This window comes from Arvicola amphibius, chromosome 9, assembly GCF_903992535.2.
Source record: "Arvicola amphibius chromosome 9, mArvAmp1.2, whole genome shotgun sequence".
In the NCBI taxonomy this organism is placed as follows: Eukaryota; Metazoa; Chordata; class Mammalia; order Rodentia; family Cricetidae; genus Arvicola; species Arvicola amphibius.
The window spans coordinates 24310660-24887375 of NC_052055.2; the positions used below are offsets into that span (position 1 = coordinate 24310660).

Sequence of the window (576716 nt, forward strand, 5' to 3'; positions counted from 1 at the left end):
CACCTAGGAGGCAGACATTGAGTCAATCTGGCTGCTTCCTTCTGAAACTGGGGCTTAGGTTCTCCCTTACTTGCCCTCTAGAGTTGAAGAGAAGATGCTGTTGTTGAAGACACCACACCTTTCAGATACAGAACTTGGAGGAACTGAACTGAAACTGACCTGGAAGCTATCTCCTGAGGATTCTCTCTCATAGCATGTGAAGGTGTTAGTCAGGTCACCAAGGAAGGAAAACATCATTAGCCTCACCCAGCTGTAAAATCTTCAACCGTCAATAATCATCATCATGCCAAGATATGTTCAAGGATGCATTAGTTGCATTTATATCTTTGGGACAACTAACAACCTTCTAAATAGACAATATCTTCTCAATAGTAGGGAATTCATGCCTGTTACAATAAACCTAGCCAACACCCCATGGCTGATGAGGTCATGGACCCTAAAGAGAAACCTACAGCTGCCACTCTCCTAAACCAGCAAGACTCCTATCCATATTCTAAATCCTTATCCTTTTACTCCCAACTGATTGTCGCTCTCGTCCTCCTAAAAGAAGCCTCTTTCTTCAGCACAATCTGCATGATTTTGAATGAGCATGGTCCCCATGGGCTCATAGAGTCCCATGCTTAGTCCCCAGTTGATAAACTGGGAAAGATTAGCAGTGTGGCCTTGTGGGGTAGGTGTAACATTTTGGAAGAGGTGTGTAGCTAGGGTGGACTTTGAAGTTTCAAAAGCCTACACCAGGCCCAGTTTCCCTCTCTTTCTTTATCTGCTGCCTGTGTGTTCTGATGTAAAACTCTCATCTATTTGTCTAGCCCCGGGGCTGCCTGCACGCCACCATGTATCCCACCATGATCATAATGGACTAATCCTCTGAAACTGTAAGCAAGCCCCAATTACATCCTCTCTTTTATAAGAGCTGCCTCGACCATGATGTCTCTTCACAAGAATAGAATACTGACTAAGTCAGGGACCATCATAGAAATCTGCAACTGGTCAAAATGCAGAGAATTATTGACCATGGAAGACCCACCCACAGTTGATATGTCTATAAAATTAGCCCCACACCTGAAGGTCAGGGAACACTGTGGAAGAAGCAATGGGAAAATTCTAAGAGCCAAAGAGAAGGAAGGGCTGCTGCGAGATTGTGTCTCCAAGATAGGACTGGGAGCTGTACTCATGAAATCTCAAAACTAGACTCAACCTAAACAAGACTACACACTGACAACACAAGTTGGCTTTGCAGTGTGGACGGGGAAAAGGCCCTAACCACACATGGAAAACTATAGACAACAGATGGGGCTGAGAGGACAATCAGTCTTCTACAGGGACACACCCCTAACAAGTTATCAAATTCCAAGTGGTCAGTCTTAAGCATACATGCTTACACGCAACACGAAATGAACTCAGCAGACTATATTCATGTATACATATGTGGGAATGTATACAACAATAATGCAAGAAGAGTTCATGAATTTGACAGGGAGCGCTGAATACGGAGGCATTCCAGCAGGAAGAGAGGGTAAGTACTGACATATAAAAACTCTCAAGAAAATTTAAATGTAAAATCAAAAGAAAATTTGGGGACCTCTACTGTTGCTGGCTTTCAGGTAATGGAAGTAACTGAAGGACCCTAGTTTGTTTTCTGCTGCTGTGATAAGTACCATGACCAGAGGTAAATTGGGGACCAAAGGATTTATTTCAGCTCACATTCCCAGGTCACAGCCCATCTTTGAAGAAGTCAGGAAGGCTCTCCAGCCAAGAACTTGGAGGCAAGAACCCTAGAGAAACGTTGATTACTGGCTTGCTCATTCCTCCGTGTTCAATTGCATTTCTTCTATAGTCCAAGTCCACCTGTGTAAGAATGGTGCCTCCCACAGTTGCTGGGCCCTTCCATTTCCATTATCAGTGAAGAGAATATTTCACAGAAATGGCTGCAGGCCAACCTGATCTTGGTCATCCCCAATTGAGACAGCCTCAGGGACCTCCGGGCTGTGTCAAGTTGACAGCTGGAGATCAATAGGACACCAGGGGACCCAAATAGATGAAGTTAAACTGTGGCAGGGTCGGCTGAACTGAAAATGAGAATTGATAAAAGTTTTACAAGATGAGTGTCTTAGTTAAGGTTTCCTTTGCTGTGAAGAGACACCATGACCACAGCAACTCTTATAAAGGAGAACATTTAATTGGGGGTAGCCTACAGTTTCACAGGCTTAGTTCATGATCTTCACGACAGGACATGGCAGCTCACAGGCAGACACGGTGCTGGGCAAAGAGCTGAAAGATCTACATCTTGATCCAGAAGCAACAGAAAGAACTGTGACACTAGGTGTAGCTTGAGCATAGTAGACCTCAAAGCCCACCCCCACAGTGACACACTTCCTCCAACAAGGCCACACCTACTTCAACAAGGCCACACCTCCTAATAGTGCCACTCTCTTTGGGGTCATTTTCTTTCAAACCACCACAATGAGAAAGACTAAAATATTTTAATTGCTCTGCATAAGGTTTAAGAAGGAAGGTGGTTATGGAATATTGGGCCTTGGTGGACTAGCTACTTTTGAAAATAAAAATTTTTTCACATGGGCACAGATAACAAACAAATAACTGCATCCATATACATAAAATGACCACACGTGGAAATCACATGAGTACATTTAACCAACCTCGGAGAGAGGCAAAATAATGACACCCAGATCCCGCAGGCAGCATAGACATTTGTTAAGTAAGAGTTTTCCTGTAAAGGGAAGGTGCAGCTGAAAGCCAGTTTGACCAGTTATCTCCCCACCCTACCCTGCCTGCCCCTGCACCTTTGGCTGAGAGCTGCTTGGCAGGAGTGCAGGAAGCCTGCTGGTGGGCGGGGGAGGGGAGCTTTGAGTTTCAGTCTTCAGGTGTGGCACCCAGAGTGAGATGGGTAAGTGAGAAAGGTGTGGCTGAAGGCTCTTTGGCAGACTAGAGAAGCAGTTTGTAATTCTGTGAACACAGATTAGCTTTTTAGCCTTTTAACAGTGGGGGAGGAGAGAGAGAAGGGAGGAGAGAGGGAAGAGGGGAAGAGAGAGAGAGAGAGAGAAGAAAGAAAGAAAATGTAATTCCGGTTTGAGACAGCTGTGGGGTGCTATAAGAATGGATACAAGTCGCCGGGCGGTGGTGGCGCACGCCTTTAATCCTAGCACTCGGGAGGCAGAGGCAGAGGGATCTCTGTGAGTTCGAGGCCAGCCTGGTCTACAAGAGCTAGTTCCAGGACAGGCTCCAAAGCCACAGAGAAACTCTGTCTCGAAAAACCAAAAAAAAAAAAAAAAAAGAATGGATATGGATACAAGTCAGCAAGATCAGGAGGGGTAGAGACCGACCTGACATTTTAGAAGGGCTGAGAGTTCACACCTGCATTGATCTAGTCTGTCAAAAAAGGACTGTAGGTGGAAGCATTCAGGGTAGAAAGAGCAATGGCTGGTTCCAGGGTTAGAGACAGACATGCACTTGGTGCCCATATGAAGGGTAAAGGCTAAGCGGGCAGTGTTAACGTGTCTCCTCACCCCACAGTTGGATGGGGGAAGCAGGGAGGAGTGGAGAGTTTTTCAATACCCGTGAGTCACCACGTGGATCAGGACGAGGAAAAGTCATAGGTTGAGATGCTGGCCGTTGCCATCCTGGAGAAGAGAGAAATGGAGCAAGGGGTGTGTGTGACTAGGGAAGCGAGCTGAAGCAGCACTACCTCACTCAGAAGGAGTTGAACTGTCCAGTTAACCAGAAAGGACCTTTTGGATACAGCAGTGGCAGAATTGGAACCCCTTGGCCCAAGATCCTAAGGAGTCCCACGTGCCCAGAGCTGAATTGCGCAGGCGCAGTGACCTCGGTATCCGGTGGGAGGTCAGACCGGTGACACCTACCAGTCACGGCTCTGGCTGCCCCAGGTGCGCAAGCTGAGGGCCTTGTCCCACTCCTTAGGTCCCTCCCTGTCCTACTTTCCTGGCCCCTATGGCCTTGGACACCGGTTCAGCCTACCTCTTCCCTCTGAACCCTCACTTGGGCTGACCCCTGACCCTTAGGCTATGTCTGCTTCCTTGCAGAGTGTCGCCATTGTCCTGTGCTAGGGGTCCACATTCCACTCTTTCTCTTTCTTCTGGGTCCCAGGAGCATGACGCTGGAGGACCAAGCCATTTTCGCCTTACTGAGACCCTGCTGCCACAGAAATATTAAAAATTATCATTTAATACTTTGTGGTAAAGATATACTAATATCTTGCCAGATAGTGGTGATGCACACCTTTAACCCCAGCATTCAGGGAGGCAGACGCAGGCTGATTTCCAGATTCAAGGCTAGCCTGCTCTACAAAGTGAATTCCAGGCAAGCCTGGGCTACACAGAGAAACCCTGTCTCGAAAAATGAAACACCTAATTTTATTTATTTAGTTAGTTAGTTAGTTAGTTAGTTAGTTAGTTAGTATTGAGACATACGTACGCTTAAAAGGTTCTATTTCCCTCCTTCGTATTTTAAAACAAATTCAGATACTTTTCAGAATCCCTAACATAACTGTGGGTGCCTAAACACTGCCCCAAAGAGGATGTGGACCTGGCACCTCCTACGGTCACCAGAGCTGTATGCAAATGCTCTCTTCGCTAGCTCCCAGCTGCCCTAGTTCATTTTCTCTTCCCCACCTGCAGCCCAAGGCTCATCCTAAAATCGACACCCAGCACAAATGCTACAAACCGGTGGATCCCGGAGCCCACTGCAGGGAGGCGCTGACTTCACCAAGTGCAGAGAAAGATGATCAGCCGCCGCTGGAGCTCAGAAAGGAAACCGACCCTCACCCTAAACCCTTCCGCACCGGAAGCTGTACAAGCACTGTGAAGGCAAGAAGGATTCCTGCTCCCTTCTCAAGCCAACCCCTCCCTCTTTGCCCACACCTGGGTCCCCGCTGCCTCTGGGAAAGAAAGTGGGGCCAGATTGCAGAGAGCTACAGTCTGTGGACCTATGCTAGATGCTGAAGGTCTTTACGGTTAACTGGGTCCTCACAGAGATGCTTTGGAGGAGGCATTTTCTAAACGTGACTGAACCACCTCATTACAAGGCATAGAGGGATTCAGTAGCATTTCCAAAACAAAACAAAAAAAAAAAAAACAAAAAACAAAAAAAAAAAAAAAAAAAAAAAAAAAAAAAAACAGCCCTGTAGCCCAGAGAAGTGAGCCTATGGCCTTGAACTTCTCAGACTCCAGTGGTGTCCACTGGGGTGACCTGAAGGGTGTTTGTAGCCAGCTGTGGCTTCTACTCTAAGACCAGAGTTGGAAAGCCAGCTCTGGACGAGGTGTGACTCAGGCAGCCAGCCTGGGATTCCAGGCTTCGCTCCTCTGTTTCCCGTTGGCAGCTGGCACTGAGCCCCCCACCCCCCAGTCAGCCCTGGGTGATAACGTCCCTTGCTTCTCAAGGAGCAATGTCAGCCTTGTTCTTGAGGACTACAAAGAACCTGGTGAAAGAGCTGGGCAGGAAGGGCGAGCTGGTGCCTGTGGACAGCCTGAGCAGATCGCCTCGCCTGCGCCCCTTCTGTCTGGTGAGGAAGAAGCACAAGCGTTACCTCTGGCCGTGGGACACGCCCCTCATCCCCACAGACTTCTCCCTCCTGGACATTCTGGAGCCTGGCTGCCCCGACCCAGGTATATCCTGTGAGGAGGCTGCTGCAGAGCAGAGTGGGAATCCCAAGGGAGGCCGATGAATGTGCTGAGAAAAATAAACAGGTCTCTACCCTGGTGCCCAAAGACGCCTGGGCGAGGCTGGCAGAAGCGGAGCCCCACAGCCATGTCACTGTGGCCGTTCGTATCAGAGAAAGGCTCATTTCCTCCTGCCTTCCTCCCTGGGAAATGAGTCATAGCAAATAATCATTATTTGTTTTTATTCATTTTTTAAGTTAGTGTACAAAACAGTGGGTTTGGTTATGGCATTTTCTGTTTAACAGATTTTTTTAAATTACATTTATTTACTCTGTGGGAGGTGTCGTGTGGTGGGCATATGTGTCCACAGCACCCGCGTGCAGGTCAGAGGGCAACTTGCAGGGGTCCATTCTCTCCTACCAGCACGTGGGTCCCAGGATCAAACCCAGGTAGTCAGGCTTGTGCCCCAAGCACCTGTCGTGCCATTTCACACACGTATGTTAATTTGTCTGTGTTTGTGAACCTTATTCCCCTCCTCTCTGGTTCTCTTCCTCCCAGACAGTGCTCCCTTCTGCTTCCATGTCACAGAGGTACCCTTACTCCCACGCTCCCCTTCTGATCTACTTCCATGCCATGTATGTGTGCACACCACACACATACTCGTTTTAGAACAATTATTTCATTTTATTTAAAATTTAATTTATATCTCTCTCTCTGTGTGTGTGTGTGTGTGTGTGTGTATCATACGAGTGCAGGTGCCTTGAGAGGCCAAAAGAGGGTGTAGATCCCCCTGGAGCAACAAATGACTATGAGCAGGCGAACATGGGTGCTGGGAACCGAATCAGGTCCTCTGGAGTCAAGCATTCTCACTGCCGAGCCATCTCTCCAGCCCCAACAGACACCCAGTCCACTATAAAGGCTACCATAGAGTCCAGGCTTCATATGCCAAAGACCACACTAGCAAATCCACCGTTAATCCTTAAATTCCCCTCGGAAGAACCCATGCTGCTCTTCCTTCCCAGCCGACAGATGGGGAAACTGAGGCTCCAAGAGCTCGGTGGCTTGCTGCCTGGCACACGCAATGCAGAAGCGCTCACAGCAATTTTTTGACCCGACTGAGGTCACTGCACCCTGGGCCACCCTGCAACCTGTCTCCTTCCCTGGCCAGGCACCTGTAGCTTGGGCTTCTTTCTCTCCAGAGGTGGATCACAGCAGCCCCATCAACATCTGGGAGAAGGCGGCTGGAGGGCTAACAGGGGCCGTGAGCCTGGGCGCTGGGCTGCAGGGCCAGGTGACGGGAAGCAGCAGTTCCACCTGCATCTCTGCCTTGGCGGTGCGGACTCTCTGGATTTCCCCTTGTACCTGGGAGATGCTGCTTGAGAAGAGGTAAGAGCCAGGGAAGGTTCGTTGGCAGATGGCCTCCCAGCCGGGGTCAATGGGCACAGGTGTGAGGAAGAAGCTCAGGTTGCTGCCAGCCTGCGCCCTGTCAAGACGTATGGCACAGTAGGCTAGGGTGCAGGAGCCCACCATGGGAGTGAGCCCTAGGTCCATGAGGAGGCTCAGACGTTTCAGGCCACATACATACATCCGGGGCCAGGAAAGGAAACAGAACTATAGGAGTGTAAGGCGACAGGGATTATGGGAAACTGGAGACACCTGCGTGAGCCTGGTAGCTCTACCGTTAGCTGCCAGGTTTCCCAGGTTAAGTAATCTGGGTCTTTTTCATCAATTTTAATATTATCTCCAAAACTTTAAACCTCGTTTTGGTCTGTGTGGGTATTTGTAACCTTGAAGAGGACTGTTCCAAGCTTCCCTCAGTTTCCCCTCTCGGGCCACCCACGCTCACTTTAGACAAGCCGTCCTCTCACCCATTCACCGCCACCCGCCACAAGGCCGGCACATTATTTCCACAAGCTGCTGAGATCAGTGCAAACACCAGCAAGGCAGGAAAGGCCTTGGACTCCCCAGCTAGATAGCTAGATCCCCCCTCACACATCTCTGCTCTTCTCTGCTTCCCACACCGTCCAGGAAACTGCGGTCTCCTAGGCCCTTCTTCCTCCAGGAACTTCAGAGCCGGAAGGAGAGGGAGAGCCTGTACGTGGTGACGGAGGCTGTGGAGACCCTGCAAGAGGCTGTTCTTCAGAGCCAGGGCCAAACGCTAGGAGCCGGGCAGCTGTCCCTCCTACAGCTGGGCCACGTTCAGGTGTGCAATGTACTGGAGTAGGGACATGGTGGGCAGTGAGTTTAGAATACTGAATATCATTGGCCTCAAGAAGGCCTGGAAGCCTTCTCACCCTGAAGGGGAATGCAGTCCTTGGAGGCTGACATGGTCTCAGCTCTGTTTTGTTGCGTTTCCTATGCCCTTCCCTCGCTATCTCCTCTTTCCTTCTGTTTTGAATCAGGGTCTTAGTACACCGCCCAATCTGGACTCAGGTTATCTCTACTCTCCAGGTACCTACTGCTACAGATGTGGCAGCAGCATGGGCGTCTCCTCAAGTTATCATGTGGCTGAAATAGCGCACAAGCTGTGGTTTAGTTTGAGTTTTTCCAGATGACCCCTGTATGTGTATAGTGATATGCGGCGGGCCGGCCTGCTTTTTATCCTGCCTGGCTCCAGCATGGTTAGCTTTATACCCGAAATAACAATACACAAATTGTATTCTTTTAAACACTGCCTGGCCCATTATTTTCAGCCTTTTTCTCACATCTTGACTAACCCATATCTAATAATCTATGTAACACCATGAATGGTGTCTTACCCGGAAAGATTCAGCATGTCTGGCCTGGTGGCTGGCTTCATCGCATCTCTCTCTCTCTCTCTCTCTGAGGAGAGGCACAGCAGTCTGCCTAACTTAGGAGAGCCGTGGCATCTGACTGAGCCACCTCACTTCCTTCTTCCTGTTCTGTCTACTCCACCCACCTATGGGCGGGCCAAGGCAGTTTCTTTATTAGCGAATGAAATCAACATAAAGCAGAACACTGTCCCACATCATATGTGTCCTTCACAGTAGAGGAGTTGCACATCTGGTTACAAACGTCTATTCTTAAGTCATTTGTTTCAGCCGCTCTTACCGTCACACAGAAAGGCTGGCTTCACACAAGCATTCTAGGTCTCTGGGGCTGTCTCCTACATATTAACTGTGGGCAAAGGTAGCCAGTCCCCTAAGCATGTCCACAAATGCAAATGCCGACAGGTAGGGACCACTTTTAAGGAAAAACCTCTCTTCCATGATGGAGTATTGCCTGTTGCCATTCAGCAGGCCTTATCCATTCCGCTGGATGATTCCAGAAGGTATGTCTACTGTGTCAGCTTCTTTATCTGAGGAAACCAGAGCACAGAGAAGTCCCTTGCTGAGGACCATACTGCCAGTAAGTACTGCGGTTCAAGTTCAAGTATGATCTATGTGTTCAACACACATTTGGTGGAGCCAGTTGAACAGCAGCACCGTCTGCAAATGCAGATGGCTGGCATTCTGCCCGTTCGTTCCCCAGCAGATGTGACAATCTACTGGCAATGGAGAGAAGATTAACAAATAATATTGACTCAAAAGAAGAAAAGCGGCCGGGCGGTGGTGGCGCATGCCTTTAATCCCAGCACTCGGGAGGCAGAGGCAGGTGGATCTCTGAGTTCGAGGCCAGCCTGGTCTACAAGAGCTAGATCCAGGATAGGCTCTAGAAACTACAGGGAAACCCTGTCTCGAAACCCCCCCCCCAAAAAAAAGAAGAAGAAAAGCATTTTCCCGTGACACAAGAGTCCAGACAGGAGCCAAAGAGCCCCAGCAGTAGACTGCAGTTTTCAGGGATCTGGTCTTCCTATTTCTCAATTCTGTCACCCCAGTGTATGGTTCTCACTTCATGTGTTAATATGGCTATGGTTTCTACAGTTATCACATCCATCCCAGACTACAGAACAGGGGCGAGGGAGCAATACTCCCCACAACTTGCACATACCACCACTCTGTGTTTGTCCTGTCAGCCAAAACTTGGCTCTGTGGCCACATCTTGCTACAAGGTGGTAACCTGTATCCAGGACAACCACGTTGCCTGTTGAAGATGGATGAATTTTATTACTATGGCTTGTAAGTAGCTCTTTCCTGTAGAAATAGGCAGATATGGCTGTGCCAATAGGCTATCATGGAAGTCCAGCTTCCAGGGCCAATGCCTTCCTTTCTAAGCCTTGGTTTTCATGTGTAAAATGGGAAAAAAAGGACTTGGTGGCTATGTGTAGTCTAGACAGACTAGCTATGCCCCAGTGCCTGTACCTCAGCATTTTCCAAGTGAATGTCCCAAAGGCAGTGTAACATGTTTAAGGGGACAAAACCCACTGGCATCTTTGTTGTGTGGCTTCTTAAAACTTGACCAAGCCAGGTGCATTGTTTAAGTCCAGAATGACTTGGGTTATTTTCTGGAAATATCTTTTATGCAAGCATAGTTTTTGTTATTGCCTCCACTAGGGGTCTGTCTGGCTCCCACCTTCACCTACCCATTGCCCACCCTCCAGGAATCTTGGCATCAAGACTCTGATAGTCTTCCCATCTGCCTCCAATACCCATTCTTGAAACTTCTGGAGGCTGAAGAGTTGTTGTCCTTTTCTCCCTGCCTCTCTCACAGGTCCAGGTTCAGAGCCACATGGACACAGAGAAAGTGGTTAGCATCCCACAGGGCAGTATACTGGCTTACAGGGTTCTGCAGCTGGTGCTGGAGGAGGACGGCTGGGGTAAGCCTATTCATCCCTGCTCTCTACCCCACCCACTCCCTGCCAGCAGTCAAATACCAGGGAGCAGTGAGGAGCAAAAGGAGGGAAGGAAGTCCCAGGGCTCCCCATTGGCTGAGCAGCGTGCTGGTTGGACCACCTAAAAAGACTTGATTTTTGTAGAAGCTGCTGAGGTCAGATGTTGAGGAGGCTTAAGCCCAGTCTGGCCCTGCTTGCCTTGGGATGGGGTTGAATTCTACCAGGGAAGAGCCTTTATTGCCTAATTGGAACCAAGCCTCACTGCATGGCTGTAGTTAGAAACTGAGACACAGTGGGTCTTGCTGCCCCCATCCTTGTCCTAAACCAGAGACACATCTAGAAACTGCCTAGAAACCAGCTCTGGGAACTCAATCCAGCCACTGGATTTCTAGGCTTGGCCTTGGAATGGGAAAAGAAGGCAAATGGAGACGGCTCCTTTGTCCCCATGGAAGGGAAAAGCATGAGTTCTGGAGCCAAGCATTGCCACTTGTGGCCCTGGTCATGCCCCTGTCACTCTCTAGTAGGGCTTGGGTTGCTTTAGAATCCCATGTGGTAAACCCTGCAAAGTCCCACCCCTGCTGTCCATCACGGGAAATGCAACCTCCCTGACCATATCCTGCTTCTTTGGGTTTGTTTGTGTTTTCCCTGCTCTGCCACATGCAGCTGTCCTTTACTTCCCTGAAAGAAAGCTCTGCAGGGACACCAGGAGAGGTGAGTGACTCCCCTGGCATGGTTCTGTGGCCCCTTCCCAGTGCTATGTGGTGACCCTAGGACTCTGTGGTGGGTGACTCTACCTGATAAGGTAAAGTGAACCAGAACTGCCAAGAGGAATGAGTGGCAGAACTGCCCCGTTGGAGACTCCTAACTGTCCCAACCCTGGTTCCCTCTCCTGCACACGGAGGATGACACTTTTCTCTCCAGCCTAGAGGATCAGATCTAGAACCTCAGAGGCTGGGTGTAAACAGACTGCACTTCCATTTCCCTGCCACCCAGACCCGAATCATCACATAGAAACTATATTAATTACAACACTGTTTGGTCGATGACTCAAGTATATTTCTGCTCTTAAATTAGCCCATTTCTATTAATCTGTGTATCACAACAAGGCTGTGGCTTGCTGGAAAGGTTCTGGCACCTTTCTCCTTCCGCAGCTACATGGCATCTGGCTGGCTCCACCTTCTTTCCTCCTCTATCTCTGCTTGCATGTCTTCCCTTGCTACATTGTGCACTGCCATAAGCCAAAGCAGTTTCTTTATTAACCACTGGTAATAAAACATATTCCCAGCATACAGAGGACCCGAGTCACCCAGCTTGACCTCCCACAATCAGAGAGGCCTAGAAGCCCTGGAAGAGAAAGCTAGGTCAGATTTCGTTCTGAAGCATTGTGAAGGGGGAAGAAATACTAGGAAGGTGGTAAGGTGATAGGAAGGCGGGCTAAGACCTGTGAATGCCTGGTGTGGGGAGCAAAACACCCTGCAAATGTCTAGTGAAGGTGCAGAGGAGAGAATGAGCTGAATACAAATGGCACATGTGTACTTTTGTGTGAGGGAGCCGCACAGGGCCACTCCTGGGACACTGGATCTCCTGTGGGAGGCTGGGAGCAAAAGGACCCCTGAACAGGCAACTGGGCACATGACTAAGTGACTGACCACCTGATCTTTACAGGCATAGCAGTCAGCCCAGACTCAGAGGAGGAGTCCAACTTCCAGAGCTTGCAGGACCAAGCGGATGGCCAGTTGCAGGACCTGGCCACACTGTCCTCAGAGCTACGGGACACATTGCTGGGTGCCCTCCAGGAGCTGCTACAAGACCGCCAGGCACTCCAGGAGCTGGAAGACAAGGTGATGGGCTGATGGACCCAAGGGCCAGGCTTGACAAAGGCCCCAGATCCAGGGAGATAGACCGAGAATGGGCAGAAGGGGCAGGAACAGAGTGTGGTGGCTGACAGGGCTTCCTTGGGGGTCTCATGCACACTGCTGGGAATGTGAGGCAGGCCGTGTATAGACTGGCATGCCTTAGTGCCAGCTACTACACCAGACACTGAAGCCTAGACTCCCATTGGCCCACCCAGTTAGGAGGAACCTGGTTCAGCCAAGCTCAAGTCCAAACCAAGTTCCTTTTTTTTTTTTTTTTTTTTTTTTTGGTTTTTCGAGACAGGGTTTCCCTGTAGTTTCTAGAGCCTGTCCTGGAACTAGCTCTTGTAGACCAGGCTGGCCTCGAACTCAGAGATCCGCCTGCCTCTGCCTCCCGAGTGCTGGGATTAAAGGCGTGCGCCACCACCGCCCGGCGTAACCAAGTTCTTATACCCAGAGGCAGGAATGACTTCTTGAATGGGCAGGGACACTGAATGCACAAACAGGGACCTCGTGTTCCCACCCTTACCCTGCAGTTGGAGGAGACTCTGGACACTGGCTTGCTGACACAACTGGAAGGCCCTGGGGGCTTTGTCTTAAGCATCCTCCAAGACCCCGCAGGCAACTTGTTGTGCTCAAGAGGCAGGGCTATCCTCTACATTCTTGGAGCCCTAGCAGGTAAGGGGCTCAGGGATCTACAGGATATCCTAATGGGTGAACAAGAGTGAGGACCTCATGCCAAAGCTTGGGCAGCTCGGGTATGGGCTTCCTGACCTGAGTTTCTGGCCCTAGGTCTGCACTAATAATAGGAGTAGCCTTGGCCAAGTCTTGCCAGACCCTGGTTCACCACTGTTGCTCCAGGTCAATCAGTGGAACAGGCTGAACATGTGAAAATCCTTGGTGTCAGACGTCCATTGCCAGTCCTTGATAGACTGTTCCGGGGTGACAGTTTTTACCTTTTAGATTCTCTTGGGAAAGATGGCTCCAGTGGTGTCAGAATTAGCAGAGCTTCTCCTCACCTAAGAACCCCCGAGGTGCAGCCCTTCCTCCATCAAAGTCCACAGAGTCCACAGAATACAGAGCACCTGGGACCTCTTCTACCTGGTAACCTCCTCCCTATTTCTTGAAGCACTGAGTGAACCCCAGCATTGCCTGTTGGCCCAGTCCATAGAGAGACGAATCCTAGCTGAGGAACTGGAACTGGTGAGAGCCTCAAAGGTGGTGGTGATGGGATTCCCGGAGGTGCAGGGAGAGATGTGGGGAGTAGATGGAGATGTTCTAAAGGAAGATCTGACCTTCATTCCTCGAGAGCCTGTCTGCAGTTCATTTGTGTAGCCCCTGCTCAGAAGGAGCAGGCTCTGGGTCTGGCTTTGCAGCCTCCAACTCTAGGCAGCCTCTTGCTGGGGATCCCAGTTTCTCCTGCATCCTGAAATGCTCTATGCATCCATATCATTTATGTTCTCTGTCAAGCCCAAAAATGTGAAGGGAAAGAGGATATCCCACCCAACTACTTCTTCCTGTTGATGTTGGATGGCATTAGGATGAGCTCGTATGGGCACTTTCTGGTGGAGACAACTCTTGAAGTCCATAAGCTAGAGAGGTGGGCGGGCAACCTGGCAGAAGAGCAATTCTGGCGCATGCTAGGGATGCTTTTCTCTATGCAGCAGCAGTCAGTGGGAGTGTGCACAGGAGTAGAAATAGGGCTGTGTGATCTCCAGGACCAAATGCATAACTGCGCAAACCCCAAAGCCACAGCTTGGTTGTGAACAGGGAGCAGAGGCACCTGGTTGCTGCTTGGGGGTGGGTGCCATCACCCAAAGCCTAGGTGGTCCCTGTGTTCCTTCTGAGTAGTTTATTGCAGGTGGCGAGCATCTTGGAGCACAACTGGAATCAGAGGGAGGAAACGACCTGTCCTCTCCCATCAGGAGTCTTCTGTGCTCTCAAGAATGAGGATGTGGTCCTCATTATAAGCCTGGTGCAGAGCTGTGGGCTGCAGCTGGAGCAGGCCAGCTGCCAGCTCACCTGGGATCCCTCAGTGATGCCTCAGCTCTCTGCTCTCTATGGGTGCCTCACAGGGCTGCAGCTACTGGCTGACCTAAGCCTTGGGCTTTCTACGACAGTGCCTCCAGAGGGAACACTGATATGTCCCTAGTGACACATCCAACCTGACTCCTGCCAGCCCATGATGTCCCTGACCCTCCTGTGGTCACAGCTGATGGCAGGCTTCCACCAGGCCAGGCTCCACTCAGGACTGGTTTCAGGCATCAGAAACGCCCATTCAGAACAAGGAAGGCCAGGGCCATTTAGGCTAGCTGCAGAAGAGTTTGACTCTGTACCCTGCTTGGCCACCACTCCCAGCTGTGTAGCTTAGACAGCACAGTCCCCTCTGTGCTCAGGTGAAATCAGTCATTGTAAAAGGAGATTTGTGATAATTCCTCAAGCACAAGATGGCAGTGAAAACTTTCAAAATTATACGTGACATGCTTACAAGAGTGCTGCTATTGTATGGTGCAAAGTGAACGAGGCCACACAGGGAAGACGTTATGCAGAGTAACACAGGACTTAGGCTGTCCTGCCTTGCATTTCCTGGAGCTTTCTTAAGCACCAACCCCCGCCCCGCACCCCATAACATGGGTCACACTGGTCAGATTCCAGCCAACTGCAACTGTTGGTGCATGCAACAGTCAAGAGAGGAGTCTTCAATGAAAAAAGAAAAATTAAAATGGACCCTTCCTTGATATAGACCAGGCTCTTTCTAGTCTTAATTGTGCAAGTGGCTGGGTCTCTCTCAGCATCTCCCTAGATGTGGGTTTCTTCTGTGATAGACTGTTTTTGGTAAAACCTACATTTGCCAGTGAGAGGTTCCCACCCTTCATGTGTATGTGTAAGAGAGAAAGAGAGAGACTTACAGATCTGGAGGATGAAACTCAGGGAAATCACAGATCAGAGCAGGAAGGAGCTAGAACCTGTACTATAGTGCCTCCTTTACTTGGATCATCCACCTGTCCTTTCTGCTTGCCTCCTGCTTCTCCCTGGGCCCTCTCATGTCCCTGCTGAATATAACTTCCCCAACCTATTTTCCACTTCAACATATCCTTCCAGGCATTCGGGAGGAAAGCTGTTTATTCTCCACGTTGTCCCTCTCTGCCAGTGTACTGAGGAAGCTTAAGCTACCACCTTCAAATCACATCCTAAACTTGGTCATTTCTCACACACCAGTTGCCAACTCGCCAGGAGTTTTTGCCTTGATACTATCAACTGCTTAACTGACCCCTGCTTCTGTTTCCTCAGTCTCTTCTTGGGATAGCTGGAATGAAGTCTTTCAAATAGATACCATTTTCTTCCTCTGAGCCTTCTGAAGCCCTAGGGGCAGTCAGTCGCAAATGGCCTCAAAGGCTTTCTGTTCTGCTCCATTCATTTGGCTGCACTTCCCTCTCCCCTCTCAGCTTTATACCCACTGCTCCTCTGTTCTCTGCTGTTGGCTGCCTTCCCCAGGTTCCTTCACCACTGAGGTTTTCTTCCTGTTTTGGCTCACAAGATACCTTCTTTAATGAGCCCCATCCCTGTTAACTATAAGTTGCAAACTGCTCTCTCTATAGTCTTGAGCTTTCCTCCAGCTCTTGGCATCTTGCATAGATAGTAACATAGACCCTAATGAACTGATGTCAAAGCTCTGGGAAGACTGCAGTGCAGACCAGTTCTTAAGAGAATGGAGGAAGTAGGTATTGAGCAAGACTAACACATCACTTCCTTAACTGTGCTGGATAAGAGTTTGCCAGAAGCTGGTGACAGAAGAAACAGCATTCTGGGAGATGAATAACCCCTGCTTCTCTAGGACTAGAGGGTGGGGTTATCTCAGATCAGAACACTTTATTTAAAGGTCTCAGAATCCTCAACTGGACTATGCAGAGAGCTCTGTGATTAAGAGCACTGGCAGCTCTTGCAGAGAACCTGGGTTCGGTTCCCAGCACCCACACGGTGGCTCTCAATCGTCTGTAGCTGCAGTTTCATGGGATCTGATGCCCCATCGGGGAGTACTGCATATACTTGGTACATTTCCAGGCAGGCAAAACATTCAGGTACAACACCACTTCTTCACAGTGACAGTGACTTGACCTTCAGGTGTGAAGACTGCACCTTGGTATGGTGTGCGCCTCAGGAGGCTGTGCAACAGAAACACTACTGTGGCACCAACCCATGAGATACTCATGAACACCACGCTACTTACGGCAAAGGATATGACAGCTTCAGTGACTTAAAGTGGCTCTAAGGACACACAGGCAGCTACAGGTGGCCCAGGCCCACTTGACTTACAAAAAGTTATACTATTTCTCCTACACTATGGGTAAATCTTTAGCACTTCTTAGAAAACAGTTTCAAGATACTGGTATTTTGTGTAAATAGACAACCAGAATAGATACAGACAATATATGCCAATATGTGCTATCACTCTTGAGACTTCCTCAGTTCAACCTAGAATGCCCTCCCTATACATGGAGGAAACTCAATGTCATCCTAGTACACAGGCTGCGGCTACCTATTCACTAGATGGTCTGTCAACACTCTCCCTGAACTCACCGGGGCTTGCCATTTAAAAGCATTTGCAGGGACTGGGCAAGTAGCACAGTGGTACTTACTTGGCCTGTGAATGATCCTGGACTCCACACCCAAGAACTGCAAAATGTTAAATTTTTAAAAAATGATTTTTTTTTTTAGAGATCTGGAAGAAGAGCTTACTGGTGACGAGCACATACTGCTCTTACAGAGGACCTATGCTGGGCAGTTAGTTCACAACTACATATAACTCCAGTTCTAGGGGATCCAATGCCATCTTTAGGCTTCCTCAGACACTCACACTTGTGTCTACATATGCACAAAGACACATAATTAAAAATCTTTAAAAACTGTTTTAGTCTCAGGCCAATTACCTGCTATTCAGAAAACTGCTATCATGCACAATATTTCCATCTAGCCATTACAAGGTCTATCATCGGTTTATTCAATTATACAGGTCTAGCACCTTCACTAAGCACTGAGAACAGTTGTGTTCTCTAGAATGGAAAACCTACATTACTACACAGCATACCAGTAGTATACTGTAAAGCTATGATGGTCAAAATACTAACACTGAGCATCCCTTGCCTGCAAATGTCGCAGGCATTGACCAGCTGGTTTATTGAGGCCCTCTCTAAAGACATCCCAGTGTTTGCTGTTTGGGGACAGAATATTTAAGCGAAGTCACACCAAATTAAAGGAAGCTGAATATACTCAAGCTCACTGACTAAACTTTGTTTTAACTTATATTATTAATGCCTTGCTGACAGGACATGAGACATCCTGGTGCTATAGGGATCAGTCAATTATCCCTCTCTACTGATGAGGAAGAGAGCTCCTGCACAGTGGTGCTGCTTAGGTGTCAGGGCTCTGAATCCACTTGTCTTCCATTCTTAGTTGATGGGCTATTCCTTTAAAAATTTCTGGCATGGCAGTTACTACAGTCTCAAAAGGAACCAGAATGGCATTTCAAACTCAAAAAGTATTTCAACTCAAAAACTTAAATTTAAGCACAACAGATGCCAGTTATCCTTGTAAGTCTAAAATATCTTCAGTAACCTTAAGAGATCCAGAATGCTAAATCTAAATCTTTCAACAGAGGTTGAAAACGCCACACATCTACTAGCACTGAAGAGGATAGTGGAGAGAGCCTTGGGTGTGCATTGGTAGAAGAGATGACATCATAGCTTACCCTACTGTTTCGAACCAGAGACACATGGGTCAAAACCAGGCTGAGGCATTTGCTGATAGAGACATACTTTAGAAAACCACAAGGGGCAAAAGGTGGCAAGCTTCAGGGTTAGATTTACCACCAGCAGAGCAGGGCCAACCTCTATCCAGTGGATAAGCAGACCCTTTGCTTGGTCTGTGCTATGCCCAGCCCCAGAATCCTTGAATCTGAAGGAAGTTTCCTGAGCAGTATAATGCCAACACCATCAGAGGCAGCGTCCCTGTCATTCTATGATGTCAAATAAACCTGCTCTTCCTTCTAACCAAAGCATGGACTGGCAAATTCTGTATGGGTCCAGTACATACTTTAGCCTCTGATGGCAGTATGATCTTTGCAACAATTCTGCTGCTACAATAAGCAAAATAGCCATAAATAATATACATATATATATACAAATGAAGAGGCTATGTTCAATAAAATTTTATTTATGAACACTGGAGTTTGAATTTCATATACTTTCTCATGCTACAAAATATTTTTTCAACTTTTAAAAAAACATTTGTTATCCTTTATTCCCAACCTTTTAAAAATCATTCTTTAATTCACAGGCTGTATAGGTACAGAAGAAGGTGGATTGGCCCAGAGCCTGGGCTACTGACCCCAGGGCTAAAGTTAAAAGTTTTTTAGCCCACTTAATCTTCAACATGCAGGGCGTGAACCATGTTACCTGGAAAGGCCACAGAAGTATCACTACATTTATTTCATTTATTTGTACTCATTCACTTCATTCAAGCACTAACTTGGTAGCTATCCATATTTAGGTACTGTGCAAGATCCTTCCTTGGGACACTGGAGGAATATGACATGGCTCTTCTCTCACGTTCTCAGTCTTCACAGCACCTTAATACTATAATTTCTCAAGAGTAAAAAGATCCCAAAGCGTGAAGTACTAGAGTTGTTTTTGTGATAAGAGTTGTATTCAGTGCTTTCGTTGACTATAACAAATTACCACAAACTACGTGGCTTAGAATAGAAATTTATTTTTTCACCATGATAGAAGATAGAAGTCTGAAATAAAAACAGCCAACAGGGTTGGGTTCCTCCTGGAGGCTCTGATGAAAACTGTTCCATGATGTTGTTCTAGCTTCTGTAGCTCAGAATTTCAAGGCATGATGTCTGTTCGCCTTTGCCTCACTCCTCCCAGGAGTTCCACTGTGTCTTGTCTCCCCTTCTTTTCTCTTACAAGGGCTTGTCAATGGAGTTAGGGTCTACCTTAATGTAGGCTGACGTCATCCACAGGTCCTTAACATTCACCTGAAAATGCCCCTCTTCCAAGTAAAGCCATATGTTCAGGTTCCTGACAGACGTTACCTTTTGCAAAGTGCACTATTAAACCCATTATAATACTGTTAAAGGACTCCTAGAAAACATGGCCAGGATCATCCAAACGATTTTCAGGAGGAAGTAAAAGAAGCTGATTTCTAAAAGATGAAAGCTGGTGTTGGTTACAGTCATGAGGAAGAAAAGGGAGATCAGATTCAGGTTGTGCCAGATCAGAGTCACGAAGCAACACCACATGGAACAATCTGTAAACAGCAAGTAGTTACGCTTGGCTGGAGAACAGGGTACGAAGAGGGACAGGAGTGAGCCGGAAGCCAGAGAAGTCAACAGGAACTTTATCAACAAGTGCTGTGTGCTCTGACGGAGACCCCAAGGGAAGCCTGTGATCCTCTTCCGTGGTCAACCACTTTAACTGTACCACACCTCACGCCACCCTGTCATAAAGCCCTGACAGGACAATCAGACAACCTTCTGGCAGCCTCTCTCTCAAGCACGATAGATTTGACAACTTGGGTGTTAGGGTTTTAAACTGAAACCCACAGTAGCTTTCTAGCCCTAGTGAGATGGAGTCTTTCGTTTCCTCTGGGAAGTATTCTTATTGCTCACTGTCCTCCAATGTCAAGGCTCATCCTGCTTCTGAAACACCCTGTGCTTCCTGCTGCTGCCCTTCCACTCTTGAAACTGAGAGCTGAGAAAGTGTGGTTTTCCTTCTACGACTACACTCACACAAGGTTAAATCAAAAACAGAAGTCAAGTTAATGACACAATCACTGGTCATCTTATATACAACAGTTCTAAAAGCAGTTAAAGTTATGTACATAGACAAAAGTAAAGAAAGATACAACTGAAAAAGACATAGCTATCCCCTAAGAGAAAGAAAAATTATGTAATGTGTCTATGCATTCCACAGAAATTTATACAGGGAGAACTTCCAGACATCTCAGTAAATCAAGCCACACTTAGAAAAAGGAAGCTGATTTTTATTTTATCAACAGCCATTCTTAAACATGAACATGCATACGTAATGTTCTACGCACACATCACAGTTTTTAAAGTTAGTTAATAAAGGTTAAACACACAACATACATCCTTACAAAAAAAAAAGTCAAAATGCAAACTTAAAACTTTCAACAAAAGTCTTACTAATTTAAAAAAGGTTTGTGTTGGGTACCATTTGTACAACACAGTTAATTTAAACATTTTGGCTGGACATGAAAAAGCGGCAGTAGAAAATAAATTCATGAGGGTTTTAAATAGCAGAATAGGCAGTTTTGCCATGCAGGAGAAGCAATATTAAATATTAGTTTTCAAAAAAAATCCACATTTAAAAATATTTAGTTCAAGTCACAGAACTTTTCTCAGTAGAGACCTCAATGCAATGCATAATTAGCTGCCTTAGATGGCCTGTTTTGAAAGGACAAAATCCCTTTCAAAGTATAACTTTACTGATTTTGGCACAGAAAAGAAGTCTTAAGAACAAGAACATGATTAAAAAAGTGGGAAGAGGAACAGAGGAAAGAAACCGAAGCGAGAGTGAGGAGATTTAATGGCAATCACTAGAGACTGCATTCTCAGTCACTGAAGAAGACTGCTCCATCTGCAGCAGGGCTCGCTCCACAGCTCTCACTGCAGCATGGACCTAATCTGCTTGGAGGTAGTCTCATCATTCAAATGTTTCGTTGTGTACCTGTGAGAAACAGTGATCAGTGTTAGGGCATGGATATCAGGATGGGCTTTGTAACATGGCAAGACGAGCAGCTAGACGATCAATCTCACAAACTCACACCTTAGGAAGGCAATTTGAATCCTGATCAGCCTCGCTCTGCTTCTCTCCCCTACCCAATAAGCAGCCTGTTGCTGGTCACCTTGCTGAAATGATCAGCTGAAGTAAACAATTAGCTACTGTACTGCTCTTGGATAAAATTACAGCTCCATCCCAGGTGTTGGCAAATTATGGCCCCTGAACCAAATGCATTCCACCACCTATTTTTGCATGGCATGTGAGTTAAGTACATATACTTTTTTTAGATTTTGGATCACTGAGGTAGAAAAATAAATGAACAAAACATAGGCAATACTCGGTGTTTGCATACAAAATTGAAATTTTACTGTTCACACACGAAAGGAGGAATAGTCATAACCAAATACATTGAACACATGTATAAAATTGTCAAATAAAAGCATACTTTAAAAAGTTGCACTGGAAAATATCAAGTTGATTAATGCATGTATTATCTGAGGTTACCTTCTTGGCACAGTGGACGATTTAAGTAGCTACTCTAGAAAACAGCCTTCAAAGTCTAAAATATTCCTCACACTCTGGCCCCCTTACAGTCTCACTCTACATTGTATAAAAACATTGCCCTGCCAGGCAGTGGTGGCACACACCTTTAATCCCAGCACTCAGGAGACAGAGGCAGGTAGATCTCTGTGAGTTTGAGGCCAGCCTGGTCTACAGAATAAGTTCCTGCACAACTAAAGGTGCACAGAGAAACCCTATCTTGAAAAACCAAAAGTGCCCTAAAATATCTACATTCTCTAAGTCCTTTATTTCTTGGTAAGTGCATTTTGAACAAGTATACAAATCCAAAATAAAAATCAACTAAAAAATTAATAAAATTAAAATACTGCCAAGAGTAGCTATTTTAAGATTAAACACTGGATCCCTGTAAATAATACACCACCAGTTAGCAAGTCTACAAAGTCTTCCAGGAGTTCCTATCTGAGGAAAACCAGGCACTAATCTTACAGAAGGCCTGAGAACAGAGCTTAAGAAAGGCTGCGAGTGGGAAACAGCTCAGGAGAGCATAGGAAAGAAACCAGAGTGCAGGATCTGGAGGTCAAGGCAGCAAATGCCTTTAAGGAGTGACACAATGCTGAATGAGTGCTGGAGCAGCTACAGGATGTTCACCTGAGGAGTAAAGGAGATGTCTAGAATTTGGACCTGATTAGCAGCATCAGGAATACAGGTTTCCAATGCTTCAGTGAGGAATGAATGTATTCAGAAGATAATTCAAACAGGTTGATCTGGCTTATAAGCATTTTACATAATTTTCAAAGACTAGATCACTTTAAGTAGGTATACAATCTATGTTAAAGAAATGTAAACAACTGTTAAGTTTGCTCCAAACACTCTTTAAAAGTGAAGATGCTATCCAAATTCTTTGTTAAAGGTGAAGAGACTGACGTGTTTCTCACACATCCACTATGAACTACACTCTATTCCTCAGCAGTCACCTTCCAAACTGTTCTCATGACAAGACACTGGAGTGCGCCATACATGATGGGTGGATAGAAGGAAGGCTATGAGGCTGGAAAGAAAAGTCCACAGAGCAGTGGTTCTCACCTTTCTAACATTATGACCCTTAAATATGATTCCTTATGTGTGGTAACCCCCAACCATAAAGTTATCTTTGTTGCTACTTTATAACTGTAGTCTTGTGATATATAAATATTTTTGGAGATAGAGGTTTGCCAAAGGGGTCACAATCCACAGCTTGAGAATTGTTCCCATGGGAGAATATTTAGTGAAATGTTAGTAATAGGACAAAGATTTAACTGTTTTATTTTATTTAGATCGACATAGCATATATGGCCACACATCACCCACTCGATATGAAGTAGATGCCATCCATCTACATGGCGTTTTTTCTCCCTGCTCCTTTACTAAAAATAGCTAAAGAACAGGAACAGTTAAGTCTATATGATATAATAGTTAGCAATGTTTACATTTCCTGGAACTGTGTCTGAGGGATGTGGTTGTGCTCCTGGCAGACCAGGTATTCTTATACCTACCCTGGAAGGCCAGGCCAGAGGTGCTACATTACCATTCTTAATTACAAATGCAACAGCACTGATTGTGTAGAGAAAAGCATACAAGATATATGGATTTATTTTCATTTGCACAAAAAGTCCAAGTCCTACTTTAAGCACACATAGCTTCTCAACTAGAAAACAATGGCTGGCTACCTTTACCCTCAAATTCAAGCTCAGTAAAGAAGCAAGCAGTATTAGCACTAAACCTGAATTTACAACTCTAGCTCCCTCTCATGACTAAAAAGATTTGGTTCCAGTTCTCAACAAACAAACAAAACAAAAAAACACCTAATGTACACATGACTCATTGCTTTCTCTTTTTGCATAGTATAAGTTGGAGGCACTATATAAATATTTCAAAATATATGCACAATTATAATTCTATTCAAAATATTTTTATAATTTCGCACAGTTTTTGTTTTGGTTGCTATGAGAAAGCGTAGTTTCAGCAGTGTTTTAAAAAGTATTCGCTAGGGTAAATATTTAAAATGAGTGAACCCTGGTCTCAACTCAGATCCAAGTTGAGATCTGAGGAAAGGTACTGGGGGAGGGGGGACCTGGAACTCTGCATGTTTTGCAATCATTTACTCTCAAGTATACCCGAGTATACTTCAGCACACTGTGAACCAAAGACTGGAGTATCATAAAGCACATTCAATTTGAAGAATGAAACTCTGTATCATTTCTGGTTCCTCAGAACCTGGACCACCTGCACAGTTCATGTGATAAAAATGCAGATGTAGCAAATGCCCACAACCCCATACCACCCACAGCTCTGGTAAGAAGGCGGCTCACAGTCAAGACCATACTGGAAATATGTGGTGACATGAAATGACACAAGTCCCTTCTATGAACCATCTAAGGACAATGACTCGTATACAACTCCCCGGATAAAAAACAAAACAAAACAAACAAACAAACAAACAAAAAACCCACTGAGAGCCAGACACAGGACTTTGTTTACTATGAACAAATCAGTTCACAAGTTTTCTTTACAACTTAAACTAGTAGGACACTTTGCTGTCCTCAGCACAGAGTCCTGCGTATACTCCACTTCAGTCTTGTACTCAACACTACTGCCCTTTCTGCTCTGACAAGAAGGAAAAGGGGCTGTGCTAATCGCCACCTGTAAGTTCTAAAAGCAACAACACACTGCAGTACCTAGCTAACCTTTTAGCATGCTTCCTTTAAGGTAACAAAACAAGCACTAGAACCCTCAGCCTCCTCTACCTCTATGTTTGTTTTTGTTTTGTGAGGCGGCTCTCACTAAGTAAACTATGCTGGCCTCTAGGATCTAAAGGTATGGACCACCATGACCAACTATTGATTCCTAAATTTTAACAATACATTTCATACAGATTTCCTGACACCAGTTGACTGAAGCAACTGACAGACCCTTTAGGAAAAACAGATTAGAAGATAAAAAATCAAGCTGAATGAGACACAGATACTATACAGACAGGAAGTAAAGAGGCCCCATATCCTACATAGCTAAAATTAAAATGTAGTTTGCGCTACAAAACTAAAAAAAAAAAAAGTTATTAACACCAGGTGTGCAGCCTGATAGTATATAGATTGAATTAAACTAGATCTTAATTAAACTAAATTTTTCATTCTAATATTCATTTAAAGTAGCTCTCCTGTATTCAGGCAGAAACTGCTTATAGGCACTTTCCATAATAAAGACATATAAAGGTTTCCCTTAGCCAAAATGAGTTGACATTTGCTTTCTGATATAAATCATACACAAATATTTCTGATTTCATACTATTTTTTGCCTAAGCCTCACATACTAAAGTATAGAAAATTAATTTCTAGGTTGTTTAAGTTGACTCTGTGCACTAAAATGTCCACTTACAAAGATGTCATGCAGCACAGAAGCTTCAGTAACTAAATCAACAATGATTCCTCAGAACAAAGATACCAAGGTACCACGGACACAGAAATGCCACTAAGCTACTTAAGAGGAAAGGAACTCTCACAGAACTTTATATTGCTGTATCAACAGGCTAACAATTATATTGATCTATGACCTCTACATGCATAAGAAAAAGCCAACTAGAAAGTTACAAGCACATGGTAAGATCACATGTTTTTTTCTTTAAATTTCCCCATGTTTGTAAATCAGCATACATTAAAGTTAGAAGAAGCAATCCTGCTTCAAAGGGGCAAACAGCAGAGCAAAATTTTGAGCCAAGAAATGAAGCTGGTTTCTCATTTGTTTACTACACACAGCCCTCATTATATAATATTGTACCACTATTCAGAAGCAACATTACCAATAAGCAAAACTTCCAGCTTGAACTTTACTGACATATCTTTAGATGGTATTCAAACGTTTAACACACATTTTTCTGTCACGCTTAAGTATATACACATACCTGAGAGCATTGAGAAGACCTTCTACACTATTAGGAGGTTGGTCCTTAAGAACTTTGATACAACCTTTCATCTGAGGAGAAAAGAAAAATTAAATATGTTTCTTAATATAACATTCATTTTAAAAAATACCTATGGAAATGTATAACCAAAGACTGCATGTTTGTTTCCTGGCTACCCAGACCCGAATAATCACATAGAAACTACATTAGTTACATCATTGTTTGACTGATGACGCTGGTGTATTTCTAGCTAGCTCTTTAATCTGAAATTAACCCATTTTATATTTTACCACGAGGCTCGTGGTTTGTTACCTCTTGCTTCTTGGGCAGCTACATGACATCTCCCTGACTCCGCCTTCTTTCTCTCTATATGTCTTTTCGAATTTCCCACCTGGCTTTACTGTGCTAAGCTATTAGCCAAAACAGTTTCTTTATTAACCAATGATAATAAAACACATTCATAGCATACAGAGGGGAATCCCACATCAGAACTGAAGAGACCATATACTATGAATATAGAATTATTCACTCTTGGTGGTGGGAGCAGTAGCAAATGCTTTTATTTTCAGTCTCTCAGTGAGACAAAGCTTTCTGAAAATGCGATCAGTCAAAACGAAGTTCCACTCAGACTGATGAACTAAGGGAGGACAGCCTGAAAAAGACACCGTACAGTAACTGCAAGAAAAGGCAGCCTGTGACAAGCTGAGGACAGACAGGAATCCTGTAGCACAGAGAAGGAAGCTAGAGAATCCAGATGATTCAGGTAGGACTAACTGACAGGCAATCAGCAGGGACTTCTACGGGATACTCATAGGGAGACAAACTCAATAAAGATGATAGGTATTTCAAGATCAGCCTGGTTGTCCTGAAGAGCATGGCCACAAAGACTGGAAAGAAGAGATGTGGGTTTAGCCTCATTCTACCACTTCCTAGCAATTCTATTAATCTCCTACAGTGAAGCTGCTCGAGTGAAGGGGAAATTCTAGAACAATGTTCACAGGCACAGGGGAACAATGTAAATTCTGGGACATAGTTACCACACAAGTAGCTAATTCTAACTCATCTTTCTTTATAAAAAACAGATGCATATAAAAGCTAGCAATCCATAATTCAAATCTAAATTGCTAAGAGCTTGAAGTAGTAATAACAGGGGGGAACTATCAGATAATCCCCACCAAACCTAGTTAGAATGCTGATGTTCAGGAGTGACCAGAAAAACCACAGGTAGAGAAATGAGAAAAACATTTCATTTTTAATAGGAACTTCCAGGCAGATACAGAAAGTAGAAACCAGACACAAACTATGATGAATGGGAAAAGGAAAAACACAGAACCTTCCAGTTTTCTTAAAAAGGTATCAATGCTGATTTTTAATATATATTCCAAAATAAACCTTATTTTTGGTTATTGGCCAGAGGATACGATTAGAAAATATATGTAATTACTAGAGATATGACAAAAAATACTAAAAATTATCATTCAGTCACCTATCAGTAACATTATCATTCAATCATCTAGCACACCTGCATATTAACTAGCAACCAGAAATGCAGGACAGTGAAGAAGGAATTCCAACTGTATAACAAACTATGGTTGGAGACTGTCAGTCCAGCCTGCAACTCTTTAAATAAAACCTTATCATTTCCATGCATGAAAACAATTCGCAATCATATCAAACAATATGCAACTTACATCAATTTTGGAAGTTTTGGCAAATGCTCCCACTGGATGAACGTGGTCATAGAGTATTATGACACCCACCATTACCCTCAAGCAGAATGATACTGTCTCTTCATTGGTAAATCTGCTTCTGTATTCCCTGGAGGGCAGAAGATTTGTATGGATGAGGCATATCATAAACTATACAATGAACAGTTATACCTGCACGCAATCCTGACTACTTTAATCTCTGAAGAGACACCAATATTACCCCTTCTCCACAAGTGAGAGGAAATGGATGTGGTAAAGACTTTCTACCCACATATTGTGGTCCCCACATTTGCACCACCAGGGAATTTATATTACTTCTTCTACAATTTTAGAGAAAGCCAAAGTAGCCCTAAAGTAAGAGTTCAGGGACTGGTGCTTAAGTTGCTAGTTCAACGGAGCACGTAAGTTTGCTATTTTATGGGTATCTTGATTTAAACACACTATTACAGGATTCAATCATATTCTCTAATTTAGAAAAAAGGTAGCAGGAGACCAGACTCAGAATGGGAACACTGTGATCCAGCAGGGGGTCGGTAGGTATGATGTACCCCTTCATTTCCTGGACCCCATTCCCTTACACGGGAGGAAAGTGTGGGAGGTGTCTGTCCTCCTGCTCCATGAGTCCATCACTAACACAGTGTAAAGAAGAGCACTTTGGGAAATGAGTGCTGCAAAAAACAAAAGTTCCCTGGTAAAAACCGTATCTTATTCAAGAATCCAAGATACATTCTTTCTGGTGCGGATAGGAAAACTATATGTATCACAAATGCCATCAGGTAATTCAGGTTTGTGAGGGAACAAGGACAAACGGATTTAGTCTATGAACATGTGGAAAATAGAATATAAATACAGTCCTCTGAAAGGGACACTTCCCTGCCCCTAACCCGAAATCAGGATATTCAGTTCTGACAAGAATAAACTTATTGTGGTACTCAGAGTCCAAATCTATGCTTCAAAAAGAAATGCATTAAACTGCCAGTTTATTTAACTTTGTACGCTCATTCAACATTTTAAGGTTAGGTTAAAATTCATTTCTTTCCACACAGAAATGTTTGTGTTTGGATGTGTTTTGAAATACCAGGCACTTCATCACTGTTGCCAAAGTGAAAAAGATCAGCTAATACTCACGGTGTCTCCAGCATGACTCTGCATACACTTGCCATGGTGCTTAGACAATCTGTGGTATTTTCTATTGGTAAATTTTTATTCTATAAAGTGTACAGAGAACAAAAGAAATAAATAAAGGTGAAAAACTTTTCATTTAGTGATTTAAAAATTAATAGAATCTCCCAAACAAGCAAATGATCTGGCTCCTGTTTCTAATTTCCTAAGCCAATGACGGTGATTCTAATCACTGATCCATGATCAGGGGATAGAGCCATGCACAATACAGCCAAGACCCTGCTGCCCTCAAAAAAGAGTAAGCATAACCTTGTAAACACAGGAGATGGGGGAACTAGGATATCGAGTTTAATCTGAAGGTACTGGGAAGTTTATTTCATTAATTTTATATATGGTATGTGGGTACTCTCTTGTGCATGTGTGGAGATCAAGAGAAACCATGCTAGTCTTTTCTCTCCTACTATTCAAGGAAACAAATTCAAATCATCAGGCTTGACGGCAGGCCATCTCTCCAGGCCATGGAAAACACTTTAAACAGAAAAAAAGGGACTAGAGTGGAATAAGAGCAGAGACAAGAGTGGGTAAGAGGGTGGCAGTCAGATCTGGTCTGTAGCAGGGTTAAGTTTTCACAAACATGATGAACTTTAGAGGATCCAGCAGAGTGATCTGTGGGACAGATGAAAGCAGTGCACCCTGAGACTCTGACTTGTACCAGTGCCATTATTAACTGAGAAAGACAGGAGAAAGGGGAGAGTTAGAAAAGGCAATGCCATGGTGGCAATGCTCAAAGTACCTCCAGAGTGACTGCAAGCAAGTGGGCAGTTGTGCCCAAGCAGGTCTCATAGGTGCCAGTCTAAGGATGGTATTTGAATCACAGCACTGCTGAGGTCATCGCATCTGCAGTGAGTGGAACAGCATCAATGCACAGAGAGGTCTGCAGCAACTCACCTCTGATACAAATTTTGTTGTTGCATCACTTAAGGTTTTCAGCATTGGCGTGGCCTCAGCATAAAACAAAGACATTCGATTTGCCAATTCATTATTTACTTCATTTTCTCCTTCTGCCTGTGTGGAAATCACTTGACATTAATTCCCAAATTATTTATTTATTTTTTTGGTTTTTTCGAGACAGAGTTTCCCTGTAGTTTCTAGAGCCTGTCCTGGAACTAGCTCTTGTAGACCAGGCTGGCCTCGAACTCAGAGATCCGCCTGCTTCTGCCTCCCGAGTGCTGGGATTAAAGGCGTGCGCCACCGTCTGGCCCTAATTCCCAAATTATTAAATGTGATGACATATATAAAAGGTCCAAGAATATCTGCTTTATTAAACCAATATAATAAATACCTTTAAATTTAAGTTCAGACATTCATATGCAAATACTACTTAAATACTCTTTAAAATAAATAGACTGCAAATAATAATATTAAGCAATTTTTTAAAAAAACAACTATCCACTAAAGTACATTAAGTGGTATTATGGAATTGTAAAAACTGGATGGGACACCTTACTACACACAAGAGACTGTTCAAAGGCTCTTGAAGACAAAAGGATAGTTATGAAATTATATCCTGGTTTCACTACAAACATAAAAGGACCCACACAATACCATGATAAAAAATGGACAGCAGCAGAAGGAAAGGGACCTCAGACCAGAAGAAAAAGGGGAGGACTGATGAAGACTTGGGCTTTTACAAGTGACAATGTGTGTGTATGCATATATGCACATATACACACACACATTGTATACACATACACACACATAAGATATTTCTATTGGAGAGGGAAAATACATTTTTAATTGACTTAAAGCACATTCTGATATATTCAGTGTAATAGAAGGCAGCAACTAGTGGAAATTAGTAGAAGCAGGGACTGTAGAGGACCTTAAATGCTACTTTAAATTAGCATTTTTCTTAGAAATAGGAAGCCATTTCAAGTATAAAAAGGAGTAGCAAGTAAATGTCTTAAAAAAAAAAAAATCAACCCACAATAGTAGGCAGACAGTTCCAAAAGGCCAGAAAAGAAATGCTGCTAGCCGGGCGGTGGTGGCGCACGCCTTTAACCACAGCACTTGGGAGGCAGAGGCAGGCGGATCTCTGTGAGTTCGAGGCCAGCCTGGTCTACAAGAGTTAGTTCCAGGATAGGCTCCAAAAGCTACAGAGAAATGCTGCCCTCAAACCCCCACCCCAAAATTATGTTGTTACAAAGTAACTGAAAGAGAGAGGGGGATGAGTTATGAAGTGAAGAGAAAAAGGAGGAGAAAAAAAGCAAGATGGGCAAGACTCTGAGAGATCGCACCCAGAACTACTGGCTTTGTACCTAATTATTCAGAGTGTAAGCCAGCTGAAGATCTCTCTACTGTCCATGGCCTCTTGAGTAGTGAACTAGAAGGTAACTAGAAGGTAAAAGACTGAGTGCTGTTTTGATTTACAGAGTGATTATTAAAAACAGACACTGTGATCTGCTTCTCACTAGGCAGTCTGTATAAATCCCAACTGTTGTAAAAAACAGAGAAACCCTTTAGTGCTGGCCTGGTGCCTATTTTACAACAACTACTTCATAGAAGTTTTGCAGTATCAATAAATACACAAATCACCACAATCTGGGTCCCCTAAATACGACGCAGTATTTTTCTTCATGTGTAATTTACTGAAAGTAGAAAAAAGTACTAAACAGTTTGGGAGGAAAGGAAGAGATTAGCAGCTTAAGAGAGGAATTATGCTGCCAAGGCAAAGGCCCAGAAATGACTTCCTCATCAGTAGGAAGCAGATGTGCTAATAATGGTCCATGATCTCAAGTACCCCTCTTGCAACTGGCAGTTAGTTTCTTCATTTCATATCAATCTTCCTCAGGATTCATCCTTCTAACCATTAAGGTTTATGTAAAAATTTCTTTTCAGCTAAATAAGAATATACAAAGAGATTTAAAGTACCACTGTTATAAAAGAAAACAAATAAATAATAAAATAACAAATAAATAATAATAAAATAAATAAAAGAAAAGGAAATTAAAGGCAGTAGAAAAAAGAATGCATACTATATGGTTTGCTATAGTTTGAGCTCTTCACTCACAGCTATGGTTACTGATGATGACCAGCTTTAATACAAGCTTTAACAATCTGAATAAGGTGGGCATGGTGGCACACACCTTTAATCCCACCACTTGGGAGGCAGAGGCTGGTAGATTTCGGTGGGTTCTAGGACAGCCAGTGCTAAGTAGAGACCCTAACTGAAGCAAACAAACAAACAACCATCTGGTGAGTGTATGGATGAATCAACAAAGGGAAGAATAAAATCAGGTTATTCTTACCGCCACTAAACCTAATTCAAAACATAATCTTACCGGGACATTATTAATTCTCATTCGACTCAACGTTCTTCTATAGTAGCTGAAGTCATTCTGTATGGCAGGATTTGTCATCTAAAGAGGGAGGACATGTATGAAAGAACACTCATATATGAAAGATGACTGTTATATACTAAATGCTAATGGAAACTAAGTGACCTGGTAGCTTAACATTCCTATATAATTTTAACAACTATCTGGTACACTAAAGAAAGTGTGAAGCATTTATTGAATTCTTCAATGTGTTTTTTCCTTTAAGACAAGGCCTTAGTAGGTATTCCATGCTGACCTGGAATGAAGAGAGTCCTTCAGGCCTCTTACTCCCCAAGTGCTGAGACTAAAGGTGTATGCCACCACACACAGCAGCATTCTTGCTAATCATAAAACCATATTTTTTGCTAACCACAGACTATTTTTTAATTGTAAAGGCATTATTATTCCTCCTTTTCAATAATCTTAGGTAATATCTTAAATGCCTGTTTATCAAAAATACTGATACTACAAACAAAAAAGTGAACGTAAGGATGCTTGTTCTGAATAATACAGGGCATTTCTCCAACAGACTAAATATTTATATGCAAATCCTTTGTGTCCAAAGTATTAATAGTAGAGAATTAACAGTTGTTTATAATATAATATGAAATAACACAGTTGGAAACATAACTCTTCCATTTTCTAGAAAAGGTACTCAAGGTCTTGAATAACCAAAGGTCTCATAATTTGAACTCAGGGCTCCACGCAAAAAAATACAGTGCTGTTTTTAAGATTTGCCCTGTATAGCAACATGGGATTTATGCATATAAATCCTACAAAGAGGGAGAGGACAAGAGTGAAGGGGAAAAGCGGCAGGGAAGGGAGAAAAAAATTAAGTTTTGAATTAAAAAATAAAAAGGTAAACTAGACAAAGAGGAAAAAGAAACCATCAGAGAAGCAGCTGGGATTCCTTGCTGTTCTTTACGAAGAACAATGACTCCTGGATACTTTATTGGACGCCAAGAGCTACTACTATTCAGCTCTCCAATTGGGCAGAAATCACGTAAACACAAGTTAACAGGGCTTCTCTCACTATTACTCACTGAAAACCATAAAAACTGCTCTACCTTGAGTTCATCAAACCGGAGTGTGAAGTGAAGAATCTCTGCAAACTGTTTAGCAAGAGCCTGCTCTCGCTCTAGATGCTGGGTGGGGGAGTATGGCGTACTAGTCAAGGCTCCCAGGAGGCCTCTTAATGCTGCTTCTAATGAAAAGAAGATAAAGATGTTAAGTTACCAGGGAGTTCAATTCCCAACCAACATTCAGATACAACACACTCTCCCTCTCTCCTTCTATAACCAAGACAAATCTATACCTTGTCATTGCTAATACTGCATACACTCAAACTGTCTATTACAGTTTAATGAAAACCTTACAAGAACTAATTCAACAAACTCAGATTCAAAATGATGCATAGTATCAACCTGAACTACACACCAAGAGCACAGGGTGAACAGTACTGTGTCTCTTGTCTGCAGCTGTAGCATCCTGAGCATCCTGAAGTTAACCCTGAAGCCCGATCAAATGTGGGCAAATACTAATTATTTTCTTTAACATTCTGTCACAGCAAATTTTCATGGTTTTCTTCTGTTCTAAAGGCTTCCACACTTTGCTGTCTAGTGACAGTAACATATATGTGGAAAAGTAAAGGAAAACCAAATGTCCCCACTCAAACTGACTCCACATCCACTTTTGTACCTTGTAAGGCACATATAACCTTACATTCCAGTCTTTACACTGCAGAGAAGGTAGGGCTTTAACATGGTAATCCGATGATGTCATAATCCAGCTTGAAAAGCTGTCTAGCTAGAGCAAGAAGGGGACAATATGACCACAAGAGGAAGCCCCTGCAAAGAGTTTTCCTTTTGGAGACAGCTGTCACTGACTCCTACCAAAGGTCATCTTACCATTCTCAAACACCAGACCTAGAGTTATCAGAAGAAAACCCAAAAAATATGACTGGTGGGTAAGAGGGCCATAGACATAACAAGGTCAGCACATAGGAACACAATTACTGTAAATGCTTTAGCTTTTCAATCTTTAATTTTTTTTTAATCAATACAGCAAGCTGGTGGTGTAACTCAGTTTTGATAGTGCTTGCCTAGTAGGTATGAGGCCATTGGTTCAATTCCCAGTACCACATACACCTGGCATGCTTGCTTGCCTTAGCACTGAGGAAGTAGAAACAGGAAAATCACAGGTCCAAGAGCACAGTGAGGGCTTGGGGGTGGGGAGCACACAATTCTCTGGAGGCAAAGACAGGCAGCTATCTATGAGTTCAAGGTTAGTCTGGTTTACATAGTGAAAACATAACTCTTCCACTCCCATCAAGGTCAAAGCCAAGAGACCAAGACAGCTGCTGTAGAATGTGAGCATCTCAACTTCAAAGGAGGCTAAATACTAACAGCATAAGAAGGAGTCTAATTATGTAGTAGTCAAAATAACTAAGATGAAAAGACCTAAGGTGACAAAGGTTACAGAGGGTGCAAAAACTACAGATTGCAGAGATACTCTGACTAAAAGGCAAATAACTGAAAGAGAACTAACTGTCATGCTTGGGAAAATAAACTATAACTAAAACTTATAGTAAGAAATATTCAGTGCACAAAAATGATTCAGATATCCAGATCCTATGGAAAAGTCAAGCATGGTGGCTGGCATATGCCTGTAACTCCAGTGCTGGGGTAGATACAGGCTGATCCCTGGAGTTTCTTGGCCAACCAGTTTAGCCTAAAGGATAAGCTTCTAGTTCAGTAAGCGACCATGTCTCAAAAAATAAGATGCAAAAGCAATCAGTAAAAGTCAGTCCAACAACCTTTGGCCTCCAAACACATGTGTGCACTTGTGCATGCACACACAGTTTCAAAAAAGATTTACTATACAAATATTTCTCCAATTCTTGTCTCTTTTTTATCAGATGTTTATCCTAAGAGTTAGGAAATCTCACAGTGACAAGCACTTGTCTACCAAACACCAGGCTCTAGGTTCTACCCTAATATGAGGAACAGGGCTCGTATTAGTCTGTCATCAGACTCCTGGATTATTTTAGTCTGTGTTTTAGAATTACCTGGGAAAGGATTTTCTATAGGTATAGAGACCAGTTCATCCATGTGGTTTCTTATACTGAGACCCTTATCATGCAAAGCAATCAGATTTCCTTCTACAAATCACAACTTGCTGAGGAAAACGGTCTAAACAATTCAAAGATCTGGGGCTAAGGACATTAGAAATACATTAGCACATGCTTATATACATTCTGCCTTACCTGCACAACAGATACACAGCCAAATTCAGTACTGTGATCACAAAATCTTCTAAAAAAAATTCTGGACCTAATAAACACATTTTATAGATTAACATTTTTAATAACAAAGTAAACGTTACAAGGTTTTAAACTTACCTAGCCTCTGAGAAAATTCATAAAATTTCTTTAATTTGCCTACTAATGGCACAACAGCACCCCACGCCTTCTCTTGCAACTTTTCATCTGCTGGATGCTGGATTGCCTTCAAATCCAAGAAATAAATGTTAAGATTTGTAAAATCATAATAGTCTTTCTTATATTAAGGCAAAGTTTTACCAAATAAAGGAGATCCTGATATTTAAAATATAGATATAATGACAGATCCAGGAATTAAGTTTGGACTTTCTCAACTCCCAAAGTTTTTCCCCAATAGATGCAATATAATAATAAAATAAACACTACTTGTTAACATATTACTTCTTGGTGTCATTTAGATCCACAGAAGGAAAATATTTTATACTATTTCCTCTATTGCAGAGATACTCTTGGTATGTCTTCAAAAAGGAACAAAGTTAAGACAATAAATGAAGACACCAATCCTGGAAAAGGGCCAAGAAGTCGTAACTCAAATTGCACAGTCCACACCAGTTCTAAGAGACCTGGCCAACATGAACCCGAATCAACCCGAAAAATGCAACTTAGAAATACTGCAAATACTAATTGTTTAGAAATAAGATTATTTTCTGGATTACAAGTTTTCTAAGGCTTCCTGCCTGAGTAAGAGGACAGACAAGGCAGCTTCAGCTCTGAAGGGGAGGAAATCAAAACAGAGCTAGGGAGGGACCCCAAATACACAAACGTCTGTCAACACTAGTCCTTCAAATCATTATACAGTTTCTTCTTAGGATAGAGTATTCCTGTGGAATGAATTTTTTGACTTTTACCTTTCTTTTGCTTACAGATGCTTTCTTAATCCTTTACAAAACTCAATGCGGCTTTCCCTAACAACTTGCTTTGCCTTCTCTAACACTTTAAATAACCCAAATTCACTACCTGAAAGAAAAACATCTCTAACTATGGCAGGAGCTGCCTATAGGGTCACCAGAAGTGACAAGTTTTGTTTTCCACAAGGCACTAGTACTGAATATATCCACACAAAAACAAAAATCAAGAAAGCAAAATAAAAATAAACTCAGATTTTAAAATGTTGTGAATAAATTGAGTGCAAATAAATAAATGGGCTGTGTCTTAAGTAACTCGCTAATAAACACTGCTTTAGCATTTTCAATTTCAAGGTCCTATTATGTAGTCCAGACTGCCCAAGATCATCTTGGTGCTTTCTTTTAATTTCTTCCAGAAAGTTTAGGAGTTGAAAACTAGACTGGGAGAAGCCAGAAAGTCCTCTTCTTTTCTACAAGAGGAAAGCATAAATATTTCCCAAGGGAAAACATTTTCATGTGTGACCTTAACAAACAGAGATGGGCAGCCAGCACTTCCCTTTTATAATACCCTTCTGCCCATGGATCACTGCAACCACTTTTGAAATAAAGCCAACTGGTTTTTCAAATATAATACTTTCCATGACAAACAAGTCCAGAAAAATGATAAAGAGTAAGCCAAGGTGACACCCAGTCAATTCACCTTTACTGAAAAGTGCCTGTAATAATTGTAAACTTTACCTCTCGTATTTCGTGGCCAGCTCCTCTGTATGACTGCAAGTCCTCCAAGATGCCTTCTGCATCTTTTAATACTACATTCACCTGATTATATATTTCCTTTTCAGACTCTGTGGGCTGGGCATCTAAACAGCATGAAAGTACAAGAAAATTTACAGTGGCATAAATACTTTAGTACATGTATTAACTACAACAACCTAATTAACAACCAAAATTTCCAAAGATGAGTTACATTTTATGCAATGTTAATTTTGCACTTTTTAGAAGACAAAGTTAAGCTAATTTAAACTTATACAAATTATACAGAAGCAAGAGAAAAACAAATGTTACTACATAATATTTAGTTTAAGTTACAAATTATAACTTGGTACAATAAGCAAATCTGAGAATTTAAATTTAAATTGATATTACTTATAGTTTTGGTTTTTGTATATAGTCTTACTATATAGCACAGATTGGCTTTTACATATACCAGGCTGCCCTCAGACTTATAAATCTTCTGCGTCAGTCTGAGTGCTGGAATTATAAAAATGCACGAGCACGCCCAGCATCTGATATGCTTAATAATTACTTTTTGTGCTGCCTGCCTCACTGTCACTAACGATAGCAAATGAATGACCACTATTCTATTTTAATGCAGTAGAAAGGAAGCCTACCTACTAACGTCTACAGTTTAAAGGCTAACATTACCTTATTTTCCTATACAGATCATTTTACTTTCAACAACTGAGGACTGCTAGGGACCATTTGAAACTATCTGAACAACTGTGATCGTGTGAGGATGGAGAGCAGGCACTATGCTTAGGCCCGAGCTGTGGCAGTGTCGCTGACCTCTGCTGAGGAGTATGAAGGTCACGATTCCTGCACAGGAGTTTACACTACAGCACACTACAGAACTCCCAGGCAGCTGAGCTACAACATCAGCCTGAGCTGAGCTATAAGATCAGTGCTCAAATTCTGAAATGCCAAATCAAATACCTAGGACTGAGGAGGAAGAAAATGAAGGAATAATTAGTTATAAAAATCATACCAGGGATACAAAAATATGGGCACCTTTGCCATCAGTGGTGCTAACCAGAAAACATATGTTGATAAGAGACAAAATCTGGATTTCTCTCTGTCAGACAAAAGGTAACAGAAATCCCATTTTTATAGTATGGTCATTTGTTTCCTCTAAGGTCAAATCTTTTAAATATACTCCTTTCTATTTTGAGACAAAACTGCTCAAGCAGTTTTTCATAAGCCTTTTCAGCTAGATCACATTCAATCCTACAAATAAAATACATAAGACAAGGCTGTAAACTATGCTGGCAGAATTCCTCCATGCTAACATACTACTTGTGGGAGGAGGGAAACCACTCCAAATTTAAAAGATAAATTCAGACACTATTTACCAGTAATATGAAACTGGTCACTAGGTTTTGTATCTATTTATTCCTTTACTTAGAAAATTAAAAAGAAAAACTTCACACATGAGACTAAACGTAAAGACATCTTAAAATTTATCTTTATTTTATGCCTGGGGCGAGTAATGATTCAGTTCCCTCTGTTACCTGTCAACTCGTCAATAATACATAACACTTTTAAAATTAACAATCACAGTACCCAAGCTTGAATTCAATGGACATAAGACAGCACTAAAGAAGCAGTAAAGAAACATTCATGTGGAAAGTCAACTTTAAAAATGTGTTTGGATTTCATTCACTTATTTTAATTACTTTTAAAAAATAAAAATATAATTATTAAAAGGAGATTAAAATATTAAAACTGTGTCCAAAGCTACAGAAGTCCTAAAAGTAAATACTAAATTATAGATAAATGTCTGAAGTTTTTTTTTTTTAAAAAATCAGTTTGACATTTTAAGCAGTAATATTTTCACTTATAGCTAGACCATATTTTTCAAAGCAATAATTAGGCACAATACTTTTTAAAAAAAAAGCACAACATTGCCTTTATACTTACACCAGATACAGCATTGAGAAATACTTTGTACATGCAAAAATGAAAGTTCAGTACTTTCTCATGTGAATGTGGAAATTCAGACACAACATCAATAGACACATAGTTTGAAGTTATGAGGTGGGAATTCATGACAAAGGATAGTATTTTATGTATTACATATCAAAGGCATTTGTATCATTTGAAGACTAAAATATGTATTTTTGGTGTGGTCACTAGGCTAGTAACATAAAAATGTGACACTGAATTTACAGACAAATGAAACATTATCAAGTAGATTTAAATAGACCTTGTAAGTAGTTAATGACTAGCAAAGGTTTAATAAGTATCAAGCAATTTACAATAAAGGAGAAGATTCAAGTTTCCCTAAGAGGGGAAAACACCCAGCACCACACTGATCAAACATTTTTTAGACTGTCACAGGCAAGTCACACTTATAATTTTGAAAGCTGCTGAAGACTGCTGTAGAAATGGAGACGGACAGAAAAGAGCAGACAAGAGAAGCACTACTTTACTGAAAGCAAACCATGCAAAGGGTGAAATACTAGGAAGGGACAAAAAAATTGCAAAATAAAGCATTTCCTTTTTAAAAAAAAATGGCATTATATATAATGCGACCAAGACTTGTCACTTTGATTTTTCATAGCTTTACTTATCCAAGAATAAACACACTACATAGCCTGCTAACAAAACAATAACCATTTGAATGCAAAACAATGTACCTACTGAGGGAAGACATATTTATTACTCATCAGGCTTAAATGTATATCCTGCTATGTGGAAATTAAGGCATGTTCCAACTGTTCTTATTGTCTGAAGACAAAATTAAATATTTTAGTAATATCATACCAATTTCCTACTGGGTAGAGGAAGAATTCCCTAGAAGACTAGCAAAGAATCACTGAAAGTAATAACTAAATTTGGAGATAGTAGTTTTTTTAAAAAAAAAAAAAAAAAGAATCAAAAACTGAGCTATGAAAGGAGAAAGGTGTTAACACAATAATTACAATTGTGATAAAGAGCTTTCTGCTCCAACCCTAAGCTTATTCACTCAAGTAAATACCTCAACTCTATCTCCTTAAGTTCCATCAAGTTAGGGACCAAAATGTACACTGCACCCCATTGCACAGTATGTAAGCATAATCATAAATGAGTCTCCAGCTCTTAATTAAAGGAGGCCATTTAACATTTGGCCACAGATTAGTCTTCAATTTTTTTTAAATGCCACCAGAATAAAGATATTTCCTAGAATAAGGCAGAGCTACTGAAAATATGCAAGAGGTAACTGGAAAAAAATAACATTAGCCTTAAGAGTACCAAAAATTTTAAATAAGGAAGACAGGCAACACAAAAAGATGTGAAAAGTGTATGATTCAATGGGAAGGCACTAATGACAAGCAGAAAAAGTAGATTCCATTTCTCACAAATGACCATTTCTGCAAAAACTCTATTTTGATTTACCTTGATACATTTCTCACAAATGACCATTTCTGCAAAAACTCTATTTTGATTTACCTTGATACATAAGTCAAATTTAACAAATACTGAAAATCTAGATTGGGAATGGGCACAAAACCAAAAAGTCCCTTTTCTCCCACAAATCAGAATTTAGTGAAGCACTGACATAATGGTGCTAAAGATTCACTCTTAGCATGAGCTATAATAATAACCTTAGCAGTAGGTTACGCTAGGAACCACAAGCTATACAATGCTTCCACTTTTGTTTTCTTACTTTTAAATATGCTGTCATTAGCATATCTGCTGTCAAATATTGTGGAGCAATTCTGGGATTATTATCTTATAGAGCTCAAGAGGAATTCCTATATCTAAAGAATACGATGCTTCACTGAGCACAAATGGCATCTGTCTTAAAACCACTGTGCATGCTGCTGCTTCTTTCCACTGTCCTTCCCAAAGAAGCTGTAAATATTGGAATTCACCCTTTAACACCTAACTCCAACATCATCACCAGAAGTCTTCAAAAGTGGTGCCAAATTTACCAAATCTCACCTTCTGACCTACACTTGAGCATAAATTATGTAAATGAATGAAGCTGTGATTCTTCACTTTTATCTAAGTACTAGATAGACTAAGATCACCATGGAAGTGGTAAAAAAGTAACTTCTGCATACCTAGTACCTATTGACTGGTATACAAGAGGCTAGCTCCAAGTATACATGGACTGAAGTGTAAACCTGTAAAGGGGGTACAGGTTAAGGGAATAAACGACTTCACACAGTCTTCATTTGTATAGTAAATTATTACATATCACAAAATTATGTTTAAAATGCATGGGAATATATAACTTGATACATTCTGATGCCCAAAGCCAGACACACAATGGCATCCATTAACACCACTGTGAATATTGCTACTTTTTCCAGTGTCCTCACTAACTGAGAAGATATGTAAAATGACTGTTGTACAGTCCAACTCTGCAGATGTGTGGGGTTGGGTCCAACCACGAAGGATGACAGGAATATTAGACCTAAACTACTGCGGTGACCTGAATATTATTCCATATATAGAAAAAAAAAATGAAGCCTGGGACCAGAGAGATTGCTCAGAGGTTAAGAGCACTGGCTGCTCTTCCAGAGGTCCTGAGTTCAATTCCCATCTACTATATGGTGGCTCACAACCATCTATAATGAGATCTGGTGCCCTCTTCTGGCATACATGCAAACAGAACACTACACATAATAAAATCTTTGAAAGAAATAAAAACAATAATAAAAAGATAGCCCCAATTACTTATCAAATGTGACTTTATTAAAATAACAATGAGAACTGGCAAATCAACTATGTTTGACAACCTTGATTCTGGCATCTAATAGTTTAAAAGAGGAACCATCTAATGGATTAAGGATTCTATAGTAGATTAATGATAAAGTTCCCATGCTCAAAATCGCATATTTCTTTAAAAAGAAAATGGAGGAAAAAATGGGCAAAAACTTAAGAGATAAAATTAATAGCCCACAAGTGTCAGAAGTCAATAAAAATGCACCCGGGCATCTGAATTAGAAGTTGGGAGGAAATTCTAGTCTGTTACAGTGAGTGAGTCTTCATTGACCTTCTTTTACAGTATACCAGCAAATAGCAACCCAAAACTTCTATACTGGCTGTTAGAAGCAATGAACATTATATAAAATGTTCTAAGCTGGAGAGTTGACTCAGTGGTTAAGAACACTTACTGCTCTTCCAAAGGACCCAGGTTCAATTCCCAGCACCCACAAGGCGGCTCATAGCTATCTACAACTCCATTTCTGAAGGGAGGGGGCTGATGCCCTCTTCTTGTCCACACAGGCACTGCACACATGTGCACACACATAATGAAGGCAAAACACCCATGTGTAATACTAGCATTCTTAAATGTTTACTTTTACTTTTAAAGGGTCACACCACATAGTTTTATACTGATTATTTTGTTGTGACTTGAACCTTTCCTAGCGCTAAATTAGGTATTTATGTTTAAAATGTAAAGATAATGATGCAACCCCTGACCCCCACAAGTCAAGACCAAGTTCTTTTCAAGTTCTTCATTTAAATTCATGATTCACACTTTAACAAAACAGGATGCTAGCTTTATAAAAAGATCAAGTGCCAAGTCTTGAACAAGATCTTGACTAGATCAAAGCCAAGATTCTGCAAAACATTTGAGACAAAGGAAAAAAAAGACAGAAGAGTGGAAAAATAAAGAGAACAAAGTTTCAAACAGAGCAAATAAACTAATATAGCTTTAATGTAAGTTGCCTCATCTGGAAAAACAATCTATAAGTCAGCAGTCTGCTCAACATCCCCAAGCTGATTAAAATCCATGCTAAACATGCACTTAAAACAGCACTGTTAAATTGTTGAGAAGGGTCAAGAAAACTAATGTTCATCTAATGTATTTTCCTAAAATCCCAACAGTTTAATGGTCTTGATTTTGGCCTTCCTCCTTTACTAGCCTGTACAAAGTACCCAGACTGTAGCAGATTTTTGCGGAAACGTACTAAAAATAGAAAAATATCAGACTACAAAGTATTCTACAAAATGAAGATATGCTAGAAATCGGCATGTTCATATAAAGTAAACTGACTTAAAAGGATAGATGTGCTATGTGGGTCCATAAAATAGAATGAACTATATAAAAACTAAATTGAAGGTGAAAAATGACTCTCTTTCAAATGATCTGCTTTTCAAATCTTAAATTTTAAGTACTTAAAACCTGTTCAAATTTAAAGAATCACATGATTTAGTTATCTCTTCACCCTTTCCTAACAATTTTCTAATTATCAGTTAAAATAGCAAATTCACATTAAAACACCAATTTAAAGTCATTTTTCTCAATTTTATAGTCAGACAAGCTGAAGCAATAGCAACAGCCAAAAGCCAAAGCAGAGCATGCACAGAGCTCAATGACACTTACCTGCCACTCTTAGACCACATTACAGTAAGTCATGCAATACAGGACAGGACAGATACAAGGCAAATTACTTAAAGGTTTGTGAACCTATTATTTTTCTTTTTACTTAAATCAGAATAAAATTAATTCCTGAAATACACAAAATCATTTTAATGTCTTAAATTATTTGTAAAGACTAAATTTAGGTTCACACTTACCTTTTAATATTATGCCCATATCAGTGAATTCTGAATAGCCTTCATGAACAGATCCATGTTTATAATACTTTAAATATGCATATGGAGCAAACGAAATCATTTTTTCAACTGTAATACAATTTTTCTTCAAATACCGTTTTTATTAGTAGATATTAAGATAGCAGTTTTTTCCTTTTCAATTTTTTTCATAGTGTTTTCATTATCATATGCATTAAATAATAACATAACAGCTAATTGAGACAAAATCTTTTACGAAATTCAAATAGTTACTTTATTACTGTAATTTACTTTATGAAATCTGGTTCAGTTCTAGAAGGCATCAGAAGTTGAAGTCAAACAATTCACAGCTTGGTCATGCAAAGCAGTTAAAAAGATGGCAAAGTGGAAACAGTCATTAGTGCAAGACAAACGCAGTCTACTGCAGGCAAAGAGAAATAGATATAAAATCATCTTCTCACTTTCAAAATCAAGGAAAAAATTTGGCCCCTGCTCAAGGTCTGTGCATGTCAAAACTTTAAGAAGATTCCCCATGTTAAGGTACCTGTCAAGACAAGAATGAGAAAAGAGAAAATATCCCTTTATAAAAAAGAACAACTGAAATTGACTTAAAGAAAAATAGTAACAGGGAAAATGTTCATTAGGCCATGAATTCATCCTTCAGGTTACCCAGACTGTGCTCTGGCAGACAGCAAACCGGGTTCTCAAGGTGTTGATGTGTAGGACCTAGAGGTGAAATGTGGTTTTTTCCTGTACATAATGGCACAACTGTTGCTCTAATTCTTCTCAAATTTCTCCCAAGACAAGTTTCATTAATGGCCTTATAATGAAAAATTCTTTAAGTATTCCAATAGTGCTAATATTCTGAAAAAGAAATTTCCAATCAAAAATTATTTACAAATCACTAAGTATAGCAATGAAACAATTTATTTCAAGGCCAAATATTAGGAGGTTTGGCCAAAGCTCACCTTCACATCTCATTTTAAAATGTAAAACTTAACTTCCTGCGTTCCTAACCAAATTTGATTTGTAAAATTTGTGGAAGCTATTTAAAGTATTCATTTTAGATATGCAGCACAGATTTTATTTCTTAAAGCAAATTATTATAGGGTAAGTGAATAGACTTTGGCATAGTCACTAAAGCATACTATTAGAATATTCATCATAAGGCTACTTGTTTCATGGACTAATGAAAGGACAGCACTGGCTACAGACTCAACATGATTTTAGCAAATGAGAAACTAAAGAATTAAACATATGATGGTGATGTTTGCCTATAATTAAGGGGAAAAAAATCATGCAACCTTTGTTTGATCCCCGTGTTTAATTAACAAATATTCTGGCTGGCCTTCACTGTGGTGTGAGTATAATTAATCTTCCACCTTTACCATTATGCACCAGCTGTGAAGGGCTAAGGAGACTTACTTTCAAAGTCCAAGAAAAAATGTGCTGCATTGTGGTCTATGTCCCTGGTTAGCACCTTAATGAGATTACCCATGCCAGCAAACCTAAAAATAAAAATGGCAACATCATTTAGTTCCAGTAAAAGGCTGAAGCAGAGGCCTGGGGTTCAGCAAGGCTGGCTTGCTCATAGCTGCCAACAGGTGCAGGTTTACATGGTTCTCACACTGATAAGTTTATAGTTCCTGTCCCCCTGGTCCCACATATAAAAAAAGCAAAATGGGGAAAAGATATTTTTACAAATAACTTGCAATATTTGTACTTGATTAATATCTATGCTGATGCTCTTTTTAAAAACTTGAGGTACATATTCTAAATTTGAATTAACAGCAAAACTAGCTCTTTTTTACAAATATGTAACTATCCAGACAATTATTTTTAAATTAGTGAAGGTTTTGTCCTTCAAGTTGAATTAAATTCTACCGTAAATACAAAGAAGACAGTATTCATGAATAAACCACATTTAACCATTAAATTATAGAAGGCTATCAATTAATTTATCCCTTAAAATGACTGTGTAAATCACAACTTTATTATTGACTCTTAACTGAACATTAGGTTATATGCATGATATGTGACTGAAAGTTAACCCAGCAAACACCACATACATAACTAGCAATTGTTCCCACTTAGTAAATATGCAGACAAATTTTAGCAATAAAACACTGGCATAAATCTTGCCCAAGGATTTGCTATGGCTCTGTAAAGGTGAAAAGTGGTGTCAGGAAACCAGGCACCAACCTGGAAGCTAGAGTAAACAGGGACGGCAAACAGACAGCACTGTCAGACCACTCAGACCCCTACTCCTTCCCCTCCACTCAACTGCACAGACAGTACTTACATGAAACAAAAATGAAAAGTAGTGACATGTTTTTAGCAGGAAAGAAGACACCTTATTACTAACTCCCATTAAAACCACTAAGAACTGGAACTTTAATGCCTAACCTGACTCTTACCTACTCTCAACACTGGTTTGTGTCCCCGTCAGCTTCTCAGGAAGGAAACAGACAAATGTAACAGTTTCTTATTAGAGGTCAAAATCAGTAAGAACAAAACAAATTTTGTATAAAATGCTAAAATATACTACGTACTAAACTAGGTTGGTGTAGGCGGTCCTTCTGTCTATGTGTTGCTTTCATTAGTTAATAAAGGAACTGCTTTGGGCCTATAACAGAGCTATAGGGGAACACAGCTAGGGGGGTAAACTAAATGGAATGCTGGGAAGAAAGTGGGGAAGCCATGGATCTTCCACCTGAGACAGACGCCACTTAGAATCTTTGCCGGTAAGCCACTGCCACATGGCGATATACAAATTAATAAAAATGGGTTAAATTAATATAAGATTTAGCCAATAAGAAGCTAGAGCTAATGGGCCAATCAGTGTTTTAATTAATACAACTTCTGTGTGATTATTTTGGTTCTGGGCACCTGGGACAAACAAGCAGGCCCTCCTCCAACACTAGGTTTTATTTCTTTCAAATAACATTTCTTCCAAATCATCTTCAATAATGTTTGTGTGTATGCATGTGTGCTTGTCTGTGCGCGCACACACACACACACACACACACACACACACACACACACGCCCACGAAGGTCAAAGGTTGGTGCTGAGTGTCTTCTTCAATGGCTCTCTACCTTTTGGTATGTTGAGACTGGGTCTTTCACTGAACCCAGAGCTCCCTATTCAGTAAGGCTGGCTGGCCAATAAGCTCCACAGACCTACCTATTCCTATCTCCCCAGTATAGAAACTCCAGATGCATACTTTTGCAGCCAGCTTTTATGTGAATGCCAGGGTTCAAACTCACCTTTAAAAGGCAAGCATTTTTACCAAATGAACCATATCCCCAGCTCTATTCTTTAATTTATACTACTATTTCTATTACACTGAACTTCCTATTCAATAATGTTCAGCTTTCTGATTTTGCATTGTTTCATGCAAATGGATTCAGTGAATTAGAAGAAAACATTTAATAGTAATTATCTTATACACTGTAAAAAGTTTAAGACCAAACTGTTTGCTTTTGAGAGAAAATCTCACTATGTAGTCCTGGCTGCCTCAAATTTACTATGTAGACCAGGATAGCCTTACATTCTAATACCAAGTATATCCAAGAAAAGGGTAAGCATTTTTCCTAAATCATCAAATCCAAATTACCTCAAACTGGTCGAGAGGAAGAGGTGGGAGAAGAAGAAAAAGAAGGGGTAAAAAGTGGCTCTGTTCCTTTTGACACAAAAGAGCAGTGGTGGTTTAATTGAGAATGTCCCCAAAAGGCTTAGATATTTGAATACTTACTTGTTCCCTGTTGGTGATGCTTTCAGGATAGGTTTAGGAAATACACCCTTACAAGAAGTATGTCAATGATGGTGGACTTTGAAGTATGAAAAGTCAAACACCATTCCCAGTTTGCTGTCTCTGCTTCCTACTTCCAATCCTAACTAATACAAAGTTCTTCAAGTTATCAAGGGATTTCAAAAGTTTTAAGTAGAAAAAAGCCCATCTCTAGCACTCTTGCCAAGAATGTTGTCAAATGCCATTTTAACATCGGTTTTTCTGACACACCACCATTATAGAACCGGAGAGGGAAAGAAGGAAGCAATTCAGTTTCATTACTTTTATTGTACATGTATACCATGACATCTGCAGGGAAAATGTTTTCCTGTGTCCTCTTCTATAAATCTGATCGTTTCCAGCCACCACACCCTAATGTGGGCATATACTCTTCACCATTGCTATAAATCGGGTCTTGACCTACTCATTCCCAGTATAATGAGGAATATGGTCCTTTCATCTCAATAGAAATGCTTACTTTAAAAAAAAATGACTGCTTATCTGGTATGGTGGTCCTCAACCTTGGTAATACTTGGATGAGTTTTCTTTAGTTAATGAGGACATTTAGTAAATGTGAGGCCATCTCACACTTTTGCATCTTTAACAACATCCCACTAGAAAACAGTAGCAAAGTAAATGCTCACAAACACACAATGTGGTGATCAAAACTGCCCCCCCCCCATATCTTCTCAGAGCAAAATTATCTCTGGGAAAGAATAACTGATTTATTAGCACATGCTGCCTGCCCAATGCCCATTCACTGTGGATGGCTAAGGCTGTTTCCAAATAGTGACAAGTGTTTCTCAGGAAGCAAAAGTACTGCTGGTTGACAACTGCAGCTTTCAATATATAATTATAAACACCAAATTGTCCTCAGAATACCTATCCCCAAGGGACTACTCCACATATTTTGACAAAAACAAAACAAAAACAAAAAACACTCCTAAAACATCTGACCCATTCTTTCATGCAAGAAATGACCTTACTGAAACTCATTGAGTCACCTGTGGGGGCTAGCCATGTTAAGCTAAGTATGGGCAGGTCACCCAAAAGAAATTCTTTACTTCCAATCATTATCTCCTGGGACTCTGGTCATCAATGAAAAGAAATTAAATGGACGCCTGAGTCTCAGTAGTTTACCCTGAGGCAATGTCTGGCTGCAGGAGGAACCACAAACTGAGATTACCGACCTCCACCCAAGAACAGACCATTCAAAGGAAATGCCTGGTATTCCAACGGCTGTAGATAAGAACACCTGCCAGAACACACTCAACAGGACATCCTAGACAAATGTTAGCCAATCAGGGGTTTTAAAACCTCAGAAACCCCTCACCCCCGCCTTTACTATATAAAGCCTTATTTTAATTGAGCTCAAAGCTCTCCAGTTATTCCAATACATTGGACATGCGGAGAGACTGAGTTTGCAAACTTGATTAAAATAAAGGCTCCTTGCTTTTTTTTTTAAAAAAAGAAATGACCTTACTCTATTTTTCACATACAAAATGCAAATGTCTCCTGCCCATTATTGAAGGGGTGGAGCCAGTGGATCCCAGGAGTTTGATGGCCAAACAGAGTAAGAAGAATGGTAAACTATATAGGATTCCCATGAGAAACTTTGTCAAAAACTAAGTAGGAGAGAGATAAGGGAAGACACCCAATGTCTCCCTGTTTTTCCCATGTGCGCACACAGGTATTCCCACCTCTGCACACACACCTGAATACACACCACACTTTGTGATATCACAAATATTAACAATAAGTATCCTTAGCTTAAATTTCTAGCCTTTCTTCCCAGTACAGCTATGCTTTAAGGGAATAACTTCTAAAATGAGGCAAAGCTATCCAAGTCCACTTGCTTTATTTGAAACCTCAGGCTCCTCCCTTTGCACCTACTCCTTCTGAAGACTGGCTCTGCACAGCTCAGCACATTCTGTCTGCTCCAGTGCTGCACAGCGCTTCACTTCCTGTCATCTTCACAACTTGGTTGGTAAGTACACTGTCTGCCATCAGCCTTCTCTACTTTTTCAACTCCCAATCTTCCAATCGATTCCTATCTGCCTCTTACACCTACCATTACATCAAAGCTGTCTCTATCAGAAGCAGCTGTCATAATGACACTATCAATACACTTTTTGTCACTAGTTTAATGGGTATTAGGCTTGCTGCTCCTTTATCCTGGTCCTTGACACTACTGCTTCTTACTAGGATTATTTCAAAGAGACTATGTGGCCACCCTGCTTTTACTCTTTTCTCCTCTGACAATTTCTGATTATAAGATAAACTGGTCTTTTAAAACACATCTAAATCAGACTGTGGTCTTTCTCTTTATAAAAACCACACAATCGCTTCCTGTCATAATATAAAATCTAAACCCTTATCAAGTCCTATAGAACACTGTGATGGAAGCTATAGTGATGTATCAGTGGTTAAGAACACTGATTTCTCTTTCAGAGTGCCCAGGTTCAATTCACAGCACCTGGCAGCTTACAACAAAGTACTAAGTGTCCATTGTAAAAGAGTAATCTCTCACCCTGAATTATCAGCACATGCCAAGATCAAAAAATTTAAAATTTTAGTATAGTAAAAGTTGAGTTTTAGTATGGAGAAAGCTGAATTTTTATCCCGAGACTCTCACAATATGTGACTCATTTCAAGTGAGTTTACTGGTAAAACTGCACCTCCACTGTTTAAGCTACAGGACACGTGCTACATTTCTACTATGATGACATCTTTCAACTTTAAATTTTAAAACGAAGACACTTAATTCAACTATATAAATTTACTCATAACGATATGAAGTCATGTATAAGAAATATAATAAACTGAGAGATAAGTGCATGGAAATAGAAGTGACCCACAACCATGATATATCGATTTTCATAGCATTTGAGTTTGACTGGACAGGCCTTCAGCCATTCCAGCTAACAAAGAACATGGAGGTAAGCATATGAGGTTATTCAGAATGCTGTGTCAGATTCCTCCTGAAAACCATAATATTCAGAATTCACTTTCTTAAACTTAACACTTTCTGAAATTCCTAACAGTAATAATTACATTAACTAAATTTCTTTTCATGAACTCAAAAGGGTGGTTAATTTATTACTACTCATATCATGAATAATATTCTGTCCTATGTAAGAATGAAAATGTCACCCTTGATTTTCTTTAAGTATTTTGCTTTGAATTATGGTTTCCTTCATATACTGTGTTGTAAAATAAATACACGCCAATAGTTTTAATGATGATTAATCTGGAAACACGCTATTTTAAGATAATTTTATTCTAGTATATATTCCAAAATTTTCTACACTGATGTAAAGACAAAAGAGCAATGGAAATGCTGCTGATGGACGTGTAAACTGGGATGGCTATTTTGAGAAAGAGTTTGGTGCTCAATATAAAAGTTCATGTGTTATATGTACCCAGAGAATTATAATACAGCACAAATAAACTAACTCTAGCTACAAACTTCTTACTTAGATGAATGAGAAACAACACCATGGAAAATTGATCAGTTAACTCCATGTGACAATATTAATAGATATGACATACAGTACCTGTTTGCGGGGATAAACATAACACTAGACAACTCAAAAGGTTCCAATAACGTTCTAGTTCCTCAATTATTGGTAGATTCAGGGATCTCTTATTTTTAGATTTATAATACACAAATAATGTATTTTTTGTATTTGCAAATAACTAAAAACATTTTAGAATATGGTCAGTCATTACAGGGCACACAGGTTTCATTCCTGTATGCTTAACTAAAAAGCTTAGATTAGAATTCAGGCACCAACCCAATTCTCAACATTTATTTAACAAATAATACATGATTTATTTTAATGATTTAGCATTATGCAAAGACCCAAATGGTTCTATATGTAGTGGTGCATAATGTCTATTAGTGATGGTGACTAATTAAAATCTAGTACTGAGGAATTCAAGAGACAAATAGAGATAGCAGACTGACTGTGAATTGAATAAAGGATCTAGTCCAGTCTCAGTAAGGATGATTTAAGACTACCCAGAGAGAATAAGTTTTAATTCTTTGTTATTTATTTCAACTGAGAAGTAACTGGAAAAAATACAGTAATATTCATATACTCTACCACCCAGATTAAAACTGTAACATAACTTGCATTTTACTATTAAAAGTATGTACCTTCCAAAAACAAAAAACAAACCAGGTGGTGGTGGTACACTCCTTTAATCCTAGCACTCAGGAGGCAGAGGCAGGTAGATCTCTGTAAGTGAGGCCAGCCTGGTCTACAAGAGCTAGTTCCAGGACAGATAGGGCTACACAGAGAAATCCTGCCTTAAAACCTCCTCCCCAAATTTAAGAACAAAACAAAACAAAACTGTGCCTCTTTTTGTATTTACAGGCCATCCATCTGTACTAATGGGGCTGAGAATTACACGCTGTACTGCCTCTATGGCTTTTTTTAATCACCAGTGTTGACAATCTGTGTCAACACTAGTCAAATCCCTCCTAGCCCAGTTTCTGCTAAGTTATGCCAATGGAAAGCAATGGTGAATAAAGAGAAGACGGGGGGGGGGGGGGGGAAGTGCCCAGTTGGGTCAGGTTAGCAATTGCTCAATAGTGTGAATAGGATGATGGCAGCAGACTGTCTTTAAGTTTTCCTTTTTCTGTAGGCTGAAGCAATAATGAAGACTTAACCTACAGCTTTGTGTATGCTAGGCAAAATCTCTACCATTGAGTTTTCTCCCTAGTGCTCTTGTTATCTGGGTGAGAAAGGGTGTCATTAATTTGCCAAACCTGGTCTTGAACTTGTGATCCCCCTGCCTTGGCTTCCTAAATAGCTGGGATTAAAGGCCTGCACCACCAGGCTTGGCTTTCTTTTCTTTTTTTTTTTTCACTACTCGTATTTCATGTCTTTCTTAGACTCTTCCAGTACTTCTAATACTTTTGGAATCATTCATGTATGTATGTATATACATATATGTATGTTTTCCAGGTTGATCTGATTTTCTTAACTCAATGCTAACTGGTCTACCGCCATCTTTCTCTCCAATTGAAGTTTTAAAATTCTAAATATGGAGTTCTGCAATATTAGTTTTTGATGCATACATTCAAGGGAAATCTTCCTCATTTAGTCTAACTTTTCTCAACTTTGTTTATAGTAACTGCTCAATTTATCACCTTTTCTTTGTGCTCAGTGCTTATTATTTAAGTAGTATCTCTTCAGAATTACCTCAACTATTTTTGACCTTTAATTCTCCATGTGACTGTCAAATTCTATAAAAATTCTGAAATGGGCTGGGGAGATATCAGTCAATGAAGTGCTTGCCACACAAGCATAAGGACCTCAGTTTGAACCTGTAGTTGTTTGAATAAGAATGGACACTATACACTCTTACATTTTAATGCTTAGGAAGTAGCATTAGGAGGTGTGGCCTTGTTGGAAGAAGTATGCCACTGGTGGTGGGCTTTCCAGTGTTACTCGCTCTGTTCTTGCTATCTGGATGTAGAGGTCTCAGCTACCTCTCCAGCACTATGCCTGCGTGCTGCCATACTTCCCATTACCATGATGATAATGGAAACCTCTGAAAGTAAGTAATCCCCAGTTAAATGTTCTGTTGCTTTTATTTTTTTTTAAGTAAGAGTTGCCATAGACATGGCAACTTCTCACAGCACTAGGACACTGACTAGGACAGATCCCCAGAAACCATGTACAAAAGCTGGGCACAGTAGAGAAAGGCAGATCTGTGGGACTCTGCCAGTACAGCCTGTATCAAGTTTCAGGCCAATAAGATTCTGTTCTAAAATTCAAAGTGGATGGTATCTGAAGATGAACTCTGGCCTCTGTGTATACCTATATGAACATGCATCAATACTTACTGACAAAGTCATCCCTTCATCCTTTCTATTTCCACCCCTACAAACTTCTAGATACTGTGATTATATTCAATATACTTCAGTGAGGCAGTACTGTCATCTTACAATGTTAACCACACTGTCACCTAATCTATGGCTATAGTAAATTCATTTTCTACTGCTACACCGTTTTTAATTCTCCAGGAAAAAACTATTTTTAAAGTGTCTATGGTGTATGCTTAGATTCAGTAAACATTTTTTGTTCTTTGATATATTCTGCTTGCTGAGACAGGGTCTCTAGATAGAAAAGCTGGCCTCTAACTCAGCATACTCCTCCTCTAGTCTCCTGAAGGATGAGATTACAAGTGTGAATTATCATGCCTGGCTCTAGATTTGGCTTACTAATATTCTACTTTAGATTGAAAGTAAGATTGGTCTATAATTTCTCTCTCTGCATTTGAATAGCATTTTAATCAAGGCTATTTTATATAAAAGTTCTCTGTACTCTTTAGAGTAGATTATAAAGTATAAAACCTGTTAGTTCTTCAACATGATTCACAGCAAATTTGGCCACAACTGTACAAGTGTTCACCCTTTTCATGTTTCAAGCAACTATATAGCAGACATACTCTTACAGTCAATTTCAATAAATATTTTTGAATTCATGAACTTTTTGATGAGTATGTCAAGAAAACTTAATCATCAAGAAAGCAAATACCTAAATGATGGTCATCCCATAAAACAAAGTACAAATTTATAAGTTAGGGGATAAGTTTATTGACTGTATTACCTATGAAATTATAATTCCAAAATAAACACCACAAAGATTAATGAAATCAAGAGTGAGGCTGGAAGGCAAATCTTTATTGCTAAGATACTAAGCTGACACAGACTGCAACATTTTCCCATGAAACTCTTTACCATCATGAACACATCTTCTTCAATGATGCTCATTGTTTGTAAACATGTTAGAGCAAGGGCTAAAATCCTCAAGACCAACATTATCAAAAATAGCATTATGTTTTAGTTTTTGCACGGAGACTAAGGTCTACAGAGAATTACAATTCTACACTATACTCTAAGATTTCTTTGGAAAAAGGAGGGAGGAGCTAGGAATCTGTCAAAATTTCCTAAGCAGGAATGAAAGTCCAGTGCTAGTGATCTCACTAGGACTGAAACACTGACTTTGAAACTTGAGCTTCCACTGTCTTCTCTTAATTTCAGTTAAAGATAAAGTACTCTCCTAACTCAGCTGTCCCTTCTTTTCTATGTAGACTGAGGGCTCTTGCTTTAATGTTCCTGTAAAAAGTAAGACATCATGTCAAATAGTTTTACATTAATTTGATTACCAATAAATACGAAAATCTTATACCAGGGAAGAAACCATCCAGGCTAAAATGGAAAGATCACTGCTACTTTTACCGTAGTCTGAATTTCCCCTATAATATTCAAGTAGATATCCAGCTAAACCTAAATTTTCGATTTTAGACAATTTTTAGGGGAAAAAATATAGCCATTCACTGAATACACAATATGATATAAATGCTGGCCTCAGGAATCCCAGAATCTGTATACTGAACTTAAATCCCTCATGTGTTAATTTCACTCCAATTGTTCCAAATCTATAACCAAATATAAACAATCCTCATAACTACTGAACAGCCCTTTAAGTATCTTCAAATATGTGAAATGGAAGTTGAAAGACTGTTATCCATTAGATTATTACACATATATTCACAGGGGTAAAACTTATAGATATCTCCTAACTAGTAATTATGATGGTTGGCTTTTTAAAGAGCAAAGCTTGTATGTTTAGAAGACACTTACCATAAAGAGCTTCTTTACCACTGTAGACTAAAGGAACAATGGCAGGCAATCTTTCCATGGTGTGACTATTAATTGTTTTACCCAATGTGTCCTTTAGATGACACAGGTACTTTATCTACTAAATGCAGGTATAATGAAAGAAATTCAAAACTAATTAAAAAAACCCTTCAGCAGGAAGATGTTTTGCAAAAATGACTGTCACAGGACATAGGAACTAGAAAGTCCTTACCTAGTACTCAGAGATCTTTCCTAGGTCTGGCATAATCAAGGAAGTTAGCACAGTGAAATGGTTTCCCCTGTTGTTACACCTAAAGCTTAAAAATCATTCTCCAACATATAACTCCTCCAGGCTCATCATAATCAAACAAAATACAAAAACAAAAAGCATTTTTTCTCTGCTCAGGAATATAATCTTTAAGATATGTACCTGAATAATCTTCTACACTTATGCATCATTACCTTTTATAATGCCAATAAGACTCTGACAGAGGCCATTCATTATATTTTGCCAAGAAGGTGGTAATACAAAAAATGCATTTTTAAAACTGTATCTTCTTAAAAAAATACTGTTTTACTTCATTTGAAGAGTATAAACAAACGCCTGGGTAAATTTTATTTTATTTGAGGCAGGATTCAATATGTAGCCCAGATGAGCCTCAAACTCCAAAGCATTTAAAGTAACAATGTAAATTTACTGGTGGTTTAGTTTGTCTTTTTTAAAGGCAGATTTATTTACACACAATTTTTTTTTTTTTTGGTTTTTCGAGACAGGGTTTCTCTGTGGTTTGGAGCCTGTCCTGGAACTAGCTCTTGTAGACCAGGCTGGTCTCGAACACACAATTTTTTTTTTAAAAAAGTATTTGCCTTTTTTTCCCCTCGAAATAGGGTTTCTCTGTAGCTTTGGAGCCTGTCCTGGAACCCGCTCTGTAGACCAGGCTGGCCTTGAACTCACAGAGATCCACCTGCCTTTGCCTCCCAAGTACTGGGATTAAAAGCATGTGCCACCACCACCCAGCAAAAAAGTATTTCCTTAGTAAAATAAAATTTTAAATGGTCTAAAGCCATTACAAGATCAAATGTATTAAGCATACATCATAAAAACTTAACAAAGATTGCTATTACAGATTATATAGCTTTTAAAATTTCATAAGCATAAGTGAGAAATATTTATATAAGCCAAAATTGAACTCACTTATTGCTTTAATATTTCTACCATTATGTCAAAAGTTGCTGGTAGGGATAAAAGAGAAAAGAACACAAATGAGAAAGGATAAAAAACATGCACACAAAGGGTGTGTGAAATGATGAGGAAAAACTCAACTCCTGAATCTTATGAAAGGGAACTAAGAACTATAGAAATTCAGTGATTTAGGCCAAACCAACAATTTGTGGAACAGTAACGTTTCCTTTAAAAAACCTGAAACTGCAGTTTGGGGGAACATCTTTAAAATGGAGTACTAAGGCCAGAGCACACTTATAAAAAGAACTCAGTATCTCCACAACACAAATAAAGTCAAATACCCAATCCTGGCCCCTTCAAAACCAATGCCGGTGGTGCTTTTGTAATCAAGCAAACTGCCATAGACCTGCCATTCCCTTAAATGCCTACCAAATGCTCTTTTCCAGAAATTACTGTTTCTGTTGTTACTTTTAACATTTTAAAAACATGTTTACTTAATCATCACTATTTATTTAGTATGTATGTGTACATGTACATATGCATGTTTGAATGTATACCTTAAAGTCAGAAGACAACTTGACGCAATCAGTCGTCTGCTTCCCCTACCAGGTTCTGGGACTCCAACTCATGGGAAGTATTTTCTTTCACCTGCTGTGCCATCTCACTAAAATCTTTCAACACTTTTTTTTAAAGGACTAAAACTAACAAGACAGAATTCTTATTTAAGATAATGTATAAAAGCATCCTCCTTTCTAGTTCCCAGTACAGAGGTACTTCTATCCATCAATTTTACAGCTTACAGATAAACAACAGAGAAAGGAATCCGAAGAAAAACATACATCTCTCCTACTAGAGTTGTAAGTAAAAGTTTTTAATAGTTCACATGTTCACCATTACTCCCTATTCTAAGCCAGAAATCATAGTATTATCTAAACACACTTTTAGTAATTCAGTATAAAAAGAATTTCCCTAAATTAAATTTATTCAATATAGTTTATATTTAAATAATTTTCACTTATGTTTCAATAATCATTTCTTCCAAAGACATATTTACCTTCAGCCAGTGCTGGTGATTCTGTCCTTGTCCTTCTATCTGTTTAAAGAAAAAAAGGGAAGAGAGTCTAAAACATCATTTTACTTTCAAATAAGTCACTACAGCTAACTTCAACCATAAGTACCCCGAGTTCCCCACACCCACATAAAGAGTGGAGCATGGCAGTACATCCCTTATCACCCAGAATAAGAAGAGAGGGAACACAGAGACACATTCCCCCAAGATCACCAGCCAGCCTACACAAAATAGACCCGCTCTCTCACCCCCCCACATACACACACACACACACACACACACACACACACACCCCACACAAAGTGAAGGCTAAGGAAAATATCCAACTTTGACCTCTGGCCTTCACATATGAACACACAACCAGCTACACAAACAAGCACATATATTACATATATACACCACACCCTCACAAATGCTGTTTATACATGTATTTCCTTAGATGAATCTAAAAACTCTTTATGAAGGACCTACCTCGAGTAAAATATCATATTAGCCCTACAAGAACACCAACAAATGGTAAAACAACAAGGATGCAGAATTCAAGACATTCAGAAACAAACAGTAACCCAAGAAGATGACTCATCGCTGCGTAAGAAAAGGTTAACAAGAGAAAGACAATTGGCAATTTTCTGTATCCTTATCACAGGGGCCGAAGGGATCTATTTCTATCTTCTTACCAAGGCTGAAGTTCACCTGGTGACAAAATCTTCAATGCCAGTCTTATGTGAGGTGCTAAAACTCACATTCTATGGTAACAGCCCATCATTTGCTACTGGCAGATTTGAGAAAACCAAAGTAAGCCACAGAGTGCTTTTCAACACGGGTTCTACTAGTTCCAAATGACTTAGTTATCATTTTGTGACTAAGAACACCTTTAAGATAACCATTGCAGCCGGGCGGTGGTGGCGCACGCCTTTAATCCCAGCACTCGGGAGGCAGAGGCAGGCGGATCTCTGTGAGTTCGAGGCCAGCCCGGTCTACAAGAGCTAGTTCCAGGACAGGCTCTAAAAAAAAAAAAAAAAAAAAAACTACAGAGAAACCCTGTCTTGAAAAAACCAAAAAAAAAAAAAAAAAAAAAGAAAAAAAAAAAGATAACCATTGCAACTAAACAGCTCACATATAAAATTATCTGACTAATAGAACTACTCACTTTTATGTGAAAATTTCTTTCCTTAATTATTTATTCTGTAACTCAGGAGTCCTGGGTTAAACAAACACAATTTCCATGTATTAATACTGGGTAGCACCTTGGCACTTATTTTCCCAGATGGCAAATGATCTTATGCTTAACACTGTCCTCCAAAGGCTGAAATGTGTCTCTGACATTTTATTTTCATGAGTCAATAAACAGAAGCAATAAAGTCCATTCATCCAAATCCTCCAGATCAGTTTTGTTTGCCCCCACTTTTTTTTAAGGGCAGGGGTAGGAAAGAGAAGGTCTTCTCCAAGGAACACAGGAGAGCTCTGCAGAACTCTAAGCATTAACCGTTTTCTGGCTACTTTCAACTCCCTACTCTGAAACAGTGTGTTAACATGGATAGAAGAGTGAGAGGATGGGCAAGAAACTAACCCTAACAACCATAAGACCCTATGGATGCTATGTGCAAACAAGAGGGCAGTTACTGCAACAAAAGGAAAAATCAACTAAAGGCATCGAACTTGGAGTAAGAAGGCCAGGTCACCCAGAAAAAAAGCTTACTGAGGTACTACTAGCTAAAAGAAGACCAAGAAAGCGGGGATGAGCCTCTTTTTACAGACTCCTGCTAGCCATCCCATAACCCTGTATCACAGGGATTGTGAGCAGCACCAGCAGACAACACAGGACATCTCTTGTGCACTCACACTCTCACTCCAGGGAAATCTCAGCTGCGTTCTCTGGCTCACTGTCTGCTGTGGGAATCTGCCTAAAAGATGCCCATAGAACTCTGAATGCACAGACAGAAAATGTAAAACTTAAGTGTTAACATTATGGTCAATTTTTGACCAACAGGACAGGAGAGCTGGTGGATGAATACTCTCCTTGGTTCCTATTTGAATGTGGTTTTCCTGTCTTCTCAAAGAACTTCCTTAAGAACCATTCAGTTGCTCACAAAGGTGACCTGCTCAATAAGCTTTCTTTGAAAGGCCTTTGCTCCCATTTCACTTCCCCACCTCCCACCTATTTGTCAGTGACACAGCCCAACCCTAACCCTAACCCTCCACAGTAAGAGACTTCACAAAAACCTGTCTTAGGCTCTTTCTGGGAATGAAACCAGTTTATTTGTCTTCTAAGTCATCCAACGCCAATCAACAGTCCTTTTCAATCTCCTTTCTTAAGGGCCTCTTTCCTCAAACTCCTGAAATTGACATGCCCATGGCAGTCCTAGGTCCTTTGCTCCCTTCAGGATTGCATTCTGTCTCACAGCTTTATTGAACAGCTACATAGCTCAAGCTTTCACATCCGGCCTTCCTAACTTGATGCTCACACAGTTACGTCTACTCAATTTCTCCAAGGGATACTCAAACTTCACGTGTCCCAAACTGAACTCTTCATTTCTACTACTCAAATCTCATTTACTTGAAGCAATCTCCATCTCATATGACACTTCTACCTTTCCAGGTTAAACACCTTGGATTCTTCCATTTCTTTCTCTACACTCTATGTTCTACTCTAAAAGCCTCACCCCATTAGCTGTTTTAAATCTACAAACTCTTTAGGTTCCACCTAAGTCACATACAGAACTGGGACCACCTTAGGTAGAAGTGATAATTAGGGCAAGCATGTGTGTGTTTTATCCAAAGAGGCCACTGCTGCTAACAAAGTGTCAGATATTCACACCTAAAAAATGTTTGCAGCAACCAAACAGAATACTCTGCAGACTACATTTAGTTATTAATCCATTGATTTGAAACTTGTCTTAGAACTTCACACAATCTAAATTTATTAGAGTATTAATCCTAAATTATTCACTTCCACCTACATATATGAGTCATTCATGATCAGAGCCTAACATCACTGTGGCTTATCTCTAGTGAAAAATGAGAAAGAATTCATTTTCATATAAAAATTTGCATTAAAATCAGAATAAGGAACAGATCTAAAGTTGTATAAAATGTTATGGACAAAGCCATGATGAGAAGGCCATGTTCATTACCAGGAACAGAGGCTATAATGACAGCAAATGACTGACATTCGTTAATAGATTCTTCCAAATTCACATAAATACTAAAGATATTTCTAAGCAAAATCCCAAAATAATTTTTGGTAGAGCTTAATATTCTGAAATCTATATAAAAAAAGCAAAATTTAAGAGCAATCAAAATGTCCAAGGAATGAAGTATGTCAGCTTGCCCAAACAGATTTCATGATATAAAATAAGCTACCTCATGGTACTGGTACAAAGACAAATTGGCATAAAAAACACACACTACTGAGAAACAGGATACCCAGCCCAATAACAAGCACACATACATACAAAGTAGGATGGAAGCGTGTGCTTCCATGTGCAGCCCACTGAAGGAAGAACGCTGCACAAATAGATAGGGTGGGCTAATTATTCACATAAGAAAAAAATCTCTATACTATATCATAAATAAAAATAAGTTCCTGTGGGATTTAATCCTATAGAAAAAAATTTACAACTTTTAGAATGAAATACAGAATGCTTTTTTATGGCCCCAAAGAAGAAACAAGCAAAGTGCTCACGAAAATGATAAAAAAAAAAAAAAATAGCACTACCCATCAGTGAAAACACTAATAAATTTGATCAAACTAGTATCAAGAACTTTTAAGACTAACATGGTAGTCCACAGCCAGAGCCTAAGGCTAAGGACTGAGTTTAAAACAAGCCTGGAATACAAGGTTGAAACCTTGTCTCAAAACAAACAAAAAGAACTCTTTCACAGAACACTTTAAAGAAACCAAATAGTAAATCACTGAGCTATACTAATAACACATAAACCAGAGGAAGGATTAGTACCTAACATAGTATCAAAAAAAAAAATCCTGCTAATTTGGTAGGACAATTTGATTTTCAAAATGAGCCACAGCTGTAAAAATGTTTCAAACATTTATACTCACAAAAATAAACAAATAGGAAAACTATCTGTGGTCTTGACACTTTACAGGCATCAGACTGAATGAATAATTAAGAAATCTGACACTATTAGTGGTTGAGTGCATTTAACTGCTCTTCCATAAGATGCAAGTTTAGTTCCCAGCATCCACATCAGACTTCCTGTAAGGGCAGTTCCAAATAATTCACTGCCTTCCTCTGTCCTCCGTAGGCACCTGCACTTGGAGACATTAGCAACTAAGAAATCTGACAATCAAATAACACCCAGCTACTGCAAACTGTCACTACAGAAAACATGCCAATGTCTTATTAATTAAAAACACTGCACATCTTATGACAAGTTTATGCTCAGCTACATACCTCAGGCTTCAAGTGTTTATAACCTTGCCCCACTTCTGGTTCATTCCGTTTTCCTGATGTGCCAACAAAACGTGATCACCAGCTTCCTATTTCAACCATCTGCTGTCCCCATTATGGACTCTATTCCTCTAAACTATAAACTGAAACTTTCTTCTGTAAGTTGCTTTTGGTTTGGTATTTTATCATAGTAACAAAAAGTAACTACTAGGGTGGCTGTTAGGAGCCTAGATAGGGCAGATGGATTCTGAAGAGATGCAACTAATTTTTTTGATGAGTAATAGATGTCTATCACTATAATTGCAGTGACAGTATCATGGAGTGGTTACTGATGGTAACACAGTAAGGCACAGTACATTCTGTGCTTTATATACTGTTTAGTCTATCAACAAATTATTCATGAACTAAATAATCTAAATCTGCTTATAATATCAATTCTGAAACTCACCACAATCAAATTCTACAACTTGTTTCTAAGGATCTGCATTTTCCAAGATCAAGTGACTATAATATACACTAGTGTTTATAGTCTAGAACACTGGTTCTTAACATGCAAGTCTCAACCCCTTTGGGGGCTGAGGTTGCCTAAGACCATCGGAAAACTGCATTATGATTCATAACAGTAGAAAAATTAGAGTGATGAAGTAGCAATGAAAATTATTTTATAGTTGGGGTCAGCACAGCACAGCATTAAAGGGTCACAGCATTAGGAAGACTGGGAAGCACTGCTCTAGAAGACCTCACTCCAGAGGCTGGCAAAGCCATCTCTAACAGCAGAAGCCACTGCAAGCCTGGAATCTCATGGAAAGGAGCACCTTTCTTCTTAAACATTTCTGTCCTTAGACGTCTCACTTACAACTACTCCCAATTTCAAAAGGCCTTGCTCTTGGACTCCAACCACCAGAAACTGAAATCTCTCTAATTCCCAGGCACTCTCACCCGTGTTTCATGGTTCACCTAGTTACTACATTTGCTACTTTTTTTGTCACTGCTATTTACTTGAGCAAGACCCCACTTACTCAAGACCCACTTACTCTGACTTTCCTTCTCATTGTAACAAAATACCTTGTAGAAGGAACGCTGTGGGCTGTGTCCCGCCACGCGGCTAGCTTTACCCAAAATAATTACATGGAAACTGTATTCATTTAAATACTGCCTGGCCCGTTATCTGTAGCTTCTTATTGGTTGATTCTCATATCTTGCTTTAACCCATATTTAGTAATCTGTGTAGCACCACGAGGGGTGGCTTACCAGGAGAGATCTTAACCTGCGTCCATCTCGGAGAGAAGCATGGCGACTGCATATCGCGACTGCCTGGAGCGTCTCCCCACTGCCTGCTACCCAGCATTCTGTTCTGTCTACTCCACCTACCTAATTTTCTGTTCTCTTAAAGGGCCAAGGCAACTAAACAGATGCAACTAAAGGGAGGAATGTTTCACTCAGTCTTAAATGATGCAATCCTTCATGGCAGGAAGTACATGGTGGCAAGAGTGGCTCTGTCCTTGGCATGGGTGCTCATGGCAGTCAGAACTTGGCTGACAAGCCTCAGTCCTCAACCCTGCCGTGACCCACCTCCACCAGCCTGGCTCCTCAAGACTCCGTCACCTCTGTAAGAACACCACTAACCTGGGACCAGTGTTCAATCTGTGGACATTTCACATTCAAAGCCCAACAGTCATGTTACTGAAGGAAAACAAATTCATGAAAATTATTTAAATTTTGTTTTTCAAAAGAGCACAAATCTACTTTTATTTATTTACTTTCTACTAGTTTAAATCCTTACAGGGTGCATCATCCTATGGCTTCTGTGTCCCATGGCAGTAGAAAGGATGCTTGAGAACTGTGCACCATTTATGCTACTGTTTCTATAAGCCCAGGTTACAGGTCCCAGGATTATTCTTCTTTAGTCTGGGAAATGCTGTATGTAGCCTTGAGCTTCAGAGACCCCTTAGTCAAGCAAAAATGGCTTTATGCCACTGCCTCCTAGACATAGTTGCTAGTAGGAATCCACAGGACTCAAATGACAAAAAGAGCTTTTTTACTTTCAAATATTTTGTACCCTACTCAATATTTAGTACTTGTGTTTCAATGAAGTGAAACAGCGTCACATAAAGTTGGAACGTGTTTGATCTAAACTTTGAAGCTTGTTAGAATGCAGTCTCAGTTCTTTGCAGTGCTAAGGCTCAAACCCTGGGCTTCAAAAGTACCAGGGAAGTTCTCTATCCCTGAGCTACAGCCCTAACTCAGACTGAATTTTAGACAACTGCTACCTGTAACACAGGGTCATACAACCCTCAAACACTGATTTTCTGATTTGGAAAATGGAGTTAACAGCTTCCCTACAGCACTGTGCTGTGTCAATTAGGATTTATGAATATTTGGTAAAAATGCATTTTTTAGTATTTAGCAAAAATACAAAGTAAACATTTAATGAATTGGTACTATTAGTAATACTCATTAAACGTCTACTTTTTTGCAGCTACAGTAGCAGCTTCCAGAAACACACAGCTCAAAAATATTTTAACCCTAAAAAGTTAATGTTGAAATAACATTTATTTATACTAAAAGTATTGAGTTCATAATAATCTATCAATACTAGTGTGGTGGTTTGATTATAAATGGCTCCCACAGGCTCAAAGATATGAATACTTGGTCATTACTTAGCAGGGATTAGGAGGTGTGGCCTTGTTAGAGGAAGTGTGTCACTAAGGGTGGGCTTTGGGTTTTTGAGTACTCAAGTCAGTCTCAATGTTTATCTCTTTTCCTGATACCTGCAGATCTCAGCAACTCTCCAGCACCATGTCTATCTGCATGCCACCATGGTTCCTACCATGAAGACAACGGACTAAACCCTCTTAACCTGTAAGCCAGCCCCAATTAAATGCTTTCCTTTATAAGAATTGCTATAGTCATGGTATCTATCTCTTCACAGCAACAGAACTTTGATTAAAACATCTAGATTAATGGACCAGACTAGAGTTATAACAAATTTAGAAAGCAGGCAGTGCTAAAGTAGAGTTAAAAGTATATTCCAAGTATAGGCTGAGGATTCACCATTAAATCAATCATGAAAACATCTGGCACCTTCTGTTGACAGATGTTAGAATCAGAGTCCATTTACTGTTACTCCATTCTCTGAAACACAGTGATACACTGCAGACTCCAGTGTGTGCATATACTCTAAATGAATGACAAGCAAACATGATAGAAGAGACTGGAAGAAATGCAACTTATCTATGCTTAAGGCCACAAAGACTGATCATTCTGCTAAAAAGATTTGGGTAGAAAAATGATATATCAACATATACACATCAGATAACTGACAACATTTGGACAAACAAGTAATTTCTATTACTGATTAATATAACGCAAAGAACTTTAAATAAAATTGTCAGAAGTGTCCATAATAGCTTTATAGGTGCTGGTTTTTCCAGACTGCCAAAATAACTCACTGCCACAAACTATCACTTTGGAGAAATACCACAGTATGTTAGGGTTAGGGTTAGGTTGTGTCTTGCTAGCAATCAAATGTTTTAAAAACTGTTTGAAATGCCATGTCTCAAGAGATATTCTAAAGATGCTGTGTGATCAGTCCACAGGTAAGCCAAGGTAAGAAGACAGAACGAATTCAGAAAAGTAAATGAATAAAAATAAAATAAAATGCCTTGTCACTTAGTCTAAAGACAAACTACTCAAACTTCAACAAAGATCAATATAGGTAGACTCTGCCCTCCAACACACCAGATGCAAGGCATAGTCAAATTGCTGAGTAAAAAGACCTCAAGATGCTCACTGTCTATGACATGACAGGTAAGCAGATTGCTATGATACAGTGTAAGTAAATAAAATGCCACACTAGAGCTCTGTGGTTAAACTGCTATGGCAAGACTGAGAAGTAGTTTAATTATGTCTAGAGGAGAGTGTCAGAGAAAGCTAGAGCAGTCGAGTTTGCCTGTGTGTTTAAAAATCACCAGCATTAACAACTTCCAAAGAGATTTTTCATATCTTCAAGTTTGGTTTAAAAAGGTTTTGTATTGGCATATCTGCTAAGCTGAAAAAGGAAAATATTCTTCCCCTAAAGCAGGCATTTTAAACACTATTCATCTGATTGGTAACAAAAGAATACATGATGAAATGAAATTTAAATCCTTAAAAAGGCTTCCCTAATCTAGGGCAACAAAGAATTGAAAGAACAATGGAGGTTTTTCAGTATCACTGAAAAGTACAAAACCACACGAATTCCTCCCAGCTTCTCCAGCAGTAATTCTCATTTGCTGCACATGCTTAAGCCTTCTATTTGCCCTTTTATTTTTACGTACTCTTAAGAAGTAAGCAGCCTAATTTCACATTTTGACTACTTAAGCCTGAACTTGTAAATCAGATTAGGAGGAGACACATTCAAATATAGCTATGCACTATATAAGACCAGGACTACAAGCCTGTAAACCTAACCCTAGGGAGGCTGAGGCAGGATGATTCAGTTCAAAATCACTTGGGTTACACAATGGACTGTAGTTTTTTTTTAAAAAAAAAAAACAAAAAAACATAATAGGTACATAGGTACAAAAACTCTAAATATGGAGGAAAATGGTGAAGGACAAAGATCAATGGTTAACAATCCAATTTTTTTAAATTATAGCTTTGAGTATTAGTGTTTTGTCTACATATACATTTGTGCACTAAGTGTGATCCTGGGGTCCACAGAAGCTAGAAGATACTGGATTCCCCTGGAACCAAAATTATTGAAGGTTGAGAGCTGCCATGTGGGTGTTGGAAATAAAACTAGGTCCTCTGGAAGAGCAGCCCATGCTCATCACTGATAAGCATCTCTCTAACCCTCAATCAATATTTATAAACTACTATAAATTATCCATTATATATGCCCAATCCCTTCTCAATATCTTTTGAAGACAACAGTAATCTTTCTCCTCTCTCTTCCTCTCCCTTCCCCCTCCCTCTCCCCCTCTCTCCCTCCCTCTCTCTCTTGTTTTTCGAGACATGATTTCTTGATAACCAATAGCTGCTATTCAGATAAACATTAGTTGGCATTTTTAGAGTGCCTGTCCTCTACTCTGGGTCCCAGGGTTTGGGAAAACAACACAGGCTCTGAAAGTACTATCATAGTGGAAGACCTTTAAGGAGAGACAGATCGAAGGTACATCGTGAGAGAGAACTTCAAACAAGCACATTCCTCAAGAAGAGCTGCAACAATATGGAAATTAAATAACTAAAACATTCAAGGGAAGGGGGAAAACACACAGCAATTACTTTCTAAAATATCCAAAAGAAGTTTAAGACATCCCAGGAAGAAGGGAGGAAGAGAGGAAGGCAGAAAGGCAGGCAGGCAGAAGAAAGAGTAATCCCACCAAAAGCAGTTACTGTTAAGACTTCATTTTGTACAAATTTATCATGGGAAAACTTAATTTCAACTTTAAAACAGCATACAAAGCTGGGTACATAACTCAGTGGTAGAAGTCTTGTCCACTGTAGGTAAGACTCTGGGTGGGTTTGAGACTCAACAAAAACTAAGTACAAAAAATATTTCACTTATATGATCTTATTAAGTAACCCAGTTTCTCAATTAATTTAAATTTAAGTACATCTTTTCAAAATTAAAATTTCTACCAAATCAATGTGATAGCAGTTTTTAACCTGCCTAGTTTCATCATTCTCCAATCTAGTAAAAAGCTACCATTTACCAGATTAAATTACCTTTTATAATACTAAGAATAGTTTCTGCAGTCTTTTATAATGGTTTCATCGATAAACATGATTTTTAAACCAGGTGTTCATTATACTAAACACTATGTAAGGAAAATGTAAATGCCAGGGAAGTTTCTAATAGCAGGATCTGACCTTTCCTGGCTATCCAGTCATAGTTCCTCTGCTTCTGACTATATCTTGAACTATGTCAGGGCTAAGGGATTAACTCACAAAGTACAAAACAGCAAAAGTTGCCATTCCTTTATTAGCATGGTAATAATACAAGCTGAGTGTGCTCTGGAAAACTGTTCTCGTGATAACAAAGAGAACACTCTACTTCTACACATGTATTGACTTTCTGGTCCTAAACTTATTGTTCCCAAATGCGCCCCCCCCCCGAAAAAGTTTATACAGTATTAAAATGCATTATTTTTAAAAACCTATGTTTGCAACTGGACTTGGGGATTAGCTTTGTTCACATTCCACACAGAACATTATTCATGCAATAAATATTTGAACATTTGTTTTAAAGTCATCTTCCCCAAAGTAAAATAAGTAAATGCTTTCATTACAAAAAAAAATCCATAGTTGCTTGTCTCTGAATAAGTAAAAATCTCAAATTACAAAACTGCCTAAGAAAAACAGTTCTCTCTTAAAGCTTCTAGTAAGTATACTAACAGACAAACAGGAAGATGGAGTGTGGGCAAATACTGTGTCCTGTGTCCAATGTGAAGAATGTGTAGGTACTTGTGTCATGACTAGGTCTGTTCAGATGCCTGGAAAAATGCTCACCAAGAGATAACCAACATGGTGGCTTTAGTTTTCTATATTATTTTAATAAATTCAAGCATATATTTTGACAAGAAGAAAGTTATTGCCTGGTCTAGTGCAAGTTTATTATCCCAGCCATCCATGTGCCTAGAGCAGGACTGTCTAGAAAACTCTTTGAAAAAAAAAGTAAAAAGAGCAAAGGTCTGATCTCCAAAATATATAAAGAACTCAACCAGCTGGAAGTAGCCTGGAATACTATGCCCACATTCCCCCAAAATGTACTATGGATATTTTCCTTTGTTTTTTTTTTTTAAAGGGGGAAGTGGTGCGGGGAGAATTGTCTGTATTCTGTCAATCATGTTTTAAATAAATGCTGATTGGCCAGGCAGGAGGTAAAGGTGGAAAAAAACAGGAAATAGAAATGATACAATGAGAACAGGAGAATTCTGGGAAGGAGGAAGCTGATTGCTCCCATTCTCCTGCCCAGACCACTGAAGCAGCAGGATGTGATCTGCAACCACTGAAAAAGGTACTGAGCCACATGGCTAACATAGATCAGAAAAATGGGTTAATCAAGATGTGAGAGTTAGCCAGTAAGAGGCTAGAGCTAATGGGCCAATCAGCATTATAACTTATAGAGATCTCTATGTTATTTCTTTGGGGTTTGCCGGCTGTGGGGTACTGGGTGGGACAGAAACCCAAACAAGCAGGCCTGGCCCCATTCAATGTTACAGAACTCACAGAGATTCATCCACTTGTCTTGGCCTCCTAAATGCTGGGATTATAGACATGCACCACCACCACCCAGCTCTGGAGTGAATCTAAGAGCCTACTGTCAGGCACAAACTTCTTAGACCTGCTACTAAAAGTACTTGTTTGTTGTTTGCCTTGTTATAGGCAGGGTCTTAGCCACCCAGGCTGGCCTTGAACTTGCTGCACAACTGAGTATCTGGGGCTTATCCCAGACTCCTGATCCTCCTAATTCCACCTCTGATATGCAGCCAAAAGCACTATTCCTTCTTTTTTTTAAAAAAAAAAAAAAAATCTTGTGAAAATGTTTCGCTAGCATGTTAATTAAATATAATGTACATTTCCCTAGATGTATTAATTATTTTAATCATATTTACCCCTGCTACTCTTCTCCTGCTTTTACCCCAGTCCGATCCCTTCCTCTTTCTAAACTGGTCACCCTGCTTCTATTTGTTTTATTTTTGGTGATCTAATGGTTTCATTGGGGGTTTATAAGCACACTGCTGAGGATTTACCTACAGGAATATAGGCACCTTATCAGTGGCTACAGCACTAGACTAAATGTTTCTCCCTCCCCATCAACCATTAATTGCACACATATCCCTGTGAGCCTCCTTTCTGTTGTTATGACAAATCACCAAGTCTTATAAAAGAAACTTATAAAACTTTTATAAAAGAAAGCATTTAATTGGTTGATGGTGTCAGTGTTAGAGTCCATGACGGTGGCAAAAAGCATGGCAACACAACTGAGCACTTACATGTGGATCCACAAGTAAGAGGCAAAAGGTACCCTGGAATGGTATTAGTCTTTAGAAACCTCAAAGCTCATCCCCAATGACACACCTCCTCAAACAAGGCTACACCTCCTGAAACTTTTCCATAAACTGGGGACCACAGGTTCAAACAGGAGACCACAGGAGTCACTCTCATGCTAACTACCAAATACCTCAAAATATATCACTTGCAGGGTAGAGTGAGCACACCTTCAATCCCAACACTCGGGAAGCAGTGGCAGGTGGATCTCTGTGAATTGGAGGCCAGCCTGGTCTACAGATTCAGTTCCAAAACAGGCTCCAAAGCAACACAGAGAAACCCTGTCTCAAAAACAAACAAACAAAAAACAAAAACAAAAAAAAATGGGGCTGGAGAGATGACTCAGTGGTTAAGAGCACTGGCTGCTCTGATGCCCTCTTCTGGAATACCAGCATACAGGCAGACAGAACATTCATACCCCCACCCCAAAACAGATATCACTAAAAAAATTAAAAAGCCACAAATTGAGAGGAAATACTTGGAAATAATGTAGCTAGTAAAGAGCTTAGATCCAGAATATATAAAGAGCTATTAAAACTCAACTGGAATACAAATAGTTCATGAACAAAGTATATCTCAATGAAACTGCTCTTAAAAAAAAAACCAAGGCTGATCATTCACTACAATTCTTAATAAAGATACCTACCAATGCTAACAGACCCTTAAGAATCCACACCACATACCAAAGACAGAAGACAACACTGGCCAGTTGTTGTCAAAACCACTCATACCACAGTGAACAGGCACATCCACTTTAAAGAGTGCCAACCCTAGACTATGTGAACTTGTTCTACACACTATTCTATAAATACAAAGGGAAAAATTTAACTATATCCACATTTTAATATGGAAGTCCCAACTATCAAAGAAATAGTTAAATTCTAAAATGCTTTAATCCTTCATTTTTGAGGTACCTACATTTCCCACTAGCAATTTACAACCAGTTCTTACAACCAACATAACTAGACTGGCAATCCCAAGTATCTAAATAAATAAATTCACACTCTGATTTAAAAGGAAAAAGTGAAGTTGACTACTTTTGAAAAAATAGTGATAAATATAATTATGAAGCACTGTAAGATATTCAAAGATAATAATCTTCACTAAGTTAACTTGTTTACAATTAAGCATGGTGGCTCACATGTGTAATTCCAAGACTTGGGAAGCTGAAAAAAAGAGGATCACTGTAACTGTAACATTTGGGACCAACCTAAGCTATGCACTGAGTATCAGTCAGCCTGGGCTACAAAACCTCTATGTCCAAAAAAAAAGGAGTGAACAAACTGTACAAAAAATAACTGTAAAAGATGATGAGCTTATTAAGTACTAAAAGAGTCCTAGTCTGTTTTAAAAAAAAAAAATCAAAGAAAAATTCCAAGTATAAACTTCTTCTAGCTACCTGTGTTAGGTGTTCTTCTAACCCAAAATCTATACTGTCACTCAAAGGACTTCAACTGAGAGTTTCATGAAATAAAATCAAAGGAGTCTTAAATCTTGCACACATGGCAGCTTCCCGTATTTCACTTCACCACCCCGAAAGACCACATATAGTGAATTTCAGATCGAAAGATATCCTGAGTATGTCAGGAAATGCTATTGAGTAAATGTTATTGAGCTATAGATTTACCAGAGAAAATTAATTATAACTCTATCAAGGTCATTATTTACAGGTTGGTATGTATCAAGAAAATGAATAACTAGGATTGTATAGATGGCTCAGTTCCTAAAGGCACTTGCTTGCTCTTTCAAAAGACCAAAGTTTGGTTCCAGGATCCAAAAAACAGCTCACAACTACCTGGAACTTCAGTGCCAGGAGATCTGACATCCTCTTCTGACCTCCACATGTACCAGGCATACACATAAAGGCAAACCACTCACACAATAAAATAAAAATAAATAAACCTCAAAAGAAAATGAACTTCAATCACAGTGTGTACTGTGTTCTTCTATGCCAGGAACCTCTTTAAAAAGCAGACGTACCAAGATAATTTACATAAGAAAATAACATTCTGCAGCTATCTCTTTTGCATGTAGAGAGGAGGTACCAGCTGTCCTCTGCTCTACTATCTAAGATTTCTATACAGTGAGCAGCCATGAAAAATAAAAATCCTGTCCCCTTCCACAAGGAAACAGGCATGCTTCAGTGCCTTGTAAAAAAGAAAATGTATCCCTCCAGAACAAAACAAGCTCTAATGGCAGAACTTCACTACAATATTAGTACACTGTGTTTCCTAGCATTAGTATTACCTAGCACCCTTACTCTTACTCTGCATGGTAAAGTTGATATATTGTATTCAATGTTGACATTCTGGTTATCACTACTTACTACAGAGGATATAGTGCCCCCCATTTCTGATACAATAATTTTGTGTCTTCTATCAGCATCCATAAAAATGTGAATGGGAAATTTATATGCTTACAATAGGATTAATCTCAGACTAATGAGTCTTAATAGTTTTGGCCTTGCAACTACAATGTTGCCAATAGCCATGACTTTCTAAGAGAAAGGATAAAGTCCTGTGGACTGAGTTAAGACAGCATCCTGAAAACCAAGAGTGACTGGTAGTTTGTGGGGAGACTATAAAACACTTCTCCATTCCCCTACCCATACCACTGTCCTACTTATTAATCCACAGCAGATGAATCAACATTTTGTGACAACACAAACGTGAAATGGAAATCAGTGACACAAATGGTGGCTTGGCTACCTTCTCTTACCTGCACTGATAGAGAGAAGGGTATATGATGAAAATGGGTCAAAAGCCCTGGCAAGCTGGCAGGTCACACCAATGAATCTCCTAAGCTAAAATAGGTGGTGTAAGTAATAACAGCCTTGCTGTCATCTACACAAGTGAACCAAAAGCATTAAAAACTCCTTTGGTTAGCAGAGAAGGAATCCTGTGAGTGAACAGTCTTAACTACACTTGTGCATTTACTCCTGCACACCCTACTCCCAACCCCCATTCTTTGACTCCCTGTTTGCAACTCCAAACTTTAAGGAGAGACATGATTAGGAATATGATTGATGAAGGCTCCCTGACTCTTCCTAGAAACACACCTACTACTACTACTACCCTAACTTCACAATTCTCTTGGACGCAAGCAATCTGACCACCACCCTATTTGGTTATGTGAAAAGAAGAGACATTCAGATTCAGCTTTTTAGGAATTCTTTTTAGGATTCAGGCAGGGTTTCCAGGGGGTGAAGAAAGCAAATGCCTATGGGTGGGGTTGAGTTAATTCAACTTGCTGCTATCATTTCTACATCTTATACTGGAGGAGAAATTAATGTGATATGTACTTATACTTTATGGTAGTTTGAATGAAAGTAGTCCTATAGACTTATGTTCGGCTACTTGGTCCCCAGTTGGTAGAACTGTTTCAGAAAGATTGGGAGCTGCAGCCTTATTGGAAGAGGTGTGTCACTGGGAGTGGGCTAAACCCATGCCATTCCCAGTGTACTCTCTGCCTCCTGGTGCTTGTGAATACAGACAGGACTGACATCTCAGCTGTTCCTGACACCATGGATTTTACCCTCTGAAACTGTACACCCAATTAAGTACTTCTTTGGTAAGTTGCCGCAGTCATAATATTCTGTCACAGTAACAGAAAACTAACTAAGATCCTACCAGAGAGGGTTCTTCTTCATCCAGAGAGGGTTTTTACAGAAAAGTGCTAGGGTGTGGGGGGGGAAGAGGGAGAGGGAAAGAGGTGGGGAGGAAGGGAGGGGAATCATTATAACCATTTTGCCCTATCGGTCTCTGTAACTTGATTTTACCGACTGAGCTGACAGCAATGGGAAACAGCTTTCACTTGGGGTAACCCTTAGGCTTTGGACTTTGCCCCCTTTATATAGCTAAGAGGTATAAATCTTTTGGAAACCATTTATAAGCTTGCTTCTGGGTTCATGCAATTGAATGCTGGCTAGGGGAAGTTTCCTGACTTTCTAGCCTGATATGATGATTTTTGGGTGGGTCAAGCTCATACTCAATGACGAACAATGGTATAAGTCAAAGGAATCATGATGACTTAAATAGCCCCGAGGAAGCAGCATCTCAGCATTAAGTCATGTTTTGTGTCCACATATACTGTTTTTTAATCACATAAAAGCACTACATACAATTTTATAATGAAAAGAATCTCTAAAATTAAATTTAAAAAACACACCACACACAGAAATGTTCTTCAAGGGACTAAGAATGAAGCTCAGTAGTACAGCATATACAGAAGCACGTGTAAGGCTCTGGTTTTAATCGCAAGCAGGGAAGGTGGGGGTGATTACTCAAGACCTAGTTAAATCTCAAATTTCATTTACATTAGTGTATTCAATTCTCTATTACCCTTACCAAAAAGAACAGGATGGAACAAGTAATCCTAATAAAAAAATTCAGAAATGTCATAATTCTTTTCCTTAGCAACCATTTCCAAAAGTGCTTATTCTGATCTAGTATTCAATATCATCTGAACTGCCTGAAAGCATGGCAACTGATGACTGGAAGAACTGGTGACAGAGAAAAATCCGTGTCAGTCCAGGATTTAACACACACCATACGATGCACTGGGCAGGATCCACCAAGCAGAAATGACTGAAGGGGAGAAAAGAACTCCAAGTGTTGAGAACTTCAGTGTCCCACACAATACACACTACTGAATCTTTCCCCCAAGGAGTATGCACGTCCACCTTTTCAACACAATCACAAAATTATGGCTTTGCATTAGATCTAAACAAAAGACCTCAAGAGAGTTATCTTTGCAATCAGTCATTCTCACCCATGACTGTATTATTCAGATGTGACAAAGAGACAAGAAATGTATATGTTGTGCTTGTGTCTGTGTGTGTGTGTGTGTGTGTGTGTGTGTGTGTACAGAGAGAAAGAATCAAAAGTTTAACTGTGATTTCGTTGTTTGAAGAGTTTTATAAATGTTACTAATTTGCATTCCATTTACTTTCTTGAGTTGAAAGGGAAGGAGCTGTGACCAGTGAGCAGGATATTATCCACTCTGTGGTGTCTTAAAAGTTCTGAGATTTCTTGCCTGAAGAATACCTTCTAAATATTTCATGTAAAATATAAGACCTCAAACTAGTACCTTGAAATAAAAATTCATTTAATGATCATGAGTCAAAAAGGTCATCCATCCAGAAGCCATTTGGACAAGTAACCAAAGCTCTTTGGGCTTTACTTTCCCAGGTTTTCATCAAGTAAATTTAATGGGTATAAAACCGCTGAGGTAGAGCAGCTGTTCAACATCACATCCTAGCACCAGGGTGCTGTTCTCAAAGTTCCTCAGCCTGGTTCCCCACCTATCAGACAACAGTACAAGCTTTTCTCTAAAAAGCCTGTTTGAAAATTAAACCACATCTTAGAGCACTGCCTTGACCTAAAGAGACAGCTCAATGCTAGCTACTGGTATCATCATCAGCATGACTGCTCCAAAACTGAGTCACCACTCAACTGCTGGATTCTGCATTCTGGCTGGGGGGGGGGGGGGGGGTTCTTTGAATAAATTAATATACTTTAGTGAACAAATATAGGATGAGCTCGCATGACCAAAAAATTTATGCTAACTTTCGGATAACTTAATGAAGTGCATGGGAGATTTTCTAAATTGCCTATTGTTCATGACTGCTGGAAAAATATAAGTATTGAATATTTTGTTTACTCTTGGTAAACAAAGCCAGCGTGAGCTGGAACATAACACAAATGGTGTATCTGTCTCCTATATCCCCTAAAGATCTCAAAATAACTTAAGTAACCCAACACAGCAAATTCAAAATATGCAGGACACTTGAGAATTGGCAGCTTAGCACAACAAACATCTTTCTCTAAAACTTTTGTCACAGAGTTACAACAGTTCAAAAGTGCTGTTATAGTCCAGGATGCTCAACATATTAACAGTTCATACACTATACAACAGGCAGAGGGCTGTGCTAAGCTGTGCTGTAAAAGAAACGGGGAACCAAAAATAATAGGAGAAATTAAAACAACACAATTAGGTGTTTTCAAATATTATAGTCCTGTTTTCCTTAAATGGGGAAAGAGAAAATTACAGGCTTTCACAACTGAACATTAATACTTAATAAAAATGATGATAATCTAGGGTTTTCCCTAAGGAGACTGGGAGTAAAATGAAATGACTACACTCTACTTCCCCATCAATTACTATTTACTAAGTGAAGATAAATGGGCACTTCAAATGTTAGTCAAACAATCTTGAGCATGGTACCACTACACGTGAACTATTTTTAACCTATTTATTTTCAGAAAGCTCAGAGAAATGAATTTTTAAACTCCATTAAGTATCACTTACATATAAAAAGAAAACAGCCCTAAACAGCCCTCACTTAGTTTCTCTGCATCTCAGCTCACATTGTCGCTGGGGCTACCAGAGGCAAGTTATTAGCACAGCTTCCCTTGATCAAATGGTCACTTTCTTAGGAAAACAAAGAAAAAATACGCTCTGTTCAATTACATGCAACATTACAGAACCACCAGCATTTTTCGAAGCAAGGGTTTCCTCTGAGGAAAACCTCACTACTAAAGTTGTAAGGGATTTTTAAAATTATCTAGCAAAACCACTCTGAAAAAAAAACAATGAGCAATCAATCCTATTGCTAGGGCAGAGTGAGATGGCTCAAGCCTGGCCACCTTGGTTCAATCCCTGAATCCCATGGTGGAAGGAGAAAACCAACTCCACAGAAACATCCTCTGACCACACACAGGCTCCTGCACTCATGCACCAATTAAAAAAAAATTAAGCAACCTGTTAAGTGGCTATTTAAACTCTAAAGCGAAGCAAAACAAGCAAACAACCTAAGAACAACAACAAAACCTTAGTTGCTCAGGAAAAGAAAAGTACTAGAAAGTGCTAGAAAATGCTGCTGTCACTATGCCAGAGTGGCATCACTGCAGGGATACGTGGTACGTGTGCTCTGATAGGACCTGGAGTCCACCATGACAGACTGTGAAAGTCACAAGGCGGAAAGTGCTGTCATGTCACTTTACAGATGCCGACTCGGCAGTTTCAGTTTTACTTTACAGCAGACGACCAAATGTGCTCCAATTATGGTCATTCTGGGCACTAAGCTTCTATTTCCAGTATAAAACATAATTAAGGATGTAAAAGAATCTGTGTGTTTTTCTTGGGATACATTATTCTAAAATTATGTGCAAGGAGGTACCAAACACCCAAGTGACAAGAATTCCTCCCACCTTAGGCAAACTCTCACGTGGAACATCTACAAAATTGATTGACACACATTTCTCACGCAGCAGAGTTCAAAGTGTCACACTCCAAACACTTAGAGGAGAAGAGGGAAAGTGGCAACGAACCAGAACACTTTGCTTTACCCAGAATGGCATTCTGTGGTTCGGCAAGGGTTCAGGCATTCCAGCAGTAGTTGGATGCAGCAAGGGAGAACAGAAGGGGACGAGGAGTGTCTGTAAATGTTGACAGATGAGACAAGACAAAGTCCCAGGAACAGTACAAACAGGTGATGCTGCACCGCGGACATGGAGTCACAGAAAAGAGCAGACTTTCTGACAAACGTTACACTCAAGAGAAAATTGGTGGATCAAATACGAGGGAGGCGGTGTAGCTCCCCAAAGCCACGAGGTTCCACACACACCCTGATGGCCACTCTCACGAGACTTTGACAGACATAGATTTGGGTAATTATAGTAAAAACTGAGTGTGTTGGAAGCACACTGAGACCACACCCTAAGATTGAGCATCTCGACTTTAAACCCGGGGAATTAAAAGTTGAAAGGTCTGGTCTCACAGGTGAAAAAACGGAGCGATGGGAGCAAAGGCACACGAACCCGCCGTGGGCTCAAGGTGTCCCGGGAAAGCACAGCGTGGCTCGAGGACAGGGGTGAGGGCCCGGGGAAGAGCTGGCCCGGAGAGCAGAGGCATCGGGGTATGGAGGAGCCGCCGGGGCGTAGGGGAGCACGGGAGCAGGGAGGCAGGGAAGCGGGGAGGCAGAGAAGAAGAAAAGCAGGGAAGCGCCGGCTCCCGCACACGCCACGGCCCGGGCGGAAGAGCGGACGCCGAGAATGAATGGGCGGAGGCCGGGCCCAGGCCGGGCCGGGAGCGCGCAGGGCAGCCGCGCGGCCCTCCGCGGCGCAAGGGGCGTGAGGCGACGACTGTCCGGTCACTCACCCGCCGCGAGATCGATCGGGCACTCCGCCGCGCTCCTCTCAGCCGCCGGCGGCTCCTCACGGCGCTAGGGGGAGCCCCGGGCCCGGGGCGGGCGGCGGCGGCCGGACCGGGAGCCCCTCCGCACCTGCCCCTCTGGCGGAGTCGCGAAGAGCCAGGAGACGGCGGCGACGGCGGCTTGGAGCGGGGAGGGCAAGAGACCCGGATGTTCAGGGTAACGGCGAAGGGGGAGGGGGAGTGCCAGGAAGTGAGGGCTCCGCGGACCTGTCCGGACGTGCGCATGCGCCGCCCGGCCGCCGCGCAAGGTAAAGCTTCGACCGGAGTCCTCTCCGCCCTCCTCCCCCACCCCTCGGGAAAGGGGCGGGGCCCGGCCGGAGACAGGTGGTCCGGCGCGCGCCGCGCGGAAAGCCAGGGGGCGCGGCCACGCCACACGAGGCCACGCCCTCCCTTAAAGAGGCAGCGCCTCCGCGGCACGCAGCGTCGGGGTGGTTTGGGGTCTTACAGTGGCGGTGACCGACCACAGGTCAACAACCTCGGAAAGAGACTGAGGCTCTAGGCTAAACCCGGGGAACCGCTGCATTCCAGCATCCCGCACCTGAAGAGGCTCGGCTCCTGGCAGCAAGCCTTTCCCCTCGGGCCAGGTACTGAGCCTCTCTCGGGTTTCCAGACTCGCTCTGGCGCTAAGCAGGCTCCCCAGGGCCTAGAGAGAAGCACCGTTATCGCCTGAGATGCTATCGCGGAGACGCCCTTGGGAGGTGTTAAATGATCAGTCTGGGAACAGAAATGAGATTCCACTTGACAGCACGGCTTGCCACGCACAGCACTTTCAGATAAATCAGACCCTTGTTCTGGGGTCGACTCGGCAGAATGTCGAGTGGGGCTGAGAATCTGGATGTGATGTAGGGTGAAGCGATCTAATTACTTCTCTAATCCCACTGCCACTCTTGGAAGATAAACGTTCCCTTCCTTTATCCACACATAAAAACGTCTCACTCACTAGCTCGCCCGATTTGAATCCTCTGGTAAAACTCCAGTTTTGCATTAGCACTGAAGTATAGCCAATTAACATGGTTACCTCTCCTAGGACTACTTACCTTTTGCTGAGCACAGCACTAACATGGAAGTAAAGGGTTTTGGACATTTTGGGGTGAAGAGCCCTGTTGAGAAATCACATTAAAGCATGGACTTTCTATCCAGGTGGATGTATATATAAATACAAATATGCATATAATTTTCGACTTACAAACTTAGTGACAGTATCTCGAAACCCTAGACAAAAGCCCACCCTCCACTCCTCAAACATGGACCACTTGAGAACCACTGGCCTTGATAAATACAGCCAGTTAAATCAATCTGGTGTCTTAATCCAGTAGGGAGGCCATGGTCTTGGTCAGTCTGTCGGCCTCCTGACAAGATGGTATGCAATACAGTAAGGACAGCCATGGGAGACGAAGTGGCATACAGTCAGGGAAAGCATCCCACATCTACCAGGTTTTCATCAATTCTGATTAAACCGAGATACAGAACTGTCTTCACCATCCAATGAGGTTGGTCCATTTACCTGACACACACTGGCATTCACTGGCCTGTGAATACACACCCTGTATCTGACTGGTCCTTCAGATAGACACCCGTACCAAGCAACTACCCATGGGAGATCTCCCTCCCGTGAATATCCAGTTTAGCTGGAACATCTCCATCCATGAGGAGCACAGCACTGCAATTATCAGCTTCTTGGCTGAGGAAGCTCAGATTTTACACTGAGTAGAAGATGTCTCATACCCCCCGCAATCTTCATCCACGAGCCTTAACGTTACCTTTGGGGATCAAAATAGGACACGGGCCTGAGGCGCTTACACTCCCAAAGAGTCGGCTGATGAGTAATAATGAAATCGGACAAGTCCTGCACAGAACACAGAATGCTCTCAGAGGCAGCTTCCCTGTCATCGGTCCAGGATCCACTTCTGGACTTGGTGAGAAGCAAAGCAAGCTTTACCACACTACCCATGTGGAGAAGCACGAATAGTTAAATTTATTCTTCCCTAGTTCTTTCTCCATTGTCCTGCCTGACCCTGATCACGTTTCAGCGGAGGCCAAAGGTTTAGAAGTTTTAAATTACACAAGCAAGCAAAAGGACACCAAAAAGATGTTTACACAAAAGGAATGACCAGTCAGCGATGCTGTAGTCACTGCAGCCCGACATACGTCTGGAACCCTTACACTGCTTACACTGCACCAAGCACTGTGCTCAGCCTTTGACGTGCGTTTCCTCCTTTGCTTTGCATAGACATCCCATATGGTTCTGTTTTCATGTCCGCTCTGTAAAGGAGGAATGTGGGGTTTGGCATGTGACAGATCCTGGATTCAAGCGCAATCTATTTCTCCACGCAAGTGTCACTCTGTCTACTTTCTCAAATTTCAGAAGACCCCACTGCTGTAAGTGCTGTTTTCTTTGATTTTTATTATTAAATCAGTTTTAAGGCAGGATGATGATGATGATAGAGCTAGAGACACTCAGCAGTTAAGAACATTTAACTATTCTTTTTAATATTTATTTATTATGTATACAATATTCTGTCTGTGTGTATGCCTGCAGGCCAGAAGAGGGCACCAGACCCCATTACAGATGGTTGTGAGCCACCATGTGGTTGCTGGGAATTGAACTCAGGACCTTTGAAAGAGCAGGCAATGCTTTTAACCTCTGAGCCATCTCTCCAGCCCACATTTAACTATTCTTACAGAGGACCGGGGTTCCAGTCTCCTTCATCCACATCAAGCCACTCATAACTGCCTGCCATTCCAGTTCTAGGAGATCTGATGCCCTCAGGCCTTTACAAGTACCTATAAATTTGTAGAGGTGTACACACACACACACACACACACACACACACACACACGAAATCTAACAAATCTTTATAATGTTAAGATACATAAACTCTGTACTATCCCCTCTATTACATCCCAGGCATCATGGGAGGGTCGGAGGTAGAGGACACATGGTCCCTGCTTTGAGGTCTCTGGGGACTCTGTAAGAGAGCAAGGGTTGTAACTTGGTAACTGTAACAGAGAATGGTTATGTTGTAAGAAGACAGGAGCCGTCTCTGCTTGGAGCAGTTCTGAAGGTTTTGCCAAAGCCGGGACCTTTGGGATTCGCCTGGAAAAGATTAGAGGTTAGAGGAAAGGACAAGAACAAGGGAACCACGATGGAGGAAGAAAACTCTGGGAGACACTAGGGGTAAGAAGGTAGATGATCAGACACCAAAGCCACCTCAAATTTTAACACAGCGACAGGCAAAAGGATATTTGTAACCAAGGGAGAAACAGAATCGGATTTATTTCCTATCAAGACCATTTGGAACACAGTGTCCAAAGGGCCAGGAGGCCAGCTGAGAGGACCTGGAGGGGTCTGATGATAATAACAGCCTGGAGCTAGACGGCAGCTTAGTGGCAAGGCGCTTGGCTAGCATCTCAAGGTCCTGGAGCTTATCACTGCGCTGGCCAAGGAAAGAAGAAGTACTAAAATTAAGATAAGTACTCAGGATGTTCCTGAGTTTATGACTGATTAAAATTGGGGTATAAGGAAGCAGGAGCTGTGGGGGACTGGCCCTGAGGTTCTCAGCTGAGAACATTAACTGGCTGGTGACACAATCGGACCCCAATTCCCTTTACCCAGTTTTCACGCCTGTCCTGCAACCTATTGTAAACGCACACTGCTATCTTGAGATGAGTGTAACTATTTCTCAAGCCCTTTTCCTGTTTCACCACAGACGCATTTAGCATTTAATAGCTGTACAATATTTCATCACACCGAAATAGCTCAGTTTCCTTCCATGACTCTATGGGTCCACAACCAAGAAGCTAGCTGACCCAAGACCTGCTCACCAATGGGCATTTTGCAAGGGCAGGCTAAGCCAGTAGAAAGAGCCTGTAGGCAAAGGGTCTTTGGAAAAGTGCAGCCTCAGGGCCAGCAAACTACAACTCTCCCTGGAGAGGCCCGTGCAACGGTACTGCACGTAGAAGCTGCAGAGCTCTGAGAAAAACCTACCATTCCGGAGCCTCCTGATGGCTCATTCTCCACAGAAGCTGCTATTAATATTCGGACCCATTCAATCATTCTTTCACTCATTCCTTCACCCCACATGCATTCTTGGAGAGCACAAGGTAACAGCAGAACCAAAGCTACTTCAAAACTCTGGATCGTGTGGCCTGGTCAGGTTCAATACCTGCTCTAGGACTTGCACAAGCAAAACCTCTTGCAGCTCCGGTTAATCAACAATGTCTAACAGTTAACTTCCCTTCCTTTCTGGTAACTTCTTGGTGCCTGCCACTGCAGCCTACATTTCGAGGCAAACCCATCAGGGCAAGGAAGTATGCACCAGAGTCCAGAGCCTGAGTGTACCAGTGAACTAGGGCCACTGTTCAATTTCCCCAACCTCCCACATCCTACCTGGCCAATGGGGATAAGAATCTACCTACGTCTCGGAATGGCATGGAGGTCTCCTAAATACTGTATGGGAAAACACTTTCTGGCCCCAAAGAGTTGTCCAAATAGCTGTTACTGCAGCCAGATAAGTTCTCTGGATTATAAATAGAAGGTCAAAGAATCTGAACACGTTTATGGTCTTTGACCTCCATCGCCTAGTTGCCTTACAGAGGACTCTCAATGCCTCCTGCCAACCTCGCCTCATGTGCACACCCAAGAGGTATAAGTACGTAGAGAACAGCTTTGCTTGCCTTTCCGTCTAGTCTTCTGCCTGACATTCAGGGACTGGGCTCATTCTTCCCACACTGCACTCTTGTACAGTGCTGGCTAACAGTAGAGCCAAGGCCACCTCACAACACTGAATGCAGTCTGGCCAGAATTCAAAACCTGCTCTCTAATTTCTCCTTTCCTCTTCCCGGGATGAGCAAAACAGGGAATCTTCAAGGCCAGAGGCTCCTTCCAATCATCTCCTCCACAACCAGGGGTTCCAAACCAACAACTAAGACTCCACAGTCCCCTCGTGAATGAGGAGCCAATGCGTACAAGATGAGAGCAGGAAGGGGCTGGGAGCCCCTTGGATAGGGCTGGAAGCTCACTACACACTGAAAGAAGACAGCAGAACTGTCATTTCAAAAGAACCAAAGATAAAGCCCCCAAATCAACCCCAAGACCTTCCTGCTATTTAACCGAAACATTAACCAATCCACAGAAGCCACAGAATCATCCTCATGGCCAAACTCCCCCTAAGTTAAAAGGTCTGTATATGAGTTCAGGTCACATTTCCAAAGGAACATATTTCTCACAGGGAAAGCGGTCGGAGGGCTCTTTTTTCCAGGCATTTTAGTGACCTGCAGCAAGGAGAAAGGACCTCACTGTCCTGCATCAGCTGTGACATCTCAGAACCCCAACGTTTTCTCTTCCCACGGCTGTCTTCACGCCAGCTGCAAAGGCTCTTGCCATCCTCCTTCCTAAAGACAAACTCCCACTGTCCTTCACTCACCTTCAGAGCACTTAACTTTCACAAACTGTTATTTATTCTTAATGTTTCTTAACTTAAAAAAAAGTAGACTCTGCCAGGCTGAGGCTATACTGAGCACTGCAATCCCCGCTACCCTACCCAACTCCTAGGAGACCCGCCACAGATACACAGAATGCTTCACAGGAGAGCCTGGGCAGTCGTTGAGATGCTGTGGCCCCTCTATACCCATTTTTAATTTTATTTTCCCATTCTATGTGAGTAATATGTTGACTGAAGCAAAAATCTGAAAATACATATGAGCAAAAAGAAAAATACATAAACACTCATGATCCAACCACCCACACCATGTGGATACCCTTCCAAATGTTATTATGTATCTATATAAAGATAGGATATTTTTGGAAGAATGGTTCATAGCAGAATACTGATCTGCTGCGCTCTACCTCATGGCATCTCCCAGCTCCCCCTCCTCAATAAAGGTACCATACTCACGTCACTGTTAGAGGCTATATAATACTCCACCACATACTCACAATATCAACTAGGTAACCAACTGAGTCTGAGCTAAGCTAAACAGGGCTTCCTTCAATGTCAAGGAAGGCAAAAGGCCTTATCACAGCACCTACCTCCTGACAGCCTTCCTCCCACCCCCTGTGTTTGCATTGCTTCTGTGCTGTATTTCCACAGAGCTGGGCTCCCTGCCGCCCATTCACCACCTGGAGTTATTAGCGGTCCCATCACCCAAAGAAGCAAACTGTTTGTAACTGGAAAAGCTGAAAACAGGAGGAAGCGGGGACGATGCCTCAGAGTTCAGCCTGGGAATCTGCTGCTGAGCCAGGCGACAGGAATGACAAGCATGTTCTTGTGCCAAGATTTTAATTGGAAAAAGAAGGGAAGATCTTCTGTATACACTGTCCCTTTTCCTTGTAAGCCTGCCCCAAGGCAAAGTTTTTCACATGACGGGTGGGCTGGTGCAGGAGCTGCAGAGACGGCACAGGCTTGGGGTGGTCACCTTTAGGAAGGGACAAGACAACATGAAATCTGGCATAGCACGATAACATAGCAACGGGAAAGGAAAATGTCCAGGTGGGCTGTTTATCTCGGAGCTTCACGCCACTGTCACCCCAAACCCTAGTCTCTGCTGTCATATGCACCCACCTTTACAGCACACCCTCTGTGTTAGAAACAACAGCTTTGGGCTGGTGAGATGGCTCAGTGGAGAAAGGGTACCAGGCCTGACAACCCAAGTTCAATTCCTGAGACCCACAAGGTGGAAAAAGAGAACCAACTCCTGGCAGCTTGTCTTCTGACTACCACATGCACTCCACAACACCAACACACACACACACACACACACACACACAGGCACACACACAGTAAAAAAAATAAAGCATAGCTTTCCCTATAAACAAAGAAAATCCCTAATTATAGACAAAGTTACCTATTTATCAATTCCATTTTCAAAGATTTTTAATGCCTTTTTCAGTAACATCACACTTTCAAAAAAGAGGAAAATAGTCTGGTTTGACATACAGTGACAGAAGGACCAACCATTGCCACTAGATTCTGCTGCCTTAAACAGAAAGACTGACACTCACTTAGCATCCAAGCCTCCCCGCACCACCGTGAGAGTTTTTACTTCTGCTTCTCTTCAGATGAAGAAACTGAGGGACAGAGGGTTCAAGTATCTTCAGGAAGGTCATAGAACCACCGAGAAGCAGGGGTGGCATGCTACCCCAGGCCACAACAGCTGCTAGCCCAGACAATGCTCGCCACCTTCCCCTTTCATCTTTTTTTATCTAGATTAATTAAATCCTCCAGTGTCCCACTCCATTTCAAACCCTAACCTTCACCCTAACAATAATCACCATGCTATTCTGATGACTGGACAAAATAACAGGAACAAATAAAAGTGTCAGGATTCAAACTGTCTTTAGCTTTTGTAAAAAGAACAGCAATTACATACACTTAAAACTTACCAGAGCTTAAATGTCTGGCAAGATCTTAAAGGAATGTAATGGTTCATCTTCACTCTCAGCCTGAAGGGGTTTAGAATCACTGTAGAAACACACTTTGGGGTATGTCTATGATGGTATCCCCTTTCTCTAAGGAGGTGGTACCATCTCATGGACCAGGGTCTCATACTGAATAAAAAGGAGAAACCGCACACTGAGCTTCAGCGCTCATCTCTGCTCCCTGACTGTGGCTGCAATACGGCTAACGACCTCCTGCAGCCGCGACCTCCTCACCGTGATGCCCTGTGCCCTCAATCTGTGGGTCAAAATAAACCCGCCCTTCTTAGTCAGGTATTTTGTTAGAGCATGAGAAAAGTAGCTCATACCGATGGGTTCTGACATTGCTATCTTCACGCTCAGACTTGGAAGGTTGTTGATGACGCATGCACGTAGGCTGTGACTCAGCCTGGGCTCCGGCAGACCTGCGTGCAGAGCCCTTGTTTTTCTCACCTGAAAAGAGAGGAATGGGCAGATACGGGCTGCCAGAAATGTAGTACAGTACCTGGCAAAGCTAAGAACTCAATAAATAACACCCTTTCCTAGTCTTCTCATTATTTGTGAACTCGTTCTTTTCACTCAGGTGGCATCTGTATGAAGTCGCCCACTGCAGCATTATTTACAATAAGATCCAGCTGATAAAAATAAACTTCCGGCAGTAGGCAAACAGCACACCAGGGTTCTAAAAGAAGCTTTAGCATGAATGAAAACCGTCTTCACTACCAGGTCTTGAGCAAGCCATTTCTTTTCTCTGAATGTTTGCTCATCTCTGAATAAAGGGTTTGTCCTCAGTGACTCACACGCTCCCTGTACATTCATAGCCCGGACATTCCAAACACACTACAGTGCACCGACAGCAAAGATCACAAACGGTTACTAAGAACACAGGAACGGGAGAAAATACTTTGCAATTCTTCTTCAGACATACTGTCTTTCCCCCGTGTTGCTACTACCTCACACAGCAGATAGAGTATTTGCTGTCTCTCTCCACGAACTAGACCTAGTCTGGCTTGTTCCCAGTCCCTAAAACAATGCCTAACACATAGTAGGACTGCATTTGCTGATTTAAAATTTCTCAATATTGGGGCTGGAAAGATGGCTCAGTGGTTAAGGGCTCTGGCAGAGAACGCAGGTTCCGTTCTCATCACCCACATGGAGGATTTCAACTGTCCATAACTCCACTTCCAAGGGATCTGTGGTGGTTTGAATGGTGGCAGCACGGACCTTGAAACGCCATAGAGTTGTGGCAATAAACATGGCTCCGGCCAGTACCTCTGCCATGAGGCTAGACTCTCAGGAAGCTAAGGAAGGGGCTGGATCCAGTCGTCAAAGCCGCGGCTTTAATCCTAGCCATATTGCTTAGCAAATTAGAGACTCACATGGTCAGAAAAAGAGAGATATACAGTGAAGGTAGATTCAGATGAAGAAAATCTCTAAATGGTTGACGGTGTGTTTAAAATATATGTAGGCTTGGAAAGAAAAAAAAAAAACGAATAAAGTCCTTAAAAGAAAAAAAGAGTATCCAGTTGTGGTGGTGCAGGCTGGTAGGATTCACTGAAGGAGGCAGAGGCAGACAGATCTCTGTGAGCTCAAGGCGTGGTGGCTCACACCTTTAATCCCAGCACTTGGGAGGCAGGTGATCTCTGTGAGTTCAAGGACAGCCTGGTCTGCAGAGGGAGTTTCAGAACAGTCAAAGATACACAGAGAAACCCTGTCTCAAAAAGCCAAAATTTCAAAGTAAAAATTAAAAAAAAAATTTAAGTAAAGCCACATAAAGATGGAAAATACACAGAGAGTCTGGATACTGTATATTACGTTGTCTTTGAATTGCTTGACAGCTGAGGAAGGAGCAACAGCTGCTAAAAGATATTTAAATATAAATGCTGCTGGATTAATAAAACATAAATATTTTGTAAATGCCATGACTTCAAAATTGAAATCAAAAGATATGGTACTTTGGAGAAGAGGTTTTGCTTTTGTTTTCACGGAAAATGAGAGGCTATGGATTTATTCTGGGCTAAGAAAAATAAGGTTATATCAAGGAAGACAACCCCCACCCCTGGGAAATGTCCAATAACAGTGGATGGCCCAGATATTTGAGTTCTACATCCAGAGCTGCCTCAAGACTGCTGGCTGAGATGATCAAGCCTCACAGTCACAACTTGATCATAATTCTAAATTTTCTTTAGGTCCCCATAAGATTATCAGTGTCCCAATTCAACAGGAAGTAATCTGGAAAACTATGACCACATTCCCCAAAATGAACTATGGATATTTTCCTTTGTTTAGAACATTGGTTACAAGTTGTTATGGATAATGATTAGGAAAAAAGCTAAACAAAGGATATTAGATTCAGAGTTCTTGTTCTTTAAAAAATGGGGGGGGGGGTTGCTGTGAGACAATGGTTTTACCCTGTAAACATTTGTTTCTTGTACTTGTTTAATAAAATGCTGATTGACTGATAGCCAGGCAGGAAGTACAGGCAGAGCGGACCATGCAGGAAGTAGAGGTAGGGCAATGAGTACAGGAGAATTCTGGGAAGAGGATTCTGCAGTCGGCAGTCACGACCCAGCCACAGAGGAAGCAAGATGTGACTGCCTCACTGAAAAAGGTACTGAGCCACATGGCTAACTCAGACAAGAATCATGGGCTAATGTAAGTTATAAGAATCAGTAAATAAGAAGCCTGAGCTAATGGACCAATCAGTTTATAACTAATGTCGACCTCTGTGTGATTCTTTGGGACTTAACAGCTATAGGACCACGCAGGACAGAAAACCTCAGTCAACAGGCCCCAAAGACTCATGTGCTTGATGGCTTGGCCCACAGGGAATGGTACTATTAGGATGTGTGGCCTTGTTGGAGGAAGTGTGTCACCGTAAATTCAGGCTTTGAGATCTCATATATGTTCAAGTCATGCACAATGTGGCAGTCTCTCCTTCTGCTTTGCCTGTGGATCAAGATGTAGAACTCTCAGTTCCTTCTCCAGCACCACGTCTGCCAGCATGCTACCAAGTCTTGCCATGATGATAATGGACTGAACCTCTGAAACTGTAAGCCAGCCCCAATCAAATGTTTTCCTTAAGAGTTGCCATGGTCATGGTGTCTCTTCACAGCAATAGAAACCCTAGGACAGGATCCGACACTTTCTTCTCATCTCTATGGCACATATATGGTATATATACATACAGTCAAAACATTCACACACACATCAGTTATTTTTTAAAAATCTTTCAAAATGTTTTTTTTTTAAGTTTTATGGTTATTGGGAGCTGGGAAAATAACTCCTTTGCTAAAATACTTGTTTAGCATGCATGAAGCCTTGGTTTCAATCCCCAGTTCCACATAAACTGGACATGGTGGGACAAGCTTGTCTACTCCTAGCACTAGGGAGGCAGAGGCAGGACAATCAGAAGTTCAAGCTAGTATATACTGAGTTCACATCCAACTGAACTACATGAGATCCCGCCTCAAAACAAAAACAAATAAAAATATGACTATTATGTTAAAAGATTAAAGTACAAAATATCTATATAAGGATATATATATATATATATATATATATATATACATTACATGATTATGTATCCCTGTAAGAAAAAGTAGAAGGATAGGGATGTTAAAGTTAGTTGTTAACAGGGTGGGAGTAGAGATGAGTATTTTAATGTCTTCAAAGATCTGTTGTTCAAAAGGATGGCGACTAAAATGGGAAGGCTTCAGGCGGGACAAATGCAGATGTGGCCAAGGGATAAGGAAAAGACCTGGAAGGAGGCATAGGCATGGAAGAGAGTCAGCGCAATGCGGTGGCTGGTAATCTATTAATGGAAACACGATCACAGGGGAAGAAAGAAAAGTAGGTAATATGACACCAATGAAGAAAAGTCAATTTACCTGGAAGTTTTAATTACAAGCTAATAGCTATGAAATTATTCCCAGGTGCACACAACTCCCCCCCTTAATTGCCTTGATCAACAGAGGCTTCAGTGAATCTATGCACAAACAGGCACTTGGGGCTGTCCTATGCTACTGTCTGAGTCCCTACATGCTTTGTGAACGACTGCTGTAGGTGACATTGACTTGAGTCCCCCAGACAGAAGCTCACTGGTGTGCCGCAGATATTCCATTAGACATGTAGCCGACACAGTCCAGCCTGCGTCACACACCGCTAGGGGACACACCCAGTGTTACATGAAATGGCCTTCATGTAACACACTCTTTGACTTCAGGACAAAGTCTTGCAACTGACAAATTACACAGATCAGTGATTCTCACTCAACCTGTGGGAGGGGAAACCCCTTTGAGGGAATTAAACAACCCCTTCAAATAGCAGATATTCTGCATTATCAGATATTTACATTATGATTCATAACAGTAGCAACGTTACAGCTAAGAAGCAGCAATGAAAATAATTTTACCATTGGGGGTCATTACAACAACCCGAGAAACTGCACTGAAGGGTCATAGCATTAGGAAGGCTGAGAACCACTGATATAGATGATACATCCTGTAAACTTACAAAGTAGAAAATGTTCCTTCAGCTTCAAGAAGTCAGGGGAGGAAAGGCAAGTAGATGAGGCAGGAAGTCCCTGTCCTGAGATTCCTCAAATTATAGGAACCCTCATGCTATCCACATGCTGCGTCTTGATGCTTCCTCTAGTGTCCCCTTACACGTGGGACTACAGGCCGCCTTCAGCGTCTCCAGTCCCCACCTGCTTGACTGGGCTCTTCGCCATGTCCAGCAATTTACCACACTGAGCAAACCAGGTCAGACCCCCTACTGTGAGTCCTCTTAGCAGTTTGTGGTTCTTGTTGATAGCATTTGGCCACTGTGATGGTATGGCTTCCGGAACACCGGGGGCTTCCCACACACAAAGGCCAAGCCATTTTGCTAACCCTGTACTCCTGAGCCAGCACTGCGCCTGGTAAAAAACCTGACACAGAGCATGGCCCTGGTACACAGCCGCAGCCAGCTTGTCGGAGCATCCACGGCCAATAGTACTGACTATTCCAGTGCTGGAATAGCATCTGCAACTAAGAGTTATTTAAGCAGCACAGAGGAGTGAATTGAGCAGCACTCACAAGGTGCCTAAATGATTAAGTCACTAGCTATAGACACTAATATTTGAAACTCAGAGCTTTAAACAGAACAACAGGATAAGTCATACGTGAGCGAAATGTGTGAATGAACTTAGCTTTTAACCCCTCAGGAGGCAAAGTCCAAGGCTTGCCTCAGCCATGAATTTAGAGAAAAGGGCTTTTGTATCCATTTCAGTACTTAGCATTTCCATGTAACAGGTCACTCCTTTTGTATGTGCCTTGTCTCAGCTTCCTTTCTGGTTGCTGCAATAAAACGCACTGACAAAACCAACTTAGGGGTCAAAGGGTTTATCTTAGCTCACAGGTCCAGGTTACTGTCCATCAAGAAAGGAAATCAAGGTCCCAGGAACTTGGAATGGTCACATGATAGCAATGAAGTAATGCAGGCTCTCTCGGCTCTTACAGGGCCCAGGATCTCCTGCCTAGAGAATGGAGCCACTCACAGTGGGTGGGTCTTCCCTCTTCAACCAATGGAGTCAAGATAATCACCTATACACATGCCCACAAGTCAATTTGATCTAAACAATCCAGACAAGCCTTCACACAAACTTCATCAGGGATTAACAATGTATCAAGCAGACAAAACGAACCACGGCAGCCTGCAGAGTTTCCAATGAACCGCCTAATTTTAGAAGGAAAGAACTTTGCAAGTCATCTTCAGTCTAATATTTTACATTAAAAAAAAATGGAGGACCCAGGGTGTCAAGGGTCTACCAGTCCACAGCTGGATATGGGAGCACAATTAAAACCATGCACCCCACCAGACCTGGGATGTAGGCCATGAAGCTCACAGAGGTTTATGTCTACACTGCCAGCGAACAACTGAGTCCATCTTCAAAGGTCAGCCTGACTCCCTGAGACATGGACAAGAATCCTCTATCTCTCTCTTTTTAAATAATTGCTCCCAATAAGCAATGTGCAAACTTTGGTACGATTTTCAGGGCAGATGGGGGTCGTCAATAAAGTTATACTTATCTAGCCCTTCATCACCCAAATGTCTTCCAACACTGAAATAAATTTAAAAAAAAAAAAAAAGGTCAGGAGACGTATTTGTGGCACGACGAAAAACACAAGTAGAAATGCCCATTTGATGCACACGTCCAGTCTCTCAAGATAGCGGGATGGTGCCATTCATTGCTGCTGAACTTCTAAGCTGACCGTAGCGCTCCTGTCGATGGCATTCTCTGCCACTATGCCTTCACCCAGTCCTTCCACTCTCCCAAGAATACCTTCCCTAGCATCCCCCACCTCCCAGCAGAAGTCTTACACCAAAGCGCCAGCCAGAAATCTCTACACACATTCGGTATGCCTGGCTCCTCTTTTTTTATTTTATGGTAATCCACAGCCTTATTTATGCCTCCCATCCTCCTGGGAGGTATCAAATACGCTCACAATGTTATAAGGTTTGCAGAGCACCACGCACTGAGAAATGTGCTGCAAAAACACAAGACAATGTTTTGTAATCAGTTTAATCCAGTTTCTTGAGACACATACAGTGGTTTTTCATGGAAGAATCAACCAAGCCAAGATTAATAGCCTGGTTTACTGTACTCTTTTTTTTTTTTTCTCCTTCCAAACCACAAGTCAAGATAAACTCTCCCTTAATGTACAACTTCGCAAAATACGGTTTTGAATATTGACTCCTGGATCCACTGTGGTTATGAAAAGGACGGCTGTATCCACGAGGATGTGGACAGGGTAGACTGTGGTAACAACAACCAGAGAAACCTCAATCTCAGACGAAAGACAACCACAGTGGTCTCTCAGGGGCGAGCGAGATAAGCTTCGTGGCCTCCTCTTTCTGGTCTTTACCTGCCAATCTGAGTCAGCAAAGTCTAGGGAGACCAGTCTGAGGCTACAGCCTTTCCCGTTCTTCTCCAGCCTCCCAGATGGCGCAGGGAGGACCTGTGGGAACATCTGTATCAGTAGATGGCCTGGTCCAGATACGCCAGCCAGTAAATGCCAGTGGCCATTACCGTTGTCCCCACCACAGTTCCATTCCTCTCCAGACCATGATCACGCTACAGCTGTCACACGATACTGGTGCAGAACGGGCTGGCAATGGGAATCGGAATCACCTGAAGAGCTGATAAAACTGCTGACTGTGGCACAGGAAATGGCTCGGTCAGTCAAAGTGTTGCCGTACAAACACGAGTACCAGAGTTCGATCCTCAGCACCAACATTACAAAGGAAGTCTGGTGTGGTGTATGTGCCCTTGTCATCTCAGCAATAAAGAGAGGTGGCTCAACCTGCCAGCCTAGCTTCACTGGCAAGCTCCACGCCAGGTGAGAGACTGTACCAAAGAGGATCAAGAAAGATAGCATCGGAAGAGGAATAGCACCCAAGGTTGAGCTCCACAGATGCACACACACATGTACACACACACACACACACACACACACACACACACACACACGTTTACATCGATTCCATTCCCAGAGTCTATAAATTAAATCTGCTAGTATGTTGTCTATGACTTTGAATTTTAAAAGCCCTATAGGTAATTTTACTCTGCAGACAAATCTGGAAACCATGGTCACAGAGGCAGCAAGATTTATATCCACGTACATATTTATTAGCATGTACACGCACATGCAAGATGGCCCCTCCCATGTGCCATCAATCCCGTTCTCTATATATACAGAGGCTATAACCACTGGTGTATCTGAATAAAGCCAGGTTGTGCTGTAGTAAGGCACTCTCAATTTCACACCTAATGACAGCCATCAAAGCCATCCTCTAGGATCACAACAAGCTGCAACGACCCGTTTTTATCTGACATTTAAGCCTAAGCCTTTTATCCACAAGCATTTTTCATATCCTACTTTACTTCACGCCTTTCCAGGCTCAACTGAACCACTGTCCAGCATAATCAGAATCCCAAAATTATACGGATGGGAATGGACGGGAGTAAATCGGGGAGAGTAAGTCCACCGAAGGCTATTTGTTAGGAATAGAAGCTGAGCTTTGAACTTTTCTTTGTCTGTGACCCAGAACAGTAAGCAGAGAACTTAAGGGAAATCTGGATGAGTAAAGCACCATTTAGTAATGAACTGGGAAGTGGGCAAACAGACACAAGACTCACAAAAAAAGAGAGCACCTAAGTTACTGCTGTTGTCTTTGTAACTTAGCACAAACTTAGACACACCTTCTCCGAGAAGAAGGAATCCCAGCTGAGAACTTGCTCCGTTCGGACTGGTCTATAGAAGTAGTTTTCAATCTGTGGGTCACAACCCCTTTGGAGATCAAATGACCCTTTCACAGAGGTGGCATATCAGATATCCTGCATATCAGATATTTACACTGCGATTCCTAAGAGCAGCAAAATTACAGCTATGAAGAGCAACGAAAATAATTTTATGGTTGGAGGTCAGCACAACACGAGGGACTGTACTAAAGACCCTCAGCACTAACGAACATTGAGAATCACCGGCCTATGGGCATGCCTATGAGGCACCCCCTTAATTGTTAGTCAATGCAGGAAGGCCCAGTCCACTAACAACCATCCCATCCCTGAGCAGGTGGGTCTGGGCAGTATAAGGAAGGTACAAGCCAGGGAAAGTGAGCCGGTAAGCAAGACTCCCACAGTCTCTACTGCACTGCAGTTCCTGCCTTGGTTTCCCAGATGATGGACAGACTGGGATGCAATCTGGAAGCCAAATAAACCTCTCCTCCCCCAGCTTGCTTTAGGTCACAGTGTTTACCACAGCAAGAGAAACCGAACTAGGGCCCTTGAAAAACCTCGTTTGTCAGTCAGACACCAGCTAGCATTTGGATCTCCCCTTTTTTATTTCATTTCTCTTGGGGCAAATGTGTTTAGCAGAGTGGAAGAGAGGGGAGGGGGCTTATGACCAAGCAGGTGCCCTCTCACCTGGGCACTATGTTCGGGGGCCACCTGCCAGGCCCAGGGCACAGCAGCACACCCTACACCAGCACGAAATTATCTCAGCCACGTCGCCACCTCGCGTCCCACCCTCCCACCCTGCGGGACGTTGTCTCTGCAGTGTCTGGAGAAAACCAGAAAGCCCAGCTTGTTTGCCATTGCTTTGGCAGTTTAATTTAGGACTCCCACTAGGCTTTATGTAAACTCTTTGCCAACATGAAAAGACATTCTGCATTGTTGGAGGCACAGTTAACTTGGGCCTAAGGGAAGGAGGCATTGTATAGATTACATAATGGTTACTCTATTGCTTAAAAAAAACAAAACAAAACAAAACAAAAAAACAAATGGCAGCCTCAGGCAGAAAGTTAAAAGAAGAGAAAACTCATTTTTGTAAAAGTATTTGAAGCGACCATGTCTTCTGAGGCACTGAGAGTCAACAATGGTTCTGCTTTACTCCGGGGCTCATTCAATTATCTGTTACTTCCCTGAGCCCAGGGAAAAGAGACATCCTCCCACATTGTTGCCTAGCGGAAAAAGGCAGGCAGGCTTCTCCTAATAAAAGCTGGAAATGAAAAGCCGTAACTACTCCCAAGGCCCTGCTTATTGTGAAGAATCATCAGAAACCCCCTTTTAGGACCTCTATTAAGAATCTATTTTCTCTACAAACTATCCCAAAAGGGAAACAGAGTGGGATCCACAAGCCCAGACACATATGGTTGGCTTCCTATGGCCTGACCACTAGCAGAAACCTAACCTCCCTACAGTGGTTTCCTCATCTATGAAATGGAAATAATTACCCATGACAGGCATATGATGAGAAGCCACTATGGAAATGTGTAAAATATTGAGCGTTCAAAAAACTATCAGTCTCCATTTGTTCTAAGGTGAATTTGTTATGAGAAGAGTGACCACCGCCCTGACACATCTTTGTCTTTCCATCCTTGCCTAGAGGTCACTTGGAGATGGTCACTGCCTCCTGGTAGCATCTCTTCCACTCCTCCCGCATCAGGAGCCATGCAGGCAGACCTGTCTGCAGTTCCTCAGGAGGGTCCTGAATGGTCCAAGACACTGCTATCCCCTCTGCTGCCATGATTGGTCTGAAATGCACGCAGGTCCTGAGAGGATCCAACCAGAGAGAAGGGAGGAAATGTTGTTCAAGGACTCCACAGAGAGATGGCAGCTCTCTTCTCTAAGCTATTGTGAAGAATGGGAACCTGAGAACAGACAAAGCCAGGAGCCGGAAGTGCAGAGCCCAGAGATCACCAAGAAACAAAGCCAGGGTCTGGATTAGAGTGTGCGTGAAACCCATCCTATTTTCTGCATGCGTCAATCACTTAACTGCTTCTGCCAGCTACCCCACAGGAACGGGGAGCTCTGGAGCTTGTGGCTCTATCCTGACTTATCCGCTACACACGGATGAAGCAGGGATGTAAGCACATTCCCGATGCTTGCACTCAGGTTCTCTCAGGACACACATAGGTCCAGGTTACCCTGGATCTTAGAACTTTATAGCTTCTCTATACGTACGCCCTCAAACAATTATTTTTTTCCAGATAAATGAAGGGAATGAAACTGTCAAGTAAGCTGGAGTTTCAGAGGCATCGGAGCATTTAAAGCCCCAGGTTCTAGCTGGTGCATAAAAAGGAATCCCCAGGTGTGGAGCAGCATCTGGGCCTGAGATCAAATCATAGGCACAGCCAAGTCCCAGCCCCCTGCTCTGTTCTGCACAATGGGGTAATTATACTTGTCTCCCCGGGGTTAAAGAAGCCATGACAAGGACCAGGAGAGCCATACTCACACGGTATGTAATTTCCCTTCTTTTGTGCCATCGGCCTTGTTGCATACTATGGGTTCTGCTCTGGGGTTCAGAAACCAAGGTTATCATAGGGCCCAATGATAGGCTGCACAGATAGTCCCAAAAAACTGAGAAGAGAGAAGGCATGCCTCGAGCCTCCCATCCCACCATATACACATATACACGCACACATGCACGCACATGCTCTCTCTCTGTCTCTCTGTCTCTGTCTCTGTCTCTCTCTCTCTCTCTCTCTCACACACACACATACACACACACACAAAAACATTTATGTTAGAAGCAGCACCCACATGAGTATATACATTACACAAAGTCACCCAGCTATCAGCTATGCTCTCTGCCTGCAGAGCAGAGGCCGCACATTAGTGTGGCTGTCCAGATCACATGCTCCCAGGGGGTTGACTGACACCCAGAAAGCATGTGGAACTCACCTAAACTGAAACTCCAGGGAAGCATGGGCTTGTCTCAGTCACTGGGACCCCAAAATAATTCCTTGGGCACTTGATTAGGTACCCAAATGAGTGGACATGCAGAAGGCAATGAAACCAACATTCTAAGGGGGATCTTAAGAAAACCCTGACGTATAGAGTGCAGCCTGCCAGGCAGACAGCAGCCATGCCTGGCAGAAGACAGAACTCTGATCCCATCAATGCCCACGCCTCTGAAGTTCTCGAAGACAGTTTCGTTTCCTGACAAACACAAATTATCAAAATGAAATTAAGGCCTAGGTATGCTTTAATTCCAGTACTCAGAAGGCCAAGACAGGAGGAATGCGGAGAATTCAAAGGCTACGCAACCAAACTCACTCTCAAAATGAACAAGCATGCAAACACAGAAGTTTCCAGACGCAACAGAACTAGAGGGAAAGAAAAGGGTGAAAGACATATCAAAATATTAATTACAATTAGTCCTAGATAGTAAAGTTAGTAAGACTTTCAGGGTATGGGGGGGGTTGAATGAGGAGGCCAGAGAACAAGTTGGTTCTCTCCTTCTACCTGTGGGCAGAACGCATGTCATTTGGCTTGGAACCAAGTACCTTTGCCTCGGAGACATCAGGCTGGCCCGTTTGGGAATTTTTCTATAGTCAACACAAACTGATTTTCTAACAAAAATTAAGAGTCTATCCCAGCACCCAAGATACAGAGTAGGGACCCAACCACAGCCCCCGCCCTGTCGATGTCCTTCAGACACCGAGACACAGCTATCACATGTCTGTCTTTCTCATGTTTCTTGTTAAATATTTCAGCTAATCTAATGGCTGGATTTCAAGGCTCTATCCTCTTTCTTTGCAAAGCTCCATCTGCTAAACCCACGGCAAATACTGTCCAACCAGCTCCCCGCCCTCTCACACCTCTGCTCATTCCTCCGTTCATTCACTCATCAAGAAAACACTAACCAGAAACCTATCACAATGTAGCATCCTTTGCTCTTGCCTATCCATCATTAAGAAACAGTTTCCAGACTGCTTTAGGGAATGAGCACCTGGACTCGTTCTCTGTCCCTGTGCCCAAATGGACAGACAGACCCCAGCCTAACTTCTCCTAGGGGCAGACATTTGGCCTAGAATGGCCAGAGTACTGAGAAAACTTGGCAACACAGACTGTTTGGGGGATGTGTGTGTTATCCTCAGACAGTAGGATCAATGCTGAGTCTTTCTGCTGGGTTATTAGGAAGGTGACCTTGCTAAACCTACCAGAACTGCTAACTGCTATCTGATGCCACAATGTGGAAAGGAAACGTATCTCATCAAGAGATGGAAAACTGTCTAGATTGACAAGATTTTAAGCTTTGGATTTTATGCCTCAAATTCTATCTTTAAACTTTTCAAGCCAGCTCAAGCTGGAGCAGTTTGGAAATGGGAAGAACCCTGACAAGAGGGATCTGAACTTCTGTGAGTACATGAAGCAAGGGGACCCATGCCACCTTTCCAGGCTCACAGTCTGGCACGGAGACAGCCATGTTCCCTTTCCTATAGCTACGGAAAGCCAATAGGGTAACAGCCGAATTAAATTCCACACAGTGCAACATGAGCCTGAAAGGGGGCATCAGGAAAGGGTCTCCCAGGGCAACAGGACTTAAACCTGCTTCCCATCTCCACGCAGGCAATGAAGACACAATAACTGTCTGAGGGAGTCAGGTAACACTGCTGACTTGCATCCATCTTCCAGTAAACCAAAACCCCCAAGTCCCAGCTTGCAGACTGGGCAACGATATGCCAAGCGCTTAATGGAACTTTCAATGAGCCCCCAAAACACTGCCTTGAGAGCTATGAAAGATGGCATGGCCAAATAACCATCACTTGGGAACATGTGGCGGAGGATGTGATAATCTTGATACCAAGGTTGGGTTCGTGCCATGTCCTCTGTAAGCTGAAGTTGCCACCACCATCTCCTGACTCTAAACTGGTTGCCTTTCCCATATCCTAACCTATTTATGACACAGGCAGTGTCATAAAACCTTTCAAGATGGATAACCCACTTAGGGAACTGATTTCCAAACTGTACCAAGGGAGTGTCAAGGGGAGAAACCTCTGGTCCTATAAAACCGCTCAGGAGTTCGACATGTGGCCAACCGCGGCCAACAACAACAACAATGAAAGCTCCTCTGGGAACATCTATTTTGCTAAGAAAGGCCATAAATGTTCTTCGTCAGTGAACAGAAGCCAGTGTTTTTGGGGCCTTTGATGATACATCATGTACAGGCAGTGGGCAGATCAATAGGTCTAAAAACAGATGACACAGGGGGACAAATTCTCACCTTCGTCGCTTGCTCAACACATCAGGGATTCATTTGTTCCAGAAACAAGAGTTCTGACTTTCCAGAACAAACAGGCTTTAAGTTGAGACAATTATTACTGACAGAATCCCTCCATGTAACCCAGGGGATGGGGGTTGGGGCAGGAGGCTGCCAGGGATTAATGGCAGATGGCAGGGAAGCAGCATGGGGGTCCTTCTGAATCCCTGGGATGACTAAGCGGTGACTGCGTAAAGTTGTTTATAAAACCCATCTATCTAACACCACCAAACTCCCTCTATTGCATGCCAGGACTTGACACAAGTCTCTGTCTCTGTCTCTCTGTGTGTGCCACGCACGCGCGCGCGCACGCGCGCACACACACACACGCACACACACCTTGGAAATGAGATTCACAGATATTTATCATGTATTTACTGGATCGCTTCAGACTCTAGGCAGAGTCAATGGGGAAATCTACAATGGCATGTGAATGAACTAGATCAGATAGCACAGGGCCTAGTTAGCACTTAGCCCCGGCTTCCCATTGGAGACTAAGTCCCTCTAAAAATGGGAAGGGCTCTCATGTGCAGGGCTCCCCACGCAGTTTCCTTTTGCCCCGTGGTGGGATTCCTTTCTACAGCCCAGTCTGGTCTTTCACTCGGCCCGCTCTCCAAGCACTGGGATCACCAGCATTCGCCTCCACACCTAGCCCTAAGTCGTCTTTCAACCACAACTGATTCTTCATCAAAAAGCAGTATGTGACCAAACATGGCCCACAACTCTCATAATCCCACGACTCGTCTGTCTGAGGGAGGAGGAACACAAGTTCTAGGCTGTTCTGGGATAGAAAGCTAAGTTATAAATTAGCCTGGGATAAAATACGACTGTCTATAAACAATAATAATTTTCAAACTTCCAACGCCTATGGAAGGACAGGCAGTCGGGTGTCATCTATCCGTTGCCAGTTTCCAGCTGTGCATGTGCACTTAGCAGAGGCAAGCAAGGATGCATGTTGTGTATGAAGGCAGACATGTATAAACATTCATGCTCCCCTCTTCGATGCATACATGAATGCCGACCACATATACTTTCCACACACATTGCTTTTCTTACAACTCAAAAATATATCCTGGCTACCTCATGAGCTGTTGGTCGGCAGAGCCCCAAACAATACAGACTCTTGCTTTTCAGTGACCCCACTGAAACTAGATTGTGACCCCTTCATGCTGAAGATACCATCTACCTTGGTCGCAAGATAGAGAAGCCAGGCTGGAAGTGAGCAGGACGCTCCCTTCCCTGCTCTCTAGGTTCCATGGTGAAAAGTGCTGTGTGGGCTCCTGGGAAAGGAAAGGGAGCAGCAGCCTTTCTCGGCTGCGAACCACACAAATTATGACATCCGTTGGCCACACAAGATGTTCCTACACCTGCAACGGGGCACAATCGTTATGGGGCACCTCCACAATTAGATTTGAGACCATATGACAACATCATCTGACTGCTCCACACAACAGAGTTCGTATCTGACACTGTAAATCCCATCAAAAACCCATCGCCCGGAGGTCATCAACCCTGGCAGGGTGGGGACCTAACACTGGCGTTTAGCTAAATTGACACGGTATCCAACTCTCTCCTAAACCTGCATGTTCAAAAACCCATCGCCCGGAGGTCATCAACCCTGGCAGGGTGGGGACCTAACACTGGCGTTTAGCTAAATTGACACGGTATCCAACTCTCTCCTGAACCTGCATGTTCATATCCAGACACGTGCCTACTCTCAACCCTCATCCGAGAAGCTTCTCTCTGCAATGAATGAATGGCAGTGAATGCAGACGTAAGGCTATTCGAGGTTCTGAGCAAAAGGGATGGCTGAATGTTCATCTCTCAAGAAGACACCGATAGCCCCCCTTCTAACACTCAGGGAACATTACGGAAGAGAGAGTAGAAAGAACGTGAGAGCCAGAGGGTGTGGAAGGGCTACAAAATGCTGCCTCCTGGACCTGACACAGCAGCTACAGGTGCCTGAACTGCGTCCACAGAGAACTGGTTCCGTCGAGTCAGTCATGGGTGATCGGGGAACACATGGGACTTGTCCCTCCTATTGGCTATTGGTGGATTCTGAGGGAGAGGAGTCAACGTTCTCAGTTGTCACAGAACAAATCTAATTAACAAGAATATACCTGGGGACCCCTTTCTTCTTAGCATATAGGCTTACTAGTTCTGAACAGCAGCATGGACGACATCTTAGTTTAGGGACATGCACTCAGTCCATCTCTTAATGACATCTATCTAAGTTGCTCCCGGGGGTCTTGCTATGACAGTTAAATAAAGCACTTAGGGAACTGAGACAGGAGGATCATAAATTAGAGACCAGCCTGGGTTACACAGTAAATTCCAGGGATACTTAGGTTTCATAATGAGAAACTGCCATAGAACAAAACATAACAAAACCAAATCCTGAAATGGAACTGCAGAGTCAGAGAGCCTGCTCACTCGAACACTCAATAGCTACCGCCGGGCTGCTCTAGAAAGACACAATCATTTTCCCTCCAACCAGCAGGGCAGGGACCAGGCCAGGCCTCTGTCCACACTCACAAAAGGCTGCTTTCCTGTTTTAAGTACAGAGGGAATAAAGACGGGCTGAGCTCTGCTCCTGTTCCATTGTCTCTTCTTGCCCCTATGAATCACCCGTGACACAACGACTTCCTGGAAATTCCACTCCTAGGTGCATAACCCAGAAGCGGAGCTTGAAATAGCACGAGCACATGAGCCAATGGTGCGCTGGAGCCAGCTCACGTTGTTTCAGGAGAACCTGAGCACGTTCACAGCTTCTCAACTCCGAGTTCAGAGACGTCGTGCGGCCTGCCAGAAACTGGTCATCATGTGAATGTTTATACCACAGGAATCGGGTACAGGGCTAGAGTGTGGCTCGGTGGTTAAGAACACTGGCTGCTCTTCCGGAGAACCTGGGATCCACAGCCAGCACCCACATGGTCGGCTCACAACCATTTCTAACTCCAGTTCCAGAGGATTCGATGCCCTCTTCTGGTCTCCATGGGTGCTGCACACATGTGATGCACAGACAGACAGACAGGAAAAACACCATACCCATCAAAAGTAAAATTAAAAAAATAAAAATTAATCCAAAAAAAGTAATCACCAAAGGCTACAAACCAGTTTTTCTTTCCCTAGACAGACTGCTGTAAACATTTATTGGCACATCAGTAATATACCACAGTGGAACCCGAGGCTCTGACACCCTTCGCTAGTGTCTTACCCTGGATGCTGACCTGCTCACAGATTCTTAGAATTCAAAGAATACAGGAAATCTCAAAGGACATCTAATTCTCGTTTTCTTCCTTGGCTTTTCGCTTAGTCCCACCATATGACGAGAAGCAGTATTCTCTATGACTCATTACTATTCTTTCATATTTACAATCCTTTTACCACATGGTGGTTATTCTTGTTAATTCTGGCTGGGGTCGAATCCCAGCTCTGCCCCTCACCCAAGCCAAGTGTGCACCCATGAGTGACAGGATTTGGCTACATTAGTTTTCTCATCTACAAAACAGAGGAGACAACTGGACGTGATTGTGGGGAGCCCAGCTCCAATGGACATATCTGCAGAACAGGCCCTCCCTGCACCTATGGCTCAGGGCTCACTGCCGAACAGGGAGACTGTTGTGTGACTTACAAAGGGCTGCATCAGTAAGACCGGAACAATGACAATATCAATAGACGTGCTAACAAGGGGGACAATCTCAGAGATCCCACCCTAGGTAACGAACTACAGGGACCTAAAGACGAGAGAGAGAGAGAGAGAGAGAGAGAGAGAGAGAGAGAGAGAGAGAGAGAGAGAGAGAGAGAGAGAGAGAGAGAGAGAGAGAATATATTAGCCCCTCCCAGGTTTGAGCCCCTGGTTGGTTATCCAAGACAAGTAGTCAGCACTGAAACCGTATACAAACAAAAAGCAAAACTGGACTCAGCAGGTTATATTTAGATACTTGTCCATGTTTGTAACAATAATAAAGAAAAGGCTATCAAGTTGAGAGTAGGGAGAGCATCAGAGGGGCTGAAGGGAGGAAAGGGTAAGGAAGAAATTATGGAATTATACTGCAATTAGAACTGTAAGATAAATAAAGTACAGATGACCATTAATAATGCTCCCTCACAATTTTGTCCTGAGGGCTAAGTGAGTTAACGTAAGTACTCAGAACGGCGTCTGGCATACACTTGACAAAAGACAATATTAATACTGTCCTGTAGCTCATGTATTCTCTCTCTATAGCTAAGCATTCTTTTAGCCCTGCTGTTACATTTTAAATAAAATGACTCTCATTTCATTTTGGCTGGTTTTCAAATCTTTCTTCTTTCGTTTCTCGCTTTACCTTTCTAACATCATTGTTCTCCCTCGTTTTAGATATACTATTTCATCGTCTCATTGAAAGGTTAAATTTACCAGCATCTTGGAATAGCTTGCTCCTGAGTAGTTCACAGGTCTTAACTGGGACTGCTGTAGAGAGAATCTCTGCCGTTTTAAGGGAGCCCTGTCAGGTTTGCATTGATGAAATACCCTTAAGGCCTGAGTTCGTCTTTGTGGTACGGGTTAGACCAATTCTCATCCTAACTGTTCAGGTTGAAGGATATCATATCGTAAGTGATAAAAATACTGACTCCACAAACGTGTGTGTGTGTATGTATGTATGTATGTATGTATGTATGTATATATAGTACAATACCAAGTTTTTTTATTTCTTGTGGATAATATTATTTCAATTCAAGGTAAACTTTCAGACAGTGAGGTTTTCTGGTCCCGTTTTCATAAAGAAATCAGACCTGCCAGGCTCCTGGCTATTAACTCCACCTTCTATGAGGCCTCCCTTCTAGATCCACTATAGAATTAAACCCCCAGCCACTGCAATCTTGGGCTACAAAGTCCCATGTAAGTCATAGTTTTGCTCACACATACCCACTGGCTTACACATCTCTCTGAATTTCTGGGTGATTCTGGAATATGTGCTCCTAAAGACTCCCCAAGAAGCAATGCTTTTATTTCCATCAACTCTGCATTAGTACTGGGAAGTATTTGTGCAAATCAGCTTGGTATATTGCACCAAGCAGAGATGTCCAGGTCACCAAATCCAATAAAACCACTCTTTCATGCTTCAGTTCAATCTGGCATTAAAATTACAGCCTACAGGCTGCCAACACACGGCTCAGTAAGTGAAGGCACTTACCATACAAGCCTGGGGAACCTGAGTCAATCCCCAGAACCCACAAAGATGTGAATGGAGAGAGCAGACTCAAAACTTGTCTCCTGATCTCGACATGTGCATGCATGCTGTCTCCTCCCCACTCCATAATAAACATAAACTGTTCATAAAATGCAGCTGACTCCAGGTTTTGCATCTAATGTCAGCATGTAACATAAAAACTGAAAACCCCAAAGTGGATCAAACATCCCGTAAGGCCTCACACACTGAAGACTAGCAGACTATCTTTTATGACATACCACTCAGTCTTTCTTGTAACACTGGACTGAGTGTCTTGATCTGAGCACCCATATGAAAGTTGAATCAGGGGTTCATATTCAAATCTAGAAATATAGGAGAAACACGATGGCACCAGATGCTCAAACCCCTGAGGCCCCCAGACCTAAGACTAACAGAAAGAATCCATTCCTCCCATCCCTCCTCACCTAACACAGATGCCACCCCCAGGTGAAAGGACATGGTCACCTGTACTATTTAAAGTGTCTTTGCCTTCCGTGTGCTTTGTTGAACAATTGTGTCTACATCTGTGGACATTCAAAACAAGAACACAGCAAAGACCAGCAGAGTGTCTGTTACTCAGGTACTACTAAGGGGGGTCCTGGAAGGATGCGAACTCTGAGTCTCCCGATTGGTGGCAGTTAAACTGGGTGTGATAGAAAACATTCGTCCAGCCGCGAGATTAAGATCTGGGTTTTACCTCGTGCATGGTAAAGCCATTAAAAGAAACATCAAGGGCGCGCCTGAGCAGAGGCTGCCGTGGACGCTGCAGTAAGGGTTCCATGCAATGGTGAAGCCTCACTGTAAGTTGGCCAGCTACACGGAAGAGGATGAGTAGACCAAGAGACCCAAGAAAAGGAGAGAGAAGCGTCCTGCTGGCTAGGGGGCGCTTGAGCTCAAAGCGAATGATTTTCTCACAGGTGCCCTCAGAGGGTGACAAAATTACATAGGCTGACAGCTCCGGCTTGCAAGCCAGGTGAATACTGACTCTGCCCCCAGTAACAGAGGGACTGGGGCAAAGCACTTCCTTCCTATGACCTTCAGCTTTGCGAAACTGCTGTGAGAGCCGACTGTGGTGGTGGCTGCACACAGTCTATGTTCCAAAGTCTCTACCACCACGGTTACCCAGGACAGGAAGCACGGCGGTGTCGCCATGGCTCCAAAATTAGCTATTTAAATCACCAATCTGACTCAACAGCCTGCAGATTCTCCACCCTCACCGGCAAAAGGAAAGAAACAATGCGTTATGTACTGAAACTCCAACAGGGCAGAATGCTTTCGCCGAAGTGAAAGCCACCTCCGGGCCATGGCTGCCCACTCTGCCGTTTCTCCAGAGTCACAGTGAGGAAGGCGGGATCTAGAGACAGGTGGCTCGCGTCCCATGCCAACTCTGCTACTTACCAATGCGGTCACCTTGAAGGAATTACTCCAGCTCCAGGACTCAGTTTCTTCTCCTGTAAAAGAGGGACAGCAAGGCGTAAGCAAGCTCCAGCAGACCTCAGCACTCTAAAAGCCCTGGATTCCCGGCCTTCGCTATTACTTTGTCCCCTCCCAATGCCTGTGACATGGTCTGAGGAGAAGAGTCTCAACTACCATTTATATGGACCACAGCAAAGCATCCAATCATTTGGCTGGGGCTGTAACACGGTATTGTCATCTACAGAAACCATGCTCAAGAACTATGTGCATGCTGGGCATTAGAGGAGCACACCTTCAATCCCGGAATGTGTATGGGAGGCAGAGGCAGGAGGATCTCTTGTGAGTTCAAGGCCAACCTGGCCTGCATAGCAAGTTCCAGGACAGCCATGGTTTGGGGTGTTTTGTTTTTGAGCCCTGTCTCAAAAAAAAACCTAAACAACACAACAACAAAAAAACTTAAGTCATCAAGTTACAAACACAAAAATCATAGATGGAAATGGAGAGGTGGATAAGTGGTTAAGCGTGTCTGCTGCTCTTGCAGAGGACCAGGGTCCGGTTCCCATCACCCACATCAGGCGATTCACAACCTCCTGTCGCTCCAGTTCTAGGGGATCTGACACCCTCTTCTGGTCTCCACAGGCACCTGCGCATATGTGGCACACATAAACTCAAGCAGGCAGAAGGGCAGAGGCAAGTGGACCTCTGTGAGCTCAAGGCCAGCAGCCAGATCTACTAGTGAGTTCCAGACATCAAGAGCTAGAGCGAGACCCTATCTCAGAAAGAAAAATAAATAAACAAAACGAGACCTTTTAAAATGTTGCGTTTAAAGTACGTTTGCAATTTTGTGTTAGGAGACACTGAAAGCTATCCTTAGCTACATGCAGCCATGGCACATGGCAGGGGCGCTTCTCCAATGCTTCTCTCACTTAGCGCTTAAAATAGCCCTAGCCATCACAAAAGAAAGAGGAGGAGGGAGAGGAGGGGGGAGGGGAAGAGGATAAGGGATATGTGGATGGGGAAGGAGGAGCTGACTCTGAGCAGTAATTTGCTGATGGTTGCACACAGCAAGGGCAGAGCCCCAAACATCTATAACCCAGGATCATTCGGGCTGGATTCCAAGGTCCCAGAGGCAGAGGATGGGGCCATGTTGCCCTCTGAGATTCCAAATTCTAAGTCAAAGGATCCTGGGATTTGGGGTTGCTGCAGAAGTCCTGGTCCCAGAAATATGCTCAGCTCAACTTGAGTCTGGACTAGTCTCAGTCATTCTGCCCCTGAGCCATATCCTGTCTGGGGTTTCTATTCTGCACCGCGAAGGAAGCAAACAGGTGCTGTGCCCTCAGAGTTCTCACTCTCGGAAATCGCTTAGAGCAAAAGCTTGTGAATAAATCAAAGAGAGCTTTCGGAAAGCCAGAGTTCAACAGCATCCCTCTTAATGTGTGGCCAGCATACGGCGTGAAAATGGAGGCTGAGGTGCGTCTAGCCACGCTCACTTCCAGATGGAGGCGGGAGAGAATGCCGCCTTTTCCGACCCGGCCTTCAGCGGCCTTGGTGTTTTCACTGAGTTTTACATTGAGCTCTTAAACTACCGGAAACCACTTAACCCACTTCATTCTATTCACAAAAGGCGTGGGGCCGGGACTCATTGTCACTGCTGCCACCACCACGGTGCCTTTGCCAGCTCTGCCTCTGTTCCCGGGACAGGTGCCCTCCCCTTGTTCCTGGTGGATGCTTTAACATTTGTTTTAAACTCATCACAAGTGGCATAGAGAAAGGCAAGACTCGACTGAAAGGCTGTCTAGCCCATGCTCACAGTCATATCCTCAAATGTGTGTACACACATGTACATAAACCATGAGTACACGCCATACCATAACACACATAGATGCACATCATATACAAGTGTAATCACACCACAAATACTACACATATCATATACCTATATGTACCACACTTCACATATACAACATACACAAAACACATCACATGCCATAACATACCACACATGTACAAATGAAACATACACCACACACCTATAAACCATATATGTACATGTATGTCACACACCACACATACCATGAATACACATCACACATATTCCACTTAAACACATACAACATACATCGCACACAATGTGACCATATATCACACACATGCACATTATGTATGCACATACGACATCCAAGCATCATACTAAATACATGAATCACACATACAATTCATATACCCTGTATAGGTGTATCACACAACAGATACACATCATGAATAAACCATACATGCATACATATGCCACACACCTATCCTCACACAGGTCATAGCAAACCATACATGCATATACACCATTGGTATATTATAAAAGCATATGAGTGTTACACACAGAGACACACGACTGCCCCTTCTCCCATCTCTCCTTGCTCTAATTCTTAGACCAGATTTTTAGAACAGAAAATGGGGGCAAGTTGTTCACTTGGGAAACTTTCTAAGACCTTGTGCAAATGAAAAACAAGAAAAGGGTAGGAACTCTCATGAAACTCTTGGTTTGGTTTTTAAGAGCACCAGGGAAGCTGGCCACTGCAAACCCCACACACAGTATCTGTAGCAGAAAGAAGGTGGAATCTGAAGACAGATGACAATCTCTCACTCCCAAGTATCCTGCAGAGAGAACCAAAGGCCAGCAGCAGACTCACCACGGGCTCCAGAGTCACCTGACTTGGGCCAAGTCCCCTCTGAGTTCCAGCAGCCTTTGCTACAGTACAGATGCATGAGTCTCTCAGGCACCCATGGCCCACGCACTGTGGCCCCAGAGTGAGTTCACACACTGAGCTTTCCAGCCACCCAGGAACAAGTAGAGAAGAGAAGCAATTATAATTAAGAAGGGGAAGATGGCCAGAGGGGATGAGGACTGGTGTGGGCGAGCAATGCTATTCCATTGGCTCAGCCGGATAAAAGTAGGAACCAACGAGCAGGGCTTCCTAAAGAGGCCCTGTCCACAGTGACAGCTACAAGCTGCAGTGGTCCAGAGGCAGAAGCCTATCCAAGCAGTAACAGCCCAGGTAAGTCAGACCTGTCTAGACCAAACATAAGCTGAGACTAGATAGAGAGGAGGAAAGTAGCTTACCAGAGGAGCCTGCCTGGCCCAGGTCCAGGATGACCCCAGCCAGTCCTGGATCTCATTGGCCATCCAGCCTGACTTATTTGGGAAGCTACGGGCCAGTGAAAGACACTGTCTCAAAAAACAAGGTAGAAGAGTGATAAGGGTATAAAGATGGCTGAGTGCGTCAGGATGCTCGCTGCCAACCCTGATGATTTATGTTTGATGTCAGGAGTCCCGTGGTAGAAGGAGAAGACTGACTCCCACAGGTTGTCCTCTGACCTCCCCACACATGTGTCACAGGCAAAAACCAAAGGGCAACAAAATGGTCCAAGGGAAAAGGTATTTGGCACACAAGGCTGAAGATCTGAGCTCCGTCTTTAGAGCCCGCATAAAGGTAGGAGACCTAACTTGATGACAAAGTTGTCCTATGGCTTCCACACTTGCACCAAGGCATATGCTGGCACATGTGTGTGAGACGTGTGTGCATGTGCACACACTAATAAGAAAGAGGGCCAGTGAGAAGGTTTCAGTGGGTTAAGGTGCTTGCCACCAAGCCTGACGATCTGAGTTCCGTCCCCAGGACCTTGATGGTGTGGGGAGAAAACTGCTACAAATTATTCTCCGGCCCCCTCCCCACACATGTGCATGACTCAGCCCATACATGCGCAGCCTCTTAGTATGCAAATCGCCTGCAGGATGCTGCTGATCCACACAGACGAGGCAAAGTCAGACTATAAATTACACTGGGAAATTCTGGAGCGGAGACATTTTGGGGTAACGTTTTTTGCTTAGTCTGCTTCGTTCCATAATTACCCTGACGCTCCCCACCCCACTCAATGGGAGAGAGACAAAGGAAAGCAGGTGTCGCGTGAATTCCACAGAGCACCACATACGCGGCTGCCGAACTTCACGACGGTAGCTTAACAGTAAGAAATTCGAGGCCGCAGTTTTGGCACGCCGCTGCTGGATGTCACCCAGGCACAGGTAAACAGGATCCCAGAAGAGGAAACAGCAGCACCAGATGGCCCTGCGGCTCCCTAGGTGATCTCCATGAGCAGCTGGGCCTGAGAAACACCAGGCAGGCTAACTCATTAGCCCAGGGAAGCCCCTGGGAAATCTTATCTGCAAGTGAAGAATTCTTTGTAATTAAATAAAATAGCAGATGTAAAAGTACCCAGCAGTGCCTGTTACCCAGAAGACAATAAATGTTAATTAAACAAGCAAATATAATTCAAATAATTACTCCTTCCCCTCTGCGAATTCATCCTGGAACTTTATTGACGTGTTTATCACTTGCTTTTTTTTTTTCTGGTGACCAAGATTCATTCTACATCTGATAATAAAATTATAAACTTACACCCATAATCCTATTCCATTCCAAGAGCCGGGCAAGAGTCCTTGCAAACCTCAATCATTTTACTCAGCTGGTAAAACTTTCCCCAAGAACAGGGCTAATAAATAGTATCTATGCAATAAACATTCGCTGCTTAGAATGAGACTTCAGATCTATTATCACGTGGAATTCGCCATCATTTTCCCAAATGAGGCTGAAACACACTCCACAGGATTAGGAGGGTTTAGCAATAAAGGAGCAATGATGTGGGAAAAGAGACAAAAAGAGCCACTATGCAAATTAATTATTTTTGCAATTTTGGAGAGGAGGAATCTCAAAGCCATGGACACACAGACATTGGTCCATTCAAGGGCTGTGCAGAATAGAACCCTGTTAACGTAAGACTGTTCTTGGAGTCACCTGCAAACAATAACACCGCAAGTACCTACAAACCGCCCCTCGTTCTATAACTTCTCCTTGCACCCTCCAGAGGTTTGAATGGCTCTTAGCGTTCAGGTTTGAGAAGCCAAGGAAATGTCTTTTAAAAACAAAACAACCAAACCAAAAAAAAAAAAAAAAACTAGAAGGCAATTTCTGAGTCTGAAGGAGGTTCCACTACAAAGAGACCATTTCCAGAAGTCTGGCTGCCCTGATGGACTGGATTACTCCCAGCCAGTGTGCCAAGCAGACAGGACCACCTTTCTCCAGGTCCACTGACCCTTGCCTCACATCCCTTCCTCGCACCTTCCCCTCCAAAATGATCTTAAATTCACAAGACTCAAAAGCCCCATCCAAGCATAGGGGATCATATATGAGGACATTGCCCACCACACAGGGGTCTCACGCCCAGGGGAACAAACCCACTGGCTACAACACTACAGGGTGACCATGGCTCTGCAAAGCTGTAGGCAGGATCACAGAAGCAACACGAATAGTTGCCCTCAATGAGAGTGAAATAAGAACCGTTGTAGGCAACGGTAACATTTAAAGGTTCTCTCAGCCCTAGTCAGCCACTTCACCCCTAATCTTACTGCCATTTTCTATTAGCCCCTAGTACCCATCCTGACACTTTTAATTAGATCAAAAGCACCCTCAGGGCAACAGCTTATATGAGCAGTCACAGAAGGATTCATTTTAATTTTGATAATATCAGTGCGCTATATAGCTCAACGCACGAATTATCTGAATATAGACCTTCTAACTCATGTTTCATTTGCTCTTGTGGGCAGCCAAGGACTAAATTGCTAGTATGGGCTGGCTGTGGAGGGGCTCACATAAGGGATTCCAATTTGTCTTGGCTGCTTCGAGATTTTGCATCAGAGGCTGAGGAGATGGTTCAGTCAGGAAAGTGCTTGCCACGCAAGCATGAGGACCAGAGTGTGATCTCTAGTACACCCACATAAGAAGCTGGGCACAGCAATGGACACCTAGAATACCTGGGCTGCGATGGAGGGCTGGCAGCTGGCTCTCAGGTGCATGCTGGCCAGCCAGTCTAGCTTCCGGCCCAATGAAGGAGCCTGCCTCAGAAAGTAAGGTGCAGGGAGACTGAGATAAACGCTTTATGCCAACTTCTGTTCATGTGTGAGCATGCACACATATGAACACACACACACACGGTCATCTGAGGTCTCTTCACATTTAATATTCCCTGACATTGTAATCTTGTCCACTGAAGACCCTTAGACAAAAGTGTCCTTTGCAAGGGTAAGAAAAGCCCCAACATCAACTCTCAGAGCCAAGGGAAGTGGTGGCAGGACACTTGGCAGATCTTGTTCAAAGACACACGCACCAACAGGGTCCCTTAGCTATGTTTTCCCCTTTTCTTTTCTTTCAGGCACTTGCAAGACCCAACCTTGAATTTACATCCCTCCCCCCCCCCCGCCCCGAGTGAGGCATGGCAGTACAGACAGCTCTCTGTGAGTTGGAGGCCAGCTAGATCTACATAAGCAAGTTCCAGGACAGCAATTAAACAGTAGATACTTAACATGCTGGTAAGTGTTAAAAATAAATACTTGGATGCCTTAAGCCAACCATCTGCTTAACCTAATCACATTGATAATAACTGGATGCCTTTGAAGATCAGTCACTGCTAACCTAAGAGGTGGGGTAATACTGCATCTGGGAACCTGGTCTAGAGATGAGGGGCCCTGCGGGCTCCATACTGGCTGCCATGTTTCCTGGCTCAGTGGCTCTCGCTTCCAAGTCCCTCCACCTAAGCTTCCCGGGTTTGGGGTCTCCATGCCCTCCAGATGGGCGAGCACCTAGGGTGTGGTCACGTCACTGGATCTGGCATGAGTAGAGAGCACAGTCCTTTTTGACCCTAGCTCTAAGAATAGCGAGAAGGGGGCATCAACATGGGAACTGGGTAGTGAACCGAGAGACCAAGTTGTCACAGACCTTCCCAGCTTTGGCCATGCAAGTCTCAATCAGGACAGAGGGTCACTTCTGCAGTGGGCAGCCACAGGATTCCACAGCCTGCTCGAGCCTCTCATCATCTCCACACACCCTCCCATTCACAGAGCTGGCTCTGACCTGGCACATGGCTTCTGAGGTCAGCGGTGTCCAGCAGAACTTGACACCAGGATGGCCTGTGTGGTTAGGGCCACTGGAATACTGTCCAGTCGAGGAAGAGGATTTTAAATTCTATTCCGCGATAATCAGTATAATCTTAACCAACCCCATCGGCAGGTAGCTACCTGGTCTGGGCACATGAAATATGGCCTTGAGTAGCCAATCACTGCACACAGAAAGGACCACTGGCATCGGGGACACCTGGGTCCAGTGCGTGATCTGCTTAGCACAGCGCTCTCGGCGTCTCAAAGAAACTTGTTTCTGCATCTGCCATTCTTCGGACGCACCTTACACGATTTTCAGAAACTCACGGGGCCATAGGAGAACCTCTCAACATAGGATTTCTCAGCAGGCAGCTGGAAAAAAATTCATGAAAAATGAAAAAAAAAATCTTACACTGAACACAGAAAGCCATCATGTGAGTATCAGGTGGGTCAGAGTTCCAAATCCCTGTCCGTTTTCAACGGAGTCTCAGTGGCCAGAGCTGACTTCTGGGTTCACACTTTGCTTTCCTTATCCTCAGGCCTTCATTTCACTGTGGCTGAGTTTCCTCAGAAGACACCTGGTCATCACCACCGTGTCCCTAATAAATGTGACTACATCTAAACTCATTAAGATGTGTAAGTTAAATATGGGCAATTTATGTATACCAGGTTCACATACCTTAATAAAACTATTTAAAAAATACCCTACTAAATAAAACTGAACAGGACTCCAGATGGGGCAGATACTAACAGGTGGTAAGTACATCAGGGCCCCTTAACCTCAATCCCAGCGGTTGACTAAAACCTCAGATGGTTCGGAATCTTCTATACACCGTTTCTCCTTCTACGTATATACACAGCCATGACTAAGTCTAGAAAACAGGCACAGTTAAGGACTGGGAATGACAAACTAACGACAGACTCTAACAATGAATGTGACCTCCCTAGCTTTCTTTCTGTGTGTCACAGTTGCCACGAGGCAGGTAGCACATACCGCATGGAAACGCTGGGTGAAGGGATGCTATGCCTCCCGGGCAGAGCACACGGGGTGCTGGAAACTTCCATTATACTACTTAAAGCTCACAAACTGCTCGCTCCTCAAATCTCCACCAGCATTTTCAGATATGGTAACTGAAATGGCGCCTCTCCTCCAAGGCTCACTAAGCGAAACAGTCCTCATGGCCTACTCTGTGTTCTGGAGTCTGGCCACACCAAGGCCTGTTTTCTCCTGTGCCTCATCTTTCTCTCCTCCCACCACCCATGAAGCTGACCCCTGCCACTCTCCTAGCACTTCTCCTGGGTGCCTAGTGCCACCACTGGCAATGACGACCAACCATATGGCCGGAAGCATCTCATATCCCCCCTCCAGCCCCCAGTGCCCGGAACTAATGAGAAATCACCATTTTCATTCTCTGGTCAAGGGTTTCATAATTAATGTCAAATATTTGTTCATTATCCAAAGCCCATAGAACTGAACTGGGCAGGGCAAAGAGGGTGGAGAGACACGCTCACAATGGCTGGCTAAGGTGGCCTGGCATCTCCTGAGAGAGGGACAAAGCAGATGCCCACTGAGAGCCTGAGGAAGCAAGTGCTCCCAGAGCAGCTGCCACCCCACCCTTCAGGACCTCTACAACCCACCAGAGCTCCAGAAGGTCCATTGTTGTTGGGTTTGTTTTGTTTTGTTTTGTTTCTCACTCAGCTCCCAAATAAATACACAGAGACTTGTTCTTACTTAGGAATGCCTGGCCTTCGCTTGGCTTGTTTCTAACCAGCTTTCCCTAAATTTTTCTGTCTACCTTTTGCCACTGGGCTTTTACTTCTCTCTATTCTATATTCCTTTCTCTCCTTCTAACTCCTTCTCCTTTTCTCGTTCCTCACCTTTCTCTGTTCTCTCGAGCCTAGATTTCTCCTCCTATATATTCTCTCCACTTGGCGGGCCTGCCTATTCCTCTCCTGCCCAGCTACTGGCCGTTCAGCTCTTTATTAGACCAATCAGGTGTTTTAGACAGGCAAAGTAACACAGCTTCACAGAGTTAAACAAATGCAACATAATTTTGCATCATTAAACAAATATTCCACTGCACAAATGAATGCAATGCATCTTAAGCCAATATTCCACAAGGGCTCAGTCTGCAGAAGGCCCTTGGACGTCCTAGTGAGTTCACGGTACTGTGTAGGAGAGGGAAAGGCATTTTCCTCCCAGGCTCATGGTGCTTTCTAACGAGCAGCAGGAAGCACCACCCTTAGCGGCTCACTGGCCTGCTTCCAGACCAGCTGGGAAGGAAGCAGGGCCTGGGGAGCCCTCCCCACTTGCCCAGGTGCCCTCACACTTCCCAGCATCCAGCAAGGAAAAAAACCACACAGGGAGCTGCTCTCTCTCCCTGTCCCTGTCCCCGTCCCCCTCCCCTTCTCCCTCTCTCCTGCAATAGAGCAGGTAGTGCCTGCAGCAGGGCTATGCAGACAAGAGAACTGATGCCCATCACAGGGGCGGTGTTGACCTTCCTGAAGGCCATCACTCCTGGGCACAAATGAGAGAAGTGGCATGAGGAAACACAAAAGAGCACAAGGAGGCCTTAGAAAAGGTGGAAAATAAAAGAGAAGGAAAGGAGAGAGAAAGAAAAAAGATGGTGGATTCATGTAGTATTGAACCCCACGGGCATGCCATGGAATAAGCCACACCTCCCTCTCTCCCTCCTTCCCTCCCTCCCTCCCTCCCTCTTTCCCTCTCCATACTCACTCAGGTACAGATCACCAATGGAGCAGAAACCTCAGTGGCCAGGAATAGGAAAAGGGCCATGCCCTGCATGCACAGCTGTTGCTTTACGTGACAGTCCCAGGCCCCTCTGGGGATGCACTTATGTTCCCATGGGGCATCTTAACTATCCTTCCATGTGTTCCAGGGGTGGCATGTAACCTAAGCGAATACTGTCAAAGCATGGAACCTTCCAGAAGCAGTGGGTGGTCCAAGAATGGACCTGAGATTCTAGATGGGTTGTAATTACTGTCCCTATATTTGACTCAAGCTGCTGGGAGGGAGGTGCCTTTGTTCCAATAGTTTGTGTTCAAGTTGCGGTAACCTCTTGCCACCAGGAAGGAAGACATGGCCTGGGAGACAGGAGACCCACCTCAACAAACAGACCACTGGGCAGCTCCACACAATCGGATCACTGCCTGACACCCAATTCTCTTTAATTCAGTGACTCGGGCTAGATGAGGTAGAGACAGTGCCATCTGCAATCCTAAAAGCAACTGCTTCAGTGTTCAGTAAGTGACAGGCTGTCGCTGCCACCCGTCCCCACTTCCTGTCCTGGCCCAGTGTCAGGTCTGAATTGTGGCTTGCAAGGAAGTGGAGCCGTGAACATCCGTCTCTCGTTATGGACCCCACTTAGGTCTTGCTCTCTGTGCTCCTTCTGCCATCTTATCTCATGGTAAACCCTGCAAGGGCTGGCAGCTGCTTACAGAAAGGCTGGGGGGGCCTCTATCGCAGCCTGCAAAGCCACCATGGAGCTCTTCCTGCTCAACTCAGGCTCACAGACCAAACGTTCTCTGAGCCTGGGAGGTCCTTCTACTTCCAGGCATGTCATGTGTCACCTGAAGGAACAGGGTTTAAGATCCTCATTGGCAGCATAAGTCCTTTGTGGACAACAGTGACCCTCTCGCATTCTACCTCTCTCTTAAAAGTTCTCTCGGTTAAAAGCCCCAGGTTCTCACAGGGCTGAAGTCCACTTTGTAAGGGCCTGCTAGACCCAGTCTGTCCCTCTGTGAGCCTGAGGACTGCCAAAGCTTTCCAACCCCTGCCTCACTTGGAAAGCCTCTAGGTTCAACAAGCCTTGGTTATTTAAATAACAGCAAAAAAGGGTTTAGTGTTGTAAGTGAAAAGTCTGAAGTTTACATTTTGGTTGAAATAAAACTTCTCTTGACACTGAACAGGGACAATGCCGACACTGCAATGTCCCAGGAGTTAACTCACCCCTCCCTGTTATTGTTTTAAGTCAGGGTTTCATGTACCCCAGACTGTCATACCTAAGGATGACCTTGTACTTCTGAACCCCACCCCCACCCCCACCCCCGACTGCCGGAGTTATGGGTGGACACAACCACAGCCAGTTTATACAGATGCTAGAGACGGATAGGACCTTGCTGTACACGCTAGGCAAGCATTCTCCTGAGCCACATCCTTGGCCCCAAACTCTCCCACTTAACAGAGGTCAAAGCTGAAATGCCAAGCAGTGACGCCACCTCTGACATCATCACATCCACAGGCTGAAGCCCCACGCTGCCTTTCCCTCTGACACCTCGAAAAGGCTGTATCTTCATTTCAGCATGTTTAAACTTCAACGCTAACACTTACTTAAAACTGTAAGGCACACACTGAAGTCCTCCAGTCTTCTCTTTGCACTCACTCTCGTGGGGCTCTGAGACCTGGCATCTGTTTCCTGGGGAGGGATGCTAACCTGCCAGGCACTGGGCCTCATGTGGTTTCACACTCTCTGCCTTATGGGTAAACAGCCCTGACATGGGCAACTGTGGGGGTGTTCTGTAAAACTCCCAGACCCAGCAAGTTGCCACATTCTGGGTCATTACATCTTCTTAATGTCTCACCATCAAACCCAAGAACATCTGGCAAGGTCAAAGTGGCCCTAGGCACAGCCCAAAGTCTGAATTTCCATTGCTCCTTCACTGGCACACAGAGGCCTCACAGAAGTGGCCAGCAAACCCAAGGCCATTACCTGGGTGACTGAGGATGAACCTGCCCACTGCAGGGGTAGGGACTTACACAAAAGAGAACCGTCTCACCAATAAGATACAGATAATAACGTGGAGGAGCCCTCAAAACATACTCAGTTAAAAAAAAGTCCACCCGGGCATGGTGGTTTACACCTGTAATCCCAGCATTCAGGAGACAGAGGCAGGAAGATTAGGATCAGAACCATCCTAGCTATACAGCAAGTTCGAGGCCAGCCTGGGCTACCTGAGACTTTATCTCAAAATAAAGACTGCCCATTATTATTTGATGTCTATGAAATGCCCAAGAGTGAGTTGAGAGAAGCCCACGGTAGATGAATGGTGGTTCTCTGGTTACCTCGGGCTGAGGGAAAAGGTAAGAAGAGGAACTGTGGCGTGGGAGGTCCTTCTGTCCGTGTGTTGCTTTTATTGATTAATGAATAAAGAAACTGCTTTGAACCTACGGCAGAGAAAAACAGAACTAGGCAGGGAAAACTAAGTTGAATTCTGGGAGGAAGAAGGGCAGAGTCAGAGAGACACCATGCAGCTGCCACCAGAGTCAGACACGCCAGAACTTTAGCTGGTAAGCCACAGCCAAGTGGCAATACACAGATTAATAGAAATGGGTTAAATGAATATGTAAGAGTTAGTCAATAAGAAGCTAGAGCTAATAGGCCAAGCAGTGATTTAATGAATACAGTTTCTGTGTGATTATTTTGGGTCTAAGCTGGCCAGGCGGCCAGGAAGAATGAGCAGCCTCCCACTACGGAACTGAGTATAAATGACAGTGGGCTGAGAAGGACATTCTGAAATCGTATAATGGGTCTGCTGCATCAATTATAAAGGACAGATTATCACTGAATTGTTCTCTTGGAATGGGCAGGCTCTGCTAGGCAACACATACCTTCCTAAAGCTGCTGTAGCCAGTTAGCAGAGATTGTTACTTCACTTAGCTGAAATCAAAATGTCAACAGACGACAGTCTTTAGAGCTGGGTATAGGGGAGAGCCTCTCCCAGGCCTCTTCTAGCCTCTGGCAGGTCGCAGCAGGTCGCAGCAGTTAGCTCCTGCGGCTCCCGGAGGCCCAGCATGCTTGGCTCTCTCCACCCTGGCCTCTGGCTACATCTGCACATGCTCAGGCCTCCATCTTCCAGAACTTTGTGGTTATCAAGGTCTCCAGGAAAATAGGACCACCGTCCTCCTAAGAGTCCCTCCCTCAGTCACACCTGTAGCCATGTAAGCAACCAAATTCACTGATCCAGGGGATGAAGACAAGGACAACTTAGGAGCCATCATTCGATCTAACATCCAGCACAGTAAAGCTACCATAAAACATAAAGCCACGAGGAATGCAGTCAGCAGACAGCTCAGGTACAGCGTCTGTGTGGATCCCACCACCAAGGAAGCCTAGGGTAGAGGTCCGCCCTAGGGTTGAGGGACCCAAGGTCAGCCTCCTCACTTGGGCTTCTAAATCAAGGGAAGATGGGGAGATGACTGACACCAGGAGAACCTGGGGACCAGGTGCTGGGCAGTCAGCTAGGGAGGAGGGGGAGAGAGGAAGGGGTTGGAGTCCTCACTAATTTCAAATCCCTCCTCACACACACACACACACACACACACACACCTCAGCTCTAAAAAAAGAGAAAAAAGTTTTAGGCTCACTCGGATATAGATCTCGCGGTTTGAAATTTCCACCTCACTGGTTACTTGAAAGAACCCAAACTAAGTGAGTCCAGAGACAACATGATTTTGGTAAACACCTAAATCAATAGGTAAGGAACTTTTGGAAAGCAGCAGGTCTGGACCAGTTGCCTCATCAAGGCAGGAGAGAGAGAGAAAACAAAACAAAATAAAAACAGAACTCACTCCCTGTCTCAATGGCATCTTCTGAAGGGAGTGATGCCAGGCCAAGAGCTGCTGCCTCGTGAAGCACTTGCTTCTGTAGGTTACACCCCACTAGTGCCCGACACAAAGAGGCACCAAGGAGGGGACCCACCAACACATGTCCCAAGATTCTGTGTATGTTCAAAGATGTATCGTGCATATTTCACAAAATAAATGGGATTTGTATTGTTGTGTTTGTTTAAAAACAGGATCTCACTGTGTCTCTGGCTGGCCTGGAACTCTCTTTATAGACAAAGGTGGCCTTCAACTCACAGCGTCAGCCTGCCTCCACCTTCCCAGGGCTGGGATTAAAGGTGTGTGACCCCATGTCCAGTTACATACAATTACAATACACACAACATATGACTAAGTCCATGAGTGCACAAATAGCACAGAACACATTACATGCATAAGACGGTGCATGCATGTAATCTCAGCACTAGGAAGGCAGGGCCAAGTGCAAGCTCAAAGTCAGACTGGTCTACATAGAAAGTTCCAGGACAGTCAGGGCTATAAAAAAGGACCAAGCTAAGCCGGGCGGTGGTGGCGCACGCTTTTAATCCCAGCACTCGGGAGGCAGAGGCAGGCGGATCTCTGAGTTCGAGGCCAGCCTGGTCTACAAGAGCTAGTTCCAGGACAGGCTCTAGAAACTACAGGGAAACTCTGTCTCGAAAAACCAAAAAAGACCAAGCTAGGGAGGTGGAATGAAAACTCCAAGGGACAAACAGTGTCCGTAAGCTTTAGCCTGTGCTCAATAAACAGCTGTGATGCGGGATTCCCCTCTGTATGCCGTGAATACCATTGGTTAATAAAGAACACTGCCTTGGGCCTGCACAGGGAATATAGGTAGGCGGGGAAAACTAAGCTGAATGCTGGGAGAAAGGAGGTGGAGTCAGAGAAGCCATGGAGCCCCCACCAGACAGACTCCAGAACTTTTCCAGGTAAGTCACAGCTCGTGGCGATACACAGATTAATAGAAATGAGTTAAATTAACATGTAAGAGTTAGCCAATAAGAAGCCAGAGCTAATGGGCCAAGCAGTGATTTAAATAATATAGTTTCTGTGTGATTATTTCGGGTCTGAGCTGCCGAACAGCCGGGAACCAACAAGAGGTCTCCCGGCAACACAGCTGTCACTCAGGAGGTGGCGGGAGAATCAGACATTCAAGATTTTTTTCAGCTGCATAGGGAGTTCAAAGTCAGCCTGACATACATGAAAATCTATCTTTAAAAAAAAAAAATTAAAAGACTTGACCTGCAAGAAAGCCTAGCAGAAAGAGAGGAAGGAAATGGGGAGAGAAGCAGAGAGACAAATTTAATGTCAGGCAGAGGCTAGCGAGCAGGGTACAGCAGGCAGCGGTGGGCTACAGCCCATGAGGAAAAGCAGATGCAAGTGAGCACCGAGGAAGGCAGGCTGGCCCGGGATCTTGGAGTCGGCTTGGCTTTCTTTAATGGTAGCAGGGAGCTACTGAGGGCTTTAGGCCACGGCAAAGCAAGCTGACTGGTCTTTTTAAAAAGATCTGAAGAAAGACAGGAGAGATGGCTCAGCAGTTGGAGGATTGGCTGCTCATCCACAGTGCCTGGGTTCACATCCTGGAACCCACCTGTGGCTCGCAACCACGTGAGACTCCATCCCCCAGGGATCTGACTGCCTCTCCTGGCCTCCCAGGGCACCAGGAATGCATGTGGTGCACATTCACAGAAGCAGGCAAAACACACACAACAGGAAATAAAGGGCACGTTGGCACAGGCGTGCACGCCTTTAATCCTAGCCCAGAGGAGGCTAAGGCAGGCGGATTTCCAAGTTCAAGGCTAATAATCTAATCTAAACAGTAAATTCCAGGCCAGCAACGGTGAGGTGTGAAATCACTCGCCAAAAACAAGCTGGTGAAACACTCGGAAGGCAGAGGCAGGCAGATCTCTGAGTTCAAGGCCAGCCTGATCTACAGAGTGAGTTCCAAGACAGTCAGGGCTACAGAGAAACTCTGGACTGAAAAACAAACGAACAAAAAAAAAAACAAACAAACAAAAACCAATGACAAATAAAAGACCTGATGAAATCTGACGAATGAGTTGACTACAGGAAATGTTCCCTGGGCATCAGAGTTAGACTCCCCTTTCCATCCTCCGGTGTATAAAAGCAGTAGTCACCAAGACTGGATGTCGCTGGCTCATTCCATCTGTCAAAGCTATGTCATAGATGCAATATTCTCAACCAAGTGCTTTGAGAAATGCAGGAGGCAGAGACAAGGACACCCAGGCCTGTCCTTCTACTTCCAAGGTCAGCCAGCTGGGCCCAGACAAGAGGCAGGGAACTTGAGCAACCAACCCTCTGCAAAGCAGGCAGTGCTTGGAGCCTCTGGCCGCTCGCCCCGCCCACTAGCCCTATGTCCACCTCTCTTTATCATCACTGTTTATGTCTTTCCTCCAAAACAAATTCGGAGCAGTTTATAAGAAAGCACTCCTGAGGATTACACACCGAAATGTCAGTGGAGCAAACGGGAAGAAAACAGACAGAACCTGGGAGCTGCCAACTGCTGCCGCGACTGAGTCCAGACGGGACCCTGAGTGTCCTGAAAGCCACGGCCAAAAGAGATGCAGGGTATGAAGAAAGAGCAAACGCAGCCGGGCGGTGGTGGCGCACGCCTTTAATCCCAGCACTCAGGAGGCACAGGCAGGCAGATCTCTGTGAGTTCGAGACCAGCCTGGTCTACAAGAGCTAGTTCCAGGACAGGCTCTAAAGCCACAGAGAAACCCTGTCTCGAAAAACAAAAAAAAAAAAAAAAAAAAAAAAAAAAAAAAGAAAGAGCAAACGCCTCCGTGGACATGGCATCCCCTGGCCACTGCAAATGATGAAATCGAATCTGCTCTGGGCAAGCCTGACTGCAGAACACATTCGGGTAGATGGGTCCCTCAATTCATTCCACCCACTGAGAGCACAGTATCTTTCCCACCAAAGCGCCCTGTACCTGGTTCCAGATGTCTTCAGAGTCCCTCTGAACCCATCAGAACCAGAAGTTCTGATGACCGCAGGTCTCCCCCCATCATAGTTCGTGTGGATGGACTTCCCTTCCAAGCGTAACTTTGCTGTCTTACTACAAGCCACAAACGGTTGGTCTACCTCCCTGTAACCTAACACTCACATTGTTGCAAAGGTGGTGTTTTTCTAGAGTTTGTGAACCTGATGGGATCAGTGTCCTGTGCACAATCCTGCCCCGAGCAATCCTGTTCCACCCTCTTCCACGGGCAGGCAGCCATATGCAGATTCAAGAGTGACTGGCATATCCCTTAGCTCCTGTGTGGTCCTGACCTGCGGATGAGCTGTTTAAGAAAGAGAGAACCCAGTCCGAAACCAATCAGCATAAAGTATTCTCATTCACCAGGCTCAGGCGTAAACTTCACCGAGTTGGTCCAGGAGAATGAAAAGAAACGGATCCAAAGCTGCAAAGCTGCTGTAGCCGTTCATCACTATGAAGGCAGGCAGCCTGAAGATGAAGCGTGCACAAGAGGGCAGAGCTGAGAAACCAGCAGAGAAACAAAACAGACCCACATCAAACCGACGGCAGCCCCTCAGAGCCAAGCCATGTCCACTGAGGATGTCCACTCTTCCCTAGCCTGAGTTCCTAACACAAGCCACCCGGCACACCGTGAGGGTGAGCAAGAGTGAGGCTCATGGACCAAATCAGACCCGGCATCTACCTGAATAAACAGTTGTGAGAGGCAGTCACACCCATGCCAATACAGAACATGCTCTGGTCTATCTCAGCTGTCTGCTGATGCAGCAAGATTCATACATAGACACATGTACCCCCAAATACAGAAAGTGTTCCTAAGACACCCAATCCCCCAAACTTAAAGTCAGTGGACACAGACCCATGAGTCCCAGGTCACAGCTGACAGGGAAGGGGTATAAGAATGAGACCTCTGCGTGTCTACACCACTCAGAGCCCAGTGTTGACAGAGGAAGTATTTCTCTACGGCTCACCACAGAGACCAAGCATGAAGCCGAATTTGAAGCACTGGCTATTTCAAAACAGCTCGCATGGTGTGGAAAGGTCACTTCCAGAAAGAGCCTCCCTCACGACTTCCAAACCATTCAAGGGCAGCTACTTTCTGGAGAGCTTCACTGCCACTCCCTGCAATGCATTCCTGCATGCATTCATTCATCCTCTCCTTCATTCTGAAGATGATGTGGATGGATTCGGCTCCCTTGCTGGAGACTAGCGTTTCAAAGAACTTGGTGTCATGCTCTACCTCCTGCCTTTGAATGGCTTCAGAAGGGCTAAGAAGGTTTCCTTTGGGTGGGGGGAATGGCGATTGTAATTAGAGGCTGTCACCCCACTTTTCTGCACTCACATCCCAGTGAGTTACCTCCTTAGCAATCACTAGCCCTAGGACCATGGTCCTAAAGACAAGGTTAGGTGGCTGTATAGAAGACCCTCATAGGAAGGACTGGTGACTGGGCAGCCTGTGTGCCCGAGCTGGGCATCCTGAGGCAGAGGGTGTCCCAGTACCCAGTGTACTAGACTCTGGGCAGACCCTGGTCCTGGCATCGGCTGGTCCTCAAGAAATGAGATGCAGCATGTGTGTGGTATGTCCACAGCCATCCACATACTGCCATGGCACCTCACCTTCCTGCCTATAAAATACTGCAGCTACTTTTGCCTCCATCTCTGAGGCACTTAGCTAAGGTTGCTTAAAGCTAGAAACAGATGATATTGTCCTGGTGCTGCTAACACCTTGCAGGAAGTCCTCCTTAATAACACCCCCTTTATCTCTGGGCCAAGCGCCCTGCCTGGGTAGAAGATCCCTACCATTGGCCCCAGTCTTGCCATCTAAGCATCCTGGACACTGCTGGATTTCCAGGGCCTAACGCGGTAGCACAGGCACAATGGGAAGCACACGGGGGTCATGAGAATCACAAGCCAAGTGGGAAAGAACAACTGACTCTGGAGGGGCAGCCCTGGGGCTTCTGCTTCCTCCCTCCCTGCGTTTACAGAACAGGAAATGTACGTCTCAGCTTAGATGGCTTGCACAAGATGTTTCTGTAAGCAAAACGGTTGAGGCTCTGATCTTGCTCTCCAGGTCAACTCTCCTTCTAGCCAGCAATGAGCATCCCTTCTCCCAGGGATCAAAGCAAGTCCGTCTCTTCTCTGAGATCAATTTACTGCTGGGGACAAATGCATCCTGCACCCCATCCCCGGAATGCTTTTTAATGATATCCTGCATATGTGTGTGTGTGTGTATGCATGTATACATATGTTTTTACATTTATTTTAGTGTGTGTGTGTGTGTGTATTGTTTCTGCAAGCTCATATCTAAATATATTTAAATGGTGCCGAGTTTGGTGGCATTCCTATTATCCTAGCATTGGGAAACTGAGGCAGAAGGATCGTAAGTTTGGGTTTTGATTCCTGGAATCCACATGTGGAGAGAACTAACTCCCATGGGTTGTCTTCCAACCTCCACAGGCATGAGTATGCATATACAACACACACACAATGACTATGTAATAAATGAAAATCAGAAACAAAGGTTAAAAAATATTTTAAGTGCATAGGGGAGACAAAGGAAATGAAGAGGAAGGAGAAGGCAAAAACGGGGAAGGCACGGGGATCCGAGTGATGGAAAGACAATATATGCTTGTGTTAAAACTTGGTAAATTGGGTCACGGAGAGAGCTCAGCAGGTAAAGGGGCTTGTACAAGCCTGGCCCTTGACTTTGATGCTGGAACCAAGGTGGTGGAAGGCAGAAGGAAAGAAATGACGCCACAAAACAGTTATCTTGTCTTCCACGTACATTCTGTGGCACGTTCCCTCCTCTAAACGATGTACCCACATATACACATATTATAGTAAAAAAGTTTAAGCTTTCAAAAATCAGTGCCAATGAGCAAATGCATGGGGTCAGGTACCTGGCCAGTGAATTACTCAGGGTGAAGCTTCAGCGAACACACAGCCTGTGGGGAAAGGAGACCACACCTCCTTTGCTCCAGTCAACCAGAATTCCCATTGCAGGTGGGGCTCCTGCCCTGTCTCTCCTGCTGTCAAGAGTCACAGAAGAGGAGAAACGGTGCCAACTTCCTTTCTGGCTGCCGCGGGCTTCCTAATTAAAGTTTGGGATGTGTGTTTATTCAGGGTTGATAAACACAGACCCACAAAAAAAAAAAAAGTTTTTATGAGAAAGCACATGAAATGTAGGGCAGGACTAGCTAATAAAATCAGGGATGCTATGAATTTTCAGTTGTGACAGACAAAACTTGCAAGAGGCCGAGGCCCAGAAGTGAGCACGGTGCCATGTTGCCAGGGGAAGATGCAAACCATCACTTCCTGCAAATTAATTGCTCCCTGGCAGGAGATGTGTGCAAAGTTCCCCCCCACCACCCCGCTCTGGGCCAGGGGAAGGGGAGAAGGATGCAGCCAATGCGGCTTCCTCCTCCTGCCCACCTACCACCAGGTGGTCCCCCAGCAAGCCAAAGCAGCATTCCAAACTCCTATAGATCTGCCCAGGGAGGAAGAACTCTTGTTAGGACCCCTCAAGGATGAAGTCAAGGGGAGAGTCCAGAAGCTGAAGCCACCTCATCTCTGGGGACCTCAGTCTCTCCAAAGGGCCCCTCTCCTAGGTACCAGCTGAGGTCCTTCACAGAGACTCTTTCCCACGCCCTGGGTTCTGGGCAGCATGGAGCAGAGGAGAGCCGCCGTCCTGACACATGCAAATGTGGCCTAGATTGGAATGAACAGCTAAGAAGTCGTCCAGGAGCCAGGAGGCTGAAGGATTCCCCAAGGGCAGGGATGGCTTCCCAGACATCAAAAGGAGCCTGGGAGGGGTGGCGCCCAGGGCCAGCCTTAATGAAACCATAATGAACAAGTTTCCACAAATAAAGACAACAATGGGAGGGCAAGCAGAAGGCCCAGAAAACAGTCAATGCCTTTGATTAAGCACTGATGAAATTCCCCATCAGGGCTTTCATCCCCCTCCCGAGGGCTTTCCTTGCTTGGCTCAGCAATGTTTTCAAAGAAAACCATCTTGAATATACATTACTCCCCAAGCTACTGAACACAGGGCTTGGCCCTGCTGCTGCCTCCCAGCCCCAGGCCAGGCAGCAGTGTCCCAGATGGCCTCTCATGTCAGACAATAGCCACCCCAAGATGTTCAATGAGGCATGCTGCCTCTCTTCTGCACAAGACCATCTTTCCCATTAGCCTGCTCCGCACTAGCCCAACTCTTCCGGTGCCGCTATACACTTCAAGGAACTTTCCGACCATTGTCTGGGGTTTAATCCCACACTGAAGTAGCTCCCTACCAATCTAAGCCAATCTGGCTTCTAGTCAAGGAACTACTGACGAGAGCCACAGACAAGGGCCACCTGTAACTCATCAAGCGGCATCCTGCCTTCTCTGCTCACATCTGCCGATCTCTGTCCATGAAATGCTATTCCCAGCACTGACCGTCAAACTAAGCCCTTTCTTTATGACTGCCTCCCTAAATCCTCCAGGTAGTTTGGTTCCACAGTTCCTGAGTGACCCTGGCAAGCCCCGGGCATGGCTAGAAGTACATGCAGGCGGCGGTTCATCTGTATCTGGCGACATACCCTCACAGGCAGTTCCCAGATGAGATCCTGCCCACGGCTCTACTTTGACATGTTTACTGCACACTATAAAGACATACAAAAGTCATGCATAAGAACGCCATCTCTTACATCCACTGCCAGCTTACATAAGAAAATACAACGGACTGGTTCCCAGGTAGCCAAGCCACAGCCCTCTCTCCACGTCTCCCCTCCATGTAGCGTCTACCGTGTCCTGCACCTCTTCTTAGTTGGGCACGAGCAAGGGTTTGGGATGAAGCTGTTGGTGGAGTTCCTGCCTAGCATGCATGAAACCCTGGGTCCAATCCCTGAGACTACATAAACCAAGCATGCTGGTTACATACCCAGTTGCCAGGATAACATAGCCTGATGAAAGCCTCTTGAGGGACTGTTTAATTTGGCTCAAGGTGTACGTGTTCAGTCCATCATGGCAGGCAGCAAAGTCACAACGGCGGCGGCGGGGGAGTGTGAAGCTGGTCACGTGGCTCATGCGGTCAGGACGCAGACAGTAATATACGATGGTGGGGCAGTCTTCCAGGCCCCGAGCCTAGGGGATGACGCTGCCTACTTTCTGGGAAGGTCTTCCCACTTCAATTAACCTAACCAAGATGACCTGTCAGATGTGCCTAAAGCAGTCGTTTCCAACCTGTGGGCCACAGCCCCTGGGGAGGTCAAATGAACCCTTCCCAATATTAGGAAGGTTGAGAACCACTGGCCTAAAGACTTATAGTCACCATTAAGCATTACAGTAGGCACGGCGTCCCAGAGAATCCGAAGTTCGTTACCCTTAGTGACATAGTGAGTTTATTATAGAGTCAACCTGGAACAAGATCCAGGAGGAAAAGGATGACCATGACGACGAAGACGTAAAGTACGCTGCTTTCTGTTTGGAAAAGGATGACCACGAAGACGTAAAGTACGCTGCTTTCTGTTTGGGAAAAGGATGACGACGAAGACGTAAAGTACGCTGCTTTCTGTTTGGGAAAAGGATGACGACGAAGACGTAAAGTACGCTGCTTTCGGTTTCAAGTCGCTCACCGTTTTAGCACTTTTACACGTGTCGACGACAATCTGCTCTGAAGTCTGGGACCATCTGAGGACAACACGTGTCTCCTGTGATTAATAACTGTATCCTTGGCCCCAACTCAAGTTTGGGCATCATTCACACTGTTCATACTCACGAACACGGAAAAACAGAGAGCACGGAGTACAGGCTCACCCCCACAGCACAGGCTTACCCTACCTGGGACGTGGATTTATCCCCAGGGCATACAACATTCCTAAGATCTAAGAAAGGAGAGGAAGAAGAGAACATGGGGACCTCCACCAGAAGATCTCCTTCCTTCTGAATGTCTCATTCTGTCCTAGGATGCTGAGAATTTCCAGGTCCCGAGTGCAACACCACTGAGAGCCCACCCAAGGACCAGGCATTTACCCTGGCACTCGCGGCACCTGGCAAGGGTTCGTTTACCTGTCAGACCGTTTCTATAAGGGGGTGCGGACGCAGAGGGCAGAGAAGTCTTCACTCAGCAAGGACATAGGCCTATTTCCGCCCCACCCAGCCTTCACTTGCAGCTCACTGAACAGTATAACTCTGTGTGGCTTCTAGGATCTTGGGAAGAATCCCAGGGTCACACAAAGAAGGGAATGCTCAAGCATACAAGGAACGGTCGGTCGGAGAGGCGTGGGGAAGGCCTATAGCCACCATGAGCAGGGGCCAATTTTGAGTACAAGGGGTCCCACCAGACTTCGGAGTAAATGGAGGAATGCCCCTGCCTCCCTCCTTAATGCTCTTTTTACTAAGCTGTGGCTTTTACTTTAACCTTCAAATTCTGCACCCGCCTGTGGCTCACACGTGTGGACCTTGACAAGAGCCAGGGCTAAGGAAATAAAATCCCCACTCTGGAACAGACCAGCCACACGGCTTCCAACAAATCTTCCAACCTCTCTGGGTTTCCATTTTCTTAAAAGCTTCCATGAGTACTCCTGAAGCTTGGCCTCCTGTGAACTCAGCCTGAAGTCCTGAGCTCAGCGGTGTTTACTAGAGCGGAGCCAAAACACAAGCACAAACTGGATGTGAGGCGCTCTATGATGCTTCGTTTAAGCCACTTTTGGACTCCTTGCTTCCTTCCTTCCGTTTTTAAGCTGCGGGACTCAGTGCTTGGTCACCACCGAGGAGGACACAGGCCAGGAAGCTCATTTTCAATGCCGTGTTGACAACACTCAGCTCAGCTCAAACCTGGCACACCGCAGTCTTCGGGTGCATCTATCCACAGATGCCTGTTCCTAGAGCGAGCTCTTAGTCCTTCACTCTGCAGAGCGTGTCCCATGGGTGAGACCTGTGTGTGGTGAGGACACAACAGAAATAGCCACAGCATCCTTGGGTATGGCTCGGTATACAGGAGGGGCCGGTGATCATGGGCCTCTGGTGGGGAAGACACACTTCACTCCATCCCCATCAAGACACAACCTCCAGAACCAACGAGGCAGCAGATGACAGAGTGTGCTCAGGTGTGCCCAGCATCCTTAGAGACAAGGAGACCCAATCAGCAGTTAAGCCCAGCTCGGTGCTGCCTCTGCATCACAGGCCCCTGCTCCAGAGGACCAAGCCCTGCATGCAATTGCTTCCCAGCAGATGGGCGGCCAGCAGGGGTTTGCTGAGCTCATGGAATTCTCCAGTGGGTGTGGGTAGGGACGCAGGGAGCTGCTGAACGCCCACAGTGCACTCTATCATCCGAGTTTTCCTTCCACCTTTCCACATCTTCCTTGAAGAATGAGGAGCTTGCATAACTTAGCTTGGAGAGTCCTGGGAGGGTGAGTATTTCCTCATTCATCTCAACAGTCAGGGAACCCAGGGACATCTCACTTCCTCTCCAAGGCGCTGACAGCAGGGAGCACAAGGCCAGGAGAGAATAGCAAGCAGGGAGTTTAACTACTATGTATCTCCTTGCTGTGACAGAACACCCAGTAAATCGACTTGAGGAAGGAGGGGCTTATTCTGAATCCCAGTTTGTTGGACTTGAGGAAGGAGGGGCTTATTCTGAGTCCCAGTTTGATGGTTCAGTACAAGTTCAGTGGGTGGGAGCAGGAGGGAGCTGGTCACAAACCCAATCAGGAAGAACAGAAGTAAATGCTGGAGGTCAGGTCTTGTTCTTTTCCGGTTTTCTTACTCTAGGGCCTCGACCCACAAAACAGTGCCCTCCACGTTCAGGGGAGGTCCTCTCCCTTCCCTGGAAAAGGCTTCAAAGGACATGCCCAGAGGCTTGTTTTCTAGGCATCAAATGTCAAGTTGACAATACTAACCATCCAAGGGCAAAACAGGGACTTTTCTGGACATTCCATAACTAAATACCTCCTTGAGGTGCTAACACTGATGCCTTTCTACCAAAAAAAGTACATACACGTAAAAACAATAAACCTATGAGCCGAGATGTAACTCAGTGGTAGAGCGCTTACCTACCATGTGCAAGGTCCTATCTATACCACGGGGAAAACATAAAATCAAAAGGCTGCGTGTGGTATTAAGAAGCCACAATAGGCTTCTCTGGGCCCCATCCACTACCAGGCCTAAGTTTCAGTTTCTGTTTGCAAACAGGGAACAGTCAATCAACAAAACCATCCCAAGGGAGCCCAGGGAGATAGTACACACCAGGCTGAGTCATCCCCTACAGTACAAATCCTGTAAGCCACACCCCCAATGCCTGTCCCCCTCTCCCCCACACATGCCCCCAGCCAATCAGAAACATATTAATGTAACTGCTACTTGCTCAGCCAATTAGGTTTGTTGGAGATGACCGAACTGTCCCTGAAATTCCCCTAGCTGTGTATAAAAGGAACCTGTGAGCTTCTCTGGGGGCCACCACCATTTTATTGTATGGCTGACCCCAGCTTGCTGGGATTTGTTCTCAAGAAATAAGCACCCCACTCGGGAGGCAGAGGCAGGCGGATCTCTGAGTTCGAGGCCAGCCTGGTCTACAAGAGCTAGTTCCAGGACAGGCTCTAGAAACTACAGGGAAACCCTGTCTCGAAAAACCCCAAAAAAAAAAAAGAAGAAAGAAAGAAATAAGCACCCTTGCTTTTGCAGAGGTGAGTGGTGGTCTTTCTAGGGACGATCTGCGGATTACAGTGTCCCACACTTTAATCCCAGCACAGAGGATGCCCGTACATCGAGGAGGGAGAACTCGAGGTCCGTGACATGATAAACGCCAGGCCAACCTGATCTACACAGTGAATCTCAAAACGAAGATAAAGAGGGGAAAAAAGAAGGGAATGAAGAGAGACGGAGGGAGGGAAGAAAGATTTCAAGGGAGGGTGAGATAAATATCTTCAAAGACATCGATTTGAATTGTCCACTCAAAGGAGAATGTAATTGGTTCACTTACTCATCAGACATAAATCAGGAACCTAGAACCTTGGTTGCTATGAACCCTTCCTTTAAGAACTCTGAAAACAAGGCCCTGTGTTCAGTCTTCAATACTGAAAAACCCAAGATGGCTGAAGCGTTTTAACTCAGCTCCCCGCCTGCAACACGGGCAAAGATGACAAGGGGGCAGCACGACAGACACCGAACTTGGGGAGAAGATGGCATTTTAATACCATGGAGTGTCTGCGAATCTGCAATTCCACAGTCAGCACAGCGTGACCCCCTATGGCGGCACCTTCAGCTGTCTGCTCCTTCTGGGCTGCTCAGAAAGGCAGGCATTCACATCCCTGTGCACCCCAGAGAGGCACCTGAAGGCCTGAGGTCACCAACTTCCTCTTCACCCTGGCACTTACAGACAACACCCAGAAAGAAAACCTTCCGCTACCGACAGTCAGTAGCTGTCACTCATTCTTGTTAGAAAACAGTTTCTACATGATTTTAAGGCCGTTACTGGATTGGGCACCTCTAGATTCCCTCAATCTAACATGCACCCCCCCCCCCAGCTGCTCACTAGGAAGATGCAAAATGATTCTAGACAAGTCTCTTGGCCCCTTTCATGAAATGGAACTATCAATGACTTCTGGACAGACCTAGAAGAGGTTGGCCCAGGGTGACGATCATTCAAAATGGATCAGCTGTCTGCTCAGACTGTCACCAAACCTGCTGCTGTGTTAACTCAAGGGGGCCTAAGTTTTATTAATTAATTGGCTGCAAGAGAGAGAGCAAAGATGCTTGCCACTAAGTCTGACAACCTGAGTTCAATCCCCAGGACACACATGGTAAGCAAACCAATTCCTGAGTCGTCCTCAGGCATCTACATTTGTGTTGTGATACACACATGCGCTCACACACACACTGTGTTGTGGCACACACATACACATACAGAGACAAATAAATACATAAATGCAGTAATTCTTTATTGATGGGCTGAACGTATCTCAGTTATTAAATGCTCTCATTTGGTGTTCTTCCTTTACCCTGTGTGGTAGTTTGAATGTAACTGTTGCTGATAACCTCATCGGCACTATTAGGATGTGTGGCTTTCTGGAGTGTGCATGGCCTTGTATGAGGAAATGTGTCACTGTGGGGGTGGGCTTTGAGGTTTCCTATGCTCAGGATACCTCTGGGTGTCTCGGTTGACTTCCTGTTGCTTGCAAGATGCAGCAGTCTCAGCTCCAGCCCCACATCTGCCTGCATGCTGCCATGCTCCCTGTCAGGAAGACAATGGACTGAACCTCGGAAACCGTAAGAGAGTTCCCCCCCCCCCCCGCCCAATTAAATGCTTTCTTGGTAAGAGTTGCCATGGTCATGGTGTCTCCTCGTAGGCACCCTGGAAATGGTCAAGTGCTGGGATTCATAGAAAAAGAAAGTAGGGACAGGGAGGGGAGGGAGAGAAGGAAAGGGGAAGGGAAAATGAGAACAGGATGTAATCACGTGACAGAAAATATGCAAAAATGTGCCATATTCCCCATCATGAAGGCAGAGACAATTGGGGACATTTGAAATCACACCGACAGCATGACTCTGTCCTGAGGGGAGGTCAGAAGGCAAGCCAGAAGCATACAGACGGTCCCCACTTCAACATTCCCCACTGTAACTCTGAGAAGCTGCAGAGTTTTGCTGTGTTTTGTGGGAACCTTGAGGACCAACCACAAGCACCCCTTATGTCGGTACTCCCAGATCAACTCCGAAAGGGGATGAGAACAAGCACAAAGGGGCGAAACCACACTCACTGCGTGGTCAAGGGACTCTCTTTCACTCAAAAATACAAAGTCAGGCCCTGTCCAGTCCAGAAAGCTCGCTCTTCTTGTCTGCTAGTGTCCCGCACCAAATAGCCAGAACCCCTAAAACCTTCCTGAAAGGCCATAACACTTGATCAGAGACCTTGGTGTGACAGATGGCAGGCACACCAAACCTGCACAACCCACCCTGTTATCAGCAGAACTCCCTGGCATACTGAATACGTCCCTCTGTGTCACAATAGACAAGCCTTGCTCACCTAAGCCGGATTCAACTACACTCAAAGATTAATTTTTTTTCAATTGTTTCTATTCATTAAAAAAAAACTTATGGGGTGAGGGTTGTGATGTGGCTCAGCAAGAAGACTAAAGGCCTATTACAACCAAAGCCCTGAGTTCCACCACCCAAGAAACTGAGTCTGAAATTCCAACACCCAGGGGATGTAAGCAGGGAGATTTCCAGGTTAAGGTCATCCTTACTACACAGGGACTTAAGAGGCCAGCCTGGGCTACATGGGACCCTGCTACAGAAAAACGGGTTGACGATTTAGCTCGGTGGGAGAGAACTTACCCAGGAAGGTCCCAAGTTCAACCCCCAACACCAGAAGAGAAAATAAAGAAGCCATAAATGCGCACTGTGACTGCTGCACAGTAGTAGGGCACCTGCACAAAGAACACCCCTGCTGGCCTGGGTTCCAGCCCAGCACCTCAAAGTAAAGAAATAAATATGAGCAAATACCAGTACAAGTGAGGCTGTAAGTATCGTAGACATGGATTCTTGTGCTCATTGTCAAACTCATCTCTATCTGCTTCTTTTATTCACGCTTGGTGCTGCTGCTGCGTGTGCGTGTGACTGTGTCTATGTGTGTGTATGTATGACTATATGTCTGTCTGTGTCTCTGTACATCTCTGCATGTGATGTCTCCGTGTGTGCGTATGTGTCTGTGTGTCTATGTGCACTGTGTACATCTCTGCATGTGATGTCTCCCTGTGTGCGTATGTGTCTGTCTGTCTATGTGCACTGTGTACATCTCTGCATGTGATGTCTCCCTGTGTGCATATGTGTCTGTGTGTCTATGTGCACTGTGTACATCTCTGCATGTGATGATGTCTCCCTGTGTGCATATGTGTCTGTGTGTCTATGTGCACTGTGTACATCTCTGCATGTGATGTCTCCCTGTGTGCATATGTGTCTGTCTGTCTTTGTGCACTGTGTACATCTCTGCGTGTGATGTCTCCCTGTGTGCACATGTGTCTGTCTGTCTTTGTGCACCGTGTACATCTCTGCATGTGATGTCTCCCTGTGTGCATATGTGTCTGTGTGTCTATGTGCACTGTGTACATCTCTGCGTGTGATGTCTCCCTGTGTGCACATGTGTCTGTGTGTCTATGTGCACTGTGTACATCTCTGCATGTGATGTCTCTGTGTGTGCATATGTGTCTGTGTGTCTATGTGCACTGTGTACATCTCTGCATGTGATGTCTCCGTGTGTATGTGTCTGTGTGTCTATGTGCACTGTGTACATCTCTGCATGTGATGTCTCCATGTGTGTGTATGTGTCTGTGTGTCTATGTGCACAGAGAAAGACACCAGCTCTCCTGCTGTATCACACACAACCCTCTTCCTCCCAAGTCGGGGTCTCTCAGGGAACCTTAGGTTAGTTGCCGCCAGCCCCAGTGATCCCTCCTGTTGCCCACAGTCCTAGGGTGATGGGTGGGCACCAGGTCACACCCAGCTTTTCACAGGGGACTCAAACACACACGGCAGTGTTCTTCCTTCCTCGCTGTCCGTGAGTCTACACCATCTACTACAGTTCTGTCTGTACATCTGAGTGTCGACCTGACCACGCGGCATCGGGACGCAGTCTGGTGTATGGAGCACTGCCCTTTGGGGCAGGGCTCGGCCAGCAATCATCAGCTCTGTGAAACTGTGCCTGCCGGGCTGACTTCCACTCTTCAGTGGTCAGCCAGGTCTCCTCTTCCTCAGTATTCTGGGTCTTGAGCAAGGGCTGTCGGTCAGAGACTATTAGAAAACCAGCCTGTCTCAATCGACAACAGGAAACCAATTCTCCAGGCTGATGGGCACACACAAGAACCAGCAACTTCATACCCCTCCTCCCCAGGACACTCCAGCCAAGAGAATTAGTTCTCCCTGTGGCCACGCACTAGCTGCATGACTCTTGGCAGCGCTTTGGCACCCACACCCTCCAGCCTGGTAACTCATTCATGGGTTTCTAGCTCTTGTGTGACACTGGGAAAGTCACATCACCTCTCTGGGCCACGGTGGTACATCTAAAGCGATACCACTGTGGAGGGGAGTCACCAAGAGGGATGGGGCTACACTGTGCCAGGTCACTGACCTCAACACCGGTGCAAAAGGGCCCCAGGGTCAGTCTACTCCCAAGGGGACTTGCTTCCTCTTTCACTGTCTGGCCCATGGCTCAAAACTTACTCATCCCATTTCCTCTGTGGGCCACGGCCTGAGAAGTGTTAGGGACACAACCTGGTGACCTTCAGGGTTTTTCCTATCTCACGCCAGCTGCCCAACCCCCAGCCATACAGAATCTGAGACATCTGTAAAGGGTGATGGGTTGGTCCAAATTATCACACTTGAATGCGGCAGCAAGGACCAGGCTTCGGGAATCTCTTGAGAGTGCTCCTTGAAATAGGGATTTAACACCTGGAGACATGGCCCATGCTTTTAATTCAAGCACTCAGGAAGCAGAGGCCAATGAATCTCTTTGAATTTGAGGCCAGTCTATTCTACACAGTCATTTCCAAGCCATACAGGGCTATACTGTGAGACCCTGTCTCAAAAAGAAAAAAAAATTTAAGTGGGGATTCTGAATTTGGGGTGTGACTCGGTTGGTAGAGGACTCAGTTGGTGGATCCCTAGGTTTTAATGCCAATCACCCCATAAAGTGAGCGTGGTGGCACATGCCTGTGACCCCAACAGTTGGGAGCGACAGGAAGATCAGGAGTTTAAAGTCATCTTCAGTTATAAAGTTTGAAGTCACCCGGGGAATAGATGAGGCTGCCTTTAAAACAAAAACAAAACACTTAAGCGGATGTGGGAGGGTGGCTCAGACAGTAACTGCCTGCCACAGGACCGGAATCTGGACCCCAGCTCCTAGATAGACCAGGCTCAGTGGTGCATCTGTGAGCCAGCCCTGGATGAGCAGAGACAGGCAGGTCCCTGCAGTTCACTGGCCAGCAAGAAGTCGAGCCATTTAGTGAGCTCCAGGGCCAGCGAGAGACTGTCCCAAAACATAAAGTGGAAAAGTGGAACTGAAAACGTGCGCGCGCACACACACACGGGGGGGGGGGGGGGGGGGGGGCTTTCACATGTACATATACCCAGATGAACACAGACATGTTACACAGTATTCTGGCCTCTCCCCCGGCAGGCATACCTCAGACATGAGCAAGGATAGAACCGCTACAGATGAGACATTCACAGAGACAATTCTGCCAAGCCCTCATACTGAAGAGGTGAGGAACAAGGGCACAGAGGGATGCGGGTTCGAATCTCAGAACCACCTTCTGATCTCAGTGTACAAACCCCACACTCTTCCACTCAAATTCACACACAGACACACACACACACAGACACACACACACACATACACACCGGAAACACGAGCCTCCAGCCCCTCTTCCCCTGCCCATCTCATCTCCCAAGGGTGCCTGTCACCGGCAGAGAAGTGCCATGCTACAATTAGAAATCCCACCAAAGCCACTCGGTGTCAAGAGGAACCTTAGGGGCCAGGGATGGCTTAGTGGGTAAAGAACCTAAGTTTGATTCCCAGAATCCACATTTAGGAAAAGGGTGTGGTAGTTTAACAAGGTTAGGGAGGCAGAGACAGGCAGATCACTGGGGCTCACTGGCCAACCACTATAGCTAAAGTGGTTAGCCCTAGGCCAGATAAAAGGTTAGCCTAGATAAAAGACTTTATCTTCAAAAAAAAAAAAAGGTACCTGTGGAATGTCACCCAAGGTTGTCCATAGATACACATACATGTACACACACACACACACACACACACACACACACACACAGAGTTTCAAGAAGTCTTATTACTATGGTCAATTTCCCACCAACTTTACCAAAAATTTCTACACAGAGCGTAGCCTAGCAATAAGGAACCCAGAGCTGACTGGTGAGTCACCCGGAGTCATGTGCTATCCTACAGAGAGCTCTGGGGCCAGCGAGCCCCTGGGATGCTGGGAGAAACCCTCCCAGAGAGTCCAGCCAGAAAGCCTCTACTCCAGGCGGGGCATCGTTCACAGGTCCCTGGGAAGAGGCTGGAGAGAAGTGGGCACTAAAGGTGATGTGAAATGCTTGAATTCCCACTCTGCTTCTTATTGGTCGCGATTTTCTCAGCTACAACCAGCCTCACCAACTGCCTGGGAGACAGGCTACCCAAAAACTCAGAACTACTCTGTGGGAGAGAGAGCTTTCGCCTGGAGCTTAACCTCCTGCACTCACCCAGTGCTCCTCTGCCTTGAGCCAGGTCCCTGCCCTGTCTTCCTGATTCCTGAATGAATGAAGAAAACTGGGGTCAGAGAGAGGCTAGCCTCAGGTCAGCCAGGAGAAACAAACCCAAACTCCCTCCAGCTCCACACTGCTCAGGTCCCCTAGGGATTTGTGTGAGTGGCCTCCAGACACTGCTGTGCCCCATGGGGCTGCCTCACAGGCCTGCAGTACAGCAGCCGCTTGCTTTATTACTTTGTTGAATGGCAGGAGAGATCCCATGCCTCCATCATGAACTAAGAACTAAGAAACTAGGGAACACGTGTTTAGGAATGACTGTAAGACCCATTTCAGAAGACATAGGACGGCCATTTGGGGCATCCCTTCACAAGCCTGTTAGCTCGATCTGCGTGTGTTCCAAGCTGGACTCTGGAGCCCAAGGCTACAGAGCAGAGCAGAAGACCTGGCTTCAGGAGAGTGGAGCAGACACTGGGGGACGCGGCTGCCCAAGTTTCACTTCCATGCTGTCTTCTGTGTCCCGCTTCACTGTTTTGAACAAAGCCAGGTCTGGCGAAGACACTAGCAGTACTGACCTTCCCCGGCCCAAGGCTCCCCATCTCAGAGTCCTAGACTTCGGGACACTGTACAGACCAGGGACTCAAGGGACAGAGCAGCCTCTGGATGCCCAAACCCAAGCAAAACTCACGGAAACATTTTCAAAGAGGCACGACAGGCTGAGAAATAGGCACTGAGAGGCCAGCAAGGTCATACAACCTGCAAGCGAATTCAGTCACTAAAGCGGGGCCCGCAGACATCCTGGGCACAGTGCACCAAGGGAGAAGCTGAGCTCTGGAGCCAGGTCTTGAGCCACAGTCCTGATTCTGTCTTGCGTGCATGTCTTTTGTCCCTGGGTCCCCATGGCCTTGTCAGGTTAAAGGAGAGGACAGCGTGCTTCAGGCTGGGACTCTAGGCATGAAGGTAGTACTCAGGCCTACAGTCAGGCCCTGTGGGAAGAGCTGTCTGATCGTGCTCTCTCCACCCCATCCCCTGTATCATCTCCAGACCTTTGGGGCTCACCTGAGCTCAGAAGACACTTGCCAACAGGCAACAGAGGGCTTCCTTCTTCACCATCTGCAACCAGCCCATGACTGGCCTAAGGTCTATTCTGGGCTACCATCATTTAACGACACAATTCAATATGCCTGCCTCTACCACTAGCTGCCTAGGGAACCTACAGGGGCAGAACTCAGATTTGCATCTCTGTGGTCTGTCTTCCTGGTCCAGGCCAGTGAGGCGGTATGATCTCCAAGTACACCTCACTGAATGTGTGGCTCACAGACCAGCAGCATCACCGCCTGTGGGACATGGAGACGCTCAGGCCACCCAGAACTGACTCAGGCTGTGGGTGAAGCCCTAGTGACTGGGCACACACTCAAGCTTGGGAAGCACTCCTCCCAAGAGACCACCTGATGCCTGTCAAACTGGGAGCCTGAGAAGAACTCACTCCGGCCTATTATTAACCAAAAGAGTCTGGCCTAGAGGACACCACAGAAGAGAGGGCCGAGGGAACGTAAAGAGCGTGTGGATGGGATGGGGAGCTGGCTTCTGGGCATGGCATGGCCACTGCACCACACACCCACAACAGCTGTGATGACCTGCGCACAACTGGGCCACCAACAACCTGTCACGAAAGGGGACAAGCTCATACGGCCCCACCCCTCTCTGAAGAGGCCGAAACTATAGGTAGTTAAAGATTGCTGGAAGGGAAGAGGGCCCGTTCCCTAGTACACAACCTCAGTTAAGTGTGCCGTGTCACCAAAACAAACGAAAGGACTAGAAAGTACACACACACACGTACACACACACACGTACACACACACACACACACGAAGATTTCATATGAAACCCATTATCATGTGTAATTAATATGTAGGGTTTTTTATTTTATTTTAAAAAGATTGGTCTTAGGAACCTTCAAGAACCTTCCGTGGAAGACAATATGGGACAGAAATGTATATGCCCCAGAAGGCACCAGGCATGGCTTACTTCAGTCCTCTTGAGTCTCAAGGATGCCCAGAAAGTGCTCATAATCTAGCTGTGACAGCTGGCATTAGTCCTTGTCCCTTGACTCCAGCTATCCTCACCCTTACCCCACAAACAGGCTGACACACGGTGGCTGCCCACTGACTCCTCACAGGTCCTTCACCCACATCCCCAGGATGCCCTTCCCTCACTCCGGTGGTGAAAGGGAGCCTTTCTGAGCACGATTCCGGTGTTTTAATAAGCCCTGCAATTCCCTTAATGGCCTCAGATCATCTGAAATACAAAAATCACTCTCAGCCACACTTCTTCCAGCAGATCTCCTCAGCTTCAATTATTTATATATTTATGAACGATGTTCACGGAGCAGATGGCAGCTAGTAAGCCTTCGACGAGTGGGGGGAAAAAATCAATGGGACAGAATGTAAACTGGATGACTCGCCCATTTAGGCTTCCCGACGAGCTCGGAGGGAATCATCTCCCATCCCGTGGAAGCCCATACAACAGCCGGTCAACAATTGGATGAAAATAGCACGCTTGGACTCCACAGTGCTTGCAGCCTCCAGAGCTCTTCTAGGAATAGCCAGCCCAGGGCTGCTTCCCAAGCAGAACTGAGAGGGGATGGGGTGGGGATGGGGGACAGAATCAGGTAAAGACAAGGAGAGCCTCATAGAGGAGAAGCAATAGACATTTATGGAGCACCGAGAGTGTGCACCAACCGCTGTGTTGACCCCAATGCCATTTCCAGATAGCCAGAAACACTGCCCATATCACAGATAAAGTAGGTCCGACGAGAGAGGAAGGACGTTGCCCAAGGTAACATTGCCTATAAGCAGCGAATGTGGGCAATCTGAGCCCCAACCCCACACCCTCAGTGCTGCTGGCAATAGAAAAGGATGAGGGGAGTGAATTGTTCCTCACTGTATCCTTAACTACAAAGTCATCTTTCAGCCCGAGGCCAGCCAATCTTCAGACTGTGTGAAGAGTAAGCGCTCAAAGTTCAACTGAAACAATTTGAACCTGGTTCACCTGAGACCCAGGGGAAGTGAAAAACAGGAACAAGATATAAAGGTTCTAGAAGATAAGGGATGGGTGTCACAAGCACGTGGAGGGTGAATGAGGTGAGAGAGAAAGAGGTGGGGGGAGCTCACACTGCCAAGCCTCTCTACCTGGAGTTACAGATAGACAAGAGCACACTTACAGTCTTCAGCAACCTATGGAAAACCACACCCCCTCTCCAGGAAGTCAGTAGTCCTCCCTCCCTGGCCCCTCCTGCTTTCTCTCTGGAAGTTTCTCATCAGTTAAAACTGAGAGGAGTTCCCGCAGTAGCTTCGTCTGTGTTCTGACAGGCAAGATCGCCATTACTATTGCCATAATTGTACTGCACCCGGGGCTTACGTCACATAACCGTGATGAAAATACAACCAACCCCATGACTTACCTGCCCATTTTACAGATATGAACAACACCGCACAGAAACCTGGGCATGCACGTGTAAGCAAGAAAGAAATGGTTTCAATGCAGATCCTACTCTCTTATCTGGATACCCTGGGCAATGGGCATGGGCCAGAACTATTTCACCTGCTTGCGGTCAGGAAAAGAGGGCTTCAAAGCGGTACTGACCTAAGACTACTGGCTGACCACACAGATGATCCCATGTTTTGTTGTTAGGGGTATGTGTCTGTTTCAGGCAGTGGCTCGCTACATTAACACAGGATGGTCTTGAACCAGTGATCTTCCTGGCTCAGTAATCCTAGGGTTACAATTACAGGTAGGCACCCACACACCCAGCTCAAGTAACATCAATTTTAAATCTACACAGCTCAATCTCAGATGGTTTTGCTAAAGATAGCCAAGTCCCACACCACCAAAGTCACTGGAATGGTGGTCTCTCCAACTAGAGAGATGGCAGAGATACCGAACATGAGGTCACAACCTCTTGGCACCAGTGTCTCTTAGGAGCTCTTTCTGCACACCAGTCTCCGGATTCTTATGCAAGGCCTGCCAGGGACCAGGATCCATGACTTCACTTCAAGGAGAACCACCAGAGGACAAGGACAAGGTCACTCAGAGGCCAGATGCTGACCTTGAGATGCAGACAGAATGTGTTTATAAAGAATGGGGGGGGGGGACTTTTGTACACATCCTGTCAGAAAGTGGGTGCATCGCTCCCAGTATAAGGCAGGCGGCCTGCCAGGTATTAAGAGACACAAAGACATTCAGAATGCGGCAGGGCAACCAGAACCCCCATGAGCCTTACAGCCCAAAGGCGTAGCTGATGACCCTGCCCCTGCCTCTCACGGGTGAGTTTTGGGAAGCCCTGGCCTCTCTCCAAGTCTGTGTGAACTGAGAAGGTCTCTCTTGTCACACAGGTAACCGTGGCCACTGTGAAGACGGGCAGCAATGTCACGGCATGGAGGAGCTTGCTTGCCTCTTTAAATGAATGGAAAGTGAGCCGGACAGGGGGACCCACACTTGTAGTCTCAACACTCAGGAAGCAGAGGCCACGGCATTTACCACAAGTTCCGGGACAGCCTGTGCTACATCATGAGATCCTGTCTCAATAACTTCAAAAACAAACAAAACAGATTAACAGTAGCTCTCAGACGTATCCCCTGCACTTCCTCCCAGGTCTTCAGAGAGGTGCTCAGTGAACTTCAGACATGAAAACGGACAGGGATGGCTACCAGAGAAAGCCACACTTCTTTAACATTTCCCAAAGTGCACAAACACAGCTTAGGCTTTAACCCAAAGCCATTTCTATGTATCCCTCTCTAACACCCTTCAATCAACACACACACACTGACACACATACATACTCACCAACTTCAACCAACACTCACACACATACTCTCTCTCACACACAATCACACATACACACTCACCAACTTCAACCAACACACACACACTCATACACTCACACATACATATTCACCAACTTCAACCAACACACACTCTCACACACATACACACACACACACACACACACACACACACTCCTCATAATCCACAGCATGCGTCTCCCCAGGAAGAAAGCCTAGGCAGCTGACCCGTTCTGCATGCCCCACCACAGGAGAAAAACCCACCGATCCAGCCTCCTTCCCAGTGACATGGAGCCCAGACCCTGGGAAACCATCCCAGCTGGCTACCCTGCCAGCCACCTCTGCTGTCATCTGGCCATAGCAAAGAAAAGAAAAGATGCTTCCTTTTTATGCACACTGAATACAACCCTCCAAGGATAGGAAGAGTCGCATAGTCGGAGTGGAAGCATCCTCACAGGGAATCACTATTTCCTCCAGGACTCAGTGGATTTCTGGAGGCTGGGGTAGCAAAATATGGCTCTGGTGATTATGGGATGGAAATTAAGGGCAAAGGAAGCAAAATGCGGAAGCATATGGGTTCACTTCTCAAAAATCTACCATCCACCAATTCATTTCACAACTATCCATGGGGGGAGGGGGGAGGCTGCCTGTGCTCCAGGCACGTGTCTTAGGGGATGGAGACATTAAAGGTGAAGTGACAGTCCCATCCCCTACGTCAAGGCCAGGAAACCTATTCTCATTTGCAAAGCAGCCCATTTCACAGACGAAGAGCTCAAGACCCAGAGACAGCAGACAAAACTTGCCCAAGGTCACAAAGCTCTTGTGCAGCAGGACCGGGAATTAGACAGAGGTGCACGATCCACGTGACTCTCCCCTGCTGCGCCACCTTCACACTCAAGCCCTCCCCCACCCTCCATTTCTAGCAGCAGGGTGGGGATCAAAGACAACCCCCCTAGGGCTCTGCCGGCAAAGGAAGTCCCAGTTCCTCTTTCCTCCCACCCCCAGACACAAGACCCACATTCGGAGGACACACGGGTTCCTTCCAGACCTACTGTGCACGGACGGCCCCCGGAAAGCCCTGCTGGCTGCAAAAGCATCAACCTCTGAACACTGAACTTACATTTAAAAAAAAAAGATGATGATGATGATAACGAGGATTATGATGAAAACATAACGGGCAAAGAGGAAGTACTGTTTAAACGCCGGCGGGGGTCGGCGCAGGAGGAAGTCGGGCCAGTGGGAGTCTATTCGCCCTTTTGGTTCCTCAATTCGGCCGCCTGGCCTGGGAAAAAAAAAAACCCGATGAAGTTAGCCGGAGGGCAGCACGGCGCTGGGGGTCAGGCCCCGCGAGCGCTCACCTGGCCTGCGAGAGGGGTGTGCCCGGGGACGGCCACTCGGACCCCGCGCCCCTGCCTCGGGAAGCACGCCGCCCCAGGCGCTCGCTCCCTCCCCGCAGCCGCCTGGATCAGGGCGGCGACGCCGCAACGGGCTCCCCGCGGGCCCTGCACGTACCTGGCAGCCCGACGGGCGGGCGGGCGGGCGGCGGGAGCCTGCGGTGCACACACGCCGCTTCCGGGTCGGCGGCTCGCGCGTCCCCGCCGCAGGTTCGCGAGCGGCCCCGCCGCGGCGGCAGCAGCAGCAACAGCAGCGCCCCGGCCCCGGCGCGGCCAGAAATCGCTATAAAAGGAAGAGGCGGCGAGGAGGAAGAGGAAGCGCTGTTTACCTTCGCAGCCCAGCCCGGCGCCGCACAAAAGGAGGACGCGGCGACGCGCCGCCCCCCGCGCCCCGGCCCCGCCGCACCACGGGCCCCGCGTCACCGCGCCCGGGACCGCCCCGCGCCGCCCCCGCCCCAACCCGCCGGGTGACCTTGGACGAGTCCCCGGCGCCTAGGTCCGACCCCCAGGGCGCCGGGCATCCGCGACCCCTCCCTCACCTGGGATGAGAGGTCTAGATGCGCGTGTCCCTGGCCCTGCCACCTGCCTGGCTGCTCCAGGCCTGGGGCTGCCGCGGGAGCCAGGCAGAAACACCTCAGTCTCCCCTGTGCAAGCCCACGGGGACCAATAAATCAGAGGCGGTGCGAGGTGGGGGTCTGGGCTACCCACAAGGTCATCCCAGGACTTGTAATTTAGTGGGGGGAACTCCCCAATTAATATCTTCATGCTGCCATTCCCATTTCTGGTTTTGTGGAAAACCTTATCTAGGGCATGATTAAGAGGCATCTTTGCTTTCCTTTACTCCCCTACCCTCAACCCTGTGTCATCGTTATCTTGATATTAAACCAGATTTTTTTTTCAGGAATATTTAGTGTTATGTAAAATAGATTTTTTTCTTCCCTGACCTCTCACATGATATCAAAAGGGTTACACCCACATCCTCCTCCTCCTCTCTTCATTCTTTCCACCCCTCCAGCCCTGCTGGGGGTTTTGCCGTGTGCCCAAACAGCATCAGGGAATGATTTACCTGGTCCATTTGGCGTGGGAGGGAGTTTCAAGACAGGGTATCTCTGTGTAGCACGGCTGTCCTGCAACTTGCTCTATAGACCAGGCTGGCCACAAACTCAAAGAGATCAGCCTTTCTCTGCTTCCCAAGTGCTGGGATTAAAGGTGTCGGCCACCAGCACCTAGGTGGTTTATTTTATCGTTAATAAAGGTGTGCCCTGACTTCCTTAACCTGGGCCAGTTCAGAGAGCTGGTGGGGGGGGGGGGGGGCGTTGAACGGACTCCAGAAAGGCTCTCAATGACTTTTGGTTGGGAGGGAACCCTGGAGAGCCACACCTCTGATGATAGATTGCTTGCCTTGGGACTAGCAAGAAAAGGTGTGTGACTCACCTGGAGGCGCAAACCCAAGGAGAGGGCAGAAGTCCTTTCCAAAAGTTTCAGGAGAGATTTAGGCTAAGGGAGGAAAAGAAATTGCCTGAGAGGCCAAGGGCGTGAGTTCAAATCCTCCCTCACCACTGCATTTCATGGCCCTGGGACAACCCCAAAGCCTGCCAGGCCATCAGCAGCCCTTGGCTGTGAAGGAGGGGAGCCGATGCCATCTTACAGCGTGAAAAGTAGTCTGAATAATGGATCAGCGATCAGCTCTAAACCAGTAGAGAGCCGGGCGGTGGTGGGGGAAGCCTTTAATCTCAGCACTCAGGAGGCAGAGGCAGCTGGATCCCTGTGAGTTCGAGGCCAGCCTCATCTACAGAGTGAGTTCAAGGACAGCCCGGGCAGTAACACAGAGAAACCCTGGTCTCAAAAAACCAAACAAACAAAAACTTGAAGAGAAACAGTTACAGGGCTTGATCCTGGGAGAGCATAGTAGAGCCACCTGGGAACAGGCCTTAATTCTGGACGTTCACAAAGTGAACGAGGTAGCAAAGGCTCCTAACTGTCCACCTCAGCCCCCACCAGAGTCCATGACGCAACCTGCCCAGAGTTATGTATGAAGAGGCTGAAGCTGGGACAGTTGGCATCAGCCTGAGGTCATACCTATCACATACCAGCCGAGCCAGGCATGCACCCATGTTTTCTTACTGAAGCCCAAGAACTTGCCCAATGTGGGTGTCATTGTGAAACGGGGCAGTAATGAATCCATGCGCAGAACCTAGGAGGGCTCTTCCCGTTGTTGCTGTTTCTATTAGAATAATTGTTAAAGATATAAGGACCTAGAAACCTGAAGTTTTCTAGGAAGCTCATGGCAAGGGTCTTCAAACAACTTAGGACAGTTGGAGGCTTGGGTACAGGCAGGAGACAAGGAAGGACAGGGGAGGATGAGGGCGTGGTCAGGGGGACCATGCTTAGCCTGCATGCCCTGAGTTCAGCTCTTGCTAGGATGGAGCCCTATGGTCATACCAGTGTACCTCAGATGGGGAAGTCTCTGCTCACTCATGGTCCCCCGTGAGACTTGCTTGTTCAACCAGACTTTGGTATGCTTGACAGACTCAAGCAAATGGAGAGCTGGAAACAGTGTATACAGAGCCTTTGACAAGTCTGTGGTGGCCTGGACTATCAACCCTGACAGTGAATTCCAATATCCTTCAGGAATACCACCTGCCATTTCAGCGATGCGCGAGCACATGAACGTCCTGTTCCCCTGACTCTAACTCGTCCACCTATAAATGGGACTGATAATGTCATCTTCTGGTATAGGAAGGACTTACTATATGAGATAATGAATTTTACATTATTTGTCAACTGGGACATGATCTTTTTATCTTAATATTAAAACTAGATCTCAGGGTGTCTTTCAAGCAAAATCTTTGCGTGTGTAAAAACCCTTCAAAAAGATGCCACTAAAATACGTCTTGCATGAGTGTGAGATCAGATGCATTCTGTGTAAAAAGCAACAGAAGGTGGAAGTCAGGTGACTTGGATACTTCCTTGTGTCCTGCTGGGTTACCAGTTTGCAAGTAAACAGATTCTACATCCCAGAGCCTGCCCAAAGCAAACTCGAAGGCCTCTTACCTGATTGCCTGGCTTCCAGCCCCTCTGGCCATTCAGATCCCAGAGATGATGCAGAAGAAGCTAACCTAGCTGGAGCCCACAAATGCTGCATGGGGACACACCAGGGCACGTGGAAGATGCCTGCAGATGGCTCACCAGCACCTCAGGCCGGGCATCGCCCTCAGTGAAATAGAGTGCCCTGCTGTAGTGTGAAGCTAAAGCTGGGGGTGGTGGAAACTGAGCCTTCCAAAGCTAGCTCACCAATGCCCATTCAGGAATCAGAGGCCTGAGGCCAACTGGGCCAGAGAGTGAGGCTTTGTCTCAAAAACAAAATCTGCAGGGTCCGGTGTCCCACGCCTTTAATCCCAAACTCAGGAGGCAGAGGCAGGCAGGTCTCTGTGAGTTTGACAGTCTGGTCTACATAGTGAGTTCTGGGCAGCCAAGGCTAATTCTCACATCTTGCTTTAACCCATATTTAGTAATCTGTGTAGCACCACGAAGTGGTGGCTTACCGGGAAGGATCTTAACCTGCATCTGTCTCAGAGAGGAGAGTCATGGCGACTGACTCACTGTCTTATTCCTCCCAGCATTCTGTTCTGTCTACTCTGCCTACCCAATTTTCTGTCCTATTAAAGGGACAAGGCAGTTTCTTTATTAACCAATGAAAATAACACATAGACAGATGACCCTCCTCCATCACTTAAGCTATCGGCCAAATATTGCAATTAATTCATATTTCTGTGTGATTATTTCAGGAGTCTGGGTGGCCGGGAAACAAACAAACAGCCTCCCCCAACACACTCTAGATCCATTTTCCACAGGATTGTGTTTCACAAGCTAAGCACTTTCATGCATTGTATAGCAAATGTCTCCAGTGACCTCATTCAACAGCCCAAGATGGCAATGCAGCAGGGCATGGTGACAGCATTTGCCTGTAAGGAAAAGGAAGCACAGAAACATTGAGTGTCTTGTGGAAGGTCACAGAACAAGTTAGAAGCTAATTTTGGACTAAAGGTCAGCTTTTTCGATGCCCATTCATCACTTAAGAGGCCCGTTATTATTCCCATTGTGCAGATAAGAAAATAAGTTTGATTATGACATGAAAACATTGGAGAGCCTTTCAAAGATATGGATCCGCAGGCCCTGCATCCATATTCTGTAGGTCTGAATGGGCCCTGGAATCTGCATCTCCACAGTTCTAGGTATTAAACCCTGGGTCCTGAACATGACAGACCCCTATGTTACCATGGAGCTGCATCCAGTTGTCTCTCGGAGAGAGGGTATTGCTATGTAGTCTAGGCAAGCCTTGAACTGCCAATCTTCTCGCCTCCTCCTCCTCCTGAGCACCGAATTACAAGCACATACCACCATGCTTGGGCTGGGGGAGGGGTCTGCAAGTTAATGAGTCTTGCAGAGAAGTTCATATTCACCAGTAAATTCAGCATATACCCTCCGCCCTGTGGCTTTCATGACGATGTATCTACAGCTGGCAACTGTTAACAAGGGACCTTGCCCAGCTATATGGAAGATGTCTACTAGAAGGAAGGCAGGGCTTGCCCATATTACTCAAATTTGAATGTATGTGACAGTTACTTTAAAGCTAAATCATATTGTGACAATGGCAGAAACCCCTGACCTGACCCAACCAACATAGTCCCATTGGGGGAAATTGCACTTCCGACCTGAATCCTGGGGGTCATGATCAACCCACATGACTTAGTAACCAGGATCACAACAGTAGGGAGTCAGTAGAAGCAGATTTGTGCGGGACAAGGGTGTATTTCTGGCTAAGATGGTCTAAGCAATAGATAGATTTATTCTCTAGCTTTAAGTAAATGGGGAAAAAACCCTCAAGAACAAGGCATCATGGTGGTACACACCTGTCATCCCAGCTCCAGAAGCAGAGGCTGGAGGAACACTGCCAAGTTTAAGGCTGACCTTATCTACTTAATGTGTTGTTATACAATAAGACTGTCTCTTAAAACCCATACCAACAAACAGCAAAGAAAACAACTCCTAGCCAAATTTATATATAAGTGTGTGTGTGTCTCTGCATGTGTATGTGTCTGTATTTATCTGTATGTTTGTCTCTCTCTGTGTGTATGTGTGTGTATCTATCTCTCTGTCTCTATGTGCAGGTATGTCTGTTCTGTTTGTCTCTGTCTGTGTGTCTGCCTGTCTGTCTGTGTGTGTCTTTGTCTCTGTGTATGTGTGTGTATCTCTCTCTGTGTCTGTCTGTCTGTTTCTCTGTGTGTGTATGTCTGTGACTCTGTGTGTGTGTGTGTCTGTCTCTGTCTCTCTCTTTCTCTCTGTGTCTGTGACTGTGTTTATCTGTGTCTGTCTATCTCTGTCTCTGTCTCTCTGTGAACACGTGTCTGTCTGTCTCTCTCTCTCTCTCTCTCTCTCTCTCTGTGTGTGTGTGTGTGAGAGAGAGAGAGAGAGAGAGAGAGAGAGAGAGAGAGAGAGCGCATTGCCATGGGCAAAACCATCAGTGCTGTGGATGATGGGACAGGAAGACTTATCATCCCCAACTTTGGAGGGAGGCCAACCACACTGCAATCACAGGAGACCTTATCAAAGGAAGATAAGGGGGTCAGGGTGACATCAAAAGAGGATTTAACCATGAAACAAGAAGTCAGTGTCATGCTTGGAAGTTAGAAAAAAAAAATGGATCTCAAGCCAAGAAATGCAAGAAGCTCCAAGAAGATAGAAAAATCTTGAAGAACCAATCCCTGACACCTTGATTTTAGACTTCTAACTCCCATAGCCACGAGAAATGTGCTAATATAAACTATTGGGTCTGTTTGTTCTAGCGGCCATTGGAAGCCAGGCCTGAGCCTCTGGGTCTGCCCTGTATGGACGAGCCAGCCTGCAGCCTGCAGCCAATGAGGGGTACTCAGCAAGGTTAGAACACTGCCTGGCACCCAGGATGCCCTTACCAGGCCTCTCAGTCTCCTTGAACCCAGACACATGAAAGATCAGGCAGGGCTGCATCTGGGGTCCAGTTGTTTTCAGAGGGTTTACAAGCCCTGGTCTCCCTCGCCCCTGGGTCTCTCTCTCTCAGTTGTACCCAAGCCTTGGTGGTTCCAGGTCAGCCTGGAGCACACAGCAGCACACGGCTCTGTTTCTGCAGGGCATGAGGAAGGGCAGACAGCTGATGGGGTCTCTTCAGCAGGAGGAGTGCGAGCCCCCAACTTCACTGCTTTGATTAAGTTCGAATGAACAGCCAGGAAAGAGAACTGAGAGCTCCTTCTGCCCTCCTCCTCCTCCAAGGCAGGGTGAAAGAAAGGCTCATCACTTTTGGTAGAACAGCAGTTTACCCCTGCCCAAAGCTTGCACCCACGTAGACACAGGTGCCAAGACACGCAGAGTGTGCCATCTGCATGTTCAGGTACAGAGGGTAGAGCTGGGAGAGCAAAAGGCTTGCTCAAGGCCAGGCAGCTGTCTAGGTCCCCGGGAAGGGTCAGATCCAGGCTCGACTTCCCCTCAACCCAGCATTTCAGGATGGTGGTTCCACACTTGGGCCCCCTTTCTAGGGCTGTCCTTGATGCACCGTCTCAACCTTCCTTCCTTTCTAATGGGGCACAACAAGTGGAATTAGTTTTATTCTGTTTACGCTCTGTTTTGTTGAAACTTTAACTCTGGCCAGCCTCACACTCACTACCAGACTTCAGGAAAGCCTTCTGTCTCAGCTCCCTCGGGGCTAGGCTTCCAGTTATTTCTACCAAGGCCAACCAACGCCAACTGGACTGGAGTTTTAGAACACACTGCTGGGCCACCAGGAAAGATTTACTTCTCCAAGGTTCTTCTATATGGTTATGGTGGGCTCAGTGGCCCCCACCTACCTGAAGATGTCAGCTGAAGCCTCCCCCTGGGCTGGTTGAGGCAGGAGCATGAGGTGTGTGTGGCTCTTTTAGGAGCTTGCTGACTGGCTAGTGGTCTGAACCCATAGTTCACTGAGGAGATGAGGAAGCCTAGAGAGAACACTAAGAGGGTAGGGCAAAGGCATGGCCTGCAGACACCTCATGGCGGGGACGCGCTGGGGAGGGCTGTGTGTGACCTGACTGTGTGGGCCCCAGAGGATCTGGAAAGGCCAGAGTGCAGGCACCGGCCACTTCCAGCTACTTCTCTTTTCACTCGGATCGCGCCATGTTTTGAATAAGTTTTTTTTCTTTTTTAAGTGTGAATGTTACCTTACAAAGAATAATTGTGACCATGTACTGAGAAGGCCCCTGGGAGGGTGTGAGAAGCAGGAACTCTCACTGACTCAGCAGGCTTCCTCCATCTACCTGGAGACTCAGAAGGCACGGGGTTTGCATCTCCTGGGTCGCCATGTCAGGTTAGGTACTGGACCAGTACACTCAAATGGACAGTCTAACATATTGCTTGGCAGGGGTGAAAAGTGCCTCATCTTGGCTCTGAGCCTGACTCCTCTGTGCCATCTCTGGAGCCTTTGCCCTGTTGGAGGTGTGTGGGCAGAGGCGTCCTGCCTGCAAGGATATTCTCTGAGCAGAGATGATGAGCCGCCCAGACACCAGCACTTCCGCCTTGATACCACCGCTCTGAAACTGACTCAGAGTGGGGAGGGAGCTTACCACCAGGGGCCCAGGAGCAAAGAAGAGGAACTTCACCGTGGTTTCATTTTTACTATTAAACCCACAGCCAAGTCTTAGGAGGACATGCCTGTAGCTGATGGATCAACTTGTTACGGGAAGTCAGCTTCTGAACCTCCAGAAGGACTCTAGGACTGGAGTCCTACCCCTTCCTTGAGACCCCAACACTCTACCCAGGGTGCTCTGTGACCTGACTTAGGAAGCAGAATACAGCTGTGCATCACAAGCATGGTAGTCCAGGTTACAAGGTACTGGTGCACAGGATATACAGGCTGGGAACCCTCGAAAAGTGTGGTGACGGATGCTGGAGAGAGACTAAGAAACCATTGCTTGGGGTCAGAAGGTCATTTCCCCTGGCTAGGAAAAACAAATGGGTGACTGTCCTTTGGTGTCAGGGGACAGAAACCCTCATAGACACAAGGGGTGAAGACTACTGTGACTCTTAATTTAATAAAACAGGAAAATGAAAAAGTATGGTATATCTCCCCATTGCCACCGGCCTGTCTGCCGCCGTCCCCCCACCCCTACCCGGACCCCACCACTGTGAGAGATCACGTTCAAGTTTCTCCTACTAAAGCTGGTATGTCCTGCACGGACAGGGTATGAGACTAAGGGGCTGTGCCAGGCTTTTGCACAAAGGCGTCTAAGAGAGAGAGAGAGAGAGAGAGAGAGAGAGAGAGAGAGAGAGAGGAGAACAGATTCTTACTGAGCCTCAAGCTTACACCATAACAGATGTACATCTATATTTTAAAGTGTAGGTAAAGAGGCGGGAGAGTTGACTTAGTAACTGAATTCAGGTCCCCAGCGCATGGTCACAGGCAGCCGCAACCCCTAGTTGCTGACAGGTGGCTTCTTAGAGCTCGCTAAGCAGTCAGTCCAGCCAGTCAGAGAGCTTCAGGTGCAGTGACCCTCTGTCTCAAAAATTAAGATGGAAGATGGGCTTGGTACACACTTTCAATCCCAGAGCTCGGAAGGCAGAAGCAAGTTATCTCTGTGAATTGGAGGCCAGCCTGATCTACATGCTGACTTCCAGGTCAGCCAGGGCTACAGAGTGAGACTTGGTCTCAAACAAGAAAAAAAGAAATAAAAATCTGAGGGTAGAAAGCAATAGAGGGAGGCACTTCTTAATCTCTGTCCTCACACTCATGTACACACACATGTACATGTGAATACACATGTTGTTGAAATGTACACATAGTTAAAACCACATAGAAAGGCCCACTCTGTCTCTTTCATTCTGTGTTGTGTTTCCCCCAAGGTCTTGCTAGGTAGTTATGGCTGGCCTGGAACTCACTGTGTAGATCAGGCTAGCCTTGAAATTTTGGCAATCCTCCTGCCTCCTACCACCCAGTTTAGAAGCACTTTAAGTTGCCTGTTCCATGTGCATCCTGGGAGGCCAGCAGTAGCTGCTGCATTTCATCTGTAAGCAGACTCAGGCCTCAGGAGAGTCAGGTAAGTTGCCCGTTCCTGCTCAGCTTTGAAGGGGAGAGAGCCATTTGGCAGTCACGTCTAGAAACTCAATCCTCTGATTCATGTTAGTGGCATTTGAAGGCAGGCCCTGTGGGAGATGTGGTGGCGAGCGGCTGCCTGCATAAACGGATTAATGAGTTACTGAGGAAGTGGCTTCTTACTACCTTCCTGGTACTCAGTGTGTCTCAACATGGGGCACCCTCCATTCTGTTAGAAGGCAGGAAGTAGTCCCATCATCTGCCGAGCAGATACGGCCTCATGCAACTGGACTTCCAAGAACAAATCAATGCTTTCTCTCTATAAATAACCTGGCCTCGGGCATTCACTGACAGCAACAGGAAAAGAACCAGCACACCATCCAAAGGCAGGTTCATGCAAATCCAAAGCCCACACCAGACCAAACACAGAATTCGTTACATGAGGGAAACTAAGGGCCTCTACACATGTTCCAGATGACCCTCCCAGCCTCTGAAGGCTTTAAAGTGTGTGCATCTTTTTGAAGAGGGAATCAGTGATCCAAAGAGAGCAAGAAAAATGCAGTCTATAAATGGCAGGAAAGTACCTGCCAATCTTACGGGTTGGTAAGGACATCTATCTAGACTATAAGAACAGCAAAGCTAGACAGGCTGTCGTCACAGCCCTTGAAAAGCTAAGTCAGGAGGAGCTTCATGACTTCGAGACGAGGCAAGGTTACACAGTCCTGTCTCAAAAAGCCAAAAAAACCAAACCTCCAGAAACCAAAAATCAAACGAGAAAAATGCAACACCCCCACCAAACCAAAATAAAACCAATCAACAATACAGCTCGAAAATTTCAAGATGGGCAAAGGACCTGAAAACGCCTTCCTTCGAAGCTCGGCAAATGTCTTCAGCATCATGAGCCTTCAGGGAAATGCAAATCAAAAGCACCGTGAGAGATCACGGTGCCCGTTTTAGGAGGGCTGCTATAAAAATAGAAAAGCAGTGTGGGTGTGGGGGAGAGCACGAGAAACGGGAAGTCTCCGGCATTGCTGCTCGAATGGAAAGCAGAGGGGCTGCTTTGGGAGATCTTCTGGGAGGCCCTCCGAAGGCCTCACGTAGAAATACCCCATGACCCAGCAATTCCTTAGACACGAACACAAGAAACAAAGAAACAAGCCCATCTAAAGCATCACACGAGTATCCCCAGCAACACGGTCCATCACAACCCATCACTGTGCTCAGAAGAAACGGAGGGCAGTCCCAAGGTGGAAGATTATTTGACAATATAAAGAAAGCTGGAAGCGACACTATGCTTTGGTCATCCCGGGACTTGGGAGGTCAGATGGCGGCGCTGGGTCCCTTAGAACCCAAATTATAGATGGTTGTGAGCTACCAAGTGTGTGCTAGGAATTGGATCCAGGTCCTCTATAAGAGCAACAAGTACTCTTGGCCACCGAACCATCTCTCTAGCCCCAGACTGTTAAGCAAGATGTTTGCTGAGGTACACCTGATGGCCTTCTGGAGCTGGCTTAATGCAACTTTTGACTAAGGGCATTATGCTTATTTTGTATTAGCTATTTACCAATATTTCTATATGTAAATTGCATAAAATAATGGTTTGATTGTGACATTTTCACACACACACATGACCCACCTCCAACATATTCTTGCCTTTACCCTGTCTTCCCCTACCTCCCCTAGTCGTCTTTCTGGTCTCTAAATGCCTTAGGAAGGAATGTTTTCTCCATTCCTAGCCTGCTGTTCAGAGGCATACATTGGTAGCTTGTCACATCTACAGCAGAAATGAAGATGCCACAGAAAATGGCATGACCACAAATAAGGGTTTCTTTCAAGCACTGCTTTGTCTTTTTCGGTAGGGTCTCGTTATTTAGCTGTTTCTGGCCTTGAACTTGAGATCCTTTTGCCTCAGTCTCCCAAGTTCTGGGGGTCACCTGTGTGTCACCAAACCTAGCTTAAAATTGTTCTAAAATTAAATTTACTTTGTAGAATTTCATATACCTGGGTTGTATGTCTATCATTTTCCCTTCCCTTTCCTCCCTCCAACCTCTTCCATGTCTCCCTGCTTCCTCTCAAATTCATAGTCTTTTAAAAGTTATTATCACTACATATAATGACCTTATATGAAATAAATTAAATCTATAAATGAATAAATACACAAATACAACCTTCAAGAGCTAGTTAGACGTTTACCAGCATGCCGTAGAGAGTACCATAGGATGGATAAGAAAGTACAAGAAGCTTAAACAAGCACCCACAACTGGCACCTACAAAAACAGATTAGTGTTTGTGCCCCAAGCCCTGACCCCCAGGGCCCCCTCCAATGGTTATCCCATTCTGACACATAACCATGGATCTTGTAGATCATCCACACCAGCCATTCTTAAAAACTTAATTCTTTTGAGTCTGATTTCGTGGACTTAGCAGTCATTCGCTAGTTTCAGCACGTGGTTGTGGACTGACTTTCTTCTTCTGTGTGTACATGTGTGTGCTTGTGTGTGTGAGTGTGGCTGTGTGCCACGGTGGAAGTCATGTGGAAGTCAGAGGACCTCGGGTGTCAGTGCAAACTGTCTACCTTGAGACAGGATCCTCTTATTTACTGCTTTCCATTTTGGTCTAGCTGCCCTATGAACTTCTGGTTCCACAATCTCTCATTACCAGCTCCCTGTAGGCGTATCCTGGGACTGTAGATATGCACACCACTGCATCCAGCTTTTACAGGGGCCCTGGGTGGTCAGGTCGCTGTGACAGATGCTTTACCCACTGCAGCCTCTGTCTAGTCTAGAATGTTTTTATCCTCACTACTGAATACATCCCACAGACACTAGCATCTTCTACCGTGGTACAGACAAGGGTGGGTGGAGAGGAAAGCTAAGCCTACAGAGAGAGGTTGGGAAGAGCTAGCCTGGGTATATCTGCTGGTTCTTTCTTAGACTGGCATAGCCATGAAAAAAGCATCAGAGAGCAGCAGTTGACTGGTGTTTGGAGGGTGAGTCCTAGTAGCTGAAGTGTGTGTGTGTTGCCCAGGCTGGTCTCGAACTCAAGGGCTTCCTGTCTGAGCCTCCCTGGTAGCTGGGATGACAGGCCTATGCCACTGTGCTGCCTGTGGCCTAAGTGACTTCAGCTGAGCAGGAACTAGGCTAGCACATTCAGACAATGTGCCCTTTGCATCTTTGTTCTGCAGCTTAGGGCTCCATAAGAGGTTCATTGTCTGGCTGCCTGCTTCTGGGTGGGAGTCAGCAGTATGCAGCCTGAGTGTGCAGAGCCAACTGCAGCAGGGTTCCCTGGCATTGACCTTTCTGGGGGTGAGAGGGCTCCACAGGCTTCTGAAAAGGGGAGAAGCTATGTGCCTCTCCTTCACCCCCTTTAGAAAAGAGTGGCCTCGAAAGATCCTGAAATGTACATACAGGTCTTTCTCCTGCTTCCTGGCACACAGGGCTCCACAGGCTTCTGAAATGGGGAGAAGCTATGTGCCTCTCCTTCACCCCCTTTAGAAAAGAGTGGCCCCGAAAGATCCTGAAATGTACGTACAGGTCTTTCTCCTGCTTCCTGGCACACAACTTCTGAATTCCTTGGAGGCTCAGGAGTGACAGTGTCATTTGTATGCTGATGCCGGGCTGGTGGTTGCTGGCTCTGAAGGTGGACTATTGGAAAGACCAAGGCAAGAGGATAGGGTTCTAATTTGTTAGTCCTAGCCAGCCAGGAGGACAGAGGTCTGAAGGTGAAGGTGAGCCTTCGGAACCAACCTGTCCACAGAACAAAGCCTCCCCCAAACCCCAATGGGATAGAGCTTCTAGGAGGGAAACTAGTCCCTGGTAGTTCCTGGAGGGTGGGTTAGAAGCCCTGCTTCCTAGCCTCCTGCCTTTCTACACATATCTCCTGCTCATTTCTGTGCAATGTCCTCTATTAAAACCAGGTCCTCTATTAAAACCAGGCACAACTTTAGTTTAGAGAGGCAGAAGCAGGGGGATCTATGTGAGTTCGAGGCCAGCCTGGCCTATAAAGCGAGTTCCAGGACAGCCACAGCTACAAAAAGAAACCCTATGCAAAACAAACAAACAAACACAAATAAAACCAAACCAAACCTGGTAAATGACTTTGAGTTCTGTGATCATCCTAGCAAGTTAATTCAAGTGGAGTCTATGGGAAGCCCAATTGCTAGTCAGTGTCAAGGTTGTGACTCATGCATGAACAGTTGGGGACTTGGGACAAACAAGTCCTCCCCTGAGGGCTCTGCAGACATCTTTAGCTAGAGAAGGCAGCAGGACAGAGCTGGATCAGCACACGCGAGAGTCTAACTGAGTGTTCTCAGCATTGTTGCAGGATCCCTTCTAGCTACTGACCGTACCATGTGCTCTGTCATTTGAGGGCTGCCAAGTGACCACCAACTGCATGTCCAGCACTCATTAGATTCTTTTCCCTAATTTCTCACTTGTCACCGAGGATGGTGAGGAAAATTCTTCCCATTTCCTGTGTTCATTTGGGAAACATAGTTCAGTTCTAAAGCCACTTACTGTTCTGTTTGTACTTAGAAGCTTAGAGAGGTTAAGAATCAGTAAGGATCAGAGCTCAAGGTGGTTTTTATTTGTTTGCTTTCTTGTATTTTTGTTTGTTTGTTTTTGTTTTGGATTCCCAGGACTTGTAACCCTTGAACTCAGGAGGGAAGGGTGGGTGATCACCAGAAGTTTGTGATCAGCCAGGTTTACATAGTGAGTTCCAGGTTAGCCCTGTCTCAAACAGCCTCTCCCCATAAAAATGGAAACACTAAAACAAAAGCCAGAGAGGGAACCCTGAACCTCCGGATTCCGACCCTTCAGGGCCTAAGTGGCAACATTACAAATGGTCCATCCAGGCCATAAACTGCCACAGTGGGGCTGGCCGGAAGATGCCCTGCAGGTGACAGGGAGTCCCAGGGCTTTTCCTGACTAAAAGGGGACAGAGGCTGCCAGTGGGTAGCTCTGGACAGCATCCTTCCAGCTTCTCTGAGCTGGGTACTTAGCTGCAAGCCAGGAAACACTACATAGTAATCAAAGGAAACCTGAGGCTCCCAGAGGCTTCAGCAACTTCTGTTGGCTTCTCAGTAATGTCTGTTGGCACATTTGCGGGTATGTGGCAGAGGCTGGGATCAATTGGGTCTGCCAAACATGATGTCTACATCCTTTTCTGTGCACCTGACTATGGAGCAAGTCACAGCCACAAGCAGGTCCCTGTCAGAGCCTTGTATAGGACTCCAGACCACCTCCCTTTTGGGGACAGTTCCAGAGTGTCCAGGAATGATGATGTCTGCTGCTAGTACGTGGACCTCACCCGATGTTTGGATTTAAAATGCTGGTTTCTGGCTCCCTCCTGGGACTGAGTTTCCAGGAAGCTATTTCTCTTTTGAGGAGACCAAAGAGAGCAGAGTCCAGCCCTAGTGTAATGTTATGGTGTAGGTTGCACATTTGTCCTGCTCAGAACTGTAAGGTGGCATTTGAACCCCAGCAAAGGCATCTCCCTTGGCTGAAGCAGAAAGCCTTCACAGTGTCCGGCTAAGGTTTGTGGTGTGGTAAGACTTGTGCAAACAGCTGTGTTTGTCTGAGCTTTAACTCCTGTTTTCGGGCGCTTACACGTTTCAGGGTCTCATGCAGCTGCTCAGTGCTCCCCTGCCTCCTTGTTTCTTTTCTGCGTTTCAGGACTCGGGTGTGTATTACCCAAGAACTGTCTGTAGGGCCCTTCTGGCAAATATGATTGCTGCCCTGAAATGGAAACTCCCTAGTTCACACTTCCCTGGTTCACACTCCCCTGGTGGCTAGCTGGTAGACGGCTAGGGCATGCTTGTTTTTACTCAGCTTCTTACTTCTGACCAGGAGTAAAAGTTCCCTAGGTTGAAATCTGGCCTCCAGCACCAGAAATGGCCTTTTTGTTGTTGTTGTTGTTGTTCTCTTATTTTTAAAAAGAAAACAAACTATATCTTTTCATTATATATACCAATCTAAGTTCCCACCCTCTCCCCTCCTCCCCTCCACATACCCTTCCTACCTCACCCTCCACCCATTCCTCAGAGAGGGTAAGGCACATTGCTTTAGGGAAGGTCCAAGACCATCCCTACTATATTTAGGCTGAGTAAGGCATCCATCCAAAGAGAATGAATCCCAAAAAGCCAGTACAAGCAGTAGGGGTAAATCCTGGTGCTACTGCCAGTGGCCCCACAGTCTACCCCAGCCATAAAACTGTCACCCACATTAAGAAGGACTAGTTTGGTCCTATGCTTGTTCCTTTCCAGTCCGGCTGGAGTTGGTGAGCTCCCTTTAGCTCAGGTAAACTGTTTCAGTGGGTGAACCCATCATGGTCTTGACCTCTTTGCTCATATTCTCACTCCTCCTGCTCTTCAACTGGACTTTGGGAGCTCAGTCCAGTGCTCCAATGCAGGTCTCTGTCTGTTTCCATCAGTTGCTGGATCTATGATGATATTTAAGGTATTCATCAGTATGACTACAGGGCAAGGCAAGTTCGGGCACCTTGGCCTCTACTGCTTAGGGTCTTAGCCAGGGTCATCCTTGTGGGTCCCTAGGAATTTCTCTAGAGCCAGGTTTCTTGATAACCCCATAATGGCTCCCTCTTTTATAAAAGTTTAACCTGGGAACACTAGTGCCATCTGCAAATGGAGAAGACAGTTCCCTTTACGGTACTGAGAACTCAGCCTCACAACACAGCTCCTTTGCACCGGGCCCACCCAGCACCAAGCTGCAACACAGGCCAGTTGGCAGAACGGGGTCCTCCTGCAAGAGAAGGCAGGGCTTGGGAGCGGGTATTCCACTCTCTGTAACAGCAAAGATGACCCTGGAGTCACCCTGTCTGTCTCTGACCTGTAGTTGCTGCTCTTAAACCCTGAAGCCTCTTGAGTTGAACCCCGTCAAGGCCTTTAGAATGGGCCACCTCCTTATGGCCAGTCCCCTTGTACCTGAGCCTACAACGTCATTTACCCGAATTCTTCGTGGCCTGTGAGTGTTGCAGGGAGAACATGGAACTGTCATTGCACCCATAGGTCTTATGAATGGCGGTGAATGGGCACAGGCTTAGAGCAGAAAAAGACAAGGGCAGGCCGGGAGGGACATTACTGTTAAGGTCGCGGGCACTGCTATTCATCATGCTATGTGCCCAGGAGGTGATCACTCCAGCTGTGCCTAATGAAGCTCACCTTGAAGGCTGTGCATGTGCAAAGGAATATGGGCTATCTGTATGAAGCACTCAGTGAATCAGGGTGTGACCCCAGTGACCCTCCAGTTTCTACACCATTCTTTCAGACATGGCTGGCTGCTCTCCAGAGGTCAGATGTTAAGTTTGTGTGTCACAGGACTGAAGCCACACACAACCAATGGGGGACTGTATCAATCACCAGAAAAGCTGGCTGTCCTTGATCCTGGAGTGTGCAGGTTACTGTTTTTCTTTTCTGAAAACATCCCAATGGAAAAACCACAGCCTTCCCTGACGGAGCTGTTATCCTTGGGCTCATGACATTTGTCTTGCTTTGTGACAGACAAGAAAGGACACTGTGGTATCTTTCTGCTGAGGCTTTACTGTGCTCCCAGCAGTGTCTCCAACTGTGTCATGAAGCCTCCTGACTACAGGAAATCTTTAGACCAGCCTCAGAGCCAGAACCACTTGTGTGGACTCCCGACGCCTTGTATTTTTCCAGCCACAAATCTCCAACCCTGTATGCATTTCCCTGCACCCCATTTCCAGACCCCTTGGGCTCATACAGGCCACAGTAGATGCTGCAGAGAGCATCTGTTTGGTCTCCACAACTGTCTGTCTGCATCAGGTGTTACAGTCAAGCAAGACAGGCAGATGCAGCACTCAGCACATTAATGTATGGTCCTACCCACAGAAAAAGGGACAGAGTGAAGGAATGGTGTATCATAGGCATGCCATGTTGGTTGCCTTGAATGTTCAACAGTTGTGACTACCTGTAAGGACAACCACAGGCGACCCTTTGCATTCATCATAGAGGAGGATGAAGGACTCACAAGGTCCCTCCCCTCCCTGACAGAAGGCGCTACAGTTCTTAGCAGTGCAGCTGCCCAAGTCTCCCATGTTCCTGGAAGTAATCCCTCACAGAAACTCCTGTAAGTGGCTCCAATTAAACACACTGATTCATCAAGCTCGATGTGGAGGAACTGTTTGGTCGGCCATTAGTGCCGTATCTAGGGTGAACAGATGTTTGTCTTCCCATAAAAAGTTCACACGAGGTGGGAGTGGGAGGGGACTCAAGTGAGCCTGGAAGGTTACATGCTATCATGCACCTAGAGTGAGCCGTGGCCCAGGAAGACGTATGCTACCCATCTCCACCCACAAACCAGATAATTTTGTTCCCAGTCAATAAAGTAGTGGACAACTCACAAAATGGCCTGATTTCAGATGCTTGGGATCAACTGAGAATATGTTTATTTAAAAGCAATTTTAAATATTAAAAAAGTAGAAATTAACACATACAGTACTGAGAAACTCTCACATTAAATACATGTGAAATGAAAAGTGTACTGACGCTTGGTGGTGGATCCCAGGTAAGAATGTGGGATTTAACTAGAGGCAGGCACGGCAGGGCTCCTATATACCATGTCCAAATTGTAGGCAATAAAAAAAATAAATAACAATTGCTGTCCAACAGGAAAATAAGACACACTGTTTGCAGACATAATTTTCCTTTCTAGGGGGAAAAAAAGGAATGAATTTGCTTTCTTTCTTACGGTTCCATACCTTCAAAATATTATGTCATGTACAAAATTGCAGATAGTGGCTCATCAAGGTTCCAGAACAAGGTCAGATTTAAACTTAACAAGATTGCCAAAAGAATGTCTACCTAGTTTTCCTATGTCCCACAGCACAACAGAGTAGATAGAACTCAAAATCCTGATGGGAAACAAACAAAAACCAGAAAAGAAACATACATTTGTGTGAGTTCCTGTAGCAGAAGAGGACGTCATTAACTCTCTGGCATTTTAGAGACAAAGCTTGTTTAAAAACCAGCTTATGTTCAAGTCAGCAGAAAACCGCTTAGACCTTCTAAATGCAACTTCAAATGCATCTTAAGAATGACGAACAAACTGGGGCACTGGGCAACCGCCACATTCCTAAAACCATTATGGCCTCTAAAACAAGGTTGGTGACGTTGCTGGCTGCACACTAGCATGCTGACTGGCACCTTCTGCTCTTGGTTTGATGTGGGGATGCACAGGTGCCCAGACACCATGGAAGCAACTGCTTAAGGTCAGTTTCCAGTGACAGCTGGTAGAGTGTTTTGAAGGTTTGTCATGCAAGGTTTGATTTATTTCTTGGGTGGTTATTCAGAGTTCTCACGGTAACCATTTAAGCTGAACTAAATTAGTATTTACTGAGCACTGTGGCTACGAGAGGGCTCTTCCCACAAGCTTCATGGGAACCGTGCTTCTGTGAAATCAATGTTTCTCATTCACTGCTGAGATTATCTGCTAAAAAGTATTTGTCTTCTGTGCCGTGGTCAGAACAGCAACTCAAGCAAACATAAGTCCAGAGGGACAACACACCTTGGAATCAGAATAGTCCTGGACCCAGGAGGACAAACCACCACTACATTCTCACCCCAAATCCAGACTGAAGCCGGAGATGGAAATGCAACGTGATGAATGGGCTGAGGGGAAAAAAAACGAAACAAAGGAAAACACAAGCAACAAGAGACCAGAGACAGACAGACAGATAGCCAGACAGACAGAGATGGCTTGCAGAGAGCTTTATCACAGTGCAATTCATAGCAGTGTCCCACAGCTCGGTTATAAACTGACTTGAAGGGCACATGTCTACTGGGTAAGTTTAAGATGAGAAAATTAACCTGTAACTGGAGTTTAGAGACGAGAATTGGAAGGAGGAGAAAAAGGGAAGCTTGGTGTCAGCACCTGGATTCTGCATTAGAAAACTCAAAGACCGACTTGACAATTTTTCATCTTGAATAGTAAAGGTTTAATCAAGAACAAAATGAAGAAAATCATTTCAAACTGACACTTTGGACGCTTCAAAACGGTTGAGGGGTGCTGCGCCAACGCGATGTGCAAACACTCTGGAGAAGGCCAAATGAGTGACCAGAAACAAGTATTGTTGCAATCTTGTAACTTCTGCTTTAATGGCAATCAAGTTTAAAAATGTACAGTTCACTTCTTCATACTGTTTGTTCCTTTATAAAAGGCAGAATTCGGGTAAGCTTCTAGATGCATGCATAACGTAGAGGTGGATATTTTCTGGCAGTCCTTGGTTCCTGAAAGTTGAACTTCATCAGACGTGGTTTTAAGCTTTTGTCAAAATAGTCATGAAGGATATGTTATTTTTGCATAATGAGGTAATATCTCAGGGGTGGGCACTCGCCATAAGATGTACACATCCACTCACCTAAACTTGCACGAGGCTGCGTACACTGTAAAATGCTGCAGAGGACTTTGTGTCAGTGACTATTTGCTGAAGGAGTAACACATTTAACTGAGCACTTTTCTGTAATAAATACCAAAGTATGTCTTTGTAGCTGTAAACTGTGTACACAGATAACTACAGGCTGCAGGCCAGGGGGCTAACTTAAAGTTCCGCCTGGAGAACAGACCCCACCTCTGCTAATGTTGCATGATCAGTAACGCCATTGAGAATACTGCACTGTCAGGAGTCAGTTCTGCACCCTTCAGCAGCTGCTGGAGACTCTTCACCTGGAAAACCAGCAGTTCCTATACTCCTGCTTTTTGTTTGCTCATAAACAGCACAGAGAGAGAGAGAGAGATGTAAGTGCTAGATGCCAACGATGGCTTTGGCAAACCAGTAAGGCGCACCAGTTCCTGAGGCTACCCTAATACTGGTGAAGGCCGATGACCACAGGATATTTACAATACATACTATATTCCCCTCCTGAGTGGCCCTTCCATGAGTTCTTGGTCTGTAACAGCAGCTATATACACGTTGTATACAAGATTACATGGAGGCAGCGGTCTGGCATGAAGGGTGTGGACGGACTGAAGGTTCTGCTTTTTGCTAGTCAGACAGGATGTGAACGAAGGACACTGGAAAGACACCCTTCCTTTCAGGCTGTCCTTCGATGTGCCCAATCTGTAGGGAGAAAGGAGTAGTTAGACAGGAGGTGGCAGCAAGCTCACCCCTCCACTCTTTGGTGAACCACACAGTGCTGATTATATAACACAGCGAGGCAACAGCCCTGAAAGAGCAAGGGCCAGCCTTGCAGTGGTCAGCACTTCTGCAAGGGTCGGGTTCTATGTCTATGCTTGATGCTATGATGAGTAGACACGCCATGACAAGCCCCTTTCTTACTTACAAAATTTGGTAAAAGAAAAAATTTGGTAAAACAAAAAAAGACTTGTATAATTAAGATTAAAAAAAGGACTGGACCCAGAAGAGCTTCTGGCTACTACAGATGTGTCAGTGTTGAGACGGACAGTGGCCTATGGCAGTTTACCATTTGCAGCACAGACCTGCAAGCCATGGTTACAAAACTTCCCTTATTACCTCAATGAGATCAATGTTAATTGCACTGAAAAGCGTCCTGCTGTGGGCTCTGCACAGAAGTAAGAGCAAGAGCATGTGCACTGGCTGTAGAAGCCCACCTCATCCAGAGAAGGGTGCACTAGTGAGCTAGGCAGAAGCAGCTGGACAGGCCACCTTTCTTGGTCCTTCCCTCGAGTACCTGTAGGAGTGTGCTGTGGCCAAGGCTCCATGATACCAGTCTCCTCTGAGAAGTACGGTCTACCTCTTTCTGTGCTCAGAAGCGTTGCATGAATTACATACCAGTATTAGAATTTTAACCTCTTTACTGGAATGCGTGTTGGGTTGGTGGCTCATAAAATTTCCCTGGGCATGCTACTGAAATATCATAAAAACGTTCCTTTATTCCCAGGAGTCTTGGTTGGAATCACTGGTTTCTTAGCAGTGAGTATAATCACCTCCGGACTCTATGTGGTAGCAGTAACAGACAACACGGTGAGATCTAGACAGTCTTGTAAAGTAGGACTCCGTCCTGATCTGTTTCCCTCAGAGGAAACAGGTCTACAGATGGGATGAGCCTGATTCAAGTCCACAGGGCTAGTGACTGACACCACTAGGGGACTTCAGACTCAAAGTCACTGTCCTACTCTGGTGGCACACATGGGGTGCAGGCCTTGCTCTGCTAACAAAGCCACTGACTCAGGAAGCACCTTTAAGTACCCCCTGCCCCCCGCCCCCGCTCACCCTGCCCAAGAGAAGCACTCCAGTCATGGGTGCCTGGCCCATTTTCAAAATAAGTTTGCCTTTTTATAGCACAGCCTTAGTGACAGAAGGGCACTGTGAACGGCCATGGGGTGACTTATGTACCTAGCAGGACCCTCACACCCGCCTATGGAATGCAGAGTGGAGGAATGGACGAAGAGACAGGCAGACACGGGTACATACCCACCACTCCTGGTCCTCTTCCCCCGTGACAATGATCACCTCTCCCTCGATGAATGTGAGCTCGTCGTCGTTGTCTGCCTGGCAGTCATAAATGGTCTTCACGCGCCTCACTTTATTTTTTCCCTGGAATAAAGAAAGCAGGTTTGAACGGGGAACAAATGAAGAAGGGAGAAACAGAACAACCTCTCACATGGTGGGCGAACCCAGGCAGGTGATTTTTCTTTGCCCAGACTTGACTTTCTCAAGTGTTGGTATTTCTCATGTGAGCGCATGCATGCACGTGTGTAGAAGATTGACATGCTTCCTGGGCACTGTGCATTCTCAGGAATGGCAGTTCCTCCTCCGGCAAGCATCAGCAGGGAGCTTTTGGCAGAGGGCAACCAATGCAGGCAGTGATCACAATTCAGCTTTCCCAAAATGCATGAAGAGATCTGTCCGTCCTCTGCTGTGCCCCACCCCACAGCATCAGCTTGCAGAGAAATGACAGCAGAAGCTGTAGAATGCCTAAGATGTGCATTTTCTGCACGCAGAATGTGCAGCACAGATGGATTTCCTAGGGGTCTCATGCAAAATGGGTCAGGACACATCAGGGAAACCCAGGGAACAGCTTGAGTCTAAACAGTTGTGGTTCTGACCAGGACTTTTATTGGCTGGACTTCAGTTCTCTGAAGACAGGAAGGTGTAAATAGCACCCTCTAAGGAATACTTTAAGCACCCAGTTAATCAGATTACTAGCAACAGAAACAGAAAACTACCTTTTTATTTTATTTCATGCCCATTGTGTTTTGCCTGTATTTACGTCTGTGTGAAAGTATTGGATCCTTGGAGTTCCAGGCAGTCATGAGCTGCCATGTGGGTGCTGGGAACTGAACCTGGATCTTCTGGAAGAACAGCCAGGGCTCCCAACCACCAAGCCATGGCTCTGGCCCTGGCCCTGGCAAGTTATCTCTTTAAGTGCTCTGGGCCTCATGTCTTTCCCTCTGTCCCTTGCTTCTTTCTGGCTTTCCTGAAGATCCCAGTTCCCTCCTGAGCTCCTGGGGGAGTGGCTGGTACATGTGCTGGTGAGGTGGGAAGGCTGACCAGACCCATAGCAGCAGATTGTTATCACAGCTCAGAAACTGAGAAGCCTGTAATGTGTTAACTTATAATGTGAGGAATAAGTGAGATATTATCACTAAGGCAGGCAGCGGGCACATAAAGAGACCAGTGAATCTGTCCATAGAGCTGAGGAAGGCTGGAAGCAGGGCACACAGACAATGGTGGGCTCAAATCCATGGGAGGAAGGGTCACTTTTACCTTTAGTGTTGACATACAGCACCAGAAATAGCAGATACAGTAGAAAGAGTTTTGGTTCTCTACCTTAATCTGGGGTGTATGGGTACTGTGTTACACCTTTTATTTTTGAGTGTTACACTTACATAAAGATTGGGGCGTCTTGAAAAAGACACTTTTATATAAGCTAAAGTTGGGACACATTGCATGAAATGATGGAAGGGCAAGATCACTACAAAACCCCCTCTGCGAGGCTTTCCTGGGCCTTCCCTCTGGTTCTGGCTGGAAGATATAGTGAGAAGGGATGGAGACTGATCCTAGGGTAGTGAAGTTCAACCCTCACTGCTTCTGAATCAGAGACACGGTAGCTGTGGGCTTGTGATGTGTCCACTGTGTCCTACTCACGGGTCACTGTACTGGTGCCCCTGAGCCCAGTACCATATGAGGTCTTCTTGCACCCCAGGAATCAGGCTCAGAGAAGGCAAGTTCACTGCTAGCTGGCAGGCGCATCAGGCACTGAAGTCAGGTACCACAGCATGCCAGTTGGGATCCAAAGGCAGTGTCTGAGGTCATCAGGCTCCATACCTCCACAAAGGCTTCAATGTGTGGGAGAGAGAGTATGGGCCACGGCTCTCTTACTAAGTACAGCAGTACAGCTGTGCATACTTCTTTTTTAAAAAATATTTGTTTATTATGTATACAATATTCTGTCTGTGTGTATGTCTGCAGGCCAGAAGAGGGTACCAGACCGCATTACAGATGATTGTGAGCCACCATGTGGTTGCTGGGAATTGAACTCAGGACCTTTGGAAGAGCAGGCAGTGCTCTTAACCACTGAGCCATCTCTCCAGCCCCTGTGCATACTTCTTATCACCACCTTCCGGAACTGCGGCAGTCTGCAGACGCTGCTTAGTGGAAGAGTACAGAGCACACACACACAGCTCTAGGTCATGCTCCCAGCACCATAAAAGGAAGAGCGCAATGGGCCTCACCAGAGGAGGAGGCCACTGCTTTTCACCCACCGTATTGATTTTTCTCGGCAGTGGTACAGGTGTCTCCGGCAGCGTAGGGGTGAGGTCATTGGAGTCCTCAGATGCCTGCTTCTGGATGGCATCTCTGGTCTGCATGTTTGGGGAGAGATCTCCCGTGTGTGACTTCTGTGTGACCTCTGAGGGTGGCTGCACCTTGGATGAGACTTCGCTAGCCTGGGACTTTGCCAGCAGGTCTCCCAGCTGTGGCTTGGGGGGCAGATCCTTCATCTGTGGTTTGGGAGGTAAGTCTGAAAGCTGTGGCTTAGGGGGAAGGTCACCTAATTGGGGCTTGGGGGGCAGTTCTCCAGGCTTAGGTGGCAATTCTCCAATTTGGGGTTTAGGGGCCAGTTCCATGGGCTTCGGGGGTAGGTCTCCAGGTGGTGGCTTTTGGGGTAACTCTGCCAACTGTGATGATTTCTGAAAAACCTCAGGTGGAATGTTGGCTTTGTCGAGGGAGAGATGATGGCTGGTTTCTGTCTTCCTTAGTGCCACTGTGGGGAAGGACAACGAGAGGAGGTCACGGCACAGACGGAATAAAGGTGGAAGGTGTCACAGTCATGGAAAAAGGCCAAACACTAACTGGAGCACTGCCCTGGCTGAGTGATGGTGGTTTACTCCTTTAATCCCAACACTCAAGAGGCAGAGGCTGGCTGGTCTACAGAGCTAGTTCCAGGACAGCCAGGGCTACACAGAGAAACCTTGTCTTGGGTCTTGGCAAAAGCAAGAAAAGGCATTGCCCTGCCGTGAGAACTGGTGATGAGCAAGCCCAAAGCTGGCCAAAGTCTCACTCACACAAGGATAAAGTTGGAAGCCAGGAAAGCATTTACAATGCAACTTACAGCTCTGGGCTTCCATTGAGTCAGTGCAAAATGACCATATCAATCCAGAATTCTAAGAACATACAATATGATTTTACAAAAAGAGAAAACTTTCCTGGATGTCAATCTACCACAAAACTTAGCCATTTAAATATTTTTACACATTTTTCTCCTAGATGTTTCTATAGGTATAACTTTTTAAATATGCTATTTTAGCAAAACCATTTACCATGTTATGTACAAGTATATTAGAAGTACAAAATCACTTTTGAAGGGACAGTCCAATCAATTCAACAGCCTGACTCATTGCCCCTCATTTTACAGGACTCACTCAGTGCCGGCAAGAGGTTCTTCTGTTGCCCACCTACCATCATGGCACCCTGTTAAAATCTGGCAACACATACATTGACTGATGAACATGTCACAACACACACAAACTACTGTATCATGCTTTGTCTAAAATAGCTCACTTAATATGCTTGAGAGTCTCTACATCAGTCCTCCTATTCTCTAAGAACTGCACTCTACTCCAAATCAGGAACATGCCCCTGCCTATAGAGCCATCCATAATGATGCATGAGCTTCAAGTATAGCATGTGCGACACTCTTGCTCACCCACCTACCGTGTGTGGTGGTCTCAATGAGGACAGCCCCCACATGCTCATATGTTAGAATGCTTGGTCCCCAGTTATTGGAACTGTTTAAGAAGGTTTAGGAGTTGTGGCCTTGTTGGAGGAGGTGTGCCACTGGGGGTGGGCTTTTCAGTTTCAAAAGCCCACACTAGGCTCACTTTTACCTTCTCTGCCTGCTGCCTGGGAATCAGGATGTATATAGCTCTCAGCTATTACTCCAGAGCCATTACCCCAGCACCAGGCCTGTCTGCTTCCTGCTACGATGATTATGGGCTAACCCTCTAAAACTGTAACCAAGGTCCCAATTGTTTTCTTTTACATGAGTTGCCTTGGTCATGGCGTCTCTTCAAGAGCAATAGAACAATAACTAACACACCATGTCACTGTGTGACCTTGGCCAAATTGTACAGCCTCCCTGAATTTCAACTTCCTCACCACTAAAGCTCTTATCTCAAAGGGCGCTCATGAGGACGACACAACTTAGTTGATGCAAACATTTACCGTGAGGACACTGCGGCCCTCAGTGTCCCCAGCAGGGACATCACTGTTGTTATCACGCGGGCTCCTTGAGGCCTGGCAGGAGCTCTAGTTTGACAACTCTGGCTCTTATCTTGGTAGGGGAGCTGAGTACTTAGTGTGTGCTCCTGAAGCCACACTGAGAAAGCGGTGGCAATGCCTTGAGAAAAGCATCCTCAGAGGAGAGGGGCAAGGAGAAAGCAAGCTTTTTTACTGAAACTTTATATATTGACCAAGATAGAATTTGGTCAGGCCCACTCTCGCAAACTTTTCAGCTGACTGGCTCCAAGACACGTGTGGTCTTATATGGACAGAGCCCGTAGGCCACCATACTTTCCTATGAGGCTTTCTTGTTATTTTTCAAAAAAATACAACTCCAAGAATCCCAGGAAGTTACCTGGTCCTGGGGTGGGGTGGGAAAGGGGTGATGTACAGGTTAACTTGGGATCTAACAGTCTCCCTGAAATTGTATCTTGGGTCGAATCCTTGACTCAATGATGGGTACCGGTTTATATTTAGATCAATAAACCATCAGTTTAATGGTACTCAGATAGGCATTATCATTTAGTTATTGTATCAATGATGTAAGAGCCAATAGTAATTAACAGGAAGCAGACGGGTCAAAGGCCCTGCAGTGGATATAACTCTTAGTTCTGCATAAAGCAAGGCAAGTGTCCTATCATTTTGTAGATCTAATAGTTAATGAATCTACCTGAAAATCGAAGTCCATTTTCCTGGTATATCAATTGGCATTATAGGTAGCCATTTGTCCCCTATGTCAGTCTTTTCTTTTCTTTTCTGAACAGTGAAGGGTTAACTGGGACAATGACACATGTGAGGAGCACTCAGTGGCTGCTACTCTGAGACCCTGCAGGCCCTGCCTTGCAGCCAGGGTACATACTACATCAGTTACTGCACACAGTGCAGTAGGGAGAGCTTTTCCTGTTGGACTATCAGTGTCAGGAGGATGGCGAAGGTGTGAAAGAGACATGGACAGCGGCAGCAGCCACAGGTGAACTAGGACTAAAAATTCTTTGTGTCTGAATCCACTGGAAGTAAGCTGAGAGACAGGCAGAAGGATTCAGTGGTAATATACGAGAAGCAGAGAGCAGAATCTGGGCAGAGTTTGAAAATCACCACCACGGGCTGGAGAGATGGCTCAGAGGTTAAGAGCACTGGCTGCACTTCCGGAGGTCCTGAGTTCAATTCCCAGCAACCACATGGTGGCTCACAACCATCTGTACTGAGATCTGGCACCCCCCTCTGGCATGTGGTCATACATAGAGGCAGAATGTTGTATACATAATAAATAAATCTAAAAAAATGTTTAAAAAAATAAACTTTAAAAAAAAAAAAAAAGAAAATCACCACCACTTCGCCCCAGACAGACTGACCGGGTGGGCCAGCCTTTCTACTCCATAGTCAGTAGCCTCGTGGGACTCTGTTATCTAAGCAGGAGTCCAGTCTCATCCCAAAGGATACCACTTGACAGCAGAGCTCAACAGAGCGGTACAACCTGATGTCCCTGCACTAACCTCTGGTTTGCCTTCTATTCAAGCAGGCCTTGGAGCACTGGGCTGGGACATGGGGTTCTACTGTCAACACTGACCACGGGCACTGATAACCTGGAGCAATCAGAGCTCCTCTGAGCATGTACCCAGATCTGACACAGGCTGCAGGCTGGAGGCTTTCACAAGGACCTAATGAAGCAGGAGCTTCAGAAGGGGCTTCATGACTCGCAAGCAGAGCTGTCTCTGTGCACTGGTTTGTGTGGTAGAAGAGGCCGAAAGTTTCATTTTATAAATGAAAAGCATGGTCAGGATTTGAGAAGGTTGGTCAAAGAGCCAAGTGTCTGCTTGGCAAAGCAGCAGCACTGTAGACACTGGTTTCCTGTGCTTCCCAGGCACAGGTGTCCCTGCTCTGCATGACAGATGCTATCCCGGGAAAGGCTGCCTTTGCTACCGCCTTGTGAGGGGCCATCTGAAGCATGACTTCACCCTGTCCTCACACAACCTCACCACTACAGATGAGGACTCTATGCGGGTAAAGTTAATGAGTCATTTGCCCAAAGGTCTCACGACTCGTGAATGAACAGCTGTGGTGGTTCCTCAGCGTCCATGGTCAGGTTTCTGATCGGGAGGATGATACCTGGGGGTTAGCAATGTGTCTTCTGAAAAAGGGTCATTGCCTTAAGGAAACTATAGTATTTGCTATATAGACAGATTTAGACTTTGTTCTCTTCATTTAACAAATATTTGTCAGGCACCTACTCTCTACTATTCTAGATACCTGGGACAGATCAGTGAACCAAAGGGACCACTCTCTGTCCCCAGGACAGACAGTGACACTTCTATAACATGTGGGTATAAAGAGGAGGAACCTTACCTTTCTGAGGTAGTTTAGGAAGCACTCTTGGGCCAAGGGCCGTCTTAGCAGAACTGGTGCTGATTAACAAATAACAGTGGTTTAGCATCTAAAAGAGCCATCATTTCAACAGTGATCTATGATTCACACTAATCAAAGGCATTTCATAGTTACCTTAAGGATCTTTTCTTTCTTTTTTGGAGACAGGTGTCACTATATTGTCATGTCTGGACTGGAACTCACTATGTAGACCAGGCTACCCTCAAATTCATAGATTTACCTTCCTATGCCCCTTTAGTGCTGGGATTAAAGGTATGTGCCACTTTGCCCAGACTCCAATTTCTTTCCTAGAGCTAGAGAGCTGACTCAGAGAATAAATGTATGTCCAGGTAAATGCAGCATCCTGTGTTAGATCTCCAGATCCCACAGAGGTAGGAGGAAAGAACTGACTCCACAAAACTTGTGATCTGACTTCTACAAGCCCTGCTGTACCATGCTGCTCCTCCATCACACACACACACACACACACACACACACACACACACACACACACACACACACACACGCACAACCACTAATCCTCCTAAAAGATAATTTAATAAAAGAGTATAGTATACTTTCTATTTTTTGGCTGGCCCAGATGGATAAGACCTTGGAAAAGTGAGGCAAAGCCCCTTGTTTTAAAACTTTGTTTGGAGGTGATCATGTGTGAAAGCTATTGGCACTCTGTACACTGTGATCCTGATGCCCTACACAGAACTTCGGCTAATGTCATCCTACAAGCAGCCCTCATCTCCCCCGCCTTTCCCGAGATGCAGACTGAAGTGTGAGTATCATAATCTGGTACGTCCCCAGTCCTCTCCTGATCATGGCCTCCTTAGAGGACATGCAAATGAGTAGGGGAAGAAACACCTAAGTCCCTGGAACAAGTCTGCACCACGTTGTTTGAATAAGCAAATTTGACATCTGCTAGCTGGAAGCCACTACTTCCCTTTCACAAGAGTGAAATGCTCCTCAGAGGACCTGAAAGACACCTTGTATTCAAGGAGCAAGAGCAGCCAAGCGCCTGGGCTGTACCTGTGAGAACTCCTTTTGGACCCCAGACCCCTTTTCCCTGTCCTCTGACGTTGCAAGAACTGGTTGACCTTTCGTTGTTCTGTCCACCTGACCACCACACATAGGGAGTCAAAGAAAGAGGATGTGCATGGGTTCCCCTTTTTGTCTGGCTCTTAGATATCCTGCTCTCTCCAGCTCTTGGGCAATTCAACCTCCCATCCTGGGGGGAGGGAAATAGCCATGTTCGGAGGAAGCCACTGGAGTACAAGCAACAGTGAGTAGGAGAGGACTCAATGTCCATCCCTGGCTGTTTTTCTTGTGTTCTGCCTTAGCATCTTGGGGAGGCACAGCTTCCCATTACTCGTTAGTTACTCCTGCTCATGGGTAAAGCCCAAGTCTAAAGGATCCGAGAGTCCTTTCAGAACGCTCCTGGGCCTGTGCTGCAGTGCCTGGGCATCTTCTGGTGTGCTGTGGGTGAGTGAGAATGGGGAGAACTTGATGAACGGCCAAATGGGTCAGGTTCACAGCAACCTGACTCTGTTTATGAACACGTTAGGTGAGCACTCTCCTTATGTCACTCTGCCCTCTCCACAGAGAGCCTGTCCAATAGCAGCTAAAGGACGAAGAATAAGAAGGAAGTCAGGCCGAAGGTAAGTGAAGGAATGCAGAGCCACTCTGACGCTGCTCCACCATTTCAGCGCTCTGAAATAGGACCACGGTAACAGGCTGTCTCCCTGGGGTAAAGAGACTAAAACTGACAGTTCTGAAAGAAATGAGTTTGTTTGTTTATTTATATTTTTAATACAAATTCAGCTGATTCTTCCCCAGGGGTGGAGGTGGCTCTTGCTTCCTTACTAATCTCTAGAGTAAAGAGAGGTCAACTTTCCGTCCTTAGGCAAGTTCCCAAGTACCTACCTCAAAGCAAGGATGTGGAGACGGGAACACTGCTTTAAGCCTAAACAGACACCAAACAAACAGACAAAAAAACCCTTTTCCCTTCAACACACACACACACACACACACACACACACACACACACACACACACACACACACACACCAGTCTCATTCTTATTTTAAAAAATCTTTAGATCTAAAAAAATTGTGCAGTTAAAAGGTCAGAAACAGGCCAGGCAAAGTGGTGCACAAATTTAATCTCAGCATTAGGAAGGCAGAGAGGTAGGTGGATCTCTCTGAGTTGGAGGTCAGCCTGGTCTATATAGCAAGGCCTGTTCCAGGCAAGGGCACCCCACTGGGGCCCAGCAGGGAGGTACCATGTAGAACTGAGCAAAGATGTCCAAGTTATCTTCCTAACTGGTGCTGCCAGGTGACTACACTGAATAGCAAAGCCCAAGTCTATTAAGTCTGCCCACAGCAACTACGAGCACAACAGGAGAGGAAGGCAGGGGCGGTGGCTCACCTTGCTTGCTGAGAAAGCCCCTCAAATTTGTTTGTTGTCTTACTTGAAGATGATGGGCCCACATCATTACCTACAAGAGAGACAAAAGTTACATCGTCAGACATGGACATGAGAGAGACTCCGGCAAATGGGCCGGAATCCCACAGGTTCTGGAAAGCACTAGAAGACCTCAGTCAGAAGAGCATGTACTTCCTGTGTTAAAACAAAACCAAGCAGGGGTTGGGACTCATATTTTTATTGCTAGTCAAAGACTATGCCAGTGAGCGGCCTGCCTCCCAGTAGGTTTCTAAGACCACAGGAACTTGCTGATGTCCAGAGGCTAAGGATCTGAAAAATCAATAAAACATTATGTTCATTTAAGAGGCTAGTTACCAACCAGACAGGGACGACACACTCAACCCACTAGTGAGGGCCCATGTGTGGGTGTGTTTCTGACAACCAGCCATTACACTCTGGCCACCTGCATAGTCAATATCCACTCAGTATTAACATGGTTTAGCACCTACTATGCACAAGACAGGGATGTAGAACAAGAAGAATAAAAGGCAAGAACATGTCACTGCTTTCACGGAGTTTAGGATTTGCTCAGCGGACTTACATAAAGGAATGTTTTAGTACTGTATGATGAGACAGAGTCAGGCTGGGTGATATAAAAATGAAGGAACAGTATCCAAATATTAAGCTGGTGAGAGAGGATATGGCATCTTGCAGAGGCAGAATTTCTAGTGGGGCAGTGTCCAAACAAGAAGAGCTCAGGAGTATTTGTGCAGGTGGGCAACGGACAGGCAGAAAGTGAGTGGGACTTTCTGTGACTGCTATATGGTATGCGGCAGAGCTGGGCCTCAGGGTTCCTATAGGAGTTAGGGGATGAGAAAGTAACTTAACTCTTTCCCACCCCATGATCAGTCTCATGTCACAGCACAGCACTCTGAAATGTGCTCTTTCCTGCCAGCTGTCATTCTGCACCACACGAGACTGGCATTTTTACCCTCTTTTAGAGATAAGAAAATGAGAGGCTAAGTTTATGTATTGCTACAGGTTCCATAGCTACAGTGAAGCCAAGAATCCTGACCACAGAGCTGTGTGCTCTATACAACCCCCTAGGATACTATGATAGTAACACAAATAACACCACCTACCATTAATTGAGTACTTAACACAAGCATGTTATTTGCCAAGTATCTGTAGGTAATCATATCCATGAGAAAAGACACAATTATCTCTTCCAATCTACACATAAAGAAAAAACAAAGGTGTAAAGGGGGAAGCAACAGGTGAAGGATCAGCACTGAGATACACAGCCAGGGGCCCTCTCCAGAGCCTGTACTCTGAACCACCCACTATCCTGCCAGTTTAGACAAAAACTGTTCCGTCAAGAGAGGCTGGCAGAGCTGAAACTCGACCTCTTGGGCAGAATGTTCTGTAATCAGGACATGAGGCAAGAAGAAGCAAACTATACTGGTTTTGACAACACCACTACCTTTCAAACTGATTGCTGCTTAATGGTGACTGGATACTCTTTAACCTTTGATGTGTTTCCAGCAGCACATGGGCTAAAACTGAGAAAACTGAGGACGTCCCTGGCACCTCTCAAATAACTCTCAGTGGTGATCTTCAAGGCAAGCATTTCTTTAGCACCATATTTCATGCTGAGCCTCCAGTCCTGGACACCACACCTTGTGCTTCCACATGTTCTGTGTGCCACAACAATGTTTGGGGGATAAGATGTTCCCACTAGTTCCCTTTCTACACAAAAACACTTATAGAAAATGACTATTTAACGCAGTTATGCAGAAGGGAACTTGACAATATCAAGAGAAGGTCCCTGGCTCTCCTGTGGTCATTCTCTGCTATTACACAGGTGAGTATCAGGGTAGGTTGGCGGTGGCCTGTGCCTACAGGCCTGGATGTTCAGAGTTCTCATTTAGTGTTCCTCTTTGGCCAAAGTTACTTGCTGTTCTCCAAAGAAAATGTTTGTAGGCCTCTGCAACTTTGCCTCTCTTGTTTCACCTGTCTCTTCCCACACTCGAGTCAATTCTTGCCCATCTAAAGAACATCTCCCTGGCTGATGTGATTCCCGCATCCCCTTCTGGGAAGAGTACAGATTTTGGAGCCATACAGTCTAGTTTGGAATTTCAGGTGGGCCGGTGATGTGGACTGAGCCTGGAGGACGCTTCTTATTCTGTTAAGCCTCTATCTCCTTGCCCACATAATCAGAGTGACAGCTGTGCCCACTACAAGATAAGCTATGGTTGTGAGCACAGTCCTGGTCTGCAGGAAGCCTGACACAGATGGAAATCATTCTCCACAGGCTCCAATGAAGTGTGTGGGAACTTTGCTGATATAGCCAACAAAGTGGTACCCCAGTGACGGTAGTTCTTTCCATGCCTTGGTCATCCTACCTCCCACACAGTGCCTGGAACAGAATAATCGATGACCCTTGCTGCAGAAAGAGGCCAGCAGGCTAACTATCTCTTCAACTTTAGTCACAGTGTGATTTCTCAGACCCAATTGGGAAGCCATCTGTGGTGGATTGACAAGAATCCTGTGATTCATATAGCTAGGCAAAGGATGGCTAATGTGCAGGTAGGAGAAATAAGGCTTAGGACAAATCCCCAACGACAGTACTAAAAAAGAAGAGAAGGTTCAAGAATACAGAAGCAGCTTATTCCTTTCCTCTCCTGCTACACAACTTGAATTTGTAGCTCGCACAAGTTCTAGGTATGTCAGAGAGGCAGTAAGAAGGCTGGAGTCAGAAGCTGGGCAGTCAATGGGAGAAACCACGGTTGATTCTCTGGTTTACTCACCATCCGGCTGAGAAGCCATGGGCTGAGATTTTGCGGAAAGAGCAGAGAATATTAGCTAGTCATGAGCAGCATGAGATTGCAGGAATCTTTTGGAACAGTGAACCAGGATGTGGGTCATTAATTCAGAAATGAGTTCAAATGCCACTTCTGAGGTTATCAATCTGTGATCTTATGCAAGTGATTTAACACCTCTGCCTCAATTTCCTTGCCTATGAACTGAGGGTGATGCCCTCCTATCTTATGGGATGAATGTGAAAGCTCAGTCCAAAAAGTACTGAAAAAATTATGTTTTAGATGTAAAAACATTTCCAGGAGAAAAACAATTTAACCCATTTTATTATTTATTTATTTTTTGTGGGAGGTCTTTTGACTGCAGGATGTAAAAAAAAGTACATGGGTTTTAGGTCTCAGTGGCCAGAGGGGATTCCTGGAGGCCACTAAGGCAGATTCTGTCCTTAATTTTATATGTGTGTATTAAAATACACATTAGTTTGTTTTAAAGTAAGTAATTTAAAAAGGGGGAAACTTAATGAAACGCAGCTTCCAAGGTCATGAGATTAGGCAGCTTCCAAAGTCATGGGATTCCCACACATCCTGCCCTTGCCTACTAGCCCCTCTGCTTTCTCAACACAAGCCTGCCTGAGACGTCTCATGAGACAGATGGCTGAATTCAACACCCAAGCAGGACTTTTAGTCACGTGATGCCCAGGCTATTCTTGGTACTGTGGACACTGTAGTTCTGGCAGGAAAAAAGCCTGGAAGGGTTCTTCTTGCTTGGACCAGGCTAGAACCACACAGTGAAGGGTGCTGCTACAGGGTACAAAGAGACAAACATGGCGAGTAGGCACGGCCAGTGAGTAGGGGCATGTGCTGGACTGTGTTACTTCTGCCGAAGACAAGCACAGCGAGGAGGCACATCGAGAGACTTATGCTCTGCCCTTCTCCACCCCATGCAAGAGAAGGCAGTGTATGGACAGGGTGAGGAGTGCAGGCTCTCATCTGCACTGGTTCCCTACATGTCAGCTATAAGAACCAGGGCAAGTCCTCAACCTTTCTAGTCTAGAAGCCTGAAAGCCCAAGAAACAGTATGTTCTGTCCCAGAGACTGTGGGCAAGAGTCATCTACGCTACTGACTGCAAAGTCTAAGATGGACAGAGCATCTGCCAGGAAGCTAGTGAGCCCTTCTGTGAAGCAGATGCATTACAGGTCAAACTCTTTGTACTCTTTCTTGCAGGCATGCCAGTAGTAGCTATGTGACTAGCTGAATTGTTTTCTTTTGCTCCATCCTGTGAGACTGCCACAATCAAATCTATAGTCTATTTTCAGCCACAGGTTATAATCTGACACTCAGGATTCTGAGGAGCTTACTCTATTCCATTCACCTTCCAAGGCCAAACTCAAGCTCTGTCTTTTCCTTAAACTGCCTGCTCCCTCTGCGAAGGCCATTGTGGAAGACTGCAAATACAGCCTGAGCAGGAGTCATCACGAACATCAGCGAAGGCAAGTCCTTCAGCCATAGCCGTCTACTAATGAGCTGAATGGCAAAGGTTCCGAGTCCGGGAACATGATGGAAACACTGAGTATTAACTGAGTGGGACAGGCAGCCTGGTGTGGTGGCACATGCCTATAATCCCGGCATTGGGAGGATGTGACTGGAATTTTCCTGGTTTAGGCTAGCCTGTGTAACATAGTGAGAGCCTATTTCAAAACAAACCCCAGGAAGAATCAAACAAACAAAACCCAAGAAACCCTGCCCTGAAAACTGCAGCAAAAACAACAAAAGACAAAACCAAATCAAAGAAAAGGGAAAAAGCTGTCATACTACGATCAAGTCACAGGTCTGATTAGACTGCTGGCTACATGGCTGAGTAGCATATTCTCTAAGATCTAAAAGGACAAGAGCCATGATAGAGGCGGACTTGGTGGGGGTGAGGGAAGGTGTTATTGTGAATGCATTCTGGATGTGGAATGGATGTGAATCTTTGAATACCAAGGAATAGGCTAGGAGCAATTATAAATCCAGGCTGGGAAGATAGCTCAGCCTGTAAAGTGTTTGCTGGGCAAGAATAAGGGTCTCAGTTCAATCCCTAAAACCCATATAAAAACCAGGTGTGGTAGTACACTAGTAATTACAGTGCTGGGGTGAGGGAGGGAAGGAGAGAGGGAGAGACAGAGACAGAGACTCGTCCCTGGGGCTTGTTAAGCTTACCTAGTTGGTAAGCTCCAGGCTAGAGACACACGCACATAACCACACGGACATACACATACTCTCCTGTGTGCACATGAGGATCCTAAAACAGCCAAGGGACAACTGGCAGTTGGTGCGGGAGAATTGTCTGTTTTCTGTCAATCATGTTTTAAATGAATGCTGATTGGCCAGGCAGGAGGTATAGGTGGGTCAACCAGACAGGAAGTAGAGCAGGGGGCAATGAGAATAGGAGAATTCTGGGAAGCAGGAAGCTCTCTCTGCAGTTCTGCCCAGATCACCAAAGAAGGAAGATGTGAGCTTCCCCGCTGAGAAAGGTACTGAGCCATGTGGCTAACACAGATAAGAATAATGGGTAAGGGCTGGCAAGATGGCTCAGCAGTTAGGAGCACTGACTGCTCTTCCAGAGGTCCTGAGTTCAATTCCCAGCAACCACATGGTGGCTCACAGCCATCTGTAATGAGATCTGGTGCCCCCTTCTGGTGTGCAAGTGTACATGGAAGGAATGTTGTATATATAATAAATAAATAAATCTTTAAAAAAAGAATAATGGGTTAATATAAGTGATAAGAGCTAATGGGCCAATCAATTTATAATTAATGCAGACTCTCTGTGTGATTTTCTCTGGGACTAACCTGCTGGGGGACCAGGTGGGACAGAAACCCCAAGCAGCCCGGCCCTCATGTCAAGCCTGGCCCTTCATGAGTTATTTCAGGGCTAAGCTAGCCAGGCGGCCAGGGCAACAAGCAGGCCCTCATGGTACAGGCAGTCACCAGAAATGGAGAGAAGCAAGGAACAGAATCCTTCTCTAGACCCCTAGGAGAGGACATGATTCTACTGGATGTCAGTCTTGCAACTTCTACAGTGCTTCTTAACCTTCCTAATGCTGTAACCCTTTAATATAGTTCCTTATGTTGTGGTGACCCCAACCATAAAATTATTTTTGTTGTTACTTCATAATTGTAATTTCCCTACTGTTATGAATTGCAATGAATATATCTGATATGGAACCCCTGTGAAAAGGTCATTTGATCCCAAGGGATCCAGACCCACAGGTTGAGAACCTCTGTTTTAGAACTATGAGAATAGGTGTTGATTGCCTTAAGAGTCCAAGTTTGTGGCATGAATTACAGTAGCCAAGGACACATACAGCACCACGACACACATATGGGAGTCTAAGAACTATGCATCCGGCAAAATGCCAGGCTGAGAGAGTTACAAACAGTAGGTAACATTTGTTCAATACTTTCTAAGTCACATAACCTTTATGAGAATTCCATGCATAACACATGACTAGCACCAGTTCTTATTTTATTGTTAGAGAAACTGAAGAGTTGAACAATGACAAATACGTGTTAAAAGCCACATGTGGTAGCTCAAACCTATAATGCCATGAAGGCCGAGACATGATTGCCATGGGTTCAAAGGTCAGCCTGAAGTATAGAGATTGACTGTTTCAAAAAAACAAAAGCAAAAACCATGTGGAGAATATGACACTAGGGTTTACATTAGGGACTCTACAGAGATGGTGTTCTGAGGGCGCAGACAAGGAGGCATTGGGACCTCTACCCCCCCGCAGAGGCAAACAGTGTGGTCTTTGAAACAAGCCCCAGGATCACTAAGGATCCCAGGATCAATGTAGCCCAATACAGGGAAAGACACTGTAGACACCGTGAGAGTCTGACATGACCAAGGCCCACTGGAGAGTGGAAGAGGAGAGAATGTGGACTGGGAAGGACACAAGTCCTGCTCCAGAGTAGATGGTGAGCGGCTGCTACTCAGATTTCCTCGGCTGTGTCTACCAGGGACGCCATCTCCACGGGCTTAGGGGAAAAGGGAGGTCTAGAGGAAAGCTAGGGCAGCTGCAGCACCAGGGAGACGCTGCCCAGAAGCTGACCAGTCCGACCCCTGCCTTAGCCTTGTGGAACACAGCATCAGCAAGAGATGGGACAGGGCCACTAAGCAGTGATTACGCAGCAGAGTGCACACAACAGGAGTGCAAGTTTCTCCTATGATCAGGAGTCTACTGTGTACTTGCAGGGTTGACAATGCTACTAACAAAAATCTGTCTCCTGTATGTAGATATCCATCACCTACAAACAAGCCTTGAATCAACACTCCAGAAGTTGTCTGAGCATCTACCACAGTCCTGCCATATGGAACAGTGCCACTTTTGCTGAGGGTAGATTTTAATTTCTGTTCCTTAGGGCTGATTGGCAGGCAGTAACTTCTTCACCTACCCCCCTTTTTTTGGTTTCCTGAGACAGGGTTTTTTTTGTGTAGCCCTGAAACTCCCTTTGTGGACCAGGCTATTCTTACACTGAGAAACTTTCCTGCCTCTGCCTCCCAAGTGCTGGGATTAAAGTTGTGTGCCACCAATCTGGCTGACAGTAACTTTTTTTTTTTCTGATACCAGGTTTCTCTGTAGCTTTGGAGCCTGTCCTGGAACTCACTCTTGTAGACCAGGCTGGCCTCGAACTTACAGAGATCCACTTGCCTCTGCCTCCCAAGTGCTGAGATTAAAGACATGCGCCACCGCCACCCGGTGATAGTAACTTTTATAATTAGGTAACAACTGAGTTTCTATGGGAAGAGGCCTGATCCCCACCAATATTGTGATAAAAAGAAAAGCCAGGTGCTAGAGAGCTGGAAAATAGAAATGCAATGAATTGATTTGAGGGCTGTTTCTGTTTCTATATAAGGAACACAGTAAAGCACACAGGAAGCAAGCAGAGGATCAAAGCTCAGTGAAGTCTGCGAAGAATCTTCACTGTGGGATGAAGTCCACAGAAAGCCTGTGGGGTCTGGGGGATGTTATCTGGCAAAGTCTGTTTTTTTTTTTTTTTTTTTTTTTTTAAACAGACCTGGGACTCTTGGAAGCCTTGGAATGCAGTATCATGTGTTCCTTCAATCGTTTTGCCTTGATTATTTCTGATCATGCAGATCCATTTCAAAGGTGTCCTGAGTTGACTTCTTTATGTATTCTCACACTCCATTTTCCGGCATGCCCATATGCACTTTGATACGACAGTAATTATACTATGCATACTCCTCTGAACCCTCATAATACCATGAGCTCCTTGGGCACAAGGAACTGAGACAGCTCAAGCAACAGAAATGACAGGTATCCTGGGTAGGTCTGCTGACTCAGATGAGTGGCTACAACACACACACACACACACACACACACACACACACACACACACACACACACTGCACTCTGTGGTATTTGGGACAAGACTGTGATAGTCTTAAAGTGTATATTCTGGCTTTTCTTCAAAAACAAAACAAATCAAAACAATTCAGCTAGGCTTTTGAAAAATTCATATGTCCATTACGCTGAATTACTTATCACGTGTTAAGCACAATTTATAAAAAGGGAGAGAAAGCCACAATGGAATCGTTTGGTGGGAACAGGTGAGACACAGACCAGTGTGCTCATCTGGCAGAGCTCATGTGTGTGGGTCAGGCTGTGCTGGGCCACTGGATGATGGTGACCTATGGTGCCGCAGCCAGGACAGCAGGCAAGGTGAAGATATTGCTGTTGGTGTTGCTGGAAGTACTGTTTTGTAGACAAGATAAGTCCATGCAGCCAGTGTTCATCTCACTCTGGCTAAGGCTACTCATTCTTAAAGAGATTCCTGAATATCCTGCTTGTGCCACGCGGGATTCCTCACAAGTGAGAACAGACAGACAAAGATGATTCTCTCATGGAACTCTCATTTTTAGCAGGGTGGGCAAAACATGCAAAGAATTTAACTCTGATAGTGTTCTGGAAGAAAACAGAAAGGAGCCAAGGAGGCAGACTGGACAGAATGCCAGAAAGGATGAGGGCCTTGGATAGAGCACATGATGAGACTAGGAGGTGAAGGGTCCAGGACAGAGTAGAGACCCTCCTGCACAGTGCTTTGACATAAGAAGCCAGTTCTTGTCTGAAGCTCAGCAGAAAGTCATTAAAGGTGAAGAAGAAAGTCTAAGATAGATTTCAGTTTTACAAGAAAACTATTCTGGTTATCACAAAGGAGTTGATTGTTTTGTTTCTTTTTTTTTTTTTTTCTTTTTCTGATACTGGGATTGAACCTAGGGCCTTGTGCAAATTAGACAAGCACTCTAGTTAGCATGAAGACAGTCCCTAACCTTAGCCCACTATTTCACTGTTCTGAGTTCTATGAGAGCCATAATTCCCACTTCAAACAGTTGCTCTTCTCGCTGAGACTTAGGATATGCTCAGTTCCTGTTAGTATAATATTTGGCCCTTTACATTTGTGGGAGGAAAAAACTATGTACTGAACATGGACCCCTTTTCTGTTTTCTTTAACCTCACATTTACACTCCATTAGACATGCTGTCTAGAGAGGGTTTAAAGCGTATATGTTCAGGTTATAGAAACACTATGCCACAGTATGTAAGAGGGACTGGGGCATCTGCAGATTTTGGTGTCTTGCGGAGTGTGTTGTAGAACCAGCTCCCTGATGATATCAGAGAACACTGTATTTATTACTATAGTTTTGAGTGCCCCCAAACTTTTCAAAATGTTTCCTGGCCTTAGAAGGCAGGTATAATCATATTCACCTCGGTCAGGGTATGTGCACTTTGGACGGTTTTCCTATCATGCAAACTGTCCAGTGACCAGTAGAGTCCCCCCGAATATCGGGCTCTGGGCAGCTTCAACCCTGACTTTAGGAAAACTTACCCCAAGGAATTGCGCCTTTGTTTGGGGGCCCGTGAGGTAGTGGGCTGGGAGGGTCGGACAGGGTTCTCTTGTGTCCGGGTGGTGGGGGAGGAGGCCTCTTCTTGGACAGGGTGGAGCTGCCACTAGAGGTCTGCGTGCTTAGAGGGAGTGTAGAAGGTGGGCCAGTAGGACCTAGAAAGGAAATTGAACGGGGGCAGGAGGGTTAATCCCAGTCTCACAGACACAGAACAGTAAGTATGTAATTACTCATCAAAATGTGGTATAACATGGGAGTCCATCAGCCCACTGATTCGCAAATGGATTTAGATCTGTTGGTTAGTGGAATGTTTAGCCCTAACCAGAACATCTGTATCACATCCTCTCCTCCCAAGACTCAACCACCTTTGTGGGATAAGTATAAAGGCCACAAGTGGCGAAGGAGCACAAGGAAACAGTTTCCTGAACACAGCAGAAGGCTGCACGTATGCATTCACAGCAGGTGAGGTAGCACTCAAAAGACCTGTGCAAGTTGAAGCTGGGTAAGATTCCAGCACGGAGAGGGCAAGTGGGCACCAAGTCCTGCCCCTAGCTAAAGAGCCAGTGGTAGGTGATAGCTGCTGGGACAGAGAGTCACTTTTCCTTAAAGGTGTGGTCCAAGGTGGATTGTGACCAGCATTCAATGAAGGCCATACATCCTAGAAATAAATGTGTAGCACAGATTATACTTCATGGGTTTAAAAAAAACGGGGAGGTGGGGGTTGGGGGACAAAGTTAATGGCTAGGGAAGGAGATGGATCTGAGAGAAATGAGCCAGCGGTGAATATGATCAAAACACACCGTGTGAAGTTGTTGGGAACTAAAGAGAAAGAGCACAGTAAGAATTCAAGTGATAAATAGATAGTGAGGAAAAAAAAAAACTTGGTTAAAAAAAATTACAAGAAAAGAAAAGAGTAAGTATTTCTAAGGAACAAAATCCCAGGCAAGCCAGGTACAGTTGGTACAAGCCTATGATCCCAACCTCTTGGGAGGTTAAGGCGGGGGGGGGGGGGGGGGGGGGGGGGGGGGGGGGGCGGGGAAGGAAGAGGGATCAAGGAGTTCAAGAATCACACATTCAGTCGGAAATGAGATGAGAGCTCATTTAAAAAGCAAGGCAAAGCAAAAACCCAGCAGTGGTAACAAATGCTAATCAACACAGAGGGCTCAAGGATTCTGTCCCTCAGACAGATACAATGGTAAAAAGAAAGCACACACACATTTCAGCCAGTAACTCACTCACTGGAAATCGCAAAATCTACTTAAGAGGAAGGCATACTCCACTGCCACCACGACCAAGAGGGACAGAGAGTGCTGTGAACTCACGAGTCAGTGGCCCACAGGCTGAGGGATTAGAGTGTTCAGTTAGCAGAGTTTTTAATTCTACTACAGCTTTCCGTAGAGTCAGCAAACAAGTTTTCCTTAAAAAACTTCCCCTAAATAACGAAGGATCTAAACTGACCTAGAAAAAAGAACTTGGAAAACTTTTTGTTCTAATATTGTATTATTCTGGAAATCCCAAACATATGTCGTACTGAAAGTCTGAACGGCAGCTAATGAAGCTGGTTCTGCAGCAGGGAGGGGGATCGATACACATTGTTGACGTGAGCGTGAATGCCAGGCACTGTGTTGGGCACTGGCATGGGTATTTCTCTAGAAAACACAGCTATGGGCCTGCTTTAACCATGTCCACAAATAAACATTTAGGAAAAAAAAGTGAAGCCAAACAGGAGGGGAAGAAAGCTAAGAATACTGTCACACCAAATGCTTGACTCGGGCAGGAGACACTTGGTAATCCAGAAATGTTCCAAAGAAGTTTTTTACATTCTGTATGAAAAGAAAATCTTAATTACTGCTGGCCTTCTTCCTGGGTAAACTTAAGGTAGTTTTAATTATTAATTAATAGTTAGTACTAATGGTGATTAAGTCAAAAGTTCTCAAAGATAGCCTAATTGTGGCAGTAAACACTGCTCATCTCAGTAAAGCAGCAGTCTGCATTAGGATTAAATGACCATAGTAACAGAACAGATTCTGATTAGCTGATGTGACACACCATGGCATTTTATGGTTACTTTAGACCAATGCCTAGTCACACTATTAGTTACTCAAGTTTTAGAAACCATTTTCAAAATAAGGAGACACCTTATTTACTACATTTACTTATTTACTTATTTACTATTACTACAGCCTGACACCTGTGCAATGCTTTGCCATCTTCAACTGTGGTGTCTGCATATTATTCTTTTGACTGTTAATATAACTCTATGAGATAGGTCTGATGATGGCTATCATGCATCCAAGAAAAGAGGTTTGGCATGGCAGATCCCACCGGACAGGAACAAAGCAGGTCCAGGAATGGGAGAGGCACTTGTCCTAGCAATCAGTGCTATTAGATCCTCCGGTCCAGGGCAGCACTTTCTGCATGGCTCATGAGAAATATGACAATGTTCAGTAATGGAAATAAATTCAAAATAGATAACAGACAATGGTGAGTTTCTCTTGTACTTTAATTTTTATTGCCATCTAGAGACTATCTGGTGAAGTGCATCTTATGAAAGGTTACGTGATACTACAGCAAATTTTGTCCAGTACTAAATACTGAAGCAAGATGCTATGTGTATGTGACTTCAGGAATAATTGCATGCAATAGTCACCTAGTCACTACCAACCAAGCAGAATCCAGATCCAAAGATCTAGGGAGTTGGTCAAAGAATACATGAAGCTACAACTCAGTGAACTATGATCTGATTCTGGCCCAGGCGTTCAGCCCTGAAAACAGCTTGCTTCTTTGACCACACTAAGCCTTTCTGTATAGAATCCTTAGACACACAATGGGGATCTTTTATACCTCTTACCCTCATCTTAAAATGAAAAAAAAAACCACAAAATTTTTATTAATTCTTTGAGAATTTCATACAATGCACTTTGTTGCCCTCCTTTAAAAAGGGGATTCAGATGTAACCTTATCCAGAATTTTTCTTTACTACCTCCTTTTTCTCTGGAGTGAATGTCTGGACTTCAACAAGGCTTCCAGGAACTAGAATGTCCCCTGCTTTGCACCATAGCAACTGCTCTTTTTCTTTCCCTACCTGCACACTTCCACAGGGGAGAAGAACTGCCTATCTATCTTCCAGGGCTGGTGCCTGCCATAGCCTGGACACTCAATGCACATCCATGCAAAAAATTCCTGGTGCAAGCCAGCAGGATGATTTTCCTGTATGTTGTGCATTTGGGTTTCAATAAAGTAGAAAACTCAGGTCTTCTACTTCAAGACCAACTACAAGTGAAACTTTCAAATTTCACAGAAAATGACTTGAAAAATTATCTAGACAGGTTTTCGAAAAGCTCATCTGTAGAGCTGTAATTTACACATCCTAACATGCCCTACAGAAGACTTAATGACTAAAGTTATATTTAAGTAACTCTGGTACTACTGATAAAAGTTCTATTTTTCTAATGGTTTTCCTTTTACATTTTTTATTCAATAAGTTGCCTATGTTCACTGGGCACACCACATTGATTTGAAACACGCACACATTGTAGAATGGTTCAACTGGCGAATTAACATTCATCACCTCGTATACTTACTGTAGTGAGAACACTCAATCTACCACTCTTAGCAATTTCCAAGACTACAATTATTATTTGTTATAAAACATGCTCTACAAACATCTCTTAAATTTATATGGCTTATCCTCCTATATAACTAATCCAATTTTTTAGTAGTATGGTAAAGGTCTGGGAAGTGTTTATTAATCACTGTAACAAGCAGTCTATAAAGGCAGGCACTGTATAATTACACGGAGAAGGACTCTGGAAGGAAGGAGCTGTCAGAGTGACAAGTTGTTGTGTTGATTTCTCTGCCTTAGCTTTTCATCCTGCCCTCAGTCTCTTTCCGATAAAAGCAGCAGAGTCAAGGGGCTTACGGTTGGTTCTGTAACCATCATGCACGCACGCCACCACCCCTCCCCAAGCAAGAGAAATCAGGCGTTCCTCTTCTTTCTTTTCCATACCCACAAGTCAGGTTGACTTGGCCAAAGAGCCTGAGTCAGTGCTCCCTATTGAAGACAAAGCTCTTGGTTAGCCCAAGGTGTTTCACGTGAGGTGTTTAAGCAAGAAATCTGGTACATCACAGCTTCCATTCTGAACGCCTTTTTCCTTTTTGGTGTGTGTGGGGGTTTGAGACAGAGTTTCTTCTTAGCTTTGGAGCCTGTCCTGGAACTAGCTCTTGTAGACCAGGCTGGCCTCAAACTCACAGAGATCCGCCTGCTTCTGCCTCCCGAGTGCTGGGATTAAAGGTGTGCGCCACCACTGTCTGGCCCTGAACATTTATTTTAACTGTAAGGTCTGGTTGGTTTAGGTGTGTAAAGTTTCTATTCATTTGCAAGTTTTTTTTAAATAATAAGACTTTAACAATTATTAAAATAATAATAAAAGGGAATGTGAGAAATTTTATAAAGGTCATCAAAACAACAAAAACCATAAAGCCCAAGCTAAATACAAATCCATTGTGACTGAAAGGCAAAGTCCATGAGTTGTTATATGAAGCTACTCACAGGGCTGTCCCAGAAGATATAGTCCCAGAAATGACAAAGCATCAGGTGATGAGAACTGCTGCTGAAAATGCTTCCCAGGTTTGTCTGACTCAGCCAGTGGTGCCTTTCCTGATGGCAAGCCACGGCAGTAAGCCGAGTGGTCTGTGCCTCTGCACTTGTCTCTGACTTCTACCACCGACCTCTGAGAAGGAGATGCTGTGCATAAAATGTTTGCACAGCTGTATTTAGTCAAACTGTTACAACATTTTATACAGGGCTCTTCAGCAAGTGAACTGTCACCTCCCTAGCACATGTGGTTTAGTTTTGTGTGTGCCTACTCCTTACTTTAGCTATATATTTTTGGGGTATACTTTAACTGATTCTTATAAATAGCCCCTGACACAGATGAACACCATTCTCTTACAATGTGCTAAGAAAACCTATACACAGGCCCTGTCTTAGAGGAGTTTTAACTGGGAAAGGATGAAATGCAAATCTTGTCCCTCAAAGCAGCAAGCTTAGCTCTCCTCTTGCATCGCCCCCTACTGACCCGATGGTGCATTTCATGCTTGCTTTCTTACTACTCTGTGAGCTCACAAAGACATTCTTCACCGTCCTGTATCTCTGGCTCCTGAAGTAGGTGCTGCATGAGCACACTCTGGGGGAACTGTGCAGACTCATTTGCTTGCCACTTCACTGTGTATGCTCAAAGCAGTGACTCAGCAAGGCAAATGCCAAATCCTTCCTTCTGGATAAAGATCCTGAAACTCAGCAGGGTCAACTAAATACAGGATTAGAGACACACGGGGCTAGACTGGCCTTTAAGGAGAAGGAATCCTGGGGGCTTGGTGAGCAGAGGAAAGGGAGCTTCCTGGAGAGGGAAGGAAGTTGGAAAGGCTTCCTAGGATCTGAGTCTGCCCAAGTAGCTGAGGTCTGGCCTCACACAGATGGAGCCATCTGAAGGTTTTTAACTCTCAAACCATATTCCTTGATTAATGAAGGTGGTTAGTCTTGCTACCTAAACCGATGGCAAGGGTAGCACCTGGCTCAGTATTTGTGGCACCAGGCTATCATCAGCAGCATCTACTGTGCCTTGCAGTACTAGGTATGGCGCCGCTTTTGCACAAGTTGCTCCTGTAGCAAACTGGGGTTAGAGCCTATGTGAGGTAGGAGGTCTCCATCATAGCATGCATGAGGTTCAGGGTTCATATTCTCAAGTATCCACGTGCTGTTTAGGGCAGTAACAATTCTGGATTCCAGCAGTAGTTGTTCCTGTTCCTAAAAGCTTAAAAATTTAGTTCTTCAAAGCAACTACTGCTCACTGAGATTAATCATTCCTTACTTTATAAGGTTTCTTTCAGTTAAGAAGCCAGTATGTGTCAGGTCTTGCTATGTTACATGCTAATTTAGTCAATGGATGACTTCACTCTAGTCCCCTGAAGTTCTGCTATAGTTCCCTGAAGACTGCTTTCCTCTCCTTTTTTCTTTTCTCTCCCCCCCCCCCCCCACAGGGTTTCTCTGTGTAGTTCTGGATGTCTTGGAAATCTCTTTGTAGACCAGGCTGGTCCCAAACTCACAGAAATCCACCTGCCTCTGCCTCCTGAGTGTGGGGATTAAAGGTGCACATCATTATGCCCAGCTGAAAACTCCTTTCTTAAAAGAGGCAGTGGCCAAGAGAGGTACAAAGCTAGGCAGAGGAACAACCCGATGGATCATATGGTGCCTGGTATTGTACCAAGAGTTTCCTACAGTTCTCAATTATCTCTACCAATCTAGTGAGAGGCAATGATTCCACGCTGGGTTTAAATTTATGCCAGTGACACACAAAAGGCCTGAAGGTGAACATGGCAGACAGCCATGGTTCTAAACCCTAGAATTACTGTAAAATAGTTAAGTCAACCGAACATAAGAAAGCAATATATACCTGCACGTTCTCATTCTGTGGGATGGGCTGTGCAGCTCTGCTGTGCCCCACGTTCTGCCACTCCAGAAGCAGCTGCGGCCACAGCCCAGCAGACCTAAAAGGAGTGCCTCGGAGCAGTGCGCATTTCACATGTTCCAAAATGATCTCTCCATACATACTGAGGACTACTCCATGTAAGGAAAAGACAGCGGGTTTCACTTGACAAGAAGACATCTGAGGTGACAAGCTGTAGACTTATTTAACTTTCTCCTACTTCAGCACTGTATGATCTGCAGAGAATTCTTTAACTTTTCCAGGGCTCAGTTTCTTTGTCTGTGTAACAGGATACAGGCAGTGTTCATCCTTCAGGATTCTCTTAGCTTTAATATAAAAAACTAAGTTCTATGTTAGCATTTAAATAGTGTTGGGTAGGGGCTGCTGATTATGAGGAATATCTACACACTTAGCTGCTGAGTTTTGAGACTCACTAGGGTGCTACTCAAGTACAGGAGGCGTTGGCTGACAGCAATTTAGATCAAACTTCCTGAATTCTAATGAAGCAGCTGGAGGGCTTTGAAAATATTCCTGAGCTGGGTTCAGAAGAATTCTCTCTCTTGCTGCCTTTTGTACTCCTCTTATTTGTGGGGACTTTGTCAGTGGTATCTCTTCTGACACAGGAAGCCATTATCCAGAGGTTCCTAAATTTGGGTCTGTGGGGACAGCTTCTACTATAGTCAAGGACCAGGGCTTTCCATGCTGTGAAGAGAAAGCAATTCTAATCCCAAGGATGACTGATTGAAGACAGCTTTGTTCTCACGCAGATGGTTCTGCCAGTTAGCTGGATGGATTGGGAAAAACACAGGGACTACGACACCCAAGTACCTCTGCACAGGGTGTCAGCTGGCTTTTTAACAGTGGCCTCTAAGAATTCCAGCCTAAACACTACAAGTTCTCCACATGTGAGAGCATGGGAGCCCAGCTGGCTAAGGGCAGCTATGGTTCAGTGCCTGGTAACTGTCATTAGAGACTGTCTGTCTGTGTCAGCATTAGACAGTCCAATGTTGGGAATCTGATGTCCCAGAGGGAGTGCCAACAGTCAGCAGAGCAAGTTTCATTTTCAAGCATGGGCTTTATTTGTAAAGGGAAGGGGTAGGGGGGCTATCTCCTCAGTTAACTGTGGTTGCTATCGCCAAATCTCTAAGCCTGTTTCAGCAGCTGACCCATTAAATAAACGTAGTCTTTGTTTTCTGGGTCTTTGGTAAAGAGCTAGTTAGAATTTATTCAATGCAGGCCAGTGATGCCTGGCACTAAGCCAGATAGAGCACTTTATGGTTTTCTACGTCCCAGTGAGATAAAATTACAGGAGGAGGTTGCAGGAGGTGGGGGTGGGGTGTGTTGGTTCTTGGGTCCTGGTGTCAGGGAAGACTCTCTGAACAGGTGCAGGCTCTGCCTGTCAAGACAGCCCATGAAATCATTCCGAGTCCATTTTTCCATCATATAATCAGGCTTGGAGGCTCCTCTCTGTCTTGTTGTTAGAAGTGTGATTTGCTGGGGTACAGGTTGTGTAGAGCCAGAACAGCACAGGGCTCACACAGCATGGATTTGCAGCTGTATTTGTTAGTGGTCTTTAAAAGTGTGTTCTAGTAGACTGCAGAATGGTAGAAACTCTTGGCTTCCACGCGCTTTACTGTTAAGGCCACTTGTTGTCTTTGATGAGAACTGCTCATGCCAAAGTCTTATTGTAACGTTCCCTATTATTTTATGATCTACAAGGCCATTTGGGGTCTCTCTAAGAACACAGCTCCCATTTATAACACGATTTCAATGGAGAATAAGCTGTGAAAAAAACAGTTTTGAATAAAGCTCACATTTGCCAGAAAACAGCACCAGTGTGATTCAAATAGGCCTGGCATTGTATACCAGGAGGCGCGGCAAACCTGTGTTGATTTGGGAGAATCCCGCATTTGAACTCTGGCAGCTACAGCTTTGAGCACCTCATAGTTGTAGCCCTGGGTGTAATAACCCTTGATGCTATTAGCATTTCTGCACTTTACTTGACCCTCTACACTGACTGGAAGAAGACAAAGGGCAAGTGTTTTGTGGTAACAGAGCAGGAACCATCTCCACTGGCCTGAGATGCAAGGCTGGTGGTGAAGGTATCTGTAACATACAGAGTAACAATAGCCTAGGCAAGCCTCCCCAAGTCTCTGGGAAAACAACATCATCCAGGGTATAAGATTGTGGGTTCTGTTCATACAGGATCAGGCTAAGGATTCTGGGTAGATGAGAACCTTAGGCAGTTAGTCACTCAGCATTTGTGAGCTCTAATCCCTAATTTGCTAGACACCAATAACCGTAGCACCAACCTCATTTGGAATCCTTAAGATGAGGAAAAGCTTGGTGTATGACTTCTCATGAGGCAAGTGTCTCATAAATACTACCTACCACTATGACAACTCCCACCCCACTTTTGATCCAGGGTCTCAAGAAATCAAGGGTGTTCTCAAACTTGCTATAAACTCAGTCAATAATGATCATGAATTAATGGTCATTTCGTTGTTTCCTATACCAGCCAATTAAGTAGGGCTATTATAGCTATGGATATTGCTATGGTAGTGCAGCTTTTTTAAAATCAATAGTAGTAATTCATTTGACTAGGAATCCTGTAAGTAGTAGGGGCAGCAAGTGAAAGAAGGATTATAAAGGAAACTAATAGTATGGTAGGTATTTCATATTTTAGAGTGGAAAGCGATAAAAGAAAAGGGAAATGGATATTGAAGTTGTAAAAAGAATATAAATAATTTGGTTAAGAAGCATGAAGGTAGTTGGGCGGTGCTGGTGCACACCTTTAATCTCAGCACTTGTGAGGCCAAGGCAGGTATATCTCTGAGTTAGAGGCCAGCCTGGACTACAGAGCTAGTTCCAGGACGGCCAGGGCTACATAAAGAAAGCCTGTCTCAAAAAACAAAACAAAACAACACATGAAGTTCAGGTTATATGGAAGAATATCAATTATGCAATTGCTACATACAATTTTACGTAGTTCTGGGGATCAGACCCAGGGCTTCGTACACAAAAGACAAGCTTTCTACCAACTGAGCTACCTCTTCAGTCCAGCAAGTCACATGTTTAACAGAGGCATCTCAGTAGAGAGAAAAGCAGCCTTTCAAAGACTCAAGAGTACAGTCCTACTACAAAAAGCACAGGCCATGTGGTAGGCAGACTGGAGCTCAAGTATTGGCTGTGTGACACTGAAAAGCCTCTTTATCTCTTTTAATCTTAGTTTCCTTTTTTGTAGGATGGGCACACGTAATCCACAGGTGCTTACTGCAAGATAACAAACCAAGAATACCCATGATACTACCTTTGGCACCAGTGGTGCTTGAGAAACAAGTCTCAATTTCAAGCTATCCCTGACAGTACGTTCCATATTCTGCCACTTAAAGCAGACTAGCAGCCATGAGGTCAAATCCACAAGCATTCATTGAGCCCATACCTTTCCCGGCATTCCTGGGTGGCAAAGGGGGAGCCTCAGTGGTGGGTGATGTGGGTGAGTCTGTAGAGGCGAAGATCTGGTTGGTGAAGGCTCCATAGGAGAGCCGCTGCTTGTCCCGTGGAGTGCTGAATCCTGGCAGTGCCAGCTTGTCCTGTGGTGAGATGCTGGAGGAGTGGCAGAAGCTCTGGGGTCTGGGTGAGCGCTCCTTTTTGATGGGGCTTGGCTAGTACAGGAAACAACAGATGAGATGAGACTCAAGGACTGTCCCTGAGGTGTCCAGAAGAAGATCCTCGCAGAGTGGATTAAGGGTCACCTGGTTCCTGTGGCTCTCTGTGGGTATGCCAGCCATCAACACAGCTTCACAGCAGTGACACAGAGAAGGGAAGACTTTATACCTCCTACATCTTCATCACTAACAGTCCCACCAATGAGTGTCAGTCAGGGATCAATAGGGCATACCAGAGTTACAGGGCAGGTCATGGTTATATTTAGCCTTCAACAAACACCTCCCTGCAAAGGATGTGCCTGCCTCGTTTGAACATCATTTCCAGTAACCTATGATCTGTTACACAAGGTTCTTTGCCCTGTACAAACCTTTTACCGTCACCCGTCTTCCACACTTGGCTTTGAGGTGCTACCCACATGCCAATGGCTCGGATCTCTAAATCCCACCCTACATTATTGGGCTGCAAACCATTTCCAATCGCCCACGCAGTGATTCACCAGCACCATTCAAATATAACTGTGGCAATTACACATCACCTGGATCTCCATGGAGACCTAAGATAGACCCTCTTAACTCATTCCCAGCATGCGATCTTTCCCCGCCTCTCACTGTATATACTGAAGCAAAGGCTGGTGGGAAACCGAGTTCAGCTAATAAGCCTTTGCTGGTTTCTGACTACTTAAGGCTACTTAAAAAACCACTCCTGACCTTGCAGGGCACCTCCTCCCCTTCCCCCTGGGGATGTTTCTCACTCACAGCAAGAGTTGATTATCTTCCCCACTTTCCTCTGGCCAACATCCACTTCTCTCAGAAACCTGTGTCTAGTGTTGCTTCCTTGATGAGATGGTCAGGGCTCACCAAGGCTGCAGATCTAGAGCTCAGGAATCCCCCAAACTCTGTGACAGGTACATTATCATCTGAATTATCAAGTGTCTCCTTTTGAAATGGGAGCTTTAGGACCTCTGCATCTGAACATTCCTTACTTTCTGCTTGGCACACAGGAAATGCCTGGCACACACATGATAAACATGGCTGAACTTTTGGAGGTACTTCAACACCATCAATGAGAGTCACTGGGACCTGGGCTTTAATCCTAGTGATGGTCTCTGTCACTAGAAAGCTTCAGAGAAGATGTCAAGTCCTCTTTGTGTCTAAGTTTTCTCTGGGAACAATAACCACATTCCTGTGAGTTTCAGAAAAGACAGAGTTGCCAGAAAAATATTTAGTTCAACTTAGACCACATGTAAGTTCTTCATAAGTGACATGAGTATTAGTTAGCTGTTTATAAGGCTAATTCTATAACTTAACTAGGCTACAATGGTCTAGTTAAACATCCGTTTAGATGTAGATCCCTTCCCCCAGTTTTTCTATGTAGCCTTGGCTGTCCTGGAACTCACTCTGTAGATCAGGCTGGCCTTGAACTCAAAGAGACCCACCTGCCTCTACCTCCCAAGTGCTGCAATTAAAGGTGTGCGCCACCAACGCCTGTCAGATGTAGCTTTTAAAGGTAATTACAACTTAAATCAGTAGGATTTGGACTACCCTCCAAAATGTCAGTGAGCCTCATCTAGTCAGTTGAAGAGCTGAAGAAAAAGTGACCACAGGTCCTTAAAGAGCAAGGAATTTGGCTTTCAGAACCCCTTCAGCCTTAAGTCTGTCACATCACTACTGCTGGACTTGCAGCCTGCTCGCTGGGCGGTCCCTCAATTGCTTGTACCACTTCCTACAAATGACTGTTTATTTCTCATCTTTCCATAGGTTCTGCTGTCTGGCTGTAAAGTGGCACCCAGCAGGGATCAAGTCAATGCATTCCATAGACAGCGGCTCAGACGCTCTGGAAGGGTGCAGCTCGCAGGCATGCACCTTCGCACCAATGCATTCCATAGACAGCGGCTCAGACGCTCTGGAAGGGCGCAGCTCGCAGGCATGCACCTTCGCATCAATGCATTCCATAGACAGCGGCTCAGACGCTCTGGAAGGGCGCAGCTCGCAGGCATGCACCTTCGCATCAATGCATTCCATAGACAGCGGCTCAGACGCTCTGGAAGGGCGCAGCTCGCAGGCATGCACCCCCGCACTTACTTTGTCATCCAGATCATCATCGCTTTCGTCCATTTCGTCTTGCCGAAGATTCCACTCATACTCCACGTGGACATGTGGGTTGAACTTTCCGGATTTAGCCTGGGAAAGCTGGAAGGAACAGCAAATGCACACCAGTTAATGTAAATGCTCAACTACTCCAATACACAAGCACCCCCTCACTTGTTCCCAAAGGATCAATGACACGGCCCAGTGGGCCCCACTCTAACCAGACAAGTTGGGAGGTTGCATGACTGGCTCTGGGACTGTGAAGACCTATCCACTGCTGGAATCTTTCTGAGTCTGACTGCATGATTTTCTCCAAAAGCAAACGTTTCCTTACTGCAAAGATCCTCAGAACTTCAGATTCTGGATTGGGAAATAAAATCAAGAGGCATCAGGTTTATGAGAAAGATTTGGAAGTATGAGCCAATCTGTGGTTCTCCTCTAGTTCATGAAGTGTGGGTAGAGAAGGCGGTCTCAAAGGAGCTGTACGAAATACAGGTGGAGAAATGGCTCCTGCTGTGCCTGCAGATAACCCAGGTTTGGGTCTCAGCACCACAACGGCCTGTAATTCTAGTTCTAGATGATCCAACGCCCTCTTGTGGTCGCTACAGCACCAGGCACACAAGTGGTACTTAGACTTACATGTAGGAAAAACACTCACACACATAAATTAAAAATAAATAATCTTATGGGATAATAAGAATACAAAATACAGCCAGTGAGTGAGGAGCAAAGCCTGGCACTAGGGAGACTGAGGAAGGAAGACTAGAAGTTTGAAGCTATCCTCCTCATCTTCATTTCCTTTCTCCTTTCCACTGCAGTCTCCCACAATGACTCAACCAAACAAAACAAGAAAGAAACAAAAGTATCAAAAACAAAAACAAAAAAAAACTACAACTGCCAGGCCTGGAATCTGACACTCTGAAGAAATTTAAATTCAGTGGAATTTAATTTCTTTTCCTACCCTTTCTTTCCTATGTGCTAGGGCTGTAGCATCTGAAATGCAATTATTTTTCTTATTACAATGCTGTGCTATAAAGCTCAGGTTTGTCTTAAACTTGTGAGCTTCCTATTTAAGCCTCCTAAGTGCCTGGATTATAGGCACACACCACTATTCCCAGTCCATTGAGATAAACTTAATTTTCACCTAAAGTCTTAAAAGGGTGGAAACTTGGGTATGGTTCTGAGAGGCAGGGCATTTGGGAGGTGATGGGGATTAGTTAAGTTTATCAGGAAAGAGCCACTGATGTTGGTGACTTTAGAAGAGGGACAAAGATCAGGCATTACAGGTACTCCCATGTCTCTCATGTATGATTAACTGTGAGAGGAAAAAGGCCACCACAGATGCATCCCCTCTGCTCTGAACCATGGGTCCAAATAAACCTGTTTTCTTTATAGTTTGTCCAGTCTGTGATTTATGCTGCCAGCAACAGAGAGCAGCCGTTATATAGCATGGTTAAGAGAACCATGCTTATGTGGAGGCAAAGAGTATTAGTCAAGAACTAGTGGGGTGAAAAAGCTGAATGTGTACAGAAGGCGGGGAAGCAGGAGGGAGGATGGTGCTCAACATGCAGAGAACCATTACACTCAATAGTCTACTTGTCTAGTTTTTGAAACTGACTAAGTAATTCTTTACCCTTAGCTGCAAAGCAGCAGGCATCCTGGCAAATACAAAGCCTGGTCCTAACCCTTAGCCCCACCAAGGCTGTTCACCTCCAGTGTGACAACTGCAGTCAGGAGACAAATCTATGGCTTCTCCACCCTTCCAAGTGCACCTCAGTAGGTGCCTGTATTTTTTTTTACCTAACATTCAGAAATAAAAGAATTTGCTTCATTGTTTTCCAATTTCAGTCTTCCAGAGTAACATTTTAAAGGCTACTGATGTCTCACAAAGGTCCCATCTTAGTTTTGCTTACCAGATCTTCACACTGCGTAGCCTTGAGTCTCTTTGCTATATCCAAGGCAGTTTCTCCATTTTGGTTAACTGAAACAGTGAAAGAATAAAGTCAGTTAATTATCTTAGGATACCATCTAAGAAGCAAGGAACATTAAGTATGATGTATGTGCAGTCTCCGTCCTGGGGAACATCTGAGAACGGCCACACTCACCAATGTCCACGGTAGGCTTGCTCCTAAGCAGCAGCTTCAGACACTCCGGCTTGCCATACATGCTGCAGTAGTGCAGAACTGTATTCCCCACAGATGTCTGCTTATCCAGGTTCCCACTGAAAGAGTGCAATATTATTAGAAAAAGAGAGCTACTCAAACTGAAAAGAGTGTGAGCATCGGTCTCTCATCTGTGAGGTGTATGCATGTTTAAAAGCACAAATGGTTCTAAACTCTGTTTCCTGTTTTTTCCCCTAAACCTAGCAGATCATACATATACCTATGGACACACTATAAAGCAGGTCTCATAAGAGAGTAATCATAATAATACGATGGAGTAATAAAGTACTACAGTGAAAGCTATTTAAGATGTATGAATTGTTTTTCTGGGATTTTCCGTTTACTTCTATAGCTCAATGTGTGATTATGGGTAACAGAAACCTCAGAAAGGGGAACTGCATATAGACACAGATATACTCTAACACCTCTCTCCTTTTTTCCCTCTAAGACAAGGTCTCACAACGCTGAGACTAACTTTCAACGCCTATGTGGCTCAGGGTGGTTTAAACTTCCGATGCTCCTGCTGTACCTGTATGTTGAAATGGTAAATATGCACTATCATACTTGGCTTCTTCACACCTCTCCCCTTCCACCCACCTCCGGTACCTAAGGCCTTGTGCACACCAGGCAGGCACTGTCAATTGAGCCATATCCTCAGCTATACCAGCATTTAGATATTTCATGTTAGTGTGTGTATGAAGGTCAGAAGAAAATTTGTGGGAATTGGTTCTCTCCTTCTACCATATAGATCCTGGGGGAATGTCTATGGGACAGTTTCTTGATTAATGATTGGTGTGGGAAGGCCAAGTCCACTTTGGGCAGTGCCACCCCTGGGCAGGTGAGTTTTATAAGAAGGTAAGCTGAGGCCAGGCATTGGTGGTACACACCTTTTATCCCAGCACTTGGGAGGCAGAGGCAGGTGGATCTTTGTGAGTTCGAGACCAGCCTGGTCTACAAGAGCTAGTTCCAGGACAGGCTCCAAAGCTACAAAGAAACCCTGTCTTGAAACCGCCCTTCCCCCCCAAAAAAGAAGGCAAGCTGAGCAAGCCATGAAAAGCAAGCCATTAAGACGCATTTCTCTGTGGTTCCTGCCTCTGCTCCTGCTTGACTTCCTGTCCTGGCTTCCCTGGTGATGAGCTGTGATCAGGAAGTGTAGGCTAAATAAGTACGTTCCTCCCAAGTTACTTTTAGTAATGGCGTTTATCACAGCAACAGAGAGCACACTAGGACATGTTGAGAGGTTATTTTGGCTGTTGTTATTTTTTGTTTTGTTTTTTTCCAGACAGGGTATCTTTATACATTCCTGCCCGTCCTGGAACTAGCTCTTGTAGACCAGGCCAACTTCAAACTCAGAGATCAGCCTGCCTCTGCCTCCCAAGTGCTGGGATTAAAGGTGAGCGCCACCACTTCCTGGCTAAATAAATATATTTATGTAAAACTCTGTGCTGGCACATGGCACCAAACACCTGACAGCATGGTGATATCCTTACTCTGAAGGCTTGCCTCTGCCTTGGTGTCTGAGGGTAACCGGAAGCTGTTGGACATTCTGGACTCTGCACCACCTGCCCACTCTGTGGATGGCGCTGTGAGAGCCTTCTTTAAGAGACTATCATGTCATCAGGCTTGATGGCTGCTGTGTCATCATCTTTCCAGCACTAATCATTTATTTCTTAATCTTTTTATTTTTCCCCCTTTCAAGTCAGGGTCAAATATGGCCCTGTGTACTCCAGGCTGGCCTTAAACTTGTGGTTCTCTTGTTTTTGTCTCCCAAGGAGCTGGACTCCAGCTATGTGTCACTGAGCTTAACCTTATAACCATGTATTCCTGTGTGCTAATACTAAACTTAAAGACCACACAAACAGACCATCTGTGATGTTTCTAACATTACATCGAATCTGTAAGATACAAACTGACAGTAACAGCACTGACTGTCTACTGTGGGACGGACACTGTCTACTGTGGGACAGACACTGGTGACTGTTGCTTAGTTTTGCTTTTTTTCTTTTCTTTTGTTTTTTTCTCTCTCCCTCCCTCCCTCCCTCCCTCCCTCCCTCCCTCCCTCCCTCCCTCCCTCCCTCCCCCCTCCCGCTCCCTCCCTCCCCCCCTTGAGACAGGATTTCACTGTGTAGTCCTGGCTGTCTGGAACTCACTATATAAACTGGCTGGCCTTAAATGCAGAGATCTGCCTGTCTCTGCCTCCATGCCCAGTCTTCACTTAGCTTTTATACGTAGTGCCTCATTTAGTCTTCACACCCACCTCACAAGGGACTATCAGAGAGTAGCGTCTACCTTACAGATGAACAGTATAAGGCAAGGAGAGGCCGCGTTGCTCCCTTACCCAGCTTTACAGAACAGGGGCTGCGGCAGGCAGTCTCTGGAGACAATACTCTTAGCCACCATGCTGTGTTAGCTCTTAAAAGGAAAGCTAGGCCTTTACCCAGTTAGGCCGTGTCCATGTGCTATTCTTCCTACAAGAGTCCAGCTTTCCTATCTGACTGCTGCTTTCGGGATAAGTTCTGCTGCTTACAGAACAGGCCAGTAAGGGTTGGGCAGGGACAAACCTCCAGTGTACTTCACTTGAACTGGCCACGGCAGCTTTATATCAACCAAAGACAATGAAAACTCCTAAGTACGACTGACCTAAGCTGCTAAGTACTTTCTACTGATTAAGGCCACGGGTTGGCAGCATGCCATATGTGGCTTATATCCTCTTTATATAAGTAAAGATTTACTAATATACAGTTCCATTAACTGTAAATTGTGGTTTATGGTTGCTCTGACTGCAATGGCACAGATAAAGGGCTGAAATTGAGCTCTCGTGTCCTGTAGAAGGTGTTTTAACAAGCTAACCACAAAGAACTCTTATGAGCTCTGGTATAGGTCCCACACAGGACTGGTTTGTGCTAGTAAATCATTCTCAGTTCATTTAGATAAGAAAACAAAAGCCATACCAGTTTTGTACAAGAAAATCAACCAGATGGAGAGATGTCTGGTCTGCGGTCCTGACGGCAAGGTGAAGGGCTGTCTCCCCGAGCTCCTGAGAAGGGAGGGTGGAGAGAAATGCAGTTAGCAGGCCTCTAGCAGCTTCACTGTCAAGGAACCCCAGGCAATTATCAAGAGCATTTCCATTCTCCAACTCTCTTAGACATGGTCAGCTAATGCACACGCATCTCATTAAAGATTACCAGAAAAGTATGATCCCCCATTTAAACTCATTTCTTTTTTCTTCTTTTCACTGTTTTGAGGAAGGATCTCAGCTGTGCAGCCCAGGGTGGGTCTCAAACTTGTTTTACTCTCCCTGCTACTTCATCCCAGTGCCGAGATGAGAGGAGCATGTCACTACGGCATGCTCATTTTCTATTTTTTAATCCTTGGGCTTCCCTGAGGCCTTACCTGCCCAGGTTCCAGCAGCGGCTCCATTAGCTCCACCCCCTCTGCATAGACCTGGATTAGTGCAAGTAAGTCTCTGGACTTGATGGCCTCAAGCAATTCGTTCAGCTTTGCTGAGGAAGAGGCACAGGTCTTCCTGGAGAACCGGTGATCAACATACTTTGCAGTGATATATTCTTTTCGTACAGTCCTAAGAAAAACAAACGCTCAGAGCATTTCTGCTTCAGAAGAGCTGAAAAACAGTTCTCCTCCCCCTTCCCTTAATTAGATGTGCTTCTTCTCAAACAACAAACCAGGCTTTAGACCAAGTCCAGCAAAGACAGAACAAGGAAACGGATATCGCGTATGTGTAGGTAATGCATAGTGACAAAATTAATGGCACAAAGACCATGGCTGATTCCCACGCAGAAAACATGCTATGACTGTTTCCCATTAACAACATATGTGGACAGATTTTAAAAGTTGAGACAAAAGTTCACAGAGCTTCATGAAAAAGATTTTATTTTTCTGATCTAACCCCTATCTCTTAGGTGAGAAAACTGAAGTTCAGAAAGGTTGCCATTCAACCAACCCCACAAGCAAACATGGGAGTGGTACAAGGGCAAGGACGAGTTGACTTCCCTGCAGAGGTTTCCTTTGGGAGTTGGAGCTGGGGACACCAGGCCTGAAGTCTGAGTGGCCATGTGATATCTATCCTTTGTGTGTCCATGGAGACTAAAGCAATCCTGGGAGACTGGGCTACCTCCCAACCCCAAGGCTGACAACAGAGCCTCAATGGCCTACAAAGGAAGACTGAAATGGAAGTCCACTCACAGGAAAACAGATGAGAGCCAAGTAGAAAGAACTAGGGTGACATTGCCTGAAACCCCAGAAGCCTTCTGTCAATCCCTTGAGTGTCCCAATTATACAAGCTAATTAGTAAAAAGGAGAGATGAAGTTTGGGTTCAAATGCTGCCTTCTAGAGTGTACCAGCTGTGTGTATTTAAACTTTATGAGCTTCAGGTTTTTATCATTTGAAATGGAGACATCTACTCACTGGCACATTAAAGATCTACATGCTGATTTTGAATTTACACGTATGCCTGAGTTTATATGCATCATGTGCTTGCATGCAGGTTTCTGAGGATAGAAGAGGGGTACTGGATCTCCTGGAAATGGAGTTCCACGCAGCTATTAGCAGCTTGCTGTGGGCACTCAGAACTGAACGTCTGTGCCACACTTGACACAACTGTGATTCGTTAACCACCCACTGGGCAGTGTCTGCCTTCTGGTACTGAGGGCGAGGCTATATGCAGTTTGCTTTCCTGTCTCCTCAGCACAAAATGAGCACACCGTAAGCATATGCAGAATTCAACAAAAGACCGCTGCTGCCAAGAGGCCTTCTGGGAGACTTAACTTCATGATTTCAGACTGAATGTGCCCTGTAAAAATTTTAATACTTGTGTGAATTTGGTATCCATGGAAGCTTTGGTCAAATATTTAGACTGGTGTTCTTTCTTCCTTCATAGAACCTCCCCAACCAGTAAGCAAGATTAATCTGTCTTCCTAGTTATCCACAGCACTCATGGGCTGAGGTAGAGTCTTCAGCATGTATAAGGCTCTGGATTCAATCCTGAGAACTCTCTTTTTTTCAAGTCCCGGGAATGGAATCTGGTGTCTTCTAGGCAAATGCTTTGTCACCGAGCTCATAATTCCTAGTTCCTAGTTCTTCTCTACCTATTAAATAAGTCCCATTTTTAAAATAAATTTATTTATGTGGTTCAAAAGTAAAGTGAAAGTGTTATCAGAAAGTGTTTATCAAGAAGTCTCACATGCCTGCTCCTATGCCAGACTACACACTCAAGTTCGTTATGCAAACATGAATTCCAATGAATGTGTTGTTATGGTTTGGATCTGAAAAGGTTCCCTTCTGGTTCATGTGTTGAAAGCTTGGTCTCGAGTCAGTGACAGTAACAGCTACTGACCAGGCCATGAGGGCACTGACCTGACGGGTGGATGCACCTGTGGGCTCATGGTAGGATGAACTATTAGAAGGGCTAGCTGGAGGTAGTGGTGGCTGTAGTATGTTATCTGTGAAGGGTATGGCTTCTGGGCCACTTCCTGCTCGCTCTGCTTTCTGGCTGCTGTGAGGTAAGCACTTCCCCCCACCACCTCCTGCTGCTGTGCTGCTTCTGCCTTACCACCCTTGGCCACAGCACTGTTGCCAGCTGACTATGGACAGAAACACCTGCAACCTTTCCCCCTTAAAGTCTTTTTAATAAGGCATGCACTATGCTCACACAGAACTTTGTATACAAATGTATTTGGTTTCTGAGTAGACAGTGGAGTAATGAGAGGGATTTAATCACCAAATTTAGCCACAAATCGGTTTTCCGATTTTGACAGTGGGTATAGGTCCAGATTTCCCACTTCCTCCTTTCCCAAAAGACAGTCTATTTTGGACTATGCTTTTCTGTTCAAAATTTACCAACATTCTTGGAAATCACTTAAACCAGGGCATGGGACTTAAAGTTTTTTTCACATCCGTATAGTGTTTTTCATCGCCTGGTAGTCATAGATTCCCTTTCTCCTGATTTTTTTTTTTTTGGTTTTTCGAGACAGGGTTTCCCTGTAGTTTCTAGAGCCTGTCCTGGAACTAGCTCTTGTAGACCAGGCTGGTCTTGAACTCAGAGATCCGCCTGCCTCTGCCTCCCGAGTGCTGGGATTAAAGGCGTGCGCCACCACTGCCCGGCTCTCCTGATATTTTTTCTATCACACAATAGATACTAGTTTCAAGAAGTGGAAGAATTGAGTTCTGGGTACAGAGATTTTAATCCTGGTAAGGAAAGCCAGCTTGTTTTATTGTACTCTTGTCATTTTGTACTCCCATTGAAACATATCAGACGAAATGTCAGCCTCCCCAGACTTGCTGAGTGGGTTGTTCAGCGTCTGCATTTTCGACAGTATGACAGTCCTCTCTGGCCACTGCCTTGACAGGTCTACAACCATAGCACACTGACTAGACATCACTCTCCCTGAGGATCTGCTCTATGGAGCTGGTATTCAGTAGCAGCTCCCAGGAAGGGTACTGCTAAGAAGATGCTTGCTACTCCAGAGACATGCTTCAAAATACCTTCATAGCTTTTTCTTGATAATGGGGAAGATACTGTAATCATTAACTAGTTCTTTCTTTTCTTTTTTGGTGGCGGAGGGGAGAAGGATAGAATGGTGAAGAATTCATATATTCAAAATACTTACATATCACTTGAAGGGGTGGGCTTTGGTGAAGGGCTGGGTAAATTTGCTTCCATAATATCGTTAAAACTATTGTTTCCTACATTCTTGGCCAGCTGTAATATAAACAAACAGAACATAGTAAACTCTCTACCACTGGTTAATAGACTCCTACTATTTGCTTTCCACATTTTTTGTCTATGTGTTTTTCTTCATCTGACTCTGAGTATACAAAACTATCCCTTTTTCTGATTAGCAGAAATTTCCTGAGAACCTGTCACATGCCAGGCACTTATTCTCAGAGGTGTTCAGAATCTAGTGGGGTCAAGATAATCAACAATGTCTACAGATATTATGTGATGGATGTCCGAAGGGAACAAGACTTAATCCCCCACATAAAGTTTCTGAGATCAGACAGACCTCCGCATGGGAGCCTAAACTTATGAACAATAGCTTTTCACACAATACAGAAAAGTAAGTACATTATTCCCTTCCTGGGTAGAGATTAGGGTGTTGTGGGTACCCACAAGACATTTTGCTACCAGACTCAGGATTGTTCCAAGAAAATGTTTGTGTCCTTTAGAAGGGCCTTTTGTCATATCCACAGTTCTGAGATCCATGCAAAGCTCAAGAGACATCCCTACAAATAGTCTTTGGGTAGAAAAGTCTTGGGTTTCTTGTTCAGTGAGTATTTAACACTTGGACTTTCTCATCTCTGGTGGAAGATTAGCTCTTACGTCTGTAAGCAAAGGGCTGTCATGGCACCGTTCCATAGCCTTCATATTTTTCAAGTTATAAAGCAATTTATTCCCTCAGTAGCTATGTAAGTTAGGCTAAGGAGTAGTTGGCTTTGTGACACTAGGTAACAGGTCATATGTAACTTTACAAATATGCAGTAGCAAAGATTAAACTGGGAAAAGCTTTTGTTGTTAGTTTTAATAATATAAGCCACTAAGTATTCTGCACACATGCTTTAATTGCCATTGTAGTGAACTGTATGAAAACTAATCCCTAACGGGAGAAAGCAGCTTGGGAGAAGCCTTTCCTGAGGGGATAAGTCCAGCATAGACTACTTTTTTTTCTTAAAAAGGAAACAGAAATAAACAGTAAACATTATATATCACAAAAATTAAATCCTAAGTGTTCAGGCAAATCCATTACATTTGATAATTATTTGTAACCATTAGAAAAAACACCCTTAAGAGGAGTATGTTAATATGTTTTAGACAATGAACTTTTCTTCTAAAGTACAAGGCAGAACTTACCAAGAGTTCAGAAGTTCCTAATTTGTCTAGTTCCAAAGACTGAATGCGAGAAATGTGAACCCCCATTTCTCTATGGATTCCGGAACATTCTATACAGGTCAAAATACCCAAGTTGGTTGAAAGCCATGTGGGTTCTGTGGAAAACATTTAATGAAACAAGACATGTCATTCAGAGTGCTGGCTGCGGAGGAACTCACAGCATCAACCTTGGGAAGAATTAGCACAAGGGAAAGGTTAAATGTGGGGATCTGGTACCTTGTGTTTTAGTTCAGGAGCTCTTGGTATCCCTACCACGTGGTAGTAAAAACCAAAATGAAGCATTTATCCTTGTAAAAATTTGCTTCAATCCTTTCCCTAGAGATCCTATGGAACATTCCCAGGCCTTGTGTCAGTGTTCCTTTCTTGCCCCAGTCACTCACACCAGGTGATGGTGCTGCAAGCCTGTTAAGTAGTGAATTCTACAGCCATAGTCAACAGTTAGGATACAAGTAGCTCTGACCCATCTTTCCAGCTTAGTCCTCAGCAGCACCAGGTTTACATTTTCACCTTAAGCAAATCACTTTCATGCCCACATGGGGTCTCATCTTTCAGAGGAAGCCACTAGTACCTCACTGACACATGCTCTGTGAGGACAGTGTGGTAGAAAACGCGGAATACCCAGCAAATCCTTAGTACACTGTGCTCTCTTGCCAATGCCGTTTTCTGAAAACAGGAGCCCAAGGAGTGGGGATGCCTCCTTGGTACAGAGATCAGGAGAGGCTTCATAGGGGATGGGGAAGCCTGTATCACATGCCAGGAGATTTCAAGCAGAGTTTTATCAAGTGAGTATCGAGGGAGGGCTTTCCTGATCCCAGCCTGCAGGTAAGACCAAGAATGACCTTGCATTAAACACTGTTGTGGCTGGAGTGGTAGACTTGGGACTTAGAACATGAACACCATGTTCTGTCCTCATTTATTTAGTGACCATGAGGCACATGTATGGAGAACAATGGTGGTAACCATCTTGGTGAACAGGTTGGGAATTATCCCTGTAGGGAACCTGTGCTGTGTGTGTGGCTAAGTTGGCCTACAAACTGTAAGGAATTCGAGCAACCGCCTCAATAAAGACTACACAGAAAGAGAAAGGATGCTGAACCAGGGAGTCTGTGCACAGGACAATACCTGATGAGCCGCAATCACAGCAAATGTCATTCCCAGGGAGCCGCTGTACATCTTCAATGATGGCTTTGGTCAGATCCTCCAGACTGTTCTCCCCTGTGCTCTGCTCACCACGGAAGGCCATGGTTAGGGCCTCTTCTTTGCTATTCGTCAGTACTGATATCCACCTGTGGTCAAGATACCAGAGGAAGGTAACCTTCATAAGGGCACGGCCACCACTGTCTTTCTCCACTGAAAACCTACCTTCAAGGGGCCCTTTCACACCCCTTCCCTCAAACAAGACAGCAATAAAGTGAGAAGAAATGGAAAACTAAATTGGAAGAAAACGATTGTTGGGATTGTTTGAGCACATGTGAGGTCCTAGATTCAATCATAAAACCACAAAATTCAAATCACAAAAATTAAGCACAAGTGGCTGGCTCAGAGGTTAAACACATTGGCTGTTCTTCCAGAGGTCCTGAGTTCAATTCCCAGCAATCACACGGTGGCTCACAACCATCTATAATGAGATCTGGTGCCCTCTTCTGGTGTGCAGACATGCTGACAGTCAGAACACTGTACACATAATAAAAAAAAAACCTAAAAAATTAATACAACAGCAAGAGATTTAAAAGCTTCACCAGGCGGCTAGGTGATATGCTTGCAAGTCATGCACTTGGCTCTAGGTGGCGCTCAACTTCAATTTGTTTTGAGAATTATCCCCAGAATTTTATTTCTATGATGACACAGAAAGCAAGCTTGGGAGTGGGTGGGGTATCCAATACACTTTAAATTACTTAGCATTTGTTCTTTTAGTTCTATTAATCTCAAGTTAGAAACCAGAGATTTGCATTTAAAAAAATCAGAAAATTATTTTAAATTTGTGTGTGCACAAGCACGTGCAGGTGCCTAAGGAGGTCAGAGGCATCAGATCCCCTGGATCTGGAGTGACAGGTGGTTTTGAGCCACAAAATGTGCTGTGGACTGCACTGTAGTCCTCTGGAAGAGCAGTGCGTGCTCATAAACCCTGAGCCACTTTTCTAGCCCAATTCAAGAAACCTGTTTCAGCAGGTCGATGGCAGCCCTTCACTCTGGACCCCTACTAGATCCTCACTCTGAACACAGGCTCGGTTTTGCATTCCTCGCTGTGACACCTGGATACTCGATGTGGATCAGTATCTCTTAGGCACTTGATTCGCAGGTTTTAAAAACAGAATCCTCCCAGAGCCTCTACCTTACAGGTTAAAATACGTCAAGGCCAGGAAGCCAGAGAATTTGTGACTTATCCAAGGTCTTAAGTTGGACTGGGTCACAACATAATCTACACTTTCAGAGTACCCATTAGGCCATGCATGTCTCTTTACCATGGACTCATGATTTTTTTTAAAAAAGTTTGTCCTGATAATCAGAAAATGTGAATTTAAGGACAATTAATTAGTTTTCAAAATAAATAATTCAAATTTGGTAGAACAGAATGGAATAGCTCCATTTCACAAGGGCCACGAATCTAATGACGGTGTGTGACATGGTCTCACGTGTCCCAGGCTGACCTCAAAGTAGCCAAGGATGACTTTGAACTTTTGATCCTCCTGCTTCCATCTCCCAAACTGATCACAGGCATGCACCAGAAGGTCTGTCTATGCCATGCTGGGGTCGAAGCCTGGGCTCTGTGAATGCTGGGCGAGCCCTTCACCAACTGAGCTGCATTCCCAGCCCATGACAAAGCAGTGGCTCTCAACATTCCCAATGCTGTGACCCTTTAATACAGTTTCTCATGCTGTAGTGACCCTCAATCATAAAATTATTTTTGTTTATACTTCATAATTGTAATTTTGCTACTGTTATGAATTGTAATGCAAATATCTGATATGCAGGATATTTGATATGTGGCCCTGAAAAAGGGTCATTTGGCACACCCATAGGTTGAGAGCCACTGTTTTACCAGGCAAACCAAAAACAAAAAAAAGTAATAAATGATACAAGCTACAAAACTTAGTTTGAGATTTTAAGCTAAAAAACAAACTGCCACGTGCCAGCAGGGCTGTATGTTTTATTTCACTCTCCAAGTGTTGTGATGTATATAACCCCTACCTACTCAGCTGCCTCTGGGCGAGAAACTTAGGCCAGATCGTATGTCTGAAGAACCAAAGCCACTTAGACAGCAGAGTCTGGACTAGCATCCAGGTTGTCAGACTTCAAATGCGCACCTGCTGTTACCTGTCCCTTCCCCAGTGAGAAGAAATCTTTAATTTCACCGGACAGTTCACATGAGAAAGGAAGTCAGTGTTGCTATTTAAACCTGGAGGTAAATGAAGAGGGGAAAGAAAGCCCATCTTCCCTTCCAGAATATCCAAGAAGATTCAAAGTATAAAATAGCCAGTAACATCAAGATGGACTGAAGGGTCAAGTGGAGGTAGTACATGCTTTTAATCCCAGGGCTCAGGTGGCAGAGGCAGAGGCAGAGAGACCTCGGATGGTCTACAGAATGAGTTTCAGACAGGGCTTTACAGAGAAACCCTGTCTCAAAACAAACAAACAAACAACAAAAACCCAAAGACTGATGGGAACCTTTTACTCTGAGTTCCACACCCCACAGGCAGGAAACCTGCACCTAACAAGACCTAAGATATGGAAGGTTTGCGGTCGAGCTAAGAGAACAGGATAAAGGAGGAAAGAGGTTCCTTCCCTCTTCAGGGTTCTCATTTGTCTTCCGCTTAGGGCTTTGAGGACCAGGGAAGAGAGAATTAGGAAAAAGTAAGTCTGGGGACTGTCTGGTTAAAATGCTCACTTCCTGGGACTGTGAACATGGGCACTGGACCACTGTGTACAAGGTACCTCAGCATCTCTCTGAATCTGGAGTGGGTTGGGGGACAGCTTTCCTGGCATTTTCCTTTCTCATTCCTGTCCCTCCAGCTAGGCAGCTCTATGCCACAATATCAAGCCATCGGTTCCCTCCAGAGGGAAGGCAGAAAAACACTTTTGTAGCTTTCCTGGCTCAGGCCAGGGTTACCTGTCTGTAGAAAGTCATCTTTCAGCAGTGCCCTAAGAATCCAAGGTGAGTGCAGTCTGGATGCCCCCAGTACATGGGCCTCTTCTTAGTCCCTGAGCTGAGAGCCAGCACCATGTTTTGTGGCCTGTCTCATCCCTAGGGCAGGGCTCTGTCTGTTTTAATATCATATTCTCATAATTCTTGGCAGCTGGCTGGCCTTCATGAGCTCCTCTGTTCTTTCTCCCAACTTGTCCTACTTCTGGTCCATTTCTTGTTCTCTTTCAGATTCCTTTATCACTGTCTGAGATGGGGAAAAGTAAAATACTCCAGAGAAAAGAAGCATGGGAGGAGGAGAGGTAAGTGAAACAAATGGATCTAAACAGAACTCTGTGGCTCCATGGAGTTAAGGAAGGAAAATAACAATGACTGTGTCACTGATAAGACAATGAGTTTTGGTAGTTCATGAAACTTGGTTTAAATTACTAATAAGAAATAAAGTTGTAAACACTTCAAAAATGGCTTAATTGACTGCTTTCACACCAACGGAAATAGCTGAGAACACAACAAACTGCCATTTGAACTCCAGGCAGGCTAGCAGAGGGGAAAAGGAATGAAACTGACTCAGCGTGTAGCCAGGCGGTATGTGATACCCAACTCTTCCCACTGCACCAGGTTCCCTCTGACTGTGCCATGCTCGTCCATCAAGAGGACACTGCCAGTGTCTTCCATTAGGGCCAGCCTCTTCTGCTTCTCTCACAAGAACAGCTGAGCATACCATTACCCAAAAACATCTCAAATGGCTCCCATTTGTGACCAAACATCAAGCAAGACACCTAATGTGGGATGAGCAAGGCTTGCTCTCAAAGAGCTCAGGGACCTATCTCTAAATGGCTGTGCACGGATGTGGACCAGAGAGAAATCATGTGAAGAAGCAAGAGGCAGAGAGAAGGGAGCAACAATCTTAGTGGAACTGAGGCTGGGGCTGAATATCCCTGGTGGGCAGGACAGATGGAGAGAAGAGGAAAGTGTGAAGGTCCAAAGGCAGCAAAGAAGTGGAACACGTCACCAGGGTAGTTAATAACTCTTTAACTTCAAACCATTGCACTGTCATTTTGGAAGTACTTACGCTACATAATCCTGCTCATCTTCTGCCTGAAAGTGGTATGTTCTATTATCTAAAACACAAAAACGTAACATCTCAGAAAGTAGAATATTGGCAAGCATGCATAATGGAGTTTTAAAGTTCCTGCAAAAATATAAACTAAGAACTTAGTATTATTTTATACCATTAAGTATTAGTAGCTTAACAATTCACTTTACTAATATTATTTTCCTTTAAGTACAACGGACTCAAATACCAAGCACACAGTAGGCTTTTTTTTTCAAACAGTCTTGCATTTGCTTTCTTGACTAAGTCTCATTTGTGCTGAAACTGCAGGCATGGCTAAGCACACCTTGCTGAGATGCTTCTTTGAAAGACAAATTGAAGATGGGACAGGTCCTATCTGACCCATAGGGGTTTCAGTGGCAAACGGACACAAGATGGTACTTCTGCAAGAAAGGATTCCCCGCTCCCCGATAGTCCAAACGCTACAGGAACTTAAGTTGCACTCTTGGCCCTGAATGGGATGCTCTCTAGCTGAATCAGGATCCACGGGAGACGGGTTCGACCTCTGCCTTTCAGGAAGGTCTAACATATACAGTAGACAAGGAAGACCATTTTAAAAACGTAGGACAGTTCTAGTGCTTCAACATATTTCACTCAAGCAACACAGAACACTTCCTTATGTGACTGCTCCAGGCAGGTACTCCCAATCAGAACCCTTAGAGAACAAAGTGCACTTGAGAGTGTCCTCCCTATTGTTGGGTGACCTGGCCCAAGTCACCTAGCTTTTCTTCCCTGTAAAATGGGAAACTGATGATCTTTTGTGGAAATTAATAATATTATATACCTGACAGATTTAGACAATAATTGATACCTATTAATAACCAAGTCATATAGTAATTGCCACCAATTATCCAAGTAATCACAGAAATCATAGGGAATCTGAATTTCATAGAGATGCTGCAGGAGACTTAGCCTCCAGCTGAAGATCCTCACAAAGGATTCAATCATAGGACCTCGCCAGAGAGTTTCAAGAGCAGGACTGTGCATCCATGCTTCTACACAAGTCATCTGGCTCAATGCCTGTCGTGCTGGGCTTTAAGCTGGTGTTGCAGTATTTCAGGATAAAAAGAGTGGTTCTGGTCTACCCTAGTTATCTGTTTGGTTTTGAGGTGCTGGGAATGGAAGTGAGCATGAGCCAGACAAGTGCTCTCCCTTGAGTTATACACCCCCAGCTGAGTCCCACTGTTCTGTAGAGCAGTGTAGAGTAGAAGGACTCCCTTCAGCTGCACAGTGTGTCAGTCAGTGCAGGCTACCACGCCAACTGCTGAACACAGAGAACACAGGACACAGGCAGAGAGCGGGTGGTTCGTCTTGCTCCCTCATCAAGGAGAAAACAAGTCCCATGCAGTGACAAAGTGAGGGGTGTGATGACAACAATTCAATGAGTTTCAAAGAAACTGTTGGAAGCAAGGGAGCTGAGTTTTCCTTGAAGAGCCTGATTTTTGCAAGGATGCAATGGACAAATCAGATGTGTTGCAACAGTGGTGTACCTACACGTCTGCGTCTACACCAGTGCTCCTTAACCAACAGGTAAAAGCTGGAATTGCCTATCACTGTAGTGTCTGGGCTTCACATCAAGATGCATATCATTGCAGACTAATGAGTGACATAGTAATATAATTAGAAAACTTGTCTGAGGGGACATTAGAAACAGTTTAATGCATAACCTTAGAGTCTTACTCTTTTTTTCTGAGACATGGTCTCACTTTGCAGCCCTGACTGCCCTGAACTTGACAGGTACAACAGGCTGGCCTCCAACTTACAGCTCTACCTACCCCTGCCTAAAGTATGCAGACCGCACACCCAGTCATTCATTCACATTCTAAACGCATTCACGCAGGACTTGCTAGGCCTTCACAGTGCAAACTGAGGCCCAGGTGTTGCAAATCTATAGATGCAGAGACTAGAGAAGCTGAGGTAGGATTGTTCCAATTCAAGGTTAGTTTTGGGGACAGAATAAGATTCTGCCTCAAACAAGGAAGTGAGCAAACAAAAAGGGTGCCAGGGGTCCCCCTGAACAAGCTGGGGGTTAACTTTGAGGAACCCCATTTTGAAAAGTTTTGGTGCTTAAATACCTAGACCCGTAGCTGTCAAAACCACAGTGACCAAACAGGTATTAAAAACAGGACTCACGTGATATCAGGTCAAAAGACTTCTTGTCCTCCGCATTTGGTTTCACCTGGCAGGTGAGAAGGTTTAGCTTAGCCGGCTGCCTGTTAGACTGTAGAAGAGAAAGCAGAGGTTATAAAAGCAGTACTCCCCTCCGTTGTCAGTGCAGCATGTGCTCAGAAGGCCTGCTGGGTGACAGAAGGACGCAGTTTTAGTAAGTGAGAAAACAGATATCCGAGTTCACGACAACACCAGACCTTTTAAGTTTTGCCCTCACCTGTGAGCTGGTAGGTCGTCTTTGTAGATCCCATTAAAATCTGACCCCAGTAAGGAGGGAAAAACAAACTAGTTGCCCTACTCAATGTCTCTTCACCGTACACAAGCTTTCTGCAAGTTAGCCAGAATGGAATAATGATGTGGGAGAGTCTTCTGTTTGAGTTGATTTCATTGGCTAATAAAGAAACTGCCTGACCCATTTGATAAACCGCCCCTTAGGTGGGTGGAATAGACAGAACAGGAAGAAGGAAGTGAGGTAGATGGCTCAGTCAGCTGCTACGCCTCTCCTAAGTTAGACAGACTGCCATGCCTCTCCTCAGAGAGAAGCCAGACACGATGAAGCTCCAGCCCAAGATGGACATACGCTAGAAACTTCTTGGTAAGGCACCACTTCGTGGTGCTACACAAATTATTAGATATGGGTTAATCAAGATGGGAATAAGAGGCTGAAAATAATGGGCCAGGCAGTGTTTAAAAGAATACAATCTGTGTGTTGTTATTTTGGGTAAAGCTAGCTGGGCAGCCAGGAGCCGGGCAGCGGGAAGCCGGCCCGCAGCCCCTCCACTACAGAATGGCGCCCACGTGGATAACCAAATCCGCAGAAAGCTTGAGAAAGCTTGGGAAAGAATAGAGTAAAGCTCTATTTTTCAGGTCTGGCAAGCAAGCACTCTCATCTAAGAAAGGCTTCCTTACTCAGCTTCAGCTGCAAAACATTGCAGCTCTTTTAAGAGGTTCGGCTACGAAACACTTAAATGCTGTTGATGAAAATCAACTGCATGCTTTACGGTTTTCAGCCGTAGCAGGAAAAAAGCTGTGTCGTTTTAAAATGCCATCTTTCTGGGCCGTTCTGCCAGGGCAAACTCTGACTCTTTCAAGCAGCCGGTCCTGACTATGGAGCTTTTGAGTGTTGTTTAACACTGTTGCAGCTTGCTTGCTGGCAGGGACCTTGAACCGCCAAAGAGTTGTGGTACCTCTGCCATGAGGCTGGAAAGCTAGGGAATGGGCTGGATCTAGCCGTCAAAGTCACAGCTTTAATCCTACTGATATTGTTTGGTAAAGTAAAGACTCATGTAGTCAGAAAGAGAGATATACAGTAAAAGAAAAATTCAAAGTCAAAGAAAATGTCTAAGTGGTTTACACTGTGTTAAAAATATATGCAGGCTAAAGGTTAAAGTTCTTAAAAGTAAAAAAAAGAAAAAAAAAGGAAGTAGTTTGTTGTGGTGGTACACACCTTTAATCCCAACACTTGGGAAGCTGAGGTAGATTGACCTCTGTGACTTCAAGGTGTGGCAGCACACACCTTTAATCCCAATACCTGGGAGGCAGAGACAGACAGATCTCTGTGATTTCTAGGTGTGGTGGCATACGCCTTTAATCCCAGCACTTGGGTTGCAAAGGCAAGTGGATCTCTGAGAGTTCAAGGACAGCCTGGTCTGCAGAGTTATTCCAGGACAAAGATACACAGAGAACTTGTCAAAAAATAAAAAAATAAAAGTAAAAATAAACGAAATAGAGGTTAAAATAAAGCCGTACAAAGATGGAAAATATACGGAGAATCTTGATACTGTATACTATTATAATCTCTTTGAATTGTTTGAATGCTGAGGAAGAAGCAATAGCTGCTAAAAGATATTTGTTTACAAATGCTGCTGAACTAATCCAAGATAGATATTTTGAAAATACCTTGACTTCAGAATTTGGATCTCAGGATATGATGCTTTGGAAAGGAGTTTCTTTTGTTTTTACAGAAGATGAGACCGTGTGGATTGCTTCTATCCCAATATGGTATGATAGACCACGCCCTCCTGAAAGGTTGCTGTGAACACCTTCAGAAAATTACTTCACCCAACTGATGACTGAGATGAACCTGGCACACAGGTTACACCATGAAAGACCTAATTAACAGCGTCCCCATTCAGCAGGAAGCAGTTTGGAGAGAAATAACTGCGCCCATTTTCCCAAATATTGTTTATAAATGTTCTTTTACATTTAAAGGGGGATATGATATAGATATGAATAATTTGTATTGGTATAGATTTTAAGGTCAATTTTGTTATATGTATATTATTTCTGCTCTTGATTAAGGTATTGTGATTGTGTAATTCATTTAAAAATGTAATGTATAATTAGGAAATATAGGTTGTTAATGAATAATCATTGATAATAGTAAAACTTGTAGTCATGTTAGTTAGATTTTCTAGATATACAGAGATATATTTCAGTTAGATAGGCATACTTCATATCTTTCAAAGACTGCAAAATATGGCATTTAATGTTTTAATAACTTAGGACTTTTCATGACAATGAGACATGTCTGCTCCTGGCAGCACCAATCTACTTCAAAAGGAAGATGGGCATCAAAGAGGATCCTTATTGAGTTTGATAGCCATTTGGGCAAGAAACTGCTCTTGCCTGGACTATTGCATAAACTGGACATAGAGAACCCTCAGAGAGAGGACTGCTGAACTTGCCTAAAAGTGAGATGATCTTTCGGGATTCCTGATTCATGAAAGAGTCTGCAAGACATTCTGCAGGACACAGCAGAAAGTGTCTGAATTGTCTTTGAAATTTCTTGCTTTATGGAAATGTCTGCTGGAAACTATGGGCCTGAAGGCCGAAAATGGATGCCCCAACGGTACAGAGGAACTTTGGGTGACTGTCCAGGCAGCGAGATGTCTCTGTCATTTCTAGAGTTTTGTAAGTTGCTTACTTCTTATTTACTTAGGTAATATTATATCCTTCTGGAGTCTTTGATGGAGTTGAAGAATGGATAGATAGTTAAAGTTTTCCTTTGTTATGATAAAAGATAAAATGAATATAAGTATTGTAACTAATTCTTACTTGATAACTATTTTGTTATATGTAATTTTACTATGTTAAAGTTAAAGCCTTTCTTTTATTGTTTAAACAGAAAAAGGGGAAATGATGTGGGAGAGTCTTCTGTTTGAGTTGATTTCATTGGCTAATAAAGAAACTGCCTGACCCATTTGATAAACCGCCCCTTAGGTGGGTGGAATAGACAGAACAGGAAGAAGGAAGTGAGGTAGATGGCTCAGTCAGCTGCTACGCCTCTCCTAAGTTAGACAGACTGCCATGCCTCTCCTCAGAGAGAAGCCAGACACGATGAAGCTCCAGCCCAAGATGGACATACGCTAGAAACTTCTTGGTAAGGCACCACTTCGTGGTGCTACACAAATTATTAGATATGGGTTAATCAAGATGGGAATAAGAGGCTGAAAATAATGGGCCAGGCAGTGTTTAAAAGAATACAATCTGTGTGTTGTTATTTTGGGTAAAGCTAGCTGGGCAGCCAGGAGCCGGGCAGCGGGAAGCCGGCCCGCAGCTCCACACTACAGAATAAAGAAGAGTATGCCTCACTTCTAGTGAAGACTGGGCAGAAGCCACAAAAACACAGTTTTCTAGAACTTGGACATCCTCAGGCACAAAGCTGGCACTCTTAAACCTGTTTTCATTCATTAATACAGGATGACCCCTGCATCAGTTACCCCAACACTGACATCCCAGGCATTGGTGAATACTGGTTGCAACACAAAAATTGCAAAATATCCAAAGCACAAGGATAATTACCATCTTACAGGCTTTCTGTAATGAGTCCTAATATCTGAAGAGAGCAAAACCATGGTAAGGATTCATAAAACTTATTAGTAAATTCTCTGTCAGATATATAAAACAGACCCAATAAGCACTTAGAAAGTAGCTTAGGGGGTACAGTACACAATCATTCTCGCCCTCCTGCCTGAACTTGCCTAGGTCCCCTGCTTCCTGCAGTTACAACCAAAGAAAGAATGTCTGAGGTCAGCTGTACTTTGACGTGAGAAGTCTGTGGAACTTGCTGGTCAGACCTGCATGCCTACTTCATATGACAGTCATGACTTCAAAAATGACCCAACTGTTGCTCAGGAATTTCATTTTTTAAAAGGAATTGGAGAGGGCAGAGAGGTCACACTGTAAACCACTCAGAGATCTAAGCAACATGGATGGTGTTGAGCAAGAAGTTTCAACACATACTGCATCTCTCCTAAGCAACAGGCCCTAGTTGCTCATCATCTCCGTGTGCACTCACTCCCTTGCTCCCTCAGCAATCTGACCTTCCCCTCAGGATCTCAGTGGGATCAGTGCAGATGATGCCCCTCATCCCACATCTAGCTGCTTCACAGCAAGAAGCCTGGGAGCAGAGCGAGGACCTGGGGAGGTGACAATCACTGCATGCACCTTTGACTGACAACTGGAAACAAGTGCAGGAGAGTAACAGCCAGGAGAAAACGGTGATTTCCACGCTGCAGTATCATCAGCTGGGCCCTGTGTTTCTTAGATAGAACTGAGTTTGTCTTGCTAACTGCCTACAAACTGGGCCCCATCTGCTGTTAGTCCTACATCGCATCTTTCTGGATGTGGATAATGTTACCCATTTCCTGTATGAATGACTGGGACACATGGGAAGGGTGGAAAGGAAGGAAGTGACTTTAGCTAATGGTGAGCCTTGGAATATTATGTTCTGCTTGGAATCAGAACTTAAGGAGAACTGTAGAAAAGCTTAGGGGAAATCAAGAAATGATTAAAGGGATAGGAAATGGAAACTCTGAAGATAGGATAAAGGCATCAGTCACTTAGCCCAGAGGAAGAAGACTGGGGCGACCTTACCTCTGGGAGCACATAAAGGTTGTCGTTGGGAAGGCTGAGCAGCTGTTTTCCATTTGTACAAATGAAAAGAAATGCACTCGAACCATAAAAGATTTGGGCCAGACATAAGGAAGAACTTCCCAAGCTTAAACTGATTAGGCATAATAAGAGGTTTCAGGCTTCCATTAAAAAAATCTTTTAAACCAATGTTTAGGATTCTTAAGTAGAGAAATCTGTTCTTTAAAGTTTAAGATGCATTATATACTATTCATATTGAACATGCAGAAAGCTAACACAGTAATTTCTTCTTTCCAAATCTAGCATTCCTAGGTGCTTCTTAATATCAGACACACCCAGCAATAGACACAAAATCTTAAAGAACCAGTGAGTTCAGTATTAGGGCACACAGGCAGGACAAACAGCACAACCCACGTCTCATTCCCTAGTTCAGAGTATCTGCTGGACAGCGTCCCATTAAGGGCCTCACACGGTTTACTCCATGACTGACCGACAATTCCATTAGCAATAACATGTGGGTGTCTATCCCACAGAACTGTCAAGTTGACTTCTTGCCACATCAACATGCACAAGTGACAGGGGCACATCTTGCCGATACCTCACGTTTATTTACCCCAGGCTGAGCTGCAATAAGAAGTAGCCAAAGCAGCTGATACAACCAATGCAGAGTGGAGGAACATTGGGAAAGGCCTTGGGAGTGGGGGTAGGGAACGCTCCACTCAAAGTTCAAAGAGCATATAGCAGAAGCACAGAAATCACTATGTAATAATGGTAATTCCAGATGTTTGTATAACTTAGAAAATTTCAAAAACACTTTCTTAACATTTAGGCTAAATTATAGGCATACTGATGAAAGGAGACATAATCATTCCACAGATTAAGATCAGAGCAAAACTAAACATCTTGGCCTGGCTTCATCATGGTGGGACAATTCAGGAAGTGCCTTTACACTGTCCCCCATTCTTCTAGGTCTTATTTTCCAGTGTCTAGAGGTCCTGGTTTGGAACCAACCGTCTCCTCATACATACCCCCTCTGGCTCTCATCACTGTTTGTCTCTTGTCTTTCTAGTAATGGCATGCTTTCTGCTCACTGAACTATGCCATGTATACAGCAAGAACTAAAATATCAATCAAATGACCACATTCCAGGAACCTCACATGCACCCCTTGTACTCCCTAAGAAATGCTTTTAGTTTCTTTTATTAGATGAAGTGAGAGAGGAAGAGAGATATTATCTAATGTTCCTAAGATGCTCTCCTCTACTCCACTGTGTAGGCCAGCATGGAAAGGCAGAAATGATGGCAGACCTCAGGGGACAGCTGTACATCTGATTCTCATCCAAATTCTTAATTCGTATTAAAAAAGACATTTTAGAATGTGAAATAGTTTCCCATTCATTGGACAGTTATTAAAGTCTCTTCCACGCCTTTAAGCACACGTGAGAAGCACCGCTGTCCACCAGCTCTAGGAAAAGCCGACTAGATCAAGAGCACACCTGCTGCTCAGGAGTGCTGGCTCTGATCCTGGGGTGTGCAGTGAGGGCCCAGGAAAAGTTGAGTGTGAACAAGCCAGACGAGTTGTGGAGGGTAACGAGAAGCAGGTGCAAAGGCCCGGGGCATAAAGGGGGACAAATGACATGAGGTCATACTGAGCAGAAAAGCAGAAAGGACTGGACTGTGAGGTCAAGGTATCTACACTCTGGGAGTTCCAGCATGCTAGTGAAGAAGTTATTCAGAACAGTGGCCATGGAGAGCTGCATTCAAATGGATGGTGGAGGTCGAGGGTAACAGAGATGAGCAAGGACAAGATCTGAGTTATAGGCATGGTAGAGGCTAGAGACTCCAGATACAGCTGACAGAGACTTCAAGTACATTATTCAAAAATAAGCTTTCCATCTAGGACCTGGATGATGAGTGGGGCAAAGGCTGGTGTTCCTGAGGGTGCTGTCAAGGTGGACCTCGCTCAAGAGCCCCTGCTCCAAATGCAGCTGCCATACTGGTCAGAACTGAAGACTTTACAGCTCAGTGATCCCCAACTCCCAGATTTAGCCTTTCACAGATTTTACCTTTTGTTAAAATAATAAAAGTCACTGAAGAAAATCTAGGAGACACTGCAAAGGAACTGGACCTTATTATTATACCCACTGCTATTATTCTGATTTTAACAAGATTTCTCTGAACAGCCTGGTTTTTATTTTGAAACATGCACTGTTTCAACTTGTATACATTGTTTTGAAAACTGCTTCCCCCCGCCCCAATTGACAGTATACTCCTCTAAGACAAATATATTCAAGTTTCTGATATGAGGAATGTTTCAACTGGGGAATCCCTGAATACATTCCAAGAAACAGAGGGGCCAGGAATGTCTCTGCCTGACACACCATTCAGCTAGATGAAAGTGGACATGCATACAGAACAGCACAATCAGCTCCATCAGGCTTTTCCTCTGGAAAACAAGCAAACCTCACTCATTCGTCCTGAGGCAGCTCAGTGTGCACCACAGTGCTGCATTGATGGAGCTCCAGAGTTACCGGCGCTGGCCTGTTTCTCTGTCAGAACACAGCTGCTGTTCAGAAACAAAATTACATCCCCAATCATCCTGCTGAACTGCTCTGCATCACAAACAAGACGAGAACGCAATTAATTACTTTGGAAATGAGTTGGACCCCACTAGGCTGAGGTAAAAATAAAATAAATTTCTTTGTACTTCCTAAGCCAGTGCTTGGAAACAGAGATGCTCGGACTGTTAATCACTTCAAAATTTTCATTCAGTTAGATGCCTACTGTCTCTAGGGGAACATAAATACTCGACATGTGCTCAATAATGGCAATAACCCCTGGCCAGAAATCAGGTCCATGCCAAACACCTGCCACAGGGAGAGCTACAACACTATTGCAGCAGATGAAATCTCCAGCCTTTGAAAGGTATTTTGGTTTAGTGCAAGAAAAAAAATTCTTTATGATCTCTCAAATGGTAGGTATTTACTCTCATATAGTTCTTGAACAACTCCATGAGTTAGCCATGTAGGAGAAAATGCAGGCACAACCTGGTGGTCAGCCTACTTGGCACAATATGCTTCTAAGAAGCATGGCACAGCAAGTTCCTGAGTATTCCCTGAAGTCAGAACACTAAACTGTGAAGTATCACAAGTAGCTGGCGGCTAGCGCATTGACAAGTCTGTAGTCTCCAAGTCTCCTTTTATGTGCTTAAGAGTGCTCACTGTCCAATCCAAAGTAACGTGCTAACCAATCACAGTTGACAGGCTCCCACTATCTGCAATACAGCAGACGCTGGTCCTTGAAACCATCTCTCGAGAGGTTCTTCTCCATACCCTTTACCAACAGTGTGATCCACCGCAGCAATGACAGCCTAGGCTCTTACTGTTCCTAAGCCCAGTCACAGGCAAGGAAATCAGGGGTCAGGAAGGCGAGGCACACTGACCCCTTTTTTACAGAAAGATACAAAGAGAGAGCAGAAGTTATTATCTCCCCCCTACTACAATGTCTCCTTGTCAGGGTCAGACTTGGAAAGCTTGCCAACTATCTTTCGTGGTTCTCCTTTTTTGGTTCTTTCTGGCCTTAAGGGGCCAGCTTTTTCATTTCTCCTTCTCATCATGCAGTGCATCTGCTGAGAAATGCCACCATTCCTAACATGTTTCGGATCCTGAATTGCTACTCTGGTCACAATTGAGTCCCTCCCTTCAGTGGTCCTTCCCACAGCAGGGAGCAAACACTGGCTAACAGCTGAAGTTCCTCATTCTGCACTTGGTGACTCTGGAGGTCCTGACTCTCCCAGCTACTGTAACCACTGGACTAATTTCCACTGGACAGGAGGATACATAAGAGAGAAATACCTAAAGGGAGGTTTTCTCTGTTTTTTTTTTCTTTTCTTTTCTTTTTTTTTTCCCTCCTCCTCTTCATTTTTTTTTTTTTTAAAGCTTTTCGAGACAGGGTTTCTCCACGTAGCCCTGACTGTCCTGGAACTCACTCTGTAACCCAGGCTGGCCTCAAACTCAGAGATCCACCTGTCTCTGCCTTTCCAGAGCTGGGATTACAGGCGTGCACCACCACACTCAGCTTAAAGATTCATTTTCAAAAAAATCTGTATTGAAGAAAGAAACTTTCACCTTATTTTGGAGAGTATGCTCTACTCTAGGATCAATATCAAATAATGTAAAAGTACTGTAATGGGGGAAAAAGCTTATCAGGTTCCGAATAAGGAAGTGTTCGTGTTACTATTATCTGATGAGGGTGTTTCACTCTTCAGTGTGTCACTATTTTTAAGTCATTTACACAAGCAATTAACGACTCTGCTATTTGCACTGTATAGAGTGTAACAAGCTGGAAGCAGGTCAATGAGATTTTTTTTTTTTTTTTTTTTTTTTTTGAGACAGGATTTCTCTATATAGCCCTGGCTGTCCTGGACTCATTTTGTAGACTAGGCTGGCCTCAAACAGAGATCCACCTGCCTAAAAAAAAAAATTTAAATTAACATTTCCTGTGTAGCCATTTCAATCCATGTCTTCTTGTCCGTCAATGTATAAAACCCCACACCTTCCAGACTCATAGTATTTGTATGAAGTGTATTTGATGATGAAACAGCTGAGGTACCAACCTAGAATTTATGGTGCTGTCTTCTAATTTGTTGGAGAAAAGGAAATAAGTTCTCTTCTCCCAAGAACAATGGGGACAAATGGAAGCAGCGGGGAGTCCAGAACAGGCTTTAAAAAAATGCCACAAAGGCCTGTCACAGAAACAAGTTATTAAATACATTGCACCAAAAGCATCAATCCTCTGGCAGGCCTTTCTGTGCTTCCTCAGTGCAAGTGGTAAAGCCCTGGCTGGAGAATGTTGTTGTTAGAGTTTTGGACCAGTCTGAAAGACAACAGTCCTTGGGAACATCAACTGCTTCAGAAAGTCCAAGGACAATTAGAGAGGCACCTGATTCTTCCTTCAGTGAAGTGCTCTGAGAAGACACACTACTGACAACCCCCACCAGGCAGACATTTAACTTCTATGGGTAAAAAGCTATGGCTCAAACTGTCTTATGCCTAGAAGTCAGGGGAGCGGCAATACAGGATTCCTGTGAACTACAGTCTAACACCACGGAGGCGGCAATACATTAGGAAGATAAAAGAGCACTGACAGCAGCAGCTGACATTTACTGAGCACTAATTTTGCCCCATATCCTGTCCTAATTACTCATAATCAATGAACTCATTTAATCTTTACAACCACCTACAAATCAGGCACTATTAATGGCTCTAATTTATACAAAAAACTCACTAGAGATCCAATGTCAGAGAGGATTCATCCAGGAGGTCCAGCTCCATGGCTGTAGATAGTACAGTCCCACCTCAGATCGCAGAGATGATAATGACCACCAAGTTTAAGGAATGCTTACTGTAATTCAGACTTAGTCAACTGCCCAGCACTGCTTCCAGGACATTGTACAGGTGAGGATGGGTGAAGAAGCACGAACACTCGAAGGACCTGAAACTCATTTAATTGCAGCAGAATTCACAGGGTTTTACGCTTCTCTTCTTGTCATCTGTTGTACTTTTGTGGATCTCCTGCATGTGTTCTAACAATAAGGAATCCTTCGACACCAAGCCATACTCTTAATCTCCCTCAGTTACAAACAGTGGGCACACACATGACCTTCAGTCACTTCAGTGGTCTAGAGTCCTGACCTTTCCTAGCAAAGGCCAAACCTTCTTGGTAGAATTCCGGGTGACAGCAAGGCAACTTTCGAGCTGTCTGAAGAAAAAGGGCAACTATCAACTTAATAGCTGTTCCAGTGCTACTCATAAGGGAACCTAGAGGTATTTTTAAAAAATGTAAAATATTATGCTCACAATTTTCAGTTTCAAATAGAACTTCCTAAAACTCTTGTAATATTTTGAACCTCCCATCCCCCACCAACACACAACTGCTCTTCCTAGAAGATCTCAGAGTATTCCCTACCCTGACACTATGGTGATCCAGTGATGAAGCACAATGTCTCATTCAAAGAGCCCTGCTTACAGAACTGCCAGAGACCCAGCAACAAGCTGGCACCTTAGGGAAGGTCTGTGTTTGATGAAAAGAGCAGAGTTGCACGTTTGGAAGTTACAAACTGTATAGAGTTAGGCATGGGGTGTAGTCTCTCTGAACCTTATCCACAAAATGAGGTTTAATTTAAAAACATTCACTGAAGCAAATGTGGGAACACACACATGTAATCCCAGCTCTTAGAAGCACGAGTCAGCACTGTAAACCAAGGTCAACACGGGCTACATAACAAGACCTGTCCACAAAGAAAAGATATGCATTCACTTCACGTATGCAAACCGCAGTGCTAGCTCCTGGGAACCCAAAAATGGGCAAACAGGGCGACTTCCTGCTTCTCACCTCTTGCCTAGTGAGAGCTGAAGACAAGAGCTCCTGCTCTGTGGGCATCCTGACGACTAGGTGAGGCCGCACTCTACAAGTGGTGGCTCTTCTTTGAGCCCACGTGAGCAGGTCCATTGTCTGTGTCCCTTTCCTCTGCAGAATCCCATGAACTGTTGGTTTTGGCTTTCATCCAAATTCTATGTGATCAATGGTATCTTTCTGTGGGGGCAGGAATGTGGTGCAGCTGCCAGCAGAAATGTCTGGACTAGAGAAAAGTGGGAAACACAGTAACAACTTGGAGGGAAGGAAGGAGAATCAGGGAAGGGCCTCAGTTCTCCTTTACCCAGCTCCTTGCCAGCAGACTTCAGCAAGGCCACTGATGAGCTAACAGTAACAGCAGTACCCTGTCACCCTCAAAGCACGCCCACCCCCTTTATCTTTTATTCCTCGTGAGATCTGTGAGCTGAACACTATTCTCAAGGTCAGAGAGTAAACAACAAACTGGGATTCAGATCCAATCTGACAGATGCCACTGTCTATTCTCTTAGCCACCAAACAGTGTGGCCAATGTGTTATTTGTTATTAATTAGAACACATGGAAACAGTTGGCTAGCCACTGTACTGTCTTTTGGCAGGAAACAGAAAGTAGGGGACAGAACTGAGCTTTCATCTTTAGCAAATTGTCCAAGGTCAAATAACTAAGTAAGCAATACACCGATGCCCTCATCACCCACATGGTCTCCCACCAGGAAGCCCTTCTCTAGTGGCAAAACAGAGCACAGGAAAGCCAATGTGAAGAGCATCAAGTGACACCTGAGGTGGTGATGACAGGAAGAGTTCTCCCGTAGAAGGTACATGTCAAGTCAACCTGTTACAGAAACATGCAGCTAGTATACACATTTGCTGATGTGTGGACTAGCAGTGTATCCAAACAATCTGATTTTCTCCCTCTAGCTCTGATGCCGAGGTCAGCACAGGAAGAACGGTAGAATGGAGGTTGAATAAGTTAACAGTGTCTGGACAGTGTATTAGCGACTTTCCTTGTTTCTGTGACAAAATAATCTGACTCAAGGGAACTCAGGGCAAAAGGGATTTTCCTTCGTTCCTGAGTTAAGGAGAAACAGTCCATCAGGGCAGGGAGGCACGGCCGTGGGAATGCAGAGCAGCTAGTCCACCGCAAAAGCAGTGATGAAGCAGAGAGAGAGTGGGAGTCTGGATGCAATCGGCCCCCATAAGCTCATAGAGTGACACTTGCAGGAGGTGTGGCTTTGTTGCAATAGGTATGGCCTTGTTTACGGAAGTGTGTCACTGTGGGGGCAGGCTTTGAGGTCTCATATGCTCAAGACCTGCCCAGTGTCCCAGACCACATTCTGTTGCCTGAGGGTCAAGATGTAGAACTCTCAGCTCCTTCTCCAGCATCACGTTTGCCTCCATGTTCCAACCATGATGATGATGGACTGAACCTCTGAACTGTAAGCCACCCAATTAAATGCTTTCCTTTATAAGAGCTGCCATGGTCCTGGTGTCTAGTCACCTCAATAGAAACCCTAAGACATACTGGCTCACTTGAATTCTTCATTTCTCTTTATTCATTCGCTCTGGGACCCCTGCCTATATGATGGTGTCACCCATGCTTAGGGTGGGCATTTCTTTCTCAGTTAAACCTCTCTAGGAACACATTCAAAGATGTAAGCAGAGAGGTATATCTTATAGGTGATTATAAATCCACTCATGTTGACAATGAACTTTAACATTAGAGACAACCTCAAAGTAACTACTAACTGGCCCGAGGATTTCAAGTATCAGGTGGGTAGGCTGGTTACAACCGGCATGACATTAAAAAATTTAGCAAGGTTGTCTGAGGAAGACCTAAGGTAAATGACACAATTCTGCAGGGATAAGGGACACAAATGATGTAACTGCTTAAAGATGAATGCGATAATCTTAAAAGAGTTTGCCAGGAACCTTCCGGATGGCAAGGTGATGATGGCGAGATGGGCAGGACCAGAAAGACAAGAGGTTCTGCAGAGTGAGTTTAGCAGGGCAAAGCCCCACAGGCCTCCATTTGTTTTCCCACTTTGGCGGTTAACAGCCAAGCTATAGCTCTCTTGGTGGTACCTCAGGTTCTTCATCTATGAAAGTAAAGTTAGGACACCATGGGCTATCGGGATGACTGAGTGAAATATATTTTACGGAGGAGCTGCACTTCTTTTAGTTCTCAACTGTAATGAACTAGTAATATAATGCACATCCACCTCTCATTTTGACTATCCTATTTGTAATTGACTGCATGCCTTAGCTTGTCAGGGACATCACTTAACCCAGGATTACTGAAATTTAACTCATTTTTCTCTAAGCAGAAGTTACTGGGTTAAATTGCACATATATTTTAAAAACTCTTGGTATACCCTTTGCAATTTCCATTATGGCCTTTATTCTCTTAGAAAATTTAAAAGATTTTTTTTTAAAGTTTTTAAGTTAGAAATGCCCTGTTTTTACTGTACACTCTAGCAACATGTTTGAAGATTTTACAAGCATTGTTCTGCTTTCTCTATTACTTTGTCAAGCAAAGAAAATCCTCCATTATCTTTGTAATTCACAGGCTCTTCAGGGTAACAATCAATTCTTTTTTCCTCAAAGTAAGATTATAAAATCAAGCCCTACCTAACATAGGCTGAGAGAGGGAAAAGAACAACAAACAAACAAACAAACAAACAAACAAACACATTCCTGCCAGAGATGCAGAGGCAGGCAGGTCACAATGGGACAATAGAAACCAGTAATTCTGAAGGATCGTCCTGAATGACATGTTCAGATTCACAAAGTAGAGGTATTTCATCTGTGCTGGCTAATTTTATGTCAATTTATACAAGCTAGAGTCACCTGAGAGGAGAGAATTCCAGCTGACAAAATGCCTCCATAAGACTGGGTATTAATCAGTGATGGGGCAGACCCCAGCCCATTGTGGGTGGGTGGTCCTGGGTTCTATAAGAAAACAGGCTGAAAAAGCCATGTGGAGCAAACTGGTAAGCAGCACCCCTCCCTAGTTTCTGTATCAGCTCCTGTCTCCCAGATTTCTGCCTTGTTTGAGTTCTTGCCTAGACTTCCTTTGATGAACTGTGATATGGAATCATAAGCAAAATAAACCCTTTCCTTCCCAAGTTGCTTTTGGTCCTGGTGTTTCATCACAGCAACAGGAACCTTAACCAAGGTGTCATCAAAAGTGCAGGCTTGTTCCCGCAGCTCATTTGGCCTCTAGTTGAGGAGGTTAGAAAACATGAGGACAGGTAGGAAAGTCTTGTGTACACTTACAGTTGCATGTGAGATGGTCAGGATCCCATTCTTTACTGCACACTTTCTTCTCTGCCACACCTTCCGGATCCTAGGGAACAAGTCAAACACAACTGGATATGGCACATGATTCACTGTGGGCTGTACAATCACACAGCCAGAGGCAAAACAGTAATTATGAAAAGCTGTCCCCAAATAAAACCAGCTTCCTTCCCCAAACCACACAAAACAGAATATCCTGGATGTTTGTTATTATACCAGATGCAAAGAAATTTAGATAGGCAAGCAGGTACAGATATGCTCATGGTAGACTGTTTCTGACAGTGACAATGGGAAAGAGAAGAAATTCCAGTGGCAGAAGTTCCCTTCTCTGGGATGGGGGTCCAGAGCTCTATTAGGGGACAGAGCTAGTAAGGATTCTTAACACATCTGTGAATCTTTTCTAAGAAGGCTCTGCTAGTATATTACTTCCATAATTAATAAACAATGGAACTTTAAAACTTAAAGACATCTACTATGCAAAGAACTGTCAGAGCTGCCTCAGGACATAGAGAAAAAAGGTTTGCATACTTTTCTTTGAGGGATGCTAGAGTCCTCCTAGAGACATTTCTTTGATTCTTCTGGGAAATTAAACTGTGTTAAAAACAGATGTGACATACTTTGAATATTTTGATCTGATGGTAGTAAAGGATAAAAAAAGAATCCAAACAGCTCCTATCAGCACATTTTCACATAGCCCTGGGCGTAGGCATAAGGCTGGACATGAGTAGACCTGCACACACGCACGCACACACACACACACACACAATGCAGCTGCCCTGGGACCACAGCCAGCAGCTCCACAGAAACAGGGACACCCCAGGCAAGGAAAGGAGTCAGGCCTTCTGTTGCCATAGAAGTAACAGCATCAGAGGCCACTAAAGGTTTTTTAGGCCTATAAACAGTATTCTGTTGTGCCTCCTCCCATTTCTTAAGTCAATCTTGTAAGAAGATTGCCACAAAACCAATTAAAACACTGTGATCATGTGCTTATTTAACTACTACAAGTAGTTTGCGCTTAACAGAGGGAAGGGAAAACCTACACCATTGGATCAGATGTAAATGGAACATATGCACAAAACGCTAGACTGCTTGGAAGGGCAAAAGAATCATTAACTGAGAAACTGTCCTCTAATTACAGCCAAATGACATCATTCTTCTCCAAGTACTAACTAGGGGCATGCCTGATCAGAGGAAGCATCTGTCAGTCATACCTGCATTTGGTTTATGTCATCAGCTCTGTGCAAGCGGTCCTGCATCTCATCTTACCCTTACAGGAACCTATTAAGACACCCCTTGCCTAGCCAACACCACCCACAGCCCTCCCTACCAATGACAAACTGCTGACTGGGAGGGAGGGATCAGTTCCTACTAGATTCATTTATTTTACTTAAAATTTTATTAGCTAGCTTTTCTTATGTATATACATTAAAGAAATACAATATAAAACAAATTCCAATTATTTTCAGGCACAGCTAATAAAACTGAGAAAATTAACAAAAAAGTACTCATCTTTCTGGCTGAGCTGCCTAATGAAGTGCTTCCTGGTCCCAAGACACCCCCCGCACAGGTGAGGGCAGCTGAATCCCACCTTTGTGAACACTTCCTCTTCAGCCCCCAGGAAAGTGAGCTCATACAACTAAATAAGTATTAGTGTTGACGCTGTTGACTACTGAGGCTACTATCGTGACCCCTTAGAGACCCTCTCAATCTGTATCATGAAAGTATCTGGGAATATTCTGAAAAAATAAGTAAAACAATTGCTCCTTTGTCTCTTAGTAAATGCCTGTGAGGCATACACTTTAAAAGTTATTAAAAATTAATTTTCCCCAAATTTTATAACATTTTTTAAATAATGAGTATTTCAATAATTGGGTCAAAATTACTCACATAGTGACCCTTGTATGAAAATGAAAATCATACAATATACCAGTGCTGTTAACAAAGAGGTCTTCAGAAGGATTTCAGTACTGTTATCTTTTCTAGAAATCACCCAAAGCAACTCTGAATTATTAGTACTCATCTCTCTGCCTGTGGGGCTATGGAGGATGGATATGCCTTCTTTTTTTCTAACTCTAAGATAAAATAGCTCTTTCTCCTCTGTTCCCTTCCTTCCCTGCTCTTTCTGGTACTAAACTGAACACAGGGCCTCGCCCATGCTGCCACTGAACCATATCTTCTCTTTCTTCATGTCTTGCCAACAGAAAGCGGGCTGCACGGGAGCCAAGGCAGAGTTCCCCTAAGCCTTTACCTTCTAGCATCTAGCAGTCTGCTTCAGATGCTAGAATATTTGATGTGTGTGTGGAGAAAAAAATGTTTGAAGGGGGAACAGAAAGAAAGAAGGGAAGACTCAGGACAAATGACTTTATGAATACAAAGGGGAGACACCTGCCATTCAGTCAGAACACCCAGGATGAAGTTTGGGCTCTCACTTCTTGTCAGTACAGTCCCAAGGGGTGCAGAGATGAGGAAGAGGTGCAGCAACACAGAACAGACGCTAACAGAGATGACTTCTAGGTTCAATTAAATAATATATATGAAAAAGACATCTACTCTTCCTGCAGTGTGTGGATGTTAAGCACTCGCCATGGTCAAGGGCACCTTTGTGATTTCAGGCGAAGAGTGACGTAAGTGGGAATGCTCTCCAGTTCTGCGGTGGAGGATGTGGCTAACAAGAGAACACTGATGTTTCTTGAAGACTAAAGGTCAGCGTCTTTCCGAGAGATGTCCCTTACATGGGGACAGGAAAAGAATGAGGCTTTAGCCTGGAGCCTTTTCTGCAACACATATGGGACTCAGTGATCTTCACACACTCGATCCGCAACTTGTGTTAGAATTTGGTCACTGTCAGCTGAAAACAGGAGCCAACCTAAAGTTGTGTCTTTGGGAGCTGGCATTTCCAGCCAATTGGCTGAGTGTTCAGCGAGCCAGGCACCGTGTCATTTGTGAGGATGCCTCTCTTTCTTCACACCTCATCAGCATACCCAAGTGACCCTGCTTTCACGGTTCAGAGCGTGGCTTTCACCACCTCTAGTGCTGTTATTATCTCCTTGTAGGCTTCCTGAGCAGCCTGTCTGGTTCCCTGTGTTGCTGCAGCCAGGAAGAATGTTTTAAAATGTCAGATTGGGATATTCCTCTGCTCAAAGATCTCCAATGACTCCTCTTTGCACCCGGGAGCTTCTGAAGGCCCTCCTGGATTGACTGCTCACCCCTTATGTCTTGTGACACACTTGTCTGCATCTATGCTAAACTCCTAGGTATTTGCCACAACTAGTAACATGTTCCAGGCTCCCCGCCCCTCCTCCGGGCTATCTGTAAAGGTTGTACCCCTCACACTTTCAGGGTTTTGCTCAAACATCACCTTAGTAAAGGCTTCCCTAACCTCCAGTGTGACAGCAAGAATACTGGCAGCCCCCATAGTCCCTGTACCTGTCTTGTGTTCTTTCTCACACAACACTGAGGTTATCTTCTGACCTAGCCGTCCTTACCCCCTCTTCTGTTTCCTTCCTTAGAGTATAAACTCTGGAAGGATGAGCACTTCCTTTTACTCAATGCTCTATATCCAGAGTCTTGATGAATGAGAGGATATGGAGGATTCCCAAAAGATATTTACTGGATGCATGAACAGGATGATGGGCAAAAAACAGTGATCCTAGACTTTTTAAAGATACTTACATTTTCAATAAATCAAAATAAAAACATATATACCTAAGATGAACCCAAGGGAAAGTAGTCAGAGAGCAAGCAGCTTTTCTTTTGAAAACAACAATTGGTAAAAGGGAATCACCCAGATTTTCCTTAGGTATTTACTTGAAGTAGACCAATTTAAGCAACTGAAATGGCGAAGGCAGGACTAGAGAGAAAGAATGGTACAGAGGAAGTGCAATGGCTGGCTGGGAAAGTGCTGTCTGCTAAGGGGACCCTAAAGCGCTTCAACGAGAAACAGAAATTCACTCAATTGCCCAGGCTGGTCTTAAACTTTTGATCCTCCTGCCTCAGTTTCCTGAATATTGTGATTACATGTGTGCCACCACATTCAGACCTGCTTCACAGTTCTGACAAGAGCACTGAGTGCTCTGTAGAAGTGAGACAGAGGGTGTTATGATCTGTTGGCCTGGTCTGTCACCTGGGTAGCCCCGCCCTCTACCACCAACCCCTCCTGCTTGCACCAGCCTTTGTTCTCTCTTTCTGTCTCTCTCAAGAGGTAACTTCTGCGCTCGCTCTCTCTCTCTCTCTCTCTCCTCTCTCTCTCTCTCTCTCTCTCTCTCTCTCTCTCTCTCTCTCTCTCTCTCTCTCCTTCCCCATTCTCCCCTTCCCTTTCCCTTCCATAACCCACTAAATAAACTATACCCACTTTCTCTACAAGGCATCTATCCATCTCTCACAAGCTGTGGCTCCTCATGGGAGCGGCTGCCCCGCCGAATCACCCCAGGTCTCTCACCTGTGGCCTCCCACAGTCTGTGGGTCCCACCTGCCTGGGAACTGCGGGGCAACTTTTACCTAAACCTTTACAGAAGGAGCCGTGTTGAATGACAACTACTTAGGCTGCTACAACAGTCTGATGAGAGCAGGTCATCCTGGAGTAGAAGCAGCTGAGATGGCAAGAGGCATATTATTTTTAGTTAGAAGAGGAAGGGGATATGATAGATTGGTTGTGACAGAGACAATGTCTGGGGTTACCACCAAGGTTAGGGTTTGGGCAGCCAAGTGCCATCTCAAGTAGAGAACATGACAATGATAAAGCAGAGCCGAGTTTCTCCTTTCTCAGTTTCCTAATCTTGCAGATTGTAAGACAATCACTGCTACTTTTAAAGACATGGGCTAGGTCAACTGTCTGAAGAGAACCAGCTCATAAAGCTTTAAGGTGCTTTCCCAGCAAAAGGCTGGACAAGATCCCAGTGGAGCACCTAGCAAGCATGCTGACCCCGTACTGGGCTAGCCAGGGCTGGACACATACCCATCACTCTTCTTCAGCAGGTACCCCTTCTTTTCACTGCCGTACTCCTTATTGCCCTGGAGCTGATGCATGCTGTATCCGCCTTGCCGGCTCTGAGAGTCCTGGAAAACAGAACCACAGACTAGCAAATGCTGGAGACTGCTCTGTTCAGACACTGAGCCTCTGCCTGTTGGTCTGTGTCTAAGAGAATTAAGGACATTTGGTAGTTGTTAAGTCCTCCCTTTTATTTTAGCAGAGGAAACAGGACATGTCAACATGTGCCAGACTCATAAAGAAAGACCTAGGCAGACCCAGGTCCAGGTTTATCTAGTTCAGTACCAGTTCAAACACACAAGAGACAGTACTATGTTTCAGCCCAGTTTCCACTCACAGCAGGAAGCAACGGGAAGGGTTAAGTGGAATCAGAAAGCAGGGACTGTGCAAGCTGGAAGCAAGTGCTCTTTCCTCAGGCTGTACCTGTTCTCCCTTATGTATGTGCTAGAATCCTCTAAATAAAAGGATAATCTCATTAAAAGGTTTCTGAGCAGGGTATGATAATTAGAATACAATTTTTCTATGTAACTAACTATACATTGAGCATGTATAATAAAAATATCTAAATTCTTAAAACTTTGATTACTGAAATATACAAAACAATCCTGTATTTGGGAGCATTTTTTTTATCTTTTGAGTTTTGTAACAGGGACTCACAGTTGGTAAACCATGCACACATTCCAGAATCCGAAAGACACATCCAAAAGTTTCTGGTTTCAAGCATTCAGGTAAGGAATACTTTGCCTACAGCACTCTGTGAAACAGACCTATGCCAACACGTTTAGTCTGAAATCAGCATTCTACAGCACGAGAAGTGTATGATATGGTAAAGAGCATGCACACGCCAGTAACAGACACAAACAAGCCTGGCTTCACTTTGACCTTCCACTGGTGCCTAACCACGGATTCTAAGAACAGACAGACTAGAAACAATGATAATACTATGACAATCCAAGAAGTAAAAGACAAAAGACAAACGAACAAACATCAACCAAAAACATGAAGTTGAACTGCGGCATGAGAACAAAGGTCTCTAGACACACAGTAGTACAACACATTCTCACAAAATATATTAACTTACTCTCCTAGACTTCGATCAGGAAGGGCAACGCAACACAGAAAGAAAGGCAGAACATTTGAAAATAGTTAATTGTGTTAAAAATTTTATCAGCCATAACTTAAGCAGTTTGTAAAATACACAGAGAAAATATCATTATAAAGATAAACCAGAGAATACACCCATGAACATTTAGAATTATAATAAACTTTGGATAACAGAACAGTAAAATAGTTACACTCCAATCAAGTTTTATGTATTTTAGTTCATGTGCAGTGAGAAGATAAACACAGCCAAGATGATGATGATGAGGTTAGGTGTACATTTCTCAGATAAATAAATGTTGACAACCCTCAAAATGTGGGAGCACAGGGAACCAAAGCCTCAGAGAAACCACAAAGAACTGAATACTTAGAAAATCTGAGCGCCACATATTGTGAAATCTTTATTCCTGTTTCCAAATTGAAAAGAAGTGTGTGTTGTATCTATGTACCTGCACCCACATGTGTATGTGTGTCCCTGCATGCCTGTATGCATGTATCTACACATATAGGCACCTATGTGTGTGGATGGAGGCTAGAAACCACGGTTAGGTGGCTTCCTACTCTTGTATTTTTTGAACAGAGTCTCTCACTAACCCTAGAAGCCATCACCAATGGGCTTGGTTATCTGGCCAGTAAGCCCTAGGGATTTTTCTGTCTCTATATGTCCACGGCTGGGATTATGGGGATACTCCTTTTGTTTGCTTTTTATGTGGGAGCTGGGGTTCAAACTCAGGTCTTCATAACTTTGTAGCAAGTGTTTTATGCCCCTCCCCACGCAATCATCTTTCCAGTCCCTAAAGAGAGGAGAATAATGTGTCCAGTTACAAAAAGTAACTGAAATTTAATGGTACAGAAGGATAACAGCCACCTTAGCCTTTGGTTATTACTCATGACTTGTTCCCAGCACATGTTTGAAGGTCAGGAGCTTCTCTTGACATTCAAGATTCTTTTAGGTCAAACTGTGTGCTCAGTGATGCAAATGGTTATTAGGAATGGTTAGAGAAAAACTGCCAGGACAATATACCTTTGTAAAACTATCCTATAGGTGATTAAACTGTGCTTAAAACCAGGCTCCAAATGGCTCCTTGGGCCAGGAGAGATTTGGGATCCCTGAAATAAGACTCGGGGAGGAAGGGGGAGTGCTCACACTCTAACCATTCACTGCCCTGCTCTCACAGTGGGTTTTACCAGGTAGTCTAACTTCTATGAAAGAGGTTGCAAGTGATAATCTTTTTTTTTCTGACTATCTTCCTTTCTTTTATTTTATTAACATTTGTTTTATTTGTAGGAGTGTTTTGACTACCATGTAAGTCTGTGTACCAAATGAATGCATAATTCAGAATCAGATCCCCTGAAACTGGAGTTATGAGTGGCCATGAGCCATCATATGGGTGCTGGGAACTGAACCCGGGACTTCTGCTAGAGAAGCAAGAGTTCTCAACTGCTGACTCATCTCTCTAGCCCTTCTTCCTTAATCTAAAGAACTTCATTTTCAATAGACCATACTTCTTCCATAAAATTGGATAAATCAGATTATCTGGGGTAGAGGTGTGGTACAGAATGACATCTAGCGATGACTTGCAAAATTTACTAATTTTAACTTTTTAAAACTTCCTTTTACATGTGTTTATGTATTCATTTAGATATTTATTTAGTGTGTGAGTCTGTGTGGGCCACGGAAGAGGGTAACTCCCACGAGTCAGTTCTCTCCCGCCATCATGTGGGTACCAGGAACTGAACTTAGGTCACAGTCTTGGTGGCAAGCACCTTCACCTAGCGAGCAATCTTGCCAACTTCTAGTTTCCTTTTAGAACCATGGTCTTGGTCAGCACAGTAATGTGGCTACTAAATCCTCCCAACTCTATATTTTGACATTCTGTATAAATTCAGAATTTGCTAATTAATAAGCTTCATGGGTAAATAAAAGCATATAAATTATTATTGCTGCATTGAGAAATAATGCCATTCAGCTTTCTTAGTAGAAGTATTATCAATAAATGAAAAGATGAATTTAATTTTGAAAAAGCAGATTCTGGAAATTATCAGCATGACTCATAAGTTAACACATACAACTGAAGAATGAAATAGGTGTTGAGTTCTTTGATGGCAATGACAGAAATCAACCAAGTATTCAGGAGAGAAAAATGCAAATCCCAAACTCATTTAGGCAAAGATTCCTAACATTGAAATAAACAATGAACTTGAAACCTTTAGGCAATTTTATGCTATGAGCTAAGAAATGTATCTTCCCTACTGATTTTTAATTCAACCTCTTACACCTAGTAGAGATAGAGAAACCACTTTATTTGAAGCCACACTGACATGTAAAATGCACCATTAATCTGTAAAAACTTCATCTCTCTGAGCTGAATGCAATTCCCAGTCACTGATTTAATGGGCTTGGGAAAGCTTTTAGTATTCAACTGAAAACAAAACCACCACAGAACTTCAGATTCACGGCAACAGGTGTGGTTGTTGAGTAAGAATCCCGTCTACTCTGTGAATAAACTTTGGGTAGTGTTTGGCATACCGAGGAGAGTGAGGAACAACACGTGGAGTCCATCAGCTTGCATCCACACCGTGAAGGACTGGCTACTCAGGGCCCATTAGCTTTTAAATACTTCTGTGTTACAAACACCCCACGTGTAAATCACTGTTAGACACAGAAGAGTTACAGCCCTAGAAGTGCATGAGCAGTGCGCAGTCTTTCAGGAAGTTAAACCATTAGAAAAGTGAAGATAAGTCATCTCACTGAACACTTTCCAAAAGACAACAAAAGTATGGTTTGTATGAGAAAAAGAATAAGCTTTCCAAGTATCTGGGAGCCTGTTTGGGGCTGTAATTCTTTTTCTTCTTTTGCATCTGTTTATTTGTGAGTGTTCCTGTGTGCTGAGGGCAAAGGACAACTTGTAGAAGTTGGCTCTCTCCACCACTGGGATCCAGGAATCAAACGCAGGTCATCAGTCTTAGTGGTATCTTGCTGGGCCATCTATCAAGCCTCCTAAAATTCTTGAAATTTCTTTTTCATTTTCAACTTGACATAATCTAGAACTACCTGGAAAGGGAGTCTCAAGGAGGGATTGGTTAAATCAGGTTGGCTTCTGGGTGAGTTTGTAAAGGCTTATCTTGTTTTAACTGAGATGGAAAGACCCACCCACCCTGGATGGTACCTAGGCAGAGGATCCCGGATTGTGTTAAGAGGAGAGAAAGTGGTCTTGAGCACTAGCATGCATTCATTAATTCATGGCTTTCTGCTCTTTAACTGCTTTAAGTTTCTGCGCCTTGACATCCCTGTAATCACAGGCCTGAAACTGTGAGCCAAATAACCCCCTTTTTTCTTTTTTTTTTTTTAAAGATTTTTATTTATTTATTTATTATGTATACAACATTCTGCCTCCATGTGTGCCTGCAGGCCAGAAGAAGATGCCAGATCTCATTACAGATGGTTGTGAGCCACCATGTGGTTGCTGGGAATTGAACTCAGGTCCTCTGGAAGAACAGTTAATGCTCTTAACCACTGAGCCATCTCTCCAGCCCCCCCCCCCCCTTTTCTCTTAAGTTGCTGTATTTTATCGCAGCAACAGGAACCAAACCAAGACAGCTTCCTCTAACTGAGCCATGTTAGAAACTGGAAAGCCTAAGTAGGTCAGGTGACTTGCAGGGTGCTTTAATTCCTCATATAATCTTTCTGTTACTTTGCACTCTTCTCAAAAACTAAGGGGAGGACAAGAGCTCTCTGGTGGATGCTGTCCTTCACATGTACTCCCTGGTGGACAGTTTCTATTACCTCAAAGTCACTAAAAATCATTACCTGCTAAGTTAGTCTGCAACAAGAGGTAATAGCGTTAGACAAGGATGGGTGGCGATGCTGCGAAGGGTCAATTTTTTGCTGTAAAAATACTTGGGAGGTGCTGATGAAAACCCACTAATCAACCTGGGGTAGAATTAAATATCAATCACGTCGTGCTCATTTCATCACAGAGATACTCCTTTCATTATGAAACTTTGCTTTTTACCTAGCCTGAGCAGAATTCATCAATACCTATGGAAAACAAAGTGACTTTGTTTTTTTTTTTTTTTCCTGAGACAATGTCTATCTACAGGAACCCCAGGTAACAAAACAAAGGTAGGAAGTGGCTATGTGCAAACCAGCAGAGAAAAGTAATCACCAGTTTCTCGAGAGTCTACCCTTGTCTCCTTCCATTTGGGTCTTCTACTGCACATACACTGAGAAATCCTTCAAGGAGAGTATTACTCGTAGGGTTACATGTCGGTAGAGAGTACGCGTGCTTCAGTTTCTAATAGAGAAATTTTCCTGAGGCAGTCTGAGGCCTCTGACCACAGGCACAGTCATGGCCTTGGACTGTCTGAGGAGAGGTTTTGCCTCAATGCAAATGTTCCTGGGAATCAGGCCTGTTCTGACAGGAGAGCAGGAGAGTATCTACCATTAAAGGACACCAGACTTATCGCACTTTGCCAAACCTTCAAACATTTGTAAACCTTAACTTGGAGAAGAGGCTAAAAATTATTTTTAAATGATTACACATATTAGGTATATGGAGCCTTAGTGAAAAGGCTACAGGAAAGGGCTGGAGCAGGTTTTCATTGTGTCTTTCCAGGGCAGCAGTGAACAGAGGAATTTTTTCCTCTTTATTTAGGAATTTAAAAACAGTGAGACTGTCACTGTTGTAAGATATCACAAGGACCTGACAAAACAAATACATCTCTTAGGCAACCATTAAGCACTGTATTTAAAAACTGCACAAACAGGCACATTTGACTTTCTTCCATGCAACAATGCTATTTACCCCTTACAAGGAAGTCATGTCCCTTAGCACAACATCCAATATATTTCATAATAATCAAGCCTGGATTTTTTTATCTTAGAATCTCATTTTTTACTTCTCTACCCCTTCTCCTCTCAAAATTTGTACTCCCTAGAAAACAGAGAGCTTTCCAGTTTTCCCCGGCTGCAGTGTATCTCAAACAGGAGGGAGGACACTTAGGCATGACTTCATGCTGCTGATTTGTTCTACAAGCTCCTAAAAGGGACCTAAGCTTAGTATGTAAACTAGAACTAGACCCATAGCATATATCAGTGCCTGGAAAAAGGACATTTGTAACTAAGGCTCAGAGCTGCGTTCTTCTAAATCCACCATGTATTCAACTTCTACAGTTTCAACATCCTGGGGCCATCTCAACTGGGTTGTCCTAACTCTGGGGCCAAACTTCTAAAGGACTGTAACAAAACATTTCCTTAATTCTCTGGTAAAAGGAAAGACCATTTCTGACTTCCCAGAATAATGGGCATGGTCTTAACATAAAGAAAAATCCAAGGCTATAAAGTACTAGAATCCAGGGTACTATTTATTTATGCAGAGGTGAAGGAACATAATTTCTTTTAGAGACATGGTCTTACTATGTAGACCAGGCTGGCTCTGTGGTCACAGAGCTTTACCTGCCTCTTCCTCTCAGTGGTAAGGATTAAAGGCCTGTGCCACCTTACCTGGTGGGAGCACAATTTCTACATTGGGAATCACTATAGATTCACACACCTGTCTTTCATCTCATCTGTCCCCACAACCACCCCAGTAGGAAGCTATCAATGTGCCTGTTTCACAGACGGAGAAACAAAAAGAAATCACAAGCAGCCTCACTTACACTGTTAGCCCTGCTGGGAACATATAAACCACCTACTTCTTTCGGATCAAGCTGCAGAGAGGACTTTATTAGGTCTCGGAGTGCAGTTAGCTGTTTCTTTTCTTCATCTTGGGTTTGCTTTATCTAGGAATAAAGTCATACCCGATATTTATCATTTGTTTTTAAGAACAAAGCTTAATTATCCAAATATACCACTCATCAACAACTCAATTTCACAGTTGTAAGAGTAAGTTTCTTATTAAAGTATTCATACTGCCTTGCTTTTAATATAAGAGGCAGAGGCTAATCCTGAGAAAGTACCAGGGTTTAGAACTAGCAAATCATGTATGGACCAGGCTTTCTTACTAAACCATGGCGACCCCCCCCAACCCTAAAACCCTATATTAAACAAGGCTAAGAAATAATGCTAAGATCATTTATTTCTGGTATTTGAAAGGATGGGTAGAAAGGACAATATGATAGTAAATTTAAATGGACCAGAAGAAAATTATATAAATGAATGAGAAACCAAAGGCTAGAGCATAAACCACAAGGACCAGGATTGCTACTTTTTATTCTTGGGATTTAACTGTCATGGATCTATATTCACTAATGAAAAAAATAGACAAAACAGGGATATTTGTTAAAAGGTTACACTAAGAATTAGGCTGACCATTCATGATCTGAAATGCCTGGAAGCAGTACCGCTTCATATTTTCTTGTATTTTGGAATATTGCATATATACATATATATGCAATATATATGCAATATATATATATATATATATATATAGAGAGAGAGAGAGAGAGAGAGAGAGCTCTCAAGGGTGGGACCGAAGTCTAAATATGTAATTGAATTGTTTCACATAACCTTAAAAAAACAGGCTAAAAACAATATCCTACTACATATAGTTTCTGACATGTTTGCACTCTATTTTGATTACAATGCGTTCATATGTGGGATTTTCTTTTTACACTGTTATGCTGTTGGTCCTCAGAGTTTCAGATTTTAGAGCACTTTTCATCAGGAAAGCCTAATTTGTTACTTGTAACTCTAAAACCTTTTCTAAAAGTATATACTCATATTCCTAATATATTTTCTTTTTTAATATTTATCAGCCAAGTTACTTATAAGTAATAATTATGCCATCTCTATGTAGACATTCCTCTCCCCTTTGGAGAAATTTAATTTTTGATTTCTTAAATGTTCCTTCCCATTCTTCACAGCCTTCAAATGTTCACTGCTAAAACTAAGGCTTGCTTGTTGGTTTATACTGCTTAATACCCATCTGATACATATTTCAAATGTCCTGACGCTTATAACAAGTTAAATGTGCATGCTACATAGAGAACTTACATTGTATAAGTCAGCAGCCAGCTTTTCTATGTACTGTTTCAGTTTATCAGCTGTTTTCAAGCCATCCTGAAAGAAACTACAATGGAAAACGACAGTGACTTTACCAGTACTGAAAAGAAGGAACAGAATTGTGTGCATGCCCACACCCTCTCCCAGTAGTTTATATAAAATCAACATAAAACTAAGTTCAGCACTTACATAAAGATGTACCAACAAACAAATTATGGCTACTATTTGAAGTCTATTAGGAGAGATCACAGTCTGTACAAATGACCTTGCAGTCCTAACTGATTTCACATGTATTCTCGTCCACAAACAGATCACTTCCTTGTAGCTGGGCCATGCTTGAGTCAAAGAGAGAAAGACAAATTAGGCCCTGGCATAACAGAAGTCCAACTGGACGCTAGAGGTCCAGGCAGAAGGCAACATGTGCTAATCCCACAGGGTTTCAGTTACCAAGGGGTTGGAAAGCTGAATTCTATACCACAGAAATGTCAAGGGTGTGTTACTTGTCACTTTCCCCAAGGATAACAGAGCTGACAACTGAAGAGCCTTTACTACAAGCCAAGCAATTCACAAGTTCCGTTGGCTCAATTCTCAGGCATCAAGCATTTCAGCTTCCTCTGCATTCTGTACAAAGTGCACAGCAAAGATTATAACTTATGCTGTACACACAGTGGTGGGATTCAGATCCAGGACTGCCTGATACTTTATTCTCACAGCTAGCAATGAAGTAAGTCTTCTTCTTTCTTTTTTAATCCATCTATTTATTTTACATCCCAGCTGCAGCTCCCCCATCCTCCTCTCCCAGTCATCCACCTTGCTCGTACTCTCCCAATCCACTAGTCTTCTGTCTCCATCCAGGGAAGGACAGGTCTCCCATGAGCATCAATAAAACATGGCATATCAAGCCACAGTAAAGCTAAGCACCCGCCCATCTTTTAAAGCTGGGTGACTCAGTATGACGAGTAGGGTCCCAAAAGCCAGTAAAGGAGTTGGAGACAGCCTGTTTCCACTGTTAGAAATCCCACAAGTGGATCAAGCTACACAACTGTAACATATATGCAGAATGCTGAGGTCAGTCCCATGCAGGCTCCCTGGTTTTTAGCTCAGTCTCTGCGAGTCCTTAGGTTAGGGGGTTATGTGAGCCTTCCTATGGTATCCTTAACCCTGCTGGCTCCTACACTCCTTTCTCCTCCTCCAAAGGATTCCCGAACTCTGCCTAATGTTTGGCTGTGGGTCTCTGCACCTGATTCTATCTGTTGCTGGATGACACCTCTCCAACGACAATTGGGCCAGGCACCAATCTGGTCACAGGAGATGGCGAGTTCAAGGCTACTTATCAGTCTAAGCTGAAGTCCTCCCCATAGACTCCTTGGAGATTCCCAAGCCAGACTTCTGCCTGATCCTGAAATGTGCCCACTCCCCCACATCCTGACTGCGTATGTTCTCATCCCTACCCTCCCTCAGTCCACTCACGAAATCTCTTCTATTTCTTTTTCCCAGGGAGATCTGGGTGTCCCCCACATGAATCCTCTTTACCTAGTCTCTCTGGTCTGTGGATTGATTTTCAGTTAATAACCACTTATGAATGAGTACATAGCATCATACCATACCATGTTTGATGTTCTTATCTTGGGCAAGTGAAGTTACCTCTGTGTGGTGTGTGTGTGGTGTGTGTGTGTGTGTGTGTGTGTGTGAGAGAGAGAGAGAGAGAGAGAGAGAGAGAGAGAGAGAGAGAGAGAGAGATATTCCTCAGGATCCTCACCTGCAGCTCAGTTTATAAAAATAAACCATAGTGCACTGGTGTTTGGAATCGACATGCTCCGCTGCCCTGTCTCTAAGTCGTGCCTACCCACAGTGGATTGCTTACCCACACACTTTATCTGCCTTGTCTCTCCAATATGATGAGGATCATCTTCCTGCCACACCGCAGTGCTCCTAGAGCAATGCAAAGCCCAGTAGCCAAGAAAGGAATTTTAGTCTACTTTGGGATCCACACAAAGTCTCTCAAAGTCTGGTTTCCCAGGCCTCTATTCCTTGCATCCTAGCTAATGGGCTGACCTTTTCCTCCCCTTGGTTTCTGTGGCTATCAAGTCTATACTGATACTGGTCATATCTGAATTAAAATGTCCTGACTCTATGACGCAGAAGAGAAATCACATGTGCAAACTGGCGAGTCCACACGCCAGGGCTGTTACTCTGCAGTAGAATGGGTGTGATGACATAGAGTAGTGTGTGTGACTGCTCTTGCCTCACAAATCACAATACATCTGTGGTAGAAGGAGTGGGCGGTTTGTTTGGAAAGTAGGATGTTATTGGCAATGTTCATGTGTGAGCAACAGTGTGAGTGAGCTGGAACAGGTAGAGAGAGTTTGTTTCTGCTCTCTTTCCAATGCAAACACCGGATCCACACTGAGGTGCTACAATTCCACAGATATCACACAGCAAACTCCTTGGTGAGCACTGGCCGAGTCTAGGAAAACCATCTGGTAACGAGTGAGTGCTCAGAAAAAAAACTTTTAAATAAAAATATGAGTAGAGAATGTTTTATAGGACAACAACATGCATATTAAGGCCTTGAAGGGAATGACTGAGATAGAAGGAAGAATCTTGAAAGAAACTTCCCCAGCTTGGAGTTCCTGGGTCCAAAAACAGGACAACTTAGAGATAAGCCCTGCTCTCAGTCAGTCCTTCCACCTGACGTCTCAGAACCTCACTCCCACCCACCCCCAAGGAGCTTGTGCTGTGGGTCTGTCCTCCCGCTGATCTCTCTCTGATTAGGGGAAGACTGCTACCAGATCACAAAGGCCAAAGTTCAGCCGCCTTCCAAAGCCCACCAAGAAACAGTGGGTGGGAATGAACGTAAAAGTGACCGGGAAAATGACAAGAAAGGTGTGTGGGGAGGGGCAGTGTCAACAGAACGGTCTTGGTGACAAGGGCTTACGCACAAGCTGTGGGGACGACATCGCTTCAGACTAATCAAATATTTATCTATTGTGAGCTATGATTTTATATAAAATGCTGAGGAGGTAAGACAATGATACTGTTTCTCCTCTATTCAGTTGAGGAAAATAACTGTCTCACTATCGATAGTTACTAAATGAAAGGAAATTGAGAGAAGAGCAGTGAATCGAAGGGGCCCCCTGTTAAGTAATGCCACACTTACTTGCACTGTGCGTGATAATACTTGATAAGGTTCTGCAGCAGGTCCACACCCTTTTTGGTCTTGATTTCATTAACTTTAATGAGATACTGTTGAACAGAAAGCAAAATTTTATGTTGGTAACTCCAGACGTGGCTCTCAGGTTCACGAGGGAGAACACCACTCTCAAACCTGCACAAGTATGTGAGCTTTGTTTAGGGAAGGCTGCTGGGTGGGACACAGTGCGCACAAACGCAATTAGTGTTGGCGTTTGCAAAGATCTTACGATTAGTTTACTAGACAAGCAAGAAAGAGACGCGGCACAATGCCACTCCATAAAAACTGATTGCTTCCCCTTGGTGCGGTGGATCTCAAACTTCTATTGACACAGTCCTGAGAGAGGGACTGTTCTCTGCACAAAACAGGTGGGGCAGCAGTCTCTTCAAGAATGTTCCACAAGATATGGAAAACTTTAAACAAGGAGTTAACACAGAGGAGAAATGTCTATTAAAAAAAGAAGCAAGTACAAGAAAACAATAAAAATGAGTAGGTTGTAGTTAACCACACAGCACTGGCTTTGATTTTATCACTGGACAAAATTCTCTATTTCACACTATGCTTCTATCTCACTCGTTATAATGTAAGTAAAGATTCTAAATGGAAAAGGTCAAGGAGCCAAAGGTTTATGGGGAAGAAATAAAAGGAAGGAGGGCGGGGGGAAGGAAACTCAGGAGAAAAATTTAAGTTACACATTCTCCATTAGTATTCTGAAAGCTGGAAAGCATCTCCATCGCTCAAATTGCTTTATGAGTGTTCAAGTCAAGGGATACAGGTTTTGGTTGGGAATTAAGTTTGAGAACCACAGCTCTAAGTTAAAGGCAGCATGCTTTTTACTGCATTTTTCCATGAGCTCAGACTTCCTTACTGAATAGCTTCATTTAAACTTTCACTCAAGCTGGATCCATGCTTTGAGAAAACCACATGCTCCAAAGTTGTAATACTGCACCAGTATTACCTCCCGCTAGGACTCCCTCCCCCAGTCACTCACAAGCAACGTTGAAGTTCTCACCAATGAATCCTGTTTTGGCTTAAAGAGGTCCATAGGACCAAGGCTCAAAACATGAGACAACAGTGCAATGGCGGATCCCAAAGGGCTTGGAGAGAAAGGGAGATTAGAATCCTTAGGAAACAGTCCCTCTTCCAAGCATCAAACCTAGTCTGACTTGCAGGACAAGAGGCCAGGGTTAGGAAGGTCTGTTCTTACTTCACACATTTGGAGCTGAAAGAGGCGCCGTTCCTTTTCCATTTCTTCTTGCAATCTCTGCTCCGGTTATCTCTGTGCGTATCATTCCATGCTGTTTTGCATGCTCTCTTTTCTTCCTTCTTCATCTTGGTACTGCAGTAAAAACAGATGCCTCTTTAAAAAGATACCATTGCATGACCCCAAGTGTGAACCTAAGTGCAAACTTAACCCTGGATGATGATGTGCCAATGTGGGTCCGTTAGATGTATCACAAGTACCCTATTGGGAGTGGGGTGGGCTGTGATTATGGGGCAGTTGTGAATGGGTATGTGCAGAGAATAAATTGGAACTTTCATTATCTTCCATTCAAAAACACTGATTCTGAACTGGGGATGTAGCTTGGGGTAGAGTGTAAGACCTTGGGTTCAATCCTAATGAAGCAATGCAGTTTTTTTTTTTTTTTTTTTAAATAAATCTTTCCTTTAAACCAAACCACTGAGAGTTTAACTGCTAGTTAAGAGGCAATAGCTCTTACAGTGACAGAATTCAATCAGCAGAGGAAACAAACATCATGTGTACCTTATCTAGGAAGCTTCTCATACTTTCACTTGGATCTCAGATGTGTGATGGACAACACAGTTCTATGTTCTTGTTGACATGAGTAACTAAACAGTTACTTTTTCTAAGTTAAACAACTTTTTGATGAAAAAGAAGCAGAAAGTTAGAGACCTCAGAATTATTTAAAGATAAAATCCAAATGGCTTTTGTTTACTATGCTTAAAAACTGGTCAAAGATAATTTTTGATGTTGTCATATTTCCGTAGCATAGTTTAATTATTTTGCATCTTGTCATGATATTGTATAGGACAGGGCTGGGAGAAATCCATATGTCTGATTTTGGATTTTCAGCAAGGAGGGAAGGTCCTGTAAGTGAGGAAGAGAAGGGAGACTTAACCCTACACAAATTGACCCAGCAGTAGTAGCTGAGGGCAGTGATGATTGCTGTTTGGTACACAGTCTCTTCCAATAAATCTACTTTACTTGAAATGGACTTCAAATTTCAGAAATAGCCTTGATTTCCCAACTATGACTGCAAAAACAGACTGACATAACCTTTAAATTGTAGGGGTTGTAGAATGGGAAGCCAGCCTCCAGAGTGATAATTGTGTGTGCCACTTTAACTAGATCAGCACACCTACTTCTCAGCCCTTAAGAAGACGAACTAGATACCACTGCTAGTATCTTAGTTTATTGGTGCTCGGCCCTGTTTTCAACTTACTTCTCATGAAACTCACGACAACGACAATAAAACAAACAACAATCAGAACAAAGCATGACTTACAACTTCGTCTCATAATCTTTCCAGGCTTTGTCAAATGGCTTCTTGAGATCCTTTGGAAAGAGAAAACAAGAAAATGAAAACCGTCATTCATCTTTCCTCAATAAATAACTGAAAAAAAATCTGAACAAAATCAATTTTCTTTATGGAGATCTGAAACTACACTTGTATGGTTTACAGGCATGAAGTACGAGAGAGGCGTGCGGAAGGCGGGGCACTGCTGGTCCCATCAAAGAAGCAGGACCTTAAGATTCTGAGAGCCTGGCCCATGAAAATCACACAGGTAGAGGCCAGATTGGGAAGCAGCTTCTCTCCCACGCACTGAGGAGCTGACGCACTGAGTCAAAGCTGCCGTGTGAAACGGCGCATGTTCTCTAATGGCCATTTAGGGTTTTCAAGTTAAAGAACTACTATGCTTGTAAAGGTGGAAGGAAAAACCCCAAACAAACCCAGTCTTTTCAACTAAGACAGTGAAAATAACAATTTCTGACCACTTACTCCTTTGACTCCCTTCAGGTCTCCTTTAACAAGGAACTCCAAGGTGAAGATCACATTGTGGCTCAAACCCTGGAGCTGAAAAATCAAAATAAAGATGAGAGATGGTTAAAAAAAAATAATGCACAATGCACAGCGAAAGCTCATCCTGTTGGCTCCCCTAGCCAGGCTCAGTGAAGAGCTGTAGTTGTACTGTGTGTCTGCTGTGTGTACATGCCCCCTTCACTAGTGTGGGCCCCACACTGCAGCTGTAGGAACGAGGATGGAAGAGTGGCTGCAGATCACAGCGGAGACAGTGCTGTAGCACATACACACGGGCACAAACGACTTATTTCAGCACTTCCAGTGCAATGTCTACCAAGACTATGGAGGGAAGTGTGTAACTGGCTTTTACTATTTCTTTTTTTTGGGTTCTTACAGTACACACTGTATTTGCAATTATATTTATCCTGTCTCTCTCATGGATGAGATTAGATGCTTACTGATGACAGGAACCTTGACTGTGAGCTGTTCTGCTCACAGCTGTAGTCTGCTATTTATTATCATCATCATCATCATCATCATCATCATCATCATCATCATCATCATCGACAGGTCTGGCTATGTATTCCAAGCTGGCACTGAATTCAAATCTTTCTCCCTTGGCTTCCTGTGTGCTAGGATTATATTTCCCAGACATGCGCCACAACACTTAGCTAACACACATCCATATCTTCAAAGGTTTGGGGGACAGGTTTTCTACTGCTCTGAGGCAGTGTTCTGGACTTTAACAGAGGAGCATAAAGTAGAGTACAACACAGTATAAAGGAGAGTATAAGAGAAGAGTATAAAGTATACAGCTGGACAGAAGCAGCAGAGGAGAAAAAGGACGGTTTAAATGTAGCCAGCGTGACCCTGGTGATTGACTAGGAGACCCAAGCTTGCGAAGCTCTGCAAAACCAAAGCTAGATACATTCTGGGGTCTCCCCCTTTAGGGAAGCTTTTCTCTCCCCTATAAGCATGTGCATTTGTCAGCTTTTCACCCAGGCACCCAGGTTTCACTGAAAAATAATAATGCAGTGAGCCACACGTTATGCAGGCAGGACAAGATGAGCAGCCCACTACTGCTGCTCCTAGTGGGGTTCCTTTCTACACTGGCAGCAGACATGCAGGAAGGCTAAAGACTAGGGGATGTGAGGACAGCTAATGCTGCCCGATGGCCTGGGCCTGACCAGAGTGGAGGGACTGTGTCCTACTTACTGCCAGCAGCTGAAGATAGAGTGAAGCCAACACACACAACATTCAGATACCTGGTGAGTACTGAAAATGTGTTTGTTTGTTTTAATGCTAGGACACCAACTATGAATCAGGCAGTAAGGGGTGGCAGGGCAGGAAGAGAATGGCCTGTCCTTTGGCTTCTGCCTTCTCCCAGAGCTTCTCTATTGCTCACACCTGAGATTCTCATCAGCTCTATGTCATGCAACATCTTTCTTTGCCGTCTTTATTCTTTCATCTGAGGAAGGTTTTCCAGAGTGTACCACCAGAGGGCGCAGGATTCCTGCCAAGGCAATTCTGTCTGAGTGACTTTGCTATCAGCAGTACAGATACAATTCAGCTTAGCAAGCAGGCCAGACTGCAACACTCTGACACTGTTTATGAGAATCCACAATATAGTTTGGGAAGTAGGGGCAAAAAGACCCACTTAGAATGTAATGATTGTTAGCCCCCTTGGCCAAGGTCATCCATGACAACTGGGGCATCGTGAAGGACTCATGACCACAGTCCATGCCATCACTGCCACCCAGAAGACTGTGGATGGCCCCTCTGGGAAGCTGTGGCGAGACGGCCGTGGCGCTGCCCAGAACATCATCCCTGCATCCACTGGCGCTGCCAAGGCTATGGGCAAAGTCATCCCAGAGCTGAACGGGAAGCTCACGGGCATGGCCTTCTGTGTTCCTACCCCCAATGTATCTGCTGTGGAAATGAATTGCTGCCTGGAGAAGCTGCCAAGTATGAAGACATCAAGAAGGTAGTGAAACAGACATCTGAGGGTCCACTAAAGGGCATCCTGGGCTACACTAAAAACCAGGTTGTCTCCTGTGACTTCAACAGTGACGCCCACTCTTCCACCTTTGATGCTGGGGCTGGCATTGCTCTCAAAGACAACTTCTAAAGCTCATTTCCTGGTATGACAATGAGTTCGGCTACAGCAACAGAGTGGTCATGGCCCACATGACCTCCAAGGAATAAGAAGCCCACCCTGGACCACCCATCCAGCAAGGACACAGCAAGAGAGAGGCCCTCGGCTGCTGAGCAGTCCCTGTCCTAACTCAGCCCTTGACACTGAGCATCTCCCTCAGTTTCCATCCCAGAACCCCAGAATAACAGGAGGGGCTTAGGGAGCCCTACTCTCTTGAGTACTATCAATAAAGTTCACTGCACCCATTTAAAAAAATGTATGATTGTGGTCCTCAAAAAGAAAAAAAGGTTGAAAACCACAGGCCTTGGGCATGGCAGGGAGAAAATGAAGACTCACAGCCCTTTGCCTTAGACAAGAAACTGAAAAGATAGTTTGTTCGTAGCTTTCAATTTCATTCTGGAAGTACAAGCCCCCGGTACCCTCTTGTCCTAAGGCTCTAATGAGATACTGTGGATGATGTGGGGCCAACTTCATTCTTCACTAATCAAGCCAGCATCTACCTTTATGTTGTGAGCAACCCTGGCACCAACTTTACTCTTCAAGAAATTACCATCCTCCGCCACTTGTGTGGATGCCATTTGTTTACTGTCGTCTCCCCAGTGTACACACCAGCCTCTTGACAGTGGGGTCTGTGTGTCTATGGTTAAATCCCCCCAAATGTGAACACTGTACCATACTGAAATGCTGCTTCCAGCAGGACTTGCAGAAGGTATGAAATGCACCCAGCACTGTGTGTACAAGGCTCTCCTCCTACAGGGCTGCTCCTACGGATGGAAAGTGCCCAACAACAGGAGCTGGCTCAGGAAATTAGAGCACTAAAGAGAATCTACTTATCTGATATATTGGGGAATTAAAAAGTACTTACAGTGGACAAGTTTTAGTTTTGAAAAGATGGGGCAAATGTTGTATGTGTATATTACTTCTTTTTTAAAAGATTTATTTATTTTATGTATACCAGTGCTCTATCTGCATGCATGCCTTTATGACAGAAGAGGGCACCAGATCTTACTGCAGATGGGAATTAAACTCAGGACCTCTGGAAAAGCAGCTAATGCTCCTATCCTCTGAGCCATCTCTCCAGCCCGTGTGTGTGTGTGTGTGTGTGTGTGTGTGTGTGCGTGTGCGCGTGCCCGCACGCGCGCGCGCATAAATAAAACAAACAGCAATTTGCTGTTAGCAGTGCTCTGAAGGACACTGGAGTGGGGGAAATGCAGGAGAAAATGATTTTCTTCACTGACATTATTATTATTGTTGTTGTTGTTGTTATCTGTAGGACTGGGGAGATAGCTCAGTTGGTAAACGCTTCCCTCGCAAGCATGACGTTCTCCTGAGTTAGATGCTAGAAGCATCTAAAAGCGTCAAAAAACGGCACATCTATCTGTAGCACACACTTGGAATCCTAGTGCTGGGAAGTAGGAGACAGGAGACTCCCTGGAACTCTGACCACCAGCTGGACCTACTTGGTGAGCCCTGGGCTAATGAGATAGTTCCAACCTCAACAAACAAGACAGCATTTGAGGAACACCAGCTGAGATTGTGCACAGGTATGTATAGGCAAACATTTGCATACATACTTGAACATCTTTTAAAAATAAGTAATGTATCGTTTGCTCAAAAACCCCAATATTGAAACAAGGTGAAAGACAGTGATTAGAAGCACATTTCAACGTTCAGCCCTAAATTATAGTTTTCAGCACTATCGTCAATCCTTTGTGAATGAAGCAAGAATGCAAGCCTACTGCTACCTCGACATGAAGGCTGTATTACAAAACACAGGAATTATGAAATCTGTGGTTGGTGCTAAAGGTGAAGGTTCTTCTGAAGATTAAGTCTCTCCAAAATCTATGCACTAACCACACTGAGTAACCAATGTCATCACTGTGGTTAAGCACTGGGTTGAGGCATGCACTGATGGAAAACCCCAAGAATTTAGAATTTCATTGTGGTCATCTACACACGTATTCTTGGGGCAGAGTAAGAAACCAAGCACACAATACATTATATATTAGAAATCTGGATTTCCCCGAGTAATTAAATTTGGGAAAAAGCCTGAGGAAAAAATAGTCAAATTTACCAACTCTTTCCAGCTTGCTTTCCCAGGAAAAGGTTTCTTCCCTTAGTGACAAGCAACTGGGAACTACCTGAGTGGCACCAGGAAGACAGCAGAGAAGTGCGGAACTTAGAAACACGCACTGAATGGTAGACTGTTTTTTTCTCTCTTGGAACTCTCAATAAAGTGAACATTTGCTCCACCAAATATTTCAGTGTGTTGCTTTTTGACAGCGGCAAATTGCATGAGTTTAATCTTAGGATTCTGGAGTCTCTGAGTATTTTTATTTTCTTACTATTTCAGAAATTTTCACAACCCAATAAAGTTCTGGCAAATAAGTATTGTCCCGACAGGCACAGGTAGTGTAATTAACAGAGAATCACAGGACTTTGGGAGGACAGCCTTCCTGTCGTCACTCATTAGATTTTAATGATGGTTTATGAAAAACGTAAAAACAAATTATAGATCACTTTGATCACACTTTACTAAAATTCTATTAATTATTTTTTATTAATTTTCCCAACTTTGAAACAAGTTTTTCTGTAGTAATCAAATCAATTAGAGTGCTTGGACATAATTCAAGAAACAGAATACTTCTGTTGAATGGTCTTTTCTGAGGCAAGAAGTCAGTGTGAGCTACACAGCAAGACCCAGTCTCAAATATCCATAACCCCACAGAAAATCCAAAACTATATTTCCATATTATTAAAAAAATAATGTGTTACACACCATTTCAGGAATGATGGTAGATTGGTGTTCCTAACAAATGACTATTCCTTACAAAAGGGCAGTCCTCTGCCAGGCCACATATCAAAACCTACCCCAAATTTGGCAGAAATTAGACAAGGAGGTGGGAATGTATCCTTCCATTATGCAAAAGGGATTTATTAAACATATAATTGTAATTAATACAGGCTTTGACAAAGTAACCACTCATGACTCACAAACTGCTGATGCTGACAGTCATTATAGCTATGGTCCGTCACAATCCCACCTAAAGGTGACACACATAAAAACAACCTCTCCTGTGTGCACAAAGACATATATTGTTTGACTTTTTACCCCTTCATAGTTTTCCAGAAGACACCATCTTATCTGTCTACTGACATATTACGTATCCCCTCTCAGAGGGTACACTTCTGAGGGAGAGGCACCCTTGGGATGGCCACAACAGGTGTATAGGAGCAGCACAGGCCACACTGCCCAACCCAAAGCCCTGCTGAACTTACAGCTGTGCCTAGGGAGCCCTGGGGTGCTGTCCCCTGGAAAAGGCCATCAGTGTCTCTTCCCCCTGCCTTGGAGGGGAAGGCAGCCTAGCTCTACGAATGGTCCTTCCTACACGTACATGAGGCTGTGTTAATTAACGAGGACATAATTTGCTTGCTTTGTCATCTCAAGCTAATTCTGACAGGCTCTTTCCCCTGCCCCTTGGTTCTCTTTCCTCCTCTGCAGAAAGAAACAGTTTCTCTCAAAGCAAAGCTAATGCAAATCTGCTGACTTGCTCAACACTTTGGAAAATCCAATTAAAATAATGAGCCAGCTCCCGCAGTTAAATCGGCAATTCCCTGGTATAAATTAGGTTTTCTGTCTAGAGTGTTAACTCCTTCACACCCTAGGCAGTAACCAAATATCTTAAAGTTATTTGAAAGGGGTGCCTGGAAATCATCATGCTAAACTAAAAAGGTCAGCCTTGGAAAGACAAATATTGTGTGTTCTTTCACACGTCAACTTTAGATTTAAATTCTCTCTCCTCTCTCTCTCTCTCTCTCTCTCTCTCTCTTCTCTCTCTCTCCTCTCTCTCCCTCTCCTCCTCTCTCTCTTCTCTCCTCTCTCTTTCCTCTCTCTCTTCTCTCCCTCCTCCTCTCCCGACTCTCTCTCTCCTCTCTCTCTCTCTCTCCCTCTCTTCTCTCTTTCTCTCTCTCTCTCTCTCTCACACACACACACACACGACTTCCAAGTACCTTTCTAAGGAAAAGGAGGCTGTAGGAAGAAAGAAAGCACTAAAAGGAGAGAAGACAATATATGTGACATGGAAGAAACCATTTGAGGAGAGAAAAGGGACCAATGAAGAGGGGCACCGGGTAGGGTGGTAGGAGGATGCAAAGGAAAACAAAACATAATGATACACATGTGTGAAATGCTCTAAAATCGTGCTGGTTAGGTCCTGCACCACATGCTCTCTACTGGTAAACCCCATGGTTTGGTTTGTCTGGTCATCCATCTGGCCGTCTCTTAAAGTAACACTGCATCCATTACGCTATGTTTCATCTGGCAGCACGGCCTGAATGTGATTAAAATGACAGAGGGCACTACGATAGCCTCTGTTACCTAAAGTTACCGGGGTCGAGAGAACTCTATAAAATGGGTCTCAGTCTCACTAGATTAATGAGGATACAAGCTCAGAGAGGTTAAGTAACTTGACCAAGACCAAAGCATGAAGAAAACAGATGGCTGGGTTATTATGAAGGCTTGCTTTACTCCAAAGGCTATTCTTATTTCCTCTGTCACGTTATAGGTCAGATCACTTTCCTAACTGAAACCCATTCCTGCTAACTAGTCAAATCCAAACTCCCAAGTTTACATCTGGCCCCACCAACCTTTTTCCTTGTCCCCATACCACCCAGTTCAGCAGCAACTTCCCTGTCAGAAAAAGGTTTTTACAAGTTGCTGAGCATTAACTCCTGTATTGGATATAGAGAATTCTCAAGTCATGAGCAACCTTTTCAGCTTCCTGTCCACTGACCTCTCTCCTTCTTTGAAACATACTTAATGATCTACAGGGGAGGTCCTTTGGTTGGCCACTGAAAAGGAACCTTCTGGGTTCCCAGGTGCTATCAGGGAGGCCTTGCCTACCTTCCCATCTGGTCTCCGATTGGCAAGAAGGCGAATGCTCAGCTCTGTACTCACAATACCTGTTTGTTCCTAGAGCAAAGCTTCTGGGAGGCAAGGGTTGGGCCTGCTTTACACCTGTGCATCAAGCTCTCTGTGCACTCAAGCTTCTAGCACAGCTGACTGAGTAAATAAACAAATAAACACATTCATCTCCAAAGCAGGTAGACAGTGCTGAGTCCTGAGCACTACAGAGTAGGAGCTCAGCTCTGGTTTGTGTGGAGTGTTCAGTATCAAAATGGCCAGGGAGGCCATGGGATATGCAGACTGCTCCTAGAATATGGCTGGAGGGGACAGACAGAAGAAGGGGCCCCTCTACCCAGAGGCTGTTAGCCTTTGTCTGACAATTGTGATTATGGAGGTCACTTTCCATCTCTGGCAATGCTGTAGTGAGCAATCTCTTCCATGTAGTTAATATCCTCTGCCTGACAAGAGTTACTGAGATACAAGTAGATACAGTAGGGGAAAAAAACCCTCAGACCCAATGGGCCACAACAATGGATGATGGAGCACATTACAAAGAGGTAAGTCTGGGCCGTTTCCTAACAAAGTGATACAAGAACAACTACCCTGTAGGTTGTCACTAGCCTAGAAGAGGCAGACGGCTGAATCATAAGTCCCATCAAAATTCTCGACTTTCTGTTAAGATTTCTATGAGCTACAAAACTTTGGGTACTGAGCAACGTACTCTTCTTAAAGAGCCTAAGCTATCTCAGGGATAGTGGCTTTCTTATGTTTTAAAAAAAATATTTTTATTAACTATTTGAGAATTTCATATGATGAATTTTAATTATATTCTTTCCCAAATCTTCCCTGTAAATGGTCCTGGATCCACTCCAACCTTCAACTTTCTGTCTCTTCCTTCTTTTTTTTTAAATGACTTTAATTTGTGCTGACTTTCAATCTGTACTGTCCATAAACTTTAGGTTATGAAGCCATCCACTGGAGCATGGTTGACTTACCAGAAGCCAAACAGCCTTAAAGAAAACTGACTCTCTCTCCTATAGAAGACACCAACTATTGTTAGCTCTCAGTCAAGGATGGTGGTTCAGGAACCCCTTCAACGTGGGTTTCTTAATTTGATCAGAGCAAGCAAGTAACCCACTAGGACAGCCAGGGCTTTGGGATGCATGCACTTTACTTCTTAACTGGTTCAACAAAAGTTATAGATGAAGACCAAGATAAAAGCAAGATAGAATCACAGACTACACAGAATTTTCAAATATTCTATTCTAGAGAGCAAACCAATAGAAAGTTCAAAATAGGAAATTAAGTGAATTATAGTAGAAATGTAAGACAGGAATGCCACAGCTATGAGAAGCAAATTTGAGGGCAGTGCCTCTGCATCCTGAAAATGATGGTAATAGAACAGTGCCCAGTTGCCTGCTGGCCGCATCCAGGTCTCCTCAGTTAGAAGGCTATAGACAGCTAGTTTCAGTATATAAAATAAAAAAACATTTTCAAAATGCGTAAGTGAAAACTCAGGTTATGAAACACAGCATTATGAACCTGACGTTGTTTTAAAAAGTTATTAATTTAAATTTATACATGAAAAAAAATGTCTGAATAAAAACGTTTACTGGTGACTTTTATCTTCATCTTGTCTCTTCTATTTTCCAAGTTTGCAACAATGAATGGTTATTTTTTTCTAAGAGAGTTAATAAGAAATGTACTACGGAAGCACAGAGGGCAGCCCCTTCACCAGTGCTTACATATTTATGGTGCTAAGGGCTGAAACCAAGGCTTTATTAATGCTATGCACAAAATATTCTCTAGCCCTCCTTTTACATTTTTTTTTTTTTTTTAAAAACAGAGTCCCGATATGGAGTTGAACCTAAATCCCCATGCGTCAACTTCCTGAGTAATTGTATTGCAGGCCTGTGTGGCCAGGAAAACGTTTGATCATTAATGCAAATTACAAATGAAATCAGTGTATAAAAGCAAAAACAATATGGTAATGAGTTTGAAGCAAAAAAGTTCAGCTTTCCCCTACATTAGGAAATTCCTAACTGGTGCAGGTGGCTCCCCAAGTATGTCCTGGACTAGCATTCTCAGTGCTGCTTAGAAACACCTCAGAACTGAAATCCCACATCTAATTAACCAGAACCTTTTGAGGATGGAGCCCAACAGCCCAAATCTTAGTAAGTTCTTGAAGTGAAATGAATTAAAGTATGAGAGCCACTGTCTGAGACAGGGCTGTCCACAGTAGACAATCCAAATTCCTGTCAAAGAGGAAACACCTCCAGTAAGAGAGGAAATCAACTTGTCTACTGTCTCAGGTGCAACTGTCATGAAGATGGAACAGACGTCAGAGACTGAAAAACCCAAGGTACACCATATGATTCTGACATCGTACAAGACTGAATTCAAAAGGGATTCCAATTTCCCTGGAAACATTACACAAAGAAAAAGTGTAGTGTGGGAGTAGAAGGGAATATGAAAATTCTTAAAACAATGCAAGTATATCATGTCTAATTTAAGTAAACAATGGGTTAATTTAATATCCCCTCCACAGAGAGAAAACAATGCACTGTTTCCTTTGCATCTCACCCAACTGGAGGACAACTACTCAGCTGGAAAGAAAAGGAAATCTCTAACAGTAAGCCAGAAAAGAAAGCAGAAGACCACAGCCATATACAGGGGTCTCGTCTTGGAAAGATAACCAGTTCTTGGCCAACCTTTGGACTTTAAATTTCATCTCATGCATATCATTTATAATTTTCCATGTGTGAATTACAACAAAAACATTCTGTGACATCGGGTAACATTTTTCTCGCCTCCTGTGGATGTCTCTATCACATATCTTATGCGTGTTTTGTAACAACTGATTCTGGAAAGACTTTAACACAACTTAAGATATCTGTAACAATCCAAATATAGGGGCACACCCAGGCTTAGTAGGATCAGGAGGAACAGTGATGCCCCCATGTAAACCTTACACCTTCAGTCACTTGATCAGAACCAGAGCCAAATGCTCCACTGAATGTTCTGCCCCTGAATGTTCTAAAGCGCTGCATTTGATCTTCATGGAAATGGTCAGAATTCAAAAAATCACCTCAAGGGTGAGTGTGATGAAGGCCAACCATGCATGAGAGGAATCTTAGGTTTACATCTGGGATACCAGTTGCTTCCAAGAAGCCAAAGAAGTCTCCCCTAGTCATGGAACCCCCAAAGCAGGGGCTCTGTAAAATTATGTCCCTATGGCTATCTTTACCTTTCTCTTTAAAATCAAAGTTTTCTTTAGAATGAGCTATCAAAATGTTTCATGCAACCATTCTCAAACAGAAAGGGACAGTCATGCCTACCACAGAGCCTGGCATATAGTGGGCATCTGGTAAAAGTCGCTAGGTTGAGGAACACTTTAGAAAGCCTGTATTCTTAGTACTGACTTCAATTTACATTCTGACCTCAATGTAGTATGCAATGCAAACCACTGCTGAATGCTATTTAGTGCCTCTTTTAAGGGAAACAGTTTCCACCAGCAGAAAAAAAAATGCTCTCATAAATACCCACCAAATTATTTGTACCTCAAGACAAGGGTTCCACTAGTGTGAAGCTGAGACACCCCTATTCTCTGGATGGGTGAGTGAGAAAATGGGTGACCTGCCTCTGCTGACCCAGGCTGTGACGCTGCAGAACAGAGATCTGAACTGCTATGTCCACCTTTGAAGTTACACTGTTTCTGCCAACTCTCGGTCCTGCCTGCCTTTCACTCTCAGCACAGCGGGAGCGATGAGGCAGCGGAAAGGCTACTTTCCTCTAGCGGCAGATTACCAAGACTGTCTGAAGCCTGGGTGAGCGGGACATTTCTTCACGTATCATAAGGGACCAAAGGAACAAAGGGCATCGTCTAAAACAAAAGGAGAGTATTACAACCAACTGGCTGGAAAACAATCATGATTATATAGTAAATATAATTACAAATGAATTCCAGAAGGGGAGAAGCAGGATGGAATTAAGAATAAACACAACTAAAGACATGGACCACCTGATCTAACAATATTTCTAAGTTAGCATTTCTCAAAGTGGTTCATTGGGAAGTTGGTATGTGTCTTGTATGTCAAAGTCGGTGATCAAGGAAGTTCAGAAGCAACGAATTGGTTAAGAATCTTCAGTATCACGTGTCTAAGCGTCCATCATACAAATGTGCATTGCAAGTCTCCTTGAGAAATATCTTCTTGGAGCAGAATTCTCACCAAAGAACAAGGCATGGAGTTAAGTTTTCCATTTCACTCACTTCGACTCTCCTGTTCCTAGACAGGAGCAGCAGATACAATGGACATGGCCAATGTCGAAAGTTGGGTAGCGTATACACAGCCCAAAGCACTGACCTTGTACACACAAGTGGAGCATGAACTAACTAGCCATGCTCCCCTTGATTATCTGTGCCCAGTGCTGTTGACATCAGCCCACAGGAAGAGGCCCTGACTTGACTGTATTCTCAAGTAGTTTGTTAGGTGTGAAGCGGGCGCCAGCCCTGTCTGAGGTCACTGGTATGTGCTGAGTAACGAAAGACTGAGCAACATTCCCCAGAAGAATCCAAAATAAGATTAAATCTGAAGCAGTTAGGGAGAATGAGAAAACCTAGGTAAGAGTTCATTCCTGGGATGAAAAGTGGGAAAGAAAGATAGGGTAAAAGGTCAAAGGCGTGACTGCCAGCCAGAGCTTCAAGGAATTCTCAGAGCCAAGGGAAACATCTGCATTTGCTTTACACAATGCACCTACAGATCAGGGCTAGGAAAAAGAACTCCAGAGTCTTCCAGGATTAAGAGCCACAAACAGAAAGTTAATTATCTTGGTGTCTGTCTTCTCCTTGCAACATCTGTGCTACTGCTTTAATTGTTTTAAAATCAGTACGACTTTTAACTTAATGGTAAATCTATGGCAGTAAGAGCACAGCATCCATATTTTCGGAGGTGGTGCAGTGTGCTGTAGAGGACACTCTGGGTTTGAAGAGCTCTTACAATTACTTGAGGTGGGATTCTATTTTCTTTGCAGCTACCAAGGATTGATCTAGGGAGTCAGTGAGGCAGAGACAATGGCAAAAAGCAATGCTCACCAAGTACTAACCAAGCAATCCTTTCCTTAGTTTTCTGGTCTGCCAGAGCAAGGAGAGCTAAAAACATCTGGAGCATTGTGAAAGTCTTCATAAGCCTACCTGGTTTCCTTTCTCCTGCATACCAAACCCTGTTGAAGAGCTGCTGTGTGCCTAATTCTCTGATTTATTCTTATTATGCGAACCAGATCCCTTCAGAAGACATGTGACAAGAGGAAACTAAATTACTATACTCACTCACAGCTGTGGCCAATACTCACTAACCCGTTCCAATACAATGTAAAGTGCTTTAATTACTGCATAGCACATAGCTAGCACACTATAAATACAAACTATAGTTACCTATCTCTATTTGGATAAGCAAAAGTTAACCATAAAATAAAAGCAATGTTACTGGCTTAGAGGCTCTGAGGATGAGACCAGATTAATTAGTTAATCAATTATGTAATTAATTTAAAGACAGTATCTCTTTACATTGTCCAGAGCGGCTAGTATTAAATGCTAACTGGTGACTAGGTTCTATCCCTTTCTTCCTTCCTCTTGTGTGGACCCACAGCTGTAATGCACGTCTTTCCCAGTTACAAATGCTGTTTTGTGTGTATACTTGAAGTTGAAGATCAGCTCACAACCACATACAGCATGGACACACTCCTGATAAAAGTGTGACCTGCCACATGAAAATTTTACAGGCTGAAAATCAATCCTAAGTCAGGTTAAAATCAATGATGGTGAAGTACAACCATTAGCTGAATTTCTATTTGAAGTCTTTTTTAATGTACAATAGCTTGTACTAATTTAAAACTCAGCCGGGACTATGCACAACTTCTGTACACTGGATATATTTATTATACAGAAACTCTGTACTAATGAGAAAAACTACAAGTCATTAGTTATGGATGGTCTGGCTACATAAGATATACTATGTAGCCTATGAAAATAACTGGCCAGTTTTATTTGTATGTCACAGAGTGCTAACAAGCTTCTAAAACAACTGAACAACAAAAAAGTACTAAGAGCTTCTGAAATAAATACACGATGCACATTTTTGTTGGTACCCAACCCCATCATGACAGACTGCATTTCACTGATGAGCTCTGACTGGGAGTGGGACTCAAGGCAGTCTTTGATTCACTTCATTTCAGCCTGGCGTGCACTGTCTCACTGCAGAGGGAACACTGTTCAATGATAAGCTTCAGCTGGAGGAGCCTTGGAGGCATTACAGGGTACATGGCACCTACATACACTGTCACCCATCTAAAACACAAACCCTCAATCTCCAGATTATCCAACTCTAAGGAATTTGGACAACATAAAATATTTATAATATACATTTGTAATATTATGTAAGCCATTAGTATCAATCTAAATGTCTAAGATTGTTCAAAAGGAATATTACATTAAAATGTCAGACACTAAAGTTATCTAGTAATATTTTTTATCTTTTCCCATATTCCCATTTATGTGATAGTAAACACATGTAACTATCATAATAAAAAAAGAAAAACACCTCAAATCCTTTCCCCTTGCTCATCAGTCCCCACCCGATGGACAGATTTCACTAACAGAATGTACCACAGTACTAACTGGTGACCAGGGCATGAGGGGCTATGCAGTACAATTATGGATTTTCTTTCTGTGAAAAGAAGAGATCTTAGATGGGGAGCCCAGAACCTACAGATACATCTACAACACAACTCCTTCACCTAATGCGCACGGAACATCATCAAAGAGAGGATGGGAGAGATTACAAGAGCCAGAGGACAAAGAAATCTGTTGTGAGATTGTGTCTTCTAGAAACGATGGGGAAGCCTCACCTATGATACCTCAATAACATGGCTACCTAAACAAGACCTGAACTTGTTCTAAATCCACCAGACAGGAACCTCACAGTCTTGACCTCTAGACAAAGAACTGGAGGCAACAAAAGAATGTTCCAAGTGGGAAATGGTCTCCTGAGGAATGAGCCCTTCATTGGTTATCCCATACCGAGCAGTCAGACCTGGAATCATACACACAACACTAAGTGGGCTGTGCAGTTTGGCAGGTTATTCTCTCTCCTCTGTCTCTGTCCCTCTCTCACACACACACAGCAACAGTAATAATAAAACAGGGGCCATGAGTTTGAGAGGAAACAAGGGGTCCAGGTCATAGGAGGGACTGAAAAATGAAAAGGGAAAATGATATAATTATATTTTAATTTGAATTTTAAAAAAGATGAGATCTTCAAAGATGCATCAGAGTTCAGGGCACCAGCAGTTATTCACTTACCACTGGGTATAACTATCATTCCCTCTACTCTGTTTAACATTTCAAAGAAAATTCTCAAAAATAATGTGATAAAAATCTAGATCCAATGTATGTTTTCAGCTATTTTCATCTGGAGGGAAAGAAACTTAAACATAACAAAAATAAAACAAAACAAAATAATCCTTAATCCAAACCACAACATTCTACAGTCAGAAACTGTAAACAGGAAGTGCTCTGCAGCTGCGGAACTTTCTGCTCTGCTCCAGCAGCTCTGAAGCAATAACTGCCCTCAACTGCTAAATGACAAGCAGCAGAGCCCTGCAAAGGCAGGCAGAGAAGAGTCCTGGTGGACGAGACTCCATCTGGGCACAGCTCAGTACTGTTAACTACCGTCTCCACACAGCTGTAAGCCACTGCAGCACTGACTCTGGGAGCACAGCATTTAAATAGTGTCTTCTTACCACAGAGGATCAATTCCCCAGCGCAATTTTAAAGTTTGGGAACTTTAAATGTATGCGATGCTGTCTGTCTATGCTTTAACTTCCTTTGCTAGGATCACAGGACCTGCCAGCACTGTCCAGCAAACCAACCATTTTATTGTTTTCCTTTCAAAGGTTAAAGACATGAGCTTAATCTTGGTATTTCACGTTAAGTTTCAAAGCTGGGACAAAGGACTGAGGCAGTGGTGCCTGCTTAACAGATCAAAGCGGGATCAGGCTGCCAGGTTCTCCCAATATCCTTCACCTGTTACAGGGTATGGCTGGTATACATCACCCTCCACCCTGAACTTTCTAGCCCGGAGGCTGGGCCGCCCTTCCCCCAGAGGACCTTCCCTCTATAATCCAGACATTTTGGTTACCCTTTCCCATTCTGGACCTTTGGCCTCCTTGCTGCTGTACCTGTTTCCCTTCTTGCCCTGTCCCTTCCCTTCCCCCTCTCCCACATGGCCCAGCTCAGTCTGGACATAATCACTCTGGACTCTACCAAATATCTCTGACTTTGACTATGCTTTCCCATATATGTATCATGAACTTTCTCCTCTATCATACCTCAGGGCAGTCATGGCCTTTGCTCTCCTTTTTATTTCTTTTTTTTTTCATTCACTATATATTTAATAAAATAAACAACAAAATCAAACTCAGGAGTGGTCTACTTTTATCTATTTATTTTAAGAAAGTGCACTGAAAAGAAGTCCTTCTCACTAATATATTAAATGTTAAAGGGGCACCAGGGTAGGAGGGATGGAAGGGACCCACATTGCCACATAGGTGCTTTACAAAACTTCTGAGAATGGTACAACAGAAACTTCTAGAGGGAAGGGGCTCAGATGTGTATTCTCTCATTGCTAAATCCCTCTTTCGTAGTCACAGTATCTGTACAGAACAATCAATGCATTGTGAGTGATATGGCAAGGAGGATCATCAATCCCATTTTATAAAATTGATGAAACCAAGACTTGAGCATCTCCCAAGGCTTACAGGGAAGCAGCGGCTGGTGATCTTTGCTTTGAACCCTCTTCAGACATGTCAAAGGAAACAAGGAAACCAATTCATGTCCACACGTCTCTGGATCCTTACCACTAAGAGGCAGCATTTCCTAGACAAAAGAAACCTAATAGACCAACTTCAGGAAGTAGAGAGCAGATCGGTCTGGCTTCTCAGAATGAGAACCATATTAATGATGTTAGAAAAAGAAATTCACCAGGAGGGAAAAGCTGGCTCACAAGACCTAGGGAAGTGCAAAGAAAGCAAGCTGAAGACCACACACCCCAGCTACCTCAAGACCCAAGAGAGGCCACTGGACTTTGGTTTTGTACATTTCTTTTACAATGAAAATTGTAAAAGATGCTTTAGTAAACATCTGCTCTTCCTTCCAGGCTACAATTTAATACTTAGACTTTGATTTATAGCTTGAAAAATTTAAATTCAAAAAAATTAGAAAACACAGTATAAAGCAGCCCAGTTTACTCTTCAACCAGCTTCCCCAGAAACAACAGCTTTTATATATATATATATATATATATATATATATATATATATATATATATATATATTACCTTTTACAGTCTAGAAGCTGACAGAAGTATGAGAGTGACTAGACTACAGGCCTCATATGAATCCCACCAGTTCTTGCACAAGCTCTTCAGTCTCCTAAACAGCAGCAGCCATATCTTTGTACACAGTTTTAAGGAAGGTGTGATTATTCGTCTCTATAAAAAGCCCAGGACTTAACTTGGACCACAGAAAAGACGCAAAACAGACACATGCATGATTTTTAATATAAGAAAAAGCTCATTTTGCCTGGCCAAACACTCAGGCTAACAGACTGCAGGAAGGCTTTTCAAAAGGTGGTAGTCCTCTACGGTAAGTGGTTTCTATCAAATGGATCTATGACAAGATTACCAAGGCCACCGAAGCCCATCTACTTTTCTTAAATCTTAAAACACTTTTCTTGAAAGGACTTGCTTGTGTGGGGGTGGATAGGGGGTGTTGAAAGGAATTAAGGGAGGTTCCTTATTTCAAGAATGAGGATGCACAGCCAGAGCTACCTTCACACATGCAAGACATAATACAGACTGGGTGCATTTCCACTGCATGCTTGGCACTGAAAGCTTCGCCACTCTTAACCAGCTAAAACAAAGCTGTACGTATAGACAGGGCCTGCACAGGTCTCCATCAGATGGGGTCCTAGAGGTAAAGGAGAAGTGGACACGTGCTCTGGTCCCTAACCCAGAAGCAATCTGCAATCAATAAACACAAAGGAAAATCTGTTTTTCTCTAAGGGAGTCTCACTGGAGAAACAAACCACACTCTTTAGGGTAGGGTCTCATGCCCAGCAGTAGATGGCCAAGAGAAAGTGAACTCAACGCTACCTTTGGAGAGTCCTTGTCTGACAATGTCAAGTCCTGGCTTTTTATTTTCTTCCGGTTTTCAATTTTTATCTTATTTTAAATTTATTTTATACGTATTTTTATTCTCTCTTTTTACCCTACTGGTCCTTTGGATATGTATTCGGGCTTCCAGTTTAGTATTTTTATGGAATTCCTGAGTATATAAATGAGTGTATCTCTGAATCTGTATCTGTTTGTTATGCCTTTTGGGGGGCTCTCTGCTTTCTGTTTATTTGTTTTGTCCTCAGTGGTAAGTTTGTTTTCTGTCTTATCCCATCTTATTTGCTTATTATCCCTTACAAGCCCGTTTATTTTCTAATGAGACAGAAAGGGAGTGGAAGTAGGAAGGAACTGCAAGGATTAGAGGGAGGGGAAACCATAATCAGGATATATTATGTAGGGAAAAATTTATTTTCAATAAAAGGGGAAAAAACACACACAAAAAAATCTAAGAACAGATAACGTAAAACAGTAGCAATGGTAGAACATAGAAGACAGGTGGTTTCTCTCCCTTTAGTAAATCCATGCTGCTAGTGGCAAGGATACAAGGATAGAAATTTTACCCTGAGATTTGTGAAAAACAATGACACCTACAGTACTGTACAGTCTATTATTATTATTATTAATTTTTTTTTTTTTTACTTTTCACTCCTGGTACCAAGGGTTGAGGTGAGGGAGCAGTGACTTACTCTCCGCATGCGGTGGCGAGCCTATAGTTGTGCTTCATTGTATATAAGAAGACTTACCAGATTTTTCAGCAGCGTGGACAGTTCCTTTGTAAGTGTAGAAAACTTGACAAAAGCAGTGCCCAGGTCAGGGTTGTCTCTACTTAAAAAATTACTTCCAAACTTATCCAGAACTTGTGCATAGTTTTCTTCATTTTGTACATGATCTAAAAAAGAAACAAGGAAAAGGTACGAGCTGTTATTTGTCACAATGCAGAGTTCTTCTGAGTGTTTACAACTGGAACCTCTCAAAAGGAAAAGCAGAGAAAAGAGCATCAATTATTTATTGCACACATCTAGAGGTTGGCAGTACACTGAATGCTCTTTTCTTTTGAGACAGGGTCTGATGTATAGTTCAGGCCGGCCTTGGGCTTGCAACATTTTTTCCTGGAGTCTTCTCTTGTGATTACAGGTGCATGCCACCACACCTGGCTCCAGCTCATGCTCTCTTCTCCCCCACCTCCTGTTTCCTCCACAGCACTAAGCTCATTCATATACCAACTCATCCACTGACTCTCCAGTTATCTAAAGGAAAAATTATTATCACATACTCCAGCAATTAAGAAACTATGAAGAAATTCTCATTAGAAAACTCAGTCTTAGCCAGGCGTTAGCACACCTTTAGTCCCTTTACTCGGCAGGCAGAGTCAGGCAGATCTATGTGAGTTTGAGGACAGCCTGGTCTATAGAGCAAGCTCCAAAACAGCCAGGGCTACAGAGAAATCTTGTCTGGAAACAAAAATGAAAAAATAACACTCCCCCCCAAAAGAAAAAAAAAAACCTCAGTCTTGGAATGCAAAAGATAACCTCAAGTGTTCTAGCACATTTCTTTCTCTGCATCTAATCTTGATTCCTTTGTTTATTCCCTAGGTCTGCAGAACAGCACTTGTAAAATTTCTGTGCTTACTTCCCTAGTGGCATACAAGGAGTATTTGCCTTCTATTTAGGGATACATTTTCCTTCTAGTTCTTGTTTTCAAATATATAAACTGAGACCAACCTTGTAGGAATGTGGTGCCAAGGAACTGACAGGAAGCACACACATTTCTCAGTAGAGTGGATACACAAACAGTAGCCCCTACCCTCATGAACCACCTGCTGTCGTGTCTTCCAGGCCATTATCTTGATTATCTTGATCATCCTCCACCTCATGGCTGCTCCTCTCCACTGTCTTTACATCTACCTGACTTCATCATATTGGAAAACCTCTTCCTGTCTCTAGGACTTTAGTATTTTCTATCTATGCTTACTGCTTTGAGATCTCAAGTCTTACCACTTTACATGATTTGCAAAAGCTCTAAACCCAAAGCCCACCCCTAAAACATAAACTTACATATCTAAGTAGTTATCTGATACATCCGCTTGGATGCCCAATCAACAAGCTACAGTGGAGACTCGAGTCTTCTTCCCCGGGCCTTTTATCTCACTTAGTCATTGGCAAACAGCATTAGTGAAGCTCTAATGCAAAACTTGCCAAGTCATACTTGATTTTTCTTTCTCACACCTTGTACCTCAGAGTGGCCAAAGAAAACCACTGAGTATAGCAAGGTACCACCCAATCTGACAACTTCCCATCACCCCATGCTGATAACCTACCCAATATCCTCTTTTCTTCTGGTCTCTTGGTTGCTGCTCTTGTTTGTTATTAGAGCAGCATCCTGCATGGCCCTATTAGATCACACAGCAGATGTTAACTCCCATCACACACATAACCACTCAGGAGGAATCCCAGGCTCATGATCTTTACAGGCATATGGAAAGGAGCACAGTACCTCCCATATCCTGGAGCGAATGTGTGGCAGCTGGCTTAACTGGCAACTGAGTTGGAGGCGATATTCCTTTCATGTGCAAGCTTTTCAATTATTCCAGTTTACGTCAGATCTCCATCTCTCTATTCTTCAGTTTTGGTATACAAAGAATCTGCCATAACAATGCCTAGTGTATACACTAGGTGAATTGGTGACAAGTATCCATTAGAATTCTAAGCTTTCTTTTAGTTAGAAGGAACCTTCCCTGGCCTGTAATTCCCCATAGCTTTTCACATTATCTGTATACCTCTTTCCATACGAGGCATGAATTGCCTCTGGTCACCTCTGTATCCCTACTCAACAGACAATACTGTAGATTTCCCAAGGGGCTTAGGGTGAATTTCAGTTTGGCTTAGTAAGAATTTTTTAAGTCCTCTGAAATTTCTTAGGTTGTTTATCCCCAGTTACTCTACTGAAATGAAATGCTTAACTTTCAAACACTCCTCAATAACTGTACAGGAGCAATGGGCATTCATGAAACAGAACACTGGCCTGGGGAATACTGGGCAAGAAGCATTACTGTCAACCAGTGAGACCAGATGAAGCCCCAAAAGCCTTTTGCTCATCTCAGCGTTAAAAATTCATGACGCCTGCAGTGGCTGTAAGCATTTCTGGCTGAGATATTAAGGAAGATAAAACGCAGCTCTGGTTACTGCTCAGAAAAATAGAAAGGCCACATCAGCTCAACAACAGACTGTGTATGTCTGCCCCAAAGCAAAGCTTTCTGCCTGGGCCACAGAAGCCCACTCTGAGAATCCCACCTAACACTTCTTTCTGCTTTTGTAACCCAGTGGGAAACAATGAGGTTCACCTCAACCCTCCCAGGGGAGAAGACACCTCAGTGCTAAACACTGGCACACCAGCATTGTGCTTGTTTACTTGAAATAGTACTATGTTGCAAATGAAATGCATACAAATGTGTAGGTTGGCAGAGTATCTGCTACTCACTACCCAGATTCATAAAGACATTATTACGAATTGGTTCTGGAACCCCTTCCTGGGCATCCCACACAACTGCAATCTCTTTTCTTCCTCCCCTGACATCTATTACCCTGAAATAGAATTTCATGCAGAGGTTAGAAAGAATTATGAGAAGCCTGGCAGATCAGTGATGATGACTCACTGCAAAATCAGGCAGACTAAGCAGAGAGAGGTCATGGGAGGGAGGATTTGATTTGTGTTGAGAATGTTCTCTGGCCTAACTCTCTCTCTATAATATCTTATGTTCCTCATCACCAGATCTCTGCAAAGATGTGACAGATGAGAGGCAGAAAGACAGACTGGGTAAATAAGCACAGTCTAGGTCATAGATCTGGACTACCCATATAGTGCCTGTGTGTGCATTTGCATGCATCAATTGAGTGTGCTTCCAAGGACAGTGATACATCATATATATGTAATATTATGTTATGGACACAGATATTAAAATATAGGGTATAGTAAGTTGAATTTTGGGATAATCACACTAATGGTAGGAGTAGCATAAGCAAAGGTGCGCCAGTCATTGTTATTTCAGAGCCGTATGTAGGACCTAACAGCACAGGACCTGCTTTCATGTATTTTAAGTACATTTTAGCATATTGCATTATGAATTCTACTACAAACAATTTACTGAAAGCATTCTCCCGGGCCTCTCCCCCACCTTACACAATACCCCTACCTCTGTACAAAACTAAGAATTCTCTGGGAAATTCTCTTTCAGTGTGTAACAAGAATGAGAGGCAGTGGCATTGCTCTGGTAGAGGAAGTACCCAGGGCAGAGGCAGAGGGAGCAACAGTCAGCCATTTGAAGGTACTTCAGGGACACAGGAAAGGAGGAGGAAATAAAGGTTTTAAGGAAGACCATTAAAGAAATAGGTTTGCTACTAAAGAGAGGGACTAAAGGCACAGGGAATGCCCTCATCACTCCAAGAGATAAGAAAGCATAAAAAGATCCTTTATGATCTGTACTGGGAGACTTAGAAATAGCACTACAATGGGCAAGAGCCTTGGACGTCTAAGACAGTGAATTATGGGAAGGAACAGGGAGAATGTAGAGACTATTTTGGAGAGGTTCACAATTAATATGGGGTGGTGCATAAATTCACAGAGCTCATGCCCTCGCACAACACATGCTAAGTAATTCCTTCCCCAATTGATCTGACTCTGACAATCCTGTTTGCAGGTCCCAATCACTTAGAGAAAAACCTCTACCCAGCTCCACCGCAAAATCTGAAGTGGGATGAAATTTTATTCAACGCTCAACTGTTCGGTTCTTTGGTCAAGCGGCCCTCTCTAAGACTTACCTGTAAAATGGAGGCATCAATGGCATTTACCTCATAGGGTTAAGATATTTTAGGACAAATGGTTGGCATAGAAGCACAGAGAGTAAGTGACAATGGTACCACTGCTGCCCTTGCTCACTGCAGTGCAACTGGACGCGTGGCATAGGTACCGAAATCACTCTGAAGTCAGGAAACCAAGAGTTCATCCCTGAGATTTGAGAGTGTGTTTGAGATGTGCTGCAGGTTCCATCCCTAATGTACACCTTAAGAATTTTGTCAGTAATTCACAAACAACAGTGATAACTAAGCAGGCCTTTCTCTGATGGCTGTTTACTTGTGGGAGAACTTACCATACCTCCACACTGGTGTGCCAACTTTTGGCAACTGCCATTTATCAAGCACTGAGTACGTACTGGGATCCATCACAGTAAATATCCTAAGATCCATACAATATTCCTTCAGGGCATTATTTTTATTTATGTGCACGTGTGTGCCTGTGCACCTGTGTGAGCATCACGTGTGTAGTATCTACGGAGGTCAGAACAGGGTGTTGGATTCCAGGGACTGGAGCTACAAGAGGGTAATAATGCCTAAGTTGAATTCTGGGAAACAGACTCTGGTCCTCTTAACTTCTGAGCCATTTCTCCAGCCATAAAGGCATTGTTTCATAGGTAAGTGGAACTAAGGGTTAAAGCCAGATTTACAGATCAGCTACGTTTGAATTTCAAATCACACCTTTCTCTGCTGACCCAGCTTAATTAAGACTATCCTATATGCCAGAACATCATGTTAACGCCAACTCAGAATCTACTACATGAAAAGTTTGGGGTCAGTGCCAGGAATCCAACAGACTTCTTTGTGCCTTAGAAATACCAACAATGCAATAACTATAATTAGTTGGAATTAAAGTTTCTGATGAGTGAAGGTGCCAGAACTATGCGAAGGATCCCTTCTATATTAACTCCCTAACTCTCCACAATTACATGCTACTATTTCCACCTTCACTTTAAACATGTCAAAGGGCTAAGAGAGGCGAAGGAAACTTCCCAAGGTCACATAGCTAATGAGAAGGGATGGCAGGGCCAAGATCTGGTTCCTAAAAGGACCTGAAAACCTGGTATCTTAGTTCTAGTCTTTATTGCCTGGTCCTGGGCAGATGACTATACATACTCACGAGTACCTCGGCTCCCTCATGTATGAAAGCAGGTCCAGTAAGACTCACCTGGCCACTGACTGCTAAAGTGTTGTAATGAACAGGAGCGATCTTTTACAAGAACAGCAGGCCCACAAAAAACCCAACAGCTTCTCTCTGTTTGGTAAGACCTTAAGGGAAGTCACCAAAAGCCCATATCTAAGTGACTTTGGTATCATTTGGCAGAGGATCACAGAGCACGAGCTTGGGCATAGAGAGAGGATATGAATCCCTGTTCTAGTCCTTCCTGGTCATGTAACCTTAGAAAAATTACTTAAGTTTTTAGGGTCCCCAGTTCAGATTATATAGATACAAAGATAAAAACTGTAATGTCCTCTTCCAATCCAACCTCTTTCGTTTCCCAACACACACACAAACACACTCATTGTATTCATCTCATTTTTTAAAAAAAATACCATGGCTTCCTTTTATCCTACTGAATAAAGACCAGGAAATTCAACATAAGCACAACTTAATAATTATGTCAACTGTGGTGATGTTTTGCAGAAAGCTGTGGTGCTGGTTACGTAACAGTCTCTCTACTAAGAATCCTCCAAGTTGTTTGCAGCTTTCCCCACTGAAACCCAACACTTCAACAACAATTTCCAAACACAAGCTTGTACATGCTGCTGCCGTCTCTGGGAAGATACACGAACACGGGCTTGCAGGGGATGTGGATATATGTACACTCTAGTCTTAGAATTGCCATTTCTTTCGGAAGAGGCTGACTGCAGCAATCACATCTCCAACAGCAATGCCTATGTGACAGGGCCTCTTTCTCTGCAAACGCACTAACACCTACAAGTACTGCCCTTAATTTCTGTACCACAGACATGAAAAACAGAACCACAAAGAGCCCACTTTTCTGTATTTTACTGTCTGTTAACACTTCCGTTTCTTTCCTTTACCTACTTAGTCTAGTTTTGAATTGCTTGTCTTTCTTACCAGTCTGCAAAGCAGAATGCCTTATATAGAGGGGAACTATCTTCGTAGCATGTTGCTAATTGTGATGTATAATTTCTGGTTTTCCTTCATAATTCCTTCATGATGTAGACTACAAATCAATAAGGTCCTGTGCCTGACACAATGCAGAAATTCAAAAAATTTCCCATCTTTTTGTCAGAGTTGGCAGTCTGACTTTCCCCAACAGGGGGAGATGTCCTGTTCTCAGACCAGAGAGAAAACTCTGCCCAAGACGGAAGACTGCAGAGACAGGCACTGCTGGCAACTCCTTTAGTCTACTGACATATCTCACACCCTTTTGGGCTAAAGACTTTTCAGCAAGGCTGTCTGGGCTTCAGTCATGTGATGTAGGCTGAAGTCCTGAGAGTTCCTGAAGGATAAAGCACCGGGGGGGGGGGGGGGTTGTGGGGAGCCACATCCTTCTCTACAACTCAACACCAGCACCTTACATCTGGAGCCTTTGTATTGTGCTTTATATGAAGCAGGTAGACATGTTTCCAGAAGTTTTGGAGGTTAAGCAAACTAACAGGGCCTGAGGAAAGGGCTGTGGAAATCCTGATTCACAGACGGTCACTTAGAAGCATGGGTGAAAACCTCTCTGGGTTTTGGAATTGGGTCAGAACCCTGAGCCAGCCCCACCCAGGAACTGAGGCCTTGTATGGGAATGTCAGGACTTAGTGGATTAGAGGTTATCTGCTACAGAATGTTCTGCATTCTTGCTTGTGGGACCTGTGTTGTCAGTCTATGAATTTTCTCTTATAGAGCAAACATTTTCTATTTGTCTATATTTTTATTTGTTTACATTACATTGTCATATAAAAAAATTCCATCTAATTCAAGATATCAGTTGTAATCCAAACAATACTGGTTTTCCTACCTTCTGTTTTGTTTGTTTTTGAGACAGGGTTTCTCTGTAGCTTTGGAACCTGTCCTGGAACTCCCTCTGTAGACCAAGCTGGCATCGAACTCAGAGATCAGCCTGTTTTTGCTTCCTGAGTGCAGGGATTAAAGGTATGTGCCACCACCACCTGGCCCTACCTTCTGTTCTTAAAGCTACTCTTTAGTACAATACTGAAGGGGCTAGAAAGATGACTTGAGAGGGCACTGGTCCTGCAGAGGATCTGACTCTAGTTTCTAGCACCCATGTCAGGTCATTTATAATCTGTGACTCCACCGCAGGCTAATCCAATGCCTGACACCTATGAACACCCTCACAAAGACACACACACATACATATATTTTTTTTTATGATAAAAAGTTTTTAAAAACATCGAACTGTCAATTAAAAATATATCTGTTTACAAAGCAGGAGATGGGATCTGAAGAATATTTTTTATTCTTCTTAGGAATACTAAAAACTGAACTTGGGGCCTTACATGCTATGTAGGCAACCAATAAACTAAAATTCCCAGTTTTCATTAATTAAAATACGCTCTTAAACATTCTAAAAAATTAGTGTTTTCTTGATACTTAGTTTTCAATAAATGCATTTGTATAGCATGAGAAATAGCAGTCCTCTGTATGAAAATACACTACTTTTAACCGGGTTTATATTAATCACCCATTTGGGATCTGGTTAACAAAACAAAAGCAAAACTTGAAGACAGAGGTCATAATTCATGAGATGATAACTAAACAAATGCTTGATAACAAGTAGTTGTCTAATAAGCAGGTATGGATAAATAACATTTGAGGCAGGAGATAACACACCATCTATGCAAACGAGTATAAAGGGTAAAGAAGCTTGCATTTGGTTTTAGTCACTGTTTTATTGCTGTGAAGAGACACCATGACCATACAATTCTTAAAGAAAGCATTTAATTGGAGCTTGCTTACACTTTCAGAGTTCATCCATAATTTCATTTTATATTTGTCAATGATGAGAATTTTACTTCATAGAAAAACGAACGTAAAATGCAAGAAGTGTATTTAGGGTCATATGAGAAATTGTTGGAAATTCTGTCCTAATATTCCAAGCAAAAATTTAATTAAGCAATTTTTAATGAAACATGTCAGTAACTCAAGTAACAATTTATAAAATCAAACATTCTAAGTGTATAATCCAAAGATACACTAATTTGACATTACATGTTAAGCAACGATAACAGGAAAATATTCAGAGCTTCTTGTAACTAAACCATTAGATTCTGTATGTACACACTTGATTTTGCCATTTTGCCATTGCCAAACTGTTCACAACCGCAACATGGGGTATCTCAAGCCAGTTTAAGGAGCCAGGCAGAGGCTAGGACCTGGTTTAAGCACACACTCTCCAGATGTGGCACACTGCGAACTATTTTTGAACATACATCGCTGTCAGTAAAACGTGAAAAAGCATATACTTCCAATCAACGCTGGTTTACTTAACATATATGATACTTTACCTGGTTCAAAATGTCTGTGAAAGGGGTAGGATTTCAGCAAGTTCCAGGGACAACACAACCCAGATCTGGATTTCCCGTGTAGGGTGTCATGCCCTGGTTTTTCACTACAGTTAAGAGCAACATCTTCACAGGAAACAGAATCATAGTTCACAGAGATAAAAACATCAAAAGTGTGGTCAAAGAGCAACTTAGAATGAGAGGCCAGGTGCAGGAAGGCCTGGAATCTTGACTGTATTTGTCCAGTAGGAACTGTTCAAGGCTGAAAGGTTGTCCGTAAAGATAATTACACAGGGTCTGGAAAGATAGCTTAGAGGTTAAAAGCACTGACTGTTCTTCCAGAGGACCCAGGTTCAATTCCCAACACCTACATGGCAGCTCACAAACAATATGTACCTCCAGTTCCAGGGGATCTGACATCCTCTTCTAACCTCCTCTAGTACCTGACAAGCATGTGGCACACATACATACATTCAAGAAAAATATCCATACATAACAATAATAAATTCAGTTATTCAAATACCTAATAAATCATAAATGTTAAATTTTCTAAGCATACAACTGATTTTGTAGTCTTGTAATATTTTTCCTTTCCAATCTTACTATTAAAATCTTAATCCATTTATCTGTTTATGCCTGTTAAGATCATAATTAAAATTAGCATTATATGACATAGCCAAACACTAACATTAACTGCCAATTCTGAATGACTTTACACTATATCTGCATATCTGAATAGTGTTTAGATAAGCATATAAAATAAAATTGCTTGCTTTCCATCCACTGAAAAGTTTAGTATTTTACCTTTAAAACCTTAGATTTCTCTGTGTAACCTATGAACTATATCTCAAAACAAAATGAAAAATTGGAGAGCACCAGATGCTAATCTTGTCTACAAACAGCACACCATTTCTTTCCTAAAACTACTAGCAATTCTAACAGAAAGGAAACAGGAGGAAAAGAAAATAGGAAGGTAACGAGAAATCAAGTGTTTTCTCTCCTGCAGTGGAGGCGGTTTCCAACAGTCTAGCTGCACTTCAGAGGAAAACTTCCTTGCTTACATTTGTCACCAAACTACACACCACTTTTTCAGACTATCAATGTTACTTATTCTATGGTGTCTGTCTCCAGTGGGGACTATATGGCTTCTCTCTTGACTCCATCTTTTTCCCAGCATACAGCCTAGCTTTCCCCACCTAGTTCTGTTTTTCCCTGCCAGGAGCTCAAAGCAGTTCTTTATTTATTAACCAATAAAAGTAACACATAAACAGAAGGACCTCCCACACCATTTTCCCTTTTCTACTTAAACAAAAAGGAAGACTTTAACTTTAACATAGTAACATTACATATAACAAAACAGGTATCAAGCAAGAATTACAGTTACAATATTTATATCTCTGTATATCTAGAAAACCTGACAAGCATGACTATTATAGATGACTATACATTAACCTGTATTTCTTAACTACACATTATATTTTTAAATGAGCTAGACAAACACAATACCTTAATCAAGAGCAGAAATATATAAGTAACAAGACTGACCTTAAATTTGTTTCAATAAACAAAGACCTATACCAATGCAAATTTCTATAGCATACCCCCTTCCTTTAAATGTAAGGAAACATTTATAAACAATATTTGGGAATATGGGCATAATTTCTCCAAACTGCTTCCTGCTATTTATTGGGTGAAATAATTTTTTGAGGGGTGTTCAAGGCGACCTTTCAGGAGATCTTGATCCATCAAACCATATTAGTCTGGAAGTAATCCAAAGGTTCTCATCCTCTATGGAAACAAAAGAACCTCTATCCAAAGCAACATATCCTTATACCCAAATTTTGAGTCAATATACCTTTATAATATACATTCTGGTTTAGTTTGGCAGTCCATACAATGCAATGTTTCTCTGCATTTAGCTCCTTCACACTCAAAAAATTCAAAAAAAAAAAAAAACCACAATAATCTAGATACTCGGTGAATTTTCCATTTTTACGTGGCTTTTTTTTTTACTTCTTTTAATCTATGACTGTCTCTTTAAAGACTTTACTTTTTTAACCATTTACTTCTTTTTATAAATGTTTATATTATTTTTCTTCTCTCTCTCAAGCCTACATACATTTAACCAACAATGTGACCCATTTAGAGGTCTTTTGCATCTGAATTTGTGTTATTGTGTATCTGTAATCCTTTACTGTCCAGGAGCGCTTCTTAAAATGCTAAGTGCTTTTTAAAACTCTAAGCTGTGCCACTGACAGAATATATATGGTACTGCCTGCTTGGTCTGCACAGCCCAGCAGGGCAGAGCTGCTCACTGCCTTGAACATAGTGCCCCATCTCTAGGTACACAGCCAGTCCATGTTGCCAACAAGCAAACCACAGCATGTTGCTCACAAACCACCCATTGAAATGCTTGATCTCCTGAAAGAGCCAGAGGTTGTGCTGGCAGTATAGCCCAGAAAGCCGATATTTCAAAACAGGATGGCTTTTTTTTTTCTTTTGCTATTGCTGAATCAGGAAAACCTCTCTCTCTCTCTCTCTTTTTTTTTTTTTGGTTTTTCGAGACAGGGTTTCTCTGTGGCTTTGGAGCCTGTCCTGGAACTAGCTCTTGTAGACCAGGCTGGTCTCGAACTCACAGAGATCTGCCTGCCTCTGCCTCCCGAGTGCTGGGATTAAAGGCGTGCGCCACCACCGCCCGGCAGGAAAACCTCTCTTAAAAGAGCCGCAGCATGCTGCCAGCGAGGTAAGCCCATTGGGAAAAAACATGTGGCTAAACTTTGTTTTTTAGCATCTAGAATTCCTATGCAAGCCCTCTCAGGTTTAAGTGGATTTTAGTTGCCCACATGAGAGGCCGCTTGTTGGTTCCTGGCGGTTTAGCCCCGAAATAACCACACAGAAACTATATTATTTAAATCACTGCTTGGCCCATTAACTCTAGCTTCTTATTAGCTCTTATATCTTAATTTAACCCATCTCCTTTAATTGTGTATTGCTATGTGGCTGTGCCTTACTGAGTATGGCATCTGTCTCTGGTGGGGCTACATGGCTTCTCTCTTGACTCCACCCTTCTTTTTCCCAGCATATAGCTTAGCTTTCCCTGCCTAGTTCTGTTCTTCCCTGCCATAGGCTCAAAGCAGTTCTTTATTCATTAACCAATAAAAGCAATACATGAAGAGAAGGACCTCCCACACCATTTCTGTCACGTAATTATTGTGAAAAATGAAAAAAAAATCATGAAAATACATTGTGAAAGAGACAGCAAGGTTCAGCTTCTTGTGGTTTTTCAGGATGAGGTCAAAAGTGTTTAGATAGGGGCAGTCTGGATTGTACTTCCAATGTATCATGGAAAGATATACACCACTGCTTTCCTCATTTAACTCTATGTCTAAAGATTAAATGTCACCTCTAAAGAATTACATGTCACTATGCTGCCCATATAGTCTGACGAAAAACCCACTGTCCTATCTTGGCTTGTGATTACAAAAACACTACTGGGTCCCAGAAGCCTATGAGGAGCCCCCAAGCAATCTGAGTTTATCTCCACACTTTCCACCACAAGTACAATTTCAATGTGATCCCCATCACAGAACCACAAAGTCAACCCACAGGTCACCCTGTCCACAGTTTGTATGAGTCACTCACTCACTAATATTCACAATAAGTGAGGACTTACAGCTATTTTCAGGTAAATTTCCAATGAGAAACCCACACAGCCAATGTACAACAAGCATTTTATTATATACTTATTAAGCCTTGTCACATAGCAGGTAAAAGACAATGAAAACAGCATGCATAATGAGCAAAGCTGGGGCTGCTAGATTCTCATCTTATCCTTAGGTATGATACTCTGGGTAAGGTATCAGTTTCATAATCTGAAACATGGGCATGAAAACACTTATGTAATAGGCTTGCTTGTTTAGTCTAAAGTACAGCATCAATGCCTAAAAGACACCATGTTCTCTGAGAGGCATTCCCTGACAGAGGTATACCCTGTCACACTACATAAGATCTCCTGAATCTCCTTCTGTGCTTCCCTCTACAGCACTTCCTGCTTCCTTATCAAAATTACATTCCAGATTGATGCAAATTGCCAATGAACCATAAAATTAACAAAGACAGAGTCTCTTTGACTTGTCCTGTATATTTAACACTCAGAACAGTAGCATATGATGGTAATTCAATTAATAACATGAGTTAATAATCAACAAGTGAGACACAACACAAAGACGAAATTTATCCATAAGGGACAATGACCCGTGTAAGGAGTTCAGAGGCCAATTACCAGGTTTAGCTGCAAGTTTGATACTCAAAGCCAATTTGTTTCTTTGTAAATCCCAGTATCGGTGCTTGCTCTAGCAGCCTGAGGGCGTGAGTACAAGACATCAGCCCCATTTGTGTTTGCTAGGTCTTCAGGTAAATCTAATGAACAGGTCTTGGATGGGTTGAAGACTGTAGTTATTTTCCTCTTACAATTTAGCCATTTTCAATGCAATACTTAGACTCCTTAAGACAGAATGTTTAGTAAAGCATCTAGCATACGTTTCTTGCTTAATATTGTTTATGCTGGTTATAATCCTAATTTTATACTTGATATCTGTTCCTAGTGTATATAGTTTTGTATTGTGTTTGGAACTCTCTTATTTAGACAAGAGGGGGAGGTGATGGGGAACCTCTTTCAGCCAATTACCTTTAAGAGGCTGGACCAGGTAAGTGTGTAACCTTTTGATTACCCAGAGAAAACCAACGGTCTGCCCAGGGCTCGCTCTTTCTCTGGTTTCTGTGTTACACACCTGAGGTTGGACTTCTCGTTCCTGTTCCATGAGTTTCCCCCTTATAATAAAAAATTATAACTAAAATCTTTTGGAGTTAGCTTGGGATTCTTTGACTTGCATCCTCAACCCCCCCCTCCCCCTTTCAGTAATAATCCAGGGTGAGACTTATGGGTCTAATGTGAGGGTGCTGCTCAGCAGGTACAATTAGTGACCACACACACACATTTTCCTACAGCATGAAAGTCCGGGAGAACTTCCTGTGTTCAGAGAGAAAGTCTAGGTTCACTCTGCTGAATGTGTTATCTTTGTCATGTGTGGCTATTGAGTCTGAGAAACAAAAGTTTAAATCTCGTTTGATGTCAATTTATTTAAAAACCACAGGTCAAGAGGCTACTCTAATGGACAGTATCAGGGAAAAAGCAGGCAGCACAGCTCCTACCCAGCATGGGGTCCAAACCTTCATCAGCTGTGGCTGGTCCACAAGGGAAAATACATTCTGAAGGAGAAGGCACTCGACTGTGTGCCACCCCTTCACTACTTCCCTTGACTGGAAACCCTTTCTTCCTGTCATTCTAAGGCAGCTGTGACCAAGGAAACCTGTTAGGGGGTAAAACATGAAGCACATCGCCCACAGAAAAGAGTTCCTGGGAGCTGCTGCAGGACAGTGCGTTCTTCCCTGGGAAGAGGGAAGAGACTCACAGAGTCCCAGCAGGATAGGTGTGGCGGTTGCTCCTGGCTCAGGGGCAGTGTCTCGGCTGACAGCTGCCCTCTCCCACTCCCAGGCTGCTTGTATTTATGCGCTATCACTTTAACTGCCGTGTTCCCACCTGTAACTTGTTAAGTATCAACTATGTGGCAGGTACTGTACAGGTTACCTCAATTTTTCCATAGAATAGCCTATAAATCAAATACTATCTTCGTATTTTATAATGAGGAAATTTAAGACCCAGTGGGGTCAGATAATGTAGTTGAACTTAGCAAGTGTGGCAAGCCACACTACTTTTCTTCTCTCTGAAAATACTACACAGCTGTTCTTCATTTATGGACGTGTTATTCTTCCTTTATAAATTCCATTCACTTTATGTTTTTCCAAATCCCAATAAAGGTTCCTGAGTATCTCCTTTTATATACATTTTAAGTATAATTTCTTTTTACCTCACAGCATGAACCTAAGGTACCTTTTGAGAAGTCATCAGAGTAGGCTGAACCATATAACCACCACTCATGTGAAAAGCAAAAAAATCAGCCCCGGGAAAGCACTCCTGTGGTTTCTCTAGTTGTTTTTTCTGCTTTCTTTCTCAAAGGGCTGCTATCTACAAAACACCCACCATATGTCAGGAGTTTACCAGAAAGAAGACAAAGATGGAAGGTGTCAAATAGGTTTCTCATTTAGGTGAAAACTAAAACAACATACAATGTCTCCAGACTGAGACAGCTAGGATGGCTGACCCTGGCTGTCACGTCTGGAATCAACTAAAACCCAGCAGCAGGGCACACCTATCAGGATTTTCTTGATCAGATCACTTGAGTTGAGAAGAACCACCTACATCTGGCCACACATGCTGGTGGCAGGCCATATAAAAGAACACGGAAGTGGCTGCTTTTGCTTTTTGTCTGCTTGCCATCAGTCTCGCTGGCAGGTTCTTCTGCCTTGTTGCTGAAGTACTCCTTCACTGATGTGAGAACCTACTTCTGTATTCCAATGTGGACTGATGACCAGCAGAGACATCCAGTTTCATGGACTGAACAACTATGAGATTCTTGGCATTTCTGTCAAGATATAGCCATTGTTGAGCTAGCCAATCAAATAAATAAATCCCCTTTAATATATTTTCATTCATCCTATCAGTTTATTTGTTAAAAAAAACCCAACTTATAAAACAGTCATTATCTATCTGCCTTTGATAAGCATCTCAGCATTTTCTAGGTAATGGTAAAAAGCACGATGACAATGTGATATGATGTTCTAAGGTGTGGGGAGGAGCCTCAGAAGAACAAGACCATCCAGCTTCCCCTCAGGTAAGTGATTCTGAGCTCTGATGGTGGGTGGGTGAGGCAGCCAGCAATGCGGCAGGTTTTGCCTTGTTCATACTCTTTTCAGCTCTACAATTGTATAATAACAATATTAAAAAAGAACACTGCATTTACTGAACTCTCACAATACAGTACATGGATCAGGAGCACTAAGTCCCCTCAACAGCTCTTTAATGCCACCACGACATTTACAAATGAGAAAAATAGAGGTCTGAGAAAGCTGAGTAAACAGTTCAGGGTAGTTTTGTGTACAATCCAGCCTCAAGGCATGTTCTTTCTGTCACAGTCAGCCACCTTCCCCTCCCAGGTTCTCTGTGAGGGTACACACAGCAGATGTCTTAGAAAAACTGTAAGTGAGTTGTGGCTGCAACAATGGTATCACAGTGGATAAGAGACTACCAGTTCTTGTACAGGTTATTTCAATTGACTCGGATTGTTCTTATTCAATGACAAAATTCTGTAGTCATTGAACTGGCGAAAGTCCAATGCTAAACATTAGTTACCTAGTTCTCTGTCATCATTGGTTAAAAGGAAAAAAAAAAAGACAGACAGTGAGAAAACTGTGAAGTAAGAATTTAACATTTCTTCTTTAACTCTCCTGCAGACTCCATGGTCAGTACTGATGGTCAATGTGTACTTAACATGTACAGGCACAATCAAGAAGGAAGCGACTTCCCCTTTTTTAAATGAAGTCGCTGGATCACAGGCTGACCAACCACACAAAGAGACCATGTGACAACCATCAGCTACCACTGTACTGAATTCTTAAAAGGATCATCACATCAACTTCAACTACAGAAACAGAAACAGGCTTTGGTTGAGAGTAGAGACAGAAGAAAAAAGGGACAAAAGTTCAGTTTCCAGCCTACTTATGTTTCTCATCTGTTCAGGCCTTTTGTTAACACCCTACGCGTAACAGAGACAACTGGGAACATTATTTTTAAGTCATGGGATCTATTTGGTAAGTACTTACCTTGACCAGAATTGTATATTGCTTTTACAGATTTCTTCACTTTCTGTAGGGCTGTTCTATCTTGGTCTAGAGCCTAAAAGAGAAAGACAGAGGGAAAGGATGTTGGAAATTTTTTGGTACATTAAAAAAAAAAATCCACTTGCAACCTCATTTCTTCTGTTGAGCACCAAAGCACACTTACAAGGAACCAGCTGTGCCTGGCTCTGAATACATGGAGTTTCTGAGGGTCACTACATAAGGCTCACTGTCGGGTAAATTGGGCAATCTGGTAGCCTGTCAGTACCCATGGAAAGAAAATGGAGGGAATCTTAAGAACTGCTTTCTTCTCTCCTAAGTTTATAGCCTGCTGAGGGAGAAAAGCATGCTTAAAACACAAGAACACAAATACTCAGGGAATAAAATATATTTTAACATCCAGTGTAAATGCACCTAGAAAAAAATTAGTGAAATATTATAAGCAGGAATGAGGCCTTTTCATAGTGTTTTTAAAGTTGACTATTTCTTTAATAAAAAAATCTTGTGTATTAAAAGCAAACATGAAACTGATTGATTAAACACAAATCCCCCTGCCTCAGCTTCCCAAGTCCTAAACAACAGGAATGTATCACCACACCCAGCCAATGTCTGATGCTTTTAGTCCATGTAGTTCAATGGTTTAATCGTCATTTCTCTTCAACTTATGTTCTTTAGACAGCAATGTTTAATCAAGTGGGCGGGCACCTTGTCCGAGAACCTACCAGGTCCTTCCTTGGGAAAAGAGATCACAATAGCCAGTCCCTTTCCACTGAAGTCAGTCTGGTGACACCTCAGGTTCTGTTTTCTAGAACAATTTTTAAATATTATTTTTAATAATTTACTTTGTACGTATAATTGTCAAGTCACAGAACCCAAAAATGCTCAAGTGACATTTCACACTGATGCGAACTGATTCCCAATGCATGGTTTTTCTGTCAGCAGCCTGAAGAGGACCAGAGCTTTCTGAATACACATCCCCATTACTCCCACTGCGCTTATCATGTATGCTCTACAATTTATCCCACTAGTGCTTCTGGAGAGTAAGATTTGAAGGGAAACAGCATGTGGACTACAAAGTTAGAAACGTTTTCAGGAAACACCATATTCCTCCATCTTGTCCTAATTTCAAGAAAGGAAACAAGATCTGATCTGAGTTCACCCAGAAGTTCAACTCTAGGGGACTTCTCAGAAATGAATTCATGGAGTATAACGCCTGTGTTTACTTGGAGTTAATAACACCAATGAACAAAGCACATGGAAGATTTCAAACTACCGTATGAGATACCATGCAGTTTCTTATGCGGGGTGTGTTAAAGGGGGAGGCAATGTCTCAGAATTCATCTAGACGCTTTCCCAACTCATCTATGAACACAAAGAACTCATCCACACAGCACAAAGTTCATGTACCTTTAAAGGTTTTTTTAAGAGCATTTAATCTGCCAGGTATACCCATAGCTAAATCTGAAGGATGCTTTTAAAAAACAAACAAAAAACTTTTATATTTGGCCAGTGACAAGAAGCAGCCAAGTAAATTGTACTTTTATGAGCCCCATACTGTAGAGAGCTAGAGGATGTTGTCTTTCAAACAGGGCCTCCTCCAGAAATTACACCTCTAGATGCGCTAAAAATAAGTTCCATTTCCCTTAAGTGCCAAACAACTGCAGCTGCCTGTGAAATGTCAGATGTAAAGTCAGATGAGGGCTCAGAGAAAAATGGCGCACAATGTAGACTATGCAATTGCATCAGGGTGTGACAAGATATGTGTCTGCACCTCTTCCGGTGCATCTGAAGCTTACCACAGCCAAAGGGCAAGAGCAGGAGTGCAGCCCGGGAGGGACAAACCACTAAGCAGAACTCTTCTATAGCTCCTGCTTCAGTTCCTACCTCCAGCTCCTGATGTCCTCTGATGATGGGCTGTGGTGTGGAAATGGGTCAAACAAACCCTATCCTCCCCATGTTGCTCTTGGTCATGGCCTTTTGTCAAATAAGATACCTACTCTTGGAAGTTTAAGAAGAATTCAAGATGACCATAAAGGCACATGAATCATGTCAGATGTATATCTGTCCAGTCCTCTGAGAGAGCAACTGCAGTAGTCACAAACTGAATCAAAACCCCAACAAATCTGAAAATACCATTTCTACCACTTAGGATTCATTTTTATGAATTCATTCAACCAATATACATTACTAAGTATAGGTTACAGGTTAGGACGCAGATTCCAAGAGAGTAAGATGTAGTCAGTTTACTTATGACATAAATTTGGAATAGTAAATTCAGTTCCAGGGCTTCCTGGATACAGAAGGAAGAGTGAGAAAGAGAAGTGGAGAACCAACACTCCAGTGCCCATGTGTACTAGGCATTCCTCCACATCACCTTCTCCTTTAACTCTTCCATCATGATCATGGACAACTACCCTTCTCTCTTCCTGAACTAAGCAGGAAGGGAGATAAAGAAGCAGGCACAAAAGGTAAGTCAAGGCAGACATCAGAGCAGACACAGGAGCTAAATACAGTCCCTACTGTGTTAGTTGAGAAAGTGAAGCCTGGGGGCTTTGAGTCAGCTGTGTGCCAGGAAGATACTGGCAGGTAGGAAGGTTCAGTCAGGGAGCGGCAGCCCAGAGGCAGAGGAGAGGCATGGCCAGAGCAGCTGCTGTGGGAAGCGGCAAAGATGTTATCATTTCTTAGTTTCAAGATTAGTAGGAGTCGAATGAGGCTGCTACAAAAGGGGAAATTATCAACCTAAAATAAAAGTTGATTTGCATAATGCACCCCAAAAATGGAAAGTTAAATGCATCATACACAAATAAAGGCTTCAAACTGTTTATCTCACTGCTGGAGACTATTAAAAGAATTTTGAAGATTCAAGTTCTCTAGATAGTTAATGTCTTCTGTTGTGCCTACAGCAATAGTTGTTCAGAGTGGGTGGAATGCAACCCATGAATATATTTGTAGGTGGACAATGCTAAGTTCCTGACCCCAACTTGACGAGTTACTTCACGGTTCAAAACTGTGGCAAAGTTTCAACAATAATTTTCAGTGACAAACTGTGAATGATTCCAAAGAACTAGTCCATGCCAGCAAATAACCACCAAGCTAACAACAACCTTCTATGCCAAAGAGAGGCACAACATAGAACCGAAGTTTGCCTTCCTGTGTAGGCATCACTTACCCTACGAGGCATATACTCCTTAGGGGAAGGACAACATGGACCCTGTGTGAGGCCAGATATTCAGCAGATAACAGTGTGCTTCAGCATTGAAAGCATTTAAAACTACAGATCCACAGAGCCAAAGTGGCACCCCATGACGTCGATGTTTCTCTCCTGGGTGCTGGTTTAGAATCTTAGTTTCTGGGCTGGAGAGATGGCTCAGGGGTTAAGAGCATTGCCTGTTCTTACAAAGGTCCTGAGTACAATTCCCAGCAACCATATGATGGCTCACAACCATCTGAAATGAGATCTGATGCCCTGTTCTGGCCTGCAGGCAGACACACAGACAGAATATTGTATACATAATAAAAAAATAAATATTTTTTTTAAAAAAGAATCTTAGTTTCTATTCCAACTATCTGTAAAAAAAACCTTCTTAAACTAAGATAAATAAAGCAAAATGGTGTGTGTGGGGGGCTGGGTAATATATATATATATATATATATATATATATATATATATATAAAACTATTTCCCAGGGCCTTGTTATGGGCCACAATAGCCCAAAGTTTTGTCTTGACTGACAAAAAGTCAAGTCACTTTTGTGATATATCAATGAGATAATTTCCCTTTCTTTGGTGAAGGCCAAGGGACCTGACCAAACATACTATCTTCAACTACTGAGGTTGCAAAGAAAGCCTTACAAAAGTCATACATGACCAATGGAAACTGCACTGAGTGATGAGCCTCCCTCCCTCCCTTTCTGTCCTCCACTTCTAAAGCTGGGAACTTCGTTCATGGAGGGCAAGAACAGTTGGAGAAGCAGGGGTCAGTCTGAGCCAGCTGTCATATCTAATGCTCTTTTCAACAAATCATTCTGCCTTTTGTACAGACTGTTGAATCCACCAAGTCAAAGAGAAAAAGTAGAACCGATTCCCTTCAAAGCCCCTGACGTTAATCCTGTTACCAAGTTCAGCCAATCCATGAATTCTGTAAAGGGAAAGGTTGGGATTGGAACTCTCAGGCAAACTCACTCTTTGAACTGGTGGCCTACCCAGATACTAAATGGTATTGATCCTGTCTTCTTACGCCAGGTGAGGGCTGCTTTTCCCCTCCCCAAGGGTCTCAAAATTCTTATCTTAGCCCAATTTGCCTTCTGTGCTGGCTAGTTTTATGTCAACTTGACACAAGTTACCGTTATCTGAGAGGAGAAAATCTCAATTGAGAAAATGCCTCTATAAGATCTGGCTGTAAGATATTTTCTTAATTAGTGATTGATGTGGGAGGCTGGTACCATCCCTGGGCTGGTGGCCCTGGGTTCTATAAAAAAGCATACTGAGCAAGTCATGAAAAGCAAGTCAGTAAGCAGCACCCCTCCATGGCCTCTGCATCAGCTCCTGCCTTCAAATTCCTACCCTGTTTGAATTCCTGTTCTGACTTTCTTCAGTGATGGACTATGATTTGGATGTATAAGCCAAATAAACCCTTTTCTCCCCAACTTGTTTTTTGCTATAGTGCTTCGTCACAGTCATAGACACCTCCCTTCTAGCACACCTTCCTTCTCCATACTGAGCATAAAAACGCCAATATATATTATATACATTACTCAACCTTCACAGTCATGTACAAAGGGTTTGATACCACCTTTGCAGAAAACTGAAGCTCACGTGACACTAGATGGTGCATCCTGTAAAAGACAAAGGGAGGATTTTAAGCCAAGTCTTTTGGAAGCCAGAGCCTCTGCAGAACAATTACACTGCCTGTGACCCTTCCGACCTGTAGAAAAGTCAATCAAGAAGGTAGCGGGAGGGACAAGAGAGGGTAATGGGGTGATGAATATGATGAAAGTGGTGAATACGATCTCGTGCATTAGGAAAATGTCACTAACTTAATAAGAAATGGGGGAGGGGAAACAACAAGGGTTCAGCCATCAGGATAGTAGCAAGGCAGCTCCAGAAACCCTTTTCTTTCTCTTCTAGGTAGCTCTACGATGGAGCCTAAGAGAGAACAATATTAGTGCTTTCCTCGAGAGTGCCGAGCAGCTGTCCAAGGCAGCAAAGGTAAGAGCCAGAGCTACATGGAGAGGAGTCAACTGGTGCTCACTGGGGTTATCTGATTGGATCAGACTTGAACTGCCTATAAACATGTCACTATGTAAGTTCATTGCTAAATATTCTGCCTGGCTTCTGGATGTTAGTCAAAACTACAGTGGGGCTTGCCTCTTGACTTCAGGATTAAGACTTCTTCGGGAACCCCATCTTTGACACTGGCCGCCACATTCACTAGAACTGATGCTGTCAGGTATAATGAGCACTTATTCACAGAAAATAGGCTTACTGCCGGGCGGTGGTGGCGCACGCCTTTAATCCCAGCACTCGGGAGGCAGAGGCAGGCAGATCTCTGTAAAGTTTGAGGCCAGTCTGGTCTACAAGAGCTAGTTCCAAGACAGGCTCCAAAGCAACAGAAAGCCCTGTCTTGAAAAAAATCAAAAAAGGAAGGGAGGATTGGAAGATAATAGGTTTACTACAAATAAAAGCTAATAGCATTCGGGATCTTAGAGACATGGGCACCTGGTACTTTAAAATACTGGGTACATGCTGAAAGACATCACTGAATAACAATGACAGAAAAAAAGGGAAAAGAATTGGTGCATTTTCCCCTGGAATCAGCACAGTTGGACATTACTTATAAATGATTTCCCATTTAGCTTTGACCCATGGACAGGTCACTCAAGATTAGCCTGACTCACAGAGGAAGGGCAGTGGATGAGACCTACAGCTGGGATCCTCCACTTGCGAAGGTCTGCTCCCCCAGATGTCAGGCCTACATTAGAAGTTCAGGTGCCTGGTAAAGACAAGATTGTTCCCCAACAAGATGCGGTGAGACAAGAAGCAAGTGTGGGCCAACATTCTAAGAGGTAAGTTTGTGGTTACCATCGAGGAGGCTGGGTGGTGGTGTACATGCCTGTACTCTGAGAACTTAGAAGATATAAGGAGGGCTGAGAGGTCAAGGCACTCAGCTGGAAGCTGAGCTATTCTTGAGTTCTCTGTTACAAACAGAACAAAATGCTGCCACAACAATCTCAATAGCATCACCTAAGTCCACTCTTCCGGCTCTTGCCCTGTTGTTTCCCCCACTCTACAGCCAGGACCTTTAATAATCTCCCGACGGTTCCCATATTCATCACATCCTCCTTTACACCAAAGTAAGATGTTCCTGAAATGCAAATCTGATCATGTTATGCTCTGGCTTTAAAAATCTAGAATACTGAAGGAGAAACTCTTCATGGCCGTCACTATGCTGTGATTAGAAATTTTTCTTTTTAAAATAAGCCTTGTGTACATTACCACAAGGTTGATTACCTAAAAGCTTTAAGCCTTTTTAACAATATCTTCTAATTCATGCCATGCCTACTTTGCCCTCAGAATTTCAAAAGACCCAATGATATGTTTAACTTCCATAGAAAACAGGGGAGAAATAGCACATACTCATGGTAATTTCCTGTAGCCTTGCAAATTGTATATTTAAAAAATTAGCAGAATATTGTGTTTCGAGAGCTCCTGTCTGGGGCCAAGAAGAAAACTGTAATCACAGCAATTACCTTGTGAACCTCTAATTTCTGTTGTAGCTGCAAAGTTTGGAGTAGCACACCCACCCACGAGTACCATGGCTCTTTCATCTAGAAGCAATTTCTGTCCCATTCTTGGGAAAATAATAATTATAGGTACAGCAAGGTATTTAAAGAAAAAAAAGTCATGAAAATACCATTTTCATGCTGTAAGGCAGAGTTCCTGAAGGAATTAAAACCTCGACCAGGACTAAGCTCCCTGATTTCTATGTTAGGAGCTACCTCAAGAGAACAAGAGTTTATGCTGGAGAACAGATAGTGCACTACTCAGCTGGTTAGCCTCTTAGCTCCTCCACGTTCTAGGGTCCACAGTGTTCTATACTGTTTGGGTCATGACCCAATGCTCTGAAGACATACTGTGATGGCTCACATTCATTGAGGCTTATCCAAGATGGAGAGGGCTAACTGGGGTTTCAGATTAGGCATTACTGTTGAAAGCCAGTGCAATTTCCAATGTTTGTAACTAAAGGTTTTTATGTTTAAAGTCTAATTTTCAGCATGAAGATTAAACAAAAGTTGCTTCTAATGAAGACATTCTCAAGTCATGCATGCACTTGTGTTTTAAACACGACTGTGGAGTATTGGTGGGCACCAATGGTATTTTTGATATCTTAGTAGTTCATGATGTCTCTAAGTCATAATACAGACAAAAAGTCTTAAATAAATGTCACAAAGATCTAACTAATTCTCTTGCAAATTACATTTCAATGCAATTTAGGACACTGGTTAACTCAAAAGCACAGGCTTCTTAAAAGGGTTCAAAGGCTAATGTGAAATGCCTGCCTGCTGCTCAGTACACAGCAGCTGGTCCTCAGCATGCCCCCTTTCAGATGATGACCCCTGAGGAAAGTCAGCTCAGCAGAAGGCAACTACTCACAGACCCAGAAGACCTCAAGAATTACTTGAGGAAGATAGAGACGAAGGCTTTAGTCTTTGCTCAGAAGCACTGAACACCATTCACTACTAGGTGTTGTTTCCATAAAAGTAAATCTTGTTGGCAGAAGTGAAGTTCTCTATAAATCAAACCCTATTCCTCAAGATGCATATTAGCACTTCAGAGACATTCCCACTAAATGTCAGGTTTTACATTTTATGAAATGAGTCCTTTCTAGATGTCAGACTTTATGTTTTATGGAGAGTCCTTTTATAATGTACACAATCATTCTTAAGCCCTGCTATATGTGTGTAGACTGGTAGACGATCAATTGACTAGAAATGTGTATGAATCCACACAGCATTTCACACAAAAGCTTCCATCCCCACTCTGCCAATTAATCCACTTGACAAATACCCCCGAAGCAGGGGTGGGGGTGGGGGTGCGCACAATATCCCAGAGCTAGGAGTGCAGGAGAGATCTCTGACCTCAAGGGTTACTATAGGTCACCTTAATCCCATTTATTACTAGGTCTCATAGACACAAACTGTTTGAAAACTTGGATGCTCTTTTACTATATGACATATGAGGATCCAAAGAAAAATGTAATCACTCAGAAAAGTGCAGTCAATTTTAGAAAATATTTAATAAAAAATTTAAAACAGGAAGGACAAAGAAAATTGTCCTTCTTCTTAAACCAGAAAACTTTCATGTTATTCTTTGTAGACTGATATTGTAAAGAACGGGACAAACTTCCTTTTAGTTGTTTCTCTGCTGCTAGGAGTAAAATTAAAAGGCTGTCAACAGTTTAAAGGTGGCTTCCATTTTCAATACAAACACTGGAAAATGGAGTCCCTCTAGTTAAAGAGTGCTAAGGGAGTGTCCTTTCTGCAAAAGTTTAACTTTATGAAGTCATGCCAGTCACTTCACAAATGCCCATGCTCAGGACACAGTAAAGAAGCCTGTTTGAAACACATACTCAAGAGCATAAGTGGCCTGGGCACTTCTCAATGTTATCTACCCACCTTGGTGCCACTTAAGGACCATGTCAAGTGACACAGCACAGTGATCCTCTAAGTTATCCTACATCTCAAAAGTGAGCCATCCAACTGATGAAGTGTAGACAGACACAGACAGAAGGTTTACAGTTCAGCCCCAATAAATTACAGAATCTGGCTAAGGTCACAAAGCTCTGCATGAAGATCGGTACTTGTTAATGAAGAGTTCTTCCCATACATTTTTTTTTTTATAGTTGTGGTAAGGCATGAGGTTAAAAGACTTTTATGCATTTAGAGTACTCTTAATTTTGAAATCTACAACCTCTTTGTTCCCAAGCAGAAGGTGGTTTCAGGACCCTTAATGATACTCAAGCCCCTTCTGAAAAAAATGGTATATTATTTGCATATAGCCTGTGTGCATCCTCTTGTGTATGTTAAGTCACTGTCGGTAATACCCAAACAGCATGCTATGAAAATAGTCATTTGAACAGAACATGGTGGCACAGGCCTGTCAGCCCAGCTGCTGAAGTAGCTAAGGCAAGAGAATCTTCAGTTTAGAGGCCAGTTTGAGTAAGACTGCATCTCAAAACAAACAGTACATACCCACACACACACAAATTTATTTTCAGTTCATATACATGGAAGCTGTGGGTACAGACAGCCAACCGTACTCAGATGAGTATTTCCTCAAACCTAGACCAAGAAGATTGGTTAATCAAACAAACAAACAAACAAACAAACAAACAAACAAAAACGTAGCAGGTCTGTTAAAAGCTCCAGACAACACCTTTTCCTGAAAAAAATTCTTCCAGTCAAGAATGGTAATCCATAATCTTTGTGCTTGGAGACTGAGGTAGGAAGATCATGAATTAGGTCCCAGCCTGGACTAAATGGAGTCTTCTATGCCAGTTTGGGCAACAAAATAAGACCTTAACTCACCAAAACCAAACAACTGTTTCTTCTCAGTACTCTGGGATCAGATGGCCTGGATTGGGTTAGGACTCTGTGAATCCCAGGCATGTGTTCTAATCCCTCTGGGATTCAAGATCCTCCCCTTCCCCCGACCTTCAGTTGAGGAGCTTCCTGTACACCTGAGAACCGTCCTGATCCTTCCTCTTGCTTCCACTTCCCCAGTGTATATCTCCATGCCTAGTAGGACTCAGCATCTTGCTCCCATTATTTAGCAGTGTGAAGGTGTATACAGTAGGTGATCGATAAACCATACCTGCTAGTTCTTAGACTGTACCTCCATACATGACTGTCTTTCTCACAGTTCTTTTCTAGTCTGAGTGCAACAGCTTCTGGGTCTTCTGGGAGATTTATGTGCAACTGTAACAGACAGTGACTTGCCCTGTCTCAACTCTGATAGTTTTTACTCTACTTCCTTCCAATCTCAATTTTGGGGTAATTGCCAGGGAGGCCTTTTTCCTATCTTCTGCACCAATCCCAAAATAAAATTCTAGAAGGACACCTGTACCTCTCCTCCATTTCCCCCACTCCTCCACTCCTTCTGAGGATGGATAATAAAAAAGGAAATTCCAAAGAAAGAAAAGTTTCCCCAGAGTATGGTTCACAAAACCCATGACTTGAACTGACTTAAACAACAATCTGTGTAACTTAGGATATTAAACTGGTGACTCATTCACTTTAAAATGGGCTGGAGTTTTCATCCATGCCTTGGGATTGCTTAATATGAGAGAATCTCCATTGGGATTTTCCCCAAAGCTTTTACTTGTTTCCTACAAGCTTCAGGCAATTTCTTATTTTTCACTCCCTTTAAAGCCTGTTCCCCTACCTTTCCCACTAATAAATAGTAGAGGTAATTTCTCCTCAGCTCTACTTGAAGAAGGAAATCTCAAAGTGACCACTCGGATGCTTAAAACCTATTTTAAATGCTAGTTCTTGTCTATGGAAAAACATGGATCCTGCAGGACCTTCTCATCCCCTACTGACTTTTTACAGCCAAAACAGTCAGGTAAAACAGAAGCAGAGCTCTATCCAGACAACTGTTCTTCATGGGCAGTTAAGATTACACTAAAATTTCATGCAAAATCAACATAAATCAGAAATGATATTCTTTAACACACCCTAACCAATTCTCATGATCTTGTCAGGCTTGCTAATTAATTCCTATGTAACTCAGCCTCATATGACTTGCATGCATTTTAGAATTCCTCATATAATGGAGAGAAGGGAAGATTACTTGCATTTATAGGTCTTCAACTGAGGAAGAAATTACAAAATGTTAGATTAGGTCTTAGTCCAGTGACTCTTGCTTTTATAAGCCAAGAATTCCACACTTTCTATGTTTTTGGAGCGTTCTCTTGAGGATAAAGATGTATTAAGGCTTTCAAATTAATTACACTTATTCATCAGCTACCTGAAGATTTTTATATACACCTTACATCCGACTCTTCGCTTAAAAAAATAAAAAACCAGGGAGAGATAATTGATAAAAGACTGTATATATACAAAAGTTAAGGAAAGGCTTGGAAGTTATGAGCACTGGCTGTTCTTCCAGACAACCTGGGCTGGAATCCCAGAACCCGCACTGCAGCTCACAATCAGTTGCAATTCCAGCCTCAAAGGGAGCTGACACTGTCTTCTGGCCTTCTTAGGTACTATACTCATATTGTATGCAGACAAACACTCATACATGTAAAGTAGGGGAAAATAAGGAAAAAAGTAGACAAACATTGTTCACTTACAGATTTTCCAGTTAAGTGGAGAAAAAAAAAAAAGAATCTCTTTTCCCCTCACTTCAGCAGGTACTTCCAATGTTTCCTGTATTTCTATATTACATGGTCCTATACCGTAGGGTGTTGTGCTAGTTAGCTTTAACTCAGCCTGACAGTTAGATGACAGTCTAGAGTCATTTGAAAGGAAAGTTTCAATTGAGGAACTGTCTACATCAGACTGACCAGTCGGCATGTCTTCGGGACAGTCCTGACTCTTAATTGGGGGAACAGCCCACCATTCCTGGGCCGTTTGTCCCAGGCAGTAAAGAAAAGCAGCTAAGTACAAGCCTACAAACGGAATTCCCCCATGTTTTATTGCCCTGACTTCCCTCAATGATGGACTATAGCCTGAAAGTGGAAGTCATGTCATCACAGCAAAAGGAAGGAAACTAGAACAGTGTACAGTGGTGAATTACCCAACCTGAGTAAGATAGGGGATGAGGGCTCACAGAGAGATTTCCAGCAGGTGTGTGTGCCTTGTTACCTCTACTGCATTGAGCCACTCTGACAGCCAGGCTAATAGAAGAGCTTTGGACAACAGGTCCTCTGCATGCAACGAAGCTCAACAAAGCTCGATGCTGAGCATGATTCAGCCAAAATAGGAAAAAAAAAAATCCAGTTTCCAACACCAAAGATTAACGTCATTTTACTGTGCTGTAGGGCTAGAACAACTTCACATGTGGGTAACATAAATGGTTATATTTTATTTAAAACAAAAGCAAAAACTGAAACCCTGAGACTATAAATGATTTGTCCAAGTCCACAGCTGGGACAGTCTGGTATACACTAAATCCGGGGCTGCCTCTTCCTGGTGGGTGTTTTCCACTATAAGGAGGATCCAACTGCAACTCCAGGCTCCAATGGCCTATAATGGCATTTGGTTCCTCAACCGCTCAGTAAATGGGAGAGCAGATCCTGAGATAACTCCATGTGCATAGCTAACACGGGCCATTTAGACCTCTAAGAGGATACAACTGAGGATGGTGGGAGGCTTGGTAGAGTCTAGGGGATCTCTAACTGTGATAGTGGCTGAAAAGAGATCATGGGTGGGGAGTGCCAATACACACGTCGTTGTGGTTAAACCGGAGTCTCATAACTCCTCTGACTCTGGTCAAAGTGCCCCAGGGAAATCTACGCAGTGATGACACACACTATCCCACCTTTTAAATAAGTTGGGGCAAGAGGACAGTGAGTCTGAGGTCAGACTGGTTTCCTGCGAGTTCCTGTCTTAAAACCAACCAACCAAATCTGTTTTGGTAGAGGGCCAAGTCACCTGAGGAGGGACCTGGAGGGATCTCCCTTCTCATGTTAACTGTGCTTTCTTAGTTCTGTAATCACTGATGCTTGACCTCTACTCCTAGTAACTATCTTAGTACTGTATTTACAAAATAAACACATGCAGAATGAATAAAATAGATATGGACAGCAGCTAGAGAAGGAAGATGAACTTTCTTACTACTTCAAAAATTCAAATAGAACTGTCAGAAGCACTATGCAAATTTTCCTTTTAATATTTAGTATGTAAAATATTTTATGCTCTATTTCTAGTAGCGCTAAATAAAATAATACATGTGGGATATAAGATGTGTTAAGCAGTTTCTGCATTGTCCTTTTCAGTAAACACTTAGGATAAAAATTAATCCTTTATTTAATAAGAAAGTTACTGACTGTTAATTGAAATTCCTAGTTATTTGAACATCTGTGATATTTAAACTGTAAGAACTTCCCACTTCCTATGACCCATGTTGGAATAAAAGCCATTATAAAACTTTAAAAATACTCATAATAGGTGGCACTGAAAACTACCCCCTTCCAAACTTTAGGCAAATAGCCCCACAAACAGAAACTTATCTTCAGATATATTTTTAAGTGCTTTGATTTTTTTACTTTAGCAGAATAAACACAGGCTTGTTCTATGACCCCGACCACAGGATTTCCTTAAATGACACACTAATGAAAAATGCAAACCAGTGGAAGCCGATTTTTTGTATCAAGAGTTTTCTACATTCCAAAGATCTGCTTTTCATCAAGAGAGAATAAACAGCACCTCAAACAAGTTTCCCTTAACTACTTGCCTTGTGAATATTTTTGCTTTTGTGTAATATGGAATCAAAGGACAAGATTCCTATCCCCAACGATGCATAAGAATAGCTCCCATTTACTTGTGTTTGGTGCCTGATTACAGTGTGTCCCAAGCTAAAGATCAGATTAGGGGTAGCCAGGCTTTGTAGCCAGGGGCTACACTTTTCCTCTCACAGAGCCTCTAAAGCACTAGGGAGGACAGGCCCAGCAACCTACAGATACCTATCTGGCTACACACAAAGGCAGAGGAACTGGTCTATCAGCTCTCACTCTTGCAGGAGCCAGGAAAAAAAGGGGGTGGGGAAAGTGATGCAGAAGTCACAACTGGTCGTGTACAAATCTCGAGGAAGAAACACTATGGGCAAGCAACAAAGAAAAGATAAATGAAACAAATACAAGCCCATGTCAGACGAAAGAAAAGAAATGGATACAAGAAAGGAACCTCAAGGAGGGGTTGGGTGGGATAAAAGCCCAGAGGGGAGCTGACCTGAGCCTCTGCTTGCTCAGGAGGTCGAAGTGAAGTGGCCACAGCTGTTTTCCTTACAATTACGTTTCCCACATCTTACGACAACCCAACGAAGTAAGGCACCCTGATCTCTGCAGGGCAAAGACCTATTAAAAAGTGAAAAGACGGCACAGAGCTCAGCAAGTCTTGTTAAAGCTTAGCTACTTGAAGTTCACTACAACTACTGATACGGAGTGCTTCTTATGAGCTCGGCACAAAGAAACACTATCTAATGAGGCAGGGATTCTTGATTCTTTTAGAAATGAGAAATCTTAGGCTCAGGGGTGTTGTCATGTCTTTTAAGAAATGGCTGTGCTGTGATCCACACACAAGCTCTGCTGCTTTGTGTTGAAGGTAGTGGCAATTATGAGATACCCTGGGAGAGCTGATGAAAGGAAAAACACACAACTAGAAAAGGGAGAGAAATCCTAAACATTATGGGGACATGGCAGGGTGTGACGGGCAATGAAGAAAGTACACATGCATTGCTGTTGTCTCTGGACAGAGGACTTGCAAACATCAGAGATGGACTTAAAGAATAAGGACAGATGCAAGCTGGGAACAGTGGGCAGGCAGCAACATTACACAGTTCACCTAGAAGAAAGATGTCACTAGGATCTCTTCAAGATGCTGTGGTCTCAGAAATCAGTTCAGATAGCCACTGGTTCAACCTTCACTCTGGTCTACAAACGCTAGTGTTGTAATCAGGCAGCTGAGAGACAGTAGGACTCCTGCTGTCTTCTAACCAGGCCAATCTGCTTAATTTGCATAATAATCGTAAAACCATTTAAAAAAATAATTATTCTCAAGTGAGGCAGTGGGGGTGCTCGAGAGGCAGAGGCAGGCAGATCTTTGAGTTAGAAGCCAGCAGATCTCGTTCCATGACAACCTGAACTACAAAGAAGTTTGGTCTCAAAAAAAACAACACACACACACACACACACACACTCCTGCAGTTATTCAGAGATTCATCATACTATACTTTAGTCTCACTTCATGTCAGGGATGTAAGTGCCGACTCCTACTCAATAACACATTTATTACCCATCCCTTGAACATGAGCACAAAATGAAAAGTAAGTACTTCCTTTCCAGAAATGCAGTACATTGCAGGGCTAGTGTACATTTAAGCCACAAAGACAGCAAACACTGTCTTTGTACACACTGCACAGAGGCTCTAGAAGTCCCTCTTGAAAAGGAAGAAAGTAACTGAGAAGTAGGGTGTCTCACCTGGCTTCAGAGAACAAAAGGCAAGGCAGGAAGAAAGAGCTCCAGGGTCAGAATATCCACAGGTACTAGTAGTTTAAGCATAAAGAAGAATCAGGGAGAGAGCTTCCAAAGAATATGAGGATGTGACTGGAACGCCCCTTACTTAAAAGGCAGCAGAAAGCCAGTTTTTGAAAGAACTAGGACAGAGTCAATTCTTGTTTCCTGAGAGGCTCCTCAGGGCACCCAGCACAGACAGAGTAACAAGGATGTTCATAAACACGAATGCTCAAATAAGCTATCAAGACTAGGCGATGCTGGGGGATGATTAGAATATGATGACAATTTTTCTGAGCACCTCACCCAACTCAATAGTAGGGAAAACAGTGAGTTAGGCAACAAAGCCAGGCCGTCCAACTCTGGAGTCAGGATCTGAACCATCATGAGAACACACACTGAAGATCTTCCTGGATTTCACTCTTACAAGGAAGTGAGTCAGAGTGATACCCCCCCCTGGTAATACATCACATGGAGTCTGTTAAATGGGACGCATGTGAGGCCCAGAGATGGCCAAAGCAGCTGACATGGTAGTCCATTCTGTAATGATGGTTCTTCGTGGATAACTGCATCACGAAACACTGACAAATCAACTGACGGCATCCTACAGCACCACAAGATTGGGCGTTCCATTATTTTTGCCTTAGCAGCTGCCTTCTGGGAATGCATCCCAAGGAAACTGCTCAGTTGGAAAAAGAGCTAATGACTCAGAAGGAGATCAGAGCACTGATGGTTATTAGCCAAAATTTAGACAATCTCCAGAGAGCTTTGTGGTTTTCCAAACCACAAGGGTGGTTTGGAAAAGTAACAGACAGTTCTATAAAGTTATATATGTTACTCAAAAATACTAATGAACGACTGTAAAACCATAAAACAATATTTTTATCATCATAAAGTAAGAAGGCAAAGACCATTGTTTAAAACGAGAAAAAAAAAAAGACTGAAACTCAAAACTAAAAAAAAAGTTAGGTCAGAGGCATCACGGATGATCTGTTCTCTCCAAATAATTTTTAATATTCAGTATTTTATAATATGCTAAATTTGAAGGCAAAAAATAAATGACATCCAAGGCTTCTTGATCACTCTGTACTTCAAGAACCATTTACAATCGCCACAAAATTATGCTACTGTGTGCTGAGCTGAATTCTTTCCCTGAAGCACTCTCACAACAATTTGCCAATGTTAGCTTACATTATGCAGGACAAGAGGAATATCAAGTTACTTAACATGATTCAAGAAACCTGAGGGAGGAGAAGGGGGTGGAGGAGAAAGAGCAGTCAAAGGCACTTAAGCCACTAACAAAAACAGCACTGTGGCTCCTACATAAAACCATTATTGGCCTCCGTAAGGCATTATCAGTCCAATAATACATTTCTGTTTCAGACTTTTTAAAAAGTGTACTTGAAACCAGAACAGGCCTTGAATTTCAAACACATAGAAATAAAGGAATGCTGCAGAGGGAGAATTAAGGCCAACTAAAATTGGCCTTTTGTCTAGGAAGCATTCTTCAACGTCAGGGGGAAAAGCAGAGGCTGGTTCAGCTATGGATGAATCTGAAAGTAAAATCTGAGACTTTCAGAATTACCCACTGGTCAGATACAGAATGCCAAAACAGATGTCAATGATATATTCTGAACAAAACAGTCACTGTAAGAGCAGAGTGTCAGTAAGAAAACTGTTAATATGCTCTAGGACAGATCAAATGGCTAGTTACATGTGCTTTAGGTCAACAGCAGGAGAGAAGAAAGGATTTCAACTTGTCTAAGAGCACACCAAATTGTGGGGTGGGGGAGAAGAAGCTACCTCGCCAGGGTCCGTCTCTAAGTCCTAAGTTCTACCTTTCTATGCTAACCAGTTCAGTGTAGAAACACAGACTTTTAATACTGTATGATTGTTCCCCTCAACTCTTGTGAACCCTGGATCCCCATATTTCCAACTAAAGAAAGATTTTTGCACTGATAATAGGTGGCAGAGTCAGTGCCATGGAACACTAACAAAAGACCTCTGCTAGTGTTATGCCAGCTTGACACACAGTGGAGTCATTTGAAAGGGAGCCTCAATGGAGAAAATGCCCTCATCAGAAAGGCTTTGGGGCAAGCCTCTAGGTCATTTTCATGATTGATGACTGATATGGGAGGGTCCAGCCTGAGTGCTGTGAGAAAGCAGGTGAAAAAGTCACAAGGAACAAGCCAGTAAGTAGTGTTTCTCTACAGCCTGAGCTTCGGCTTCTGCTCTGACTTCCCTCAGTGATGAACTGTGATCTGGGTTGCATGTGCTCATGGTGTTTCATAACAGCAATAGAAAAATAACTAAGACACAGGGTAAGGTTCTTATTTTTCTCCTTCACATTCATTTAATTATCATGTGTTTGTGCATGTGTGCCCCATAGATCCCTGGGAAATTAGAGACTAGTTTGTAGGAACTGTTGCTCTCCTTCTACAATGTGAACTCAACTCATCAGGCTTGGTCTTTAACTACCGAGCCATCTCTCCCACCCCATGATTAAGGTTGATGCATTATCTGGCCCTTGGAAAAGTGTGTCACCTACGTGTTTCAAGGGTCCCAGAATGACAATATTTGGGGCATTGTGGAGAGTACAAACAGTCATCAAATATGTGCAAGGAAAAGCCTAGACAAAGCTATTCCCTGATTTGAACTGACAGTTCCCCTCATTATATCAATTGTATACATGTGCACATAGACTTGCATAAAAATCACATTAGGGCCGGGCGGTGGTGGCGCACGCCTTTAATCCCAGCACTCGGGAGGCAGAGGCAGGCGGATCTCTGTGAGTTCGAGGCCAGCCTGGTCTACAAGAGCTAGGTCCAGGACAGGCTCTAAAAAAGCTGCAGAGAAACCCTGTCTCGAAATCCCCCCACCCCCCAAAAAAAAAGAAAAAAGAAAAATCACATTAGGGCCTATCAATTCTTTGTGACTTTCTGCCTGTTTAGAATAATCCTGCAGCCACTTGAAATGGTGCCAGATACCAACATTCTGTAGCCAGGATTAGTTCTGTGGGTAACGATAAAGAGATAGAGCTCCACTTGTCTAAAACCTTCACTGGGTAACTAGGTGCAGAGGTAAGGATCTCATACACTTAAAGCTTTTCACATTGATATTTTGTCCTACATGCATAAAGAATCATTCGAGCATAAAAAATGGTCACTCAATCAAATATGCACAGGGACATGATTACACAGAGGCCATATGCTTACCTCATTTACTTTTGTAAGCTTTTTGGTTTTAAGTTAAAAAAAAATAAAAGAAAAAACAACAAAAACCCTCCAAAACAAAGAGGCATCCCGGGAAAGAAGGCGGAGGGTGTGTAACAGCAGCAGCTTCTGGTAAAAGCAACAAAACAACACTTATTCCATTCCTAACTTTATCTAGTCTGTTCAAATTAGGTTTTCCTACTGAGCTATACTAATTACACTTTTTTGGGAGAGATTTTCATGGTATCCATTCTTCAAGGGATCTTTCATGCCACAGTGGAACAGCAAACAGCAGCAGTACACAAAGCCATACGCTGAGCAATCTCCTTCCAGGCACTCAACACTGTAGCCTGAGGCCCACACTGCCCATGTAAGAGAACTGCTTCTGGGTTCCAGGAAAGCCTCACTAATTATCAGGACGGCCAACTCAGACTAATCTCACTGTCCCTATGGGCTACAATCTTCCTTCACTCAGCATCTGTTCTTCTAGGGCTTTTGTTCCTTGGCTCAACTTCCACAGCTAAGCTGTATGTACTGTACTGTACTGTACCATATTATACTACACTACACTCTACTGTACTGCACCTTACAGTAGATAAAAGAGGTGAACCTTCAGCATGTGATGAGCTCTAGAGTCAGTACACCCTTACGTATTCTCAGCCTTGTTCAAGTGTGTGTGTGTGTGTGTGTGTGTGTGTGTGTGTGTGTGTGTGTGTGTGTAACTTGGAAACTTGGGAGGCCAGAGGTGGACTCGTGTCTCCCTTTACTTCTCTTTGGAAACAGAACCTGGAGTTCACTTGATGTGGTTAGATGGACTGAGCACTGAGCTCCAGGAATCCTCGTCTGCTTCCCGAATGCTGGGATGACAGGCACATACTGCCATCTTTTGCTTTGTACTGGCACTTAACTTTTAATGTGGGCATCCTATTTGTATGACAAGCATTTTAGTGACTGTGCCATCTTCCAAGGTTCATTTTATTGTTGGTTGTTTTTTAATGATAAAGTACAGGTTATAAAGATGAGTTATTCACTGACCACCCACATCACTTGTATGCCATGTGATTTCTATTTTTTTTAACCAAGAAATTATAGCTCACATGGTTTTGGTAAAGTGAGTATTTTATGTACCACACAGCAGCAGGAAAAAGGGGGGGAAGCAAGAACATTTCTTCCATCTCCATGCGGAGAGCTTGCCTTGAGCTGCCTACCTAAGTGCATGCAGTCCAGGGCAGCTCACCTCATCACATCTCTGCACTGCTCGTCTTCTCCTCGCATGTTTCAGGAACATGGGCAAAGCCCAGGCTTTAATGTTAAGTTGTAAGTTAGACTGATCTTCTTCTAGCCTAATCTTGCATTCACGGGTGGTATTTTAAAGGTTAGGAAATGGTCCCCAGGGAAACCAGGCACCATCATTCCTCTCTCCAGTCACTACATTCTGTTCTCCAGTCTCCTTTCCTGTTTGCACGACTAAAAACTCTTTATAAGAATGAAAAAGTATCTTTATAACGGGAGGGGCAAACCCAAGGATTGCTTAGTCATTGTTCTGCTTTGAATGTACCCCAATGACTCATGCTTCAGATGCTTGCTCCCCCACTGCAGTGCTTTAGGAAGGCTGGTGGGCTTTAAGGAGATGGGTTCAAGTTTGCAGACTTGGGTCACTAGCGTAGGCCTTTGAAGGCTATAGGAGCCCTGACTGTAGTTTCATCTTCCATTTCCTGATTGCCACAGGATTCCTCAGCCATGGCTGCTCTGCTGCTATACCTTCCCCGCCATGAACTGAAATCCTTCCTCTCTTGTTTATTGTTTCCTTTCTTGTACTGTGGTTGAAGCCACACAAAAGTAAGTAATATATTAAACACGGATGCATTAATCTACAACTATCCAATTAATATTCACCCTTATATATTTTCTTCTAATAAACATTAAGAATCCCAGCTTGTTCTAGCTGGCTAGAGATGTGTGCTCGTTGTCCCATTCAAATGCATATTACAACTAATTAAATCATTTATTTTTAAGGTAAACACCATATATATTCCCTCCTTAGGCATGGATTGAGACCTGTGTATAAAAATGGTTTATATTTGCCTCACAGAATAGATGCCACATTAATATACACAAACAACATTAGTTAAGCTCAGCCTCCTCCTCTGACCCTTCTCCCAATTTTTCTGATTTGTTTTGGTATGTTGTGTGTGTTGCCAGTATCAAATCCTACATGATAGTAAAGCATGGTATACCCACTCCCACTTCTCTGAATCTTACACATCAGGCAGTTTACATGAACATTCCCAATTTCTAAACAGCTGAAGAAAAATAATAATGATAACCAACTAAAGTAATAATCCTAGATTTCATTTAAAATTAAGTAAATTGATGAAAGCAATCTGTAAAGTCGAATATCAGTTTTCCAAGAATATTAAATAGTCCCTATCTTTAACATTTATAAAACCCAACTGAATTGCAGTGCCCCTACATGCTGCTTCTGCTGGGTTTCAGCACTGCCTAGGTTTTAGATATAACAAAATTTTAGACGAGAGCAGGGAAAAGGTAAGGTGGAATAGCCACCACCGCATTTAAAGCTGAATTAGGGGGCATATTCACTGGCAGGGCTGGGACAAGGAAAAAGCCTTCAAGTTCATAGTTCTGTAAGCTTTTTTCTCAACTTGGCACATTTCTAACTCTACAAAGTAGGTCTCACAAAACTGAGGTGAAGGGATAAAACAAAGGAAAGAGGCAAGGGATGCACGTAACCATCAGTAAATCCCGTATTGAGGATTAAATGCGAGAATTTGAGACTTAAAAGGAGACAGATAAAAAAGCACTTTGTAGTAGTGCATTCCCATGTGTTTGGTTTCTGTCTTTTCATTTCAATTTTTAAAGAATATTATTGTACACAATATTTATTTTTGTTTAAAAAATCCTGGGGCCAGAAACACAGAAGCCAATGAAGTTTTAAATGTGTTATAAAAACAAGCAATGAAACAAAAACAAAAAGAAAAGAGAAGGGGGAGAACATTTGTCTCCCCTCTTTCGAGCACACAGCTTGTAACTGGAAGTGTGCTGTTTTCAAGTCCCTGATTTGCTGAATCCTGACAAGCCAGATTCAGTACTGATGCCTAGTAACTGCTGTATTTCTGTCCACGCTAAACTCAAAGAAAAGCCAATAGAAAATGGTGTTACCAACAAATCAACATATTTTTTAAAAGTCGGTTTTAGTGCCATCATCAACTGAAAGTTAACATTAAGGTCTGTACCCAATCCTTCTTGGAGAATAGCATAAAAAACAATGCAAGGTTTGGGGTAGAGTTGTGTGGCAGAGTGCCTGCCTAGAATGGGTTGGATCTCCAACACTGCTTACAGATATAAATGACATCAGAACCACTCTGTGGTTCAGAGAAATGTGCCATGGCAGATCAGATTAGGCCTGCTTTCTTCTACTCAGGATTTCTAAGAGGGGATGGAACAGAAGAAAACTGATCCAAGAACAGAAAGTAGAAGTAAGTTATGGTCAAGAGAGTTTTTTAAGACAGTTATCTGTCACAATTTGGAATCCCAGTTCTGACATCAGGAGGTGGTCATAAAAGGGAAGATTGGAGACCTTGTATCTGCTTCCTAACCAGCACCCCAGAGAAACTTCATAGGCGTCTTTCCTAAGGGAGAAAACCTGGCTTTCAATGCCACAGACCAACAATAACAGAGCAGGCCAGAGTGGTTACTGCACAGGAGACATGGAAGCAGAAGGGGTGTCTGTGACGTGGCAGAGGAATGGCCACGTTTTTAAGGCTTGTTAAATGATTCCACACTAGGCAGCCAGGGCTGAGGACATTGTTCTTTATAACCACAGCTGATACCCATGAGAAACTGGCTTATCTTATGATTCTGGTAAGAGCTTTCTTTCTTTCTTAGTCCCAAATCCTAGAACCCCTGACTTGTTAAAGAAAGTAAGGGAGGCACAGCTGACCTTAGCTTGGCTACTACGAGTTCTGAAACACTGGAGCAAGGAGATTTTTGCAGTTAAACTCCTCTAATCAAACTCCTTGGGAAGAAGCGCCATCTCTTCTGTTCACACCAATGCACACCTCTCTGCTTTGCGCTACTTCACCAGTAGGAAGCACCAAGTCCAACTGACATCAGGCCTTAGGAGCACTAGAGGACAAGACTTGATAGCATGAAGATGGAAGGAGAGACAAGCGTGTCACCAAGAAGATGGAGGTCAACTGGCTCTGGCTGGCACCACTCTATGGAGGAGTTTTGTGTTGGCAGAAATGTGGAGGTGAGAAGGTTATATTCTTTCCTTTGGCAGACAGACAAGAATATCTAGTTGACAGAAAACCAGGCTGCAGAATCAGGAAGCTGTGGTTGTCTGAATCTTTTCACTGGACCATTTAATCCATTTAAATCCTAAATAGGAAAAACACAAAGAGATGCTTAACCCCTACTTGTGTCATAGACTGTCATGTGATATGGCAAATTCAGACTTTCTTCTCATTGTCTCCCATGGCATTCACTACCAGGCACATGCCTTTGAGCATTAATATTTAATGAGAGAGTATTTTATTTCATCCAAGTCTGACTGATCGACTAGAGCTAATTTTCTTGGGAGTTCTATTTCCTTTATTTCTCAGAGTACCAGGCACAGAACAGATATATGAAGTAAATGAAGGAATCTGTGTTCATGTCTGAGATATTGCATTTATATTATAAAGCCCTCATCAATCCCATCAATCTGTGATCTAAGTGGACCTTAGTTACAGCTTTCACTCTTATTTCCTTACTCTTGTAGAAGGCAAAAGAAGATGAACTCTGTTCTCTACAATTTAGCTCCCTAGCTTAGAAAAGAGGCTGTTTAGTGAGACTTGTGGAGCAGGCCCTGGACATTGTGGCTCCAAGGTAAGACTGCAGCTGTGCCGCTCTGCAGCTGGAGGACCTGGTTATCTCTGCTTTTCTTAGACTTGGTCACTTCACCAGTAAAACAGCAATGAATAACCATGCTCCTGTGGAATTTGGGTGAAAAGGCAATGGGACGTATAAAAAGTTGCTAGCACCCAGAAGACAGTCACAAAGGGCACTCCTTCTTGCCTTCCACAAACTTTGAGACCCATGAGGGGAGCTTACGTGGTATTCCTAGCCCTGGCTGAAGGAAATCCCTAAAGGGTGAACAAAGAAAGCCTTTAGCAGGGCTCTCTGCAGGCCGTAGAGAGCTAAGGCAGTCACTAATGCATTTAAAAACATTCCTAGGAAACTGAAGCAATAGCGTTATGTGGCAGGGCTTATGCACATTCAGATGGAAGACCCAGGGTCAATACCCTCTCCATTTCCATCTCTCCGAGGACTCTTCACCCAAAGCCTGCGAACCAGAGAGCACTTTCAAAATTGAGTTACATACACTGCTAAGGGATTGTCCACAGAAGGAAAGTGGCTATTACAGGAGCTACATGAGAATCCATATGGAGCTATTTTCCTGCATTTTGTTCTGACTCTGCTCACAAAGACCAGAACTGTTAAGAGCTAGATATGACCAAGCTCAAAGTACCCTGCTAGCCATATGTTTGCAGATTTGATGATCCTGGAAATGACTAGCCCTTGTCAAAGGCAAGCTTCTGCAATAGAAGAGAGTGTGAAGAGTCAATCCAGCCCCACAAAGATAGTTGCTTTATGCTAGCTATGTAACACAAAAGAACCCCAAGGAGTAGCTATGCCTGGTATTGTTAATGTAGTATAAAGTCCCCAGGCACAGGGACAGCATGGCTTCTTGTGAGCTTGGAAGGTGTGTGCATATAATGTGAGTGTGTATGGCTTCAACTGCCAGTATCTTTTATTTGTATGAACTTTAGAAAGCAAGTCCAGATTATTTTATTACAATGATGAAAACTAGATTTGTCAGCATTCAATAACCATTAACTGACCTGTCTAAAATTATATTGCTAGCAATTGCTATTAAAGATTAAAACTTAAAATTCTTATATCAAAAGTTTACTTTTCTTGTACTAGAGCCAATTATGGACTAAAACAAATGAGCTCTGAAGACACCTAATGTCTTAGCACTAAGAGACAGCCTGAACAAGAAAGGCTGGTGTGGATGTCCTGCAGACAGGTCCATCTCCAGTCTAGGACAGCACCCTGGTCACAGCCGAGAATCTACATTCTGGCCAAACAGATCTGTGATGAAGACTGGCAGGCCCAACCCAAACTGAGGAAAATATAGGACAAAGGCACTTGACAGTGTGAGCCCAAACTGGAAACACATACAGTCCTCCACAATGCCCCATGGGGCAGCACAAGTGACCCTAAACTGAGTCTACAAAGGCCAAGCAATGGAATCAGAGGTAAAGGGACCACAGTGCAGCATTGGGCCTGAGGGTCTCCACAGACACAAGGAGATTCGCTGCTTTGAAGCAGAAGACAGAGGATTCTGCTTGCTCTGAGAGCCAGGCAACAAGTCCTCTCAGTTCCTCAAGTGAAGCCTACTTGGCTAAGTTAAGTTCTGGCTCCTGTAGCCAAATCCTCCCCAGGAGAATCGCTCTTTTCAAGTGCAGACACTGGGCACTACAAAGACCTCCCAGTTGACAATGTCCGCATTGATTTTGATGCACACTCTGGCTGAAGAACGAAGGCCATGGTAACCAGAGAAAGAATGAGGACAGAATAGCTGTCACACAAGGCCAGGAAAAGATCCAAATTGTCTCTGTCTCATCGAGCCTGGCAACTTGCCTAACAAGGTGGTTCCAGTAAAAACCAGTAATGTCTACAGTGTCTACAGGCAACAGCAGAAAACCACCCAGAATCATGAGCCACCCAGTTCACTTGGTATGCAGAATTTAAGATAATTAAACAAACAAACAAGCAAACAAAACAGATGAAGCTGAGGTCAAAGAACCAGAAAAGTTAATACAAAAATAAATCTACAATTTTAATACTATTTTTAGCACATGTAAGAGTGTGTAGGTAAGCTCATCTTTAAAACGGTAATCAAAAGCAGGGAAAATTGAAAGATGTGACATCAAGTGTTCTCATGATAAAATTTCAAAATTAGCATCACAGAACTGAAAACCTAGCATGGCACAGAAGAGGCTGGTGAGTGGGAAATAAAGGAAGTACAGGATATAGAAATAGCTTTCAAGTGCTGAGGCATCACAGACAGGCAGCCGTGAACTCGAGTTCTCAAATGATTTGTGAGATTTCTCACAGGAGTTTCCACATTTGTCCTCAGATTACATAAATGCTCTGCAGCTCTTGCTGTCTCCTGAGAACGGGCAGCATGTGTGGGGTGTGGGTGGCCAGGAGAGCCTCACCTGGGTGAACCTTAGTGAGAGGCAGGACCCCCAAACAGACTGGTGCTCTGTGAGGCTGACGATTCCCTCCTCTAGGAGTATACTGAGAGCCATGGGAAAGACAACCATGGAAATGAGCATGGACATCTGAAACCAGGATATTAAAGAGATAGCATGAAGGAGACAGTCAAACCGACCACATAGACTCCTAACTCTACTTAGTTTCAAAAGACCTTGGAGCCTAGTTTTTAGGATGTATCTGGCCAACCACAAAAAGCTGAATTGCATTTCATATTCTAGACATCTTAACTACACTAGAGCAGTGTGGCAGAATTGACTATTTATACTCAATGGAGGAAAAGAAACAAAAACAAAAACAAAAAACCCCATAACTCCATTTAAGCAAATGCTCTGCCTTTCTCCCCACACCCCACCTCGTCAGAATGAAAATAAACTGGAGAGCCACTGGCTTCTGCTCCATTAGAAACCCGAGGACAACAGCCATTCAGGGAAGAAACAGTCCTCTCTGAGGGAGATTTCCGCACAAACCAGCATCTCTTCTGCTTCTCCATACCTGCTTTCAGTTTTATAGATATCATACACATTAGACTCAGACACATGATAAATGAGGTAACTGATACAGGACGTAGATGTCATCATATTTCCTACAATACTTGATCCTCCCTAAACATAAGCAAACACAAGCCTAGAACAGAGGAAAGGCAGCTCTTGTTTCTGAGCGACTCTGGATCTATTCACTCTATGTACTAATCATAGTGTGGCAACTAGATCAATTCATCTCGCTCTGTTTGTTTTTAATCTTTTCCTTAAATCTGCTATAAATGCCCCCCCCCAAGAGTGCACTGTGTTTGTTTCCAACGCCTTTCCAGTACATTAGCCTGTTTGAAATATTCCTTAGATATAAACAGTGCAGGAAACCTGAAACCCACTTCACACATGAGGTGGATGTTACTACATACAATTAATAAAGAATGAACAAATCTGGTATCTCTCAGTTCATCAGCCTCTCAGGAAAGGGTAAAACCGCCAAATGTCAACCAGCTGACTCACAATGAAATTGAGGGGAAACTTGAGAGAAGTACACAAATCCTACACCTTGCCCTGGACAGTGTGGCTGCCACAGACCAGAAGTAAATGGGGAGGCAAAGGAACTTACTCTTTCCTACTACAGTTCTGAATCATACACCCAGGGTGAGAGCGACACAGGAACCAGGGCTCCCACACAAACTGTCCACACGGCTTATCAGGCTTCTCACAACTGCTAGGGAATAGGAGGGTTGTGTCATGGTTTGCGGCAGGGGGTTGAGAGTGGAGTGTAGGTGTCTCAATAGCAAGAGTTAGAAATCCATGCCTGTGGGTTTGCTAAATTGGCATATAGAAAAGTACCCTGGTACGGGAAAATTGAATTTGCCTTTGAAACAAGCATACAGGTTCAAATTCAAGTTTGGGTAGTTGACAAATAGCTGTGTGATCTTGAAGAAAAAACTAATCTCTCAGTTTTAATTCTCGGTCTATAAAAGCCATAGCTTCTACTAGGTGATTCCCACATCTTTCTCAACTCATAATTTCTCTAAGGGTTACCAGAGTCAGAAAAACACTGGAGTGTTAAGAGAAGTGAAGGTGGAGAGAGAACATGAGATATGACGTGGATTCACTGAGCAATTAGGTGTGTTTATACCTGAAGCAGCACCCTTACCCTGTTCAGAACACATTCCTCCTTTCTGAATCAGTGAATGATGAAAATCCATGGTTCAAAATGAGAGAGCGCCATTAGCAGTGAACATCAGCAGTCTACCAGATCAGAAACACAGTCTATGTTTTCAATTCAATAACTCTACATAGTTATCTGAATATCTCCATCTGGTATCTGGTCATCAAAAGGAGGCAGTGGAGGGGATGTTCTTAGCTGCTTGGCTGACAAGAAACTCTGGTCCAGGGAGGTCAAGAGACCATTAAAACCATGGCAGGGCCCAGGCAGAGCACAGCTGAACTCGCTAGGCACACCAGACACACACACTCTTTCCAAAAGAGCTCCGTGCTGCCCCTTTCTTACTTTCTTTGTGCCTCATCTGAAGGGTTAGATTTCAAGAGAACCAACCAGGATTAATGGTGGGATTTTTTTTTTTTTTTTTGGTTGAGAATACAGGTTTAGAAAGTGTCGCATGATAGCCTCTTAATGTAGTTCCCAATTAACATGATTCATCAATATTATCACACAACTGAACTCTCCTAGCTTTGAGCTGTAGCATTATTTGTCCCAGCTAATAAAAGACAAGAGAAAAAGAGGAGTAATCCATACATATTCATCAAAGATTCCATTTAAGAAAGAAAATTTGTAACAAAATGAAAATCATTCAGTTACTTAAAAATTCAGAACAATTCGTTATGAGGCTGCTTAGAGTGCCAGGAGAGAGTTTAATTTTCTACTTTATAATTTAACCAAGTTATGTGTGATGGTTCCTTCCTGTAATTTCAGCACTTGGAAGCTAAGGCAGAAGGGTCCTGAGTTCAAAGACAGACTAGGCTACCTTGTGGGTAGGAAGGAGAAAGGGAAGGAGGTAGATAGATTTAACCACACTTCAATTTTTATTGCTATTTAAATATGAAAAAGAGAGTAGACATTTGTTATTCTGTTGTGCTCAGGCATTAACAACTGCTTGAGTTGTGGCACAGAGGCTGTGACAACCACTGGCTTGTTGAGAAGAGGTGACTATGTAGTTTACAGAGTTCCAAATAGTCACATAACAAACCACAGCATGGATAAACTCCACACTCTTCACACTTGGTAGAACTACATATGGTCAGGTGAAAAAGAAGAGCCTGGGGTCATGTGACATTGGATAGATTACTTCATCTCAATGATTTCAATTACCTCATTTTTTAAGAGCAATGATACATAATCAAAGGGTTGATGGAGGAAAGAATATGCCCACACTACAATAGGAGGTAACTACTATTGTTCTACACTCATAGAACAACAGGCCCCATGTTTCCCTAGCATTCCTGGCTCCTGTCCCATTCCCAAGTTAACAAATTTCCTAACAATCAATGTCATTACCTTTTTTACCTACCCCCCCCCCCAAGTTAAACGGTTGAACTGCACTAACTTGATACATCTGATTTGATAACATAGTCAAAGCAGAGATATTTAATAACCTGCAACTGTATAGTGTTTCAGGAACCAAAGAATCAATTTGATTATTGATTAATCATTTTAATAAGTAGAGAATTAATCATTTCTAGTAATTTTACCAAATAGGAGAAAAAAAGAAAGAAAAATTATACTGGGGCTGTATATAAATTTACTTAGGTACTGACCCTTCCTCTACAAAAAAGCAGCGCTATCATCATCAATCTCCCTACAACAATAATCAAATGCAAACTTCTGACACCTCAACTGAAATTTTGTATGATCCACCAACTGCAATGGCATCATCTGGGCCATTGTGTGGACACCACTGTCAATCATGCTGTGAGAATGTGATTGTGAGCATTTAGTGAGATCCCCTTTTAGCAAACTGAAACGCTAACTAGCTTAAGTGCCCCTCTCCTTTCTATAATACAAATGGAGTCTAAAGAGACAGAAGCCTAATACCAAATGAGACCACATGAGAATCGGTCTACAAATGTTCTTGGTGAGAAATAAAACAAGTTCTTGCACATTTTCTTCACCAAGCATTTCTCGGTGCTTGTCTTGCTTTAGGTGTTATAAATATAAATATATACATGCATTTCCTGAACTGCAAGAATTCCAAGGCATCATCTGGACCGTTGTGTATTAACAGCACCAGCCTAGGGAACAGGCTGTATAGAAGTCACAGCTTGAAACTATTTGTTTGATTATTGACACGGTCTCACTCTACCCTGACTAGCCCCATGATTCAATATGTAGATCAGGATAAACTTAAACTTGGATATCCACCTGCCTCTGCCTCCCATGTGTTGGGGTAGAAGGCTTTTGTTACCATGCCCAGCCAAAAAGGCAGAGCTTAAACAATGTTCAAAACCGTAAGTCTTTGACATTAAGCCTGGGTTCAAGCTACTTCTATGAAACTACTTAACTTCTGGCCCTCAGTTTCTACCTCTACAAAACAGAGTAAAGCTGCTGTTACTAGGAGTCCATGAACTAAAGCAGTCAAAGGCTTCCTGAACCCTCGTGGCAAAGCCTGAGGCCTACCCTCAAGGCTCTGTGCTCTGCTGGAGCCTTAGAGATGCTGAGCTGACTTGCACAGAGTTTGGTCAAAATCACATTAAGTTACTAAGGTTTTCAAAAGCTGTTATTAGTAGGCAGGGTAGCACATGTGCATCAACCATGCCATTCAAGCCACAATATCAATACCTCATCCTGATCAGATAATTCTGATATACACTATTGGAGATTTTTTTTAAGGTATCACATCTGCTTTTCATGAGGGTGTATGAAAATTACACAAATTACAATGTGAAGACATACGTACAACACAGACAAGAACCAAGGGACCACAAATCAAGTGGTTTCCAGATACAGGAAGATGATGTTAGAAAAACGGCTGGGCCTGCTGGAACAGAAGAGGACATGACAAGAACAAAGTGATAATGGTCTTGATCATTTAAAAAAAATTACCATTAATTAATTAGCTTGACATTTAAATGACAATAACTAGGCCAAACTGGGCAGCACACATGAAACCTTTGTTAGTTCAACATAGCAAACTGGCCCGAAATCTTTGTGTACTGCACATACTACTACACCCAGAAGAAAACCACCTGTGCTGCAGAAGCTGGAGCCCATGTGACCAGCAGCACAGGCTCTTTGTGAGCACACAGTGGCTCCAGGCAAAGGTAAGGAGCTGTGGGAATACTGCTCAAGAGTGAAGAGCAGACATACTGTTAAGAACAGGAAGCTGAAGGTGAGGCTACAAATGTGGGGACACAGAAGGCACTGACGCAGAGATTCCCATTTCACCAACCAATCAGACACAGCAGAGTCACTGTTCACTGCTTCCTACACAGGAGGCCGAGAATTCCCACAAAGACCAAGGGCTAAAAGTGGTGCCGCCACTTCACACATTAGACGGAGGAGTTTCAAGGCAAGCAGACCAAGATGTGTTGCCAGGTGAGCTATGTGCAATAGAGAGCGCTAAAGAGGGGTGGGGCTGAGGAAGACTGGCATAAGAGAGTCCAGATACAGTCAGATATATGAAGGCAAGTGCCACCACTGAACAAGAGCAATGCCTTGCTTGGTTATGTCTGGGAACCACGGACAGTGACCACACAGACTCTGATACAAACTGTGGCTATGGAGAGGGAGTGCGGCTCAATTTGTCAAATTCTCAATTGCTGACAAGAAAGATCTGTAGAGAAGCAAAAACGCTCTTCCACCGTTAAAAAGGAGAGGAGAGAGAGAGAGAGAGGAGAGAGAGAGAGAGAGAGAGGGAGGGAGGGAGGGAGATCTCCCTCAGAGGCAACAGACTCTCACCTCTTGTATACCCACTAGTGGGAGTAGACAGCAGTCCTCAAAGGCTGGTGCTAACATCTGTGAAGGAGAAACTGGGAGACCTGTCACTCCCTACTCAGACCCAAGAAAGTTAGCAGACCTATGTCTTGTATTCATGGTCCCACTGGCTCCTTGATACCGCAAGACTTCCCTGACTGCAAAATTTGGAGTGGATTACTTCAGGGAACACCAGACCAAAGAGCAAGAAAGAGCTGACAATTAGCACCCATTTTCCTACAGTAAGCAGGGAGGGGAAGTTTTAGTGAAACGAACACCAGGCTGTCTGTGAGGACTTCCAACAGTCCCTGAAGGACTTTCCGACGTAGGAAATCTAATACTCAACAGGGAATACTATCAAGGGAAAACTGGATCCAGTGCCAGCCTGTGGGCAACAATGATCACAATCCCACAGATGAAGAGAAGCTTATATACCTCAGCAAAAAGAAAATGATCTAATACTAAGAAGCACTCTGGATGGCCTACACAAAACCAAGGAAACTGCAATTGCATTCCCATTTATTCAAGCGCCATTTGCATTATTTTTTAATTACTTACATGAAGAGAATTAGGTTTAACTGCTAAAATAGCCTGACAACTCTGATCTCTTAGGGAAGTTTAAACAAACAAGTTTTTTTTTGTTTTGCTAAAAGCCCTGGGCAGGCAAGCATTCCAATAATATAATTATAGTAAGGCTCATATTAGCTCATACAGCCAGACTTTCCTTAAAAACATGAAGCTCTTGCTCAGGCCTATCTTGGTTCCTGCTGAAATATCATGATGCTTAGTTCCTGTTGAAAGGGAGTAGCAAGCCTCCCCACCCCCCGTATTGATAAAAAATGAACAGAAGAAAATATTGAGCCTAGATCTTGCTGGCACAATTTGGTGCCTGCCCTCAATTAGAAAAAGAAAGAAAGAAAAGAAAAATGAAAAATCACTGCCTGCCCAGGCTTCTGAAATTATTTTTACTTTTGTTCCCAGTCTCTGGGAATTCACCTTGTATCTGGTGTCGTTTCTACCAATCTTCACAACAGACTTGCAAGGGGAAATCACCAACTCTATATTCCAGATGAGAAAAACAAGACTTGCAGATGTAGTTTCCTCAAGGTCTCAGAACATCAAGATCCCAGTCACGTCTGAGAAATCCTCTCCGCACTGCTTCTTACAAAATAATGACCATTTTGATGGAACTTGAATCAAATTTTGTAAATGCTAAGCAGGGAAAGGAAAAAGGTATCCATAATTCACCAAGAGCAAAGGTGGCATTTGATTTACTGTGATAGGAGGTTTCCATAAGTGGCTGAACTAGATCACTGACCTAGGGGAGTCCTCTGTGGATTGCTGGAGCTGTGACATTAGACTGTTAAAGCATACACAGCAGCAAGAACCGTGCCTTATACAAACTGAATGCTCAATAGGGGTACCCAATTTCTTTAAGCCGTTTCATTTGTGTTTTGTTTTGTGGCGCTGGGGATCACCTTCATTATGCTAGCCTCTGACATAATTACTGAGTGTCAAAAGCTGGGCAAATTATCCCCTCCTCCACCGACACAAATAACCTTAACGTATGTTAGCTGGCTTTCTGTACTACAACAAAATATCTGAGACATCAACTTATAAAGAAAGACGGGTTATTTTGGTCTATAGGTTTAGAGGATCCAGTTCACAATCAGTTGGCCCACTGTTTTGGGTCTGTGGCAAAACACCATATCAAAGTGGGAATGTGGGGGAGTAAAACTGATGGCCTCTTACACAAGAAGCTATAAAATTAAGAGGAAAGGGTTTTGGTCCCACAGCTCACTTGAAAAACACTTTTCTCATGTTTCACCACTTCCTAATAGCTTCACCCTGAGAACGACCAACGCTAACTCACAGAACATTAGGGAAGATTCAACAGCCAAACTACAGCAATGTGTTCCGCCTTATGAAAGAAACCCAAGGAACTTGAATCTAACCAATTTCTTTTTCTTTTTCTTTTTTTTTTTTTTTGGTTTTTTCGAGACAGGGTTTCCCTGTAGTTTCTAGAGCCTGTCCTGGAACTAGCTCTTGTAGACCAGGCTGGCCTCGAACTCAGAGATCCGCCTGCCTCTGCCTCCCGAGTGCTGGGATTAAAGGCGTGCGCCACCACCGCCCGGTCTAACCAACTTCTTGACAAGATAAAGTATACGACAAGGGAACAGACTTGGAATGACACTGATACAAGGAGACCTGTAGACATCAAAGGGATGATACCATGGGAGGTCAACCTGCATGGACCTTTAAGGGAACAGCACTGAGACGAACAGGAAGTGCATCCTCTGAAGTGGGACCAGAAGGTAGCACATAACCTCTCACACAGGACGACCTAAATTTGTTGAACAAAACCGCCAACCTCTGACAGGGAAGCCCCAAAGTATAGGCTGCACCAGCCTCACCCACAGATCCTAGATTCCTCTTTCTTCCCCGGTTCTAATAGGACCCAAATAAGCAGCCCACAATTAAAGTTAGAATGACATCTAAATCTGACCCAATCTACATGGAAATGTGTGTCTAACATCATAAAGAAAGTTTTAGTCCCTCTAGAAAGCCTTCCAGACTGCTGCCACTTATCAAAAGTCTTTCAGAGTAAAGTCATTCCCAGCAATCCCCAACTGCTCAGTGATCTCCTGTAGACTGTTTCTTGAAACCTGCATTTGGTGAATAAGCTGATATTTAGCCTTCTTTTCCCTGTATCAAATCCTGCCTAAACAATTAGCCTATCCTCTATATCCTCCCTTGGTGTGACAGGCTTTCAAACCATGGAGGTGTAGCTTGGGCTAAAGGGAGTAAGAATGATGAGGCTCTTGATGTAGTTAATGCATCATTCAAAGAAGACCTTCACAAGTGAAAGCAGCTCATCTTCTAAAACCAAAGAACATTTTGCAGGGTGGGAAACAGAAAGTATGAGTTGCCAAGTTACCGTTTGAGAAATCCAGTTATCTCGACATTTCCCTTGAGGCCTGCCTCTACTGCAGCTAAAAATGAACCTTTGCATCTTGTATAAATTCACATACCCCTCCGGCTAGAAGAGGAAGACAGTTGTATAGAAGGAAACATGACAGAACAAGCTTAGAGTGGGTGTGTCAGACTCTCTTAGGTTTGGAAAAACCCTGATAAGGCCAAGATTGACACCCAAGGAAAATACTGGGTAAAGAAATGAACAACTGGGGACTGGAAAGATGGCTCAGTGGTTAAGAGCACCAACTGTTCTTCCAGAGGACCCAGGTTCAATTCCCAGCACCTACATGGCAGCTCACAACTGACTTTAACTCCAGTTCCAGGGGATCTAACACCCTCACATAGACATACATGCAGACAAAATGCCAATGCATATAAAATAAAAATAAATTTTAAAAAATGGGATAATTGCTCACAAAGTATACATACTACGTGGATTAGATTCAATGAGAATTGACTGCTTAAGGTTTCAGACAATGGCTTGTAACTGCCTATACACATTACCATTCCAGGACTGCAGCCTCCTTAAAGAAATGTCATCTGAAGTCCTCTCTGTCCCCCAGCTACATGCTCAGGACAGGACAATACAGTGGTGAGAGGAGCACTACAATGATGCCATCTTCCTGTCTCCCTCGGGGCCCCAACAAGAAAAGATGACAGCAAGGAAAAGACGAAAGACAAGCCAAATGTGAGAAATCAGGGGGAGTCAAGATAATTAGCAAATGGCATGAATCAATGGGGTGAACAGTCACACCTACAAGGCAGCCAAGGAACCCACCTTAGCAGCAGAAGGTGATTTGTTCATTTACTTTCATGTTCTGGGACCCCAAACTCCCATGTTTGATTTCTCCACTAAGGAGAAGCCTGACCATTCCCGAGTGCTCTCCAGCCTACTCGCATAGTTATATCTACTTCTTACGAAAGGACAGCAAAGAGAGATAAACCCTTGTCCTTGCCTGCTGATTTGTCAGGGCGGATCATTTTTCCTTACAATGATTCTACAACGCTCTGAAGAGGAGTCAGGCTGAAATTGGGATCTCCTGCCTTTCTTCTCCCTTCCAGATGTTAGTCACAAAGGAGACAACAGGTAAAAAGCATGGAAAAAGCAAAGCATGAATGCATGCACGTAGTCACTAAACACCTATGAAAAAAACCATGTATCAGCCTATGGGGCAACTTTGTGAAAAAGACTTTCTGGGTCTTTGCAAAGATTGCAGACTGTCTCAATAGATGGGTAATAAGTTAGAGTGGTCAGCTTTATAACCAAAGCAACCAATGACCTGCCTCTCTGCCAAGTCTACTCTAAAAGAAAGAGTTTGAGGAGGATGGGCCATCTGAACTGGGCTTTACAGAAGAGATGAACAAAAGGTAAATCAGAGGTGAGAAGGGGGGAATGGTTTTCTGATATACAGAAAAAACAGGGAAGCGCTCCAAAGGCTGACTTATTTAAGATTCAGTTACTATAAAATTCCATTCCTAGTCTAAATTCCTCTCCCACCTACGCTGTCCTCCATATCCGCTATGTTACAAGTGTAGCTCTTGCCAATTGAGGATTTCTGACTTCTCAGTATAGGAACTTCAAATTAAGCTACTGATTTTGATGCAGCAACTATAGGTTTCAATTTTATTAGCTATAAAGGAGAGACACTATTATCTCACAAGGAAAGAACTTATGTAGAAGAGATGTTTTATCCTATGCACTGAGCAACTCAGTCTGGGGTGCTGTTGCTCAAAATACTTAGCAAACACAAATAAGCAGGAGAAATATGTCCTGATAGGCTGTGATGCTCAACAACAGCCATGCAGAGGCTCCACAGGAGCACTCTCATTCCTGGCCTCGGGGTCTCATCCAAGGTACTTAAGCCTCTGGCTCTCTCCTAACTTCCATGCCTATTCCCTATGTCCCAACTAACTGCTTCTTAAAACCAAGCTACCTAACATGTTAAGGTATCCTTCACTCAGAATGGTCACAATGTTCAGGTCAACCTAGTAAAGAATGGATACACAAGGTACAACTACAGTAGCCAAGTTGATACTCTTATTAATCAGCCATAGGGCTAAGAAGAGACTGGCAACTAGCTTAATGAAAGGCAGCCTCAGGATCACCATCCATTATCCATCTGTGCTGGGTATAAAAGAAAATGACCCCAATAGGAAGTGGTACTATGAGGAGGTGTGTGTAGCTTTGTTGGAGGAAGTGCGTCACTGTGGAGTGGTCTTTGTGCTCAAATTATGTCCAGTGACACAGATTACTTCCTGTTGCCTGTGAATCCAGATGTAGAACTCTCAGCTCCTACTCTAGCATCATGTCTCCTGCACACTGCCACCATTCCCACCATGATGATAATGGACTAAACCTCTGACACTGGAAGCCAGCTTCAATTGAATGTTTTCCTTTATGAGTTGCTGTGGCCAAGCCATCTCTTCACAGCAATACAAACCCTAAGTAAGACACCATCACTGAGTTACTTTCCTTGGCTTACTTTCATATATGATCATAAAGCTCGTGAGACTATAAAAGCCTCTAGTGTAAGAAACCCCATGCCATCTATTATGGCCCAAGGCTGGATGATTAAGAACTCACATCACATGAAGAGGGAAGAAAACAAATCAGCAACTAATAGTTACTGCATGTACATCTAGCAATAATGGCTTCTGCAATGGCTTAGGTATTTAGGAAGTGGCAATGACTAAAACATATTTTTCAGAGCCAGTAAAGTTGCTTGCTTCTGTATATAGCACCAGACAGACCTTCAGCTAACAGTTAATCTACACTGCCTGATGTCTCAGTTCTCACAGTGAACATGATGGAGGTATTTTGCAGATGAAGTGAATGGGAAGAAACAAGCAATGCTTCATATAGAAACTGCGGCTGTTAACTGAAATTTTCCCTTCTTTACGCATCAACTCTGAGGGCTTGTCTATAATAAACCATAATGAACTGCCTTTTGCCCATGTGACAGTTCTGTGACTTGGAATTAGTTCTCAATATGTCCACAAGATTTTTCACAGTACCACTATAACACGCTCAGTAAAGGGATCTGAAATAGAGTAAAGACAAACAGCCCCAGGAAGGTGACAGCATTTCCCCGCAATGTCCCCAGTCATCTCCGCTATAGCATACAAATAGAGCCTTCCTAACCACCGCTCTTGGCCATGCATCACACACACAAGCAACAAGTGTGACACAAGACAAGATGAACTGGACAAGTATAGGTTCAACTTCTCAGCTGTGTGGTGACCCTTAACTCTTTTGGCACCTAGATAGAATAGTAGCAGCAACACCTTCGTGTGGGGCTTGGGAAGGTAACAGGAGAACACAGTCTCCCAAAGCTAAGTTCTTCTTTCTGATAGGACCATGGCTTTGCTTCTGCTTCAGAAAGAGCAGTGCCACAGAAATTTCACCTGGTTGATAAAACAGAAAATTACAAACAGTGGAGTCAGATAAAGGTCAATTCCAGCCGTAACTTAAAGTCACAACTCCAATTACTGTCACAAGTCACAAGTGGCTCGTTGGTTTAACTGGGAAGAGAGCAGAAGCTATTAAAAGATGATGCATGTGATACTAACAGTTAAAGGATGAACAAAGTCAATTCACAAGAGTGTGGACAGGGCTTTAGCACCTAACAAGAGAGCGGTATAATAAACAAATCCCACATTTCTGCGAGATACATTTAAGCCCTAAATGCAAAGTCTGAGTCTCACTGATCACTCAGGAACCACCTCTGTGAGAAGAGCAAGGCATTCCTGAATCATACAAGAGTTGGGCTCAAGACATAGTTCTAGAATTTACTAGCTGGGTAACCTGCGGCAGATCACACAGAGAGTCTACTTTCTACAACTGTAAGACAGGGATAACAACAACAACAGTTACTGTGAATCTGGCAAAAAAGAAAATACACAATTAGCAGAGCTGTCATCTACACATTAGCCCTGGGAAAGCTCAACTGAAGTGTTCAACAGCTTTGTACCAAGCTACAAATGACCACCACATGGTGGACTTTATGTGACGTTGTAATTATGCTGCAACTAGTTACAAAAGTCCTCTAAAAATATGGTGAAACTGTGCCACCTATTTATCTATTTTACTAAAATGTCCCTTAACCATATTTCATGGAGGGATCAGGAACATGTGTGTACCAGATCCACACTGTGCTACATTTAAGGGATAAATTTACTAAGCTTAGGAACTGTTCTATATTTAATAGAAAAAAATACCACCCAATTAAAGAGACTATTAAGATTCCTCTGTCTGTGTGTTTATGTGTATAAGAAAGAGGGGAGGGAAGGAGGAAGAGGGGGAGAGAGGGAGGGAGGGAGGGAGGGAGGGAGGGAGGGAGGGAGGGAGGGAGGGAGGGAGAGCGCCACATTGCTGCCATCTGAAATCCTTTAAACCCCCTAGCTCATCACTTACTGTTCAGCAGAAACACAGAACTATCAAAATCCAACCTCTTTCTGCTTTCTTGGGAGTTACAAGGATGCTAACTTCTTGAAAGCAGAGGGTTAACTGGTTGAGCTCCAGATAAAGTGGATGTATATCCTTGGGCAATTCTGTTTATGATAGTTATCCTGAGCCCAGTGAAAATCTTTCAACACTCCCAGGCCAGGGAAGGGAACATCAGACCCACTATTCTGCCCAGGATCATTTTAGTCAAGCAAAGTTCTCAAAGGGTAGGCTAGGGTGGGGTTCAAGGTGTGCAACCCTATGCTTATTTAAATTGTTTTAAACACCCTAGTTTTCTTTTTCCCTTTGTTGATCATTTTGTTGAGGGCTGATGTGGTTAGACGTTTATCAGCTGTAAGACAGCTCAGCTCCTCTGGCCTTTTACTTAGAAGAAGCATAGAACTGATTTCTTCTGGTTTCCCACACCACTCCTTTCTTTTGAATCACTCATGTGCCTGTAGAACACAGAATGATTGACTATACAATTAGTTTAAGAGGGAAAAGCTATGATAGCTTCCAAGTAGATAAGCTTTGCTCTCACATACTGCCAAACCTTCCCCTGCTTCAGGCACCTGTAAATGCCCCAGGCTGAAGCCTGTAAACAACAGTGGCTTCTATGATTAACTGTACAAATTGGGGAGAACACTAAGAATTCATACCTGTCACTCAGGAGGATAGAAACAAAGACTCCGAAGCCCTATAAATCTCAAGGGACTGATACAGTATAATTGATGAGACAAATCTGTGAGTAAATATTTGGCTTGGAAAACTGCAGTCAATGGACAGAGAGCAATAATCTATAGAAACTGCTACTACTATTCTCAACTATGTGCCAGGTTTAAAAATACCAATTCTTGTTCATGTGCGGCCTGCTCAGTGTAACTGTCCCTATCTTACTAGTGAGGTAACTGGGGCCATGTAGCAGAGCTGGAATTCAAAGCTCCTCAGTCTCCTGGCTGCTGGGCTATAAGCTATAGACACACAGCCGGCACATCTCCTACCACAGTCATACCACCCTGTAGAGACTCCAGGAGTCGACTGCTCCTCTGCACCCATTAAGTGGCATATAGAGATGAACTCAGGTTCTGAGCCCACTATTAAGAGATAAGGAAAGCCAAGACAGAGCTAGAAGACAGTACATGCTCCTTTTGGAGGAGCCCATAATCCACACAAAGATCAGCCTTGACTTATTTATCTGCCACTTGCTTTCTAATCATCTCCTTGCTGCTGAGAAAGACAAACTGGCACACTATACAGCTAATTAATGGGCTAGTGAGGTCACTGGTTAGTTAATTCGAAGAACCATTGAACTAGGAACTGACACATAAGGAAACTAAGCAAATGGTTCCTATCTCTGGATGGCCAGGATTTTACTACTAAAATGTGGAGTTGCTGAGTAAGCCTTAAGCAAGTATCTTGTTCTAAGGATGCTGGGCTCTTAAATACATGTCAGAGAGCTAGTGGGTGAGTATAGATGGATATGCACAACCGAGAAGAAGGGTCAGCTAATAGGGATGGCTATACCCACAAAAACACTTCCATTAGTAACAAGGCCCCAAATGACAGAAAAAGACCTCCTTTTCAAGGACCAAATATCATTCCTGTCCTCAGAAAGAAGTTATAGGTTATTTCTTATACAAATTTCTTAAAATATCAGATTATCTGGCATTTCTCCCTGCAACTCAACTGTGCTGCTCTCAAGTGTGAACTGCCATGCTAAAGGTCAGACATGCCTGCAAGCACGGGTTACCTTTCACATGTGCTGCTCTTTTCAATCCTTTCTCCATGCTACAGTTACAACAATACCTCTACAAGGCAAATCAGAACACGCCAATCCCCTTTTCAAATTCTATGGGGTTTGGTTTCTGTTGCTGAGGATAAAGCCCTGCAGCCTTCTAAGCTTGTGACAACCCTCTCTTCCCAGCAAGCTTCAGTGGCAACACCTCTTACTTCCTTGAAAGTGCTGTAGGTTGCCTCCCACCTCTGATCTGACCCCAAGCTAAGGTATCCCTTTCTCTGGTAATTCACCTCTGGTGCAAGACTCAAGGTTGGGTACCCTGCCCTGGCCTCTCAGACTGACCTCCACACTGAGTCCATTATGACACTGATCACGTCCCATGGTAGATTACTGCCAGTCTGCTTGTCTGCCCAGGAACTGTGAAAGCCAGCAACCAGAGGTCGCAATGGCAACAACACAGGCTGGGAAACATTAGGGGGTAGGCTGTGTACCGTTCCGCATGCAGATGTGCCCACTCTGCACTCTGAAGCACTAGGGCACTAAAAATCAGGCAGCTACCTTTCCAGAGTTTGGAGATGTTGACAACAGAAGGCTGTCTTAGCGGCACAAGTACTCAGAAAGAACTGAAGTCAAAGTGGGTCATAAATGCAATTAGCAGAGTTAGTGACTGGGGATCACTCCAAGTCATGTCTGTACCATCCGGCACAGCACTTCCCTCACCCCAACCTCTCTCTGCAAACACTGCATATCCAGGTATGAGGTTGGCTAGAGAACCACGCATGATGTGTGATGTGCACACTTAGCTACTGCACTGCTGTCACTCCTGCAACTGTGAGAAGACAGAAAGGCAGACAACATGTTGTACTTAAAACTGCGGAAAATGCAACAATATTTAAGATTTAAGTAGACCGACATGAAGGAATCAGCTATTTGCAAAGACTTTCTACAGAAAATGTGAAAACTCCAATGACCAAAGGCAGCTCAATGGAAAATAAATGATTAAAAACCAAACTTAAATGTTACATTTCAGATGAGAAATTATGCATCCCAGAGAAATAATGAAAACTTTCATTAAGATAAATAAGCAGTATAAACAGATTAGGTGGCTATTTTGCTTTTTAAAAAAAAGTCAATGGACCAGAAATCCACTAAAGGACAGGATTGTGAAATAAGCCACAGACGCAGGGTATAGAAGTTAATTAGGCAAGGAGTCACGCAGTTCCTTGGAAAACAATTTAACCAAAACAAAAATTGAAAAACAAACAAGCTTTAACACATACAGTTTCATGGCCAAATGGTAAAAAGAAAATTTACACAGGCAACACTACATTCACTACTAAAGGTTAACAAGTTCCTAGAAATCATGGTGATCGGGCAATGGAAATAGGCAAATAGTGCCATTCAACCTTAATTAAGTATGGGATCTTAAAATCAAACCAGTTTATGACATTTAAATGAGATCACCCTGTCATGTGTTTGGCATGGTGGCACAAGCCTGCAATCACAGCACTGAGGTAGAGGCAGGGCTGCTCAAGGCCAGCCAGAGACAAAACAGTGAGATTCTGTTGAAGATTCTGTGGAGGGAGGTTTTCCTATGGGTCAGGAGCTCTGAGCAACCGGAACAAGCACATCCTGAGAGCTCAGTTTGGGCTGTGAGTTGGAAGCACACCTGCCTAGAGTTTCTGGTTTCCCTGTTGCGAAAGTCACAGGGGATTTTCAGTGCCCTGGCCAGGCTCTAATACAGTCAGCCAAGGCTGAGAGCCACATCGTCTCTCACATTAACAGCAAGTCCTTACTAAAAAGCCGACTGAATGGCTAGATTTGAAAGAACCGCCATAATTTTGAAAAGAAAAGTTTTCACTATTCCCTTTCAAAACAACTGCTCTTAAAAATAAAGGCCAATCATGAGCTAAGACAAGGAAGAGGAGCCACTAACTAATCCTTTACTTCCTGTCTGGTCTAGGTTTCAGCAGAACATCAGTCACACTGCTGATCAATCTCTGCCTGCACTCAAAGACCAACAGGGGCCCTGCCCCCTCTCCTTTCCTCTCTCCTCCCCTTCTGTCTGCAAAGCAAGCAGTATGCTAAGGCTAAATCAAAAACAGTCTGGCAAAGCTGTAATAGGGCTTCTTAGTGCAGAAATCCATCCCCTCTGATGTATTAAAGGAAATGATGCCAAAAAGTCCATTAATCCAAATGAATATATGGAGAGCAAACAACAACATAGAGCATGACAAGCAACAGCATCTTGTCCTGTCCTCAGGGCCACTGTAAAGATACTGGATAACTACGGGGCTACCTTCCTGGACATTGTCCACTAAGTAATAGAAGACAAAACCCAGTCCTGGAGAAAAACCTCATTCTTTCAACACAGTCACAAAACACAGTGTCTTGTTAGTCTATCCCAGTTTTAAAACTATTTTCCCGTGCCAACAAAAATGTGGATGCACTGTTTAGCATACTCCAGCCACAGATTTCCCTAACACTGCCCGGGTAAGGGTGTCTCAAGGTGTTTGCAGTTCTAAAACGAAGCTTGCACACTCATGAGCTTCAAGGAAATGGAATGACTGGATCAGAGTTATGATGAGAAGATTTAACCTCCATGAAAGGAAAGCTCCTTCAGAATCATAAATGACAGAACCTGCCACTCGGTAAGCATTCAAGTACTAGTAATTTCTAAAATTCTGTGCTCTGAGAATCAACATTCCAAAAGTTGTAAACAAGTATTCTGCCTAAAGATTATTACACAACATGTGCACAAAATTTCAGGAAAATCATGGTTTATCATTTCACTTTAACCAATGAAACAAAACTGTATCAACCGTAATAGAAAATTCTCTAAAGGGATGAACAGAATGGAAACTAAATGGGGCCAATAAAAGACTAAGCATTTTAGGGGTGGGTGCCTACAGTGCATACTGCATAAACATCAATCTTAAGAGCCAACAGGTATGAGAAATGCTAAATATGAAGACACAAAAGAAATCCAATAAGAATGTTTTTAAGCCAGCACTTACAGCTGTTCTTACTAATGGGCACAGAAAAGAACAAGCAACTTCTTCAACCAGATCAGCTGCCATGGAGGGGGCGGGGTTAAACTGTTGGCCACGGGAAGACGGCCAAAGGTGATGGAAAAGGCCTAGATGCCAGCTAGAAGAGAGCAGAGGGTGAGACATCTTAGTGCTTCATTCAGGACATCAAGTATAGCTCTGCAGAGCTAAAAGACTTGGGAGAAGTGGATCACCAGCACTGTATTATTGCACCTTTAGCTTCTGAGACAAGCACACCAAAGAGAAAAAACCAACAGGGGCATTCCAAACTCAAATTTCTCTGAGGTCAGGGTCCATGGCTTCTCCACCAGTGTGGTTCCAACAACATGGGCAGACTCTGTGTATTCAAAGTCACTGAATGATAAGGTGAAAGATCCCAAGGAAATCTATGGCTTTACTTTTCATTCTTGAGGTGTTGGGGATTAAACCAAGACCCTTGTGAATACTAGGTAAGCACTCTGCAACAGAGTTGTACATCATCCTTTCCAAATTATAAGAAACTAAAGTCAACACAGAGAAAGTATATTGTATTTTTGTTAAAAACAAAAAAAAACCCACATATAATACAGAAGAGAGAACCAGGCATAATAGCGGAGGTGCCTGTGTCTACAGAAGGTGCAGAATGGAATCCTGTCTTGGACCATTTACTATAAATAGCTAGCCTTTTGAATGCTGGGATTATAGGCATGTGCCACTGAGCCTAGCTTTAAATTGTCTCTGCACTTACAAAATGGAATTTAGATTATATTTTGCTCCTGGGATCACTGTCAGGTTAATGGTTTCAAACTAAAGTGTCTGCTTAGAATATTTTTCCTATACTACATGAGATATATTTGGGTCAGAGTTTAGCAATCTCCACATTAGTGATGTTTTGAATGGGATGACTCATTGTTAGAGGCTTGCCTTGTGTACAGCAGGGTTTGTAGCAGTATGCCTAGGCTACCAGTTATCAATATCATTCCTGCAATATCATTCCTATATCTTCATGACAATCAAAATTGCCTCCAGGGACACACTCAAAGATGCCCTTCATTAAATGAATACATTAAACAAACTGGTACACCCTGACAATAGGATTTATTAAGCAATAAAAACAAATGAACTATCAAGCCAGGAAAAGACTGAGTGAACATATCAGTCTGGAAAAGCTCTTCTATACCATTCCGCTCCAGTTACATGATGTTCTAGAGAAGCCTAACCATGGAGAAGGAAGGCCAGTAGCTGCTGGGGTTGGGAGAGGGAGGGATGAATGCAGAGCACAGAGGACTTTTAGGACACTGAAACTAATACAGTGAAATAGACACTTGTCAAAATCCACGGACTGTACATCAAGTGGGCACTCGATCGTAATGTATGATACTGGCTCACTAGCCGTCACAGATATTCCACATTGACACACGACGTAAAGGGAAACCACGGTGGCAGTGTGGGAGTGGGAAATCGGTGATGTATGAGAACTCTGTAGTTTTCAGATCAATTTTTCTACGTCCTTTCAAAAAGCTATCAATCAATTTCTGAACAAAGGAAGAACTTTTTTCTAGATGATAGTAAATGTATTACCAGATGGGGAAAGGCAAAAGTCACCCCATTCCCACTGAGAAACATTGTTTAAACATATAGCCCCTCCCTCATCTTTTTGCTTAAAGAAAAAGAAAGATTCCTTAGGTGCTACAGTAGACATAAATAAGTAGGCATAAATAATTTTTAATGATGGTTGTAATAAAGTACACTGAATAGCTGCAGTTTCAAATATGAATAAACATTCAACACTGAGAGTTACATTTACATATCTGACAGCCACTTTAAGAGGGAAGCATCACTTTTTTTTCAATTCTTCTCCAATCTGCTATTAAGATGATAAAAACAATTTTAATTCATAAATTTAATTAAGTCCAGTAGAGTCCCGAAAGTGAACCTTAATAAATCAGCCCTATGGAACAGGCCGTGCATGTAAGCATCTGTCTAGTCTACTTTAGTTTATGTTCACAATAAGCTCATGTTTAATCTCATCACCCTTCAACTGTCTGAGGATGTCTCCACCTTAATGCACAGTGTTTCTAAGTGGAGGAGAGATCCTTACCTGTCAACCCTGTCGACTGAGTCCCCATCGCCTATGTAAACATCACAGCCCATTTCCCAGAACAGCCAGAGGGATCTTTGTTAAATGAAACACATCAGGCCATTTGCCCTTACTCAAAATCACAGAAAACAAACTCCAAAGACTCTGTATTCATAAAGCAAAGTTCACAAGGCAAAGGCTCAACGTATCTGGTCCGGCCACCTTTCCAGTCTCTTCTTTGTATACTTAGCCTACAAGATCTCCTCGTTTCCTCAACACATCAGCCACGCTCCTGTCTCAGTCTTTTTGCAGTGATCTCCACCACAGCTTTTAAGTATCTATTTGTGAATCCCACTTCCATGCTCCCAAACCTCCCTTCCATCATTCTCTTCCCTACCCCTTTTTCTCCTTCATAGCTCCTCTCATAAACTAATATACTATTATTATCTGAGGGTTTATTTTGATTTCCTTAGTATATATTTTCGTTATTTTTTAGACAATTCCTGCCACACTGGAGATACAGTGTGACAGAAAACTATTTACTCATCTGTATAACCAAGCATTTTCCATGTTGTAAGTGGGAAATTAGATAACTTATGTTAGTCCAGGTCCAGTTGAGCACTACTTGGGTTGTTAATCGTTACTTCTCAGACAGCATTCATCCAAGTCCTTTATGGCATTCTACCACCACCAGGGAAGACCAATTGTTGTCATCAATAACTTCAAGTCTTAGATCAGAAAGAGCAGGGCTTTATACTTGATCACCAAATGACTAAGTTAAACTAGTTAATCCTGAATAATGGTGACAGTAATATCAATCTGAAAGAGTTAAAAGGACATAAGAACAAAGCAAAGGAAGGTTACAGTGTTGCAGGAAACCTAGCAAACAGCAAGCACTCCTGAGGTATCAGCTTTGTTAGAAGTCCTACTATACAGCAGGTGATTCACTCACCAGAAGACTAGCTGTCTTCTGTTTATGCAAATCATAATAAATGTGTACCATAGTAATTCCCTTTGAGCAGCTACTTGGATAATGGCTTCTTTTTTAATGCCTCCCCCCAACCACTGACAATCCCTTAGCCTTTGATAAATGTTCTTTTTTTTTAAGCCACAAAATCAATTCAGAAGCAAAAAGAAAATCTTATCCATCCTCATTAGCACAAAGTCCCCACGGATCCATATAATTTAAGTAGAACTGGTCCTTCATCTCCACCTAAACTTTTTACTTCAGAGACCAAGAGACAGAGAGGTCAATAGCCTTTGGGCATAAAGGGAACAACCAGCTTTTGCTCAAGATTAAATTAGCAGATTCAACAGTGAAAGGACATGGGAAACCATTTGATTTATACATTCGGGTGTGTTCATAGACAATTCCAATGAAGCATAGAAAGCCTGTAGCAGCCATGTGTAGCTCTCAAACAGGTGAGATCAGTAGAACAGGGAAGGGATGGCCTAGAGAATACTGTGTGGAAGAAATTACTTTTAGGCTTCATCCTGTAGTACGAGAAGAGCAAAAGTTAGCCAAGCAGGGTGCTCTGATCCAAGGAGGCCACTGGTCGGAGGCTGACCTGGGTGCAGTGAACTGTAGTTCCCGTCCATTTGGTGCTTTATTTCTGGCCCAAAAGACCTCAATTTTTTTAACAGGACCACAGAGATAAAAACAGATGGAGAATATGAATAAATGTTAAGCTACACATGGCTGCTACAGGGTTTCTATGCTTCATTGGAATTAACTATAAACACACCCTGAATGTATACATAAAATGGTTTCCCAGGTCTTTTCATTGTTGCATCTGCTAATTTAATCTACCTAATTTGGTTCCTTCATATGAGTCACCACCACCTGAGCTAACCTTTCTGTTGCCTTGCTTTTGTCTGTCTCTCCTAAAATGTACTCTCTATAGAAAGAGAACTGCTGTAATCCCAACCACCTAGAACAATTGCTATCAAACACTAAACACCCAATTTAATAGCTCTTGAACAGAGGAATACACTGAGTGCTCAGTAAATAGCATGTAACTAGCTACAAGTCAAAAGTTTTCATCTACTTGTATTAAAAAAATAATGATGGGCACAAAAAATGTATACTCTTGATCTATGGAATGCATAAGCTCTAGAAATAGGCTCAGAGATTTAGGTCCAAGCCACCCACACCAAGCAGACTAGTGTCTGCTCCTGCCCACGGTGGCTGATCCTGGAACTAAGTTAGCAAAATCTGACCCGCCACATGACTGCAGTTATTCTCTTCATTTTTTTTCTGCTGTGACTCAACAGGGAACTTTCTCTTCCCTGCAGAAAGATACCTTTCACTTGCATTTTACATGCTTCTCACCTCTCACTGCCCTTCTAACAGAAGGACAAGGACAAGCACCGTTAATCCCAGTTCCTATCCTCTAACTTTCCAGACACGACACCAAATGACTCAGAAAAGTCAAAACACCAGCTGGAAATCTCGAAAGACTAGGGCTGTGGTACTGGAATTTGAAGACAGGTTTTATGGCTCCAAAATGCTTCCTTTCTGCTGCAGTAAGCTGATTTCCCTCAAACATTTTTTAAGCTTTTATTCTAAAAAGACACTTGAGAGAAGTAACTTTTTGCACATTATAACTTCAGCGAGGAGCTTCCTCCTTTACAGTTGGCTTCACTTCCCGGAATAAAATTGAGGAAACAGATACATTTTAAAACAAATAACACAAATTTACCCCTAGCATATAACATTCTTAAATATAAATGCAACCACAAGAGCACTTTCTACTAGTGAGACAAAAATTAAATATAATCAACTATCTGTTCTTCTTCCAGTGCTGAGAACCAAACCCAGGCTGTGTGGATGCCGCCGTGAGAGCGTTCTACCAATAAGCAGCACCCATGTCATTAAGTTAGTAGTGAACAATGCAACAAAGCTTCAAAACTGTATTTCAAAGACGAAAGATATACCACAAAGATTACCAGTTGTCTAGTTTTAAATATAAGATATTAGAGTATTTTCTTGTAGGGCCAGAGAGAAACTTGATGATTAACAGCACTTGAGGATCCAGGTTTGAACCAAAACCATTCATAACTTCAGCTCCAGGGGATCTGACACCCTGTATGTAGTGTACATACATGCAGGCAAAACAAAACAAAACAACTCATATGAATGAAAAATAAATCTTTAGCTGGGCAGTGGTGGTGCATGCCTTTAATCTGAGCACTAAGGAGGCAGAGCATATCTCTGTGAGTTCTAGGTCAGCCTGGTCTACACAGCAAGTTCCAGGACTGGTTCCATAGTTACTGAGAAACCCTGTCTCAAAAAAATCAAATAATAAAAATAAATAAATAAATAAATAAATAAATCTTTAAAAAAATTTTAAAGAATGTTTTTCTCTTGAATTATTAAAGATTCAATCTCAAATTAAAAAGTAATCTAACCCCACATTACTGATTAAGATGAGGACTTCTGATCACAGGCAGACACCAAGGAAGAATAGACTACGTAACAAAATATAAATCAAACGGACTAAATCCACATCAGATCTGCATGGTGGTATCTTAAGAAGAGTGTCACAAGTGCAGGGTCTTTTGGTAAGCAGCACAATGTCAATTTTGCTAATTCTAGCAACAAAGGGACTCTTAAGCATGGAAAGCCCAGAAGTAGTCTTCTTAGCAAAGCTTGAGTTTTAAATTTTGACAGATACAAGATGAAACTATAATCCCCTAAATACCCATCAATTGGTAAACAGTGGGTGCGTGAAATCAGAGTGGCACTGGCATGGAAAAAGCGCTGGTAGGATGACCCCAATAACAAGAGACAAGAGTGAAGCCCATGTTATCCTAAACTGTAGGAAAACAGCAGTCTGATTCTGTAGCTGAGATCCCAGCTTTACCATGTCACTGGCCACAGTGACACAGTATGGTGCCAGTAATTGCTTTGTGTCAAGTTTCCCCACTTCAAAATGAGACCACAGTGGGAGAGGTGCTGAGGACAACTAAAGGGCGGCCTTTAGAAGCTTGCTCTCCACAAATAAAAGGTAACAGGTCCAGGTGAGATCATGTGGAACAGAAAATCATCAGAAAGTAGTAGCTTCCATGTTTTAATTAAAAGGCCTGTTTTAATTACGCAAGACCAATTAGTCACATTACTTACCCAACAACATTGAACCACCCATCAACCTCTCCTTGACCCCAGGAGTCATAAAGTATTCAGGACAGAGGGGAAGTATGTAAACTTCATGGTGATGGATGTATCACCATGTGAATTAACCACAAAGGCGATTAAGTCATAAACGCAGCAGCAGATATATTAACTAGACAGAAGGCTCAGAGGATCAGCTCTGAAAAGATTTTATTAGCCAAACCACAAAATCCTGCTAAAATAAAAACACATCCACAATCTCAAGAAAAATAGGTCACATGACTTACAGATTTCATCATAAAAGTCACATTTTCTTTAATTTAAAAGAAACACAAAAGTGTGCAAGTTTTCTTTAATAGAACCACTGGATGCCCGTCAAAGGACGTAGTCTATGTTCTGCCTGCCTGTAACTGGCAGGATGTTTTCTATCCCCATCTTCCTATACACTCTAACTCTATACAAACCAACATCTTCACAGGAAAGCACTTACATGTTAGTTGAGAATACACCATAAAAGTTCAGATTGAATGCCCACATGGGCCAGAATCAGTAGAGGGATAGCATCTCTTTGATATTAAGAGATGGTATTGTTACTTTCCTATTAAGTTGCTGCTTAGGCTTAGTACAGGCTGCTGCTGAGAGAACAGTCATTCTGAGGGATGGGATGCCAGGGCAGACTGTCAGAAATGTCTGCTGGAGCATAAATTGTAGACCTGAGAAATGAAGCAAGGCCTCTGTTCTTATACACGATCCACCAGAGTACCAGCTGTGATCTGAGTGACGGAGTCATGTTTAGATCAAGTTCCTGTATTCTACCCTACATTCAAATTTCCCCAATGGCTGTTTTAAAAAATAAATTTTCAATTTATTTTTCCATCCATGTGCTTATTTTTACTTAAATTTTACAGTAATGGGTTTCATTATGGCATTTGCACATGCGAGTTTATGCATATGTGTATACATGAATGCATGTGTGTGTCTCGTTAGACTCTGTTCTAATTCATCTCCCTCCCCCATAGCCCTCTACTATGCCCCACCCAACTCTAGTTTCCCTTCCTCCTCTCAGGCCCCCCTTCTGATTTCATGTCACACGTACACCAATACCCTCCCCCCACCCTTAAGATCCTTCTTCCTTCTCGTAGTTCTCTTTTTAGTTTTATGATCAATAAAGACACACAATTTAAAATCTAGATTCAATAACTGTATTTTATACAACTAGATAAATAAACCTACATAGATCGAAATTTTAGAATGAATGGGCACAGTGGGGCAGGACTGTCTCGTACTCGGGTTGAAGTAGGAGGATTTCAAGTTGTAGGTGAGCCTGGACTATATAGTAGAGAGACCTTGTCTTGAGATTGAGAGAAATAGCCAAATGTGGTGGTAATGCCGTATGTAAGTCAAAACACCTCCAGATACTGTTAAAACAATAGCAACCTAAATTCAAACCACAAGGATATGCACTGCACTCCCTCCAATGAAGAGGTTCCAAATCAGTCTTGAACTTGCAGTTCACCTTACTAAATTTTAAATGGACACTACTCAGTGAAAAGAAGCCAAGTGGTGTGTCTAATGAGGGCAGCTGTCATTGCTGCAGGACCTCGCCTGCCCTGGATACCAACGGTACCTTTAAAAAAGCAGAGACATGACTCAAACCCAAACTATATTTCACTCAACAAAGCTAAGCAGAACACAGTAATACTCAATGAAGGGTGTGGGTTGGAATTTTTACATGAACAAGGCCAGGAATGCTTCTTCCCCACCTTGCCCAGGAGATGCTCTACTTGAGGGACACTTATGCCTTTCTGTTGTTCTCCTGAACCCACTCAGTCCCAGGAGAGCAGACTCTGCTGCCACACTCCCTTGGGGAGTATGCTATTCTGTCCCACAGCACAAGTGTGTTTCAGTCATAGAGCTCAGGATTAATAAGCCTACTGCTTCAAAACAAGCTCAAAGTGGAAAGTGGACGGTCTGAATGGCCTCCATTTGTCCTTCTCTTTTTGATTTATTTCACAATTTAGTCCACAGCTCAAGCAGAGAAGACTGGTGCTGCTTACTGACTTCCTCCAGCCCTAACAAACGCATCATCCCTTCTCATGGTTGGCAACATAATTTCTCACAGTTTTACTGAAAAGTCACAACAAAAACAAACGATCTAGCTCACGGCCATTTTCACAGTTTTGATTTTTACCTCTGAAGGATGAGTTATGATGAAGCCTGGGGCCAAAGTAGCAGCATTAACCAGGGGACAAGTCATCTGAAAGACCCATCCTGTCTATCTACCTTACTTCTTACAGTATGCAGTCCATGTTCCTGACTTTCAGAAACTAGACAGCATGTGAGAGGCTAGAGCACCTTGCCAGTCTTCAAGATCTGAATCTAACTCCACAACTCGGCCAATCCATAGCTTCGCATATGAAGGCTACTCAGTGAAGTGGATGAAGAAGGAAAGCAGAGATCGAAGTAGGGACAGGTGGCGTTTTCTCCATGTTTCCTTCTACCTTCGTGGAGATGAAGACACAGAATTCCAAGTTCCTTGCTGGCCACCCTGGGCTGAGGGGCAGAGTTGTGCAGACTTTTCTTCCTTGTCTTCAGAACTATACAGCACTGTCAGTTTTCCATGTTCTGGATGCCACCACCAGATAATCCTTACTTGCCAAATGGCTTACCCTTCAAATTGCATAATCAAGTTCAGATGGCTTTAGAAGGTCAAGCTACAGACCTAAATAAGGGCAGAACCTTCCAGTCCCTGAAGAAAATGATGTGGCCTTTTTCTTGACAGGAGACACCAGGCCCATCCACTGCTCTCACTATGGAGCTCTGCACAGCAAACTAATGTGACCATAATGGAGCCACCTCCTCTCAGAACCAAAGCGAAGAATACATGCCATTAAAGTCCTTCCTGAGATAATACTCTATCATATCATGAAATCAAGGCCTTGTACTAGTTTAATACATATTAGAAAGTAACTCAGATTCTTCAGAAATAGCTGTACTACAGTCTTTGGTCTAGATGGAGCATGCATGTTCAGTCCATTATTTCTGAGAATACTACAGTATTAAGTACGGCAGTCCCAAGCAGCTGAAACCTAAGATCATCTAAATTATATTGAAAAAATGTCAGCCAAGGATCACTTAATCTGTAGGTTCCTAACTTTATGCTGTTCCTCACAGCCACCCCCAGAGCAGGGACATACTATAGACAGTTTGCAGTCATGGAATAATGTAATGGAAGTAAAGTAAGTCATAAAGGAGCTGTCAGGGGTAGAATATAATAAGCCAGGTATGGGAGTGTATGCCTGCATTCCCAATACTAGGGAGATTGGGGAAGAAGGCGTACGTTAAACACATCAGCAAATAGATGAAGTAACACTGTCCTGTGGGAACAGTATATTACTGTATCAAATGCTTCTCTGAATACTAAATTATTAGAAGATGCAGCTTGTATTTCCCAATTAATTCTTCCTCCTAAAAGTTCCTCAGTCAGATGATATGTTGGGGTGGGGCAAAAAAAAAAAAAAAAAAAGCAACTGGCTTACAACCCCTGAATCCATTGGCTGGCCTGAACACCAAAAATAGAGAACAAGAATGAACACACCATCTGTCCATCACATGCTTCTTGAAACAACTAAGCATCACTCCATCTCTTCAAAGCAAGAGGAAAGGATGAATTAACCCAGGGAAGCCTCAAGATCTGCTTGGAGGAAGCAGAGAAATGGTGGGTCAAGTAAATCATCAAAGTCTCTGCAGAGAATGCAGAAACTGCGTGACAATGCTTTAACAATTTCCTAGGGGAGGTGGAAGGGGACAGAGGCAAAGAAACGTATTAAACAAAGACGTGGAGTTTTATTTTGATAGTGATTTGAACAAACCAACATTTGAAACTATTGGGGAAATATAAAGCCTTACTGAATATTTAAAGATATTAATGAATTATTGTTAGTTTTAAAGTGTGGTAGTGGCACTGTACTATTTTTACAGATGCACAATGAGCTTCTATCAATAAAGTCGTCTGATGGGAACTGCTTCAGTTAACACAGGGGGAACATGAGGAAGCCTGTGAGTAAGGGAAGCAGTGAGTTGATGACTACTCAAGCTGGCTGCTGAAAATGGGGGCTTACTAATCCTCCTGGCATTTACATGTTTTGAAATTTTCTAATGCAATACTGTTTCCTTCCCCAGCACAGAGTAAAGAAAATGAAGAAATCAACATTAACAAAATGTCAGTGTGGAAGCAGAGGTACAGGCTCTGCAAGTCACCAAGGGAATGAAGAAGAAACTCACAGGGATCACTAACAGCCATGGGCCACATGGTCTTAAATGTATCTAAAGATGAGAAAAATATGACCTCTCTCACAGAACTATTATAACCCACCTCAAACATCTAGCTCTTTACTGCTTCTAGACTTTAAGACTCCATCTTCTCAAGACCTTCTGAACTGTCCACAGTGCTTGCTGCATAGCAAGAAGAGCACTCTTAGACTTATCTCTGTGGTCCCAGAATGTGGTACTAGGCCAGCAGCATCGGCCTCAGCACCTGCTACAAATTCTCTCGGGCCAATAAAATGGCTTAGCAGGTAAAGCCACCTGTGTTCCATTTCCAGAACGTACACAGTGGAAGAACTGGCAGGAGCCAGTTCTCTGATCCCAACATGTGCACCATGGCACCACATACTACACACACACTACACAAACACAAGCTCTCACACACACACATAAATGAGAAGCAAGAGGGGGAGGAGAGGATGCGGGAGGAAGGGAGGAAAAAGGGGGGGGTGAGGGAGGGAAGGAAGAGAGGGAGGGAGGGAGGAGGGAGGGAGGGAGGGAGGGAGGGAGGGAGGGAGGGAGAGAAGAATAGGGAGAAATGGAAGAAGGCTGGGGAAGGCAGGCAGGCAAGTAAATTCTCAGGCTGCACACCTGGCCTGTGGACTCAGTCAGTCCCTGGGTGGGGCCCAGTAACCTGTCCCAACAAGCCCTCCAGGTAAGTCCAAGGCACAACAAAGTCTGAGGAGCACTGGGTTATTCTGCCTGTTCAAAAATGGCTTTCTAGATCTGAGAAAAATGGATGGTCTGGTTAGAGAAAAACTACAGAAAACCCTGTGGGTTGCAGGCTATGTCAGGCACTCATACGTGTCATTGATCTTGGTGGTCAACCATTCCAAATGCTACTGTGCTCTCAACTTGCAGGTTAGGAAAATAAGGGTAAAGAAATAGGGTCTGAAACTTAATCAATGCCCAAAGAGGATGTCAAAGTCCAGCCACATTGACAAAGCTTAGCACAGACATTTTCTCCTGTGAAACAGCTCTTTAGCTTTCAATCAGATCCTAGAATTCTGGACTTGGGTTTGCCTCTGTGACTCAACCGAAAAGACCAGGGAAGGAGCCGCATGGGAGAGTATCAGATGCTTGATTTCAGACATCTGATCCAACTTAGAGGTCAGTCACGAAGCTAAGACAGAGCAAGCGCACACCTGCTTAGGGAAGGACATTTCCCTGACAGGTGTGAACACTGTGTTGCCAATCTTCTCCTTTACAGTTGTTTTATTTGTCAAGACAGGGTTTCTCTGTGTATCCCCAGTTATCCTGGAACTCACTATGTAGATCAGTCTTAGTCTCACAACTAGATATAGGCCTGCCTCTGCCTCTGAAGTGCTGGGATTATAGGTGTGCCACCATGTTCGGCCTTCCTTAAGAGTTTATTAGGTTTTCACGGAAGAACTACACATGCATCTCCGTTAACCAAATTCTCTTGGAGTTGTAGTGCACTTTGGGAGAGGAAGTGGGTGGGCTGAAGGACCAAGTGACTAAAATTATTCGGATCCCATGAGCACAACTCGCTATGACCTACAGAAAAAATTTAGGTATTTTTTTGATGGGATGCCACTTCCAAACACATCCTCCATCTTGACTAAAACAAAGTGACCTTATACTGAAATGTTTTAAAGGGACACTCACTTCCTTCTCTGTCTTTGCTGCCCTCAGTCAGTGAGATCATATGTGAATTTAGCTCTCCTTCCTCGGCTTGATATTAAAAAGAAACTGCTATTCTGATTTGCAATAATGGGTCTGAGAAAGTAACTCTTCTAAAGCATCACCTTTCAGGCAAAATTTCTGTAGAGTATCTGCAGCCACAGAACTCCAGTTAGACAGTCACATCAGGTGGCACAATCTGAACACAAGACACTCCTTTTGAACACAGAACAACTGCACTTAACATCCTCAAAGGACATCAAAGGGTTTCAGCTAAAGGAAAACGTCAATGCCTAAAACTAACAGCTCAGAATGATCAAAACTTAAGCAGTTTTACCTTAAACACCGCTTATGTTCTTTGTGAACTAAAAAGCCCATGATTCTCCACCATGAGCTCAGACTATTTTAAGAGTCTGCAGTGGAAGACAACAATTCTTCCCCAGCAAAGAGGCATCCCATCTGCAGAAGGTGCAAACTCCCCAGCTATGACATTCCCTTGCTCTTCTCTTGTTCTCTCGTTCCCTTTCAGGATGGCCATAGAGTGCACATGGCTTCCTTAGCACAAACATTTTTACAAACTGTCCTTAGACTGGCTGACAGTCCATGAGGCACTAATCAGTGTCACAGAAAGTCAATTTGAAAATAGAAGTACTACGTGCAAATGATCATTATCAATGGAAGACTAAAAGGAGTCACCCTCAATTTGGCCAGAGAAGGTCACTTTGCAGAAGAGGCTCTTGCCCTGGGCCACAAAGGTAAGCATACTCTTCCACTCAGTCTCACACATTAATTCTTCTAAGTGAGAAAAACCTTTTACATTATGATATCCTTGATCAATTTCTAGCCTCCATACCACTTTTTATGAGGTACTGAAAGGGGGTGTGAGATACAACTGATCATTTGTTCAGCGCCAGCTGTACTGTCACAATGGGGCTGAGCCTCTTTCTTTATAGCAGTTTACGTAATCCTCACACTACAGTCTGTCACCGTACAGACATACAGACCAACTGAGGCATGCAGAAGAAACAAAGGGTCCAGTTCTGCGTTCTGACATTATTTGTACAATGGGGAAGTGGTCCCTGCATGGCCTTGTGCTAACAGAGCTGTTGATGATACCCAGTCTAAGCAACAGAGACAATAACAGAGGAAAGGGTAGGCTAGACAAGCCAAACACAGAGCAGGGAAAAGAAAGGCTTTTCCTTTTCCTTGTTTCAGAGAAGGTGACACTCTAGGATAGGCCACGCCCAGAAACAGATCATCTCTGCTCCTCAGCTATGGGCTATCTTGAGGTCGCCCAGACAGAACAACTCCATCAAGCAGTCTCCTCCTTCCGGTGCTGAGTGAGACAAACACATATGCCCATATCCCCAGCTAACATTTCACCTATCTGCTTGGAAATTTAAATAGATGACTATTATAGGGAAAGGCCCAAACAAACCCACTCAGCATTCAAACTAATTCATCGATACTTCTCCTGTGAACTCTTCCTCGTTTCCAGCTTCCTCCTTTCCTGGTGAACTCTACTTACCTTCCTCCTCCAGGGCTTAAGGCTTCACCTTCCTCTGGCTGTGGTCAGCGCCCCTGTGCCTATCTGTGTCTTCTGGCTGAAGACCAACCCATCAGCTTTTCTATGGCTGGAGAAGCCTTTCTGCCTGTTACAGTTTACAAGACATTAGTTCCCCCCTCCCAAAGCTGCTCTGTCTTTGTATTAGCATCCACATCCACCATTACCACGCCAGTCTCTACTGAGCTTGTGGCATAATTTTCAGACACAGTCTCACAAGGCTGCCCAGGCTGGCTTGAACTCACTTTTTTGTTTATGAAGGACATGACTTTGTGATTCCATTGCTTCGGCCTCCTTAGTAGATGAGATTACAGGACTGTGTCACTGGCTCTGCCTAATAGTATCTTCTGAGAGGAAGAGCGGCTTTTCTCTACTGAGTTCCAGGACACCAATGCTTTAATGACTTTTCCATCTAACCCACAACTGTTAATTCTGGAATCTGTACTAGCAAATTCAGTCCTAACTTGAGCCCCCTCAGCAGAGTGGTACTGAGCTTATCTCTTCTCTACTCCACAAACTGACTGGCTTCGTAAGGCTCTGTTGACTACCTACCCTGAAATCCAGTCTCCATTTCTCCTTGACAACAAAACTCTGTTTTTAGTAGGAACAAAAAGCTGTATTCCTCAGCCTTTCTTGCAGCCAGGTGTAATCAGTTCTAGCATCAAGTGACTCTGCTAAGATGGCCCAATTTTACTTTTCCTGTTTATTTGATTTTTTTTTTTGAGACAGGTTCTTACATTATAACCCAAGCTAGCCTTGACTTCACACCAATACTTCCATCCCAGTCTACTGAGTGCTGGGGTGGCTTTTCTTTTCTTTCTAGAATCTGCACGTCATGAATGATAGCTGGAGGTCTTGCAGCACTCTTAAGCCAAATGTGTGATGATAAGGATGGAAGCTACGCACTAAGAAAGGTAGCAGAGACAAAAGCAGGTCTGTATGTCAAACAGCAGCACAGATTGAAGTTCTAGGCTTATATCCTGATGCATCTGGGTTGACAGAGAAATTACCTGTTACATTAAGGCTTCCGTTCATGTGAGGATTTTCCTCCCTGTAATATGCACCTCTAACTAACCCCAATTATAATTATAATTCAAGCCAAGAATAAAATGATGGATAGCAAACAATAAAAAGTCTCCAGTATAACTCATTAATGGCTAAAGAGATCTGATGGCGTGTGTCTCTAAAGAACTATAAGATGCTTCCGGGGTCCTGACATCATTTGATTCCTCATATACCTCCAGACGAGTAACGACTTTGCGTCTGGCTTCCCAGCAATTGCTACCCCCTGTAATCTCCATAACTGTCTAAAATATAACCCTTAGGAAAGCATCACAGATACGTCAAAAAGAAAAAATAAAATTAAAAAAACAGTATATAGCTGTTTCTTCATCAGACTAATTCAGAAGAATGAGGGTCATTTTATTTCTCGCTCTCCTGCCCCATATCAGCAAATGACGTACAGTTAATATGCTGCTGGTATTCTCCACTTTACAACCAACACCTGCTGAGAGGGAATGGCTCTGGCAGGGGAAACCATCTTAATGATAAACCAAAATGGCGCAACACACCATCACAGTTTTCTGGAACTGTAGGAAGAGAGCTGAACTCTGATTCTCTTAGTCTCCTCTCAGTCGATGTGATTCCACCCTGGGGGAAGGGGTTGAGGGCTGATCCACTCTGAATCCAGATGGGCCCATGTCCTCTGTGAAGATGTTTTGTAGTCTCTATGCCCAAATCAAGCCAGCCACCACGGATGGCTCCACAGGAGCCTCCACAGGTACTCACAGAGCACCTCCCACTAGCTTCCGTGTTCCAGCTGAAAATCACTTAATTGCACTGTGAGCTTTGGAGGCCTCAGGCCCATGGCCACACTATTTTTTGTCACTGGAACTAATACTTTCCGGAATATAGCAGACATTCATAAATGGTCCCAATGTAAATTCATGTAATGTACACGCACATTTACATTACATGTAAATGTAAATTTACCCAATGTAAATGTAAATTCATTCAAGTAAGTCAGGCAGTCACCCACAGAGTTCTACATATCCTCCTAGGTCTTTATCCCTATCCTTTATCATTTCTTGATTCACAAAGACAACTGTGAACTCAGGTAATATTGGCAGCAGGGATGCAGAAGTCAGAAGTTACTTTCCTCTGATGAGCTGTACTGACATAGGCAGCAAGAAACACTGCGATGACAAGGGAGAAGGGCACACTGGAGCTGCCGAGGAAGAGCTGAAGAAATGGCTGCTGCATATCTACAGGCAGAACTGCTAAATAGGGGAGAGGAAACTTTACAAATGGTTGTATAAAAAAATCACCCACTGGTGGTTTCTATGACAAGACAAAAATGGAAAAGCACTTTCTAATAGTTTGATGGAGTCGTGGACCAGATGGTGCTTTCTGAAGATGAGCATTTGTTGTGCTGTGGGGTTAGAGGGAAACACAAGGAGGATTACTATTGCTTACGTTTTCAGGAAGATCTCCTGTGTTCTCATAGCAATGGTGTGTCTGTCTCAGCAGGTGAAACAACCTAGCCCAGGGCAATCCACATGACTGTCCCTGTCCTTTCAACATACCATCCCAGCTGATTATCTCAATAGCCAGGGAGGGTGTATTATCACCTGCCTTCAAAATTGAGACCTTAAAACTGAAATGTGCCAGAGAACATGGTTGAAACCTTTCTCAGAAATAAGAAACTGTCCATGGAAATGGGAAATGCGATGGTCAGTAGGAAAAAATACCAGCAAGACAAAGAAGAAAGAAGGTCAACAACATTCCCTGGCCCCAGCACTAGCTATCTAGAAAGCTGCAAGGGGAGCTGTGAAACATAGACAGAGAATTGAAAGCTGCATCATTTGAATAAAAATTGTAAGAAAAGAAAACTAGTATCACTTCTAGGATCTTATGGAAGTCATTCCTACAATCTGTACCACTGTTGGTCTGTCCAAATGTTTTCACAATGTTCATCTACCGTGTAGCAAGGACTGGAGAAGAAACAGCAAAGGAAGCTGAACACCTTGGGAGAAATACTCAAAAGATGGCAAATAAAACCTGTGCTGCCAGAAATAGAATGGTACCTTCACTTAAGTCAGTGTGGCATTGACTCACGTAGCCAGGAGCAGCCTACAGCTGCTGCTAATTTTAAGACAGCCCCGTCTGTCCTATAAGAAAATAAGACTAAAAATGAATTTTAAAAAAAATGTTGAGAAATATCCCTGGCACTTACCTAACAGACTGTGGCCCCAGTGAGAGAAAGGTAGTGAACAAATGTTAGAAGAACTCAGATCAAGGGGTAGTGAGTTCTTGCCCTAAGGCCCTGGGGAGGTAGTGGGCGTCTTCCATGTGGGACGTGAGAACACTGAGCAGCCCAGAAATGAGCAAACAGTCTACAAACCCTGGGCATGGAAAGTCATAGCTTACCTTCTTTGTCAAGGCAAGCTACCCACCACTGGGCAGATTAACTCATGGAACACGGAACATGTGAAAGCCTTAGACTCAGAAACTCAATTGTCAAGGTTCCTTCCTAAAAGGTTACTAGAAAAGATGAGTAGAAAAACATGTGTATTTAAAATAATAATAATAATAATAATAATAATAATAATAATAATAATAATAATTTAAAAGGGTGGCTGAAGAAAAGGCTCAGCGGTTAAGAGCACTGGAGGCCAGTTACCAGCATCCATATCAAATAGCTCACAACTGCCTGTAACTCAAGAGATCAGGCATGCATGGGGTATACATAAATTCATGTAGACACACACATGCACATTTCTGTTTTAAAAAGGGAAAAAGGAATGGAGAAATTAACATTAATAACTAGAATAGAAGTAAATACAATGGCACAAGCAAAAGGTAAATGTTTTTACCAACTGAAGACACAGCCATATCATTCAATAGTGACGAATGCAGAATATACAGCTCTAAAGACATATGTACTTTATAAGCGATGCATTAAATACCAGTTGTTACTATCTAATTCATAGATATTTTAATATATTCTCATCTCATACAGAATTCTCAAAACTGTGCTGTGGAATTAAAAAAAATGAGGCATTAGTTCACAACCAGAAAGCAATTATATAAAAATAATACCAAATTTATCATGCTTTCCAAAAGGTTTCATTGCAAAAATGAAATATTAGCTCAGTGTGGTATACATGCTTTTAATGCCAGTACTCAGGAGACAGAGGCAGGCAGATCTCTTTGATTTTCAGATCAGCCTGATTACACAGTGAGTTCCAGGATAGCCAGTGCTATGTAGAGACCCTGTCTTTAAAATATAAATAAGTATTAGCACATATCACAGATCTCTAGAATTGGTGAAATGACGAACACAGGGAGAGCTGGGTGCTATGGTGCATGTCTACAGTGCCAGCAACATGGAAGGATCTTATGAACCTACAATTTCAAGACTATGTGGACAATACTGCAAGGCTCTCTCTCAAAAGGAAGGGGAGGGAGAACACAGAATAAGACTTGACACACAGACTTAAAAACAGCAAAGACAAATAGGTCACTATGCGGCAGGAAGAACTACAGGGGAGAACTGAGCTTAAAACAAATTCATAACAAAACAAAAATAAAAATGTAGCCAACCTAGATCTAGCTTTCTCTACTGTACCAAAGGCAAGGACCTTTTGTTTTTAGTTTCCCCTAATATACAGTGATAGAAACACAGGACTTCTCAGTTGCAAAAGAATAGTCTGAGAGGAGAATTCACCTATGGAAAAGAATAAAATTACTTACCCAAACCACTGACCAGGTCAGCAGACATCAACACCACTGCCCTAGTTCACTTTACCAGACCATGCGATACACCCAGTCTTTGTAAGTCTTTGTAAGAGATGTAAGGCTTTAATTATCACAAAATGTATACAAATTCCTGGTAGATAAAATGAAGTAACAATGCAAAACATCTAGCCCTGTGCTTGGCTCACAACAGATGGTCAAGAAGCTAAACCTAATTACAACTTTCTTCTTTTGTCAAATGTGCTTTGAAAGTCAGCATTGGAGCCAGGCCTAACCGCAGCTGCTCAGGAAGCTACATCAGAATAATCACAATTTCAAGATTAGCATGGGCTATAGTGTGAGTTCAAGGCCAGTCTGAGCAATTTAGATTGACTCTTCAGAAAAACTAAAAACAGGGCTATATGTATAGACCAGTGATGCAGATCACCTACCATCCAGGTGAGCCTAGGTTCTATCTCCAGTAATGGGGAAAACAAAGCAAAATGCAGAAAAGAAGCACGGAGGGAGGAGGGGGAAGAGAGAAGAAAGAGAAAAGGAAGTTAACCTGACATTTCTGGATGTTTATAAAAGGTCAGTAGTATGCCAGCTTGAGGTAGAGCAAAGTAATGATCTTCTCTTCAGAACCTGAGAGCATTGTGCCAAATTGGCCAACTGTTCCTAACCAGAAGCGTTAGGCCCTTGTAGAATGTTGGCTTCTTGTTTGATGTTTGACTCAGAGGATTTAGCTAATTGGTACCTAACAGAGCTGGTGAGGCAGCCAGAGAGAGATTATCTAACACATTTGAGGCTCTAAAGGAAGAGGGTGATAACTGGGGAGTGGCATCCTCAGGAGGGCCCAGGCAGCTCTGAAGTGAAAACAGAGAAGGAGACTGCGCTCAGTGAGGAAAGAGCACCACTGCTATGAGCATACCTGGTTTGTGAACTGAGTAGCCACACCACACAATCTGTGTGAAGAGAAAGATGTTAGTTTGTTATCCTTACCCTCTAGGCAAAATAAAAGACAATGTATTTAACTATGTATTTTATGGGTTCAAATACATAAGTTGCAAGGCAAGGCATATGGGATATACAAAGAGCATAGCTTTTCATTACAGCTTTAGCACCAGAACACACTAACTAGCTACTGCACACAAAGCAGAATCATGTGTTATAACTACATGAACTATTAAGCACCACATGCTGGGTGTACCAGCTGCCCAATGTTACAGCTAGGCTAACACACTGCCAGCACTGTCTCTCTATACCTTATAAAATGTTGGTGTGATAGACGCTTCTCCCTTCACTTGTACATGACAAAACTGAGGTTCATCATGCAATTTGTAACAGTAACCTCATGTAGCCTTATAAGGGATCAACACCACTGTGTTGAAATATGCACCCAGTGAGGAAATGAATGAAGAAAAAGTTAAGTAACCTTCAAGGGACTGACTTAGCTATCTAGCTGGAGGCTTTTTCTCCTGTCTTTCGAACTCTACAGCACCTAGTCTTAAGTATCTATCTAAATTACTAAGTAGTCTGCTAGAGCTAGGAAAGGCTTAAGTGTGGGGTGACATACGAAACTGCTACAATGTCTCAGTATCACATCCAAGAGCACAGTGACTGAGGACTGAGAAAGCCCTAATGCACTGGTGCAGGAAGGAATAGGAGTCTGTTTTGACAAGTTCACTATCAGGAGTCTAGTACTCATGTTCCTGCTTGCAAAGCCTGCTGTCCTTTCTCCTTACTTTCATTTTTATAAGTAAGTTCTACATTAGAAGTCCCCACTTAAATATAAAGATGCTCACGACTTAAGCAATTTCCCACACAAATGAAACATGTTTTGGTACAAACCATGAAGAGCCTGTATATGTAAATGCTAGCCACTCCATTCTATATGAGTTTCATTTTCTCTCCCCTCAAAGAGGCTTGAGCAGCCTCCTGGAGGCTAAATCACAGTGAATTAGCCATGTGTCCTTGCTGAGTCCAGCAAAGGATGAACACCCAAAACAAGTGAATGCAAACATTCTACATCTGACAGTGTTAAGATCACCAGACAGCATGTGAGCTTAAAGATTCCATTGGGATAATCTCAACATTCAAAAGCAAAGCATAAACTTAATGTGTTTCTCCACAGCATGTCTCCCAGCCCTGGAACTGGAAAACAATCACACAGAAGATCTCCAGGGATGATGAGCAGTCTGTTTCTTCCAGATTCCTTTTCCCCTAAGTCTACTATTTAAGCCCTTTAGACTCAGGGACAGCATACTGCAGCTGGTATGTGCTGCAGAGTATTTCCCCTGCACTGTGGCTCTACTATCGTTTGTACTTGGGCCTGGGACTGACCCTAATTCTACGGCTGGTAAAGCCTACAGCCCCGTGTTTGGTCTGCTTCCAATGGCTTTGCTCAATATCCTTACTGGCCCCCAGTGCAGCATCACAGCCATCAGATCAGCTGCTTGTTGCTCCTGAACACTACAGGCTCCCCCAAAATGCTGCATAGCACAATGTATAACAGGGTAGAGAGCAGTTAAAATTTCATGCTACTTCTCTAATTATAGGGCTCCCAGGTAACTGTAGTGAATGAATTCAAGAGGGGCAAAATGAACATTGCCTAAAATAGTAAAATGACTTAGAAATGAGCAGTAGTGAGGTAACTACTAAATTAAGCTACCTCACATGCCAGAATACTGTGTGATCACTAAAAGGTATAGTTAAACACATGACTCCTCAGAAATACCAAGCAGACGAGTGTGGGGGAAGGGAGAAATGGTGACTAAGAGATTGGAAGAAAATAGCGACTGCTGGTGGGTATGAGGCTTTTTTTCCCCAGGTGATAAGATGTTTTAAAATTAACAGTACAACTCTGCAAATATGCAAAAGCAAAACAAAACCAACAAAGTCCGTTCTCTGAATGGATTAAAATAAAATTGCAAATTAAACAGCAAAAATATCACCAAAGTCATTGGGTGGAAGACTAAGGGAAGAGCAAAGGCTTCAAACTATTTAATATGATGCCAGTTTTGCGGAGCAGAGCAAAACACACAGGCGCTTGTTAACTTACAACTCTACGCTTGCCATCGCCACAGTGGGAAGGTTCACTGTGCACTTCAACTTCGATGACAGTATTTCAACTATATTCCAATCTAGCTTCATTAGCAACCCTGGGGCTGGGGGCTGGATAGATGGATCAGCAGTTAAAAGCACTGGCTGCTTTTCCAGAAGAACCTGTTTGGGTCCCAGCATGGTGGCTCACAACTGTCCATTAACTTCAGATCCAGGGGATCTGATCTCCCAGGTGTCACCATACATGTGGTACACAGACACACATGCAGACAAAAGATCTATACACATAAAATAAAGGACTAAGTCTGAGTCTTTTACCTTTACAAGTAAGACAACATCATGACTTGACCGATACATACAATTAATACATGACACAGCAGATAATTGCAAGCAAGGACCACATTGCCAAAGCCTACAATCTTAACTATGTGTTTACTACAGCAGCCAACAAATACCAGAAATAGTGAAGGCACATGTGATAAGATTCACATTGTTTTCTACACAAATGTAAATTAATTTGAGGGATAAGGGAGGAGAAATTACTGTAATTTTGCCAAGTGAAAGAAGCCCCCAGTGTCAGCCCTCTGATGTACATAACAATATTTTGATCATACAATACTGCACCTAGTCATTTCCATGGGCAACATGGTCAATGTTAAGACACAAAGCTGTTAAAAACAACAATTTATAGACTTGACACCTAGACGAGGTAAGTGTTCCACAGACTAGTAGAGATCCAGGAACTATTTACCTTGACTGGTCTGAGTTGAACTATGGCATCTGCTTTAAAAACCTGAGGCCCTCACTATTCTCAAAAGTGCCTATTTCCTGCCAATGGGTGGTCAGTTCTCTGACTTGCATGGGAGCCCTCTAACTGCCCAAGGTTTAGCTTTGGGCCTAATCTACAACTGCTGCTTCTGAGTAACACAACATTCCCTGGGCTATTTAAAACAACAACCAAACCCTAGCTCCATTACAACCCTGGTCTCCCCTTCCCCTCAAAACCTAACACTCAGTTGTGGTGAATGAAGTACAGGATAGAGCTTCCCTTGCCAAGAATGCTAAAGAGTCATCGTTCTGACTTGGTTCTTTCTCCTGAAACTGATGAATCTACTACACACATGTCCTATGCTCCAAAAACTGTCTCAGTTTAGGGTGAAGATCCTGAACTTCGGAATTAATTCATTTCCTTTTGGAGGAGTTACTGTATAAGAGGTGAGGTCAGCTGTTTCAACTCTATCACCCGTAATTTGTGGAGAAAGGCCTGGAAGGCTGATTACAGACCTTGTTTAAAGTTCCACAAATATCATAAATGTGCAGCTAACCAAAAATTCCAAATAGCCTCATTTTTTTTGAAAGCCCAGGGTCCTTCATATTTTAAGAACATGAAAATCTCTGAAATAGGAACCAATAGGAAATCACACAGTGAGTCTTCCAAGGAGAAGGTTCTGACCATTCTTATGCTTCTCCCTGGGCCAGCCACAGTGTCAGCTTCTGTTTCCCATGGAGGAAAACCTATGTGGTTCAGTCAGAAGCCATCTTATTAACCAAGTAGAGCAACAGTCTTATTTATTCAAATAATTTCTTAGCCAACACATCCAGGAGCCTTAAATAACTACTTCCCTCCCATCCTGCACCACAAGTGAGGGATGTCTGGTGTTACAGTTAAAGTCCTGGTTCTTGGGGAGAGATGGGTATAATCTAATTCCTCAATTTGTCAAACAGGACATTTTCATTGCAGCTGGACCAAGCTGGAAAAGAATCCCTCCCAATACATCCCTAACAGAAACTCAATGGAGAAAAAATGCAAAAAAAAAAAAAAATGCACACATAGAGGACAGGGATTAATTAGTTTTATCAAACTAAACTGAATGAGCAAATGAAGCCAGTAAGCAGCACTGCCACGAAAATAGATGCTGAGTCATACTGTTCAGCTAAACGGCAGACAATGCCATCCTATCCTGGGACTCCCCCACCTCCAGCCTTTGCTCAAACCGTATCCAACCTGGAATGTTCTACTTGTAGCCCCGCAGAGTCCAGTCAGAAAGGACCGCTTAAACTCTCCTCAGCTAGAGCAGTGGTAGCCCCATCATTTGCTCCAAGAGCAATCTGAACCACTACCTCAGTACCAACCACTCTATACTGTACAGCTAACTTCATATCTGCCCTGTGAACACCTTGAGAGCAGAAATCAGTTTTATTACTTATCTGTCACTCTCTTTCTTTAGCACCTACGATAGGCTGAGGACACAGTAAGCACTCGATGTCAGATCAAATTAGCTTGAACTGGGCCCAGCATGAAGCCTCCTAAGCATTTAAGACATATCCTGCCAAGGGAGACTATCCTCTGGGTAAGCTTTATGACAAATCACTCTTTCCATTCCCAGGTTAAATTTGTTATGTCTGCAACGTGGGAAGACAGTAAGAGAGGATTCCAACATGCCCGGCACGTTTTACTTTATGCTCTCTTAATGAAATTCTGCTTTTTACATACAATCCTTCTTGAGCCTATTAAAGTACTCCAAATGGGATTTTTTCCAGAAAGTCAGGAAGAACACCGAATTCAATTGTACAGTCTTCTATGCTGCTGACAGTACAAAGAAACTACATCTACTTCTAACCTTACTTTTCTTTTTTCTTGGTAGATGATATAATGTGCCCAAAATGGACTAAAATATCATTCAGACCTGGGTTCAAAACCTGCCTCTTCACATAAATCTTTCTAATGCTTATTTTTCCTTGTTGCAGAACAGGGGTAGTAGTTCCTTCCTACGTAGATGGACAGAAGAAACAGAATCTAAAGAGGCATATAAGAAATGTCAGCTAATCTTAATCTCAGTACTGTGGGGTTCTGAAAGACAGGAGGAGTATACCTGTTTCAAGAGCAAAAAAGGCCCTAATCACCCTTGGACCACACCCTAAAAGATCAGCTGACTCCATGTCATCTTGCTCTTAGGCCCATCCCTCTGAGCTGTGATAAAAATGACAAACCAGGCAATCTGTCAAAGAGGCAGCCTGCAGAGAAAGAACACTACCTCTGAGCAATCCTGACTCACCTGACGATGTCACTGTGTTGTTTCCTCTTTCCTTGGAAGCAGCTGAAGAAATGGGTCCAAGCACTAAACAGCCACAAAGCTGGCTAGCACTTACAGTCTTCATTCCAACTGATGACTCAAAATGCTCAATTTGCCAGAAAAAAACTCCTCTGTAAGAAGGTGACCTCAAGTTTTAGAAATTAAACTTTTCAAATACAGTGTTTAAGTGAGCCTGCAAAGTCTACCAGACACAAGATGCAACCTTCCATCTTGCCTTTATCAGTGGCGGTTACTTGGTTTCTGAGCCTCAGTTTCCTTGTTTACAACAAAACAGGAGTTCTGACAAATCAGGTTTTTATGAGGAAACTGTAAAACCTACACGTGGAGTGATGAGCATTAGTAACCAGAATCTAGTGAAAATGTGTCCAACACTCAAGATTCTGAAGTGAGCCAACAATACAGCACAGCATTTAAACATAAACCTTCATGTACTACACATGATTCTGGAGCTATCACCAGCACAAGCAGAGTACTTAATGCACATATCTGCATTTACTACACAAACATATTTAAGCACACAAACACAGTTCATCAAACAGGGAATGATCAAGAATTCCCATAAGCTGGAACGCCAGAAAACAGAGGCCCAATTAGAATCTCAAAGGGAGGATTCTTTCTGGGTTAAGTTTAGTCCTAGCCTGGGTTTGCTTAATCAGAATCACTGAATTTAGAGACAGTGACAGAATACATAGAATGGCAGAGGTCAGGGGCACAACAGATGATCTGCTATATCATAAACCCCCACATGGCTACTTTGTTGGTTTAAGATCACAGTAAAAAATTCCAAGGCTAATACTACCTGCAATTTTACATCCAACTATTGCTGACGGGCTGGTTTGGCTGTGCTTCTAGTGAATGCACTGCTCTACTTTGTACTCATGTGGCACTTTCCACCCAGGACACCAACACTGTGCCACCACGGGTCCACAGCCCATTAGCACAGGCAAGTGGAAATTCTTTCTCTACCCAGGCTGAGAAAGGAACCCTAATTTTGCTCAAATCCATCCATACTTCCTACATATTAATATTCAATCCCACTTCAAATTAAACATCCGTTTTTATTCTGGTTTCTGTGGCTACATAATTATACTTTATGGTATCTTTATTATTCAGTGTCGAATTAAAAAAATACACAATTTCACTTCAAGATTTACAAAATCAACAACAGAAACACTTCTGGAAATATTCCAGACTGCAAAAGAAGCTTCACTTTTTCTTTTATTCCCCAAGGGGGTGCATCATTCCTAGAGGTCCTGTGATACCAGGCCAATGTGTAAAGTGGAAAAAACAAGCTCCTATTTCAACTCTTATTTAAAAAAAACTGGGATTCCCCTCAGCTGTGTGTAGAAAACGCTGACTTCCCTAGCTCAGCCCAGAGTGATTCACTTCCTAAGTTCCTTATCACTTCTTTCAAATGACCTTTATTAAATATTTCCCTACCTGGAAGGAGATGCCTAACAGCATACTCAGATCTGGTCATGACAGGAACATGCATGCAGATTGACAGGCAGCTTCCATGTCATTAAAGTATTTTAGGAGTGTGTTGGTTTCGTCGCTGTTGCTGTGATAAACACTCTGGAGGGAAGAGTTTACTTCGTCATATACTGCCAGGTCACAGTCCAGCGTGAGGGAAGTCAGGACAGGAACCAGAAGGCAGCAGCACTGCTGACTACTCCACACATTTCAACCGGGGAATTTACAGCTAAGAATACACTGTAGAAACTATGGAGGAACTCTGCTTGCTGGCCAGCTCACAGGAATCTGCAAAGTGGTTTTTAAGAAGAAAATAGTTGAGTCTGGTGGCATACCTATAACATAAGCACACTCAACTAGCTGAGGCAAGGTTACTTTGAGTTCAGTGCCAGCCTAGGTTACACACTGAGTCCCTGGACGGAGTGAGACAGGGACAGATAGACAGAAAGAAAATAGTAATGTGGAGACTTGTCTAAGGAAACATTCCACAACAGAAAGTGCTAGTGGGACAAAATTCACGAAGACTTAAGGACAAACTGGTTCAATCTTTCATGCTGAACTTCTGTTCATTCTCCATATCATGTGGTTTTGCCAAGTGGCTCTCGAAACTTGAGAAGAAAAACCTGAGGGGGAAATCACAACTATTTAGCAGTCTAGGCCATCTTACTGTCTCCTCATTTCCTACGCACCCATCTTTAATTTTAAAAAGTGGATTATTTTCCAATGAGTTATGCAGAATGTTAACTTTGATCACCTTCAGATCAAGGAATCGTGCTTTGTATTTTCTTCTTCATTTCTATAGTAAACTGTCACATCTATACAAATAAAAATTTAATGTAGGACATTTCTCATTAAGAAACAGAAAGGTGTATAACTGATGGCACAATACCAAAAGGCTAGCACTCTGACTGACTGAATGACAAAAATAAAACTACAGCTATGAGATGTATTTACACACTCATGGAGATTTCTGGAAGGCCCATTATGCACAATAATACTGACTCGGATGCAGTACCCACCCAAAAGGCACTAGTGTGCAGCATTCTGGGTATAAGAATAGTATGTGTAGCCAGCAGAGCTAGAGCAGCAAGATGAAGTGTAGCGGGAAAGGTCTCAAGGTGATGTCTAACCTCGGTACAGAAAAAGGGATCTGTGTTTACCTGGTGCAGAGGAGGCAGGAATCTATGAGAAGCAGGTGCCTGAGGGTCTTTCATGTAGGAGAGGAAGAAAGCCAGTGGCTCTTAGTGCAGCTGCTAAGGGGAATGAACATTATCCCACAACTGACAGAAGGCTACAAAGCCTCACACAAGAGGAGGAATACATTTATTCTCAAGTAAGAAAAATCCAGTGTATAGAGTATGTTCCTGGATATGAGAAAGGAACATGTGAAATACAATCACCAAGGTAGCTTTTTATTTTGTTACTAAAGTCTTCCCACAGTTCCCAGCCCTGCAGAAATCTGACCCGCACTGTGCTCTAATCCAGCCAGAGTCCAAGAGACAAGGTATACGGTCTACTTTTTACCTTTAAATGATAGGATGCCAGTAACCAAATCCACAAAGGATTTCGTGCTATAAAGCAAAGCGTTATCTCAATACTCACTCTACAATTCCTTCCAGCCACTCTGAGGGCTTAAAAATTACTTTGGCTATAATGTGGAACCAAAATAAACAATTTGATAATGCAGAGGAATCAAAAACCAAAATTAATTAAAGAACTTGTTATATTTTTAGTGTGCAGAGATTTCCTGTTTTTCTCACACCTCTGCAGCCATGGACAGTATCACAGAGTACCTTTTATGCCATAATATCAACATTTTTAAAAAAATCCTTTCACACTCTGGAAAAAATCTGCATCTCACTCAAATACCAATGGTTCTCTATTTAATAATACAAAAGAGAAATGTAATCAAGAGTCATCATCTAACTAACAGAGTACCTCTGTCACAAATAAGCGCTCCCCCTAGATTATCCAAATGTGTATCTGTTCGCCAAACTTCCCTTCCACAATACCAAGAGTCCCTTCCTTTCTTACCTAGTTTCCTTCACTCCCTCCTGCTCACAGCTGTCACTGATATGAGAAGCAGATGATGCTCTACTGTTCCCGCAGACGTAACTGGGATCCAGAGCTGGCACACACTGTTTGTCCTATCCCTTCCTCTACGGAAAGCACTATCTTCCCCAGTCTTTATTTTAGATGATGTTCCATTCCTTTTCATTTGATAATACTGATCATCTTCATCATTGTATGGATGACCTTTATCTAGACATCTATGGTGAGAAGACCCTAATTAGGTATTTAAATATAGTAATTCATTTCATTCTATCATTCAATAATGTGCTAGTGTATGTTTCCTATTCCCAACCACCTTTATTAGCCAAAGTCAACAGAAGACATCATTGTATTCATGCAAATTAGACTATGGAAAGGCTGGTTTAAGCCAGAAATCAACTATGTCTAGAGAGTTTTTGTAAAACCACTCTAGTAGGAAAAGGAGAAATGAAGAAATCTGAATGTAAGTTCTGGGCCTGGCTTTGCCTCTCATGATTAATGTTGATAAAAGAAAGATACAGCAACTTGTGCTGTTGAGGCTATATCCCCTAAAGGTAAAATGTAGACCACATACATATACTCCACATGACTTCTGGGTTCCTTAGTCTGGCATGGGCAGGTGAAAAAGCTTGTGAACTTATTGACTACTGTGCTGGATTGAGCCTGAAGAGCCTAGCAAACTGCTATGGAAACATGTGCTATATGGTGCGAGTCACACGACTGCAACAAGGTTTAGGATTTGTTTGATAAAAGTATATTTTCAAAGACGTCTTAGAAATTACAAAATAGAAATACTTGGCTATGGAATTTCCAAGTCAGACACAGGGCAGGCCAAAGCTGTAAGCAAAGGAGACGACCCAACTCTAAATGCTGTCTGGTCACTGCCACAGAGTCACCATCTGGGATTAAAATATGCAAATGAAGGCTCAGAAACAGCCCAGTAGGCAATGAGATGACTCAATGTCAGTGTTTACTGAAAGATCAATCAACCCAAGGCAATTACTCTTGTTTTCCACTTAACCACAGTAGGGAAGAAAGCAAAGCCTAATGAGGGAGAATGCCTGTCTTTAAGGCTACAGATCACCTGTGCTCATTCTTGCTATTTTATAATGCAGTACCAACAGAAGCATCAATTCAGAACTTTTGGAAATATAGAATATTGAGCCCCACCAAAACCTAATAAATTATAATCAGCATATAACAAGCCCCTTTAGTGGCCTGTGTAGAAGTCTCTGAAGAACAATCACCCAGGTCCATGAAATGTACTAAACGCAAGCTAAACCAAAGACAAGGTCATGTACCAAAAGAACGAAGAGGTGACAAATGTCTACTTAGGTGTTTCGTGTGGGCAAAGGACGTAATAGAGCAGCAAGACTGAAGGCCCTCAACATATATCAGCAAAGAGATCTGAGAGGAGCTGAACAAACCTGTCTGAAAGGAAAAAGGGCAATCATTTTGATATTAGTCACTCAGAACCCAGAAGCAACAAAACATACCAATCTACATTATCACAAAAGGTCCCATAACAAACATGAGGCCCACGAGAAAAGCTGGAGAGAAGTTAAACTCCACATGAAAACACAAGAGAGCATTTAAGAGAAACTATTACAGGCCACTTGCTAATTCTAGGACAGTTTCAGAACTCACAGATAACAGTGTACTGGGGCTCTGGCCATACAACAAGAGCCAAAGGACTACTTCCTGGTCCAGGTACCTTCAATAAAGCATCAACAATTAAACACCACAACTGAAAATTAACAGCACAATAAACAGATTATTATGGGGAAGTGCCCCAGTACTGTGAGAGGTTTGAAAGCTGCCCCAAGGTAATCTGAAACATTATCAAAGACAATGGTTTATTAAAGCCAAAGCAAACACAAAATGCACATATTATCTATCAAAGCCCATAATTCGGCAACAAAAAAGGAAAAAAAAATCCACAATGCTTCTTCTAAGAAGTTATTGGCTATTAAAAGCAAACAAAAATAGCTCTTAAACCACCTACCCCCATCCGCATAGATGCTAACTTTATTTATGACGGCATGTAACTCAGGCACGCAGCATCAAAGAGATGAGACGGTCAGATGATGAGTGTCCACTGCACACTGCACTCCAGCAAGCAGGTGCTCCTGATTCAGGATGGGGTGATGTGTGAGACTGACTAGGGGACACAGGGCCATAGTGGGTCTGCTCTCCTTGACTTCTGGTTCAAAAGTCAAAGAAAGAGAACCAAGCCTGACAGTCAGAGGGTTAATGCCTGCTTCAGTCTGCATTCAAGCTGTCTGGGCACAGTCATTATGGTCCCACTTTACTCATCAATTCATATAGCAATGGTGTCAAAGACCAAACATTAGAGTCAAAGAAAGAGACGCTTCACCAACCTCCCTAAACGAGAAGCCACTGCAGAAAGGCAAATTATTCCTTTCCTCTGCTTCAAGACATTCTGGCCCCATTCTCTCACTGGACTCACCATAAAATGAGAGGTACTACAGGACTCCTCCCTGAATTCCACCTCTTTTTCTCAGGTCAATGTCCTCTGCAAGCTGAGTGGCCCAGGGCCCCAAAACTAGTCAGATCAATTCTTCATCAGGGATGTGTTAATAAGGAAAACTCAGATGCCAGGTCAATGTTTTCAAGCAATGCAGACCCCTCTGTAACAAACCCATCCTAAAGCGTAAAGTAGCAATCATCTCAATATTGGTCATTAGACTGAAATAAAATGTACCAATCTGAACTGTCACTAAGGGATTCTCAGCCAGGAGACCCATTTTGTGTGCTATTTATGTGACTAATGGGAAGATAAGGCATTCCCCCCCCCCCAAAAACATGCCCTCCAAAAACAGATATAATGATGACACATACTCATTGCAATGTCTATGGATACCCTGTCGTAACTAACTGGAATTGACAAAAAGAAGAAGCAAGCCAGCCAGGCTACACTCAGAGAATAAATGTAAATGGAGACCAAAATAGCCCATAACTTAACTAACATGGAGGAAATATGTAATGATTTTTCTCCCTGTCAGAAGTTCTCAATGTACCTGGAAGGAACACAGGGATAAATTCAGTGAAAGTGGTGTGATGTGTGCCAGATTCATAGCATGTCACACATCTGCCTTCTCTGAGAAGTTAATACAATCCCGTCAGCTGTGCTGAGCGGAGTATTCAATCCTGGGGCCAAAGCGGAATAGCTTGAGAGAGGGGAGACAGACTCCTGCAATGGCAGGGCTGTTCCCTGACTTTCAGGCTGATCTACAATGGAAAAAAGGCAAGGGAATGACTAACACAATTCAGAGAAACCCTGTCTCGAAAAACAAAAAAAAACAAAAAAAAAAAAAACAAACAAATATTTAGTGAGTTATACACACGCTCATTAGATAAGTACTATTACAAGTAACCAGCACAGGCAAAAATCGGCAAGACATGGTTATATAGCTGTTAGTTTGGTCTAGACAAAGAGAGGCCTAGAAACCAACACACACACACACACACACACACACACACACACACACACACACACACACACACGGCGTTGAATTTGATTGATGTTTACCTAGGGCCTAGGTCTGGCCATCCCAGAAAACCCTGCCAATGAGGACTGTCATGTCAGAAGTAGATGGACACTGGTCCTCAGCACTGCCTTCCTCTATGGTTAAAATCACTAATATGTCAAAAAGAGGGGAAAAAAATTAGAGGGGAAAAAATTAGGTCAAAAACAAAAACCCAGTAACAAAACATAGAGGAGGTATGGGTTGTTGTCATGCCATGAAGAAACAGGAATCAAAAGGTAAGAAAAGCATGGACGGTACATTGGCACTATGAAAATTATACACCATGCAGAACATTTATTTTATAATTAACATATTAATAAATTACTATTTATTTTCAAGAGAACTTACAATTTCCCAAAATAAATGTTTATTACTGCAGAAAAACTGCAGTGTCCAACATTTCCTCTCAAGGGGCACACAAATGAAGTTGAAGAAACTGCTAACTCAATTCCAAATTTACCTTCTCTGAACGCAATGCATGTAAAGTATCTGCAGGCGAGCCCTATTCCACTATGCCCCATTCCTTCTGTATTCAATTTTTTTAGTTAATTAAAACTACATGTATCAGGCTTGGGAGATCTCTTAGTGGGCACTGCCTTACAAGCAGGAGGACACAAGTTTGGATCCCTAGATTCAAATAGAAAACTGGGAGCGTGGTGGCACCTGTGCTGGTAACCTAAGCAACAGTGAGATGGGAGATAGAGACAGGAAGATCCCTGGGAGCTCATAGGCCAGTTAGACAGTTCCAAGCTATAAAGAGATGTTGACTGAAGACCAATAATCCAGATCCCCACAAGCTCACACCTGCACAACCCACACAAGTGAATACACACACACATTAAAATAAAAAATTTAAAGTCATGTCCCAATGAAGATCACCCAGACTCACTTCATCTACAGAATAACACCATCTTGGTGAAGTGCATTTGATATTTAGGTCATCCAATGACTGTCATGCCCAGGGAAAGGACCTTTATGTTCTTTGCCCAGGTAGGTCAGGCACTTGGAAAACCAGTACAAACCCCGGATTCCCAGTGAGCAGTGAAAGGGACTAAACTCTGGGCTCATGGGACCCACAACACACAAAAAATGTAAAAGATTTAAAGAAAGTTGTTGCTGTTTAAATTTTGTTACTTCATTTATTTGGTGGCAGGTATGTGTGAGAGAGAGAGAGAAAGAGAGAGGGAGAGAGGAAGATGGATGGAGGGAGGGAGGGGAAAGAGGGAAAGAGGGAGGGAGGGAGGGAGGGGGAGGGAGGGGGAGGGAGAGAGAGAGAAGGAGAGAGAGAGAAAGAGAGAGAGAGAGAGAGAAGGTTCTGAGGACAGCTTAATGGGAGTCTGTTCTCTCTACCATGCGGGCTCTAGGAATCAAACCCAGGTAGTCAAGCTTGGCGGCAAACTAGTGCCTTTACCCAATGAGTAATCGTGCTGGCACTGTTGTTGCTATTTACAGGGGGCTATATCATTACAGATATTTTGTGCAACAGAAATGAAAACAAAAAATGTTCCAAATCCCAAACACGTTTAACAAGCTGTCAGAGAAGACACCATCACTCATCACACAGCCCTTGGGAAGCTCCACTGAGAATAAGAGTGGAATAACACCTTGACACCATTATGAAGTCACCGCTGACCTTTCTGAGGCCGGCTGCATTTCCACACTGGAGAGGGAACCCCAGACCGTGCTCCCAATACTTCAATAGGGGGAGTGACAGACAACTAAGGCTACCAGAGAAGCTCAAGCCAGAAACTGTGTTTGTAAACAAGGAATGGTTTGGCACATCTACAGAGAAAATAATGGCACAGGCTAGTAAAAAGGTGGGATCAATTCCAAAATATTTTAAGAGATGTTTATACATTTTCTAAGTTACAGTATTTACTTTCTAATAATTTGGTTTACAAATTTAAACTACCATATGAACTCTAAATGAATAGTACATACATCGAATAAGATTATAAAAACATCAACAGATGAAAAATGGCAATTAGGTTGAAGTCCTGTGCCAAAGCCACCTGCCTAGGAGTTCTCACAGATTATCAATATAACATGATGCTTTTCCAGTATTGTCCTCAGTATAACAAAATGAATGGACTCTTCTGAGAACTCCCGCTGCATGTCATACATTCTGACTGTGAACTGACTTCTCTGAACCATCATTTCAGCAGTGGTAAGATGATACACATGAAGGTTCTTTATAATCTAAAGGTGTCACATAAAAGTAAGTGCTGAAAACCTTCTCAGCCTTCAAAAAACAAAACAAACAAAACCACGCCACAGATGTGCCTTGTGATGACAGGTAGTAAGAGCGAGCCAAATCAGGTAGTAGCTTTGAGTAGATCAAGAGAACCAGGGAGGGGACTAAGACAAGAGGGGAGTCAGGAGCAGGAAGGGGCCCATGAAAACCACAAGGTTCAACATGGTGTTACTCTTTACTGCTGGAAAAGTTCCATCTCACTGGCTTCTAGAACTTTCTAAAACAGCTTTGTTTGTGACAAAAGCCATGCCAAGGCTCAAACACAAAACAGAGTCAATCACTTAAAACACAAGAAAAATACACGAAAGCTCTAACTTGAGGAGCTTCAGTCTGGCTTTGTGCCCCGAAGGTCAGCAGGCAATGGTTGTGAACCCAGGGCTGATGAGCAATCTTAGTGATCTGGAAAATGAGGCAGGTGACTTTATGACCTCTAAAGACTCCCTCTGGCTCTACAACTCCAGGACTGCATTATTCCCTTGGAACTCAGAAGCCCCACCTCACATCATCTCAGTTTCCCAGACAGCTTCTCCAGATTCTCCCATCCTGAATTCCACCCCACTCAGGGCTCACACCCCTCAGTGTGCATACATGCAAGTGTGTATTTGGTTTATTCATTCAGAAAGTCATTCACCTGGGGACAAACAGAGGAATAATGAAATCTTCTAAGAACAGTAACTGGATAGACCTGAGGACAATAGCTCAACCTCAGGGGTCCTATGTGAGAAAAATCTGGAGACTGATTAGAAACACTGTTTAGAGTACTCCCCCACACAACTGTGAAGAAGAATGGGTATGTGTACAGCAAAAAGCTACTTCCCAGGGAACAAAAAGCTACCAGGTCCTGAGAGGCAGAAGACAGACTAACATAGCAATTTAGCAGACAAAGAGTCAAACAAGGTTAGGCCCTAGGGAAACAAGGACTACAATTCAGAAATAAACACACATTAATTCTCACTGGGCAACAATTTCTGCGGGTGGAGAGCACGCCCCCCCCATGCTGCCTTCAGACTAGAAGCCTTCTAGGAGAAAGGGTAGAAGTAGAAAGTAATGATCTCATTAGTCGGTGTTTCTGCATTCATACTCTTGTACCTGGAACATAAAATGCAGGACACATATAAACTATAAAGTTAAAAATGTTTGTCCCATATCTACTTTTGTAACCTGCTATGATGCAATATGCTATCAGGAGTCAAAAGACCTGGTTTGAACCTCAGCTCTACCATACAAGAGTTGTTCAACTGGGACAGACTAAGCATCTATCTCTCCTTATCCAACCTAAAGGAGTGTTAAGTATTTACAGAAAAAAAAAAAACTTAACAGTGTGAAGTTCCAGAGAAAAGCTTAATAAATAAACATTGGCTAGTACGACATGACAGTTCCTGAAGGCTAGACACTGCTCAATCATTTCAGTGGATAACGCAACACTGCCAGAAACCTTCAGAGCAAGGAAATGGTACACAGCCCACTTTCCCTTGCATGAGAGATTTCACGGTTGTTTGTGTTTCAGAGTTGAACAATATTTAACGTGACTTTGGTCATGATGTGTGCTGGGGCTAACAAAACAAATTAGGTCTCTACGTCAAGTGACATCACATGTTAGAGCAGAAACTGAAGTGGACCCTAATCACCCACCACACAGCTCTAGAGCAAAGCAGACATACAGTAACAGGATGCTTGGCTGGGCACAGGACACAGAAGTCCACTTCGATCCCCAAAGTGACGAAGAGTTCAAGTGTCAGTGTCAACACTCTTGCCCATTAGTCATGCTCATCCCAAGGAAGCCCACATCAAACACCCATGGTGTCTAAAGCACACCAGTGTGCTTGCCTGAGCACCAACTGTGGGAGAAAGGAATCTGCCCACTGCCAGACTTCACGTCACTCATCCTCTGAAAAATTCCAAAGTTTTCACTACAGAGTTGTGATTTGAATCTCTGCAAGTCTATTTCCACAATTGGTAAAAAATTATCAGAGGAGGCTGATAGATTAAACAGTACAGCATCTATAGTTTACTGTGCGGTCCAGTGCTAGATATACAACTATTTCACGCATGACTGGGTTTACAAACTTTAGGAAAAGTTCTGGCACCAAGAAGGGAATTTATGTAGCTATTTATGCCAAATATGAAATAGAGGGGCAGCGGGATTCCAGAAGCAAACAAGGAGCCCCAGGGAGCTTTGCATTGTTTGCTATGAGCTTGGTGCTGAGACGAGTGGCACACTTCTGCCAACACTTGGAGGCAAAGGAAGGAGGATGCAGTTCAAGGTCACCCTTGGCTACACAGCTGGTCCATGGCAAGGCTGGGCTATAGGAGACCATCTCAAAAAAGAATAAACACATCCTAACAAGAGTTTGCCTTAACCTAAAGATGTGCCTTTTGGCTGATATCCCACCAGGAAAGGTGCTCCTGAAAGCATACACAGAGAGGCTCAACATCTTCAGAGGCTGTAACTTAAGAGTGATTCTCTGAAATTTTTAGAATGAAGAAAGTACACATTATAAAAAAAAAAAATACCCCAAATGCTACAAACTTAAACATTACCAATTCACCTGACAAAGTGGACAGGGCTGCTTTAAAAACTCAAATGCTACCAGTACGCGGACAAGGTAGACAGGGCTCCCTATCCAAGAGCCAAAGCTCAGAAACAAAATCTTAAAAAAAAAAAAATGCTGGGTCAGCCTTCAGAAAGGCATGTTAAAGTCACCTTCATTTCCCTTTCTGCAGCCCCACCCCCAACACACCTCCTTTCACTTTCACTGGGAACAACAGGAGCATGGGTGGGTGAAGTGACAGATGCAGTGGGACAGCAGAAGTCACTCTGCACGGTTCTGGTGGGGATAAGTGTTTCTTCCACATCCTAGAAATGAGCAGAGTGGTGCTGAAGTGACGGGATTTCCAGCAGTAGGACTTAGGTCAGCAGCAGTGCAGCTTGGAGGGGATGCCTCCAGGACTCACTTAGTGCTCATCAGAGCATCCCTGACCACCCTCTTGGCTTCTGTCAATGTGATCTACCCTTCTGTACAGCCCACTGTGATGCCATCCACTTCAGTCTCTACCAGAGCACATGCTTCACTTCCCAGAACTGCGAGCTTACACCTTTTCCCTTTTCAAGACTCCCAGCCTCTGATGAAGAGCAGCAGTGTACTACCTGCTGGACACACACAAGGTACTGGGCTCAGTCCCTAGAAATGCAGCCTCACGGGCTTTATTAAGGAGTTTTCAGCCACAGAAATGTCTTGTTGACTTAATAATCAGAAGGAAAAATGTTTACACAGCAAGGGAGATTCACTCCTTACTGTCCATGAAAGCCAATCAGAGAGTAAAGACAGGAGGCCATGGAACCTAAAAGGAGAATCTAGCAGTGGCATTTTTCTAAACCAATACAATTTCTAATCTAATTTCATTCTAAACATTTAACACTTAACCATTACACCCACAGCTCTCACCCCTCATCCAAAAAAAAAAAAAAACCCCAGCTTTTTTGTTGTTGTTTGTAGCCAATAGAGACCGTAACAGAAAGCTACAACTAGTCAAAATGCAGTTGTGTACATCTATAACACTACCCCTACACTTAAGATTCAGGGACATCACAGACACGGGACTGGAAAGACTGCATGAAATCCCAACAACATGGTTGCCTAAACAAGACCTGAACGATGACATCAACAGCTGACAAGTCAAAGTGGACGGAGGAAATCTCTTAGATGAAGGGCTACAGACAATGACTACTGAGGGAAGGAACATCTGTCTTCCTCAGGGGCGAGGCCCCTAACTGATTATCTAAACCCAAGTAGTCAGCCCTAAACACACAGAGAAAGAAGCAACACTAAGAGGACATAACAGGTCATATTTATATGTATGTATACACAGACCAATAATAGAAAAATATAAAAATGTGGTAGGAATGGCTAAAAAAAAGAAAAAGGTAAAGAAAAATATGAACATGAGTAAAACCATCACTGCACTTCACCAGCACATCATGGACAAGGCTGTTCTAAAATCAGACGAAAAACTACTTCTGTGACTATCCAGTGGTTAACATTTATGGCCCTATCAGGAAAATTAAAACAACAACAACAAACAAGCTGAACCTGAATAGCTTGATTCAGCAAAAACCCATTTTCTCTTGGCTCTGTTTCACATGGGTTAACACATGCATAGCACTTCTTTAAGATGAGTCTGAGGTGGGGAAGTCAGAACTCGCCGAGTCATCTAAGCCTCGTTCAGTCATCTGTAAAACAGCCTTGGAGCTGCTGAAAATATTAAGGCGAGCAGAGGATGTCTGTAGAGCACCCGACACAGTGCTCACTGCACGAGATGCTTAATTATAGTGGTCACTGAATCTGACTTTGTTCCAAGGCTTATATACAAAATGCAGAAGCCTTTGGGCAGTGGCAGTGTTATTTAACTTGGTACTGTTCCATGCTCTGGGAGGCAATGTGCTTACTTGCTTTGCTTTGAAAAATATTACTATTATTAAAGTAGGAGCAGCTGCTGGTCCAGCAGTGAACAGTTCTTTTAATTTGTACTTTGTGGAAATAAGGAATATCTAATTCTATGTAAATACTACTAATATGAATAAATACCACAATAAGAAGGAAGTAGGATTTATTGAAAAATAAATGATTAATGCATTATAAAAGCCCCCCCCCGGCCAATTTCTTAAAAAAGGGGGGGACGACTTATTTTTTCATGTGTAACTGGGTAGTAAGTTAACTCCTCTAAGACTTGGTTACTTCACACCACGAGCAAATCAATCAAGCCAAAGAGAACCTAGTTGCCCTGCCTAGTCTTCCATCCACGCTGGGTACCCATGGGAAGATTACTGAAAGAGCACCATGTCATCACTTTGGACTAGACTATTGGTCTTTCTTGACCACATCTACAAAGCTAAAACTGGGCAGCACAGTTCTCTAACCACAGCCCTTTACAGTGTCCCAAATGAACACAGGGTAGAGGGGTAATGAGAGACTTCAGAGGAAGTGCAGGAACACTCTTCCAAGAGTCACCAGACACCAGGCATTTACCTGCCTCACATTATCTACTGCTTGCTTCTGTCAACATAAGGCTCTGCTGTCTCCATCCAATTCTTACTTCGATGAAAGCATAAATGGGAGGCAGGGAACCTGGATCTTGGTCCCAGTTTTGCTATGTCTGCCGCACAGGGCATGGACATAGCCTCCTTTTGTTCTCTAAGGACCATCATATCATGAAGGGTTAAGAGGGAAGGCTTAACCCTAAGAGGTCCATCATCTTGCCCAAAGCTGACCAAACCAGAGGTGATCTGCTGATCCAAGCTGGGACACTCTGAACGTCTCTATGCGATCTGCTTTTCTCACAGTAGGGCAACAAGATACCAACTGGTATCAGGAGGTTATATAGGGCCAGCGTTATGTATCTGCCAGTAATCTAGGAGTTGTACTGTCACTGCCTGCCATTTTTCCTCTCCTGTTCCATAAACTATTCTACAAGCCTTCCCAATAAATCCAAATGCTCTTTAACTAGTTCTAGCTGTATTTTGCTTTGCTTTACATACGTATGTATGGGGGTGAAGAGGAAGGTTAGACATCTCTAATTTATAAAAAGGGCCATATGCACCTTTGTTTTGTGGGGCCCCAATATTTTCAACTGCAAAAGGACTAGATGATCTCTAGTTATTTTTCTAGCTCTGCTGAACTCACACCATAACAACGAAGTTATAGTCACACAGCCCACTGCATGATGTGAAAGTTCACTATGGTCATCCTAGTCCTAGCCCCTGGGCATAATGTTATAGAATGCAAGGTATCTCTACTGTGTTAGTAACAGCTGGGAAGCACTTCTATTTTCTTCACATCTGGCAGGGGAAGAAAGGGCCTCCAGTAACTTAGCCAACTTTTTGCTGTCTGCAATAGTTGGCATTAAATTCCGACTGTTTTGTGGGCCTTAACTCACTGAGCCATGAGGTTCTGATTTTGCTTTCCTAGCTTCTGGGTGGCTAAATTGGGTACTGTCTTATCAAAGGGACACATATTCCAGTTCTTTGAGGAAAATTGTACCGTAGCCTCAGCATTAAAATTCAGTTCTTATGTAACTGACCGCAAACAGCACCATGGCACAGGGCTGATCAGATGGTGCTCGGGCCCAGGAAGAGTCCACTGTGAACTCATATATTTAGTTGTAACAAGCAGAGTCAGGTGACTCCTAAGTTGACCCACTCCTATTCCAAATACCATTAAAATTCTTTTTACTGAGACAAAAAAGAGACTGCAGCACTCTCTATGTCTTGACTAAACAGAATGATCCTTTTCACTTTAAAGCTCCTGCTGCCAAACCAAAACAGAATTCCTGAAGGTCTCGATGCTTCAAACTATAATCAGCAAAGCACACTGCATTCCAGGTAGGATCAAGCCATACATGCCTCTCCCAAAATGGGCAAAAGCAAATACCTGCATTCATTATGTAACAAAACAGCTCATTACCCCAAACCCCAACAAAATAAAAAAAAAAGTGTTGCCCAGAATTTGATGCATCATTGGAAGGAACCCTTTGGTTATGTGGAAGTAAACAATACATTAGCAGTGGCTGGAGAAAGCATGGACCGTGAGGCTGCACAGGGAGCCTATCAAGCTAGCCTGAGTCAGAATTAACACTGGGCACTGCTGGTTCCCTCACTGAAGGGCTAAGTATACAGCTACACTGAGCTAGCAGCTTATTTTAGATCAAAATGGCTATCACATTGCACCATAACTGGTTCAAATCTTTGGTGCTACTCTGGCCAGACTGTCATAATGTAGGTCCTTGAAGCACACAAAGTCAGCACTGTCCCATGACCTCTTCATCATCTACTAACTGTCTCCTCAATTACGCGTCAACAACCACTAGATTGCACTTACAGTACATAGCAATGGTATGGAGGATTAGAGCCACAATCCTAACAGTGATCACCAGGCCAGGCAGTACTCAGCACTTCACATACACTGACTCACTTTCATAAGGAAACAGAGACAGCAAAAGCCTAAGTAAGTTGCCCAGCAAACACATCCTGGAAATCACAGTGCTCAAGTTAACCTGGCAGGTGCTTCACCCTCATCACACCATCCAGTCGTAGAGCCTCTGTCCATTTACTTACCTGCTAAGGAACGCTCTGACCTCTCCCTGGCCTCCTGCCCTATGGGAGAAATACTGACTATAAGACTTTGATATTCATTGGCCACCAGGTTATAAAATCACTTGATGAGTACCTCATGGACATTATCTCTTTTGCTCTTCAAAAGGACACCATTTATCAAATGAGGAAACAGAGGCTGAGGCATCATCTCCAGCCCCATCGGTTACTCATGGTTAAATAACACATATAAAAGTAGATGTGCCAAGAAATCCTCAAATGACTAGGTGGCATATATGGAAACCAATACTCACAGGTGTCACAGACCCCCCACACAGACTTTGCAAATAACTATCTGGACAGTCTGAACATCCAAGATAAATGGCTTTTGATGGAAGCTTCCTAGCACAGTATCAGATGACATGGCCTCACATAATGTTTTTTAGAGAGCAGCAATCAACCTAATGACTAGCATGTGCAAAATAACCTTCCCAATTTCAGGTTTATTCCAGTCTTTTCCTAGGCGCGAGATCTAGAGAGTAGTGCTGAAGAAGACTCCCCTAGTCAAAGTACAAAGAACCCTAAAGAGTCAAGATCCCTGAATTCATATCCCTGCCTAAATTCCTTCTCATCTTTAGACCTCAATCTCCACATTGAAAGCAACAGGACTGATAAAATCTGTATGGGTCCTGGTAACTCAGTTTTACTCCACAGAGATGCAAAGCTTCAAGTTTCTTCTGGCAGACAGTAATATTAGTAAGATTACCACTTTGCTTCTCTACTTTTAGGCAGCTGTAACCTAGAGAAAGGACTAAGCAGAATTAAGCAGTTGGCTTGCTTTTTCTTCCCTTTCCAAATTTCATTTAAAAATAATGAAATATAAGCCAGGCGGTGGTGGCGTACGCCTTTAATCCCAGCACTCGGGAGGCAGAGGCAGGCGGATCTCTGAGTTCGAGGCCAGCCTGGTCTACAAGAGCTAGTTCCAGGACAGGCTCTAGAAACTACAGGAAACCCTGTCTCGAAAAACAAAAAAAAAAAAACAAAACAAAAAAAAAGAAATATATATTTTAAAAAATCCAACTTAAAATTAGATATTCTGTATTCAAGGTCCAGGTCTGTACCTACCCTACCAGAAGATCTTGGACATTTAACCTTTGAGCTTTTATGCATATATGAAAGAATAATGCTAAGATTATCTAATTGGCTTTGTGTTATGCAAAGATGAAAACAATTTTTTAAAGAAAATATCAGAGATGTATAAGAGGGCACATGGCCTTAGTGTGGAATACATAACTGAAAGGAGTATGAGCTCCGGCACACAAGGGAAGCTGCTTTCCCCATTTCTGTAAGCAAATAGTCATTGACCTTTGCTAGGTTCTAAGAAAACACACCCTAATCACCCCCAGACTGAACAAGGGGCTTGGTCTCCACAGCTTAGACTTCTACGAAGGATACTGGTATCACAGGGAAAACTGTCTTCTGTTGGTTTATCTTGAAGAGGTCAGGAACAGACCCAAATACATTTTCTCTACGTTAGGCAAAAGAGCCCACAGGACTTTATCTAAATCCCCCAGAGAAGGGCTAGTTCGTTACCGAACTAGCTCTTGAATACATCAAGATCTGGCTTTAGAATTCCTAGGTGTGAGAATCTACAGATTAGTACTAGAGACTTAACCTCACTTATCAAAGACTAGATCTCCAGTCATCAATATGAAACATGACCAAAATTACAAAGAGTAGAGGAATACGTCCAGGCATGCCAAGAATACTCAACAGTTGATATTAAGTCCAAAGTTCATTTCTGACTAGCTGTGAACCAAACACACACACACACACACACACACACACACACACACAGAGAGAGAGAGAGAGAGAGAGAGAGAGAGAGAGAGAATTATCTGTTAAAATGGGATTATTGACAATAATAGGACAAGCATTAAATAATGGTATGAATATGTGAAGGGGGCCAGAGAAATGGCTCAGTAGTTAAGAGCACTTGCTGCCCTTGCAAAGGACCTGGATTTGGTTCCCAGCATCCACGTGGTGGCTCAAAACCTTCTGTAACTTTAGTTACAAGGGATCAGAAGCCCTCTTCAGGCAACAGGCACATGCAAGGTGTACAAGATACACATGCAGGCAAACAGCAATATATTAAATAAAATCTTTTTTAAAAAGTATCTATAATACTAGCATATAATGGGAACATCAATAGCTGACAAATATTATTATTATGTGTTAATATCAAAAAGACCTTTGGCAATCTTTAATCAAATAAATGATTCTTAGCCTTCAAAACCTGAATTAAGAGAAGTCTCCAAGCCAGAGCCATACCTGACATCTAACTCCCTTAGAAAGGTTTTTCGAGGGCACCTTGTAGACACAATTACTCATCTCTGAATCCCCAGGCCTAGCAGTAGAATGCACTCAACAGTGTGTGTACTGACTAGATGGCAGACTGCAACAGATAGCTTATATTGCTGTGATGAATGTTCTATATTAATCTTTCCATTTATGAACTTAACCTTTCTGTTAAAGAAAGGTTAAGCCTATTAAGAGTTATGGGCTTTTTTCTTCAACACCATTAGGTTCCATAAACAATCCAAATAATACCTCACCAGGGCTTGGCAATGTGACCGTCACACAGATGATCCTCAAAGATGTGCTGAGCAGATTCTGCTCATAGGTCACTTACATAATTTCTCACATTTCAATCTGAAAGCTGCATCCACCTCTCTGAAGAAATATTATATTTAAATATCGCTATTAAGAATTCCCTGGAATGTGGGCATGAAGAAAAGTTAAACGACTAAGGACGTTACACACCTCTTCATGAGATTAAAACTGCAAAGTACAACAAATGGGAAGCCACATTTATGTCCTGTAAAGTGAATGAAATACGACTTTGCAGACAGCCAGTGTGTATTTTCTGTGGCAACTGTAAAGAATTCCCCAAATCCTTTATTTACTAACAAAATCTTGGAGACAAACCATCTCTTTGGGCCTCCATTTTTTTTTTCTCAGTAAAGTGGAGACGAGAGCAGCCCTTCTCCCTTCACATAGTTCTAAGTGTAGACTCTACATCAAGGATGCATGTAGCTCTACATAGCTGACTACAGATGACTGTGCATCTCATGTGCCTACAACTGGCCTTATATAGAGGGGCTAAAGACATGGGCAAAGCGTATCCCCTCCATCGGCACCAAAGTAAAATGCCAGCCTTCTATCAAGTAACCAAGCAGGCATCCAATGACTATCCAAGGCCCTAAGTATTGGCCACTTCAAGTCTTCAATGGGAGAATGCATCCCAATGTCTTGGTTCATGTTACTAAAATGCCTGCTTGCTCCTTTCTCAAGAAAACAATGTCTTCTAGCCACTTACAACTTCCAAAGGGTCACAAGCAGGACGGCATACACTAGTACGCTCTGGTTCCTGCATGAGCACAGTATTGGTTTTGTACTTTGAAAACATTTACACACCCAGATGAAACCTTCGCAGAATTCCAGCTGATCCATTCTTGCCTCTCAAAGGCAGCCAGTTGTGCCCCAGCCAAAGCGTGACTCTCTAAACCATGTGTGTCCTTCAGGACTAAAAGGGAAGCCCTGAAGTAAGCTCTTAGTCTCTTCTGTAGATCTGATTTATTTCCTAAACTGCATGTCCCAAGGGGCTTATACATACACAGCAGCATCTGTACAACATGGCCAACTGTTTGACAAGGACACACAACCAAAGGGGAAAGTGTAGATTGATCTGGGGTTCCATGCTTGGCACTCAACGGGATTTCAGTTGAGCCCCACATGTGTTAATTAGTAATAGAAACAACAAAGTCAGAAGTAAACAGGAAATTCATAACTACTAGAACTAGAAACAGGCTTGTTTTCAAACAGAATTCCAAGCTACCCAAATTACTCCCCATTCTGGAGTTTCCACATCGCCAAAAGAAAAAGAAGTACCCCCAAAAGCCCTATTTCTAAGAATAATCACAAAATAACACTTCCAAATTCTTGTAATTTTCAAATCTCTTACTTGTGGAGAATGTTCACTATTTTTTCCTTTTATTTTAGGGGCAGTAATTTTGGTCCCCTTTTCAAAATCTTCTGTTTTTTGAGACAGACTCTTCCTATGTACCCTTGGCTGGGTGGATCTCAGTCTCTGCCATATCTAGAGCAGGTCCTCTGCCCAACAATTTTTGAATTAAGGTCTTTCTGTGGAGCCCTGGATGGTCTGCTCATTAGGTAGACCAGGCTAGCTTTGGGCTTGAGGAGAATCCTCCTGCTTCTACTGCACAAGTACCTGGATCACAGGCATGTACTACCTACCACATTCAGCCTCCTATTTCTGAAGAAGCAGGTTGTGATCTATTCAGGATATCCATAATACTATATCTTCTCCATATAGGTAAGTTTGAAAGAAAAACTAAAAATTCAACTGTGTGATTATCAAACAATAAAAAACTAAGCATACACTGTATATATATATATATATATGATATATATATGGTCGCCACACACATAGAATATGATTCAAGAGTTAGAAGATATACATTGAGGAAAATGATTCCTTAACCAATACTGTACTCAAGTTTAGAAAAATTACAAATTTTTTTCTCCAATTACTGTACAATTGATACAAATGCAATGTTCACTACTATAGTTTTGGAGACAATGTATCAATATTTTCTGTCACTTTTGAGCTTTCTAGACTGGTTCCAATTCTTTCTCAAGTTCAAAGGTCTATTCTTCTACCTAACTTTGAAACAAGGGAGTGTGTGTGTTTGTGTGCACACACACAGGAAAGAGAGAGAACAAACAACAAAATCTTATTTGTTGCATTTGCATTTAAATGTAGTTAAACTAAGATCAAGGCAGTGCTTATATGACATTTACCCTATTCTATAATGTTGCTTCAATGTACACAAATACATCCACAAACAGCATCCCAAGCACCCTTATCATCTGCTGCACAAACAGGATACAGTAACACTATCTGAGTGTGCAGAAAGTTACAGTAACTGACAGCTCTATTAGCAGGCACTAAAGTTTATCTGGACGGAAAATAACCCCGCAGTTTAATCAATGTTAAACCCTTTAAAGGCGTACCCAATTAGGAATGGAAAAAGATGACCACACACTCCTAGATGAGCATGTTCTTACAACTGCATGAAGGACAGAGTCACTGGGAGGTTGAATGCCTGGCAACTCTGTTTAATCCCTAATACTAACCATGAAGCAACTGCCAGTTTACAAGGTGGGGGGCACATTACCTCTGGCTTTCCAATACATCTAGTTAGGTGATATTTCTCCATCCATTTCAACATCCACTTCCATCACTCAACAATGACTCCAAAGAAAACTCTAGAAACAACCCTAACTAGAAGAAAACATACTAGCTTATAGCACCAGGCAGGCAGGCAAGCAAGATGGGACCCTGAGGCAGCAAAAAATCTTCAGCCTTCTAACATTTGCATCCAATACCAGTTCTTTATACATTAGACAGCATGAGTAGTACCAAAAGCCAGTTCCAGACAGAAACTCAGGATTCCCTGTATTACTGAGGGCTGGCTCTGGTGGCCTTAACTAAAAAAAGAGCTTCTTGAACCTCAAATAAACCAAGCATATAATCCCTGCGGGGAGGGGGGGGGATTCTTCCAGCCTACACCGTCTTTTTCAGCCAGGGTAGGCCTGGCTGGTTAGGATGAGAGCGATGTTTTGTGGCACTGAGGAATTATGCAGAGTTTCTGGGAAACTGCCTTATTTTCGCCGAGGTTACACAGACTTATTTGTGTAGCTGTAAACCTGGGTTTACAGGTTTCTCCTCACCCACCCCACTCTAGCATTAATTCATTGAAAAATTTAAAAGAACCAGCTTTGCCCTTGCCCCTCCATGGACATCCATCCACAAGGTTTTGCCGGAGGGTCCAGGGAGCAGAGCCGTTCCTTCTGCAGCTTCTAGTCCCATCTACCAGCCTGACCACCCCTGCAGACTGCACTGGCTTCAGCTCTCTCTCTCTACAACCTTAGCAGTGTCCTGCGGATCTGGTGCAGCAGCCCTGAGCCCTAGAAAACCACAGCCACTGGAGCAAGGGGAGCGGGGCGGGGACCTGTTTGTACAGCTCTCCTTTCAACCTGGGCTTCTGCTCACTTTTGGCACAAGGGGCTAGGAGACACAGGCCCAGGGGTGGCTACAGTCTCGAATCGGAGTTCTCTTTTCTCCCTTTGGGTTTTTCTCTTTTCTCCCTTTGGGTTTTTCCACCAGCCCTTATCGCTACAGCTAAGCCTGCCGGGTCCCGCTGGGCTGCAGAGAAGTGCTTTCGCGGCCCATCTCCAAGACTCTGGCTGGTGTGACCTTGGCCACGCAGCCTTGCCTTTCTGCCCTCGGTGGCTTGACGCCATGTACTTCGTGGGTTAGGAAAGGGTCACAATGATGTGGAAGCACCGGGCAGACAGCCTGGCACCCAGACGGGGTGCAGACAGAGAGGGGAATCTCTCTTCTACTCCCCGCGTTCCGAGCTTGCTCAGTTCTTTCCTACTTTAGTCCCTGGGCTCTCAAGCCTGCAGGACCCCGGGAAGGGCCACCATCGGGGACAGCAGGGGGCCAGGGGGCGCACACACTGCCGGAGGGGGGTGTGGCTCTCCCAGACGCCCGGCTCCCCAGGGCCCCAGCCCACCCAGCTGCCAGGCCGCCGCCTACCTCCTCCAGCAGCGTGACGGTGTTCCTGCAGTTGTGCAGCCGCGTGGTGAAGCTGGACGTGGTGGGCGAGTTGTAGTCCTCGGTGGTCTCGGCGATGAACTCGGACACGGAGATCTGGTCCGGCATCCTGCCGGGGAAAGGACGAGACACAAGTGGGGGCGGGCGTGAGTCACGGCGCAGGCTCCCGGGGCCGCCGGGCGGCTCATGAACGCCACGCGCGCAGCCCGACCCGCCGCGGCGCCTGGCCTGGCGCGCGAGGAGCGGAGCGAAGAGGAGACGAGCGAAGCGAGCGAGCGGCGCGGCGCCCTTCAAACTGAGAGCGGCGCGCGCGCGGGCGGGCGAGCGGCGGCCGGGGACGCGCCTCTCCCAAGTGCACGCAGGGGCGGGGAGGGGGGGGCAACGAGGCGGGATGGGGCGGGGCGGGACGGGGCGGAGCAGACGTCGCCGCGGAGCTGCCGGGCGGCGAGGCCTGGCGGACTGACTGGAGGGCTCGCTCCGGCGGCGGCCGCACGGGGAGTGGGGGGGGGGGGCGCCAGTCACGGGGACAAACACGGAAGTGCTCTGCGCACGCGCTGCGGCCGCCCCGCCCCTTCTCCCCCGTCCCCTCGTCTCCCCCACCCGCCCGACCCCATCCGTGAGCGGCCCCCACCTCGCTGCCACACGCGCTGGTGCTCGTGCCCGTGGGGCTCCGGAACCTCGCCGCCCCCCAACACACATACATACACACCCAGGCGCCCCCGGAGCGGTTACTTCAGAAAGCTGGTTACGCGAGCGATTTTTGCAAGAAGAGAACCAAAAAAAAAAAAAAAAAAAAAAAGAAAGAAAGAAAGTTGTACGTGTTCTTTTTTAGTCCCGAGTGGGTGCAGGAAGCGAGGCCTGGAAAGCCGCCTCCTGCTGCGCGGGCCGAGGCCCGGGGGCTCAACCCCGCTGCCCTCTGAACGCCTGTCTACGTGAGTTTCTCTTTTCTTAAACCAGAGGAATGGCATCAGGAGATGCAAAAGTACTTTTCAGGTGCAAATGCTCTTTACTGTGAAGAAATTAAATTTCTTCTGAGCAAAGTACCAATTCAGCCCTAGCAGATGTCTACTGTTGTTAGTCCAAAATATCCTTCTAATTTCTCACCGCTGACTGAAGTTGATCTTAAAAAACGGTAACAACAAAAACTACCTAGGCCTTCAGAAGTTTACAGCAGTCCTTGTAAGCTTATTGCTGGTCTTGATGCAAGCCTTCTTTGGAAGGCAGGCACTGTGGCCCACTCAGGCCTGACTACTTGTCATCCTATAAGGCTAGGGGTTGTATTCTCTGGTCCTTCTGCCCACAGCTCAGGGACCCGTGGTGACAACTTGTCTTGGGTGGGGACTGGCAGGGAGAGGAAGATTTCCTGTCAACAGCAAATGGTTCACCTTCTAAACTGCCAACAAATTCGGAGATGACGGAAGTCAGGTAGGTAACATCCCTGCTGTCCTGGAATTTGTCCTCCGCTAGAGGGTCACACAACTAACAGACAGGCAGTACAGTGGAGAAGGCAGATGGAAGTAGGAAATGACAAGGTCGCACAGAAAGCATGCTCAGAGAAGGCTTCTGTCACAGTGAGCAGAAAAGGAGAGGGAACCACATAATATCCGGTTGGCTGGGAATCGTGGATCCCCAGCTGCCTCACACGAAGGTGGAATATAAGGACACTCACTCAGGGGGCTGAGTTAACATCTGTGGGTATACGAAAGGCTTGCTTCCTGCATAGGAAAAAAAAACCAAGACGGTTTAAAGGGTGTGCTGTTTATCTCCCTGGCGTGGCCAAATTGGGTCTGCACTGTGCCTCAATTCCGGTTCTTACCAGTGCTCTCCAAGGCAGCCTACTAAAAGAGGGAATTTCTAAGGAAATGGGAACAAACAGATGCTTCCCTAGCAAAGGCAAGCGTGAGAAACTCACCTTTTAAAATGATAAAGTAAAAATAAACAACAGTACTTTCTTCCCTTAATACTTTAAAAGTTTGGTTTAGGACACGTGGAGGGCGAAGCGCTTAGAGAGGAGACCGGCAGGAGAAGGCTAGCAGCTGAAGAAGGCTGGTGACTCTTGAGGGTCACTGGGGGAACTCAGGTGCCAAGGAGGTAAACTGTAACTTTTGAAGTATAAGCCACGAGGAAGGAAATCCTACCTCATTTTCCACAGCATCTGGAAAGTTCTGTCAAGTTGGAACAAACATGACCCTTACATGCTAGGACTAATTGAGCTCCTTGAGCCCATGCTCCCTCCCCCACAATAATTCCAGACTCCCCCACAGAGCACTGAGAGAAAATCAATGAGCAAAAAGGACTTCCCTCCAAAAGGACTGACTTATCTTCCCCTGGGCTGTAGGTGAATCTGGGCTTCGAAATGTGCAAATGTTGTCCCCCTCCCCCTCTTCTTCTGAGCTGTCCCCTCCTGCCTGTCATTTCTACTGGACTGGTGGTACACCTCCTCTATATCTGGCATAAGCGGGTAAATAGGAACCGTTACTCAGAGCCTAGAATTGGTGAAGCAGTGTGTCTGTTCCCAGAGGCCTTGGATTCCACGGCTTTCTCTCCTCATAGAGATGCTGTCACCTTGGGTTTGGATGCCATGGTTTGACATAAGAGGGGAGGTGTGTCAAAATGACCACACAGAGCCCTCTCAGCTGGAGCTAATTTGGGCCTACACTAGGCTCTGCAGGTGAAAGAAAGATTATTACAGCAAGTTAAGCTCAGCAATGGTAAGCAGCCAGCAAGGATTTCTTTCTCGACTGAATTCAGCAGAGAGCCCCAAACCACGGCCGTCAATTGCTGTTTCAGTTTCCTCGGAAGATTATGTTATGAACCTGCTCCTCCCCTGCCTCCTCCAGCCAAGAAAGGAATATATGAACAACGAGATATTGTGCCTGAGTAAGTATACACCTCCTTGGACTGGTCTGCAATTAGAAATTTCAAAGCTTCGCACCTCAACCCAACACTTCTGGGGTTCATGGGCCATAATCCTCTTTAAATTTGAAACCATGCCCTAGTGCAAACCATCTGTACTTCCCATTTTCTCAAATACCCTGAACACCATTCCTGGATATCTGACGTAGGCAAAACTGAGAGGCTGGGTTTCTTTACAGGGAGATGCCCAGAAATATACACTACCCTCTCCAAAACCAGAGGGGGGAAAAAAAAAAAACACCACATGCGCATAGACTCGGGCTTCTGCACAGTAGGCTTTATATAAAGCTACCATCATCTACGTTGTCGTCATTATAATTCCCCTCAGAGACTGTTCCTACCCCTGGGCCTCTCATTCTGCTAAGCCCTGCTCACAGCGGCAGGATAGTTGCCCTGCAAGGATGCTTTGTGTCTTTGACTTGAGACAGCAAGAGCAGGAGTAGCTTGTCCTTCTGGGCGCAGCAATAGCACTGGTGGCCACTGTCACCTGGGAACTGATTCTGAGTTACACAAGCCTCACTCTCCCGTCTACTTTGGAACCAAAGGAGCTCACGGCAAGATGGCTGACAATAATCAAAAGATGGGACTGGAGATGAATAGGCAAGGGTGCTCTTTAAGCCTGAAACCCCATTGCTATTCTGAGCTACAATGTTAGGCAGTCACAGCACTCATCAAATCCCTCGTGGAGCCAGCAAAGGGAAAATGCTCCAAGTTCCTGGAACTTGAGTTTGGCCACTCTGTCTCTGACCTTGTTTTCTCCTATGTAAAATTAGGGTCATCGGATTGTTACTAGAAATGAGAACAGATGTGGATATAGATGTTGACACAGAGTGAATTCCCTTTGAACAGTTCCTGTGTGAAGCATGACTCTAACTATGTCTCCTCTCATCCCACAGCTCAGATATCTCTAAATTAGTCACCTGGAGGATGGACGAGGGTGAACGGGGGAAGGGCTATGCTAGAATTCCCAGAATCTGGAAGCTCGGATGTGAGAACAGGAAGACTTTGGAAGACTTACTTTTTGTTTCGTTTCGTTTTTGAGACTGGGCTTCTCTATGTAGTCTTGGCTGTCCTGGAATTAGCTCTGTAAACGCAGAGATCTACCTGCCTCTGTTTTCTGAATGCTGGGATTAAAGGCATGCACCGCCACTGTGCGGCTGATTTGCCATAAGAGGCCAGACCCCTTAGTGATGGTTCTGGATTTGGGAAGTAAATGAACAGGGTCTAATGTCAACTATTCATTAGGGTCTAATGAATTCCAGTCAGGATCAAAAATGAATTATGACGGCCAGCATGAGAAAGCACCATCTCTGATAACCCGGGTTCAATATCCGTCAGCCACAGTAGGAGGAGCGCACAACACCCTCAAGTTGTTCCCTGACCATATGCCTACATGGCACACATGCACCCAGGTTGCACATGCACAGATGATTTCTTAGAACCAAAGAGCTTACAAAGAAAAATGGCCTAAGCCAGGCAACTTCTAGAGGCTATAACAAAGGATTCCATTCTCAGGAAGGAGCACTCACTGATGTAGGAGTGGATTCCAAACAAGAATGACTTAGGTTTGCATCTCTGCCACGCAACAGCTACCAGACCTTATTACTTCTCTGAGTCTCAGTTTTCATATCTGTAAATGGGGGTAATTACAGCACGGGGCTGGGGTGGGGAAGGGGACCGACACGATGATGATGATGACAGTGCCCGTCTACTAGAGTGGACTTAGCCAGGCCTCAAACAGTCTGAGTAGAGGTCATTCTCACGGGACCTTGAAACCCTTTAAGAGGAGACAGAAATTCTGATCTCTCTAGCTGACTTTCTCTTTTTGAATCCTCACGGCAACTTCATATGTAAGTCTGAATTACCCAAAGTTTAGCACAGAGAAAACCAAGCCTGGGGGACAAGACAGGACCCTGCTACCTGAGCACCTAGCTTTGGCCAGCACCGCACCGACAGTATGTAGGCAGTACTTTAAACCACCACTCAGCCCTAAGGTGCAGCCACCACTGTGCCATGAGCAGAGACACAGTGAACTCCCACTCCGAGTCTGTAACGCCTGGCAGACCTGCGACGTTGGCCTCTTTACTGCATGGAGCTGGACGGTGCTGCTGTCCTGGATGCAGTGTTCCCCCGGCACAGGCAACAGGGAAAGCTTCCTTACACGTGTCCCTTGTTAACTCGTGTCAGCCTAAAGAAATACTACAGAAAGGGAAAGGCCTTTTGGACCAGGAGTGACTCCACGTGTTTTTCTATTAGGCTCATGTTACCCTGCTCTCCACGAAATAACGGCTGTTTTCTTCCTGTTCTTTGTACAAGTGTTTCCCAAGTGCGCCCATACAATTCAAGTAATTTTTTTTTTAAAAAAAAAGGCCTGTTCTAGTCCCGATTGTACTTAATTTACTTTAAATATGTCACGTGAAACCACTAGGGTGTTCTCAATAAGAAGGGAGCATGGTTTGTGCAGAGACACAAAAGCCCTTCTATTCTACCTGTTTCTCACTGTTCCCTCGAAAGTAGCGAGGATGGAAAAGGCCTGCAGAAAGCTCAGAGCATGAATATCAAGTGAATGAACTCAGGAATATATTTCTCTTCTGTCCAATAAAAGAAGAGTAGCAATCAATAACTGTGATGTTTCCTGTGCAGCTTGGGCTGCCGGGTCATTGCAGACATGGCCTCACTTAGCTCTCACAGCAATGAGATACTGTGGGTATGAGGTTAGCCCCAGTTTACATGCAGGGAACCTAAAGCTCAAAGGTCACCCCAATGGGCTTTGAAGCAGGCCAGTGTGATGTCCTGGTCAGGGTTCTGAAAGCTCCATAGAGATTAGTGATTAGAAAAGTCCCAAAGCCCCGGAAGGACTCTTCTGCCACACCTTCCACTGATGTCTATTTCCCTCTTCCCTGAGTCCAGTTTCAAAGGCGAGCTTGACTGGTCTTGAAGCCGTCCCCCAGCTCTGTTGGTTGGGGACGAATCTGCACATGGATATTCTCAATAAAAGCTTTCTCCCTCTGTCATTGCTCCCACTGAGCAATACCAGCACAGTTCCAACAGACTTCAGATTCAGGTACCCACAGCAGACTGGGAACTTCCTACAGTGACAAATAGCTCGGTCAATGTCAACGCTTGGCTGAGAATTCAGAGCTTCCTCCTGAGTTTCTTGCACTACCAAGTCCAAGATTATCCATTCCCAGGGGCACTCGGGAGCCTTGTCGATTTCTGTGTCACCTACATCCCTCAGGAATTAACGGAAGGGCAGATGGCTACTGCACTGTGGGCTTGGTGTTGTGTAAGCACCGTCTCCTGAAACCTTCATAAGAACCTAGAGAGCTGGCCCATTTCCAGCTGTGAGAACTGGAGACACACAGCCTGTTCAAGGTCAACAGGTAACTACACCAAGCAATGCTATTCAGTCTGTCTGACTCCAAACCCTGCAGGCTTTTCTTTCCCTACAGAAGGCTCTGCCTAGTACAGGTTCCTGCATGCTGCCTATAAATGTTTTTTGAACTGTTCTGGCTTCTTTGTTTACAAGATACATCTTTTCTAATGTAAGCAGAAACAACCTCCAGAGAAGAAAAACTGTGATGTTTTGTAGGATTTGTAAAAACCTGCGATCTGTACAGGTCTGGGATTTTAAGTTTCATTTTTGTTTCTGCAAAAGAAACATATCCTGAAAAATGGTGGGCTACTCATATGCTATCTAGGTTTCCCTTTATCTCGGATGAACTGGTGTCATTTTAAATTTCGCTGATCACACTTAATCATGCCCATGTCCGTGCTATCTCAAGATAGAGCACCCCTCTTTTATGCACCCCCTTCCCTGGCCCCTTTTCATGTCTTTTTATTTCTCCAGTTACTCTGTGAACTCCTTGAGAAGGCAGAGGTGGCACCCACTCACCATTAGAGCACCCAGGCTCCAGATGCTTAGGCGTTATTCACTGGAGGGATGGAAGGGTGAATGACAGCGGATGAATGAAGGAATGAGAAAACCTTGCCAAGGGAGGGGTGCGAGAAGACTCAGGACGGGAGAAATGGCGAGAGCAGAGGTGTGTCCATGATCTGTCATCACACGCAACAGGTGCCAGAGAGAATCTACAGGATACTGTGCTTCTCAGTCCTTTTATTTTCCAGACAAGGCAACCCATTTCCAAGCAAGCACGTGACTGGCCCTGTAGTTCCAGGCAGGTATGTGGGAGTCAGGGCCAGATCCCCCACCTCCCAAGACTTTCCCACTTGTCCATCTTTCCCAGCTCCATGTCTAAGGAGGGAGTAAGGACCCTGCGGGAAGAACCTCCCATTTCCAGTGCAGAATGTTAAGCAAGGCATCAAAGTGTCAAGGAATGCCTGTAAAGCATGTTTCTGCTATTAATAACTGTAACGAGGGCCAGGGTTATAGCTCGGGGGTAGGCTTTTGCATACTGTATAAGGCTCTGGGTTTAAAAGTAAGAAACACACACACATGCACACACACAACCGTACCAGTAAAAGAGTGGCACACCTTCGCTGTAACCTGAGGCAGGGCACTACAGTATTCACCCACTGTTTCCATTCTCTTCCCCCATCTGATTACCACTACCACCTTTTTCTTTCCAAAGGCAATACATGTCAGTCCACCCGTGACACGCTTCCTGATCAGCTACCATACAATGAGCAAACTCTGACTTTTTCATGACCGTGCTCCCCCTTTGCCCATCCCATGATGGCCCTCCAACACACACAGAGCGCAGGTCACATGTCTCCATTGCTCTTGTGATAAGCACCCAGTCTGGTCATTTTCAAGGAAGAGATCGCTGCCTCCCAAGTCCCCAGTACATTTCCCAGTGGGTATGGAAATATTTGGTTGAATCCCAGTAAGCGCATTTTGACCCTATTGTTCTCAGACAGCCCCTAATCTTTCCACTGTGTGACCTGGATTCAGATCATCTGGGTTCAGTGCCAATGCTGCCGCTTCACAAGGCTTGTTACCTTAGGCAAGTTACTTCATTCCAAATGTTTTAACCTTTAAAAGGAGGATTACGACAAGACCTCTTTTGTCAGTGTGCTGAAAGGCTTAAGCAAGATCATCTTCGCAAGGTGTTCAGTGCTGCCCCTAATACGTAGCTACTGCTATCATTATTGAAATTTTAACCAGGTACAAAGTTAGATTGTTCAGGGGTTAAAAGCATACATAAGACAGAGCCTGCCCAAATGGATGGAGCTAGAAAACATCATTTTCAGTGAGGTGACCCAGACCTAGAAAGACAATTATCATATGTACTCACTCATAAGTGATTTTTAAACATAAAGCAAAGAGAACCAGCCCACAAATCACAATCCCAGAGAACCTAGACAACAATGAGGACTCTAAGAGAGACATGCATGGATCTAATCTACATCGGAAGTCAAAAAAGACAAGATCTCCTGAGTAAATTGGGAGCATGGGGACATTGGGAGAGGGTTGAAGGGGAGGGGAGAGGCAGGGAGGGGAGCAGAGAAAAATGTAGAGCTCAATAATATATATATATATATATATATTACTTTCATATATATATATTTTCATATATATATATATATATATATATATATATATATATATATATATATGAAAAAGACAGAGCCTACCATCAAGAGGTTCCATGTACGCAGAGACTAATTAAGGAACTGTTCAAATACACGCAAAAAAGTCCATTTTCAAATGTGACCTAAGTCCAGGCAAAGGTCACTTGGATTTCTAAGTGTCTGATTCGCCGCAAACCCAGTTAGCCCATTGTAGAGTGTATGTGTGTTTTATATGTTCTGTATGAGCGCGTGATCTGTGTGACTGCAGGCACTTGTCATCATGTGCATGTAGAGGTCAGAGAGCACCTTCTACCTTGTTGGGAGTCAGGGGCCCCCTTGTTTCTGTGTAGGTTCTACGTTCTGTGGCCCTGAGCTTCTGTGCAAGTCAGTTCCCTTGTCTCCCCCCCCCCCCATCTTGCCGCAGGAGCACTGGGACCACAGATGCACACATGCACACACCCACGTCTGACTTCTGGGCCTGCACTCTGCAGAGGATCTAAACTCAAGTTGCCAGGTATGCATGACGAGCACCTTTATCCACTGAGCCATTTCCCGAGACCTATTTTTATGTTGTCTTTTATGAGCTACTGCTCATCTAAAACACGATTCACAAAGAAACAATAAATGTAAATGGTAGCATAGAGATGTTTGCCACGTGGGATGCCAGGGAGTCTGGCTCCTTTCTCTTGGTCAAATTTTTTTTACCTCCTTTGGCTTTATTTTTTTTTTTTCCTTTGTGGTTGAAACCAGAAGCCTGGGGCAGGAACTTTCTGAGGTCCCTACGGCCAAAATGTCCCATAACTCAGTGATTTTTCTTAATAGCATGTGACAATTGAGCCTAAAAACCAGGATGTTACCGACTGTGTTTCATGGGCTAACTGAGAAGTCAAAAGCTGCGGCTAGGCCATCAGTCCTGGGCAGCAGGTCCTTCTCGGGGATGAGTTTCTCATTTTTGTTCTTCAGAAACATGACTTTACCTACAACGTATTTGAACCCACCTAAAATGACCTGTATGATATCAGAATTTTAGCAGCTTGTGAAATGTAGGGCATTACTTCATTTGAAAACAGGGAACCTACCCACCCCCCTGCAGAGTTTTCTCAGCATATGTTACTGGTTAGCAACCTTCACAAATGTGAACATTCCAAATCACACCAGGGGTGTTAATTCAAAAGAAATAAAACCTTTCTAATTGTTAGCAAACACTTTGACAGATGCATCTAGCTTCTGTACTATATTTTTTAAAATTTTATTTTGTAAGGCTTTGTTTTTTAAAAATTAGTCTTTCTGTTCTGGCTTTAGAGGTAGAGAAGTATCATGAATACTAACATAAAATTGCTGGGGCTCGGGGAGCTGGTTTGTGTATATACATGTAGGTATGCATGTTTGCTCTGGAAGTGTTTGAATGCATGTGTTGGGGGGGGGCAGGCAGAGATGTGCATGGAGGCCTGCAATTAACCTTGAGAATAGTTCCTTGGAAAATATTCACCTTAGTTTTTGAAACAGTAGGACCTGGAGCTTGCTGATTTGGCTAGACAGGGTGGCCAGCAAGTCCCAAGGAGCCTCCTCTTGCTTTGCCTTCCTAGCCCTGGATTACAAGTATACACCTAGCCATTACACAGGTTTTGGGATCCGGCTCAGATATCCATGTTTGCACGGCCAACTCCCTAGTCCTAAAATTGCTGTCTTAATAGATGCAGAGACCTTGCTGTTGAATGATTCCAGAGGCTGATTTCAATTTCTTAGGGTTTGTTTTGGTGTGTGCATGTGTGTGTGTGTGTGTGTGTGTGTGTGTGTGTGCGTGCGTGCGTGAGTGTGTGTGTGTGTGTGTGTGTGTGTGTAAACTGACCTTTTCTCCAATGTTTGGGTTTAAGTACTAACTTTTATTTACCCTCAACTAATTTTAGCAACTTAAAATTCCCAGCAGTTCAGAGAAAACTTTGGAACACTGCTTACATTCCCCATCTTGATCTATCTACACCCTTTTCTTTTAAGAATCACCTTTCTCTGATCCCCATCATGAAGCTGTGAGCTAAGTAAATCTCCCTCTAACATGCTTGCATCAGCAACTAGTAAAGGAACTATTATGGGATGGAAGAAAACAGTTGTCAATCATATCTCTGACAAGGGGAGACTCTCCAAGAGATATAAATTCTTGCCCTCCCTCCAAAGAAAAAGACAAACAATTTCAAAACAGGCTAAGGAGTCGAACAGACATTACTCCAGATTGACAGTAACCACAAGGAGATGTCCCACATGAGTCAAGAGGGGACTGCAGATCAGAACCACATCAGCCCACTCAACAGGATGGCCACAGTCAGAGAGAAGAAAAGTCACAAGAGAAGAAAAGTCACTGAGGACGAGGACCTGGGACTAACACACCTTGCTGGGACATGCGCTGACACAACTTGGGAACAACCTGGAATTCTTGACCACACGACTCAGCAATTCCACTCTGTATGGACAGAATGCTGTACATATTACCCTAAATCCACATGTTCAACCACTGCAGCAACCGTACTCCATTGTGTGCCAGGCAGGATTGACTCCATCACCTCTCTCTGGTCTCTCCTTCTTCAATAACAAGGCTCCTGTTTGATCCAAGGAAGTAGCAGAGTCAGCAAAAAGACATACAGTTCAGCCTGAGATCTCTCGTGGCTGCTGTGGTAATCTAGCCAGTGAGAGGTAGGCAGAAATGCTAAGGACTTTGGGGAAAGTGCCTTTTTAGAGAGCTATTCTTCAGAGTGTTATCTAGAATACACAAAGAACTGCTAGAATATAAAACACCAAACTGACAATAAATGGGCCAATGAACTATTCTTAAACAACACAAATGCCCAACACACACACACACACACACACACACACACACACACATTATTCAGCATCCTTACCCATCAGGGGAATGCAAACTAAAATACTGTGCCACTCCATCTCACTCCAGCCTGAAAGTCCGTCATCGAGAAGACAGTGAGTGCTGCTGAGGATATGGTAAAGAGGAACGTATATGAATAGCAGGCGTATTAACGAGTACAGCCGCTACAGAAATTGCTACCGTGGGGGTTTCTAGACAGATCAAAACTAGAGGTACCATGTGACCTAGCTGTACCACATGCCCAAAAAGCTCAGCAGCCTGCCAAAGACATACGTGCTCAACCTGCTCATCAATACATGTTCATTGCTGCCCTAGTCATATAGCAAGGCCGTGGAACCAGTGAAATAGCCGTCAGCAGCTGGATGGATCATGAGAATGTGGTGCCTAAATGCAGTGAAACTTATGTAGCTGTAAGGACAAATGAAGCCGTGAAATTTTGGGGAAAGCAAAAAAGAGAAAGTATTAAACCTGGAAAAGTACAAATGAAGTATCTCAAACTCAGAATGACAAATGTCCCGTGTTCTCACACGCAGAGCCTCACATTATAAATGTTGATATTTATTGTATATGTGTATAGGTGGGTGTGAGTATGGGTATAGACCATGTAACTGGAAAGGGGACCATGAAGGGAGAGACAAGGGTATTGAGGAAGTGTGGAGAGGGGAGGCACAGAACACATACAGCATGAGAGCAGAAAGGAAGCCACTGAGGTGGAGGAATGCCGAAAGGATACCTAAGCCTTTGCATGGCAGCTACAATTTCTCCCCCACCCCTCTCTCAGAGCTATTTTGGCTGGAGGAGGAACCCTATCATCCTTCCCCCTTTCTTCTATCATGCAGACGTGATGGCTGACACTATGTCAGTCATTTTAGATCATGAGGCAACAGTCCGAGGGAGTAGAACTAGAGAAACAGAAAAGTTTGAGTTTTCTGGTAACCATGGAGATACTACCTGGTCCCAGATACTCTCCACACTTCTCTGGCTTGGTGTGTGTGATTACTACTGTTATTGGGACTTAGTCTACTTATAGTTAAAATGTAAACCTAATTTATAAGCTGAGCCTAAATACATGCTGAGTCAAACAAGGATGAAACCAGCTCATCTCAGAAGGAGTCATATTAAAATGGTTCTACCATAGTCATGTTCCCAACAGTTGTGATTTTACATTGGAGGCCTTGGGATTCTACGAGGTTATTCTGAAGACACTCACTGAGGCTTATTTTGTGGAGTTACAGAATTGCTGAAAACACTGGTCTCCATTCACCAGGCACACACATTACATTTTGCATGCACTTAAATTCCATCTTAGCAATTGCTTCAGAAAACCAGCCTCCAAGGAGCCAGGGAGCTCCCACAGAGCCAAATTCTGAAGAAGCAAATGTATTTACTCGACCTTTGCACCCTTGGTTAAGGGAGCGGAGGCAGGGCTGATTCCAAACACAGTAAGATGATTAAGCTCAAAGACTTCTATGCTTTAAAATCAATGTTGCCCCAGCCTTTCCAGGACAATCAGGTCAGAGACCAGAAAAATAGCAGCAGTTTTCTCACGGCTGAAATCGATAGGATCCTAACTTGGTTATTTGTTTATCTGTTTATTTACAACCAATGTGCTATTTATCAGTAGGCGTGTTATTTATAACACAGCAGCCAGCTGATAGGGTATTAGTGGGTCAAGAACAGCTTTTCCTTGCTTGCCTTCTCACGTGCTTTAGAATTCAACCCAGAGTGATGTTAAGATGAAGCGTTTGGAGAAACGGAAGATCTTCCCATACAGACCCCCCATCTCCCGTGACGTGATGCATCTAACTCTGTGCGTATCACAACCGCTAGAGCTGGTGACCCAAGTCAAGTTCCTCATAGGTCCTAGTTCTCTCTGGGATTATGGGCAGTTGTCTGAGAGAAGGAAATCTGATCAAATAACTATATCCTATCTCCAGATCTTGGATAGAATGTTTAATCTCTGCTTGTAGGACAACACACACCTGCTGGAGCCCAGTCTCCTCTTCTAGAACATAGGAACCAGGAGGAAAAATCACGCGGGTCCCTTCAAAGGAAAAGAACAAGGTCGATGGCTGCCATCACAGGTACATCCCTCAGGTGTCCCCAGCTATCCCTTTCTCTTGTCAAGATGATGGTGATCTCCACGACCTGAGCTGGAGTCACCAAAGAGACACACTTCTGGGTGTGGGAGTCCATTTCTAAGAGGCTTAAGTGAGGAGAGAAATCCCATCCTGCATGTGGATGGCACTAGCCCCTAGGCTCTCCTGAACTGAACAGAAAGGGGCTGGGCCAGGAAAGGCAGGGTCTCCTAAGGCATCATCCACACAGTATAACCCACATGGACTCTGCACTATAGCTGATTTCCCAGCCTTTATCTGCGGGACTTGAGCAAAGGCTGCTGAATGAGGCTCAAGGAAGTCAGAGATTGCAGCTGCTTCTTGCAGACTATGTAAGACTATCACACCATCTACCTACCTGCTTCTTAAATTTAAAGAGGAGGAGGAAGAAGAGGAGAAAAAGGAGAAGGAGAGGAAGGCTTGTTCACCACATTCACATTCAAACTGAAATGGAACAAGTGTTCTGAGCGCCATTGAAAAGACTAGGAGGGGTTGAGAGTTGGGGAAATTCTTCCAGCATCCTCCCCATGAGCACTGTGTGAAGAGATAGGCACAAACATCAAAATAAAGAATTCTCAGTAGCATGCCCATGTGTGAGCAACAAGCAGACCCCGTAGACAGTCTACTTACTAAAGCCGGTTCCCTCTCCATTTCCTCTCTCTGCCCAGACTCCTCCCGCCTGTTGGACTCAGCACAACATGTGTACAAATGTAAAAGCGAAGGACAGGAAAAGCCCAAGCTCTTTGGCAGCCAATGAGTCAGAGCAGGCAGCCTGCACCGCCAGGCCCTCTCTACCCTTTGAGGCCTCTGGCTCTCCAGCTTTTGCTTCAGTTCAGACGTGTGACATGCAAAGACGTAACTAGAGGAAGAACATTTCAGGAGGTCTGCCTTCCTGTCCTCTGCAGGATCTATGTGGGTGCTGTCTGAGGGCCCTCCCCATGCAACCTCTCTAGGTCCCATTTCCCAGAGGTACCTCCTCCCTCTTGAGATCTATCTCCACAGGGACCAGGGATGTCCCCATTCTCCCTTATAGTTTCCTTGCCTCCTACCCCTCTCTTCTGGTACCTAATTCTTCTCAATCATTCCTATTTTGAGTGTGCCATCTGTTTCCTGCTGGGACCCTGACTGATACCAGGAGGCAGTCCCATAAACAGACAATTATGGTATAATGTAGAACAATAAAAGACAACATTGTTCTCAGCAACATGAGAATGCTGACGTCTGATTGCTAGAGGTGCGCGTACTGAGACCGGGACTTACTATCTCTGTTAACCTCTTTAAGCTTCATTTTGTGCCTTTGAGAAGCAAGGTTAGGGGAGTTCCTACATAATAGTCTAAAGAGTGACGAGAAAATGCACACAGGGTATCCGGCACCAAGATGGGGCCTGAATCGATGCTAGGAAACACCCAGCAGGAATCCCTCATTAACTATGCAGTTCCTTCAGAGAGGGTGCCCTACACAGGTCTGCCAAGTCCCTGGAATGTCAGGGAAATTAGGCACATGGGACACAAAGAAAGAAATAATAGCAGAGGGCACCAGAACCCAGGACTGCGCAGAGCAGATGATGCTAACCCGCCTTCAGTAGAAACTAGCTGGCTCTTGACCAGCTCACAACTATTAACTAACGTATTACATATGCACAGCAGGGACAAGTACACAGGGGACTGAAATGCACATCAGATACGGGGTAGTACACACAGGTTGAGCGTGAGGACAGCATAGGACCAAGGAGGAGGGACGAGAAGAGGCCAGAGTTTAGGCAGGGGCACTGAGAGAGGCTTTGATTATTGCTGCAAAGGAGCATGTCTCTATTCTAAAAGGCAGAGCAGCATTTAAGTTGGCAGCGGGCACAAACAAGTTCGATGCTGAGATGGTTCAGCCGGGCTCTCTGGCCAGGGTATAGCATGAATACAATGAGCATGTCCTGCACATTCACTGATGAGCAGATTTATATCAGCAGTTCTGCATATCAAGATCTGTCACCTTCCTGCTTCCTTCCATCTTCCAACACCCATGCCAACATACGTAAGGGCATGATCCAGACAACTCACCAGGCATAGAACTTTCCATGAGTTCTCATCCCTCAGCATTAATAACTGATATGCTATAATAAGGGATATATATCTGGCTTCTGTCCCACATTCCTGTCTTAGATCTCACAAAACCCGTCAGATCCTGAGTGACGAGTGACTTTCATGCATTGAAAAAGTGAATCATTGGAGAGCCGAATTCTTTCACAGTGGTCTCCAGGAGCTCTGAGGAGAAAGGGGGCTGACGAGAGGCTCTATTCATCAGCAGCCAATGGTTCAGTCCATTTTGCCTGTACCAGTCACTTTTTCACTGATGTGACCAGAATTTCTCCTGACAGACACAACCTAAGGTGGGAAAGGTTTATTTGTGCTTACGGATTCTGAGGATTCAATCCATGGTCACATGGCTCTCTATGCTCAGACAGAACATTATGGCAGAGGACTCAGGTTTGGTTCCCAGCACCCACAAAGTAGTCCATAACCATCTGCAACTCCAGTTCCAGGGGATCCAATGACTTCTTCAGATTTCTGTATGAAGCAGGCAACACACCATAGTTCATGGACATACATGCAAGTGAAACACTTGTCTTAGTTAAGGTTTCTATTTCCGTGATGAAACAAAATGACCAAAACTTGGGTGGGGGGGAAAGGGTCTGTCTTTTAGGTTTCTACTGCTGTGAAGAGACACCATGACCACAGTAACTCTTATAAAGAAAACATTTAACTGAGGCGGTGGCTTAGAGGTTTAGACCATTGTCATCACGGCGGGGAGCATGGCAGCATGCACAAATGCAATGGGCATGTTCAGCAGACATGGTGCTGGCTACATCTTGATCAGAAGGCAATAGGAAGGGGACAGACACTGGGCAATATCTTGAATCCAAAGGAAACCTGAAAGCCCGCCCCCAGAGTGACACACTTCCTCCAACAAGGCCATACCTACTCCAACAAAGAAACACCTCCTAATAGTGCCACTCCCTATAAGCTTATGGGGGCCAATTACTTTCAAATTATCACATTTACTTGGCTTACATTCCACGATGCAGTCCATCACTGAAGGAAGTCAAACAGAAACTCCAGCAGGGATGGAATCTGGAGGCAGGAGTTGATGCCAAGGCCATGGAGGAGCATTGCTTACTGGCTTGCTCAGACTGCTTTCCTGCAGGCCTATCAGTGCAGAGAGGATACCTCCACAAAGGGCTGGGCCAATCACCAATTTAAAAAATGCCCTACAGATTTGCCTACAGCTGGGACTTATGGAGACCTTTTCTCAATTGAGGCTCCCTCCTGATGATTCTAGCTTGTGTGACGTTGATAAAAAAAAAAAAAAAAAAAAAAAAAAAAAAAAAAAAAAAAAAAAAAAAAAAAAAAACCTATCCGGCAAAACGCTCAGATACATAAAGGAAAATAAACAAATCATCAAAACACTCACACATACATGGGGGAAGATTAGAATGAATGGCAGTGTGCCTGTTGGCTTTAGAAAATTGGAGAATTAGCCAGACAGTGTTGGCACAAGCTTTTAATCCTAGCACTAGGGAGGCAGGGGCAGGTGGATCTCTGAGTCTGAACCCAGCCTGGTCTACAGAACGAGTTCCAGAACAGCTGGGGCAACACAGAGAAACCCTGTCTTGAAAAAACAAAGCAAGGAAGGAAGGAAGGAAGGAAGGAAGGAAGGAAGGAAGGAAGGAAGGAAAAAAAAAGAAGAGGAAAAAAGAAAATTGGAGAACTACCTGTTATTAAAAAATATAATCAATTTAAAACCCACAAAAAATACCTTCATCTATTGGGGGTTAGGCATGGTTATTTTTAGAAAAAAATAAAGGTTTGGCCATAAAACTCTATTGTATGTGGGGAACAGTACCTGCCCGATTCCTGCTGAGAGACATTCCCTGAGCCCCATTACCCGGCTAATCCAAGAGGACTATGCTCTCCTGAGTGGCTCTGCCCCACTGACTCAACTTCTGACTCAACCATCCTCCTGGGTGTGTGCAGAAGAAAGATGACACACCCCAAAGTTGGCTCACTCATTGTCCCTGCTCTTTGTCCTTGGGCTTAGAGGTCCAGAGACCAAAGAAGACTAACCGAGGAATCTGTTATTATGCTCACCCCACCCCCATGCCCTAAACATTGGCAACCAGCCTACGCACAGTAATACTGGAGTGGATGTGCCCTCTTGTCTTCTACTGAACACCTGTTTATTGAACTCAAGGCTAGGACTGGGTCTGCCACGAAGAACAACCTGAGACAAGGCTCTGAGTGCACGAACATATTTGGGAGTTGATCCTGGGGAGGTCACAAGGAAGTAAGACAAAGAGAGGAAGGAAGCCAGTCTTGGATGTATTAAGGAGCAAGGTACACAGACGGCAACCAGAGATCGTCCCACTGAAGGCCTTGGAAGACGCCCTGCAGCACACCTCAGGGAAGGGCCTGGACAAGGAGGCTGAGCACTTACTCACCCACTGTAGTTCCTCTGGGCTAAGGACTACTCCCGGGGAAGTCACCTCAAGCTACCCTGACCTGCACCATGTGCAGTCTGAGGTCACCAAGAAGATCTCTTGGGGAGAGCTGCGGTGGATGCCTTGGATACAGGGAACAATGTGGGCCTAGGTGGTCCAAGTTAAGCACCTAGTACCCAAGGACTCTACCTACCAGATAAAGTACTGGGTCTCAAGGAGGAGTATAGGACAGTCAAGAGGTAGATGTAACCAAACAAGTGAAAAAAAGAAAAAAAGAAACTCAGGGGACCCCCAGGATACTGCAGCAATGGCAGTCAGACTATGTCAGGCACGTACTTCAAATCACAGAAGCCAGAGGAGGAAAGTCAAAAGAAACAGATGGGATTACTATTACTATTAATAGATTACTATTAGAAACTAGTACTAGGTCCTCTAACTACAAGGACCAAAATGGTATCCCATCTGCGTGTCATCAGTGGAACACGCCTGCATCTGTTTTCTCATGTCAACTCTTGGAAACTGATCAGCTTTATACTCACATCTCAAGCTGGGACAGGCCACACTTCAAGTTCTTAACAGGCACCTTGTGGCATCCAGCGATGGTGTTGAAGCATCACAGAAGAAGACTCAAAAGCAGTGACCTAAAGCACTCAGAACAAAACCTAAGCCTCACAAATGATCAACCTCTGACCTCACTTTCCAAGCCTTTGACTTTTGTGACATCACAGCCCTGGATTTTGCCACTTCTGGATCACACACACCTTGGGCATTTGCACATGCCATCCCAGGATAGCCTGCACCCAGATCTCTACAAACTGACCCCTTCAGGTCTGACTCCACATGGTCCCTCCTTCCCGCCTAAGCTCCTCCCTCAAAGAGAGAGGTCTTTTCCTCTCTCTTTGCCCTGGCTTATTTTCTTAACTTACAAACCATCAAAAATTATCTTGTTCTTCCATATTATTTATTGATTTTCCTGTCTGTCTTGCTGGGCGCTGAATCCCCAGCTTCTGCGGCAATGCCTGGCAAAATAGCAGGTGCTTTATAAATATTTGCTGAATAAATGAATAAACAAGTAACAGCTCTGGAGAATGCGGCGAAGAGGACGGATCAGACCAACTCTGACAGCAGCACTAGGATAGATTCTCATTGGTATTCCATCGCATGGTGCTGCGGCCCAGTGGAGGCTTGCTCAAAAACAGAAAAGCGGGAACAACAAGGGAATGGGGCTGGAGGGGAAAAGAAGTGGCTACTTTAGCCAGAGAGAACCTCAGAGAGAAGCCAAGTCTGGGAGGATATATGAGTGTGTACTAGGCAGGAGAAGGAAACGCATGTGCAAAGGCACAGACAGCCAGGGAAGAGCACGGTCAACCCACGTCACCGGCTTCCTCTACCTACTAACCACTCCCCACAAAGCACTTGAAAGGCTCTTTATTCATTCTTCTATATAGAAATGGCATTGCCCATTCAATCTGATCCATCATCCATTTCTTTCCCAACCTGGTGAGCAGATTGCTCACTTCTCAGACCTCTCCTCTCATGGGCTCTGCAAGCTGAGAGCAGATGCTCATAGCCAGTGAAGCTTGAAATGCATCTCTATCCCACACCACCTACGGAGTGGAGTAGGGGGACACTCTTGTCAGCACACTGGAAATCAGGAGGCTGGGAGCACCAATCCATCAGGGGCCAACATAGGGAACTGGTCTGCCTAAGAATGGAGCCAGTAGAACAGAGGGCAGAGCACGAAGGACCTACTATGTGCCAGCAGAGCAGAAGGCAGAGCACGAAGGACCTACTATGCGCCAGGCACAGCGGATGTGGTTGATTTACAGCCATACGTGGGATCTATTATTAACCCCAGGTGAATCAATCAGAGCTTACAGGATAGTAGCTTGTTCTAGGTCACACAGCTCAGAGGGGGCTGGAGAATCTTCCTGATAGGCATGTAGGTACCAAGGCCAAAGGAGGGACCAGTATCCAATGACTCAAGTGGTATTCCTGCATCCAGGAGAATCTGAAGCCAGCATCTACCTGAGAGACATCAGTGGCTACAGAACAGCACTATCACCCATCCCTGCGAGGTAAAAGGACTCTCCCCAAAACCCCTCAGCAGTTGGGTACCACAGGCAAAACCCCAGCTTTCCTGGATACTCTCCAGACATATCTACTTCCCCTGCACACAGTTCGGAGAGGTATGTCACATGCCCTTTGTGACATGACCATGAATTCTCCTATTTGAACCCTGAGACAGGGAAGCCAGAGTCCTCCGGAGTTAAACCATGCTATTGACGCGCGACAAGGCAACACCTTATCCTTTGTTACAGTCACAGGAAATTACAGCAGTTCAGGGGTGACAGCCTCCAACCACACAGACATGGAGGTAAGATGGAATGACCTCAGGCCACCAGCAGGGAAGGGCTTCTCTGATGAGGATAAACACTAAGGCTTTCCCCCTCTGCGCAAGGCAGACCTGCTCTTAGCAAGCAGCAAAGATAATTGTGCAGATACAGTATCGAAGTTATCAGTGTTGCCATGGAATTTATGGCCTGTTGTAGACAAGCGTTGGTCATGCGTTATAACTCCTGTCTTCCAACTACTACTCAAAGAACCACAGTTCTTAGCAGAGGGAAACAGGCAGGACACAGGAAGCTGGGTGTGAGTGACGGAGAGGGTGGTGCCTCTTACTGTCTGGGGAAACCTGGGCAAGTCATGCCTCTCTGAGTGACTCCCCGTGGCCTACGCATCCATTCATTAAATGCAATGACCAAGTGGCACTGGCTCTGAACCTACTCATAGCACTAAGCAAGACAGATGATTCCCCCCACCCTTCCAAGGGTCATAATGAAGTGAGACAGAGACACTAGGTGAATGGTGAGAGCAAGATGTACCACATATGCACGCACACTTGGGGAGTTGACATGAGACTTGATAGAGCCATGCAAAGCAAGGAGCACAGCCTCCGGGTGTTCTTGCTAATGGTCTGCATCTAGGAAGTCCCGGGAATAGAAAGAATAAGCTTTAATAAAACAGCAGAACTCTGTTCTGGCTAAAGCATAGACAGCAAAGAGGCTAGTGGTGGAGATATAAAGAGGCACAGGCATGAAGGACAATGGAACAGAGTTTACTGCTCCCTGGGACACGGAAGGACCTCCTTAGTGCTCAGTGCCTGCCCTGCGTCCACAGGACTCCTGCCTTGTCAATCAGACTCCTGTCCACTCTCACCAACAGGGTGCCAGACAGGAAGGGGCAGAGACCTTCACTCACATTTTAGAGGAGACCAATGGTAAACAATAGGACCAAATTTGTCTTTGATCCCGTGCAATTAGTGGAACGAGAGAGCTCCAGTAGGAATGGGTAGCAGCTGTAGCCTTGGAGCCCACGCACATGTGCACTGGAGCAGTTCTAGAGGGGAAGGGGGCTGTCCGATGGGCGTGTGTCTGAGGTTATTCCAAGAGCCAAGCAGGCCAGAGACTCCTGAACTAATTAAGCTAATTAAACTCTACCACCTATGCTCCTACCCGACTAGCACCCAGGACTTGCTCTTCTCATATATTCCCAGTTCCCATAGGGGAAGTCATCCCTCCCCTATTGTTCCTACGTGGCTGACCTTCAACCTCTCGCCCCCAGTTGTGAGAATGGTCAGGTAACACAGGCCTGTCCTATTAGAATCTTCCATCATCTGGTCCATAGTGATCGAAACAAGGTTGGGCATGTGACCCAAACTGGGGAAACCAATCGAGAGAGTCTGGAGGAGCTCCTGGAAAGCAAAGCTCCCTGTCTTCCGGGATGGCTAGCCTGCTAGCTGGAAGGCAAGGACTTCTGGAATCGAGGCATCACCGTTTTGTGGTCTCGGGGAGGCTGCGGGAACCTGTACGGACTGTGTTCTCACTGGCAGAAGTAGGTTACAGGGGGTGGACACATGAAGGTTATGCCTACCGTCGATTTCCAGTCTCCTGCTCTGCTCTGCTGCCTGGCCCACCGTGATGTGAACAGCCTCCAATTACATGCTGCATCTACCCTCCCTGCCATGATAGACCTAAATTCCTGAACCCGTAAACCAGCCTGCTTCTACCGGGTGCCATGGGCACAGGGACACGAACGTAAACGATACGGTGATGAAGCAGAAGAGACTTGGCAGTGAAGCAGAGAGAGAAGAGAGAACAAACTTTGGACTCTAATGGCCGCCGGGACTAGCTTTCACCCTTAACTGTCGCGTGAACAATGAAATCCCTTCATTGCGTCAACTGACCTGAGATGGTACGACAGTTAATCGGCTGGATTTGGTATCAGCTAGCAGACAAGCCTTTGGCCATGTCTGGGAGACGTCCAGGGAGATTTAACTGAGGAAGACCAACCCCGGATGAGAGATTCCACCCAGTGGGCTGAGGTCTCAGACTGAACGAAATGGAGAAAGCGAGAGGAGCACTAGAATCACCTCCCTCCGCTTGCCGACAGTTGACACCGCGTCACCAGCTGCCTCAGATTCTTGCTACCATGCTTTCCACACCACAAACCAAAAGAAACCCTTCTGCCCTTACATCGCTCTTGTCAGGTTTTGCCACAGTAAAGAGAAAAGCAAATAATACAGCCAGGTTTCTGTCCCCCAAAACTAAAACTACCGACACACACGGGCAACACGCTCCCTCACAACTAAGTTTATCACTCTGTACACCTCAACTGGGTCACTCCATCCTACGAATGGGGTGGGACATGTGGAAATTCAGACAGCAGTCTTGGCGACATACTTGGGAACACCACCCATGCCTAGAGTCTGGCAGACCCAACTCATCACTGCATTGAAGAACACTCCATTCCCGCTGCCTGAAAGGTTCGGACTCAGCTCAAAGCCAGCTCACCTCAGCCATGAGCAGTAGTTCCAATGCCTAACAGTTAATTATCATGCTGCTAATGAAAAAGAGAGGCAGTGAGCTGTGGCCCAGCTCACCGCAGCCAGAGTCGGGTCAATGGCCCGTCTGCAGTTCCTTTGTAAACCTTAAAACCTTCCTGTTCAAAAGTTCTGTGGTTTCGCCAAAACACACTCCATTTTGGCTTGGCAAGCACCTTTTGATTCTGGAGGTGATGTCACCGCTTGCGTTATCAATTCGCAGGAAAACCCATATTCTTGTTTATCGGCACCAAAGACCCCTTTCAGAAGGACACAGTATAATTTGTTTTTATAAACAACAACAACAATTCCCTATTCAAATTTGTACAACGTACTGATCGACTTTAATATGGAATGGCCGTCTAAGACCGCTACTTCCTTTTGAGGTATCTTAGTAATAAGTTCTTATACTTTGGATGATCAGCAAGGAAAACTGTGAAAACAGAGACCAAGGTCCATTTAAAAAGCCCAAGTTCCATGTAGTTGTCAATCACTTAAGATAATACATATGAGTATTATCTCACCTGTGATGGGGTCTACAAAGAACAGGCCCGCATCTGGCACTTTTTGCTCACGTTCAGCTGCACAGGGGTTGAGTCTATTCTAGCAAGTACTATAAGCAGCCATCATGGATGGTCAGACATACCCAGAGAAAATGCAGACTGCTAGGGGGAAAGCTTCAGGGAGGGAGCTGGGGAGGTGGACCAGCTGGTAAACTTACTGTGCAAGCATGAGGACATGAGTTCAAATCCCTGGTACTCATAAAAAGCTGGGTGCCCATCTACCGGTGCTGAGGTGGCAGAGACGAGGCTCTCTAAACTTCACTGGCCAGTGAGGCTGACTAAATTGGTGAGCTCGAGGTTCAGTGAGAGACCCTGTCTCGGAAAAGAAGGTGGAAAGTGATCGAAGAAGACACTAGATACTGTCCTCTGGCCTCCACATGTACATGTGCAAACATATATGTGAACACACACACATATAATAAGAGGAAAGTAAAGGAAATAGAGAGGGAGCTGCCATAGGTCATAGAGCACGTAAAGAGCTATCTGAGGACTTTCACTTTGCCTGAGATGTGGGCATCTGAATGCTGGGAGCACAGTCAAGAGGTACAGGGAAAAGGGCCTGGCGGGCAGAGAAAACGACATGAAACAGAACCCAGAGACAGGACGCCACTTGTGGGAAACACAGAGGAGGCCAGTGGGCATGATTAGAAGCAGGGTAGGGATCAGGGTCCAGGCAGCAGGGGCAGAGAGACTCTCTAGACAATGGGCAAGAGGGTCTGTAGCCACGGACATAACATGCAGCACAGCACAGTTCAATGACATGTGGAAACAGGAAGAGCCAGCTATAGTAGACATGAGATCGGAGCATTCCCTGCCTGAAATGCCCGGAGCCAGATTTGCCTGAGTTGTCAAATTTTCTTGATTTTGTTATTTGCATATACATAAGGAAGTATCTTAGGGATAGACTCAAGTCTAAACACGAAATTCATTTATGTTTCATCAACACTTCATAAACACAGCCAGAAGGTAATTTCAAATATTCTTAATACCTGCATAAAATGAGGTCCCAAGGTGCGGAATTTTCCACTTATGGCATCATGTTCGAGACCCAAAGAGTTTCTGATTTTGAAGTATTTTAGATTTCAGATGTTTGGAATGAGATGCTCAACCCACATCAAGTTTGAGGGGCCTGCTGAGAGTTGTTAATAGGGTACTTGGGTGATCGAGTCTTGAACTTGGAGATAGAATGTGGAAGTCGCCACGCTACAGACAACTTCAAAAGCACGCCGGGACTGGTTGGAACAAGGTGCACTGAGAAAGAAGGTACAGTGGCCAGAGGACATCCAGGTGGGTGTGGGCTGTGGAAACTCAAACACAACAGATTTCAGAGTGAAGGAGGAGCAGCTGGGTCAAGCGTTTCTTGGAAGCTGAGCTGACTTGAGGATGAATTCCAAAGCCCAGGCATTCCAGTCAGGTGAAAGCCACAGGAGGCATGAGGCTCGCCTTCAAAAGGCTTTGCGAAGGCCTGGGATAGAAAGAAATGCAGCCTCCAGGGCCAACTGCCCGCAACTGAGTTCTACTTAGGCCACCCACCAGCACAGTGTTCTTAACCAGTCTTGCAGACCTCCGAGGACTGCAGCATGCCTAGATAACGACGCTGTCTTCTCACAAGGTTGCTGCTGTCTAGTTGAAAGTTAATCAGCAGCAAGTGCTTAGAACAGAGAGAGCAAAGTTGGCTCACGTTAACAAGTACACAGGGTTATCTCCTACTGGGTTTTTGTTATTCTAAGGCATGCCAAGTAACAAGTACAAACTTCACATGGATTGTCTTAAGTGAGGGACAGTGCTACACCCAATTTACAGATGAGGAAAAGCGCCTAGGACCAGAGTAAGGTCTCAGGTGGACCCGGCGTTCACAGCCAGGTCAGACACCGTGTGCTCTTAATTAATGCTATGAAACCCCACTTTTTGATGCCAAGATGTCTGGTGAAGGTCCTGTGTAAGGAAACTGGCTGACTAATTCATTAATTGTGCTCCACCTTGCCTTCCCACAGGTAATCATTGCTTTTATATTAGTGCTGGTGTGTCTGACAGGGATGGGTATGTAGTGTGTCATAAGGTCTTTTTGCTGTTGTGTAAACATCAAATTCACACAAACCTAGATGGTATGGGTCAGTATCTTGGCCTTTGGGAGAAGTCAAGAGGCACAGTAAGCATGGAATGAGTAAGCCCTGCTGCAGTCAGAACACTCAAGGTGGCAGAATGTTTTTTTGTTGTTGTTGTTAATAGTAGTATACTCTAAAATAACAATGAAGAGTATAATAAATACATAGACACGTAGTGCAATCTTCATTATCACTGTCTAGTATGATGCGTATCATGTGCTCTTTTACATAATAGGCTATGCAGCGGGACTGGTTGCAACATCGCCACCCACGCATGCACAGTGCAATGATAGCATGTGACAATAGTAAGAGTCCTGTTCTTACAGGACCACCGCTCCGTATCTGACATACGGTTGCTCAGAACATTGCTAGGCAATATATGACTACAACTAGTGGAAAAGCAAATTTTATTTTGCATTTCATAAGAAGATACAGACGTTGAGGAACATGATACGAGGGGGCACTTCTCAGATGCAGTTCTGTGTATCAGAAGCACAGGTCGTGGTTAAATGAAGACTCCTGGCTCCATTCCAAACGGAAGGAACCAGAATTTCTAGAGAGAAGGCACAGGGAAGCTTAGTGACCAGCTTCCTAGGTGTGAGAAGAGGTAGATGATATCTGTCTCCTCTAGGTTCCAACACAGCAGCCATTTAAATTAAACTCATTTGAATTTAAATGTAAGTTCATTAAAATTAAACAGACATTAAAAATGCAGTTTCCCCATCCACTAGATGCCTCTTAAGGACTCATAGCTAGCAGAAACGACAGGCAAACACGTCTATTGTCACAGGAAACGCTGGGAAGTCCCTTCCAGCCTAAGCATTCTGGGACTCTGAAGTCAGTAAAAATTAAGGACACAAAACATTTGCTACTATCTTTTTCTGTCTGCATTCAAGGCATAAGCATCTATAAATTATTAGCCCACTAGGATATATTATCAGCCCTATTATATTGGCTTGAAATGACCCATTTGCATATTTATTTCCCCCAACACTCCCTGAATGTCTTGAAGGCAGGAAGCATACAACAATTACTTAGGTCTGTTCTTCTCTATGCCTAGGGCTTAAATAAAAGCCCAGAATTGCTTAATTGGCCTAGACAACATAAGAGAAATGTGAAGCTGCTCATGCATTGTTCTGACTGAAAGTCTCCACATCTATGAGAATGGCTACTACGGTAAAAGCAGAAAATTACAGTAACAGCAAAGAAGACCAGGAACCCTTGCCTGTGCTGGTGGAAATATAATTGGTGTAGTTGCTATGGAAAGCAGTATAGGGGTTCCTTAAGACAATTAACATAGAATTACCATACAGCCCAGCAATTCCACTTCAGTGTATACACCCCAAAGAATTACAAACAGAGACTTCAACAGATATTTATACATGCAGATTCACAGCAAAGTTACTCATAATGGGTGCAAACAAATCACTGTCCATGAGTGAAGGAACGGTGGATAAAGAAAAGGTAGCACTATCACACACACACGAGTGTTATTCAGCCTGAAAAGGGAATTCTGACCACGTTGCAATACTAATGAGCCTTGAAAACACTGTTTTACGTGAAATTGGTCACAAAAGAGCAAATACTGTATAATTCTGTTTATACAAGCTATCCCGAATGCCCAGATTTACCGACAGAAAGCAGACTGAAAGTTGCCACAGGCTGGGGACAGAGGAATGTGGAGCTAGTATCTGATGGAAACGGAGTTGCCAAGGTTGGAAAACCTTGCCTGTCTGCTCGCTTTTGATTGCTTTGCCACCGAACCCAGGGCCTAGCACGTGCCAGGAAAGTGCTTTCCCACTGAACCACACCCCAGCCTCAGAAGCTAAGTTTTGCAAACTACAAACATTCTGGAAACGGGGCGTGGTGATGGTTACACAACAGTGTGATTGTAGTTACTACTATAGAACTATGCATTTAAAAACAAGTGATAATTTCGTGATGTATACTTGACCACAATTTAAATATTCTAGTAAGAATTTTTTAAAAAGCATTCACCAGTACCAACCAGAGGAAATATGTCAGTATCACAGCTTTGAGACGTGAAATAATTTTGGTTCCACGCCTGTCCGGTCATACCTTAGGTAGGTTCTGGGACAGGAATGCCAAGATGAGACGTGGAAGTATGGTAATAGCCCTAGTCTGTCATTTTCTTCACTCCTTTGCCTCTTGTAGTCTTCCCCAGTGGCACTCAACTTAGCTGATCACCAAGACCCCCTCTCCAGAAAGGTCTGACATGGTGGGGGGCTCTCAGCTTCTACGTCTGAAGGCCAGGTCAAGGATATCTGTGTTTTCACAAGGCCATTCAGGAGGATCCCAAGTTGGCAACCCCAATCCATAGGATTTCTAATCTGCTTCCTGTGGCTACCTGTCTCATCTTCCACCTGGCTCTTCAGGGCCATGCAACACTTGCTGAGGGACAAAAAGCAAGTCCCTTTAAATAAGACATTGAAGGGGGGGGAAAGAAGTGTTCACCTGTATAATTAATTCCATTCTTTTCCTGTGAAGAGTGTGCCACGGTTTAGACCAGGTGATCCATGCTAACCATTCGCATTCAATGAGCACCAAATACATGTCAGATGCTGGGCATGCCCTTCATAGGCTGTTTCCCATTTAATTCTCAGAGCAGACCCATGGACGAGGACAGGACAGACTGCTATTGTCCCTCCCTCCTTGAAGGGATTTTGTCACATCAACAAGAAAATTTTGTAACCCATACACATGCATGAGGGAAGTGATGGCCAAAGGCTTTGAGGATGCTCAGTCCTACACAGTGAATTTGGGCCTTTGCTATGGGAACTGTGCAGCATGAGCCAGGCAGATGCCTCTTCCTAGAGGAATACTATGCCCTGGCGTACCCCAGCACAGGCTTCCAGCTCTTACTATAAGCCAGGTAATCCTGCCAACATTATTTGGTTCTGGCTGTCCTCACAAAGAGCCCCTCGCATCAACGAGCACTTAAGATGCCCAGGGCTGACTGGCCAGGAAACGTACCCAGGCCACACAATTGGCCTACACTGTCAGTGTGGAATTGCCTCCTTGTCCAGGTCTTTCCCCTGAACTCAATGACTTCACCTTTCAGCCCAGAATGCAAACAGCACTGGTGACAGCTGCAAGAAGGAGCCCTCTTACCAACGGGGAATCCCACAGGAACTTCCCACAAGGGAGCAGCCACCAGTTGAGTTTCTTAGCTAGAACTAGGAAACACTTGAATTCAAGCAACCTAAGGCGCCGCCCTCCAGACGTGTGCCCTTTACCTTCAAAGATAACACTGAAAGAGGGAAAGGTGGTAAGCCAGACTCAGGGCCTTAGGAAGCGTGATGGCCTATGTTTGCAATGTGCTGCAATGCCTGTAAAAGATACACAAATCTCAACTACGAGCACGCATGAATACGGCCATTCACTGGAAAACAGGATCTGCAAGCTGGTTGCGTTGGCTTTCGCCTGTAATCCTAACACCTGGGAGAAACAATCAGGACGTTCAGGAGTTCAAAGCCAAGCTTCAGCTCTGTAACAAGTTCAGGGGCAGCCTGGGCTAATGAGACCCTATCTCAAAAACAAACAAACACAAGAAATCAGGGTCTTTGCAAGTATAATCGGGTATACATTTAGGTGAGGTCACGGAGGCAGGACAGACCCTAAATCTAGTATGAATGGAGTTCTTACAGGAAAGGAGAAAGAAAACACACACTGCAGAAACAGGAGATGAGGGGTTTAGAGCCAGGTATCAGCAGACCACACTCTCCGAGCCTACAGGGACGTGATCTCCTTGCCTCACCCCCAGCATGTTGCAGCAAAAGAAAGGACGGAGGGAGAGAAGGAGGGAGGGATGGATGAAGGAACGGAGGGGTAAAGGGAGGGAGGGAGGGAAGGAGAGAGGGAGGGAGGGAGGGAGGGAGGGAGGGAGGGAGGGAGGGAGGGAGGGAAGGGGGGACAGGATAATACTTTCCAGACTCTCGGTTTGGGGAGAACCTTCTAGCTTGAACCTTTGTAACTGAGGAACAGCCAGAGCTGGAAAGCGACTGCAGGAATTTTAGGCTACTTCAATGATATCAAAAGGCCTTTCACAATGGAGCTTAAAAGCTGTTTTTCTATCATGCATTTCTTTTTCTTTCACACTCAGACCCCTAAGGCACCCTGACCCTTTTGGCTATGTTAGAAATGCAGAGTTGAGAGGTCAGCCTTGTGTGTTTGGCTTCTGGGACACGTTTCCTGTCCATGTGCAGCACACATTCCTGACCCCTGCCCCGTGGCCAAAAAGGGACATCAGCTGGATGCAGGGGAATTCAATTTGAGCTAACAGCTGGCAGCAAGATAATGACGGAGTCTGCCTTGACATTTGGAAAGCAGAGGATTTTCCCAGGGCTTGGCTTCGGAGGGCTGCAGGCTCAAGTTAGGTCATTTGTACACATGAAGGAAAAAACCTGAAAACAATACCAGCTGGTTTCGGAACCCGACATAGCTGCCATGGGCTGTTTCCCTGCCTTGCTAGTATCATGCATGGTGTCAAAAAGAAGTGGCCCTTGTTCATTTCCTACCACACTTGAGTGCATGGCACCTGCCCTGCTATGGATTCCGATCTCTGTCATTCGCTCATTCATCCGTGCTGCCTTGAGTAACAGCGTGGGAAGTCTCCACTCCTTCCTTTGTCCTCCACTGAATTCACAGCTTCCGTGTGGCCTGCTGCTTGGAGTGCCAGGCAACTAGCTCGTAACTGTGACAGTGACAGCCAAGACAAGAAAAGCTGACCCCTTCTTAGTATTTGTTGGCAGAGGTGGTGAACACTGCTTTATATGGCTGAACGTGGGCCACACGTAGCTGGATCGCCCACTAATGTGGTACGTTTCCCCATCAATCACTCAGCAGAGTGGTTAGACCGGCTTCCTAGGCCTATTCTGGGGCCCCAGGGCATTCCACACTGAACCTATTCTAACACCTCGTCAAGATGGAGCTCCACAAGACAGCTGTACCATCTGCATGGACACTGTATTCCAGTCTCCAGCACCTACCACCTAAGAAATGGGCAACGGATTGCTGTCCCTTCAGTGAAAGAAAGAAGGAACTGAGGAACTGAGAGATAGAAATACAGGTCTTTAGATTACAGTTCAGAACACAGGCTTTGCAATCAGCTGGGTGTGATACCACTCCTGTTCTACCCCCTTGTCATCTATGGCGTGTGTGTGTGGGGGGGGGGTGTGCAGTATGCAGGTGTTGGGAGTCTTCCTCAATTCCTTTCCACCGAATTTTTAAGGCAAGTCCCTCACTGAGCCTGGAACTTACTGATTTAGGTAGACTGTCTGGCCAGCAAATCCAGGGATCATTTTATCTCTGCCTCCTGAGCCCTGGGGTTAGATATGTGCCACCATTCTTGTCTTTTTTTTTTTTTTTTTTTTCAGGTCTTCAAGGGCTTGAACTCACACTTACACAGCACACACTTTACCACCTAAAATATCTCCCTTGCTCTAAAGGACACGTTTTGTTGTCTGAAGTATATGATAAACACACAGAGCTGGGCGGTGGTGGCATACACCTTTAATCCCAGCCCTAGGAAGGCAGAGGCAGGCGGATCTCTGTGAGTTCGAGGCCAGCCTGGTCTATCAGAGCTAGTTCCAGGACAGGCTCCAAAGCTACACATAGAAACCTTGTCTCAAATAAACCAATAAATAAATAAATAATAAAAATAAACACACAGAATCCTCTATGTTCTTAAGTGGCACATTTGGGGGATTTTACACACAGAGAAGCCAGCACGTACGTCAGGAAAGAGATCAGTAGAACCTCAGATGCCTGTCACATCCTCTCCCTTTTAGCTACTTTTAGACTCATCTTAATGGAGGGAAGTACAGAGACTCAAAGGCAGGGAGCGCAGTGCTGCCAGCGCTAGTGAGTACAGGGTACTAAAAGTAGACCTGCATCCGGAAGTAGGAGGCACGGTGGGAGGAGTCACAGCACGACCGGAAGCTTTGGACTTGCAGAGGCTGTGGGAATGGGAGAAGCAGAAGCAGTAGACAACAGCAGAACAGTACAACAGCAGCGGCAGCAGAAGCAATAGCAGCCTTAACAGAGGGGAGGCTGAAGGTAGGCACTGGTGGCGGGGAAAGCAATTGAGTCTTAAGCCGCCTTTAAGGTAAAAGTTGAGGCGGTAATTACGGTGCACCAGGCACTGGGGCGGGAGCTTCGCCTTGGCTCATCCACTGCTCACAAGAACACTTACCGGGGGCTGGAGAGATGGCTCAGCGGTTAAGAGCATTGCCTGCTCTTCCAAAGGTCCTGAGTTCAATTCCCAGCAACCACATGGTGGCTCACAACCATCTGTAATGAGGTCTGGTGCCCTCTTCTGGCCTTCAGGCATACAGATATTAAAAAAAAAAAAAGAGCACTTACCGGAGCTACAGAGACCGGGTTTTCACAGGTGAAAATCCCGAGGCTCAGAAAGGTTAGATTTTCAAGGTCACCTGACTAGTGTCCAGCAATGAGAGCTCCAGCAGGCTGGCTAAAAAGCTTATCTTCTCAGTAAGTAGTACCATGCCTAAAGAAGATGGTAAGCATATTCTCACTGAATAAAGATTATATTTTAACCAAGTCTTTTTTTTGTTGTTGTTGTTGTTGCAACTAAGTATAGCCAGAGAATTAGATTTTGGCCAACAAGATATATGCAGATATATACCTTGCCTTTTTTTTTTTTTTTTTTTTTTTTTTTTTTTTTTTTACTTCTGGTAAATGTAATGGCCAGGAAAAAGAGCAGCCATCATGGGAGAATAAGAGAGCCTTGGGAACAGAAAGCCACACAGCAGAGAAACAAGAGAAATGGCCTGAGACCTTACCGACTACTGCAGCACCTCCCCATCTGTGTCTGAACTTTCAGAGAAGAGAATATATACACACTATCTGTATATATTCTCCGTGTGTGTATAGTGTGTATATGTTCATGAGTGTGCACATGTATGGGCAAGTTCCTGTGTGTGGGTGTGCGTGGATGTGTGTGTGGAGAGAGAGAGAGAGAGAGAGAGAGAGAGAGAGAGAGAGAGAGAGATTGATTGATTTAATGTCAGGAATCCTTCTTCAAGCCTTATTCATTCAGAGTGTTTCTCAGTTAAACCAACCTCACCAAGAGGTTAGTCTGGGTGATCAGCTTACTCCAAGGATCCTGTCTCCATCTTCCAAGGCTGGAATTACCAGCAGGGTACCACGCGGGCCTAGCAGTCACCTGGCTTCCAGGATCCGAATTCCAATCCCGAGGCTTGCACACAAGTGCTTTAACTGCAGAGTCAACTCCCAGCTCCCACTTCCTACATTTTTAAAGTCAACAGCATAAAACATAGGTTTTATGTCATTCATAGCAAAACCTAATTCCAGCAATGCCATGAGTTCTAACAACCACAGTACAATGCATATGCCCTAAAAAGATACCTACAATAATCAATGCCACTTTGTATGGCACTCCTGACCTCAAAAACAAAACACAATAAAGCATAACAGGATTTGAAAAATCTTGTAATAGACAACCTATGAAAGCAGACATCTACAGCCTTGTTTCCTTGGAAACAGTTTCTTGTCACCTCCTGTCTGGGTCACATCCAAAGCCTCAGTTTTGATTGCCCCTCTCATTTCTACTACCCATCCGTTCAATATTTGAGCATACGTGCATGCAAGCGTGTATGCGTGTGTGCATATATGTGTGTGTGTGTTTATTAAGCATGCTCATGGATGTGCCTGCAGAAGTCACAGCTTTATGCCCAGACATCTTTCTCAGTTATTTCTGCACACCATGTTTAAGACATGTTCTCTTAATGAATCTGGTTTATAGCTGCCTATACTGGCTGGCTGGAAAGCTCCAAAAGTTCACCCATCTCTACCTCACCCCTGCCCCCAAGCACTGGAGTTACAACCGCACACAGCCTTGGCACTGCTCAGCTTTTGCACGGGTGCTGGAGACCTGAACTCGAGTCTTCCTGCTTTCATAGCAAGCATTTCACTAGCTCCCTAGCGCCCTGTTCAGAATACGTTTGCTTATCCAACCATCCTTAAAATTTATTTTCGGCCTGATAAATGAAATAATGACTGCATTCTGTGTACCTACCATATACAAGCACTCGACTGCATGACTTCTAACCTGTGCCAAAAAATCTGAAACATAAATATTTATCACCCCTCCCCTTTCCTAGATAAGGAACAGAAGTAAGAGATAAGGTCAATGGCTCAACAGAGAGCACACAACTCTGAAGCACGGCCAGGAATCAGCCACTCCCTTGCACACTAGCATGCAGGCATCACACCACACGGATTTCCAGGCAACACCAGCGGCAGCAAATCAACCTGTGCCGGTCAGCCTTCGTGATTTTGCAGTTTTCTTGGGGCTCTTCCTGAGCAGTCAGGTTTCTAATTGACCCCTGAAGTTGAACTTCTCAGCCTCTCCCTCATCTGCCCCAATTCTAGGACTCAGTAGTCTCAGCTGCCGAATGGGGGTAAACCTACTTTCATGAAGGGATGACACAGAAGGTGTGGGGGATACATAAGGGCCCCAGGGCCGGAGAAAATGACTCCAAATCTAGCTAGGCGAGTTATTTACCAATGCAGTCATTCCTACGCAGCAGTTCAGATGGGTGGACAGGATGCAACTATCTCCAATGAACTTCCCCTGACTAAAGCAGCACCGGCTGTAATTCCTGGCCACTTCCTGATATAACCCTCACCACCTCACCCTGCCCCACCCTGTACATTTCCTTAGGATTAAATCCAACAGGTAATGAATATGATAGAAAACCGTGCAAAACGGTTGGGATGGAGTTCAGTTGGTAGAGTGCTGGCCTACCGTGTACACAGACCTGGTCCCATCCCCTACACCACATAAACCAGGTGTGGCGATGCACACCTGTAATCCCAACACTGAGGAGAATGAAGACCAGAAGTTCAAGGTCATGCTCAGCTATGTGGTACAGTCAAAACCAGTCTGGGGCAGCATGAGATCTTGTCTCAACAAGAAAAGACAGTCAAGGGGCTGGAGAGATGGCTCAGAGGTTAAGAGCATTGCCTGCTCTTCCAAAGGTCCTGAGTTCGATTCCCAGCAACTACATGGTGGCTCACAACCATCTCTAGTGGGGTCTGGTGCCCTCTTCTGGCGTGCAGGCATACACACAGACAGAATATTGTATACATAATAAATAAATAAATAAATAAACATTTAAAAAAAAAGACAGTCAAGATGGCTCAGTAGGTAAGAGTATTTGCCACTGAGTACGAGACTCTAAGTTGGATCCCAAGAACCTACATGGTGGAAGAGAGAAAACCAACTCCAGAAACTTATTCTCTGACTTCCACATGTATGATATAAAACATGCATGCACAAATAAATAAATGTGAAACAAAAGGTGGATTTTGGAGGTCCCTCATACTACAAACACTGAAAGAGCAGTGGGCATGTTTGCAATACATGACCACTCTGCCAGTGTTACTGCCACTGAACCCCCAAAGCATCAACACGTTTCCCAGACATGGCGGGCCAGGGACCACTCACCGATTCCATAGTGAATCTCTGGAGGAAAAACTGGAGAGCCGGGAGGCTGAAGATCTCATGTCTCAGCCGTCACATCCGAAAACAACCTGAAGAGTGTGGGGAGAAAAGGTGACACTGTCAGCCAGGGGGCTGGGCAAGTGCTCAACCAATAGAGGCTGGGTGCTCATTAACAGTGCTTTGACTCCCTAGGGTGGCCAGTCGACCTGTGAGGGTGGACAGCTAGCATGTGTCACTCCCCACAGTGGGGTTGACACCTCCGTCGGAGCAGCTCTGTGCAAGACTGTTCAGGAACCTTCTTGCCTTCTATTTCTGGCTCAGCCTTGGAGAGCAATTTACAAGTCATTAACTTCTCTAGGCCCAGGCTCCTTAAACATGAACTAACGATGTGTGGCAGGTATGATGGACAGACAGACAGACAGACAGACAGACAGGTGCAGCTGTGTGCTTACTGGAAAGCTGAGGAACCTGCCTCAGAAAGAAAGCAGATGGAGATGAACCCACAGATTTCAGGACAGCCCTCTGTGAACCTGGGAAAGGATTCTAATTAATGCATGCATAGCAAAGCTTAATTATTTGCCGAGTGCAATGAAGGCAAGAAGTCTGGGATGGAAGGCACTGCATTAGAAAGCAGCTTCAGTATGTGCAAGATAGAGAGGAAAGAAAGGTGGGTTAAAAAAACAAAACAAAAAAAAAAAAAAAAAAAAAACCATGAGCCACAGGGTCTGCTTGGTGCTTCTCTGGGAATTCCCAACTCAGAGTGATACCTCCATCTAAGACCAGAAACTCTATACCCCACCATCACCCTCAAACCTAGATCTAATCATCCTCAATTTATGTCTACCTTAGTGCTTAGAAGCATGCCCACAGCAGTCTTTCTATCTCCTCTGATGCCCTGGGCAAGTGCCCAATACTCTCATCAGGACCACTGTAACTGACCTAACCTCAGTACCAAATCATGTCTCCCATGATGAAACCACTCTCCCTTTCTCTCATTCAGTGCATACAGAATACAGGGGAAGAGTAGCATGAAATCCACATGTCTGTCACCCAGCCCCAGCCAGCATCAAGCACTGTTGACAGCATCAAATTTCCACCCACTGTTCAATTTCCTAGTAGTCAAAGATGGCATTTGTCTTCTATAACCCAAATCTGAATAAGACTCCCATCTTTTATTTAAGGTCTCAATGCCGTGTATATGAGTGTGCCTATGTGATATGTGCACAAGATTACATGTTCTGGCAGAGTCCAATCCAAAAGAAGACAACAGATTCCCTGGAGCAGGAGTTACAGGTTGTGAGCTGCCAGATGTGGATGGTGGGAACTGAACTTAGGTCTCCTACAAGAGCAGCAAGTGCTCTGAACTGCTGAGCCTCCCTCCAGCCCCAAGACTCATAATCAAGTTGATGTGCAGGATAAAATAATTAGGAATCTGATAGTGTCATCCCCCACCTCTCCACCCCCAGCTAACCACTTTTCAGTGGTTTCTTGGTGCTCTAGAACAAAAGCTATTTAAATGTGGGCCGTCCCTGGGGTGGGGAGTGGGGTAGGGAAAAATCTAGCAACAGTAAGTTTCTGAACATTCAATTACCAAAAGCGATTTCAAAATCGAGTGCATGATGAACCAGGGGTGCTTTTTGCAGCCCTCACCCTTGTCTTGCTCGTCTTCATCCTTAGTTCTGACCATACAGCATGCACAGTTTGGGCAAGCCCTCACACTGATGAAGGCCACTAAAACACCTCCGCTCTCATTTGAGGCCACTTGTATGCTATAAATTAGTGCTCTTATGAAAGTATAGCGGTTTAAGGGTAGAAAATAAGGGCTTTCACTACTTTCCTACAGTCAGCTCTCAGGCATCAAAATTTGTCTGCCTTTGGACTGTATTGTATTAGAATGTTTGATTTTTAAAACCTTGCTCAAATTGCTGACATGAGTTTCATAGTTGCATGAATTTTAACTTAGGATCAGGGCAGAATGTCCAACAATTTCTGAAACAGCCTTAAATATACGTCTTCTATTTTGTACTGTGTATCTATGAGAGCATTATTCCTTGGGTTGATAATTATAAAAGTGAAATATGGATCAGCTCTGAAAAGCACTGAAGATGCTCTATGTCGCTCCGTCTCAAGTATTCAACCAAGACTTAATTCAAGTAAAAACAAGCAAGTACATCCATGTCATGAGTGTACGTAATTGATTTCCCCTTTAATAATTGGTCATTTAAAAATAAATGTATGGTTTTATTTGTATACATGCTTTATAAACTTACACAACAGAGGTTGCTTTAAAATTGTTCACTTGAAATAGGGTCAGGGTGGACAAAGTTTAAGGAGCTCTGCTCTATGACAAGAATGTAAATTACTAATGCAATGCCAGTCCACTTTATTGGCCTCATTTTGCTACCATGTTGACAATTTGAATTCAGGGGATCCACAGGGGACAGGAAGAGAAAGCCAACTCTCACAAGTTGTCCTCCGACTTCCACATGCATGTAAAATGTCATGAGAAGTGCACACATACCAAAAGAAATAATAAATATATGAATCTTTAAACCCAATAGACATGGGAATATTAGTTTATAAATACCAATCTGCAGGACTACAAGTTAGGAAAAAAAATGAAACCCTGCACACAGCACAGCTAGGATGGCACAGCTATTCCTGTAGCATGTCCACCTACCTGGTGACAACTTGACCCTCACAAAAATACTCAAGACAAATGATTAGTCATCTTTATAGAAGAGAAAAATCAAGACTTAGAGACAAACAAAAAAACAATGTGCTTGAGACAGTGCATGGAAGAACCAGATTCTGGACCCAGGTTCAAAAACTTGAACTGAGAATGTGGTTCGGTTGGTAGAGTGCTTGCCTAACATGTACAAAACACTGGGTTTGACCTTTGGCACCACAGAAATCATGCACACCTATAATCCCAGCACTTTGTAGATAGGGGCAGGAGGATCAGAAAGTTCAAAGTCATCCTTGGCTGGATAAGGAAGTGGAGGCTAGCCTGGTATACATGAGACTTTCTTAGTACATAAGGCCACTGAGGCTAGCCTGGGATACATGAGACTGCTCAAAAAAAAAAGATGATGATAAAACACATAAATAAACTGCAGCCATACTTCCCTGCACACACAAGTCTTCCACATGTTGCTACATGAGTCCTGGTCCACTCACTACCTCAGCCTTGTCCTTTGATGGGTTCTCAGAACCCCACGTTCATTGGTTAGCCTCTCAGGTTCTTAGGTCCTTGTTTGTGAAACAAGGCCATAATTCTACCCTAGCCCGCCCACCTCAGTACACACTGAAGATCTTCAGAGAGATGTGTGTGAAAGAGCTTTGTGAGGTACGACACTCCGCTGCTTTGGAGATGACCTCCTAAGACGAGGTCAGCATCCATACAAGCTAAAAATGTCTCCTACACGGCTCTAAAGCTCAACACACACATTAAGACCATTTTATCCTCTGAGACTGATTTTGTTTTAGAGGATATTTCCTTTCAAAGGGATCAGGAAAACTACTAAGGAATAAAACAAAAAGCATTTAATATCATAATGCTTGACGATAAATACCGTTTTAATTTTAAGGCTGTTTTTTCCCCTCTCTGAGATTAGCTTTTATAAAGGTGAGATAAATAATACATTTCAATTAAAATGATTTTCTTAGTGGCTGAGAACCACAAATAAGTTTTAAAAAAACCATTTCATACTATTTAACAAATGGGTAGGTTTCTAAAAAGATCTTTTAATGTGTATGTGTGCATGAACCTGCATGAATTTATGTGCACTACATGCATGCTGGTACCCACCGAGGTCAGAAGAGGACATAGAATCCCTTGGAACTGAAGTTACAAGCAATTGTAGGCTGCCTGACGTAGGTGGTAGGAACTGAACCTGGGTCCTCTGTAAGAGCACTAAGCATTCTTAACTACTAAACCAGTTTTCCAACCCCAAAACTGACATATATTCATTGTACACACACACACACACGCACACACACTCATTCATGCACACATGCATGCAACCATTTGTTGAACATTGGAGCCCACGATGTTGGTAATGTTTGTGAAGGTGGTAGAAACTTTAGAAGATAGGGCCTAATTAGAAAAAGCAGGTGGCTGCGGACATGGTTTTGAAGTTCATACTTCATCCTGGGACTTCCTTTCTTCCTCTCTGACTCCTGTCCATCATGAGGTGCAGAAACTTCTCTGCCACAATGCTCCGCCTGAGTATAAAGGACCAAGCAACCAGGGAGTGAACCCTATGAAACCATGAGCCAAAATAAAGCCTCCATCCTTAAGTTGTTTATACCAAGTATTCTGCCACAGAATAGTTTCTAATTATTAACTCAATAAAAATCATTAGTAATAACCTAAATAATTAATACTTATATTAATTACAAATATACTCTCTCCAGTGCCAATCCTCATGGAGGAGCTGAATTTTATTTCACGGGTGCCTCACAGACACTGAATTCACATCCTTTCAGAAAGGATGTCGTGAACTCTGGAGTTATCTGCAGCTGGCTACAGCTCAGACAATTGCTTCCGCTCATCAAACCATGTCAAACACTGTTCCTATTTACCAACGCGATTTTTCTTGTTCAGTGGGAGCTGTGCTTAGACAAAGCCAGGGGCTTAAAGAAAACACACCAAACAGCGTTGTGCTATTATTCCTTTCCATTTCTCAGCCGCTCAACTCGTTTCTTCAGGGTGAAGCACCACCCCTTCCACGAAGCATTCTCAGAATTTCCTGACCCAATAGTTTCCCCATTTCTGAACTCTTGTGGCATGAATGACAACGAAAACGACCCCTTAATGAGCAGTGTGACGGCCAGTCTCATGTGTCAGCTTGACTCGACTAAGAGCTGCCCGCCCAGGCAGCTGGAAAAACATTGTACGTGGTTGTGTCTGCTGAGGGTGTTTCTGGGGTCAGTGGGCCTCATCCAGTCCATCCGAGAGCCTGAATAAAGCAAAAAACGGGGGTGAATTTGCTCTCTGCTTGAGCTGAAATCCATCTTCTTCTGTCCTTAGAGACCGGAATTCCTTGTTCTTGGGCCTTCTGATTCAGGTTAGGACCAACACCTTAGGTCTCCTTGTCCTCAGGCTTCCAGACTCAAATTGAACCCCATCACTGACCTCGGCTTTACCAGCTTGCAGATGGCAGATCATGACGCCTCTCAGCCCCATTAAAGGACAGCAAGCAACACCCACCTCTCTCTCCCGTCCATTCCCAAGCTTAGAGGTAGCTCCATGATGAAGCCCTCTGACCAGGACGAGGGAACAAAAGCACACCTCCCCTGGGAGAAAGAGGCACAGCAGGGTACGAGTCCCTTTACTGGGGGCCGCGTCTTCCCTATCGCTCTGCTTCAGGCCTTCATCGTTCATATTTATAGCCTACATTTCCTCTGCCTTTGGCTTCAAGCAGCACCCGCCTAGAGAGGAATGATGACATTTATGATGCAGTGTTGCTAGGAGGGAGAACGATCATAAAGTGTGAGAACTGCCTGTGGAGGGCAGATGTGTGGCTGAGGAGAGGGAGGCCCCATCCTTCGCTAAGGTGCTGGGCTGAGGTTAAGGCGCGGTTAGATTAGGTCTGAGAAAGAACACAGTCCATTTCATGTTTAATCTTTTTATGTAGGTACTCCTCGAGGGAGTTTTTCTTTGTTTGTTTGTTCTTTGTTTTGTTGTTTTAAATGACCGAAGCTGTCCGTTGCAGGCAATTCCCTGGCTTGACTGATAGCTGCCAGTCTTCCCTCATGCCTGGCTGCGGCGTTAGCTACTTAGGGCAGAACCTGTAACTGCTCTGGGCTGAGCCAGAACATCAGCTAGATCACAAGTGTTTTCCTCCCTCTTCCCAAGTCCTGCTAGGCTGTGAATGACATTGGTGCCACTCCCGAAGGCCTGTCGGGGGTAGTGGCAACTAAACCTCAGCCCCACTGTTTCCACAGCCACCACGAAGGCTGACCAAACAGACACTCCCTAGATAGTTCCTGGGGCTTTCCTCAAGACAGCCGAGGGAGCTTTAAATGCCTTGTGAATGTTCGGGGACAGCGACACAATGACCAATGCCCAGATAAGACCCTGAACCAGCCCCAGATGCCCCAGAGAGACTCTGTTCCAGTCACCGGAACTATCACAACTGCCACGGTAACTATTCCAACCGGGCTTTGTTCTGGGAGACACGGCAAATCCAGACACCATCCAATGACTGAAGAGATTTGGCTCTGTCACGACAGCTTCAAATGATTCACTGTGGTTCCACCACAGCCACCTAACATCCTCACAACAGTCTTCCATCTGGCAGGGAGGTGCCCCACCCAGGACAACTAGGGCTTCCGTACAACTGTTTACAAGAAACAGCGATCCTGAGATCAGTCCAATGGAGTGTCCTTCTACTCCCTCCCTATGTTGCCCGCAACTCACGCTGCAGTCCAGGATCTAACAAGGCCTCATTGACGGTTTTATTGCTTCCCTGTGATCTTTGCCACATGAAGAGCAAGTTAAGTTGATAGCATGAAGAAGAGCAGACAATTCCCAGGGTTGCCAGCCCCAAGGATAGGTATATAGCTGCTGTAGCAGCAGCTGAATCGTTCCAGAAAGTGAGGGCGGGGACTGTGAAGAGCTGAGTGTGCAGAATTCCTGAAAGCCACCAAAAATTATTGTTTCCCTCTACCACGGAGCTGTAACACTATGAGCTGAGGGCTCCAACACTCAAAGCTCAGAGCTCCAGTAGGACCTGAGGGCTAGGTAGTTACTGTAATTGGAACTCAGCACTGCAACATTGAATGCAGGGGGGTCCTGCCAAGGTAGGCTTAGAGATGCTGACACTAAGGGAGCTTCTATGTAGACAAAGCCAATGACCCATAGCCAATAGGTGATAGAACAAGTAACTGTCGCTATGGTGACAACCCCGAAATAGAAATGACACCTGCAGCCAGGAGGGCTGACTTAGCAACTTGTCATCAAGATCAGCAGCATGGACATGCTTCGTGTGACTGCTCATCCTGTTGGGTGTCCAGTGATCCCTGCCCCAGTGACAGACAGGATGCTATTTCCAAGGCCTGCAAGTCACCTTACAGGAATAACACCTCAGTGTCCCAGCCTCCACTCAGTCCAAGGACAGGAAAAACAGTGTGGGAAGAACTTGCATGGGCAGTTTTGGCTCCCCTGAAAGCCTTGTGGCTGAGTGCTTCCTTGCAGCGTTCAGGCCCAGCGTCAGCTACTCTGCAATGATGAGTCCTCACCAGGCTAGGGCAATGAGAGGCACCACTCTTGTTCCATCTCAACCCTCACAGCCTAAATAACATTTTTTTTCTTAAATATCAAGGACAGCATGTGTTGTGTGGCAAGTATGTATATCACACACGACAAAAACTTCTTTAATTTCATGACAACCCGAGAGCAGGCTCCGTTGTTGCTGTATCTCACAGGGAAAGGAACAGACTAATACAGGATGAGCATCTTCCTAGTTTTTATGACTAATGAATAAAACCTGGTGTCATCTGAAAGGAAAATCTACATGGAGGAACTGCCCAGGTCAGACTGGTCTTGTGGGCGTGTCCACTCGGGATCATCATAATTATTAATTGATGTAGGAGGACCCAGCCCACTGTGGGCAGAACCATTCCCTGGGCAGGTGGTCTTACACTAAAGAAGAAAGTTAGCTGAGTATAAGGCAACCATGGAGCAAGCTCCATGGTTCCTGTTGCACTTCCTCAGCTTTGAAGTGAGCGGCTTGGTCAGAGGCAATGCTGTGTGGAAGAGCAAGCAGGCCTGCCTGCCTTCAAGTTCCTGTCTCGGCTTCTCTCAACAAAGAACGGTGATCTAAAACTGTAGGATGAAATAAACCCTTTACTCCCCAAGATGAGTTTTGCCAGAGTGTTTCTTACCACAACAGAAATTAAAAAAATATCAGAAATTAAAAAAGGACACCTAGATATCTCTAAGTCCTTTCCTTCCTTTAAATCTCACCGACCCTTTGGAGCAGGCTAGGCCTCAGGAGAGACAACTCTATTGCATGTATCCCGCACTTGGGATATTAGATGTTAAAAAGGACTTTTAAGAAGCTGGCCAGATCATCCCCACTCACGCTCACGCCTCGCTCCATCAGCAGCCACTCAGTGTGGCTATGTTCTTAATTGTCTCATTTCCTCCCTCTCTGATGGCCATATTTTCACAGGTTAGCACACATCTGACACAGAACGTGTATTCCTGTCAATGTACTTCAACGTCTGCTTTCTCTGCCAGCACCGTTAGGACATCAATAATGCATCTTGTAATCAAAGGAATCCCAGAATCAAAAGAAATAATGTATGTCTAAGCCACATTAATCTACTTAAAGCTGAGCACAGACCTCACGGGGCTGTTGATGTGAGAAACAAGGAGCCAAATCCTTCCTTCAGATCTCCCAAAGAATCCTTCAAAGCACACCTGGTCCCACAAGAAGACTCCCCCACACAGCCCCTAGTCTAGCTGTAGCTCATACATCCTAGGCTTGGCATCCTGACATATTTGCAGGGCTAATGAAAGAGGAATCCCAACCTCTCTTCCCAATTGTTCACATATAACATGCTAATGAATACCCATCACACTGGAAAAACATGGACTAGACATCTGATTATCTTTTCTTTGGCCAGATCCGTTCATTCTTACAACCGGTGACAGATATTAACAAGGTACCAAGCCAAGCCGGCTACTGTCTTCTGGTGCAAATCACACGGGTGAATAGCTGTGGGCACCTACGAAAGGAGAAGTTACTACAAAGCAGAGAAATGATGCAAATGACTGGACGGAGTGGCTTCATGGAGCCAGAGGATGATGCTAGCATGTTTTGAGCTGGAACAGGAGGATATCAGACACAGAGAGATTTCTAACATGTTAAGTGCAATGTCACAGCCTCAGGAAACCGCTCATTGCGCAAATGTGTGTTGTTCTGCCAAGCAGTGTTGCAAAATCCAGAAGCGTATGGCAGTAAATGCATGTTATTTCAAGACCCTAAGTCTGTTTCCACCCACAGCTGTGACCAGATGCAAATGCGAAGGTTTGCATTTAGGGGGCTCTCAACCTGAAAGTTAAGTGACATGGAAGGAAGTCCTGCCTCTTCCCTTGCTGAGCCTCAGGTAAGCTTCTCACCTTTCTGAATCCGGGTATTCTCATATTTAAAGCTTGCATAATAAAAGTAGCTTCAAGCCAGATGTGGTACCTCTGTACCTAGCCCTCAGGAAGGAGAAGAATGAAGATCAGAAGTTGAAAATTATCCTTGGCTATGTAGCCAGGTTGAGGGTAGACTGAATATAGGAGACTTTTTCTTAAAAAATAAATAGAGAAATTTACAAGAGTAACTTTCAGGGGCCTGCTGTGAATTAGACCTTCTAGAAAAACACGGGTAACTGATGCTTCTCTTGACGTTTGGCCTTCTAGACTCAAAATGGTACAAACTTGGTCCTTCAGGGATAAGCCAAGATAGGCGAACTATTTCACATGCTGCTTTAAAGTTTCTTGATAGTACATCAGAATGTTCTAGTGCTGCGGTGGTTCTATTATTGTCCATTTTCATAGCTCTAAGAATGCCTGCTGCATTCTTAGGTAGTCAGAATCACCTATTGTTGCCAGAATACATTCTCTGAATCAATTAAAATGGGGAGGGGTTGAAACACTTCTGCATGAACTGTCAAAATGGGAATGTGGGAATGCCTTTTATACTTCAGATTATTTCTCTCTCTCTCTCTCTCTATCTATCTATCTATCTAGATAGATAGATAGAGACAGACAGATGGAGAGTAAGATACAGATCTAGAGAAGGAGAGAGATCTATATCTCTATATGTTGATATAGACATATAGAGAGATATAGATCTCTAGATCTATATCTATATCTCTAGAGAGAGAGAGAAAGATAGAGAGACAGAAAGAGAGATATTCATTCATACATGCAAGTAGCCTTGCATGCTACTTTCTCCAGCTGAACAGGAAACCCAGTGATAAATTATCTTCCTGCCATACTTGGAGAAGCTATGTGACCAAGGAACACTAGGACCAAGCTGCTCCAACTTTGAACACCTCTCTGAAAATCTGTTTCTCAGAAACATCACTGCCTGCCAACAGAAGAGGATTCTCTCAGTTTGAAAATGGCATTAACTTAGATTCCTCGCTTTTTTAAAGAGGCTTTAAATATTTTCCATTCCAACAGCTGTTTGTCTCCCAGTGGAATGGGTGGTGGCACCGTGACAGGATCCTGAACTGGATGCGCTGACTCAGTGGAGTTCCAGGGCGTCTCCCTGAGCCATTCGGGGTCGCCTACATGGGACGACAAGCTGTGGGCTTCAGGGTGCCACCTGGATCGGAAGGCTTCTGGAAGAATTCTCTGGTGAGCAAGACAGAATTACGGGTAATGCCACCCATCATTCCTCTCCTTCCTCTCCAGAGAAGCCTTCTGAGAACAAGAAGACCCTGCAGCCAGAATTGTACCTGGCCCAGTAGATGTTTGGTGAATTGGAATCAATAAACCAAACAAATACCTCATGCCAAGACTTTCCCAGCAGATTCCAACTTCTACTTGCCAAAGGATCAGCAACACCTTATCAGGACACTGGTTCCTGCAAGCCTCTTGCTTGGCAGTTTAGTTATGTGTGGTGTGGGATGCCCTGACAGGCCCTCATCTTCTAGAACCCTCTGCAAACCAAAGTACTCCTGGACATGACATAGTCTCCTCACTTTCCCTGAGCTCTTATCACAAATGATAAAGAATTAAAAGGATCTAATCAAGATAGATGTATTAGTTCACTGAGGAGACCATTCATACATATATATATATATATATATATATATATATATATATATATATATATATATATGAATGAATGGTTTTGGCTACTAGCCAAAGAATGGGACCTCAGGTGCCAGTGGAGAAGCAAGGGTCTGTCATACAGCCCACATCCCACAAGTACTATGAGATTCTTGAGAACAGAAAGTACACCAGAGACATTCTACTCTGGCATCTCAGCAGCCTGACCCTGCTAAGAGAGGTAGCCTGCTCTCACAAAATCTTCAAAGACTATGACTCAAGCGCATCCCTACATGGCAAAAATGGGAGAAATCCGGCCAGAGATATAGCCCAGTTAGTCGAGTATTTGACGGAGCATTTCATGAAGTTCTGGGTGTGGTGTCACATGCACACCTGAAATCCCAGTACTCCAGAGACAGAGACAGGGGGACCAGGAGTTCACCATCATACTGGGCTACATAGCAAGCCCGAAGCCAGCCTGGACTACATGAAACTCTGTCTCAAAGAAAGGGAGAGAGAGCGACAGAGACCATACCAAAACCGAAGGCCAGATGCATATGCACCCCAACATGAAGAGCAAGCAAAGGCGCACAGCTGTTGCAGGGCCTTTCCCCAGGGCCAGCTGCAGAAAAGCAGCTGGGCACTTTCCAGATTCCCTCAGGGGCCCTGACTGAGGACTTGGTGTGCTGGATCAGGACATTCCAGCGTCAGTCTGCTTCCTCTGCAGAGCAGTTTTCCTGGCTCAGTCTGGCGGGAGATAGAGGCTGGAAGAACTGCCCTTCCTCGGGCCCCTCCCACCACCATGCTGTGAAGGCTGTGAAAGGGAGTGGCCTGGCAAGAAGCAAGCCTGGAAGCCCAGCATTGCAGAAAGCATAGCTAGACATCGCTTGGAAGATAGAATCGGTGAGCGTTGCCTTATTGGAAAAAGAAGCGGATCTTACAGATTAACAAAACTGACAGGGAGGAAGTAGGAAAGAATGGAACTTCAGCAATGGCTCCATTCCAGAGCTCATGGGATGTGGTCAGGGGAAAAAAATCAAAATTCTCTCTCTCTCTCTCTCTCTCTCTTTCTGTGTATGTGTGTGTGTGTGTGTGTGTGTGTGTGTGTGTGGCGACAGCTCACCTCAAGTGGGATACCACCCTGTGTAATGGCTGTGGGCAATATCCAAATACAGCACCATGGTTCCAAGGAGAAGCCGCCTCTCTCACCAGGCAGATCTAGATAAACGCTAGCATCTGATTGCACATTCAGACTGGAGCCTTCTCTGCAACCCTGCTGCGGCACACTGAGTTATCTATCCCATGTATGTCCAGATTGTACATGGTTCAGGATTAGAAAGGGGAAGAAAATTCACCTCAAGGAAAGTAGGCGAGATGCGGGAGGAGGGAGAACGAAAGAGAAGAGGAATCCTCTCTCAGTGGTATAGAAGTTGTTTTAGAAAGTATGTTCACTGTGTGTCTCTAGTGGTAATGATAAAAGGGGAATTACCCCAAACAACCACAGCCAATTTAATAACCGATGTCAGGTACATGCTAATACACAAGGGCAGCCCTTAGCTGATCTCTGAACTCACAGAGGGGCTCCCTATCCTCTGGTAGCAAAACGTTATAGTTAACAAGAAACCCCAACAGGAGATGGGAGGGAGGGGGAAGGCTGAAGATCATCTTCCATGTTTAGTCCAAGTCTCAGCTCTGTCCAGGGCTCCACCATTAGGCCTTCACCTTTTTACAATTCTGTCAGCCATTCCCTCTCTACCTCTCAAAACCACACATCCACAGGAACCCCTCGGCTGCCACTCTGGAGGTTGCACTGCCCCATGCCTGCCCCCGCCTTCCTAAAAGCTCCTTGATGTGCCCAGCAAGCACAGGAGAAGCAGCTCAAAGACACCAGTCATTAGGGACCTGCAAGCAAAACCACAGTGACACACCACTTCACATCCATTAGGATGGCCACAGACAAGAACATGCCCAAACAACAAGTCTAGTTGACTAGTGGGAATGTAAAATCATTCAGCCACTTTACAAAGGTTTGACAGCTCCTCAAAAGTTAAAAATAGTTGCCTGATGACTGAGCCATTCCATCCCGGGCGTATGTCCCAAGGAATTGAAAACATGAACTCAAATAAACACTTGTAAATGAATGTTCATAGCAGCACTTGCCATGACAGCCAAAAAGTAGCAACAGTTTAGATGTCCATCAACTGGTAAATGAATAAACATTGAAATCTACCCACACAATGGAACTATTGAACTATAAAAAGGAATGAAGGGGACATGGTGATTCAAAGCAGTCAAGGTTACTTAGCCAGAAACCTATCTCAAATAAACCAAAACAAACATTTAAACAAAAGCAATTTTGGCACATGCTATACCATTGAGTATATCTTTAAAATGTTAATACTAAAAGGGACTAAATGAAATCTTACATGAACAACTCCATACACATGAAACATGCAGCCAAGGTGCATACGTAGGGATGGGAAGTCAACTGGTGGAGGAAGAAAGGGGGGGGGAGAGTTTTGGGACACGTTGACTGAGAACATGGCTTCCTTTAGGGTGATGGAAACATCTTGAAACTATACAGAAATGATAGTCACTTGTTATGAATGGACTCAATCTCACTGAACTGTATGTTTCCACAAGATTAATGGTTAGTTTTACGTCAGTTGTGTGTGTGTCATGCCAACCCTTTATGAAACAACCCTAATTCAAGAGAGTTTTGTTTTCTACTGGAATAAAACAGTCTATTGCCTGGCCTTTGGAATTACAATTGCGACCCAGGACACTTCCTTCCTGTCTCCTTTAACCCAACCTCATTCCTTGCAACCAAAAGCTTCTGAATGGACAGTACCCTCAGTGGCTTCCCTACGGTGTGACTTCTGACTCTTTACTTCTTCATCAGCTCAGTAAACAGAGCTGATAATACCTATTTTGTTAGGTTGGTTTCAGATTATTACTACAGCTCCTATGAGACTATTAGGTGGAGTACCAAGGGTGATTTCATTCATTCCTTGTAACATAAATTATGATTCTTTCTCAGTGGCAATATTATCCATCTGGTAGAACTAGTGTTGGGCTCATGTCAACAGGAATGGCGGCTGTGTCATCAGCTTGCTGAAACCGAAACTTAAAGCCCTCAACTGTAACCTTGGGAGAATTGCTGCTCAGGGATTTAGTTCATGCACTTATGAAGTAGGAACAATTATAAGTAAGGATGGGCCATATCTGGGACATGGAAGCTGTTACTGTCATTGTCATAGAACGTAAATACAGGGCCTAGTCACTGACAAAGTTCAAGTTTACTTTGTCCATGGCCTCCCTCCTTCCTTCCCACCCTTAAATGCTTGTGAAGTGTCCTCATCACCAAGTAGCATCATAGTGTCTTGGATCAGGAAGGACTTTAGCTCCTCTAGACAAGGAGTTGGACAGCTATGGACCTGATCACAAGCATCAGGAGTTCTGCTTCTCCACACCAAACATCCCCATTCTTTCCTTATGAATGGACTCAATGACCAGGTCTTAACCCACTAGGTTTTACAGGCAACATTTCCCTGATTCCTTTGAAACTGAAGGTGATAATGGGTCAGAGTTCTAGCTAGGGAGGAGGGTGGAAATAGTGTAAGTCATGAACAGGCTTTTAAGAAGTGGATGTGTCTCCTCCAGCTCTTCCTCCTCTGCCAAGGAATGAACAATAATGAGAAGCTTTAGGGCCACAAAAGCAGAAGAGGCCTACGTTCGAGTATGACCACTAAAGGAATCAGAAACACCCATTTTGAAGAAGAATTAAAAATAACCTCACACTTTATAAACACCGAAGGGATTATCTGTGCAGCAGATGCTGCTGCTTTATCACTACGGCACCATGTTAGTTGGCTGAACTGAATCATGCACAAGTGTCTTCCCAAATACTGTGTCTGAAGACCTACCAACATCAGAACCTGTGGCATCAAATACAACTGCACTAGGATTTGCTCTGACAAGGCCACAGAATACTAAGGGAGACAGAAGCATCATGAGCAACAAGAACATTCATGGTAGTGTGTCAGACATCTGAAGGAAAGCTTGGCCAAAAAAGGTACACTGAGCAACAGACAGAGTGAGGTCCACTCTGTAGGAACCAGGATGGTCAGGTACAGCTCCCATCAGGACAGGCATCCTTCCCCCTCATCTCAAGTAGACCAATATGAAAGGCATTCGGGACAGTGGGGATGAACCTGAGAGCGGAGGTGGAGGTCTGACATGGAAGACCATGAAGGGATGGTGTGCCAGCTGCAGGGTGGAAAAAGGGACAAAAGAAGACGAAGCCGAGGAGGAAGGTGAGGCAAAGACATCAACAGACACCTGTGGGAATTCAAGAACACGTGGCTGTGTCAAAGAAAACAGCTGAACTATTTGAGCCAGCGCATTCCAAGGAAGGCCTGTCAGAGGACTCCATTTGACAGTCTTTTCCCAGTTGCTGCTCTCTGGCCTATGTGATTCTCACAGGGAGTTTTCCTGCCCTCTCCCTGATCTGGGCTTACCTGCTGCCCCTCCCAAACTCTGTCCAGACTCACTCCATGGCCCTTAGAAACACAGCTCTCCCACTAATGCCTCTGCCTTCCTCCCTCTCTATGTCCTCAAAGCTCTCGTCCATGAGTCAACGTCTTGGAGAGGAATGACACTACCCTGAAGAAGTTGTGGTAACTGACTGTCATGATGTCAAGTCACACAAAAATGCCTTGAGCTACGGAGTGAAGGAGAGAGCTGGAGGCACGGGTCTTGGGTTTGAATAAGCCATTACCTTTGATGTGGGGATTTCAACATTTAGTCCAAAGATTCAAGCCTAGTTTCTCCAAAATGACTTCTTTCTATTATTCTTAATAAAAAAATAGTAATAATAAAATGGAGTTTCTACTTCCCCACAGCCACTCTCTAGATGACAATACTGAGGACCTCAGAGGTTGAACAAGCAGCTTGAGCTCACAGCTAACAGCAAAGTCAGTTCTAGAAGCCACATCTATGCAAAACTACAGTAGCCAACAGTAGAACTAAATTGCTCCAACTGGCTTGGGTCTGTTTACAAGCATGATTGAAATCCATGCATGCATACATATACTACTTCCTATGAAATTATGTATTAAATTCAAAATGCAAATAAAATAAAACTTATCTTTGGCCTGTCAACTCTACAGAGAAAAGTGTAACTGATTTGCCTGGGACTGACAAGGACTTAAAGATGTATATAGCCTCAAGACCCTACTCTAAAAACATGAGCTGGTCATCTTCCCTGAATAGCAACTTAGAAACATGCATCACACATGAAGATGTGCCTACAAGAGATGGTCCATCAATTCTACCTCCAACAACTCATCAGAAGTAAGCTTTTAGGCAAGTATATAAGTGAAAAAAGTAAAGAGCCTGTACATCCATCATAAAGAGTATTTGAGGATGGGGACTCAAGTTTGTAATCTCAGCACTCAGGAAGAAGCAGGATGTCGGGAGTTGGAAATCATCCTGTGACACAGAAGACCCTGTTTCAAACAATAAATGACAAGAATAAGCAGGATCTGAAGTATAAGTGAAGGGTTGTACATTGTCTTCTATCACTATGGCCATGTATTGTCCGATCTACATAGCCAACCCAACTGAGCAATGTCTACAGAGACTGTTTTGATCTCTCTAGATACCCAGTTCGGGCAGTCTAATGTCCCTTTTGCAGCCTGCCAGTCAAGCAGCCACGTGTCCCCTCTCCTACCAGTCACATACATGTCTCTGCCGTACCAACAAGCCCTGGAGAGCACTCCACTCTCTAAGAGCCCTTCAACATGGCTGACTCAGACCACACACATCTCTGTATTTGCTCTTCCCTTCAAAGCGCCCAGGGCCCACCTCGTTGCCAGAGGATTTTAACAAGGTAATCTTTCCAGGGATGTGCTGGGATCGGCACTGACACTATCTGGGAATGATGCCATGTCCTGCTCAGCAGGTGATGAAAGGGACCAGGTGGATTCACTCAACTCCTTCCTAAAGACCTAGCAGGTGGTGGGCACTGGATGAAAGCGTGAAGCCTCACAGAGACCACAGGCCAGCAGGGGGAAGGGACAGTGACACAGCAGCATGGCAGATGTTTTCATGAGGTCCAAATTCTATCTTAGGGATCGGCAAACGGCAGCCTGATCATCACATGATAAACAGTAAGAACGCTGTCATCAGTGCCGCACACTAAGCCAGGTGTAAGAATAGGTAAGAAAGAAGACAAGGGACCACCGGGCAGAGCAGAACGGCAGAGGAGCAGGGAAGGGGACACTTCCGCTGGCCAGTCCAGGAGAAACAGCTTTGCTGTTCAAAGGGCCGTGTTTTAAGCCACCCTGACCACAAAAGCCAGTTTCTTATGCTTTACCAGCTTCTCCATGGTAATCTCAAAAACTAGAGAACAATAGGAACTTGGGAGTTTTCCTTCAATAAGAGCCATCCAGGCCTTCTAGAAGTGTCCCCAGGTACCCAAACTTTCTTGATACTGGTGACACCTTTGCCCCACTACTGCTGAGGAATAATCCTTTGGTACACTGTGAAGATGGGTTATGCTCATTGTTAATAAAAGCTGATTGGCTGATGGCTAGCCAGGATTTTGGGGGTAGAGAGAATGCTGGGAAGAAGCGAGGAGTCAGAGGAGACGCCATGAGATGCAGAGCAGAGCGAGCAGGATGGGAAGTACATACATGAAGTCAACGAGCCGCAGGGCAGCATATACATGACTAGAAATGGGCTAATTTAAGTTCTACAAGCTAGCTAAAAAAAAAACAAGCTTAAGCTACAGGCTGAGCACTTATAATTAATACTGAGTCTCCTTGTGGTTATTTGGAGTGACTGACGGGACAGAAAAGTCTAGCCATACGCCACAAAATGCAGACCTTTCCAATTCTGTTCACTGCCATGCCCTTTCCTAGTGCCCTGTGTCTGGCTGGAGCTGGTAGAGAATGGGCAGCTTTATCCAGAGTCTTCCAGAGGTCATGCAAGTATTCTTTCAGCTGGCTCCAAAATATTCTGCAGTGGATGTCAGGGGCATGGATAGAAAGAGAGGAAACTGAGTCTCAGAGAAAGAAAGTTATCCATGGTCACAAAGCAAGGGAAAGACTCAGTTTGCCAGCCAGGCCGCCGATGGCTAGATCTATGTTCTTTGTTCCACATCACACTGTCTCCAGGACAGAAAAGGGCTCACATGGTTACTCTCCCACCATCTAAAAAATATGTGTTTGGGGGCTGGGGAGCAGGCTCAGCCAGCAACATGCCTGCTGGGCAAGCTTTAGGGCCTGAGTTTAAACCTGTAATACCCATGTGAAAAGTTGGGTTTGGTGGCACAATCTGAATCCCTGGCACTGAGCCGGTATAGACAGGTAAATCAATGGAGTTTGCTGGATGCTGGTCAGCCAGTATAACCAATCAGTGAGCTTCGAGGTCAGAGAGTAACCCTGCCTCAGAACAAACAAACAAATGAAAACAAACAAACAAACAAACAAACAAATAAATAGAGGTAGAACAGAGGAAGACACAGTGACATTGACCTCTGACTTCCCCACCCTGTACCACATGTGCACATACACAAAATGCATACTGCAAAACACATTAAAAAGGGAAACAGACAAAATCAGTATTCTTTCCATTGAGTTCCTGTGTTCTCCCAGTGTGCCTGCACAGAGAGCCCAAAGGGTGCAGTGCAGCCCCAGCAAAAGGCAGATTCTCTACAGTACAGTTCACGGCTGAGGTAGGGGATAACCACCACCAATTTCATCCCCAGTGTCTACACACACTGGCCCTGGTGACTCTCCTGTACCTGGGCAGTCTTTGCCCTCCTTGGCCACAAAACACCTTTCACTCCTAGTCAAGAGCCATTGTATCTAGGAAACTCGGGACCCCTCTTTCAAGACTCCCACAGCACATCAGAAGTCCCCTGGCCTTGTAAGCAGTTCACATCTCCTAACCCTGCAGACTAGGTGATACAGATGTCTTCCCTCCTCCTAAAACACCCAGAAAGTTCTCACTAAGTGTTTCCAGTGCACAGCGTCTACAGAAATACCAGCGTCTACAGAAATTAGTGCCACACGTCAGCTGCAGTTAGACACATGTGATCATTTTCTTGTGCCTAGGCCAGATGCCCAGTCATCGTGATCCTTTTTCACATAACCATGGCCATGGCTGTCTTCATCACCATCATCACTGTCATCATGAATGATTGTTGCCTTCATTGTTATGGTTGTCCTTAGCACCTTCAGCAGAAGCAACACTGCCGTCACCACCGTCGTCATGGTCACCAACATCACCACCATATCATCACCACTGTCATCACCATATTAGTTCTCTAATGGACCATAATAAATCACCAACAATTGGATGTTTTAAAGCAACAACAAAAAAATGCATTCCTTCATAATTCTAGAGGCCAGAATTCCAAAATCAAGATGTGGGCAGGGCCGTGATCTCTTTGACACCCGTTAGGAGGGAACCTTCCCTTCTTTTTTTCCCACTTTGTGACAGCTACCAGAAGTCCTAGCTGAGAGTCACAGTACCCCAGCTTCTGATGCATGCCCGAGGATTCCTTTTCCTCATCTTCTCCAAGGATCTTTCTCATCTCCCTCCCACCCCTTCCCAGTCATACCATCTGATTAAACTCAGTGTCTTAGGCAGGGTTTCTATTGCTGTGATTAAAAACACCATGACCAAAGGCAACTTGGGAAGAAAAGGGTTTATTCCATTTATAATTCCAGGTGCCGTTCATCACTGAGGGAAGTAAGGGCAAGGGCCTGGAGGCAGGAGCTGAAGCAGACGCCGTGGAGGAAGGTTGCTGACCAGTTTGCTCTTCCCGGTTTGCTCGGTTTGTCTTCTGATACACTCCAGGACCACTCACCAAGGGGGAGCAAAACCTACAATGGGCTGGGCTCTCCCACGTCGGCATTAATTATGAATATACACTGCAGGTTGATCCTATGGAGGCATTTTCTCAATTGTGGGCTCCCTCCTCTCTGATGACTCTAACTTGCATGGAGTTTATGGACAGATGGATGGAGGAAAGGAAAAAGGGAGGGAGGGAGGGAGGGAGGGAGGGAGGGAGGGAGGGAGGGAGGACCAACCCAACACACCTGATGAATTCATTTTAACTTGATTGAATTTATTTTTCAATAATTTACAATCCAAGGTTCTAGAGATTAGGACTTTAAAACTACATTTTTGGAAGGCTATGAAGTCCACTTATTACTTAGTGGTTAGATGTGCAATAATCATCCCCAGTCTCATGAAGGCAGCTACCATTTCCCCTTCTCCTGGTCCCCAGGTACCAAGCATGTGGTCTCAACTCACCTCTTCAGAGCGCTCTGGCCACAGCCCTGAGAGCAGAAGTCTGATTATTCTCCATTTGAAAGGAAACAAAACTGAAGCTCAGAAAGGCCTCAGACTTTTTTCAGGTCACCAAATCACCAAAAAGAGCCAGGATGGGACTCAGGTGAGCCCAGTCATCTACCTACCACTCAAGAGGCTTTGTTTCCGCTGCTCGCTCTGCTGACACTGGCTGCTACCTGCAAATGCCTCCCATGGTTCCTTTCCTCACACTTTGGAAGTTGAAGACATCCACACTGAACTCGAACTCGAAACCCGACTGACTTGAAACCCGTTCCAAGATGAGAACATCCTACACATTCATGGTCTCTCCACTAAGATGCTTTAGGAAGAAAAGGATTTCGAAGAGCAACATCTGTCTATTTCACCACCTAACGCGTGCAGATCTGCTTATATAAGCACATGCTTTTACTGTCTCCAGTGACAGCAGCCTCTGGGGACTCTCCCTTCTTCAGCATGACACACTAGGTACCAGGACCCAAGTGATCTGTCCCTAAGAGGTAACATGTGACTGTCCGGTTTACAAGTCCAGCAGCCACGGGAAGAGCGCTGGACACAGGTTTGCCTTCCGTTTCTATGTGAAAAGCCCTGAGCACTGATGGAGGACTCCCATTGGCTAATAAAGAAACTGCCTGGCCCATTTGATTGGCCAGCCTTTAGGTGGGCGGAGTAGACAGAACAGGAAGAAGGAAGTGAGGTAGATGGCTCAGTCAGATGCTACGCCTCTCCTAAGTTAGACAGACCACCGTGCCTCTCCTCAGAGAGAAGCCAGATGCGATGAAGCTCCAGCCCAAGATGGATGCACACTAGAATCTACCTGGTAAGGCACCACTTTGTGGTGCTACACAGATTATTAGATATGGGTTAGTCAAGATGTGAGTAAGAGCCTGAAAATAATGGGCCAGGCAGTATTTAAAAGAATACAATTTGTGTGTTGTTATTTCGGGGTATAAGCTAGCCGGTGGCTGGGAGCTGGGCAGGATGAAAAGCAGGCTTGCCAGCAGCTCCTCACTACAGAATGGCGCCCAACATGGATAACTGAATCCACAGAAAGCTTGAGAAAGCTGTCTGGCTCTGTTTGCAAGAGGCAAGAAAACACTCTCATCTGAGAGAGACTTCCTGACTCAGCTTTAGCTGCAAAACCCTGGAGCTCTTTTAAGAGGTCCTGACACGAAACACTTAAACGGTGTTGATGAAGAGCTGAATGCATGCTTTTCGGTTTTTAGCCGTAGCAGGAAAAAAGCTGGGCCATTTAAAATGCTGGCATTCTGGTCCGTACTGCCAGGGCAAACTCTGACTCTTTCGGGCAGGCGGTCCGACTACGTACAGAGCATTTGAATGTGGTTGGTCTTTGAGAAGAATGCTGCAGCTTGCTTGCTGGCAGGGACCTTGAACCGCCACAGAGTTGTGGTGATAAACATGGCTACAACCGGTACCTCTGCCATGAGGCTGGAAAGCTAAGGAATGGGCTGGATCTAGCTGTCAAAGCCACGGCTTTAATCCTACCTATATTGCTTGGTAAATTAAAGACTCGTGTGGTCAGAAAAAGAGAGATATATAGTAAAGAGAGATTCAAAGACAAAGAAAACCTCTAAATGGTTTGCAGTGAGTTAAAAGTACATGCAGGCTAAAAGTTAAAGTTCTTACAGTTAAAAAAAAGAGAAAGAAAGAAAGAAAAAGGAAGTAGTTTGTTGTGGTGGTATACACCTTTAATCCCAACACTTGGGAGGCAGAGGTAGATTGACCTCTGTGACTTCAAGGTGTGGCAGGACACACCTTTAATCCGAATGCCTGGGAGGCAGAGACGGAAAGATCTCTGTGAGTTCAAGGTGTTGTAGCACACACCTTTAATCCCAGCACTGGGGAGGCAGAGAGAGTTCAAGGACAGCCTGGTCTACAGAGTTATTCCAGGACAAAGATATACAGAGAACCTGTCTCAAAAAATAAAAGTAAAAATAAACGAAATAGAGGTTAAAATAAAGCCTCACAAAGATGGAAAATACACAGAGAATCTTGATACTGTATGCTATTATGCTCTTTTTGAATTGTTTGAATGCTGAGGAAGGAGCAACAGCTGCTAAAAGATATTTGTTTACAAATGCTGCTGAACTAATCCAAGAAAGATATCTTGAAAATACCTTGACTTTAGAATTTGGATCTAAGGATATGATACTTTGGAAAAGAGATTCTTTTTTTGTTTTTACAGAAAATGAGACCTTATGGATTGCTTCTTTCCCAATATGGTATGATAGACCACGCCCTCCTGAAAGGTTGCTATGAATACCCTCAAAAAATCACTTCGCTCAACTGATGACTAAGATGAACCTGGCACACAGGTTACATTATGAAAGATCTGATTAACAGCGTCCCCATTCAGCAGGAAGCAGTTTGGGGAGAAATAACTGCGCCCATATTCCCAAATATTGTTTATAAATGTTCTTTTACATTTAAAGGGGGATATGATATAGATATGAATAATTTGCATTGATATGGATTTTGCTTTAGTGATACAATTTTGTTATATGTATATGTATTTCTGATACTGATTAAGGTATTGTGATTATGTAGTTCATTTAAAAAATGTAATGTATAGAGGTTGTTAATGGATAGTCATCAATAATAGTAAAACTTGTAGTTATGTTAGTTAGATTTTCTAGATATATAGAGATATATTTAAGTTAAATAGGCATTCTTCATATCTTTCAAAGACTACAGAATATCGCATTTTAGATGTTTTAATAACTTAGGGCTTTTCATGACAATGAGACATGTCTGCTCCTGGCAGCACCAATCTACTTCAAGAAGATGATGGGCATCGAAGAGGATCCTATGGAGTTTGATAGCCATTTGGGCAAGAAACTGCTCTTGCCTGGACTATTGCATAAACTGGACACAGAGAACCCTTAGAGAGAGGACTGCTGAACTTGCCTAAATGTGAGATGATCTTTCGGGGTTCCTGATTCAAGAAAGAGTCTGTGAGACATTCTACAGGACACAGCAGATAGTGACTGAACTGTCGTTGAAATTTCCTGCTTCATGGGAAAGTCTATTGGATACTGTGGGCCTATAGGCCGAAGACAGATGCCCCAACAATACAAAAGAACTTTGGGTGACTGTCCAGGCAGCGAGATGTCTCTATCATTTCTAGAGTTTGGAAATTGCATATTTCTTATTTATTTAGTTAATATTGTGTCCTTCTGGAGTCTTTGATGGAGCTGAAGAATAGATAGATAGTTATAGTTGTTTTCCTTTGTTATGATAAAAGATAAAGTAGATATAAATATTGTAGCTGTAATTTTTGCATGATAACTGTTTTGTTATATGTAATTTTACTATGTTAAAGTTAAAGCCTTTCTTTTTTGTTTAAACAGAAAAAGGGGAAATGATGGAGGACTCCCATTGGCTAATAAAGAAACTGCCTGGCCCATTTGATTGGCCAGCCTTTAGGTGGGCGGAGTAGACAGAACAGGAAGAAGGAAGTGAGGTAGATGGCTCAGTCAGATGCTACGCCTCTCCTAAGTTAGACAGACCACCGTGCCTCTCCTCAGAGAGAAGCCAGATGCGATGAAGCTCCAGCCCAAGATGGATGCACACTAGAATCTACCTGGTAAGGCACCACTTTGTGGTGCTACACAGATTATTAGATATGGGTTAGTCAAGATGTGAGTAAGAGCCTGAAAATAATGGGCCAGGCAGTATTTAAAAGAATACAATTTGTGTGTTGTTATTTCGGGGTATAAGCTAGCCGGTGGCTGGGAGCTGGGCAGGATGAAAAGCAGGCTTGCCAGCAGCTCCTCACTACAGAGCACCAGGGCGCAAGTCCTTCTAGTCCTCAGCGACAACTCGCAAGTTTCTCAACTTTAGCAAAGCACAGGTTGCCAAAGTCTAAGCCAAAGAGGAATAGAGAAAGAAGACATCATAAAAGACAAACAAGCCATCTGCTGCACTACGAAGGTGAGAACTCTGCTGAGTGTACATTAAGGGTGTGCTGGGTCTGAAGTTGTTAAGACCCAACTGATTCCTCTTTGCCTGACCTTCCCCCTCCCTAAGCATGGGAGAGACACCAAAACTCATTAGTTGGGAAGGCGGCCCCATCTGAAGCTTGAACCTCGACTAGCAGTCGGTGGTTTAAAGGATGGACTAAGAGGCAAACGTTGAGTTACGAAATGGCTGGGCAGTTTGTGGTAGCTACATGGGAGCCTGGCGTAGGAACTGTGGGGCAGACAGAGGGGCTGCACATTGGATGCTGAGGTCCACTTATTCCTTCGTGGTTAGATGTGCAGAAGAGCAACAGAGAAAAAGCAATGAGGGATGAGTGTTCTGCAAGTTGCCTTTCTTCTCACCCAAGGAAGCCAGAATGAATACCAGGAAAACCACATCACAGCTCCAGCTTTTGCCACAGGACCCTCAGAGCTGCCAGTGTAGGTAGAGATGACAAGAAAGAAGACACATACTTGCTTCCACTGGGGCCAGGAACAATCCTCCCTGGGATGCAGACAGTAGTGGGACCAGGAAGCCACAAAGGCCACAGTCTTAGGTATTAGACACAAGCATGACGCCGTCTTACCAAGCCAAAAGGTTCAGTCATGGCTCCCCTCCTCACACCCCCATCCAATCAGTCCACACCACATCCAACCTTGTTGCTTATCCAACCATTCCCTTCTCTCTTCCTACCCACACTCTACCAGGGAACCCTTATTGGTATTGTCTCTCCCACTTCTTGCCCTCACTCCCCTGATCTATGCAAACTCATGTACCCAGTGCCTTCATTCCAAGGGTGATTCTGTAGTTCTTACACCATAAGCCCTGGGTGTCATCAAGACAAACATGAAGCTTTAGGATGTGGCTCCTGCCATCCCCTCCAACCCCAAGGGAGCCAACTCAAAACATCAGAAGGATACAGTCATCCTACATCCCTCACCGTCTCTAGGACAAACCATCAATTTCTACCATCGATATCCTTATACCTAGATGTCCTTTCCCTTCCTTCTGCTCCTTCCTAGCTAGTTCCCTATTACTGTTAAAGATTTAGCTCAAGGACTAGAGAGATGGCTCGGCACTCATGGGCTGCTTAGGCATAATTGGGATCCCAGCATTCACGAAACAAGCTGGAAATGGCTCTATGCAGACATATGCCTATACCCCGGCACTAAGGGGGACAGAGATGGGAGAATTGATGGAACTTGCTGGCTGCCAGCCTACGTGAAGGGGAAAACAAGTAAGTTCCGGGTTGAGTGAGAGACCCTGCTTCAAAGGAATAAAGAATGAATGAAACAATATGATATCTGATGCCCTGTTTTGGCCTCTATATGTGCAGAGGCAGGTGCAGCCAGATACTCACGTGTGCAAATGACACATCTCTCTCTCTCTTACACACACACACACACACACACACACACACAATACCTAGCAAAACATAATACCTAGCAATGATTCTCTGACCTTCCCTACAAGGCAGACCCAGATGCCTTTTTATAAGCATCCCATGGTACTGTATGTGCCTGCATGATAGCACAAAGCACATTGATCATTGCTCTTTGTGCATGCATGTCTGCATTGACATGGAGGTCTCAGATGGTCAGAGATGGTGCTAATACACAACACAACAGATGTACCCAGTAGGCACTTAATAAAGAAAGAAGTAGGGGAGAAAGAGAAGGACGGGGTGTCAAGTGTTATGGTACTCAAGAAGATAACTGTAGGCAGAAGGGTTCCAGAAGGCATCTCAGAGAAAGCACATTTGAGTCATCCTCAGAGAGAAAGCAGCATCTGGGGAAGGCAAAGGGAGGGAAAGGAAAACTCAAGTGGAAAAGCAAAGAAGTGAAGACGCAGCTGTACACAGTGCAGTGGAGACCTGCAGAGTGGCAGCCGCAAGTTAAGTGAAAGACGAGACCTAAATGTCATGTGACATGGCTAACCATCAAGTTGTTAAGCTTTTTTTTGTTTGTTTGTTTTTCAAGACAGGGTTTCTCTGTGGCTTTGAAGCCTGTCCCGGAACTAGTTCTTGGAGACCAGGCTGGCCTGAACTCACAGTGAACTCACAGTGGCCTGCCTCTACCTCTCAAGTGTTGGGATTAAAAGCATGCGCCACCACAGCCCAGCTTAGTTTGGGGTTTTGTTTTGTTTGTTTGCTTTGAGACAGGATCTCACTATATAATCCTGGCTGGCCTTGAAATCATAGAGATCCATCTGCCCCTGCTTTTCAAATGCAGGAAATAAAGGCATGCATCAGCATACCTAACTGATTAAGAATTTTTTTTGGAGTGGAGTGCTAATGGAGCAGATTATTTTATATTTAGTATTTAGACACAAAATATTTAGTGTCGCAGAGAAACCCTGTCTCGAAAAACCAAAAAAAGAAAAAAAGAAAAAAAAAAAGAAAAATATTTAGTGTCTCACTCTTTCCATCCTTCCACTTTGACATCTTTGAAATGTTCTCCCTAAGTTAGGTACCACTCTCATTGTCCCAATGGCTGCATGAAACAGTTCATGGTCACACAAAATTTGTTGGTTTGTTTTGTTTGTGACTGGCCTTAAGATCACTGTGTAGACAAGAACGACCTCAAACTCCTTATCCTCTACCCTCCATCTCCCAGTGCTAAGACTACAAGCATGCTCCACTAGACCAAGTTGGAGAATGACCACTGGGTTTCATGCATGCCAAGGGGCGCTCTACCGACTGAGTTAGCCCCAGTCCTAAATTTCTTTTTTAAGAGGGGACAAGATTTATCTCCAATCCCACATCTTGCCAATTTTTCGTCATTAGGCATTGCCCAGAATTAACTCATAAGTCCGTGTCTAATCCAGTCACTGCCAAGGGGATAAGACCATGGTGATGATTGGCGCTTCCCTGGACTGTGACTTTTGAAGACCAGTGTTCTGTCAGCAAGAAAGAAGGGGAAATGATCCCGAGCATGTGCTGGCGTCTGCTATGCAGTCCCACTTACTCACCTCCACGACATCTGCATCCATGTTTTGAGACTTTGGGGATCGTTAATATTAACTGCCACCTCAACAAGAGCTATAATTTTCTAGTCCTGTCATTGAGGGAGTTTCTATTTTAAGTTAACTTAGGTGAGAAAACAGACACTAAATTTGGACAGAACCATCCCATGGGCTACAGAAAGTGAGCTGAACATTCCCCTCTCTGAGCTTTCGCCTCTCTGAGCATTCACCTCTCTCTGTTTAGTGACTATGTACCCACGTGATCAGCGACGTCAAAAGTCCTGTGTTGCTTTCCTGGCTCGAGTGGAATGTCCCCTCAAAGCGTAACCTAAATCGTTATTTATTTCTTTGTTTGTTTGGAGACAGGGTTTCTCTGTGTAACAGCTCTGGCTGTCCTGGAGCTTTCTCTGTAGACCAGGCTGGCCTTAAGCTCACAGAGATCTCCCTGCCTCTGCCTCCCGAGTGTTGGAATTAAAGCAGTTACTTTTTCTCCTCAAGCATCGCTTACAGCAACAGGAACATTAATTAATACAAGTTTTACTACTACAGCTGAATGTTTGACTCTAGAAACTTACAAAACAAAAGGTATATGGAGCTCTTCAGTTCTGAGAGGTTCAGAAAACATGACACTTGTATCAGCACATTTCTGGTGAGGGCCTTATGGTGGGTGGCACATGCTGGCTAGCAATGGTGACAGCATGTGTCAGAGCAAGCAGTCTCATTTCTGAGCCAGGAAGCAGAGATAACTGGGTGGAACCAGACTGGCTCCCTTCGTAACAACCCTCTGAGGCATGGCAGAAGTACCTTCCCAGGGTAGCTCCCCAGCCCATCCTCCTACCCTATCCCGCCCCACCTATTGCCCCCACAACTTAAAAGTCCCACCACCTCTCAAAAACACCACCCAGAGGCTCAAACCCTGGGGTACACAATTAAAGCACATCCAAGCCACCACAGCTCACAGTGCAGTATACAGAGATCCCACACCTCCACCCCTCTGCCAGGCTATTTTAGGCCTGAGGAAGTAACTGTCCTAGGAGAGGAAGCTTGCTAAAGGCTATTACGGGAAGGTCTCTAAAGACGCTGCTGTTTGAGTTTCCACATGAAGAGTTCCGTGATAGTGGAGGGACAGGAAACGGCGGGGACAACTGAATTCCAGAGGCAGCCGTGAAGAGGTTTACCTTTCTCCTTTAGCAAATAATGCTACACTTAGACCTTTTCCAAAATAACCGGCACACCCCTGCCACAGGATCTGACCCACCGTCTCTGACTGGACTCTCCTCCTTCACTGGCCACTAATAGAAATGCTACCCCAAGTTCAGGCGGCACCTCTCCCTTACCAAGGTCTCCCTGGAACGACATCTTGGGCCCTGTAAACTCAGGGCCGCTTTCTGCCAGTTCTTCTGCGGGGAAGTGGGGAGGGACAAGGATCCAACATTACATTACACCTTTCTCTCCATCTGCCTGCCAAGTACTTGGGTACATAGCTTCTAATCCGCCATCAGCAATCCTAATCTGGTACAAAGCAAAACACACAGGAAAACTCTTCAAACTGATGGAGATTCCCCATGCTTCCTTCCCCTATGGATCGTGCAAATGAAGACGCCTGTCTCACTTTTGTCTTGAGCCAATCATGTGCCGGGAGCTCAGGCACTTTCCTTATATAGTGCGTATTTAACACCGGAAAAAAAATTCTGTGAGATTTCTCACTATTTACAGGAAGGGAAATGAAAGCTTAGGGAGGCCATGAGAAAGGCTAAGGATGGCCCCTACAGGGTCATATGAGGAATCAGGACATGATTCACATCTTTCTTCAAAGGCAAGACCCTCTCATACAGAGTGTGGGTAGATACCAAGTTCAGATGGCCTTGCCTGAAGTCACTTACTAGCCATATGACCTTGAGGAAGCTAGCGTGTCTCAGTTATCCTGTGTGTGCAACAAGGGTGAACACCTTATCTCTTCAAAGGGTTATGATGGAGAGTGGAAGTTACAGAGAGAAACTGCTTAGGGCACTGCCAGACAAACCTCCACACATACAGAATAATATCTATCATCATTGCCTCCAAGTCCGGGACTTCCCATGGCATCAAGAAGAATGTTGGGGTCCACTCACCCAATCACCTTAGGCAAGAATAATGGCCTGCCCAAAGGACAGGCCACTTTAACATATGAAGACCACCACTCAGAGGAGCAGGCCAAGAGAACAGGGGGTCAAGGCTCAGTAAACGCATTGATCCCACCCGTAACAGCTCTAGGTGGCAGGGCATCACCCATCTGTGGAATCCCCGTGGAAGTTACAGAGGAAGTAAGCCCCAAGAGCTAGCTCAGCTCCCCCAAACCCAACTGCTCACAGTACATTGGAGAGTGGCCCTTATTTGATTGAATGAGCTCTGAAACTAACCAATGAAGTCCCACTTTGCCCATGTCTGCTGCCCCACCATAATATGACAGGGAAGGCAGATCCAGGAAAGAGCTACTGTTCTGAGTCAGTATCAACCCCTAGACCAGTCTTAATTTAGCAAGCTTTTACAGTCTTATGCCCTTTTTTATGTCTTCTGTCTCTCTCCTCCCCTGCTTCTTCTTCTGAGACAGTTTCATTCCTCACCACTACTAGGCAATGCTAAACACTGACAGTCACAGGGTCCCCGAACCAGGTTCCCTCCTTAACCAGAAGTAAGTACAGACAGCAGATGAACAAAAGAGCAAGCTCAGTAAATACTTGCCATCTAAATTCAACCCTGTTTTCCTTTTGATATAGGTTTGCATGAAGCCCAGTCTGTCTTCAAACTTGATATGTAGCTGAAGATGATCTCGAACTTCTCCTACTTCGACCACCCAATGACATCACATGTGTACACCATCACACCGAGTTTATAGAGTACTGCAGATTTAACCTGGGGCTTTACCCATGCTAGAAAAACACCCTGCCCACTGCATCCCGTCCCTGACGCCACCGTTCATTGCTTATGTGCTCATATAGACCCTGACTCTTTTCTTAGAATGGCAATTTTTACATCTTTGTGAATGTTCTTTCTTCTCCAGTCCTTTTAAGAAGCCTGAATGATCTAAGCCACCTGGTTCCAACTTGGTACCTACCAGAAGGAAGGAAAGCTGAGACCTCTTTACAAAGCCAGGATCCTGTAAAGGCCATGTCTTTTCTGAAGAGACGGCCCAAGCAATGTTTTTCCATCTGTCCAGAGAAGTGGCAAGAGAGCCTTAGGACAATGGTTCTCCACCTTCCTAATGCTGTGACCCTTTAATACAGTTCCTCGTGTTGTGGTGACCCCCCCAACCATAAAGTTATTTTCATTGTACTTTATAACTAGTTTTACTGTTATGAATTGTAATGTAAATATCTGATATAGGATATCTGATATTCGACACTTGTAAAAGGATTGTTCCACAACACCTCCTTCCCCAAATAGGTTGAGAACCACTGCCTTAGGATCTGGCGCAAGGGGGACATGATTCCCATGCAAGTACTGAACACTCTGGGTATGGAAAGCTTCTTATACCAAGAGTCTAGTGATCAAAAGTTCTTCCCAGAAGCTCTGGCAGAAATAGTCAAGGACCCAAGAAACCTTTAGGGCTGCTGCAGAAGCATAAAGCCACTCTGTAGAGAAAGACACTTCTGATACACAGGATAGATGAGGTCCTCATGGGGTACAAACCACCACATCCCCAAACCAAAATACACCACAAATAGGAGAAGTAGCTAATCCAGAGTGAGCATCACAGGTCAGTCTGAAAGTGAATGTCAGCGTGTTTGAAACGCTACAAAACAGAGATGAGAAGCCCGAAGGAAGGAGAAGTTTTGAAGGCTAAAAGACAAGGGTGATTTGAATAGTGAACACTTTTTAGTTTGGGCCATCTCCCTATCCCTTCAAGGATGACTTGAAAAGGAACCAAAAAGAATTTCCAGAAGTGACATGAACAGTCATTAAAACTGAAAACTTCAGGATGGAATATTCTACAAGTAAAAGCAGCAGAGCTGGCCAGCGTGAGCCAGTGGATCTGACTCTGCCTCCTCTCTGCTCAGCACCGCATGAAACAATGGAGTCCCACCAATCCCCTTCAAAATGTTCTGGGAAAGACACCCCAGTGAGTAGTTTCCCTAAAGACAGCAGCAACAAAGCCACTGTAGAGATCCCTCTCACGCTCTCCCTATGTTATATCGGTCAAGTCTGGATAGTTAGTGCATAATAGAAGGGGCCGCTGGGTCAGGAGCAGAGCCCTGAGTCTACTGGTAACCATTCCCTCTGGCTATCCTGCTTCATTGACAGTCTTAGAACTCAGGGGACAACTACAAAGCCTGACGAAGCAACCTTTTTAAATTCTACCCCAAAAGAAAAACAGAGCCTCAGTGAAACATGCACGAGGGATATTCCACACATGCAGGATTTTATAAAGGCAGAGGAGCTCTGACCAAAACTTCATGCTCAGCTTCAGCCAGGGAAGGGCGGGCATTCTCAGACAGGGTACAGTTGCCCTCTTGACTGTCCTGCCCATGGAGATCCACCGGAGTTTCCCTCTGCAGGACTCCTGCCACGCCTGGAGGAAGTGCTGTGAGGTGTGCTCTTCTTCATCCCAAACCAGACTCCAACTGGGCCCCTAGGTGAGGCTGAACCTGCTCGCTCCTGTCTTTCCAAGTGCACCTTCACACTTCCTGGCTGGAGGCAGAGGAAGAGGAGGAAACTCCAGAAATACTACGAGACTCCTGGAGTTTCTGGGGGAGGGGGAGGGGTATATCAGGGATGAAGGAGAGCCTCAGCTAGCCAACAACTTGCATCCCTGCATGCTGGAGGCCAGAGGAGCTAATGTGGATCCCCAAAGTGTTTGCATGGTCTCAGGAAAGTGTCTAGTTTCCAGGAGTATTTGGGACAGGAGCCCATTTTCTCTAACTGAAAGCCTGCAGAAATCTGGTCCTAATTACCTTCTAACAGCAACGTGGCTGCACGACACATCATGGCTGAGTCCCTTGTGTTCGGACAATAAGGCCACCCACCCATGCACCTCTAGCAAGCTGGGTCCTCCATTTGTGTTTCCCCTAAGTCTTCAGACATATTTGTCCTGATCTAACACAGGACCTTTCCTGACCTCTCTTGTGTCTTTGGGGACAGGGCTAGTGCCTGTTGTGGACACTAGCTGTGACTTCGAAATCAAGGTTTTAGCTGTTCAAAAAGGCTTCGTGAAGTGCTGAGAAATGAGTCATAAACCAATTTTCAATGAGAGGAACAGTCCCCTGCCCCCAGCTATCCATTTTGGGGAGAGGGTATAAGGATAGGTTAGCTGGGAGGACTCTCATGGCTGACAGTTTAATTCACTGTTGAGGCGGAATAAGAAGGAAATCATCAGGTCAGGCCTAAAACCCCAAAGCAGAACACAGAGGAAGGACTAAAATCCATCACTAGTGTCACAGGAAATGTCCCTGACCTGCCTTACTTGCTGGGTCAGCAACCGCTCCCCTGACCACCCGCAGCACCTCCCCTACCAACCCCAGAGGTATCCTGGGAACACGCTCAGTTACATGGCAAAAAGGACTGAAGGCTGATGACAGAAGCGATGTCATCATCAGCCCATCTTGTATGGACAGTGGGGCTGGAGATGTTGACGATTGCCTAGCAGGCTGAAGTCCCGGGTTCTAGCCACAGCATTCCATATTCATGGTGACGTACATTTACAATCCCAACTGTAATCCTTGAATTTATAAGACAGAAGCAGGAATATCAAAAGTCCAAGGTCAGCCTCAGCTACATAGAGGTTCAAGGCTAGCCTTGGCTAGGGGAAAAAGAAACCTAGGGACAGCAGCTGAAATTACAGGCGCAGCTCAAGGCAAACACTTAAAGGGGCCTTAAGAATAGGAAAGATAATCAAAAGCATGAGTCAAGATGGCAGCAGGAATATTAGCGCGGACATGGCTGACTTGGAGGGCATGAGCCCAAGCACACAGGGGGCTTCTAAGGCTGGAAAAAGAAGAAAAGGAAAAGAAAGCTCTCTTTAGAGCAGTGGTCCTCAACCTTCCTAATGCTCGATCCCAAAGAGGTTGAGACCCTCAGGTTGAGAACCACTGCTTTAGGACTTCCATTGATTTGAGAACACCAAGGCAATTTGCAGACCTCCAGAGATTTAAGATGGTAAAATTCTGTCGGCTAACCTATGCCATTTCTTTTATTACTGCAGCAACAGATAAACTAAAATACTATCACTACCTTTACCTTAAAAAAATACCATTTTTATTTACATGCTCTAATCGATAAGAACCGCTGACATTTCTGGATCTTACATTTGCTTTTAGTATTTTCTATGTCATTGGGCCAGTCCAAATGTTTCATAGGCATAAGGTATGAAGAAAAGATAAGTTCAGAAGAGCAGGATGATTGAGGGTTCTCAAGGATCCAAGAGTGGTCCAGGAACTTAGAGGCATTTTTCAGCAGATAAAGACATGGATGCATTTTAAAAGACAAATGGGAGCCAGCCAACAAGAGAGGAAGAATACACTAGGCAGGGAATATCATAAAAGAGGCTCAGAGAAATGACCCAGCAGATGGATAGCAGTAAGCACCCCAGTGGCTCAGCTTCAGGCTGACAACAATGTCTCCACCCTTGGCATTTTGTCTTCTCTTAGTTTAAGGTCTTGTGCCCTCCTATCTGCCTGAGACTTTCCTATGGATGCCAGTCTCGGCACAATCAGTACCCAGTTTTTTTTTCACCGCAAACCTAACTCCTTTTACATTCTCCCTTGTCTGCAATATGATGCTACCATTCCTCAAGCTGCCTGAGATAGATCCAAAGACTCAAGTTTGAGTCCTCTTCCCACCCCCAACCATCCCACATCATCTCTATATAATACATCAGGTATAAATTCTACCTCCAAGCCCTGACTGGGACCCACTAACTCCTTCTCACCTCCACTGCCACCACTCTGGTCTATACCACCACCGACTGACTTCCTGGAATAGCAAAAGGAATCCTGATGCAGCTTTGCTACATCTGCGCTTTGCTCTCTATGACCGCTCTTCATTAAGCAGTCTCTTAAAATGTCAGATTCGACTTCTGAGACTCAACTCATTAACGCTCCCTTTACACTGGATGGGAGGATTTCCAAGCTGTGCGCACTCAGCTCTATCATAGTCTTCAACCCCACCTTTTAATGTTCTCCTCATTGCTCCTGACTCGGCTCACTTCCTGGAATACTTGGAGCCCTCCTGTGTGTGGAAGACTCTGTATATTCCTACCCATCTCCTCGGAATGTCCTTCCCCCACACCTTCTCAGTCTAGCTACTTCTTTCTCTACTTTCCAACCTCAGACCTGCCTTCCCCTGGTAAACCAAGAGCCAACACTGTATTCCCATCTTCGGCTTCATTCTTTTGATTTCCTGGGAGAACTTACATCCTTCAAGTTCTCAGGCCTTAGAAGCTACCAGCTTCTTCCCAGATGCCTTTCTCCTCCAGTGTGATGCAAGCTCCTGGAGGGTGGGGCCCCATCTCGCTCCTTCCAGTATTACAAGGAACTCCATGCAAGGCTTAGTGTAGAGCAGGTGCTCCGTACACAGTTGTGGAATTGATTAATTAAACGAAAGAATATAATCCCGACAATGAAAGATGGGTCTAAAAATAAGAGGCCTTGAGAACAGGGTGCTATTCATCTTTGCATGATTAGTACCTCCCACAATGGAGCCACTTAGCAAATGTTTACTGGCTACAAGAAAGAATGACTCAATCCAGATGAATCTGAGAAAGACTGTCCTTTCTGGGAAAGGCTCCCAAGGAGTCCCCTCTCTGGGGAAACACGTGTGTGTGTGTGTGTGTGTGTGTGTGTGTGTCTGCATGCACATACCCATGAGCAAACACTGGGGTCAGACAGGGTCTCTCACTGTACCTAGAGCTAGGCCAGTGCAGGCCAGCAAGCTCAGGCAATCACAGAGCTGAGTCAGGGTGCCGGGCTTTTTACACGAGTTCCAGAGATTTGAACTCAGATCTGTATGCTTATACAGCAAACACTCTTCTCAGCGGAGCCATCTCCCCAAGGCTTCCTTGGTTCTTCTTAGGAGGAAACAAGTGCAGAGCATGCAAGTGCTCAAAAAGTGCTCGATGTTACTGTCAGCATTGCTCATGTAGGAATCACATGGGCTGACTGCTAGCAAAGACCTCTGGGACCTACGCAAGGCACAGCAGTGAGAGAAAAAGAGGAGAGGAAGAGACAACGAAGAGGGGTAAGGAAGATCCCAGCACACACAACTGAGACCATGGTAGGGAAAAACGCACCAACAGCACAGGTTAAGGGGGGAGTTCTCTTTTTCCTCTTGACCACAGCCACCTGGTACAACACGGAGCAGGCAGCTGGGAGGAGGGTCTGGATCAGGAGGGCTCAGTGAATGCACACATTCATCTCTGGGCCTGCAAGGCTTCCATTGGTTTTTGAAAAATCTGGCTTGCTGTGGGAGGGGAGGACTGGAGAGGTGTAAGGAATTTCAATTTCCTTCGCCAAATGGCAAGCTTGTGAGAAAGTCCTTGCTCTCCGACATTATCACATACTAAAAATGAAAAGCCAGCCACTCAGTGTTCACGAGGAGGAAAATAGGTGGGTTGCCTGGCTCACAGCAAGAGGAGGATTCAAAAGTAAGACTCCGGAAAATCTCACAGCACATTCTGTGTCAAGACACTGCCCTTTTGGAGCTTGCAAGTTTGTATGTTTTCAACAAAAGGAGAGAGTAGAGAAAAGCAGCCCCCGGTATAATAACTACAATTGTATATTTCAAATCTGTTTGATAGCTGGACCCCAAATTCACTTGCACCAGTGAACAGGAGTTGGGTAATATTTAATTTTTTTTTTAGCTTTTAAAACCAGCCTACAAGGTACTAAAAATCATTATGCATTTTATAATAGGGTAATTTAAAAAACGCCTTATCACAAAATACGTTTTTCTTTCAGATAACTGCGTATCTCAAAAACAGCCACAATAACAGATAAGCGACCAGGAGAAGGTGCTAACGTGGCAAGAGTTGAAAGGCACGACTCCACAGCTGGTTCCTAGCTGGCAGATCATAATCTGACACAGACAAAGAGAACTGGAAGCTAGCTGCTCCTGGCTAGGCCACTAAGTGGTCACGTGCCCTCTGACAAGACAGGTAACCTGTCAGAACCGCTTCCATTCCAAGTGAACAAAAAGTGGAAACAGTTGTTTTCTGAGCTCTTTTTCTTCTCTATGGGACCACCCCCACCCCCTACCATACCCCCCCATACCCTCCTCCCCTGCCAATGGCCTTTCACAGGGTCCTTTCAATGGCCCAGCAAGATCTAGTCACTCAGGATAGAACAGACGTGAAACTGGCTTAAAAATAAAATTCTGTGACTTACAATCTCACAACATTACTCAGCAATCCCGTACCACGGCTATCCCAGAATCAGTTCTGCTAAGACAACCTGATGGAGTAGATGAACAAAAAACAAAGTGGTCTTTTGGAACTGTACAGCTAAGACTAAGGTCAAGTTAACCATGGTCTAGACTTGGCTAACCCTCTTCCTGATTTGAAAAAAAAAAAAAAGAAAAAAAAAAAAAAAAGAACCCGCCTTACGAGTGCAGGAGATGATGGATCAAACAGCAGAAAAGCAGATACCAATGAGTTTCTTTTTTTCTTTCAAACTTACTGTTGCTCTCAAAAAGCAGCAGGTCCCCAAATGGTACAAGCGGAAAATACAAGGTACTTCTCAGCTCCCAAGTGGGATTACCAACCCCCTTCGATTTCTTTTGCTTTAAGTAAGTGGTCTGGGGCCTGCTTGGCAGCGCCATGTCCAGGCCGGGTCCCGCGGAACTTTTCTCCGCTGCGGCCGAGACAATGCGGCGGTGGGTGCCCGCGCCTTCAAGCGTGGGGGAGAGAGCCCCGGAGTACCGGGAAAGTGCCCGGGAGACGGAGAAGAGCGCCCCAGTGGGCCGGGAGAGCGCCCGAGAAGAAAAGGAGAGAGCCCCAAAGGGAGAGGAGAGTGCCCAGGAGGACCGGGAAAGCGTCCCCACGGACCGGGAGAACGTCCCCACGGACCGAGAGAGCGCCCCGGCGGCTGTCCGGACGTCCAGGAACCGGAGCATTGCGCCTAAGGCGCATGCCCCCACCAACCCGGGTCGCCTCCGCAGAGCAGGGGAACGCGCGTTCTAGCGCTGAGGATGCGAAGCCCCTGGGCGGCCTGGCCAGCCCCGCAGAGCCGGCCGCGCGCCCCCCACACGCCCCCAGACCCCGGGGGTAGTGCACTCCGGGAGGACAGGGACATCCGGAGCCCGCAGGGGTGCGGGTGACCGTGCAGCGCCCCACCGCGCCCGTCCCGCCGCCCCGTCGCCTTGCCACTCACCGGGACCGGGCGGGCCGCTGGGCATTATTCCATCACGGGCGCGGCGGGGCCGGGCGAGGCGCGGGAGCCGAGCGCGGCGCAGGAAGGGGCGGGCGACCATGTGCCGAGGGGGAGGAGGCCGGCGACGCGAGCCGCTCGCTCGATCCCGCTCGGCGGCGGCGGGCGCGGGCTGCAGGAAATCCAAACACTTCGGCAGGAAATCGGAATCCTGACTAAGCACTCCGGGCCCGCGGCTGCCCCGCGCCGGGGGCTCCCGCCGCGTTTAACCCTTGGCCCGCCGGCACACTGCAGGGCGCCCGAGTAGGACACCACAGGGGATGCGTAGGGTGGGCCTCGTCCTTGCCCACAGAGGGCAGGGTTGGGGCTCGTCAGCAGAAAACCTTGGCCTTGAAGTGGGGCTTGCTAAAACTGGGATACCCGGAGAGGACCGTAGCCTCTCTAACATCCTGCCGAGCATGGCTTTGCAATCTCTACTGACTTCTCCCTGTCCACTTTTATGGGTTCCTTTCTGTCGATTTCTCTCTCTTTGCCCAGTGCCTGGAAGCAGAACCTTTGGGGTCAGGATAGCACAGGGATGATCTAGCTAGCATAAGGGGATTTCGATGTCTGAACCCAGGTTGGAGAATGGCCTTTTCCTTTCTCCTGCAAATGATACTTCCTTGAACCTCAGCTTCTCAAATAAAAAAGGAGTGTTTGTAGACTTAATTTGGATACCAGATGCTTAAACTGGCGCCTCGGAAACATCAGTGATAGCCATGCTTGGCCTTATCACGGCAGTCTACAGACCTCAGGGGAAGAAGGTTTCTAACTTACGGGATGTGTGTTCTGCGGATCTATGTGACCTACACTGCTGGTGACAGGTCTGGCCTTAGTATATCAGTTTCCCCCTCATCACTGAGTGATTTTTTTTTTTCTTTGAGTCTTCCAGAAACTGATGTCTGAAGAAAAGGTCAGCGGCTGCGCAGATCCCCTTCTGGTGAAATCTGAAACTCACCAGGCCTCACAAAATTTGAGATTTTGTTCTTAACCGGAGATGCTCCAGGAGGTTTACGAAAACCAGCCTGGAAGTCTGGGCGGCCATTGGGAGTGATTCATTGTGGTTTCCCGAGGAAATGCCACTTTTTTTTTTTTTTTTCCACCTGGAGGCTGCTTGGTGGTTTTCCTTAAGTGTTTCAGATTCCTCGGAAACCCAGACTTACAGGAAGGACCCACATGTGGATAAGTGAGAACTGAAAAGATCGTGCTGGGAACGGAAACTTGGGTACCAGCTTGTCTCCAAAGGAAGAACAGGCATGCCCTTGGCACTCCAAATCCAAGTCCTTCCTCCAAGTCTTTCTGCGGTCACAGATCATTGGAGGAGTTCCAGGCTGGGCATCAGGAGCCCAGGGTCCTGCCTCTCGCAGCTATCTCCTTTTGAAAAGACCTTCTACCCAACTGAGGTTGACAGAGAAATCATAGTGTAAAAGTGGGATACTCAGAGCTTCCCCCTAACCATGTGATCTTCTTGTGTCTGGCCCACCCTCACTGCCCCCTCTCCCAGCATCCCATCCCTGGTTCTATGGCTTGTCACTATTTTATCTTTCTGGATGCTGACTTATTTCCCTATGGCTAAGCTGCATTACAGCAGGATTCTTGACTGTCTCTTTTGTTCCGTGTGCCAGTGCACACGGGAGCCCCTCAGTAAACACATGCCGGAGCACGGGATGAATGGGGCAAAGTCTGGAGATCCATCCCCATCCAAGCAAGGCAATTCACCCTGTCCCTCCGCTCCGTGAATCTTTCACTCAGAGACTTGACGTGGAATGGGAAGAAGAGCCAGCGGGCTCTGCTAATGGTCCTGAGACAAGAACACTGAGAGTAATTAAGAATGTCAACTGAGGTCACTGTGGTCTCATTGGCACATCACCAGTTAATTATTCCCTCCTCTGTGCTTCCCTGGCTTCTCTGTTCATTAAAGGCCTTACAGATTGGGCCAGGGTGTGGTGGCACATGCCTGTGATCCCAGCAGTTGGCTGAGTGAGGCGTTCAAGGTCATGTTTGGGTACATGGGGAACTTGAGCCTAGTCTGAGATACATGAGACCCAGTTTCAAAAACCAAAGACTTTACTTACTGCATTAGATGTTCATATTAGATGACTAGCCTTTCTTCAATGAAGCAAAAGGAAGGGTCCACATTTATTGACCACTTACTTTAAGCAAGACCTTGAGAGCAAGGTGAATTCAATCCATTTAATATTAGTCAGGGGACTCAATAGTTTCTGGGCACTGTTTCTGGACAGATGTTCTTGTTCTCCAAAAAAAGACAGGCAAGAAGTTCCATCGAGAGGACTGAGAAGTAAGGTCTCATCAGGGTGTGTTATGGGACTGTATAGACCATGGATTGGGGTAGGGGTATAAAGAAGTCGAACAACACTTCCAGGAAGTGATGGGAGCCCCTAAAGTAAGCAGAACAATGAATGCATGTTTAGGTGACAGTTGGCTCTAACAGCCTGGACCCACCTCTAACAACATCCGCAGCTGCGATATGGTGCCCTCTGTCCCCCTCAGACACACATATCGTTGCTTGGAGTTTCTCTTGCCCCACAAAAAAGTACCCAACAATTCTAGGACAGTCCTCCAACCTGTAAGGGGATAAAGGCCTCTGTTCTCTAATGGGGAAGATGTGTGAAATGCTCTCAAGATCTTTCCTCAGGGGATCATCATGGGGCTGAGTCCAGTGGCCCCAGCAGTAACTGCATTAACCCATTCATGTGCTACTCACCTCCCTTTCTCACTTCCTCCATTGTTCTTCCTGGAATCACCTCCCAGATGAAGTAACCACATCTAACTCCTTGTCTTCAGGTTTGCTTCTGGGAAAACACAGTTCAGAATAGCATTCATCTATGTATTCATGGATACTGAGCCAAGAGAACATGAACAGGCCTCATAGTTGGGTAATTCTAGAAGATTCTACATCATCAGTTGAAATGATACATGTTCAGAACAGAAATAAATAAGACTGAAACTCTTTTGCCCTATTTTATACTTAAGGAAGCTGAGGGATCTGAACATTGAGTAACTTGCCCAAAGCCAAGGATTGAGTGAATGGAGTTACTCTGGACTTCACTCTTTGCTCCCCTATACTGCCTTTCACGGTGGTTGAAGCTGTGGGTACAAACTGTAGCTGAATTTCCTTAAAGAGTAAGAAGAGGGAAACAGAAAAGGACCAGGGATTCAGGGAAGAAATTCCTCCCAGAGAGAGGGGAATGGCCAACATTCATAAATATCCCAGAACATTCAGTTCAGGGAGGATTGCAAAGGTGAGTACCCATTGCATCAGACAGTTAGCAAGGTTGGTAACTTTTCCCAAGGCTGTGTGGATGGACGGAAGGGATCGGAAGCCAGATTGCAGTGGGTGGAGGAGTGAGTGGGAGACTGCAAGTGTAGACAACTCTTCTGAGAAATGTGGCTGTCTAGCAAGTGGGAGGCTAGGGTGGAGGCTTCTCAAAGATGGCCAGGCGTGCCAGCATCTGTGGGTGATGGGAGGGTTCTGTTGGAGTGGTAGCGGTGGCCGAGGCAGAACTGGGCCCCCATGGAGGAGAGAGGGGTGGGGGCAGGCTTCTGAACTACTCAAGAGCCACTTTGTCCACTGGAGGGGCAAGCCAGCCGGTAAGGTCCAATGCATCATGAATTTACCCTGGCTTCATAGACTAGGTGGGTTCTTAAAGCTCCCCTAACTGAATTCCTTATGAAATTCATGATTTGGACAATCAAATGTAGATGATATAAAAGTGCCTATAGCCTCATGACTGGAAAAACGGAATAAGAAGCTATTTTGGCCCCAAGTACGTTCATGAAGGCGGAGCGGCGAAACCGAGCAAAGAGTCAGGAGACAGCTGGCACTCAATGCTGGCTGAAGGGGGTGCAGGGCATCCTAGGAGGGACAATGGTGCTCACCTGTGAGGAGGAGGAGGAGGGTGGTATTTTTAACCATCCTAAAGAGCATGAAGGAGAAGGTTCTGAGGAGGAAGATAATGAGTTCCTGTTTGTGCTCAGCACAGAAAAGGCAGTGTGGGTGTGGGTAAGAGTCTGAGGCTTTGCCGAGCTGGGGTAGGGGCCAGGCTTGAGGGTGGAGGGAGGGGGAGGTAAAGGAGCCTGCACAGTTGGTGAGAGGGGGAGTTCGCACCTAAAAAGGCAACGCCCTACACCAGCTTCTCACTGCCTTGCTTTGCACTGATTTCTCCAGTGCTGGGTCTCATTTCTGGATCCGTTGGACCAGTTCATCCCTTATTGAAAGGGGCTTCTCCTAGATTTTAGAATGTGGAACAGCATTTCTGGCTGCAGCCTACTGATGTCAGCAACAAAACCCAGTCAGAAGAACCAAAACTATCACTAGACATTGCCCAATGTCTCCTGGCCGCAAAACTGCCTGCCAGTCAGAATCCCTATCCTATCGTCCTATTTTCCCCTCAGATAACCTTAGAATTATTACAAGGTGATCACTGTGGGGACTGGGGAGATGGCCCCATCAGTAAAGTGTTTGCTGCTCAAGCACAAGGGCCTGAGTTTGATCTCCAGCACCCATGTAAAAAGCCTTCCTGTCATTCAAGAGCTAGAGAGGCAGAGACAGGAAGATGCCTGGATCTACTGGCTAGCAGTCTAGCATAACTGGTGACCTCCAGGTTCAGTGAGAGCCTGTTTTAACAAGTATAATGACAATGCTGTAGAGAGAGAGAATGAGAAAAACATTTATGTCATCCTCTGGTTTACACACACACACACACACACACACACACACAGAGAGAGAGAGAGAGAGAGAGAGAGAGAGAGAGAGAGAGAGAGAGAGAGAGAGAGAGAGAAAGAGCACTTGAACTGGGTGTGGTAGTACATGCCTGTACTCCTATTACTCTACAGGCTGAGGCAGGAAGATTATAGGTTTGAAGCCAACTTGAGCTTCATAGGAAGTCCTTGTCTTAAACAGACCAAAACAACAACAAAAACCAGATGTGGTAGCGCATGCCTATAATTCCAGGACTTGAGAGGTGAAGACAGACAGATCAGGAGTTCAACATCATCCTAGGCTCCATATGGAGCTGTAGCCTAGGCTATCTGAGAACTGCCTCAAAAAAGCTCCCAAACCCTCCAAAATATGAACCTTGGATAGAAGCATTTGTTTCCAGTTCAAATCCTGACTTTGTCCTCTTCTGGATTCTCTGGGCTTACATTTTGTGGTTTTGTTTTTATCTGTAAAATGAAGTTTTTGAGAATGAAATAAACAATCTGTGTAAGTGCTGGGGCGTGTTTAGTTGGCATTCAGTCATCCCTTGCTACTCTTAGTATTTAGGCTTTGGTGATACATGCAGCAAGCATTTTGAAGTTGGGACCTGTAGATATTGCCTCACAGACATGTCAAAAACAAGAGGGCAGCCTGGAGGTGATGGGCGTTTGCACATAACCTGTAGAAAGAAGAGAGATTGGAGCCGGAACCCCAGAGAAGGAGAGTCAGGGCCTTAGTTATCTTTTCCTATTGCTGGGATAAAATGGACAAAACCAGCTTGGAGGCCAGCTCACTGCAGCTCAGAGTTCACGGAGCATCTCCTATAGCGGAGAAGTCGAGACAGGTCGCTAAAGCAGCCGCTCACATCACACCTACAATCAGCAAACAGGGTGATGGATGCATGCTGCAGCTTTCTCCACATGTAGAGTCCAGGATCTCAGCTCGGGACTGATGTCAACCAGAGTGCATAGTATTTGACAGGAGTGGGTAGTGTTCCCACCTCAATTAATGCAGCCAGGATAATATCCTATAGACATGCTCATAAAACTATCAGGTGATTCTAGATTCTGTCAAGTTGACAGCTATCGCTGGCCATCACAAATGACTTTTCACCAAGAGAGACCAATATGAGGAAAGGAAGAGGTCCAAAGAAATCTTTAGCTTAAGAACATGGTGTAGACTTGGGGTGATAGCACATGCCTGTAACCCTAGCACTGGAGAGGCCTACATGGGCTACATGGTGAATTTGAAGCCAGCCTGAGCTATGTATCAAGATCATCTCAAAAAAAAAAAAAAAACCCAAAAACAATGTGGCACAAAGTGTTGGAAGGTAAAACATAGTGGGCATTCATTTAGGGAAGGGATATACCCATCCCTACCCATGCTATGTTATAGCCTAAGGCAAAAGGATAAGTCAGTCATACAAATAAATCATATATTTATTTAAAACTGCACTATTTTGTTTGCCTTAGAATTTTCATGTGAATTTTTCCTTTCAAAGGTTTTTTTTAAAAAAACCTTGATGACCACAATGGTGATATTGTCAACTTGGCAGGACCTAGAGTCACCTGGGAGATAAGCCCTAGGTGCGCTTGTGAGGGATGTCGAGGTTAGGTTGCCTGAGGTGGGAAGACCCACTTTAATTTTGGGCAACACCATTCCATGGGCTGGGATCCTGGACCAAATAAAGATGAGAAAGTGAGCTAAACACCATGGTTCATGTCTCGTTCCTTCTTTACTGCCGATTCAATGTGACAAGTTGCCTCCTAAAACTATATCATGACTTCTCCTCCATGGTGACTGTGCCCTCAAACTGAGTCAAAATAACCTCTTCCTGAAGTTGCTTTTATTGGGGCATCTTATTACAGCAATAGAAAAGTCACTAATTCAGTGACTGCCTCTGTTGGCATCCTTTGGGGTGTATCAAACAGAATGCCAAATTCTTTCAGCTAACTTGACCTTGCTGCTTATGACTTGATTTCTAGCCTGGGTCATTGCCTTATCTCCCAGTCAAGGAAGAAGCAGGGATCCTGATTTCAGCTCCAGGATCGAAAGCTATGGGGAACATTAATACCATGAGAACCCAAGGGCTTCCAGGACAAGGAAATGACACTAAACATCAAACCCTAACAGATGTCCACGACAAGAGGTTCTACTTTAGGCCAGCTGGAGATGTTTGATGCAGAGCAAACATTTTGTGGTAGCTGAGGAGAGGAAGGAAGCAGGTAAGCCCGTACCAACCAACAGAAGCAAGTGTTTGAGACCCTGCACTGATGTTGGTAGCCTGGGCTAAAATTCTGGCTCAACTACCTATGAGCAGTGTTCCCCCTCATAAGGTTGCCAGGAAGATTAAAAGGTCTTATTTAGCACAGACTGGTTTCCATCTTGCTATGGACCAGAAGCTGACCTTGACTCTGCAACCTCCAGCATCCCCCTCTCTCTCCCGCTGTTGCTGGGGTGACAGGCATGTGCCACCATACTTGTCCAACTTTTCTTCTCTTTTTAAAACTGTGGTTCCTACAGTTTGAATGTGTCAACCAAAGTTTATGGTTTGGAAATTTAATTGCCAATGAAATAGGGTTAAGATATGGGTCCATGAAGTGATGATGGGGTCATGAGGATTGTGACCTTGTGACTAGATTAAAGCTGTTATTGCAGGAATGGCTTCCCAATAAAAGGATGAGATGAGCTCTCATTTTTTTATTCTCTCTCTCTCTCTCTCTCTCTCTCTCCCTCCCTCCCTCTCCCTCTCTCTCTCCCTCGCCTCTGATTCTGATTTTATCTGAACTTTTTTACCTTGAACTTCTGATTTTCTTGCCTCTACCTCCAAAGCACTGGGGTTATAGGTGTGTGCCACAATGCCTAGCTTCACAAAGTGCTGGGAACTGAACCCAGGGCTTCATGTGTGCTAGGCTAGCACTCTATTAACAGGGTCATATCCCTACCCCCTAAATATTCTTTTTTTTTTTTTTGGTTTTTCGAGACAGGGTTTCTCTGCAGCTTTAGAGCCTGTCCTGGAGCTAGCTCTTTTAGACCAGGCTGGTCTCGAACTCACAGAGATCCGCCTGCCTCTGCCTCCCGAGTGCTGGGATTAAAGGCGTGCGCCACCACTGCCTGGCTCCCCTAAATATTCTTTGTAAAGTTACCCAGGCTCCAGGGTCAAGCCTTTTGTTATAACAGCTCAAACCACACTAAGTATCAGCATTTTAAAAATTAATTGTTTTTTATTTTCAAGCTACTGAGTAATTAGGGTGGAAGACAGAACAGTGACCACTCAGAGGGAACCCAGGACAAGTTTGGATGCAGTTCCATTTCTCCCTGTCGGAAGAGTAGGAACAGTGTCCAGAAGGGTGGAGATGGTCAAACCATGTAAAGAACAACACGCTACCTAAGCTGGAAATATCTGTTACACATCCTCAGGTTGGGCTTGTCAAGTCAATAAAAGCTAATGACTAGAGCCCAGTCACACACACTTAACCGGCACAGCCTGAACAGAGCCCAGGTCATGAGAACATCTCCTCATCAGTCCATTATTGCAGCACCCTCTGCTGAAGCTCCCCCGGCAAGGGCCCTGGGGATGAACTCTCGCTGGCATTTCCTCTGGAGCTGCTGAGCACTGGGAAAATACTTTCTGCTATTCGGCTGTTAATTTTAAAAGCTTCATTTCCAGCCATAATGGGACCTTGTGATGAAAGGATCAAGCAAATGGGTCACTGCAACAATCACTTAAGCAAGTAAAACCCTTTTCCATTTTGTGTGAAATGATTAAGAGCTTCACCTGGGAACCTCTGGCAGCCCCGAGAAAACCATCTCTGACCTTTTTTGACAGTGAGGTCTTCCCTTCCTCGGCATTCCCATAGCTCCCTGGAATCGGTGCTGGGCAACCTGTACCACAGGGGATATCATCTCTCCCCTGTGGCCTCCAAAGGCAGAGACTGCCACTCAGCTGTGTGTCCCAGAGCCTGTTAGAGTGCCTAGTCCACAGGGTGCTCTCAGTCTGTGGCTCGGGAATAAACACTCGCGTGCCTTTCAAAACATCACCCTCGTGAGCTATTTGGGAGAAACTCTCACGTCCTGAGTCAGCAGAGAATGGACACAGGAGACCTGAGAGCAAGCCTCTCCTGCTGGCCCGGTAGAGTGGAGGGGCCCGGGCTGATACTGAAGATGATTGAAGGTCGTGGTGATGACGGCGATGGTGACAATGATGACACGGATATTCGAAGCTGCTGCGTGCTTACCCCATGTCTTGCACCATCCTAGTGATTCTCACAGTCTTTTCCAGTGGTTGTCTCATTTACTCTCAAATTTATGAAGCTAAAAGTCTTAGTGCAGTTATTGCCAAGGACATCAAGGCTTAGGGACGTTTGTACTCGGAGGACATTTCTGTGTGTGTGCTCCTCGTTCTCCACGGACTCTCTTCTGAGAGCTGAGATTCAGGGATCAAAACTGGGGGTGGAAATGGAAGACTCCAACTATAAGGGAGTCAGATAGAGATATCTGAGCCTGGTTTTTTTTTTAAAATGATTATTGACTGTGATGGATTGATTTTGTGTGTGTGTGTGTGTGTGTGTGTGTGTTTGAATGTATGTGTGCCTGCATGAATGTGCCTGTACCATGCAGAAGCCTACAGAGGCCATCCAATCCCCTGGAACTGGAGTTATAGAGGGTTGTGAGCTGCCATGTGAATGATGAGAACTGAACCCAGATTCTCTGCAAGAGCAGTTACGTAGTTTTATTTTTTAGAGAAAGAGACTTGGGAGAGGGCCATGGAAAGGCAGTAAAGAAGTAGAGGAAAAGAGAAGATGCAGGTCAGGCACTTGGAAAGCTAAGGAGGGCTGCTATGAGTTTGAGGTCAGCATGAGCTATACAGTGAGACTTGTTTAAAAAGAAGGAAGAAAAATAAAGAAAACGAAAAGAAAAAGGAGGAGAGGAAAAAAGAAAAAATTAGATATATCAGAGCCTTAGACATATCATAAAAATGGCAGAGTCCCTGGAGTCTGAGCCGGCTGTTTCAGAAAAAGCAGAAAATAGCTCCCTATTGCTTGTGTAAATAGTTCTTAATTGAACTCAGCTCTGGTGTGGTTACCAGCATTCTTCACCTATCCGGGCTGGGGATTGCTCACTAGGCTGCTGTTTCAGGGATGTTTACATGCCATGTTTTAACTCTTCTCAGGACTTTCCGTCTGTGAATTAGTCATTCCACTATAATTGCAGCCGCTAGGAAACTGCCTGGGGCCATTACAAGGAAGAGAGATGGAGAATCCCCCTCAAAAGCCAACTGTTGCTGCCCTAGAATTAACAACATTAACAATTATGAGCTAGTATTTACATAGTGCTTTAAAAATTATGAAACACATATTTTTTAACAATATCTTGCTTGGTTATTTGTGTGTTTGTTTTTAATTCCCATGCTAGTTGGGAGGAAAAGACAGGTATGAAGAATTTCATTTGTAAAGTACCCTTAAGATGTGTTTCCTCCAGGACTAAAATACAAGTTTTAATTTAATAAATTAATGTGCTGGGAACTGTCCCTGGACTCTGGGAACTTACAGTCAACGTAGAGGAAAAGAGACTATGATAGAGTAAATTATGAAAACAAATAAATGCAAAATCACAACGACAGCAGTGCTACCAGGACAGTATAAAGTAGAAGAGACGGTCTCTAATGGAGGGGATGAATCAGAGCCAAGGATAGCTTCTCTGAGCTGTGATGAGTAAGAACTGACTAAGCAGAGGAAGAGAGAGGAGTGTTCCACACAGAGACCAGCGCTTGCAAAGACCCTGGAGCTCAAGGGGGAATGAGTGTATCAGTTAGGTTTTGCTATGTAGCAAACCATCCCAAACATTGCTGAGCCCTTCCCATTTCTTTGGATTGGTAATTTGGGCAGAATCAGCTGGGTAGTCTTCCCCAGATGTCTTCTGGGCTTACTCACCGTGGTGGTTTGAATAAGATCGTTCTTCACAGGCTCATGTGTTTGAATACTTGGTCCCCAGTTGGTGATGCTATTTGGGGAGGTTAGGAGGTATTGCCTTGTAGGAGGAAACAGGTCACTGCTGGAGGCAGACTCTGAGAGTGAAAAGATTCACACCCTTTCCAGTCTGCTTTCTCAGCTCTGTGCTTGCAGTTGAGGATATAAACTCTCAGCTTCTTGTTCCTGCCACCATACCTGCTCCTTGTTGCCAGGCCTCCACTCAGCCATCACGGATTCCCTCTGGAACCATGTCAAAATAAACTTTCCCCTTCTTACGTTTGCTTTGGTTGTGATGTCTTACCACAGCAATGGAGAGTAATTTATGCACTCATACGCTGTGGTCATCTCCCAGGCTGGCACTGGTGGTGGCCCATACCTGTTATGGACTGCTTTTCCTCTGGCAGGAGAGACCAGGTTGTTGATAAAACCCACAGGATCTTGGGAGAATCATAAAGGAAGTTGCCAGGATGTTCACAGCCTGAGCTTAGGATGCACTTTCATTTCCACCACGTTCTATTGGTCGATGTCTTTTTCCAAACAACCAATAAGAGATAGAGTCTTGGAAATGAGGACGGAGGCTAGAGATATAGCTCAATGGTAGAGTGCTTGCCTAGCATGCCTGAGGGTGTGGGTTTGATCCCCAGAACTATGGAAAAGTTTTGCCCTGTGCACAAATCCAGACACAAACAGTAGGTGTGTACCTGAAGTTTGAATGAACCGAAAGAGAAACAGGCCACGCATGATGCTCTTAGCATGTGCAAACCAGGAAATGCTTTTCTGATGAGGCTGGGACTGGTTCTTCTACCTAGGGTTTTCTGTAGCTCTGTGCACTTCCCCCTATTCAGTGAGGCCAGGGAAGTTTATCTAAAATGTAAACCCAGGGGCTAGAGAAATGGCTGAGCCGTGAAGAGTACTCACTGTACATAGTGAACAGAAGCTCACGTCAGTACCCACATTTTCATAAAGACACACAAATAAATATTTTTTAAAAAACATAAACCCAAACTCGTAATACTCATAAACCCAATGCTGCCAAAGCTGGTGGCTCTTCAGAATTACTAGGCAAGCCTGTTCAAAATCTAGACTCTTACCTCTACTCTAGAACCACTGAGTCCAACATTTCAGTCTGGAGTGTTGGAGGGAAGCTATGTTTAAAGCTGTCCCAAGGAGTTAGTTCTGAAGCTACTGGCTGCAGGGAAATCCAGATGCAATCCAGATGTTGATCTTCCCAGCTCAGGCTTAGCTATCTCTGTGAAATGTTCTTCTCCCTCCCTCTGCACCTCCCTCAGAATGAATGTCTACTTTTACTGTGAACCCACTTTATCCTGGACTCCTGGGCAGATTATTTCTTTTCTTCTTTTTTTGACCCGGGGTCTAATTATGTTGCTGCCATTGCTAAAGCTGACCTTTCAATTCAAGGTTCTCTTGCTTTAGATACCCAAGTATCTGGAACTACAACTATGCACCACCATGCCCAGTCACTGCATTGACCTCTTCTCGTATTAAATATATTACTAAAACTGGCCTATTTCTCTGTCATATTCCTAAACGCCCTCCCCACTTCTTCCTTCCACTCTAGGTCAGCTATGAGGTTGTGGAGGGTGATATTGGTGATCACAGTATCAATGGCCAGTTTTTCTCCACGTAGCCACCTCTCAGACACTCAAGAGCAGCTCTCATGGTCCTCCCCATGTGTCTCCCAGACCACTGGATTCCAACATGAGAGAATTCTATCTCTGCCCTCACAGTTGCTGAATTATATCCTCTTAAAACATGGCTCTCAGCAGTGAGTTGATTCTCCTGATGGGCCTTCCATGCTGTGGGCCCAAATTTGCTGACTCCTTCACTGAATCCATTATGTTTTTAAACTTAACTATAAACCCAGTGCCTGCTTCTTTAGCTACCCATTTTCACAGCTCTAAGCAGAAGGAACCCCATCTCCCCAAAGCCTAGGCTGTCTGCAGTCTCTGCATCACACCTCCAGTGCTCATTAGGCCCTTTCCATTGCTGTAATATCTTTTCATTAATAGGTGTGAGAAGTGGAGTCATTTGCATGCACAGCCCTTGCGCCTCTGGTCCTTACTCATCCCCAGTCATGACTCAGCCAGCACATGCTGATATTCTGTTTGTCCTAGCAGAAGCTTACCTCCCTCCCCTCTGAATCTGATCCAGTTATTTTAAGACCCTCAAGGTGGTTTCATGTGGGTTTTATGCAGGCCTGCCTTGTTCTTCTGCTCCAGGCTGGCTGTCCCGGAAGCCCTCTCACGAACTATGAGAATATCATAGCATCTCCCAGACTCCTCATCTACAAACTGCTTTTCTCTCATCCGGGGACCACTTGTCCCCACCTCTGTGAATGTTCTGCTCCTGTCGTTCCTTCCTTTGTAAATTCTTTTCCACCTAGAGTCCTTCCTTCCACAAGAAGGTCGGAACGGAGCTCTGAAGGGACTCCCGCTCCCTCTGCCAGTCACCTTAAACCTAAACACAGCACGGAAAGCATGGCAAGGTGCAGCTAGAGAATTAGGCATTTTTATTTCTAATGCACAAGTAAGTTTGTCCTCGTGACTCTGAAGCCATCAAGACCACGTGACGTGTTTCCCAGGGCTCCTCCAACCCCACTTTGTTCACACTTCAAGCTGAGACCCAGCAGAGAAGGCTATATAAGCAGAGGAATATTAAAACTAGGTGCCGGGCTGGAGAGATGGCTCAGTGGTTAAGAGCACTGATTGCTCTTCCAGAGGACCTGAGTTCAATTCCCAGGATCCACATGGTGGCTCACAACCATCCATAATGAGATCTGGTGCCCTTTTCTGGTGTGCAGGCATAGAGGCCTGAAGAACACTGTATACATAATAAATAAATGTTCTTTAAAAAACAAAACAAAACAAAACAAAAAAACGGTGCCAACCCTCCCCCAGTCCCCAGCTCCCCTCCCCCGCTGCAATTCCCAGGAAAGCATAACCGACACAAAACAAGCAGGTTCCCAACAGCGGTAAGCACCTAAATGTCTAAGTTCCTGGAAACTGGAAGACACTTTTAAAGGCGACATTGAAAAATTATATTTTGTGATAAGTCCACACCATCTCATCTAATTCACCCAGCTCTTTCCTTTTTTTTTCCTTTCAATTAAGCAACAGTTGGGTTTCAACGAAGAGAATTTTGACAAAAATTCTAGACGTTGCTAGAAAACATGAATTAAAAACCAAAATTGTAAATTAAATAAAGTTTCTTGAGAGTGGGGGAGGAAGTAGTTGGGTGTCATTTTGTTCTTTTTGTTTGTTTGTTTTTGTTTTCCTTTCCAGACTTCCTTTCCATGTGTGTGGTTTCTGACCCAGGCATCTCCTCGAACCATGGAAAAATTGACATTCCTACCGATGACTCGGTTTGCTCATGAGAGGAATGGGCTTCTACAGGGCCCGAATGACCTCTAAATGGAAGGATGTATCGAGCAAAGTAGGTGACTGAATCATTTCATCCAATCCTGAGTTCCTGAAGGTATATCCGGCAGCTCCCAGCTTCATTGCTTTCACCTGTACTTAGGAGCGCCAGTTGTATGAAAGGCGCTGGTCTTGGCACATAGAAAATCACTGGACAAAATGCAGAGGTTGTGCTGTTGCCTTGGGAGTTTAGTGTAAAGTCGAGGGTAAGCGGAGTCTTGAGCAAGCAGCTCCCGTTCTGAGCGTTCATGTATTCACTGAAGATAACAAGTATACTGACAAGCTCACGGAAAGGGCCAAGTGCACTGTTGGTCCATCCTTAGCAAGGAGAGAAACATTTCTGGTCCTCTGCTTCTCTGTCGGCATCAGATAATGGAGTAGGACTTTGCCCCAGGACAGAGATGGTTAGGCGTCGGTGGGATGAGTGGGCGTTAGGCAGGAGGTGGACAGTGCAGTGGGAGGGGCATTTAGACAACCTTTGCCTGTTTTCATCTATCACCCAAACCGACTGGAGAGATCTGGGAGGGGTGGTATCAACAAATAAATCCCATTCCCCATTACGAGATGAAGAACACACAGACTGTTGCCAATGTCATTGCTACACCTGGAGAAAATAATAGGAGATCTTGTTTTAACTTATCTGCTCCAAAGGACCTCCTAACACCCCATCTTCTCCCTTTTCCAAGATTCAGGATTTTGGGGTTTGTTTCATGACTCATTTAGCTTGACTTGTGTGACCATTGGATTGGAGCTTTCTGTGGGAGCCTGGTGGAATCACTGATGGGTAAGTAACTGAAGGCAATGGCTACCCCTTTTCTAGAATCTGTTAGTAGGAAATAGTTCAGCAGTGTTGAATAAGGCATTGAATCCCTCCTGCATCCACATCTGGTTGTTGATGTGCCCATTCTTATGTAGACCCAATGCATTCACCCACGGTTTTTGAGAGTTAATGATTACAGTGGCTATGTCATGCTCAGAGTACTGCGTTTCATCTTTCTCAACATCTTCCAGTTATTACATTCTATTTACTTTCTTCTCTACAGTATTCCTGGACCTTGGAGGGGATGCTATAAAAAATCTTGTTTAGGGCTGAGCTGTCAACCATAACTTACTCTCAGCATCCTGTGCTGCCAAGAGTCTCTGCATTCACTGTAGTTCACCGGAAAAAGTGGCTCCACTGATGAAGGCTGAAAGTGACGATTGTATAAACATGTGCATTTAGAAGGGGGTTTGACACTAAGTCCATTTACCTACATGACAGTACGGAGCTGTCCCTTCTGCGAGTATTACAATTCTGGAGGGAAAGGTATCCTGACTCATCAGGAAGTCTCTACCTGTGAAGGGACAGCTCTGGAGGGAAGGGTATCCTGACTCATTGAGAAGTCAGGCTATTCCTGAAGCTGGAAAGGGACAGCTCTGGAGGGAAGGGTATCCTGGCTTGTCGGGAAGTCAGGCTATGCCTACAACTGTGAAGAGAGATATCCTGGATACCTACAGCTGTGAAGAAAAAGGTATTCTGACTTTTCAGGAAGTTAGGCTATACCTGAAGCTGGGGTGTGGTGGGGGGATGGTCTCCCTACAGGTTGTAGCAATCCTTTTCCTCTCCAAGAGAGCTGTGACAGTTGAGCTATGCCCTGGGAACTTCCTAACAGGGCTATCCCTTTCTTCTTCTGTTCCAGCCCAAGTTGTTACTTCTGCTTCTTTTCGAAAGGGGAAACCCCAACAGAAATGTAGCGATCTCCTCCAGCTCAGGCTACAAGCTGTAATTTTTTTTTTCTGCGCAGTCCCCTTAAGAGAACATCTCAGCAAAGGTTGTTATTTTTATCTGCTCAGCCCCCCTAAAAGAACATCTCAGAGAAAGTTCTTTTGCTCCATGGCAGTGAAAGAAGCTCTTTTCCCAAAACTCTTTTAAGAAAGAGATTTATTTGGGAAGGAGGAACCCAGGAGAGTGGCCACCTCTACCAGTGTGGGAAAGGACAGTTGACAACTGAACAGGCAGGGGGGTTACATAGGACTTCTTAGAGGGGGAGTTTTCCAGGGAGAAGACTTTTTTTGCTCAGGGATTGTTTAGTTTTCCTGTTCAGGGATTGGTCAGGGACAGAGTTGTCTCTGGTTTCAGGGTCAAGGTATGTTTCTTAGGTTTTGATTTTAGGGCTAAAATGTTTGTTTCACTGACTCTGGATTCAGGGTCAGGGTGCTAGAATTCATGCTCAGGGACTGGTTGATTTTGTGTTCAGTTGGTCAGAGACAGATTTGACTCTGGTTTTACTGACCCTTTTAAGCCTTTTGGCTCTATTTTCAGAGCCAGGGTGTATTTCTTTGGCTTGCTCTGGTTTCAGAGTCAGGGTATGTTTCTTTGGTTCTGGGTTCAGGGCTGAAGTGTAACTTTCACTGGCTCAGGTTTCAGAGCCAGAGTGTGTTTCTTTCACTAGCTCTGGTTTCAGGGCTAGGGTGTGTTTCTTTGGCTAGCTAGCTCTTTTACCTCTCATCCAAGGCCTATGACTTCCCTCATCATGGGCTTTTGAGCAGGTTAGCAGTACTAAATATAAATTTTTTGACTGTGACATATGCCTCATATCTAATCAGTAAGCAAGTGGTTGCCCCCATATGTTCATGCCACTATTGGACACATCTTGCCTTGTAGATTGGTATCTTAATTCATCAAAGCATGCACACCTGGGTAAGACTGTTTATGTCTTTTCTCCTTAGCAGATTGCATTGCACCCTCTAAATAGCCAAAAGTAAGGAAGTTCCCATCTTCTCTGTCATACAACCAAGGTGTGTGGTATCTTCAGCAACAGGGAAGAACGGCAAAAATATGTATTGTTTGGTAGGTTTCAACCGACACCCTGACCAACAACTCACAATCATCCCATATCTTCCCTGGGGATTTACTAACCCCCAGTTTCTAAAAGTGACTTTGTTTCCAGCCACACAGGAGATCGCTTTCCAAATCCTTTAAAACATTTTGATGAGTTGCCATTTTTAGCTTGACTACAAGATAGTAGGTTTCCACATGACTTTTGTGTTCCCTTAATTTGATTAACCTTCACCCCAACCCCTTGTCTTTTCTTTCCTCCCACCCTGCTCCAGGCTTAAACCTTTCCATGGTCAGTTGTTTTCTCTATATATTACCTATAGTCTCATGAAATCTAGGCTGGCCTTGAACTCTTGATCTTCCTGCCTTCAGCCCCCAAGGGCTGGGTTTACAGGCGTCTGCTATCACACTCAGTTTATAGGGTAGTTTTCTTTGGAGGTGGTCCCTGCTAGGCAATCAGCAATTCTTGCTTATTTTAGCATCTCTGGAGTGTTCCACCTAGAGAAGCAGTCTTTCTACTCATAAAGATATCCTGAGGAGCCCTGTAGGAGTCACATTCTGAGGGGCAGAAAGTAAAACTGGCTACAGTGCTGAAGCTTGAAGAGAACAGGAAGTCGATGTCTGATGTGTTTCCCTTTGTCTTCCCTTTAAACATTCGTTAACTTATCCTGTATGTGCATGAGTGTGTATGTGTGGGCACATGCACACCACAGCACAGGTGTGAAGGGCAGAGGACAAATTATAGGAGTCAATTCTCTTCTTCTACCCTATGAGTCCCAGGGATCAAACCCAGGTTGTCAGACTAGAGCTAATTACCTCTATGTGTTGAGCAATCTCGCCTGCTCAAGTCTCCATTTGTCAGGATGTAAAAGTTCTGGTGGTGGGTAGTGTAATTACTGCATAATAGTATGCATGTACTTAACATCACTGAACTCTGCATTAAGGATACACACACACACACACACACACATATATATATATATATACAATTTAAAACAGGTAGTCTTACATATACCTCATTCCAGTTCTTTTGACCAGAGTTTATAGTACATATTTTTCCTGTCTTGTTTCCATGTTTCTGAATCTTTGAGGGGTATCTTTTATAATTGCATATAATCCATTCTACTTTAAAAGTCTAGTCTGATCATCTTTATCTTTTCATTTGAGTATTTAATAAATCATACCCAGTGTCATTATTAATCTATTTAGAGTTTGAGTATGTGTGCTTAATACACAATTTTCAGGATGTGAAGACTGGCCACTCCCAATGTTTTTAATCCCAACCTAGCGTCACTGTTTATTACTAGAAAACAGAGCTGACGCAGCAAGAACACAATGACAATTCAGAGAAGTGTAAACATGAAACATTTCCCGGGGAGCATCAGCTTCCTCACAGCTGGTGATGGCAAGACTGGACTGTAAGAGAGATGGGAACTTCCGCATCACAGGGCAGGTGCACCTCCACCTCGAGGAGCATACTCAGATCAGCGCTGAGTGGGTGACAGTGACCACACAGCTACAACAGAAAATAACAGGCCTTTCCCCGCAAAGCATCTGGGGTACTGTGTCTGAGTTCCATACTTGCTCCTGGAAGAGAGACCCTCCGCTTCAAAGCAGAAAAGAGCAGGCTCTATGCTCCTTTTAAATTGTGACCATAGCCACTTTGTAAGCAACTTGTCTCCTGTGCCTGCCATTCATTAAATTGTCATTGTATGTGTGTTGAACGAATGAATGAGCAATATAAAATATGCAGCTTATAGAGCTTTCTATCTTCGTCAGCATACTTCTGGTTGACTTTGGAAAAGCCACTTCATCTTAAACTGTTCATCACACATGTGTGATATTGTTCACGTTCCTCCCACACAGAGATAAGATGTCAAAAGGAATCGCACAGGAGAGAGTCATCCAACTATGGCGTCTGCCTCACTGCCTTCTTCCTCCCAGCATTCTGTTCTGTCTACTCCACCCACCTATGTTCTGACCTATCAGGCCAAGCAGTTTGTTTTATTAATTAACCAATGAAAGCAACAGATAGATAGATGACCCACCTACATCATTTCTAATTCTTTTTTTTTCCAGACAAGGTCTCATGTAGCCCAGACAAGCCCTGAACTTTCTGTGTAGTCGAGAATGACCTTAAACTTCTGATTCTTCCAACTATACATCTCACATGCTGGAATCGCAGGTATGTATAATGTATGCTTACTGTGCTTGGGCTCAGACCCAGGTCTTGGTACAAACACTCCACCAACTGAGATACATTCCCAGTTCCCTCCATTTAATATGCCCAATTATTCTGTTTATTTCATAGACAGTCTGGTTTTTAAGCTTGGCCGTGATGGCACACGCCTTTAATCCCAGCACTCAGGAGGCAGAGGCAGGCAGATCTCTGTGAGTTTGAGGACAGCCTGGTCTACAAGAGCTAGCTCCAGGACAGGCTCCAAAAGCTACAGGGAAACCCTGTCTTGAAAAACCAGAAAGAAAAAAAAAAGAAAGTCTGGTTTCTAAACTGTTAAGACGTCTTGAACACTGGCTTATCTTGCCTTGCATTTAATGTTTTAACAATAATAGGTTCAGAAGTTCAGCAACTCATATTGAATAATTAGAATTTAGTATCATTGCTTCATTTTCATTGTGTTCATTTTGTATAATCACTTATGGCAAGTGATAATACTTATAATCCTGATGTAACAATTCCCCTGAAAATAAGTTTATTTACAATTTTAAAAACAAGCCTAAAGAAAACAGTCAGTGATGAGGTGAATGATATATGTTGAGGATGACAGTCAGGAAGATGGAATTGGAGTGCCGTCAATCAGTGTAGACTCTAAACTGTGGAGTACTTGCCTTAGCATCTTCAAGGTTTCATGGCTGATCTTCAGCAACACACACACATGCACACATGCACATACACACATGCACATATGCACATACATGCGCACACATGCAGGCAGGCATACACATGCAAACACACACACACATGCAAACACACACACATGCACACACATACAAACACACACACACACACACACACACCAGAAGATGGTATACGCCATTTAGAATTTGGTAAAATTTCCCCTTAATATCTGAATCCTCTCTTTGGAGGAAAATACCAGAAGGTGTGAACACATTTTGCTGAAAACTGGATCCCTCTCATCATATGGGAGCTGACATAGTCTGTCCCATGTCCACTAGATGGGAACAGGAGATCTAGGCTGGATACACTAAATGTGTACAGAATCTCACATGTGTTTGAAGTGATACAAAGCTTCTGGGTCAGGAGAGATTATTTGCAGTGGCTGCGTGAGATTCAAGAGATCCTCAGTAAATATCTACTACTGATTCTGAAATACTTACACTTAAGGGAACTTAGTAGAATTATCTTCAGGAAGACATTCACCAGCGTTTTCATAGCAATGTTGTTCATCTCAGCCCCAAAGGATAAACAACCCAGATGTCATAGAAAGTAGACTGGGTAATACATTTCAATATTAACAAGAACAGAGACCTATGAGGAAGGAAGGAAAAAAGGAAGGGAGGATAGGAGGAAGGGAGGGAGGGGGAAGAGGGAGGGAGAGGAGAAAGGGGAGATGAACTATAAACTACTACTACAATAAACAATTGTATATACAGATATAGAAAATATGAGAAGAAAATTCCTCAGGTACAAAAAAGCATAAAGAATAAACATTGTTTCTATCGTTGTGCAATTTACTAACAGGCAAACTGCTCTATAGTAAGCGAAGCCTGAGAGTGATGGCGTGCTGACCAAACAGAAGCCCAAGGAAACCGGATGAAGTCTTAAGAATTCTCTACTTTTGAACAAAGTGTTTAAACAGCTATAGCGATATTTGACACACCTATGCAAAACTTGTACGTGTGACTTTTTCCTCTTTTCTTCTTCCTTCTTTTCTTTCTTTCTAAAATTTGAGAGGAGGTCTCATATAGCCAAGACTGGACTCAAACTTGCTATGTAGTCAAGGATAACTTTAAACCTCTGATTCTTCTGGTCTCCCTTCCCAGGTACTAGTATTGCAGGACTGTGCCTCCATGCCTGGATTTATGCAGTGCCAATAAGCATTTGGCCCAGGGTCTCATGCATGCTAGGCAGGCACTCACTCCATCAACTGAGTTTCATCCCCAGCCCCTGTACATGTAAGAATCATAAGTTGCATCTTAATAAAAGAAAACAAAATCTGGTAACATTGAGGAGTCCAGGTTGGCAGCCCTGGCGTCTACACCCTAATTAGGCTATTGCTATGACATGCTCTTGGCTGTGTTTTCAGTAGCCTAGCCTTGCTTGGCCCTTAGTTGTGGCAGGAGCCAGTTTTCCCAGCCTGACTGCTGATTCCTGAACAGCCTGCTTGCATTTCTGCCAATAAATTCTTTGCATGCTCATATTGGCCCGAGCCAGTCTGTGCTGTTTGCAGTCAAATCTCCTAACTGCCGCGTGAAGGAAGAACCCAGGGCTGGGTGATGGCTAGAACTACCCAACTCTGAACTGTGCTTCCTCAACAACTCACTAAAAAGCCAGCCAACTTCAAGATGTTTCCATTTTGGAAGGTATCATTGTCACCATACCTGTCTTCTCAGCTATCTAATACGATCATGAGATGATCCTGTTGGGATCTGTTTTCTTAGACAGTCCACTTCAGTGCTTAAAAAAATAAATCACTAAATTTAAGCTCATATTGAGTTGTTTCATTAAAATTATTAAATTGCTTTAATAATTTTTTATCTTTTTTTTTCTCTGTTCCTATTTGCCACGATTGCTCTTTTCACCAGCGCCTGCTCTGTTGGCGATCTCCAGCTTGGCAGCTCATCTCTGCAAAGAAGGGTCAAATCAAACAACAAATGTGATTGTATTTTGTAAATTGGAAGGAAACAGAACACATGAAAGATATTACTATTAGTTTTTAAAAGGCCAAAGAAATTGGTGCATGAAATGCTCGGCTGGTCTGAAACATTCACAGCAGTTAAAATGATGCTTTCCAATGCTGCCTAATTACAAAAGCCATAAGGAAACAGCCATCAAAAAAAAAAAAAAAAAGGCGAGACATTTCAAAATGTATACAAGTCAGGATCAACCATGCCATAATGTTTATGGTGGTTGAATCATTATTTTGGCTTAATGGGACACTTTGAAATTACAATTAGATCTTTAGAGCCTAGCAGAATAAAAGCACATAATGAAATGAAGCGAACAGGTAGATGGGAGGGTAATGCCACATAAAGAAATGCTTTCGGTGAGCGTTCTCTGAATCAGAATGTTCGTAATTGTGTAATTAGATACTTCAATTTAAGCACGGAATGCAATAAATTCCACAAGTAGCAAACAGAACACCTCTCCCTGGCATTTTCAATAAAATATATTAGTGAGACATTGATGTTTCTTATCCACGTACAACTAGCTTTGCTTAGTTGATAAGCTGATGTTGGCAAACATCTCCTTTTATGTTGAAATATGTGCATTCATTCATGGTCCTGGTTACCTTGCTTGTCTTTGTTCGCCTTTCTCCTAAGTCAAGTTTCCCCAAAGAGCTCATGACCCGTCCTAACCAGGGAACTCCAGAGTTTCTTAGTGGCCACATGAGCAATGTGGGAAGAAGTCGCTGGAACGTCCCGGATGGCTTTTTCCTATAGGTCAGACTCTCCTGTTTTCTCATTTACTGTTTCAGGGTTAGCATCTTGGGCCGATGTTCTCACTCTAGGATCCAGACAGATGTCCCTCCCACCCTTTCCTCCCATTGTCGTTGTTGATACAAGAGATAGCCATTTCACATTCATACATTTGGTACAGTTTTACAAGTGGCACAACTCATCTGCCTTATAATTCCTCAATGGAAGCTCTCTATCATCCTGGGGTTTTGTTTCATTTTGTGATACTGGGGATTGAATCCCAAGGGCCTCGCTCATGTTAGGCAACATGCTCTACTACTGAGCTACACCCCAAGCTCCAGAATATTGTCTTCAATATAGTGTTTAGTTCTTTTTGTTTTGAATATGAGAAATGACAGCAGCAATGGTCTCTAAACATGATAGCTAGTGGCAAAGCAGAATCAGTATTAGCTAGATTGTCCGGTCCCGGAACAAAATAAATACATGAAACCTGTTCAAAAATGACTTAGAACTTCAAAGAACTCACAGTGGGATCAGTGATAAAGGTACTTGCCATCAAATGAGGTGACTTGTGGGCCCACAGAGTGGAAGAAGAGAACCCACTCCTGCAAGTTGCTCTCTGATCGCTACACAAGTACCAAGGCACCTCTCTCTCTCTCTCTCTCTCTCTCTCTCTCTCTCTCTCTCTCTCTCTCTCTCTCTGTCTCTCTGTCTCTCTCTCTCTCTCTCTCTCTCTCTCTCTCTCTCTCTCTCTCTCTCTCTCTCTCTCTCTCTCTCTCCACATTCAAAATAAATAAATTAAAAAAAGAGAGCCGGGCGGTGGTGGCGCACGCCTTTAATCCCAGCACTCGGGAGGCAGAGGCAGGTGGATCTCTGTGAGTTCGAGGCCAGCCTGGTCTACAAGAGCTAGTTCCAGGACAGGCTCCATAGCTACAGAGAAACCCTGTCTCGAAAAACAAACAAACAAACAAAAAAAAGAGGGTGACAATGCAATGAACACAAGCGTAGGGCTTAGGTTTATAGGCTGTCTTCAGAGCCTGCCTGTCCAGCAAGCCAGCCTTGTTTGTTTGTTTCCCAGTGTAGTAGCACCCACTTGGGAGGCAGAAGCAGGCGAATCAGGAATTCAGGGTAATTTTTGACTATCTAGCAAGTTAGAGGTTAGTCTGGGTTATATTAAGAACACGTCTTTAAAAATCAAAAGGAAGGAAGAGAAAAGAGAGAGAAAGACATTAGTGTTTGAGGTCCATCTCTTTTCCTTGTTCTAAGCCAAAGCGGTAACCCAAAGTTTCAGGCAGATTGTAATTTAAAAGTCAAATGAATTTTAGATAAAGGCAAGGCTGGAGATTGCAGAATAGGAATAGATAGGTACAGTGGGTTTCCTGACTCTGAAGCTAGAATAAGAGATTGATTGCCACCAGGTGTTCGAGAAAAGAGATGACCCCAGGAAGCACAATGCCTTGCCTCTTCAAAGTTTCTGGTGTGGCTAGTGGCTGGCAGAGCTGGTTCTCCACAGACAGACACACCAACAGAAGAATCGAGAAGGAAGGGGTAGCAGCTATATGCCACTTTCTGCTCTCAGGCCTCATTAGTTGGAGACATCATTTCTATCTTGGGAGGAATGGTAAAGAGACAGTAAACACCTGGCTGTGTCCTTGTGAGTGTTTCTGCTGCATGCAATGGACTCTTAGAATGACTCTCCCAGGTCCAAACACCTCCCTGTACCTCATATTTTCCTACCATCTTCACACCTGGGGTACAGGTGGACTCAGTGATTTTTTTAATAAAACCCAGAGTGATGTCCATTCTATGATTACATTATCAAAGGTTGTGATATCATTCTCCCCCTCCTTCCCGTCTTTCCTCTCTCCCCCCCTCCTTTCCTCCCTCTTGTTCTCACTCGGATAAAGTCCAGTTGTGATATTATATGGTATTTTATGAGGAGGCCCATGCATCAGGGAACTGAGGGAGATCTCTGGCCAATGGTCAGCAAGGAGCAGAGGTGCTCATCCCAACAACTTCCAAAGAATCAAGTTCTATCAGTAAATACTTGAAGGAGCCTGGAAGCAGGTCCAACTGAAAGTTCTGAAATGACTGTCACTCCAGAGGACATGGTGACTGTCTCTGTACTAGTTACTTCTCTTGTCCTTGTGGATGAATAGCTGACAAGAAGCAGCTTAAGGAAGGAAGTGTCTATTTTGGGTCACAGTTTGAAGAGATACAACTCATCATGGAAGGAAGATGTACCTGTGGGAGTGAACGGCGGTCACATTGCAGCTGAAGCCAGGAAGCAGAGAAAGATGAACACAGCTCCTCTGGTGTTTATCAGGTGTTTCTGCTCCTTTTTCTCCTTTTATTAAGTCTGAGCATTCAGCCCATATTTCAGGTGGGTTTTTCTTCAATTAAACCTCTCAGGAAACACACTCACAGACATACCCAGAAGTGTGATTGTTTGGGATTGAGATGATCAAACCCATGATGGATTTCATGATCAAGGGAAATGTCATAGGGTTAAACTATCATGAAGTGTCTTAGGGTTTCTATTGCTGCAATGAAACACTGACCAAAAGTAAGTTGGGGAAGAAAGGGTTTATTTGGCTTACACTTCCATATGGATGTTAATCATCAAAGGAAATCAAACAAGGTAGGAACTTGGAGGCAGGGCTGATGCAGAAGACATGGAGGGGTGCTGCTTACTGACCTGCTTCCTATGGCTTGTTCACCTTGCTATTTTTTATATATATAGAATCCAGGACCACCAGGCCTGGGAAGGCATTGCCCACAATCTGCTGGTTCCTCCCCAGTGATCACAAATTAAGAAAATGCTTTACAGCTGGATCTTAAGGAGACATTTTTGTCCCTCCCCATCAATCACTAATTAAGAAAATGCCTTACAGCTGGGTCTTATGGAAGCATTTTCTCAATTGAGATTCTCTGCTTTCAGATAACTCTAGTTTGTGTATCAGGTTGACACAGACCAGCAAGGAGATGAAGGGACAGTTTCTCTGTTGTATACGGTCCAGGATCCTGGCCCAGGAATGATGCCACACACTGTGGGCTGGCCCTGGTACTTCCATCTCAACACAATCAAGATAATTCCCCACAGGCCCAGGGGTCCATCTTCCAGGTGACCTGAGATTCTATCAAATCGACAGTTAATACTAAGCATCACATCTGTAAGCCTAGCACTGATGCGGGAGATTTGAAATAACCAAAAATAGTCCTTTTAGAATAAATCAGTTTTAATAAAAGAAGAAAGAGGGGCACACTTACAAAGCCAAAGCTCAAACGAAGCAGAGAGTCAAGCGGAGGGGGGGGAGGGAACAGGGGCGTCTCTCCCCAACCCGGTTCTTTTTAAAAGGTACCTTTCTCCCCTGGGGCAGCCATGCCCCTGAACGCAGGGATTGGGCCAGCTGCCCCAACATAGCACCCAGAAGGCTAAAGCAGAAGGATCTTGAGACTAGAAGGAGACAAAGAGACTGGCAGGCAGTCTTAACATTAAATCATATCTTAACACTCCCTCAACAGTAACTGCCAGAGCCTAGGTCTGATTCACCGAGGACCATGGACATGATACCAATTCATAGGTAACTGTAGATCATTCTTTTGTTTGTCACCTCATAGCCTTACTTGTCATCAAGAGACTACAATGTTCACTTGATATGGCATGGTCCTTAGCTAGAATGAAGTCCCTGAATAGCTTGCAGAACATTTGAAACTAAATAATCAACAGCACAATGACCAGTAAGGGCACAAAGATAAAAGACATTGGTCCTACCAATTTCTACTGTGTTGCAGACTGAATTTCTTTATCCTGAGCTAGAGGCAGGAGCCAGAGAGGAAGCTTCAAGCCATTAGAGAAAGCCCCTTTATGATAGCCTAAATCCTGGGGACTGGTTTCCCTGGACCATTAAATTCAACACCTGTGTTTGGGTCACCTATTCCCAAAACAATGCACTGAATCCCTTGAAGTGGTACGTGGTTGCCTGTGGTGATTGGGGGACAGGGGGCAGGGACAAAAACAAAACACTCAAAAGAAGTCTTTGAGGTTTTAAGATTGTCATGTCTTCTTCAGAGAAGTATCTGAACTCAGTTTCTTTCCAGTTCAAGCAAACTAAAGAGTGGCCACTAAGCATCTGATGTCCTGTCAGCTATTGGAGTGTAACGCTGAGATGGACAGAGCCCTTGTCTTTGAGGAATTTGCTGTCTGCTGGGTAAGACACATGTACAAATGATGATGAACCTCCTTGACAAGAGTTAGGAAAGAGGCAGGTGTGAAGTGGTATGGGAATGCAACTAAGAAACGAGCACTCCCTCTGTGTGTGTTGTGTAATACTGTCTGTGAATTAGTAAGGGCTGCTAATGTTGCAAGATACCATTGATTGTAAGCTGCTCTCTGATTTAAGAGCAGTGTCACAGTTAGAGATATCCATAAAGAGGAAGGGGTCCCTAAGCATGTAGAAGTTAGCTCGATTCAGGAAATAACCAGGCTAGCTAAAGGATAAACAATTATATTTTTATTTATTATAAGGGGAAATTTTCACGAAACAGGAATGAGAAGTCCAAGCTCAGCTGTGCTGCAAGGGAACCATACAGAGAGAGAACACCTAGGCCATGTGCCCATTTTTCTCTGGGTCCCAGAAAGCCACACCCTAACTTGGTCCTACCTCTTAAAGATAATTGGTTAACAAGGCTTCCCCATCACCTTCCCCTTTTGTCTAAACAAGAGTGATCTAAACACAATACAAAACTATATGCAATAGGAACAAAGATCAAGTATAAAATTACAAACAACATAAACAGTATTAAGCAAGGAACACATGACAAATGTTTTAATAAACATTCTATTCCAAGGAGTCTAAATCTTGCATCAGAAATAAGCTTGGCTTATAAGAGGAAGGTAACTATGACTATCTAATCTTCAACCCCATCAAAGGCCTGAGAAGGGAGATAATATTACTTGAATAGGCAGGAATTTCAATCAAGCAGCTTCCAAAGCAAGCAGAATATGACCGAGACAGCTGGCTACCTGAGCAATCACCCAAAGTCTCATTTGCAGTGTTGACACAACCAAGTTTGGCTAAGGCCTAGCATAACTGACAGACCATTTTCAGAGGCAGGGAAATTTTCAGAACTGCCTTACCCTGTCTTGACAAGGTTTGACAGCCTTTTTCCTTGTGTCCTGCTTATCCAGTCCAGATGCCATGTACTTTGTCAGTGGTTGAGGCATAGGCAGTTCCTTGCCCAAAGGCCAATTGTGCCCAAAAGAAAACAAACTCCAAGTGGAATGTCTTTGGTGCCCAACATTCTCTTGGGAATAGATTGGTGCTGTCAAGAGCAATCACGTCTCATGTCAACAGAACCCTAAGTTATTTAAATGCCATGTTCTACAGATTCTTGAAGTGGTTGAAGATCACCTATCTAGACAGAATACAATTTCTATGTATCTAAAGAACCTAATTAATGTGACTATATGTATAACAAACATGAACAACTATTTAATACCTGTATAACTTAAAGACTAAGACTTCATATCAGAATATTAAATAATCTGTAAAAAATATGTAGCAAATGAGAACAATGACCTCAAAATGTAAACAATGTATAAGTATCTTGATCAGAGGTAAGAATAATATATAATGCAATATGAAAATATATTCTAAAAGTTACATCAATATACAAAATGTCCTAAACAGAGGTAGAAACATACATGTATACAATCTGACAGAATAACTTTGCATAGGTATACAAATATTGTAAACAGAAATAACAAATATAACTTTAATTTGCATCAATATACAAAAACTATACCAATGTAAATTATCTATAAATAATAGCTCACAAGTATTCACTCTATTACCGACTATTATTATCCTTTTTTTAAAAATCTCTGAACCTACATAGTTTTCACCCCAACCCTCTGCCTGATACAAATAATAATCAACAACCCCTAAATGGTGTTCCCAACCCTGAGGACAAACTTTTTAGGAGAGGGGACGTCATCCTCTGGGAATCCCACATCACAGGCAGGAAGTAAAACATAGGTAACCCTCACTAGAGGTGTTAGAGAATGGAGGAGGTACCCCCCCCCCAAGAATGTCTTTTTAGAGGATATGGCCTCTTACAGTTGTGAGACACTTGTAAGAAATATCTCCATTATCTGCTTGTGGCAGTATGGGGATGGAAAGTGCTAAAATCCTCCTCAGGCTGTGTTGTGGTCTGAGTGAAGAGTGGCCTCCATAAACTCATATATTTTCATACTTCAGTGCCCAGTTGGTGAACTACTTGGAAGGATTGGGAGGTGTGGCCTTGTTAGAGTAGGTGCATCCTTGTTGGAGGAGATATGTCACTGGGGGTGGTGGGCTTTAAGGTCGCAAAAGTCCATGCTGTGCCCAGTTCCCCACCCTCTCTCTCCCTTGTGGATCAGGATGTAGTTTTGTTACTTCTCCAGCACCAGGCCTGGTGTGAGCCGTCATACTCCCTGCTGTGACGTTAGTGGACTAACTCGCTGAAACTGTTAGCAAAGCTCCAATGGAGTGCTTTCTTTTATAAAAGACGCCTGAGTCATGGTGTCTTTTCACAGTAACTAAGATATGTATCTAACTTATTTTAGGACTGGTGTTGTGGTTTAATAAAGTGCACCTCTCTCCTTTCAATAAGTTCAGAATGGATATTTGATGAGTATCTATTTAAGGAGAATGAGGTTGTTTACCTGTCTGGGAGACCAATAGTTTCTTTCCAGCCCTGATTGAAAGGCAGTGTTCAGAAACAACAGTCAAATCCATTAGTGTCCAAGAGATGACAGCGCAAAGGCTGAGCTGAAAGAGGCTGCAAATTGAGAGCCACCAGAGCAAAGCAGGTGGAGTGAGATAACAAGTGATGGAAATGCACTCCTAGAAGGTACATTGCAGGCATTTCAGGGTAGTCTCCGACCCCAGAAGGTTGGACTGTCTCCATGTCCCAGGATGCAGAGATAGAGTGCTTCTTATCATCAATTGGTGGATTATCTTTTTCACGGCCAATTGCCCAAGTCACTTACTTTACTAGGGGAACATGTATATACGTGTGTGCATAGGTACATTTGTGTATGTGCGTGTGTGTGCATGTGTATGTTGTGTGTGTGTCTCTGTTTGGAGCTGAAGGAGGAGTTAGGGGCAAGAGATAAAGAGCAACATATGGGGCACAAAAGTCATCTTGGTTCACAGCTTCCTGAAGGCTCCCTTGAGGGAAATGGGACCCTTGGATAAGGAGATGGCAATGGTTCTGAGAACACAAGACTAGGAATCCACCAGGCTTTTGGTTGGATCTAGATTTTTGTCACTGGCCCTCTAGTCCATGTAACATTGGGGAAGTTTCCCATTGATCATGTGACCTTGTACAAATTCAGTCTCCTGATCTGTAACATGTATTTTGCAGAATTGTTGACAGAATTAAGCAAGATATGCTGTTAACTTTATTATGTTAGGCATGAGGCCCACCCGTACCACCTATCTCAGAGGGTATGACACTGTATAGCAGTGAGCGGTGCTTATCATTGTTGTGATAATTGCATTAACATATTTATATTAGTATTCATTTCTGGACCTTTGGCTCAAAGCAAGTCTTTAAAGTAACAACAATAGCAGTCAGTAGGCCAAAAGACCCTATCATGGATTTCCAAGTACAATGACCTCTCATTGAAATCCAAGGTCAAGTGCGAAGGCCCAACCAGGTTCTGTTGTTGATCTTTCTGGGCCAATTTCCTATGCAATTAGCAGAAGTAGAGGTTCTCAAAATAGATTCCCTTAACTTCGACAGAAAAATTCACAAAGTAGAGAACCGGGGATAAACACTGGATCTGCACTCCCAGGAAAAAGAATATTCTTCAAGCATACTTAGCTAAGATTTCCTTACTGTTCCTGTCAAGGTCCACTCCTTAGTGCCCATGATGGATGGTACTGTCTAGTTCAGCATTAATGGAACAGAAAAAAATCTTGCACTTGTTTATGCATCTGTTTGATGCATAAAACATGACCTAGACAAGACTTCTTAGCCAGAGGACCCAGCCTGCTCGTATAGAGCCCATTATCTCTCTAGAGAGAATAAGTTCTAAGAGGTAGAATGCCAGAGATGTAGGGGAGGTCAGAGGAAGGGAGGGAAAATGACAGGGGGAAGTCTAAGTCAGTCTCCACAATAAGGAATGGGGAAGAGTGGGGTCAGGAGAAGAGAGGGTGCCAAGAGGAAAAGCAAGCTATCTGCAAGCTGGAAAAGTCTGACTACCTGTCTCAGGGGAAGGAACTGGTGAGCACCACTCCAGGACACTTCCAGAGCCCGAGAGAATTTGAGAATGGGGGTGTATCTTGGGGGAGTGTGCCAGTGGGTTGTGTGTCCCGTCTCTTTCGTGGAGAAACAAAGATGGAAATGGGATTGTCTTTTCATTATATTAGCTGCTGGTCCGTGCGTCTTTCCATTCATCTGTGCCCGTAAACAAGCCCCGAAGGACCCCAAATTTACAAGCTAACGAGTTACAGCTAATGAGCATTCGTCACACGGTGGGAGTTGGGTGAGGAATCAGAAATAGACTTTTAAATAGTATGGACATATGCAAAAATGCTATTGAATCTAGCATGGCTTCACAGGAGAAACACATCTGAGTTGGGCCCAGGAGCTCACAACCTAAAATAAAATATGAATATGTGTCTATATGCAAATCAATAGTAGCACATGGCATGAGATTTATCTAATGAACCTACAGATGTGATGCACTGTTAACACAGAGGAAGGAGGGGCAAATCTGTTCCTGACAGTCATTCACAGGTGACGTGATCAATAATCTGAGTCTACAAGTCTGTGTACAGTTCTCCAGTCCAGACTGTGAGGTGGGACAACATATTCTGGATAGAGGGAACAGTGCTTGCAGCCTTGGGGAGGCCCCAGTCTCTTGGTCCTGGGGTAGACTACAGCTCCTCAAGCTTGACCCTGCCCTGTCCATGTCTTGAGCAATGGTTCTCTGCAGTGTGTCTCAGCGAACAGTACTCTCAGTGACAGGACACCGGGTACTTTGTGAAGAAGAACAATGGCACCTGGTAAAGTGGCCTTCATTGAAACTAACTCCACTGGGGTTGGCTCTGCATTTCTACCTGGATAAATGATCTGTTATCTCTCATGGAAAGCAGTTCCTGATCTCTGTGGAAGTTCTCAAAGCAGGTCCAAGTGCCAGACAGTGAAAGTGACAGGATAAGAAAGTAGCACACATTTGTGCTGACCTTGGTCAGAGTCCTAGCTCTTGGCCATTGGAATAATTATTATGGACATGAAGGGAAAGCAGGTGGGAATCGTTAGGTGAACTATGCTTGAGCTGGGTCCTGAGGCTGGGAATCACTTGATATGCAAATGAGGGATGGCAAAGAACCTCTCTCTGGTCAACTTTTTGGGAGCTGGGAACTAAGTGTGCGCATACCCTTCTGTGGCACCATGAAGCAGGGAATTGGCTCTGTTCTGCAGTTGAGCACTCTGAAGTCTGGAACACGGGAGAGCCTCAGGACAAGCCTGGCCCTTGGTAGAGCCTCAGGACAAGTCAGTCTCCGTGTTAGCATCAGTGCTCTCACTGCCCTCAGCATCTGAGCTCTTTGTACTGATGTGAGAAAGACACAGGCATGTGGGTAGCTGCTGCCTGCTGATTCGCAGTTGTTCCCCAGTACTTGAGAGAAATGCCCACACATTGAGACCTCATGCCAACACACTGAGACCTCAGTGAAGGGTTTCCCTGAGGATGGGTTCTTCATTTCTCTATTTACTGCATCTGACTTTGGAGAAGCAACAAACCTCTCATATTCCTCACCTAAATAAGGGGGACAATGATGACATTCACCACAATAACAAATAGTGCTTGCCCTGTGTTTTTACTCCTTCTTCAGTAATGACCAAAAATATCTCCTTGTAAATCCCACTTGCTGTATTACTTGTATGTTCAAGAATTTAGACAATGCTTTCTCACCCCTATCCCCGAAGAACATGAGCTGAAAGTTATTATATTAACTTCTCCCTAGAAAGAGAGAAAAGGAGTGAGAGGAGGGGAAAGTGTGTGCAGTAGTTAGGGTCTCTGGTCATCAGGTTATGAATGCGTGATTCTGTGTGACTTTGAGTGTGCTATTTGGCTTCTCTGAGCCTCAATCTCACAGCTTCAAAATGGGGATTACCAAAATTTATGGTGAAGGCATAGGGTAATTCAGTGGTCACCTACTGGATGAATGGCACCATCTTCAGCCAGGTCCCTGGGATACCTGCAGCCGTAGATGAGGATTACTTAATTATACTGTTGGCAGGGAAGATACTGGTGACCTTCATCATTATACTACATCTTCAGAGATGTAGGTAAGAGGTTGTTGGAGGAGACATTTTCTGGCTTCTTTCCTCACCTCATTCCAAGTCATTTTCCAACCGGACTTCTGTTTGCTGCCAAGATTTCTAAAAATAATTCTATTTCCAGAGGGAGGGGGCTGACATCATCTTCCCAAAAGAGACAAATTATCTTGCTTACAAACCACTCATGGATATGTGCAACCTTGGATATCTGACAAGGATCCTGTTGGCTTTGGCAGAGAGGGTTTTGGCAGAGGACAGGTGAGATCAAAACACTAAGCATCGACTCCAGCAACTCGGTTCAACCAACATGACCAACATGTATTCAACTTCCCCCTTGATATATCAAGCATTAGAGTTATAAGATATGATCAAGGAGTGGTTCCTACACTCTAGGAATCCACAGTCATGCATATGCATATGGTGCATGTGTGTGTGTGTGTGTGTGTGTGTGAGAGAGAGAGAGAGAGAGAGAGAGAGAGAGAGAGAGAGAGAGAGAGAAGAGAGAGAGAGAATAGAGAGGGGGAGGGAGAGGGAGAGGGGGGAGGGAGAGAGAGATAGAGAAACAGAGAGGGAAAGAGACAGATGCCACACAGAACAGAACACATACAGGTCATTGGAGTTGAAGCCCAAGAAGGAACATTAAGAAGTGAGCTCAAGGAGGCAGGATGCTTCTCTGGCTGGAAAGGCATCTTCTTGCCCCATCACAGTTTCCCAGACCTCTTGCTAGTACATGCCATCAATAAGTGCATTTCTTATTTCTCCAAATTTCAGAACTCATTTGCTTCGCACCTTGCCTCCAAAGTATGTCAACCATGCTTTCAAATGGTGATTTGTGTTCATTCATCTGGCAATTTTCATTGGGTTCTTGATTTTTTAAAAATAAACATATGGCTGGAGATTAGTAAAGGCTCTAAGGGACAGAGAGATGTGAGATAGGATGTCATGCTAATCCAAGGGAACAGGTGAGGAGCTAAACCAAGCTGATACTGATTGTGGGGATGAGGGACATAAAGGGGGAAGGTTCTGAGGACAGATTTGCTCTGAGTGAGAAGGAAGGAGTCTAGACCATGTCTCCCTGGATTAGCTGTAGTTGGTGTCAAGTGCCACCAGGTTCCTGATGGTAGTTTTCCAGTGAGTGGTCCCATGTTTCTACAGAGCCACCTGGGTGCTTCTGGGTCCTTCCAGGTATTCTGGGCACAGAGACCAGAAAACTGGTGCACAGATATGAAATTACTATAACACACAACGTGAGGAAAACAGGGACGTTTCTTTGTTTCTTTATTCCTTCATGTGATAACATGGAAGGCATTCAGTTTGTGTTTTTCATTAGTATGTCACTTGTCTGACCTCTTCTGATCTTCCTTTTGAGCAAAACAAATATCCTGTCCATTTTTTATATCAAGTTATTTTTGCAAAAGAGATTTATCTTATTGAAAGTTTTTGTTTGCTTGTTTGTTTTACAACTGGCCTGGAACTCAATATGTAACTGGGAATGACCTGTAACTTCTAATCCTCCTGGTTCCACCTCCAAAAAACTGGGATTATGCTGTATTATATATATATATATATATATATATATATATATATATACATATACATATACATATGAATGAAACATCATGCTCAAGTTATGTAGTGCTGGGGATTGAACTTGGGGCTATCAGTATTCTACTGCCTGAGCTGCAACCCCAGCCTACATTATCTTAAAGGGGGAGACTGGGGATATAGCTCAATAGGGGAGGGCTTTCTTCACATTTTTGAAGCCCTAGTTAAATTGCCAGTATGGCAAAACAAATAGCAAATACAGAACGGAACACACAGTGTATCTCACTATTAGGTACCAAAGGCAGCTGGGTTGGATGAGTACTGAATTCTAGTGTCCGTGGCCTAATTATAAATGATAATTTAATATGATAATTTAATTTTCACTCAAACAGCTTGATGTTTTCACATTCTCTAATGTATTTGGATAGGTTAATAGAGTCATAAGAATGTCTAAACAGAGAGAGAGAGAGAGAGAGAGAGAGAGAGAGAGAGAGAGAGAGAGAATGGCAAAGTGGGGAGGGGAGAGGCAGTTCACTATGAAATTCTCCTACCCTGTTTGTTTAGTAGTTCCCTTCGTGTGAGCGATTTGCATATTGTACCATTTCGCTGGAGTTTTGATGAAGCAGTTATGAGTCTGTTATGAGGGAGGAAACTAGAAATGGCCGAGGATGGTTTATTGTGAGTTGAATCTGAATCTGAGTCCCCTGGAGGCTTATGTTTTGAAAACTTGGTTCCTAGTGGGCAGTGCTGTTTTGAGAAGCTGTGCAACCCCATAGAGGTAGAGCTGACCTACAGAAACAGGGTTTTAGGAGCTGCCCTATGAGGCTGATGAGATCCCAGCCTTGATTTCCGCCTGAGCTCTGCTTCCCAGTCACCAACATATAAACAAGCCTCAGCCACAAGCTCACACCACTATGGGGCACTCTACATACCTTCCCTACCAGGATTTTCTGTGCCCCTGAAACTGAGCCAAAGTAAATCATCCCTTAGCTTGTGGCCTTTGGGTATTTGGTCATTGCGAACATTACTAATAGAGAGATGAAAGACTCATCTGTGCCCACATCATTAGAACTGGTAGCAACAGCTTGCCCCGTGAGTTAAGCACTGGCTGTCAGCACATGCCAACTGCACTCTTGGGTTGTCTTTGCTACATCTCCAGGAGGGAGGGACTGTTTGTAACTAGCCCATTACACATCTAACAGATAGGGGGCCAGGATTTAAACTCAAGCTGTCTGACAGCAGAGTCTGTGCGAGCAGCAAGCACGCTCTACTGGCTTGTCATTAAGCCTTGGACCTGTGCTCTGAAATCTTAAAACTTTATTGAGTGTCTACTATGTTCTAGGTACTGTGCCTAGACACAGGGGCAACAGAGATAAAACAGACAGGGTCCCTGGCTTCTGGAATAGCAGAGTCTGATGGGCAAGGAGAATGGACATATTTGTCCCACACAACAATCTCCATGATCATGGCAAAAGCAGTAGTCGGTGGAGGCATAAGGAGGGGAGGGTGGCTGATGAACTCAGCAAGATTTTCCTCAGGAAGGGTGGCTGAAGTTGGCTTCAAAGGGGATCAATTAGATCGATGTTTGTTGGGGGGGGGGGAGTGGTCGGATAAGGAGAACATGCCCAGGTGGAACAAGCCAGTGGTACAAACAGGAGTACAGCAGGGAGACTTTCATAGAGCTTGGCAGCAAGAATGAGAATAGAGACCTCAGAGGAACATAGTCGTGGAGGGCACTGTGTTTGGAACAGCTGTAAGACCATTGTCCACCCCCCGCCCCCAATCCATCGAGTACCAGGTAACCACTGGTAAGGTACTCATTCATATGCTAAGAAAGTGTAACAGGATACTGGCAAAGAGCAGTCCTGCTAATGCCATCTTTAAGATAAGGGTGTAAACACCAAGAGAGAAAATAGATGAAGTAGATCCCTGGAAGCCCCTAGCACTTGGGTCCAGTCAGCACTGTGGGAAGTCCCCCTTGGCCTGTTTCTGCATAGAGACTGCAGGACATCTGTCATTTTCCCATTCGCCTAATAAGATCATGACCTGTTATTTCCACCTTCTGTCATCTTGCCCTGAGGAGGGGTGGTCTTGCCCACCCCAGCTACAGCCATTCAATTATGCTGAATCCAAGCAGGAGACATCACTATAGCAATCTAACAACAAAGCCCATGTTTACTCCATTCTGGAGCCTTGGCAATACTCACCTTTGGAGATGACATTTGCATAAATTCACAGTCACTTTAAACAGAGTGACAAGCACATTACTGGTTTTGCAGACACTCAAATTCCCAATTATTCCTGGGTATCTGTGCTGATTGTCAACTATATTCATTCAGCATTGATGCAGCAACCTCATGGTCCATGGCTTTTTGTGGAGGGCTAGTTGGAAGTAGAGAAAGAGGCAAAAAAGAAAGAAAGAAAGAAAGAAAGAAAGAAAGAAAGAGAGAGAAAGAAGGAAAGAAAGAAAAAAGAAGAAAGAAGAAAGAAAGAAAGGAAGGAAGGAAGGAAGGAAGGAAGGAAGGAAGAAAGAAAGAAAGAAAGAAAGAAAGAAAGAAAGAAAGAAAGAGAAAAAATGAATGGGGTAATGGGGCAGCCAATGGAAGGTGCCCTGGCATGGAGAGAAAACAAATGTATATTACTTGGAGAGGCATGCTGAGGACTTTCAGAGAGTGTGTCCTGAGATTCAGAGGTCCAGGGAGTTAGCAATGGCTTTGGATGGTTCTACTGAAACTGAGTGCCCAATAGTTTAACCAGCAAATGTATGTTAGCTTAGGGATGAGAATTCTTCTATGCACTAGAAATTTGTAGATAATGCCAAAGATGACAACACACATGCTTTTGTGGAGTTTGTGTCCTAGCCAGGAGGAGGAGGGCAGATTCAAACGTAAGAGACCTAATGATAAAGAAAAACTGAGATATGTATAAAGAAGGCAATCAAACAGATTGGTGCCGGGGCTGGGTCCATACCTCATAGTGAACGGTCAGAACAAGCCTGAAGAATAGCAGTCATGCTTGAAGGATTTGGGGGAACAGGGATTGAGACGGAGGTAGCTACGTGTGCAAAGGTCCGGAGGCAGAACTAAATGTTGGGTGCTCTTGCTGCAGTGCGGGGAAGGTGGGGTGGAAGCAGACTGAGCTGAGGCAAGTGAGGCCAGAGAGTGTACAAGGCACTTACAGTCTGGAAAGAACTGGAACTGAGTGTAAGCCCGAGGAAAAAAAATGCTGAGTGTGTTGAACTGGGGGACGAGGAGGTTAGTCCCGGGAAGATGAGACGAGAAGGAGCTCATTACAGTAGGGGAAGACAAGTGTGGTTATACTTAGGACTTGTGGAAGACTGTGGGGACTATGGGGGCTGGGTCAAGGGAACTCATGGGTGATCAGTGTGCACTTTACCCTTTGGAAGCATAGTCAGAAACGTATGCACATTCCATTGCTGGCTGTCTTGGCACAGATGCAAAAAACTACACATCACCATTTCATACCTGTAGATGGAGTGGCGGGGCTGCATCCCGCCACCCAGCTAGCTTTACCCAAAATAATTACACGGAAACTGTATTCTTTTAAATACTGCCTGGCCCATTAGTTTCAGCCTCTTATTGGCTAATTAACCCATATTTAGTAATCCGTGTAGCACCACGAGGTGGTCGCTTACCAGGAGAGATCTTAACCTGCGTCCATCTCGGAGAGGAGGGACATGGCCACTTACTATGGCGACTGCCTGAAGCGTCTCCCCAACTCTGCTTTCTTTCTTCCACAATTCTGTTCTGTCTACTCTGCCTACCTAATTTTCTGTCCTCTTAAAGGGCCAAGGCAGTTTTTTTTATTAATCAATGAAAGTAGCACATAGACACTCCCCCATCACACACCCATCTGCATTAGCTACAGAAATGCTGGGACCTTTGAGCTTCCTCCTGATAGAATGAGAAATGCCATGGACATCAACATCTCTGAGAGCACAGGGCCCCCAAGAGCCTGTAGCTCCCCTGGTGTCTAGAGTCCTTCTTACTGGTGTCTATATGGTTGCTATACACAGTCAACTGTCTATGTGCAGCCTCCTGGGGACACAGTAAGGAAGGTGGTTGGTGGGGAAGGGGAGAGGGAGTGATGGTGGAATAAAGCCTGTTCTAACTGCAGAGACATTGCACAGCACCCTGAGAGGGATATCACCCAAGGGTCTCACTGGGCCAGCCTGTGCATCTCTCGTAAGAGCCAAGCATAGAGGATGGCTGTGTAAGCGAGGGGCTCTTGGGTGCCCCTCTGCCTGATTTCTCTCAAGGGAAAAAGGTCTGTGAAGATTCCACATTCAAGGTCTAGCTTGGCTCACAGCAAATCGACCTCCTCTCATCCCCTTTTGAATCATAATTCTGGGTTCAAACTAGTTAGTACCAGGCCTCACTCCAGAAATCCAGAAACAGAATGTGACTCCAGTCAGGAGCTCTGTACCCAGTTCTCTGAGTCCTCTGAGTGTTAGGTATAGCATCTCTTTCTCCATGGTTTCTCCTCAGTGGGCTTGAATAGCCATATTATCACCTTCTTCACTATTCTGACAGCCTGCATTGACCTTGAAACTCAGTTCTGGATACTGTTGTGCAATATGACATCTCTTGGGAGGAGACTTCTGGAGGAAAAAGTAAGGGTCATCTGGGGTAAACAATGGGCTCGTTCATGTTTTAGCCCATCCTGTCAGCTTTTCTTCATTGCAACTAAACACATTCTAATGGGCACAGTGTCCTAGAACTCTCTGTATTTCAACCGTCCTGGGAAGAGTCAAGGACACATGTATGACTAATACAGAATGAACATGCTCTCTTCCTGCTAGCTCTTCTCAAAGCTGTGACTCTTCTTGGCAAGTGAGTGGATACCAGTTGGCACCTTCTAATCATCATGGTTCTTGCCATTCTTCCCAACCATGAGTCTTTAAAGATAGTAGCTACATTGCCAGACTGTCCTCAAACTCACGAGCCCTCTGCCTCAGCCTGCTGAGTGCTGGTAGTGCGGGTGTGTGCCACTTCACTTTGCCTACTGTTCTTGCCCTAGCTGTAGAGTAAGGGTGATTGCTTGTATTAGGACACAGGATGGCCTGAATGTTGATTGCACATGCGTGGCCTTGGGAGCCTGGAAATGCTAACACCTGGGGTGACTAAGCATTTTGCCTGCATGCTGATGGCCACAGGATCCCGGCCATGATGGAAATGATTAAAAAAAAAAATGATGACAACAAGAACTCTGTAGCACCAGGCACAGCAGAGATCTGCTTCAGCAGATCCAGAGGAAGGAACCACACAGAAGCCACTGTTTGCTTAGTTCACAGGCCCATGGCCTCAAAAGCCTCAGAGGCTGATTCTGGGGACCTTTCTCAGGCTGTGGTCTGCTAGATGCAAGCTCTGTAACACAGTAGCAGCAAGAGCTTGTGTCTAGTCTCCTCCTCACACCCTACTTTCCCCTCCCTCCCCTTTCCCCAAGGGTTCACTTGCTAGAACAGGATGGTGGGAATTCCTCTTACATCTGAATGACAAGTAGGTGCCTGCAGGAAGGAAGACCTCTGCCAGTAACCGGAAGCTGAGTGGGCATGGGCAGAGCCAGGTTCAGGCAAAGCTGGCTCCCCTGGGTGTCATCTTGAAAGGGGTGCCTGAACCTTGTCTCCGAAGGCAGCCTGGGTGGGAGGTTGCCTTAGTTTCAGTGACTCCAGGAAGCTGGGTCATGGGATTGTAGGCTCCCTGGGGAAGGGAGGAGTCTTTCCTGAAGGAAGAACTTTCAGTCCCTCTCTGCCAAATCCCTTGTCTCCATGGAAATGCCAGAGAGGCCCAAACAAGAGGTCAGCTTCCTTGGAAGAAAGTCAGGTCAAGCATGACATTGAGAGGCCTGCCGGTAGTGTCTCTTCCCTGAACTGAGGCTCGCTCATGAGCCTCGGTGTCACGAGCTCCTATATGGAAATGTCAGTCACCAAGGGAGTTAGACGTTGCCCAGGGAAGGCCAGAACAAGACTTGAAACATCCGAGATCATCTGGGATCTGGAAGTGACATGACCTGTCTAGGCCACATAGGATGTCCTATAGACTAGTACCGAAGTCCCATGGTGTATCTTCCCCTAATCCAGAACAACCCTTCTTTCCTTTTCCCTTTTCCCAGGAGCAGTGATGCTCCTGGATCCTAAATTGCAGAATGTTTACCATGTGTTAGGTCCAGCACTAATCCCTTTCCACACATGACCTTGTTACTTCTCAGTCCTTGAATGTGCACATAGTACCTCTCTGCTTTATAGGTAGGGTAATGATTTTAGGAACTTAAGTGTGTTGGTCAAAATCCTAGGGCTGGTAAATAGTTCATCTGTTCCACAGGCTCTGAGTATCTGGCAGGAGACCCAGACCCAAGAAATGTCACTCCGACTCCTTCACTTTTCTGGGTCTTTTGCTTCTTTGAATGACCCCACTCTCTGGTCCTCCCCTCTGTGTCCACAGTGGCTTCAAATCTCTTGTCAGCTTCTGATATTTAAATGCACATCTTATTGTAGAACAGGACAGCAGGGAAGAAGCCCAGGGCCCTTTTCAAAATAGCTGTCTGATTAATCGGAGAGTTCTGCTTTGATTGCCAATGTAATGTGGACGCTGTTTGCAGAATGCTGAGAGGCTCTAAATAAAGAGAAGGTAGAAAACAAACCCTCGTATGTTTCCTTTGGAAATTGTTCATGACCTTGTCTGCTTACCCACTGATGATTTTTGATGGTCTCTTCATCAGTTTGCATACGAACAGCAGTGATAGCTATCTTCTTCGCGTTTCCAATTTTTTGTTTGGTTTTGCATCTTGCATAGTAGTTTTGATGCTGGCAGAGGCTTCCTAGGTTTGAACAGCCTTATTCTTGCCCTGCAGATATTTCATCACAGTATGGAGCTGCTGACCCGCAGTGGCAGGTTGACAAACCTGAGCACTTATTTCAGCAAGTGCTGTCTGGAGCTGTCAAGGTTCCTCTTCCCTGGCTTGACCTGAGAAACAGCAGACTTGTCCTCAGAGGTCCCAGCGTTCCAGTTATAAATGCTATTGATGGTTTATTCTCCTTTCCTGGGAAGCACTTGGCATTGCTGCAGGGGCTGAGAACCAGCCAGAGTGTCATCCAGGTTCCTGGAGAGTGTTGCATCACCCCTGGGTGGGATTTAGAGGCAAACGATCCTGTGGTGTAGTTTCCACTTGGCTGGTGATCTGTAGTGCCCAGCGCAAGGACGATTTGTGTAAGTTGCTTGGAGGCCCTTGATAATAGCAGTTCCTAATGGCTGATGCTGGTGTCCACATGAAGTGATTTCCATCCCAGGTGGTGGGCTGACTTTGAACATGGGAAAATAGAAGGTCAGTGGGAAAACTAGGGGTGGAACTGAGCTCCAGTGAACCTTTCTGCTGGAGGAAGAGACATCCTGGGCTTGGGGAGTCCCTGGGGAAGGGAGCTATCCTAGAACTGGAGAATAAATAAGGAGAGGGAAATAGAAGATATATCTGGGTATTGGTGCAGGAGAATTGTCTGTATTCTGTCAATCGTGTTTTAAATAAAAGCTGATTGGCCAGGCAGGAAGCATAGGTGGGTCAACCAGACGGGAAGCAGAGGTGGGGTGATGAGAACAGGAGTATTCTGGGAAGCAGGAAGCCCCCTCTGCCATTCCTGCCCAGACCACCGAGAAGCAAGATGTAACCTACCTGGCTGAGAAAGGTACCGAACCATGTGGCTAACATAGATAAGAATATTGGGTTGATATAAGTTATAAGAGTTAGCAAGAAGCCTGAGCTAATAATAGGCCAATCAGTTTTATAACTTATGGAGATCTCTGTGTGATTTTCTTTGGGACTTGCCGGCTGTGGGGTACCGGGCGGGACAGAAACCCCAACAAGCAGGCCCTCATGTTACAGGGTATTCAAAAATTCATTGCTTTATTTATCTTTTTGAGTCAGTTCTGTTTCCTTGTGTTCACTAGCATCATTGTCTATACTATTCTAGCTGTAAACACACACACACACACACACACACACACACACACACACGACACACGGAGGGGGAAAGAGAGAGAAAAAGAGAGCATTTAATTCTGGAACCCTGGAAAGAATCCCGTTAGTGTTTGTAACATGGCATATACCTCTAATAGCCAATGTCATGGGATGGGGTGGGGTAAAATAGATGCAGGCACTAATAATGAGGCAAAGATGATTAAGTATAGATATGGCTTTATATTCACTAACCTAAAAGTCATCTTCAGAATTAAATACCACATGATGTCTGGGTAACAAAATTAGTCTCTTCCAATATAACAAATAGATAAAGTGGGAATAAAATTGACTTATAATAATTACAGACAAATTACATTCCATATCAAGTTATATTAGCATGTATATGAGGGAAATAGGGGTGCAATTCAGTACATGCCTGACACATACAAAACCTTGGGTTCTATTTCTAATAACACACACATTAATTACATTATATGTATATTTATATTATATATAAATTAATATATATATTTAAAAGATGCCATTGGAGAATATGTACAAATGCACAAATAAATGGAAAGAGATGTTTGTAAGAGATGTAGCACCATTCTGATACTGCACGATGTCTAATGCCCCTAAATTCATACTTGAGTTGAACATCATCATCTCAGGTTAAAAAATACATTTTTGGTGCAAGTATATATAGTACAACTTAAGTGAAAAAAGGATCCATTGAGAAAATATACAAGTTCTGAAAAATAGGAATTAGGATTTTACTAATTGAGTTGCACCCCTAGACCCAGCTCTTGATTACTCTTTGATTGTTTGGTTTTCTTTTTTCCAAACAGAGTCTCATGTAATCTAGGCTGGCTTCAAGCTCAGAACACTGCTGAGGATAACCTCAAACTTTTGTTCCTGCTGCCTCTACCTTCAAATCGGTTACTTTAAAAATGCATATTCAAGATACATAAAGAGAGACAGGCAGGTAACAGAGCTGGGATCCGCCTCCAGAGCAGTGTCTAAATTGCTTAATGTCCCTGGGTTATTTTTCCTTGTCTGGGATCTATTAATACCCATCTATTGAATTCTGTGGCCCTGGCCTTTTGCAAATTCCAATTTCTCACTGAGTCAATTTTCAGTGGCCTCTATCTACTGGGGCAGATTGAATTATGAGATAAGAGAAGGAGTGAAGAAATTCGGTGTGGTAATGCTAGGAACCACCAGCTTGCAGAGCCCCAGGCTAGAACTGAGAACACAGTCTCAGTGGTCTCCTGAGGGAAAGAGTCACACCTCTATGTGTCATTGACTTCTTTCCCAAAGGCTCCGGAGGAGGCAGGCACAGAGGAGTCCTGCCCTCTATGAGGATGGATGAAGACAGGCAGGGCGGTGATTATAAAAGGGCTTGAAGCACCTTGCCCTAAGTACTGCCATTTTGACGTCAGACTCCATTTACCTGTAGGGTGAAACAAAGCTCATGTTTTCAGGGTCCTAGGGGAGCTGCGAACTTTCCTGCAGCTGACTAGCCTCCTCATTAGACAATAGAAATAGTCTGGTATGCAACTTTAGCTCTCTAAAATCATTATGGTGGGACTGGAGAGATGACTCAGCAGTTAAAGAGCACCAACTGCTCTTCCAGAAGTCCTGAGTTCAGTTCTCAGCAATCACACCGTGGCTCACAACCACCAATAATGGGATGTGATACCCCCTTCTGTCACGCATGCATATATGCAAATAGAACACTCAAATACGTAAATAAATAAACCTTAAAAACATTTTGGCTGTTCCTAATAACACAAAAGAACAAATTAATCTGATTGGTTGGACTGAGTGGAGCAGGGGTGGGGAGGATTCCTGAGCTAAAGTTTTTACAGTTCTGCTCTACTCTGCTTCTGGTAAAAGTTGTTACGTATCTGCTCTGCTCTATTTTGTTGAAAGAAGGTTGTCACCCAAACCTCATTCAAGAGATTTATTGGGAGGGTGGCTGCTTCTCTAGGGTAGAAAAAGGCAGCTCCCAACTGAACAGGTAACAGGGCTTGTACAGGGCTTCTTAAGGACAGAGTTTTTCCAGGGCGAAGATTTTCAGGGTGGGGATTGGTCAGGTTCCAATCCCTGAGCTTGAACATGCTCAGAGATTGGCTGTATTCTGTGTTTTGTGCTCAGAGATTGGTTGGCTTTCATGCTGAGTTGGTCATGGACAGATTGCGTTTCTTGGCTCTGGTTTCAGGACCAGGGTGTGTTTCTTTGGGTGTCCCTTTTACTCTACATGTATCAATCTAGTAGTAATCGCATCTTAGAGTAAGCACAGCTATGTGGTTTAATAATAAGTGCCATTTTATTGGGAATATCATTACAGAATTCTTGAAACCAAGGCTATTCCTAAATATCAGGGGCATTTGGTCTCAGTGGATAATGAGAAAAAAATGAACACTTTCAAAAAACATTTGTTGGGCTCCTACAGAGTTACTGGTATATAGATTAAAAAAAAAACACATTCAAGGGGCTGGAGAGATGGCTGAGAGGTTAAGAGTATTGCCTGCTCTTCCAAAGGTCCTGAGTTCAATTCCCAGCAACCACATGGTGGCTCACAACCATCTGTAATGGGGTCTGGTGCCCTCTTCTGGCCTTCAGGCATACAGACAGAATATTGTATACATAATAAATAAATAAATATTAAAAAAACATTCAAATGTAAAATGTGAATGTCAAACTGCTTCTTGGGTATGACTGTTGGATTTTGACTCCAAAGAAATCTGGGTGGAATTCCCCCCCACCCACCGGTTTTCCAAGACAGGATTTCTCTGTGTATCTCTGACTGTCCTGGAACTTGCTCTGTAGATCAGGCTGGCCTCCAACTCACAGAGATCTGCCTGCTTCTGCCTCCCACCCAAGTGCTGGATTAAAGGCACGCATCACTATTGGCTGGCAAAATCCAGATCTTTAGAGCTAACAATGTAATCAGTTAGGACCTCTTTTACGTGCTTGCTTATACTAACTTTCTCATTTAATCTCTTCAAAACCCCTAGGACAGCTTCTAAGATCAGTGTCCTGGAAGCAGAAACTGAGGCAGGCATTTGTGCGCATGGTTTATTAATGCCATGCTCTCTGTGCTGGCTAGTCTTATGTCAACTTGACACACAAACTAGTCATCTTAAAGAATAATAACCCCAGTTGAGAAAATGCCTCCGTAAGACCCAGCTGTAAAGCATTTTCTTAATTAGTGATTGATGGGGGAGGGACCAGCTCATTGTGGGTGGTTCCATCCCTGTACTGGTGGTCCTGGGTGAAAGTGAAATAGATTAATAAAAAATGCTGCAGGTCCTCGAGCGGTGTCTGGTCCAGGGCAGGGAGACACGCAGTGGATGGTGGGCAAGAGACAGAGACATGGATAGGCACGCCATGCAGAGTGAAGCTGGATATTTATTTAGTGGGTTATGGAAGGGAAGGGGGAGAAGGAGAAGATCAGAGAGGCAGAGAGAGAGAGAGAGAGAGAGAGAGAGAGAGACAGAGACAGAGACAGACAGAGGGGGGAAGAGAAAGAGAAGGGAGAGACAGAAGCTGCCTCTTTGAGAGGGATACAGAAAAAGAAGAGACTCCGGCTGCAAGTGAAAGATCTCCCAGTGTGGGGAGACTCTCAAGTCTCAGGATGACATGACCCCACCAGTAACTCACGAGAGACTGTCTTTGCTGCAATCACATGAGGTTTATTTGACAGGTACCACTGCACTGGGGCTGAGACTCATAACCCACACAGAGGAGGAATTCAATCCTGAGTGACCTGGAGAAGGGGTTTTTAAAGGAAGAAACCACAGCCCAGTAATCAGAAAGGGGTAGGGAGGGTGTCACAGAAAATTCCGAAAATACCAGTGATGATCACAAGGTGGCAACTTCCTGTTTCTCAAGATTATACTCAAGATTACAATCTAACTTTATCTTCAGCTAGTTCCTGAAACTGAACCTGTTAATCCTAGATTTCTGATTCTTCTCTCCCTGCTTAGATTTTTGGCTCTATTTTTTCCTGCTTGGGGGGGGGGGTCCTGGATTTATCCAGGTCTTTTACAAGCAGGAAGGAAGATCTGCCTGCCTCAGTGGACAGGGGAGGGGATGGGCGTGGCTGGTCAGAACACTGGGTTCTAAAAGAAAGCAGGTTGAACAAGTCATGGGAAACAAGCCAGTAAGCAGCACCCCTACATGGCCTCTGTATCAGCTCCTGTCTCCAGGTTCCTGTCCTGCTTGAGTTCCTGTCTTGACATCCTCCAATTATGGATGTGCTATTCCGATGATCTAGAAGTTGTATTCCATAGTAGCAATAGAAACCCTAACTAAGACACTCTCTGGAGACACAGAGAGAAAGAAGCAGTTCAGGGTAGGGGAAGACTAGAAAAGAGTGAGGTGAGTCTCAACTGGAGTTAGTTCCGGGCTGGTCCCTTGGGATTCTCTCAAGCATGAATCGTATTGCACAGTTAATCTTGATAAGAGATGAAGTTATTCTGACCTGGGTGCCTATTAGACATTTCTCTTGTTTTTAGGATTAGGCAGGGGAATCCTCATTCAGTTTAACACAACTCTCTGGGACCTAACTATCTGAAATCTGCATGGCATGTGAGCATGCTGGAAACAGAGGCAGGAGCAGATGCTGGGGATTTGTACCAGAATTTGCTTCTCTCTGGGACACTACAATTTATGATCTTTGTACCTTCAGATGATAGGATGAAGTCAGCTCAAGCTATTGTGGATGTTAGTTTCATCTATAAAATACCTAAAGGGCAGCTTCTAGTTAAGCATTTGGTTAAATAACTGAGTGCTATAGCCGGGCCAAGATAATGGGTAGAGCTAATATAATGGACGCACTACTATGGTATTTTATAAACTAGGTAGCCCCCAAAAGGGACTTGGAGGGGGGTCCTTGGAGTAGGCACAGAATGTACCCAGACACCACTTTCTAAGCACGGAGTTATTACAAAGTACAAGTAAGGGACAAGTGGGGTGGGGGGAGTGGCCTCTGGATCGGACAAGGACAGCAACAGGGTTTTGGCAATAGTGATTTTTAAGAGAACAAAAGGAAAGTCTGGCTAGGATGAGTTGGTAAGTCCTGATTGGATATGTTAGCCGGTATAGCTAAATAAGGAATTTTGACTGCTGGACTTTGGTGTTTTGATAGTTGAACCTTTAGTGTTTCAGTCCGGCATAAGGAAGCTGCCAAGTAAGGGAATAGACCTTGGTGGCTAGTTTTAGGAATGCAAGCTAAACAGGTTAACAAGAGAGGAAAGGGGGGAAGGGCAAGGCCTGCTGTGTGCCATGTGTGCCATGCGTGGACCTAGTAGACAGCCCTTCAGGACTAGTTAAAAAATTAGTATATCGGAGCCGGGCGGTGGTGGCGCACGCCTTTAATCCCAGCACACGGGAGGCAGAGGCAGGTGGATCTCTGAGTTCGAGGCCAGCCTGGTCTACAAGAGCTAGTTCCAGGACAGGCTCTAGAAACTACAGGAAACCCTGTCTCGAAAAACCAAAAAAAAAAAAAAAAAAAAATAGTATATCGGGTGTTGAATGATCATATTTCATTGTGTGCCTTTACAAAACTCTGAAGCATAAAGGGAAATTTGAATTATGATATATAGTGCAAAAGCTGATAATCCATCCATTTAAAGAGCAGGCAGGAGAGAGTTCATGTGCTCACATGGAAAGCCGCCAAGGTGTGTTATGTAAAGTATACTATGTGTTAAGTGAGGGTGACACCAAGTAACTAAACCGTTCCATGGGTAGGCAAGACAGGTTTATTGGGGATCAAACTGCCACTGCTATGGGGGAGGTGGGGTAGAGAGAAGTGAAATGGCTGGTGCTCTGTTAGGCAGCAGGGTGGAGGTCTTGGCTCTGACACAGGCTATTCAGATTAACAAGGAACTAGATTCCCTTGCTCCTTAATCTTCTCCTTTGGAGGCAGATTAAGGGAGGAAGTGTTTTTCCTGGTAAACAGGAACCCACCCTTAAGCTTCTGTTTACCCCAAAACAATCCTTCTGTCAGAGTCCTTCTGTTTAGGACATTGTTACCAGCAATACTGCCATTGGAGGCGGGGTGCTGCTCATGGACTTAACATTATGACTGTGTGTGTGTGTGCACATGTGTGCATGTGTGTGTGTGTGTAAATATATCTGCGTATATATATATATATATATATGTATATATATACACACACACACTTCTGTGTGAATGCACAGAGCATTTTAGGAAGGATCTAGGAGAAAGAACTGTCAGGAGTTGCTTTTGTCAGTAAAGGGCTTTTCCTTTTGTGTTATTAGTGTTATGAATACAGTCATATTTTACTTTCAGAGCTAAACAGAGTGAAAGCGAGGACAGGGAAATACAGTGCAGCTCCAGGGGCTGATGGGATAGGGCGTGGGAGACGCTGACTTATCACAAATCATAATAGGCGGAGCCAGGAAGGTGAGGACAATCTGGGAATGATACTCAGTAATGGATTCTGGAAGTCTACAGCTTACTGGCTTTTGCCAGAAATGTGCTGTGGGGTGAACAAGGGACACTGGAACAGTACTCTTCCTTATGCCATGGACTTGGCATGCAGACATCAAATGGAGAACAAAGAGGTGTCAAGTGGCCACTACTGGAAGGAATAGCATTTCTCCTCAAGGTTTTGGAAGAGGAGTGTATAAAAGCCCAACTCTTTCCTGTTAGTATCTATCAGGAGAACTGAGCCTTTGGCTGCTCCTATTCACATCAGGGTATCAGAGGTTGTGCCTTCAGTCTCCTCCGGTTGAACATCCTGCTCATGAAGCAGGCTGTCTGTCCCAGCCTTCTATTTATCTGAATAGGGGAGGTGGGCAAGGGAGCAGCCTATGGGGCACCAGTGATGTATCAGTTCCCCACGAGCCTAGTGGATGCAGAACTCGCAACAGAAACAAAAGACTAGGAGACAATGAAGGGTCAGGTGCTCTAAAGAGGCTGTGCTGGAGTAGGTCTCCCAAGGAGGGGAACTATGCCCCAGGAAGACGTCTCCCCCTTGAAGGTAGCCATGGGAAGCTGTAGAAATAGTGGAACTCTGGAGAATTAATCAGAGTTATGATATATGTTGGGGCTTGAATAGAAGCTCATGGGTGTCTCATGACTTCAGATAGCTTGTCCTCCCAAATGAATTGATCGTTTATCTGATTAGTGGATTCCTAGGCTAATGAGTTATCTCCAGCATAGGTCTGCTTCCAAAAACTAGTTTGGCTAGAGAGTCTTACATTCTTCCTGTCTCTTGACAGATAGTGTTCTCTTGGGACAGAGACAGTCCTTTCCCCTCCCAGCTTAATTAGAGGGGTTGACTTTCCCAATGGAAGTGGTTGGGCTGACTCTTTTCTTGTTTTACATCCTTAATATATATCACTGTTTCCTGTATGCTCTTTTGGCAGGGATCTTTTTATAAATAGGTTTACATGCATACATGCATATGTATTTGTAGGTACACATACACTTACGTCAATTAAGCTGATATTTACTGAGTCTTGATTATGTGCAAACTACTTCACGTGCCAGGCAATGGATTTGGCCAGATGCCCCGCAATATGCCTAATGCTGGAATCCAACAACAGGGCATGCAGAAACAGATGGATCTCAGGCAGGGGTCTCCCCCAAACACAGGGCTGCAAGAGAAGCTTTCAGCAAACCATTTCACACCTGGTAGGAAATCTACCATGGATCAAATTATGACGCAGAAAAAGCCATTGCTGTGGTTTGAATACAGTTTGTCACAAAAATTTACATGTTTGAGATTAATGGATTAATTCACTTATTTAATTAATGAATCAACATACTAATGAATCACCTTGTGAGTGGGTTGTTCTAAAAGCCAGTTTCGTGAGGTCTCTCATATACTTTACTCCATCTTGGGACTCCGCTACTCTGCCAGCAAGGAGGCCATCGCTAGATGTTTTTTGTAGACCTGGGAACAAAACCATGAGTCAAGATGAGGCCATCTGTTCATAATTTACCCAGTTGTTTTATATTGCGTTATTACTAACAGAAAATGGAGTAAGATCCCCATATTCTTTGACAACCTCCTGAAAAGTTAGAGGCGAACAGGGCTCCAATTAGTGTCGTAATACTCCCAGAAGCACAGCCTGGGGTACTGGACCTAAAGGCACCAGCCCATGAGAATGCTGGTCATCAAGCGATGAAATCACAGCTTTGTAGCTCTGTTGACCGAATTTGCTTATACCCACACTTGTGTCTGTTCCCCTCCCGGGTTTTTCATGTGCTGTTCTCATTTTCTAATGGCAGGACAGGGTGATATTCCAGGCCTACAGAGCCTCCTCGCCAGAGATCAGAGTGTGAGTGAGGGAGCTGCCTGGGGGAATGGCTCAGTCCTGGGGTCCAGAGCTGAGGGTGGGTAGGATGGGGCGCCAGGCATGCAGTTTGGGCATTAGGCACAGGGAGATGGAAGCTGTAGGTCAAAATAAGTTTTGAACAAGTTAGAAACTATTTAGAAACTATTTTGATGGCAAGTGTGACGATTTTGGCAGGAGGAAGGAATAATTTAGTTCAGAAGCTGATCCCTTTGCAGATCGGGAAAGAGAAAAGTGTCTTTTTTCGTGCTGCTGCCGGAAAATCATGTTGATTTCCATAATCCAGGCTGCCACCGGAAACCGGGTTGATGTTGGTGATCTGTGTTACTGTTGGCTGCTATGGGCAGGGAGGCATCCATAAAGTGGTATGGATGACTGCAGACTCGTACCTGAGAGACTTTGAAGGCTTCTGTGCCAACCTTCCCTTCCCTCCCTCCTACTCCCCCCACCCCCCGTACACACAAAAGAAACAGTGCAGACATGAACCTATTGAAAAGAGTCCCTAAAATCTGTGGAGATGCTGAAGTGTAGCTGACGGCTTCTAGGAGGAGTTGGGGATTGGGTGGAGGAATCCGTTCTCTTTAAGGGGCTGGCCACTGGGAGTTTGACCAGGACCCAGTGACTCAACACAAATTAGACTTTTTGGGGGAGGGGCATTGGGGGGACACAAGGTGGCAGGGTGGACCTGGGAGGAATGGAAAGCGAGTGTGATTGAGGTGCATTGTATAAAATTCTCAAATAAACAATAAAAATACTGTGTTGGGGAAATGTATCTTGTTAAATTTTATTGTTTTTTTAAAATCATATAAAGATTAATGAACAATGAAATTAGTCATAAAGAAATTTACTTACTTAAAAAATTTAATATGATTAATTACTGCAAAATGTTAGGAATATTTCCTAAGACGAGAGGCTCTGCCAGCACAAAGAAATCCAATCAGACCAGATAAGCCAAATTAAAATGCCCACGTTTAATAAATGTTGCACTCTCGGATGGCGGGGGAGGAATCCACACAAACCCAAAAATCATATGTTCTTCTTAAATAGCCTGGGGGAGTAGTCCTGACCCTCCCCGGAGAGGGGTCACCACTTGGCAGGCTGGGAGTTGGAGTCCAAGCCAGGGCAACTGCCAGGCCAGGGGCTTCCAATCACAAAATAATTGATATTTTGCATAATTACCACAATTATGAAATTTTCTATGTAATGTTTAGAGGTTTAATGTTTACATTTGATTTTGAGGGAAGACAGTTTACTTACTAGGTGATGTTACGAGTGCCTGTCTGTTGGAGACACCGGAAATTTGATTGTCCCCCTTAGAGGAGACTATTAGCAGACTCGGATGGTAGCTCTGTCAGTTGGTGAGGAGATACAGGCACCTTTGAAGTGACATCAGAGTTGGTACTCTGTTTTCTCTAGTCGTTAAATCCAAACATCAGACTCGCCCTGTGCTGGCAATTTGTCAAGTTTACCTTTTAAACATTTCTGGAACTGGTCCTCGGGTCTCAGTTTTTGACACTTTCCTTTCCTAGAAGTTGGACCTATGGCTGGACCCAGTACATCCTCCACACCGGAGCCTGGAAGGTGTCTTCAGAAGTCGGCCTCTGGGCTCAAAGGGCTTGAATGATATCGCCACTCTTGTTAGATAAGGCTTTACTTGCCTACTCTCCTTCAAGCTTGCTAACTCCTGCAGGGTTCTAGCTTTTTTAACCTTTTAGCCTTTTTAACCTTAATTAAGGTTAACTCTTAGCTGATGGACCACCCTGGGGGCTCAGGGGATGAATCTGCAGAGATAAGGGTAAATTTATCAACGATTTGGAAGTGACTCCGCGTTGGAACAGTTGGTTTGGCTCCTGACGGGTGTTTGGTGAATTTTCATCTGAGGCATTTGTTCTGTCTCCCTGGTTTTCTTACAGATCAGTGGTTCTCAGCCCTCCTAACGCTGCCACCCTTTAACACAGTTCCTCAGGTTGTGTTGATCCCCAACCATAAAATTATGTTGCTGCTACCTCATAACTGTAATTTTGCTACTGTTATGACTCACAATGTAAATGTCTGATATGCAGGATATTTGATATAGAACCCCAAGGGGTCATGACCCACAGGTTGAAAACCACTGTTCTAGCTGCTGGAACTTTCCATGTTGCTGTCAGCTAAAGGCATTCTCTTCACAAGATCTCAGTCCCAACATTCCTTCCCTCAGGGAAACCTGCACCATGGCCTTCTCCAGAGCTGGGTTTGTGGCTTGTTTTCTGCTGTTTTTTTTTCCTGATTATCTCCGTGTTTCTGGCTCAACATTCTTTGCACTTGGTAGTGACACACATCAGTCACTCACTGTTAAGGGATAAAATGAGAATTGAGTGGTTAGGTTGAGTTTTTATTTTAAAAATTAATATACATCGATTGTACAAAGTAGAAGGTATCATTATGTCATTTCTATACATTCATATACTGGGCCCTGTATGCCCCCTAGTTTACACTTTCTTATGCCTTTCTTCCCTTTCGCGTCTCTCTGATATGAGCAGAAGGGTCTTTCTGTGGCTTCTTTGTTTCACTTACATGGTGATCTCTGGTTCCATTCAATTCTTTATAAACACCATAGTTTCATTCATTATGACAAAGTTAAGTTTGATGATGTACGGTTAGCATTTTTTTTCTTTATCCATTTGTTCCTTGGTAGTCAATAGAGGCAGATTTTAAAATATTGGTGCTGTGGATGCTGTCACAATTTGTGTGAGGTCACGTGTGCGACTGCCCTACTGTGTCCAGCATACACTGTTTCGCTGTAGTTGGCCACCACTTCTGGTTCTTGTAGTATTTCAGCCCCCTCTTGCACCATGATCTTGGATGGCCATATACACAAAAGTATATAGGTGGCATAAACTGGACTTGATTTTTTTTTTTAAATGAGGACACAAGATTAGGTGGGTATGGAATGAGGGGGTAGATCTTGGAGGGGTTGGGGGAAGGGTGATAAATATAAATTTAATGTTTTCAATTCTTAAAGAATTAATAAAAATATTTTTAAAATATTTGATGCTGTGTGTTCCACTGGGCATCTGTTCTTTTTGCATTATAATTTTTTTGGAGTCAATTTGTCCAAATAATAAAAAGCTCTTGAAGACTAATCAATTGTCCCGAGGGGGACCTGATCTCTACCCATGCTGCATCGACTTTTCTCTTCAGTAACTACCCAGGCTGTTGGATTCTACTTAGAAACAAGACACTGAAGAAATAATTGTGTTCAAATCCAGGTTGGTGAGCCAATGAATTTGCTGGGGTTACTTATAGGAAGGGTGTAGGCAATGCAAAGGCAGCTGTGTAGCTGAAAAGTCTCCTATAGGTGGGTGATGACTCATGAGAACTGAATTACTGGAGATTCCCTTATGTAGCTTGCAGGCAGCTCCACCCAAGAGGTGTCTCTCTCTCAGCAATTGTTTGCTGCTTATATAACCACATGGAAAGGCCTCCTGAGTCAGACTTCGCTGAACTTCCTGACTCTTGTAAGATTTTTTTTGTTGAATTTCCTGAGCTTTGTGAGTTTCGCAGCTCTATTCAGGAGAGAATGTTTCAATTCATTATAGCAATACAACATAAAATACTTGACCTTTAAGGGCACCCAGTGCCAGCTTAGCCTACGGGCATTCATAGCATAGTCTGCAGTGTGCAGCAGAATCACACTGCCCCAGTGAGCAGAGATGTGGAGGAAGGCATGTGTAGCGCCTGGACTGGGAAATTAGCTGGAAGTGTTAGTCAAGAGCTTTGTTTATCCAGACCTTATTTAGTTCTTGGAGCACAGGAGTTAAAGAGATAGAATGGGCTCCTGCCCTTCAGGAACTTGTGGGATGGGGAGAGACGTTATAACCAGGTCTACAAAGGAACAAATCATGGTTCACATTGAAAAGAAATCAGGATTTGATAGAAACCAGGAGCCAAGCTGCAGCAGAGGGTGGTTGGAGAAAGCTCCTTTGGAGGGGAGGAGGTGGAATTTTAGTTGACAGTGAAGAAGGAAGGGATAAGGACTCAGTGGGCAAGGGTTTGGGAGGAGAGTTCCAGCCTGACTGACTGAAGGAGCTATTTGAGTGGAAAGAACTGGAACTGGGAAAGAATCCTTCGGTGATCTAGGGAAGACAACCTCAACCTGTTTCCACATCTGGAAAATGGTGGCACCTGTTTCAGAGCTTGCAGCTGCAGTTGAAGTCGTGATTGTCTAATTTAGGAAAGGCTTTGCCTAAGAAGATAATCTTATATGGTCCAGGAAGCAAAGTTGATGATAGACAACACAGTTCAGGTTTTGAAATTGATGATGGCATTAGACCCACTTTTGCACATATGCACACTCATGAGGGTATGCACACACACACATACACACACACACACACACGTACACACACACAAAATTTTTTAGGTAGGAGGAGTTCAGAGTAACTGCACTGGATTTGGTCTGTGGCTGCAGGATCTCACATCCAGACATTGCTTAGAAGAGAGTGCAGATTTTGGCATTTAAGACTCCCAAGAATTCAGTTCCCTTTCCCGGCATTCTGTGGGAGGAGCAGGCTGTCAGAGGCACAGAAGGAGGGGGGGCGAGGCAGTAGGTGGGGACTGAGCTGCTAATTAGCATAGTTGTGTGGAGCTAAAGAAAGCCTCCTCCAGAGTTCCCCTGTACCATTGCCCTCTAAGAAGAGGCCTGTGTGTAGTCAAACCAGGGCTTGAAGGTGGCATGGATATCAAGATAGGAACTGGACATGAGCTGAGAGAATCCCTGCTGGGGAGAAACAAATGCTTTCTGGGAGAACAGAAGGAGCCAGGGGCAGGGAGGTAGAAAATGCAGAAGCAAAGTAGAAGAAAGAAAGCCAGCCTGTTTAGATGGTGTACTCCACTGCGCATTAGAAAGTAGGGTGCTTTTCTTTGTTACCAAGATGCTAGGTCAGTGCATAGCTTAGACTACGAGCCTCATCAGAGAAACATCAGTATTTCAGTTCAGAGACTAAATATATGGGGCTATACTTGACTCCTGTCTCATGCCCCACATCTGATCTAACAGGAACTCCTATTGGTTTCTGTCTTCAAAACACACCCAGAACCTGACCAGGCCATGTCTCCCGGCCCCATACTTGAGCCTGGCTGGTCTCTCACTGTATCTCCTCTAGGGTTTCCTTGCAGAGCCTTTGTTTCTACCCTTGCTATCTACAGTCACTTAAAAGAATGACATCTTTTAAGGCTTATTGGGAGAGGAAGCTTGCAGAACCCCTTGCAAAGTTCTGGGAGTGGCCCTAGTGACATCTTCACACATAATTTTTTTAAATATAAAACCTGCAAAAGCAAGTACTTTGTCCTGCTATTGGCTAAGATGTGGACTCTCTCCCCTCTTGTCCCCCCCCCCCCCATATGTCTTTTGATAGTGTTTGAGTGGCCTAGAGAATTTGGAGCATTGGACACAGTTTAAGAGGAGTTGGGTTTGCACTTTTGTTTGGTGGGGTATATTTCTGTGCTATACAATAACTTTTGTGTGTGGTAACTTTTCACTAAATGGCCCAAGATAGGAACTACGTTTCAAGGAACATCCATGTCTTCTGTATGCTGAGACTAAGGTTTGATGGTGACAGGAGAGAGTGCTACAGGCTCCAGCCACAGAAATATGGTGCATCGGTTTTGTACCCATGCCAGAGAAAGTGGCAGAAGATGGTGGCATTCCATACTGAATATAAAGGAGACAGTCAGTGGACTGCCAGCACTCTCTCCTCTTGAGTTCTAGGTTCTTCCAGACACGAGGAGTCCCAGCTACACGTTCCTGCCATTGACTCCACTCCTGCCTTCCTCACCACGGGTGACTGTGTGAGCTCTCTCAAGTCAAAGCAAGCACATTTTTCTTCCCTTAAGTTATGTCTTGTCAGGTGTTTGGTCACAGGAAGCAAAAAAGTAATTAATAAATGGTTCTTCTTTACCTCTGATGGTATCCGTTTTTAAGCTTAATAAATTTCCTTTCTTTGGAGCTAGTTTGGGCTAAATGATTTGTCATTTATATGAAATATAATTCTCATTGACATCTTTTTTTTAAGCCCCAGTTTCTGCTCAACTCTAAAAATGGAACATGATAACTTAAGCAGCAGTTAAAATAAAATTTGAATGAGATGCCTCTTGGCTCTTGTAAAGAGTTCTTGAGACATAGAAATTATCTTTGTGAATAATGACTACTTAAATTTTTATTCATTTACTTTTTATTTATGTATATGTATGTGTGCCTGTTTATCTCTGTGTGTGCCACATGCTGGCAATGCCTGTAGAAGTGAGAAGAGGGTGTCATACAAGCAATTGTAAGCAGCCACATGGATGCTGATAACAAATCTGGGCTGTCTGTAAGAGCCATCTCTAGCCCTGATGACTAATATTTAATAGTTTAATTATAATATGAAAGGAACTAACAGCACTGGGTATATTATATTATACTTTTTAAATCATAGAACTTTTTTAAAGGTTTCATTTATTTATTTATTTATTTATTTATTTATTTATTTATTTATTTATTTATAATGTATAGTGTTCTGTCTGCATGTGTGCCTGCAGGCCAGAAGAGGGCACCAGATCTCATTACAGATGGTTGTGAGCCACCATGTGGTTGCTGGGAATTGAACTCAGGACCTCTGAAAGAGCAGCCAGTGCTCTTAAGCTCTGAGCCATCTCTCCAGCCCTATCATAGAACTTTTCTAGAATTGAATTCACTTATTTAATACTGAAAGTTCAATATAAGAACCCCTCTGAGTATTTGCCTGGCCCACAGTCTGATGGAGGAGGGTGCACTGATCCGTTTGCCAGGCATGGTAGAGGTAAGGGTTGGGGCACTACAGTGTGGTGGGATGTGCAGGAACCAGCAGTTCTCTAAGTTTCTAGAAAGTAGTGATGCTAACGATGATGCTGAAATATACACAGAAATGTAGGAAGTAAAAAGTATGTGGGGCAGGCAGAGGGAGCTGGATGAATTCACAGGGACAAACATGATGAGATATATGGGAGAAAAACTGTCATATAACCTAGTTCTTACAATAGGAGCCATCAGAAATGTATCACTAAATGGATGACAAGGTGTAGAAATCTAGATGCAGTCAGCAGATGACGATCACTTCAAGAGAACCAGAGGACTGCTAATCAGTAAGCATTGCATTTAATGTTTATTGATTGGCTTTGCACTACACCACTGTCTCTGCAAGAGCAGGGACTGGCCTTGTCATAAATACTGCTGAATTGTAATTGTGTAGAACACAGACTGACACCCAAAGTTGATAAATAGTTGCTGAGTTGCGAATGCAGACTTTTACAAATGAAATAGTGTATTATAAACATCCAGGGACTCATCTCACTGACCGGCTGAAGAAGACTGGAGTCAGGGTCAACCTTGTGACAGTGGGGGCTAAGTACAAATTGAAAACACAAAACTACTAATGAACAAATAACTGAGATTTTTATAGGTAGAGACAGCTGCCGGGGAGTTCAAACAGGATCCTCCTGACTATAGAGGCCTCTGTGACTTGCCTGATTGGAGTTGATCCTGGAAAGCTCAATGGGGGTGGCGTTTGGATTGGACCAAACCTAAGAATGGGGAGGGACACCCTTAGAGCAAGGAGTAGATAGAATGGCCAAGTCAGGAGAGTGGTAAGCATGCCCAGTGAGAGACTCTCCTGAATAGGACTCTGAGAAAGGGGAAAGAGATTTCATTTCACTGTTAAAACTAAAGACCAGGGCTGAAGAGGTGGCTCAGAGGTTAAGAGCACTGGCTGCTCTTCCAGAGGTCCTGAGTTCAATTCCCAGCAACCACATGGTGGCTCACAATCACCTGTAATGAGACCTGGTGCTCTCTTCTGGCACGCAGACAGTACACTGTGTACATAATAAATAAATCTTAAAACAAACAAACAAAAACCTAAAGACCATGTCAATCATGGATGGGAGGAACTTGAGGGGCTCTATCACTCCCTTGGGAACTATTGGCTACTGACAGATGCTTGGTGGGGGGTAGTCTCTTTAGTTGAGTAAGTCATTGACGAGCCCCTCCACCAACCCCCCCCCCCAACCAGGCTTCAACAGGTAAGTCCATGCCCATGCTCACATGGATGGCCCTGGTTAAACTCAGTGGTTTGCAAAGTGAAGCAAAAAGACATGAGTACTGGAAAGAGATCTGTAGAGAGGAGGTGAGGATTCACGGGGGTGGGAGGCAGATAAGAAGGCTGTGGGACTTGGGGTCAGTGTGCTACCTAAAAAAGGACCAAGAGTAAGAGTATTTATGCCCTCAAATAGAAGTAATTAGAGAGGGACCTTTCCACAATATACTGTAGTAAAGATGTCAAAAAAAATACAGAGCCAAAGAAACAATATTAGGAGCTGTACAAGAAAAATGCCAATCACAAAGCAAACACATCAGAATCACATTTGACCTTTTGACAAAACCGCTAAATGTCAGGAAAGGATGAAATGATGTATTTCAAGCTGTGAAAATAAATAACTTCTAACCAAGATTGTTGTCTACTGCAAAAATGGTCCTTTTTAAAAACAAATGGCAAGATGGCTCAGTGGGTAAAGGTGCTTGCTGCTCAGTCTGAAGACCTGAGCTAGAGTCTCAAGATCCACATTGTGGATAGAAAGGATCAACTTTCTCAAGTTGCTCTCTGACCTCCATATGATCCTGTGGGATGCACATACCCACACACATACATACATGCACACATATACACAAATTAAGTAAGTAAATAAATAATAGACATTTCAGACAAAGCAAAAATAAAGCAATTCTTGATCACTAACCCAGCCCTGTAGAAGATACTTAGAGAAATCATATCCCCAGAGGAGGGACAGTGCCAACCATGGGGCACACAGAAGAAGACGTTTCATGAGAGTGATAGATGGACAAGAGCAATGTAGGTGAGAATCCCAACCATTCCCAACTTAGTAAATAGAAAACCTTTAACCTCTGAGACAAATTAGAGAAAGGGGAGACCAAAGACCAATTCATTCATTCAGAAAAATAACCAACAAAATCACAGGAATTAGCAAGCCCCTCTCAATAAAAAATACTAGCTGCAAATAATCTTGCACCTCTAATAAAAAAATCCAACACTATTCCATGACTGATAAAATAGTTTGTAGTGGAGGAAACCTAGATATTAATAGCAAGAAAAATACCCAAAACTATGTAATTCATTGAGATTGAACAATATACTCTTGAACAACCAGTGGAACATTAAAGAAATCAAGAAGGGGTTAAAAATAATTCCTGGAATCAAATGAAAAGGAAAGATTATCAGAATCTTTGAAAACTAATGAAGACAGTTCTAAGAGGAAAGCTTACAGCTATCAGTGTTTATACTAAAAACATTAGTTGGAGAGATAGATGGCTTGGTGGTTAACAGTGTTAACCACCCGGGTTTGGCTCCTGGATCCCATAGCAGATGACTCACAACAACCTGTAACTCCATTTCCAGGAGGATCCAATGCCTTTAGCCTTTATAGGCCCCTAAACACATGTGGTACACATATACTCCATGTAGGGCACATACACATAAAAATAAATATTAAAAAATATCAAGCAGAATTTAAATAAACAGTTAAATAATAAGAAACAAGGCCTTAGAAAAACAAAGACACATAAAAACTGAAAGCATTAGATAAGGAGAAATATTAAGAACAGGAAGAAATGAATGGAATGAAGATGAAAAGAACAACAGAAAGAGTCAATGAAATAAATGCTTGGTTCTTTGAAGAAATAAAAGGATTGATAAACTTTTGGTCAAACTAAACAAAAGGAAGAAGAATGTGATGGTAAAAGTAAAATGTTGCAGATCTCCAAGTAGCTGCAGTGAGCAGTGGGTCCCGAGACCACAAAGTGGTGGCAGGCCCCAGGGAGGGAGCCATGCAGCTGGTGAGAGACAGAGACATGGATAGGCATGTCATGAAGAGTGAAGTTGGGTATTTATTTAGTGGGTTATGGAAGGGAAGGGGAGAAGAAGAAGAAGAAGAAGAAGAAGAAGAAGAAGAAGAAGAAGAAGAAGAAGGAGAGAGAGAGAGAGAGAGAGAGAGAGAGAGAGAGAGAGAGAGAGAGAGAGAGAGAAAGGGACTCAGGCTGAAAGCTGAAGATCAGCTTGCCTCATCAGATGGGGGTGGGGTGGGAGAGTAGGGCATGGATTGTCTCCTAAAGGGACAGGACAGATCATTACAAGGAGGAATACCCAACTCAATGAAATTAGAAATGAAAAGGAAAGAATTAAAATAGATTCTAATGAACATCACAGGATGGATCACTAAGAAATACTTTGAAGACTTACATTCCCAATAGCTGGGCAGCCCAGATGGAATGGATAGATTCCTAGATTTATGTGACCTATCAAGATTACATTAAACCTAGTCTACAAAGCGAGTTCCAGGACAGCCAGAGTCGCTACACAGATACACAGAGAAGCTCTGTCTTGAAAAACAACAAAACGAAACAAAAGTTATATTAAGAACAACCTAAACAGTTCTCTAATGAGCAACAAGACAGAAACAGAGTCTTAGCTGCGTTTTTAAAGCTGTGGAGAGTCACCATGCAACTTACAGAAGAAAGAGCTGTTTACTGACAGCTTGCTGCTTCAGAGGGTGAGTCCATGACTATCACGAGGAGGGACATGGCAGCCAGCAGGTAGGCATGGTCCTGGAGCAGTAGCTGAGAACTTACATCTTGACCCATAAGTGGTAGAGAGGGAGGGGATGATAACTGGGACTCGAATGAGATTTTGAGACCTCAAAACCTGCCCCCAGGGACACTCCTCCTCCAATAAATCCACGACTCCTAATTTTTCTCAGCTTCATCAGCTGGGAACCAAACATTGAGATATATGAGCCTATGGGAGGCATTCTCGCTTAAACCTCCTTAAAAAGTCATAGAGTTTCCAGGCAAGAAACTCCTAACTCCTTCAATGATTCCATAAAACAGAAAAGGAAGGGAACAGTACCATATTCATTGTTTTTGAAGTCAATATTACCCTGGTACCAAAACCAGATAAGGACCTGCCCGAGAAAACTAGAGACTAATTTCCCTGATAAGCAAAGTGCAAAAAATCTTAATAAAATACTTGCAAACTAAGTTCAATGCCATATTAAAGAGATCATACCTCATGTCAAATTGATTTCTTTTCAGGGATGCAAGGTTGCCTCAACACTCAACTCAGAAAATTGCAATGCAGCTAGTTATTAAATTATGAGTTAGGAATCACACATCCAGCTCAATAAATGTAGGGGGAAAGTCCCAAGCACTGGAAAATGGGATTATGTGAAACTAAAGACTGTTCCCACTAAAGAATGGGGAACAGTAAACAGAGTGAGGAGACAGTCTACATGGTGGAGGAAATGTCTGTGTTAACCATCCATCAGACAGATGGTTATAGGTGGACTATAAGGAATTATAAAAGTTAAATCCCAAACAAATAAATCATCCAACCAATAAATAGACCAATGAACTATACATAGTTATCAAAAGAAGAAATGCAAATGGCTAGCAAATACCCGTAGAAGGGCTCACTATCTTTAGCCATCAGGAAACAGAAAAGAAAATTGCTTTGAGATTTTATCTCACCTCAGTCAGAATGGTTCTCAGGAGGAAGAAATTGTTATAACGAATGCTGGTGAAGATGTGGAAGGTGGGGAATCCTTATTCAGTGCTGGTAGACGTGTAGCCTGGTGCAGCCAGTATGGACATCAGGCTTGAGGTCCCTTAAAAACCTGAAGGTAGAGGCACCATATGGCTGTACCCCGCTCCTGGGTCTGTACTCCAAGGATTCTACATCAATATTCCACACATACAGTTGACCATCTTTTTTTTTTCTGCTATCTTCAAAACATCCAGGAAATGGAACCAGAGCAGACATTAATCAACCAATGAATGGATAAAGAAAATGTGGTGTAGGCATACAGTGGGGTTTTATTCAACTATAAAGAAGAACTTTATTGTGTCATTTGTAGAAAACTGCTAGAAACAGATCACCATGATGAATGAAGCAAGCCAGACTCTGAATAGTTATGTTATACACAGAGATGTAAATATGTGTGTTGTACACAATGCAATGTGAAGGTAGAGGGAGCTGTGTGAGGGGAGAAAAGATTTTAAAGGGAGCTGGCAGGGGTAGCAGAGAGGGCAGTGGGGTGTAATAGAGACAAAATGCCGTGTTTTCTCTCACATGGATTCTAGATTTACACACACACACACACACACACACACACACACACACACACACACACACACACACACGATGTGAAAACAGAACCGGGGCTATTTAGGGTGGAAGGGGATCAACAGATGAAGGAAGAAGGGCACTCGGGAATGACTAATAGCAAATTACAAATGATATTTTTGTAAGAAAATGGCATAATGAAACCTATCATTTTCTCATGTCTTTCTCAAAAAGTAAGAAAAAGATGTAAACATTGATACAACTGGATTGTGATACTTGCCCAAATTTATAAACTCACTAAAATTTCTAGAATTGTGTCCTTAAGACAGTAGAATTTTATGGTATATGAATCATCCCTGGAATAAAGATGTCAAAGCTGTATGACAATGGACAAACTGCTGAACCTCTCTGTGCCTTTTATAGATGAGTGTGGTCATCTATAAAAAGACAGTTTCCTCCAGACAGTAGAGATGTTCTGAGAATTTGGGTAGGACAATGTCATGCACCTTGCATCTGAAAGACAGGGTTGAAGCCTGTCCGTCCTGGAACTAGCTCTTGTAGACCAGGCTGGCCTCAAACTCACATAGATCCGCCTGCCTCTGCCCCAAAAGTGGTGGGATTTAAGGCATGTGCCACCACCACCCTAAACATCGGTATATCTTTTATTGTTGAGATCAGGGTGTGCCCTATACTAAGTTACTTCGTATTGTGTAAAGAAAACAGTGATTGTTTTCTAAACCGTGTCTTGATTAGAGAGACTTTATTTTTCAAGCAGATTTCGACTCCATTTGAGGAGGATGACTGTCCACCTGGGTGGACTGGTGAAGGGCACCCATGCCATTCAGACTAATAAATAACCCACTAGTACAAGTAGGATGGGCGCCACCCTGATAAATTTATCAGGGTGAATTGAAACTGTAGGGGTACATGAGTATATTGAAGTCATACCAGGGCAGTCAGACCTAAGAATATATTGATCACATCAGACTGAGCGGGGGCGGGGGGGGGGGGGATGTAACTGCCTTACCTGGATCCCATAAAGAAAGGGGACATGTAGCCCTGTGGTGGATTGGGTCCACCTGTCAATCTGACCACCCATTGTGTGGTTGAGGACCAACAGGTGGAGAATTCCCAGCCATCCTGCCAAGACGTGGCCTCTATAGTTACCGTCTGCCCATCCCCCTGCTCACTCATCTGGACCTGCCATTTATCCATCTGCCTATTCCTTCATCTGAACGCCGTCCTGCCCTTTCTCCTCTGCAGTTCGCTCTCAGCTCTACAGTTCTGCTTTCAAACCTGTTGTTACCGGCTTCTTGGTCTTATTAATAATAGAATTTAAAAATGGACTCTGAAGGAAACGTGAGGGCTCAGAATTTGTGAACAATCACTGGAAAGAAGCTGCGTCGGCCACGGCTGATGGACTGATAGGGAGAGGTTGGGAGTTGTAGATCAAGAGCCCCGTTGCCATTTCTCCTGGGCCAGCTTTAGCCCACCTTTGTGCTGGACCTAACATCCTGTGAGGAACAGATAAAAATCCTTGGAAATGTATGACCATATCCCAAATTTCCATCAAGTAAACGCCAACAATGCTGTCAGTTAGCATCCAAGGGCCTATAGCAGAGCTGTCTCCATTTTACTATATCCTGCCTGGCCAATGTGCCCACCAATGTGTTTGAAAAATGTCTTGATTTATAGTTTTTTTCTTTTCCTAGAAAAAGTTTATGAAATTGCTACCTCATTGGAGCATGGTATTTGGGGAGATCTAATTCTATATTCTTGGGTCATGGCATTCACTTGGTTTCAGAACAAACCACATTTTTAATTTTTTGATGTAGAAGCTGTTTCTTTTTCTCAGTAAGTCTAAAAGAAACCCTTAAATCTCCACAGATACCAGGAGGAGGGAAAGAGAGAGGAGGAGAGTTAAGTCATGCCTTTTGAGTAAGGCCCCAGAAAGCTGGTGGCTGTGTGGCAGAAGGGAGGTGGGCTTTAGAGAAAGAGTGGAGAAAGCCCAGAGTGTCAGGAAAGCAGGCTGAGGCTTTGGGTCAGCATCTAAAAAAGCGATAAAGGGAAAGAAAAGGGAAACAAACTTAGTGCTGGGTCAGGCTCTGATTCAGAGGGAAACCTATTGCAGGCCCTTGAGTCCTAGGACTGAGGACTGCACCAGGGACACATGGTTACAAATAGAAACAGATAGTTTACCGAGAAAACACTTCGAATAGCAGTGGGCTAGTAGTGAGCTGAGGAGAAGAGTCCAGAGGTGTTGGGTCACAAACTGTCCAGCCTTTTACAGGATGCTTCTGCAGCACCTGCCTCTCCTGCTTGTACAGGGGCGCTTTCCTCATGCCCTGCGGTTTGTTAGATGAAGCCCTGGTGAGGGGGGCTTCTAACCTTTCCCAGTTCTTTTCTTGGTGGTCAGTCTCCAGTCTCTGATCTCTAGCTGCACTATGACAACTGTCCTTTCCTGAATATCTTGACTCAAGGATCTTTCTCTCCCTTTTCTTCTTCCCTCCTCCATCTCTGTCTCTGTCTTTAGTTAACATGTACCTGGACTACTCTTTATACAGTCAAGGATGCCTTAGAATTTCCAATCCTTTTGCCTCCATGTCCAAATACTGAGATTACAGGTGTAAGCCAGCAGGCCTGTGTTAGGTGCATCTTGCCTACTAGGCAAGCACCTCTACTGACCTAGCTCCAAACTTAGCTAGTAGATTCTATTTGAGATACAAAAATCCAGCAGTTCTTTGGCCTTCCCCTCAACCCAAGCCCACTCTCAGCGATTGAGGCAGACACAAGCAACCCATCAGATACTTGAGAGAGGGAACTGCATTTTTTAAACAATTGAATTGCAAGGGAAAAAGAGACATTGAAATTAAATCTAGCACTTAAATTCTAATTGCACAATTACTTCATTTTTCTGGCTTGGTGCCAGAGTTGGGAGATTGGCTCCCACAAATGGCTCCTTTCTTTCTTTCTTTCTTTCTTTCTTTCTTTCTTTCTTTCTTTCTTTCTTCCTTCCTTCCTTCCTTCCTTCCTTCCTTTCTCTCTCTCTCTCTCTCTCTCTCTCTCTCTCTTTCTTTCTTTCTTTGTATTCATTTTCTTTTTTGAAGACAACTAGAGGAGAGGTGGGGAGGGAGAGAGGGATCAGGGGCTCATATGTGGGAACCAAGAAATAAAGGCACTTTTAAGATTAAGCTGTTTTACCCAGGACTTGATGTCAATGTTCTGACTGGCACAGCTATGGATGAGCACAGAACTCAGGGTCTTTTCAGAGTTAAAATCAACTACTATGCTAAACTACTGCTCTAGTCTGTCTTCCACTAAGACTTGCTCTCTGAAGGCATGGGATGGACACCCTTTGTTTATACTTGAGGTTGGGAACCCTCTTTGCAGGTGGGGAATCTTGGGATCTTATAGTTGCTGCGTAAAGAAAAGAGGGAAGCTGCATGCAAGTTAGGCTATCCTAGGTCCTCCAGAGAGAAGTGGAGTGGGGTGGGTAGTGAGGTGGGAGGTGGCGAGCTGGGAGTGGAGTGGATTGCAAGATGTGAATGCTGCAGGCACTGAGTATGTCCTTATTTGTGTGGTCAGGAGACATGGGGGAAGAGAAGCTGCTGCAGTGATTAGTGCATTCTGTGGGCAAGGTGTGAGAGCTGCTTCTTTGCTTGTCATTCTTTATTTATTTGTTTAATTCTCTTATTCATTCATTCATTCACTCATTTGCTTACACATTTCCCCATTTGCTGATTCTTACAGAACCACTGATTTGCAGAAGGCACTCTGCTTGGGAAGAAAGATGGATCTTGGACTCAATATGTTACATTAATTTAGTGATGTGCCAAGTACTGCCACATGTTATTGTTAAACCAATAATATCCCTCTAAGGGTACCATTTTCAGAGGAGGAACCCAGTACCGGAGAAGGGTCGACTACCACCCATTTCCAGGCATGTGGTAAGTCATCCTCAGAGCTCCAGGAATTTCGATAACGAAGCCTGTGACTTTTTCATGACCTTCGTGTAGGAAAAAACGTGTTCCAGAGAGACACAGTTATACCAGGAGGCCATGGAAACAGAAACACAAACATGGCTGGTTCCTCTCTCCTCTCAACCCAAAACATAAATGCCCTAAATGAAGAGGAAACGTGTTGAAGTCATCACCGGGGATGATGGCAAGTTTGGTCCGACTGAGCAGCTGTCACAGTCATGGGGTGCCCTTGCTCATAGCAGCTGAGCCCTGCCACGTCACAGAGTGTGCCCAAATCACTCACACTTCAGTGAGATGCCAAAGATAAAGCGTTTCTCGAGCAGAAAATGTCACATTCTCCTTTGCGGCCAGCTCAAAAAGCTCCAGAACTCCAGCTATTAAAAAACAAAAATCGGAATCTAATGCAGGTATAAGAACCACTGTGCGATGCTATTTCCCAGAACCCTCCGGACCAGAGTGGTGGATGGGAAGCAGAGGGAATGTAAGGACTCAGGTCTCTTCTGACTATCTGGCTTCCATGGATTTTCCAGCAACATCTGCTGCTGTGGCTTTTCCAGCTGAGGCTTATGTCCAGCCCCATGCGTCCCACTGGCTCTGGTCCTCTCTAATGTTCTCTCTGCAAGTTATTCTTCAACTTCCTGCTCAAGAGCCATCACCCCACCACATCCAACACATGCTTCTGTAGCTTATGTCGCCTTTCCTATGATCTACTCAGAGACTCAGGGTTTAAGACTTTGGGCTGAGTCAGACCTGGTTGAACTCCAAGCTCTGCTACTCTCTGTGAACTTTGACCTCAATTGTCTGCTTGCCAGTATCTACAGCCGTATACTTAAAACCACATTGAGATGGTTAGTTTTTTGTCAACTTGACACAGTTCCTTAAGGAACTTCAGTTGCTGTCATAATATTGACCTGCAGGCAAATCTGTGGCACATCTTCTTGATTAATGATTGATGTGGGAAGGTGTAGCCCACTGTGGGAGGTGACACCTGTGGACAAGTGATTCTGGGTTATATTAAAGGGGAAGCTGAGAAAGCCATGATAAGCAAGCTAGTAAGCAGCATACCTCCATGCTCTTTGCTTCATTTCCTGCCTCTGGGTTCCTGATTTGAGTCACTGCCCTGACTAACTTTCATGGTGGACTATAAGGTACAAGTTGAAAGAAACCCTTTCTTCTCCAAGTTACTTTTTGTCATCTTGTTCATCACAGCCATAGAAAGCAGATGAATGCACAGATCAGGATTTGTCCCCAGGGCAGTTCTTCTTGGATGGATGACCCAGAACATCCACTGTGTAGACTTCATGCCTAAACTGAGGATATAATAACAATAAAACAGGGCTTGTGGGGAGGGCTTCTCTAAGGCTTTGATTTGTAGGGGGAGGTTTTTTTTGTCAGGAATGCCGGATCCCCAAACAACCACATAGAGACCTATTATTACTCTACATGCTTGTCTGATAGCTTAAGCTTGTTACTAACTAGCTCTTACAACTTAAATAAACCCATGTTTCTTATTTACTCTCTACCATATGGTGGTACCCTTTTCAGCATGGCATGTTCATTTCCTGCTTTCTCTTTGTCTGGCTGGCAACTCTACCCTTCTTCATCTGCACTCTCTTTGAGTCCACAAATCCTGCCTAACCTCTCCCTACTTAGCTATTGACCACTTAGCCCCTTTTAAAACAAGGACAGCAAATATTCACAGTGTATAAAGCAATTGCTCCACAGCATTTGATAGAACTGTTTATGCACAGGGTCCAGTGCTGTGCCTTATACCAATAAGAACCCAGAAAACTGACACTTTTGTTTTGAGACAAATCAAGCTATATAGTATAGGTTGGCCTTGAACTTATGATTATTTCACCTCAGCCTCCTTAGTTCTGGCATTACAGTCTTCCACTACCATGCCTGGCTAGTAAATTGGTTCTTAAGATCACTGCCTTGCAGGACCCTGAACACAACTCTTTTTGATTAATGTTCTTTGCGATGGTTCCTTAGAGCACATTGAGTAGGTTCCTCTTGCTCTGCCTCTGAGCTCTATGAATACATGGATGGCCTTATGTGGTCCTATGTTCCCAGTGCCTGGCCAATCTCTGACCTGTAGTATGTCACCTTCCTGCTCTGTTGCAAGGCATGACTGAAGATAGCAACTCTGCAGCTGTTAAGTCTTTGGCTACAGAGGTGGCTTGCAAAGTAAGGTCTAAAAGTGATGTTCAGACGGAAAGCCACTATAAGACACTCATTTAATTTGCCCATGGAGCTCATTCTGGGTACCCAAAAAGATGCCCAATCTCTCTTCTTTATTTCTGTCTCTTTCTTGGGTGATAACCCTAAAATGAGGTGCTGGATGAAGTCCCCACCAAGCTGAATTGTGAGAGGAAGGATGAGGGGTTGGTAGAGAAGAAAGTAAGGGAAGAGGAGAGAAGGTGGCAAAGAAGGGAGAAGGGATAAAAGTCTCTTCTATGGCAAACAAAATGCCAGTGCAAAGTCACTTGGTCAGTCCAGCTCTGGGAGGACCGCAACAGCTTTCTTCTCCATTCCAACTGTTAACATCCCATGGCTCCCCTACTGCAGCTCTTTTTTGTCCTTTCTGGAGCTGTACGGACATCTTTTCATGGGCTATTGATTCACATTCCAACCTGGAGGCCACAGACCTACGAGGAGCATCTAATAACCCAATTTGCCTGCTCACATGCTTGGTGTTTCTTCATACCTGTTTGAATAAAGTCTGAGATCCTTGGAATTTCATTGAAGATGCTGTGTCTGACTCCTGCCTAGTTTTCACCATCTATTTTCCTCATTCCTGCTATGCCACATCGATTCTGTCCAACTCCTCTATTCCATTCCACACATCCCTGGTGCTCGGATATTCTATCACCCTCTTGATACATCACCTGGTTCTCCCTTCCCTGTTTGGCAGACATTTCATTTTTTAAGACTGTCTAGGCGCCACAGTTTTCCCAGACTCCGACAGGCCGGTCCCTTGCATCATTATCCACTGGAACCAGTACAAAGCTCTTGAACACTGCCAACAACACTTAAATGCACTTCTTAATAGCATGTAAGCCTTGCTGGGTGCCAGCACAGGGCTGAGAACTTTACATCATTGTTGATTTGAAATCTCTGAGCCATCTGTGAGGAAGGTGTTTTACAACCATTTACATTTGAGATGGGGTGACTAGGGGTCGGTGAACAAGAACGTGAACTTGCCCAGGATTACATAGCTGGTCAATTCAGAGTGCACATTGGAGTCCATGTCTGTCTTATTGCTTAACTTTTGCCTCTTTCTGAAGTTATCTTTGGCTGGATGGAGCTGGGTATCCTGGTTTAGCAATTGGCTTGAAATGGTACCTATCTTGTTGGCTCAGCAACTGGCCTTGAACCTACAAAACATATCTAGGGGAGCAATCATCTATGTGAATAATCGGTTCTGAATTCACCAACTTGGCCAGCAATGGGTAGAAGATGTGTGTAGGTGGTTTTTTTTGGCAAGGGAGCTACTTGGACTTTAAGGTGATGGACAATTAAGATAATAATAACAAGCCCTCTCCAAGTACACATTGTTGCCCAAACAGCAATAACAAGTAAACAAACTCTCAGTGGCGCTTGTCCATTTGGGTGGAGCTGAATTCTCAGGGATGAGCTCCTGGAGGAATCCCTGGTCTCTCCTCCTAAGCAATAAAAACAAAACCAAAGCAAACAGGTAGGTACATTCACTCCACTGACTCAAAGATTCCTGGAACTCCCTTGCCTTGGGCACAATCCAGCTTTCCACTGCTCCAAACTGTGAAGGTTAATTTTACTTGTTAACCTGACAGCATCTAGAATCACCTGAGAGAAGACCTTTGAGAATGTCTGTAGCGATTATCTCAATGGCAGGAAAACCTATCTTAATTATGGTGGACCATTTCCTGGCCAGGGGATCCTATATTGTATAAAGTGGAGAAAGCGAGCTGAACACCAACATTCATGCATTTATTGCTCTCTGCCCTTGACTATAGATGTTAATGTGACTAGTTGTCTCAAGTCCCCACTGCTTTGACTCACTATAAGGATGTCACCTGGACTTGTAGGCCAAATACACTCTTTCTCCCTTAATTTGCTTTTGTTGGAATATATATATATATATATATATACATACATATATATGTATATATATATCTGTGTATATATCTATATATCTATATATCTATATATCTATATATCTATATATCTATATATCTATATATCTATATATCTATATATACATATACATATATACATATATACATATATACATATATACATATATACATATATATAGATATATATACTGATGCATCCACTGATATGCTATTCCCCTCTGTATGCTGTAAATATGTTTTATTACCATTGGTTAATGAATAAAGTTGTTTTGGCCAAAGGCTTAGCAGAGTAAAACCAGGTGGGAATACTGAACAGAGATACATAGGAAAAATAGGCAGAGTAAAAACAAACAAACAAGCAAACAAACAAACAAACAAACAAAACGCCATGTAGATGCCAAAGGAGAAAGATGCCCTGGAACCATTCTGGTAAGACACAGCCTTGTGGCAATACATAGATTAATAGAAATGAGTTAATAAGAAGCCTGAGCTAATAGGCCAAACAGTGTTGTAATTAATATAGTTTCTGTGTGATTATTCATGTCTAGGCAGCCAGGAAACCAATGTGCAGCCTCGTTTTTCAAATGGCACCAACGTGGATCCTCATAAAATCTGAGAGAACTTGGGAAGGAATTCTAGACACAAAAGAGCACAGTTAAGCACAGTTTCTTGGTAGCAGCATTTTCTCAGGTGGGCTCTGTTTGCTAGAGACAAGCAGAGGTGCAATTCCTTTAAGAGAAGGCTTCCTGATTCAGAGTTAGCAGGAAAAGCTGCGTGGTTCCTTTAAGAGCCAGCTTCCTGGTTCATGGTGGTGTGGTTATGGAGCACTTAAGTAGGGTCTGTGATCAGCATGTTACAAATTGCTTAATGGCAACGGAGACCAACTGTGTCCCTGGAGCTGGGGTGGCGGGCATGGCTTGCAGAGGCAGTGAACATGCCTCTGCCATGTTGGACTTGGGAGAGCAAACAGGCATGGTAACAGAGTTGATTCTAGCCATGCCCACTAAAGGCATTTTTTTTTAAAAAAAAGGTGCTCCTGGTCAGAAAATGGTTACAGATACAATTATCTGTATACGTAACAATAATAATTAAAGAAGAGGCCATGGACTTGAGAGGAAAGAGGGCCGAGGAGGAGTTGGAGGAAGAAAGGGGGTAGAAATGTTATAGATAAAGTATGTTACAAGACAATCCAAATGAACATAAAACTTAAATAAAATTAAAAGTCTTTTAAACTTATTTTTTTGTGCAGTATATTGAGCATGTTTTACCCTCTCCCAACTCCGTCTGTATCTTCCCCACCTCCCCATTTACGCAACAAGACATGAGACAGAAAGAGAAACAAAATTTTTACAAAGAGAGACTCAAGAGAGGTAGCTTAGCCCCTTCTGTCCTATAGAACATAAGAAGGGTGTGAACTTTGAGCCGGAATGTAGCCCCTCAGCAGACCCCGAATCTGTCAGCCCCTCTGACCTTGCCGTTCTCATCCCCTAGAATGAGAAGCATATTTCTGTCTCCAGGAGCTCATGGGCCCAAGGGTCAGAGAGAGTCTAACAAGTAGTTATACAGTGACCTGCGAGAATGAGATCAGTAAGTTATTACTTTCCTTAGTGTTGCTGCTGTTTGTCATGTGACCTGGTCCTTACTCATTTTCATCTGTTAGCTGCCATGTTGACCCCTCTTGCTCTGTAATGCAAATTCACCTCTGAATTTTTTCCTTTTATGCTTCAAGATTTTTGTTTAATCTTTCTCGTAATTAATTCTTAGAGCTTGGAGGTTTTTCTTCTTCTTCTCAGATTATGGGTGCTATTGTCTTATTTGGTCTCCAGCCTCTGGCACATGAAACACCTAATATGAATTAGGCATTGCAAAGAGCACCTCACACACATGGGTCTTTAGAATCTCAAGACAGCCTTCAATTAATGTTCATCAATCAAATAGATTCCCTTTGAGGCAGAAGACTACAAGAAAAGCTTTAACTTTCTGGATAATCAGGTTTCTCAACTGTTAAAGGAGACGATGGCAGCACCACCTGCTGTGGCAGCTCCTTCTGCTCCTCCAGCCAATAGCCACTGAGATACCAGCCCACTGGGGCGTGGTCTCCCTCTCTTTAAAAAGGCAACGGAAGCCCTCCTTGCTCTGTCTTGCTTCTGGCTCTGCTTCTGGCTCCTAGGCTCCTTTCCTGATCGCGTAGAGGGCTGTTGTCCTGGATGGTGATCTGTAAGTTTTTCCTCTTTAAATAAACAACCATTCTATTAATCATAATTCCAAACTGGTGTGGGATTGTTTGTGATTTACGCCTTCATCCGCCCACTGGATGATCATAATGCAGCTAGGCATGCCCATCAAAAGGTATTTCAAAGTCCCAACTCTTAATATCCATACATATGACTTGGTTTGGGAACACAGTCTTTTTAGATGTGTTTTGGTCTTTTTTGAGGATCTGGGCTAGGTTAGACCCTACGTTCTGTGACTGGTGTCTTTATGAGACAACTGGCTGCGGTGACATGGCACACACAAGGAAGAAGGCCCTGTCAAGATGGAGGCAGAGATTGGCATGCTGGAGCCACAAACCAAGGAAGCCTAAGTGCTGTTGTGATCCAGAAACTAGGGGAACTGGAGGCTGTGGAATATGTCTGCAGTGACTATTGAACTCAGCTTTTGGCCTTCTGAACCGTGAAAGGATAAACTCCGCTGTCTTAAGTCACCAGCAGCAATAATGTGGCACAGAAGAAATACATGGGTTAAATACTAACATCCACAAAACAGCTAACATACTGCCTGGATATTTTCCAAAGATGTTAGGGATGGAAGATGGACTTTGCCTTGCTTCCCTATCTCCCTCTGCACCGACCAACTGTCTTAAAAAAATATTGTTTTAAAGTTTCAAGAAATGTTATTTGTCTTTGTAAATATTTGAACCTTGTAAATATGGGAAACACAAGGTCCATAGTATAATAATTTCAAATTGGACAATCAGCAATATAAGCCCAGTACTGTGAAGTCATCACTGATTCTTAAGAACACTTTCACTGTTCCTGAGGGAAGGAAGCCTCACACCCACTAGGTAGTAATTCCTCACTTCTCCCATCCCCCAGCCCAGGCACCACGTAGCTGGTTGCTTTCTGTCTGTCTGGGTTTTCTCATTCTGAATATGTCATGCAAGTGCAGTAAAAAAATTTTTTGTGTGTCTTGCTTTTGAATGTGCTGAGCAGAATGCTTTAGAGGCTCATCTATATGGTAGCGTTTATTATACATCACTTCTTTATCAAGATTTTGTTGTGGAACGATACCCATAACACGGGACTTACCATATTCAGTGTATAGTTGCAATAGTAAGTGAATTCAGACTTATGCAAATAATGCCCTCTCTATCATCAGAACCCTTCATCTTGCAGAAAAGAAACTTTGCACCCCACAAGCAATTCCCCAGTCTTGATAATCACCCTCTGCTTTTGTTTCCATGAGGTTGGGGACTCTAAGCATCTTTTGGAAGTGCAACCACACAGCTGTCTTCTTGTAATTGATTTATGCCTCTGAGCATGGTGTCATCTAGTTTTCCCTATGTTGCTGCATATCTCAGAATTTATTTTGAAAACTGAATAATACTGAACTCTGTACCCCCACATATTGTTTACCAATCCATCTGCTGATGAACAATTGGTCACTGTTTCCATTTGGACATTGTGAGCCATTCTTGTTACTATTCGGGCATCTGGACTGGCCTGACCTTGGGGTATACGTCCCCATCTGTAGCCACCAAGGGCACCTCCTGTGCAATTCACTAATTTCCCCTTTAAAAGGGCCCTACCTCCCTCCCATCTCTCTCTCTCTCTCTCTCTCTCTCTCTCTCTCTCTCTCTCTCTCTCTCTCTCTCTCTCTCTCTCTCTCCCTCTGTCTGTCTGTCTCTCTGCCACTCCTGACCCCAGAGACCAGTCTCACTTTTCTCCTTCCCCCTTCCACTCCTTTTTCCCCAATAAAAACCCCTCCACCTGAGCTCTGTCGCATGGCATCTTTCTCTCTGGTGCCCCCTTTTTCTAAACTACAATGGTGCTGATGTTAAGAAGGTATGGGAATCACTTCAAGATGGCGTTTTCAGCTCTGTAAAGATCAGAAGTGGAACCACTGCATGCCCTGGTAATTTTAAAAAATAATCTACTGATAAATCATCTCACTGTTTTTCATTGCTGCATAATTTTACATCTCGCCTACAATAGGCAGGGTTTCCAATTTTTACATATTCTTCTTGTTAAAAATTGTTTTTTAATGCATTATTTATTTATTTATTTATTTAGGTTTTTCGAGACAGGGTTCCCTGTAGTTTCTAGAGCCTGTCCTGGAACTAGCTCTTGTAGACCAGGCTGGCCTCGAACTCAGAGATCCGCCTGCCTCTGCCTCCTGAGTGCTGGGATTAAAGGCGTGCGCCACCACCGCCTGGCTAATGCATTTTATTTTTATTTTATTTATTTATAGTGTGCATATGTATTAGTGTGTGTATGTGTATACACACCTTGTGTGTGTGTGCGCGCACACGTTCTTATGCCTATATGTGAGTATGTGCATGCCATGGCACACATATGGAGGTCAGAGAACAACTTGCGGGAACTGGTTCTTCACTTCTATCAAGTGTGTTCCAGGAATGTTTGTTTCTCAGTCTCCTTTCATGGGAAGATCTCTTTTTCCTGCTGTTGGCCATAGACAAGGTCTATTTCTGGGACCACTCTTCTTCTTCATTAGGATACATTGTAGTAATGAGAGCTGCTTGTTTGTTCCTGACTACTCAGCCTTGAAATAATCATACAGAAACTATATTATTTAAATCACTGCTTGGCCCATTAGCTCTAGCTTTTTATTGGCTATCTCTTCTATCTTAATTTAACCAATTTCTAGTAATCTGTGTATTGCCACAAGGCTGGGGCTTACCATATAAAGTTCCAGCTTCTGTGTCTAGTGGGGCTACAGTGTTTCTCTGAACTATGTCTTCTTCCTCCCAGCATTCAGTTTAGTTTTCCCTGCCTAACTCTATTCTACTCTATCACAAGCTCAAGACAGTTTCTTTATTAACCAGTGGTATTCATAGCATACAGAGGGGAATCCCACATCAATACATGCTCATCTTTATGGCAGTGCCACTCTGTTTTGATGATTGTAGCTTTATTGTATTCTCTTTTAAGACAGTATATCCCATTGTATAAATATATTGGTTTTTTTTCTGTCATTGTTTGTGGGGCATTTGGGTGACTTCCACCAGTGAGAACAACTTAAATAGAGAAGTCAGATCATGTTGTTGTCTCTTCCTCCCTCTCTCCCACAGTTTTCCCACCACACTGGGACCAAACATGAAGTTTTTCCTGTGGGTTCTTTTGGCTTGCATCCTCTTACTAACAATCACAGTATTTCTCAGCCAGCTCTGGCCTCTGGTTGTTTCTTGGGCATACTTGAAGTACCTATAACGTGTCCGTACTTGCCCAGAGAACATCCTGATATGATCTCTAATCTCATTCTAATTTGCTAAAATTTGCTCTCCTTGCCTGTCTAACCCTCTCTTCCCAGCTGCTCTACAGATCTTTATTTTGCTTTGTTTTCATGGCCTTTTTTTAAAAAAAAATTATTTATTTATTATGTATACAATATTCTGTCTGTGTGTATATCTGTAGGTCAGAAGAGGGCACCAGACCCCATTACAGATGGTTGTGAGCCACCATGTGGTTGCTGGGAATTGAACTCAGGACCTTTGGAAGAGCAGGCAATGCTCTTAATCACTGAGCCATCTCTCCAGCCCCTTCATGGCCTTTTTCACTGCCTGGTTGTCTTCTAAATATTCATCCATCCACTCATAGAAGACCTTCTTCCCGAGCATGTAAGTTGCATAAAAGATCGAAGCTGTGCCTCACAGTACCTCAGCACCTAGAGCAGTTACTTGTAGCATCATGCTGAGTGACTGGGATGTTTTCCTTTGCTCACTTTCTCATGCCACAAGTCTTAAGAGGGTCTAGTGAGGAGAACTTGCTAGAAGCCTAATGCCTAGATTTCTAGATAGATTCTGACACAGTAACGTACAGATAGAGAAAACACTCTCTTTTTTTGCCTTCAAGAAGTTGTAAGACAGCTGGAATACACTGCCTATTCTCTAGTTCCACCTTTGGAGAGAGAGAGAGAGAGAGAGAGAGAGAGAGAGAGAGAGAGAGAGAGAGAGAGAGAGAGAGAGAGAGATAGCTCAGTTGGAGAGGTGATGTTACAGAGGGTCCCCTCCAGGATGAAGAGCTCTGACCCAGTAGCCTGAAGAGTTAGGTGAAAGCTCATTTGAACATGCATCTGGTTCATGGGCTTAGGTAAGTCAGTGAACCTCTCTGAGTAGCTGTGTTGCTGTAAGAACAAAAAGATAATAGGGTTGCCAATAATTATTAGCAACAGTCAAATCAATGCTAATCATTCCCATTAATTTTACATATTTATTTACCCTTGATGATTCATAGTAAATTTGGTTATTATTTTTTTTTTTTTTGGTACAAGCAACAGAAACAGGACTGTGTTTTCCATCAATAAAGAAGGCTTATTAGAAGGATGCCAGGGGGCTTCTAGATAGGGAATGCTGTAGAAATCCTTCCATGAAAGGAACTGAACCATTTTGACCTCACAAGGGCTAAAGAAGAGTCTTGGTGGTCGGGGAGGGGGATCTATAATGTTCCCAGGAAAGGGCTATTTGATGGGCTCTACTTGACCTCAGTGCCCACTGCCTGGTCAGGGGAAGGAAGATCCTTCAATTTGACAATCCCACAAAGGGCAGGAAAAGAAAACCGAGATACAGTGACCAGGAAAAGAAACAATAGATGTTGGCCAAGGAATGCCAGAGAAATTGCTAAAATAAATAAAGCCTCATGGCTTCCAGGGTCCTAGTTTGCTCAGGACTATGAGAGGGAGGAAAGCAAGAGAAATCTTTATCACACTGTTTCTGATCTTCCCTGCAGGTGCAGCACCAGGGAGCTGGGCTGGGGTGGGTCTTCTCTAGTCCACAATGTGTCGGCTTTAGCTGTTCGCCTGGAGTTCTTGGTTATTGCTATGACTAGTTAGAAGACTCTGCCATGTGAAGGTCCAGATCAGAGCATGCTGCCAGTCTTCCCAACTTTGCTGCCATGTTTCCCTAGGAGTGAGGATTCTCTTCTGAGCAGGGCTGGGTGGCTGTTCGCTCTCATTCACTTTCCTATCTGGGTAATAGAAGCCCCTGCTGAATCATCCTTCTGTTATCTCACCTAGGGATGATGGTGAATACCTGCTGCTTTTCCATTCCCAGCTCGTGTCCTGAGATGAAAGTGAGGCAAAAAGGATGCAGATACATTTCTCTTCCCTTTGGGCTTACAGATCCTTTGCCTGGATGTTGCTATAAAAATATCTCAATGGCTGCCCTCAGGAGTAGGAAATGAACAAGGTCTTACTGTAGACAACTGAAGAGAAAAGATAACAATATAAAAAAGAAATATCTCGTTCCCTTAAGCCCCATCATGGTTCCACTGTGCACTACCACCTTTTGGAGAATTTGTTTTATTCTTTTGTCTCAATTTACACAAACACTATGCTGGTTAGTTTTGGCCAACTTGACACAAACTAGAGTGGACTGGTGATGTGGGAGGATCTTCTGTTTGAGTTGATTTCATTGGTTAATAAAGAAATTTGCCTTGGCCCATTGGATAGGCCAGCCCTTAGGTGGGTGGAGGAGACAGAACAGAATGCTGGGAAGAAGGGAAGTTAGTCAATCGTCATGCCTCTTCTCTCTGGGACAGTCGCCATGAAGCCAGCCACCAGGTCAGACACGCTGAATCTTTCTCGGTAAGCCACCACCTTGTGGTGCTACACAGATTACTAAATATGGGTTAAAGCAAGAGAGAGTTAGCCAGTAAGAGGCTAGAGCTAATGGGCCGGGCAGTGTTTAAAGGAATACAATTTGTGTGTTGTTATTTCGGGGCATAAGCTAGCCAGGCAGCCGGGAGCCGGGTGGAACGAAAAACAGGCCTGCTCGCCTCTTACAATACAGACTGGGAAGACTGCACCACAACTGAAGAATTGCCTCCCTTAGATTGTCCTATTGGCCTATCCGTAGAGCATTCTCTGGATTAACGATTGATGTAGGAGGACCCAGGCCCCTGTGGGTAGGGCTGCTATCCCTAGGTAGATGGGCCTGGACTGTAGAAGAGAAGTAGCTGGTCAAGCCAGGGGAAGCAGGCCACTGAGTAGCTCCTCCATAGTCTAATTTTGTTTTGTTTGGATAAGTCTTAGGAAGTAAATTAGTATATATTTAATATGCAAAGGTTTGTCAAGCAAATCTAGGGGCTGCATGGCAGTGCTTGATTTAAAGAATAATATTTTTAAAGGAAAAAATGAGAGTAATTGGCCATTGCTCTGTGTGAAGTAATGTTCCATTTCAGCGGGCAGTTCCCTAGGCTTTATCATTACCAGTGAGTCCACTAACACTGTCTCTCATGTCTTACTGGATCCACCCCGAATCTGTCTGCTGGCATCCTGATAACCTGAGTCATAGTTGGTAACTCTCGCTGCCTCCTGAGTGTTCTCCTCTTTTTTTTTTTTTTTTTTTTTTTTACCAGATTTGAAAGCATCCAACTGGATACTTGCAGACTGAGTGAATTTGTTTTACAAGTACATGGTGGACGAGAACATAAAATGGTAAGCTATGGCTTCTCAACAAGCTAGGGCTAAAATGATCATACGATACGGCTTCCAATTCTGGGCATAAAGCAGCAGCTTGGATATGGGTACACTCCAGGTTCATAATGACAATTGTGGCAATATTTTCCACCACAGCTGTACCATTTTATGCTCTCACCCACCATGTACTTGTAAAACAAATTCCCTCAATCTGCAAGTATCCACTTTGATGCCTGGAGACCAAATGGACGGTGGCACCAGGGACTTAGCGGAAGGGCAAAGGTGGGAACTGTTTACTTACTCGCTTATTGTCTAGATTCAACAATTTATTCTTGTAAAAGCATTTGTTAATCTTGTGCATCACAGAGTTTGCATCTGGGGACGCTTCTAGCAGATCATCTGGTGCAACTTCTCTTTGAGGTGACATCAAGGGGCCATATGATAACAAACTGACAAAGATCCATCAAGTGAATCATCAGGGTGGATATGGTGGTGGAGAGGGCTTTGAAATAGTGTGATACATGCTTCTCTTTCCTGGAGGATCAGCGTATGGAGAGCATTTTACGAGGACATCTGGGTCTTTGGGATGTGGAGATGAACCAAGCTGAGCTACAAAGAGCTCAAGTCTGGCAACAGTCTATTGTACATAAAAATACAGCTAAATGTCTTTCCTATGCAAGGAACTTTCTATTTGTCTTTTACTAACACATATGGCAGTGGGCTTTATGAAGAAAGTCACTGCTTGGGTAACCACACCCACGTGGTCTCAGGGTTCAGAACAGTCACACACTTTCACCACTAAGAATGCAGACTAGAAAGGGAGCAATAGTTATCAAATCTGAAGGGGACAGCTAGAGTCACCTGTCCTCCTGGGTGTCATCTGGGTGACAGATGAATATACAAAAGTGCGTGTGCAGTTGATGATAATTCAGAAGCACAGGTAAACACTGTGTGATATATATGTTCATGTCTTTCCAAAATACAAAGAAAACTTTGAATTCTTAGAAAGAACATTGATTTATCAGAAGAGTCTGATCATTCTTGCAGTAATGTTTGTGCTGTTTTAATTTTGGACTATAATAATTATACAGACTCTTGGGTTTCATTGTGACATTTTAATTTAGCCTGATCATAATCACCCCCTAATTATCATCTCTTGCTCCCTTCCTCATCCCTTTCTTCTTCCTTAAAAAATTTTGTTTACTTATTATGCTTTTAAATTTGCTTGTTTTATGTGTATGAGTGTTTTCCTGGGTGCATGCATTTCTGCATATGTGTCACACGAGTGCCTGGAGGCCAGAAAAAGGTTCCACATTCCTTACAGCTGTAGTTTCAGGTGTTTGTGAGTCACCATGTGGGTGCTGGAAACTGAACTCAGATCCTCTGCAAGAGCAAAAGGTTCTCTTAACCACTGAGATTATTGGTTTGGGAAAATCATTGCAGGGGCAGGACTAAAAAGAAAGGGGACAGAAGGAGATAAGGAGGAAAAGCCAGTAGAAACATGTACTGCTGAAGGCCCTGTTCTGGGAAGCCAGGTCTTGATCCTCCCCAAGATCTTGGGAGATACTTGAGAAGTTAAAGAGAGGAAAGAGAAGGGATGCAATTTTATTATAGTCTCAAAAATATAAAAATGATCAGCAGGTGGAAAAGGACTCTAAACCTTGTGTATCCGAGAGTGAATCTATTGATGCGATGACAGCAATCCTCAGCTCTGTCTGACTGGCTGAGTTTGTTTCTGGGGCATCATTTTCCTGGTATCTTGGGAGGGCGGTGTGTACTCAATGAACCAGGCTGCTGATGCTGACACACTGTGGGCAGCTAACTGTCCAGTGTCTTCACAACAGCACTCCCCACAGCTCTCACTGCAGAGCGGTAAAAACGACCAGCCATCATTCCACCTCCTATCAGCTGCTAGCCAGGTAAACCATGGAGAGAAAAAAGCTTCTTTTCCACGGATCCAGAATTGTTCAATTAGACAATTAGACTCTTCGTTAGACAATCCTGTTGATGAAAAAATTGACAATTTATAGTTGAACAGACGTGGGTCAGATGCCTACCAAAGTGAAGGGACTGGAGACTAGAGATGTATGATTGCCCAACCCACGCAGCAACAGGAAAACGGTGCCCTCAGGAGAAACAATCTCCAGGGGGAACTACAGGTGTGTGTCCATGAGTGTGACATGCTGCAGAGACATGGTGCCACACCAGAGAGTTTGGAGTAATAGAGGACAGATGGCTGAACATTCACAGAGTCAGAGGCATGACAATACTGTGATTCATCCACGTTGGGAAATATGTGCGGGCATTTCTGTGGCTCACTGGACAGTATTGGTCAGTAAACAACAGGCCCACCTCTGAAGCAAGGCTGAGACCAGGGAATGGGAGGACACAGTATATTGTAGGGGTGCCACCTTGGGGAAAGAGTGGCAGTAAAAAAGAAAAAGGGATGATGACGCCAAGAGGGAGAAAGTGGGGGTACACTTCAGGGAGACAAAGGAAAGGGGAAACGATGTAGCTACATCTTAATTAAAGAAATAAAGCAGCTGGGCGGTGGTGGCGCACGCCTTTAATCCCAGCACTTGGGAGGCAGAGGCAGGCGGATCTCTGAGTTCGAGGCCAGCCTGGTCTACAAGAGCTAGTTCCAGGACAGGCTCCAAAACTACAGGGAAACCCTGTCTCGAAAAACCAAAAAAAAAAAAAAAAAAAAAAGAAAGAAATAAAGAAAGCAGATTAAACAAGCCATGGAGAGCAAGCCAGTAAGCAGCATTTCTCCATAACTTCTACTTCAGTTCCTGCCTCTAGGTTCCTACCCTACTTGACTTTCCGCCTTTACTTCCCTCAAGGATGGACTGTGATTAGGACATACAAGTAAAAAAAAAACCAAACCTTCATTCAGTTGGTTTTCATCAGTGTTCTATCAGCAATAGAAACCAAACTAGGATAATCTTATTTTTTCTGAGTTTTCAACTGTAATCAGAAAGTCTTTACCTATTTCCAGACTATGAAAGAACACACATCTTTCCTCTTCAAACTTATATAATGTCATTTTTAAATAGTATTTAGATATTTGATCATTTGAAGAATGTTAGTAATTTATTTTGTTTTATTTTTTGGTTTTTGGAGACAGGGTTTCCTAGTAGCTATGGAATTAGACCTGGAACTCATTCTGTAGATCAGACTGGCTTCGAACTCACAGAGTTCCACCTGCCTTTGCCTCCCCAGTGCTGGGATTAAAAGCATATACTACTACCATCCAGTTGAAGTATGTTTTCACGTGTGAGGTGTGTACTTAATTTTTTCAAAATGGCTACCCAGTTGTCTCAGCATTGTAAAGTAAAGTAAAATAAAGGTTGACTACTGAGAGTGTTTTTAAAACACACTTATGGGGAAGTTAGTTTGGCCAGATAGAATTCTTGGCCCAAATTTTGGGTTAGAGTGTACTGCCCAGGCTTATTTATTCTAGTTGGAATGACACTGACCTCTGGTTGGCCGGCTCAGCCCCAGGTGGTCATGCCAGGCTGGTATTGTGATGACAGGGTCTGAGCAGGGCAAGGCTATGTGGCCAGCTCAGCATCTGGATTCTGCCCCCTGGCCTGTGGATTGATTCCATGGTAGCTGTCCAAGTCCCTGCCCGGGGTTGTTTCCACATGTTGAAACATCACCATCTGCTCTGAGCCCCAAATGACTACGATGTGTTTTCCTCTGGCCTCTAAAAATGCAAGGCATCCTTCTAAATGCTAGTTTCAACGTTTGTTTTGCATTATTCTTATTCTAAATCCAGATGACCCTGGGTGGTGTAGCGAAGGGGCGAAGGCACAAAGCAGACTGCTCACATTTCTCTTGCTGTTCTTTTCATCTGTCTGGACTGGGGTGAGGGTGAAGAAATCAGAGGCGTCCTGCAATAAGCACATCTCGAATGCCTACTGTGTGCTAGTGAATGCTTACTGTATGCTAGTTCTTGGGAAACCCTGTGTAAGGGAGGGTCCTGGTCTTGAGCTGGAGCACATGACCTAAGAAGTGGGGTGGGGACTAGATAACAGCTCTTAAGGGAGAAGTGCGAACTACTGTAGAAAGCATAGGAAATGAGAAGCCTGTGGTTTGGGATTTTTTAAAGATGGTAATGAAGGTTGAGGAAAAGCTGTCTAGATAGTTTTTCATAATAACAGTAAGCATGGATGTGTCTTTTTACCTTTACCAGCGTTACCTTCAGTGCAGCACACCACAACAGTGTCCATACTAACCCATTCTGCAGCTGAGAAAATTGGGGTCCAGGAAAACAAACGTGCCAGGGGCTGGCTTGTGACTCCGGTGCCCTCGCTCTGCCGCAGTCCCCCATCTCTGGGTGTCTTGCTTCCTTTCCCTAGAATTTGAAGGAAGATGCAGGCATTCTTTGGGTGTGTGATTTATCTTCTCTGCTGCTACCGAAGGCTGTCCTCCAGGCACAGCGTGGGCATTGCCCTCTCCAACCATCAGCAGCTCCAGTCACCCAAAGGAGATCTGCTGCACACGACTGAACTCATTAACTTTCCGTCATGGAGGGGACCCCGGTCTCACAAGATCCCTCTCCACACAGGGATTTATAGATCCTTAAGAGCTGCTAGAGTCTCCAAGAGTTTCTTCCTTTAACAGTGTTCACTGTCCACTCTTTGGCAAGCATTTACTCACCCACTCGCTGATAAGAAATCTTAACGGACTCATTGTTTTACCAAGCTAGACCTGAGTGGCATTGCTATTGTTGTTATTTTCTGCATGGCATTAGTGTTCTACCTGGGGCAAACAGATGCCTGTCCATCCCCCCCAAGAAAAGACCACACAGCACCTGCCCACTTCCAAGCAGATATAAGTCAGAAATTTCCCTCCTGTTCTTTCCCTCGCACATTCCTTGTCTGCACATCTTTTTCCCATTTCCCTTTCAAAAGGGGCATCGATGCTAGTAATAAAGTCGTCTTTAGATGGCTGAACACATGTGACAGAATGGGAAATGACAAATACCACCCCATCGTGGATGATTATTGTAATTTCCTCCGCTACGATAGGCTCACAAAGACCAGACAACAATAGCCAATGATAGCAGTACACTTTGGGAGGTTGTTATGAGCCTTTGGCTCTGGTAGGGACTTTAGAGAGAAAATGTCATTGAGGCCTGTGACAAATCAACAAGGAGGGAGCCCCACCCTTGTTTATACATGAAACTCACAGGGTGAAATCACATTTAGTGGGACTGGAGCTCAGCATGTGACACCGAAGGCTAGAAATCTAGGTTAGATGAGAAATAGGGGTACGTACAAGCCTTCTGTACTTCATGCCCTCTGTCCACCATGAGCCTCATTTCCTGAGCACTAACTTCTTCTGACTGCATGTTTTACATACCCAGGACCTGCTTAGCTCCTCTGTTCCTGGAAGGGCTGGAGAATGTCCCTGAGGTTCATATGAGGAAATTTTGTCCCTCCCAGGCCTGGCAAGAAGCTCAGCTGATGTCCCTCTGATCTGCAGCATGCATTCTAGTGTGTTCTACTTTGAAGCATGGATGTGCTAGCTTTGAGGGCCAAAATGAGAAAGAGGAAGGGTAAAGGAGGAAGGTGTGGGTTGTGTTGTCTTTTTCTGGCTGAGCCCAGCATTTCAGCTGCTGCTCGCTGCTGCACTGTGATTGTCATCAGCTAACATGTGAGACACATGGATGCCCCCCCCCCCATTTCGTTTGTCTTTTCTTGGAAAATATAGGCTGCCTGATTCTCAGGACATGTGAGCTGCTTCCAAAGTGGTTTTCCAGGATTTTCCATCTGCCGAAGAAGGGGAAGTGGTGAAGGGCACTTGATGTGTCGGTGGGACCTGTATGGATGCAAGAAAGAGAAGTTGAAGAGGACCTAGCTTAGCACGGAGGGGATCTGATGCCAGTGTGTGGGCTTGTGGGAACATGGAGGAGTAAGTTGAGTGAGATCATCTCATGTCTTTTCCTGAGACAGAATCCTCATGGGCCCCCATCTCTAGTTTCTCTTTCACCTTATCTCTGTGAGGGCTTTTTAGGGTGCGTGTGTCAGTGTCACCATGACCCTCGGCCCAGATGTTGGGAAGACATCAGTGAGAAGAGCTTTTCCACCATCTCACAACTTCATACTCGTTCATTTGAGGCCCTTGGCCCAAGCTTGCTCACTAAGCGTTCTGTTGGTTTAGGGGGTTAGAAGAAGGGCCAGTTTGCTAGTCTCAGAGCCATATTCCAGGCATAGAAGGAACTTGGAACCCTCACCACCTCACCCAGAAAAGAATACCAGAGGCTAAGGTCAAGGAGCAGTACGAGTTCTGTCATGTTTTAGTGCCAATCGGCTAGGAAAACTTCCTATGTGATCCCCTAGGAGGAAGGATCCCTTGAGTTCAGGCACAGGCACCAGCTCTATCTCCTTGTCTCTCTCTTCTCTGCTACTACTTACACAATCTGGGTATCTAATATGTATTAGGGAAAGGAAGGTTGACTTTTGTTGATATTAACTCAGGCTTTACTTTCTTTGGTTTAAAACATTTTTTGGGGGGGGTCCCGTGACATTCACCTTATGTAGAATTTTTTTTTTTTTTTTTTTGGTTTTTCGAGACAGAGTTTCTCTGTGGCTTTTTTGGAGCCGGTCCTGGAACTAGCTCTTGTAGACCAGGCTGGCCTCAAACTCACAGAGATCCTTCTGCCTCTGCCTCCCGAGTGCTGGGATTAAAGGTGTACGCCACCACCGCCCAGCTTTATGTAGAATTTTTTATGTGTGCATGAGTGTGTGTATGTCATTGTTGTGTAATGAATTACCCCAAACCTAGCACTGAGCACTGAACTCAGTGCTCCCCAATCACATAATCCTGTAGGTCAGGAATCTGGGAGCCACCAGCTGGGATCCGTTGTCCGTGAGGCTGTTGGCTTGGGCTGTGGCAGGCCCTCACTCCTGCTCTATTTACAGATTGTGTTTTCTAGGCATTGCCCCGGATTTGATCTTTGCTTATAAAGTTTTTCTACCTTTTGAGATTTTTTTTTTTTTACAATCTAGGGAGGATGAGAGATTAGAGAACTATCAAGCCCCAGCTCCATCTTATTTATGGCCTATCCCCCGGTTTGCCCCCCGCCTCTCATGTTTTATTATAGTCAGTGGGAAGAAACTGGGTGGATTCTTCAGTCCTTTTTCTGGTAAGATTCTTCAGGAGACAATGCAGCTTGCTGGCTGTACTATGCACTTTCCACACAGCTACAGCAAAGAGTGACGCCAAGACATCTGCGGAGCCACAACCAGTATCTCCTTTCAGCTTCTGGTGATGTTTGCTTTGATTTCCTATGTTCCCAGAGTCCCCAATTCTGTGCACTTGAGGGTGTTATTCATTTACTTGTTTCTGTGTTTTTGTATGTGTGGGTGCAAGCATGTGGAGACTAGAGGTCAATGTTAGGTGTCTTCCACTGTCACTCTCTACCCTGTTTTTTGAGACAGGGTCTCTCACTGAACTTGGGGCTCACTGGTTGACTAGACCGAGAGTAGCCAGTAAGTCCCCGGGATCCTCTGGTTTGTGCCTCACGGTGCTGGGGTAACGTGTACCACAAAGCCCATTTTTTTTTTCACATGGGTTCTGGTGATCCAAACTCGGGATCTTATGTTTGTGTGACAAGTACTTTACTCACTAAGAGTTCTTCCCAGCCCTAAAGGTGATTAAACTTTTGTTATCATTGCTTTAAGTTTATTGCCTGGTTCAAAGGTCAATCCCATATTCAAGACTTTTGTTAGGTAATCACCACCCCACCCCACACACCCAAATCTGTGTTAATTGTTTATTTCTGCATAGCATAAGATATGCATTTCTTGCAGTTTCTGTGGGTCAGGAATCCCTGTGGCTTAGCAGATATTTCTGGCTCTGGGTAGCTCATGAGAAAACAGTCAGGCCTCAGTCTCATCTCAAGACTCAACTAGATGCTGGGAGATCAACTTGCAAGTTCATGTATGTGATAGGGGGCAGGCTGCATTCTTCCATTGGCCATTGGACTCATGGGCTGCTGGAGAGGTGGCCTCAGTTCTTTACTGAACCATGCAGGCCTCTGTATAAGATGGCAACATGATTATTCTTGCCTGAGCAATCAAGAGTTAGCAAGGTGGTTTATAATGTTGTCTTGGATAGGACATCCTATAGCTTAGATTTAGTCAGTTAAAGGTGAGTTAATATGGGCTTCTTGGTACATACATATAATCCCAGGATTTAGGCTGAGGCAGGAAGATCCTAAGGCCAACCTGGTGTATATAAAAAAAAATTTCTGTGCTAACCTGGACTGCATAATGAAACCCGATGGAGGTGGGGGTGGGAATGTGGGTGCAGTAATGCTTATACTAGAACTTTGGAGGTGAAGGCAGGAGGGTCAAGCTTGAGGTTATCATAGGCTACATGATGAGTTTCAAGAACATTCCAGGTTAAAGGTAACCCTTATGAAAAAACTAAAACTAAATAAGCAAGCAAGTTATTAGCTCAGGCCACACTCAAGGTGAGGGAGTTACCTAAAGGTCTTAATAGCAGAGAGGGAATCACTTGAAGTCAACTTTGAATCTGTCTACAGCCTTAAATGAAAACATTTACAGGCACAGGCATTTACTGAGCAACTACTTTGTTATAGACATTCTTTTTGGTGTTTGGGATGCATTAATAAAGGAATCTGGCAAAGACGACTGTGGTCTCGTGGTACTTTCCCAGAGAATCATTATGGAGGCACGCGAGAACATGGTGTGTTTGAAGAACCGCCACGGGTTCAGCAGGATGGGACTTGGATAATTGCTGGACATGAACTGCTGAGCCTTACACACGAGGCTGCACATTTGGATTAATACCACAAGCAAGGAGAAGTTCTTATTGACCTCAAGTGCTACAGTTGTATTGTCTGATGAACTCCAAGATTATCAACAGGACAAGGGTGGGTGGTAGTCCATGTGAGAGGTGTAGGTTTTCACTTCTTGCTTAATGAGTTAAACGTGGAGCTGTCCAGGAGAATATTATTTAGAAATGGAAAGGAATGGCACACTGGCAATTGTTACAGCCTGACTGAAACTTGGAAACGTTACACTGAGAGAAACAAGTGAGTCACTGAAGACCACATACCGTATGATTCCATTTATATGAAATGCCCAGAATGGGCGAGTCATCCATGGAGATGGAAAGCAGATTAGCGGTTTCCCACATTTGGAGCGGATGGGTGTGGAGGATGATAGCTAGAAGATATTGGGTTTCATTCTGAGGCAATGAAAACGTGTTTTTAGATTGATAGGCATGGCTGTACAGTTCGGTGGATATAGTAATAATAAAACCACATTAAGTTGTACACCTTCAATAGGTAGATTGTATGACATGTGAGTTATGCTTCAACAAAGATATCTCAGAAGCAGAAAACAGGCTGGGGATGGGACTCAGTTTGGAAGAGTGTTTGCTTAGCATGAACCAAATCCTGAATTTGACTCTCAGCATAGTGTGAACCAGGTGTGGTGGGACTGCCCTGTGAGGTCAGCTCGAGGTAGAAGCTCAAGGTCATCCTCTGTAACACAGGAGTTCGAGGTCCTGTCTCTCCCCTCACCACACACACACACACACACACACACACACACACACACACACCCCAAACAGCTCCAAAACACAAAGCACAAAATAGAAGCCAAGGAAGTTCGGATGACTAGGTTTTTGGACTAGGTTATCCCTTCTTATTGCTTATGTTCAGTTCCTTAAACCCCATCAAATCCTATTCTGGGCCCCATTCCCTCCTTTTCTTTTTGTCACTTCTTTCCTATTTTCATTGGGATCTTTTTTTAAAAAAAAAAAATCATATTTCTTATCCTCTGCTCTTTTCCTATTCTTTTCTCCACTCCAGCCCATTTGGGGATCCTGAGTTCCTGTTCTCAGCCACCCGTGTCCAGGTGTGACTGTGTCTGCTGATGCATTCTAGGCCTACTCTCCTCTCCCTTAACTTTGTCCTCCCTTTGTTTATACTTACACATCCTGGGATGCACCAGCTCTCCCAGAGTCTGACTGTAGCCCAATGCTTCACTTTCATCCCATATTCCAAGTTGCCCATGAAAAAGCCCGCGTTCACCCCGAGCCCTGAGATAAGCATACAGTACCAGAAGCTGAATCTGTGGCGGAATCCACAGGGGAAATGTCACACAGCTTCCAACATCTCTCCCCTGGGAGAGTATCTGTAAAATCTGAAGTACCACAAACCTCGGTTTGGGGAAATCTGCATGTACAATGCTGTGGTTCTTTTACTCCTCTGCTTATTCACCTTCTGTGTACCGGTTGGTGTATGTGTCTCAACAACAATTCTTTGAGGTGGTTATTATTAACACCATTTGCCATGTAGAAGCCTGTGACCCCATGGGTGAAGCGATATGACTTCAGCTCCTAGCTAGTACATGGCAGAGTGGGGTGTATGGCGGAGCAGGGTGTCTGTCACTTGGTGACTCTTGTCCCTTCCGAAACTCAAGTTGAAACAATTTCTAATGCAACAGAATTGGGAGGTGGAACCTAAGGCAAGTTCTTCAGGTCGTGTGGTCTCTTTTCTTAGGAACCAGCTTTGTTGATTGGCAGAGTTCAAGCACTTCTCTCTTGTATCCCTCTTATTCCCTTCCACCGAGGGATGATAGACAGCCCTCATCAGACACGATCTCCTCAACCATGGATTGTCCAGCTTTGAGATCTATAAGAAAGTAACCTCTGCTCTTGATTCCATTATAGCTGCACAGCATAGACCAAGACAATCCCCCCTGTGTTTGGAGAAAACTGAGATGAAAATGGGACCAGGGTGCTTTCCTGACCAGAGAGTTTTGATAGCATCCATTTGCTCATGAGATAGAGTGCACAGTCTGACCAAGCCTCTGTTCTTCTCTTAGTTCTTACTGGCTGTCTCCATTCTCTTTCTTTCTTTTTTTCTAAATATTTATTTATTCATTCATTATATATACAGTGTTCTGTCTGCATGTATGCCTGCAGGCCAGAAGAGGGCACCAGATCTCATTATAGATGGTAGTGAACCACCATGTGGTTGCTGGGAATTGAACTCAGGACCTCTGGAAGAGCAGCCAGTGCTCTCAACCTCTGAGCCATCTCTCCAGTCCCTCCATTCTGTTTCTTAAGAGGACCACATTTGCTTTGCTTTCTCTCACATCTGACCTTCACCTGAACTCCATTCTTTGCTGAGAATGTTCTCTGTTGCACATCTGTCTGTCCTTTCTTGGCCAATCTTAGGTTTTTACCTTAGTCATTTTCATGTGAGGAGGCTGTGTTAGGTGTGTCTGTGTGTGCTTCCTTTGTCTTACTAATTGTGCTATACTCTTACTTATTTGTTCATTTCCCCACTAGGCTGCAAACTTTTTTTTTTTGCAAAGATGTGAAGCTTGTTTTGCTCAGTAGACTATGGAATGACACCCAATACAAAAGATGGTCTTTGAATACTGGAATTAATTGCAACTAGCTAGAGTTACAGGGTGTCATATTATGGATTATGACTGGCATAACTTAATATGATATTCAATATTACTAAAAGATTCATGTTTCTTTGTGCGTGAGCTCTGTGTGCACATATAGTGGCCAGAAGAAGATGCTGGGTATCCTGCTCTATCACTGCCTTATTCCTTTGAGATAGGGTTTCTCCATGAATCTGTAGCTAGGCTGACAGCCAGCAAGCCCCAGAAATCCTACCTTCTCTACCTCCACAGTTTTGGATTATAGGTGTAGGTATAGGCGCATCAGGCTTTTTATATGGGTGCTAGGATCCAAACTCAGGCCATGCGCTACCACATACTGAGCCAGTCCCCTCTCTATACCCCAAAGATGAGCTTTTTCTCTTTGTGGTTTGATTTTCCTCATGACTTTATTGCAGGTTTGTGATGACAGTGGTCTTAGTTAGGGTTTTTCTTGCTGTGAAGAGACACCATGACCACGGCAACTCCTATAAAGTAAACATTCAATTGTGGTGACTTGCTTACAGTTTCAGAGGTTCAGTCCGTTATCATCATGGCATGGAGCATGGCTGTGTGCAGGCAGATGTGGCACTGGACCCAAGGGTGCTGTATCTTGCAGGCAAAGAAGTCGACTGACAGTCACACTGAGGGAAGCTTGAACAAAAGAGACCTCAAAGCCCCTTCCTGCAGTGACCCACTTCTCCCCACAAGGCTACACCTCCCAACAGTGCCCTTCCCTTGGAGATCATTTTCTTTCGAACCAACACAACAATGTTGTTTTGTCATATTATGAGTGCTAAGAAGAGTACACGAAGGTGGGAGAAGACTATGTGGTGAGGGGTCTAGGTGCTGGAGGAGAAATCAACAAGGTATATTGCATACATGTAGGAAACTGTTGAAGAATAAATAAAATACTCTCATTTTAATAAATGCTGGTACATTATTGCTCTCATTTAAGATGTCAATACCAGAAAAATCTTTCCAGTAAGACAGAATTAGGCTCCAGTCCTGGCCTCTCTCCTCCTTGTGTTGGCTGACTCACCTCTTGGAGCCTCAGATCTTTTATTAGGAGAACGGGAATCATATTACCTGCCACACAGGTTTAATGGGAGCACCGAATGAAAGACTTCATGAAAGGTTCTTAGCACAGGGGCCGACACACTATGTTAGTTATTATGAGTGTTATCCAAAGAATAATAAAAGTTAGGTTGCCTGCCAATTAGATGCATGACGGATGACAGTTGCAGTTATTATTATTATTATTGTTATTATTATTGTAAAGGAGTGCTGGCGTTTTATTGTAATCACTCTGAGGCAGATTGGCAGGAAGCTATTCTCTGGGGATTTGGGGAAGTATATCTAGTTCTGGGAAGCACACCGGCCTCCGAGTTTCCTGGAAGTGGAACCGGGGTGACTGATTCTTTCTGAGCTAGGCCCGGGGAGAGCATACAGGAAGAATGTCATGCCCAGTACAGCACCTTCTGTCAGTGGCATCTCATGCAGAGTGCAACCCATCATTTGTAGAAGTCATGGGCTTGGGATATTTTTCTCCCACCCACCTGAAGGATGAAGAAACAGCCAGGGCAGCATTGGGAATTGCAGAGTGGAGTGCTGAAGGCGGTTTTGTACTTGCAGGAGATGTTGTGAAGCTCCGTTGAGACCTCCAGGCCTGAGACCTGTAGGGCTTGCTTTAGTAATAAGACACCCCTCCCCCTTCTCCCCAACTTCAAAGCTGGCCTTTAGGGATATAACCACTTCTGTGTTCCAGGAAAATCCAGGAGCTGGACTGGGCCCAGGGATTCAGATATTTGGAGCAAGGAGATCCTATTGATTCTCTAACTGTTGACCTCCGGATTTTGATTATGGTCACTAGTATGTCTTCTGTGAGTAGGCCTGAGACCCTGACCACTTGAAGAACATGAGGCGAACTGTTCACATTGTAGAGAGTCTGGGAGTCTGGGCCAAGCTGAGCTGGAGTTTTGCTATGCTCCTTATATCTGTGTCACCTGGTCAAGTTAAAGCATGTCTCTGTACGGAGTGAGCATCCTTAGCTTCAAATAATCTTCCCTTCATGTCAATCTTGATATGCATTTGGATATACTTCTATCCTTTTGACTTTTTTTATTCTTCTATTTCTATTTCTTGCCATCTTTTGAATCATTTGCATATTTTTCTTTATTGCTCAGGACCTTGTACTCTATCACTGAGGCAAGCACTCTACTATTGAGAGGCCTAGCCCTGTATTATAGTTTTTTGTTTGTCTTTAACTTTTTTATGTCACTTACATTCATATGCTGGAACGTTAGCCCATAGCCTGATATTTGGAGACATCTTTGGGATGCACTTTGGTTTAGATGAAGTTGGTTGTAGGGCCCGCATGATGGGAATAGGGTCCTTGTAAGATAAGGCATGGGCGCTGGTGAGAGATATCACCTCCTCTGCTTCAGCCTTGTGAAGACACAGGTCGTAGGCAGTCATATGAAAATCCTTACCAACCCTATTTGCTCCTTCATCTTGGATGTTTGCTCTCCAGAACTCTGCAAAATGCCCCCAGTCTGTGGTATTCTAATCCGCTTGAGAAGACCAAATAATATTGTCTCTGTTTTCTGCCCTTAGTAGTTACTCTAGAACTGCAATTTTCACCCCTAACATTTGATACTCTACATAGGATCAGCATTGGGCCATTTTGTGTGTGCATCTTGAAGGTCTTTATTATCTTTCCCCTGTTACATTGTGTTGTCAAATATATTTCATGTACAAACTGAGAAAATTTCAGCTGCCAAGATTAATCAGTTTTGCTTGTGCTATCATATACACTTTTAAAAGGTTAAGGAGAGATAATAGTTGCATAAGTAATTAGCCATTTTCCCTGGCTGTTTCCAGGACAATGTATCTCTCCGTATTAGCTGTTCCTAATACATCTAGTCAAGAAAATAGCATCTGCACACAGAAGGAGCATTAGAAGGGCTCTACGTTGTGAGTGCAAGTTAGACAAAGTTGCATGAAAGATGCACAATTTAGTTGAACGTATCAACTATTTTCTAAGATTCCTGCTATGATGAAAGAATGTAGTTTCATCAGTTCTCAGAGTTTGAACCGCATTTCTCAGTGTATCCCTAAGTAAAGTTTTACAGAGAAAAGCATTTGTACATGGGGGAGCTCAGCAGCTAGAGTGGAGGCTTCAGGCTTTGGGTAAGGGAAGAATTTGGTAATAGCTCGTGAGAATTTCATCTTTTGTTGTTTTCCTCTTTAAGTTCTGGAAGAAATGATATTAACATTTATAAATAGTGTTTGCTGAGAATCTAGGCTGCCTGCTTCCACATCTCCCTTAGAACATGTAGCCAACTGCAACAAAAAGCCAGCCTCAAGTGGCCGGAGGCCCTTCCAATTGTCATGATGAATATGGGGGCTACAGTTCAAAGGACCAAGTTGCTTTAGACCAGATGACACCATCAGGGGACAGCTTTGATGATTCCAGCCCCTGGAGGACCCATTACTCTCTTGGTCCAAGACATATTTCGATTCCAGTTCCTTCTTATCTTGCGTGTGGTCTGCCAGCACAGTGCTGGACGCCAAGCCAAGCCAATCATTTCAGCCTGGAGGCCAGCCACGAGGAAGGAATTCTGGATAAAAACCAGTTAACACATGGGTTGATCCTCGTAGAAGTAACTGTATTTAAACATTGAAAGCTGGCTCTTTGTTACTAGATTATGACCCATGGGTATAGTTATACCAAAACCTTCACAAAAAAACAGGTGGGCCTAACTTCTAATTCCTCAGCACATATCCAATATTTAAATATAATGACTTAAAAATCTAAGTATTTACCACCCTATGGGCCTTTGTACTCTAAGACGAAAGGACATATGCCTTATGGCATCCATAGCTGGCGGTAAATATCACACTAACCCTGGAAGAACTACCCCAAGTTATAGGGCCAATGGCTTCTCAGGATAGTTGAAATGAGCTGGAACACTACTGAGTTGACCACAGATATGGCGCTCACATCTGTCCCATGGGTGGACTTGTGCATCCACAGCATGGGAGCCCTGGGACCCCATCAAGAGTACATTGTGGTGTGTATTCCAAAGATGAAAAGCTCCACAAATGATTAAGCAACGTTTCACCCCTTCCATAGCAAGGCCTGTTTCAGTCTTCTGAAATAATATTGTGACTTCCGTTTTAACTGTCTGCATCTCGTACTAGATGTATAGTTTTGCCTTACGAGAGCTTCTCCCCCTTTTTTGGTGAGATTTTCCAGATGAATCACTATGTACATATAATATGATCAGTTTATACTCCTGGAACGATTTTGGGCAACCCATTTGATGCTGGGTCTGAGGTTCCACTCAAATGGATCCAATCAAATGGATACATTTGAGAACTGTATGAAACAGCCCTGGTCTCATTCCCATTGTTAATCTCTCTTTAGGTAATGGCATGTTGATGAAGGCTATGTTTCTACAGTTTCTGATGCTGTCTTCATCAAGAACATGGAAGTACTTTTCTTTCTCTGCTAATGGCCTAGAGGTGAAAAGGTAGTTTGATATTTGAGGGAGCACATTTTTCTGTCTTGTGGCCGTGCAGATTCCTTCACATAAGCATCTCTGCTGATGGACTGCCTCCAGAATACCTTAGCTACTGGTGGTTTGCATGCACATGAACTTGCCATTGGGGAAAACCCTGTGTGAAAAAGATGGAGTTCTAAAAAACTTTATGGTTGATTTCAATAATAGTGTTCTTTAGCTGTATTACAAATCACCACATACTGGACAACTTCAAACAATACACATTATATTTCTGATGGTCAGGAGCAGGGCTGTGTCTAATTTGCAAATGGAAACCTAGAAACTGAATGCTCAGGGCCTTACCATGCTGGGCATGAGGTCTCCACTAGGCCATGCTATCATCTGAAGCTTGGATGTGGAATAGCACGCTCATCCAGGTGGTCAACAGAATTCAATCCAGTGTTTTGCTGACTGGGATGACAGCATGGTGGGATGCCATGCTTAGTCCCTGGAGGCTGCCTACCATATGGCTTCCAGATAAGTGATTCACAACATGGCAGATGATTTCATCCTGGCCGGTATGAGTATCTTCTTCACTTATAGACTTTTGTGTAATAAAAATGTATCCAATCATTGAGAGCCTGGTAGTCCATCTTTTTTTTTTGCAGCTTCTAAGCTTCAGTGGGTTCTACCTGAACTCAAGGGGCTTGTATGAGGACCTTGGGGTCATAATAGTGTCTGTCTGTCTGTCTGTCTGTCTGTCTGTCTGTCTGTCTGTCTGTCTCTCTCTCTCTCTCTCTCTTTCTTTCTTTCTTTCTTTCTTTCTTTCTTTCTTTCTTTCTTTCTTCCTGGCTGACTCCCTCCCTCCCTCCCTCCCTCCCTCCCTCCCTCCCTCCCTCCCTCCCTTCCTTCCTTCTTTTTTGTCACCTGAGCTATGAGAAGATGAACTTCTTTCCCCTGGCCCCTCCATTTACTGAGTATAGGATTTTACTGAGCCGTTTTGCCTTTCTCAGTGTCATTCATCTGTAAACGCCAGCTAATAATTTGCTTCCTGTCCACATAGCCGTTTTGGGAAAGGTTAACTGAGATCACACATGTGTAGAAAATCTAAAGCTAGGGGGTTATGATGGACTAATGACAATAAGCTGGTTCCCCAGATGAGGTCTTATATTGTAAGTGGCATTGTCCTTGGAATTGAGTAAGTATTGGGTTGCATAGATTTCCTGTCTATCTGTCTTCTGTGTACTTGGACGACAAAGGACTATGTTTAATTTTATAGAGGTATTTATAGCTTAATCAATTATGGTAATTGAATATATATGCAAAAAGCTTAGCAACTGAACTCTCAAGAGCACTTTTTTTCTGAATGATTTAAACATCACAAATACAGATTACATAGCTTTTGCATAATAGACAACTTCTGCCAAACAAATGAAGGGCTGGAGTCATGCCATGAATTAAGTCAAAACAGAAAATGTCCAGATCCACAGAATGACTCTGAAACCCCAAGAGAGAATCAAATCACCACCCTAGGAACCCAGTTACCTCATTTTTACAAAAGAGGGGGATGCGCTACAAAATCCTAAGTTGTGTTTCAGATAAAATACTCCAAAAACTAAGATGACAATCTACTTCCAGAATGAGGTTTGTTTTTCCTATTTATTTATTTATTTATTTATTCATTCATTCATTTATTTATTTATCCATTCATTCATTCATTCGTGATTATGTATGTATGTGGCATGTGTGCAGGCATGCACATGTCATGGTGCACATGTGAAAGTAAGAAGATAATTTGTGGACAAAGGTGTCTTCCCACTGTGTGAATACCAGGGATAGAACTCGACTTGTAAGGCTTGGTGACGAGCACCTTTAGCCACTGAACATCTGTTCGACTCTCCCCTTATTTTGTTTTTCAAGATTTTTAATATAAATAAGTAGGTCTGGCTACTACATGCCCCCCACAAGAGTCCTGTTTCCATGGCAACCTGTGCTAAGGTTCTGTGTGTGGTAGATGCTCAGGATGTTGCTATCTCCTTCTGAATGACACAGTATTTCACTAAATATTACAAAAACATAGTGTGATTGGTCATAGCTAAGATCCAGGCTTAAGAATTATCCTCAGCTAGGAAAGTTTCCTGGATCAAGGCCAAGGCCTCTTTTGGGAGGAGACTATGCACAGAGACAGATCAACATAAGCATCAGAAAGTAAGAGTCTGGGATACTTGTCTCCTTAGGTTCCATTTGACTCAGCTCCAGAGTTCCCTAAGGGTGGCATATGAATGTCTTTAAAACCATCTCAGATTTAAGTGCTTTCTCCTGCCTTGTCTTGGTGGGTCCCTTTCTAGCAGATACTGATCCTAAAGTTGCTCCCAGCCAGTCACCATCTTGGTGTTTATTTCCCAGGAATCATGAACTAAGAGCCATTATTATGTTGGCTTTAATACCAGCAATTCCAGAGTAGGCAACAAGTGTTTAAATAATAGAGTATTAAGCTTGGTTAAGACATTAGCTCAGGAACATCATCAATGGTCTAGGAGGTAGTCTACTTTTCACTATTATTGCTAGGAAGAAAATAAAAGAGTATTTAAACCAATGGCTCCAATGATAGCTTCATTTTTTTTCTTAGATCCAGACGTACCACTTTTGTGTGTATGCCCAAAGGATGCTCAATTACACCACAAATACATCTGCTCAACTATGTTCATAGCAGCATTATTTGTAATAGCCAGAAACTGGAAACAACCTAGATGTTCCTCAACTGAAGAATGAATTAAAAAAAAGTGGTACATTTACACAATAGAGTACTACTCAGTGGTTAAAAAATACTGAGTGAGGTAACCCAGAACCAAAATGACGAATATCATATGTACTCATTCATAAGTACATATGAATTTTGCTTTTAGACATAAAGCAAAGAAAAACAATTCACAATCCTAGAGAACCTAGGCAATAATGAGGACCCTAAGAGAGATGTACATGGGTATACATAAGAAGGATAAAAAGATAAGGTCTCCTGAGTGAATTGGGAGAGTGGGGGCATGGGAGAGGATAAGAGGGGAGAGGGAAGGAAGGGAGGGGAGTAGAGAAAAATGTATAGCTCAATAAAACAATACAAAAGTTAATAAGATGAATGTAAAATTACTTTTCAGAATTGTGGATACAGAAAAAGCAATGATCCAATGTTACTGGGGGAAAAAAAAAAAAACAAACGTAAAACAGTTCATGGAGGCACAGGCCTGTAAACCCAGCAAGAAAGAAGGAAAGGCAGCAAGATCATTGTTATGGGTCTGGGGTCATTCAGAGATTTACAAATCTGACCATTAAATATTAACAACGAAAAGGTTTTTATTCATATACTGGTGCCTGGTCTACACCTGAGACTTGGGATTCCCAAATGCACAGTCAGGGATTTACAAAGGCAAGGAACACAAAGTTACATGTGCAAGCAGAAGGTTATCCCGAGCAAAACAAGCTTTTGTATACAGAAGCAGAACCAATAGTTTGATTGTAGTTGTACAAGACCAGGCAATTATGAAAGTTAACCCTTAGCAGTTCTCAGCATTTGGAAGCTCATTTTTTTTTTTTTTTGCTTTGTAGTTTTCTTGAGCACAGTAATTTTAAGCTTTTAGACATAAAGTTAGACATCAACTTGCAGTTAGCCACCACAATCATGTGTTCAAGACCAGCCTAGGCCACCACCCATCAAAACTTTGTTTCAAAAGAAAAAAGGAGGGTGGTGCTTAAAGTTTCTACATAACTACTAGTAAAGCCAGTGCAGGCACAACCATGACAAAATAATTGTTTTTTTTTGTTTGTTTTAGACTTAAAAATTTTTGTTATTATATTATCAGTACTGTGTATGTGCAGGATGTGTCTATGTAGGCACACATGACCTGGCATGTGGTGGTCAGATGAAGACTATATGGAGTTAGTTTTCTCTTTCTAAACTTAGGGGAGAAAGGTTTGAGGGCACAGTCCTTCATAAGCCAGGACAGAACAATGGGCAGTGGGAACAGGAAACAGCTGGTCGCCTTGCAGCGGCTGCTCACATCTACTCCATGGTCAGGGGGCAGAGAGAGATGAATAGTTCGGCTCATTCACTTTGCCTCTTTTCTCCTTTCTAGGACCCCAGTTCAGAGGGCGATGCCACTGACCTTCAGAGCACATTATTTTATCTTCTTTTAAATTTCTCTGGGAGCGCCCTTATAGACACACTTCGAGGTCTTTTATATGACACCAGGTCCTGTCAAGTTGACGGTTAAGATTAAGCTATCAAGTGCCACAGAGAGATGGAGGTATTTTGGAGACTCACGCTGTTACTCCTGTGTTTGGGGGTTCAAGCGAAGCAAAGGGTACACGGAAGCAAGTACTGTGATGTGACGGTGACGGAAAGTCTGATAATGAGAGGGTTGTGAAGTGGCCAATGGACAGGTGGCATGTGTAGTGTGGCCGAAAGGATGATCCACATTCTGGGTAAGTGACAGTGTGAAATTTCATCTCGCGAATCAGAACACTGCACACGCACAATTTAAGTTGTGTGGCTCATTTATTTCTGGAATTTTCTATTTGATGTGTTCAGAACGCAATCTATTGCTAACATACGAAATGATAGAGAGTGTGGGGATCAAGGTCTGGTGTATTTCATTAGTACTTGCACCAGAGTGCCACATGTCGGAGACAGATGTGCGGTAAGAGCCACGCTCTCCGGTTAGAATATAGCCATGCGATGGTGATCATCTTAGTCACGACACCAGCCAGATCTTCTTCACGCAGCAGCCTGAAAATGCTTCTCAGCCTTGTGTAACAGGAACCTTAGTAAAGCAGCAGCCCATGGCCTTTCTTCTGTGGCCACTTAGGGCACGGAAACTTAATATTCATGACACTCAAATCTGTCCTGCACAGAATTCTTTAAACAGAGCTAATGGATTATTGATTTTTTTCCCCCCAGTCTCGCAGTGAGCTGAAAAGTATCAGTGTTGAAACTTAAAAAAGGAGACAGAGTTCTTTGTAGAAAATGTAAGAAAAGAGAACTATATACCAGGTGCTCATATTTCTGTATTAGTTATTATTATATAGCATATACCAATTAGATAAGCAAATAGAATAATTGTTATAGTTAGCTTTTCTGTATCTGTGAGTTCTGTGTCCATGCATTAAACCAATGGTAGATACAAAATACTTTAAAAGATTATTCCAGTATTGTACCTATGCGGACATTTTCGTCAGCATTCTTTACATTATGTCATATTATAGATATTTATGTAGCATTTACATTATGCAAATAATCTAGACACAACTTAAAGTATAAGCGAGGATGTATACGTACGGTTATATGTAAACACTGCATTATCTTGTATATGGGTTTGAGTGTCCTCATCTTTTAGTCACAGGAGTCCTGGAACAACTCTCAACTGAACATGGAGAGATGGCTATTTCACTTTTCTGATACCCCAGTAAGTCAAATGTGATTTTAATTTTTCTATATCTTCTTCTGTTCTCATCTTTCATCATGGTTTTTAGGCTGAACAGTCATACTACAGGACAGTGACTCCTGATATGGGTTTTACATCAGAAATACCAGGGCAGCTTTTAAAATTATCAATGACAGGATTCATCAAGGCAAAACTACAAGAGTGGATTTGAGCACGCCACAGTCATTCTGAGGGTCTCCAGGTTTGAGAAAAGCATGGGCATACATGCAAATATGAGCACCTTCTCACCTTCAGTTACCCTGTCTAGGGGTTGCTTTTTGATAAATCTAACGGCCAAGTCAAGTAAACAGAGCCAAGTTTCCTTCACTGCTTGCTTAGAATCAAAGGTATTTGAAGTGTAAGCAATAGTTTTTCCATAATGTATAGAACTACAGCGAACATTTTATACATCTTCTTCTTTCATGAGGGTATTCAGTCCTCATTGCAGTCCTCTTGACTCGTACACCCCATGACCATATCTGAGTTACTCTAGCTGGTTTTTCCTGAAGAGTTTTCCAGCATGCTGTAGGCGGGAAAAACATAGAGTGATACATGTGGGTTTTTGACCTGTGCTGTGGCACCATGAACACTGGCAATGAGCTTGATGTCTATAGCTTAGGTTGGGATAACCCAGATCCATCATGCACACATTCTGGCTTAGAATCACTTTTACACTGATAGCCCTGTACAACCCTTCTCTTCATTCAAATCACAGGGATTCTTGAGTTCTGCTGCCACTCAGTATGACCTTTCTGTCACATCTCCAGTAAATTGCACTCCGTGCAATCCTTGTCTGTCTTCCATCTCACACCACTTTGGATCTGGGTCTCATGGGCTGACACCAGGTTACCCCAGGGACTTTCAAATCACTTCCTTAGGAGGAGAATGTTGTTATTGCATACTTTAAAATTTTTCTTCAAAATGCTAATTAACCCATTTAAAAAATGGGGCTCTGAACTGAACAGAGAATTCTCAACAGAAGTTCAAATGGCCAAAAGACACTTAAGGTCATGCTCAACCTCCTTAATTATCAGGGAAATGCAAATCAAAACAACTTTGAGATACCATCTTACACATGTCAGATTGGCTAAAATCAAACACACCAATGATAGCCTTTGCTGGAGAGGTTGTGGGGTAAGGGGTATACTCATCCATTGCTGGTGGGAATGCACACTTGTGCAACCACTTTGGAAAGCAGTGGAGGTTTCTCAGGAAATTCAGGATCAACCTACCCCAGGACCCAGCAATTCCACTTTTGGGAATTTACCCAAGAGATGCCCAATCATACTACAAAAGCATTTGTTCAACTATGTTCATAGCAGCATTATTTGTAATAGCCAGAACCTGGAAACAACCTAGATGCCCTTCAGTGGAAGAATGGATGAAGAAACCTTGGTACACATTTTCAAAAGCACTCATTCTGTTTTTAGCCATCTTTGTGCCACTGTCACCAAAATACCTGAGAATAATTTAAAGGGAGGAATTATTGATTTCAATTTATGAATCCAAAGGATTCAGTCCATGTTCTCTTGGTCCAGTGATGAAATGGTCCTGTAACTTACTTGAATAGAACATCATAGTGCTCTGAACACATGGGAGAGGAGAGCTGTTCATTATATGGCTAACCAGGAAACCAAGAAAAGTTGGGAGAAGCTGGTGTTTTTTTCTTTTTTCCCCAATAATTGATCAGGTCTTTCAGCACATGGGGTAGTACCATACATATTCAGAGGTGGTCTTTTTCCTTCAGCCTCCTGGAAACATCCTGAAGTGTGCCTCACAGGTCTCAGTCCCACTACTGGAAGACATGCCTGGTTACAGAAGATGACCAGTACAGGCTCCATATCCCCCATTAGTAGGAGTCTTTGGCTAGAGATACCCGATAGATTTCAGGGAGTTCCATTGCACTAGGTTTCCACATTGCTCCCCAAATGCCAACAAATTCCAGTTCTCTCTCTCAGTATTCGTTCCCTCCATTCCCTTCTCCTCACCTAATCCCTCCTGTTCCCATTCCTACCTGCCCTAGTTCACTTGTAAATCTATTCTATTTCTCTTTCCCAGGAAGATCCATGCATCTCCCTTGAGCCCTTCTTGTTACCTAGCCTTCCTGGGTCTGTATAATTATTCTTAACAGCTACTCTGCAAGATTTGCTAGATAACTGTGGTGTAGATTTTGTAGGAATGATAAACCAATGACCGGTCCAACTTGAGACCCACACCATAAGAGGCAGCCCATGTTCACACTGGAAACTGCTTGGTTGGCCAGGAACCAGAGGTTGGCTGGTTCTATCCCAGTGACATAGGATAGAATTCAATATTACTGGCCAAAAAAGTCAATGAAATTATTCTTAATGATATTCTGCTATACTCATAGACCTGGAGCCTAGCCCAGTCATTAGAGAGGCTTTAGCCAGAAACTGATGGGAGCAGATGCAGAGCCCTAGGGGCAAGCATTAGATGGAGTTTCAGGAACACCACAGGAAATGGGAGAAAGGATTGTAGGAGCCAAAAGGGTTGACTGCAAGAATATGGTGCACAGACTCAACTAAGCAGGGCTTACAGGGGCTCACAGAGACTGGCGACAGTCAGGGAGCCTTAAGGATGTGAGATAGGTCCCTCTGTGTGTATTTTATGGTTGTATAGCTTGGTGTTCTTGTGGGACTCCTAACAGTGGGAGTTGGGATTGTCTCTGACTCTTTTGCCTACTCTTGGGATTCTTTTTCTCCTACTGGGTTGCTTCATCCAGTCTTGATATGAGGATTTGTGCCTAGTCTTATTGTAACTTGTTATGCTGTGTGTGGTTGATGTTCCTGGGAGGCCTGTTCTTTTCTGAAGGGAAATGGAGAAGTGGAACTGAGGGGATGGGAAGGAGTGGAGGGAGGGAAATTTGTGATCAGGATGTAATATATGAGAGAAGGAAAAAAAACCTCACAAAAACTGTGTTTAAAACCAAACCTCATAGATATTATATTACAAAGTGAAACAAATGTTTTAATTGGAGGACCAATTACTCTTTAAGTCTTTGTAAATTTAACTTTTTTTTTTTTTCCCTAACCCTAACCCTAACCCTAACCCTAACCCTAACCCTAACAAATTTAACTTTTTAGTCAACATATGAAAATGGGTTTTAGTATGACATTTTCATCCACACTTTATTACTTTGCTTATAATTACCTTTCTAATATTCTCTCTTCTTCTCCCTTAAGCCAGTCTTTTATTCCTTGCAAATGGTCTCCCTTACTCGTTCATGTCACACACACACACACACACACACACACACACACCACAAACAAAAAACTAGATTTTACAAATGAGAGAAAATATAATGCTTCTGTTTCTGGCTTATTTTGCTTAACTGGCTATCAAATTCCAACAATTTCTTTGAAGATAATATAATTTCCTTGTCCTTTATGGTTTAATAAAGCACTTTATCCAGTAGCAAGTTAATAAACATTTATGCTGGTTCTATATATTGGATATTGTGAATAGTGTCACAGTAAACATGGATTCGCAGATATCTCTGTTGTAACCAATATTTTAAAAATAAAGCAGCATATTCAATTACATCCATTTAAATATATTCATATATCACTTAACTATGTCATTGTTCATAATTTATTTTGGTGAGGGAGATATAAATATCTCTATAATATATAGTTGTATTCAATATACATAAAATGCACATGATGGAGGTACGTGTTCAAACCTACCTGGAATCTGCTACATTTAACTAAGAGCTTCCCAAAGGTAAGAAAATATCTAATTCAATATTCACTACCTGACAACGAGTGGATGCCACTGAAATCATTATTGAAAGAAAATGGAAGATGGACATTAGGAAGAGGGACATTGACTGCTAGGTCTGGAGTCCTGGCCTTAGGAAGGTGTATTTGGTACTTCTACCCAGGAATTTATGTCTTGGCAGATAAGCATTTGCACAGAAAAGAGTTTAATGAAAGCACAAGATACTGCTTAACTGTTCAGATAAACAGAAACAGTGTAAATGTGGTATACTCATGCCAAATCCTCTGAACTGAAGGAAGATCAGGATTGAAGGCTCCCCCATCCCTCACCTTTCTATTTTCAACTTAATATTTAAACCCAAATAAACCCACTGTGTATTGCTGGCATTAATATACTCCACTAGATAAGTCACCTTTAGTAATTTTCTTAGTAACTTTTTAAAAATTTATTTATTTATTTATTTATTTTTTCTTTTGAGGCAGAGTTTCTCTGTAGCTTTGGAGCCTGTTCTGGAACTAACTCTTATAGACAAGGCTGGCCTCAAACTCACAGAGATCCGTCTGCCTCTTCCTCCCAAGTGCTGGGATTAAAGGTGTGTGCCATCACTGCCTGGCTTTTAGTAACTTTCTTATTGTAGAAATGTTTCCTAGTTGCTGCTTTAAATCAGTTTAGTATTTTTGGTGGGAGAGTCTTCCCTTTCAAAAGTGTAATTGTGGCTTTTGTAAGTTCAATAATGCTTATAGGTAATGTCTAGCCAATCTTTCTTTTTGAGACTTTGTTGCACAAAGGGGTGGAGTGGTAAAAACAAATAAATAGAATCTAACTCAATCATGGGAACCAATCAGTCTCTTACAGTTAACCTTCTAAAGAAAACATGGCCAAACCCTTAGAGATTGCTTAGCTGTCCAATGCCACTTTTCAAAAATCTGGCAGTGCCTTGTTGAATGCCAGGGAAATCATGATTATTGTGGAGGTATTAAACATCAACTTGATGGGATCTAGAATCACATAAAAGACAAACCTCTGGGCACAGCAGTGAGGAGTTTTCTAGATTGAGGGTAGCTTCTGAGAATGAACAAAATCAACATGCTCTAAAACCTTTGCATTGTCTTTCAGAAAGGTCAGAGTAGACTTGGATAATCCATAGTTTAATCTCTGGAACAACCACTGAAGTGCCTAAAAAAGTGAACACAGTTTCCATGGAAATAAATGGGAATATAAGTAAACACTAAAAAATTAATCAATCTTGATAACAGAAAGTAACAAAACCAGTCCAACCACTGAGTCAAACAACCAACTAACTAACCCAACCCAACCCAACAAGATAGTCAACCAAACAATCCAACCAATCAACCAACCAACAAATCAAACAGTCTGACAGCTAACCAACCAGTCAACTCAATCAACCAACCAACCAGCTGACCAACCAACCAATCTGACAACTAACCAAACAGCCAAATTAACCAACTAGCCAAACTAGCAGCCAACCAACCAATTAACCAATGTAACTAACTAACCAAACAATTAATTTATCAATGAATCTGCCAACAAACCAAACAATAAACAGACAAAGGGCACAGTGAACAGAAAGTATGTGTTAATATGGTTACTTAGACTCTGACACATCAGTAATCACATTAATTGAATGTCAAGAGAACAGATATATCTTAAGAAAAAAAGATTCCAGAATGGATAAAAACTTGGATCCCACATGCATGATTTCTAAAGTGTCACATTTAAAGCATTACAAGAGAATGGAGTAATTACAAGAGGATGGCCTTACCGTGATTATGTCAGACTAAGTTAACATAAAAAAAAAGAATTGCAAGTTATAGAAAACATTTTGTAATAAAATAGTTCTAATTTGTCAGGAGGATGTAACACTTCTAAATGTGCATACACTTAACAATGTAGTCTTAAATATATTTGAAGTTAACGTTGACAGAACAGCAGTAAAATGTACCCAAACTGACTATCAGACTGAGAAATGTTAGGACGTGGCTCTGAAAGAAACAGAAAATAGATAACCATTTCACAACAGTTTCTATACAGAAACTATCAAAGCAGTGCGGTCTCATTTCTAGTACGGTTGAGTTACTTTGTTTTTTTGTTTTTTCTTTTGACTGCTGATATTTGAGGAAAATCTATTACTGGTAACATCCAAGATCTTCCCGAAAGCTCTTTTGAAAGCATGAATGAATGAACAGAATCAGGAAAGATTTTGTATGGGCTTGCTTTGGCCTTTGTTTTGTCTCTACAGTTTTCATGCCAAGGCTCCACAGAAAGTAGCCCGAGAAACTCTATCCTGCTGGGAACATAATATTATGACTCTATGCGGGCTGGCATACACTTTAGATACATTTCTTTTCACTGTGAGAAACACCTAACACAAAGGACTTGAGGGAAGAAATATTTATTTTGGCTCCTGATTTCAGAGAGATTCCAGTTCATGCATGGTATTGAACTGCAGAGGCTCACCTCTTGCAGTAGAGCAAGAAACAGAGGAAACATTGGAGGAGCCAGGGCCAGGGATAACTTTCAAAGGTCTACCCAGGGCCCTCTGTCTGCTAACCTCTGTCTGCTAGCCAGGCCTCAGATTCTAAAAACTCCACAGCCTTTAAAGTAACTTCACAAGTTGGGACCAGCCTGTGGTTATTTCAGATCCAAACCTTAATAGCACTCTGGACAGTAAGAATATCCTTAGAGTTATTCTTTTTGGGCAGAGCACAAAGCAATGTAAGCGTGCAACCACAGGATCTCACTGCATGAATCAACATCTCAACTTAAGGTGGCTCTCCAAAACCCAGCACCTACTTTCCTCCACATATCATAAGGGCAGCATGAAGGAAGCTAAAGTGAAAGGCATAATAATTTTATCTAACATGGAGAAAATGCCCTACTCAGTGAATAGAATAATCCATGGGATGGGCCTGTGCAAATGAGAAGCCCTGATAGTTATGCTTGATTAGCTTCAGGGAACTATGACTTTTTCTGGCACATAGTAAGAGTCCATAAATATTTGTTGAGTGACTGTTGAAAATGAATGATTGACACCAACTCCAGCAGGAACCTCCAGCCCAACCACAGACTTTACTAGCCAGACAACCAGGTAGGCTGCCCATAGACCTCCTCTCTCTCTCTCTGTTCTCCCAGACCTAATCCCTAAGTCTCAGCTCTTGCACTGTGACAAATGACCAGCGACAGCTGCTCTTCTCATAGCCCACAACTCCTGTGGATCCCGCTTGCCATCCCCTCCTAACTTTCCTCACTCCGCTTGTCACTGTAGCCCAGTTTCCAACACCGGATGACATTTCCTAGGAACATGCCAGCTCAGATGACCAGAAATACAGGCAACACACAGTCACCACACTTTCCGAAAATCTGCAAATGAAACAGAAACTAAGGAACAAAACACCCACCCAACAAAGACAATCCCAGAAATTACCCCAAACCCAGATGCCTAGACAGCAGCATAAGAACACAATCAGTAATGTCCAGGGAAATATGTCTCCACCAAAGCCTAGCTATAGCACACTCTGAATATTCCAACATAGCTAAAGCACAAGAAAAAGATCTTGAAACCAATTATATGAAGGTGAGGGAAGTCCTTAAAGAGGAAATGAAGGAATGAATAAATCTCTCAAAGAAAGCCAGGAAAATACAAACAGTTGAAGAAAATGAATAAAACTGTTCAAGATCTGAAAATTGAAATATAAGCAGCAAAGAAAACAAAATTGAGGGAATTCTGGAAATGAAAAATTTAGGAATTAAAACAGGAACAGCAGAGGCAAGCTTCACTCACAGAATACAAGAGATAGAGCAGAGAATCTTTAATAGAAGAAATGGATACATCAGTCAAAGAAAAGTTATATCTGAAAAATTCCTGACACAAAACCCCAGAGAATCTGGGACAATATGAAAAGACCAAACCTAAGAATAATAGGAATAGAGGAAAGAGAAGAATCTCAGCTCAAAAACCCAGAAAATACTTTTAACAAAATCATAGAAGAAAATTTTCTTAACCAAAAGTAGGATGTGCCTATAAAGGTACAATAAGCTTACAGAATGCCAAATAGATTGGGCCAGAAAAGAAAGTTACCTCACCACGTAATAATCACAACACTAAACATACAGAACAAAGAGAAATAGTAAAAGTTTTAAGGGAAAAAGACCAAGTAACATGTACAGGCAGATCTATTAGAATTACACGTGACGTCTCCATGGAGACTTTAAAAGCCAAAAGGGCCTGAACAAATGTGTTGCAGACTCCAAGAGGCCGCAGATACCAGTCTAGACTATTATACCCAACAAAGCTTTTAACCACCACAGATGGAGAAAATAAGATAGTTCATGATAAAGCCAAATTTAAACAATATCTACAAATCAAGCCCTACAGAAAGTGCTATTAAAGAAAACTGCTACATAAGGAGGTTAACTACGTCCATGAAAACATAGAAAATAAATAATCTCACACCAGGAAAACTAAAAGAAAGGAAACACACACACCACCCCCAAAAACAACAGTAACAACAATAAAGTAACAGGAACCAATAACCATTGGTCATTGATATCTCTTAATATCAATGGTTTCAATGAAAAGCCACAGACTAACAGTGGATTCAAAACAGGATCCATCCTTCTTCTGCCTATAAGAAACACACCTCAACATCAAGGATAGACATTACCTCAGGGGAAGGGTTGGAAAAAGATATACCAAGCAAATGCACCTAAGAAGCAAGCCAGTGTAGCCATTCTAATGTTTAACAGAATAGCTTCAACCCAAAACTAATCAAAAGAGATGGAAACTACATACTTATCAAAGGAAAAATCCACCAAGATGACATTTCAAATCTTAATATCTGTGCCTCAAACACAAAGGCATGCAAGTTTGTAAAAGAAGCACTACTACAGCTGAATCACATATTTGCCTTCACAGCTGACAGTGAGAGAGTTCAATACCCCACTCTCAACAATGGACAGGTCCTCCAGGCAAAAACTAAACAGAAAAATACTATAGTTAGCAGGCGTTATAAGCCAAATGGACCTAACAGATGTTTACAAAACATTTCACCCAAATACAAAAGAATATACCTTATCAGCTCCTCATAAAACTTTCTCCAAAATTGACCACACATGGTTACAAAGTAAGTCTCAACAGATATAAGAAAGTTGAAATAGCCCTTCTTTTTCCTATCAGACCACCACCAATATCAACAGAAACAACAGAAAGCTTACAAACTCATGGAAACTCAACAACTCTCTATTGAATGACTACTGGGTCAAGGCAGAAATAAAGAAAAAAAAAGACTCTCTAGAATTCAATAAAAATGAATATCCAAACTTATGGGAAATGATGAAAGCAGTACTCAGTGGAAAATTAATAGCAGTGAGTGCTTATATAAAAAATTGGAGAGATCTCAGACTAGCAATTTAACAGCACACCTGAAACAACACAGCACACTTCTAGAACAAAAATAAGTAATCACATCCAAGAGGAGTAGATGGCAAGAAATAATCACACTGAGGGTTGAAATCAATAAAACTGAAACAAAGAGAACAATACAAAGAATCAATGAAACAAAGAGTTGGTTCTTTGATAAAATCAATAAGATAGATTAAACTCTTATACAAATGAACTAAAGGTCAGAGAGAGAATATCCAAATTAACAAAATCAGAAATGAAAAAGGGTGGGGGAGCCGTAATAACGGATACCAAAGAAATCTAGAGGATCATAAGGACATACTTTAAAAACATGTACTTCACCAAATTGGAAAATCTAAAAGAAATGGATAATTTTCTTAATAGGTACCACTTACCAAGGTTAAATCAAGATCAAATAAACAATTTGCTATAACGCCTAGCAAAATAGAAGCAGTCATTAAATGTCTCCCAATCAAAAAAGAATCCCAGTGTCAGATGGTTTTAGTGTAGAATTCTACCAGACTTTCAACTAACACTCCTCAAATTATTACACAAAATAAAAACATAAGGAATATTACCATATTCATTTTATGAGGCCACAGTTACCTGTAAACATAATTTTTCATTGGGACTACCAGTCTGCAAATAGTGACACAGAAACTTCTTATTAATTATGAAAGCTTGGTCTTTGGCTTAGGCTTATTTCAACTAGATTTTATAACTTAAGTTAACCCATTTATATTAATCTATGTTCTGTCACATGGCATTACCTCTCATTCATCTTGTACCTCCTGTTTTCTTTCCATGTTTTCTGTTTTCTCCTATCTACAATTCCTCCTCTTCTCCCCCTGGAAATCCTGCCTATACTGCCTACCTTGAAATGGGCCATTCAGGTCTTTATTAAACCAATCCACAACAATATATCTTTACACAGTGTACAAATAGAGTTACCCACAACAGTTACCCTGATAATCAATCCACATAAAGACTCAAGAAGGAAAGAGAATTATAGACCAATTATCCTTATGAATATAGATGCAAAATACCCAATAAAATATTTTCAAACTCAATTCAAGAACACACCAAAAAATTATCCACCATGACCAAGTAGACTTTAATCTCAGAGATTCAGGGATGGTTCAGTATTCAAAGTTCAGTTAATGTAATCCACCATATAAACAAGCTGAATGGAAAAAACACACATTATCTCATTAGATGCAAAAAAGGTCTTTGACAAATACAATAGCTTTTCATGATAAAATATTCTGGAGAAATTAGGGATACAAGAGACATATATAATGATAATAAATGCAAATTGTAGCAAACCTTTTGACCGCATCAAACTGAATGGAAACTCAAAGTAATTTCATTAAAATTTCAAGACAAAGCTGTCCACTTTCTCCATGTTTATTCAATTTAATACTTAAAGTTTTAGCTAGAGCAAAGACAACAGAAAGAGATAAAGGTGATACAAATTGAAAAGGAAAAAGTCAAAGTGTGTTATCTGTAGATGTTACTATAGTATGTAAAAGTAACCCTAAGTATAAAACCAGGGTACCCCTATGCCTGATAAACACTTTCAGTGAAGTGGCAGGATACAAAAGGTTAACTAATAAAGCCATCAGTAGCCCTCCTCTATACAAGTGACAAACTGACAGAAAAAAAAATCAACAAAACATCTTTCACAATAACCTCAAATAATATAAAATACCTTTGGGGTAAATCTAACCAAGCAAGTGAAAGACCTGAGGGATAAAATCTTCAAGTCTTTGAAGAAACAGATTGAAGATCTTAGGAGATGGAAAGATCTCCCATGCTCCTCTATTGGTATAATTAACATAGTAAAAAAGATCATCCTATCAAAAGCAATCTACAGATTCAGTGGTTTTCCATCAAAATTCTAACACAGTTCTTTAGAGATGTTGAAAGAATAATGCTCAACTTTATATGAAAAACAAAAAACCCAGGATAGCTAAAATTACCCTATACAATAAAAGAACTTCTGGAGGTATCACCAGTGCTGATGTTAAGCTCTACTACAGAGCTATAGTATATATATATATAAAACCCTGCATGATATTAGCATAAAAACAGACAGGTGGATCAATGGAATCAACTCGAAGACGCAGATATAAATCCACACACCTAAAGACACTTGATTTTTTGATAAAGAAGCCAGAAATATATACAAAGGAATAAATAAAGCATCTTTATTAATCTGGATATCTGTCTATAGAAGTATGCAAATATATCCATATCTATCACCCTAAACAAAACTCAAGTCCAAGTGGATCAAAGACCTCAACATAAACCTAGATACAATGAAGCTGATAGAAAAGAAAGGGGGAAATAGCCTTGAACATGTTGGCACAGGAGACTTCCTGAACAGAACACCAATAGAAAGGCACTAAGATCAATAATTAATAAATGGCACTTCATGAAACTAAAAACCTTTTGTAAGGCAAAGGGCACTGTCAATAGGACAAAAAGTAGCCCACAGAATGGGAAAAGATTTTTACCTACTCCACATCTGACAGGTAGCTAATATTCAAAATATATAAAGAAACTAGACATCAACAAACTAAATAATTCAATTAAAAATGAGGTACATATATATATATATATATATATATATATATAGAGAGAGAGAGAGAGAGAGAGAGAGAGAGAAAATTCTCAACAAAGGAAATTCAAATGATGAGAAATTTTTAAAGAAATTTTCAACATCCTTAGTCATCAGGGAAATGCAAATCAAAACGACTTTGAGATCCTATCTTATGTCTGTCAGAATGGCTATGATAAAAAACACAAGTGACAGCTCATGCAGGTGAGGATGTGGAGCAAGGGGAACACTCCTCTACTGCTGGTGGGAGTGCAAACTTGTACAGCTATTTCGGAAATCAATATGACTGCTTCTTGGAAAACTGGAAATCAATATACCTCAAGACCCAACTATACCACTCTTGGACCTATACCCAAATGACAAATGACTTTCCATCATACCACAAGGACACTTGCCCAACTATGTTCTTTGCAGCTTTATTTGTAATAGCCAGAAACTGGAAATAACCTAGTTGTCTCTCAAACTAACAAAAGATAAAGAAAATGTGGTACATTTACATAATGGAGTATTACTCAGCTATTAAAAATAATGACAGCATGAGATTTGCAGGCAAATGGATGGAACTAAAAAAAAAACCCATCCTGAGTGAGGTAACTCAGACCCAGAAAGACAAAGATATGATATGTATTCACTTAAAAGGGGATATTAGCTGTTAAATAAATAATAACCAAGCTATAATTTGTAGTCCCAGAGAGGTTAGGTGTGTAAGAAAACGGGTGTAGGGAGGAACACATGTATATCTCCAGGAAGGGGAAATAGAATTGATTTTTACTGGTGGACTGGGGATAGGTGGAGATAGGAACAGGAGGGATCAGGTTTGGGAGGAAGATGGGGTGGAGGGAGAGAGTACGTGAAGAGATGGGTAGAATCGGGAGGCATTTGAGGGGTAGTGTGGAAACTTTTGAAATCTAGGGAGGTGATTCTAATGAGGACTGCTAGTAATGAGGGATACAGAGTCTCAGCTGGGCCATCTCTTACAGCCAGGCAAGGCTTCTAGTGGAGGGACTGGGTTGCATTGTTTTCAGTTGTTGGACTGGGGCAGGGGGTTCCCACGGAAAACCTCAAACAACCCAGGCTGTTGCCAAGACAATGGACTGCTCTCCACAAACTGAGAGCAGGGCCCCATTGCCAAGTACAACACCTAGACTACTCACTGGACTTGTAGAAGTTGAGCTGGTGTCTATAAGGAGCCTTTAGTCCCGTGTTTTATTCTCTTTGGAGCAGGAAGACACTCTGCAGGGCTACTGAAAGAGAGATGTGGACACCAACCTAGCCACAAAAACTTTGACCTACATCTGTCCTGTGGGCAAAATATGCTAGGGCAATCAACGGTGGCACAGAACTTGTGGGAGTATCCAACCAGTATTTGATTTTACTTACGGGATCACTCCATGAGAAGCAACCCATATTCGACACTGCTGAGGTAACCAAGAGCCAGAGACTAGACAGCCCAGAGACCTATGGTAAAACCAAAGAAGACTGTTTTTTTTTTTTTTAAATCAGTAAAATGATTCCTAATGATATTCTTCTATACTCATAGATCAGTGCCTTATCCAGTCATTAGAGAGGCTTCCCCAGGCAGCAGATGAGAACAGATGCAGGGACCCACAGCCAGACATTATGCAGAGAGTCTAAATTGGACGTTTCCATCAAATCCGTCCCCTCAGAGCTCAGGGAATTCTGTGAAAGAGGGAATGGAAACATTGAAAGAGTCAGAGGGGATGAAAAACAGCAGGAGAACAAGGCCCTCTGAATCAGCTGAGCAAGGCACATATGAGCTCACAGAGACTGAAGCAGCAAGCACAGGGCCTACACAGGTCTGCACCATGCATTTATATTACTGCTGTTAGCTTAGTCATTTTATGGGACTCCCAACCATGAGCCTGACCTTTCCTAACGAAGGACAGAAAGGGAGTGGATCCGGAGGGAAGTTGAGGTGGAGAGGAACTGGGAGGGAGAAGTCAAGGGAGGAGAAACTAAAATCAGGATCTATTGTATGAGAAAAGAATCTATTTTTAATTAAAAAACTAAATAAGTGAAATAAGCCCCAGATCTTTATCATTTAGGACAGGTGCAAGGCATAAACGGGTTAGGAAAGTCCCGTCCAGGTCAGTCCCGGGTGACCTTTGTCAGTCGTCCTTCCAGTGAGATCTCAGAGTGACTCTGTCTTAAAAAAATACCTCTTCGTGATGATTTAGCCTTCGTGTATAATTAAACTGCCTGAATTCAATTTGGGACCACATGATAGACCGTGACTTTGGGGTTTGTGAACATGCCATGTACCTCCAAATTTAGCTACTCTATAATTGACATCTTGGCCCTAAACTTAGGGTAAAAATTGAGACAATCATTTTAGCATTACCTAGAGTTAACAGCTTAAAGCTCCATCCCACTGTGCCCAACAGCACTTAGAAAACTCAGCTACTTTGCAGCAAAAAAAGTATTTGGTTCTATTATTTTTTTTCACCTCACAGTTTGAATAGATTTTTCCTTTTATTGAAAGTAGATTCTTTTTTCATACAATATATCCTGATCACAGGTTCCCCTCCCTCTACTTCTCCCAGATCCTCCCCACCTCCTCTCCTATCCATATCCATTCCCTCCTGTTTCTTAGAAAAGAACAGGCTTCTAAGAGATAACCACCAAACATGACAAAATGAAGCATAGACCCAGAGAAGGTACAGGGGAAGGGACTGGGTGGGGGTACATGGATCTCCCTGGGAAGCAGAAATAGAATATATATATATGTATATGTATATGTATATATATATATATATATATATATATATTCCCATGGGTGATTTTGAACAACACGCATTGGTCATTTGGAAAACATTAGTTTACCAAGTGTATCCAGCTCTCCTAATTGCTGATATTTTTCATTGAACATTTCAAGAAATCGCATTCATTACGACCATCAGCGCCGATCTGCTCATGAGTTACTATACATGAGGAGACTGTTTGAAGCTTTAATCTCCACTCAGAAAATTGAATTTCTCTGTTGGCAGCAAATACTGACAGCTGCTTTTCTGGAAATGACTGGCTCGCTTCATTCATCTTCAGTAAAATGTCTGCCAAATACCCAGCTAAGAATCATCATAATCTGTTGGTGTTCATTCAGCTAAAACTGGCGCTCCTTGAAAAACTCAGCTATTTCAGCTGGCAACTCAAGTGATTTCACCAGCACGTTCCCCGAGACAGCGCAGGACAGCGCTAGGAAGCAGAATGCTTTAGCACACTTGCCATCCTGTTCCACAAAATACAAAAGGCACGCGTTCAATGACAAAATAAAGTGAACATTCTCCTAATTCCATCAGGCATGAATTTTTTTTTTTTTTTTTTTTTTTTTTTTTTTGGTTTTTCGAGACAGGGTTTCTCTGCAGCTTTAGAGCCTGTCCTGGAGCTAGCTCTTGTAGACCAGGCTGGTCTCGAACTCACAGAGATCCGCCTGCCTCTGCCTCCTGAGTGCTGGGATTAAAGGCATGTGCCATCACGGCCCGGCTCATGAAATTCTTTCTTGACATGTATGGAAGACCCAAGTTCGGTCTTTAGAACCTATTTAAAAGATGCTACGTGTAGTAGTCATGCTTACATTTACACCACACATGCTTACATGCTTACATGTAATCCCGGTGCTGAGGAGGCCAAGCCAGGAGAATGTCTGTGGCTCAGTGGCCGTCAGTATGGCCTAATTATTGAGCTCCAGACCATGAGAGACCATTGTCCCAAAAAAGGTGGACTGCTTTTATAAGTATGGCCCCAAGTCCTCTACACACACCAGAACACAGACGCATAAACACACATAATAAAAAATATGTTCTAAAATTCAAGTAGCTTTCAACAGTATTTTTAAATGTGTATAGGTGTTTTGCCTGTATGTATACCTGTGAATTAGTTGAGTGCCTATGTCCAATGAGGCCTCAAGCGGGTGATAGATCACCTGCAACTGTCGTTATAGACAATCGTTAGGGGCAGGCTAGCATTGGGAATTGAACCTGGGTCCTCTAGAAAAGCAGCCTTCACCACTGAGCCATCTCGCCAGCCCCACAAGCTTTTTAAGTGTTCAAAATTTTATATTTATTATTATTTTCCAGTGAAGAGCACAATGACCACTAAAGAGCTTCGTGTTCCTGTTAGATTCCTACTTAGTTTTCAGCAGCTTGACCTATTCCAGATTTCATACCTTCAGTGTAAACATGAACGTAATACAGCAATGGAAATATCACTGTAGACACCCTGAAGGTCTTGGGGGCCTCTGACATTATTGGGTCTCACTTGGGACGTCACTACTCTAGAGATATGTGGACTTATCCCCTGTCCATGAACAATAGAGGCACACAAATCTGTGGCCACGATGACCAGGACAGGAATGGTGCTCAATTCCAAGTACTTCCTGAGTACATGTCTCCATGTACACACTGACATTTACTGAGCAGTTTTTAAGCTCAGTAAATGTCAGTCACAAGAATGTGGATAGGTTGAAAAGCTTAATGACACCCACGGTCTTCCGAATTGGATGGATTTAGTGATTCAGAATTCATTTGAGAGCATCCATCAGTGTGCGGACTCTCAGCTGGCCCTCTCTGAACTCATTTTATGTAGCACAGAAGCCAGCACCTTAAATCCGCCATAAAGACTATATTAAGGGGTGTGCACTGTAGGCAACAGGAAAGAGGTGAGCGTTAGAAGCCAGTATTTATCTCCTGCTTCCTGAAGTATTGGTTCAAACCGCCGTAGTCCTCAATTCACCTCTAAATTCCACAAGAATAACTCTTCCAACCTGTTTACTTGAGATCACACTCATCCTAAATGCAGCAGATTTCCCCAAGGGTCTACAACTCTGCATACTTTAATTCTAGGGAACCTCTCCGTGATTTAGAGAGCAACAGAATGGTAACCTTAAAAGGCCTGTCACTTCCTCAGACATGTTTACTACAGGCCATTTATTTTTGAGCTGTTGTAAGTGGGATTGCTTTCTTGATTTTTTTTTCCCTCATCATGTTCATCATTATCATACAGAAAACTACTGATTTTTGTATCCTGCCACTTTGCAGAAAGTGTTTGTCGGCTTTCGGCATTTTCTGGTGGACTTGATGGAGCGTATTAAATAAGAATCATCTTGTCTACAAATCAGGATAATTGATTTCTCCCTTTCCTATCTGTATCCTTTCCTTTCTTTCCCTTGTCTCATTGCCGCAGTCAAATCTTGGATCACTATATCGAGTAAGACTAGTGAGAAAGGGTACCCTGCCTCATTCCTGATTTTAGGCGAAATACTTTCGAATTCCCCCATTCATAATATTGGCAATAGGTTTGGCATCAGCAGATTCTATGATGGTGAGTTATGTTCCTCTTATTCCCAGTTTCTTCAGGACTTTTAGACAGAAGGGATGTCGGACTTCGTCAAAGGTCTTCCTATTGAGATGATCACATGATTTCTGCCTTTGAGTCTATTTATTTGATATTGACTTGCATATGTTAAACCATCCTCAAAACATTGGAATGAAGTCAACCATAGCATGGAATGGTCTTTTTGATGTACCACTAAATTCAGTTTGCCTGCTTTATGGAGAATTTCTGTGTTCACATTCATCAGGGTTATTGGCTTGCAGTTTTGTTGTTATGGCTTTATCTGGCTCCATAAAATGAGTTCGGGAACATTCCTTTCCTTTCTTTTTATGGAACAGTTTGAGGAGATTGTCGTAGTTAATATTTGAAGGTCTGGTAGAATTCAGCAGTGAATTCATCTTGACCTGGATATTTTTTGATTGGAAATATTTTTTGTTACTGCTTCAATCTCATTGCTTATAACAATATTTGAGTTGGTTTAATTTTGGCAGGTGTTATATGTCTAGGAATTTATCCATATATTTTAGATATTGAAAGTTTTTGAATATATGTTTCCCTGATAATCCTCTGAAGTTCATTGGGATCAGTATCCTCTTTATCTTTAATTTGATTAATTTTTGTTTTCTTTCACTCTCTTTGGTTTAGCTAAGGCCTTGACAATTCCGTTTATCTTTGTGAAGAAAGCACTTCTTTGCTTCATTGATTCTTGGTATATTGTTCATTTCTACCTCGTTAGTTTTTGCCCTGATTCTTATCATTTCTGTCCATTTAGTGACTTGGGGTTTGTCTTATTCTTGTTATTATAAGAACCTATGGTGCATCATTAAATTATATTGGATAACTTATCATATTTATAGTTATATATAAATATAGCATATAGCATATACCATATAAAATATAATATATAATGTGTAATATACAGTAATACACACACATATATGACTTAGAATGGCTTTCATTGTAAGCCATAGGTTTTGGTTAGTTATTTTCATTTTATTTGATTCTAGGAATTAAAAAAAATTATCCTTGATTTATTCAGTGACCCACTCATTTTACAATAGCATACTTTTCAATCTACTTGAGTTTTATAGTTTCTATATGTCTTATTTCTATTTGATAGATTGGCTTCCATCTTTTGATTCTTAGTTTGTGGGTATCTTTGTCCACGTGGTGTGTTTCATGGAGACAACAGGTAGTTAGATCTTGTCTTTTAATCTAGTTAGCTGGTCATTGCCTTTTATTAGAGTTGAGATCATTTACATTTAAGGTTTTTATTGGTTGTTTCTAGTTGCTATAATTTTTGGTTAGGTATATTTTTAATTACCTGGGTTTTGTTAATTTTTTTCTTCTTTTCCTATTAGAATCAGGGATTTTCTAGCTTACTGTATTGGGCATGTACTACTAAAGAATTTGAACCTAGAGGTTTGGGGAGAGCAGAAAATACAAAGTCCTCTGTAAACAAAGCTCTGCTCTTGGACTTTGTCCCTCATTTTTACAAAATAGGGTTCCTTTCGAGGTGGTGCACAGTCACTGTCTCCTCTGAGTCACAGTGACAAAATGCAATTCCTTTGCACTGCTGGTGACCTGTCTGTTAGAGAGATCACTGCCCCACTGAAACCTGCAAGGAACTTGAAGCTTGTCAGGGTCGTGGGGTTTTGCCAAGGGCAGGACTGTTAGTTTTGTTCCCCCCACCAGGGCCTGTCTGACCTTTAGGATGAAGCTTCTGCTTCTCCTCCTGAAGCCGGGCGCTTGAGTGGCTGAAACTCAGTTCAGCCTGGCTTCCCTCCTGTTGATCATGTAGTTTGTCATATATATCCAGTACTTCACATCTGTTCTAGCATTCCCTCTGAGAATTTCCAAAAGGGCCTCTTCTTTCTGTCTCTGGAGTGATCTGTTCTCTTCATTCTGAATCTTTCCTCTGCCACAGGGAGGTAGCTAGAGGTCTACCATCTTACCCAGCTTCGCATTTTATCAAGATCCCAAGGTGTCTGGCATTCACAATTTATGAGAAACCCCAAGGCTCACACTCTCTTTGGGTGGTTTTTAAAATTCTAAATGCTAGGATGAGCTTGAGAACTAGGGGCTGAGCTGTCCAACAGCATGCGGATCTGTCCACTCAGCAATGGTATCCCTCAGGGTTACCAGGGAACTGCTGCATGCGGCCAGTCGCTGAATTCAGGTCAGATCATTTACGGCTGACAAGCACCCCGCTCTGTATCAGGGAGCTAAACACACACACACACACACACACACACGTAATTGAGTCCTTATCCTCTAGAAGTTCGGGTTCTAGGGGGAGACAGGCATAGACAGAAGTCAACAGTGTCAGTATACTGAAATGAGCGTCATGACAAAGGATGGGTAACATGAAGGGGCACTGACTTTAGATGTCAGCCCTGGAGAGGTGCGGCCTTGGGCAAGTCAATGAAATTTCTGAGCCTCTGTTCCCTTGCTTGGAAATGGGATTGGACTGCCTGGTATTCAGGCTTGCTTGGAGATTAGAAAGTGAGTGTACATGTGCTTCTGGTGATACTGCCATGGGGGTTGGAGAAGGACTGGGGCAGAGAACACTATGGCCTGTCCTGATGTGATACTGAGACTCAAGCATGTATATAATTGCTTTAGGCAGGGGGAAAGTCGATATGGCCAGAATTAGACAGAAGCCTCTTGGCAGCAGCGGGAGCTGAAGTTGGAACTAAATGGAACCATTAAAGAATTTGAAGCTAGAGGTCTGGGGAGAGCAGAAGACACAAAATCCTCTGTAAACAAACCTCTGCTCTTGGACTTTGTAATATGAAAGGGATGGTCTGTCAATGCCAATCTGGATCAGTGAGGCCAGACTCCCAACTTTTTCTGACTTTGGTTTTGGGGACGGTCGGTAACCCTGGGGGGTGGGGGAGCATCTGGGATGTGTGGAGTGGTACCTTTCAACGATGGGTGGTGGGGCCTTCTCTGAAAAGGTAGTCAAGGAGAAATGATAGGGAGCAGCCCACAGACACTGGTGGCAGATCACGACTCTACAAGTTTCCCCAGAGGGTGCTTACACTCTTATTGTGTGTGGAGCACTTGAAAGAGGGACTGTGGCATGGGTGGATTTCCAGGCATTTGCCCATGCCTTTGCTTCTCTGTTGTTAAATTTGTAGGGAAGGCCCTTACAACTGATCAAAAATGAGTGTCTCCAAATGCTAAGGCATCGCTTGCATTTTCTTTGAGCTTTGTGTGTGTGTGTGTGTGTGTGTGTGTGTGTGTGTGTCTGCACAGTCTCACTTGTGACCAGACATCTCTGGTTTTAATGCCATGACCTCCACCTTCTCACTTACTACCCTCTCCTATTTTCTCTTCTCCACTGTCATTTATTTCCTTTTTTTCTTCATCTTTCTTGAGGAAATTTTTTTGACCTCTCATGTTTTTAGGGTGAAAGAGAGAGAGGCAAACTATACATATTTGAAGTGAGATAAAGAGGAAAGGAGAGAGAGGGAGCAGCAAAAGGAGAGAGGAAGAGAGAAACACACACTTTTAGGACCTCTCTCTCGCCATTTTATCTTAAGATATTATTATGCTGTTTCCCCCAGAGTTACCCAAGATCTCTTAGGAGACAAGGAACAGAAGGAAGAAGTCTAGAAGAGAAAGTAGCACACAGCCTGCTTTAGATTGTGCATGTTGGTTGTGTGTGTGACTAAATTGCAGCCATATTGTATACTTTTAGGTAGCTGCTTCTTTAAAAAAAAATGTAACTACATGTCACGAACATTTCCCCATAAATCGTATCTATGATTTTCTTCTATATTTATTGAAGTGCAATTTTTGTGCAGTACAACGCACAAATCTTTAGTTTATGACTGATGACACGTAGTCTCAGGTGACCACAACCTGGTGGGTGGATCTCGATCTCTCTCTCTCTCTCTCTCTCTCTCTCTCTCTCTCTCTCTCTCTCCCTCTCTCTCCCTTTCTTTCTGTTCATTTTTTATTTTGATTCACCCACTAAAGATGAACCTTGCCTATTTATCTGCTTTGCTTAAATGGAAACATGCAATGTATATTCTTTTGTGATTTCTTATCTTCCGCACTGCAATGGTTTTGCTAGTCATCTTATTGGCTTATATAGATTTTATTTCTCTATTTAGAGTTCAGGTGATAAGATCTCCATATATTTTAAAAAAACTAATGAATTAATCTTGGGACAGGGTCTGATGTCTTCCAGGCTGGCCTCTAATTACTCTAAGTAGAGGATGATCTTGTACTTCTGATTCTCCTGACCTCACCTCTCAGGTTCTGGAGTTATAGATAGGCAACACCACACCCAGTTTTATTTGATGCTGAGGATGGAACCCAGGACACTTTACCAACTGAGCTACATTCCCAACCCTCTGTATTTTTATTAATTTATTCTTATACACTATGACATGTTTTAGTTTATAAGTTAAAAAAATACAGCTTAGTGGGTATGGTCTTTTGCCCCTCTTTAACCCTAAACATTATAGTTCATTTCACCTTGTTAAAAAAAGGCAGAAAGCTGTATGAATATTCCACAAAGGAATTGATTATTCTCCTGTTGATTGATATTTGTTTCCAGTTATGGAAAAATTTAATAAAGGATCTATGAGCACTTTTATAGGAGTCATTTTGTGGACATGTTCTGACATGTACTTGTACACATATACATTTAGGGAGTAGAATGACTGGGACATAGCAATTTCTGAGTGAGCATATGTTAAACTTCATTAGATACAATCCAACATTACCCCAAGTGCTGGTCTCAATTTATAGTCCCATAGGAACGGAAGTCACATTCTCTCTGAAATAGTTTAATGCCTCTGCCAGTTCACTCACTGGCTTTCTCTTCCTCTGACAGTTAATCAAGTTAGAGGTCTGTGGATGTGCTCTTTGGCTAGCCATGTCAATATGTGCCAGCTCTTTCTAAGAAAATTGTGACTTGTCATTTACCCTCACAACTGGAGTGTTTTTATTTTCTAGATACTTGACTAATTTTCCATACACAAGCATTATAGATATTTTTAAAAATAATTTATAGATTGCCTTTTTAGTTTTTTAACAATGTCTTTGGATAAACACATTTTAATTTTGATAATCCCATCCACCAATATTTAACTCATGATTGAGTGCCACCTTGCAGACACAGCTTTGCCTACCCGAAGTTTAAGAGGATCTTTCGCTGTACTTCCTTCAAGGAGCTGTCTATCATAGCTTTCACACACAGGCCTCACCTCATCTTGTTGAAGGATTGTATGAAACGAATGTCAAAGTTAAGCTTCTGCATGCATATATTCAATTGTTCCAGTACCAATTATTGAAAATTCTGTCCTCTTCTTCTTTGTTCTTATTAATGCCTTTGTCACAAAACAAAGGGCCAGTTACCTACATAATGATTATTCCCAGACAAACAATTCTCATCTGTTTGCCTGCTCACAGTTAACCACGATCTCACTACCTTCTAGTCCTATCAAGTCTTGAACTATAATACTGCAAGTCCTCCAACTTTGTTCTTAAGACTCCGGACTGTTTTGATTCTGTCCATTTCTATACACATTTCAGGGTCAGTTTATTACTATTTTTCTCTTCTGAGATTGATTAGAAATTCATTTATCCTACAGGTCAATTTAGGGAGAATTTGCATCTGCAATGTTAGTAATTTGAATGTGCTAATGGATTATCTCCCTTTTTTTCTTTAATAATAATTTCTTTTACCAGTATTTTGTTATTTTCATTGTCAAGATCTTCATATAGTTTCCTATTGTAGTATTAGCTATATGTAGCAAGCTTTAGGGGATCAATGTTTCTTTAAATTGTTACAATTAGTGAAATGTTTTTTCATTACTTTTTATATTTTAGATGTTGTTTAAGGGCATTTTGTGACTTACTTCAAGAGTCCTTTACTATCATAATGGAAATTCAGGTTGTTTATTTATTTTTAATGGTTTATTCACTTTTATGTATTTAATTGTTTTGTCTGCATGCAAGTGTGGCCCTGGTGTCTGTAGAGGCCAGAAGAGGATGTCAGAACCCCTGGTGCTGGAATTGCTGGTAGTTGTGAGCCACCACGTGGATGCTGGGAACAGAATTCAGTCCTCTGCACTAGCAGCAAGTGCTCTTAACGTCTGAGGCATTTTTTCCCATACCTTAGTTCAGGTTACTTAAGGATTCATATTATTATATCACTCAGAAGCTGAGTTGAACATTTAAGCAAAGTACACCGAACACGACATTCTCCTTGGTACCTGGGATTGCTGCTAATCTCATAAAAGCCATTTTGCTTAGATCTGATTTTTTTTCCATAGGCTAGATCCCCAGATATTTACTTCCTAGAGAAAACCAAGTGCTTGCAGTATGCTGGGGGAATAATGGGAACTTGAGGAAGATCCGTTCAATGCAGCCAGTCTCAGGATGCTGTGCAGACTGTCCCACCATGTTTAGTATATGCCTTGTTACCTTTCTATTACTGCCATAAGACACCATGACCAAGGTAACTTACAGAAGAAAAAGTTTATTGGGGGCTTCCAGTTCAGAGGGTGAGTGCATGACCATTATAGTAGGGAGCATGGAAGCATACAGACTGGCATGGTGCTGAGTTGAAAACTTACATCTTGATGCAAAAGCAGAGGCAGAGAGAGCTAACTGGGGAAAGCATGGGCTTTAGAAAGCTCAAAGCCTTCACCCAGTCCCCCAGTGACATATCTTCTATAACAAGGTCATACGCCCTAATCATTCCCAAATAGTTCCATCAATAGGAGACCAAGCATTCTTATATATGAACCTCTGGGAATCTTTCTCATTCAAGCCACTGTGGTATGTGGAACCAGCTCACTGGAAGCACTGTGACGTTGTCACTGGGTGAAAGAATGAAGGAATGCCCAGATAAAGAGGAAGTTCCCTGCCTGGAGAGACAAAGCCAGCTGTGAGTTTGTCTACCAGTATTCACCTATATTCATCAAGAAAACAAACAAACAAACAAACAAACACAAATTTGGGGGAAAGATGGGGATAAGCAAGATTAGAGTAGATGAGGGATACAGAGGGTGAGGCCCTGTGAGGAACAATTTATGAACCTGAGAAGAAGAGACAGCAGAGTGTGATCCTAAGACAACAGATCCCTAGCAAAGGTAGTTTGTGTGTGTTCAAGAGGAAAAGATACAGAAATGAAAATGAAAGCTGTCGTTCAGAACTTAGGAGTTCAGAAAGTTAGGAGTAACTTTCCATTTCTGAGAGTTCTCAAACAATTTAGGGTGACCAGCCACCAGCTGGGGAGGCACTCTAGTTGGAAATTTGGGCACAAGCAGGTCTGAGTTCAAATCCAGTGCTTAATAATTTCAGGTTGCGCAATCCTGTATTAACAGGGTAATCTGGTTTTGTTTGCTAGCATATAAAGGAAAATAACAGTATCTGTTTGCAAAGTATCTTTTTAAAAAAGATTTATTTATTTATTCTGTACACCACATTCTGCCTCCATGTATGCCCACACGCCAGAAGAGGGCGCAAGATCTCATTACAGATGGTTGTGAGCCACCATGTGGTTGCTGGAATTGAACTCACGACCTCTGAAAGAGCAGCCAGTGCTCTTAACCACTGAGCCATCTCTCCAGCCCCTGCAAAGTATCTTTTTAAATAAATTAAATGGTTTCTTGGTGATCTCTATTGTAATATTACCATTAACCCACAGGATGCAATAAAAAAGGTCTTGGTTTGCAAGGGTGAAAGTGGGAAGGTAGAGGCCAGATTGTTTTTAATGTTTTACCCAATAATCCAAGCAAATGAATTGGGCATCTACAGTGTCTGGCAGCTGGCATTGCTAGTCAACCCATATGGGCATGTTGTATATATTCATACCCTTTATCATTTCATGTGCAGTTTGGTTGGCAAATAAATGATTATGAGCATGAAGTGAAGGTTCTTAAAGTGAACGGCTCTGGGAAAACACTGGGCCAAACAGTGCTTTTAGATCAAGCCTGGATCCATTTGGCAGAGGCTTCTTCTCCCACAATCCCTGGGTCTCTTGGCTGCTGCAGTGCTCATGGAGAAGGCTCCACTTGGCTCCACATCTCAGACAAGCTGAATGAACATCATTAGAGAGTGGGAGAAGGGGTGATGGATGACTTAAATGAAGTCGCATGAATAGTACTGCTCCCATTCCCATCTGACTCAGGGCCCAGAGGAACTGCTGAGACTCGGAGCGAGATAATGAGGACTCTAAAGACTCAGGAAGCTCGTCACCGTGGGTTGAAGTGAAGCAGGCTAAACTTAATAGGGAGAAAAATCATTGCTCCGCCTCGAGATTATAAAATGAATCAAGCTCTGTACACATAATGACAAAGCCTGAGTTCAATGTGAAAAGATTGATTAATTTGGCACTAATAGATTATAAAACACACATGTCAAATACGTGATAAACCAGCGGGAGAAAAAAAGCTGAAAGCTAGTCAGAATAATGGCAGCGTATGATAACAAGAGTGGGTCGGTATGTTTAAGAACTTATTCTAATCAATAAGGAAGAGAAAAATGCTTATTTAGAGAATGAAGATGTTTGTAATCAGGGTCAGGAGAGAAGGAATAAAAATCCCCAAACAGAATGAACAAAATATTCATTCACAGTATTTAAAAACAAATGAAATGCTTTTATTTTTTCCCATCGGATTAACAATGAGGTAACAGAGTCATAACAGTCCGGGCTGGTGGACCTAAGAGAGAGAGGAAGGCTCAGCCTCCACAGCAGAGTATAGACACCATCCCTACCTTAATGATGGATGATTTGGTTACCACATATCAAAGGCTTTTAAATCTAAACACATTGACCTAAGATCCTACTTTTAAGAATTTACCCTAAAAAGCCACGGAGGGATGCAGAAATATAATATCCTAGGGAATTTATGCAGCATGGCTTATAACAGTGAAATCCTTTAATGTACTTATACCGAGAACTTATTATTTAGGATTATCAAAAGCAATGGCACACTGTGCAAACATTAGAAGGTTCTGGTGTGACTAATGTTCCCGCTGTGTTTCTGGGGCAGGCGTGGAGATCACTAGTCACTCTTCAAAGGACTTGCTACTTTGTGTAGCAAGGGCTACACAACTATGAAAAAAATCAAGGCTCTTCCTTGAGATTAGAAAATGAGTCAGGTTTTGTAAACATAATGGCAATCCTGAATCTAATATGCAAAGAGTGAACAGCCTTGCGTGAGAGTGTTGCTTTCTGATTTGCTCTAGTGAGTGATTATGATAGGTACGGTCTTATAATTTCTCTCATTTCTGCCGAATGCAGAGCATTCTAGAACAGCATGTTTGCCCCAGACTAAAGCTTCCCATGAAGATGGCCTGGATTGTGTTAAGTCCTCTGCTTAGGACAATCCTCTATGAATATTTATATATATATTGAAGAATCCAAGAATCTTGAATCTTGAATCTGAGTGGAGAATACTGGCACAGTTGATTAAAAGATGTGTTATTAACACGACGGGCAAGTGAGACAGAGTGTATGGTGTCAAAGAGATTTAGAGATGCATCTTGCTGGAAATGCATTTATGACACTTGCATTCTAGGGTAATAAATCTAGAGATGCATCTTCTGTACCACAGAAACATACATTTGCATTCCAGACTGAAGATCTCTCTTTAGAGGCGCAGATGGACAGATGTGGCTGTCACAGTGTGTGCTCGGTTTGATGATTTAGGGGTTGTAATCCATAGTGCAGCCTTGCTGAATGTGTAGGGTAACATCTTGCATTATTGAAAATGTCCAGTGTAGGATCCCAATGCTAATATGATCTGTGACTGATTGTAGGAGTCATAGGGTGTGGAGGATACCAAGAGAACATGGCCCTCAAAACAACTAAGCAGGGCTCACATGGGCTCACATAAAGCAACAAGCACAGAGCCTGCATGGATCTGCACCAGGTCCTCTGAGAACATGTTATGGTTGCCAGCTTGGAGTTTTTGTGGGACTCCTGATAGTGGGAGTAGGTGTACCTCTGACTCTTTTGCCTTCTCTTGGGACTCTTTCCCTTCTATTGGGTTGCCTTGTTAAGCTTCCATATGAGGGCTTTCACCTTGTCTTTGTGTATCTTATTTTGTCTTGTTTGACTATCATCTTTTGGAGGCCTGCTCTTTATGAAGAGGAAATAAAGGGGAAGTGGATCTGGAAGAGAGGGATGTGGAAAGGGGGAACCTGGGAAGAGTGGAAGGAGAGAAAACTGTGGTCAGGATGAATTATATGAGAGAAGAACCTATTTTCAATAAAAAATTAAAAGTTTCTATTAAAATGAACTTCCGTCTTCTCACTCCTCTCCCCCCTCCTTGTCTATGAAGCAGATAGACACACACAGATATGTGTGCATGTGTATCATATACACAAACAGTATCTGTAGTAGTTTGACCTCTCCCCCCACCACTTCTCCTTCTTTCCCCCTATTTTCTCAGGGGTTGTTCTATAACACACATCCCCCCCCCAAAAAAAAACCATGCCAGTGTTTACCTTTGGAAAGTATGGCCTGTGATGGCTGCTGGGTGTTTTAAAGCAATCTATAGAGCTTTACATAGGCACAATAAAATCAGTGACCTTTACAGGGGCACACCAAAAAGAAACTATGACAAACTATGAAATATTGATCATGGTTTTCTTTTGGTAGTGTGAATATGCGTAATTGCCTTTTCGTTGTGTTTCCCTCAGCTTTCCAGGTTCTCTTCGCTGAACATTTATTACTTTTAATTACAGAGGCTGCCAAAATGCTCTTATCATGAACTGTACTTAGCAGCAGGTGAAAGCAGCCATGAGGATGTAATGGCTAATCTTTGCACGCCACTGACAAAGAACTTGGGGCTGTTTTAAGCACCTTGCAAGAGATTTTTCTTTATATATTCAATTCAATTTTATAGGGAGACATTATTATCCATTCCTCATGTATATATGTGTATGGTTTAATTTGAAATCTTCCTGGCATATAATATGTACTATATTATATCATCACCATATATTGAGACCCCCAGTACAGTACCTCACGTACATGTGGGTCCAATACAACTCTTTTGAATAAAAAAGGCAGGGGCTGGGTTCTCATGGTGGCTTGAGAGAATGGCCACCATGGGCTCATGTATTTGAATATTTGGAGCCCAGTTGGTGGAACTGTTCAGAAGGGTGAAGAGGTGTGGCCTCACTGGAAGAGATGTGCTACTAGGGATGGGCTTTGAAGTTTCAAAAGACTTGTGTGATTTCCAGTACTTGTTCTCTGCCTCATGGTTGTGGGTCAAGATGTGAGTTTTTAACTGTCCCTTCCTTCTACCAGCCTGGATGCTAATCCTCTGAAACTATAAACTCAATTAAATATTTTCTTTTATAAATTGCCTTGGTCATAGCTTATCATTACAACAATCGAAAAGTAACTAGAACTTATATTGATCAGACTAATTGTATCCTAGGTTGCAGAAAGAGTATGAGGTCTAAGGAATTAATGCTGAATTCTGCACACACTTAATCTACCTCGGTAGGAAAACTTGAATAACTGACTGAATGGATGGCCACTTTGCTAGTTTGGTTATCTTAGCTTGCAAATTAGCAAAGAAGACTTGCAAACCTAAAGTTTCCCTGTGGGCACTGTTGCCTGAAAAGAGAATCTGGAGTCCTTGTAAGGAAGCATCGAGCTGCAGATGGAAATTTAAAAAGACTTGGGAAGGTTTGATGCTCGCAGAGAATGCAAAACAAAGAATCAAGAACTGCAAATTTGTTCACCAAGACCCTAGTAAAAGGGAAAGATATCCAAAAATCCAAGAGCCGGAGCCATTGTGGCTGAATCCAAGACAAAGTCTGGCGGCCCAGCTCTGGCTGTGATCAATAGTCAGTTCACAGCAAGGTGTCCTTTTCAAGCAACAGTGAGCTCATTCTTCCAAGTGACAGATCCTCTCACAGTCACATTGTCTCACCAGGAGTCCAAGATTTAGACCGGAACCGAAAAGCCCTTTGCTCTGTCCTTGGCTATTAGGTAACGTGCATGGAAGCCTTCATATTTGTCCTCTATGTTTACAAATACCCCATTTTAAACCACACCATACCTCATTTTTACACACACACACACACACACACACACACACACACACACACACACCCCAGAATAGTCTTAATGTTGAAATAAGTCTGTGTGAACTGGTTGAGAGCCATTGCCTTCATTTAACACTTCTATGATCATCTCCCTGCCCACAGAAGCTTAGCTTTCTGGATTTTCTTCTTTTCAGTTTTTCTGGAGCCCATTTGATATTAATGGTTGAACTTTGTCAGTAGCTCCTTGCCTCCATGGTAGCAGATTCCTTACTTAGCTGAACCTTGTTTATCTGTGTATCTTTTACTCTCAATTCTTCTTCCAAACTAGAGCCTGAGTAATCTTTCAAGAAATGTAAATCCTTCTATTCTTTAAGACACATTGAAGGTCTTGTGTTGTCTTATTTAAACACTCAGGCTTTTAGATATGCCTTGAAGGCTCTTCATGCCATAGCTCCGCTTCTCCTGACTCTCGGAAGCCCACCACCACCGCCCACTCTGCTCAGCCACACTGATCTTCTCTGATTCTTCTAGGGAATTGTGGTCTCCCTCTTCAGCCTGCCAACCTTCCTACAAGTGAACCCTCTCTACTTCTGAGGCCTCAGCTCTGATGGCTGCCACTTCCTTGGTGAGTCTCATATTGCTGTATTCCCTCACCAGTGTGCTTATGATATTTCATTTTAATGCATGTATAATATTTGCCCTCAAAAGTGTTCCCTCTCTAAGGGAGCCTGTCAGGGTCACCTTGTATTCCCACTATTTTCCACAGTACCAAAAATACACTGTGAAGTCAATAAGGACCACATTTCTTCCAGCAGGATATGAATATCTTGAAATTGTTGAGCAACATCAACCATTTGTCCCTTTGTTTGGGGTGTAATTAAGTGCTAAGTGAATAATTATTGTATTTTAGAACAAGAATGGAACTAGATACAAGATAACAAGGTAAGTTCCATGCTTTTTCCTTACTGATATAATCTTGAGCAGGTCCCCGTCTGTCTTAGGGTTTGGTTTTCTCACCTGCAAACTAGGCTGTGTGGAAGCATCACACCAAAGTGGAAGGCAGAAGTAAGCTTTGCAGTGATTAATAGGTAGCAGTAGAATTGGGCAGAAGAGACAGGAAGACTTAGGGATGGAAAAGCCCAGGCAA

The 576716-nt window shown here is 43.7% G+C and overlaps 3 protein-coding genes across 7 annotated transcripts; 1 reads left to right on the forward strand and 2 right to left on the reverse strand.

The window, feature by feature from the left end:
* Positions 1-5422: 5422 nt before the first annotated feature.
* Positions 5423-19593, forward strand: LOC119823670 (gasdermin-D-like). Its single transcript, XM_038343750.2, has 11 exons — positions 5423-5642; positions 6836-7022; positions 7665-7839; positions 10248-10353; positions 11032-11079; positions 12034-12209; positions 12758-12899; positions 13351-13424; positions 14669-14736; positions 16938-17003; positions 19458-19593. The coding sequence occupies exons 1-11, from the start codon at positions 5423-5425 to the stop codon at positions 19591-19593; spliced, it is 1398 nt and encodes a 465-aa protein (XP_038199678.2).
* Positions 18412-105207, reverse strand: Cyrib (CYFIP related Rac1 interactor B). 5 transcript variants are annotated; one of them, XM_042055665.1, is made up of 13 exons: positions 77484-77735; positions 56860-56898; positions 44596-44678; positions 43632-43714; positions 36616-36737; positions 35093-35198; positions 32760-32896; positions 31657-31734; positions 29264-29380; positions 28322-28401; positions 27176-27302; positions 25485-25555; positions 18412-20974 (listed from the first exon to the last, which is right to left on the reverse strand). In XM_042055665.1, the coding sequence occupies exons 4-13, from the start codon at positions 43702-43704 to the stop codon at positions 20911-20913; spliced, it is 975 nt and encodes a 324-aa protein (XP_041911599.1). In that variant the 5' UTR covers positions 43705-43714; positions 44596-44678; positions 56860-56898; positions 77484-77735; the 3' UTR covers positions 18412-20910. The 5 variants fall into 5 exon arrangements, with proteins under 5 accessions (XP_041911599.1, XP_038197965.1, XP_038197963.1 ...); XM_038342037.2 differs by lacking the exons at positions 44596-44678; positions 77484-77735 and adding an exon at positions 105155-105207; XM_038342035.2 differs by lacking the exon at positions 44596-44678.
* Positions 105208-162433: 57226 nt separating this feature from the next.
* Asap1 (ArfGAP with SH3 domain, ankyrin repeat and PH domain 1) lies at positions 162434-445317 on the reverse strand. The gene is given in 32 exon segments (XM_038342734.1): positions 162434-163425; positions 164761-164883; positions 167055-167554; positions 171415-171473; positions 173869-173938; positions 183575-183745; positions 193521-193743; positions 195829-195936; positions 197748-197815; positions 197940-198055; positions 200948-201033; positions 201390-201576; positions 204624-204715; positions 205865-205998; positions 207026-207189; positions 211117-211165; positions 213292-213379; positions 227889-227958; positions 232864-232964; positions 239659-239781; positions 240995-241070; positions 244164-244249; positions 245404-245451; positions 245453-245515; positions 245517-245535; positions 246725-246774; positions 247220-247294; positions 265274-265419; positions 281639-281711; positions 372781-372907; positions 407796-407881; positions 445230-445317. Coding segments are annotated over 31 exon segments (3429 nt in total). The 5' UTR covers positions 407855-407881; positions 445230-445317; the 3' UTR covers positions 162434-163350.
* Positions 445318-576716: the final 131399 nt, after the last annotated feature.

What these genes read in the sequence shown, in the direction of transcription:
- Cyrib (XM_038342037.2), bottom strand. Translation starts at nt 43,704, where the DNA reads ATGGGGAATCTTCTTAAAGTTTTGACATGCACAGACCTTGAGCAGGGG. An exon ending in CTGGCCACGAAATACGAGAG is followed by an intron (nt 35,199 to 36,615) that starts GTAAAGTTTACA and finishes TTGGATTTGAAG; the next exon opens with GCAATCCAGCATCCAGCAGA. An exon ending in TGAGAATTAATAATGTCCCG is followed by an intron (nt 29,381 to 31,656) that starts GTAAGATTATGT and finishes ATTTCCACACAG; the next exon opens with GCAGAAGGAGAAAATGAAGT.
- LOC119823670 (XM_038343750.2), top strand. Translation starts at nt 5,423, where the DNA reads ATGTCAGCCTTGTTCTTGAGGACTACAAAGAACCTGGTGAAAGAGCTG. An exon ending in CTGCAGGGACACCAGGAGAG is followed by an intron (nt 11,080 to 12,033) that starts GTGAGTGACTCC and finishes TGATCTTTACAG; the next exon opens with GCATAGCAGTCAGCCCAGAC. An exon ending in CATTCTTGGAGCCCTAGCAG is followed by an intron (nt 12,900 to 13,350) that starts GTAAGGGGCTCA and finishes TATTTCTTGAAG; the next exon opens with CACTGAGTGAACCCCAGCAT.